The 551,631-nt window shown below is 41.8% G+C and overlaps 1 protein-coding gene, 1 long non-coding RNA gene and 1 pseudogene across 10 annotated transcripts; 1 reads left to right on the top strand and 2 right to left on the bottom strand.

The window, feature by feature from the left end:
- Positions 1 to 14,979: 14,979 nt before the first annotated feature.
- LOC109250372 (receptor of activated protein C kinase 1-like) lies at positions 14,980 to 17,210 on the bottom strand (annotated as a pseudogene).
- Positions 17,211 to 217,408: 200,198 nt separating this feature from the next.
- RPS6KC1 (ribosomal protein S6 kinase C1) lies at positions 217,409 to 534,944 on the bottom strand. Of its 9 annotated transcripts, none has more exons than XM_019428585.2 (17): positions 534,686 to 534,944; positions 522,487 to 522,522; positions 515,754 to 515,874; positions 500,882 to 500,997; positions 492,405 to 492,498; positions 480,911 to 481,273; positions 445,663 to 445,778; positions 438,259 to 438,351; positions 398,329 to 398,376; positions 397,044 to 397,176; positions 386,658 to 387,914; positions 385,958 to 386,047; positions 368,923 to 369,005; positions 367,755 to 367,850; positions 356,114 to 356,243; positions 351,588 to 351,752; positions 217,415 to 217,517 (listed from the first exon to the last, which is right to left on the bottom strand). In XM_019428585.2, exons 1-17 carry the CDS (start codon positions 534,788 to 534,790, stop codon positions 217,444 to 217,446), a joined length of 3,120 nt encoding a protein of 1,039 aa, XP_019284130.2. In that variant the 5' UTR covers positions 534,791 to 534,944; the 3' UTR covers positions 217,415 to 217,443. The 9 variants fall into 9 exon arrangements, with proteins under 9 accessions (XP_053765128.1, XP_053765131.1, XP_019284130.2 ...); XM_053909152.1 differs by having other exon boundaries at positions 217,418 to 217,517; positions 386,319 to 387,914; XM_019428556.2 differs by lacking the exon at positions 217,415 to 217,517 and adding an exon at positions 348,091 to 348,277 and having other exon boundaries at positions 386,319 to 387,914.
- On the top strand, positions 448,493 to 453,157 carry LOC109254583 (uncharacterized). Its single transcript, XR_002074900.2, has 4 exons — positions 448,493 to 448,932; positions 449,244 to 450,306; positions 451,079 to 451,211; positions 452,626 to 453,157. It is a non-coding gene; the product is annotated as an uncharacterized LOC109254583 (long non-coding RNA).
- Positions 534,945 to 551,631: the final 16,687 nt, after the last annotated feature.

Here is a 551,631-nt window from a genome sequence, read left to right as displayed (position 1 = left end):
TGATTTAGAACAATCTCTCACAGAGGACGCAGCCAAGCAAGGATAAGGAGTGTTGTCAAAGGTGATCAGTTTCGGGTATACGTAGAATAAGAACTCCAACGCAGGTCTCCTCCTTCCCTGTCTGACGTGCCCTCTGCTGAAAACAAGTAGCTTAATCCACTCATACCATTTGTGCAATAATAATCACTCGTTCATTTTCTCTCGAAACCCGATTTATAGACGTGAAAAGTGCCAACTCAGGAACGTGCAGATTGTTCCTCGCTGGTGTGAGCCATTACTGATACCCGTTCTTATTAACAGGGACACGTCTTCCCTTGCTGACACCCTTCAGGACCCTGTAAGTTGAAAGCAACCCCTTTTGATGGAGTGAGACTGAATTCTGGAAATGAAATCGGTAGACTCTGTAGATTCTAGAGGGCCACCTTCCCAAAACTTTTCTAATCTTCCCAGTTTGGGATATTGTTGAAAATAGAACCCGCCCAAGCACGTAGAGAACAATGAAGCTGCTCAGGACATGAATGTAGGCAGTCAGCGGGGCTCAATCACTAGGTCCTGCGCAGAAACTTCGATGGCTCTCGGATTCAAATTGTGCTTCAGAAATATTATGAATGTGTGGCTCGTGGGTGGCTCAGTAGGTTAAGCATTCGACTTGGGCTCAGGTCATGATCCCACGGTTCCTGGTTTCGAGCCCCTCAGTGGGCTCTCCCCTGTCAACACAGAGCCTGCTTTGGATTCTCTGTCCCCTTCTCTCTTTCTCTGTCTCTCCCCTGCTCATGCTCTCTCTCTCTCAAAAATAAATAAACATTTTTTTTTAAAGAGGGGTGCCTGGGGGGCCCAGTTGGTTAAGCATCTGACTCTTGGTTTTGTCTCAGGTCCTGATCTCAAGTTTGCGAGTTCAAGCCCCACATCAGGCTCTGCACCGATAGTGCGGAGCCTGCTTGGGATTCTCTCTCTCTCTCTCTCTCTCTCTCTCTCTCTGCTCCTCTCCTGCTCGTTCTCTCTCTCCCTCTCTCTCTGTGTCTCTCTGTCAAAAATGAATAAATAAACTTTTAAAAAATCTTAAAAAAAAAAAAAGAAATACTATGAATGTGAACACATTATTCTGAGTCACATTGTCTAAGCCGATGAACTAGCTGAAGTCCCTCTCCCATGAACCGAGGGAGATTGGTTGCTTTCTCCAGGATCCCTGATGACTCCTGGGAGAGTTCAGGCAGGCGCCGGGGGTGGGCTCGGTTTCCGTCCTCTCCCCCCTTCCTCCTGCCCGGGGCAAGGGTTGTGTGCCCGCTGCACCTTGCCTCCCCTCCTGCTTCTCTCTGTTGTGTCATCTGCCTGATAGCCCCGCCTGGAAGACACCCCTTCTAATTAGCTCCCCAAGGCAATGCCTGTATCAGACCCAGACTAATAGTAAGGGGCCGGGGGCCCGCACAGAACAGGAACCAGCTGAAATGTGTATGTTCGGAATCACTGGCTGGAAAAGTCACCAGCCATTCCTCCCCACAAGGCTTTCTCGCTGGCCTGGTCCCCAGCCTCCAGCTTTCTACCACCTTCCACATCTTCCCCTGGTCTGCAGGCCCCTTCTGCTACCTTCTCGTCCCCAGTGCAGTCTCTCGTCCCGCGCAGAAAATTCCACGTTGCTCTCACTTTGATAATTAGAGAATGTATTCTTTTTGTCACTAAAGTAGCTCGGGTCCTGGGTTCCCACAACCAAGTGGTTGCATCCAACAAAGTAAGGTACCGACACCGCTTCCTGGAGTTGTTGTTCTTCTTCCTTTTTTCTTTAAATCTTTTAATGTTTATTTATTTTTGAGAGAGAGAGAGACAGAGCGTGAGTGGGGGAGGGGCAGAGAGAGAGGGAGAGAGAGAGACACACAGAATCCGAAGCAGGCTCCAGGCTCCGAACTGTCAGCACAGATCCCGATGTGGGACTTGAACTCACAGACCACGAGATCATGACCTGAGCCGAAGCCGGACGCTCAACCGACTGAGCCACCCAGGTGCCCCTGGAGTGGCTCTTCCTTAGCGTTTACCGCAAATCATGCAACAGGGTTGCTTTAAAATATTCAAAATTTCCCGGGTTAGAGGCTATACTTCGCAGGCTAAAAGCAGCCGTATGAGAAACACAGGGATTTTCAAAACCCCAGCTTCGGGGGCCGCTGCCTTTGTTTCTCCCTCAAGCTACCGGAGCCCCTGTTTGCGAAGACCGGCTGAGTCGTCTCTGACAGTCTCAGACCCAGAACCGACCCCCAGGAGTGTGGGCTCATTTCTTTCCAGTTCAAGATCGTGGGAGGTGTGAACCGGAGGCTGCAGCGGCCGGCCAGGCATCTGGGAGCTTTATTTCGATAAGTCGGTGCTGCTGTTGACACATGAAGCTTCAGTGGCCTGGCCAAATTGCTCAAATATAAACCCAATTTCCGATTTGCAGGGTTGGGTGGGCTAACAAATTGTATCAGAGGCTTTGCACCGAAGCCTTTAAGAAAACGGAGCTATTGCCACGAACCCGTGACTCCCTACCCCTCCCTCTGCCTCTTCTACCTCCTTGCTGTTATTAATACACAACCTGGCGAGCAACAAACCTTACCCCGGGCAAGCGGATGACACAGAGGCGGGGCGACTACTCGGGGACAAAAGCTAATGATAGCAATACTGGATACATTTTGAGGATGCTCTCTCTTTGGTCCCGGCACCCTTCTGCACACGGTCTCAGTGAATTCTCACAACAGGCCTAAAAGGTAACTACTGTCATTATCCCCGTGTGTCAAGATAATTTTGTGAAATGCCATTTACCACTGGAGTTTTCGCCCGTTAATGGCTTTTGTTTAGCTGGTCAGCCTCCACTTGCTGCTAAAATACACCTTGCCGGGGGGGCACGGTGGCTCAGTTGGTTAAGTGTCTGCCTTCAGCTCAGGTCATGATTTCGCAGTTGGTGAGTTCGAGCCCCGTGTCGGGCTCTGTGCTGACAGCTCAGAGCCTGGGGCCTGCTTTGGATTCTGTGTCTCTCTCTGTCCCTCCCCCTTTCACACACTCTCTCTCTCTCTCTCAAAAATAAAATAAACATTAAAAAAATTTTAATACACTTTCCCATGCAAAGCCCTTGGAATAAGATTGCTAGAGCAAAACAAAAACAAAAACAAAACAAAACAAAAGCAAAAGCAAACAAGAGAATGTTCTTAGCATCTGAACTTTATAACTTATGTCTACTCCGAACATAAGATTTGGAATTTAGATATGACTACTTTCCCTTGTAGTTTGAGAGGGACTCAGGACAGAGGGAGGTCTAAGGGACCAGAAGTGGTCTCACAGCTGGCTTGTGAAGGATGGAGAATGGCAGGTGTAGACCGTCGACCAGTGAAGACTGTGGGTGTCCCTGCAGCTACCAGTAGGATGGATGCTAATGTGTTGGGTCCATGTATCTTCCTGGTTTACTACTCACCGGGTAAAAGTTCAGGGTTTTTTTTTTTTAATTTATTCTAAAATTTGCTTCACGAGCAAGCCCCTCTGCAGCCTTGCTACTCAAAGCGTGGTCCGGGTATCAGCGTGGGCATCACCTTGTATTTCGTTCAAAACGCCAAGTCTGTGGCCCAACCCCAGACCCACAGGACCAGAGTCTGCAATTTAACAGGCTCCCCGGGTAATTTCAAGAGCACATTCAAGTTGATGAGGCACCTCCACGGTTTTCAATTCTCTACCAGAAACAAAACCCAGTGTGCCAGCCTCAGCCCAAGAGACTCTGCTTAGTTAGTGGAAGAATGGGCTGGAGAATTCTGATGTGCCCTCAAATCTGAACACCGCCTCTCTTTCTCTCTTTGCCCTTAGTCAGTTTAGTTATTATTCTTTGTGTTATGCTGGTTAACAGAAGAAACTTGGAATAGAACACCGTTGAGTATGAATGTTGGCTAAAGTGGAATTTCTGGTCCTGACACTTTCTCTGCTTCTGGGCTCAGCACCCACCCTCTTCTTCTGGGGAGTCGTTTCCTTGCCCCATTCACACCGTTTGCTTTCAGTGGAAGCTGCCAATCACAGTGCCATTCAAAGAAGATGATATTAGTTCCTCTCTGAAAGCAAGGCTATGAGATGTAAGGCCTGAGCAACTGGCTGCCCTGAGCCCTGATAAGCAGAGAAAGCTGGGCTGAGAAATGAGGCTGACCCTCTGGAGGAGCAAGGAAACCTCCAAAGCAGTTTCTGCTTGTTCTGGAGGCCAGCGGCTTCTCTGCCTCCCCCGAGTTCTGCTGGCCTAACTACTAAATTCCTTGTCCAGTTTAAACTAAGTCTTTCGGGTTTTTACCACTTACAATCATGATAATACCCAGTCTGTGATCTTCAACAGCTAATGAGGTACAAGCCCCAGTTTCCCCATCTGCATAACATGGACACAGAGTATTCTCAAGGTTAAGTAAGATATTTACACGAAATACTTTGAACAGAGGAGACACGCACATTGTGAGCTTTTACTTTTCTCGATTCTCCTTGAGATGTATTTCCAATGTAAGTTCTATGAGTTTACTAATGGAATAATGGATGCTTTTTCATTTGTTTTCAATTTTCTTCTTAATACCCAGAATTTACATATGTAAAATATATATATATATATATATATATATATATATATATATATATAAATGAATGGACCTCATCTGATAAGTTCATCATGTGACAAATAGAGGTTGGATTCTTGTCCTCTGAAAAGGCTTATGTATAATTGCTTATACTGGCACTCTCCTGTTTTTTCTGTGCCCCCCTCTCCTTCCTATAAACCCAGCTTCATGAGACCTTTCTGAAAACTACCCGTCTAATCTTAGGGCTTGGGGCAAGGGAGTGAGCATTGGCTGTTTTAGTGACAGCACCATTAAGCCACCTCACGTTTCTAAATCTCAGTGGCCCTATCTGTAAAAGGGAGGCATTGGATTGGCTGAGTTTCATGGTTACTTCCTACTCGAACTTTCTGTGATCCGGCTACTTACTTGGTATCGGTGAGATCCCTTGTGCTTACGACGTCCTCCCTGCCACACTGAGTAATCGTCTTCTCTTTCAGTTCAGTCATCTTAAGCATGTGCTCTTAAGCATCCAGACAGGAAAAAGGGAAGAGGTTAAAGGTCTAAGAAAACAAAAAACAAAAAACAAAAAAACAAAACAAAACAAAAAAAGGGCAGTGGCTAGCTGAGTCTACACCCACCTCCCTCTTAAACTGCTTTCTTGGAAGCCATACTCCATGACTTGTTTTCACATCTCATTGGCAGAAACATGTCACATTGTCACCCTTGTCCATAAGGGATTCTGGAAAACGTAACTAGTCACAATTCTCTTTGATAAGAAGACTACAAATGAAAACTGTAGTAAAGTACCTGTTTTCTCACCCATCAGAGTGCCAAAAATCAAAATGTTTGATAACACTGTGTTGGAAAACAGTGTGAGTAGAAAGGAAACCTCAAGAATTGTTGTGGGCATGTAAATTTGTACCATTTCTATGGAGGTCAATTTAGCAACATTTATCCAAATCACAAGTGTCTTTTGACCCACTTCTAAGAACTTATCCTACAGATATCCTCACCTGTATGTAAAATGATATATGTAAGTATTTATGCCTTATAGAAATACTTGCGGCTGTCCACCAGGAGTAGACTGATTAAATAAATTATGCTCATTCATACAATGGAGTATCATGAGGCCGTTTAAAAACTCCAGATGAGGGGTCCCCGGGTGGCTCAGTCAGTTGAACATCCAACTTCGGCTCAGGCTATGATCTCACCATTTGTGGTCTCAAGCCCCGCATTAGGCTCTGTGCTGACAGCTCAGAGCCTGGAGCCTGCTTTGGATTCTGTGTCTCCCTCTCCCTCTGCCCCTCCCCCACTTGTGCTTTGTCTCTCTCTGTCTCTCTCTCTGTCTCTGAAAAATAAAGAAAAATGTTAAAAAAAATTTTTAAAAACTCACATGGAGGAAATTCTTTTTCTACTGAATATGAAATGCTCTGACAAATATATTTTAAGAAAAATCAGTAAATTAAAGCACACATACATAGGAGACATGTATGTACATAGAACATGTAAGGGACATATATGCACACATATATACATCTGTTTATAAAAGCAGAGAAGATAAAATTATATGTGTGTGTGCATTTGCTTGTGTATGCTTAAACTATCTCTAGACGGATACATAAGAAACTGATAATATTTATTCCCTGTGGAAATAGAAATTTTGATATCGATACTAGACAAAAACACTACAAGAAAAATGTTATAAGCAATTTCATTTATAAATATAGGTGTCAAACTTCTAAATAATTTATTAGCAAATTAACTCTTTGTTCAATTCAATATTTCTGTGTAAAAAAGAAAAAAAATCACCACGGCACAGTAACCTAAGAGAGCAAAGATGGTTCCATTTTAGAAAACAATTAATAGGTTTATGCAATCTGAATAAATGCTGAACAATCGTTTGATAAAATTCAATATCCATTTGTAATTAAAAAAAAAAATTATTACCCAGGGTACCTGGGTGGCTCAGTCAGTTGAGCGTCCTACTTTGGCTCAGGTCATGATCTCGCAGTCCATGGGTTCGAGCCTCGTGTCGGGCTCTGTGCTGACAGCTCAGAGCCTGGAGCCTGCTTCAGATTCTGTGTCTCCCTCTCTCTTTGCCCCTCCCCTACTCTCTTACTCTCTCTCTCTCTCTCTCTCTCTCTTTCAAAAATAAATAAACATTAAAAAAATTTTAACTATTACCCAACATAAATAAAATCACCTTCCTGAACTTGATTAATACTATCTACTGGAAATCTATAGCAAGCATTACACTTGATGGTGAAACATTAAAAGAATTCCTAATGAAATTGAAATAAAACAAAGATTGTTTCTCTCTTCTCTACATTTAACATTATACTGGGACTCCTAGTTAACACAAAACACACACACACACATGCACTAAGGAGGAAAAGAGAGAGATATGGAATAAAAGAAATAAAAAGTCATTATTTATGGAAAATATGATCATATACCCCATAAATATATAAAGTTTTAATTAAAAAACTGCTGGAACTAATAAATACATTTAGTAAAATCCTGGATACAAGATAAGTATAAAAAAATCAATAGTATTCTCATATATCTACAATAATCAAGGATAAAATAAAAATAGAGGGGCACCTGGGTGACTCAGTCAGTTAAGCGTTGAACTCTTGGTTTCAGCTCATGTCATGATCTCACAGTTCATAAGATCGAGTCCCACATTGGGCTCTGTGCTAACAGCACAGAGCCTGCTTAAGATTCTCTCCCTCCCTCTCTCTCTGCCCCTCTCCCACTCATCCTCTCTCTCTCTCTCTCTCAAAATAATTTAACTTAAAAAAACTAAAAATATTGGAAACAATACCCTTTAAAATGTCTATAAAATTATACAATATCTGGGAATATATTTCATAAAATGCCCACACATCTCCATGGAGAAAAAGCTATAAAGCTTTCCAGGAGAACATAAAAGGAGACTTGAATAAATGAAGGTATACACCATGTTCATAAATAAGATGACTCAAATACAGTATTTATAAAAATTCTCCCCAAATTAACCTATAAATTTAATGCACTTCAATATCCCCCAAATTGGTTGATTCTATAATCTATATGAAAGAATATAAATGCCAGGAATATTAAAGGCAATTTTGAGAAAGAAAAATGGTTAGGAAAGTCACTGGCCTATTACTTACTAAAGCATATTATAAAACCACATCCATTAAAATAATATAATATTTCGAAAGAACAAATGAATAGGTCAGTGGAACTGAATATAATTCTAAAACAAAGCATTGTTGGAGTGCCTGTGTGGCTCAGTCAGTTAAGTGTCGATTTTGACTTAGGTCACGATCTCCCAGTTTGTGAGTTCGAGCCCCACATCAGGCTCTGTGCTAACAGCTGAGAGCCTGGATCCCGCTTTAAATTCTGTGTTTCCCTCTCTCTGCCCCTCCCCCACTCGTGCTCTGTCTTTCTCTGTCTCAAAAATAAACATTAAAAAGTTTTTTAAACAAAGCATTGTGTATATGGAAACTTAGTAGTTGATAAAATCAGCAGATAAAATAAAGTATAATAAATGGTGTTGGAAAAAATGGCAACATATTTAGGAAAAAATACTAAGCTACATCCCTAACATATATCATTCACAAAAAATAATTCTAGTGAATAACATGTGTAAATATAAGAAAGCAAACATATGAGTATTAGAAATAATAGGTGAATATAATAGCGACCTTGGAGTTAAAAAGCCCATCCTAAAAAAAAAAAAAAGTTACCAAAAACAGAAGTCAAAGGAAAAGGTTAATAAATTTGACTAATTTATCAAATTTATATTCTTGATTACATTAAGAACATTAGCTATGAACAATTTAAAACCAAATGCAGGAGGAACTCAAGGGTAAAACGTATTTGTCACATAGAAAATAATCAAAGCCTTCCGATTCAGGATAAAAATCTCCTACGATTAATAAGGGGGAAAAACCTAGGAATTAAAATAGTCATAAGATATGAATATTATTCACAGAAGAAAATACGTGATGGGAATTGATAACGTGAAAAGGCACTCAATCTCACAAATACCCATAGAAATGTGCATTCAAACAACAGTGAGGCAGCCAGTTCCAGGTAAGATGAAGTGAGCACACACCATACTTTCGCTTCCATTGAATGCAAGTATAAAACCTGGACAGAATACATGGCCAACTACTAGAAGACTCTAAAAAGTAAATAGCAGTCAACAGCCGAGGTGGAACGCCAAAAATAAAGTATCTTCAAACTAACAGTCACCTTACTAATTTTTTCCCTTCTGTGTCCTTCTAGCCCAAGTTCATTGGAAAACCTACACTGAGCACCGTGGTAGACAAGGAAAACTCTAGGAGAAACCCTCTAGTGCTGGTTTCAGAAGTGCTAAAGGGAAGTTCTAAAGCTCAGAGAGACTGGGGGAAATTATCCAGCTTTCCCTCTCCTTTTGCTTCATTCTCTTGCTCCCTCCCAGGCAATTCTGTGATGGTAGCCTTCAGGAGCCAAAATTCCAAGGGAGGAGAACTTTCCTCACCATTCAGTGAAGCCAGTGCTTCCATGGAGGTGAGGCCAAATCTCACTGCTTTTTTTTTCTTTCTTTCTTTCTGTCCTCCTACCACTTGGCCACAGACAAACTGCAATTATATGGGAGATGGAAAAAAAAAAGTGAGTCCTAGGGAGCGGAGAGGTACCGGGGAGATCACAGAGATGGCAGAGCTTAGGACAGTGACCCAGTGAATTTCTGGGCTCACCCCCCAACCTGCATATGTGTGCACTTGTGTAGATCTAATCCTAATAAGCATATCAAAGACATTAAGAACTATACTAACAAATATATTTCCACCCAGGTCCTGGAATGACTACTTGGTGGTTACTCATGAGACAGATCTGGATAGTATTACAAAGACTGAAAGCGAAACTGACATTGTAGCCTCAGCCTACAGAAGGCAAGTAGAAACTTGTGGTCTAAATATAATCATCAATTGTCCATTGAAACAAAAATATCAGCAATACTCATGTGATTCAAGCAAGACCCAAAATCTCATAACCTAATAATCATAATGTCAAGAATACAATCCAAAATTACTTCCTATGAAGAATCACAGAATTCTCAACTCAAGTGGAAAAAAACAGGTAATAGACACCAACAAGGAAATGATGGAGATATTGTAATTACCTGACAAAGATCCTAAAGCAGTAAAAAAAAAAATTCTTGAAAGGGCAATACAAATGCTCTCAAAATAAATCTTAAAGAGAAAGAATCAGCAAAGAAATACAAGATAAAAAGAAAAACTAAGTGGAAATTTTGGAACTGAAAAGTACCATAACTGAAATTTAAAAACCAACTGAGTGGACTTATTAGCAGATTGGAGACGATAAAGGAGTCCATGAACTTGAAGATAGGTCAATAGAAATATTCCAATGTGAACAACAGAAAGAAAAAAGATTGATAAACAACAACACAGCCTCATTGATCTGTAGGAGAGCAACAAAATGTCTACTGTTTGTGTTATCACACTTCTAGAAAGGGATAGGAAAGAGGGAAGTTTTGAGGGGTGCCTGAGTGGCTCAGTCAGTTAAGTGTCTGGCTTCGGTTCAGGTCGTGATGTCACAGTTCGTGTGTTCGAGCCCCTCGTCAGGCTCTGTGCTGACAGCTTAGAGCCTGGAGCCTGCTTCAGATTCTGTGTCTCCCCCTCTCTCTGCTTCTCCCCTTCTCACATTCTGCCTCTCTCTCTCTCTCAAAAATAAATAAACATTTAAAAAATTTTTAAAAAGAAAAAAGAAAAAGTACTTGGAGAAATAATGGCTGGAAACCTCTCAATTTTGGCAAAAGACAAAACCTAAAGTTTCAAGAAACGAAATGCATCCCAAACAGGATCAGTCTAAAAAAATCCATACCCAGACAAATCATATTCAAATTGCATGAGCCAATTCCTATAATAAATTTCCTCTTAAATCTGTTTATATCCTATTGGTTCTATTTCTCTGGAGAGTCCTGAGAGATATAGTTGTTGTCAGGATACAAATCTTTGATGGTAGCTGGACCGATGGCTTCACTTCCTTTTAGACTATTGGCTCAAGAACATCTCAGTTGTTTGTAATAAAACCTTTCCAACATAGCAACTTGCTTCATCAATGCTAGAAAGGGAGGGAGGCACTCTGCTAGCAAGACTAATCTTCTGTAATCTAATCATGAATATGACATCCCATCACCTTTGCTATGTTCTATTGGTTGGGAGCAAGTAACTAGGGTCAACCCATACTCAAGAGGAGGGAATTACATAAAGGCATGACCACCAGAAAGTGAACTTCACTGGGAGTCATTGTAGAGTTTGCTTAACCACAAAGGTTATATTAATATCAAAGTAGGTTTCAGAGCAAAGAAAGTTCTCAAAGGTAAAGAGAGATATTACATATTACTAAAAGTGTCGATTAACCCCAAAGGCATAATAATCCTAAATGTGTGTACACCTAAGGAACAGGCTTTGAAAATACATGAAACAGGGGCGCCTGGGTGGCTCATTCGGTTAAGCGCCCGACTTCAGCTCAGGTCATGATCTCACAATCTGTGAGTCTAAGCCCCGTGTCAGGTTCTGTGCTGAGAGCTTGGAGCCTGGAGCCTGCTTCAGATTCTGTGACTCCTTCTCTCTCTGTCCCTCCACCTCTCACGCTCTGTCTCTCTCTGCCTCTCTCTCAAAAATAAATAAACATTAAAAAAAGAAAATACATGAAACAAACATGGACCAAAATGAAAGAAAAAGCAGACAAACACATAATTATAGTTGCAAACTTCAACACCCTTCTCTCAGTAATAGTATTAGTGAGTAGAAAAAAATCAGCAAGAATATACAAGAATTGATTGATATCATCAACCAACTGAACCTAATTTTTAACCCAAAACAGTAGAATACACATTTTTTCCAAGTGAACAACAGGAAAGTCTCCAAACACTTGAAAATTTTAAAAACTTAAATATAATCCATGGATCAAGGAAAAAGTTTCCATGAAACTGCACAAAAAAGAAAATGCAATATCTGAAAATCTGTGGGACACAGCTAAAGCAGTGCTTGGAGGGAAATTTATAGCACTAAAAATGCCTATACTAGAAAAGGAAAAAGGTATCAAATAAATAAGCTAAGCTTCTACCCTAAGAAACTAGAAAAAGGAGAGCAAAATAAGCATAAATCAAGAAGAAGAAAGTAGGGTGCCTGGGTGGCTCAGTCAGTTGGGCATCTGACCTTGGCTCAGATCATGACCTCACAGTTCATGGATTTGAGTCCCGCATGGGGCTCTGTGCTGACAGCTCAGAGCCTGGAGCCTGCTTCAGATTCTGTGTCTCCCTTTCTCTCTGCCCCTTCCCTGCTCACGCTGCTTCTCTCTCTCTCTCTCTCTCTCTCTCTCTGAAAAACAAATAAACATTAAAAAAAATTTTTAAATAAAAAAAGAAGAAAGTAAGTAATAAAGATGAAGGCTCAATGAAATTGAAGAAAAAACAATAGAGGAAAATCACTAGAACTAAAAGCTGGTTCTTAGAGAAAAAATCAATTAACTTGATAAGTCTCTACAAAGACTGACAAAATAAGAAAGAAAACACAAATTACTGCTATCAGGAATGAAAGAGGCAGTATCATTGCAGAAGCCACAGACATTACAAGGACAGTAATAATAAAAAATACTACAAGCAACTCTGTGCACAGCTATCAACAACTTAGATTAAATAGACCAATTCCTTATAAACCACAAACTAGTAAATGTCATTCCAGGTAGAGTAGATAACTTGAATAATTCTATAACTATTAAAGAAATTAAATTTGTAGTTAAAATCTTCCCCCAAAAGAATCTCCAGTTCCAGATTGTAGCCTTTGTAAAATTCTACCAAACATATAAAGAAGAAGCAACACCAATTTCTACATACTTTCTTTCAGAAAACAGAGGGGAATAATTTTGAACTCATTTTATAAGGCCAACATTTTACTGCTACCAAGCCATAAAAATACAGTATAGAAAAAAGAAAACTACAGATCAATATTTTTCATGACCATAAATGAAATAAAAATCCTCAACAAAATATTAGCAAATGAAATACAGCAATATACAAAAAAGAAATACTCACCATAATTAACAGAGATTCATCCCAAGAGTGCAAGGCTGATTCAATATTCAAAAATCAATAATACAATTTACCATGTTAATCATCTAAAGATGGAAAACTAAGTGATCTTATCAAGACATGCAAAAAAGCATCTGACAAAATATAACATCCATTCATGATAAGCACTCATAGCAAGTTAGGAAGAGGGGAATTTTTTCAAAAAACTTTCAGCTAACATTATACTTAATGGTAAAAGATTTCTCCCTAAAATGTTTTCATCCTAGGATCAGAAAGAGGGCTAGGATATCCATTATCAATACTCTTAATTCCACATAATACTGGAAGTCTTAGCCAGTGCAATAGTGCAAGAAAAAGAAATTAAAAGCCATCAATCTTAAAGAAGAAATAAAACCATCCCTATTCACACATGACATGATCATCTATATAGAAGATTCCACAGCTCTACTAAAAACCTTCTAGAACACAGCGTGGCTAGCAAAGTTGCAGGATCCAATGTTGACATACAAAAATTTATTGTATCTCTATATACTAGTGATATGCAATCGGAAACTAAAATTACAAAAACCATTCCATTTATAACAGCTAAAAAGAATGAAATACTTACAAGGGCATAAATCTTAGAAAACATGGACATGTTACAAATGCATGCACAAATCTTATAAAACATGCTAAAAGCTATAAAATGATGATTAAAAAGTCAGAAGACCTAAATAAATGGAGACACACCATATTCATAGAATGGACGTCTCAGTGTAATTAAGTTGTCAATTCTCCCTAAATCTATGTATGGCTTTAGTGCAATACAAACCAAAATCTCAGTAGGCCTTTTTGCATATATTAATGAGAAGATTTCAAGTTCATATAGAAATGCAAAGGACTCAGAACATCCAAAGTAACTTTGAAAAGAATAGGTTAGAGGAATCTAACTACATGATATTAAAACTTACTATAAAGTTACAGGACTCAAAACGGTATGGTATTGGTGAAGAGGTAGGAAAATAGATCAGGGGAACGTAATAAACTCCAAAAATAGACGCATAAAAATGTGCATTTAATCTTTGGCAGCCATGCAAAAGCCATTCAGCGAAGAAAAGAGAGTCTTTTTAACAAATGATTTTGAAACAATTGGCCATCCATATGCAAAACGATAAACCCTGCCTTATACCTCAAACCTTATACAAAAATTAACTGAAAATAAATCATAGATCTAAGTGTAAACTGTAAAACTTTTAGGAAAAAAAAAACATAGGAGAAAATCATAATGACCTGGATTATGCAAAGAGTTCTCAGACATGACACCAAAAGCATATTCCGTAAAAGAAAAACATACAGATTGAAGCCTATCAAAATTAGAAACTTTTGCTCTGAAAATGAAAAGGCTACAGCCTGAGAGAAAATACTTGCAAATACTGTGATTGCAAGTCACAAATCCAACCATGGACCTGTTCCCACAATATCTAAAGAATACTCAAAACTCAACAATAAGGGGGCGCCTGGGTGGCGCAGGCGGTTAAGCGTCCGACTTCAGCCAGGTCACGATCTCGCGGTCCGTGAGTTCGAGCCCCGCGTCAGGCTCTGGGCTGGCGGCTCGGAGCCTGGAGCCTGTTTCCGATTCTGTGTCTCCCTCTCTCTCTGCCCCTCCCCCGTTCATGCTCTGTCTCTCTCTGTCCCAAAAATAAATTAAAAAACGTTGAAAAAAAAAAAAAACTCAACAATAAGAAGCCAAACAATCCAGTTAAAAAGTGAGAAAAATATTTGGATAGATCACCGAAGAGGATATATAAGGACGGCCAATAAAAGATGCCCAGCATCATGAGCTATTAGGAAAATGCAAACTGAAATCACAACGAGATATCCCTACACACTTCTCAGAATAGCTAAAGTAAAAATACACTGACAATATCAAGGGCTGGCTGATGAGGACGGGAAGCAACTGAAACTCTCGAGTACCTGCGGGTGGGAGTGCAAACTGGTATAGCGACTCTGGAAAACAGTTGGACAGTTTTTTTAGAGTTAAACGTACACTTACCATTCGACCCGGACATCCCACTCTGAGTATTGACTCTAGAGAACTGAAAATGTATATTGACATAATGACTTGTGCACCAACGTCCAGAGTAGCTGTATTGATAATTCCCCCAAATTAGACATGCCACACGTCCTTCATTCAGTGAATGTATAAACAAAACGTGGTACAACCGTATGGTAGAACACTCCTCAGCAATAATAAAGGCAAAATGATCACTGTTAGGTAACAACTCTCGTGAATCTGAAAAGCGTTGCGCTAAGTAAAAGAGAAAGAAGGCGGTGGACATCACCATAGGAACAGGTGGTCATGGGCTCCAGGAAGGCTCAGCTACTGTAGATCTGAGAAGTCAGGCCTTGGCTGGGGAAGTCCTGGACGAACTGGATCTGCCCCATGTCTGCAGTAATCGGGGAAGCCCCAACTTTTCTCCCAGCCCCAGAAACCTTAGTGAGAAGCCCTGAAAGGGCTTCATAGAAGCCAGGCGAGAACGGGTAGGGAAACAGACCAGTCTCCCCGGCCTTTCCTTATTCTGGGCCTTGCAGCTTCCCCACACCCTGCTGCCTGCACCCTGCTCCCTGACTGACCTTCACCGTTAGGAACGTTCACATGCTCTTAACACCATCAGGGGCCTCTGACTCCCTGCCCAGCACCCCCTGTGGCTCCTCTGTGTTGCTCCAAACTTACAAATGACAGTGCACAGAGCAGAAAGCCCTCAAGCCTCCCTTTGCTTTTGCTGGCATGTTTTCTCCACCTGGAATTCCCTCTCAGGAATCAGGACAAGCACTGCTTTCTTGGGAAAGCGCTTCCTGGCTCTCTATCCACCCCAGCCTCCTCCCGTGTTCCTCCGGCATCCTAAGGGACCTCCGTCAAAGCCCTTGCCGATTGACTTTGCTGTCGATTGGTGCCCTTTTTCCTTGCCGCTGCGTCACACTCATCTTCGGCTCCCTGGTGCCGGCAGCACAGCCTCTAGGTAGGGAATGAAAAGTGCCTGTTTTTGGAAATGAACTCTTGAACTCTGTGTTGGCATGTGAGATAAAAATAAAATCTGAATTAGATCCAGGTTGAAAATGCTCCTCCCGGAAGTGGTGATTTGGTTCTCTCCTTTCCCCAGGGGAAAACGGGTCAGGGGCAAAGTGTGGCTGATACGTCAGAAATCCCGGGGGAAAGAAATTCCCAGGTAAGAAGCATTTACAGATGTCTGCGGTGTAAACGGTGCCGTTTGGGTCCATTTCTAGCTACCCGCATGATGTCACGGGAAAGCAAGTTGAGAAGAGATACACAAAGTCGGCTCTCCCAAGCGTGTGCGAGCCAGCTCCAGAGCACCACTGGCTCAGACCACACCCGAACCAAGGACAACAGGTGGCTGGGGCTAATAGCAACCTACAGGCTGAGGCAGAGGTCCCCTGCCTGCCCATATCGGACTGGCCAGCCTCTCTCTCTCTCTCTCTCTCCCTCTCTAGCAAACCAATGTTTTATTTCTAAAGCTCTGCCACATATTTCTAGTGGTGCTGATGGTCACCTGTCGCACTCACACCAGGTTATCTGTTGAAGCCAGCAAACAGAGTCTGGCCATCAGCAGACCAGGCCAGACAGGGACACTGGGGTGACTCCGCCTTGCTGCTGGTACTGATTACTTCCTGCTTCAGTTCCTCTACAGTGACCTTGCCTTCCATGTCCCAGATCTTGATGCTGGGGCCCGTGGCAGCCCAGAGGCAGCATCCATTAGACTGAAGCACAGGGCATTGATGATGTCCCCACCATCTAGTGTATAAAGGTGCTTGTCTTCGTTGAGGTCCCACAACATGGCCCGGCCATCCTTCCCTCCAGAAGCACGGAGAGATCCATGGAGAGACGGTCACAGTGTTCGGGCAGCCTGTGTGGCCGATGTGACTGGTCTTCAGCTTAAAGTTAGCCAGGCCCCATACCTGGACCAGCTTGTCCCAGCCGCAGGAGAGAATGATGGGATTGCTGCCATGGGGTGAAACGCAGACACAAGACACCCACTCCGAATGGCTCTCATCCTGGACAGTATATTTGCATACACACCAGCTTGATGGTTCTATCTCAGGTGCCAGAAACAATGTGGCAGTTGTCAGAGGAGAAAGCCACACTCAGCACATCCTTGGTATGCCTTACAAATCTGCGTGTGGTGGTACCCATTGTGAGATCCCAGAGACCAGGGGGCCAGGAGGCTCCCAGGAGCCTGAGAGGGCAAACTGGCCAGCTGAGGAGATGACCACCACATCACTAACAGAGTGGGAATGACCCCTAAGAGCACTCTGTGGGATGCCAGAGCTGTTCTCAGCCCTGGTCAGCTTCCACACGATGACGGGCAGACTGTAAGTACCACGTCCGGGAACTGGGGAGCGGTGGCGATCTGAGTCACCCAGCCAGTGTGGCCCTTGAGGGCGTCACCCAGTGTCATCTGCTCAGTCATGGCAGCCGTGAGTGCGGGTGTCGCTGCGGCGACAAGGATGGAGTCGGATAGACTATCACCACAGCCGCGGCCCCGCGGAGGAGAAGAGTCCGACTGGCCACTCTTGGAGGTCTTGTTCAAAACTCCCCTCCTGGGCACGCTTCCCGTGACTTCCTAGCGCAACCAGGCACCCTTCCGTACCAATGAGGTGAGTCTAGACTGCAGTTAACCTCTTCCCATTGCCACGACTCATTCACACTTCACATGCACACTCTCACAATTGTTCTCGTATCACGACCCACTTGTTTCTTTTCCATTTTTCCTCCTTTGCTCAGCTGGATTATAAGCTCTGTCAGGACAGAGACCCTCTCATATACTTCTCTTGGATCTTTCTCTCACCCGGCACAAGGCTGTGCATACAAGTAGTCCTTGCTACAGAATTCGTGCCTGGCCTAAATGCCCCTCTGGAGGTTGCGTCACAGAGACTCAGTGAGCACATCTGGGGGGCCTGCACGCGGTCACCTCATCTGCTTGCCCCGTCTCTGGCCCCTGGCCCAGGCTTTGGGTTCTACCTCTGCCTCCTTCCCCATCTGCCACCGAACATCAGGCCCCCGTTCCGACGGTCCCCCCTGTGATCCCACTTCCTACTCTGCAAATGCTTTCTAGCTCCTACTCGCTGCTTCTGCAATGTCAGTCGTCCCCCCTGGTTTGTCCCTCACTGCCAGTGTGACGGCATGGATGGATGACTAGATGGAGAGGATGGTGATGGATGAAGAAACGGAACGGCTGGCTGCCCCCCTAGACTCACCAGACCGGCTGCGAGTGGCAACTGTCACCCACCGTGCCTGCGCCTTGCCGTCGCTTCTGCCTGTGAATTCTCAAACCAGCCTTCCCAGGCCTGCACCCATGCCCACCTTACTTAGCAGTTCCCAGCAGGTACCTATTGAATACCTAAAGTGTCTGGTAATGAGTTCCTAATCAAAAACCGCATTTTGTCATTTTTCCGACTCAGCAGGACAGGTCCCTTTGCAGAATCCCTGGCACACCTCCGGTCAGCTTCCCTTGTTGCATTTATCACAGTTCCCCTGGCCGAATCTATTCGTGCCTTTGCCTTTGCCGCTTCCTCCGTCAGGTGGGAGGCTCTCGGGAGTGACTTTTTATACATTACTCCCTCTGTATTTCCGGCATCCCTCGAAGGCAGGGTTTGTGGTTAGTAAAGCTCAGTGGGTAGTTCTGATTTGGTTTGATTCACGAAATTGAATTAAATGGCTAGATAAAGATGGATGAATGAGCTATTAATACACGGTCCTGCAAATTTCCCCGCAGTGCCCCGTCCACACTTCTTCACAGAATAGACCTTCAGTCAATGCTGTTGACACACCTTTTGATGTGTTTGAAAACGAAGAGTGAAGATTCCTGGTGAGTGAGAGGTTTTCATTTGCTCGATATGTTTTGGCTTCAAACCCTAAAACAGTCCTAGCCCCCGAGGTTTCAAAACCAGAACTGAAACCATCTTCCTTCTAGAGCCAGGTCGCCACAGAGAAGGGCCTAGAGAATAAAGTGCTTCTGAATGGCTCCATCCGAGGCATATCTGAAGACAGAAAATTCCAAAGGCTTTCCCGGACGGCCTCTAGGATGGGCTCTATTATTAACCTCCTGCGCGAGGCCGAGCTTCTCTCTGGCCTTGCGTGACTGAAATGAGCTTCTCCCGGGCTCACGCCGTGGCTTTGTGGGCCACAACCACTTCCTAGAAGCCAAGTTCATCTGAGAAATGAGGGAGGCCCTGGTGGTTTGTGGTTACAGAAGGCGTTTCCTTTGACACTCAGCTGGGGGAAGGACAAGCAATCCACAGCAGGCCCGAGAGAAGGGGAGCAGAGCCTGCTTTGGGATGTCCAGAGGGCGTCCAACCCTTCTAGCAAGAAGAGCCCTCCCCTGCATCAAGTGTTTATTGGGGGGTAGGGGGGCAAATGCCCCGAGACACCGGCAGCCACCTCGGGGGTGTCCCCGGTATTCAGAGGGTGTCAGAGAAAGGACAGTGCAGGCCTGCTGAGAAGTGAGCTGGGTCTCTGGAATTGCTGAGTAGTCATGGAGGGGTAGGGGTGGGTGGGTGAGAGACAGACGACAGGTGTGTAACCAAAATGCACCTCAGCCTGTAGGCAATTCCCAGCCTGTGGACAGTGTCTAAGCATGTCTTACCATCCACCCTTTCGAGAAGGGTCCTCCCAGCCCCGTTCACGAAAGACGAGGCTGACACTCGCACCCTCCAGGATAAACGCTCCTGACAGCAGAGAGCCACAGGCCTCCACGACTGCCAGAGGGACTGGAGGCCTCTCACAGCGTGATCTCAAGGGCTCTGGGCAAACCTCCCAGCTTATTAAAAAAAAAAAAAAAAAATTAATTTTCCCATGAATCAGATAATACCTGAAATTCCATCATCACTTTGCCTGAGGCTTAAACGTCTGGAAAAATACAAACACGTAGGGGGAGCACTCCAAATAGTATCATTTACACCTCAATGTCTGGAACCCTTCTGGATCCTTTCCTGCCTGCAGGTTTCCTGAGGGGCGGGGCTGGAGCAGGGGAGAGAGCCAGAGAGTAATGGGTGACTGAGGTAGGAGGAGGCCTGGAGGGGCGGAGGAAGGGGCAGAGGCTGGAAACCAGCTCCTAAACAAACTGGCCCTGCACAGTTTTGCCTGGGGCCACCCCGCAAGTCACTGTCGGATTCACTCACTGTTGCTGCGCTCTAGAGAAATCGGGCACCGGCCTCTCCCAGGAGGGCCCGCGTCTTGGGCACAGACTCGCATCGTGGCTCAGGGCCTCCGCACTCAGAAGGGCCCCGCGCTTGTGTGGTTTAATGCTTTGTTATCACCATCTTGAAGATTGTATTAAATGTTTTTTTTTTTTTTTTCATTTTGGAGAGAGAGAGTGCACAAGCGGGCGAGGGGCGGAGACACAGGGGGACAGCGGATCCCAAGCGGCCTGTGCACTGACAGCAGAGAGCCCGTTGGGGGACTTGAACTCAGGAACCGTGAGATCGTGACCTGAGCCGAAGTCGGACGCTCAACCGACTGAGCCACCCAGGCACCGTTTAATTTAAAGATTTTTAAACAAGGGACCCCACGTTGGCATTTCACACTGCGCCCCACAAATTATGTAGCCAGTCCTGCTTTGCAAATCGCAAAAGCCCTCTGAAGGGAGGTCAGCCTAACCTCGCCATACCCCTTCATCACACACATTATTTCCTTGGGTCTATTTTTACACATCAGGGGATATTTGAAGAAATGTCCTTAATTCCGAGCACTTTAATTCACCTCCACCAACTAAGCCTCTTTCGAGGTGACTTAGGTGTCATGTGATCCGTCCTATTATTAGCCCATGCCCAGCCTTTCCCAACCCCCAAACTCCTGTTTCCCTTGCCCTTATATATATCTCTCTCTCTTAGCAGAAAAGTGGCACATGACCTCGTAGCCTCAAGAATACTTGGCACAGGTCCCTGTTTCTCAGCCGTATCTATTGTCCTCGTCCAGAATGACACTGGCTTCTAAGAGTCTCGCTGACATTTCTGACTTTTAGTGGGGAATGCCATTAATCAATCGGCTGCATCTGTTTTGGAAAAATTAAATAGCTCAAGTCAAGGCAAACACAGTAAATAATCCGTCAACAATCCAGGGGAGGAGTGGGGGCAGCGAAGGCTGGGTTTTGTCTTCTCATTATTTGAAATGCATTTAATCTGCTGCTGGAACCTCCACACCCAGGCTAGGGTTACTGGACACAGAAAGAAGAGATCAAGAGCGTTTTAAAAATGTGGGGCCCCAACCAGGGCATTAAAAGTATAAGTGGGCTATTCAACACGTGTGTCGTGGAGAATGAGTTCGCCAACAGGAGGGCCATGAAATGGCTCTTCAGAGAAAAGGAGCTGTAACCTTCCTTGTGGCTTAAAAATATAGAAACATACTCTGTCTAATTCTTGGTAAGTGTGGCCTTCCTTAGGGGAAACAGTCAGGGGGCAGTGGTTAAGTACGGGTGCTGGAGCCAGACTGATTGAGTTCCAATCTTGACACTTTCCCTTACTAAGCACTGACCTTGGGCAAGTTACTTAACCACATCGTGCCTCCATTTCCTTATCTGTAAACTAATAATAACCACCTCAGGGTTATTGGGGAAATAATGAATTAGTGTCTGGTAGGTTAAAGGTTGCCCGTAAATTCTTTGACATTCTTCCTGTTACAAAGCGGGATCTTGTCCCCCTTCCCCTGGATTCCGGACTCATCTATTACGACTTTAACTCAGAGCGTAGGGCAGAAATGAAACTTGCCAGTTCCGGGCTTAACCTTTACAAGAACTGGTAGCTTCCACCTTTAGCTCTAGCTGATTACCTCACTGGGGAAGCCACACAAAGAGGCAATAAGACTATAAGGAGAGGGAGAGGGGGATTGCCAGGCGGAGCCTTCTAGCCACTCTTTCAAGCCACCAAGCACGTGAGCCCAGCCATCTTGGACCCTGAAGCCCAGCCCAGCCACCAGCTTGAGCACCATTGTGCTGACACCGTGTGAAGCCTAACAATCGCCCAGCAGAACCCTGCCGGGATTTCTGCCCCATAAAATTGTGAGAAACAATAAAGTGATTGTTGTTTCAGTTTTCTAAGTTTTAAAGCAGTTTGTTGAGCAGCCATACAAAAATGGCACAATCTACACACTGTCCAGGACAACCGATCTAGAGAAACAGGACGACACCTGCAGCGGAACCTGTAAGCTCTTACAAATTCTTCAGGGACATCACTTTTCCTCTACTACCTTTGTTCGTGAGGTCGCCTCTCCCATTTCCTAGTCCCATTCCATTTTCATACACTTTTGCTCGGCCACCTCCTGTTCATGCCTCCTGTTTATATTGGGTTTCTCAAACCTCAGTGTGTATGCTGTTCACCTGGGCATTTCTTACAAAGGCAGATGCTGATTCAGTAAGTCTGGGACAGACCTGAAATTCTGCATTTCTAACAAGCCCCAGGCCATGTCCACGCTTCTTGTCCATAGTCCCCACTTACAGTAGCAAGGCTTTAGTCTCAGCCGAGGAATCACCTCCTCCAGAAAGCCCTCCTGCTTCCTAATCTCTCACCCTAAGGCTGTTAGGTGCTGTTGAGGACTCCTTTGGCTGCCTACCTCAACTTTTCTTTAGGGCTGGCCAAGCCTGTTTTATTTCAACGTCTATTCCTTCCCTCTCCCCCCATGGCTTGGGTAAATTTTGACTGATCTAAATGTCATTTTGGCATTGCCCTCCTTCTCTTTATTGTGATTTTTCATAGGTGTCTGTCTGGTGACTTGGTTAGACAAGGTTAGGAGAAGTCTGCTGTGGTGAAGGAGGGACTTTTCAGAAAGTTTTCTTCTTTTTTTTTCAATTTTTTAAATGTTTTTATTTATTTTTGAGAGAGAGAGAAACAGAGCACGAGCAGGGGAGGGGCAGAGAGAGAGAGGGAGACACAGAATCCAAAGCAGGCTCCAGGCTCCGAGCTGTCGGCACAGAGCCTGATGCGGGGCTTAAACTCGTGAACCATGAGATCATGACCTGAGCCGAAGTTGGACACTCCACTGACTGAGCCCCCCAGGCACCCCAAGTTTTCTTCATTCTTAAAAGGAGGTGCATGTGGGGATGCCTGGGTGACGCAGTCACTTACGCGTCCAACTCTGGATTTCAGCTCAGGTCATGATCTCACGGTCATGAGACTGAGCCCCTCATGGGGCTCTGAGCTGAGCACAGAGCCTGCTTCGGATTCTGTCTCTCCCTCTCTCTCTGCCCCTCCCCAGCTCATACTCCCTCTCTCTCTCTCTCTCTCTCAAAATAAATAAATAAACATTTTTTTTTTCAAAGACAGAGATGCATGTAGAAGAAACCAACCCGTATCTGTCCCCAGGTGTTAGTCTGTTGATACACGGTGCCTGTGGCTACTGCAGCCACCTTGCGATCATGAGGGGATCTGCACAGCAGGCTGAGTGACAATGGCAGTGGGGGAAGGTGAAAAGCACCTGGGTCTGCATCCAGTCAGTAAACGAACCAACTCTGGCCTCTCCTCCATTAGGACTTCTTTTTATGGAAGATAACGAACGCATCTCTTTATTGTTTAAGCTATTTGTAATCAAGCTTTCTGTCACCGGCGGCCAAGAGCATCCTATGGCGGATTCCTATTGCCCCCTCGATTCCACTCTCAAGCTGCATACGTCATCTGGGTATCACTGCACTTCTCGCGTTATCCTGTGAGTACACATCTGCCTCCTCTGGTCGGGCACCGTTGAGGTTTATTCCTTGCATTCCCGGGACCCGGTATGGAGTAAATGATATGAACTAAAGTGAACTCACCTAAGGGTCTTCAATTAGAGAGAAAGCAAGTGTTTGCCGCTCCAGGTATTTTCCCCTGTCAAGGTTTAACCTTGAAGAACTGCCTCTTGGTGCTCTGCACTCCTTGGCCTTACCTCCCACCAACATGGGTAGTTCTGGAACACAATCTCATTTTGATATTAACCCGAATGAAATATCATTAAGAAGGTTGCAGAGAGGCCACATGACTCATTCTAAGGCTGAAAATAATAAAAAGAATCATTATAATGATTATAGTAATGCCTCGCTTTTGCATAATAATAATGGTTACCATTAGCTGAGTCCACCATATCCCAAACGCTCCTGGATACGCATAACCTCCAACTGACAGGGATAAATAACTTGTTAAAGGTCACAGGGCCAGTAAATAATGAACTCAGGATCTGAACCCAGGTGTCTGACCCCTGAGCCTGGGCTCTTCCCTTTTAGCTCCCAGAAAATGCCTCTCTGAGCACAGCAGACTCATCAAAGTGCTTTCATGCACATGATCTCATCCAGTGTTCTCGAAGGAACTGCGGGGACGATCAGCCGCATTGTTTTGATATTATTCATGCTGCTAAACTAAATAGAAGTTACAGTGCGGTCACTATCGAGCTCCCCCAGCCATTCTCTAGCGTATTGGTTTAAAACTCCACTTCAAATAAAGAACCACTTTTTAGAACAGAAAGTAACCTAATGTGACCGAATTGGGGGAACTTTTTTCTAGTGCTAAAGGCAAAAAAAAAAAAAAAAAAAAATTAAGTTGGCCCAGTTTTTCATAGTGGCATGTTGATGAAATGCCATGAATGAATTGTGGGATGAATGAATGAAATATTTCAAAGTGGAAAAATAAATCACGAGGAAGAACCAATTCCCCAAAGAAACAAGGCTGCAGATAGCAATTCCCTAATTTCCAGCCCCTCTACATTTTTCATTCCCAGGAGACCTCCCTGTCAAAACGTCTCTGATGGAGACACGGAACTGGAGCAGTAAGGGAAATCTCATTCTGTAGAGCATCTCTTTGCTTCCACCCCAGGCCTTAGGGCGGTGGACTTTCTTTGTTCCAGGGAACCAAGCAGTCAGCACTCATCATCAGCCGGCCACTCAACAGGTCCCTTGGAAGTGAAGACAGAGCAGGTATCTCCCGGGGCTTGTGGGTAAGGCAATCATGGGGACGTGGTTTTATCTCTCCCAAGGGCACGTGAGTTTCCCCACTCACCACTCCCTTAAAACTAAAACCCTCCCTTCACGAATTACCTGAAGGATAATATTAATGCGTTCTTAACTCATAACCTCCAATATGTCATTATTGGAATCAGTGTTTGAGTGGCTCTTTCCCCAGTACAGTGGCACATGGTAGCACCGGGCGAAGCACAGAGAAGGCACTTGATGTATTTTTTTTTTTTTTAACTCAACAGAATGAGATCAGACTGATTTTCTTCCTTCTGTCTCCCCATCCAGGTCACTGCCTTTCCCTGCCCCCTCTTACCCTCTGGTATCAGTTGCATACGTTTGGTTGGCACAGACTCAGTTTATTTTAGTGGGAAGCCTGGAGGCGACACCCAGCGAATCACAGCTGTCATTCTCACTAGATGTGGTGATCCCCCACCCCCCGGCACAGAAGGGGAATGGTGCCAGGCGGTCACCACGTGGTGAGCTCCTGGGACGCACGCCTGGGTGACCCCTGGATATAGGGTGAACTTTGCAGCAGCCTGCCATTTTGCATTAAGAGGCAGCGGCCAGCCTAGAGAAACGGAAATGGAGGAATAAGAATAACCATCTTTATTGAGGGTTTCTCCGCCCATTGGGCTGCGGAAACAGAATACCACACACAGTGGCTTCTACGCTGCAGAAATGTACTTCTCACGGGTTCTGGGGGCTGAAGTCCAAGATCGGGTTGCCAGCATGGTCTGCTTCCGGTGAGAGCCGTCTTCTGGACCGCAGACAGACTGGCTTCTTACTGTGTCCTCACATGGTGGAAGGAGCAAGGGGTTCCGTGGGGGTCTCTTTTATAAGGGCACTAACCCCATTCGTGAGGGCCCCACCCTCATGACCTAATCACCTCCCAAAGGCCCCACCTTCAAACGCCATCACATTAGGATCTCAACATATGAATCTGGGGGTGGGGGGGAGGGTGGCCATAAGCATTCAGACCAAAGCATGCATTTGGTCCGAATGATTCCCCCCCTCCGAATTCATATGTGGCTTATGAGTATGCCAGACTCGGCACACTGATGTCTGATGGGTGACCTACAGGGACTACTGTGCTACCTCCCTTATTACCAACAAGGACACTGAGGCCCACAGAGGTTACCATCATCTCATGGTGCCAGGTTGGCAGAGCAAGGGTATGAACACAGGCCTGTCTGCTTCCGGAACCATGCCCTGCCGCCACTCACAGATCTGTCCTCCTGGGGTCGGGGACACTCAGTGGCCTCAGCCTCTGGCAGTTTAGCCCAGTCCCAGCAGATATCCTACAGTGGCTGCCTTGCCACAGGTACCCACTTCCCGCACTGGTGTCCACCTCGTGGTACATGTACCTGCTGCGTGGGTCGTATATGCCACCAAAGGATAAAGGATCTAGATCAGGACATTTATTAGCCAAGCATCCAGGGTCTGCAGTGACTGCTTCACCCTCCAACCTGACGCCTCTGTCCTCCCTCCCCGCCCAGGCACCTGCAGAGTGCATCACCCTGGTCTCCCTTCTTCCCAGCTCCAGGCCTCTCCCCTGCTGCCTCCCCCCCCCCCCCCCGCCCCCTTGGATTGTCTCCTTCCCTCCTCCTTCCCACCCTGGCCTGTATGAGAGCCTCCTGGTGGCCCAGCCCCCACGTGCCACACACCTCCCCTTCCCTGAACCCCTGCAGGTATGTCCCGCCCCACTCAGCATTTGCTTACATTCTCTCATGTGCATTAATAGCTTTCTGGTTTTAATATCCTTTTTCTGATTGGATTGTAAGCTCCTTAAAAGCCAGGACCATGCTCGCACTTTGCTTATGCTGCTTTTCCAATCCTGTCCTTTCCAAAGTCTCCCCGCCCCCTGCACCAGGCGGGGGGTGGGGGGTGGGGTGGAGAGGACACATAATGTAACAGGATTCCTTTAAGCACCTGACCCCAGAGGCACTTTGCTCACTTCGGGTGTGGAACTAGAGTTGGTCGAATAACCAGCTAATTTTGCTTCATCCCGTGACCTCCCCCATCCCAGAACCGTCTCTGCAGCCTTCTGCGCCCACCTCCAAGTTGCCCCTTGCAGAGAGTGGCCGTCTCTCCCCACAGTCCCCATGGAGATTGGCAGAGCCCGGCTCAAAGGGAGGCAGGCTGGATGCCTCCCCTGGACTCAGTGTACATTCTCGCAGGGACACATTCTGTCTTAGCAGCAGCTCAGCCGCCTCCCAGAGTCCCAGCCATCTCCTGCAGCAAGGCCCCCAGATGGCACGTTCTGTGGAGCATGCGGCGATGGAAGGAGCCACCAGCTAGGGAGGAGAGCAGCCTGGGGGCTCAGTGCCACCAAATCATTTGTCCCTTCGTCCTAGCCCTTCCACAAGGTGTCTTGCTCTTAACAGGCATCCCGGTGATGAGAGAAAGCCTTGGCCACATCCCGCCTGTGAGTGCTGGAGGCATTTTGGGCAGAGGGGGCTGCTTTCTTCCTTCTAATCAAGCCTGCCTCCCTTCCTCTCTCAGGCTGAGTTGGAAAGCTCTTGAAAGGTAGCAGATTGCAGGCACTGGAGGCTCGTGTCTTCTGTTTATCCACAGAACGAGGACATTGGCCGATGCAAGAGCCCCGGTACTGTTCCTTCCATGTGCTCCTGGCTCCAGAGCCCCCCAGAGCAGCCCGCCTGGGCTGCATAAGACTCCAGGTCCCCTACCCCCAGCCTCCCATCCCCCATGATGTTTCAGAGGGAGCTGTGTTCTCGGAGGCGGCGGTTTTCATATCGTGGGGTCGTGACCCATCCGTGGAACACAGTATCAGTTTACCAGGTCACAACTAGCAATTGTTTTCACGGAATAGAATGGAATGGAACATATCAGTGCATCACACATAGGGGTGGTACCGTTTCACCAGGTTTTTGTCAAACGCACACAAACACACACACACACACACACACACACACATGCATGATATAAAATGCACTTCCTCCTGTGAGTCACAATCCCAAAGGTTTGTGAGTCCTTGTTCTGCGGGCTGGATAATCCAAGTCTTGTCCCTGACCCTGGTTCTCACATGGTGAATTTTCTAGGAGAGTGGGGGATGCTTTCTCCAAGCTGACCAGCCCTCTCCCCTCACCACCAACTGAAAGGAAACATCTACTGACGGAGAAATGATTAAGAAGTGATTTCTGCCCTCCGAGAGTATGAATTGGGAATAATGCTTGAAATGAAGCTGGGGGGAGTAAGATATACAAAACATCGGGTAATAGGGTGGAGGGAGATATTAATTCCCACTGTCAAAGAGACCCTCAGACTTCTGGTTTGACCAAAAGAAGTAAAGAAGCTTTGTGGTTGAGGAGCACTGCTGTCTACGGGGTGGTAACTTGCCTCTACATACCTAAATTTCCTTAAGCTGGGTTATTAGCCCTCAACGGCCCACCCTCTGGAAAAGCAAAACCGGTGCACAGGGCTCTCAAAAGATACCCCCTAAGGGAGTATCTTTCCCCTTCTGGGCATCTCTATGCCCATCTAATTCCTGGAAACACTAGCATGGGGATCAGGAGACCAGACTTTACGCCTGGGACCGACATATTTTGCTCCGTGACTTTGGGTGAGCCATTTCACCTCTCCGGGAGGCAGATCTTCAGCTACTATAGTGGAATGTGCACAAAAATGGCCAGGCTCAGTCAGTGACTTTGTGACCCGGTGAACTTGGCTGGGGACAGCACATGTCCAGAAAGGATGAGGGTTAAACAGACCCACACTGGTCTTTACATAAGAGAAGACCTTTCCTCCACGCAGTCCCAGCCAATTCCCTGCCGTCTTGGACATGTGTACCTTGCAGCTGTGAAAAATGCCTGTTTATCTAGTGAATCACAAAGGATAATTGAGCACAACTGTCTTGCATGTGAACCGATGTTCACGAGTGAACCAACCACACTGGCCTCAGGAATGGCTTTGCTGGGTGAGAGCAATCCCACCTGGGAAAGTGGGGTGGTGTCCACCGTCTGGCCTTCTCGTGCTTTGCCCAGAGGTGTGGTTCCAATACAGAGACGCTGAGGCACTCAGGCTCCACGGGCAGCAAGCTTAAAGCTATCCCTCAAGCCCTTGTTTGCAAATAGAGCTGCCCTGCCTTTAAGGTCACCATTAGGGAATCTATACAAAAGCAAGGGGAAGCCAATGGATACATCGTTTTACTGCATCACTGTCCCACTGCCAATTATCATATCGGTTCTAAAGCCAAAGATAGTCTTTCACAACTATCTAGCTAGGGTCTAGAGCTCGCTACTTTCCATTTCTGGACAATTCCCCCATGCTTTTGTCCCAATTCGTCTTAACTAGAGCCTGCACCCTGATCCAGGACTCTGAACTCTGAACTCTGACCCTTCCCAAAGGCCCAAAGTCCAACTCCCTCGCGGAGGTAAGGTCATGACTATGCTGTTTTCATAATGGACAGTAAGGAGTGACAAAGGTGAGCCTGTAGGATGAGGGGTCTGGGTCTGGTAGCGGAGAGCCCAGCACAGTGATGGTGGTGCAATTTGGGACAGAGAGGATCATCTCAAAAGTTCTGCCCAGGGACCACCGAGGCAACTTGGCTAATTCTGCCATTCATAATTATGACTAGCTGAGTGAAAATGTGCTGATACCCTGATGAAGTCAAAAAAGGCCTTCTTGGGTAGTTGGGGACAGTGGGGTGGGAGAGAATGAGTTATAACTGCTGAGGACATGGGCAATCTATGCAATGGCAGAAAATACAGAAGTGATGGACGGTCACCGTCCCGGAGGAAAGGCGTGCTGATTTCCTCAACCCACTTGCAGAGGGTTCCGTTTGGAAAATGACATTGAAAAGTGGAAATTTCTTTTGTTTGTTTGTTTGTTGTCGTTGTTCCCTAAAGGAGAAGCTAAGATTCCATCACGAGTAACTTGATAAAAATACTACACACCTTCCCTCTCCAAAGCAAACAGACCCCTTAATGTTGTGTTGGAGGAAGAGGCTCTCCCAACATGGTCCCTAAACCCCAAGTGGTTATTCGAGGGTGAAATCTTGGAGTAAAGGCCAGGCCTGAATCCAAAACGGCTTTGGATTGGCGCTGAGACTGTAATTATTGCCAAAACCGGATTCAAAGACTCTCGACCCACTACTGGCCTCTACACATGTGAAACACCTTAACTTTTGTGTAGCAACTTTAGTTACATGTTTCAATTACTGTGTATGCAGCACCCTGAGCCCCGCAGGGCGTTCTTAGTCCCTCTGTTTTACCGCGGAGGAAAACAAAATGAATTTTTGGAGGATCCTCAGCAGAAGTTCTAGTCGGATCTCCTACCTCAGCCATGAAGTTTCCCCAGTTTCCGAGGTTTGTTCATTCACACAATTCATCCGGACCCTGGTAGTGACCAGAGTAACTGATTACAGAAATGTCTGATGCTGACGCTTTTAATCAGAATGCTGACGTGGGTATTACATAAAGGGGTTCTGAAACTTGAGTGTGCATCAGAATCCCCTGGGGGCTTGTTAAACCACTAAGCCCCAGCCGGGAGTGTCTGATTCAGTACATCTGGGGTGGGCCTCATCTCCCAGCACCTCTGCTGCTGAGGTTTCTGCAGGAAGGAGCCTGTACTGGGAATGCCGTGGGCCTCCTTCCCTCCCCACATTTCCAGTCTACACCAGGGATGACTTTTTCCCATTCCAGCTTGACGGCCACAACTATAGATCCTTCCCTTTCACTGTGGGTTCTGGGAAACATCAAAGGCGTTAAGACGGAAATAAGGAACTCAAGCTTCAGCCTCGGGAGCAACTTTGTTCCAAAGGCTAAATACCATCGCATGTCACACAGTCCCCCAGCACCCCCGTAAGATCCAAGATGCACATTAGTACACTCAGCACTCTCGGGAAGTCCTGAAGGGTGTAAACCAGCGTAACCTTGTTTAACGTGGTTCTTCCCGATTTTACGTGACTACGGACCCCTTGACTTTCCCTGATAATATCACACTTCTCATTTCATGGAGTAAAAGCATTCTGATAAGTACTGGTTAGGAAACATTCCATTAAGGTCCTATGGCGTTGGCTGGATAATTCCAGTTTCGAGTTTAGTCCTCAACCACCTCTCCCCCGACGGGCCTGTCCTGTGAAACCCAAAGCGTGGAGGGTCAGAGCAAAACCTGTGTTTCCTGTGGGCAGCTGGACCCCAAGAAGGAGGAAGGAATTTCTCTCAAGTTGACCAGGCAGATGGGTCATTTCCTCTTTTCTGGAAAGGAGCGCGTGAGGAGGCAGGGAGAGGCCAGGGAGTGACACAGATGGAACCTGCATGGAACGAAAGAAAACAAGGCAGGGAAGGAGCATTCCCTGTGGCCCCACCACCAGCAGAGCTGAGCAAGAATCAGACAGACAGAGACCAGCCCCTAAGGAGCCTTCAGTATGATCAGAGAAGCTTCCTGAAGAAAGCAATACTAGACATTATAATATGAGCGTTTCTGGTGTCACTGCCTTCAGGCAACCCAAGAAGAGTGTTATCATTCACGGACAGGCTTCAGACATTGGGATGTCACTTGTGTCAGTGCAGCTGGCAGATGGGCCCCAAACAGGAAAGAGGTTAAGTCGCTTCTGGTGGCCAGTGCAGGTGACTCCAGCTGACTTGATCTGTTGAGTCCTTGCACAAACAGATCTGTTCCACGGAAGCAAATTAACCCTCAGGGGATGACGTTTTCCTACCTGAACTGTCTGCACGTGTTAGCCGACAAATGTCATGTATTGTTTTCCTGCAATCCAGGATGAGGGGAGCACTTAATTCCTGTCCTGGGGAGCGTGTTTCAGACCACAGTCACCCTCCACGATCAGAACACACGTCAAGGTCACAAGCCAAATTGTATTTTCCTGCGGGAGAAGGACTGAATCATTATATAGGAAGCCCTAAGATGGCCAGGGGTCAGGAAACGAGTCCACGGCGTTTCCTCTGTGGAGACAGATCTCATATCTCTGACAGTGGGGGCGTCCACCCCATATCCTCTTGGCTCTTCTGGGGCCCCTCTGGGGACTCCTCCGTGTCTCAGTGCCCTGGGGATGGGGCGCCCCCGGCTCTTCGTCCGTCACCGGCCCACCCCCATCCCTCCTGTCTTCAGGCCTCCCAAAGCACTGTTCCAGCACCTTCAGTAAACAGGCCAACGACGTGAAGGGACGACGCACCCAAGAGAAAACAAGCTGGCTCAGAACCTATGGAGGCACAGTCAACCTCACGAAGAATCAACAGTAAATGTCACCTTTTGCACATCGCATCGACAATTAGACAAACGTTAAGATGCTCCCTCGGGGCAGGGTGTGGTTTCAAAATAAGGTACTGACAGTGAGAATGTAAAACCTTACCGGAAGCCACGTCACAAGATCTTAACGAAAGTGTTCGCGCCTCTGCGTTTATTAATTTGGAAATACGCTCACCACACCTCTGGGTTGTCTTAAAGAAGGTTATAAAATAGCTCAGACAGAATAATCTTATTTGTGGGGGGGGTGTGGGTGTGAATGTGAGTGTAGAAAAGTGTCTAAAATTTAGGATAAGTTCCCAACTTTTATTTCTGATTTTCTTGGAATCTATACCACCCATAAGCCTGCGCCTTCCTAGAGCCCCATCATCTGGAGGGTCTCGCCCTGGCCCTTCTCCAGCCTGCTTCTCTCCCATGGGACAAGGACTCTCAAGGCCAAAGCAATGAACTCCCCTGAAGGTCTGGCCCATCCTCCTTCTACTACACAGTCCAGGACCCAGGACATTGGAATTCTCATGCCTAGGACCCCACAGGTTTCTCCCTGGTTCCCTCTCCCTGGGGGTAGATTGTGAGGCTGGTGTGCATGCCCAGGGCCCGAGGAGGTGGCCAGAAGGAAGCTGTTTGCAGGGGTGTGGATGGCGTTTGCACATGGGACAGGATTGTCCACATGTGCACACAAGGGACCCTCAAGGTGAAGGCTGGAGTCATGGCCGAGACAAGAAAGGAGGTGGCCGGGCCCTGAGGTCAACTCTCCCCATGCTACTGCACTTCTGGCCCAGAATTTCAGGGAGTCCCAGAATTCAAAATTTGGGCCTAAACTTTCAGATTGTCACAAAAGGATGCACAGGACATATTTCATGTAGCAGTCAGCTGGACTTATTTCTTCTAAATATTTAGATATAAAGGAGGTGGGCCTTTGCTTATACTCTTGCTACAGACCATAAAAATGCTAGGAATGGACCCACTCTGGGGAGAATTAAGGATCATTTTATTTCTCTTTATTTCTCTCTGCCTCCCCTCCCCTCTTTCTCCTTTTCTCTCCCTCTTTCTCTCCTTCCTCTTTCTCTCTCTCTCTCTATCACTTTTAATCCCTCCCCATGTTCTTTTTTTTTTTTTTGCCATAGACTAACAAATTGATGTTCTTTGTTTTAATAGTTCCAGGCCTACGAATCTAATCTTAAAAAAAAAAAAAAATTAGAAATGTTGACAAATATCTGTGCACCTAGAAATGAAAATAACCTAAATGCTAAACAATGGGAAAACAGTCAAATGAATTATGATATATTCATACCATGTGGATAAACATTTTAAGATTTCATTAGTGAAACCATTTTACATTAATAAAAAGATTTAATGAAAAAATGCTCAATATGAATTGAAAAGCAGGGTACAAAATTATATAATATAGAATCAATATAAATTTAAAAATATAAATATGTGAGATTTGATACACACACGTAGTAGAAAACCATCAAGATATTCACTATGTGTATGTGGGATGAAATTTTTAAAAACATTTTTGGCTTTTTTCTACAATGGTTAAGGATTACATTTGTAATCAGGAAGAACATGTTTAAAAATCTAAACACGTGCCTTTGTCCAGTTTGTGTTTCCATGAGGAAGCCATACCCCGGTGGCCTTTGACGTAATCCACAAATGGGCCCTCCGTCCTGTCGCCACTGTGGAATCCTGATTTCCAACTGCTGCTTCCCTTCGGTGCCTTCTGACATTTGGGTTCCTAGAGCAGCTCTGGAGGCCTCATGCTAACCGTGAGGCTGCCTCCTTGATGGGCCACCGGGAGGGTAGCTTCTACGGCAAAGCAGCACGGACGCTCTTACAAAAGGAGACCCACCTGCCTTCTCTCCGCAGGGCCCTGGCCTCTGTGGGCTGTGAGGTCCTCGCTGCCTTCACCCTACACACGCTGTCATCACCGCCCCCTGGCCGTGCTCCATGCTGCAGCACCTTTCATTATTTCTCGCCTCTTGCAAAAAGGTCTGCTCAGTTAGGTCACACAAACATTTCCCCTTCTAAAGGTCTTCACTTTAACAGGGAGATGACAAACTGTGCCCAGGGAGGAATCCCCAAAGACAACATGTCTGCCACACGTAGAAGATGTTTGGGGACCGCAGCGGGAAGCAAGCTTTCTGGTGTCCCGGAAATCCAACCTTGTCCATTACCTCCTTTCAGCAAAGCCCACCAAGACCAGAGGATGGAAGGACTGAGAAAACCTTCCAGAACTAAGCACTAGAAAATGCGAACCGGAAGGAAAGCCGGAGGAGCCCAGATATCTCCTACTCAAGCCGGACATAAAGCATACAGATTAAGATGAGAAACTTCTGTGAGCCACCAACCCTCAACATGTACCCAACGTTTCTACGAGTTGAGAGAAGACAGCTATTTTTATTGTTACTGCTATTGCATTGTTCTTGAAACTCTTACAAGTCACAGACTGCCTGCCACCTTAAATGCTCCCTCCTGCCTGGTGCCCCCATATCACACACAGAGCCTTGGCTGAGGGTGGTGGGAGAGGGCTTTGTTGGTCCCATGATCGCCAGTGCTAGGCAGGCAGGCGGGGAGCCATTCATTAGTTTAGAAGTTCATCGTCATTGCTGGAATACAGACCACTAGAGACAGGGGTCTACCAAAAAAACTATATAACAACCATAAGGGCCTTAATTTTCTTTTTTTTTTTTTTTTAAAAGGAGGATTATATTAAATTTCCAAATCCTTTATTCTCCTAAGACTATGTAGTTCCATGTAAATTTATGTGCATTTTTTTTCTAAAATCTAACGTGCTTTTCCAATTTGTAATGCTATTGCCACACCCCCAAACTTTCCTGAAATTGTACTTATTTCCAACTTGGCTTGCAGAGGGCAGCACATCTTACTCTTTTGCACAAGGCCTCTTTGATGCTGAAAACACTGCTCAGCACATAATTCAGGTTCTGGAAGACTAACTGGACAGACTGGATGGTCTCAGCATCACTTCCTGGCGAAAACCTAGGCTTTGCAACCAAGCTGGCCCCGGAGTGAATTCTGCTCGTTTCCTCATCTATAAACAGAGATAATTGCGCCACCCCTGCCCCCCGCATTGTTGTTTAGTGAGTTTTATTTTTTTTTCAACGTTTATTTACTTTTGAGACAGAGAGAGACAGAGCATGAACGGAGGAGGGTCAGAGTGAGAGAGGGAGACACAGAATCTGAAGCAGGCTCCAGGCTCTGAGCTGTCAGCCCAGAGCCCGACGCGGGGCTCAAACTCACGAACCGTGAGATCATGACCTGAGCTGAAGTCAGACACTTAACCGACTGAGCCACCCAGGCGCCCCTGTTTAGTGAGTTTTAAATGAGATTATACACAAAGCGTTTATTACAATGCCTAGCACAGAATAAGGGCTCGGTAACACCAGCTCTTATGTTGGATGATCATCGTGAGAATTTCTTTTACTCTCCTGGAAGTACAGAGTTTAAAAAGCATCATCCCCACGATGAGGAAAACAGTTGGTGTCAAATATACCTCTGACGGCTCCAGGGTCTCTGGGAGGCCTCCCTTCTTGGTTTGGATTTCCACCTTGGCGTGTCGGCAGGGGCTCCTTGGGAGTAAGAACAGCTTGGCTGCTTGCCTTGAAACTTATTGGCACAATAATAAGAGATAATGATTTCCCTGTATGCACTCCCTCAGAGCACTTATTGTTTAAGTATTTCCCTTATTCCTCCTTTGCCGGAAAACAATACCTTATAGAAATCAGCTGAGGAAGACACTATTCGCAACTTCAAAAGTGCAGCCTTCTCCCTGCCCGGACTTGGCAAGGAAACCTGTTTGGAGCAGTTCACCTCAGACCCAGGAACAGAATGTGACAAAATGAGTCCCCGAGGACTGATGTGGGCACCAAACACTTGGCAGCTTTGGGGCCAGCGAGGCCAGCGATAAGAGATTGGTTTCCTCAATTGATGTCCCATTTGGACCATTTGCCAGCCCCAGAAGGTCACAGCCATGCTATGAAAATAAGGGTTTTTTTTTTTCTCTTTTCCACTCACCCTCCATGCCTTCCACGATATTTCTTCTCCGTCCCTCGGGAAATTTGTGTCTTTGCGGGATCTGTCCTCTGCCCTGCTTTTGTGAACATACCAAGGCAGAGATCCATTTAATTTTCAGAAACTGTGTCTGTCAATAAATTGCTTTTGCTCTATCTTGGAGGGGGGGCTGCCACCGTCTTCCCCGAGCGGACATTCCTTATGTACGGGAAGCGTTTCTCATTATCTGTCTTGACCCCTTGTGCAATCTTCTTTTCATCCTCTCCTTGAGCTTTTCTTATCACGGTTCACACTCCCTCCACCTCATTCTGTAATCGGCAGCATCCTTCTTAGCACCTGGCGGCGTATCCCTCGCATATGTCCTCCGCCACAACCTTGATTATTCCCCCTCATCATCCGCCGGAGCCTCTCGAACCAGGAGCGCCGTCCTTGATCTCACCAAACCCAGCACTTCAGCTCCTTTGCTTCTGAATCCTCCAGACCTGCCTCATGCAGGAGATCGGGCGTGAGAAATTGGAGGGCTCTATGGGGGCGCCTGGGTGGCTCAGTCGGTTGAGCTTCCGACTTCGGCTCAGGTCATGATCTCACGGGTCCGTGGGTTCGAGCCCCGCGTCGGGCTCCGTGCTGACGGCTCGGAGCCTGGAGCCTGCTTCGGATTCTGTGTCTCCCTCTCTGTCTGCCCCTCCCCCGTTCATGCTCTGTCTCTCTCTGTCTCAAAAATAAATAAATAAATAAATAAATAAATAAATAAGAAAAAAAAAGAAAAGAAATTGGAGGGCTCTATTTCTCCACTCTGTGTTTACTGAGCGCCTCCTATGTGCCAAGCACTGTTGTCTATGAACAAGACAGATATGTTGCCATACTCACTGGGCTCACAATGAAATGAACAAGGAAAGAGACAAGTCAACAGACACTGGCGGGTGGGGAGCCCCAAGGAGCCCAGGCCACCACAACAAACTCACAGGCACTCTGTGGGGTATGTGAAGTCTGAGGGTCACATGGCAATACTTAGCGTCTGTCAGATACTACTGGCTTGAGGCGGTATAGGTGTCCACATTAGATCAAAGTGCGTTCCTTTCCACAATGTATCTGCAGTTGCCGTGATAACAAGAAATACTGTGTAAAAATCAGTGCGGTGTTGGGGCGCCTGGGTGGCGCAGTCGGTTAAGCGTCCGACTTCAGCCAGGTCACGATCTTGCAGTCCGTGAGTTCGAGCCCCGCGTCAGGCTCTGGGCTGATGGCTCAGAGCCTGGAGCCTGTTTCCGATTCTGTGTCTCCCTCTCTCTCTGCTCCTCCCCCGTTCATGCTGTCTCTCTCTGTCCCAAAAATAAAAATAAAAAACGTTGAAAAAAAAAAATTAAAAAAAAAAAAATCAGTGCGGTGTCTTATATGATTGCAAAGTTTTGGACAGTGGACAGTGTCCAACAGCTCCACGCATCCCAAGAGTATTTAAGAATGAATTTTAGGGGCTCCTGGGTGGCCCAGTCGGTTAAGCATCTGACTCTTGATTTCAGCTCAGGTCGTGACTTCACGGTTCCTGAGATTGAGCCTGGAGTTGGGCTCTGCACCGACAGCATGGACCCTGCTTGGGATTCTCTCTCTCCCTCTCTCTCTGTCCCTCCCCTGCTTGTGCTCTTTCTTTCTCAAAATAAATACAACTTTTTTTAAAAAAAAAGAATGAATTTTAAATACCATATTTCCTTCAATTTGTGAGACTTATTTTTCAAATGGCTACTGAGTTCTTAGGGGTGCCTGGGTGGCTCAGTCAGTTAAGCACTCGACTTTGGCCAGGTCATGATCTCATGGTTCATGAGTTCGAGCCCCGTGTTAGGCTTTGTGCTGATAGCTCAGAGCCTGGAGGCTGCTTCAGATCCTGAGCCTCCCTCTCTCTCTGCCCCTCTCCCACTTGTGCTCTCTCTCTCTCCCTGAGTATCAAAAACTAAATAAACATTTAAAAAAAATTTTTTTTAATGGCTACTGAGTTCTTAGGACATAAATACTACATTGTTCAGACCTAACTACTTAATCAAGTAACTGTTCAGGGCTTCTCTGGGCTTTGAAGCTCCATGAAAAATTAGAGACACTAAGAACACCGTGTGAGAGAAAATTTGGAAATCTCTGATCTAAGCTGAGACCTGCAGGGTGAGGATTTGTTCATTGGGCTGAAGGAAAGGGAAAGAAATCTCCAGGCCAAGTAACACTATATCCAAGTCCCAGCCGTGAGAAAGAACAGGGTGAGTTGGGGAACTGTAAATTGTCTCATCGTGCCAGCTTCTTGCTCCCCCGGAGGTGAGCGATCTGGCCCACCACTGCTGCACGCGTGCACACTCATACTCTTGCACACCCCTCCCCTCCCCCAGACCCCTGCCCACCACCTTCCCTCCTATTCTCAGGCCTCCAAGGCCTGGGATCACACTGCAGCAGGGAAAACAAAGACCTAAAGACTTGACAAGCCTACTGGGGTGGGGCCAGGCAGATGGTGGCCGCCCAGCAGTGTCAGCAGCCTTCATGGCAGGTCTGGCAGCAGGTGCCAGAGAGTCAGCCGGGGAGAGACTGGATTTCAGAGACAGGACTCCAGTCCCTGGAAGGAACTGAGGCCCTGAGCAGGAACCCAAGCAGGGACACAGTTCCCAGAAATGGGGCACAGGGTGGAGGTTCAATGACAAAGAACAAAGTAGGAGCCCAGTTACAAAAACGGTCACCAGAGCTGAGAGGGACCAGCCGAGAGGAAGTGGTCTATTCATAACAGGAGAAAATCAGAAACAGCTTTCATGTCCAAAGTAGGGGATTATTAAATAAATTATGGTAAACCTGCACTGTGGAATACTGTGTGATATGAAAAAAAAAAAACAAAAAAAACAAAAAACCACGTTCTATAAGACCACAGACAATAGGGGAATAATCAGGTATATGAAGTTGGGACATTAGGTGACCACCTAATTTGTAAAACAAAATGTCAATGTGGGCTTAGAGACAGCAGAGGGGAAAGCAGATATGGAAAAATTACTGGAAGGAGATATAACCAAATGCTATCTAAATGGGTAGAGCGTAACTGATCTCAATTTTTTCTTTTTTCTGCTTCTCTGTAATTTCCAAATTTTCTCAAGTGGGAAAACAAAAACTATCACATCGATTTCTTTAATGAAAAAGAAGCAAAAGCAGAAGCCGCTTGGAGTAATGACGTGTCCCAACGCAGACCAAAGCCATCGGAGAAAGCCGTGTCCCCAAAGGGGTCAGTTCTCCGTACAAATATGGAAAATCAATAATTAGAAGGTACAAGGTGGGGTTACCAGATGTTTGGTATAACACCAAGGCCAACCTGGGAATTGGGAAGGATGAAAAATAAAAACCCAACAAACTAGAAATGTCACTACTGCTACTTCTTTCCAAAGTTCCCTTTCCTTCACTTCTTTTTTATTTGTATTTAAATTCAAATTAACATACAGTGCAGTCTTGGCTTCAGTGGTAGAACTCAGTGACTAGATATGACACCCAGTGCTCAACCCCAAAAGTGCCCCCCTCAGCGTCCATCCCCTCACCCATTGCCCCTCTAGCATCCCTCAGTCTGTCCTCTGTATTAAGAGTCTCTTATAGTTTGTCTCCTCTCCTATTTTTACATTATTTTTGCTTCCCTTCCCTTGTGGTCATCTATTTTGTATTTTTAATTCCACATATGAGTGAAATCATATGATATCTGTCTTCCTCTGATTTATTTCACTTAGCATAATACATTCTAGTTCCATAGACGTTGTTGCAAATGGCAAGATTTCACTCTTTCATTGCTGAGTAGTATTCCTTTGTATATATATACCACATCTTCTTACTCCATTCATCCATTGATGGACATTTGGGCTCTTTCCATAATTTGGCTATTGTTGATAATGCTGCTATAAACATTGGGGTGCATGTGCCCCTTTGAATCAGCATGTTTTTATCCTCTGGATAAGACAGTATGGTATTGGCACAAAAACAGACACATAGATGGATGGAATAGAATAGAGAACCCAGAAACGGATCCACAAATATATGGTCAACTCATCTTCGACAACACAGGAAAGAGTATCCAATGGAAAAAAGACAGTCTCTTTAGCAAATGGTGCTGGGAGAACTGGACAGCGACATGCAGAAGAATGAACCTGGACCCTTTCCTTCATTTCTGTTCATGACCAGGTATGATATCTGTTTCCAGTGACAGCTGTGGCTGTAACTGCTTTCAAAGCCCCGAGCGTCTGATGAGAGGAACCCAGGAGGTGAGGTGAAAAGTTACGGTGGTAGCATCAGGACAGCACTCTCTGGGCAAGTGACATAGCATGGCATCCAGGGCAGCAGCCCTTGCTCTGAAGCTGACCATGTCTTCTGCTGGCTGTACGACTTTGGACAACCCATGTCTGAGTCCATTGCTTCATCTATCAAATAGGGAGAAGTAGGGCCAAATAATATTGGCCCTACTGGGCTATTGGGGCTTAAATCAGATTAATCTGCCTGGCTGTGCTCTGAGAACCACAAAGTGTCATGCGTGTGTCAAGTTTACTATTACTAACTGCTAGGTGGCAGGTCTACTCACACGGAAAGACACATTTCTAAAAGTGTTACAGACCTCACAAATTCCACAAAACCCATAAAACACAAACTCCATAAAACACATCATGTTTACATACTGCAGCGAAGCCATGGTGCTTATACGAAATCTCATCCAGACAGACCCGTGGCTCTGATCTTCGTGGGGAAAATGCAAATGAGCATTCTTCTATCTCCATTAGGGAAACCCCATAAAATAAAGGCCCCGAGCCTGGAAGGCTACAAGGGAGCTAGAGAAAAGTTAATGAGAAAAGTCTTTGTCATTTTTGCTTGGCATCTAATTTTTCTAGCCAAGACATCAACATGTCTCTGCTTTCCAGTGACCCTAATCTTGATCTTAGCCTCAAGTCATGACCTAGGAAGTAGAGAGCTTCAGAATATTAATTGAAAAATCAAGTCTGACATAACCTCTTCTCCCAGAGATCCTAAGAGACCCTGAAGAAGGTCATAAAGTATTATTCTTTCATTGAATTCAGAGATTTTTACGTTGAAAGATGAATGAATGAATGAATAAATGATGAGTGAGTAAAGACTCAAAGTTTTATTACAAGGAATGAAAATTATTCTCTAGCTTCTCAGGAAAAATACAGCGTTAAAAAGATATGCCCAGGGGAGCCTAGGTGGCTCAGTCAATTAAGTGTCCAACTTTGGATCAGGTCATGATATCGTGATTCATGAGTTCGAGCCCCACATTGGGCTCTGTGCTGACAGCTCGGAGCCTGTAGTCTGCTTCGGATTCCGTGTCTCCCTCCCTCTCTGCCCCTTCCCTGCTCATGCTCTGTCTCTCTTTCTCTCTCAAAAATAAACATTAAAAAATTTTTAAAAAAAAAGGATATGACCATTTTAACAACCAAAGAACCATAGAGAAAGGACAGAGTCCGATGTGGACGCATGGAGTTCTAAGAATACTTTCAGAGAAACCACTCTGTTCTGAGACACCATTAAGTGTCCCATCCAAGGGAGCCCCAGACTCAGGGAATAAAACTGTCACTGACACAATAGACCAGAGTCCCTGTCCCCTCCCCCTCTCCTCCTGCCCCACCTTTCCTTCCCAGAAGACCCGCAATACCCATCCCTTTCCTCAAACTGCAACCTGTCAGATTGGGACTATCTTCCAAGCAGCCTCCTACCCATCCCCTGTCTTTTCCCACTTCTGCTGCACACCATGCTGCTGCCTGATCAGGGTACCCCGTGCTGCTGGCCGGAACCCCGCCCTGATACCCCAATCCCAGATCAGGCATGGGAGCAGCGCAGTCTCAGAGGTTCCTGCACCTGGAAGAAGAGGTACCTTGCCCTCAATCCTGGCTCCTACGTTTGGAGGAGTCAAGGTCCTGGAACCTGTGACTATCTTCTTAGTCCTTGACTATCTGACACCTTTTCATATGTCTTAAGGATGTTTTTTTCCCCTTACAAACATATTCAAGTCAAATAAAGAGAAATACGAACCGCTGCCTTGAATTGAATTCGTTTGGACTGAACCAGACGTTTGTTGTGGAAAAAGAAAATCAATTCATTTTGTGGATTTTTTTTCACCTGTTTCTGAGAACCCTGAATCTGGCTGCATGCCAGGGTGCGAGGGGTCAGGATGTGTCAGCCTTCTCTGTCTCTTTGTCCTTGCCTCCGGATTTCCTTCCGGCTCGCAAAACACCGCTTCACCAAGAGTGCTTCATGGGCAAGTCACAATGCCTCATCCACCCTCCAGCCTGAAAGGCCACGGATCTTTCTCCGGCTTCCCCCCAAATCAGCCAGTATTTGGGGCCACATAATGCCTTACCACTTACTCATTCATTACCAGCGATTCTATTTGAGACTATCTCATCAAGCAATTTTATCAAAAAGGTACCCATTATGACTGCTTATTTTTTTTTAATTTTTTTATTTCTATTTTTTATTCAAATTCAAGTTAGTTAACATACCCTGTAGTCTTGGCTCCAGGAGTAGAACCCAGTGATTCATCATCTCTATGATTGCTTTTTTAAAAAAAAAAATTTTTTTAACGTTTATTTATTATTGAGAAACAGAGAAAGAAAGAGCATAAGCAGGGGAGGAGCAGAGAGAGAGGGAGACCCAGAATCTGAAGCAGGCTCCAGGCTCTGAGCTGTCAGCACAGAGCCTGACGTGGGACCCGAACTCACAAACCACGAGATCCTGGCCTGAGCTGAAGTCAGGCACTTAACCGACTGAGCCACCCAGGCGCCCCTGATTGCTTATTTTTAACGCATAAAAATTTCAAGTCAAAATGGGGGTGAGTCTCTTGTTAACGGGGAGACGTGGAGGTGGTGGGGATTGAGGGCTGACTCCCAGTGATCTTAAGGTGCAGACAGATAGGGAAAGCTCTTGCTTCGACATCTCTCCAAACAGACATCTCCCTCATCGCTTTGGGCTTTGTAGGAAAGGAGAGGCAAAGAGGAGACTCAAGAGTTCTACAGACCTGGGTTAAGAGAAGGAATTCAAGTGCACTCAACCTTAACCATGGGCTTGAATAGAAAAATAAGCTATCTTCCCAGAGGAGAATCACCAAAATGATAATGACACCTCATGGCTCTCTGTTTCAAAAGTGATGGTCACAAAAGCAAAGCGGGTGGAGAGGGGCCTGCTAGGTGGTCCTGTGGTGCCTCCTGTTGTGAGTCCTGTGCCCCAAACAGACAGGAGTGACTGAGATGTGTCTTAGCATCCTACACCACCACCGCCGAAATCCTTGGCACCCACACCGGTCCTAGGCTTCCCCAGCCTCTGCTGTGGAGAGGAGGCGATGAGGGAGGGGACAAAAAGCCAAAAGTTCTGATCTGTGTCGAGAGTCACAGCCCCTTTCGTTACCAGGCCCTTCAAATCCACGTTCGAGTCAAGAAATTCCACAATCGGTGCAAACAACAGATTTGAGGGGAAAAGTAATAATGCAGAACCGCCAGCTAGAACAGATTTTCCTGCATTTGAAGATGGCAATAATAAGACAGAAGACAGATTTTTGCCTTCAAGAAACTATCTCTTCATTGCAGCCAAAGCAGCACAAAATTCAAGGCAAACATTCTATTATTTTCCCCCCACTGTTTGGAAATATGGAAAAAGAAAATCTTGCCATGATTTTTTTTCCCCCTGGTTCTACCAGAAGTGACACTTTGGGTTTTTTGTTTTGTTTTGTTTTGTTTTGTTTTTTATCTCCAGCATTAACAAATGACTGGGGATGATTCTTCTGGTGCTTGGAACGGAGGACAGACCCGGCAAAGAACAGAGCCTGGATGGGAGACAGTCTGCAGGAAACTGTCGAGCCGCAAAGAAAACAGAGGCCCCCTCCACAGGCTGTCTTCACAACACTAGTCTTTTTGAATATGATGGAAATATGATCTGCCTTATTGATCCCCAGCTCCCTAAATAGAACAGAATTATTTGTAGCAAATGCAACCAGCAATCACAAATGTGCAAAACAGTAACACGCTACCCTCGTATCTTAGCTTCAGACCCACTGCCGAGTACCAAGCAGGGTGAGTGAAACTCCCATGCATTTTGTTCACGTGCAGTTTGGGGAAGCACAAGAATCTAAAAATGTCACAAGATTAGTAAGTGAAAGAATACAGTCTGCTTCGAAAGATCGAAATACTAAGTCTCAACATTAGTTTTTTCCAGGAGACTTTGGGTTTTTCCTCATCTTTTGACTTCCCTCATTGTGGATTGCTGAAGTAAAATAGGGAATAATTGGTTATCATTTCAGTGAACCCACCCACTCTACGGTTGGGAAAACTGAGGTCCCAAAGAGAGGAAGTAACTCCCCAAGGTCACATAGATAGCCAGTAGCAGAGCTGGGATTAGAATTTCGATACACCTCTAGAAGATTCACTCCCCTGGTTAAGTGAGTCCAAAGCTGGTTCCATTTCTGGACGGGCAGAGTAGCTTTGCCCAGAAAGGGTTCTCTCCGTTAACATGAGATCGTGTGCTCTGTAAGCTAGTTGGTGACTTCCCACAATTGTGCTATTGGATGGTGTGACTTCCTCAGCACCTTCTCGGATCCTTCTACCCATGTCTCGGGAACACAGAAGATGGGTCATAACAGTATCTGCAGCTCTGAAGGCAAAGATACCCTTCCTCTAACGGATATTCTCCTGCCACTGGTACCGTTGAATTTTCATTGGTAATTTTGGTAATTTTCTAGAAGTTCTGTTTTGTTTTGTTATGCATCTTGGGACAAGTTATGACTCTATGCTACTTTTTTTTTTAACAGCCCTGAGATTGATAGGTGACTTCTTAAAGCCTAGCTTCCTTTTAGAATTGGGCTTATAGTCATTACATTTCAGCCCATCTATGTGCTTAGCGGGGTAGGCATTACAGAGGTGCAAGTGTTTCTTTCAATGCCCCCTCGTTTCTTCTGACCGCTGTCTCAGCTCTGTCCTTTCTTTAGTCTTTACATTGTTCATTTCCTCCATTGTTCTATGTGTGTCTTTCCTAATTGACAGCAAAGCAACTGGGTCCTTCACTCAGAGCAGCCCTGGCTTTCTCAGTATTTAGAAGGTCCCGGAGAAACAGGCCAGTGGGCACCTAAAGCAGCTGACCCTCTGAGTACTCACTCCTGGAGCCTCGCTGAGCTTCGGTTTCCCCTTTCTACATCATCCCACGTGGACGACCTTGCTAAACTCCGCATGGGTTGGGGCGCCTGGGGGGCTCAGTTGGTTAAATGTCCGACTTCAACTCAGGTCATGATCTCACGGTCTGTGAGTTCGAGCCCCGCGTCGGGCTCTGCGCTGACAGCCCGGAGCCTGGAGCCTGCCTCGGATTCTGTGTCCCCCTCCCTCACTGCCCCTCCCCTGCTTGCACTCTCTCTCCCTCTCTCAAAAATAAAGATTACAAAAAAAAATTTTAATAAATAAAAATAAACTTGGCATGGGTCTTTATCCCTCTTCCCTCAAACCTCTCCTTGGGGTTTCCGTGAGCTGTCTCCCTGGGTTTTCTTGCCCGGCCTGCCTCCGTTTTCTTCTTTGAGCCATCTTCCTCTTGATGCCTTGAAAGACCCCCTCTCCCAGACGTGTGGCCTTGGCCCTGCTTCACTCCCTCCTACACTGGCTGATGAGGCCCCAGCCTGAGAATCTGCATTTGCTTTGCATCTGAGCACCGACCTGCATCCCTCCCTGTCTCTGGAAGGGTATCACCTAGATGTTCCAATATCAAGTTTACTTTTCTTAAACTAGAAGAAAACACAGGTGAACACTCACAGGTGAATTTTCTACCTATATGGATGGCAAATAACCTTCTCAAACTAAAAGCAATAGAAGAAATCACAAAGGAAAAATAGATTTAATTATAAAAAAATATTGAAACATCTATACGTTAAAGGAAAAAAGGACTCAACAAGCTTCCTTTCCTCTTGGGGAATATACCATCCTCCTTGGCCCTCGGTCTGTACAGCCTCTAATCAGTACCTCGGCTTTGAACTGTCTATCCTGACCCTGGCTTTGGCCCCCCTTTGAGCCACGCCCCTCCCCAGCGCCCATCACTGTGATCCATCCACGGGGCTGCTCTTGCTGATACGGACAGGGTGTCAAACACGAGTGTCGAACCCTTAAAGCAATCACCTTCCTTGATCATTCTCTCGTTGTTTTACTCAATATGTATGTCAATATTTGACTTCACAAGGGCAAAAACTATCTTCTGCTCTGGGCATTGTGCTAGATTTGAGAAAGATGTGCTAACTACGTGACAGAATGAGAGAATGGACATTTGAAGCCCAATTTGAGAGGAAGTTAATTTAAGGATTTGAATTCTTCAGAAGTAAGGTTTGAGGATCAGCTGTCAATTTTCAACGCTAAGCAATGATGAGCCAAAATAATTTAAAAGATCAAACTGTGAATGACGGACTTCCCACCCAAAGGTCCCTTTTCTGACGGAGGGGACCCATGTTGATAACGTGGTGCACAGCTGAGCTTTGTTCTATCAGAGCCAAGCCCACGTAAAACCAGTTCCTTCGGTGGGGGGATTTACTCTGGCCCCTTCCTCACTTACAAGGCTGGTGGAGAAAGCCCTCGAAAGATAGGAAGACAACCACCTCTCACTGAGCTACTGGAACCAGCCCCTTGTGCAGCCATGGAGCCACCAGGCAGAAAAGCCGTGCTCAGCGCCCATCAGCCCACGGGACAGGCCTTAAGGTGTAAACCCAGAGCATGACCAAAGAGGAGGTGAGAACTCCTTCTTCCTTTTTACTAAGTTGCCCTAAACGTCTTCATTCCCTCTTCATAGCTTATCTGAATTGGCAAGGCTTTCCAGATTACTTTGTGAGATTTTCTTCGTCCTTCTGATCAAGTCAGCCTTTGTCAATTCCTACCATTTTCGTAACTCAGTCTTAAACCACTTGGCATTCAAAATTAATTTACCTCCTACAGTTATATTGCCATGTCCCTTTCTCTCTACACTTCTGCCTTTGTTTCCGGTATTTCAAGCACAACACAACACAACAAAAACCTTCAATATAACAAAATTCTTGGGGAACTGGGCATTTTGCCATTCGAGCATCACTGCAAAATGTGGAGGTTCCCACTAAGCTAAGGCACACACGGTTTCAGGCATTATTAGGTTAAAAAACAATCTAAGGAATTACCATTTTGGCAGATCAAAAATGGTTGAATATTGAGACTCCCATGGTTTAACATCATATGATAAATGCTCCATTCAACTTTGGCCTCACTACGACTCTCCAGGTAAAGGCTTTTGGGAACACCCAGCAAAAAGCGAGCAGAGTGCTACGTGGTGTCCTGAGCAAGCCTCACACTGAGGGGCTAGCAGGATAAAGCCGGTGGCTTCTGAAAGAAGCTGAGGAAGGTGTGGGGGGCTGACGGTCTATGTCCTGGACATTCATGGTCAGGAAGGGGACACCTGTGTACCCGTCTGCTCCCTTCTCCTGCCTGCCTTTTGCAGAGGAAATGCATTTGTAATGTCTTCTCACTACAACAAAGAGGAGAAATGGACAAGAGGCTGTCTCATCACCTTTTCCTCTGCCCTGACGCCCCATGGGGGGCTGGAGAGCAAGTATCAACTGTGTTTTGGAGGTTGTAAGAGGAAGTCACTGTCATTAACCCAAAACAGGTCATTCCATCCAGGGGACAATGGTTGGAGGTGGAAATTTTAGCAGGAAAGCAAAAGAAATTCTTTGACCCACAGGCTGTGCCTGGGTCCATGTGTGAGGACACAGTCGTGTCACCATGTATGATACAGACCACGGTGGAGCTTCACCTTGAAAGTGAAAATAAAGAAGAGGAAGAGTCTGGGGGCTGGTGTTGGTGGTGTCATCGCAGCTCCAGAATGCGGTCCAATTGTGTTTTCATAAACAGGAAACTTCTCTTTTCACAGCTTCAGTGGGAAATAAAGAAGCATTGTTCTGGGATGGCACTCCTCCTTCTACTTGATGTTTCTAATGTATTACCCTACCCGCCCTCCCATCCTCAAGGCCAAGAGAGACAAAATTTTTTTCAACAAAGTCTAGCATCGGGCCACTTTTCCAAGAGGAATGGGCTTCACTGTGACACCTTCCCCACCCTCCACTCACTTCTGTACTGCCTTCCAGTACCTTGCCTCTGGCACTGGGTGCATGCATGGCCCTTCCCACCAAGAGTCAGTCATCCTGCTTGGCCAACCACACCAAAGCATCCACACCTTAATGAGTCTATATGTTGCATGAGGATTAAATGTACATGTATCTCCATATATAGATATAGAGAATACTGGGAACAGCACTACATAAGTAAGCACTGTATAAATGCTCATAGTGTGGTAGGAGGTGATTAATTAATGGATTGTTATTATTATAAAGATGAGGGTGGTATAAGAAATCACTGCTTGAGGGGCGCCTGGGTGGCTCAGTCGGATTGAGCGCCAACTTCGGCTCAGGTCACGATCTCGCGGTCCGTGAGTTCGAGCCCCGCGTCGGGCCCCTGTGCTGACAGCTCAGAGCCCGGAGCCTGTTTCAGATTCTGTGTCTCCCTCTCTCTGACCCTCCCCCATTCATGCTCTGTCTCTCTCTGTCTCAAAAAATAAATAAAAACGTTAAAAAAAAATTTTTTAAAAATAAATCACTGCTTGAGGATCTTGATTAAAAGTCAACTCTAGGGACACCTGGGTAGCTCAGCTGGCTAAATGTCTGACTCCTGATTACAGCTCAGGTCATATCTAAAGGGTTCCTGAGTTAGAGTCACTCTCTCTCTCTGCCCCTCCCCCCTTCCCCCTCTCCAGTCGCTTAAGCACTCTCTCTCACGCAAAATAAATAAACTTAAAAAAAAAAAGTCAACTTGTGTGTAATTTTCTAGCAATCACATTTTAAACAACAAAAGAAAACAATGAAATTAATGTTAACGTACTTTGTTTTACCCACACATCAAAAATATTATCATTTCAGCATGTAATCAATATAAAATTAATTAATGAGATATTCTAGTGTTTTTGTGTGCTATGTCTTTGAAATCTCTTCTGTAATTTACACCCACAGCACATCTCAGTTTGGATGCTAATTTTTCAACGGTTGAAGCCATATGAAATCCAAAACAGTGGAGTTTTGTTAAATGGAAAAAAATAATATGCATTGCTTCAGTTTTTAGCTTTAAGTTTAAACGAACTGAAACTTAAAATTCCATTCTTCAGGTGCACTGGCCACATCTCAAGTGCTCAATAGACACAGCTGGCTAGTGGCCACCATATTGGACCATGTAGGTTTAAGCTACGACTTCCTCCACTGACCTCATGCTAGGTCAGTGACCTTGCTAGGTCCTCATGCTAGGATGACCTCACTGACCTCATCCTATCTGGCCTACAGCACACTGTGGCCCTGCTACGCTCTCTTCACTCCCCCACACTAGCTCCTTCCTACACTAGACCTATGCGCGCACCTTTCCCTTTACCTGGAACGGCTCCCCCTCCTCTCTTCCAGGGCCCTTGCCCCTTTAACTGCCAGCTCACCTCCTCCAGGACAGCCTTTCCCAGCATCTGCCCCCTGAGGACTTATTAGCATCCTTTACAATCTGGTGTGCCCAAGGCTCTGAATATGCGATCTGAACTATTTTATCTGTGTGTTTGCTCTGTGTAGGGCTGTGTGTGTGTGTGTGTGTGTGTGTGTGTGCATCCTACTTTCCTGACCTGATTATAAAACCTTCCAGGGAACTACCCCTGACTTTATGAACCATGTTCTGCTTGCCTGGACTATTGCAGTAGCCTTCTGCTCGATCTCACTGCTTCCTCCCCTGGTCCCCATGAAAGTCCGTTTCCACACAGCAGCCAGCATTACCTTGTTGAAAATACAAATTAAATCCCATATCTCCCCAGCTAAAAGCCTTCTAGGGTTTTAACCATTTTTCTTAAAATGAAATGCACATTTCTCATCCAGGTCTTCGCAGCTCTCCGGGACAGGCCCTGCCTGCCTCCTGACTCCACCACCACCCCCACCCCCCTCACTGTGTCCAGCCACGCCGGCCATCCTCCTGCCTCCAGCTGCTCAAGCACCTTGAGCCCATGCCCACCTAAGCATCAGTGCCCTTGTTGGACCCTCTGTCATTGCTTGGTTGGTTTCCTCTTGTCACACGGGAGGCCTTGCCTGACTCCACTCTTAACTCCTGGACCCACACTCTTACACGACACCCTGCCTGACTTTCTTCATCTGTTCTTACAACTTTGTTGACCTTCTAGTCATCTTTTCTTGCAACTGTTTGAAACCACTGTTCATCAATTGATTGGCTCAGTTGATGTCTGCCTACACAATAGAACGTAAGCAGGCAGCTTGCCCCTTTTGTATACCACTGTGCCCTGAGGCCTAGAGGCCCAGCAAAATGGAAATCCTTCACTAATACTTCCAGTTTATGAATCAACATAAAACTCCCGTGTAGCTCCTGCAGTTGGTAAAACCCCATGATATATTAAAGAAGTGCTAAATTGATATCACAGTTCACAAAGCACCAAAAAACAGTGGTTGCAAACGCAAATCCTGACAGACACTTGACAACTGTACGTGAGTAAGGCACAATAGGGAGGGATGGGGACTGTGGCCACTGGAGAGTGCTCGCTTCATTCAGGAGAGGCAAAAATCACTTAGCTCAATCACTTAGTCCTTGTGCTGCCTCACAAGAAGATTGGCCAAATGTTACCTGAAACTCTGATTTTTTTAAAAAAAGGTATACATTCAAATTTTTAAATAAAATGTTCTAATTATTAAAACTGTTCAACAAAATAAGACTGTTAGATACATTTGGCTATCAGTTTGCGACTTTGGATTTGAATGCCTTTGGATGAATTTTTATTTCTTATTCAATTTCAACTGGACCTTTGATTAAAAAAAAAAAAACCCACACAACCCAAAATCCATAATTTTCTCTTTTTGCTTTTTCACATTCCTCTTATAGTGCTCCCTTCAATCCAGTAACTCAGAAGTCCTTGGGGTTTGAGGACCAAATCCAATGACTTTTTATCACAATCTTCATTGTCTTTAATCATTTCATACTTTGGGAATAAGTCATGCCCTGGGTGTTAAAATACACCACCCGAGACCCTCTTCAAGAATGAAAGTCTGGTACCCTCAAGCTGCTGGGAGTGTTACATTACCTGTGGACAACTCTTAGCTTTCAGCCCCTTTGGAGATAGTCTAAGCTGAAGAGAGCTGCCTTGTACAAGGTTATACCCCCTTCTTGGGGTGGCCCACATCCGCTGACTGACACAGGGTAGAAAGTCCTTGCTCACTGCCCCAACTCAGGAAATCTCTGCAGGGGCACACCCATTTTGGACTATCCCAGAAATCCACTAGGGCATCAGCTAAAACTCTAGCAGAGCCCCTCTTCTCTCCTCTGCCCAAACCTGTTTCATTAACCTCTCTTTCAGAGACATTACTCCCAAGAGCATCCCCTAATAAACCCCCCACCCATGATCTTCATCTGAGTCTACTCCCCTGGGGACCCCAAGTGTAACTGTTGACATAAGAAGTGAGAATTCTGACTGGACCTCCTACAAGCTGGCTGGTGACAAGGACCCCATCCCTGGCGGTGGGCCAAGCACAGGTAGTCCTCCCCACAAGCTTGCAGGGTCATTATCACAACTTTCCCACCTGGTGAAATGGGATGATGTACTGGTAGAGGGGGGACATGCCAGCTGGGGCAACTTATCAGGTATTTGGGAAACGTGGCAGAAGGTATAGTTCTAAAAACAGTGGAATTTGGTGGTTTGGGGGAAGCTCAACTGAGATTTTGAAAACATAACAAAAGCCTGAGCATGAGTAACTGGCACTTTGGGGTCTTGTGTGCAAGGACAAGCAGTCAAGAAGAGGTCCCCATCTTGGCAACGGGAATGGACCCTGACCTTCAGGAGGAAGTAGGGCTGTTGTTACAGAATGGGGATAGAGAAAATATTGCCGGCACCCAAGTGATGCTCTTGGGCATCTCTTGGTTCTCTTTTGTGGAATTGACAATAAATGTACAAATATAGCAGCTCTGATCTGAAAACGGTATAGGGTCCAATGGCTCAAACCCTCAGGAATCGGAGTTTTGGTTATGGTACCTGCTAAGCCAAAAAGACCAGAAAAAGTACTAGCTAATAGCGATGGGAATCTAGAATAGAGGGACAGAGGAGAGGAGGAATGTCGATTATGTCTCTGAGACCAGCCACGCTGGTGGGGGCTCTAGCTTGTCCCACTAACTCACCTCTTCCGAGTTTTCCTCAGGAATAGATTCAATTCCCATTGAATCCTAGGGAAGCTGTTCCCAGAACATATATGAAGTGGTTCTGAGAGGCACAAGGGATGGACCCCAGGGGACACTACCTGGATTCCCCTTCAGGAGTGACCAACCACCACCACCACCGCCATCACACAACTGCCAGGAGGTGGCCAGCCCTCCTGGGACATCAGTCACCTTTGGGAATAGCCTCAGGCAATAAGAGCCTTCTTGCCCAAGGTCGTATCTCCTTTCCAGAACAGCCCGCTTGCTATGTCTAACCAGCATGGGGGTATAAAGGCTCAGTCCCCTCACCCCGACTGAGGACATCTCTAAAGTGTGTCAACCCCATTTCAGACCTCCCATATGTCATCTGAGGCCTCAGTTGGGATTGCATCGTGGCTCAATGTCTCCTTCTTCCCAGCCCTGCTTCTTTCCCTTCTCTTCTATTGAGGTTGATTCCAGAAACATTCCCTAAAAATCTCTAGGACATTAATCTTCTTCTTAGGACCTTTATCCCTGAAAATGCAACTTCTGACATGCTGACTCTTCCTTCTTTCAGTGCCCCCCAATTCTCAGCTGCTGCATTTCTCCTGTCCCTCTGATGACTTTCACCTGCATCTCTGGATGCTCCCGTTCTTCCTCCCATCCCTTAAAGGTAAATGGAGCTAAACGTAGTCACCTTTCCTCAAAAGAGAGCATTCTCTGATGATAGGACGCTACCTGCTGGCAGGTTTATGCCCACATCTGCATCAATGGGTAGCTGTGACATCATTAGCTCTCCTACTTTTCACATTTCTTAGAAGTAAAGCATCATTTCTTTTGTCTGCCCCTGGGATCTATAACAGAGGGTAATACACATGGTAAATGGTCTTCCCAAGTCAAGAAGCTACTAGAAGTTTCTCTAATCTTCCACACAAGTTTACATTATGTAATGTTATCCTCTCTCCACCATTGCTGGTCTACACACACACACACACACACACACACACCTCTTACCACAGAGACGAGACGAAAACATACCCACAAAAATACACATGAGTTCCATCCTACTGCCCACCTTTAACTCACTGCCTGATAACCTCTAGCCTCTGGGAAGCAGAGCCAATTCCTATTCTAAGTTCACAAAGATTCTCTGATTCCCTATGACCAACAGAATCTTTGTAGACTAACAGGTAGTATAATGTAATAGGAAACCCAAGGATTTGAACCAAAGACACCTGAGTGTTAGGCCACTTACTAGCTGTTCTTAAGCAAGTTCTTTGTTTTCCCACTTTAAAAAGTAAGGGAATAGTTTTTAACCAAACAACCTTCTTCCTCGGACCATCAAGAAGCTAAACTAGGGATGCCTGGATGGCTCAGTCAGTTTAGCATCCAACTCTTGGTTTTGGCTCAGGTCATGATCCCGAGGTCATGGGATCAAGCCCGACGTCAGGCTCTGTGCTGAGCATGGAGCCTGCTTGGGATTCTCTCTCTCTCTCTCTCTCTCTCTCTCTCTCTCCTCCCTCACTCGTGCACTCTCTCTTTCTACAAATAAAAATAATTTTGAAAAAAGAAGCTAAATTAAAAATTTATATGTGAAAATTCATAGGAATTGGAGACATATCTATAAGAACAAATTTAAATTCAAAATCTCTTTGAATTTTCTTTTCCAATATATATGCTGCCTAAAGGAAACATTTAGATTTAAGTAAGTGTGGGTGAGTACAGTTCAGGGGTCCCGGGCCTCCTAGAAGCCCCCAGACGACTCAGGTCCGGGTTCTTCGCTCAAGGCTGCTGACCCACTGGGGAAGGAGATCTCTGCAGACAGTAAGCTTCTGCTGAGACTTCCCATGTCTACTGTAAGAGGCCAAACTAGGGCCGTTCTTCCAGGAGCTGCTTCCCAATTCTGCTTATAGATTTATTTTTAAAAAGTTGCCTGCCTCCAAATCTCCTTCCCTTTTGTTTACTTTTGGGAGCCTACTCTGGGAAGCTCATTCTTTACAAGTCTCATCTGTGTCCCCCAACCTAGGAGCTCATGGAAATGACTACCTACCATGCTCTTCCCTATACTAAGCTGGTTTATGTGTACCTCCTGCAGAGGCACCTACCCTTTACCAATTTCCACTGAGGGGAAGAGAACCATAGAGGGCCAGTGACTAGGGCCAGGGAGATACAGTTTTGGGCACGGGACATGAGAGACACTGCCACCTACTTAGAAGAGAATTTCCCATCCTATCATTTGGCTGAGCTCAAGGTGGAAAGGAACACTCGACGGGACTTCCAGGGATTAACTTGCTTGGACTTTTGCTCTCTTGCAACAGGGCATCAAAACTCAGGCAAATAGGCACTTAATATTTTCTGGATGATCTTCGGAGATACGGTTTTCTCAGTATCCAATGTTTGAACATCTCAAAGAGCAGGAATTTCTACTGTATGGCCAGTCATAGTCTAGGCTGCTTTATCTTAAACCCATTTTATTCATCTATTCTTTTATCTATTGAATATTCCAATGCCTACAGTGGCCAAGCATTAGGTTAGCCCGTTTCTTTTTTTCTTTTAATTTTTTAATGTTTATTTACTTTTGAGATAGATAGAGGAGAGAGAGAGAAAGAGAGAGAGAGTGGGGGGGTGGGGGCAAAGAGAGAGGGAGACACAGAATCTGAAGCAGGCTCCAGGCTCTGAGCTGTCAGCACAGAGCCTGACGCAGGGCTCAAACCCACAAACTGTGAGATCGTATCCTGGGCCAAAGTTGGACGCTTAACCGACTGAGCCACCAGGCGCCCCTAGGTTAGCCCATTTCTTTTGCAGAGCTATCAGCAGCCATGGATGACAGCAGCTCCTGGTCTATCTCCTGAAAACCCATCATCTTCTTGAAGACAACTCTATGCCTTCGTCCTGCTCCATCTCTGGCCTTTCAATCTTCCCAATGTTTTGGAAGACCAGCAAGAGGCCATGGCAAGCTGGATGCTACCCTTGCTATTTCGAGCAGCAACCCAGAGCTGCCCACCCTCCTCCCCACCCCCACCCTATTGTGGAACTTTGACTTATTTTCCTTTGAGTCACTGGCACTCAGTAAAGAGTTGATATAAATAAAAACATCCCTGTTCCTCACACAACTTCTGTCCCTGCTTGGGGCACTGTTAATCCCTGGGAAGGTCCCAGGAGACATAAAGGTAAAGGGCGATCCTTAACATCAAAGGTCACAGACAATAAACGGGAGGGGAGAAAGGCGTGGGATGTGTGAATTCTTGTGAAAGGTTTCCAGGGATACAGAGGAGTGCCCAAGAATTCAGCTTGGAAGTGAGTCACCCCAAAAGGGCTTGGGAGAATGAGGGCGCACGTGGAGACAGATGACAACAAGGACAGCTGGGCACACACCTTCCTCCCTCCGCAGTCTGAAGCTGTGGGAATGCGGACTGGGTCAACAAGGCCGGGGTGGGAACCCCCCCCCCCCCCCCCCCCCCCCCCCCCGCTGGGAGCTGAGAACCCGGCCATGTGACCTCTCAAGGCCATCATCAGGACACTCTCACACTGTCACTTGGCACCCGAGTTCCTGGGATCTACATCACCTACTTCCTTGTTCTGAGGCCCAAGGAGGTGGGAGGGGAGAGGAACGAGCCACAAAGCCAGGGGAGTGAGCCCAGGGCCTTAGAGGGATGATGGCCTTCCCCTCATCTGTGTCACTCTTTTAAGTCGGAGTCTCTTCCTTCACTTTGCTAATAATGTAAAGTATCAGCTAAAAATTGCAATGCATGCATTTCATTTGAGTTTTATTGCCCTAACAGACAGCATTAGATTACAAAAGAGGACATTTTTCTTCTCAGTTTTAGCTTATTCTGATGATTTATGATTAGATACAGCAAGAGTTCATAAACTTCCCTGACCTGCTGACAGTTTTTACAGGCTCCCAGATTTATTTCCATCTCAAACTTAACAGCTTTCATGTGACTGATATTCCCAGCGTCGCAGCGTGGCCGAGCCAGGGGCTGAGAGAGCGCCTCTAATCTCCATGTTACTAATTTAAATGAAGTCTTGGTCTGTTGTTTAAAAAAGACATCAGTCATCCCGGGGAGGTTTACAGATCCTCTTGTAATGTAATGTCAGCCCCTTCTGAGATATGAGGTTTATAAAGCCTCACGATGTTGAGTGTTGGCAGACATGCCAAGGTCATTGTGTATGGCAAAGGGAGGGGAGGGGAGGGGAATGCACTTCAGAGCAGGAGCGAAGAATTCCAAAGGAAGATTGTTCTCCTGGAGACGTGAGATGGGACCGCAAGAAAGAAACCTGAGGGTTAGTGTCCGGGGGGAGCAGGAGAGAGGAAGACAGCATCTCGTTCTGATGGGAGACCCTTTGCTCTCGGCATGCCCCGTCCCCGCCCAAGGGTGGGCAGCCCCGAGAAATCACAGCCACTGACCCCTAATCTGAAGACTGTTCTGGACACACACTCTTTGTTCGAGCGGCACCCTCTGTAAAGGGCGGGTTGAGCTGTGCCACAGGTCTGGGGAGAGAGACCTAGAAAAGGGTGCCCCAGCCTCCACCTACAGACACTCTCCCAGGGTTGGGAAGCCTCAGGAGGGAAGACTGATTCGCCCATCTCTGGAGGCCCCCCAGAGGTGGCCAGAGAGGGGCAGGCTTCCAGCCAGGGAGTGAAGCAGAGCTGGGAGAAGACAGATTCCTTGCACCAGCCTGGGCTGTTCTCACACATTCACACGCCTGGGTGTCTGAAGGTCACTTGCAATCAGACCTTCACGGGGCAGGAGCTGCCTTTGTGTTATTTGGAGATCAGATAAGAAGTGACGAGTAGCAATAAGTTCTGGCTCCCTGGGGAAATGGGCTGAGGGCTGGGGGGAGGGGGCACCTTTCATTCCCCTGGGAGAAGAGGAAGGCGTGGAATAAATGCTTCGCCCAAGCACTCCCTCATCAGCAGGGGAGAAAGGCCAGTGCCGTGTGTCCCTGAAGACCCAGGTTCCACAGAGGGAATGACGGCATGATGAGGAGTCACTGTTCACAGCCCTGGACCACGTGGGCCTGGGGAATGAGCACAGGGTGCGTCACTGTTCCTATTCACACTCACTGAGCGCTAACCGCACGCGAGGCTCCGGAGAGGACCTCGATCAGTCTTCGCAGCCACCGAAAATTAGGGAGGGTGACTAGACTGGAGGTTATTATTGCCATCTGACAGGTGAGGCAACGGAGGCTTCGGATACTAGAGAACTAGCCCAGGATCACACAGCCAGTAAGTGGTGGAGCTGAAGTTCAAGTTCACATCTGATTCTACAGCCCAGTTTCTTACCCCCTGCATCCTAACCCAACTAAGAAGACCACAAAATAAAAACTTACAGAAATACGTATCCAGCTTCTGGTTGCTCGTCTATAATCCTTTGGAACACAGACATCGAACCGTCTTTTCTTGCCCTGGAGAGAGACTGAAAAATGGGTTTATTTCACGGTTTCTCAAAGGGAGGTTCGGGGCCCGCGACCATCATCGGCTATAACTGGGACGTTAACCAAATGCAGTTTCCCGGGGGGAGCCCTTTCAAAATCTGCATATTAACATATGCCCTAGGAGATGCTGATGCACATGACATTTGAGAGCCACGCATCCTTTCAAAGCATATAGCGGGCGTCCTGCAGGACTTGAGCAGCATGGGGAATCAGTCAGTTTCAGTCAGCAGCATTTCCTGCAATTCCAGCAATTCCTGACTGTTCTCCTCCAAATGCAGCCCGTTTATTTGTCTGACATGAATTCCTACAGCACAATATTAAAAAAAAAAAGTATAAACACACATCTCAAAGTCACTTCCGAAAGATTTGGAAATTATCCACCATTCGGTGTCATTTATCTCTTTATCTAGAGCATCCATAGACAATGGTGATATAGAAACAGCTGGACCAGCCAGATGTTGGCATTTGTTAACTGCAGCCATTTCCCTGTTAGAATACCAGATGTCCCTGTTTGGGGGGATTTTCTCTGGAATATCCAGTGAACCACCCAGCATGGTTTCTCAAGAGGTGTTCTGGGGACCCTCAGCACCTGAAACTTCTGGAGGGCTTGTTAAAACTGCAAATTCCCGGGGCGCCTGGGTGGCTCAGTCAGTTAAGCATCCGACTTCGGCTCAGGTCATGATCTCACAGTTCGTGGGTTTGAGCCCCGCGTCGGGCTCTGTGCTGACAGCTAGGAGCCTGGAGCCTGCTTTGGAGTCTGTGTCTCCCTCTCTCTCTCTCTGCCTCTCCCCTGCCCATGCTCTGTCTCTCTCTGTCTCTCAAAAATAAATAAATGTAAAAAACAAAAAACAAAAAACAAAACTGAAAATTCCCAAGCTCTACTGCAGGCCTACTTACTTAGATACTCTGGGGGTTGGGGTCCTGGAATCTGTATTTTTACCAAACTCCCTGGATGGTTCATACGTACACTCAGATTTGGAAATAGACACGGTACACAGGAGAGAGAAGACCTGAGCTTCACAATCAGATGGGCCTTAACTCAGAGCTCACATACACTGTCACTTGGGATGCAAATGGTCCAACCACTTGGAAAAGCAGTTGGACGGTTTCTCATAAAATTAAACCTAGCGATTCCACTCCGGGGTATTTACCCAAGGGAAATGGAAAATGGGTTCATGCAAATGCTCAGAGAAGCTTTATTCGGCTTCAGAGAAGCCCCCAATTTGGAGATAACCCAGAGCCCATCACCAGGTGGATGAATGAACAAATGTGGAACACCCACACAATGGGATACTACTCAGTAATAAAACCCAACAAATTAGTGATACGACAGAGGTGAATCCCAAAAACAGCACGTCAAGAAGAAAAATCCAGACATTGAAGACTACATACAGCATAACTCCTTTTAAATAAAATTCTAGAAAAAGGAAAGCCAATCTATAGTGACAGAAAGCAGATGACTAGATGCCTAGGCTAGGGACACAGGAGTTGCCTACAAAGGGGACTTGAGGGAACTTTTGGAGATGATGAAAATGTTCTGTATTTTCATTCTGGAGGTATTACAAGGCAAGTGTGTTTGTTAAAGCTCATCAAACTTGACACTCATCATCAGGGAAACGCACTGAGCTGTCGCCTCACACCCGCCAGAATGGCGAAAATCAACAACACAGGAAACAACAAGTGTTGGCGAGGATGTGGAGAAAAAGGAACCTCTGTGCGCTGTTGGTGGGAAAGCAAACTGGTGCAGCCACTGTGGAAAACGCTATGGAGGTTCCTCAAAAAATTAAAAATAGAACTACCCTACCACCCAGCAATTCCACTACTTGGCATTTACCCAAAGACTACAAAAACACTAATTTGAACAGATATATGTGCCTTTATATTTACGGCAGCATTATTTACGATAGTCTAATATGGAATCAGCCCAGGTGTTCATTGATAGATGAATGGATAAGGAAGATGTGGTGGAGGGGCGCCTGAGTGGCTTAGTCGGTTGAGCAGCCAACTCTTGATTTTGGCTCAGATCATGGTCTCACGGTTCGTGGGTTCAAGCCCCATGTAGGGCTCTGCGCCGACAGACTGGAGCCTGATTGGATTCTCTCTCTCTCCCTCCCTCTCTCCTTCTCTTTCACAATAAATAAATAAACATGAAAAATTTTTAAAAAAGAAAATGTGATTATACACACACACACACACACACACACACACACACACACTGGAATATTACTCAGCCATAAAAAAGAATGAAATCCTGGGGCACCCGGGTGGCTCAGTCGGTTGAGTGTCCGACTTCGGCTCAGGTCATGATCTCGCAGTCTGTGAGTTCGAGCCCCGCGTCGGGTTCTGTGCTGACAGCTCAGAGCCTGGAGCCTGCTTCGGATTCTGTGTCTCCCTCTCTCTGCCCCTTCCCCGCTCATGCTCTTTCTCTCTCTCTCTCTCAAAAATGAATAAACGTTAAAAAAAACTAAAAAAAAATAATGAAATCCTGCCATTTTCAACAACATGGATGGAGCTAGCAAGTATAATCCTAAGCAAAGTAAGTCAGAGAAAGACAAATACCATCTGATTTCCAGCATTTAAGAAACAAAACAAACAGAAGGGGAAAAAAAGAGACAAACCAAGAAACAGGCTCTTCACTACAGAGAATAAACTGATGGTTACTGGAGTGGGGGCATGGTTAAGGTAACACTTATCTTGATGAGCACTGAGTAATGTATAGAATTGTGGAATCACTATATTGTACACCTGAAACTCATATAACATTGTATGTTAACTGTACTGGGTTAAAAAAAAAACTTTAAAAAATGAAGGAGTGTTCAACAATATGCCAAAAAAACACACAGCTAACATATTTTCAAATACTTAAAATAATAAAATAGTACTCCTAGTGCTATAAATGAGCATAAATTTACTTTGTATATTGATATTTAAAACAGTACCCATTTACTAGATTGCATAGAGAGCTTACAAACAATATAATTATACTGAGTTTTTAAAAAATCTCATCACATTCCATATTTCAAGTGGGTACATTTTATTGTATGTAAATTAGAACTCGATAATATTGATTGTCACATATTCTTTAAAGTTCAAATAATTCTCATCATTTATTAGCTGTGTGACCTTGGCCAAACTACTTAACTTCCTGCTTCCTTCTCATCATGCCAATCCAAAGTAGTTTTCCATATTTCTCTGTGCCTCTCACCCCAAAACCATTCTTCCCACTTTAAAAACCTAGAAGCCCCATTGATTATGTAAAATTGTCTTTTAAAATAAACAGGGAAGAGTCACAGTTCAAATGTTTATATTCATTTTTAAATGTGCTGGTGTTTTAAGGACATGCTTCCCATCAATAACGTGATCCCGGCTGATGGAGGTTAGCAGCGACATCACATGCAGTCAGGAAGGATTTTAGGTTCTTTTGGCGAAGAGTAGATAGAGGCCATCTTTGCTTGGGTTTCGTTTTTTTTAGCAGGAGGATCGCAAGCCACTGGAGAGCAGGGATTAGCTGGAGGTGTCCTGGAGCTCACATATTTACAGACGGTGCGTTACCGTACAGGATTAAGCCATTCACCCAAAATCACCCATGCAGGTAGCACTCTATGCCGGAAATAAGGGTCTGCTCACCTTTCAATGATATCTTCTTTCATGCATTCAATATAACCTCATTTCACACACATTTAGAACATGTGCCAGGCACAGGGAACAGCCATTGGGTATTCAAAAATGAATTTTAAAAATACATACATTTCCTGGGGCGCCTGGGTGGCTCAGTCAGGTAAGCATCCTACTTCGGCTCAGGTCATGATCTCGCAGTTCGTGGGTTCGAGCCCCACGTCAGGCTCTGTGCTGACAGCTCAGAGCCTGGAGCCTGCTTCAAGTTCTGTGTCTCCCTCTTTCTCTGCCCCTTCCCCACTTGTGCTCTCTCTCTCTCTCTCTCTCTTTCTCAAATTTAAATAAACATTTAAAAAAAATTTTTTTTAATCTACACATCTCCCATCCTCTGAGAGCTCAAAGTGTATTTGGAACACAGGTACACAAGAAACAAAATTAAAGCAACACGTGTCGTGCTGAGATACGGGCAGAGGTCAAATGCTGTGTGTTACCGAGGCAGTCAGCATCAGCTCTTGCCTGGGAGATGGAAGGAAGGCTTCCCGGAGGACCTCCCATCACCTTCATCCGAAATGATACAGGCAGTGCAGCAGATAGCACGGGGGATCCAGGGCTCCCGATCACAGGGAGTAAGAGCGTGCGGAACAGGCGGAGCCCGAAAGGGTCCGGTAAGGCCAGGGAATGCGGACAGTTGACGCTGGGAGCGAAGACTGAAGCGGACCACAGAAGGCAAGAGCCTCCTCTGAGGGTGGTCGACGTGCACACTGGGAGCTGCTTCCTCCCCCACTTGCAGCAGGTACCGCCTATGAGGGCCTCACACCTGCACTCTTCGCTGGAGGTTGCCCTCGGCTGATCCTGATCCGAGCCGCCTCACCCGGAGAGGCCCCGGGAAGAGATCCCAGCCAACAGCGGACTGACCTGCAGCTGTAGAACCCAAGCCCCTTGGCTCTGGGCGGGACCACCGCCTCCTCGTCCAGCCGGTGCTCCAGAGCGCCCCCTGGGATCAGACAGGGGCTGTGCAGCTCCTGAGCTGTCCTCTGCCCGGCTTCTTCTGCCCTGTCCCGCTTCCCTCACCTCCCTGCCTGCCTCTCCTGAGAGCCCTCCCTCCCTAAGTCGCTCGGGTGCTGCTTCAGAATCCAAGCCAGGAAGCCCGAGCTGCAGTCCTAGCACTGCCCTTGGGAACTGCCATTCCCTAAACCCTTGCCTTACAGCCCAGGGCTGCCTATATTTACTGCGTTTGTGGTTTTCTTTCATTTGTTCCCTCACTTGTGCCCCCTGGAGACTCAACCCTGGAGAGAAAACAGGAACGTCCATGAAATGAGTCTCCTGCATTTTAGAACATGGCTTTCTGGATGCCATGGCTTTCTCTCCGTGGACAGATTACTTCTGGAGCTGCAGACCCATCCCTTAACACCATCCGTCCCTCCCTCTCTCCTCTGCCTCCTAACCACTCGGCTCGGGCCCTCCCCCATTCATTTCCGCTTAGGGGCCCACCCCCACCCCCACCCCCCTGCCTCCATTGCTGTGGCCCTCTGCCTGCCAGCCCTGCAGGGCTTGTGACCAGCTGGCCCTTCACTTGCACCCCGTTCCTCTGCTTTCCCCGTAACCGTCTCTCCACTGCCCTTTCTAAAGCAAGTGTGCGGCCACGTCCCTGTCCTACTCAAGAACCTCTGCTGGCTCCCTATTGCCATCAGAACAAATCCCGCCACATCGTATCTTTCCAGACGTAACACCCACCATTTCCCTGATACAAACCATAGAGTGCAGGTAAAGCAGGTAAAGCAGTGAGGGAAGCTGGGGGCAGGTAGGAGCTGTGTCGCCTCAGACCAGATACTGATACTTTCTGTAACTCAGTACAGTTACCTATGAAGTGGAGACAAAATTTCTGTCTTTAGTGGTGTCAAAGGATGAAGAAGAATAGAAGTAAATGGCGAGGTCAGCTACAGTTGGTCAGTTAAATTACTGGTCAGTTACAGTCCAGCCGGACAGCGCCACTTGTTACTCAGCAAATACCATCCAGACCTGCCACCTCCGTGTTTTCCTCAAGCTGTTCTCCCCCATCTGGGATAACGGTGACAAAGTACTTCGATACATAACCCCTGATAAAGGGTTAATATCCAAAATATATAAAGAACCCATACAACTCAATAGCAAAAGAAAAGAAAGAAAGAAAGAAAGAAAGAAAGAAAGAAAGAAAGGGAGAGAAGAAAGAAAGAAAGAAAGAAAGAAAGAAAGAAAGAAAGAAAAGGAAGGAAGAAAACCTGATTAAAAAATGGGGCAAGGGAGGGGCACCTGGGTGGCTCAGTCGGGTAAGCGTCCGACTTCAGCTCAGGTCATGATCTCAAAGTTCATGAGTTTAAGCCCCATGTCAAACTCTGTGCTGATTGCCCGGAGCCTGGAGCCTGCTTCGGATTCTGTGTCTCCCTCTCTCCCTGCCCCTCCCCTGCTCACGCTCTGTCTCTGTCTCTCTCTCTCTCTCTCCAAAAATAAATAAACATTAAAAAAAAATTGTTTTAGTGGGGCAGAGGATTTTAATAGGGATTTTCCCAAAGAAAACATATGCATGGCCAACAAGGTACATGAAAAGATGCTCAACAGCACTCATCATCAGCACTTACTGTTAGAATGGTTAGATAAGAAATAACAAGTGTTAGGGGCACCTAGGTGGCTCAGTTGGTTGAGCATCCGACTCCTGGTTTCAGCTCAGATCATGATCTCTCTGTTGGTAAGATCGAGCTCCATGTCTGGCTCTGCACTGACAGCATGGAGCCTGATCGGGATTCTCTTTCTCCCTCTCTCTCTCTGTCTCTCTCTGTCTCTCTCTCTCTCAAAATAAATAAATAAGCTTTAAAACAAAAACAACAAGTGTTGGCGAGGATGTAGAGAAAAGGCTACTCTTACGTAATCTTGGTGGGAACATAAATTGGTGCGGCCACTATGAAAAACATCGTGAAGTTTCTTCAATAAATTGAAAACAGAACTACCATCTGATCCAGTAAATTCCACTTCTGGATGTTTCTCTGAAGAAAACGAAAACACTAACTTGAAGAGAGATCTGTACCTCTGTGTTCACCGCAGCATTATTTATAATAGCCAATACTCGGAAACAACCTAAACATCCATTGATGGATGAATGGATATTTAGTCCATGAATGGAATATTATTCAGGCCTAAAAAAAAAAAACAAAAGCATCTTGCCATTTGTGACAATATGGATGGACCCTGAAGGCATTATGCTAACTGAAATAAGAGGGAGACAAAAATCCTGTGATTTCACTTATATCTGGACTCAAAAAAAAAAAAAAAAAAAGAGCTAATCGATATAGGGAACAATTCGCAGTTGCCAGAGGTGAGGGTTGCAGGGTAAATAAGTCCTGGGGTTATAATGTACAGCTAATGATCGTAGCTAATACTGTACTGCATATTTGAAAGTTACTAACAGGCTGGATCTTAAAAGTTCTCAAATAAAAAGAAAAGTACCTTTTTTTCTGTGTCTCTCCTTAAATAAGTGGCTCCTTCTCCTGCCTTTTCACCCCCCCCCCCATAAGAGTCTGTGTCTTGTGAACCAAAACAATATAGAAAAGAGCTCGTGGGTAGATTCTGACTGGCAACTGAAGGAAACATGCAACATTAAAATGTCATTTTAATGACAGTGGAGGTGGAGTGGGGCTGATTGAGGGGGGAGAGTGGGGGAGAGGGAGCAGAGAAGAGCAGAAGTGGACACCGTGAGGCCAGTTCTCTTTCAGAGGGTGACATTTGACTTCAGTCAGGGGTGCCTCGGAGCTGTGAGCAGAAAGCGAAGGCTTCAGGCCCGGAAGCTTCTCTGGGCCCCTGTATTCAGCATGCCCTCCGCTGGGAAAAGTGGTCCAGGTAGAGCCACGACGGTCCAGCTCACCCCACCCCAGCCCCCTCAGCAATCTTCGTCCAGCCCATCCCAGAAGTGCTGACAACCCTTTTCCATCCTGGCAACGGAGAGCGAACAATCCCCATTCCACTCCTGGGAAGCCTGCGGCCTGTACCTCTCCGTGTCTAATGCACGCTGAGCCCATTTCTTTTTATTTTTCCCGAAGGGGGAATATGAGCATGGATTTGAAGACCGGCACCTTCCTGCTGAGGTCGGCGCTAGCTTCCTCGACAAATATCCAAGGAACAAAGTGTCCAAGGAAAGGCGTCCACGGACAAACACGCAGGCGGCACTGGGTTTCGGCGGGCGCGCCCGTCCTCAACAGATCCAGGAGCCACCCGTGCGGATCTGAACACCCACTCCTGGTCTCGTGGGGCTGTGTCACCAGCACGGCGCCCGGGGGACACCCAGGGTCTGGGCTGCCCTTCCTCGCTTCTGGATACCAGCCATAAACAACTTGATGTACTATCAAGGGAGAAAAGGGCACAGAAAATGGGTGTCAGTGATGCCCCAGGACAACTTATCTGCCCAATAATTCTGTTGCCCCAAAGCACACCAACTTGCCCCTGCCCTGCCACTTGCATTTTGAGCTCAACATTTTGGCAAAGATTTTCTGAGGCACGGGCATGGGCTCATGTTCCTTTTTCCTTCTGACTTTTACTCCCCACCCGCTAGCAGCCGATGCAGCAGGCCTGTAGCCACAGAATCAGGACTCACAATTGGGACCGTCGATCATTGGGTTGCAGTCCAACCGCTTGTCTGCCTACCTGCCCTCCTTCACCAACGCGCCTTGGACTTCTACCCACCTCCAACATTTCCAGGGCTGGATTCTCTGAGTTGAAGGCTTTTGTTGCAAGCCAGAGTTTGGGGCATGAAGCCTGGCATCTAAGGTCCTTCAGCTAATCCATTGTTTAGATGCTTTCATTTCCAGGAACAAAGGCTCCCCTACCCCCACCTCTCCGTCCCTTCAAAGGGCACCACTTTGTAACAGCAACAGCAGCACATCACGATATCATTTCTGATATCCATAGGTTTCGGCATTCAGTGACTGGGTTTTGTTCCAGGAAAAAGCAATATTCTTTGACAAATAAGCCATTTGCTGAGCAGTTTAAATGACATTGCAAAGAGTGACACTACAAACCAATGAGCCTGTTTTCCCTGCTCCTATTCACTGCAAAACAGCTAATGCCCCAGATAAAGAGTGTAGATCACATGTGACTTATAACGTGAATACAGCACTGTATAAAGAGCCACACGAAAAGGCTGCCCTGATCAGTCACTCTGCTTCTGAGAGAGCCAACCAAGCTGAATCTTTTCCTTTGAAATCTTGGAATAAGAAAACACTGTCACCCCAGATCCTTGAGGGTTTTCTTAAATGGCTTCCATTCCTTAAACCTTTCCCTTCTCGTCACTAACGTGGCAAAGCCCAGGTCTCTGTTAGCCCTGGGACTATTGTAACCTGCTTTAATGCAGGGCGTTTCCAGGAGGCAGATGTTTTAACTAGCAGGGGAAAGAAAGGTCTGTTTCTTATTGACGGAACCCTAGCATGTGTAATAGAACTTCAAAGATGTGAGGCCAGATTGGGCAGGCAACATCAAAAGCTTTTGACTAGTGCTGAGTAAACCTTGTATTCTGACATACAAGTTCTTATCTATTCTGCTCCAGACTTGAGAGAAGGAGGCTGCATCTAACCAAATCACATTGTTTTTCCTCACAGCTGCCAACTTGGAAAAATATCAGGGCACAAAGGGACCATTAAAAAAAAGAAAGACACACACACACACACAGACGTGTTTTGTTAGTTCCTAAGCAACACAATATCGCCAAGACGGGGGCTCTTAGAAAAAGGAGAAGACATTTGCTACACTTCCCTATTGAGGCCACTGGCTAATCCTAATTTTTATCTTTTTATAAAGAAATTAATCGAATGAACTTGGACAAAGTCTGTGTCTCCCCCACCCATCTACAACCCTGTCACAGTGTCCCTGTTTCTTTGCTAAACCCTCACTCTCCGATGAGGCCAAATCAATGGTTTAATTACATCTAAATTCAAACAATGAAGCTATTTCCTGATTTAACATAAAAAAAAACACTAAATTCATTTATTTTTAAAATGGTTTAAAGGAATTATAGTCACTTCTTCGGATTACCTGCTTTTTCCATTATTAAAAAAGAAAAAAAAAACTTTAAAATGTGTTTCATTTCGACGTAACTGGAACATAATAATATTTCCCCAGTCTGGGAACCAGAGAAAATCGGGATGGCCATCTTTCTATCAAAGTCTGTATGTGTCTGCCTCATGTGGCTTTGTTTCAAAGCACCCAGTTATTTCCTCTGAGAATGTCTATGTGTGTCAGTACTGGGGCAGGGAGGAAGAGCCCCACAGAAGGAAATTAGTTTTAAACCTGGAGTTTTCCTCCTACATGGAGAACACATTTCTTTAATCAATGGGTCCTTCTGAAGGTCTTGCGTGTGGGATCTGTCAGGGATGGAAGCCGCCCCAGCCTGCCGTCCGCAGAGCTCGGCCACCAGGAGCTCTCTCTGAAGCAGACAGATCCGTTTGTCAGTCCCTGTGCTTTTTGAAGCACTCTGCTAGCTTGGCCCCGATGGCCCAGCCCCATCCTGATCTCCTGCCCCTCAGCTCTGAGCCTCTGTGTCCCCTCAGATGGTTGTCTCCATATTTACAGAAGCCTACACAAGAGACCGTGTCGACCAGGGCGATGATTCTCAACCTCGGGTAAGACTCAGAAACCCAGAACCCTGCTAGTCTAAGAGTATACCAGGGACCAGGAGCTTAGCCTCACCTGTATGCCTGCAGGAAATGCAGACTCTCGGCCCTGGGCCCAGGCCTGCATTCACCCAGCTCCTCGGGGGGACCTTTGTGCACATCCGGTTTGAGAAGCACTACCCCGGAGTCTTTCCGTACACGCATGCCCAGGCTCCCACCCGAGGTCTTGGGGATGATTTGGAGTGACATCCTGGATCCCGTGTCTCAAAAGTGCCCCCGGGGGGATCTGCTCTGTCCCAAGGCTAAGAACCAGTAGTGAGAGGCTCAGAAGCATCAGACAGACCCAAGCTGCAATTTGGGCTTGTCTACTTAGTAGACAGTGACTATGCGCTTGTTAGAAATGAGCTAAAGGGACACAGAGATGCTTAACACTTAGGGAACTATCTGTATTAAGTTCAAAGAGCCCCGGGGGACAGCCATCTCTGAGCCCCCCTGGTTTCCTTCTACCCTTCCCTGTCCCTGCCATGTCTTTGACCCACCCTCTTCCCTGTCTCCAAAGCCCAGCCACCTACAAGGCATTTTGAAAATGCTGCCTTCTGCTGACGCTACTCCTGGAGTCCCTTTCTGCCTCCACTTGCCCTCAGTCCTCACAACCGCTTCCCTTCTCTGTCCCCGTGTCCCCTTCAGTGGCCGGCCCTGTTCCTTACACTGAGCAGACACCCCACAGAAATCGGTTAAGTCTAACTGAAGTCATGCTTTACTGGTCATTCAAAAAAGCTCTCCATTTTACAGATTGAGGCTACCAAAAAAAGGAGGGGGGGTGGCAGTATTTCTACTGAATGTTGGTTTCTAAAGGACACATCTTTCCAGGCCAAAGTCAGCAGAATATTGAGGCAATTCATCTATTCGGTGAAGCAATTATTAGACCAAAAACCTATAATTGGAAGAAACATAAGCATTTAAAGACTTACTTAGCATATTCTACTGTCAAGCCTGAGAGTGTGAATTATCAGAGTATGACATTATTTTAACTTTGGTTTGTGACATAAGTTATTTTAGAGCATCTTTCACTCACGGGTGCTTTAATCAAAGAAATCCAATTTGGCCCGCCCATTCTCATTTGAATGGTTTTACACTGACAAGGAAGGGGGGTGGCATCAGGGTCGAAGGTTGTTGTGCCACCCGAAGCAGCATAGGCACGAGGCTAGATCGCCCAGATTCATTACATAATTTCTCACCCGTCCACATCGTTTGACCTGGGTCAATAGATTTTTAATTCACTTGATAAAAAGTGGACCCCTGCCCTGGATGACTCACAGGCCACATGATATTGACCCAATGACCCAGCAGTCCTATTTCAATTATAGAGGCAGATGAAAAGTTCCTCACTAGCAAAAAAATGAATTCTCCTCCCAGGGAGAATTCGGTAGCAAAGGGTCTTCTATCGTGGGCAGAGAATTCTACCCTCTTCAGGACTCTCCCACAAAATTGGATTCTTCTTTGGGGACCATAAGAAAACTGGGGTCTCTTTTTCAGCTGGGACACAGGTCAGTAACCAGAGCAAGACTAGACCCTCACACCTCTGGGCTTCTGAGCAGAGTTGGGATGATCCCCATCATGAGAATGGCACCCCATCTTTTCATGTGGACCTGTATTAAAAGCATCATGGCCACACTTTTCTTTGAGCATCCACTGTGAGCCAGGCATTTCCCATACGATATCTCATTTAATTCTTAACAATAACCCTGAGGCAAATAGTTTCATCAACCTTTTGGCAGATGAAAAAAACAAACAAACCTGGAACTCATTGAGGTAAAGTGGTCCTAATCATACAGCTAATAAGCAATAGAGCTGGGCTTAGTACCATGACCCCCGGCTCTAACTACGACTTGTGTTGCAGCTGGTCTTCTGGAGGCAGTGTCCGGAGTCTGATCCACATCGTCTCCTCTTCTTGACCCTATGCCCTCCTACACCAACTGTACAGGTTACCCCTCCTGCTTCTGGTTCCGTGTCCAGCTGTTTTCTAAGAGGGCCCACTTTCCTCGTGCTTACCTGTACCCACCAGACGTGGCAATGACTTCATTCAACTTGCTGTGGAAAGGGTTTGAGGAAAGTCTTTGGTCTCCTTGAAGCTGTATGTTTTGTATTTCTTTGTAGCCTTGCAACTTCGATAATGTCCCAAACTCACCTTGGGTTCTCAGTACCTGCTGCTGAATGATTAAGTGAGGGAACAGCTACTGAGTGCTATTCAGGCGGTGATTCCACACTTCTGCCCTGACCACAAATGATCTATTTAATTGAGTTTAGTGACTCCACAGTAGCTGTTATATTACCTCAGGGCAAAATTACTCATTTCTTGCTTCTAAGACTTAGTAATTTATATGCCGAACATGTAATAATCTATTATATCAAATATCCACTCCAATTTTTTTTTTTTAAATAGCTTGCTGCAGAGCATAACAGCCCTGGATACACAAAATAAGTGCCGGTGACTTATGAGTTTGCCCAGAAGAGCCTTCTGTTCTCGACACAGCTGTCTCAGAAAAACATAGCAAAGAGTGTGGAAGGAAGCTGGGTAGGTAAATATTAGAAGAAGCCTTTAAAAGCAGCCCTGATCACTGGATCCTTAGGATGTGTTCATCAGGCAAGGATGCCCTAATAATGGTTAATATTGATACAGCATTTTACAATGCAACATACAGGCAATAGGAAGGCTGTTTTTCTGAAGATAAGCAAGTGGGGGCACAATAGACTAAGCGCACAACCTCAGACCAGAGATTAAGGCACTCAACAGCAAAGAGCAGGCGTCAGAGGGTAGGACTGCCCGCATGGTGGTCTATAAACAGCACGGCTGAGGGCAAAGGAATCTTTATCTCCAAGTCCAGCATCCCTGGCCACTCCACCTAACCCAACAGTGAGTAGAAGCATGATGGGGAGGGGAAAAGAAAGAGGGGGGTGGGTAACAGGCAGAGAGCACCCCCCATGCTCTCCTGTTCACTTCCCTGACTCTCCCACTGGAGCAGTGGCCACTGGTTGCTTCTTCCCAATAGCAGGGATTGTTTGAGAGGCCATGATAGTTTGCAGAGCCTGCCTCTTTTCCATCTTTCTTCCTTGACTCACAACTCCCTAAATCAGTGCCAGCATAAAGAGCACTCCTTCCCACCCCCTCGCTGAGGTCAGCTTGAAGGCCTGGCTTCGGGGTCAGGCCCGCCTGGGTTTGAATCCAGACATCATTTCTTGCAAACGTGATATTGGGCAAGGAACTCAATCTTGCGGAGCTTCAGTCCCCTCCTCTTCAAAATGGGCCTAATCTTGTCTGCCTCTTCAAGTCCAATCAGGGCTAAATTGTATGATATAGACTAAGCATCTAACCAGATCCAAGGGCCGGGAAACCATGCTCTGTAAATCCTAGTTCTTTTTCCTGTTGCTTCTACTTTTTTGTCCCTCCCAAGCTACTCCATCTTTTGCTGCGATGTAACTAGAAACAGCTGGGAAATACCTGGTGAGGTTTTGCTTCATTCCATATGTCCTTGAAATGAATCTTCAGTCCTCTGTGCTCCTCTTCTCGCCATTAAACCCCTTTCCTTTCATCTCTGGGGAAATCTGGAAACCAGAAGATGCTCTGGCCTCTCATGGCAAAGAACTGGGGCAGATCTGGTTAATAATCCCCCAGAATGGTCTGCAGAGTGACTCACATTTTGGTTTTCCAGGACTCAACCAGTTTGGGAACTGAAAGTCTCACATCCTAGGAAATGCCCCATCCCAAGGGAACCAGGGCATCTGATCACCCCACCTGTCTGCAACGCAGTTTCAGAGACACACAGAAAGCTCATCACTCCTCAGATTTGCAAATAAGAGCAAGTGACTCAAATAAAACTCAGTCAAAAATCTATATGAGACACACAAGTCCCATGTTCCTGTGCCTGAGTCTTCTTGTCAGTCAGCAGAGGGTCACTTGAGAGTGGCCCCATAAAGGACCTCAAATGCTGTTCTTCCTGACAACCCACAGGCTGGAGGGGACAGGTAATGGGAGAATTACAAAAGCCACCCACTTCTCATAGTACAAAGAACACTCTTCAGGCCTTATTGCTGAATGAAAGACAGCAAATGCATACCCAGAAGGGAGATTGTTAGAGTACTAATTGAGTGACACTGCTGACCCAGGAAAAGCAATGTTCCCAGGACAGGAAGTAGGTTTCTCCACTCTTACCACACCAGAGGACAAAAGCCTACATACCCGAAATGTTTAGACATTGAGAGAATCCCAACTTTTCCACATTTACCAGCTTACTGCTTAATTCCCCTATGGCTGGATTTCCTGGACTATATATTATAGGGTTGTTGTGAAGAATTAATAAAATAATCCATGTGAAATTCCTAACACAGCTTTCATTTCCGGTATTATGGAAGATCAAATTACTTGAAGACACTCCCAATATGAAACACCTAGAAAATGCTGAATAGATTATAATGAACATCCTTTTAAAAGCAATAACTGGGTTTATAAGAAAATGAGGGAAATTTCCAGAGACCCAAAATAAAGGGAGAGCTAAACACCAGAGTGGAAAGCCTGAGCAGATGCCCCAGCTGCTTATGGAGGGCAGCCAGATTTGGTAATACAAGGGCCTGGGCGTGAATGTCCACATGTAATCAGGAGATTGGGCCTTGAGTCCACGTGATGAAGGAAGTGGAATTCACACATCTCTCTTTCCTTTTCCCCCACAGAAGATCAGAAGCCTTGAAGTGCTACCTTAGTTGTAGGAGGGAGTAAGCAAAATCTATACTCTGACTCAGGAAGATGATCAAGAAGTTTAGCTGTCTTAAACTAGGCTCTGGATAAAGAAAAGAAATAATCTCCTCTGGCAATTCATGACCACAGGCTTGCATTCATGTGGGTTTGGGGCTCAATTTTGCTCTAGATGCATGATATAAACAATTAATGTCAAAAGGGACTAGGGCCTATGATTCTTGTGTGCCCTGCACAAACAAAGGAATAAATTTCTCTGGAGGGACAAAAATTTCTTCAAGCTGGAAGAGTCCCTCAGGTAAATGTCTATTACTATAGTCACAACCCAAATTTATGAAGGACATAAGGAGGCAATCCACAGTGAGTGGGAGTCAGGAAATACAGCAAAGAGCAGAATTCTGACCACTGACAACATCCACTTAAAATAAACTATCAGAATTAAGCTAAAAACTAAATTTGTTTTAGAAGGTTAACTATATAAAAGAATTTTTTAGAAGCACAATAAAATGATGATTATACTGAGAAAAGAATAAATAGAATTTCTAGAAATGAAAAACATAGTCATAGTTTAACCAGCAGAATAGATACAGCCAAAGAGAGAATCAGCAAACTGAAAAATGGACAAAAGTATGAAATACCTAAAGGTGTAAGGTGAGGGCACCCAAATGCAGCAAAGAAAGGCAGAGATATATGAAAGAGAGGCTAAGATTTGAGGATGATAGAACAAGAAGTTTAAACACACATCTAATGGGAATTTCAGAAAAAGAGGAAAAAGACAATTTCAATGGAAAAAGGGCTGAGAAGCTTCATAAAATGAAAAAAGATGTCAGCTCATGGGGCACCTGTATGGCTCAGTTGATCCTAAGCATCCAACCCTTGATTTCAGTTCAGGTCACGATGTTACTGTTTGTGGGATTTGACCTTATGTCGGATTCTGCACTGGCAGCCCATATCGTGCTTGGAATTCTCTCTCTCCCTCTATGTCTCTGTCTCGGCCCCTCCCCCATGCTCTCTCTCTTTTTGTCTCTCTCTCCATCTCTCTCAAAATAAATAAATAAACTTTAAAAAAAGATGTAAGCTGATTAACCCTAAGTGCAATAAAAATTAATTCACATCTAAATACATTGCAGTGAAAGTGCAGAACATAAAAAACAAAGAAAAGATGTTGAACAAAACACAAGTTACTTCAAAAATAATTATTATTGGATGGGCAGTAGCCCTTTTGTCCAACATTTTATTATAATACATACAGCAAGTTGACAGAACTTCACAGTGAGAACCTGTATTCCCACTACTTAGATTCGACCAGTAACATTTTACTGTATTTGCTTTATCATATATCTATCCTCTATCCACGCCTGTCTTCATCCATCAATCCCTCATAAGTTTTTTAAATTTTTTTATTGTTTTTTATTTGGGCATATTTTTTGTATGTGTGCATTTCAAAGACAATTATAGGCATTGCTACACTTCCCCCTAAATGATTCAACAAGGATATTATTAAATAGAGTTCAATATGTTTTTGCAGGTGCTTTCTATTGCTCTCAAATTTACATACAATGAAATGCACAAATCATAAATGTAAGTTTCTATGTGACCCAAACCTTTATCAAATATATAACCATCAACCCCAGAAATTTCCTTCCTGTTTCTTTTCCTTCAAAGTCAACCACTATACTAATATTTCTCTGCCATGGATTAGTTTTACCTGTTCTGGAATTGCGCATAAGTGAAATCGTAAATTTTAATATAAGGCTCCATTCATGTAGCACACTGATTTTCATATTGATTCATGATTCTGCATGTATCAGCACTGTATTCCTTTTTATTGTTGACTAGTTTTCCCTTGTACAAATATACCAGTTTGTTTATCTATTCCCCTACTGATGGGTATCTGAGCTCCTTCCATTTTAGAGATAAGGAAAAAAAGCCTTTATGAACACTCTTGAAAAAGTTTTTTTGTGAACATACATTTTGGGAACACTGTAACTCCTTGGTATATACCTAAGAGTGGACTAGCTGGGGTCATAGAGTAGGTGTCCATCTATAAGACATCACCAGACTTTTCTCCACATTGGTTGTATAATTTTACACTCCCAACAATGTATGAGAGTTCCAGTTGTTACACATCTTTGTCCACACTTACTGTTGTCAATCTTTTTAATTTTAGCCATTCCAGTGGGTATGTACTGGTATCTTATTGTCATTTTAGTTTACATTTTTTTGATGAGTAATAACGAACACTTTATCACGGGCTTTTTGGCCAGTTTATATCTTCTTTTACTAAGTGCCTTTTCAAATCTTTTGCTGACAACACTCTTTTGCACAGCAACAAAATAAAACAGAAAACAATAGAATAGTATTTTATCAGTTAGGGTCAAGTCAGGAGACTGAAACCACACCAGCAGTTTAAACAGGAAAAATTTAATATAATGAATTATCAACTGGTAAAAGGTGGTTAATTACTAAAATGGACCAAACAAACTCTACAGTATAAGAGATAGAAATTACACACACTACACACACACACACACACACACACACACACACACACTGCTACCCTTAGGAAAGAAAGGAAAGTGAACAAGAAAAGAACTTAAAATCTCAGAGGACAGGACCCTGCAAAGTTGAAACTCAGACCTCTGAGAAGAGGGCATGGTTGCCATAGGAACATGATGCCCACAGATATGGTGGCAAAGAAATTGGTCATTGATAAGCCATGAGATCTAAGAGCCACCCTCTAATGTGGTAACAAAGAAACTGGCTAGAGGGTGTCACAGATAAACAAGGATCCTTACATTTGATTTGCTCCCTGTTAGGCAAAAAACCAGAACAACAGAAGAAAAAAAGGTTTCCTTTTTCCTTCTTCCTCTTCCAGCCTTGTAGTGTCCCTCTGGTGCCCTCTCTTGGCAGAGCCTAACACGAAGCCTTCTGGCGAGAGAGAAATGTAATCTAGAGAGTTCAGGTATGATATCACAAAGTAAAGCAAAGAAGGATGGATTTGGACCTGAGAGGCAATAAATTAATAACAAGCACAAATATCTTCCAAGTGCTGAGGGGAAAAAAAAATACCTGTGAACCTAGACTTCTATACCCAGTTAACCTAGCATTCAAGAGTAAAGGCACACCACTGACTAAAAATGGTTTATTTTTTTACACTTTATTCAATACATACAAGAGAAAATACTTAACATATATATAAATTAAGACTTTTTCAGGCAATCAAAAACTGAGAATGTGTAACTTACAAACCCCCTAATGCGAGAACTACCTACCTTCCATCAAGAAGATGAAAATTGAATCCAGAAAGAAAATTTAAAATGCAAGGGGAAAAAATGGTGAGCAAAACAACTGGTAAACTTATGGGGAAAATATAAACAAGAAAGAATAAACAAGAAATATTTAAATCATCAATAATGATATAAAAATAACTAATTTGTGGTATAAAAGCAAAGAGTAATTAAAATGTTTGACAACAATTTGGGAGACAGGAAGAAATGACCAGTTGAAATGTTTTAAGCTCTTTGAATTTCTGGAAAGAAGGTAGAGTTTAAGGCCTTACCACTTAACAATACGGAAAACAATGTTATTGGTGCTCTCTAGCAGTCTACAACACAATCCTGGATGACACATTCTAAGTCAAGTATATATGCTATTTTATGTTAGGGCTGTCTTTAAGAACAAAAATAGAACAAACAAAATGAAAATCAGTAGAATAGAGAATAAAGAGAGCTTTATCTACTCAAAATAAAGTAGGAATAAAGAGGAAAAAGAAAACAGCTTAAACCACAACAAATGAAAAACACAAAATCTTCGGGAGAAATAAATTTAAATGTATCTGTGATTCCAATAAATACGAATGAAATAAACTTCCCCAGATTTAAGACAGAGATTTTCTTGCCTTAAAAAATCAGCTATGCACACTATACAAAAGACGTAGCTAAAATTTAAAACATATAAATATTTTAAGTGAAAGGATAGAAAAAAGACATATTAGACAAATACTATCTAATAGAAATCTGATGTCGCCTTATTAATTCCAGATGAAATAGATTTCAAGAATTGTTAGAGGTAGAGATACTTTATAATGATTAAAAGAATAATTCATCAGAAAAAAAGATAATTACAGAAAGTTCTATTGACATGAGCTTTGAAATATACAAAACAAAAATTAATAGGGTTTCAAGAAGAAATTGGCAAATCCATCCTCACAATGAGAGATAATAATATACTTCTTTCAAATCAGTAAGTCGAGCTGACAGAAAAATCAATAATGATGTAGAAGATTCAACAACATAATTAACAAAGTCCAAAGTCATATAAAGAACTGTTCAGGCAATTTTATGGAATACATTCCTTTCAAGCACACATGAGGCACTCATAACACTTCTAATATGCTAGGCTGCCAAGCAAATTTCAATAAATACCAAAGAAGTGGTATCATACACACCAAGGATCTTGACCATTGTACAAGTAATTTAGAAGTTAATTACAAAAAAACTTTGAAGATGTTAAAAGCCTACTTCTAAGTAAAGTGAATAACACATGTCCTTTTATAAATGAAATCATTGGCTCCAGAATCTGACTTCCAAGGATATTGAATATGCAATCCTGACTCCCCTAAACCTGTCCCTCCAACAATTGACTTTCAGGATTTTAAAAAGTACTCTTGGGGCTCCTGGGTGCCTCAGTCGATTGAGTGTCCAACTTCAGCTGAGGTCATGATATCATGGTTCACAAGTTCGAACCCCATGTCGGGCTCTGTGCTGACAGCTCAGAGCCTGGAGCCTGCATCAGATTCTGTCTCTCTCTCTCTCTCTCTCTCTCTCTGCCCCTCCCCAGTTCATGTTCTCTCTCTCTCTCTCAAAAATAAATAAAAACATTAAAAATAAAATAAAAAATACTCTCACCTGAAAAGTTTGCCTTATCATATTCTTCCTGGGACAGCCACATCCAGGTAGAAAATATCCCTGCCACTCTTCCAAAGGACAAAATAATGGTCTCAAAGCTGAATTGGGCTGTCTGCTCTCCAAAATGCTTGAGAATAAAGGGGGTGGTCACTGGGATTGGAATGTGTAATTGATGGGTGAGGGGACCCTGAGAACAAAAATGCTTCAGTGTTTATCCAGAGTTGTCCCCAAGAAAAGACTGTGCTGGTGTATATGCCTGGCTACTACTAAAGTTGTAGCCCTAGGGCAGGGTTTGCAGTTTGGCCAGGCAAGAGTCTAGAAAAAAGAGGTAAGTGGGGCACTTCATGCAGCATCCCTAGGCAAATGGAAGTGTAAGTTATTCCACCTTAAGTGAGATACAATGGCAGCCTGGTTTATCAGCCTGTCTCTGGTAAGCTTGATAAATGTAACAGTAGTCCTCTAAAGGGTCCGTTCTCAGCCGGGGCAATATTGCCCCCAAGGGGCAAAATTTGATTGGGAGAAGTAAAAATGCTTAAATATTACAATGACTTATGGACTTCCAAAGGGCCAAAGAACATAAATAGATATATGGTATACCTATATACCTCGGTATACCTGTAGTATAAAACTTCATGGGAGAGAGGGAACAATTAGGGGGAAAAAAAGTCTTAAAAGGCTCTATAAGGGAGCAACACTTTAAAACACAAAAAAGAAAGTTTGAGAAATACCCGTGAGGAGAGAGGATAACATCCATGAGTAGGCAGATACACAGGAGTCTGGCGATATGATCCTTCCCTTAGGTAATCCCCACCTAGTCAACGGACAGACTAATTAACTAACCTCTCCTTCATTAACAGCTTTTAAACTTCAGAAAAAGGCATCAGTCATACGTCTAAAGGGCCATAGAGCTCAATTCTCAACTTCCCAATCAACCCTCAACACATATTTGGTGGTTTTTGTATTTCTATCTGTGCTGTACAATATGTTGGGCACTACCCACATGTGGCTCCTGAGTGTCTAAAATGTGTCTGGTCCAAAGTGAAATGTGCAGTGAGTATAAGATGTTGAGAGACACCCCTTCATGGATCTCTCTCGTTCTCACGCATTTTGCTCGGTATGAATCTTAGCCTTTTGGGGCTGATGTAACAAAATTACCGTAGACTAGGTAGCTTAAACAACAGAAATTTATTTCTCACAGTTCTGGAGGGTGGAAACCCAAAACCAAGGTGTCAGCAGATTCGGTGTCTGCTGAAGGTCCGCTTCCTGGTTTGCAGACTGCCATCTTCTCACTGTGTCCTCACATGGCAGAGGGGGTGAGGGCGCTGTCTGGGGTCTCTGTTCTAAGAACACTAATCCCACTCGTGAGGCTCCATCCTCATGACCTAATCACCTCCCCAAAGCCCCATCTCCAAATATTATCCCACTGAGGACTTGATTTCAACATATGAATTGGGGGGACACAAACATTCAGTCTATAGCAGTATGCCAAGAATATAAGACTCTGATCACTTTTTACCTAGGGCACGTATCAGAATTGTGCTTGTAGTGAGCATCCTTGAGGGATGTGATATCTGCCTTTGGGACAAAGTAGGCTTGCCTTCTGCTTTCTATAAAAGGGTGAGTTCCCTAGGCTCAGGGTTCTTCAGCAGTCACATAAACCCATTATATGTGCTACAACCACCTGGGCCCTCCATGTCACCCCCATGGGACTTTAGACACGTATCGGTTTTCTGTTGCAGAGTAACAAATTATCACAAATTTAGCAACTTAAAATACTACCCATTCATTAGCTCATAGTTTTGTAGGTCATAAGGCCACACAAAGCTCTCCGCTCAGGGTCTCAAAGGCTGAAATTAAAGGATCCCCAGGCTGAGTTCTGATCTGCGGATGCTGGGGTACAATCCACTTCCAAGTTCTTCCAAGTTCCGGTTGTTGGCAGAATTTTACTCCTTGTGATTGTAGCACTGAGATTCCCCCATTTTCTTTGCTGACTGTCAGCAGGGGCCACTGTCAGCTCATAGAGGCCTCCTGCATTCCTTACGACATCATGGTCTTTGTGTCAAAGCCAACAGTGGAGAATTTCTTACCATCAAATCCCTCCCATGTTTTCGACCTCTGTGACTTCTCTGTCTCTGACCTCTACACCCAGATTTTAAAAGGTCATGTGAGTAGATCAGACCCACCTGTTTAGTTGCCCTATTTTACATTCAACTGATTTCAGGCTTTAATTATGTCTGCAAAATCCCTTCACAGGGATTGAATAACTAAGGAGAAGCTGTGCATATATAAGGGACTGGGAATATCTGGGGCCACTTTAGAATTCTGCCTGTTTCAGGAACCAGGGGAACTGAGGCAAACGTGTTGGTGCTCATGCTGCTGCTGTGCCCTGAGTAATAAAATCCTTTATCTCTGAGCCAAGGATCTCATCTCTTTTCCCAAAATATGTGAAATTGTGTAAAAAGCTTGTAAGAAAGGTAAAGTCAAATCCCAGACCTGTCATAAAATACACACTGGTTTTCAGAGACTTCATTAATAATTTTTAAGTTGATTACATGTTGAAACAATATTATTGGGGCACCTGGGTGGCTCAGTCTGTTAGGCATCTGACTTCGCTCAGGCCATGATCTCACGTTTCTTGGGTTCAAGCTCTGCATCGGGCTCTGCACTGACAGTGTGGAGCCTGCTTGAGATTCTCTCTCTCCCGTCTCTTTCTGCCCTCTCCCCACTTGTGCTTTCTCTCTCTCTCTCAAAAATAAACTTAAAAAAAAAAGAAAAAAAAAGTGCTACTATTATGGATATATATGATTCAGTAAGGTACATTATTAAAATTAATTTCACCTCTTTATTTTAATGTTTAATGGGGTTACTAGAAATTAAAATTACATATGGAGGAAGCTTATATTGTATTTCTATCGGACAGTGCTGGTCCCTACGTTTGGCTACTACCAAAGTCCTAGGCCTTTTGGTAGGGGTTGCAATATGGCAACCGAAGAGTCAACTGTGTCCTATAGATGTTTTGTTTGGCCTACCCAATGTTGAAATATTTTTATTGTTTAGATGTCTTTAAAGAGGGACATGTATCTTCAGGCATGCTCCAGGCCTCAACATTCCTTTGTGTTTTTCACCTGGCTTATTTATACATTTATTTTACCTAACTGGATTCTGTAAGCATTTAAATTTTGTGACTCTTATAGACACACTTATATTTTTGTTAGGCATATTAAGCAATATTAATACAGGAGAAATACCAAAATATTCAACCAGATGTTAACCTGCATGGATGGCCCAAAAGGGCTATTAAGAGTTTCAAAAGGAAGCAGTCTTCATGGGCAGTATGGTGACAATGAGTCAGTAGACCTGGTTCTAGGCCAAGCTCTGTCACTGATTTCACAGGGAGACCTTAAGTGAGTCATTTGCCCTCCGTGGGCCTCTGTTCCCTCAACAGCAAAGTGAAGGCCTCAAATTTCCTTCTGAAGATCTAAATGTGATGGTTTTGCTGGCTAAAGCAATTAAAAAGAGCTACATGGGAAAGCAGGGCTTGAAGATCCCAGCTTCTCTGTGCTTTGTATGTGATTTCCTCACTGTGATTGGCCTCAAAGGAAGGAGGAAGGAGTCAAGAAGACCAAACCCTAAAGAGTTTTCCTGTGGTTAGTTTGTCAAAGAAGGAAGTCAAGACGTTGTGTTACAGTGTCGCTTTGTGCTCTCTACGGATGTAGATCATTCCGGTTGGGGGCCTGTACCCCAAATGGTAGATAATCAAGAGCTGGCAGCGTCTTGATGCCTGCATCTGCCCCCCACTCCTTTCCACCTCCAACAACAGCATTTCCTGAAATCCTGAAGCAGATGCTCCGTGTTGGGGCTGAGCAGACACAAGCAGGGGTCTGTGGCTGGCAAGTTCCCACTCTCACTACCCATGACATCTTTCTCATAACCTGAAATTCTTTAATTAAAAAACATCTGCCAACTCTTGTTATCTGCAAAGATGTGCCATAGCAACTCTCTTTGCAAGCCCCTTTTGTAGCAGACACAAACAGGTGGAAGAAAAGCCTCCATGGAGACTCCCAAGTGTAAAGAGACAAAGAGACGGGAAGGAAGCTCCTCAAATTGTGTGTGTGTGTGTGTGTGTGTGTGTGTGAGAGAGAGAGAGAGAGAGAGAGGGTGTGAACATGCTCACAGGCAAACCTCTCTTACAATTCATCCTTCTTCAAAGTTCTCCCTCTCTATCAGAGGGGGGAAGAGGACTTTGGGAACATGGCAGCACACCTGTCCCATACACACCACAACTTAAGGACTGGCACCTTGCGACAAACCAAACACACAGAGAGAAGAATTCACGGAGCTTAGCCTTACTTGTTAGGACTCACGTTGCATTTTGTCCAGAATGAGTCTGATACATCAGTGGGAAAGGGAGGCCAGATCTCTGCTGCCTTCATACCCTGTTGCATGAACAGTTACTTCCAAAGGAAAATCCTTAACAATAATTGTAAGGAGGAGAGGGAACATTTGTATTCCCAAGGCAGGAATACAAGTGGAGGCCACACAGGACATGTCCAATATGTACCAAGCCAACATACTGCTGAAGAAAACATTTTTGATCTTCATACCTTACAAATACGGCTTCAGATCAACCTGGAAGGCCAGTTTCACATTTAGAATTCTCACACTCAGACCTGTACGTGGGCCAGGAGGTACGGAGAAAGCCAATCCCGGGATTCTTCCCTGCTGCCTTTTCTCTTTCCATTTGTGGCTATGTCTTGCACAACATAAGGCTCCCATATAGGCAGATACTCCAGTCCATGCACCCAAACCCCAAATATGCCTTCTATAAACCACTGCTCCCCACAAACCTGCAGGTCCAGGATGTATATGAGACTGCTTTGTTCTCTGCACACCCTGGGGACAGACACAGGAAAGAGGCTCTGCCTGGAAACCCAAGGAATTCCATGTTTCTGAGCCCACAGCATGACTTAGAAAGTAAAGGCCAAGAGGCATGAGCTCAGGGTGGGCACACATCCTTAGTCCATGGATTCTTCACCTCCCATAGAGAGAAGAGTCAGAAAGAGGCAAAGCAGGGCCTTAAAAGTGCAGGACCAGGGCAGGCTGAGGACCTTTCTGGCTTCTAAGGGCAGTGTTGATCTCAACCTCTTATTTCCACCCTTGGGCCTCTTGTCAAGATGGATCCAAGCATCTCTACCTCCCCATCTACCAAAGCATGCTTCTCTCTTCCACTGCTGAGGCCCTTATGAACATGTTACCTTCTCTAAAATGAGTGTCCCAATTCGTAGAAAGGAAATAACCCCCATTGGTCCCCATCCCACCTGGATTAAGTCTGAGCTCCATTGCTGGCCCCCCTGAATCTGAAATGGAGGTATTGAAAACAATAATGAATGACATCCTCTGTCTCAGGGTTATCCTCCTGACTTGATAGTTTCTAGAGGGCAAAGTCCTTTGTGCCTGGGGCATTCCCACAGCATATTCCCTAGCATGTCAAGATGCAGGCAATGAGACTTAATCAATCCCTTTCAAAATAATAGTTATTATTCTTTCTGATCATAAAAATATAAAAAATTGATCAATCTTTTTATTTATTTTTTAAAATTTTTAAAAAATGTTTTATTTATTCTTGAGAGGGAAAGGGACAGAGCTTGAGCGGGGGAGGAGCAGAGCGAGAGAGGGACACGGAATCCGAAGCAGGCTCCAGGCTCCGAGCTGTCAGCACAGAGCCCGACGCGAGGCTCGAACTCACAAGCCACGAGATCATGACCTGAGCCAAAGTCAGACGTTCAACTGACTGAGCCACCCAGGCGCCCCTAAAAATTGATGTCTTTTTAGATGGTGAGATGTCTGCCTTGTTTCGTTAGCAATCTTTAAGACAAACCTCTAAATTTGCAGCCAGAAAGTCACTTCTCTCCAGGGCGCCCCACTGATTATCAGACAAGGCTAACCGCTTAGCAATTTCTTTATAGTCTTAATATTTGCCTTCTCATAAATTCCACCCACTGATGCAGTTCATCTGCTCCCACGAGCCTGCTCCTTCTGCATGATTTAACAGCCCTTTTTCTTAATTCCTTGGATCATATGTGATAGCTAGCGCAAAGTGCCTAACACCACGACCATCCATCACATAGTAGACACTTAAATAATTTATTCTTATTATTGCTTAATTTTTTCCAACTTCTTATTAAAAGGTGAAAAAACAAATAAATAAATAACGACGGATAACCCCCACCCTCTACGTTTTTTGTCCACTTTCTTCACTCCTGCTGTGCCTCCCTGCCTACTCTTCTCCATATATTCTAGGTCAGGGCAAAAGAAATGGGGAAAATGAAAATCACATATGCTCCTTTCTGAAAATTCCCATGCTAACCTGGCTGAGGAAAAATATTCACCCCCCCCCCAAGTGAAAACATCCATAAATTATGCGAATTGTGTATCACTTTTTTTTTTTTCAACGTTTTTTTATTTTTGGGACAGAGAGAGACAGAGCATGAACGGGGGAGGGGCAGAGAGAGAGAGAGACACAGAATCGGAAACAGGCTCCAGGCTCCGAGCCATCAACCCAGAGCCCGACGCGGGGCTCGAACTCACGGACCGCGAGATCGTAACCTGGCTGAAGTCGGACGCTTAACCGACTGCGCCACCCAGGCGCCCCTGTGTATCACTTTTTAATGTATCTTTTAACTACAAGGTGTCAAATGCCTTCACCTGCTTCTAATCGTCTTGAATAATGTCACAACGATGACATCATAGAATGCCAGGCGGTGTCTCAAAGTTTTGAAGACGGAGATTAAGTTGTGAGGAGAATGCTGAAGACTTGGAATCTTGTATCCTCTTCTGGCCACTGCGAAAGGAAACTCGTAACCAACCTTCCCCAGCGAAGATCGTGGGAGCCAGGGACAGGGTTAGAAGAGGTAAAACAGTTCAAAAGAAACAAATTGTGGGTGAGTAAAAAGAAACCGCTGATTTTCACTGGAGAGAGTGAAGGGGGAATGAGTTTATGGAAAACCCAGAAGAGCATCTCTGTAGATTTCTAAACACCCAGAGGGGTAACCACACTGTACAGGACCCAGCACAGCAGTAGAACTTGTTGAAAGACAAAAACGAGGAAGTATTACCATTCACAATGAGTAATCAACCAAATGTTGGTAAACATTCATAAGAAGTAGCAGTGATGAAATAGTTCAAGCAATCCCCGGAATTTCTCAGAGTTCCAAAGTGGATAAACGGCTTGGTGTGCCTGTTCTCCACAGATGGCTATCTTCACCAGCACTTCCTAAGAGCTTGTACCGCGTGCTGCTCTGGCTAACACTGTCTCCTGCCAAGGACCTTGCTGCCGGGGAGGAGGGTGGCACAAGGGGAACGGACCCCCAGTTTGTTTTGACTCTTCGATGACACTTTCAAGCTGCAGCATTTTCAATTATTTATTTATTTATTTATTTTTAATTATTTGTGGCAGCCCCCTTGAGGATCTTAGAACGACTTTCTGGGCAAACTGTCCCCCAAATTGACCACCTGACTTTATGATGAGATTTCTTCCATGGAAACAGATATGCTCATGAGTGGCCATTATGGGTAAAACATCACTTTCTGCTCCCAAAGCTGGACTCGGGGTTCATTCAGTCTTGCTCAGGTGGGTTATTCCTACACTTTTTAAATCCTATCCCCATATCTCACTTGGCAAGATTATCCTACAAAGGTGAGTAAGAGGATATATTTTTTTAAGTCTATTTATTTATTTTGAGAGAGAGAGAGAGAGAGAGAGAGAGCACAAGCAGATGAGGGGCAGAGAGAAGGAGAGAGAATCCCAAGCAGGCTCTGTACCATCAGCACAGAGCCCAATGTGGGGCTTGAACTCACAAACCGTGAAATCATGACCTGAGCTGAGATCGAGTCAGATGCTTAATTAACTGAGTCACCCAGGTGCCTGAGTAAGAGGATATTTTAAATGGCAGCAGTAGAAATTCTGAAAGAGAAAATTTATTATGTCCCGACGAAATGCCTAATGTATCATATCCTAGAGTATGTTCTAGAAAGAGAAACTAAAAACAAAGAAAGGATTGAATGAATATTTCTGTGTCAGGAAATGAGAGAAAAAAATTTTTTTTTAATTTTTTCAATGTTTATTCATTTTTGAGAGACAGAGAGAGACAGAGCATGAGCAGGGAGGGGCAGAAAGGGAGACACAGAATCTGAAGCAGGCTCCAGACTGTGGCCATCAGCACAGAGCCTGACATGGGGCTCAAACTCACGAACCATGAGATTATGACCTGAGCTGAAGTCGGATGCTTAACTGACTGAGCCACCCAGGTGCCCCAAGAGAAACATTTTTTGTACCTATAATTAGAAAGGGGAGAACACCAGAAGTTCAGAGACTGAGGACCTTTCAGGAGGCACAAAGAAGTCAAGGGGAGAGGAAATAGGTGGGGGGAGAGCAACAGGCAACATGCCAGGAGAAGAAAAGTGGCCACTGAGATACTCCGGGTGCTGGGTATGCTGAAAAGCTTGAAGAATGGCTGTATCTAATACTGTGTTTAAAGTTGTTACACAAAGCCATGCTGTAACCTCCCTCCGATGGCCCATACCTTTAGTGGATCTATAATGCTAGGAAGTAGGGGCACTGGAGATGGAAGAAATTACAAGAAGAAGAAGGCTACATTTCATTTTGCATATACTCAGAGGAGAGATAAACAATTCTCTGGGTACGGAAATCTTAGCTAGAAGTAACCAAGAAAGATATAGGCCCTTCCACTTCCAAGAATCTATAAAATCATGGATGGGAATATGCGGTTTCGTATGGAGATTGAGACTCTGAATCCCATTTCTTTAAAATGAAAGACTTGTTACAGACAAGGAAATTATATGTGCAAAAGACATATCTGATAAAGGACTGTTATCAAAAACATACAAGGAACATTTACAAGTCGGCAGGAAGGAAGTAAAAAAACATGACTAAAAAATGGGGAAGAGACCTGAACAGACACCTCACCAAAGAAGATATATAGATGGAAAATAAACATAAGAAAACACGCTCAAAATCCTACATCATTAGGAAATTTCAAACTAAAGAACAATGAGATACCATTACATACCTAGTAGAATGGCCAAAATCCAAAGACACTGACAACACAAAATGCTGGCAAGGATGTGGAGCAACAGGAACTCTCAGTCCTTCCTGGTGCGAATGCAAAATGGCGCAGCCATTGTACGAGACAGTTGGGTAGTTTCTTACAAAACTAAATACACTCTCACCATACAATCCAGCAATCATCCTCGTTGGTATTTGCCCAAAAGAGCTGAAAATTTTTGTACACACAAAAACCTGCACACAGATGTTTATAGAAGCTTTATTCATAATTGCCAAAACTTGGAACCAATCAAGATGTCCTTCAGTGGGTGAATGGACAAATAAATTGTGGCACATCTAAACAATGGACTCTTATTCCATGGTCAAAAGAAATGAGCTATTAAGCCATGAAAAGACATGGAGAATGCTGATCCGGAAAGGCTGCATACTATACGGTTCCAAATACATGGCATTCTGGAAAAGGCAAAACTACGGAGGCAGTAAGAAGATCAGAAGGAGGAATCCTCTGTTCTCTGGAATCCTCTGTGCGTCTGCGTATTGACGCACAGAGGATTTTCAGGGCAGTGAAACTATTCTGTATGTTACCATAATGATGGATGCATGTCCTCACACATTTGTCCAAACCCATAAAATGTCCAACACCAAGAGTGAACTCTAACACAAACTATGGACTTCGGGTGATAATGATGTGTCAATGTAGGTTCATCAGCTATAACAAATGTACAACTCGGGTGGGGGATGTTGATAGCTGGGGAGGCTGTATAGGGCGTGGGGAGAGCAGGGGGTCTCTGGGAAGTCTCTGTACTTGCTGCCCAACATTGAACCTAAAACCGCTCTTAAAAATAGTCGATTTTAAAATGATAATTCATATATTTTTATATAGAAAGGGCAACTTGCAAAGTCTGTAGGACCCAGGAACCCCCAGACGGCTGACACCTGAGTTCAGTTGCCAGTACACTTCGGGCGAGTACAGAAAAACAACCGTCAGTGGTCAAAGTTCCTGAGGAATTAGACTTTGCTCATGTCCAGTGACGTGGACTGTTCCTGCGCTTCCCACTGGGCTCTCCTAACCTCTGGTGGTTGGGCTGACCACAGGACCGGTTTCAGCCAAGGAAATGTGAAGGGAGCCAGCCTGTGTCCCCTCCTTGCCAAAGCGTGTACTCGTCAGTGCCCGAATCTCCAGGCTTCTCTTCCTCTGTTGCGGTCACAGGAAGACGGCACAGTGGGACGGAGGTGCTCTGAGGTCAAAGCAGCGTGCGATGCCAGGCTGGAGATCTGCAAGGGCAACTGTCGTGACAAACCAGTAGCACCTACAGGGCTTTGCATGAAGAAGGAATAAACACGTCTGCTGGGTCAAACCCCTGAGGCTTAGGATGGTTTGTGCCAGAGCCCAAGCTGGTCCGTCCTGACGGCTATCCCAGGTTTCGGTTTTCCAGTTCAAGTGCACCGAGGCCTGACTGGTGCAGGAATGCAGAGCAGGGATCCTGGAACAACAGAACACTGAACACGCTGTGGAGAAGACAGTGGTAATTTTTAGGTGAGCTCAGTTTTGCGGTTTTCTCCGATCTCAGCCACGCTTAGGTCAGGTCTACAGTGTCCATTTCGCTTCTTCCAGTTTCCTGGAGAGTGTTGTATTTTTTTTTTTATTTTTTTTTTTTAGGAGAGGGTGAGATGGCTGCCATCCATCATTTTGGAAAGTCACGAGATTTCCAGATAGATGCCTAAACAAAGGACAAGCGTATTAACAAATCTAGCTGTCCAAAAGTCAGGGCTAATGTTAACCAAGATGAGCATTACTGCGATTCCATCAAGATGTCCTGTTATTTATTTAACTTTTCCATTTTCATTTTTTATTTGGGTAAGATAATTGCTTGTGATAAGCCTCGGGTGTGGAGGTCTGGTGCATACAGAGTGGCGAGGCGAGCTTCAGCTCAGGATGCACTGGGGACAGGAAACCAGGTATTAACATATTAAAATAAACTCCATTCATGTCCTTTCGTGGTCTTCTTCGAAAAGGAGGACCTCTCCAAAGTGAATGGTCTACTCTCAACAGGAAAAATTCTTACTAGGGGGATGATGTGTTGACCTGCTTGAGGAAAGAAAGATCTCTTGTAGGCGTGGATTTTATAAGAGACAAAAAATACCTTTAGTGCTTCCTTCCCTGGGTCTCATCCCACGATGCTACCCGTGCGTTGCAGGTCATCTCACCTACACCAGCACCTCCCATTGCCTCCGGCCGAGACCCAAACACTGGGCAACAGCAGGGTTTCGGTGCCTCAATCCCCAAATGGAACTTTAGTACAGGAGACCTATTTATTTAAATGATTCAACACACAACCATAATCCTTTCAACGGAAACACAACCGTGGCCCCAGGCTCTCCTGTGCTGCGGTTCCTCCCCTCCCTCTTCTCCCCTGCTGTGCCTTTCTCAGCACCCTCTCTGTTCAGGCCTGAACACCTCGGCAGCTTGAGTGGAAGCAAATGGGGGTGTGGTTCCTACTTCTGTGAAGCTGGTAATGGCCTGAGACATATTCAAGTGCTCCGTTGGGCAGCCATGAAAATAGCCACTGGTTTTTGGCGGTGCTCACACGGAGCCCCAGCGGTGTTGTGGATGCCCTTGTTTTAGACAAGAAACCTGAGGTTTGGAGAGTAGGTAACTGACCCAGGGTCACGCTTCTGCTGCTGCTGAGCCCGAGAGGATGGAGGAGGGGTGTCGCTAGAGGCCTTGTTCCTTCCCTGGCATCCCCTGCCTACAAAAAAGCTTAAAAATAAAAGCCGTATCCTTGAATTCCTTTTATTTTTTAAACTTGTTACGTTTTTAATTTATTTTTGAGAGAAAGAGAGAGACAGAGCGTGAGTGGGAGAGGGGCAGAGAGAGAGGGAGAACCAGAATTCAAAGCAGGCTCCAGGCTCTGAGCTGTCAGCACAGAGCCCGACGCGGGGCTCCAACTCACAAACCGCGAGATTATGACGTGAGCTGAAGCCAGACGCTTAACCAACTGAGCCACCCAGGGGCCCCACTGAACTTCTTTTAAAAGGAGGATATTTTGGGGTGCCTAGGTGGCTCAGTCAGTTAAGCATCCCCCTCTTGATTTTGGCTCAGGTCATGATCTCACAGTTCATGAGTTCAAGCCCCGCTTCAGGCTCCTAGCTGACAGTGGAGCCTGCTTGGGATTCTCTCTCTCAGCCCCTCCCCTGCTCGTGCTCTCTAAATAAATAAGTAAACAAACAAACTTAAAAAGGAAATAAAGAGAATATTTTATAGGTGGTCACCCCTAGTAACCTGTGAGCTAACATTATTGCTTGTGCTCAAATATCTCCTGGACGCTGTCCTGTGTCCATCCCCAACCTCACTCCGCCATCCTGGGTCCGGGCACCACCCCTGTCCTCCCCTCTACTTCTTACAGTTGAAGGATCCCCTCCCCTTCACCCCTGCCAGGCTTCCTGTCCCCTCTCCTCTTGTCAGTCCACCCTTCCACTTAAACTTACGTGACTTGTGTTTTTATTCCTTTTCAATCCCTTTCCTACTTTCTTGTTTTCCTTCTCCTTCTTCCCCTCCTCTCCCTCTTCTCATCTTCTCTTCCTTCTTTCCTTTCCTTTCTCCACCCCCTCCTCCTCTTCAAGTGCATGTGCACTCCTAGAAATGCTGCAGACGATGAGCCAGTAGCTGCCGGACAAGAACGCATCCAGATGAATTGCTAAGCCATTCATTAATCATCCCAGCATTACCTGAAAGTTTGTCAGTTAAGTGAGATCCTTTGTAAAATGTGTCCTTGGAGCTTTCTATCTTGGCCATCCCTGAGCAGAGTCCACACCCTGAATCTGCAAGGTCTAAGAGGGAAAGGAAAACAGGAGCAGGAAAGATGGAGTCCTACAGTAACTTGCATGTAATAATCACAAAAATTTCCAGCTGAATTAGGTAGCATCAGGATAGATCGATTCTCTATGGGGAGAATTGTTCCAAAACAAATGACTTCCTGGTCTGAAAAGATTCCCACTCTGAAGAGAGAAGGGCGATCTCCTCTGCTGCTCCTTGGGAATCGATAGACCCTCATTTATCTCGATGCTTTAAATTGACATAGATGGCTAAAGGCAGGAAGTTGGACTTTAGCCTTCAAAGGGCTCCCTGAACCCCTGTTATTAGCCATCACCCCCACCTGAATATTGCCTTCCTATTCCAATTCCATCCCAGGCGGCAATCTGGAAGCCATCGGTGAGTTCTCCCTCCCACACAACCTCCGAAGAGTCGGTCAGCAGACTGCTGCGTTGTCTATTGCCTCACGGCGTTTTGAATTCCTCCTTCTCCTCCTCGGTGGCTCTCCTCCATTTAGCACTTGAGTCACTGTTTATCTGGGGCATAGTGGTCTCCTCCATGCCCCTAGCATCGTCCCTCTCCAATTCTTCCCTCGCTGCTGCCTCAGTGATGCTTTCCTGCTCATCGCGCCTTCCCGCTCACCGTGCCTCCACAGCTTGGCACCGGCCCGTGCGCAGGTCCAAACCCTTCAAGGAGACTTTGAGGTCTTTCGTGAATCTCTCTAGCCAGTTCCCCTGGCTGTACCCACGTGAATTCCTTGCAGTTCCTGAATGCACCATTCTCTTTCCTCCCTGGCTTTGCATTTACTGTCCCTCTTCTCTGGAATGCAATTTAAACCCTCATCAGGTGGCTAATGCCCTGGTTCAGCTCTCCCTGCTCCCCTGCTCTCCTTAGGAGACCGTCTTAGCACAGCCCCTATCACACTGCAGTGTAAAGCCTGGTTTACTGGTCTTTGTCGCTTGTGTGGCGCTTGGGGGCCCAGGCTATGTCTTCCTGTTGAAGTCCTGTGGAATTTGACTGCCTGCTCATGCTGCCACACATGATCATACACCGCCTAGTAAATACTATCCAAAGGAACAGTTATTATGTTGTGTCCTGTATTATTATAGAATCTAGACGTGTTAATGTACGTCGTTAACATAGTATAATTGCTTCCCTCCGTCATGAATGCTTGTTCCCGATGCTCCAAATACCTTCCAGGACTCTCAAGACTGAGAACCGTGTGTTTTACTTACCTTCTCTGTAGCCCCCGATGCCTCACACAGGGAAGGCGAAGAGGACTCAACGTCAGAAACTTGGTGAGAATGAGCAGTGTACCAGAGAGAGAGGAACAGTGCAGCCAAAGACGCGAGGAAGTTTCACTTCTGGGGGTCCCACTTCTGGGTACCTGCTCATCCTAACGGGCCATCCTACCCATCTGAAGATGGAGACACTGGCTCTGTACTTCCTGATCTCCCAGGTGGGAGGGGACTCTGCTGCCTATAGGACCAGTGTGCCCGATGGGGCTGAAGAACATGTGCCAGGCAAGAATGGCAAACGGTCTCCCTGCCTGTGCAGGCAGGTTGGTGGCAGCTCTCTGAAGCACCTTACTGAGAAAGGCCCAGAAGCCGAGTCAGGGCTCAGCAGAAAATGTGGCGATTCCATCCGCCAATGGCTCCAAAGGAGATGGGGGCCCACGTGCTAGAGGTTTGCCATCCAGATCTAGAGACTTCTGTAAGTGGAGAAATCATTCCTCTCAATCCTCCAACACTCTGACTACAAAGAGATCAAATGACCTCTCCCCATCCATAGAGGGAAGGAGAATAAAGTGGTAGGAGAAGGCGACAAAGTCCCAAAGTCGGGAGCTGAGCAAAAACACCGCCTGTACTAGACTCAGAAATCCCTCCGTGAAGCTTCACCCCCAGAACCTGGGGGCCCCTGCTCCACCTGACAAACTTCTGCTCACTCTCCGGGACACGTTCAAACTTGCTGGCAAAGTCTTCCCCGGGTCCTCCGGTTTATACCATCTGTTCACATGACACTGGCCTAGGCCACTGTCATACTACTTGTACCATCGACGCACACCATTTTTAGTTTCTACACAGCTGTCTCTCCCACTGGACCCAGCGCTCCCTGAACATGTGCCCTTAGTCCCATTCAAATGCGTGTTCTTAGTGTTTTGCCCAGGGCTTTGAATGGATTCGGTTGTTATTAAATTGTATGCTTCCTCAAAGGACAGTCTCAAGGCATTACTGATGTAAAAGATCAGTTAGCATTATGCACATTTTCCTACTGGGTAAACTGAGACTCAGATCTCTTCATCAGGTTTCCCATGATTATTTGACCCAATGGGACGGATGGAGCCAATGGATCAATCCAGTGGCTCCAATGTTTTATTGACAGTAACCTTGCCCCCCTCCCCAGTGTCCTTCACTAGAGGTGGCTGGGCGTGCTATGCAAGAACAATGCTCGATTCATGCTCTACCACGTCTGTTATCGCTTGCTTCGAATTGCACAACTGTAACCTGTCCCGGTGCTCATCTGTTCCCATCTCACCCTGGGGACGCCCCAGGCAGGACCGAGAGCCCAATCCGGAGCAGGGCCCCACAGAAAGACGACCCCCCAAATCCCACTTAGTCTCCAACTGGAATGGCTTGTGAGAAAGAAACCGCTGTGCTTTGGGTCAGGCAAACGGATGGCCGCAACAGCACCAACCACGGAGAGGGACGGCAATTCCTCTTATTCATGAGGGGCCTCTATCATTCCGGAATGGGGTTGTTTTTCTGCAAGGAAACTGGGCCAATTTATTCAACCATTTACAATGTTGCCATGTGTTTGTGAAATGGAAGTTTTCTCTGGGCTCCATGTGACAAAATGCTGATCGCAGACGTTTGGTGGCCCGTCACCAGGAAGCTGGATGGATGTCAGGGCCTGAGATGCGGGTTCCAAGGCTGACAGTTCCCACCGGAAGGGAACAAAGAGAAACAGTCCTGCGTTCATGCAGATCACACGCTGGAAGAGGAGGCCTGGTGGGTAGTCAGGCGCTCAGCGAACATCTTCAATCACCTCACACTGCAGCAGGCAGAGCACGTCAGAGGGGAAAGAGCCAGTGGCTGTGTCCTTTGGTGTGTCACCTCAACTTTCAGAGTCCCCTCATCTGCAAAATGGGGATAATGATATCTGCCCTGCCTCCATCAGAGAGTCGTGGGACGGATGAAACGGTGGATAAGAGTACATCTAATAAACCACAACCCCATCACTGTCTGTGACAGCACCCAGTTCGTTTCCTTTGTGACCTTTATCATAATCTCTTAGTATGTGTTTATAGTGCCGCCTTGTTTCATGTCTGTCCCCGCCAGTGGAACACAGGCTCCCCAAAGGCAGGAATCTAGCGGGTAGTACACACAATAAACTCCTCCCTGGTAGTGGTTATCATCTTCCTGCTGTCCAACCTCAAGATACACTCATTCTTACCTCCACAGCTCCGCTCAAGCTGCTCCTTCACTCCAGAAACACCCCCCCCCCATCTTTACGGCAATCCAGAAGTCTTCCTTGAAGGACCACTCAAGCCCCACTGCTGCTATGAAATTATTTTCTCATCCTTTTTTAAAATCTTCCTTTTACCAGGCGGTTCTTCACTATGAAACAGGCTGTCCACAGCTCCCGGCCACGCTCCCTCACATCCTCACTTGGCCTTGGGGGCATTGTTTGGTAGGTGTTCTCTGTCCTCCTAAACCCCATGTAGTTAGTACTCGGTCCCGCTCGGATCCTATGAATATTTCCTAACAGGTGACTTATTTCTCATGCAAAGAACAGGAGAATAGATCTTCAAACAGAAGAATCATAATTTAAAAATCCTAAAACACCCAGGGTTGAAGGAGTTGCTGGCCCAAGACTTACTCTGCAAGTTTGTCATTTACTGACATTTCCTTCTTTCTTGGTTATCTAGCCACACAGACAGATATTCATTAGCCACCGACTGTGGGAACCAAGGAATTCCCCAAAAGAACTAATTCCTCCTAAGAACTTGGGAAGGACCTGAGCTTTCATCTTAATAGTCAAATGTCCTACAGGGAGAGGACCCTGGAAATTAAAATCCCCCCTGATGTGGCCATCGTCTCCATCTCCATGGATTCCCTCATCCCCAAATCAGAGACTCAGCCATCTCAAGCACCAGTTCTCTGCAGGCAGTAACTAGATATACTACAAGTCAACTCAATTCTGACACTAACAATCCAGACTTAGCACAGACCCACAGATTAAGAACCCAGTCCCATAAAACTGCCTTCCCCTACTTTAAACACCAATCACAAGTGTGGATCCCCAGATTACCCACACGTCTCTCCAGTTTATCTACAAATCGAGACTTCCTACCTCTCCTCCTGAGATTTATAATTTGCTAGAACAGCTCACAGAACTCAGGAAGGCACTTACATCTACCAGTTTATTATAAAGGACACAACTCAGAGATGGCCCACTGGACCAGATGCAAGGTATGGTGGGAGGTGGAATGCGGAGCTTACGTATGCTTTCTGGGAACACCACCCTCCCAGCAACTCCATGTGTTCACCAGCCCAGAAACTCATCAAATTGACTTGTTCAAGAGCTTTTATAGTGCTTAATCTCCAGCCTCCCCACTTCCTGGTGGCCAGTGGGTGGGGCTGAAAGTTCCAACCCTCTAGTCACTTGGTCTTTCCAGTAACCAGCCCAGTCTTAAGTCACCTTATTAGCATAAACTCAGGTCAGGGCTGATCAAAAGATGCTCACTGTGAATAACAAAAACACTCCTCTTATCACTCAGGAAATTCCAAGGCTCGTAGGAGCTCTGTGCCAGGAACCAGGAATAAAGACCAAGTATGTTCACATTACACTACAACAGCTAAGTGTGATCAAGGCAGCTCACCTGACTTCGAGAAGTTGGGAGCCCTCTGAGGAGTCGTCATGGTTTCTTCTTTCCAGGACTGACAACTATATCACATTCCTTTCCATCTTGCACTGGCTGCCAGGAAGCACAATATAAAACATGTTGCTTCATCACAACACAACAACTGTGTTAACCTATATGATTGGCAACATTTTCGCTCCCTCTTCCTTGTCTCGATCAAGATTTTCTATTTTTATTCTATTCCCATAATCTTATTGTACATGGTCATTTTAGGTTCTTCCTGAGAAGAGGTGCAGTATAAATAAACTGATAATTTAGCCATAGGACCATTGTCTAAAGAGGAATTAATAAAATGAGCCTCCAGATGGAGTCTACTGACCTAAGGTGATGAGTTTCCTCAAAGCAGAGTGCACAAATCCCCACAAAGTCAAGCCACTACCCAGTTTTCGGGGTCAATAGGGCACCACGTAGAACTCCACTCAGTGTTGATATGATACGTCCTCAGTGTGAACTTAGTCAGAGGATTACTATGATTGGGGGGGGGGGGGGGTGCCAGTGATGCTGAGTAGACAAGAGGAGAAGGTTATGAGCAGGCCCAGGAACATCGACCAGCCTGAAATCAGGGTCGGCCGTTGCAGGCAAAGACTTCATGAGGTGGGATTTCAGATGGGCCTTTTCTGTCCTGAGGGGTGAGCTTCTTAAGGATGCTAACAGGGTACTACTTGTTTATTTCTGATGCTTCAGCTCCTAGCACAGTGCCTGGCACACCCTAAACACTCAATAAAGTATTGCTTCTCTCTTAATGCTATTGCTTCCCTTCCAATTTTGATGTATACAGCCATGAACCCTGGGGAGCATATCGGTTTGTTCCCATGGGAGAAAAGAACTCGGCTGGGGATCCGGAGCCTTGGGCTCTGGGCCCCACCACCAAGGAGCTGTATGAGGGCACAGAGCAGAAGAACAGTGGTTGGAGGCTGCAGCTTAAGTCAGACTATTTGGATTTGAACCCTGGCTCCTCTTACTGTGTATTCAGGCAGTGTTTTAACCTCTCTGTGTCTCCTATGTCCTCCTCTGTAAAAGGAGGTAAACACCTAGGAGACGTTCTGAGGATTAAGTGGGTTTCTCTATATGAAGTGTTTAGAATATTCCCTAGCACATCCTAAACATTTGTGTTAGCTTTTATTATCTTAAATAAGTCACAATGTTTCCAGACCTTACTTTTTATCTCAAGGGTCAGGCTTGAACTGGATAAAAGATGTCAGATATGCAGCCCTTTCTATTGCTCTGCCCGTGACAGACATCACTAATTGATCACAGCACTCTCCTACTGGGTCCCGTCAGAGCCTTAAAATCTTTCCCAGGGCAATACTCTGGGCAACCACCTCTAGTCTTTCAGAGTTCACACAAGAAATGAAAGCTATTTGCTATCCTACGAAGAGGTTATCTTACAGATTCTGTGATTCTTAATGAACAGGTGTGAGAAACAGATGAGGAGGTCATGGTTACAAAAACAAAACAAAACAAAAAAAAAAAACAATGAGTCTGTCTGTACGAGGACTTCAGTGCCATTCCGGTGACCATCCTTGATCGACTGGCCCCACCAGACACATGGCTTTGCTAGTCCCCAGCTTCCCTTGGGACAATGACAACTGTTTTCTCCCTTTGCAGTGTCACTGCAGTGATAAAATGGTATGTGGCTAATTGGTGGGTAGGCCACAAACAGAGCAGCCCTGCATGTAATTTCAGACTGGCAGAGGCTGTAAATTATTTAACATGATAACCAAAAGATTATAGCGACGCGTGGAAGTGGAAAATGTTTCAGGGAGACAAGAGGCTAGCTTTGAAGTCAGGCTAGTCAAATACTCATTCCAAAGTACAGGGGGTCAAAATACAAGGTGTTAGAGAAAGCTCGAATCTGGGAGAGAGGCGGTCACGTCTCATTCTCCAGGAGCCTCAACTTACCTGTGAGAATAATAAACTGCAACACAAAGTTAATTCTCAGTTAGCCAAGAAGATCCACCAGAGTACAAAATAATATGTACCATGTGGATTGAAATGACCCAGCTGAAAGGCTTTCCCATCAAGACAGAGCCCCCTGCTGACTTCCCCTTCCCCATTAATGGCCCCACTGTTCTGTTACTCTAAAGTTTTCTTTGACTCTTTCCTTTCCCTCTGAGTTTCTATCCCATCAGTGTATCCTAGTGAAGGCCTTCCCACCCTCCTTTCTCTCCATCCCATTACCACTGCCCTCATTTAGACGTGAGTCATCATGGCAGCCCCTGGGTTCTGACTTCCTAACTCTGGCTCTCCCTGCACATGGCCACATTTTCTAGGTTTCTCGGGAAAAGTGCTAATCAAAGTACTTCTCCTCTCAAAATTTTCATGGCTCCCTCCTCTGTTAAACGAAGCCACAGCTCCCAGACTGGCATTCAGGGTACAGAATGCAGGTCCACTCACCTTTCAGGCTCGAAAGCTGCTCCTTCCACTCCCTCCACAAACAGACAACACACTGTTCCTGAGAATCCTCTCTCTGCATAGAGACTTTGCTTGACTGTTCCCCACCTTTGATGGCCTTCCCCACAGACTCTGCAGGCCAGACCTAGGTGGCTCCTTTAAGACGCTTAAGCGTGCTGACAATCACCCTCTTGAGTTCCAAAATCATGACACAGTTCCTTGGGAAACAGGAACATTGTGCATCCCCTCTGAAAGGCGGCAAGGAGCCTGTTCCTACTTCCTAAGAACCCCTTGCCTGTGCTAACAATCACTCATGGAAAGGGCTTCTCCAGCCCTGGCCTCAACTCTGATCTTGGCCTGGTGGCCAGGGCGATTCTGTCAGCTGGTGCTGTTGGGATAGCCGGGCTGTGGTGGAGAAGGGAAAGTGGAGTAGGCAAAGATCTCTTTAGAATCCTCTCGTCTTTCTGTATCTCCTATCTTGAGTTAGTATTTTCCCACATTCCACTTAAGGCCATTAAAGTCAAAGAAAGCCACAGTATTCTGATAGGTTCCAAGTCACTTCCCCCACACCCCAAACAAACTCCAGACAACTAGCTATAGGCTACACCATGGACCCCATCCCCTTTGAACTCCTGTCCTATAAATCTAAGGTAGAGAGGGTCATTCTGACCCATCCTCAATTGGAAATCAAACCCTCACCACCTCTACTTTATGCACCTCCAGGATGGGACTGCTTTGGCTGCTCCCCACCCCTCTGCCCATCTGCTGGGATGGCACGGTGCCCACTCACAAGTTGGTTGGAGCCTACGGAGGTGCCAGGCAACAATGTGTTTTGATGGGCAGCCTGCAGAAGGTGGAAATTGCCATCTCTTGTGAGTGAAGGCCACGAGCAGTGCCAGCCCTGGCGTGCCAGGTCTCTGTACACTTGTTCACACCTGTTGACTCACCAGTGCCAAGAAAAGCATACTTGAGCTAGGGACAGGGTGGGGGAGAGAACATTCTCAGAGCACCGGCCTCTTTGGGCTTCTTTGTGGAGCCAGACGAGACCTAGAGAGGTCAGAACCACACATGTGTCTGGCACTGGAATTTGTCCTCTAACACTGGTCTGTGCTCACTCAGGTAAAAAGCACCAGCTAGGAGACTGTAGCACAGGCATGGTCCAACATGGACACAAGCCTTATCTCTAAGCCAGAGAAGAGAGGTGACGAGAAGGCCAAGATGAATTTAGGAAAGTTCTTTCCACCAATAGTCTAAAATGCTCTGAACCCTGATAAAATATGTCCAAGCCACCTGGAGGCCTCCCCTTCCTCCCTCCTCCTCTGATCCTGGAGAATTGCTGTGTTCTAGCTAGGACACGATCCCAGCTCCAGAGTCAGACAGGCCTGGCTCTGTAGCTCGGCTCCACCAACTGACCAAGTGATCTTGAGCAAGTCGCCGACCTTGCCTGAGTTTGGCTTCTCATCTCTGCAGTGAGGGTAACCACACCTACCTCCGTGGATTGATACAAGAATAAATAGGACAACATAAGTCAGAGCCCCTGTGGTATCTAATACACAGTAAGTACCCATCAAATTAGAGTGCCCTTTTTGGCCCTGCCGTTCCCTGTCTTCCTTCATTCTTTATTCCAAATAGAAAAGGTGTTTCAGGAGCCAAACGGTATTACAAATGTCCGACTGGGAGTAAGTCATTGAAACTGAGCAGCAGAAGATAAACGTAATGGGAGAGAAAGGGGAAGAGAAAGAGATGGAGACCAGAGAGGAGGACAATGGGGCTCCCTTTCACCTCCGCACCCCGTGTCAGTGCCCCACGTCCTATAACAGCGTGTGCTCTGGCTCCATCCCCGCAGCCCCTCAATATCCTTCCACACTTTCATTTCAATTCTTCCACAACACCTGCTTAGGAAAATGAAAATTAGGAAGGAAAGTAGTAGTGAATTCTCACCATCCAAAAACCCTTGTACCCAAGACGTTTCTACACAAAGACCTTGACCTTCTCTCATTCCCTATTCTGTGGTGCCCACAGCATGACAATGGCAGGGCTGAGCAGAGTGAGGTGACACGGGCATGAGTCCTGCCCTTCCAGCTCTCAATGCAGGAGGCAGAAGGAGCTCAAGTAACCTTTAAATAAGCCAGACTGGACTAAAGCACCAACCAAGATGCAAGCAAACAGCTCTGGGGAAATATGCCTTGAATTTGTCTCCGTTCTCTACGTTTCACTGGTGGTAATGTGCCAGCCTCCTTCCATAGGCCCTCCAGCGTGGGGCCATCACTGGAGGTCTTACTGACCTTTACTTATTGTTTGCATCAGAAAATATTAGGGGCCATGAGGAGTTTATCTGGGTGGTTGGTATGATCCCTCTGGTTTAATGGCTCTACTTTAATGGTGGCCCGTAGGATTTTAAGGTTGAATGACATACTTGGGGATTGACCTGGATGCTAGAACTTCATGGGTAGGAACAAGATCTTGAGTCCATAGTTGAGAGACTGTTCAGATGTGCCAGATATCCCCAAGGGATTTCTTCAAGGAACTGTCCTAAGTTCTAGATGAGGGAAGTAAAGAAGAAAAGGAAGAACCACAAATGATTTGAAGCAAATACAGAGGCACAGTGCCACCTGCTTCCCAAGGTTAAGTAAAAGGGAGAGAGGAGATGGGCCAAATCATGAAAATGGAGGAGTAAGTCTTAGAAGTGGAAGAAAATTCCTATAGGAGCTATTCCTGGATGCTTCAGGACTTTCAGTAGAGTGTAGGCCACTGAAGCTTCAAGGAGGACAAAGGGTGCTTGAACAAAGTAGACAGGATGGATCACCCAGTCCCAAGCAAAATCTAGCTTTCATGTCCACAGGAGACCCAGAGGGGAATCAACCCACCCGAAACCAATCAATTCAACTTACAAACTTAATATATCCCTCCTATGGTGAGCTAAAACACCCTCACAGAGCTTAAAAGCAAGCCCTGGAGTCAAGAAGCCTGCATTCAGGCTGGTGTCCACCAGATAAGAAATAAGTGTCAGCAAGGATGCAGAGAAAAGAGAACCCTCATGCACTGTTGGCAGGAACGTAAGTTGGCACAGACACTTTGGAAAATAACATGGAGGTTTGTCAAAAAATTAGAAATAGAAATGCCATGTGATCCAGTAATTTAATGCTGGGTATGTACCTGAAGAAAATGAAAACACTAATACAAAATGATATATGTACCCCTATGTTTATTGCAGCATTATTGATAATAGCCAAGGCATAGAAATAGCCCAAGTGTCCATCCAGAGATAAATAAAGAAGATATGGTGTGTGTGTGTGTGTGTGTGTGTGTGTGTGTGTGTGTATATATATATATATATATATATATGCAATGGAATATTACTCAGCCATAAAAAAGAATGAGGTCTTGCCATTTGCAACAACATGGATGGACCCAGAGAATATTGTGCTAAGTAAACCAAGTCAGACAGAAAAAGACAAATACCGTATGATTTTGCTCATATGTGGAATCTAAAAATCAAAACAAAACAGAAGCAGACTCAAAAATACAGAAAACAAACTGGTTGCCAGAGGGGGTAAGATGGGGCAACGGGCAAAATAGATGAAGGGGATTAAGAGGTACCAATTTACAGTCATAAAATAAATAAGTCACAGGGATGTAACATATAGCACAGGGAATATAGTCAGTGATACTGTAGTAACTTGGTATGGTGACAGATGGTAACTACACCTATTGTGATAAGCATTTCATAATGTATATAATTGTCAAATCATTATGTTGTACACCTGAAACTAATATAATATTCTATGTCAACTATACTTCAATTTTTAAAAAGGCGGGGGGAGACCTCTACATTCAGAGCCTAGCAACTCCACTGAGGAGCTGAGCAAGCCTGAGAAAGTGACAGAAGTTCAGTTTTTCCATCTGTAAATGGGAATCTAAAGTAACACAGGGGTGCCTGGGGGACTCAGTCAGTTGAGTGTCTGACCTTTGTCTTCAGCTCAGGTCATGATCCCAGGGTCATGGGGTTGAGCTCCGTGGCAAGCTCCAAACTGAGCGTGGAGCCTGCTTAAGAGTCTCTCTCTCTCTCTCTCTCTCTCTCTCTCTCTCTCTCTCAGACCTGGGTGGCTCAGTGGGTTAAGCATCTGACTCTTGCTTTCAGCTCAGGTCCTGATCTCACAGTTCATCAGTTCAAGCCCCGCATCGGGCTCTGTGCTGAAAGTGAGGACCTTGCTTGGGATTCTCTCTCTCCCTCTCTCTCTGCCCCTCTTGCGATCTCTCTCTCTCTCGAAATAAATTAACTTTAAAAAAAAAAAAAAAGATTCTCTTTCTCCCTCTGCCCCTCTCCCCTGCTCACACACTCTCTCTCTCGAAAAGATAAAAATATTTTTTTTAAAAAATTTAAGTAATACATAATTCAAAGCGGTGTTGTGGGAATTAAATCAGGTAGTCCGTGGAAAAACCCAGCTTTATGCCTGGAACAGAGGCTCAATGAATGTTGGCTGACATTATTGTTGTCATTGTTATTCTTACCATGATCTTTATTACCACTAGTTTCAAAGTTTAGTTGGGGAGACAGAGATTAATCAAATGTAAGCACAGAAAATGTCATTTCAAACTGTGATAAGTGGTAAGTACAGAAATTGCTTATGATGCCTTGAGAGTGAACCCCTGGGCCCTGAACCAGTCAGGTGGATCAGGAAGGGCTTCCCCGAGGAAATGACCTTGGGGTTGAGAACAGAGAGCTGCTTCGCTGTTAAGTGTGGCAAAAGGGGCAAGAGGATGTGCGTGGTGGGGGAGACAAGGGTTCTAGGCAGGGGAGACCGCCTGTGTAAAGTCCCTGAGACAAGTCCAAAGTCGTGGCAAGAGGCTGATCCTCACAGGATTGGAGTTCCCAAAGAGCACAAGACAAAAACAAGAAGGGGGTAAGAAAAGGCTGAACTGTGGTCCTTATTATGTCAGGGCGAGGTTGAGAAGAGACTTGGGAAAACCAGCTTCTCTGCCCCCACCAGGCTGATGGCGGCCGGAGACACCCAGCATAGCTCCACTGAGGTCTGGAACACACATGCCACCTGCGTGCCGGAGGAGCTCAGGCACCTCCCGGGACTGGGGAAAAATAGGACTGTCCATTATCCATCGCCGCTCTTCCTCATCAGCCAGGGAGCAGAGTGCCCGTCCTGCCCCAGGCCAGTCAGCTCCACAGTGTGGTCACTTCTGTCTGAGAGGGTCATACAGCTCTCATGGGCCTGGTCTACTGCTTCCCTAAAAGGAACAGCCAACTCCAGCCCCAGCCCAATGGCACCAGCCTCTGACTCAGCAGATCCACTAACCTCCCTTCTGAGAGAAGATACCCTCGTTGTATCCATCAGTCCACTGGGAAAGCGTGGGCTTAGAAGTCTCAAAGACCGAGGTATAAAGCCTGTCTCTACTCCTTACCATGAAGCAGCCTCAGTCTCCTCATCTGTAAAAGGGGACTAATGGCACCTATGCACAAGACTATGTCAAGAGGATAAAGGAGATGATGTACGTAAAGCATTTCATGCACTGCCTAGCACACACACTCAATAAAGGGTCAATAGCCCAGCTATTTACTACAAAATTGATCGGCGCTGGCAAAGAGATTTAATCACTTCGGGGAGGTGGAGCTACCCACCCCCACTGAGCCTGTCACAATTACCACCCACAAATTTGCTACTAACCTGCTTGCTATGTTGCCTGAGGCAGGTTATTTAGCAATTTTCTGCCTTAGTTTCCTCATCTGCAAAACACTTATGATAATAAGTCTTATAGGTAAGATTGTTATGAGGATTAAATATATAGGTATAGGTATAGGTATAGATATAGATATAGATATAGATATAGATATAGATATAGATATATAGACATATAGAAATAGACATAGATGTATAATGCCTGGTACCTGGCAAATATTTTACCATGATAATCATGATTATTATTGTAACTTGGGTTATTAAAAGATCACTCTGGCTGCTATGCAGGCAAAGTAAAAACACAGAGACCAGTTAGAAGTGTATGGGGATAAACCAGGCAAGAGGCAGTGGCTCAGATCAAAGGGGCAACAGGGTTGGAGAGAGGTGCTTGAATTTTGGACATTGTTTGAAGGTTAGAGAGACAGTATTTGCTGGAAGATCAACCGTGGGGGTAAGAGAGAAAGAGAGGAGTTAAGGATGAGCTCAAAGTGCAAGGTTTAGCGACTGGAAGAGTGGAGTTGTTTAGTAGGAGTAAAGTGGGTACAGGGAGGAAGTCAGGAGTCCCCGACTACAGGTGCAACTAGCCATCCAACTGCAGATGTCAAACGGGCAGCTATCTGCAGGGGTCTGGAGTACCATCTGGGGATATACATTTGTATTTAAAGCCAGGAAACTCCGGTGAAAATATTAGAGACTGGGAACGGATAAAGAGAAAAGACCGAAGACTGAGCCCTGGGACTCTCCCATGCTTAGAGATCAGAGGCGAAGGGAAACTCATCAAGAAAACCAAAAAGGAGCAGCCTAGGTGGCAGGAGGAGATGTCTTAGGTCGCAAGTGAAGCAAGGGTCTCATGGCAAATGGAGCAACTGATTAGCTGTGCTGAATACAGGGCTCACGGTGAGCTCAGCTGGAGCTGGGACTGACACTGCATTTGACAATGTGGGGCCACTGGTTATTCTGAAGGTGTCTTCTTTGGTGGAGTGGCCGGGGTAAGCCTGAATAGAAAAGGTAAGCCAAGAGAAAACAAGAGGACAGAAAATAGAAACGGTGGGCATGGATGACTTTTTTTTTAAATGAAGTGTTGCTGACACATTGTTATATTAGTTTCAGGTATACAACATAATGATTGGACAACTATATGCTCACCACAGATGTAGCTCCCATCTGTCACCATACAACGCTATCACAAGACCGTTGACTACATTCCCTATGCTGTGCCTTTTATTCCCAGGACTTACTCATTCCATAACTGGAAGCCTGTATCTCCCGTTCCCCTTCATCCATTTTTGCTCCGCCCCCAGGCCCCTCCCCTCTGGTTCTCCGTATTTATGGGTCTGTTTCTGCTCTTGCTTGTCTGTTTGCTTTGCTTTTTAGATTCCACATCTAAATGAAATCATATGGAATTAGTCTTTCTCTGTCTGACTTATTTCACTTAGCATGATGCCCTCTAGGTCCATCCGCGTTGCAAGATTTCATTCTCTTTTATGGCTGACTACTGGTCCATTGCATATTTGAGTATGAATGACTTCTTCAGGAAATAGTGCTGGTAATGGAGAGGAAAGGGATGGGGTCATCCTGGAGGGAGATGTAGGGTCCAGGGAAATTTTTAGTGCGTTGTTTTTTCTCTTTTTAAATGGGAGATATTATGGCATGTTTGATTGCTAGCAAAAGTAGTCCAGTCGAGAGGGAAAATTGCAGGAGAAAGAAAGAATGTCTCTAGGAGTGATGGCCTAAAGCAGCCAACAGAAGAAAGTGTAGATCACCTGGGGCAAAAGCAGAGAAATTGAAAGGCGTGGTAGTCCAAGTGTTCATTCTTTTCTGTTCGCAATTTTTTCTCAGTGAAATATGAAGCTCATCACCAGAGAGCCCAGAGAGGATGTTGGAAGGTGGAAAGATAAGAATTAGTGTGACCTCGTCAACTAGGAAAGGTCAGGGATGAGCAAAGTGTAGGACTGTAGGATGGCTGGAGAGCACTGAGAGCCCACTTGAGCTTGGTCAGTCATGAACTTAAAGTAAGGCAGTCAGTACGGTCCATGTTTCTCTCTAGAAGGGTTCAGCTGTCTAGGTGAAGCATGGGAGGGAAGGAGAGCTGAATAACTGTTAGGGCTGGGATTTTGCCAGGCAAGCATGATGGGGGCTGGGGAGAGACAGGGGTGAGGAAGATGAGGGTATGCCAAAGAATGAAATCTCTTAAAGAGAATGAAAGTTCACAAATAGTCCTGACACCACAGTCAAAAAATCCAAATTCGAACACCAACTGTGAGCAACCGAGTTACCTCTGCTCCCCGAGCCCCCATTCCTCACCTATAAAACAGGGATGATAACCCACTTCACGGGACAGCCACGAAAGCGATATGATGCATGTGAGGATAATCTATGAAATTGCAACGAGATACCATTTGCAAGCCAAAACCCTGCTCCAAATAAAGTAAAGCCCCATTTGAGTTACTATTTGTTCCTGAAAATAATAAAAATTCCATTTCTTTAAAACTGTAGTTTAGAATTTAAAATATTGCCTTAATGCAGACCAGCAGTCCTTCTGAATGGCACAGTGAGGTCTTCTGGTACTTAGCTAACTCATCAGACGCTGTGACTGACACCCACTCACCAAAAAGAGATGCCTTGGGCAAGCCATCGGGGAAGGGGGAGGTGCTGTAAAGATGAATAAAACTTGGTCCCCAAATGTAAGAAGCTCAAAAATCTCCTGAATGTTTTGAAAGTCTGCATTTGTAAAGCTCCTAGAGGTCTGGAACTACGTCTCTTTAACTTGCTTTGGCTGGCGAATACCACCACACAATGCAGAAGAGATAAATACCTATGGACAGGTCAGGCACCGCTCCTGCTGCTGCCTTCCAGACTGCGGTGTTTTGCGGCTTATAAATCACTTCAAATTGTGGTCTTGTTTGTTTTGCAATAAGCTGCAAGGGTACAGAGTGGAGCTGCCTGTCCTACCTCACCAACGGGGAGACTGAAGCTCGTCCAGGGACCCAGAGCCAGTAAGTGACAAAGCCTTCTTCCCAGACCTCCTGACTCTCCATACCTCATGACACTTGTGGCCACATGGAACCAGATCCCAGACTTCAGGCACACAAGCAGTAGGCGGGTATTTCACACGCACAGAGTAGACAGCAAAGTACCGGAAGCCACACTCTATTAGAGAAGGTAGAAAGTGCTTAATAGAAATGGAGCACAATTCCCAGAACATTCCCCCTCTGCAAAGCACGGCTTGTCCTCAGACCCCTCTGATGTCCTCTTGACATCTGGAGAAAAGAATAACAAGAGCGTTGTCCCCAGACTGAGACACTTGAATCCTCATTCTGCTTCTATCACTCACTGTGGTGTTTTCCTCTGTCCTTGCCTCAGGAGCCTTGTTGGTAGTATGAAGAGGTTGGCTTCATGCCACCCCAGATCCCTCCAGTCATGACTCTGTGGGTCATCTGTGCCTGCTCCCCCAGGGTTCAACAGGCTTCTACCCTGGGTGTTCTCAACGGCCTCATGACTGAGAAGCACGGACAACAGAGAAACTACAGTAGCTCTCGTCTCCTGAAGTGATGAAGGAAATAACTTTGGGTACTGATTATCCATTAGTCCTTTAGAAGACCTCTGGAAAATACACTGGTGTTAAGGGTATAATTAAAGTAACACATTCACTCACTCATTCAATTATATACAGAAACACTTTGGACTATGGACCAGGCACGAGAGGTAGGCATTAGAACCACATCAGTGAGTGAAATCAGGCACAGTTTTTGCTTTCCCAGAGCTTATGGTCTGCTAAAAGAGACAGGCATCAGCCAATCAATAGCAGAAGTGTGTGTAAAGTTACAACTGTGGTTAAGTGTAATAAAAGGGAAGAACATGGCGCTTTGGGAGTGTATAGTCAGGGATTAATCTACTTGGGGTGATCAAGGTAGACTTTTCTGCGGAAGTGATAACTGGTCTGCTATGCAAAAGGAGCTAACAAGGCAAAGAAAGGAAGAACGGTTCAAATGAGAAGAATGGAGTGTGCAGTCTCTATGATCGGGGGAAGCATGAAAAATTCACGGTGTAAGAGAGGCTAGAGAAAAGGAATTACTGACTGCAAGGGAGAACATGATGCAGGGTGGGGCTGGGATATGGGAGCCAGACCAAGAGTACCTGTAAAAAAGGTTTAACGTGTACATTTTTGACCTAGCAATTTCAGCTCTAAGAAGTGGTCCTCCAAATACTTTCACAAGCCTACAAAGATGTTATATACGCACACACACATACATATATATAATTAATCTTGGTATATAATTAATCTTGGTACAGCAATGAATACTGTTGAGCTGTTAAAGAATAACGAGGTAGATTTACATCTACTAATATGGGAAGATAGGTTATTAAATGAAAACAGTAAATTGCAGAATATATAAAGATAATTTGCTTTTTAAAATGCATATTCATATTATATAATGGGTGTATTATATACAATTCACTAAGCAAGAAATGAACCCAAGGCAATATACATCAAATTGTTAGCAACGATTACCTCTAAGGAGTAGGAATGGACAAGGATTTTATTTTTTTCTTGTTATGTGTCGTCTTGCTTGAGTTTTTTTTTTTAATAAACAGTAACTATTTCTTTGACAATAAAAAAATGCTATATTTTGTTTTTTAAGAGAGAACGCACCCACCCATCTCTTCAAAAATCCCCCAAGGAACCCGTGGCCTAAGTTAATCCTAGGTCCGTGCATCCTTGGAGCAAGTAAACAACAATCCTAGATCATCATCCCTCACCACCCACCTGTCTTCCCTCTTACTTTATCTTCTCTTGGATTTAGTGGAGAACGAAAGGGAGTATAGGTCACACTGGATTAAAAAGAAGGAAGAAACGAAAGAAGGGAAAAGAAAGTGAGGGAAGAGAAGAAAGGAAAGAGAAAAGGAATCCTTCCATCCCTCTCCTCCCCATAAGTCTCTCCAAGAGTCACGGAGCAAGAGCCACTAGGAGCAAGAAAGAAGAAATGCCACCGGGTATCAGGGTGTCTGTGCCAAGGAGGCTGGCAAAACGGCACAGGGTTGGGACGCGGAACAGTAAGAACTACGACAATGATCATCCCTACCATCACGCGCAGACTCTTGGGTTGGATCCTCCATCGCATTATCTCAAGGATTTCACATACATTAGCTCCTTAATTCTGCGTTTAAAACCCTGTGACTTCTCTCGGCATCTCCGTTTTCTCATCTGTATCATGAGGAAAGCTTGCTAGCTTGCAGGGCTTTTTGAGGATCAGACGAGATCCCCCATAAACAAAAGCATTATTCATTCCATAATTGATACTACTGTCACTCCAGCTACTGAGCCAGAACAGAGAACGCTCACTAGCATGAAGTGCAGTAATCCTGATATCCAGCAGTTACCATGTGGTTGCTCCTTAGATCCGCTGAAAAATGGTGAATGTGGAAATAATTTTAGTCCCATTCACAGATTTTAAATAACTGACTGTATGCTGGGGAGAGGATTTGGCTGTGGGGAGGGGTGGTCGCTAATACCACGCAGCTGCTATGGCTGTGAAAATTTAACCTCAAGCAGCCTAAACATTCATTTTACAATGTACACGGCTGATTACTTAATTATGTCTAAAATATAAGTCAGACACACTACAAACCCCAGGGAGTAAATTACACAGATCTATGAAGCAACATCCATGCACTCATTCTGGTCTCACATTTCTGAATTATCTCTTCCCCCCCAGTGAATTTGAAACATTTCTTCCTCCTTGGTAAAACGTAGGGCTACCGCCGACAAATGATCATTTTCTCAGGGTTATCAGCTTGGTAGAGGAGAGCCCATCTTCAACGTACCATTTCGGACTCTTACCAACAGGTTCTTATCTTTATGTATATTTGAACTAGGAGATCTACATATGCTTGATCTCAGCATGAACCTCCGTATGACCTGATTTTGTTACCATGGTCACCAATTAGATGAGTCTTGTTGACTGCAGAACAACAGTCAAAGGATTTCTATTAAGTTCCAGGGCGGAATAACAGTCATATTTTGTGAACACACTTTATAGATTATTTTTCCCATTTGCTTGCCCCCAAGGTCTGCCTTCCTCTATCTGCTGAGAATGCGGCTGTTACATAAAATTCAAAGAAAATGCTTCCCGGGGCCAGTAATTAAATGTTCTTATAAAACGGATGGATCAGCTGGGACTCCCATTCCCCTCTTCTCTCTGGGATATAGCAGTGTAGGTCCTCCTCAGAACTCACCTATAACCATCTTTCCCTAAAATAACTTCACCCCCATTCCATGGCCTCACATGGGAACATGTATATGAAAATACACTACACCCTTTACTGATGGCAGCCATCTCATAGACGCAAAACAGTTTAAGGGTATTTTTGAAAGGTTCAGCTGGGTGACATTTTTCATACAATCATTACAGCCAATGGGTGTGGTCCAGTGATTCAATGACCTCACGACAACCATGCCTGATAACTTATGGATGCTGACATTAACAGGTAACATGTAGGTACTGAATGTTTTACGAATGTATTAGTTTCCAGTGGCTGCCATGACAAGTTAACACAAACTTGGTGACTTAACACAACAGAAATTAATTCTTTCGTCATCTGAAGGTCAAAAGTCTGAAATCAAGGTATTGGCAGTGCAGTGCTCCCTCCAAAGGCCCTAGGGGAGAATCCTTCCCTGCCTCTTCTAGCTCTGGTACCTCCAGGAATACCTTGGTTTGTAGTTGTGTGACTCCAATGTCTGCCTCCATTTTAACACAGTCTTCTGCTCAGGGTCTGTGTCTTTTCCTCCTCTGTCTCTTATGAAGATACTTGTTATTGGATTTAGAACTCACTGAATAATCCAGGATTATCTCCTCTTTTAGAACCTTAATCACATCAGCAAAGACTCTTTTTCCAAACAAGGTCATATCACAGCTTCTCGGAATTTAAGACGTGGACATATCTCTTGGGCGGCCATCATTCAACCCACTCTAATGACATGCTTTTCTGAAGGTTTTCTGAAATTAAGCTGAGAATTTTTGTGTGTGCGATATCAGATACTTATCACCAACTTGGAACTTGATACAGTGCCAAAGGCTATTTACAAGAATATGTACCTCCCTCAACATTTATTAATCAAAGGCTAAACGTTTGCGTTTAAATTCGTGATTCAGGTATGAGAACGCTGAGACGTCACATAAAATCTTGATGACATATCTTAAGATTTTTCCAAATGGCTCTAAGACCAAAATAAAGTCCAAACACCAAAGGCATTCTGAGGATGCCTAGAAGATTATCAAAACGGGTCAGAAGTAACCAGAGAGAAGAACTAATAAAATGGGTGAAAATAATCAACAAGCCATGAGCAGCATGGAAGGACTCAGCACAGGCAGTACATGTGAGCGCTTCAGTGCAAGATACCAGGAGCAGGAGCCATCACAGAAGCTGCTTTGTTGATGGGTATTAGGACAGCCGGACTGTGCATGTCATGCTGATGAAGCTACTCACCAGTATTACTTTGTGTCATGGCGCCTTCACCACGCACTTTGTGGAGTGGTGGTTGCTTTTGACCACGTAGCTTCACGTTTCAAGCTATTTCAGGTAACAATGCATTTATCTATCCTCCTCTGTGCATGCCACAGACTCTGGAGTGGGAAGTTTGGGGGCTTCTTATATGCTTTTGTTTTGTTTGTTAAGCTCCTGCTAAAGTAATGTATTAAGAGTGGAGTGAACTTACGTGGATCCTGAGAAACTTAACAGAAGACCATGGGGGCGGGGAAGGAAAAAAAAAAAGTTAGAGAGGGAGAGAGCCAAACCATAAGAGACTCCTAAAAACTGAGAATAAACTGAGGGTTGATGGGGGGTGGGAGGGAGGGGAAGGTGGGTGATGGGCACTGAGGAGGGCACCTGTTGGGATGAGCACTGGGTGTTGTGTGGAAACCAACTGGACAATAAATTTCATATTAAAAAAAAAGAGTAGAGTGAAGATTAAAGTTTATACTCTTCATATATTGTTGTAGAGAACCTGCTTTTTGTGCCTATTTTCTGCCACCTCGATACCTTCAGGGAAGGGATTATGTTCTCTGTCTCTTCAATTGCCCGATCACTAAATCCACTGACCGTCTTGGGTAATGCATTCGTTTCCTATGGCTGCTGTGACAGATTTCCATAAACGTGATGGCTTAAAACAATAGAAACTTATTACCTTACAGTTCTGGAGGTCAGAAGTTGGAAATATGTCTCAGAAGGCCATGGTCAAGCTGTCAGTATTGCTGTGTTCCTTTTGGAGACTCTCTACGGAGAATTCATTTCTTTGGCCTTTCCAGCTTTTAGAGGCTGCCTACATTCTGTGGCTCATGGCCCTCCTTCCACGTCTTGGAGCAGCAAAACACAGGGATAGCTTATCACGTGGTATCACCCTACCTTCCTCTTCTGCTTCCTTCCTCCACACTTTTTTTAAAGCTTATTTATTTTGAGAGAGACAGTGACAGCATGAGTGGGAGAGGGGCAGAGAGAGAGAGAGAGAGAGAGAGAGAGAGAGAGAATCCCAAGCAGGTTCTGCGTTGCCATCTACAGAGCCCCGCGCAGGGCTTAATCTCACGAACCGGGAGATCATGACCTGAGCTGAGACCAAGAGTCAGATGCTTAACTGACTGAGCCACCCAGCCATTACTCTTCCACATTTAAGGACCCTTGTGATTACATTGGGCCCACCTGGATAATGCCGGCTTATCTCCCTATCTAAGGTCCTTAACTTAATCACATCTGCAAATTCCCTTTGGCTGTGCAAGGTAACGCATTCACACTTGGGGGGGGGCGGTGGCTGGATTCCAATATGGTCATCCTTGCAGGGGGGCATTATTCACCCTACCACAGCAACAAAACAGATCAAGTAACAAGTCAGGCTAACTCCTTGCAGTTCACACACAGGCTACCACTCTAGGTTGGGGCACACCTCTTCTGATCACTGGGGATTTGCATTAACTCCTGGGTGGGTGGACGTAGCTGGCAGGGGGAGGGGAGGGCAATTAGATACAGGCGGCTAACGGCCAAATCATCAGCAGCCGAGTGTCTGCAGCTCACAAGTATAAAACTACCCCTTTTCGAACGATTGCCCTAAAACTTCCACCCCAGAGGGGGAATGAGGTACAGGTGCACCTCATTATAAATAAGCGCCACATAAGGAAACCTGCTTGCTCAAGCAAGGAACCCTAGCACTGACATCAGCCAACCCTCACCCTGCTGGAACTCCCAGCAGTCTGTCCCACTTAAATGCCCGCTAATGGGCCAAAGCAGTTGCTAATGGGCTAATAAGTTGGCCATTAGCAGCTTCTTAAGTAGCAGGCTGAGGGAGGTAGGTGACTGTAGTTATAACCACTGAGAATGAGCCGCCTTCTCAGTTTATGAAAGACGCTGAATTGGGGCAAAAATTGTTTTGCCTAAAGGTTGACTTACTTGGCTCCAAATATGGAGGCCGCAATTGTTACCAAAAAATGTCTCCCTTAATAAAGATATTCACTCTGAAGTCCCCTGCTATGTTCTTCCTTTGCGCATTTAACTTTTGGTTTACTGACTATGAATTATTTCCAGAGACACTAAGAAACAGACAATTTTAAGTGAAGCCTTAAGACATATGAATCTATCAATCAGAAATGAAGACAGAGCCCCATTATAATTGTAATGCGAATGTCCCCAGCTAAGAGTGCAAATGAAGTCAGGGACACATTAAAAGCTGTCTCTCACTACCACTAATCAAGACTCTCCTGCTCATTCACTTATCCAGTAAAGACTTGCTCAGTGCATGGTAGGTAGTGAGCTAGGCTCAGGAGGACCTCAGAGAGCAAATGGACAAAATCCTGGGCCCTCATGGAGTTTATATTCCGTAAGCGGAAAGACTGCAAATCAACAAAAAGTGAGTGAATTATAAAATATATTGGATGGTAACAAGCGCATAGAGAAAGAGCGAGGGAAGGGAATGGGGAGTGCCAGGACAGAGGCCGGCAGTAGTGAACAGGCATCTCCTTGTGCAGGTGACATTTAAGCAAATGCTTGAAGGAGGTGAGAGTAGTAAGCCAGGAGAAATCCTGGCACGGGTGACAGCTAGTGCAAAGTCCTTGGGGCAGGACAGGATCTAGCTTATTTGAGGACAAGTAGGATGCTGGTGTGTAGCTGGAGAAGGGAGAGTGGATGAAGTCATTGGAGTAACAGGGTCTGGACCTTCCAGGCCATTTTAAGGACTTTGGCATTTCTTCCAAGAGAAATGAAGAGCTTCTGGACTATTCAGAGCAGAGGAGTGAAGGAAGTGCATTCCTACGTCAACTCTTTCCAGTTGCTTCTGGGGAACCCCAAAGCAATGCCTGCAAGTTGGCTTTTTCTCCCACAGTACCCTCCTCACCTCCTCCACCAATGCCCTCTATGAAATGCTGATGCCTGGCCAGACTGCTGCTCCCTGATGCTCCTGAACAGCCAGCCTTGGCATGCCAGAGCAGAACCATGCAGGCGTGACCTTCCCAGCCCCGTCCTGCCCTCAGAGAATCCATTCCCAAAGCCATACACCTTTGACACAGATGCTCAGAACCTTTCAGAACAGCTCCTCTAACGTGTGGCCTTTATGCCAGGCTAGTAAGACATTCTTATTTCTAAAACAAAACAAAACAAAACAAAACAAAAAGCAAAAACAAACATTTTTCAATTCCTAACAGACATCTTTTAATTGAAGATTTTTCTTGAATTATGTTATCCCGTAGCTCCATTTTCTTAAGTATACTATTCCTTTGAAGACTAGCTATATGATTCTAAAATCCAGCCTTTCTCCCCTCTCCTTTGAATTTATCCTATCTTGAAAAACCCCTCGGATGGAAGGGAATATCTTTTTTATTGTATTTTCCCCAATTCTGAGCACCAAGCTTTGCACACAGTATGTACTCAATCAATATCTGCTAAATTAGTGTTTATTAGTCCCCTATGACCTCAGCCATGTGCGAGACACTAAGAAAATCACAGGAGTGAAAGGGACCCTCCTCCCTTCCCCGTCCCCATAAAAGCTTATAATATATGTCATAGAAGGAAAATTGGGAAAATATCATCAAATAATGGTAGAATGTGGTTAATTACAAGAACTGGACGTTACAAACTCTGGTCCTATGAATTCAAGGAGGAACCGGGATCAGAAGAGTGGAGGACGGTTTGCCAGCAAAAGTAGGACTCGAACTGAAAACCTCAAAGGATGAACAGAATCAAAACTCGCAGAGCCACCACACTCCATTAAAGAGGCAGATACAGAGTAACTAGAAGCCACATTTGTGTTGCTTGGGCTATTTTTACAACCTACCTTGTTAATGCCTATGATTTGGCCAGTAAACCCTGCCTGGAGTTTTACAACATTACGTTAGGGAATGTAGAATAGACCTCAGCAGAAATCCTGTTAATGTTCCATCAACAACAAAACCAAACTACACTGTACTTGCCTCCATCAAATGAGCTTAAAAGACAAAGATAAAAGCGTGGTTAGCTTTGAGATGAAAGAAGTCAGACGGTTGGGGACACCAAAGAGTCTGTTGTAGGTATTTGGGATCTGGTGACTGGCACCAGGAATTAGCACAAGTATATAATGGAGGAGAATTGTTTACGGACAGGTGCAGGTAATGTATGGGCTTAGGAGAGATAGAGCACATAATTGAAGGGGGAAACTACCTTGGCCGCTGAGCATTACACCATCAGGCATAATAACGCTGTTCGATGTCACTGTGGCAATTAGTCTCCTCTTGTAAGCAGAAACCCAAGAAGTTGTTGGGAAAGAGGCCATCCAAGACACCGGAGGCAGAGTTGTGAGAATCCGTCTGCCCAGATGGGAAAGAGACCAGATATGCTGCTGTTTGATAAATCTATAAAACGACTAACAAATTGATATCCCAGTTTTACCAATGAAAAACGTTTCAGAACACATGCTTCAGTAAAGGAAATATATCCATGGGTCTAATAAAAGAGTTCAAAAATGGCTGTAGGAATCGTGAAATGTCAGTGTAGAAATCGGTTGTCTAAGAGATGAAAATGATTTTTGTATGCTACCATACAAAAGTTTGTCATCTCTGGATGCTGCCTGTTACAAGGGAAGAGATTATAAAATTTATTAGCCAAGTGCCTGCATACCCTCTAATACATAAGAGTTAGTACTTACTGATTTGGCACCACGTGCGAATTCTACGCATCATCATTTCACTGTGTTGGCTGAGTCAAGTCCCTGCTAAGAAGTTAAAGTTGTGTTAAGCGTAAAGACTTTACATTTGTGTAAAAGACATTCTTTAGGCAACACTTGAACAAATTAAATCACATATAAATGCAGGTTACTGGCTTGGAATCTGGTAAGTTTTTTCATTAAGGAACAGTCATTTTGAAAAGTAAACCATTCACGAATTCATCTAATGTATAAAAATGGACTTTTGCTTGTATGTTCTTTGAAAGTTGAATTTACTGCCTTTGAGGATTCTAATTACTAAAAAAAAAATAATAAGTTATTTTTCTTCTAAAATAAAACACTAACCCACCTCAAAAGAAGGGTGTAGTCAGACCCCTGAGTCACTATTTTTTCATTCTCCTTCCTTGCTTTACATCTTAGCCAGATTTGATTTCCAGCCATGTGATTCTAAGGTGATTATATGTGCAGATTTACCCAGAACAGTATTGGTTTATACCTGATGCCCTGACATAATTATTTAGCACATCTCACTCTCAAAATGTCCCAGGTTGTCTGACAAATTACATGGTTACCCTATATATTACAGATTCTAAGGAATTTGAAATCTATTGTATTTTGAAATCAATTAAGAAGGCAGTATTTGGGACATTATTCACATTACCTGCACGGATGAAATCAAAGCTCTTCTACAACCCACTTGGGATGTTTGGCTAAGTACAAAAGCCCTCATCCATGAATTTTCTGGGTGTGCATTTCCAAACCCAAATCAAAATCCTGTCATCACCCCCTTCTCTCGAGCACCCACCCCTTTTCCTAAGCACAGTAGAGACTGTTTGCAGGTTAGCAACTAAAATCCATCAACAGGAATTTATTGAGCCCCCCTCCCCAAACATACATCAGATAATGTAAAATCCCCGGTGGGCATCAACCATTTGAATGGACCATGATTCCTCATCGCTCAAAATTTTGTCTTCCTGGTTTATATGTGGAAACTGAGGCTTAAGAGAAAAAAGGATCGACTCATTGGGAACATAGCCTAGTAGGAGTTCTGAGCTCTGCCCCTACAAACCCTGCCCTGATACGCACACATTCCCCTCCCCGGTGATAGCAGAGTACCTACAAAAGGGACACAGATTCATTCAACAAATGCCCTATTTTCTGGCTCTCTATCTTTCATATGCTGAATTGGTAATGGAGCTAATAAAGGTTCAAGATTGCTCTTTCTGGGGGCCAAATTTTTCTTTTCTCCGTGTCATGTTTTTTATTCAGAAAATAATTTTCTTTGCATTGTTTTCACAAAAGCTTTCCAACACCCCCAAATAATGCAGAGAAATTGGCTTTTATTTTGAGCAGGCTTTTTCAATGCACACTGTATCTCTCAGCACATCTATTATATTAATCTAAGCCCTAATGATACAATGGGTAAAAACAGTGTACGGATGTGTATAAATGAAAAATTTAATAGATTTCCCTCTTAATGTAATAGAATTGGCATGAGGCACTGGGAACGGGAGTGAAAGTAGTCACTCAAGCATTGTGTTTACATGATATTTAAATACAAGTGGCTGGGGTATAAGTACTCCTAAGTACACCTGAAAGGGATGCTGCCTCCTAATCATTGTTTCAGCAAGTGACAGTTGTTTACACAACAGCAGCACATTCGCTGCTGATTTGAATAATAAACATGCTTAAATACCAGCTGGATAATAGAAGGATAATTGAAACATAGTTTAAAGCTCTGATTTACAGGCATTGTAGCAACACTTTTATTTGCTGTACAATGCCACACTTCTGTGCAGTCTCCGAAAAAAAAAATTTTTTAAGGCATTGTTTCAAACGTGGGGGTCTATTAAACTTGATTAATGCACACAGCATATGTATCCATAGCCCAAGCCATGCCCGGGCGTACTTGAGATAGCTATTGTGCCGCGTGTTTTAGCAAAACACTCAAGGCTATAATAGAAGCATTCGGGAGGCCTGCAATGAATGCACTGTGTCCACCAGGGCCCGGAAGGTAGTACCTGACGCAGAAACAGAGCACAGAACCTGGGTCTCATGATGCACAGGTGGAGAACAACGGGGTTGACCTGAATAATCTCTAACTGCGACATGTCAGAAAGTTACGATTCTAAACTCTATCAAATCTTTCTCGGTTTCTTCACATGTTCTTTTCCTTCTTTGCATGCCCGTTGCTGCCATCTGCATTCAGGTCAGTTTCATCTCTTACCCGGTCAATTGCATGAGGCCTAACCTGGCACCTGTTCCCAACCGGCCCTTATAGCATCACCGGGTCAATAGTCCCTTTTAAGTTAAGAGCTCAGGGGTGAGACTGGCTGCCTGCTCAGATGGGTCTTTCGTGGGTGGGCAGTAACTGGCAGGTGTGAGTTACCATTCAAGTTCTCAAATTCGGGGATCCTGAAACATACTCGAACCTGTTCACTCGGAATAGGTCACACTTTGAGGAAGTTACTTCTGTAACCAAATTGGCAGGGGCCTAATCTGCCAACCAGAATTCCAATATCTTCATTGATTTATCAATTTAGTATGGGAAATATATCTTGGAGGATAATTCACACTGGTCATTCAGAACACTCTCTCCTGGAGTGATGGCCTCAGAGGAGCAAATTATGTGTCAGAAAGTTGCTTAACGAACATAAAGTAAGAGCAAAAGGAATGGAATGAATTGCCACTTTTCACTCCAGGGAAAATGCTGCCTAAAAGTAATAGCACCCAGGCACCAAGCCAGACATCTATTATCTCTAATTCTTCTAAAATCTCCCAGGAATTATTATTCCCTTTTAAATACAAGAGACTGATCGAAGGCCACATCGTTGCTGAGTTATAGCATCAAAACCACACTATTTGCTAACTAATTACTAATCATCATATTGATGACCAATAATTATTACCAGACATTAATAGTCAGACCTCATTCATTCCCTTTCTCTCTCTTTCTCCTTCTGTTGCTCTCTCTCTCTCTCTCTCTCTCTCTCATTGGGCTGAATAAAAATGAACAGGTGTTTATTTTCTGACTCTTCTTTCAATGAGTTACCTGCACCAGTCACAGGGGCTGTCTTACACCCCTTAGAACTAGTGGGTGCCCCATTGATATTGAACAAGTGACCGAGAGAAAGTTTAAATAAAGCTTAAACGATTGTGACTTAATGCAAGACATAGCTTTCTGGGAACATGGCCTGGCATGTGGTAAGAGAGTTTGGACAATCATTGCATCTCCAATCCATTAAGAAATGGTGTTGGTTCTGCAAATATAGAAATCCATCTGGTATGAGTGGCTTGCTAAAATTCAGTTTCCATCACAACCATATCCTGAAATTTTGAAGACACATTACCAGCATCCTTTCACGTACAAAATCCATCTCTTACTGGCCATCGTTTCATCTTGTGACTCACCTTTTCAAAACCAGGAGATGCATTTGCAGAAGAAAGGACAGCAGAGCCAAGAAATCTTACTGCAGTAACACCCTGCAGGCCAGTCATAGAGCCACCTTGCCCTCTGATCCCCTTCTAAGAGCATTTGCTCCAGTCACGGTCTCTGACCCCAGCTGAGTGCAGGGGTGAGGGCAATGACTTAACGTGAAAATGTTAATAGTGTTAACAATATATTATAAAATGTATTTTTGATGACCACATGATAATCTGCTCTATAGATGAACCATGATTAATTTGACCAATTCTCCCATCTTGTACATTTACAGTGATTTCATGGTCACTGCATAGGGGGATAAGCATCCCTGTACTGATATGTGTTCCTATAATCTTTGCAAGTTCGATACATAAAAAGTGATATCCTGTTTTAATTTGTATGTAGTGGATTAGGGGAGAGACTAAATTTTAATGTGTCCATTGGTCATTTTATACCTTCTTTTGTTAATGTCCTATTTATATTATTTTTTACTGGTTTCTTTTCAGTGATTTCTAGAAGCTCTTTATTTTTAATATTAATTTTTATTTTATATAATGCAAATAATTACCCAATTTTCTGTCTTTGAATTTTGTTTATTGTGGATTGGACATTCAAAAGGCATTTATAATCTCTGTCTCCCTAACCCTCCTTCCATAATAGAGGCTGAAAAAATGCACTTTCCCAGACTCCTTTGCAGCCAGAAATGGTCATGTGACCAATTATAGCCAAGAGATATGAATGGAAGTTGCTGAGTGAGGCTATGGAAAAATTTTTTTTCTTTACAAGAAATAGACTCTGCTGGCATTCTTCCTAGGGATTTTACCTACTTGCCTTTTTTTCTGTGTGGAAAATGAATATGAGTCTGGAGGTACATCAACAATCATCATGCAACTATCAGGTGACTTCCATGAGAACAAAGCTCTATACTTTAAGGACAGAAAATAGAAGGATGGAGACAGCCCATGTTTTCAGCCCAGCTGGACTACCAATCCCCAGATTGCTTCCTGAATGAAATAAAAAAAAAAAAACATTATCTCTTTAACATAGATTTAAGTCAGGTTTTCTGTCATTACCAGTGGAGGATATTCTTAATTAATACAGTTATAGCAAACATAATTTTTACTATAATAAAATATACCCATTTTTCCCTTTTAAGTCTACTAAGTGCCAAACAAGTACGAGAAAAATAAATAGATGAATGGTTAATGCTTTTTGACCTGTGAAGAAATATTTTCCTTAAGCCAAAGATGTCAATATCCATTTGTATTTGCTTCTAAGACTAGCACACATTTTACTTCTGCTGTGAGAAAAGCATTTCTTCCATATGGAAATTTATTTTACGGAGTGACTTGGGAGAATCTAATTTTTTTCTCTAAATGACAATCCAACTTTTAAAATACCATTTACTGAACCTCTTTGACCTTGGTTGCAGCAACTTCTTACTCAACACGTCTCCAGAGGCAAGGGAAACAAAAGCAAAGATGAACTATTGGGACCTCATCAAAATAAAAAGCTTCTGCACAGCAAAGGAAACAATCAGCAAAACTAAAAGGCAACCAACGGGATGGGAGAAGATATTTACAAATGACATATCAGATAATGAGTTAGTACCCAAAATCTATAGAGAGAGAACGTATCAAACTCAATTCCAGAAAACAAAAAATCCAGTGAAGAAATGGGCAAAAGACATGAATAGACACTTCTCAAAAGAAGACACCAACATGGCCAACCAACGCATGAAAAAATGCTCAACATCACTCATCAATAGGGAAATACAAATCAAAACCACAATGAGATATCACCTCATACCTGTCAGAATGGCTAACATGAACAACTCAGGCAAAAACAGATGTTGGCGAGGATGTGGAGAAAAAGGGTCTCTTTTGCACTGCTGATGAGAATGGAAACTGGTGCAGCCACTCTGGAAAACAGTATGGAGGTTCCTCAAAAAATTAAAAATAGAACTACCCTAGAACCCAGCAATTGCACAACTAGGTATTTATCCAAGGGATACGGGTGTGTTGTTTGGAAGGGGCACATGCACCCCAATGTTTGTAGCAGTGCTATCGACAATGGTCAAAGTATGGAAAGAGCCCAAATGTCCATCGATGGATGAATGGATAAAGAAGATGTGGTATACATATACAATGGAATATTACTTGGCAATCAAAAAGAATGAAATCTTGCCATTTGCAACTACATGCATGGAACTAAAAGGTATTATACTAAGCGAAATTAGTCACTCAGAGAAAGACACATATCATATGACTTCACTCATATGAGGATTTTAAGATATAAAACAGATAACATAAGGGAAGGGAAGCAAAAATAATATAAAAACAGGGAGGAGGACAAAACATAAGAGACTCTTAAATATGAAGAACAAACAGAGGGTTGCTGGAGGGGTTGTGGGAGGGAGGATGGGCTAAATGGGTAAGGGGAATTAAGGAATCTACTCCTGAAATCATTGTTGCACTATATGCTAACTAACTTGGATGTAAATTAAAAAATAAATAAATTATTGGGGCGCCTGGGTGGCTCAGTTGGTTGAGCGTCCGACTTCGGCTCAGGTCATGATCTCGTGGTCTGTGGGTTTGAGCCCCGCGTTGGGCTCTGTGCTGACAGCTCAGAGCCTGGAGCCTGCTTCTGATTCTGTGTTTCCCTCTCTCCCTGCCCCTCCCCCACTCATGCTCTCTCTCTGTCAAAAGTAAATAAACATTTAATAAATAAATAAATAAATAAATAGTTTTTTTTCAAAATTAAAAACAAAACAAAAATTAAAATAATAAATAATAAAAAATAAAGTAAAATACCATTTATTGAGTAATGTTTTGTTTCCTGAAAATTACTTAAAATGTTACCTTACCACTTTGATCATTCATCCTCGATAATACATTTTATATCTTGTAGAGCAAACCTAGTCTTACTCTTTTGCCCTCAAATTCTAAAACATGATATAATGTTTAATCATTAAGTTTAGAAAAATGTTTGTTATGTTATGTTTAGAATAACCATTTAGAAATTTTTATTGAAATCAAATCTATAGATTATTGATCTTTTTAAATATTATTTTCATCCATTTACTTGGATTTCCTGTACATCTTGCAACAATACTTTATAGTTTTCTTTTGAAGAGTTTTTTCCTAGGTATTTTACAAAATTTATTACTATTGTTGATATGTTCCTCTATTTTCTAATAGATTCTATGGTAGACAAAAAAGCAAATAATTTTTTTGTTTGCTTTACATATAGGTACCTTCTGAACTCCATAATTCATTTAAAATTATTTTAATACTTTGTATTTTTAAATGTATAACCATATTATCTGAAAATAATTATAATTTTGTCAAGTTCAATCTAGTTCTATCCTTCTAGTCCTTTATCTTATTTTTTTAATTTTTAAAAAATGTTTATTTTTGAGAGAGAGAGAGAGAGAGAGAGTGTGTGTGTGTGTGTGTGTGTGTGCGTGCGTGTGTGTGCGTGCTCAAGTCGGGGAGGGGCAGAGAGAGAGAGGGGAACAGAGGATCCAAAGCAGGCCCTGTGCTGACAGCAGAGAACCTGATAGGGAGCTTGAACTCACAAACTGTGAGATTATGACCTGAGCCAAAGTAGAATGCTTCACCAACTGAGCCACCCTGGCACCCTGTTTATCTTATCTTACGCTTTCGTACAACTAGAGAACAAGAGAGGTAGGAACAAGCATCATGGCTTTTAATGAGCCTTCCTCAAGTATCGTGAGAGTTTATGAGGCTACATATTGATGTAAAATAAGTAATTTTCAACTTATAAATGTCAAAAAAAAGAGATGGAATGATAGAAAAAAAACCCTAAAATTTGAATAGCACTACTTAGATTACAAAATGTAGTGAATATGGAACACAAAATGATAAACTGAGAAAATTGTATTTTTTTTTTATGTTTACTTTTCGGGGGGGGGGGGGGTATGCGTGGGGGAGGGGTAGAGACAGAAGGAGAGAGGGAATCCCAAGCAGGCTCTGCACTGTCAGCACAGATCCTGTCATGTGGCTCAATCCCACAAACCATGAGATCGTGACCTGATCCAAAATCAAGGGCCTGGATGCTTAACCAACTGAGCCACCCAGGTGTCCCCAAATCATATTGTTTTGAAGAACAAATTTTGTAGGCACAAAGGGAAAATGGATAAAAACGTGAGGCAGAGAATGACAGAGTGGGGAGAATGGAGAGCCAGCCCGTGAACAGCTGGTGCCTCTGAAGCAGGACACAGAATGAAAGGAAAAGGGCAAAACCCAAATTTATAAATATGTGACAAAAGACACTTTTTTAGAGAGTGAGCGCGTACACGCGGGTCAGGGGGGCAGAGGGAGAGACAGAGAGACTCGTAAGCAGGCTCCACATTCAGCTCGGAGCCCAACGCAGGGCTCAGTCCCACACTGTGAGATCGTGACCTGAGCCCCAAATCAAGAGTCGGTTGCTCAACCGAGTGTCCAGATGCCCCAAAAGGCACATTGTTTGAGGTGAAGAAGGATTTGTAAGTAGATTTTAAAGACTTTTCCAGACAAAACGAATGAAGAGAAAACCACATGTAGACATTCTGCCAAAACTCTTGAAATACAACGGTGATGAAAAATCCTACAAAAATCCACATTAGGAAAACTAGATTATCTGCAAAGAAACAAATTAAGTGCGGCTTTAGACTTCTTAGCTACCCTACATTTCAGAAAGTCACAGAGAATGATCTGTGGGATTTTGAGGGGGAATAGTTGTGATCCAAGAATTTAAAGCCCTGTCACATTGTCTTTAATGTGCGACGGTAAGAGAAAGACAGCCTTGGCTGTACTGGGTTTAGAAAATATATCACTTATGCCTATCTTGAACAATCACTCAAAGATGTTTTACTGAAAGAGACCTTAGAAGAGAGCAACATTCAAATCCAAAGATGATAATAACAACGTCAGCAAACACATACAGTGCTTAGAGTCTGCTAGGCCTCTTCTGAGATCCTTACCCACATTCACCGAGAGAAACGTAACACCACACTAGGAAGTACAGACTATGAATACATTTTACAGATGAGGGGCTGAGGGACAGAAAAGTCAACTAACTGCCTCCAAGGCCACATGACCAGCTGATGGTAGAGCCCGTGTCTGGACTCAGGAAGTCCTCCAGAATGCGAAGACTCAAATCATATCCCCCCGCCCTGCTCAGAACAGCAGAACAGCTGCCTACGACTCACATGCCCAGCTGAGCTCTGCCTGGAACTCTGCCGGCCACACACGGTCCCCCAGGGGACTGGCATTTCCCATACAGCGTTCCAAAGACATAGGTGCTTGAAAACACGGGACAAACATTTTCAGGAATTGTTCACAGCCACTCTATAAAGAGGGAGAGAGAGTGCACACGCAAAACGTAGTAAGCACAGGAAAGCTCAGAAACACGGAAAAGGACATTTCTCTATTGGTGACAGTGCCTATTATATGACATTCAAACACCACAAGTGCTATTCAGCTGCTTGGAAGTCACAAAAGGTGGGTGAAACCACTTATCTGCTTTGCAGAAAGGGAAAAGGAGGTGGAGAATCCTTCTCACAAAAAAATCCACTTTGACTTCTCATGTGTCACTTTGAGCTCTCCCAGTTGAGAACCACAACTCCTGGCTCACAACCCCAAAGGGGCAGCCGTTGTGGGAGAGAAACGGCAGGTGGGTCCCAGTGTGGGGATCCGGCCCTTTAGCTACCTGGGCGGGGTCTTAGCAAAATTCAGAAGTAGGTGAAGTTTTACTTGGAGACCTGCTTCTTCTCCCTCCCACACCCCCTCCGTGTACACGGGGGCCACCTGTTCCCAGCTCTGAGCTCATGTGGAGCCGGCCTCCTCCCAGGCAGGCTCCTGCCCCTGACTCAGGTGCTTCCAGCAGGACCCCGTTTCTGCCAATCTGATAATCTACTTGATGCTGAGACGCTGATGGCTGCTGATAGACCAATTCGTCTTCTTGCCAGATTACGGATGGGTTTTGTTCCAGATAAAAGTACCGCTTTAACAGCTCCCTTCAGTGCCTCTTCACCACGCGGCTGGGAGGGGAGTGCCGGCTGGGCGAGCAGGCACACCCCAGCCCTGACTCCACCCCAGAACAAGCCCGACCCCGGTTCTGCCCCATCGCATCGCACTGAGTTTCGGCACACTGTCTCCTGGACCCTTTCTTTGTTCCACTGCTGATTAGCAAGTTCTGGCAATACTGTGAAGGTGAGGTCCCATGCCAGCCGGCCTTGACCTGAGGTGTTCTGCAGCCCCGCCCTCTCCAGGGGACACTCCCCTCCCCAGCTGCGAAGACAGAGACAACCCGCTGCCACCTTTTCAACTCCTGTTTAAAACAAGCTGCTTTCGAGATGCCCTCGAGAGCAATTAATTCTCTCACTGCACTTCTGCAGCACTCCGAGTCCTGCTGTCTTGAGCCTCCCACCCTAGCCAGAGAGGCAAAGCCTTGGCCTCATCCAGGCAGCCAAAGGCCGGTGCATCTCCCTTCCTCTGATGACCACAGAGAGTTCCAGGCCCTCCTAAAAGGGGCTACCTCTTGTCCTGGAAGCGGAACCATTGTCGGACTCACCAGCACAATGAGCCTGTGAATAATGGACGTCCGGGCCTTGGAAATGGAGGCCCGGCTCACCTTGCACGGGAGTCAAGAGGGAAGCAAGGAAAGATGGGTCTCCGAGAGCCCCTCCTAGCGGGTCAGGGTGCACTAATGTTGGCCTCTTCTGCCTGCGCCGCTAAGAGCCCACGGCAGTTCTGCTCTTCCTCTGAGTGGAATTCATTGTACCTGTTGCCTTGTGAAGCGGATTTCAACTTCTGAAGGGGAAGGAGGGGTGAAGGCTGAAGGAAAGAGGCCTAAGAGGACATTAATGGAAATAGAAGTAAAAGAACTTCTGGAAAAAGTAGAAACCACACTAAACAGAGCTTCAGAAAGCTTCTCCGCTCCCCCCTGCCCTGGCCCATTCCAAGCCTGTTGTCCCTCAGTTACTGGGATTGTCGCAAAACACTTTCTACTAACTGCAGACCCTGCCCCGACCTTTGTCTGGCTCCCCTCTGTCTGTCGCAGCATTTCCAGAGTTCTTATCCTGGAAATAAATGTGATCACGGTGTTTCCTTGTTGAGATCCCCAGCCAGCTGGTCCCTCTGCCTGCAGAACAGGGGCTGAGGGGCCCCATCTGGCTCTAAACTCCTTCTCCAGTTTCCTGTCCAGAAAATTCCCATTTGTCCCCAAAAGCCCCAGCCACCCTGAACTTCTCCCTTTCCCCCTTGAATAAAATAGGCTCACTCCCAATTCTAACCAATAGGAATACCATACTTTTTGCCTTTTCTGTTCCCCCAGCCACTCCTCACCTCCTCTATGAAGTCGTTTCCTGGTCTCTCCCGGTTGCCACCACACCTCCATTCTAGCCTGCAGCAGGTTATATTTTAATTTTCCCTTCCTGTGTCTCCCCCCACTCAACTCTGGGCTCCTCCAAAGTGGGGGTGGTGTCTTATAATCTCTGTATCCTCATCATCTCCTTTAGAGTCTGAAGTCAAGTAGATACTCCATAAGTATTTACTGAATGAAGGAGCCTGGCAGAAAATAATCTCCACTCTCCCATCTGTGACATCATCCACATCCCCAGCTTGCCAGGGAGGGTGATTCCTAAACACTCCGCATGACCCCAACCCCATTACCGCCCACTCCCATTTGATTTTCCTTTCTATTGGCTTCCCTGTCTTTCACTCCCCACACAACCCACTTGTGTCCTCCCGGGGACTCGCCCCCATACCTGGAACACCACCTCTCATGCCTAGAATGATGCTCAAAATTCACCTTCTTCCATCAGCCCTCCTTACGCAATGACATTCACGTCTGGTCATTCTTTTTGCCATATCCCACCAGATGAAGATGTATCTTTCACCCTATCTTATTCTACCTTTGGACTCTTGAGATTTTTTTCTCTCTTGGGTGTGTGTTTCTCAACTCTCTGATGAGAGCTCAGTCTCCCTAGAAGTATAAACTTCCAGATCCTCCCAAAACTTCCTGTCCACTGCATTACCACAGGCGTGACCATATTAAGGGGAAGTGGGGGAGAACACAAAACTACCTGCTCTTTGCTTCAGATATAATATGAGGACAATTATTCAAAGGATATACTGAAGTTTTACGTTTTCATAGAGTACTTTAATTTTTCCCTTCTTTTCCTTTTCTTCTCTTTCTTTCTCTCTTTCTTTCTTTCTTTCTTTCTTTCTTTCTTTCTTTCTTTCTTTCATAGTGCACAAAGCAGAGAACTGTAAGATAACTATACTGTTAAAGAGCCAAACTCAAAGTCATTCCAAATAAAAAATCTAAATCTTGGAAAACTTATATATGAATTGGGAACAAATGGCGTTCTTTGTTCCAGAATTATTTTTTTATATACCACTTTGCAGAAAATAGAATATGCTTAGCACCTGGACCAATCACGACATCCAGGTGCCTAATGCAATTTGCATATTTCTGGGGTGGAGTGCTTCCGCTCTGGAAGGCATTTGGAGGCCTTCACTCGCTTAGGAAACTCACACTTTAATCTGAGACGTGTGCCAGAATCTGCTGGGGGTGAAGAAACTGACACCGCAACAGACAGCCACCACAACCACCAAACAAAACCCCCTGCTGCCACCTTCCCACCCCTGGGAAGTCTGCTGGGAGGGTCAGATATCCCTCAGCAGCTCTCAGCAGAGCACTTGCTGTTTCCGGACATGGCTGATACTTTATTTTTCTGGACGTGAGGCAGATACCTATGCACCCATAACAGTTGATAAAAAGTTCTGCTATACATGGTACACTAGTAAAGATAGTTTGGCTACATTTTATTGCTAATATAGTCCTTCAGTGCCAATGATCTCCAGGCACTGTGTATGAGCTGAGGATTCCACGGTGAATAAGGCGTGTGGCATCCCTGACTCGAGAGGCTTGGATCTTCCTGAAAAGACAGAAATTGTTTAGGTGAAATTGTTTAGAAATTGTTTGTGTCATGAGCGTTGCTGAGGAAACACACAAGGTGCTATGGGCATATATAATAGAGAGGAGAGAAACTGGTCTGGGGAGGGAATCAGGAAGTCCCTCCTAGAGTGTGTGACTTTAAAAAAAAAAATTTTTTTTTTAATTTTTGAGAGAGAGATTGAGAGAGCATGCGAGTAGGAGAGAGAGGAGCAGAATGAGAGGGAGACAGAGAATCTGAAGCAGGCTCAGGGCCATCAGCGCAAAGCCCAACTCGGTGTGACCACCGAGTCACAAACTGTGTGCTCAATACCTGAGCCAAACTGAGCCACCAAGGCACCCCTGGAGTGTGTGACTTTTAAAATGAGACCAAAGAATTAATAGAATATCCTTAAAGGAGGGGGAAGGGAGAGGGGGAAGGACCTGGAGAGAGACAGACCTCGAACCCGAAACCCTTTGGCACAAAGTGGCAGAGGCAGGATTGAAACCAGGCAACCTGAATGCATTAACCACTAGGCCCGCTGGGAAAGAGGGGTGGGCATGTCAGGCAGGGCTTTGTAGGATTTTGTCCTAAGAGAAATGGGAAGGTACTGAAGAGTTGTTAAGTCAGGAAATGGCATGATCATTCTTAAACTTTAAAAAAACCACGTAGGGTAACTTCTTGAGAACGGATTGGAGGAAGAAAAAGGTCAGTTCAGGGAGACCACTGAGCAGGAGATACTGGTGTCTGGGACCAGGTAGACGCAGCGGTAGAGCAAAGTGCATGGACTCAAAAGATCTTCAGGCGGCAGAAATGTGTGGACTGACTTACTGACCAGGTATAACTAGAAGGCAGAAATTACCACTCAGCTAGATGTTCCTATACGCCTTAACTTAAAATTTCAAATAATTCTTAATTTTCTGCATTGGGAAATGAAGACCTAAAAAAATAAGTAATTTGGGGACACCCGGGTGACTCAGTTGGTTGAGTGTGTGACTCTTGATTTCTGCTCAGGCCACAATCCCAGGGATTGAGCCTTGCATTGGGCTCCACACTGAGGGTAGAGCCTGCTTGAGATTCTCTCTCTCTCTCTCTCTCTCCCTCTGCCCATCTCACCGGCTCTTTTTCTCTCATAAATAAATAAACAAACAAACAAAGAAAAATAAATAAATAGGTAATTTTAAGGTCAGAGAGGCTGTAAATGATGAACACAGGATTTGAACTTAGAATTTGAAACTTATGTAGATAGGTCTATCTTTCCTGCTCTTTGAGAACTAGGCTTATGTCTTGGTCATTTTGTATTCCAAGTCCATGGGGCCCATGCTTGCGACATGGCAGGGGCTCAGTATATTATTGAATTAATGAGCAGGAAGAAAGGCATCCATGGATTCCATTTCTTAGGACATCATAGAGTAGCAGGTCCCACTGTCCCCAAGCTGCACCATCAAAATCTTCTAGGTCTCTTGAACAGAGAGTTTCATCCACAAGTACCCAAAGGTCTTTTCCTTTGCCTGTCAGGCCCCAACTGGTGACAGCACTGGCCCTCTTTCAACGGACCATCTAAAGTCCTGTGTCTGTTCCTTATCGCCTCATCAATCCCTTAGGTTAAAAAAAAAAAAAACTTAAGCCAAATTCAGCTGGACAGCTCAGGTATTATTTAAGTTCCTCCAAAATCTTAATAAATTTCACAAATATTTAAAAAGCGAATTAATTTATGTAAAGATCTGTACATATTTGATAAACTTGAACCAATTTAATAAATCCTGTCCTGTTTTAATAAATGCTGGATTAGGGTTAGACTTCCTACAAACAGTAAATACATAAAGAAAATATTTGTTATGCGTGTATATGTACTGTACCTGCCTTTTCAAAGATCAAGAAAAGATTATCTTTGTCATAAGGACTTTGAGCCACCGTGTTGTGTGCGTGTTTGTTGGGAAAGAGAGGGGAGAGGGCACTAATACATGTGAAGACGATCAAGCCAACGATGACTTTGTGGACGAGATGGTGCGCACAGAAAGCACCAAAAGTTCAGACCACGTAAAACTTCTAGGGCAGAGTAAGGACAAGGGAAGGAGAGGACTCAAAGTACCTACACTCCATTTTTATCAATAGCAAATGCCTCTGCCACTCATTCTATCTCCCTGCACGGCTTCTACTTTTTTCCATCCAGAAAAATCCTATCAGAAAATTCTATCCATGTCCCTTCACAACTTAGCCCAGACTTTCACTCTTGTGTGAGACCCTCCTTAGCCTCGTTTCTACTTCCAGGCAGAATTGGCACTTGCTGCCCTAGACACTGACAGCACCCCCGAGGTACCTATAAGGGAGCACTTACCCTACGGTAGTTAGCAGTGTGCAAGTCTATCTCCCTCACTGCGCTGTGAGCTCCTTCATGGTGCCCCCATCAGGGACCTGCATTCTTTCAACAAATAGTTGTGGAGCAACAGTAAGTATTAGTGGTATGCTAGATAATGACGATGCAATGGAAAGAAAATGATAGGTAGATGGTCTTTGCCTTCATGAAACTTACAGTCCAGCTGGGTATAGCAGATTCTGTTATATCTTTATAGCATTTACCTTCATAGACAGTAGGATTGGGTGGGGGGGGTGGGCGGGAGTTAGAAGGGTGAGGAAGCACTCTTAGCATATGCAGGCCAAGCAGGAGTACCAGAGAATTGGTTTCTCCACAAGCAGTCATCAAGCAATAACTGGATGGAGAGTCTGTAGATAAATACCTAAGCTTCCTCAATCCTTGGATGTCCTAACACTGTGGCCTGTTCTATACCGCTTCCCAGAGTTCCCCAGCAGATTTAAGCTCCAGCTGCCCAGGCTAGTGACTGACTTGAAAATGTTCCCTTTATAGGCTGGCTCTCTTACCTTTCCTATCTCACATCCCATTTGTTACCAGGTTTTCCTGGGATCATCTCCCAAATAAACTATTTACAACTGAATCCTTTCTTCAGGTCTGCTTCTGGGAAAATTCTAAGCACGACACTGAAGAACAAAAGAGTAAGAAGTTATATAATTTCCACCTCCTCGTATTCATGCTCTGGTGTAATCCCCATCCCTTTAACCTGGCTTGTGGGCTGGACTTACTGACTTGTTTCTAGAGGATAGAATATGGCACATACGATGGGATGTCACTTCCGAAATCAGGCTATTAAAAGATAGTGACTTCCATTTGAGTGCTCTCTCACAAGTTCCTAGGGAAAGATGGCTGCCATGTTGTGAAGCAGTCCTGGGGAGAGGTCCACGTAGCAAAGAACTGAGGGCTTCCAGTAGCCACCTAAATGAGTTTGGAAGCAGGTATTCTGAGGCTCGCCATCCACTGAGTGAGTTTGGAAGCAGATCCTTCCCCATTCGAGCCTTGGGATGACTATAGCCCTAGCCAACACCTTGACTGCAACCTTGTGAAAGATGCTGAGTCAGAACACCTGGCTAGGCAGCACCTGGATTCTGTGCCCATGGGAGATATCAAATGTTTGTTGTTTTCATCTGCTAAACTTTGGGTCATTTGTTGTGGACAAATTAATGACTTATAGAAGTGACAGGATATTATTCTAGGAAGATGGTGATAGAATACCATGGGCCGTCTTCCTCCTTTTATTAATTCTCTCTCTGAGGCAATTCAACGAGTGTAAAAGAAAACCTTGTCACATATCTGAAAATCTGGATTCCTATGAAGATAGGACCCTAACAATGGGAAGGAAAGACTGACCCAGCCCATCTTATCTGAACCTGGAAAAGACCCAACCTCCATGTCAGTTTTTTAGAGCTCCCGTCCATATTCTCACCCCACTTGAATAAAACCATAGACGCTGCCAGGCAAGCAATTACAAGAAAGGAGATTACACAGTGAGAAATTCCCAAAGCCACTCACCTTTTCTATGGGGCTTTCTCTGCACCCAATAACTCCACAGTTCCCTTCTTGCTCAGCAGGAGTTATTCTTCATGTTAGGACCTATATCCACTATGAACACAATTGCTGCAGAGATACTGATATGGTCCAGAAGGTACTGCCATAACTGCCCTTAACTGAATCCTCTCTGGGCTTGATACTTTCCCAATCACTTCCAACTTAGATCAAAAAGATTTTTTGAAAGACACAAACTATCAAAGCTCACTCAAGAAGAAACGGAGCTCCCATACATTGTTGATGGGAGTGCAAAATGTATAACCTCTTTGAGAAAACATTTTAGCAGTTTCTTATAATACTAAATATACATTTACTACATGACCAAATGCAAAACTTTGTACACACAATGACTTGTACATGAATTTTCGTATTTTGTTCATTACATCCAAAACATGGGTTGGAGGGAGGGATGTTCATCAACTGAGGTCCATGAAAAGGAATACCACTGAGCTATAAAAGAGCAAAGTGTTGATATACGCAATAACATGGACAAATCTCAAAAGTATTATGCTAAATGAAAGATATCAGACATCAAAGAGGCCAGAATAAATAATTCCATTATATGAAATTCTAGAAAAACCAAAGTTAAAGTGACAGAAAACAGGTCAATGATTGCCAAGAGTTATGATAAAGAAAAGGGAGGGGTGCCTTGGTGGCTCAGTTGGTTAAAGCATCTGACTTTGGCTCAGGTCATGATCTCACAATTCATGGGTTCGAGCCCCACGTCGGGCTCTGTGCTGACAGGTCAACGCCTGGAGCCTGCTTCAGATTCTGTGTCTCCCTCTCTTTCTGTCCTTCTGCTGCTCGTGCTCTGTCTCTCTCTCTCTCTCTTTCTCTCTCAAAAATAAATAAACATTAAAAAAAATTTTAAGATAAAGAACAGGGATTAACTACAAATTGGCAAGAGGGAACTCCTGTGGTAATGGAAATATTCTATATGATGATTGTGGTAATGATTACACAACTGTATACATTTTTCAAATTTTGAACTGTATACTTTAAAATGGAGAATTTTATTGTATGCAAATTTGGCCTCAATGACACTTACATTTTAAAATAGCAGTAGGTTTCTGTTTTTAAAGAGTTAGGACAATCTGAGAACAAGAGAGTTACTGGAATTGTTATTAAATCACAAGCATAATAACTCAGTGGAGAAAGTGAACAGCAGAATACACATTAATGAAAACTGACTTATGATTTAGAAGATTGCCTTGAGAAATGCTCCCAAAACACTGGGCCAAAACACAAAGCACTGGGATTTAAGAAGAGAAATGATAGGAGCGACATCAATATAAAAAGATGTCCAAAAGAAAAGAAGCAGCGGATGAGAGAGAACGAATAATGAACGAATAACGAATAACGAATTTCTAAGTAATAAAAGAAAAGTAATAGAAGAAAAGTTCTCCATAAGGAAGACAACCAAATCCTTCACCTTGAAAAGCCTTGCCAAGTATCAGAATGAGTAAGAAAAAAATCAGAAGTAAGCATGTCTTGCCAAATGTATGAAACTAAGTTTCATGCATATTGTATACATTAGCAACAATTCAAGAAAAAAAAAAACAACTAACTCAACTAACTCAAACTATCACTGAATTCTTATAACACTAAAAAAGAAAAAATAGCAGAAAGATATTTTATATAGAATTCTTATAACAAAGGGTTTCCTTCTCTATCCAGTGTAGCAATTATTTCTTCTGAACACAAAAGAAAAGGAATTAAAATTATTTTTTTATCTGCATATAGTTGACACACAATGTTTCCTTAGTTTCAGGAGTACAACAGAGTGACTCAACTTCTCTATCCATCACTCTGTGCTCACCACAGGGGTAGCCACTGTCTGTCACCACACAATCCTATTATGATATGATTGCCCTTATTCCCTATGCTGTACCTCTCATCCCTGTGACTTCATTCCATAACCGGAAGCCTGGACCTCCTACTTCCCTTCACTTACTTTGCCCATCCCTCATTCCCCTCCCTCTGGCAACCACCATTTTTTTTTCTGTCTTTATAGGCCTGGTTCTGCTTTTTGATTGTTTATTCATTCGTTTTTCAGATTCCACACGTGAGTGAAATGATGGCATTTTTGACATGCACATATTCAGAAAGTTTACCATCGTCTCCTTATAAAAAAAAAAAGTACTCATAAAAAATTCCATAAAATGAACATGAATTCAGTTGAAGACCTCATGAAAAAGGAAAATATAATACACATAAATTAATTATGACCAATGAAACCAGTAATGTGTATAATTACTCCTAAATAAGTGTTGAAGATATAGCTATGAAAAATATGGTTTAAAAAGAGGATACGGTGGGGCACCTGGGTGACTCAGTCGGTGAAGCATCCGACTCTTGATTTCGGCTCAGGTCATGATCTCACAGTTCCTGGGATCAAGCCCTGCATGGGGTTCTACATTGATAGCTCGGAGCCTATTTGGGATTCTCTTTCTTCCTCTCTCTCTTCCCCTCCCCTGCTCTCTCTCACTCTCTCTCTCTCTCTCAAAATAAATAAATATGAAAAAAAAATTTTAAGAGGGTATGGTAAATTAATTACTTAATTAATGAATACTAAATAAATATAAAGAGGATATGGTGTAACAGAAAAATAAGTATTGATCTGGAAATAAGAACTCAGATTTTCTGAAATTCAAGAGAAGATAGAATGAAAAATATAAAAGCATGATTAAACTTAATTTTTTGTGTAAAAGAATAATTTTAGTTCATAAAGCTAATAAAGAAAAATACATTTTAAAATGTTCATTAAAAGTGTAAAGATTCTGGGGCACCTGGATGGCTTAGTAGGTGAAGCATCTGACTTCAGCTCAGGTCATGATCTCGCCATTCCCGAGTTCGAGCCCCATGTCAGGCTGTGTGCTGACAGCTCAGAGCCTGGAGCCCATTTCAGATTCTGTGTCTCCCTCTCTCTCTGTCCCTCCCTCACTTGTGCTCTGTCTCTCTCTCTTTCTCTCTCAAAAATAAATAAACATTAAACATGTTTTTGATGTAAAGATTTTCACTAGTAGAATACAATTAAGATGTTAAAATTCCACCTCACTTTAGGCAGAGGTAGAGAACAGTGACAAAGAGCTGTCATTCATGCAAAAAGTAAAGGACACTAAGGCACACAATAAATATAGCAGAAGCAAAAAAAAGAAAAGAAAAGAAAAGAAGAGAAAAAGAAAAAAAAAAAGACTGGGAGCAATACCAGACACGACACTTACCCCAAAGAACAGGAGTCAGTGGGCTAGATTCCCTTATTGAAAGACAGAGATTCTCAAGTTAGGTTGAAAAACTAAAAGCCGAAACCAAATATGAGCTCCTTATAAGAGATTTACCCGAAATGACACAAAAGCAAAGTGTTGAAAGTAAAGAGATGGGTCTGTGACTTTACATTTAAATTTTCTTTCTCTACATCAAACACAGAAATAATAGATTTTTAACTGAGTTTTAAAAGACAGAACAGAATTTTAAAAGTGGAATAAAACCCACTGCAGAAGCAGAGAAAAGTAAAACCAAAAGAAACAAAATTTACCAAGTCAAGAAGAACATCAAAGAGAGGAGAGGGGGGAAAAAGGGAAGATTTTTAGGTGAAAAACTTTACTGGGACTGATGAGGAACACCAACATATTGAAAAAAATACATCAATTAGATGTAACAGTTATGGTTTCCAAATAAAGTGCCCAAAAGTCATTAAACTGGTTCTGGTTCATCTACTTTTTAAATTTGCATTTGGGAATGACAGTTCACTCTGATGTACAGTACCTATTTTATAATAGTGCATCAATTGAAATTTCAATGTAAGTATCTAATTACAATTCAAGAACCTTGTTTCTACCTAAATTTTCTTCTCAATTTTACCTGGAAGATTTACAACAATTGACTGCATTCTAGATAACAGTTTCAAAGAACTAACATTATAAAATCCATGTTTTCTGACCACAGTTCAGTTAGTAAGAATTCAACAATAAGGAAACATTTCCTTAGAAACCAAACATTTGGGAACTAAAAGTCACACCCCCAAAGAACCCCTGAGTTAAAGAGGAAATCACAAAAGATTTCTGACTCTAGAGAAGTTGTTATTTATCAGAACTGCAAAGATACAGTATTACTTGGTGGAAAATGTTTAGCCTTAAGTGCGTTCATCAAAGATTAACATGATTAAAAATAAATGAGTTAAGCATTTTATATAAGAAAAAAAGAGGAGAAGGCACATAAAACAATATTCAGAATGAAAGGGGGAACTTAACTACAAAGATAACATTGTATAACAGATGAAACGAGTAATTTTCTAGAAGAATATAAATTATCAAATATATAACACAAATGATCAAAATTCAACGTGAAACAGAAACCCTATGTAAACCAAAACTCACTTTTTAAAAGATGTAATTGAGGGGTGCGTGTTGGGCTCTGTGCTGACAGCTCAGAGCCTGGAGCCTACTTCAGATTCTGTGTCTCCCTTTCTCTCTGCCCTCCCCCACTCGTGCTCTGTGTCTCTCTCTCAAAAGATAAACATTTAAAAATTTTTAATTAAAAATTTAATTGATAGTTAAAATATTTTTAATGTTTTTATTTTAGTTATTTTCAAGAAACAGAGAGAGAGAGAGATCGCACGCACAAGTGGGGGAGGGGCAGAGAGAGAGAGGGAGACAGAAAATCCCACGCAGGCTCTGCACTGCTTGTCAGTATAGAGCCCAAGGCAGGGCTCAAACTCACCAACTGTGAGATCACGACCTGAACTGAAATCGGACACAACCAGCTGAGCCACCCAGGCCCCCCAATAGTTAAAATATTTTTTCACTCCTGCCTCCATTCCTCCAAAAATACAGACACCAAGAAGAGATCGTTTTACAGGTGAGTTTTACTAAATCTTCAGGGACAGAAGATTTAAAGAAAAATAAAATCAGAGAGAGAGAGACCTTTCCATGATTGTATTATATGAGATTAGTAAGTCTTGACACACAAATAAGAAAATGACAGAACAAAAAAGAAGAAGACAAACTTATCTCACTAATGAGCATAGAGAACAAATCAAACATAAAATTTAACAAGCCGAAGCCATTAGTATAAAAAATGTGTTAATTTTAAAGAAATATTTATCCCAGAAATGAAAGGATGGTTTAACATCAGACCCCTCTAATGCAATACCCCACACTAACAGTTTAAAGGACAAAAATACATTTATCTCAACACATACAATACAACATTAACTTAACAATATTAAACACCATTCACGAAAGATTCTCAGCTATCTAGGAATAAAAAGAAATTCCCTTAAACTGATAAAACATATCTACAAAAAAAAAAAAAAACTATTTAGTAGGAGAAAAGCGAGGATCCCTTTCCTTCCAATTTAAAAATGGGAAACATCTGAAATCTTGCCATCTAAACTTTTACCATTACATGTGGTATGTGCTGTAATTTGTGATATATGCGTTTGACCAGATCAAGGACATATCTTTCCATTGCTGATCTACGAGACTGTTTATCCTGATACCATGTCTTAGACAAAGCAATAAGATAAGAATGAGACAAAATTATCATTATTTGCACATCAACCATTAGTACTGGTAAGAACTACATTAAGATTGCTAGATATATGATAAGCATACAAAAATCGATAGCATTCAAATACAGGTGATAACCAATTGGAAACTATAAAGAAAACAAAATAGAATTCACGACAGCTACAAAAATTTAAGGCATCTTAACAAAACACCTTGATAGATTACTATCAAACTTCAAACTACATGTGAAACTTTATGAAAAAATGCATAAAATATCATTAAAGAACAGGAAAGGAAACCTGAATACATGGTTGGAAAGATCATGGTTGTGGATTAAAAAAAATTCAATACCATAAAAATGTTCTTCTCCTAATTATTTTGTAAGTTCACCGTAATTCTAATCAAACTATCAACAAAATGTTTCCTGGATATTTAGGTTCTGAAACTAAAATTTCCATGGAAGAGTAAATGTGCACAAATATCTAAGATACTTCAGAAAAAGAACAAGAAGGGACATTTGCTCTGAAAAACCAGAATTCTTTCTAAAGTGGTGGTTTAATTTAAGAAGTGTGATATTGACAGAGAGATAAACAAATTAAACAAACTAGAAATACCAAAAACAGACCCAATATATATGATATCTTTCTATAACCTGGAGGACACATAAAAATGAGTAGAGAAACAATTAACTGTTCAATAGATGAGGTTGGGACAATGGACTTTTCTTATTCAAAAAAGAATTGATCCTCTATCATATTCATTACAAATTCTAATTAAATACCTAAATATAAAGGAATAAATCTCTATAATTTTTGAATAAAAATTTTTTTAATGTCCTTTATGAATTTAGTTTGTTCTAATTGAAGATGACATCTATTTTGATTGGTAATTGCTCATGCTGTACTGGTGTTTCATTTTTTTGTTTAATATTTTAAACATCATCTTTGCCAACAAAGACTTCAAATCCATAATACGTGAATGTCTTCTAGAATGAATAAGAAATAAGCAATCCCATAAAAATGGGTAAAGGGTATGAACAGGCAATAAGCAAATGAGAAAATGGCCAATAAGGATACAGAGTGTTCCACCTCAAGCGTAATCAGGGAGATGCAGTTTAAAAAACCAAAAAAATAAAAACAAAAACAAAAAAAGCAGTGAGATGCTAGTTCCCCTTCTTTAAACTGACAACATTTTTAACTTCTGACCACATCAATTATTGGTAAAAATATGGAAAAATAAAAACCTCACACATTCCTTGTGTATATTGACATCATCACAGTGAATAGCAAGTATCTAATAGACTTTAAAAAAATCCTGCACATACTACAACTCAGAAATTCCACTTCCATACACCAGAGAAACCCTTTCACACAAACACAATGAGACACTGGAGCTTTGTTCATAAGAACAAAAAGTTAGAAATAATTCAAATGACTGACATAGGGGAATGGATATTAAATGTGTGATATATTCATGTGATAGGATACTCTACACTAGTTAAAATGAATAAGCATATCTATATGTATTAATGTGGATGTTTTTTAAGGAACATAGATTGAATGGGGGAGGGAAATCTTGTACAGTATGAGAGCTTTTAAACAAATTTTAAATGCACAAATCATTACTGTGTCATTAATGAATACATGTAGTAAATACATGAGTCTAGACTAAATACACATCGATTTCTTGATAATTGTTTCCTTTGAGGAAGGATAGAAGGGAATTGGACTAGAGAGGGAAATACAGGAGATTTAAATACATTTCTTTAAAAACAAATCTATCACAAACTAGGAGAAAATATTTGCAAAAGACATATCTGATAAAGAACTGTAATACAAAATACATATGAACACTTACAACTCAATAATAAGAAAACAGACAACCCATTTAAAAACTGGGCAAAAGACCTAACCTGATGCTTCACCAAAGAAGATACGCTGATGGCAAATAAACATAAGAAAAGATGCCCAATATCATACATCATTAGGGAATTGCAAATTAAAACAACCATGAGATGCTGTTATATACACCTATTAGAATGGTCAAAATCCAAATCACTGAACACACCAAATGCTGGCAAAATTTGCAGCAACGGAACTCTCATTCAGTGATGGAGGGAATAAAAAATGGTACAGCCACCCTGGGAGACAGTTTGACACCTTCTTACAAAACTAAACATACTCTTACTGTCTTACGCAGCAATCACACTCCTTGGTATTTACCCAAATGAATTGAAAACTATGTCTACCCCAAAACATGCACACGGAAGTTGATAGTGGCTTCATCCATGATTGCCAAAACTTGGAAGCAACCAAAATGTACTTCAGTAGATGAATGGATAAGTAAACTGGTACGTCAAACAATAGAATATTAGTCAATCCATAAAAAGACACGAAGGAAGCTAGGTGCTCTCACTAAGAGAAAGAAGCAAACCTGAAAAGGCTGCAATACTGTCTGATTCCAGCTATATGACATTCTGTAAAAGGCAAAATCATGGAGACAGTAAAAAGATCAGTGTTCTCAAGGATTAGGGAGGTGGGAGTAATGAATAAATAGAACAGAAGAGTTTTCAGGGCAGTGAAACTTTGTATGATACTATTAGGTTGAGTACATGTCCTTATTCATTTTTCCAAACCCATAGAATGTACCAAAACTGAACCCTAATGTAAACTATGGACTTTGGCTAATAATGGTATGGCAATGTTGGTTCACTGATTGTAACAAATATACCACTCTGGTGCAGGATGTTGATGGTAAGAAAGGCTGTGTTGTATTTGGGGCGAGCAATTTAGAAACTCTCTGCAATTCCTGTTCAATTTTGCTATGAACCTAAAACTGCTCTAAAAAATGAAGTCTATCAATTTTTTTAAATGTGAAGTACACATGAAAAAGTTAACATTTGTTCATTTGGTGTAGTGAGCATCTAGGTTTTACCATATTATCATTTATAGTTTTCTTTTGGTTTATTTTTAATTTTCAAATAAGGCATTCTAAAGAAAATAATAATTAGAAATGTGTAGATATAAATTAAAGAAAATAAAGATGAATATTTTATGGTGATAAAGGTACAATTCACAAAGGAGATAAAACCATCATAAATATTTAGACTTCCAAAAAATATATCAGAAACATTTATCAAGTAAAGTCAATTAGAAACACAAGGAAACACCAAGAAAACCTCAATCATGGTGGAGATTTTCACTTGCCTTTCAAAAAATCAATAGATGAAATAGATAAAAAATAAATAAGGATATAACAGATATGAAGGAACCATTGCCAGCCTGATTTAATAAATGTGTTTTGAACTTTGTAATATAAAACATAGTGCATATTTTGAATTATGTATTTGAAATTATTTTCAAATATCCTTGGAACATTTTTTAAAAATTGATTCTGTATCAGACCACAGATAAAACTTGAAATCTCTAGAAAATAGAGATATGAAAAGCCTAGTGTCCCAATCCTCAGTTAGATCACATTAGGAAGGAGTCAGGCTTCCAGGGAAGGGATGCCCCCTTGCCAATCTCAACACCTTGAAGAAGTCACTCAGCACAACACTCAGATCTAACTTCAGGGCAACTGTCCCACAGGATTGTTAAAGATGCCTAGAACAGTCACGTACCTTTTTAGAAATTCCCTTTCTGAGGAGTAAGGGACTGAATTGATTGGGGAAAAAAATCACCACTGGATTCTTCTTAATCTAATTTACATCAAGTCACATTTCACTGTCTCTCAACCTTCTCTTTTAGAGGGACTTACAATGATTCTCTGTAAAGCCTTTGCTGGTTAAATTCCTCTCCAAATCAGTTGAACTTCTGGAGTAAAAGAGGCAAATGTTGGGGGGGGGGGGGCGGGTAAAAAAAGAGGGGCAGCAGAGAAGAGAAGAAAGTAAGGAACTGAGGAATCTCAGAAGCCAAAGGGAAGTCCTATCAGCAGAGCACATGCCTCAGGCTTTCTAGATGAAATTCTTCTCTGGCTAATTTAACATATGTGAGCTGCATTTGCTCACCATTATGAGCAGTACATGTCAGGTTTCCACGGCCATACGTAAAACCCCAGCACAGTCTAGGTCTGTACCCTCCCATAAACCTGAGTCAGAAATAAATGGGAAGATTTATAAAGGGGAGGTGCAATTCTTCTGCTACATTGGTTTAAAGATGGTGAAATAAATGAGTTAAACCATTCGCTCAGAGTGTTTCATGAAGCAGATCTAATGTGCAGTTTTGTGACCTGACGTGGCTTTAACTCTTCAGTAAATCAAAAAGCTTAACAAATATTAAGATGGCAAAGATTACCTGTGTGGGACAGATTTGATCTTTCATCCATTATCATTTAGGAAACCAAGGGCTCCAGAAGAAAGCAGCCAGCATGTCATGTGACCAGGGGGGACATGCAGGGAGGCTGTGGAAGAAGCCAAGCCCCAGCCAAGAGCCTCACAGTAAATACTGATCTTTCTGATTCTCCAAGAAGGAAGCCGGAGATTTACAACCCAGGAAGTTTCCAGAAAGTGAGGCCTGTCCCTTTGCTGGGTGTTTCCTAAGGGCTTCTATTTCGGCTCCTGACACCTCTCAAAACAGATCCTTACACCCCCAGCACCAGCCACTGTGCTCCATAGGTATATGGCACAGATTGAGGCATTGGTTCCTCTTAAGGAAAACAGTACAAGTATCACCCCAGGACACTCAAATCAACTGGAGTACGCCACTCCACGGTGGGAGAAGATCCTCCCAAATATGCGGTTCCAGGAGACTGACTTGGGAGACCCCCAAGTCGTCAAACCTTTCCCTCTGAAGAGGGAAAATAAATGAGTAGGAGGGGCAAACGTCAATGGCCTAATCCTCCTCTCTTCTTCATGTATACCAAAGCCAACACTGGAGATGGCCATTGACCCATGAAATGCCTGGAACCTCCAAACCCCAGAGCGGGAAAGTCTTAGAAATCATTCCGTGCTGGGACTCAAACAGTGGCCAGCAGAACCCTGGACCGTCATGTCCCTGTGGGCTTTGAGCACCACCAAGGAACTGAGGAAGAGGCAAGTAAAGAAGGATCAGTGGGGCTCCTCATGGATTCTAACAAGGCAGCTCTTATTAGTATATATTCTATCCATTGAAATTCTGTGTAAGATATCTCGGGACAAGAAAGGTTACCTCTGCTTATTGTCCAGATAACAAACCTGAGGTTCAGGTAAGAGAACATCAGGGCGCAGTATAAAACCAAGCTGTAGGAATGTCATTACCATAGGGGTTCAAAGGAAGAAAAAAGATTACATGCCAAGGCAGTCCTAAAGCCCATCTTGGTTAACAAAGAAAAGTCAAGATTCTAGATCCCCAAGGTAAACTGGTCACTATATTTGAGAAATTGCACCAAAGTTTGTGATTGGTGAAATGGGCCCCAGGGCAGAAACTCTGTGCAGTTCAAAGGCATCACGTGCCTGCCTCAAGGGACCCGACAGTGTAGAGGTAAGCACTTCACCCAAGATGATGGGGACCTGACCTTTCCCAAGGTCCCCATCCAGTAAAATGTCCAGTCAGACACCACACCCCTACTCACTTCCTCCACTAGCTCATATGCATCTAGAATCCATGTAGAACATATCCAGTTACTCCTTTTCCCAGAGCCCAAGGGGCCCCAATGACAGGAGACATTCTTGGTGCTGAGGCTTGTAGCCTCAGCTGTTTCTCAGAGAGCAAGAAGAAACTTTCTCTTACCCAGGGATTTGCCTTGACTGTGTTAAAACGGAGAGAACCGAGGAAGAAAGAAATGAGTTGTAGGGGTTTATACTGAATTTTGTCCTGACATCTAATCAAAATGACCTTTTTTTTTTAAATTTTGAATTTTTAAAGGTATTAGCCTCTGTTATTATTTGTCTGGGAGTCTATAATAGCCCCATTTTATTAGATCCAAATTTCCTATTTAGACAACAGAGCCTAAGAGCCTCTTCAGAACAAGTAAATAATATGCATTTTCCAAAGTAATTTGCAGACACAAATACATATGTGCTCTGCTCAGATTACCGAAAGGACAAAATCGCCAAGGAGATGATGATGTTGTTTAATAATTTCAAAACTAAATATTTCTGCACCCAAACGGAAATACCTACCATGTCCTGGATCCCCTTTCGCCTGCTTGATAAATTATACCTCATTTTACCACCTTCTACACGCCGTCTCCGATGGTTCTGAAAAAGCGGCTGGAAACACATCATCTGCAAGCCTGCATGTCCTGTTTTCAAGAACAGATCTTCCCCTGTCCCTTCTCCCGCTCCCCTAACGAGCCATATGAACTATCCTTGTGTCCACTCTCAGAAACCACCTTCACAAGGGGATTAGAGCACCTGTTCACAAGCTCCAGGTCCCTGCTGCTGGCTGTCTCCAAGCTCTGGTCTGCTCGGACTGGGCCCCGGGCCAAGGAGACCCCCGCTAGTGGCTGACATCCACCAAGCACCCACGGGCAGACCGACAGGAGCAGTTTGCTCTGTCCACCCTGAGCCCAGTAACAGTTGGGCTAAAATTAGTCAGAGGCCGGGGACAGACTGCTTGGAAGGAGAACAGGGGATAACAGAGGGAGAGAAAAGAACACTCTGGAAGACCAACTTTGGAGAAGAAGCCTCTCTCCTAACTGCCTTAAGGAGAGGGAGGGGGGTGCAGGATTCTAGATAGGGGGCTGACAGCCGCTACCTGGGAACCTCAGGGTACACCTGTGGCCAGTGACGCCCTCACTCTCCACTCGGGCAGATCCCCTTCTCTGCCTCTCCCTCTGAGCTGCCCTCCTCACTGCTTTCTGCTAAACCCTGTCGGTCTGATTCTTCAGAACTCTCGGATATTCTCTGTGAAAATTTCCCAGCGTTAATCCCGATCAGTTGGGGAAGATTTCCGTGTTTTAGACCAGGGTCTAAAATGGCCAAATGGAGCAGATGATTAAAAGTCCAAGTGGCACGTGTAAATCAAATACGGACACACGCACACACCCCAGACTGTTGGACGTGAGGCGGGGGGGACCGTGGTCTTCAGGGCTTAGTGTGTGTCCTGTTCCTTCCACTATAGATCACCCGGGGTTGCAGTTTTTCTCTTAGGAACTTGCTTAAAGCAAAAGTAGTAATCCCAACCACACGTTCCTTACAAGAGGCTTATTACTTTCAGCAAAACAAACAACAGAAAAGTGGAGGTGGGTGTCACTCTGAGTGACTTCAGCAGATGATGCTGGGGAGTATATTCTCCCACTCCATCCTGCCCCCTCAAACAGGCAGGAAAAGGAAGCCAGGGACTAGAGTGAGGGGAAGTATCTGTACCTTCCATTGTGTATTGGGGTCAGTTTTACAGTTACTGTAAAACCTAAAGGCCCCTGGCGACTGTTCAGTGATAGGATTTTGCACAAAGGGCTGGTCTATAATCAACCAGAGAAAGTGAGCTCTGACCCTGACTTACAGGTCTGACTTTGAGCACCACAGAAAGGCTGGTTAGCCCTGCCTGTTGTCATTGCCAGACTGATTGGTGTTAGGGTAGACGTGAGAGGCTAACTTTCACCCTTTAACTGTAACATCGCCCAGTATTTCTCAGTTCTGTAAACTGGGGTTATTTTCCTAGTTATAAAGGCAGAACAGATGCTCCACCCTGAGCATTTAAAAAATGGCAGATGCCAGGGGCGCCTGGGTGGCTCAGTTGGTTAAGCATCCGACTCCGGCTCAGGTCTGAGCTCACCATTCACGAGTTCGAGCCCCGCATCAAGCACTGCGCTGACGGCTCAGAGCCTGGAGCCTGCTTCGGATTCTGTGTCTCTCTCTCTCTCTCTCTCTGCCCCTCTCCCGCTCACACTCTGTGTCTCTCTCAAAAATAAACAAACGTTAAAAAAAAATTTTTTTTAAATGGCAGATGCCAAACCCTAAAGATACCTCCCAAAACAAAGTTCATTAGAAGAGGTTTCCAGGCTGGCATGCTGATATTTTGAAGGAGATAACATTCAAAAGGATAAATAAATTATAAATTTTGATATATTCTCTAGGAATGCAATCATAGAACTTTAGAGCCACAGCTTGATATAGGTCCACAAAACTACTTCTAGCTAAATATACTTAGATTTCTTTGGAATGAGCTTTCTTTATAGTTTCTTAGCAAGCTCTCCTGTTGTCAGCATTAGACTATGTATTCCCCTAGGAAAAGAGTCATGTTTATTTCTCTCACCACCCCACTACATGCCTGTCCCAGGGCCCCAAACCCAGAGCACCTTATAGATGGGTGTTCCAAACATGTTGTTGACTTTGGACGGGGGCTTTCCAGCTCTTGACCTTGGTACACTTTCCATCTTATGAAGACAGGCACACACAGAATCAAACGCCCTAAAAACTGGTTGTAGATAAGGACACTCACTGACAAATATCAAATATTACTAATTTCCCAAAGCCTCACAAGCTCCATCAGAAGGCCAGCAGAGTCACAATGGATACTTAATGATGAAACTCTTCCAGGTGCTTTCATGTTAACATGGTCCAATGTAATGTCAAGCTGGGAAGAATAAAGGTTAATATATTCTATTAGTCCCAATTGTCATAAGAATTTCACCTAACAATACGGTTCATTAAATGCTGAATCTAACAATTACGTTCACCATAATAGAAGTTATTCAGACAGATATGATCTGAATAGTTGTGATTTATTAATTTAGACACAAATTTAATTAGCAATTGATTTCAATTGTGTTTCCCCCTGCACAATGAGTCTTGTGGAAACGTATCCTGGAAAAAAATATATATCAACTAAGAAATATCAGGTAACAATAAAGAAAGCAACCACTCCACTTGCAAAAATGCTATTATGGCTTTCCCCTGAAACAATAACAAAAATAATTCCAGGTAGCTTGAAGAAGTGGCGGTTTTCTGCCCATCTGAAACACTGCTCCTGACCCCATGGGTAATGGCATCCCGGAGAGCTGTGGCACTACAGACACACTCACAGAGCAGAAGGAACGGGAGGGCCCCAAGTTCTTCTGGATCCACTGGAGACCCCATCTTCAGCTCCAGGTCCAGATGGAGAACAATGGCTCTGGCTCTCATTTCCTGTGCCCTGGGTGGAGGCGGGCCTGAGAAAACCCGGTGCTACCCCTCACCATCTCCAGTTTCTGATTTCTTGTACTTGGAACCAAACTTTTGCGTTCCTTCCTTGGTATCAAAGAATACTACCCATCGTCCATGAAGACAGATAAAGAAAGAAAGAAGAATGCTTTGTTTTTCAAAAGGAAAAATAGGGGCGCCTGGGTGGCTCAGTCGGTTAAGCGTCCGACTTCGGCTCAGGTCATGATCTCAAGGTTCGTGAGCGAGACCCGCATTGGGCTCTGTGCTGACAGCTTACAGCCTGGAGCCTGCTTTGGATTCTGTGTCTCCCTCTCCCTCTGCCCCTTCCCTGCTCCTGCTCTGTCTCGCTCTCTCAAAAGTAAACAAATATCTTGAAAAAATTTTTTAAACAGGAACAATGTATTTTACTCCTAGTAGTCCCTTAATCAATTCTTTACGCCCAAATTTATTCCTACCCCAACTACATCTGTAGACCCACTTAGAAAAAGGCAACATTTGGCTTTTCTTGATGCTCAGAAATTTGACGTAGGAAGGATAGGAAAGATGGGAGGAAGCAGAGGGAGGAATTGGAATAGATCTCTTCTTTCTCTTCTTTCTACTCACCTCAGCCCTAACTGGCTTCCCTCCTACTGGTTCCATGCCTTGAACTGTCAAGAATCATTAACTATATTCCTGTAACAAGTGAATATTTAATAATAGAGGCGGACATTTGAAATTCTGGACTTTAAGATTGTAAAATCTGGGCTCCTTGGTTGAGTGGCCGATTCTAGATCTGGGGCGTGAAATATGCAAAATGAGCCTGGAGTATCTAGTCATAACAGGCCACCAGCAAGACTACTAGGTCTCATCAAAAGGATTCAAGTGTCAACTTTAAGGGGTTCCGACTGCAAAAAGTTTGGATAACTTTCTTGAAATGCATCAAATATATTATAAATCCATGATTTCCTGATGATACAAAACAACATCACCACCTCATCGGTCATCTTTGGAGAATAAGGGAAAATTGACTCATTACTCTGAAAGCTGCACATAAAGGGAAAGAATCGCACACTTATCTGCCTTTTCTGTGTGAGCTGTATCTGAAAACAAACAAATAGTTGATGGGAAGAAATTCCCCTTTATAGAAGTATTCCAGCCGACAAATAAAGGAAGAATAGTAAAATCTGAGTATCACTATTTTGTAACTCTAATAAGTAACAAATCTAGGCAATGATCTTCGATGGCTACTAACATCACAAAACCCAAGATGACCAGATATTACGTGCCTCTGTGTGGACAGGCAGAACATTATCCACGAAGTATCCTTGCAAAAACATTGAATCTGGTTGCAACGGACTAAATGTTTCTGTTCTCCCCACATTTGCAAGTTGAAATTCTAATCCCCGACATGATGGTATCTGGAGGTGGGGCCTTTAGCGGGTAATTAGGTCATGGGGTGGAGTCCTCCTGGATGGCATGAGTGCCTTATGGGAAGAGGCTAGAGCTAGCCAACTCTTTCTGCCATTCAAGGATACAGCAAGAAGTCAGCAGTCCGCAAATAGAAGAGGACTTCCACCAGAACCTGACCGTGCTGGCACCTTGATCTTGGACTTCCAAGCCTCCAGAACTGCGAGAAATACATGTCTGTGCATATGCCACCCAGTCTGTGGTACTTCATCACAGCAGCCTGAACGGACTAAGACACGGCTCAAGCCACTAGATCTAATTACTAGTTTCCAGGACCTACTGGAGGCAGAAGAACATATGCAATGAGATCACACAGATGATTTGCAAAATTAAGAATGTGCAAAATTAAGAAAATTAAGAAAGAAACCTTACAGAGAAAATCACCTGTTTTTCTTTTAAGCCATACATTGCAGGCAAAATAAAAAAAAAAAAATAGCAATGAAAAAAGGAATGGAGAAACCAACAGATTGCAAGAAACGTTCTTTACGATACGCTGTATCGGCCAAGTGCAATGTGTGGACTTTGTTTCAACGCTCCTTCAAACAAATCAACCTTAAAAAATAGTATGAAATAATCAGAGAAATTTGAACACAGCCTAGATGTTTGATGGATGATATTAAGGGATGGTTATTTTTAAGTGTGATCAGAGTACATACTTACCTGGGGTTTTGTTTTTTAATTTTTTTTAATGTTAATTTATTTTTGAGAGACAGAGAGAGATAGGGTGCGAGCAGGGGAGGGGAAGAGAGAGAGAGAGACACAGAATCCGAAGCAGGCTCCAGGCTCCGAGCTGTCAGCACAGAGCCTGATGTGGGGCTTGAAACCCACTGAACCATGAGATCACGACCTGAGCCAAAGTCAACCAACTGAGCCACCCAGGCGCCCCGTTTTTTTTTTTCAATTAGAGTTTTGACTCATACGGACACGTACATACTGAAATATTTGCTGGTGAAATGATGATGCAGTACTAGGACTGAGGGCCCCTCCAGTGCTGGCCCCTCCAGTGCTGCCCCCTAGACGCCTCACTTGCCTTTCCCTAGCCCTGGCCCCTGTGTGATGTCTGGAATTTGTGGACAATGGAGAGAGAATTGTGGATGGGAATATAAATGAAAGAAGATTTGAAACTTTTTCTAATAAAAAATGCAACTAAAAAAATCCTTAAAATTGGCTATGATTTTTTTAAGCAAATAGTAACTATTTTTAATGTTTATTTACTTTTGAGAGAAAAAATCGTGAGCCGGAGAAGTGCAGAGAAAGAGGGGGACAGAGGATCCAAAGCGGGCTTCGTGCTGACAACAGAGAGCCAGATGCGGGCTTGAACCCACGAACCATGAGATCACAACCTGAGTGGAAGTGGGATGGTCAACCGACTGAGCCACCCACGCACTCCTAAGCTCATAGTAACTGACAGTAATTAGTTTTCGGCGTTCTACCACTCAGCCCTAGGCCATGAGCCCTTCCACATCAGGTCTTATTCAGCATTCTTTATTTGACTCAAAAATACGTCTGTACGGCGCTCTGAGCCAGGCCGGGTGCCTGGAGCTGAAGGGGCAGCTTCCGGCCGGAAAGCCCCTCCCTGCCTAACACTCACACTCTATTCTAGTAAAGGACAGAGACAGAAGGAAACAGATACAAGAGGAGGGGCTGCTAAGACAGAGAGTCACAAAAGAGGATGTAGTCAAGGAAGGGAGGCTGCGAAGGCATCGCCGAGGTGGCTGTACTTGGGCTATAAGAAGAGAAGGAGTCGCCTGTGTGAAGAGAGATGGGAGAACTCCAGCAGGGGCAGCAGGATCCAAGTGTGCAAGGTCCTAAGTCAAGAAAGACCTGGCATGTTTTAGAAAACGAGAGACAACCGGTGGGGCAGGCACAGATGAGCTAGATCAGTTAAGTCTTCATGGGCATAATAAGATGTTTGTCTGCCTGATTGTTTCTTAATCTTCTATCCATTGTAACAATCAGAGTGTCTGGTGCATAATAAACTCAATGTGTTGATGTAGATTAACCCCTTCTATGCCGTATTTGGAAAGTGGCTATATTAGAACTCCAGAGGATCATCGAGCAGACGTGACCACCAATTGACCTGTGAGCTGGACCCAGCACTCAGAGGCTCTTCACCCCATCCCCTGTGCTTGGAATGTGGTTCCACTTGCCTTTCTCATTCCAGAGGCTGCTCAAGGGCCCAGACTTGAGTTGGTGATGTGGTGTTGAGAACTCCTGCACAGTAAACATAAGGTCTCTTCATAAACTTTGAAGATTTGGCAAGCAGGTGCAGGGATCCATTCGTCTCGCTGCCACCCAAGAAACTTCCCTTAGCTTATTAAAACCACCACCTACCAACCTAGAGTGGCCTGTCTTCTCTTCCGTTTTTTCCTTTCCCTCCAAGTGAGGGAACTTGGTTTCAGTTTACAGCTGGGAAGTTCCTGAGAGGGTTGCAAATCAACACATGTGCTCCTTGTAGACTAATTCTTGAATTTGTACTTTTAACAAATAAGGCAGCAGTCCCAAAATGGAGTCACTTATGCTAAGCCCCACATCACCAAACTAAGACTTATTTATAGGTTTGCTTCTCTCAGAAATGGAATCTTAAAGCAGTCAATCAAGAATCACCTGATTGGCACTGGTTGGATAATCTGCCTGATACACCTGCCACCCCCTAAAGGAAAGTAACCTGGAAATAACCAATCCTCTTTTTTGCTTCGTCTAACTTCCTTGTACCCGTTCCCTTCTACCTATAAGACTTTCATTTTGTACAGCTCCTCAGAGCCCCTTTCTGTCTGCTAGATTGGATGCTGCCCAATTTGAATCCATTTTTGTTCAAATAAACTCAAAAATCTTAATATGCCTCAGTTTATCTTTTAACAGTATTAACCAGAGTTCTGTTGATTTCTCAAGTCTCTCTGTTTACTTCATGAAACTACTGATTGGTCTATTTAACTCCTTTCTTGCCTCAGCACAGGATTGGCAGAAAACAAAATGTCAATGAACCTGAGAGTCCTTCATGCTTTTCCACAGCTTGAAGTGAGTTGCAAGGTAGAATTAATTGGGGTTGGCAGGATTAGAAATTGGACATAGCCTCTTAGTTCTAGGGACATGAAGTCTTCCCAGTTTGGCTTCCTAATTTGGTTTGAAATAAATTTCTGGAATGTCAAACATCCCCCTATTCAAAGGTAAGTATATATCTATATTCCAAAGCCAAATGAAAATGTCTTTTAGATTATGTGTCATTTTCTATTACTCGTGATACAGTTCCCTTCATTTAGTGCCTATGATCAAGAATTAACATTGCACCTCAAATACAAATGAATGGGAAAGGTAACAGGGAGGGAAGGCTTTCAAAATAGCCTAAAATAGGAGCAATTTGTCCATGTCTAATTTGTTGGGCAAAAGGATTTTCACCTGTTAGGAGAACAAGGTAATCTAGTTTCAGGTCTTGAAAGAGAGAACAAATAGAGTGTTCTCTTTCTTCATAATTGTTCACATTTAATGGCATTACAAGGGCATGTTAGCTATTCCAACCACAAGCAATTTAATGAAAATGTATGCATATTGGTGGCATTGATATGTTAATGATGGGAATGAAATATAAATCTTTGGGGAAACAAATGCAGGAGAGGGCACCAAGAGGCTTTGTTCACCAACTCACATGGAGTTGGGCTTCAGGAAAGATTAACCTAGAGTCTGTTCTCCCTTCCTGTGACCTACAGGCCCTTGGTGCAGGGAACTCAGGTAGATGGAGATGGGAAGGCAATCATTTGGGATCTCCGTGGTCTGTAACCACCTCCGAAGGGAACAGATCCCACCACTTGCAATTGACTTCCATCCTTAACCCCCAATCTGTATCTCCACTTGCCTAAAATAAAAATAAAAAATTGAACCACAAGTAAAATTCATCTTTACCAAGATCTTCCTTGATTAACCCCATCCAGATTGGTCCCTGCACTCAGGTTCCATCTATATACGAACTTTTGCACATGTTGATATATTGCCTCAAAGAACATAATTTGCTGATACATTGTTCCAGATCATTTCATCTGAGTATTTTTGTGTTTATTTGAGAATTCAGGTGCCTGGAACTTTTCCCTTTCATTTGGGAATTCAGGTATAAAGTCAATTTTCTATAATTGTTTGTGGCATTACTCCCAGAAGGGGAACTATTGGATGACATTTCCATCAGAGATGAAAACTCACCAGCCATTTTGTTTAAACATTGCTTGGTCACTGGAATTCCAATTCAGTGGGTATAATTTATATTGATTCTTCCCATATGTTCCTTCATCAATTCCTAGTATCTCTACTTCCTTCTCCTGCCTCTTTATCAGTAGGCTCTAGGCACACAGACATTTGCCCAGAGGCGATCAATTCTGATGCCAATATGGAGTTTCACACTCACATATACAACAGTAAAAACAAAAGTCTAAAAGAGACTAGTAAAAAAAAAGAAAACACTTAAAAAGTAAAAGAAAATGATAGGTTTTGATTCATTTCCTTAAGGGTCTTGGGACTGCTTTCTATTAAATTTGTGGACTCATTTCTTCCAGCCTATAGACAGGACACATGGTCATTTATTTTCATGGCGTAGTGGGCATCTTCTCATAAGAAACCAATGACCTGCCTGTCAGGGAAAATCACTCAGCTGCCCCCTCTTTACATTCTTATCTCTTCCCCCAAACTCTCAGGAGAAAAGACCCTAAGACTATGGACCAGAAAAATATAAGGGTGATAAAGATACATAAGGATGCCATTAGACTTTGCCTGGAGCAGATTCAAGGGATTTGGAGTATCTTGAAGAACTGACTGTGATTTTAGCTTCTATTCATTTCTCCGTGCAAAGAAGCATGAAACATACAACCAAAAGTGGAATTGGTGTTATCAACTCATCCCCCCCTCCTTCTCTTTGCTGTTCTTCTGGTGCCATCTTTTTTTTTTTTTTTAATGTTTATTTATTTATTTTTGAGAGAGAGAAAGAGAGAGAGGATGAGCAGGGGAGGGGCAGATAGAGAAGGAGACAGAGAACCCCAAGCAGGCTTCACGCTGTCAGTGCAGAGCCTGACACGCAGCTGGATCCCACAAGTTGTGAAATCATGACCTGAGTCGAAACCAAGAGTCGGATGCTTAACTGACTGAGCCACCCAGGTGTCCCTTTTCTGGTGCCGCCTTGAACTCCATCTCCTCAATAAGGTCTCCTTGGGCACCCCAAGACTGGCAACTTTATTCCTGGCCACACCTAGAGCACTCTGTCTGGAGCATGCCCCCTTGATGTGCCAGATGTTGTCACCAGACAATGTGCTTGGAGGGGAGAGACAGAGTTTCAGTCAGCTTTTATTCCCACAGTTACCAAAATAGTATCAATAAGAAATCCGTGCCAGTCTATCTGGTTCCAATTTCTGGGCATTCTCCCATCCTAAGCTAGCCCCAAGCCCCTAATCACCATGATAAGCAAAAGATTTCATCTTTTTCTAAGAAGAGAGAGGATGGTCCCTAAGGTATGACTTCAAGGTAGGCAGTGGTGCAGCGAGGGGTTGGGATCAAACCCTGGGAATCATCTACTGTCAGAGTGGTTGGGGCCCACGAGATTCTCTTAGTCCAACTGCCATATTGAAAAGATGAGAAGAATGAACTTCAGAGAGAATAAATAACTCTCTAGTCCATGGAGTTGATCCTGGGCAAAATGGGGATGAGAGTCCAAGTTTCTGACCCCTGATTCTAGATTTTGAACTATCTAGGTCATTTAACTAGACCTCTTTAAGAAAAATGATATTAATAATCAAAGTGAACATCTCGAACTAATCTATCAAAAGCTGGAGACTTACTAAGTGAGCTTTTTTTTTGAACCCTACCTGTAACATACAGGTAACCCAGGAAAGGGATGGGAACGTAAAATATTAACAAAGCTGTGAAGTGCACAGCTGAGAACTAGTTAGCAATATCCAGTAAAGTTGGAGATACATATTCACTTTAATCTGGTGATTCCACTGCTAGGTATAGAAACTCCCATACACATGCATGAGAAAAATTCATTACTGAAAATTACATTAGAAATAACAACCAAAAGATAGCCCTGTTAAGAGGTCAGGTTCCACAGGAAACAGTCTTGACATGGGTGTCTGTCCAGAAGGGTTTTAGGTAGGACCCTTGGGAGCAACACCTGTGAGAGTAAGGGAAGCAGGACTGGGCCGAGAGAGAGGTTGAAAGTCCCTGCAGAAATAACAGAGGTCTCAGCCAAGCCTACAGAGAGCTCTGCATCTGGGTTTGCCTCTTCAGGCTGGACCAAATCGATGCAAGAAGTCCAGGACTTTTTACCCCTCACTGACAGTCACTGGGATGCGAGCTGGCCTGGGAAGGGGTGTGACTTTGGGTGAACAGCTTCCTTTGCAGAGGTCAATAATTAATGAAAGACTCTGCTGTGAACCATGAGCAACCAACATCCCTTGTGCCGGGGAGAATGAACGTCTTGGTAATTGGTTGGCACATCATGGTGTCCACTATAGCACTCCTTTACCTGCAAAAAAATATGCAGCCAGTAATTTAAATGCATTTCAGACCCCCCCCCAAAAAAAACTAAGATAAAAGAAGAAATCAATGTGCAAATAACAAACTATTTTGATACTTGAACTAATTAAAAATCGAGAAAAGTTAAAATCAATAAACCAAATAAAGCAGAAAGAGTTAATAAAGTTAAACCCAGAAATTAATGGAAGATAATATTTTTTAAAGGCATTGATTAATAAAACTAAGAACTAAGACTTTGGAAAACCAAAAAATTAACTGGCTGAGTCTAATCAAGAAAAAAAAGAAAGCTACAAATGAATGGGAAGGATAATTAACCACTGATAAAAATTTTCAATTATCAGAAAATATTATGTACAATGTTATGCCAATAAATTTGAAGCCTAGATTCAAAATGATGATTTTAGGGGTGCCTGGGTGGCTCAGTCAGTAAGCGTCCGACTTCAGCTCGGGTCATGATCTCACGGTTCGTGAGTTCGAGCCCTGCATCGGGCTCAGTGCTGACAAGTACAGCACAAGAAAATAATAATAATAAGCCAATATCACCTGCAAACAGATGTACAAAAGTCCTAACTATAATTAAAAATTATATTTTTAATTTTAAAAATATTAAAAATAGTGATGAACCATAATCAAGATAGTTTTATCCTACAAATGTAGGATGACTGAAGCTTTAAATATCTATTAAAGTAACCCATTGCATTAATATATTAAAGGAAAAACTCAATCTAATTATCTCAATAGGTGCCCCGCAAATTAAACACCCATTTAATAAAGTTAAACACAGAAATTAATGGAAGATAATATTTTTTAAAGGCATTGATTAATAAAACTAAGAACTAAGACTTTGGAAAACCAAAAAAATTAACTGGCTGAGTCTAATCAAGAAAAAAAAGAAAGCTACAAATGAATGGGAAGGATAATTACCACTGATAAAATTTTCAATTATCAGAAAATATTATGTACAATGTTATGCCATTTATACTGTTGATTACTTATGAAATCCAGTATTACAATGGCCCACAACAATTTGGGGCTCCTGGGTGGCTCAGCTGGTTAAGCATCTGACTTTGGTTCAGGTCACGATCTCATGGTCCATGGGTTCGAGACCCGTGTCAGGCTCTGTGCTGAAAGCCCAGAGCCTGGAGCCTGCTTCGAATTCTGTGTTTCCCTCTCTCTCTGACCCTCCCCCACTCTCTCTCTCCCTCTGTCTCTCAAAAATAAACATTAAAAATTTTTTTTAAATGACCCACGACAACTTAAAATGGCCAGCACAATCTAGCCTCCTGTTATCTGTGACTCCATCTTTTTCTAGCTCACTGGATAGAGGAAACAGAGAATAGCATTAATGGTTGCCACAGTGATTGAGTCTACAGGGTAAGAGAAGAGGAAGCTTTAAAAAAACAAAGCCCCCAAAACCTGCATAATATTTACCTTGAATTTTGTCCAGCTCTTGAGGGTAGAACTTCAAGGATCTCAGCCACTGGGAGGCAAGTTGCTGAGCAGAGATTTCAGAATCCGTATACAGCTGGGGAGATGCTGAAGCCCATATCTAGCCAGAGTGGATAGATCGTGATGAAAATCTTGGGCTTTCAGTACCATAGTTTTACCAAATCTTACAGTGGACCAAACTTGGGGAAAGCTACACGGGATTCCTCTGTACTCTTTCTTACATGATCTCAATATAAAAAGTTTAATTTTTAAAAATCAAGGCATAAAGAAATGTTCTCTGAGAAGCCAAAGCTGAAAAAACCTGAGCAAATATATTGATCAGCGCTTCTGGACTACAAGATACACTCAAGGAAATTCCGCAGGCTAAAGATGATCCCAAAGGAAGCGCAGAAGTACGAGGAGGAATCAAGAATTCCAGAAAAGGTAATTGTGTGGGTAAGCATAAAAGGCATTTTAAAGCAAGAATAGTAATAATGTCCAAAATAAAGACACTACCACCACCAACAACAACACATACATCCTAAACCAAGTAATTCCGCATCTTGGTATCTACTCTGGAGAAACATTCATGTATGCAGGTAAAAGCAGGCAATGAGATCATCATAAATTCACATGCAATTGTAAGGAAATTCCTTAACTTTAACTTTAACAGTAGCAACAATTTGAAAGAAATACGAATATCCATAAATATGAGGCGGCTAAATTATGTCGTGTACACACAATGAAAAATGATGCGGTGGTTTAAAAAAGTGGGGTTATATCTAATTGTGCTAACATGGAAAGAGTTTTTTTTTTTTAAAAAGCAAGTCATAGAAATATCTGTATAGTATGATACCATGTATGTAAAACATAATTTTCTAGAGTATGTATACATACATGAAACACTTTTGAGTGCTTACTGTATAATCAGACATTATTGTAAGTGCCTTACACAAATTACTCTTTTAATCCTCAAGAGAACCCTATGAAGTAGGTACTATCATTGTCCTCATTTTTACGGGGGAATAAATCGAACATAGAGGTAGCTAGCTTGCCCAGTTACTAGGTCGCTCAGTCGCTAATGACAGGACTAGAATTCAAAGCCAAGAAGATGGGCTCCAGAATCTGTACCATTCCAATAATGCCTGGGGGGGAAATGCTCAAAAGACACACTCCCACTTGTCATGATGGGCATAGGGTGATATATGGAAGTGTTGAATCACTATGTTGTACCTGAAACTAATAGGACACTGTATGGTAACTAACTGGAATCAAAATTAAAATTAAAAAAGATGTGCTCCCAATTTTTAACGGTGGCCACCTCTGCCCAGAAAAATGGATTTGGGGTCGCAGTAGAGGGGAACTTTGCCTTAATCCATTCTACTTGAATGCTTAACAAGAATAACTGATGTATTGTTCAGGAATTTTTAAATGACTAAAAATTAAAAGGGAAGTTATGAACCTTAGTAGAAAAAAAAGTTTGGAATGAACTGAAGAGTAAAAGTTCAATTCTGTGGTGGCCCAACCCTACACCAAGAACAAGTTCTCTACATAGAAATATGTGAATTGTATACATATAAAGAAATAGAAACAATTTGTAGAATGGTTTCAGGAAGTACACTTACTATTATTAAAATATCTCTATCAAGTAAGAGATAAAGTGTCCATAAAAGTTGAAAAGTCACAAGATAGGAGTGTGGTTCAGGACAAAGCCAAGAATCTTACAAATATTTTCATGTTTATGAATCTGGGGACTCCCATGTGTCTCAGACTATTCAAGAGCTGATTGCATTAAAACAGACACAAGCCCAGCAAATAAGTTCTTGATCCAATTCCTCTTTGCAATGGACATACAGATGTCAAATTAAAATCATCCTATCCCCCAATCACTTATTACTCTACCTAGAGTTCTCCACTTGCTGGTTCACTTTGTATTCAAAAAGGGTTTGAACGGGCTCCAACTAACCCTGAAGCACACCTAGGGATTCAGTAATTGAGCTGAACTCTGATGAGATGGCTGGTTGCGGAACTGAGTCATCGAGTCAACCATGTATAACCAGTGAAGTGCAAACAGAACAAGGTGAGAGGGAGACTCAGTGCAAGAGGATGCCCGGGAAGCCCCTAACGAGTTGGCTGATGGAGACAGAAGATCCCTGGAAGGGGCTCATCAGCTCCACGCGCTGTAGGTCTTTTCTGGAAGGTGGACAGTGAAAGCAAATCGGAAGAGCCCATCGGTCCTGGTCTGGAATTCCCAGAGTGCACAGGTCAGCCAACAGGCGCAGGGTCCTGAGGTGTTGAGGATGATGCAGAGTTGGGACTTTCTCACTCACAGCTCAGATCAGGAATAGACAATGCCTTGGATCAGGAACAGAAAACTGGAAAGGACCAATCACCTCCAAGAATCTCAGGGCTGGATCAGAACTTGAGAAGTCATGGAACTCCCCCTTCTGCCCCCTCAGATCAGGACAACCTCCCCGCCTCATCTCCCTTCATTTATTGTTTCTATTATTTTAAAGGAAACATTCTACAACCTCCCTCTGTCAGGAAGTCCTCCCTCAGCTCTGGCCAAATACTCCTTGGGACACAAGGCCCCCAAAATATATTGACAAACTTCCTTGGGTAAAAAAAGAGATTCACACTCAATTTAAGAAACTATATACAAAACAGTATTCTTATAAAACAGGTAAGTCGTGGGAGAGAAGTAAGTTGTAGGCAGAGAAGGGAAGATATGTTACCAAGAGGGGCTATTTTTAAAATGGAATTATTGCATGATTCTTTAACAGGAGTTATCATGGTATATGTAAGTGATTGTTTACAGAATAGCAGCTGCGTCATAGGAATTTTTCATAGGCAAATTGAAAGTTTAATTACCCATCGCCCACTGTGTATCTGTAAGTCAAAAAGAGGTGTAAACTCATAGGTGTAGGCACTCCCCAATCCGTCCGGCTGGACCGTGACCTACTGGAATCTTCACGTGACAGATAGGAGAGAGAACAGTGAGTCTAGTTAGGGAGGCCAGCAGTTGGAATCAGGATATCCAAAGAAAGGTCACGAATGAAGATACATGTTCAGGCCAGACATCAGAATCAAAAACAGGTGTTATCCTTATGCTTCCTGGAAGCGTTATCCAGAATAAAGCAGGACACAGCCAGGGGCTGGTACACAGGAGGCAAGGTCCAACCTCTACAACCTAACAGGGAGCCAGGCCTCCAGAGCAAAGGGAGGGAGGCAGAAGACCAACGAGATACACTACGTGCCATGTTTTGAGCACAAAACTAATTCCAAATACCATCTATGTTCAGACTTGGTTCTCACTGGCTATGGATTTGCTGATGGCAGATGCCTGGTGGAGCTGAAGCAGGTGGTAGCAGTTTGAAGGGATCCATCGTGAAGGGATTTTACCATCAAGTAGCAAATAGTCTACACATAGACTGTAGGTGAGAAAGTATTTCGTTCAGTGCATTTTGGACTTTGGGGTGAGACCTGTGTGTAGGTCAGTAATCAGGGACTCTCAACCCAAAGTTTTTGTTAAGTTTTGTTGTGAACGGAATGGAATGGGATGGAATGGAATGGGATGGAATGGAATGGAATGGAATGGAATGGAATGGAATGGAATGGAATGGAATGGAATGGGTGGTGTGGATAGCATGGCTTGGAACCAAATGCATTGTATTTAGTAAGGCTGGACATTGTGGAAATTTGAGGTATGTGTGTGAGACACGAGAGGCAGAAACTGAGACAGAGAGAAATAATGTGATAAAAAAAAAGTAATTTCCACTATGGATCATGGTTTTAAAAAGTTGTTAATGTCACTGAACAAACAAACCCCTCTTATTTTACAGGTAAGTAAATTAAGGACCAGGAAGGGGAAGAGACCACAGGGGGATATCTAGTCTGAGTCCTTCTGCCATACCCACCTACAGAGACCAGGCTCTCCAGACAAAACAAAACAGGACATAGGACGTGTTTATTTTTATGAATACTCTTAATCGATATTAAATTCAATTATGTTTTTATTATACATTTAACAAACTGAGCTAATTGAAAAGAATAAAACCACACAAAAACAAGACCTTCTTGGAAAAACCACAGCTATATTGTTGCTAACTAGAGCCTGTAACCTCTCATATGGTTACCATGGCTTTAGCCAGAAGCCTGTTTTGCCCACAAAACAAAAACTAAATCTGCAATTTAGATATTGGGCCACTAGGTGCCGTGCCATAGAGACACATGAGGGACCACAGACCTCAGAGATTCCTCTTTTGGTGAAACAATAAAATTTGATATTTGAACTTAAATATAGGGGTGCCTGATGGCTCACTTGAGACTTTGGCTCTTGGTTTCAGCTCAGGTCAGGATCCCAGGGTCCTGGGATCAAGCCCCATGTCCGGCTCTGCACTGAGCATGGATCCTGCATAAAATTCTCTCTCTCTTTCCCTCTGCCACTCTCCCCTACTCTCTCTCTCTCTAAAAATAAAATAAATTAATAAGAATAAAGTTAAGTATAACCTAGTCCCCCCAAAAGAGATAATTGTTCCAAAGCAACAAAAATTAAAACTAAAAAATCCTGGCAGAGAATTTAGTATCTTTTTCTGACCCTGCAATTTTATCTGTTCACCCTAAATTTTAGTTTAATCTAAAGCCCTTATAGTTGGTTTATCCTCAGCTCTTAGGTTTTCTTGGCACGAAGCCCCTGAGCCACTCAGCTCCTGGAAGCTTAAAATGAAGCCATTTCTCTCTAGACTCTTCCAAGATCATAAAAGGAAAGAACTTTCTTTTTTCAAGTTCCCTGATCCCAGAGACTTACTTCTTTTCACTCCCCGGAGCAGAAGGGATGGACAGAAGAGGCTTCGAGGTAACATGAAGCTAGACGTGCCAATCACAGTCTTGCTCCCTGATCCTTTTCCACCTCTTCTTTTATTCTCCCCCAACCCTCCGTTTTCCCCTACTTGGACTTCAACTGTTGTATAGCCCCTCAACAAGTTACATTCAATTTCCAGCATGATTCTTGGAATGCTGGTAGGAGGAAGGGAAGGAATTGCTACCCCCAGTTTAGAGAGGAGGAATTTAAATTCAGAAAGACGAAATGACTTTCCAGTGTCTCAAAATTCCAAGTCAGAGTCTGTTTCCACAAGACCAGTGTTGTTTCCATCGTTGATTATGTTAGTCAGGATCCGGTGAGGAGACAGACCCGACACAGTGGAGAGAACAAGGAAAGTTTAATATAAAGAATTATTAATAGTAAGAGGTAATTAACCACTAAAGGATAGAAAGAATTCTGAAGAATAAGGGGGTTGGAGTACAGGGAGTAGTCACTACCTCTGGGGCAGAAACAGAGCAACCATTGAAGGAACCCTATGCCAGGGCTGAAGCCCAGACCTCACCGGGGTGTATGTGGCTGTGGCCCATGGGATGGTGGAAAGGTTGGGGTGCTGCACGTTGGGGCTGGAAGGCAGAACACTGTCTTCCCAGAAGCAAAGAGGGCACCAGTGAGACTCCCCAAGAAGCCTTCTTCTGGGGAGCCATCTGAGAAGCCATCATCTGCTATGATGCCAGTGAAACTCACTGGGTGAACACCACAGGATGACAGCAAGTCACTGGCCACAGGGCAGGAGCAAGAAGTACACCAGAACCAGAAGGAAGCCCCTGGCTCCTGCAGTGCCATCTCAGCGCCCTCTACTGGCAAGGGTAATGTTGCACCAGCTGGCAAAGAAAAATGTTAACACTGCCCCACTCCAGCACCACAAAGCAGGGCAAAAAAGGGTGGATTTGGAACTGAGAGGCAATGACTCTATAACCAGGTACAGTTTAGCACTCCAAATGCGAGTGGTGTATGATGACTGGAAGCACATTTGTAATTTCTTTGAAAGGCAATTTGTAGGTGCAAATTGGAATTTGAGAATCGTTTCTTTGGAACTTGAGAATCATGCCCAGGTAGTAATGGAAGGGAGTGTTTCCTTTTGCGTGATGGCACCATGAGGTGTCATAAAAGTTTAAAAACAAGTATGGCAATAACAGAATAGGTCACCACTGACGGGAAGGTGGGGACAGTGATCAGGAAGGATGCACAGAGCAACAAGAGAGTTCATGGGTGTTGGTTATATTATCCTAGCCTATACCTTTTTGAGTGCCTGAAATATTTCCTGGTAAAATACATGAATAAAATAACAAAGTAGAAATAAAATTTTGAAGATACAAGAGCCAAAGATTTGGATTGCTGCTTAGAACTGGTTAATTTTCTTTAACAGCTCTTTCTTAATGTCTTTTATTGTTTCTATTCCATGGATTTCTCCTTTAAAACTGTTTTTTCTCAATGTTCTGTCCTGACCTTTCTGTCCACTTACTCTCTCCCCCTTCTGTAGGATCTTAGCTAATTTTGGGACCTCCTTCTCTATGTGGATGATATCCAAACGTTGTATCTCTCACCTGGAAAGGGCTCCTGATATAGGGCCCCATTCACTCAACTTCTTTGACATCTCAGTTAGGAGGGGCCACGTGTACCTGAAACTCCTCATGTCCAGACTGAACTCAATATCTTTCCCCCCACCCCAATGCTTCTTTTGTCTCCTACCTTGGTAGCTGGATCACCATCCACCCAGTCACTCAAACAGGAAACCCAAGTCCTGTCCTTGATGCTTCCCTCATTCTCCAAATCCAACCACCAAGTTCTGTCGGGTGTACTTTTTAGGGTTTCTTAAATTGATTTGTTCTCTCTATTCCTGCTATGAATTTTCTGGTTGAGCCCGTCACCATCCCTCACCCAGGCCATGAGCACACCTCCTCGTGTTCTGCTCACACGTAGCGTTCAGTGGAATCAGACAGAACCAAATTATGGGGCCGGATGGCCTGGAAACTCCCTGGGGTACCAGTTTATAGGACACCCTGAGATACCGTTCAAGCAGATCAAATATGTGGTGCCAGCTAACTCAGGTTTTTGTGAACGACTGACATCATTGACGAAATATAAAATGGTCCCAACTGAGCCAAAATAGGTTTACGGTCCCCAGAAGAGCTGACCCAGCATCGCAGAGTATTTGTAACGGCCACAATGTGATCTGCTTGGTGAAGGTTAGGCCACACCATCAACCTGAGACCAGCCGCATGGCAGGCATCTAAAGTCACCGTGTCTGTCTGCTGAAATTTCGAAACTCCCTTATTTTTTTATGGTATGGTGCTGATTAGCAAACAAGGGATTGATTTTATCTACATTTGAATGCTTTTATTAAGCCTCACAAGAAATTGTCAAGTTCAGAAAATGACACACCCCTACAAAAAGAGAGAGAGAGAGAGAAGAAAAAACTCAGGAAAGCAGGAACATGAAGGTAAGAAACAATGGTTTTTAATATTTTCAACAAGATTCTGACCACATTTGTGTGAGTGATTAATACCTTGAAGGTATATATAAGTGTAGTCAGAAGAAAACCTAATTCAAATATGTTAAATTGTTATGTTACTACATTCAGGGGGAAAGAACTAACCCACGGGGTACTGGGTTGGCTCAGTTGGTTCAGCGTCTGACTCTTGATTTCAGCTCAGGTCGGGATCTTACAGTTCATGAGATCAAGCCCCACATCAGGCTTTGCACTGAGAGCACAAAGCCTGCCTGGGATTCTCTCTCTCCCTCTCTCTCCGTCCTTCCCCCACTCTCTCTCTCAAAATAAATAAATAAACTTTAAAAAAAACTAACTCCTGATTTTGAACACAAAGAAATACAATTTTTATTAATAGAAAATTAATTTCTCTTTATCTTCTAAAAGTAAATATTAAGCAGTTTTTTTAATAGTCCCTTGAAGGGGTGTCCGATTCCTCACCATCTGGGGCACTAATGACAGTCCCCCCCACCCCCCACGCCAGAGTGTGCAGCCAGAGAAGTGGGGATAGAATCCAAAGTCCTCACCATTTCTGCAGGCCTTCATGACGCCTGCTCCCTGTGTCTCTGGCCTCTCCTCTCTCTCCTCCAGCCTCTAACTCTACTCCTCTAACTCCTACTCTCTCTACACTGGACGCCTTCCAGTTCCTCTGGTTTACCTCTGCTGGCCTCAGCACAAGGAGGGCCCTCTGCCCAGAACACCCTTCCCTGCACCCCACCCCCAGTATCCTGACCAGCTCCTACTTGTTTTTCAGGTCTCGGGTGACGACATTTCTCCTCTTCTTAAAAATGTCACCAGTCCCTCAGTTTTAAGCTTCCAACTCTTGATTTTGGTTCAGGTCATGATCCCAGTCTCGTGGGATCGAGCCCAGCATCAGACGCCATGCTGAGCATGGAGCCTGCTTAAGGTTCTTTCTCTTCCTCTGCCCCTCTTCCCTGCTCACCCATGCACTCTCTCTCTCGCTCTCTCTAAAATAAACAAAATACATAAAATAAAATGTGTCTTCAGTCCCCCCACCAGAAGTCTCCATCAGGTGTCCCTACCAGGTGATCCCATCATGCCCTGCTGCTCTCTTATCACACTCACGTCCTTATCACCCAGACTTATGATTGTCTGTGGACAGGACAGTCTTATATATGTGTGAGCTCCATAAGCTCCCTGAGGACTTCACAGTTATATCCCCAGCCCCTAGCATAGTGCCTGGCACGTAGGAGATATTTAATAACTATTTATAGAATAAACAAATCAACTCATGAATTGCATCTCCTTACCATCAGAAAGTAGAAATGAGTCGAGATACTGTAGTCTACCCAGATGCTTTGAGTGGATGAAAACAATAAGCCGGAAGAAATGGCCAGGCGATGAAATGATGGGAAGAGTGACACCACATGTAAGTTACCATTGTCAGATTCTTCTACCCAAATTGACTTCCCTTCGACCCCAGAATACTGGGGTGGTAACCCGAGGCTACTCGGGTGCCGTCCTCGCCAGCAATCTATAGACATATTAAAAATGCTAACACTATTCACCCAAGCAAAGTGGAAACAGCCAGGTAAATCTGTCCTGTACAAATCACACAAGGTATTCCAAAGCCAAGTAGCAATGAATATTGGATTGGCCCTCCACTCATGCAGATAATTGCCAGTTAGTCCAGTTTGGGGTTTGTTTGCTCGTGTACTTTTAATCCTGGCCACGGGACCCGGCCAGCCTGGGTGGAGAGCGGGACCAGCAAGATAGGACAGGGCAGGACACAGACTACCACTGCTATGGTCCTGGACCAGCAGGGGAGGAGGGTGGAAGGACAGTGATGGCCACAGAGCAGCCCGCTGGGATCTCCTGGGTGGAGGACCTATGAGGAACTCATTCCATACCAAGTTCTTCCATTATTTCTCCTGACCCAGAGGGAAAAAAAAACAGGGAGAAGTGGCTAATAGCCATTCCATCCGGGTACTAGAAGCTCATACCAAGAAGCAATAAGAATTTGAATAACAAGAACATTGTCCTCAGAGGAAAAAGAAGAAAGGGAAAAAAGTTACCCACCCACCCGTGTATGCCAAGTCACAAAATTTAATTAGGAAGATAAGAATTGGGGGGGAGATTGGGTTGATGTTCCTTTTTTTCCCCCTAGTTATGAGCCCAGGGAAAGGAGCGAGAGACATAATTTAAGCACAAAATTAACATCTTCTAATAATCTTAGACAAAACCCGACTCTGTTTTGCTTTGGTTTGTAAATTAGCTCATGATTAAAGTGTCTCTTCAGCCATACGCCATTGTCTACCCAGGCCTGTTTGCTGAATGCCGCCCTGACCTGAACGCCCTTCTAGCTCAAGTACAAGGTTTGAGAGCGAGAGGGAACAATTATTATAAAGTGAAGTACTTGCAGTTTTGCTGCAAAATCAATGAACTTTTCAAGTGATTTTTATCATATTTTGCAGCTGTTCTGTTGGCTTCTGAGTGGTTATCACACCGTCAGCCCCGGTGTTTTCAAAAAGCCTTGTTCATCTGGAAGCCTCCCCTTCTCCTTGAGGAGCAGCTGGCACCGCCCTGGCTGGAGAGCCGGGCTGCTAGAGAGCGGATTCCAGAAGCTGGCGTGAGTGAAGGGCAGCATTCTGGTCGGGGCTCCAGCACCTCTTACTTTGCCGCCTGTTTGGCAATTCTGGGCCTGGGCTGTCATCGTAGCTCAGGTTTACCTGCTTTACCTTAGAGAGAAACTCCAGGAAGTCCTCTGTCTTGCATCTTCCAACATCACAAGCTGATGGGGACAGAAAGTACTTTAGAAATCTCAAGATTCACCAAGATGACTAGAAAAACAGGCCCTGAGGATACAAAGTCAGGGTAGACCCAGGGGTCATGCAGAGCTCTCCCATGCCTCACTTACGGGAGCCCAAGAGGGAGCCCAGGAGAGAGTAGGGCAGCTGAAGTCAGCAGTGACGGAGGAGAAGGGGAGGAGACAGGAACATCCCTGCTCTGTGCGATCCTCCTGTCAAATGGCTTGTACATTAGACCATGGCCTTCAGGCATGCATTGAGCCTGAGGACACTAAGGAAGCAAAATTCAACAGGTGTCTCTGCTTAAAAGATATCTGGTTCATTTTTTCATATTCACCGAGAATCCAGGTGACCCACATAAAATATTGAAGCTTCAATGTACAGGTTTACTTAAAATGACTCTAAAATGGGCCTATTTCATAATGCTAAATAACACTATATTTAGTTGTGGTACTGAATTAGTGAGAAACCCAAAACTATGCCCACTGTCCTCTCCTCCCTCTTTGTCCTGAATTCAGCAGACTATCACGCCTATAGGAGAATCAGAACTGGCACTTAGATTTGACCTCAGGGAGGGAGGCTCTTTTGAACGTGGAATAGGTGAATATTTTCTCCAATAAGCTTGCCCTAGATAACCTCATGGTTATGATCAACAATCAGTTAAGCAGTGAATTGTTCTGAAGCATCTTCTGTGTGTTCAGCACGGGGATAAGTTCTCTGAGTTCCATAAAATAACGATAAAATTTAATTCCTTACTGCAAAAGATAATTGATAAGGGCTAAACTCTATGGCATGTACTCGAAGATGGACCTCAATTGGTCTCTCAGGATGGGTCAAATTTAGGTAAGTGGAGAGAGGAAAGAACACAATAGGGGATCAGTCTAAGAAAAGGTGGGGGTGGTGTAGGCGACACTAAGAAGTCCCACTTGGATTATTTTCAAGATGTACCTGAATCAGGCAGAGCCCCCCATGGTGCTAAGTTGGGTGTTGAATCATGAAAAGAATTTATTGGGGCACCTGAGTGGCTCAGTTTGTAGAGCATCTGACTTCGGCTCAGGTCATGATCTCACGATTCGTGGGTTCGAGCCCCACGTCAGGCTCTGTGCTGATGGTTCAGAGTCTGGAGCCTGCCTCAGATTCTGTGTGTCTCTCTCTCTCTGTCCCTCTGTTCATGGTCTGTCTCTCTCTGAAAGCAAATAAATATAACATTAGAGAAAAAGTTTAAAAAGAAAAAGAAAAGAAAGGAGTTTATTATGGTTATCCCCAAATAACTATCTACGAGTTCAGTTATTTCTACTGTCTTTTCACCTGCTAGCTTTGAGAAAAACCAATGATAAATAAGGAATTTCTTACCAAGAACTGGTTGCTGGTTGAGGGAAAAAGTTGACCACAATAATAATAAACATGCATTGAGTTCTTTCTACATTCCAGGTGCCATACTAAGCACTTAACTTTATTTCATTTAATCCTGACGACCATCCCATAAGGTGGGTATGATTATTAGCTCCATTTGACGAAAGAGCTGAGTCACAAAGAGGTTAAGTTTGCCCAAGGTCACACAGCTAGTAGGTGACAAAGCGGAATTTGGAGTCAGCTGAGGTTTGGAAATCATGCTTTTACACCATGGCCTTTGAGGTGATCATGCTATGCTGGTTGCAAGCATCTCGCCTTTGGCAAAATAAGAGTTGGACAAAAGAAATGTCTTTTCCAAGACCTCAAGTCAATCAATATTCCATTTGCTCAACCAGCATGAACATGGGCATCTACACTCTGCTGAGCACTGGATGGCAAGGAATCCCAGTGACCCAGAAAAGGAGAGCAAGAGAGACAGACTAACTGACCCCTCAGGGCTTTGGGGGTTAGAGTTGGCTCCCTGGAGGGGATGAATCAATGTAGGCCTTGAAATCTGAATAAGATATGGAAGAGAAGTGAGAAGAGAGCCTTGAACAAAGGAGAACACAGCACGAGCTATGATTTGGAAGTCAGAATATGCACATCATTTTCAAAGGTCACTGGATAGAATGATCTGGCTAAAGTAGAGTAATAGGAAGTAATTAAAAAATTGGAATTAAAATTTAATAATAAAGAAAACAGGAAGTAACAAAAAATAACAAGGAATGTTAAAAAGGTAAAGTCAGGCCAAATATAGCAAATGTGAATGTTCAACTAAAGCAGAGATGTTATTTTGTAGACCTTGAGAGGCCACTGGAGGAGTTGAGCCTCTGTTTCAAATAGATTGCTCAGAAGACATTTGGGAAGAGCATCTGAGGTTGTAAGAATCTGGACCATGGTTGTGGCAGCGCCGTGGAAAGGGCAGGTTAAACGTAGAAGATATTAACAAAGAACGAGGGATGATGGGTTGAAAAATTACAAGGAGGAAGGTACAGTCAATAAATTCTAGTTTCTATCAGAAACAAAGATATCAGAAGAGGTCCTTGGAGGGGAAGGGATAGAAAACAAAGAGGTTGGTTTTAGCATTTAGTGGAACACATGTAGGGTGACCACACAATTTATTGTCAAAACTGAAACACTTTTGAGAGTGAGGGGGGCCACTGTTAATAATTACCCCACAATAAAACATGTAACTGGGACCATGGAGGCAAACCAGGACACGTGGCCACTCTAGACTAGGTGAGGGTGGAAATGTTCCGGAGGTAGTCGGCTATGCCAGCCTGAAGCGCTGGGGGAAGACAGCACTATGGGATGTCGTCTCTGCTAGCTGCTGAGAAGCACAGTGTGAAGCTGTGAGAGAGGGTCACTCTCTAAAACATCCACTTCTGTAGAGAATAGGGATCCAAGGACTGAGATTTGGTGGCTAGCTGCAGAGGGGAGAAAAGCAGTCAGGAGAAGACCAAGAAAGCATTAGAGAGCTTGTGGTCAGAAAAGTAGGAAGAGAGCTAGTGGGGCACCATTTTCATTTGGGGACCTTCCCTTTACCATACACACCAACATACACATGCACATGCTCCTTGCCTGACGTAGGTGTATCCCTCACCCTCCCGGTTATAGACAGAACCATCCTTGGACATTAACTCCTGGCCTCCCAGAAACCACGTGCAATGTTTACACATGGCTTCCATAGCCCCACGTCCCTCATGCCTCCAACCCTTCAGATGCTGCTACTTCTGCTCAGAATGTCCATTCCCCCCTCCTCTTTCCCTACCCCAACCTCTGCCCCAGGCTAACTCTTACTCCTCTTTCAAGATTCAACTAAGCTTTCACCTCCTTTGGGAAGTCTCTTCTGCATTTTTCAGTGAAGCTGAATGTCCCAATCTGGGTCAAATAGCATGCTGGGTTTGTACTCTGCCAGTCCTGCCACACGGCATTGCAATTGCCTGCTCTCTGGACTCTTTTCATTCCCAGACGGAAAGTTTTTAGAGAGTGGAGATGGTGTGTCTCATCTCTCTTACCAATCATTCCTGCACATTGCTGGGGACAGTGATGGTGTTCAATGAATGTTTGATGAATGAGTCCATGGATCAATGGATCGACAAATGGTCCTAGACAAAAGCTTAATGTTTCTTCACTTACCAAGGTCACTAAATAAGCCTGGTAACTAAAGACTTAAATCTGCCTATTTTTCCCTCTCTTGTCTTTTATCTGATGATTACAAAGAAATTAGAAATGGTCCTGAGTTCCTGCCATAAGTAGATTAGAAAAGGAGACATAAGTAGATGCCCAGTCTTCTGATGGAAAGAGCAGGAACGCCAATGGCTCCAAGGGTTAAGGAGACTAACTCCCGTTTTCCATCCAAATTTTGGGCAGTGAAGGAGGGATACATCTCCAAGGGAGGGGAGAGCAGGGGAATGGGTGTCATGTGCACAAAAATCAGGTTCTACGTAAAGCCTGGAACCATTTTGGAAGAGCAGGGTGGAGAGCAGTCTCTGATAGAATTCACCACTGCCCACAGAATACTCTTCTGAGAGCTAGCAATGGCACCACAGGCAGAATCCAACACAGCTTTAAGGGCAGACAACCGTGGTTAACACTCAGAGAAGCCCAAGCAGGCCCTTACCCGGTAGGTGCAGACTCCAAGCTGTGATGGGGTATGAGGCAAACATTGATCATACAGGTAGGGAATGCAGCCACCAGGTGCAAGAGCCACAGAAGCCAAGAGGAATTTGGACAATGAGCAGAGGCCAACTTAGTAATTCCTAAATTGTGGATTAAATTGTGTCCCCTCAAAATCCATATGTTGAAGCCCTAAGCCCAATGTGACTGCATTTGGAGATATGGCCTTTAATAAGGTAATGAAGGTTAAATGAGGTCCTAATATGGGGACCTAATCCAACAGGCCTGGTGTCCATATAAGAAGAAGAGACAAGAGGAATGTGTATGTACAGAGGAGCGGCCATGAGGAAACACAGCCAGAGGGCAGCCATCTACAAGCCCAAGAGAGGGGCCTCAGGAGAAACCAACCCTACCAACACCTTGATCTTGGACTTCCAGCCTCCAGAACTGTGAGAATAAATTTCTGTTGTCTAAGCTACTCAGTCTGTGCTATTAAGTTTGGGCAGCCCTAGAAAACTAATAGAGCAATATATTGAGATTTTGTGAGGAACGATGCAATATGTCTCTAAGTGACTACTGGCCTGTCACATTGGGGGCTAGAACCTAAAACAACTCCACTGGAAGCTATGGCAGAGCCAGAGTAAAGGCCTCCATTTCCTTGCAGAAATTCTGGCCCTAAGGCAGATTTAAAAGTTTCGAGCCACACAAGAAAGATCCTGTGAGGAGAGCCTCACAGAAAGAGAAGATGACAAATTACAAAGGACATCTGTGATGGTTTATATAAGGAAACTGCTTCCAATACCATCCAATCACCAAGACTTCCCGAGTTGAGGCCACTGGGATTTCTATAGGGAGCCTTAGCCCAAAACACAGCAGCAATGAACCCTGGGGGTCAGGGACAAAAAATCAATACACGCACTGCCTTTGAAAACTCAAGATGTTCTATAAAAGCTTTGAGCAAGGACAAGAAAAAATAGAGTTCCTTTGGGTCTAGAGATTTTTTTTTCCTTTTTTTTTTTTTTAACAGATTGCCTGTCTGCTCCAAGAGATGGAGATTGAAAAGTCGTATTCTCTGTGTGAAGGATCAGAGAAAACCTTGAAAATCCCAGTATCCTAGAGGATTCACAAAGGGTCTCAAGAAGAAGCAGGACTGTGTGGGACTCGTGTTCTGGCCTGTGTGGATGTCAGGGCGGCCCAGGGCTCCCCACCGGTGCTGGGACAGTGTCTTTGAAGTGAGCAGAGCTGCCTTATTATGAAGACCCACCCAGGCCTGAGGCTCTGTCTCTGGATACAGCAATGGGGGGGGGGGGATAAAATAAAAATAAAATAAGGTCTACACTTCTAGGGGTTTTTGGCCTCATTTCAGAAGGTTCAAACGACCATGTGCCTAGGAACCATCAGGGGGTTTGTTTAAAAACACAGATTCCCCAGTATCTACCCCAGAGACTTTGCTCCAGCAATCAAGGGGAGCGTTTCTCACGCGGGTAAAGGGCCAGTTTTTATTTATCTCCACTCCATCATAGATACGTTTGTAAAATACAACACAAAGGAATTTATAGAAAAATTATATAACACGTAATACAATCCCCAGGGGTGATTATTATTATTATTATTATTATTATTATTATTATTAGATTCAATGAATGTGAAATCAATCTGTCAAATTGGTACAAAACTTTCTAAGTGCTAGTTCTCAATTTCTGTTCTTATCTTGCCAAGGGCTGGTCATAAACAGTCTACGAACCAGCAGGCAGAGTCAGCAAATTGGATTCAGAGTTTGTTCTGGAACGGGGTCCGTTATCCACATGCTACCCACTCTATACCCTAACCACGGTAATTAGGATGCAATTATTCAGGAACTAAACTCAGAGAGACATTCCTCTAAAGCTACACTGGCCAATACAGTAGCCACTAGTCACATGTGGCTCTGGGCCCTTGAAAGGTGTCCAGTCCAAATGGAGATGTCCTGTGAACAAAACAGAGAGCTGGATTTCAAAGACTTAGTGTGAAAAAGAAATAAGGTAAAATGTCTAATTCAGGGGCGCCTGGGTGGCTCAGTCGGTTGGGCGTCTGACCCTTGATTTCGGCTCAGGTCACAATCTCACGGTTTGTGAGTTTGAGCCCTGCGTGGGGCTCCACGCAGATGGAGCGGAGCCTGCTTGGGATTCCGTCTCCCTCTCTCTCTCTCGCTCTGCGCCCCTTCCCTGCTCGCTATCTCTCTCTTTCAAAAATAAATAAATAAACATTAAAAAGCATCCTTAAAAAATGAAAAAAATAAATATCTAGTTCATAATTTTTATATTGATTACACTTAGAAATATTATTTTGGATAGTAGTATCTGTTTCTTTTTTTAATATGGCTACTAGAATATCTTAAATTATATGCGAGGCTCACATCGTATGTGTGTTGGACAGCCGTGTTCATAAGGAGTTTGTTCTCATCCATGAATTCATTTCTTCGTATATATTGCACATTTACTCTGAGCTCTGGGTAAACCTGACACATGCTTGCCCTCCAGGAGCTTACTGATTGGTACACTCTTCTTCTGTGTGAGTCCCCACGGGGAGCACCCCGCTCTCAGAACAATCACCTTATATGTGAGATATCAGAGTAGCAAATACCTTGGAAGGAAGCACAAGGCCTTATTGAATCAGCAGACCAAAAATAAGTAGAAAATAAAAATAATAGCAGCAGGAATAATAGCAATAATGGATAAATGCTTACCATGTGCCGAGTTCTATGTTCAACACTTTGCATACATTTTTTAATATAATCCTCATAGCTCCCCTAGGACAGAGTGTGATGATCAGTTCTATGGGTCAATTTGGCAAGGCTATTGTACTCAGCTACTTAATCAAGCACGAATCAAGGCTGCTGTGAAGGCATTTTGTAGATATGGCTAGCATCTACAGTGGACTTTAAGTGAAGAAAATTACCATTGAAGTGTGGGTGGGTCTCATCCAATCAGTTGAAGGCGTCAAGAGTAAAAACTGTTTCCCAAAGAAGGTTTTGCCTCAAGACTAGAGCAGCAACCCCTGCCTGAGTTTTCAGCTTGCTGACCTGCCCTACAAATTGTTTAGACTTGCCAGCTCTCACAACTTTGTCGGCCAATTACTTAAAATAGTCAACCAATTTAATTTATTTTAAATGCCTGGGCTGGGGTGCTCAATTGGTTAAGCATCCTACTCTTGATTTCATCTCAGGTCGTGATCTCAAGGTTTGTGGGATCGAACCCCATGTCGGGCTCTGCACTGTGAGTGCAGATTCTCTTGGGAGATTGGGATGCTTTCTCTCCCCCTCTCTGCCCCCTCCCCCACTCGGACACGCTCACAAGCTCGCTCTCTCTCAAAATAAATAAGCAAACTTTTTAAAAATAAAGTAAATAAATTATTTTAAATTCCTTAAAACAAATTGTGGCATCCAGTTCCTTAAAATAAATATATATCTCCGATTGGGTGTATTTCTCGGCTGCATCCTAAGTAATACAGGGAGGCGTTTGGGGTTTTGGTTTTGTTTCGTTTTTCCATTTTGTAGTGGAGATTAGCGAATTGCCCGAATATCTCACAGTCAGGATGTGGCCAAGTGAGGCTCCAGGACCGGTCTGTCTGATGGGAACCCCGTGTTTTTATCTGCCCTGTTTGTGCGTTCCTGAAGAGAGGGCAGGGGGCATAAGAGGCACTAGCAAGGACTGAACCAATGACGACGGTCCCTTGAAGCTTTCCCAGACTGCAACGGGATACAGTGCTGCTCGTGGCCCTGGCAGGGCATCCCGCTGCACAGGAGGGTGTCTGCTACGGGTTAGGGGACATCGTGTCATTCCAGAGACTCAGCCTCAGTGCCTGAACCAGGGCGGGGCAGAGGACGGAAACCCTTACAGGAGCCAGTGAGAAGCTCCCCGTCCTGGGGTGGCAGCAGCGGTTGCAAGCACCTGATCTGGAAGGAGGGTCCAGACATGTCACCAGGCCCAGGAAGCCAGGAGGCCACCCAGACTACAGAAAATGATGGATCACAAGTTTCACCACCTCCATCCTGAACCGAGAAGGGGTGCTGGGGGAGACTAGAGTTCATGCCGTTCATCTGACGGGCCTGAGCTACAGAATAAGAGATTTATTAATAGTTTGAGCCTTGACTGTCCTCCAGATTTGTGTGTTCTACAGAAATGCTTGGCCCATCCTTAAAAAAATTTTTTCAAAGTTTATTCATTTATTTTGAGAGAGACAGAAACAGTACAAGTGTGAGGAGGGGCAGAGAGAGAGGAAAAGAGAGAGACTCCTGAACAGGCTCTGCATTGGCAGTGCAGAGCCTGATGCGGGACTTGAACCCATGAAACTGCAAGATCATGACTTGAGTCAAAACCCAGAGTCAGACGCTTAACCAATTAAGCCACCGGGGCGCCCCCATCCTTACAAACTTCTATTTTTCCAATTGTCCGCTAAGGTCCTTCAGACCTAGCACAGTGCTTGGCACACAGTAGGGGCTCAATAAATGTACATCAAAGGATGGGCCAAGGAGTGGATGAAAGAATGAAGAGGCTATACAAATGACCAATATTATATACAGAACATGTAAGGATAAAAGAAAATCACCCCGTGTATCGTCCAGGATCCATATACTTTCATTCAAATAACTCCAGAAAGAAAATAAAGTAGGGAGAAAGGGAGATTGGGGTGGGGCGAAGGCCTGCCTGGATCCACGGAAGCAAGTACATAGCTCGCAGGCTCCCTTGGCAGCCGTGAAGACCCATAAGGGGGAGACAGGAGGAACGGCGGTGGCTGGAAGCCGGGGTGGAAAGTCGTGCGGACTCTTGAAGCCCGGGCTCCAAAGTTTGGACTGGTGCTCATTTCCACAGCACGATCCTCTCCAGAAGGCTCCAAGAGGCAGCACGGTCTGGGAGATAAAGCTCAGGTTTGGAAGCAGAAGACCTGGACCGCGTCTGTGGCACCACCACTGACTCACCCTCTGCCCGCCAAGGTTGGGAGGAGGCGCGGGGGTGGAAAGGCCCAGCTTCCTCTCTGCACGAGGCTTCTCAGTCTGGAAAGTGGAGATAACGCCTCCCATTAGGAAAGGCTTGGGAGGGCTTTGTGCACCATGAATGCAAAGGGCTACCGGGCCCTCGGAGCCAGAAACCAGCCCCTTAGCCGTCAGCCTGCAGCAACATTCTGCCTTCTGTTGCTTTTCAGTACCCTGCTCTCCCCGGAGAAAGTGTGGGCCACGGTGACGAGGGTGAGCCTTCCCCAACAATTTCAGATTCCTGTTGTGCTGTGTTTTGTTCGCCCAGGAAAGCACAGGCCAGCCTGTTCTTCTCTCTGGGGAAATCTGTCCCTGGAGACGGGCAGCCTGCTTGACCTGGCTGTGCTGTGCTGCCTCTGCGATCGTCCGCTCCCCTGCCCTCCTGCAGACATTCCTCGAATTTCATCAGTGTTTCTCCCAAGACACTCCTCTCCCCCGCCACTGAAATGATAAATAAGGCAAGGACGTCTCTTCCATTGAGAAAAATATACCAAATTGGGTGGAGTCTGGAACGATCAGATGGAGGAGTGTGGACGAGGATCCGGCTCTAATAGCCAGTGCTTATTCTGTAAAGCCGGAGGGCAGGCACCATGCCTTTCCCGGGGATCAGTTTCCCCTGCAGGAGAGGTTCCCAGTGCTTTTCACTGGCTGGCCCCGCCCAACCACACAACCACAAAGGAGACTTAGGAGGGGTGTGGGGCAGTGAGGGTTTATGGACAGAGAAAAAGAAGTCTCTGTCATCACATAGCTTTTAACTGAGCTGAGTGACCTCTTCTTCCCTAGGGCTGAGGGTCCTCACTTGTAAAATGGGATGGTCCTATACCTAAATCTAGGGCCAACACACACAGCTGAGTCACTTTGAACATGGCGCTTCCTTCAATTCATTCAACAAATAATTAATGAGCATCTGCTACGTACCAGGCACTGTTCTTGGCACTTAGGAAACGTCAGCTAATGAAGCCAACGTTGTGAACATCATCCTACTCGATGCCAGTGATTTTCACATGGCAGAAAAATTTCCAAACACGGTGTGCCACCTCGAGGCCATCAGCTGCTCCCAAGGCAAAGACGAGGAAACACCATACTTTGCTGTTCTCTCGGGAGTGGGAGCGCGGGTAACAGCAAATACTTTCTGAAAACGGGTGGTTTCTGCCTCCAAGATGTCATTTTCACAGGTGCCTTAAAGGCACTCTTTGGTGCACCTGGGTGGCTCAGTCAGCCAAGTGTCCCCAGCTCGGGTCATGATCGCATGGCTCATGAGTTCGAGCCCCACATCGGGCTCTGTGCTGACAGCTCAGAGCCCAGAACCTGCTTCAGATTCTCCATCTCTCTCTGCCCCTCCCCCACTCACACTCTGTCTCTTTCTTTCTCTCTCTCGCTCAAAAATAAATAAACATTTACAAGATAATTTTAAAACAAGGCACCTTGGAGGTCACTGTAAACCCAACTTAAACACAGTCAGTATTTTTTGGACTTAATTCTAATTTTCCTCCATACTACTCACAGGGCATCAACAGTTTCCTCCCTGTAAAATGCAGCTCCTCCTTTCTATGTCCCAAAACTGCTGTCTTGACACTTCAAGGAGTGTTCACTCATCTCGTGAGTGCAGAGCGTGGCTTGATTCAGTCATTCACAAGCATGTGTTAGGTCCTCAAGGACGTGCAGCCTGGAGGGCAGACGCAAGCAGGCAAGGGCCGGAGGAGGCTCTTGGGGCTCTGGCAACACGAGGGCAGGTGTCAGACCCACGCAGGAGTGTGAGGGGGCCAAGTGGAAAATGGCAAGAACATTTTTGCCAAAAAAACCTGAGCTGTGGAATGTGCTTCCATTGTGGTGAAAACGTGGTGGACAGGAAAACCCACTGGGCTTGGAGTCATCCCATCAGGAATTAGGATCAGGTCTGCAGCTTGCTAGGCATGTGTGGCTTTGGAGAATTCTCTTCACTTCTCAGAGCCTGCATTTGCTCAGCTGTCAGTAAAATGGGAGCTAATGTGTAGCACTTACCATATGCTGCCATGAATGGCTGTGTTAAGTGCTTTACAAATGTTAACTCATTTCAGACTCACAATGACCCAATGAGTGAAGCTGCATTATTAGTTCCATTCTATAGAAAAGAAAACGGGACACGGAGAGGTTAAAGCCAAAAGTCTTTGGAGCTGGTAAATGGTGGCCTGAAGCTGGAGCCAGGCGTGTGGGCATCAGAGCCCATGCACTTGACCACCAGGCCATCCTGCCTTTCAAGGAGACAGGAATGCGCCTACCTATGGAGCAATCGGGAGTTTCAAACACACGTTTAGAGACTCCAGAAGTGGGAGAAAATATTTTCATTATGATATTTGTTATAAAAACATATTTAAGGCTGAGCCAAGAACGTCCTCTTCCATCATACACAGAACAGCTACCAAACACAGTAACGGTGAGAAAGTCGAACACACAACAGTGTGAGAAGCTCCCAATGAGAATGTCCTGGTCCATGTTGGCTCCCACCTGACAAAAACAAGCTCCTTTGAACTTACAGGTGCCCACGGCACTGTATCGCCCTCTGGGCCTGTGTCTCTCAACCCCTCAGAAGCAGGTATGAATGAGAGGGCTTCTCCCAGCCCCAGTTTACAAACTCTCCCTTCTTGGGAAGAGCTTGATCACTTACGTCAGGCACAGAGACCAGGGCCTCCGTCAGGGCACAGAGATTGCACTGAGGATTTGACTGAAAAACAGATACATGAATGAGCCCCACAGCCCACCAATCTCATTGGAAAAAATCTCACCCACGTTAAGGACAAGCATACCCCAAACAAAAAAAGATACAATCCCTGAAGCCTTTGCCCTCAGGGCATCCGCAGTTCTAGAATACAGCACTTGTGGAAAGAACCTCAGTTTCATCCAGAGAATGGTGATATTGAGCCCAGATTAACTGGATCCATCCTCCCAAGGCTCGGAGAAGGAATATCCCAAGGGAAGCGTTATGGGTTGAATTGTGTCCCCCTCAAAGTTGCTGAAGTCCTAACGCAGCACCTGTGAATGTGACCTTATTTGGAGATGGGATCTTTATGGAGACAATCAAACTAAAATGAGGCCATTAGGGTAGATTCTAATCCGATGTGACTGACGTCCTTATGAAAAGGGGGACTGTGGACACACAGACAGCATAGGAGGAAAGCAAGGTGGAGACACGGAAGGGCATCGTGTGAAGAATGGAGTTATGCAGCCATACGCCCAGGAGCACCAATGACTGCCAGCTAACCACCAGAAGTGGAGGGAATGATATGGAGCAGATTCTCCCCCGCAGCCCTCAGAAAGAACCAACCCTGCAGGCGCCTTGACCGTGGACTTCTAGCCTCCAGAACTGTGAGACACTAGATTTCTGTTGTTCAAACCTCCCAGTCCGTGGTGCTTTGTCATGGTGGCCCTCGCAGACTAACACGGGAAGGAAAGGCAAGGCAATAAAAACTCCCCACAGCTCACGTCAGCCTGACAGCCGCCCCAGCCAGTGTCCAGAGGGAGAGGAAAACCACAGGACAAAATGGGTGGGCTTTCAGAGCAGTTTGGTCATGCCACAGAGCCGCCGTGAGATATTCCAGGCCTGGATGAAATAAGGTCTGAGGGAAACGGTGATCACCACTCCAGGAAGAGTTCAAGAACCTGTATTAATAGGTCTCATTCATGAAGCAACAGCAAAGCCGCTTGAACGATTACCAAGGTTCTTTTTTAGAAAACAAAAATTCTAATAAACTCTGAACACAGCTGCACGAAGCTAGGGAGAGAGGGCCTGTAAGAGGGGTACAGGAGGTGGAGGAGGCAGAAATATTCACTGCTTTCTGAGAAGCACCATAGACCTTAACACCCGAGAGTCCCCACAGAATCCAGAAGCCCAGAATCTGAAGAGGATCCTAGAAGTTTCTTTGTTAGTGGTATGTTGGCAAGGTTCATTCATTCATTTACTCAGCCAAATATTTATTCCACCAATTTATCGGTGCTTCCTATAGCCCAGGCACTGTGTCACTATGTAACAACAATTGTATTAGCAACCTTGGCTAAAACTAACAGAAATCCAGTTCAGGTCAAAGAGGAGTGGTCCACATCACAGGACCACTGTGTGATCAGTTGTGCAAGTTGTGCACTGTACAACCCTAGAAGGTGGCCTGTGAACATCAATTGTAGAAGACGACAGTAAAGAGTCTGATCCTAACGATATTAACACCATATGGCAATTTCCTGATAGATGGAAATAAATCATATTAAGAAAGGGAGATTTCTTCAAGTTCACCCAGTGATCCCATGTGGACTGGCCCATCACCACAGCCAAACAAAAGCTGAGAAATAGCTGGGTCCCGGGTATGCCTGGTAGTGGGAGTGTCAAAACGTTTTCATCTCCTACCTCTGCTTTTGTCAGAACGTCAGCTTCATTAGCAGAAACATGGCTGACAGCTCCAGATTCTACATCTGATAATGTCAGCTATCAGAAAGAGAGAGAGAAACTCTCTAATGCACTTGCTGCAAGTGTTACAAAAATCAAAAGCCCCAGGCGCCTGGGTGGCTCAGTCCGGTTAAGCGTCCGACTTCGGCTCAGGTCGTGATCTCGCCGTCCGTGAGTTCGAGACCCGCGTCGGGCTCTGTGCTGACAGCTCAGAGCCTGGAGCCTGTTTCAGATTCTGTGTCTCCCTCTCTCTGACCCTCCCCCGTTCATGCTGTGTCTCCCTCTGTCTCAAAAATAAATAAAGGTTAAAAAAAAAATTAAAAAAAAAATAAGCCCTGGTAAAAAGTCCAGTGGACCAGTCTACACTAGGGGCTCACTCCTGAACTGTGGCAGCATTTTGATGGGCCCAGAGTGGAACAAGCACACAGAAGGAAAGAGGTAGGTGTGGCCACAGGGACGCATCCAGGTGAGGATAGGAATCCCTACGGGAGCCACTTGGAGCAGGAAGGGCAGTTCCCCAGAAAAGAGGGGTATAGGCAGAAACAACCTCAAAGAAGCCCACCACCATAGTTAAAGCTACAAGGAACACTTGGTACTATTGTGCACTGAGCGAAACGCCCGGTACACGTGGTATCATTTCAGATATCAATACACGCTTGCATTGTGTTGAATCCTCTCCACAAGAGACTGGAGAGCTGATCCCATTGTACAGATGAGGAAACTGAGGCTTAGAGCAGTTGAGTAACTCTGCCCAAGTGTCTAACAGATCTGAAGTGGCAGGGTTGGGATCCCAATCCAAGGCTTCCTACGCCCCAGACCCCTGTTCTTGATCCCTCTGCTGTCTTATTTAAAGAGATTTCCTCTCTTGAGAAGCTTTTGGTTCAGTAATTCATTCATTCACAAAAATGTCTGTTGCCCACCCACGAGGCGCCAGCCATGTTCTGGGCCCTGGGGGTAGAATGATGAATAGGATAAAAATCCCTGCCCTCAAGAGGGCTATCTGGTGCTGTGGGGGTAGGAGGCATGGATAATAATCTGATGAACAGACACGGCAACTGAGTAGTCACTCCTGGGAACGCGGGAGGTAGTGTCAGAAACGCCTGGGCTTATTTTCCAGATTTGACACATGTCCCGTTTCCAAGAGATTCGGGTATGTTCTCACCTAAGGAACATGCTCACCTCCCCACACGCACAGTCAGAGTCACATCTTCACGAGTTACTGTTGCTGACGGCAGAGTGTTCCATCCCATGGAAATGCATGGGGATGGAAAATTCAAAATTCAAGGCGGTGGCTTCCTAAGGAGTGATGAGTTTCCTCCAGGTAACTCCTTCTCAACCCTCTCTGCTCCTCAGATGGCCTCCTTGGCTCCCATCTGGCGAGCTCATGTGAGACACGGGTAGTCGAGCCCTAGCGCTAGAGATTAGTTTCACCGTGAACAAGCCCAGGAGAGGGTGGTTTTTCAAAGCTCCTCAGCAATCCTCACATGCAGCCAAGGGGTCCAGAGGCTCCAAGCCCAACGTCCCAAAGCCTCAGTTTCTCTCTTTCTAAATAGGGATACTGTTTTCCATACCTCATAAGACGGCTATGAGGCTTCACTAAGAGAATGCATGGAAAGCCCTCAGCACAGGAAGGGCCATAGAGTAAAATCTAGGGAGATGTCAGCCATTATCACTATTGTCTGCAAACTCCCTCCATCTATGACAAACCCTGCAGGGAGCCTGTGCAGCTCATCTTGACAGGGACAAGTCAAATCTCACCTCTGCCGTGAGGCTTTCCCAGTCTCCTCCTCTTGATCCGACTTGGTTGGGGCCAAGCACAGGGTTGTGGGATAATGGAGCTCCACGATGACTTTGCCACCTGATCTGCCTGGTGTTGCTGCCATTTGTTTGTATGCCTTCTTCTGTCACCTATCGGCTCTCCTGTACCTCCTGTGATAGAGGCAAGAGAGGTGCGCCCCCGCCCCTCCCTCAAGGAAGGGCTTGATGTCCAGCCACGGGAGGTGCCCAGACAGGCCACGGGCAGGGGTTGAGGCGTCATCTCCCTCATCTTCTAATTCTTATGCTCACTCCATGCATGACGGAAAATTGTACAGCAACTAAACAGGGAGCTATCTTCTCTACCTTCTCCGGCTTCTGTGTAAACAGGCAGCATCCAAATCTTAGAGAAACTGCGACACAATGAAAACAGAGTGAGACCTTGTTGTGTGGAAGTGTTTTTGCACCAATGCTGTCTATCTCTAAAGTGCTTCCCCCCGCCCACCATCATTGAAATGGGTGCAAAAATAGCTTTGTCACTCCGTGTTATTTAATAATAGCATTTGTAAGGTAGTTATCTGTTCTTATGAACCTTTTACAGCTCAAACAGAGCCCCTCCCAAGAACTTCTTAAGCCTGGAAAGAATTGAGTTCGAAGCAAATAAAGAGAAAGTCCTTAACTGTAAGGGAAAGAGAAAGACATCCTCAGGTTCACCTCCCCATTCCTTTTCTGTCTCTTAGATCTCTTTGTGAATTTTGTTACATCATCTGGTTGTGACTCGTCTTCAAGTCACGCAGGAGGAGGCTCCTTGACACACAGGAGGCGCATGACTTGGGGTTGTGATGTCTTTGGAGTGTCTGCCGGCTGTAAGTGGGATGCTTGAACCGGCGGGGAAAGGAGATGGTGGGAAGCGATGACTTCACAGAGGAACTAAAGGTTTCTCACCAACCCTGCAGTGCATCCGATTATGCACATAATCAAACACAGTCCTACGTAAGGCAATTCTCTCAAAAACAAGAGAAGGTGCGTCATTATAATCAAAGCAATGAAGCTCTGTGGCGACGTGCCATTGGTGCAAGATGGGCATTGCTTTATGTCAGTTTCATGTCGAAGCCACTTTCAATGAAGTGCCATTAACCAATAGCTTGCATCCCTTATCTGGTTTATTCTCTCTTTCTCTCTCACTCACTCACTCATTGATCTTTTATTGATTCCCAAGCCCTTCCTGACAAATAATGCTGACCCACCTGCCCCCTGCAGTTACACAGTAAAAATAATAACAGGATAATAGAAATAATTTTTAAGAAGAGTTCACAATAATAAAACTATCTTATGCCCATTCTATTGATACAGGCTAAGAAGAGTAATGCCCTTGTCCTACTCCAGTATTTTTTATACTCCCATGGATTTTCCTTCACAGCTGCATTTAGCCATCTTGAAATGAGCTCTGTGCTCTGCTGTCACCACTCTGGTAGCAATAAGAGGTGGGCCACCCAGTTTCCCCTTCCAGGAAGGACTGAGGGGAGTACAAGAGACAGCCGCTGCTGTCAGCTCCTTCAGGGTCTGCCCTGAGAAGCACCTTGAATGAGGTCATGCCTTTCCTGGGGCTTCCTACATCTGATGACTAGCAAGGCAGTGATATAAATGCCTGGCCATTTCTGCCCAACATAGATAACCCTGACAGACAGTAATCTCTCCAGAGTCATTGTCAGACATGCTATGTTAGGCCTGAGTTCAAATGATCCCTTATTAATCCTACACCCTCCCCCTTCCTTTCACTGGTGTTGATACTTAATAAACATCTTGTGTATGCTTCACTGAACTCAACCCATAACAACACATTATCCCTTTGCTGGCCATGGTAAACTACTACAGGGGGGCAGTGCTCACACCGGTAAATACTTCCAAATTCTACCAAATAAGAACAAACAACTCTTATTAAGAAAACTAATCACCAGTATAGCTATGGAAGAGTAGCCTGACACCCAGAAGAGTGATAAAACCCGGGGAAAACCAAACTATTTAAAGGCATCAGAGAGACATCAAAGTAATTAGGATTTGAGGGTCCAAGGTCTTGGAGAACTGGGAAGCACGCATTAAACCGAGCCAGACTTTTCTCTGCTGCTCTTTCCTATAAGAGCATTTGCCAGTTCACATCATAGGGCATAAAGGCAGAGACCTAAGCAATGACCTAGAACATTTGACAGCCCCACACTATTGGGAAAATGGAAGTTGGAATTCAAGGATACCAAGGTGGTATGACTTATAACTCAATAAATCAAGATCCTAGAGAAAAGAGAATCTCAGAAAAATAAGCCTAAATTCTGTGAAGTTTTTGCTCTTGAATCCTAAGCATCCCTGAATGACAGGCTAGGGGACCAAGTAGAAAATATCTGTTAAGTAGCTACAAATGTAAAAAAAAAAAAAAATCATCAGTTGTATGCAGTGGAAACACTAAAATTGGAATACGGAGGAATAGCTTCAATTATACACTAGACTTTTAGTTGATACACCAAAAACAGAAATCAAAAATTAATCAGCCCAGAGAAAGTGTACATAAAACCTGAAATTGCCTTGAAGCATCTCAATGCCTGATTAAATCAAAATAGTCTGCCCTTAGTCTAATTGCTGGGAAAGAAAGAAAAAAAGAAAGAAAGAAAGAAAGAAAGAAAGAAAGAAAGAAAGAAAGAAAGAAAGAAAGAGGAAGGAAGGAACGAAGGAAGGAAGGAAGGAAGGAAGAGAGAGAGAGAGAGAAAGGAAGGAAGGAAGGAAGGAAGGAAGGAAGGAAGGAAGGAAGGGAGGGAGGGAGGAAAGGAGAAAGAAAGAGAGAGAGAGAGAGAGAGAGAGAGAGAAAGGAAGGAAGTTTCTCCAGAGATAGATATAATCAAGACCCTTAGAATTTTTCAAATACAATGTCCAACATTTAATAAAAAATTATGACATACGCTAGGAGATAAGACCAAACAATTGAAAATCTAGAGAAAAAAATAGAAAATAGTAACATTCACAGATGATCCAGATGTTTGAATTATTAGACACAGGCCTTAAAATGAATGTCATTAACATGTTCAAGAAGATACACAAAAAGATGGAAATTTCACCAGTGAATTATTTTTAGAAGAATCAGGTGTAACTTCCAACAGAAAAAATGCCATTACAGATATCATGAACAAAAGAAATGAATTTAACAGAAGAGTAGTACATTAGAAGATAAGATTACTCAACTGAAAGACAGATTAGCAGAAAATACAGAGACAGGCATATGGTGGGTGGTGGGGGGGAATTATAAATAACTCATGGGCCAAAAAAGAAATCAAAATGAAAATCAGAAAACATTTTAAAATGAAAGACAGTAAAATATAACATTGTCAAAACTTGTAAAATACAACTAAAGTATATTTAGAGGTAAACTTATAGTTTAAACTCATATTCTAGAAAATAATGAAGGCTGAAAATCAATTATATAAGCATCCAGCTCAAGAAACTTGAAAAATAGCAAATTAAGCACAAAAAAATCACAAGGGAGAACATATAAACAAACTGGAAAAACTAATTTAAAATGATAATTTAGCAAAACTGACACAAGGATTTAAAAATCTGAATAAGCTATAATATACCTATTTAATAAGTTGAATTTATAATTAAAAACTTAAAGAAAATTCCAGATCCAGATAGCTTTATCAGTTAATTTTCTCAAAGATTTAAGAAAGAGATAATACCAATTTTATTCCAATATTTCCAAGCTCGTTATATCAAACCAGCACAATATTGATAGCAAAACCAATAAGCACATCATAAGAAAAAAAAAAATGCAGGCCCATACCTCTAATAAACATAAACTCAAAAGCCTTTTTAAAAATGTTTACTCAGCAAAAACACAAACAAATCAAATCCAGCAATATCTGAGAAATGAAATACATCACAAATTATTCTAATCAAAAAATAAAATGTTGATTTAGAATTTGAACACTAATCAATGTAATTTATCACACCGATGAAAAGGCATAAACACTGAAACATGTAATCATCTCAATAAATGCAAAAAAAAGCATTCAATAATATTCAATACCTGTTCATCATTTCAAAACACATGCTAGAAATATTTTTTTAATCAAGCAGAAAATTAAAAGAAAACTTTCTTAATATGGTAAAGTGAATTTACTTCAAAAAAAATCTATCATACATCATACTTATAATAGTGAAATACTGAAAGTTTTTACCCTGGGATGAGGAACAAAATAAGGATGTCTATTATCACTACTGCTGTTTCACAGTAAAGCCCTGGAGGTCCTAGCTAGTATTATAAGGCAAGAAAGAGAAATATATAACATGAAGATTTAAAAGGAAGATATTAAACTCTCATTATTCATAGATACATAATTTGTTACATATAAATTCCAAAAATAATCTACAGATATGGAATTACCAAAGACCCCAAAGAGCCAAAACCATCTCAAGAATGAAGAACAACTCTGGAGTATCACACGCCCTGATTTCAAACTATAATACAAAGCTACAGTAATCAAAACAGTATGGTATTGGCACAAAATACACACAGATCAATGGAGCTGTATATAGAGTCCAGAAATAAACCCACATATATATAGTTAATTAATTTTCAACAGAAGAGGCAAGAATATACAATGGGGAAAACAGTCTCCTCAAGAAATGGTGCTGGGAAAACTGAACAGCTACACAAAAAAGAATGAAACTGGACCACTATCTTACGTCATATACAAAAATTAACTCAAAATGGATTAATGATTTGAATGTAAGACCAGAAAGCATGTAAACCCTAGAAGAAAACATAAGCAGTAAGCTCCTTGACATCAGCCTTAGTAATGTTCTTTTAAATCAGACTCCAAAGGCAAGGGAAACAAAAGCAAAAATAAACAAATTGGGACAACATCAAACTAAAAATCTTCTTCACAGTGAAGGAAACGGTCCAGACACCGAAAAGGCGATTTACTGAGTGGAAGAAGATGTTTACAAATCCTATATCCAATACACAGCTAATATCCAAAATATTTAGAGAACTCATACAACTCAATAACAACCACAACAGCAAGACGAGCAATTCAATTTAAAAATGGGTAGAGGATTTTAATAGACAATTTTTCCAAAGAAGATACATGTAGGGCCAGCAGGTACATGAAAAGATACCCAACATCACTCATCATCAGGGAAATGCAAATCAAAACCACAAGGAGACATCACCTCACACCTGTCAGAATGGCTCGTATCAAAAAGACAAGAAATAATAAGTGTTGGCAAGGATGTGGAGAAAAGAGGACCCTCATGCGCTGTTGGTGGGGATGCGAATTGATGCAGCCACAGAATGGAGGTTCCTCAAAAACGTAACCAGAACTACAATATGTTCCGGCAATTCCTCTACTGAGTATCGATCCAAAGAAAATGCAAATACTAATTTGAAAAGCTATATGTACCCCTATGTTCATTGCAGCGTTATTTACCAAATGTCCATCAATAGATGAATGGATAAAAAGATGTGGTACTTACATACAATGGAGTACTACTCAACCATAAAAAAAGAATGACCTTGCCATTTGCAACAGCGTGTGTGGACCTTGAGAGTATTATGCTAAGTGAAATATATCAGACAGTGAAAGACAAATAGTGCATAATTTTACAATCTAAATTTTAGCACCATCTAGAAAACAAAACAAATGAGCAAACAAAACTTAACAAAACTCAGACTCATAGATACAGAGAACAGATTGGTGGTTGCCAGAGGAGAGGAGAGTTGTAAGGAATGTGGAAAGGGAAGGTTGAAATGATGAAAGGGATCAAGAGGTACAAACTTCCAGTTATAAAATAAATAAGTCATGGGGATGCAATGTGCTGCATGGGGAATATAGTCAATAATATTGTATTAATTTTTGGTGGTGACCAACGGTAACCACTTATTGTGGTGACCATTCCACAATGTATGCAATCGTCAAATCACTATGTTGTGCAATTGAAGCTAATATAATATTGTATGTCAGTTATACCTCAATTTTAAAAATTCTCAAATAAACAATTGATTTCATCAAAATCACTGATAAAAGATCAATATACAACATGGGTTGCACTTCCTACATTAGAAACAAAAGATTAGAAGGTGGAATTTTAAAATGATGCCATTTATAAAAACAACTAACTAAAATATCAAATACTTAGGAATAAACCTAATGGAAGCTATCTAACACCCTCACCCAGAAAACTAGGAAACCCTATTACAGAGAGTATCCCTATTGCTATGCGTAGATGGGAAGCATGCCAAGTTTTCAAGATGTCAATTCTCCCCCAGTGGATATATAGGTTCAATGCGATTCCAATCAATATCCCGGTAGGTTTTTTTTCTGGAAATTGATAAACTACTTCTAAAACTTTAGTGGAAATGCAAAGGTCAAGAATAAACAACATAAGCAGAAAGAAAGGAGTAAGAGAGAATGTTCTGGACAGCTGATCAGGTTCTGCCTCTTGATGGGTGTGGCGGTTACACAGGTGTGTGCACGTTGTAAAAAATATTACCTTCTTGTGTAACTATGAATTATGTCTATGTGTCGTACTTGAATTAAATATATGCATGTATATACGTGGTGCTTGAGCTTAAAAGTTTATTGAAAAATTCTCACTTAAAAAATCAATCAAAAAAATGTAAGAGAAGGACTCAATGACCTAAAGACCTGCATCAAGTTATAGGTGGGAGATAATCAACCGTAAGCACCCATCCTGACCAACCGGCACCAGCCAACGCTCTCCACCTGTCACCCCTCCAGATCAGATAATAAAAATTTTCACCAGAAGAAAGCAATAATTGCAGCCACACAATTTTTGACTTGAGACTTTCCTGTTTCTGCTGAAATGTAACTGAAACATTCTCCTCCCCCTTCCCTTACTCTCCGACCCCCACCGTCTATGACCATTTCACTCCGCTGAAACAACAGAGAAGAGCAGATTCAGGTAGAAGGCAGAGGCGATTATAAAATAGATACTTGTAAAGGCATTGCTGCCATTTGTGCCACTTGAAATATTATCCCTTATGAGTTTTCTCACTGAATTAGTGCCATTTAATGTGTGCATATGGCCAAGGGGAAAATATAAAATTGATCAACGAGAACAGGAAAATTACTCCGGAGAATCTTTGCGGCTTTGTGAATTGTTGCTTGACATTGTGGTTTTACCAGATATAATGGCATGATTTACAATTTACAACAGGGCTTGGGGGATGCAGATACAAACATTTTTACTTAAAATACCAGGAGCAGATGGGGAAAAAATACAGACTGGACTTGGTCCAGATGCTGAGGATGTTGAACGTATTCTGACTCCCACGTGAAGACATAAATAACACCAATTCCTCATCGTCCGCAGAAATGCACGAGAGTCCCTGCAAAGGTAATCCAAACGGTAGATAAATAGCAAATAATTCCTGTATGTCAAGTGATTTTGAAGACTATGTGTTGCAGTCTGTGGTTCTGCATGCTTTTTGTTAAGAAAATTTTTTTAATGTTTTATTTATTTTTGAGAGCAAGAGAGACAGTGCACGAGTGGTGAGGGGGGGTTTGGCAGAGACAGAGAGGGAGACACAGAATCCGAAGCAGGGTCCAGGCTCTGAGCTGTCAGCGCAGAGACCAGTGCGAAGCTTGAACTCACAGACCGAGAGATCATGACCTGAGCCGAATCGACTGAGCCACCCAGGCGTCCCTCTGCATGCTTTTTCTTATGGGGATATCTGATGTCCTAGCTAGTCATGATACCGCACACCAAATTATGAACTTGCACCAAGAAGCCAAAATTCTAGAGGAGATGGGAAGTTAAGGACTATCCCTTTTTCAGCTCTGTTCCAACTTGTAATTCTTCCCGGCCATGCATTTCATACTGCAAATGAGCAATTTCACCTTGCAGACTGATAAAAAAGAATCCTGGCGAAGAGGGTAGATCTCAAAAGTCCACCTCACAAGAAAAAAATAATTGTAACTATGTATGGGGACAGATGTTAACCAGACTTATTGTGGTAATCATTTTGCAATATACGCAAGTATCAAATCATTATTTTGTACACCCAAAACGAATATAATGTTGTATGTCAATTATACCTCAAAAAAAAAAAAAAAAAATTCGTGAGAGACTATCAAGATACCCAGACCTGGATCCTAGTATCAGAGCCTCTTCCAAGTAGCTCCATGACATTCGACAAGACTCTTACTAGACCAAGATCTTGATTTCCTGATCAATAAACCTGATGGAAACTGATCAGCCTGTTGCTAAGGCCACCCTCACTCTGAGTACCCTGTGATCAGTTTAAGCAGACCTCCCTTTCTCTAAGACTTTCTTTCCCCAGTCCCACTGGGGTCAAAATCAGCATTTTCATTTTGAAAATTTCAATCTTCCAGTTCCTGTTGAACTCGAATGCAGTAGCAGATGGCAATGGTTATAAAAGCAATAAAGAAATTAAGCAAGCAACAGAGATGTTAACTAAGAGATGAAAGCAAGATTTGCCAGAGATAAACTGTAACATAATCTACTTATAATCAATAGAAAGTTGGCTGTATTTCCAATTATCTGGGTATTACTAAGATGCTCATCTCCTCTGAGGAAAGACCCAGAGGAAATGGGGTAGAATGCTTTAGGAGGAACAGCAGTTAGAGATCGGGAAGAACTTCCTGGGAGTTGTGCAAATTGGAACACATTCTAAGAGTTACTATTTGGACCCTGTTTTGTAGTACCCACCCCAGAGGTCAGATTTTTCCCACGTGGGTGTTGGTGGGGAAGAGGTGATGATAACCAAATTCTGAAAATAATTATACTTAAAAAAAAAAAACCAAAAAGGTCAATAAGTCATATGACATTTTTCAGTAAAACAGCAGGGACAGAAAGGGCAGTGTCAGAGACAATTGATAGGATGTCTCCACTCCGAAAAGATTAGGAATTGCCAAACTAGGGAATCTCAATCCCTGGGGGAATCCTTTGAGAATAGACCCCCCCCCCCCACCGTTGGCCTCTGGAGAATAGTGGAGAATGCTTGGAGGCAAGTGAAAAATCATGTCATGGCCAAGCAGATGATTCTAGAATGTGGGAACAAAATGAGAGCATGTCCCAGGCGGCCTATTCCACAGGTTGCCGACTCTCTCATAACGTGGCTTGTGAGGAAGTAGTATGTTCTCTGCCCTTCTGCACACACTCCCTGAGCAGTACACAACTCACCTCTCACTTTAGTCTCGGGGACCATGGCAGGCACTGACATCTCAGAAAGAGCCCTAACAGGAAAGCTCGAAGATGCCAGAAGTACTAGTGGGCTCCATGACTGTGAAGACAGGTCGCTCAGCCCACCTTTTCCCTTAGCTCTGTCCCCGGGTGTGGCTTGATGGGTGCTTAGCATCCCAGACTTCCAGGGAAGAGTAAGAAAGCTCTAACAGAGGCTAACAAATTGCATGAATTTTTGCCAAAGAGAAATCAAGCTGCTCACAAGGTACACTAATTTTAGCAGGTTTCATGGCTAACATCTTGGAAACCCTGCTTTGGGCATAAGAAAGATTTCTCGGGGCACCTGGGTGGCTCAGTTGGTCGAGCGTCCGACTTCGGCTCAGGTCATGATCTCGCGGTCTGTGAGTTCGAGCCCCGCACTGGGGCTCTGTGCTGATGGCTCAGAGCCTGGAGCCTGCCTCGGATTATTTGTCTCCCTCTCTCTGCCCCTCCCCTGCTCATGCTCTCTCTCTCTCTCTCTCTCTCTTTGTCAAAAATAAACATTTTTTTAAAAATTAAAAAAAAAAGAAAGAAAGATTTCTCGACCTCATTCATTCCTGTGTCACTTAGACAAATTACTTAACCTCTCTGGTCTCTGTCTCTACCAGAACCTTTTTCCATCAAGTATTTAGGTATTGTACAAAAATGCATTTGATACAGAAGGATCGAAGAGAAATATTTGCACGAGGGAGAGCAAAGGAAAAGTATTATTATAAGGAGATAAAAAATAATAAAGTTTGAGTGGCATTCAACATAAAGTATGGCATCTAGTCTTATTAAACCAATGGAGAGCAGCTAAAATTTGGCCTTTGAGCTTCCTAGCAGCCAAAGCAAAAAGGAAAAAAAAAAACTGATCAGTTACAAAATACAGCGTGTATATACTGCAAAGGAAGCCAACCCTTTCCTTAAACAGAGACTTAGAAAGACTGTTTAAAAGATCCTTATAAGTAAGACTCTATATGACACAGTGACAGCATCTTCCACAAAATTCCTGAACCCTAACAGATACATGTAGCTGTTGAGTTCCCCCAATTTCCTACACACAGAACAGGACAGATATCACAGATCAACCAAAGTGTTTCCATGGGGTATTGTGAAGTAAAACAGAACTGACTGCTAAAAGCCTGAGCACAAGAGATGGAAGGAATCAGGTTGAGGTGGGCTTGAGCGAATGTGTCATTCCCCATCGTGGAAAACCTTGGCCAGTTGGATGGGGGCATTTAGCAAGACCGATGAATCCTGACACTCTATCTCTTACTCATGTGAGGAACAAACCTATCTTTTATTTACTGCTCAAAGCTACATTAAGCAGGGGTTGTGCCCAATATAAGTATTAGCTACAGGGTAGCTCACCGTAACACACACGTGACAGATGTTAGAAAATATTTTCCTGGGTGATATAATGCACATGCAAATTTCTGCTCTCCACGTAATACCTCAGTATTAGCTATCAGTGACTCTTCAAATTCAGAACACAATTAAACAAAAAAAAGGCACAAAAGCAAAATTCATCACGCGTCAGCCTCAAAAGACTCCATTTTGATAATGCTAACCTCCGTTACCTAATCTCTAAATCAACCGTTAGAAGATGAATATCAGTATTGACGCAGGCACAGTTTACTGACTTGAAAGAGACAGTAAGTCATTAGACGTTACTAGCCAGATCATGCACCACCAGTTGGTCTCAAGATTTTTAGCTAGAAGCCTTTGTTCAGGTAAAATTCTCACAGAACGGTATACAAAAAACACCTGAGCTACTCTAGTCGCTGGAACAGGGAACCCCAGCCACTCACTCCAGCTGGCGTCAAGATGGGCCCCACCTGCTCTCCCAAACACACCCACCTTCCAACCACCCCAGTCTCTGAGGACACGAGTTGGCCCGGCCTCCTCTCCCAGGTCAGGGCGCAGGGGAAAAGGAGGCATCCCACAGCTTGCCCAAGGTCACACAATCCTCAGACCGCACAAAAGCCCTGCAGCCCCAGAACTGAACAGCAAGGTGTTTAGAACGTGATACCAGGCAAAAGGGGACGTGAGCCGGAAGCAAGCACAGGTTAGAGAGGTCACTGTGCCACTCAGCATCCACACGCACCAGGAGGTTCCAGGCCCCTTCCCGATGTCTTCATCCTCAGCTCAGCCGTGGCAGGGGCCCAAAGCGTGCACCTTCAAAGGGAAAGGGGGGGATTCCAACGCCAGAAGTGAAGCACCCTGCTCCGACCCTGGGGGACTCTGCATCCCCTTGGAGGACACCCCCTCGAGCCAGGTGACATCCCTCCCTCAAACGCAAGCGTCTCCTGCAGGGGCCACCGGAAGCCTCCTCCTTGCGTCGCGCTGGTCACCATCCTTCCTTATCCCCGCGGCCACCGCCACCACTGCAGCAATAGTGACTCTGCAGCCCTGAACAAACCCCCCAAAACTCCAACTAATTAAAGACAAGTAATTAACCACATCCAGGCGGGGGAAGGTTGGCAGAGCCCCCCTGCATTGTGTGACCACCTTGGCACCGAAATGGTTAGAGACCATATCCCTCCACGTTGCCTCCCCTCATTGTGGTGGAGTGCTCTTGAGAACGTTATTAGCTGGGTGTGCGCCTTGCCGTTTTTCCACACGAGGCAGATGGGTAATTACGAAGCTAATAGTCTGATTGAGAGAAATCAGATGCAGTGGTTTGCCCAATTAGATGATACATTAGCTTCCTTCTTTGTAAGCAGCTAATGTGTGAAGCAAAGTGGTATTTTCGAGGGTCAGAATCCTTAAACAAGTGCCGAGTTGCAGATTATTGTATCTCTCTTTTTTTTTCTAATGGAGGAAAAGTGCTAAGTCTTCATTACTAAAAGCATAGAAAATGCAAATCAGCTTCTGAAACAAAAGAGAGAAGGGACAGGCGAGAATATTTGGTGTCCGATGTGTCAACCTACAACATCAATTACATTGAAATGCAATGCATGGCAGTCTAATCAAGGATAGTATAATTGTAATAATTGCGTGCTTTTGTTGGAGAGCTGCTGCTGTTGTTATTTGTCAACCATTTGTTCCTCTCTATTGTTGAGGGGGGGAAAGATTTTTTTTTTTAATGTAACTGAGAGATTGTGTAGGTAATGGGTGAGCGGGCGGCCATCCTCAGAATGTGTATGAGGGGTCCCTGCTACATGGCAGCTCCGGTGGCCCTGGTGAGTTGCTGGGACAGCGATGTGAGCTGGGAGCAGGAAGGGACGAAGTGGCTGGCCATGCCAGGGTGGCCTGCGGTCTCTGTCCGCGTCCCCCATGTCCTGGGGCAGAGGGAAGCCAAGTAACAGGTCCGAGGAGGCTGGGAGGACAGTGGTGGTGGTGGTGGAAAAAGCCTCACGCCACATCCTTCTTGTCCCCTTTAGCACATAGAAAAGGTTGGGAAACAGAGAGGGGACACAGAACTGCCACCCTGAGCTCTCCACCTCCTCTTGCTTCTCTGAGTTGGGGCCTCAAGAAGGACTTGCCTGGTCTCTGTGAATGATCATTGATTGCCTGCCACCCCCCTCCCCCCACCCGCCCCGGGGGAAGGAGTGGCCAATCCTGGTGAAAACACCACCTCCAGGAAAGGTGCAGGAGCTGGTACAACAGCCGAGGTGGCACCACCGTCCCCCACGGTGCACGTGGAACACACGAGGACCGATGCTCACTCCCCCACGCGGTCCTCCACTGGCCTGGCCGGCCCAGGTACTCCAAGGACTCACTGTAGCCCAGGTTAGAGAATCGTCCCGAGTGGAGGCGGCCCCACGGAGAGACTCCAAACCAGGGTGATCGGCCTTGGGCAGATAGAAAGGCTGTCCAAACAATTCTGTTATAGAAACACGTTTCTTGTCCTCCCCCACCCATTTCTTTTCATGGGTCCAGATGTTTCCTAAAACATACTTATAGAGAAGAGAGAAGAGAAAAAGTCAGCTTAATAGGCAACTCTGGGAAGAAAAAGGAAAGAAAACACAAAACAAAACAAGGATGTTTGTGGAAAGCCCAAGTTGAGCAGGAAAATTCTTCTTAGGAGCCGCTCTCAGCATTCAGATCAGATAAGAGGTTTATTTTCTCACTTCAATTGGTCTTGCCAATAGGTTGAAACAGAGGCACAATGGAAATGGGCTAAAACATTTAACAGAGCTGTTAAATCTCATTCTCCACAGCTAAAAAAGAACAATCCCGGACCGTCTTTACCGAGGGGAGGCTTCATGGGCTGTAGGAGGCTTTGCGTGTATCCCTGACAATCCTGTACATACTCCAAAACTCACACTAATTAAAAGCAAATAATCAAATACATTCAATTTGAAAAGTTGGCAAACTCGTGTGTATTATTGCGTTAGCACCTTGGCATGGAAACGCTCGCATCGCGCTAATCTCGTTGTGCAGAAGTGCTCTTGAGCTCGCTATTCACCCAGCCCGTGCCCCCTCCCCGCCCTGCCCCCCTTTGGGCTGCCTCCCCAGGCCCCAGGCCCCTGTTGCTCCCCCATCTACTCTCCCACTTCAACAGCAAGATAGGAACAGAAACTGGGACCTCACCACAGGCCTTGACTTTCATTTGCATCTGACAGAGGTCTGATGTGGAAAAGATGTCCTTCCTCTCACTGGCTTCTTATTTGTTTACTTAGAGAGAGAAGGTCAGCGAGATACGGGGTTTTTAGATGAAGTTTACAGCAGTAAGCCTTGGCCATGCCATTCTCGGTCGCCGTCCGCCCGCCCCATCCCCCACGCCCGCCTCCCGGCTACACCCCTTGTCAAAGCGGTGGCCAAATCCGAGCGGTGAGCTGACGAAATGAGAAGAAGCCTTCAGATCCAGTGCTGCTGCCCCTGGGATTTGAGTTTCTTGGGGGCTGGTTGAGGGACGAGAGGAGGGAGTTGCCCAGAGAAATGCAAAACTCGTGCCGTCAAGAATGGGGCGAGCTGAGCTCAGACCAGCCAGAATTTTTCTGGCAGATCTGCTACCTGAGGCACATTTGTCTTTCATCCTGGGCCACTGCCAATCACTGCCTCCCAGTATCCAGGGCTCGGAGGAAGACGGGCCGCTTGTCCTCGGCTCTGAACAAAAGAAGAACAAATACAGTCACATTCAGCCACATGACATTCACGTCAGATGGAAAAGGAGCCGGCCACACGGGCAGTGCAGAGAACAGCTGCCTGAACCAGGAGCAGGGTCTGGAGAGCTCCTAGGAGTAGATGCTTGAAGACCCCACGCGGTTGCCCTGCTGATGAGATTCCTGATCTGTGCGTGGGTGAGGCCTAGAGGCTGCCTCCTGCAAGTCCGAAATTCCAGACCACTTTCCGGTACGTCCTAGGGCACAACCTGTTGGTACCAACCAAGAGCGTAGACCACCTGTTGGTACTTTCGTTACGTTGGAGAGAATGCTTTGAGGAAAGCATCAGGCAAGGGTCTTGGTCGAATCCTTAGTGTTGTACCACCGAGCCAGAACAAAAGATGGGTTGCATTGTGCTTGTCACATCTGACCGTGCCCTTCGCCCTCCTGGTCTGGTCCGTGGCTTCGTCTGGATCCTCTCACTGTTACAATGACCCCCTCTTTCTTTGCCAGGTTGTTGTTCCTTGCTCCATTCTCTTCTCAATGACTCACTTAATCATTCAGTCCTCAATGGCTTCAGTCAACAAATATTTGTTACGTCATAGGCTCTATCAGTATTATCATCGACCTTGAGAATACAAAGGCAAATGGGGTTTGATCCAGTAATTCCACGTCTGGGAGGGTACCCAAAAGAACTGAAAGCAGAGACTTGAAGATATACTGGCACACCCATGTCCGTGGCAGTGCGATTTACTGTAACCAAAGGGTGGAAACGCCCCAAATGTCCCTCGATGGATAAATGGATAAATGCGGTCTAGACATACAACGAAATATTAGTCAGCCTTAAAAAGGAAGCAAATTCTGACACATCCCACAGCAAGGATGAGCCTTGACAACATCACGCTAAGTGAAATAAGCCAAGTAAAAAAAGGACAAATACCACAAGATTCCACTTATATGAGGTTCCTAAAGTAGTCCAATTCCTAGGGACAGGGGCTGGTGGGGAGGGGCAGATGGAGAATTATGGGTATAGAGTTCCAGTTTGGGAAGATGAAAACATTCTGGGGGTGGATGGTGGTGATGGTGGCATAATAATGTGGATGTATTTAAGGCCAACAGACGGCACTTAAAAATGGTTAAAATGGTCAAATGGATGTTATGTGTATTTTGCCACAATCAAAAACAAACACAAAAGAAAAACAAATAAGGTTAGTCACAGTCCTCAAGGAACTTGGAGTCTAGCAGGTTCCTTTCCTTCTAGGAAAGAAGACAGGTTAAAAATATATACAGAGAAAGTGCAAGACGGTGAGGTGAGTGCACAGCCACGTGAGGCACAAAGTGAAAGGGGTGGGGGAGGTGCAGAGTCTGCAGAAATGGCTGTCCTGCTGTCTCTAGATTGGATTGTGTCTTAGCCTCAGTTTCCTCTCTGTTGCAGCCTCCATCTATTCACACAGAACACGTTACCAGGCACCATACCAAGCCCTTCAGGTCATCAAACCTCACATCTGACCAATAAAGACGAAATTTTGCCACCGATTTCCAAAGAAGAAACAGGGTTAAGAAACCGATAGATATTCCGCAGACACATAGCTAGTAAATTGGAACACCGGGGTTTGGCCACAGACCTGTATGAGTTTCCGGCCCATGTTTTCCTCACTACACTAGTAGTCTGCAGATTGTAAAGTCTCATTCAAATTTAAGGGACAGCTAACTGAGAAAAACAGGCATGGGCAAGAGAGGGGCATCTAGGGTCTCGTTGTGCCCAAAAAAAAGATACGTTGGAGTCCTAACATAGTAGTTAGAACATGACCCTATCTGGAGATAGGTTCTTTACAGAAGTAACCAAATTAAGATAGGATATTAGGAAGGACCCTAATCCAATATGACTGGTGTCCTTATAAAAAGGGGAAATTTGGACGACAGACACTCACATGGGGAGAAAACTACGGGAAGAATAGAGTTATGTTCCCATTCCAAGGAACTACCAGGAGCTAGGAGAGAGACGTGGAACACATCCTTCCCTAGCACTTTTGGAGGGGGTGTGGCCCAACTGACACCTTGATCAACTGACACCTTGATCTCGAACTTGTAGCCTCCAGAACGGGAGAGGATAAATGTTTCTTTTCTAAGCCACCACGTTTGTGGTACTTCTTGATGGCAGTCCCAGCAAACTAAAACAGGAGCCAGCCAAGGAAAATTGGGAAGATGGCTCTTTCGAGGTTTGAGAGAAAATTCGCCTAAGGGCCCTGGAATGCCTCGCAGCCCTCAGGAGAAGGGGGACAGGGCACAGAGGGCTGGGATCCCCATTTTCCTCTCTTGCTATTCCCTGTTGCCCCTCACCCACCCGAGACAGTCCTCTTTAAGAACTTGATCCGTGCTATTTTGCTTTTATTTCTCTTTTCGTCCTGTTGGTGAGTATTGTTGGAACTTTATCAGCAATCCTGACTGCTGTTTCACAGTGTGGGATTGTTTCCCTTGTAATTTACGGTGCAAGAGCACAAATGCCCTGGGTGCTAAGGCTTCGCACTAGGTCCTGCGCCCTGCGCTGGGGCATGGGCTGCACCACTTCGTCCCAGTTTTTTCTTTTGAGGACCTAGAACTCTAACCTGAAAGCCATTCTCTCTGAGAATAACAGGACAGCTCTGGAGCAGGGGCAGAACGGCAAGCGTACACTGGTCTGGAAGCCAAGGCACACGGGAAGCCACATACCCGCTTCCAATCCCCCAGCCAGCAGTGAGATTAAGCAGAGGGCTTTGCAAAGGAACTCCAGGAAAATACTGATAAATTGAAGAGCAATCGACAAGGCACTCAGGCTCCCTCGCTGAGCTCCACCTAGCCCCCTAAATTTGTGTCAAATCTTCTCTTTGTCCCCCTCAACTAAGCCCATGTGTGAATGGAAATGTTTTTGTGCATTAAAGAAAATCAATGACAACATCTCAAAAACAATTTCAAGCTCCTCTTCCTCCCACAGGGTGGGAAAGTCACACCCTGCAGAGCTGGACAAGGGTCCCAAGGAGAGCCAAACCCATGTGGGTGGCAAAGTTCCACTGGAACAAAGTCATAGACCCTCAATTCTCTCCTTGCGCACACAGGACACCAAGCCGTAAAGCCAGCCAGCCTGGGAAAATGCTAACTCTCTTCCCATAGCCCTTGTGCTTCAGGCCTCAACTGTATTTCTGTGCAGTTTTTGTCCCTGACCCAAGTGTGGGGCACCTTTGGATATAACAAGACATTAGCAGTAAGACAAGGATCCAGGGAGCAGGCCAGTGGAAACTGCACAAGATTTAGGGGCAGTACACCTGGATTTGAACATGAGCTCTGCCACGAACTAGCTGTGCAGCTTTGTGCCAGTCACTTAACCTCTCTGAGTCTCAGGTCCCTCCTCTTTACAGTCCAGATAATCACACAGATCTTGCCTGGTTATTGTAAGTAGGAAATGAGATCATAAAATAGAGGAATTAGCACACGGTGAGGGCTCACTGAATGGCTGATTACCACTATCATTTTTATCACTATAAGGAAGGCGTTGAGGCCAAACAAGTTGCCCACTGACCCCTAGCTAACCGCGGCCCCACCCAGGCTGATAAAGCCGGGCAATATGAGGACTGGGTAGGAACACTGTCCTGTTGGCTGAGGGAAAGCCCTCAGGAGCACCTGCAGAAAGTATGCTGCCCTTGGAGGTGAAGGACAGCGAGTTTCAGCCTCCGGTAGACAAACGAAGAGAGTTATATTTGAGAACTAAAACAGGCAAATGGGTGCAGTCAGGCCAGAAAGAAGTGGGGGTGGGGGTGGGGAGTCACACTGTGGCAGATGTCTTGGCTGGGAGAGAAAGTTCTAGCGAATGTGCTGTGGTTGGGGAACAGGGGGCTTGGGCTCAATTCAGAACAGCCCAGCTCCCTTCCAGGCGTGAAAGGAGAGCATCCAGAGGGATCCCCGGGAGACCCGGGGCGTGCAGGGCCTGACAGACCCGCCGCCTGGAGCGGGCGGGGGAGCTGCGCATGCTCCCGTTCTTGGAAGCACAGTTGGTTCACCTGAGTGGGCTGGAAAACCCTCACCCCTGGGGAGGAAAAAGAAGATGGGATTTCTCCTGGGGTCGGAACAGGACCCCGCCGGCCAGAGACAATGGCTCCGAGAGCCTCAACAACTCCACCCCTGTTGATGAGGGAAATCAACACCCTGGAGATCGGCGTGTGAAATCTGCGCTGGGGAAGAGAGTCCTCATTTAGCAGAGAAAGCGCTGCGCTATCTATGTGTGAAAGCTTTTTTAACACCGTTCCCTACTCTCCATATGGCGAACTTCACCCAAATTAGGAGGAACTGATGAACAAAACTCCAGCAACTGGAAAATGAGAGCGAGCTCCAGGAGCCCATCCCAGAGGCAGCCCCCCCCCCCCCACACACATACACACACACACACACACACACCCACCCCAGGGCACCCAGAGTGGGTCCCACAGGGCAGGGTGTCTGGCCTCCTCTCCTCGCAGCCCTGCAATGCGCCCTGGGTCCCCAGAGGTTCCCCGCAGGGCAGGGCCAAGTGCGTTCCCTCTCCATGGAGGAAGTCACCATCGCCAATAGCTGAAGCAGTAATAACCAGCATTTCTTGAGCATTCACTCACCGTGCAGTGGATAGGATACCGGATACCTCGCACATATTTTTTCAGTTATCCTCATCAGAACCCCGTGACCAGGTGTCTTTATGCCTAGTTCAAGTTGGCAAAATTGAGAGTCAGAGAGGTGGTTTTTTGCCCAAGGTCACACAGGAAGATTCAGAGGCAAACTGATTCAAGTAAGATCTAGATACTCAGGCCCACCCTCCTCTTCTCCAGAGCTAGCCCAGGAGTGGGTGGAGGTTTTGCTCCAATGAAAGCTGAGGGGAGGCTCCCACTGTGGGCAAGAAGGGAGCTGCACCCCTTCTCCTCAGTCAGAGGGCAAGTGTAGAGCCGGTCAAGGCTTCACAGGAGGGGTGGGGGTGGGGGTGGATTGAGGGGGTGAGCACACAATCAATGACACTGAGATGGTCAGGCCTGGAGGGAAAGAAATTCAATGACCCGTACATAGCACTCTTGGAAAAGCCAATGTTCAGGGAGACAGAACTGAGTCCCACAGCAAGTTATAAGTAAAACAGCCAGGCCCCGACTACCCCATGTTTGTCTGATGCTGCCCTGGAAACTTCCACAAAAGGAATAACCTCGCCGGTCATTCTTCTTCTACCCGCCTTTCCCCAGTCCCGTCCACAGAGGAGGAGAGCCCCAGGGAGCGCGGGCCTACTTTGTTTGGGCTCCTGCTGCATCCCTAGCACCCCTCTCTGCCCCAAGTCTCCCGCCTTCCTGCCTTCCTTCGAGCTCCCTTTCCTGACCTCCTGTAAATGCAGCATTCCTGACCGCATTCCCCACCCGGGCTCCCTTTTGCCACCGCCCCTCCGGCCACGTCCAGGTTGCCTTTTCCCCAGAGTCTGGGGGCTGCGCCCGCCCCGTCTCTCCTTCCAGCCTCCAGGGCCCAGTATGGCAGGATGAAACGAAGCTCGATGCAAAGATGTTTAGAATGTTTATCTCGGCGATTGTATTATTTACAGCAACTCCGCGCTGTGCCCGGGGCATTGCGTGGTTTGAAAGACGCTATACAAACTAAAATTGTGTGGCATTGTTTGTTCCTGCACATTCTGCGAGACAGAACCGATCTAGTAATCACTGTTTTTGCTCCTCAAATCAGGACGCTCCCTTTTGTGTGCATGGTGGCTAATCTGGAAATAAAGATTCGTAGCAAATGTATAAGGAGCTCTGGAAGCAGTCAGGGCCTGGGGAACGAAAGAGGCAAAGACAGTGGAGGTGAGGTCGGTGAGAGCCCTGTGGTCCCTCCAGCAGGGACAGCAGCCCATCCCTGGGGTGATGGGAAGTGCCACATCGCATATCCGTTCCCAGCAGACAGAACAGGCCCCTGGGGAGCACTGTGCCCCAGACCTGCATGTGGCCAGCTGCAGTCCCCCAGCGAGCCTTCCTGCTGCCGGGCCTGCACCCCAAGGTCAGGTTCTCTGGAGCTGGGGCTGACCCTTTCAGCACACAGGCTCTTGAAAGGCAGTGGGGAGGAGAGGAGAGGATCACACCAGGGGTAGGAATGACCATGCACACCCCCAAGTCTGTTCAAGGACGTGACAGACGGGCAGGGGCAGCGGACAGTACCTCAGAGTTCTGGAGCCATCCGGCTGGTCTCGGGGCACTAGAGCATTAGCACTGACCTTAGCCCTGGCCCCTTACCCACCACGCCAGAGCAGGGCTTAACCAGCCTATGTGCAGTCCCAGCTGAGGCACAACCCTAGGGACTGGCTGGATTGTAAGCCGCGAGGCCTGCACAAGTACATTCCCTGGGAAAGGGAATGCATCTAGCTTCATAGCCGGGCCCCAGCTGACTGGAAACAGTGTCACACTCTCATTTGTCCCCCCACTCTTACCTGCCCACTCACCTAGTGATCTGCCGTACTGCTAACAACCTCCTCTCGCTGGCAAGCCCCAACTTTTCCCTTCAGCCTGCCCAAACCCTAGGCATTTTTCAAAGTCCACATCAGATACTGTCACCTTCCCTATGAGATCTTCCATCATCCCTCCCACCCCATGCAAGATTACACAGCCACCATCAAGCCCCAGATCCTCAGTTTGTATTCCTCCAGAAAGGATCCCACTGTGGCCCAGATGTGTGTAGGTCTGGCCCCCGCTGAACGTAAATTCTTGGAGGACAGAGACCCAGTGTGGTCTCTGCCAGCACTCCCGTCCCCAGCATCCAGCAGGGTTCCTGGAGCGGTGAGTGTGACCCTGTGGGAGGACCCAGGTCATCCCTGCAATCTGTATTCCCAGCGATGTGGGGCCAGGTGGGCAGGAAAGGGGAGAGAGTCATGGATAATCAGCTCATGGTCCAAGACTTCACTGACAACTTCTCCCTTCCAGAGACTTCCCTGGCACTTTCCAGGTTGTTCTAAAAGTTAACAATTCCCAAATAGTTCACGTTCCCTTCATTGCCAAGTTGGAGCGTATTGTCTGCCAAGTTAAATTGTGGCCGAGTCGCACGGCAATTTAACTGGTCTGATGCACGAGGCCTCATCATCCATTACCAGGAGCATTTAGAAGCGAGGTAATTACAGGCTGCATTCCTGAAGCCCGAGGCTCCGCGGCTACAATCCTGGAGTTTATTATAATCATAGTGATGGGGAGGGGTCCCAGAGATTCCATTTCCAGACTGTTCAGATTGGCATTAAAGAGCCCCCAGAGGAAGGGACAGTAGACGCCACTGCTCCTCTCAAGGTCAACTCCACCCCAAGGAGGAGGCCCTGGGCTAAGCCACCCCCACCCCCAGCCTTCTCCTCCGGAACTGGGAATGAAGCTACCCAAAGGCAGAAGGGGTTCCCTGGATTTCCCCTGTCTCCAACGCCCATCTCATCCCACCACGGACTGCACAGAGAAGCCCACTCCCTTCACGTGTCATCAATAGATTCAGGCACAGTCATTGCTCTGGGGTGAGCGAGAGGACGGAGGAAGCCTTACTTTGATGACAGTCCAAGCACCAGAGAGCAATGACAGAGTTTTCCAGATCTCACTTTTAAAATGCAAATGCCCAGTTGAGGAAAAATCCATTAGGTCCCTAATAACACTATGATTAAATTGGTATGAATTAGTACAGCAGATTCTTTCCACCTCACTGGAGGGGCTTCACTTTTCTTTAAAAAGCATTTGATTCCTAGGTGCAGTGTAGGAATGAACCCAAGAAGAAAGGGCAAGACATAACCACACGGCTGTGCTCACGGTCAACCTTGAATTAATAATTTAGTGAATCAATCAATCGATGGATGAGTTGTTAAGTCAGTGAATGGGCTGTTGGATAGAACAGGTGTCGTTTTACCACTCTACCTTGGCAGATGGAGCAAGCCATTCTGAATCTCTGGTCTCGCCCCAGCCCAACGCGTCAGCGATCCCAGGGACCTCAGTGGGCAGAGCACCATTGGGTGTGGGAAGGCAGCAGAAGGTCTGCTCAATAAAGCTGGAGAGCGAGCTGTCCCGAGGTTTTCCAGGTAATGAAGAAAGACCCCTCCTTCCCCTCAGAGCACTACCCAAATCCGGCTCCTGCTTCCAGTTATACATTCTGAACCAGGGACAGTCTTAGAAAGTCCTTCAAAGATGTGTACCCTCTTACCTCGGAGGTATTGCAGGCTCAGTTCCAGACAGCCATAAGAAAGTGAATATCACAGTAACGTGAGTCAAATGACATTTTTGGCTTCCAAGTGCATATGAAAGTGATATTTAGTCATTGTACGGTAGCGTTAAGTCTGAAAAAACAATGTGCACATCTTAACTTAAAAAACACGTTATTGCTGGGGTGCCTGGGCGGCTCAGTCAGTTAAGGGTCCAGTTCTTGGTTTTGGCTCAGGTCATTATCTCGTGGTTCGTGGGTTCGAGCCCCATGTTGGGCTCTGTGCTGACAGCACGGAGCCTGCTTGGGATTCTCTCCCTCTCTCTCTCTCTGCCCCTCCCTCACCCTCTCTCTGTCTCAAAATAAATAAATAAACTTTAAAAAATACTTTATTGCTAAAAAATGCTAACCATCATCTGGGCTTTCAGAGAGTCATAATCTTTTTGGCTGGTGGAAGTCTCACCTTGATGCTGATGGCTGCTGACTGATGGTTGCCAAAGGCTGGGGTGGCTGGGGCGATTTCTTAACATGAGACAACAATGAAATGCGCTGTACTGATTGGACGATTTCTCCGCAGTCCTTTATGTTGGTAGAGAGCATTTTACCCACAGTAGAATTTCTTTCAAAACTGGAGTCAGTCCTCTCAAACCCTGCCACTGCTTTATCAGCTAAATTTATGTAATATTCTAAATCCTTGGCTGACATGTCAACAATCTTCACAGCATCTTCACCAGGAGTAGGTTCCATCTCAAGAAACCACTTTCTTCGCTCATCTGTGAGACGCAGCTCCTCGTCCATTCAGTTTTTTTCACGGCATAACAGCAATTCACTCACATCTTCAGGCTTCACTTCTCATCTGGTTTTCTTGTTATTAGCACCACATCTGCAGTGACTTCCTCCACCAAAGTCTTGAATCCCTCAAAGTCATCCATGAGGATGATATCAACTTCTTCCAAACTGTTGTTCCTGTGGACAGTTGGGGACCTCTTCCCATGAATCACAAATGTCTAATGCTATCTAGAATGATGAATCCGTTCTGGAGGTTTTAAATTTACCTTGCCCAGATTCTTCAGAGGAATCGCTATCTATGGCAGCCCTAGCCTTGTGAAATGCCATTCTTAAATAAGAAGGCTTGAAAGACAGAATTACTCCTTGATCCGTGGGCTGCAGAATGGAAGTTGTGTTAGCAAGCATGGAAACAGCATTAACCTCATTGGACATCTCCATCAGAGCTCTTGAGTGAGCAGGTGCATTGTCAATGAGCAGTAATCTCTTGATAGGAATCTTTTTTCTGGACAGTAGGTCTCAACAGGGGGCTTCAAATATTCAGTAAACCATGGTGTAAACATCCTGTCATCTAGGCTTTGTTGTTCCATTTCTAGAGCACAAGCAGAGTATATTTAGCATAATTCCTAAAGGCCTTGGAGTTTTGGAATGCTAAATGAACACTGGCTTCAACTTAAAATCACCAACCATGTTAGCCCTTAACAAAAGAGTCACCTTGCCCTTTGAAGCCAGGCATTGACTTGTCTTCCATATCTACAAAAGTCCTAGATGGCATCTACTTCCAAGAGGAGGATGTTTCATTTATATTGAAAATCTGCTATTTCGTGTGCCCACCTTCAGGAATTCTCTGAGCTGGATCTTCGGGATCACTGGCCGCAGCTCCTACACCAGCACCTGCTGCTTCACATTGCACTTTGATGTTGCGGATGTTTAAGGCCTCTTTCCTTAAACCTCATGAGCCAACCTCTGCTAGCTTCAGACTTTCCTTGTGTAGCTTCCTCACCTCTCTCAGCCTGCATAGATTTGAAGAGAGTGAGGATGTTGTTCTGGGCTGAACTTTGGCTTAAGGGAAGGGTGTAGCTGGTTTTATCTCCTATCCAGACCACTCATACTTTCTCCATAACAGCAATAAGGCTGTTTCCCTTTCTTCTCATTCATGTGTTCACTGGAGCAGCACTTTTCATTTCCTCCAAGAACTTGTCCTTTGCATTCACAACTTGTCTGTTTGGCACAAGAGGCCTAGGTTTTGGCCCATCTCGGCTTTCGACATGCCTTCCTCACCAAGCTTAATCATTTCTAGCTTTTGATTTAAAGTGGAGACATGTGACTCCTCCTTCCTCTTGAACATTTAGAGGCCACTGTAGGGACTCCTGTAACGAGTTGCCACAAACTTGGGAGGCTGAAAGCAACAGAAATTCATTCTCACACGGTGCGGGAGTCCAGGAATCTAAAAGCAAGGTGTTAGAAGGATGGCTTCCTTCTAGAGGCTCTGAAGGAGAGCTGTCAATGCCTCTGTCCTAGCTGGTATCTGTGGGGTTCCTGGCTTGGAGATGCATCGCTCTGAATTCTGCCTTCTTCTTCAATTTGTCTTCTCCCCTGTGTCTCTTTATGTCCTTCTCTGTCTCTTGGAAGAACACTTTTACTGGAATTAGGGCCCACCCTAACCCAGCATGTTCTCACCTCAATCCTTACTTTAATTACATGTGCAAAGACCCTATTTCCATGTAAGGTCACATTCCGAGGTTCCAGGTCGACACAAATTTTAAAGGAATGCTATCCAACAACTCCACATTTCTAGACTTGAACAGCCAGAAAATAACTTAGTGCAATCACCACGAGAGGAGTAAATGGTGGGGAATGAGAGGTCCTGGGTGAGATCCCTCTAAGTGAAACCTCCCAACTGCCCCACCCACCTCCAGTCCACTGAGGAGCAGAGTATGGATCCCAGGGTGTAATTACAAGGATCTCACTCACCACATCGGGAAGCGAAAGTGAACACCCCTGGGCAAGATTAATCTCAGAGGACAAGTAGGCCAACATCATTTTTAGCCTTCCCTGTGATCTCCAAGGTATCTAAGGTAGGACCTGACCCTGAAAATCCACTCTCGGCTGTCTTTGTGAGCCATGTGGCAGTAGACGGCCCCCAAAATGGTGTTAATGATTCTCACCTCCTGGTAGTCATACCCTTGACTATTTCCTTCCTACACTGAATAGATCTGGCCTGTGTAACCAATTAACCAATAGGGTATCATGGAAATAAAGGAGTGTGACCCCCAACGTTAGGTCATAAAAGATATTGCATCTTCTGCTTTGCCAGGTCTTGGTTCATTTGCTTTGGGGGAAGCCTGCTGCCATGTCGTGAAGATACTCAGGTAGCCCAGTGAAGAGGTCCACATGGATAGAAACTAAGGGCTCCTGCCAAAACGAGCACTGACTTGCCAGCCACCTGAGTGAACTATTCTGGTATTAGATTCCTTAGATGTGGTCCAATTTTCAGAAGACTGCAGTCCCAGCCAACATCTTAACTGAAACCAGAGGAGACAAACACCCAGCTAAGCCACTCCAAATTCCTAACTCCTAGAAACTGTGTGCAATAATAAATGTCTCTTGCCGGTTTAAGCCACTACGTTTTGGGGTACCCATTTTGCCTCAGTAGATAGCTAATACACTTAGCTACATAGTGATTCATTGGTTCATTATTCAATAAATATTTGAAGAGCAAACAAAATGAGATAAGTACTCTTGGAAAAGGAAAAATTAACATGATCCCTTCTCCCACCCAAGGAGCGTATACTATAGGAAGGCAATATTTGTAAACCCAATTCAAAGAGCAGCGTGCACCAAAGGCTTCCGGATTTCAAAAAAGGCAGAAAGCGCACTGTGGGTTCCAGGGGAGTGCTTCTCAGTCAAGATTCTCAGTTGCCAACAGCAGAAAGCAACTCCAACTTCAGTAGAAAAGAGATTTATTAGAAAGATAATTGAGAGCTCATAGAGGTGATAGAAAAACCAGAGAAGCAGCCAACAGGCAGAGCAAGGAGGCCAGGGAGCTGAGGGGCAGCCAGCCCACCCCCAGTCACAGTCTGGTCTATGGCCCCAGGTACCGTGCCTGTCACTGGATGCACACTGCCCCTGCTGGACCCTCATTGCTCAGTACCAGGTAGATGGAAGCATCTGACTGTCCAAGACCACATCACCCGCATGTTGCCCGGACACCAGGGAACAGGACAGAGCACGCCTGCCCCACTTCAGCTTCTGCACAAGGTGTGAATCGGCCCCAAACAGGAAATATATTAGGATGTTGAGACACCACTGTAGAGAGGGAAGGGGTCACTTGTGGCAGAGGAACAATATGACATAAGGGGGCCAAAGAGCTTCAGCTCATCCCTCTGCCTCCTTGGGTTAGGCTTTATCATACTCTGTGTCCTCATCAAAGAAATGGCACGGAAGGTATCTTCTCCCTCCTTCCTTTTTACCATAATTATGCAGCCTTCGCTCTCCCCTGGCCACACCACAATCCCATCCCATCTGCCATTTGCTCTGCAGATCTAAGGATGGATAGCCTAGAATAGAATGAGTTTCTGCAGACAGAACTTAATGAGGACTTTCCTAATAGATAGGAATGGCCTATCACGGCCTGCCAGGCACAAACAAAGGGGACTCAACTAGTCCCAGCAGGAACTAATGATGCAAACAAAATCATGGCGAACAGTCCAGGCCCATTGTTCCACGTACCCTGGCTTCCAGGGGTGGTCGACTTCAGCGGCCATCCTCTGCCTGCTATGAAAACATGTAGGAACACTGGGATGGAGCGAAAAGACTTCTGAACACCCCAAGCATCCAAGGAGACCATCACGATGCCCTGGGCCAATCTGCCAAGTAAGCAACCCATCAAGCCTATGAATAACTTCTGAAGCTGCCCGCCACACTCTCTCGGCCTAGGCCCAAGGGTGCAGCTGCCAGAAGCTAGCCGGGGGACTGAGTGGCCCTTTTACTTGATGGGGCTTGGATCTCTCAGAAGCGCCGGCCCCTGCTGAGCTCAGCCTACCTCCACCTCCACCGGTAGAAACGCAGAAATGCACCCATTCTTAATGGCCCAGCTCCCCCAGCAACTCAGCTTTGACCACGTCAGCCTGAGAGCCCACTGCACTCTTTACCTGTGCCACCAGCTCCGTTGATTGATTAAATGCCACCTGGAGGGTCTGCTATATTATCACCCAACTCACTCAGTCTCTTGCGGCCAACCTCTCCCAGCCTGCATGCCCAGGAGTGTCCATTCCCATCGAGGCACAGGCCAGTTTCATCCTCCCTCTTGGCTCACGAATGACCTTGGCCAAGGTCAGAGGGGCCTGAGATCCCCAGTGTCTTCCAGCCCAGTTCCATCACACCATAACAACCCCTCCACGCAGGCAAGTCTGAGCCCCACGAAGGCGCCCAGCGGCATTTGTCACGTTCTCTCGAACTTCCAGCAAAAACCTGGCAGCCCACTGTACCACAAGAGCAAAGGAACACCATCCTCTGGGGGGCCTGCAGCAACTCAGAGACGCCTTCCCCTCCATGGCTCCTCCCTCTCGGCCAGATGAGCCTTCACCTCTGCCAGGCACATGCCTTGATCTTCCTCCTCAGTTGACTCCCGTCCGCCACTTGGCCTCAGCATCTCGTGCTTTCTACAGACACAGGAGTGAGCTAAATGGCAGGTAATTGAGGAGGGCGGGGGAGGAGGTCAGAGGATGACAGCTCAGGAGGAGGAGAGGGAGGGAGGTCACGTGCTCTGACCTCGTTGTCACTCCCCCTCATTTATCTGGCTGTCTTACTCTCCCCATCCCGGTTCCCGCCATCATCCAGGGAGCTTTCACAGTTAGAAGGACAACCCTTCCACGCTGCATCCTCATTATTTCTTAGCTTTCTTTTCTTCAATGTGTATGGGTTTTTGTTTCATCTCATGGACACTTTGGTCCATGACAAGCTAAATTTCTCTCCACGTACCAGCACCCATCTAGCTTCACGTCTTTCCCTTTCTAGTAAACACCTGGCGACCTCTCTCTTCAGTAACTTCCTTGCTGTTACCTGCTTCCTTGCTGTTACCTGCTTCCCAGACCTGGGAGCCTAATTCTGGATCCATCGAAGTCACCTGCCCCACAGCCGGGCTGCTGAGAACCGCCAGAGGAAACCACACAACCAGAGTCTCTGTGAATCTGGAGTCTCCAAGCAAAACCCTATGACCACGTCCTTTTCTCTCTCTCTCCTCTTCATCCACCTTTCTGAATCTTCTCTCACCTCAAAATCGCCCCTCTGCCACCCTCCTTCTTCCTCCACCTCAGCCTTGCCTCCTTCACTAGAAATATGAGAACCTAGGACACGTCCTTCCTCAGCTTCCTCCTCACACCTTAACCTGTCCTCTCCTCTTTCCTTCTGCTTCCCTGACAGAGGCATCCCTCCTCCTGTCCAGGGAAGAGCCTGCCACCTGGCTCTGGGTTCCTCCCCTCCCACCTCCTCAGGGACCACATTCCATCCACCTGTCTTTAGGTTCTCCCTCTCTGCTGCCTCTTTTCCATCACCTTCTATCCTAAATGTGCACATCTCTCCCGTTTAGAAACAAACACACTCCTCCAGAGAGCCTTTCTTTCCTATCCCTCAAGTCAGTCCTCTGGACTCCAGAATCACCTGTGCAATTCCTCCATCATAGCACCAAAACACTGCAGTATAAGGAATAACTTAGCGTTCTGTATTCTTCCACTAGATTGTAAACCCCTCGAAGGCAGGACCATGCCCAAACTCGGTGTTATATACCTCAACAGTTTCTGAAGCATGGCAGAGATTGAATGAAAGTTTCTTGAATGAATGTTACATGCACAAATCTATCATCCCAGTATGACTATAGACCCCTTAGACCTATGGCTGTATCTTCTGTGTTTCTCGATGTCCCACCCCCTCCACCCCCCATAATACAAAGCCTGCGCTAACCATGCTGGAATGATGTAACACATCTCACTGAGGTGGAAAACACCTGTTCTCAAAGTTGTATCATTCTGCTCTGTATATGATCCCAGATCGGAACTTAAAAATTGAATTCTTTTTCCTAGTCAGGTCCACACGCTATTTGGTGTTCCTTCTTTTCTTTCAACCCATATATATCAACTCAGTTGAATATTAAGCATACCTTCAAAGCTGTCTGAACATACCTCTTCGTGTTTTTGCCCCTGCACCTTGCCCTGTTTCCTCTCTCAGGAACAGTTTGCACTCCTTCTTGGTCCCTCTGGCCAGAGGTGAGTCGCCACTCAAGCTCCATTGAAACAGCACCCCTGAGAAGGCTTGCCCGCCCTCTCCGTCAGGACAACTGCCCTTCCTTGTTTCCCTTCCCACTTTGTATGTTCTGCATGGTATCCACACAACATACTTTGCCTTTTAGTTCACTTTGTTTTTTCATTGTGGAAATTCAAGAGTGAGACTTGCCCAGTGAGGCAGCAACAAGTGTGCGGAATTGAGTTGAACTGAAAACAGAAGGCAGATATGGAAACAGTCGACACGCGTGTGCTCTGACATCATCACTGCCTCAGACTTCCACCCCCTCAACCCGCACAAGGAGGTCTCTGCCCCACCGAGGATGAGTTCTTCACCTCGTGGGCAGACAGAGGCCCAGTCAGTGACGGTATGAAAGCTATGGTGGGAGGGTGGGGGGTGGGTAAGATACCAAAGAATAGTTGAAAATGGGATGCAGTATTTCTCAGCTCGAATTTAAGTCCCTTGAGAAGAAGCCATGCCCTTTCCTCTTTGATGCTATAGTATATAGCCCAGTGCAGGACAGCCCTTTATCACAGAGTTTGTCACACTACCTTGCTCAATAAATGCAATTATTGAGCAATGATAACACAACTCCTCCTTATGGGATTAGGAATGTATCATTTAACAGAGCCTACATAAAAGACCCATATATCAGTCCTCCGGAGAAACAGAAACAGGAGAATGCACATTTGTGTGTGTGTGTGTGTGTGTGTGTGTGTGTGTGTGTGTGTGTATGTATAAAGAGATTATTTCAAGGAATTGATTCATGCAATTATGGGAGCAGGCAAATCCAAATCCCATAAGGCAGGCAAGTCTGAAATGTGTAGGTCATGGGGCAGCAGGAAACTCAGGCAGTGGTTGAAGCCACAGTCCTGGGGCACAATTTCTTCTTCTCTGAGAAATCTCAATTTTGGCTCTTAAGGTCTTCAACTGATCAGATGAGGCCCATCCACATTTTCAAGAGTCATTCCCTTTACTTAATGTCAACTGCTTCTAGATGCTAACCACATCTTCAAAATGCTTTCACAGCAACATTTAGATTAGCATTTGATTAAATCACCCAGTGCTATAGCTCAACCAAGTTGATAGGTAAAACTGACTGTCGCTCCATGGAAAGAGATGGAATCAATGGAAACATCCATGAGGATATAAGGATATGCCACCAACCTTGCCCATCAGTAGAGAAGGGGTGTGAGTTCCTACATCATGACAGTCTACACAGAGGTACCAGTTTTTCTGGCATACAGACTAAAAAGTGTGACTTTAATCTTCAGGTTCCCACCTGTCATGTTCACCTAGCATTCTTGTGGTTAAAGTCGGGAAAGATTCTCAAGTTAAAAAAAAAAAAAAACCTGAAGGCTCTCATGTTGTCTGGACAGAGAATGGATTCCCTAGTCGTCTCCCAGCACTGCCATCAGTAAGGGAAAGTCCTTGAGGACACTTAGATGCAGGTCACTGGTGGGGCTTATAGGTCTGTAGTTGTAGGATTTGTTCAATAAGCTTTTTTATTGGTTTGGTTTGGTTTTTTAGAGACAGAGAGAATGTGAGCAAAGGAGAGAGGCAAAGAAAGAGAGAGAGACTGAGAGAGAGAGAGAGAGAGAGAGAGAGAGAGAGAGAGAGATTTTTAAGCAGGCTCCACACTCAGCATAGAGCCCGACTTGGGGCTTGATCCCATGACCCTGGGATCACGACCTCAGCCAAAATCAAGAGTCAGACACTTAACTGACTGAGCCACCCATGTGGCCCTCAACAGGTTTTAATTAAGCATCTACTATGTGCCAGGCACTACTTCAAGAGCCAGACATAAGCCGTGAACAAAACTGACATATTCCTTACACCATGGAGCTTATGTTCTAGTGGGCCAAGTATCATTCATCTCAATGCAACCACCACCATTCATCAAGCGTCTACTGTGCATTTGGAGGATGCCACGAAGCATAAATCCCACACGTTGGCTGGCAACAAAGAGCAGATCAAGTCAGTGGAGGGGACGAGAGCAAAGCTGGACAAATGGAATGTACGTTCAGGTGCCACAAACGTGCTTCTTTCCATTTTCTCATTTAACAGTTCTTTCCATCTCCTTGCAGATCTACTAGATATCTTGAGTCTTGCCTTCCTTTGAAGTCTCCTCCCCCTCCCCCTCCCTCTCTCCTTCTCTCTTGCATTCGGATGCAGACACACAGCATACACACGAAATCTACATCCCGGAAGCCCCCCAACAGGGTGAGGAATCCTGATACTGTCTTCAACTTCAAGGGGTGACATGGCACCTAGTAGGCTGGGGCTACCACCTCTTGGATGACAGGCCTACAGGCAGGACCGTGGGGACGGACGACATGTCCAGTCCTTTCTCACTCACCGGGGTGAGCAAAGGAGCCCCTGTGTCAGGATTCCCTCTCCCTCTGTGGGGCTCCAGCCAGACCTTGCAGGGAAACAAACATGTATTAAAACCACAGCTTCATCTGGGCAAGTTAAGGTCTTCAAGTCTGCTTTTTCATTTGCAGTCGTGCCTTCTCAGGAATGACAAAGGTCTAAATGTTGACAATGTAGCGGCACCCGGGTGGCTCAGTCATTCAAGCGTCTGCCTCTTGATTTAGGATCAGGTCATGATCTCATGGTTCGTGGGTTTGAGCCTCACGTCTGACTCCTTGCTGCTGACAGTGCAAGGCCTGCTTGGGATGCTCTCCCTCCTTCTCTCTGCCCCTCCCCCCTTACACATGGGTTTCCTCCCTCTCTCACTCTGTCTCTCTCTCAAAATAAACTGAAAGAAAGAAAAAGAAAGAAAGAAAGAAAGAAAGAAAGAAAGAAAGAAAGAAAGAAAGAAAGAAAGAAAGAGGTGGGGGGAAGGAGGGAGGAAGGAAGGAAGGAAGGAAGAAAGATTGATTGACATGTAGTACAGCACCCCCAGGCCAGGGTAAGGCTCCACAGTGAGGACTCAGTAAGTGAAGCTGCCTTATCACCATCGTGGTGACCTAGTGCTCGGTAAGAGGACTGTGAGCTAGTTGGGGGAGGGGAGGGAGGGTGGGGCTGTTGCTCTTGCTGTTTGTTTTTAAATAGCCCCTGGGCCACTTGCCATCCTTATAGAAGACCTTGATTAACCAGGTAATTCTGGGAAGTGACCTAATCCAAGGCTGCCATCTAGCCTGGGGTGATGAGGAGCTCTTTACAGGTGACCTCTCTAGACCTAGACCCTGGGGGCCATCATCCACCTTTCCTCTGACCTCCTAGGAAAGGCAGGCGACCATCTAGTGAGCTCACTCTACTGGTCATGGATCCGTTGATCCTCCCAGTTCCATAAAGTTTCTTCCCAGGTTATAAAATCTAAGAAAAGGAGAGGAGAAAATACAACTGAAAAACAACTGAGCAAATAGCCCTTTGTCCCTATCACCATCTGCTCGCGGGGCCAACTCTCAGGACCATACCCACGAGTGGGGCATCCCCAGTCTGCTTAGGGGACTCCTACAAAATTCCAGGCGGGTCACACCCACCAGCCAACCTCACGGCGGAACCAGTGGAAATTCCCCAGCCCACTCCTGCTCGCGCTGGGTCACCGGCCCCTCTGTCTGTGTCACCCTTGGTAACAGGGCAGCTCCTGTTTTGCAGGCAGTGTCCTACGACCCCAGAGAACAGACACCTCGGGACTTATCCTTTGGATAAGTCACTCACGTTCCAGCACCAGGTCCCTTGGCAGCCCTCCAGTTCCAGCAGGTGAGGAGTGACCTTTGACCCCTCCCGGGCTGGGCCAGAGGAGACCCCAGGCCGTCCCTTCCTTCCACACCCTTGCTCCCTCTCAGAGCGCCCCGTCCTCCCACCTGCTTGCGGTGCGTGGCCAGTTCATTTGCCCGTCATCCTGTCTGGCCACATGTTCTTATGGGAGAGAGAATATGAGCAGGGAGAGCCCACACTTTCACTGGAAAAGACCCCACAAGACCCCCCAAACCCCACTGCTGGCCACCCTCGTCAAACATTCATCCGAGAGAACCAGATTGCTGCCGCTACTGCTGCTGCTGAAATTAATGGAATCTGGCAGGAAAACCTTTTGTTTTTCCAATCCCGGATTTTGCCAAGCAAACACAAGGATCATGTTGAAAATGGCTGCTGTCGAGGAGCCGGGTTCGTGCGGTGTGGAAGCTCCCAGCGCACCAGCCTCCGCCCAGGAACAGCGCACACTGGGTCCTCTCCAGTTCCGAGATGCTTGGCGATTTTTTTTTAATGCAAATAAAGCGTTAAACAGGAAACCTTTCAGGATCACTGCCATGGATGAGAACCAAGTGCCAGTTTCCCTTCTTTCCAAGGACAGCGGCTCCAATCCGACATTTTGTGACTTGGAGATGTCGACTGCGGGTTCAGAGGAACTGAGCCAGAGAACCCGGAGAAAGTCCTGTTTGCCTTGCAGAAGGATTTTGTCCCCCAGAGTCCAATTCTTATCGACCTGGCCTGCGGTCTGGTGCCCAAACAGGGGTGGAGGGGGCAGGGGCATGGACAGAGCTGGTCATGGGCAGCATCGGAGGCACGCGTTTCTTTGCCAGGTGAAGAAAAGACCCTTTTCCACACACCCTGAACGGGTCAAAACTGCCATGACCTTCTCCCCCCTCACTCTTCCACCTGGTCTCATCCCACAGGGAGACGGGAAAGGGGATTGAGTTACTGCTGCGGACTTGAAAGGCAGCGTTTGTGTCTTTCGGGCAGGGCGGCCGCGGCCTTCACCATACTCTGTCACGATCTGTCCCCATCCCATTGTTTTAGGACAGAACAAGAGGGAATCTGCAGAGGCGCCCCACTGGAGGCTTTTGTTGAAACAGAAACTTTGTGTGGCCTGAAAAGAACTGAATTAAGTAGGGATGTAAACTGAACACACCATTTGTTTTCCATTGGTATCGCTCGAGAGGGGAGAGCACAGGGAGAGGAACGGGGGGCCCTCGAGGGCCATTTTGTGACACCAATCGGTTCACAAGTGACTTTGGGCATGTGGTTTCACCTTGAAATCCTCTCTGATGATCCCAGTTCTTACTGGCCACTGCTTTCTCTAAACTCCTAGGGTATGTTGGTCTGAGCTACACAAGTTAATTTTCAATTAGAGGTTGCTTCACACATTGCCTGCTATGGCAGGTCACGTCTTCCCGGTGGGACCGTAAGCTTATGATTGTCCTCCTCCCGTCCAGCCTGGGAACCTCACTGCCTGAGAAAAATAAGATTCCTCGTTCTCATTCCTATCATTTTAGGACCTCCGGTATCTTCAGTATTCCAAATGGGATATTGAAATCTTTGTGCAATGAATTAAGGGGGGTGTGGGTGGGGGGGCAGACGCAGCCTAATGTGGAAGCCTGCTGCATCTGAAGAGGTCAGGAGGGAAGCAGTGAGCTAGCCCCTGGAGACTTGGGGACACCGGTGGACTGTGGGGGGCTGGGTCCCACTGAGCTCAGTTGGCCCACAAAGCTGGAGGTGTCTGGGACACTGGGGTTCCCTTGTGTACTTGTATTCCTCCCAACGAGACCGTTTGCAACTTGAGGCTGCCTGGCACTGTGTTTGTTAGAAGAATAAATGAGTGGCTCAGGGCCCAGTCCTGTCATGAGATCCGAAGTAACAGAGCCACCTCTGTGACCCAGCTCCTAGCTCCTTGGGAGGCCATTCAATAAACACTCTTTCAATTATGCTAAATTGCATTATTTTAAACTCACTGGGGAAAAACAAAACACACACAACAAGAGCTCTGGAACAAAGGTAGGAGCCCAGAGACACCGGTAGCAGCTGTAAAGCAAAGCGGAGGGTCTGAGGAAGGAATGGTCTAAACAGTCTGCGTTCACTTTAGAGAGACTTCTTGGGAGGGTGCAGGAGGAGACATTTCACGGATTAGTGATGTAAGAGTGAGAAGGAACGGGCTGCATCTCCCCCAGCACTTTCCTGAAAGTCCACATGGCAAGTGAACACAGGTAGCACATTCCACTGATCAGAAGGCCCGCTATCATGCCTAAGACACAGAAAAACATAGCTTCCAGGTATGTTGTAAACAGCCAGAGTCAGCGAAAGACCATCGGTCTTTGTGGCAGCCAGACCCGGCTTCTAACTCCGGCTCTGTCCCTTGCTAGTATTTGATCTTGAGCAAACCACTTAACCCCTCTGTACCTCAGTATTCAGACTTTGGAAACATGGGTCTGATGTTTTCCTCGAAGGCTGATGCGTTCGCAAAATAATCCACGTGGCGACGCCCAACACAGTGCCTTGGGTGCTCAGTCAATGGGAGCTACACCGCACAGAAGAAAACAAACAAAAGTAGCCGGGAAAGGAGCTAAAACATTCTCGTAATTCCCAGACGCTAAGCATGATCCTCGCCTACCTCTCTCTCGGGCAGCCTTTTAAGTTCCCGTGTAATGTTTTCATTAAAATAAGAACAAAAGGTAGACAACAGAGATATTCCCAACAATACAATAAACACAGGCCATATAGAAATAATATAGAAAACAGGCAATGTGGCATCTGGACACCTGGGCTCCAGTCCCAAACTAGTATGACCTTGAACAAGTCACTGAAACTCCCTGGCCTTCAGATTTCCCCGTCTCTGAAGGAGGCAGAGGCGGGGATGTCAGTCGGGGAAGAGAAGGAAAGGAATGTGTTCAGCTAGACGATTCGTAGCCACTGTGAAAATCGTACGCCGCTAGAGCGAGGAGAAGGCGTGCTTGGGCAAACACTCGTTTCACTCCATCTTTCTCGTGAGTTCATTAAAAAATAAATCACTACCAATTGATTTCAAGCTCGAGAAAATGTCTCAGTGAGTGTTCATCTCACTACTACCTGTTCTTTCGTGATCGGGCCCAATACGTGTGGTTTCCACGGCTTCGGAGTTCTGTTGGGGAGCTCTTCAACCCCAGGGCAGTTTCTCTCCCACCCTTTCTTCCTTCCTGGGGTCTACCTCTGATTCACCTGGGCAGCATTCTGAAGAGGAATGAAGAGACAAGGTTTAAAAATAAAATCCCAGCGGACCAGAGGGTCTTGATCATACGTGACTGCCCCCCCCCTTCTTCTTTTTTCTGTGAGTTTCTCAGCCAATCTGATTGATCCCCCAAGTTTCCAGTGGCCAGCCCTCTTCTACCGCGCCTGACATTGGAGAAACACAATGCGCATGCCTGAAGCAGAATCTCTTCGCTAAAAATACCCTGCATTCCTGAGTGACTACCAAAGCTCCCTCCTCAAGCCCATGGACAGCCAAGCTAAAAACAGTAACCAGCAGCTTCAAATGGCACCAGTAACAAAGGTAGAGGGGCCCGAAAACAGCATGCCGCTCTTAGCCATCTGCCGTCTTGGCCCGCCCTGGCTCCCCTCTTCCAAAGAGCGATGGGCATCTTAGTGCTGCTCGTAGCTGGGCTTCTATGGCAATAGGTAGGTGAGGCTTGGCTGCCTGGTGTACCTACTGGCCCACAGGCTGTCTGGCTCAAGACCTGGTCAGCGTGTAAAAGGAGGTGACAGAGGCAGGGGAAGGTGATCAGAGCAGCTTGTACTGCCTACAAGCAGAAAAAAATCTGGGACTTTAAGCAGTCTTTGGAGGGAATATTCACCTCCTTAACCTGACCAAAAAGCCTTCTATGATAGATGAGGAAGAAAATGCCGGAGGCACTCAAAGCATTCACAATGGCTAAGGCTCGCGTCTTCCAGCTTCCAAAGATCTACTCTAGTCTACTCTTGTCCTGCTAGCACACTCTCACAAGTCACCTCCTCCAGAGAGCTGGCCCAGCCCACACCCTTGCCATGACCAAGGTGTATATTGTCTGTGTGGCCCAACAGCTTTACCGCAGGAAATAATCCGGTGCCTCAAGCATTGTAGGTATTCAATAATGTTTCCTAAATGGGTTTAGGACCAAGCTAAACTTTTCCATTCATACTACCTCTATAATCCTGTACCTGAACAATTCTGTTAGCTCGAATCGATCAGTTTTATCTATGACTTGGGACTAGAATCTCCTTGAGGGCACCCATTTACCTTTTCATTGAAATCTAGCCCTGAGAGCTCTCAATATTGTTTGTTGAGATTTCAAGGATTCGCAAACCATCCTATGGGCTCTCGATACACATGTATTCAATGTAGAGGCAAAACATTATAGGATCACTTTTATTTACCTCTAAGTGTGATCTCTAAAAGAACTGAGGTGGATTACATACACAGAGAAATTAGGAAAGATAAGTGAGGGAAATATAAGGGAAGAAAACAGGATGAGCCCAAAAGTGAATTATAAATAAAATGATGCTCTAAGAGGTACACACTAAGAAATGGACCGCGATTTGATTCCGAATGGTCAAGGAAAGAAGAAAACATGAACAATTATACCAGTTTCAAAGCCCAAAAGTTTTAAAATAAATCCATGAAGGGAGTCCTGTGAATCCAGTGTCACAAGCATACGTCTTGGGTCATAATCCCACCGAGAAGGAAGTGCGAGCGGCTCAGCACAACCCATCCCACTAATGAAAACACAGCTCAGGGTGCATGTCCCCACCAATGTGACACAGACGGAGCTGTATTTCTGGCCAAAGCATGGCAGGTCACTCCAAAAATGTTCAGTCACTCACCAACCTGAACAGTCAGTCAGACATAAAAGTCAGAAGCCGGTGACAATTTCTCTGCATTCTCGTAGGTTTTTACCATTGTGCTCATCTCGATGTCCCCTAGCACTGCCCTAGCATTGCCCTGGCAGGAAACACAAAGAATTTCTGCTGCATTGGGGATCCAGACTGGCATGAAATTCTCCCCAGAGCATGGATCCACATCATAACCTCTCCTTCCCCTGGCCCTGCCCCTGTCCCTTTGGTTCCCAATTAGCAGTTACTCCGCCTAACCCTTTGAAGCTTGAGTCCATTTGGTTCTTAAATTCCTTTCTGGTTTCTTCTCTACCCCTCTGTATTGACCTCCAGAATTTCAGATCACCTGCCAGCCTACCTAGATTCTGCTGATTTTGCCCTAACTCAGAGAGCATGTGTGTTTGTCTGTGTGTGTGTGTGTGTGTGTGTGTGTGTGTGTGTGCGCACGTGTGTGTGCATTCCTGACTCCTATGCTAGCCTCAGCACCCCTCCCCTCAAACCTCAGATTTCTTACCTTTCTAAAACTCTCCTTGTTGCTGACAGACCATCCTTCTCCATGGAATGCTAGTAAATTGGAACCAATAATTTGTTCTACAGATTGAAAAGCATCACAAATTTAACTGAGAATGAGCAATTTCTTTAACCCTAAAACCAGAGAGTCTAACTGGTGCCTATAAGAGCCCCTTGAAGGTTTGAGAGAAGAATTTTAAAAAAAGAAGAAGAAGACAAAGAAAAAGAAGAAGGAGTAGGAGGAGGAGGAGGGAGGGAGGGAAATAGGACAACAAATGAGACAAGTGGGAGAGAGAAGAAAGAGCAGGGGTACAGTCATCTGCAAAACACTAACTGATGTCAGAGTTGGGTCACCTGAACAAAGGGCCACACAGGGGCTCACGTGCAGCAGAGTCATCCATCCAAATGGGGGAGGGCATCGGGTGACGTTTGGGACCTGCTGTCCCGACGCAGTCCCCAACCATTTGGTAGCAACATCTTATCTGATGTGTTGGACACTTCCGGCACCCCTTACTCAAAAGATGAAGATAGATTTCACATTGACTTGCTCTAAAGGATTTGTGTTTTGAGAATTTATACAGGGCTTTGTGGAAGGCTTTAGGGTTTCCGGAGTTGCTGACACGTCCCACAAACTGGCCTGATGTCCAGGTTAAGGTGGAGGCTTTGCCCAAGTCCGCTGTGGTATAGATGTGCTCCTTTGTCCTGACATGTAGACACTAACACAGCTGAGCACCCTCACTGCCACCACCGTTTGGGACCTTGAGGGCCAAACTATGCTCCATTTATTCATCTTGCTTTTCAGTGACCAGCACACTGCCAGGCCCAGGTGTTCAGTAAACATAAATGGAACAAACCAAAGGATCCCCATATGCCAGCAGCTTCCCTGATGCTCCCGCCTAGAGGACAGGATGAGCAGACAAAGGGGGCCCAGGGAACAGCAGCCTCAAGGTGACAGGTTCCACCATGTAAGAGAAGGTAGTGACACCAGAGCTTCTCAAAGCTGCCCCATGACACCAGAGTCAGGAAGGGCAGGGACAGAGAACAATCCGAAAATGCCCTATTGTCCAGCCTTGGCCCGGAGGCATGTCATTGGTCAGACAGAGTACTCTAGGTGGGCTCCCGGGACATGCCGTGGCCTGCACTGGGTATGTAGGACACTCGGGGACACTGGGGCATGAAAAGCTAGACAAGGCAAACGGCAACACTAATGACCGCCATTCATCGAGCCCTCGCTAACTGCAGGCACTGAGCCAACGTTCTACCTGTATTATCTCTAACCCTCACAACATCACTAGAAGGTAGATGGCATCTCCATTTTATGAATTAGGGCCATAAATCTCCTATGTTAGCGGTAGAACCGGGATTCAAAACCGCCTTTCTCAGACCGCAGAGCCCAGGATCCAGGCCACCAACTCATCATCTGCTCTTTCTCTGTGATGTTCCCAACCCACTCCTGAGCTGGATTTTCTAGACCTCTCTTTTGAGCTTTTATGAATGCCATTTTCCCATTCTGAAAGATCTACCTTCCCTCCGTCGAGGTCCTTCTCATCTGGAATGCCAGCCTGACTCAGCTCTGATCCTTCCTTTTATGGAATACTCTCAAATGTAAATGGTTTCTTTGCGTGGCCTTGTGCCGCTTTATAACTATTCTTAAACGCTTTGCTGTTGGTGGTGGTTGTTATTTACCACGTGTGTTTCCGAGCCCACCTGCAAAACGGGTCTGCAGGCTGCCTGTGGACAAGCATCTTCTCCGTGGTCTGTCGGATCCAGCTCCTGCTGGTGCTGATTGTTAAATCTTTAGGAAGTTTGCAAGCCAGTCGTTAAAGCGCTGGTAGCATGCAATCAGCCGTGGAGAGAGAGTGTGTGCTCTACGGAAACTGGCAATGTCTACAAATCAGGTTTTTCCCCCAGAAAGCGGGTTGTTAACATTCAGCAGCACACCATTGCTTTCAGCTCTTGCTCCCTACCTCACCTCCTGCTTGGTTTCCAGCACCATAAAATGTGTCCATCCTTCTTTTTTTTTTTTTTTTTTTTTTTTTTAGTTTCTTTCTTTTGAGAAAGAGAGAGAAAAAAAGTAGGGGAAGGGCAGCGAGAGGGAGAAGACAGAATCCTAAGCATGTTCCGCACTGTCGGTACAGAGCCCAACGCAGGGCTCGAGCTCACGAACCGTGTGATCGTGACCTGAGCCAGAACCAAGAGTCAGGCGCTTCACTGACTGAGCGACCCAGGTGCCCCCAAACGTGTCCACCCTTATACTGAATGCCAGCATGCGATGGAAGCATATAGACGTGGGGCATCATTGGAAGTGTCAGTGACTAGCGACCAGAGGAGAGCAGCAGTCCAGGGGCTTTCCTAGAGTCAGGGAATTACTGAATCCCTAATTAATCGCCCTCAGTCCCACACTGGCCCTTCAACCAACACTTTAAGACCCTAGCACATGCCAGACTCTTTGCAGACATGATCGCACTAAATCCTTTGCCGAGGAGAACTCCGAGGCTGGACGATTTAATACCTTGCCCAAAGTCACTGGGGTGTTATCTGTCAGAACCCACGCTCAACTCTAGGCCTGTAAGACTCCAAAGCTGGGGCCCTCTCCGCTTCATCACACTCCCTGGACTGTAGACCCGTGACATCTCAGGTCCTGAGTTCCAGATCCCCCAATGTTTGCTCTTGGCCAAAGGCAGCGGGGCAGGAGCAGCTGTGGGAAGCTGCGGCAGGGGGAGGGGCGGGGGGAGGCAAGCCCCGCCGCAGTGCTCTGGACCCGGGAAGACCAGAGCCTCTCCTGGAAGCCTGCGCCAGCCGCTCTGCTGGTGAGTTACAAGCTTCCAAGGCCCTGACAGCACCCGCATCCACAGCAACTGGACAGCCGCACGGCTTGCTTCCGTGCAGGTGTTTTATGGAGCTGAGAGGGATGGGAAAATCCCCCTTCAGTCAGCCTGCAGGCACAGGAATAAATAATTAAAGCCAAAGTTTGCCACCCTTGCCGGTGGGTAGAGAGAGTCGCGGCACTGCCACCGGGAACGTCTCTTGCAGAACGGTATGAACACCCCGGTGGCCGTTCCCTCAGCGATGTGCCCCCACGTGCACCCTCTCAGTGCACCCTCCACACGTGTTCTATTTCCACCTGGTCTTGCAGGCTGCAAAGACCCGAGAACAGTGGGGGAAACTGAGGCCCGGCAGAGAAACGCCGTCACGTGCACTCCAGGAGGTACAGGGCGGCACGCTCAACAAGGTGGACAGGTCAAGCGGTGCAGCAAACGGTGAGCACCAGAGTTGAAAGCAATGGTGTGCTGCTGAATGTTTAAGAACCAGCTTTCCAGGGAAAGAAAAGGTTCTGATTTGTAGTCATTGCCAGTTTCCGTAGAGCACACACTCTCTCTCCACGGCTGATTGCATGCTACCAGCGCTTTAACGACTGGCTTGCAAACTTCCTAAAGATTTAACAATCAGCACCAGCAGGAGCTGGATCCGGCAGCCCACGGAGAAGACGCTTGTCCACAGGGAGCCTGCAGACCAGCTTGGCAGGTGGGCCCCGGGAACACACGTGGTAAATAACAACCACCACCAACAGCATAGCCCCTACCTGGAAAGAGTTTCAGACTGCACTCACGTAGCCTACCATGAGGTCACCGTCCACCCAGCCCCACTGCCCACCTGTCCGCAGCCCTGTACCCTCTGCCCTCCCTCTTCCCAACGCATCTGTGTTCTTCTGTGGCTAGACCCTCCTCCGGTGCTCCGCGCCCTATGTCCTCCCCCCTTCTCAGGGACATCGTTCCGTGAGTATCCCCTCTTTTCTCTAATCCTCAGCCTCTTCCTCTCTACTTCCTCCTTCTCATCACCTTTTGGACATGCGCTGGCATCTCCCTCTTTCGTGGAACAAATTTCTCTTGACCCTCATCCTGCTCCGTCTCTCTCCTCTCCACAAGGAAACATCCTGAAAGTATCATCTGTTCCCACTGTCTCTGCTTCGTCACCTCCCATTCACCCCCCATCTCCCTACCTTCTAGCTTCTGCCCCGTCACTCCCCTGAAAGCTCAGGAAAAGGCCAGCAACAACTCTCTACAGATATGGCCATCTCAGAATCCTTACTTTCATTCCAAGGACCACAGAGCAAAAAAGCCTAAATAAACACTTGTATGATCAGTGTGGAAAATGGCAATTCTCCAAGTCTTTCCAGAAGGACTGTTAGTCAAGTTGCAAAGGCCGGTGGGGCTTTTGCTCTGGAAGTCTTTAAATTGGCCGTGAACGGCAGCAGGAAGGATGGCATTCAACTGGGAATGAAATAAATGATGGAATAGTAGCAAGGAGAGGGATTGGAGGTTGGGGGTGGAGGCAGAGAGGGTGCAGGATTGAAGCCTCTGCTCTGGGTATGTGGGACGAGAAAGAAAAAGAGAGTCTCGGTAGAGCAGCAATAAAAATGCCTTTAGAAAACTGTTCTTGGACCTCAGGAGATACTTAAGTGGGTGACTGTGAAGAATGCAGTGTTGGCCCTCTCTCCGTGTCTCCCCCACGGAACCCTGAGTAAATGCCACAAGGCTCACTAAAGCATTAGTATGAACGGATTGAGGGAGAGGGAGCTCCAAGAGAAAAATAAGGGGACAGCTGACATCTGGGTTACACCAGCTACAGCAGGGAGGAATGACAAGTGAATTCAGCAAAAATGTTTTATTTCCACATCTATTGTCAAGTCTAATTATTGGTTGAAATTAGAGGTTCTGCCCTGATCATGGCCATGAATAAATAAAAATATGTTTGAATTTCAGCAGATGTCATTGAATTTCACATATCCTTCCCTTCCCAGAAAGGAAAAGAAAGATCCGGCTAGCCTTTTCAAAGGCTGACATCCACACGTAAGGCACAGAAATTTGTTCTAGAAATGACTCACTTGCCCAACGAAATGAACGCCAAATCAGAATTCCTGAATTTTCTTTCTAGCCACATCGGTATTGGAGGCACACTTGGCAAGAAAACACCAGTCTCCGGGAGCAGTTTTCCTCTGCACAGCACACACGCGAAGTGCTCACACAGTCAATCACCTAATAACAGATAGCAAGAGTCCACTCTGGGCCAGGAAGTGCAAGTGCCATTGAAATCAAATACAAAGATGGGTAAGCTGTGGCGCTTCCCTCGAGGAGCTCATTATTAACACCTATCAACATTTGCGAGGCTGTAATTTGGGTGTAACTGTCAATGCTCACGCCCAAGTTAGTGATGAACGAGGACGCCACGCTAGGACCTACCCTAAGGTTTAGCTTGACAACAGCCATGTCCCCGGCCCTGACCCTCCTCCTCCCGCCCTCTGATCCATCTCTGCTCACACAGCACCAGCTTGGTCCCTCTGCTGCCTTCGCCAGTCCTCACACCTTGACACTGGGCTACTGAGTTCCTGCCTAGTAATGCGGGTTTCGGCAGCACCGGGAGCAGATCACCGGTTCTGCTGACAAAAATGCTTCCACAGGTTTTCAACTGAACCAGGCTCCCAACTACATCATCAGTGGGACTTTTTCTGTCCTGGGGGTTGTGCCAAATCAACCTCTGCCTGCCCACCCACTCACCAAGAGGCACACTTCCCTGTGGCCAAGTCCTGCTAAGGCTTTTGAAGCAGCAGAATTCGAAAGATTCAAGAACCAGATTCTGAGAAACGACCGTGAGAGGTAATTCGGCCCAGCTTCCTGCCTTCAGCTACATAATTTGGAGTGGGCCTCCCTTTGAAGTGAAAAGGGAAGCATCACCCTCGTCATGATGATCCTAAGTAGAACAATTAACACACACTTGGATCCGCATCTTAGACGAGAATAGAAATGAAAACAAAACAGATATATCGAGAGGATAAGAACAGTTCTTTGTTTATGCTAACATCTACTGGGCATGTGCTTGGTGCTAGGCCCTGTGCTATATTCTATAATTTAACCCTCATATTGTTACCATAAAGTGGGCACTATGATTCTACTCATTTCACAGATTTGAGAACGGAGATACTGAAAGATTAAGGCCAAGTCAGAGCCAACACTTAACCCAGCTGCAGAACCTCTTTACCACTAGTGTTCCTCCACCAGACCTCCTAGATAGGTCTGAAATGCATCTCCGTCTGACCCAAAACTAATTCCATTGTGTCACTCAAGCCAAGGGCTAGTCACCGGAAGCATGAAATATTTGGACAAACATTCCACACGCGTGGGCCCTTATCCCCTCCACTTGTCCAGGTCACCGGCCAGGGTTTGTTTGGTCCATCAGCAAGTGGTACTGCCTCGTGCCCTCGGCATTGCGTGCAGGGCTCCAACACCATAAACCTTCTGCCCTGAGTCATGTTCTCATCCCACATCCCACACATCAACTCCCGTGTGCACCACTCAGGTTGGCTATTTGTCTTTATGTCTATTTAATTGTGCCAATTCGGTCTCCGCCAAGAGGTTTATAAGCTGTACGGGGGCAAAGACCATGTTTCTGCCTTTCTCTCTGTGTATTACGCCCAGACTGCAAACAGGTGATGCTCAATAAATACACACAAAAACGCTGAATCTACTTACGCCCCCAAATCCCTATGAATTCAGGAGTTGAATAGAAGCATGAGGTAACATCAGGCAATTATATAGGGGGGAAAAAAACCCAGACTGGGACGTAAATTGGTATCACATATTCCCAAAAAGGTGCATTTGAACCTTCTTCCTTTTCACCAAGTCGTCTGAGCAATGTGGACTCATGCTCCCTCACCCCTACTCGTGCCATAAACCCTTCCACCTTCCCAGGAGACAATGTGTTTGGTTGCAAAAATAAAGACCAAGGTCAGTGCAGCTTTGCTCTGAGCCTCTGATTCCCAAGAGGGCAGGAAGCAATATTTCCAAGCGAAATATGGAGCCCCCAAAATAGGAGGTCTATAGACTCTTTGCAAAGCGCTTGTTTCGTGTCGAGAAAATTCCAGCCCAATGAGAAACCAGATGGGTAGACGCACCAAATATTGAAGACAGGCCTCAAGGCAAAGCAGACAAGCACTCTCTCTGGTGTACACTGAGCTGAGGAGTGATCCTCCAGCCGTTACGAGCAGAGAAATGTCCCACCAGAGTTTTCCAAATAGCAAACTCTTAGTCCGATGATTGTTTCTATCATTTGCCATATTTTCTGTCCAAAAGCCTCTCTAGTTCCTACATGGTTAGCAGCTTTTATAGCCCAAGATAAGTGTCCATCCCTTTTAATTTTCATTGTTGCATCTGTTTTGCCATTTCCCTGCAGCAGGTTGTATTACAACGGAAGGATTAATGAGGAAACGGATGCAAACATTTTTATTTCAAATAGCAGCTCTCAGACAAGATCTGGAAAACGGAATCAAGCCATATGATTGTAAAAGAAAAAAAAATCCTTGCCATCCAACTATTGGGCATTTTGCCATTATTTGTGAATAGCATGTAAATACAAACAACTTAACTGGGGTGGGGGAGAGATGTACATTTTTCATTTGTGTCTGGCTAATCATTTTTTTTTATTATTAATTTGGTCCCTTTTATTTCACATAAATGTCATCTCAAGCACCAAACATCAACAAATAAGATCGTTTATCTTGCTGGGGAAAGCAAAACATTGCATTGCCATTCAGAGAAGGCAGCTGACGTCCCTACCGCACCACTAATAAAGAAGGCCTTCAGAACGAAAAATAATCATTTTCTATTACTTTCCACCATGCCTCATCCATAAACACAGGGCCGCTGGTAATTACATTTAGCGAAGAAGCATGCTCTGCGTATTACAATTTCCTGAGATGAACAAAACCCTGAAGAGTGCCCCCGACAGAGGGAGTTGTGACAAAGAACGGGGGGGGGGGGGGGGGGGAGGGGGGGAAGGTGGGCTGCCCTTCCCTCAGGTGCCTCCCTGTGCCATCGAGGGGCACAGGAGGTGGGAGGCGGGGAGGGAGGACCGAGTTTTCAGATTTTCTCCTCCCTCCGTTGGCCTGAGCAAAAAGGAAAGGCGCGATGGATCTGGAGCACACAGCCGAGACACGGAGCAGGAGGGGACCGTAGCGTAGCGGGGCGGCGGCTCATGCGCACGCGCCGGCCATGGGAGGCCACACGGCCCGGGCCACGCGGACGGCCCAGTCCACACGCACGCGCACACGCATCGCGTCGCACCGCGGGCAGGGAGGCGGCGTGGCCGCGCTGATAAATCCGCCGCGAGCCCCCTGACTCCCAGCTTCCCTGTCGCCGAAGCATTTGGCTCGCCTGCCCGCGCGGCCTCCTCTGCCAAGCAAGGCACTGACTCCACGGGAGGAACCGTCCTGTCGATCTCTGCAGGAATATAAGACCTTTTTTTTCCAAGGAAAATGTTCCCCAACTCTGCAAGGGAGGTTGGCAGTACATCTCCAACTCTGGCCTGTCTTTTTAATACCCCTACAATAGCTCGGTTGGACTGAGACCAGCTGTTGGTACATTACCATTTGTAAATGCTTAAAACAGCTACTCCATGTTTTCTTGGCAACACGGACCGTGGAGGGGGGTGGGGGGGGGGGGGGAAGCGAGCTCCAGCCACTTCCATTCAAACATTAAGAACCACTGACTGCCAGCTTTGGCATTCACCAGCCATTGTTTGCTCGGCTCTCTTCAACAAGTTTCTCTTCCCCCCACTATTTCTCCACACACCCCTCCATAGAAAAAGGAGAAGAAAGAAAATCAGCAGAGAATGTTCTGGTCCCCATGGTCCTGACTCTAGTTCACAACAATCATGTAGTTAGTCTTCCTCTGAAAGAAGACAGAGGAGCTGAAATGAACGCTCTTTGTTTGGGGCTTTTCTTTTATCTGGTTTTGTCCCCTCTCCTCCTGGCCAGGCCGGTTATCATTTTACAGGCGCTCAGCTGAAGATCAGCATCTTCCAGATGACGGCGAGATCTTCCCAGCGGCCCCTTCCCCTTTTTCTGCTCTGAATGCGTGCAGTAAGGGCATCACCTTTCCCAGGACTAGCAGAGGACCCCAGCCAGAGAGACGAGTTGGGGGTGACGAGGACACAGCCAAAATCTTAAGTCATCCCTTAAAGAGCTTCTGAGAGCTCTGAAGAAAGGCTCTTGATTTTGGTCCGCCCCTCATTTCACCAAAGCCCTCGGGTTCTCGTTTGCGAGAAGAGTCAAACTCCCGAAGTTAGTACTTTGCTAGTCCAAATAAGTGAGGAATTGCGTGAAGAACACGCCAGGCCCTTTCCTGCTCCCCATGCCCACCGGGGCCGCTGTTGGCAGGGGCGGCCTCCAGGGCCACATGCCCGTCCGTGCTCCACCTGCCTCAAGCGGTAGCAGCCCAGGAGAACAGGCGCTGAAGTGCCCAGGGCTGCCGTGGCCGGGACAATAGGCTTCGTGTGCCATGTCCCTGCTCTCGTGCCCTTCTGTTCGATGGCCTCCCCCACCAAGGGCAGTGGTGGCTGCATCTGTCCTTCCTCCTCTAGTAGGATTTCTGGGCACAAGAGGACTGTCAGCATCACACAATCTCTTGGAGCAGAGTGATTGCAAGTAGCCAAATGCTGCAGCGGGGTTGAAATTCTGCACGAAAGCTCCAAGTGGACGGAGAGTGGCAGAACCCGGGTCCCCAAGGACCAGTGCTTTTGGGGGGCAATTTGGCCTGAGATTAAACAGCCCTGTCTGGTTTTATGGAAAGGTTATACGGCCGTTTCTTTGCACCGAAGGGGGGAACCTGGAAACGAGAAAGCCTGGACAACTGGTTTCGCCGTGTAAGAAGGCATCGGGGCACATAGACAGGAGCATTTGACACGAGCCCCAGCTCTGCCACTGGCCAGTTCAGCCACCAGAGACATTCGTGTCATGTCCTGGGGTCTGAATTGTCTCATCTGTAAAAATCCAGCAGTTGGATTGGACAGTTACCTGGGCCCCTTCCATTCTAGAAGGGACACTGTGCCACTGTCTTCCTAATTATCCTTAGCTTCAGCTACCATGAGTTCCAGATTGCCCCACCCTCGAGACACACACACAGTGTACAGAAAATCCAAACACTGAATTTGAAGATTCTTTTCAAAAGTAAACTCTCTTAATACGCTTAAAAACAGATTTACAAAAATTGTTTATGCCCAACTTCTTGGGGAAAGATTGCAAATTCTTTGAGCTGCATCAGCCTCTCTGGGCACTCGTGTCTGATTCAGCTTACAGTTCCCAGGCCCAGCACAGTGGCTATCACACAGTAGGCTCATTATGAATAATGGTTGTTCGGTGGGACAAATTTGATATGCCAAGTGGGGTCCCTGAGAAGGCAGCACGGGTGACGTGGGCAAGCCACAGTGGTGGGAATCGGTCAGTCTGAGACTAAAAACTGGGCCATTTACAAAGCGGATTCTCCACCTACAGCTAATTGGAAGCCTTGGCAATTGCAATGAAAGTTACACCACTCAAATCCAGGGGTTTTACCAAGCCCTGCAATGTGCTTAGTAACACCAAAACAGAACATGCTATACAATTCCCTCAAACACCGGTCAGTCTGGCATACGGAGCGCAACTCCCTGCAGCAAACCTGTTGTGGACAAGCCCGCTCAGCAGAACTTTGTCCGGGACATCGGATTAACTGTCGGCCACAGCCTCTTCACATTTGGTTTACGGGCCCCCTCCTGGGCTTGAAAGCTCTCTGTAGGCTGGGACTGTGTCCAGTTTGTCTGTGTTGGGTCCCCGGAGCCTGGCACGAAAGGTGTTCCAGTAATAGTTATTTAATACCGAGGCAGTTTGGGAGGAAAAGGATACAAGAGCTGTCTTCGGATCCCTTCTTCTCATTTTGTCTGAAGGCCTTGGTGACTTCACTTGTTACATCTACAAAGATGGCTAAGAAAAAGACAGTGACACCTTCTGACACGGGAGAAAACAAACAATCCCACGGTCGTGAAGAACCAGAGGTGGAACGGAAGGGCCGAGCCAGCCCTTACGTACGGCAGTCAGCTGGACAGATCACAGCTCAGCCGGACGGTCAGCCACTCAGCCGGACAGATCACAGCTCCACCGGGCCCCGGAGGAGACCCTGGGAGTTCACCCAGTGCATTCAGAATTGCTGCTGGGCCCCAGCAGGTCAGTGATGGAGATGCCAGGAGAGGAGAGCTGCCGCGAAGCCTGCACGCCGTGGTGGCGAGCAAGTCACAAGCATGTAGACAGCCAGAGCGGCTGGGATGGGAACAGGGCCATGAGGATTAATACTGGGTAACAGGTATGAAGCATGGCTCTGAGCACCTCGTGTACGCCCCCCCCCCCGCCCCGACCACAGCACCGTGACGACGTACGATGACCATCCACCCTGCACAGGTGAGGAAGCCAACACACAGGGAAGAGAGGCTAGCCCGTGGTTAGACAGCTAGTAAAGAGCCGGCTGGATTCCAAGCCCGGCAGCATCTGAAACAGTGGTTCGCAGAAGGCCACCAGCTGAGGTCAGTACCGAGGGAGGGCAGTAGCCATGATGCTCACTCCCATACCACACAGAGCCCCGTGGCATCTGCCGAGGTGAAATAGGGGCCTCCTAGAAACACCCCAAGCATCACCAGGGTGCACAAGTCCTGTGACGTCTACTGTCGTCAGTGCAAATCTGCTGAGCATGGGTCAGGGAGAGTACCCCCGAGGCAGCACCAAGGCCCGTACTGGCACCAGCCTCGCTGATAAAGGGGACACCTAACCTTCTCAGGTCCTCTGCCAGCAAGGAGACATGCAATATTTTCCCTCTGTCTTCTTTATTTTGCCTATAAACCCCCCCCCACCAGGTTATCCAGTAATATCATCCAGGCTTCACTGAAGGCAGCATGGCAAAACAGGAGGGATGTGTACAGAGGCCACCTCATCTGGGTTCAAATCCTGCCTTTTGCCACTTAGTGTGATCCTAGGCAGGGCTCTTAGCTTTTCTGTGTCTCAGTTTCCTCATCTATAAAATGGGGATAATGATCGTACCAACCTCCTGGGGCTGTTGTGAAGATTACCCCACCGCTTTGCCCGGCACACACCACAGCTGCTTTCCCGCGTCCCACCCCCACGGGGCGCAGACACTGTCTCTCTCCCTATGCTACGTCATCATCTCTCCTGGTCCATTTTTACCATTACTGCCGCTGCTCCTTCGGCAGACCCCACTATTTAGGGATCACATTCCTGCCTCCAGGGCAGTGTGATACAGCAGAAAGGTTTGGATTCAAGTCTCAGTCCTGCCAGTGTGGGATCTGGACCCATTTATTCAGCCCCCAGGAAGCACAAAGCCTGACCCAGACATAAATGTACGTGACGAAAAACAGCCTCAGCAGTTGGCCTGCCCGGTCTAATACCTTTGCCAGCACCACTAGCTGCGTGACCTTGAGCCAGACGCTCAACCGTACTATGCTTTGATGGCCTCATCTATAAAATTAGGATGATGCCACAATGCACCTCATGGGATTGCTGTGAGGACCCAGGGAGAATATACATGTACCCAGACACCTGCAAGTGTGCAGTAAATTCTAGCCCTTCTCATCACCTGCCTTGTCTGTAGCCTGGGAGTGGTGCTACCTACTGGATGGGTAGGCCGGGGGGACTAGAGAATTGAGTGAAGGGACGTGTGTGACACACAGAGCACAGGTCTTGCACACAGTCAGCCCTCAATAATAGAAGTCCCCGCCCCTTCCCATGCCTTCGTCTGTCTGTCCCTCGGGTCAGAAAGGCCTCCCATCACCTCTGCCTTCCAAAGACCTCAAGCATCGTCACGCCCACTAAAATCCCACCTCCTCCACAACCTTCCCAGGTTCATGTAAAACCATTCCCAGTCCTTTCCCAATATAGCCAAGGAGGTTCCTCTGCTCTCTCCACCCTTCCCCCCACCCCAGCCTCGTGTCCTTGGTAGACCATAAATACTTGACAAAGACTTCCATACTGTTTCCCTGACTATGTACAAAACACTGTGCTAAGATTTCTGTTTTTATGTCATTGAATGTTAGTCGGCTCGGGCTGCCATAACAAAATACCACAGACTGGGAGGCTTAAACAGCAGACATTTGTTTTCTCACAGTTCTGGAGCCTAGAAAGTCCAAGATCAAAGTTCCAGCCAATTCAGTGTCTGGTGAGAGCTCTCTTCCTGGCTTGTAGATGGCCACCTTCTCACAATGTCCTCACATGGCCTTTCCTCTGAGCATGCAGAGAAGGAGAAAGAGTGAGCTCTCTGGCACCTCTTCCCTGTAGCATAAGGGCCCTACCCTTATGACCTCATTTAACCTTAATTACTTGCTGGGAGACTCCCTCTCGAAAGATAGCCACACTGGGAGTCAGGGCTTCAACATATGAATTTGGGGAAGAAACAAACATTCGGTTTATAACACACTCCAGTAATTCTTTGAGATGGGTTTAGAGTTTATTGATAAGGGCATGGAGTCTTTGCCCCAGGTCACAGAGCCAACAAGTGGGTGGTTATCTGCCTCCAGAGCCTGAGTCTTCAGGGCCTTTCCAAAGACCCACACTTGAGAGAAGATTATGGCCATGGCACCTAGACATGAGCTCCTCAAGGACACCTCAGGAGCTGAGGAGATCCAGGATAAAGGAGGCATCCAGCGGGATGGGGAGGCTCTGACAAACCTCCCTCCCACCTCAGACTTTCCGGAAGGTTGTATATGACATCATGCGCAACTTTACATATTCATTCAACAAACACTTAGACAATACCTGCTAGGTGTCCAACATTGCTTTTGGTGCTGGGCCTCCAATAATGAGCAAAGCAGTCCTGGTCGTTGCTCTCAGGGAACTTTCAGGGTTATAGACAAATGCTCAACCACAATCCAGTGCCAAAAGTGAGGCCAGCACTCTATAGGACGTAAAACCCAGGTCTGGGCTCTGCTGGGCCGGAATGGAAAGGTTGTACTCATTCTAGAACAAGACACTGCTTTTGCGTTGACAAAACCTCAACACCACCCTGACATGTGCACGTAAACAAAATGGCCAGTGTGGTTATTTGATTGACTTCATCATAACAGAGGTTAGGAATGCTGAGTCCTGCCTTCCTCCAGAATGGCCTCAATTCAATCCATTTTGCTAGACAGCCATTATCTACCAGGGGTAAAGTCCCATGCTAGGCAGTGGGCAAGCATTTGGGAGAATATTGAAGGAAAAGGCCCTCGCAGCAAGAATTTTAAAAAGGCCTATGCCTTTGGATCTCTTTATGGCTGAACTCTGAGATGAAAACCAAACTCCAACCTCAGCCTTCACCTTGACTTGGCCCACTGAAGGTCAACAACCCCTCCTGCCCTCCCAGCCTGAGCTGGAGAGGTGAGAGGAAAAGACAGAAGGCTTTATTATACCACCCAGGCCACGCCTGCCAAGTTCTCCCCACAACCGCTTCAAAAAAAAAAAAAAAAAGATGGAGTGAAAGGGAATTGGAAAAATGGAACCCCCTACATCCCAGAAATATTACTTTCATGAGCTGTATGAATTATTTAACAGACAGCTGAAAAGACCAAACTCAACAGAAGAATACAAAAAAACAGCTCGGTACAGACACCTTCCCCGAAGCCCATGACAATGAAATGTATTTTATGCCACAGATCAACATGCCAGAGAAGGAGGCTTCAGAGACAGATGCCCACAGGGATCATTAGCTCCTTATCTCTCAACCCTTTGCCACCAGCATCCAGATCTCCGAGCCTGGGCAACCCAGGGGGAGAGGAGCTGAAAAGTGTGTATATTGTAAGTGTTGGTTAAACAACCCCACCGTATTCTTATTTGCTGGAGGTTTTAGGGAGCAGATGTAGGACTGGCAGGGCTTGGAGCTGGCGATATTGTTCTAGCTCACTCGGAGCCAACGGGGAAGGAAAAAAAAAAAAAAGCCACACACACAAATACAAAAAGCTGCATTTGGTGCTTGCGCCTGGGCGTGCGTACTTGCTCTGTGTATCCGCTCAGCCAAGGCTCCTTAAAGTCGAGCTGACCGATGCAGAACTAGGCTTGGGGCCCGGCCAGGAGAAACCACTTCTCCCCAGGAGCCACGTCACAGCGGGTGGTGGTGGGGGGGGGGGGTCCCTCCTCGGTGGTGGGGCCACAAGCTTCCCTTACCGCAGGCGCAAGGGGGCTGGGGCGGCCACTCACCCACCGCAGGCTCGGGGCTCTCGGTTGCTAGAGAAAGGGCAAACAAATGGAGAACCAACTAGAAAGGCGGCCAGCAGCAGTGAGGCAGTGCTGCAGCTGCCAGGCAATAACTTAGATAGTTACAGCTGCCATCACCTAGTTCATGCAAGCTTTTTAATATCTTTTGGCAGCTCTCGGTGTCACAGCACAAAGGGAGAGTTGGCACTTCGCAGCACACTTTGTTTGACATAACTGTAGGCAGGACCCAGCTGATACCTTCCGTAATGTGGATGGGTTTGCTCTTAAGGTGCGTTTCAGCAGATCAAACGGTTCTCCCCCCGCCTCCCTCTCCCCTCCCGCCACCTCCTGCTCGTGTGCGGGGCACGCACCACCACTAAATCACACATTGGGAACCAGACCAGATGAACGGGAGGACTCAGCGGGTGCAACATAAGGCTGGCCCCATAAGCACCCAGCTAAGGAGGAGAGGAAATGTGCAGAAGACAGGGAGCAAAACGAGAAGGGGAAAGGAGGAAAGAAAAATAGACACTGTGTTCCAGAACTCTCCCAAGCCTTACCGGGAGACCCAGTCCCCGCTTCCCCACCCCCAGGCTCACAGCACTTTGAAGAAATCACAGTACTACCATCTTGCTTCCTGCTCCTCACTCTTGAAAGTTACTCGCCGCTTGCCAACCCCCAGCCCCCAGTCCCACCTTCCTAGAAACCGCGTTTGCTCCAGGTATCTCCCTGCCCTGTGTGACTCTTCCAAGGGCCAACGGAGAAGAAAGCACTGTGCAGAAGCGCTTCCCAAGCCTAGGGAGTTGTCATGACAATTCTCTGTGATCCCTCCGCCAAGCCAGGCATCCTTGTTTGGCAGATCCAGGAGCCTTGCTGGGACTTAGAGAAATAGTCTTCTCTAAGACCCCACAGCACAGATGGGCATGAAGCAGACATGTGAGCAGAGGAGGAGCAGAAGATGGGCACGGGGACACGAGAAGAAGGAGAGGTTGGTAGACACTCTGCCCAGGCTGAGCTGCACGTGGTGGAGACATTTAGACTTGGAGGGAAAATCATCATCACTTCTCTGTCTTGGCACCGGTCTTTCCACACCACCCCCCACGACCCTCCCCCCCTCCCCCACCAGCACGTTCCTTTTGTGCATCCTTCCAAATGGTGGTTCTGGTTGCCTGCTGGATGCCTTGGGGAAAGCCACCAGGAAGGCAATCAGAGGCAAAAAAAAAAAACACCGTGGCAATTATCAAGGATGATGATGGGCTCCTCGTGGTTGGCATATTCGTTTTCTCAAGCTGCAGTAACAAAGTATGGGACTTAAACAACAGAAATGCATCGTCTCAAAGACCTGGAGGCTAGAACTCCAGGATCCAAGTGTCAGAAGATTGGCTCCTTCTGAGCGCTGTGATGGAGACCCTGTTCCATGCTTCTCTCCTAGCTTCTGGTGGTTTGCTGGCAGTCTTTGGGGTTCCTTGACTTATGGTTGCAAAACCCTGATCTCTGCCTCCACCTTCACGTGACATGCTTCCCATGTTTGTGTTGTCTCTGTGTTCAAATTTCCCCTTTTTTATAAGGATACCAGTCACTTTGGATGAGGGGCCCACCCTATTCCACTATGACCTCATCTTAACTAATCAAAGCTACAACAACCTTATTTCCAAATAAGGTCACGTTTGGAGGTACTCAGGGTTTAGGACTTCACCATATGAAATTTGGAGGCGGGAGAGATACAATTCAGTCTAGAACAGTTGGGTACTATCCTGTCCACGTTGTATTACTTCCAACCCTTGTCTGTCCCACAAGGTGAGTATCATCGTCCCCACTTAGCAGAGAATGCAAGTAGGGCTCAGAAAAGTCAGGGGACCGGCCTGAAGTTAGACAACTATAGGACCATCTGAATGCCACAACTGACCTCTGCCAAGTGCCTGGGAGTTGGCCATGGCCATGCTTCTCCCCTAGGACCGAAAATGGGTCTCGACCTTCTTTTGATGGGCTATCTTGTCTGGAGTAGCCTGGCCTAGGATCACTTGGCTCCATCAGATTCCAGCATAAATCATTCTCAAAGCTGTGTTTTCTCCAGAATGCACGTGGCAGGCGGTCTGCAGGTGTGGAGCCTTGGATGGGCACGGAAGCAGGGTGCATTGCTCTCATTCACATGCTGCTTCTGCTTGGCAAGATTCTCCACTTCTCCTGGGCTCTAAAGGAGATGACATATTCTGTCCCTTCTCATCATGCATGCATTTAGTACTTGGTATCGATTTATTATTTGTTAAAGTAATAAAATACTGGTGTGGCAGTACATGCTACATAGCGTGGGTTCAATAAGTGTCAGTTGCCCATTTCCTGTCTTAACATGCCTGCGAACTTTCTCTCCTCACTATCACTGCCGCCTGCTCTGGAAACACAAGCTCACTGTTGCGGAGATAGGAGCGAGGTACCAGTGCAGTCCCGCGAGGCAACCCGTATGTACCTGGCCACCACCTAAATAAACAAGTAGCATTTATTGATCACTTCCTGCCAGGCACAGCTCAACCAATTTCCATTAATTAGCTCAATTAATTCTCCCAGCAGTCCCATAAGGAAGACCCATTATTACCCCCACTTTATCGATGAAGAAACTGAGAACAAAACTGTTAAGGGACCAGCTACAATTCCTTGAAAGGGCCAAATAGTATAGAGAGAGAACTGTGTTATGATTGCACTAACTAGAGTTTTGCTTACTCAGAGGGAGATCTGAATTAGAAGGTCCTAGTGTGATCGCCTTGGAGGAAATGTGGCTTCATCAACTTAGAAACAGCACATCCCCTTACAACCTCTCAGGTTGGCAACCCCTCAGTTAAACAGTCAACCAGTTAGCCTGGCAGAGTTACCCTAATAGGGGCTACAAAGGTAGTTACTTTGCAGGAATTAAACTTTTCTTCTGCTACTCTATTTTGTTCTTTACTCACCAAAGACTTCTTCCCTAGTGTCCAAATACTGATCAATGTCCCCAAACTCCAATTTTAGTAGAAAATTCAAATAAATGGGATTGTCCTCTACAGTCAAGACTTTCCAACATGCTCTCAAGCTTACAGGTATGATCTCACCATGGACGTAAGCATCACATGCAGGTATCAGACTCCCTTCCCCTCTGACAAAGCAAGAATAGTTTTATTTCCAGCTTCCCTACTCCCAATCAGAAACACAGTGCCTCTTGGCCCTCTTGTGCTGAATAATTTCAGCAGTTTCCAAAACAAAATTAAATACAGCCCTAGCTTGAGAAATGTTCCACCTCCTGGAGTCAGGGCATTTAGTATTATTATTCCCTTATTATTATTCAAAACAAATAAGAATGATAAAACATCAGTTGGAGCCACTCCAGCACAGAAGGAACTGGAATATCTAATAAAAAACATAGTATTCCACAAATAGAAAGTGTTAGAAAATGCAGAAAAACAATGGCAGAGGACGTTCTGAACCTTCCCCCTAAAACAGAGATCACCTGAAATAATAGAGCAGCAATAAATGTCCAATCAAATCAACACAAAGAGTACTGTGTAGGGTAACCCCATTTAAAACCTCAGAAAAATAAAATGTAAAGCACAGGGCCTGGCACACAGTAGGACATCATTTTCAATTTCCTCCCCTTTCTGGTGGCATTACATGGAGCTTCCTTCCAATAGTCTAAGTTCTTTGGCTAAGGTTGTCACCATCAGGGACTCTTTGCCCTCCACTGGAGTACCTCCAGTGGCCCCCACATCCAGGAAATCTCATTCCATGAAGGGCCATTAAAGCCCCATTTCAACCTGAGCAAATGTTTAATTCCAAGTGGAGAAAAATCCTGGGATGCTGGCAACCGCCAAAGGCCATCCCTTCCCAAAGAAGAGTGTGGCAGGTTCATGGCTGCGCGACTCGTTTGCTCCCTAGAACAGAGGGGTGTGAATTGCACACAGAATTGAAGAGCCAGCCTCTGCTCAGGTCCCCCAGTTACCTCCATTCCCAGAGTCTCCTGCGTTAACACACCCAGCCCCATCCAAATGGGGCCCCATTCCTGAGATGCCTGACTTTGGGCATGTGGATCTCAGTTTCCTGGGTGGAAGGGCTTATTCACAGATGATTCACTTTACCTAGACCTGTTTCCAGATGCAAACCAGGTGGGAAAACAGTAGACTCAAAGCCCCCAAGGGACCACCATACCTCTATTCCTGCCTGCTTTCCTCCATACTGTTCAACGTCAACTCCCACTGCCACTGTTGGCTTTGGGGAAGGGTGGAGGAGAAACGCAATGCACTGTAGGGGCCGAGCCCCAGAACAGTCTGCATTACCTGTGAAAGGGGAGGAGAACTGTGGGCACAAATCCTATTTATTTTTATTCACAATAATGAACCTAATCCTCGATAGAGTCAAGAAAATTTCCTTCCATCATAGTTATCACTAATAGCGCACCCCCCTTGAAAAAATTTAATGGAAACTCCAAAAAACTTAATAAACAATCTATCTAACAATTGAAAATGTGCTAAGTAAATCCAAACAATTGAATACAAAGCAATAATTTAAAATGCTGCTTACGAAGATTTTGAGGACTGGGGAAATAGTGATGACATAAGGTTGGATTAAAAACAGGATACAGGATACATTTACATACAGTTTAATCCCAGCTATATAAATACAGAAAACATATACAGCACTAGATATTGTTTTGTCTGCCAGTATCCCTTTTCCCCACCCCAACTCTAGCTTTTCTGGGAACTTCGCACACACACACACACACACACACACACACACACACACACACAAATAGAGTTGCCACAGAGGAGTCATCATGCACAGTTGCACAGTATGGCTGGCCCCGGCCCCAGTTGATGGTCCAAGGTAGATGTGTGACCCTAGCCAGGACAATCGTCTCCCTCCCCAGTAATTCTGAACTGGAACTGAGGGAATCTGTCTCTTTCCAGCAGTAGAAGCGATAGGACATAGAGGCCAGGAGTTGCAGATGTGGGTCCACATGTCCTAGCCCGTGGGCCAGAGATGCCGGCAGCTGATCCACAGAGAGAAGAGACGAGAGGAGGCACACGCACAGAGGGAAAACCAAGAGTCACAGCATGTGAGTCTCTGCTGTTCTTGCTCCTGGGGCCGGCCACACTTCCGCCCTTGGAACCCACAAGACACACGAGCCTAGACCTTCAGAATAAAGCCCCCTTTTTACCCAGGGTGCTTGAATTGGATTTCTGTCACTGTAACCAAAAGAACCCTAACCAATTCATGCTCCATCAAATACCCAGTTATTTACACCCCCCCTACCTGCTTCCAAGTGTTGGGGAAGGGGGTGTGATTACAAGTGATCTCACTTTGCTTCTCTGCATTTCCCAAATTCCCTACTATGAACACTTTCATCATCTGACGTACAGTGACCACCTCCAAATGCACCCCTTGGATTCGCTTACACACAAACACACTTTTGCTCTACTTAACAGAAAATATGTATTTATGAAATATGTATTTTATGCTAATGTGAACATTTTATTTTTTATTGTTATTATTATTATATAATCTTCATAGCAGATACAGAAACCAATATCCTGGAGAGTGTTGGTCTTTTTGAGGCTCCCCCTCCTGAGGCCTCTGATGCTCCACTGCAGGCCTGCCTCTCCCTTCCCCACCCCTGCCCTGGCCTGGCCCCCAAGTCATTCCTTCCGTGTCAGCCATTCCCAGGTCTCTGCTGATTCATTGTCCAAAGGTCAGCCATTTGCACATCAGAAAAGGAAGGGCAGGAAAACTGCCATCGTTCCACATGGTGTGACCACACTTCTTTTTACTTCTACTGTTCCCCCAAACCATGGCCATTTTGGCCTCTTCTTTTTCCCCAGCGAATCCTTCAAAAGCTCTTTCTTATTCTTTGGAAGCAGAGAGCAAACCCTCTTTTCTGACTGAGAATCAGAAAACTTGGCTGGCACACCCCCTAGTGGTGGCCTAATGAATCCCCCCTCAATTACTATAGGTTGCGCACCCCTGGGGTTTCTCAAAGTGGGTTCCATGGGACCCCTGGTTCTGCAAGAAGATCGGAGAGGAGAGAAGTACTTTATGCTCAAGTTAGATCTGAAAACAGTGGGATAAATGAAAGCAATCGGTTTCCTTATTGGTGGACTCCTCCAAGTCTTTAATATACTCATGAACATGAATCTCAAAGATTAAGATTTTAACATGCAGTGCATCCCAGATTTATTTGATCAGAGTTTGGGGAGATCATAGGAAGAGCTACCATTTACTGAGACGTACTACCGATCATAGTACTCTCATTTATAGATGGAGAACTTGATGTTTAAAGAGGTCAAATATCTTGCTGAAGTTAGGTCTGTCTGCATGACACCAAAGTCCGTGTTCTCAACCATTCCAAGACCCTGACTTTTTTTGTTTGTTCCAGGATATTACTCTTCGGATTCCACTCGCATAAAATATGCAGCTTGTACATATCACTCCACTTGTTTCCCATATTACCAGTCATGCAATACTACAAATCGTCTCCCTGTGGGACAAGAAAAGCAGGAGACTACAGAGGATATTGAGGGCTCTCTGATTGCCCTTGGGAAGCTTTGGTTTCCATGCAATGAAGAGAGGGTCAGTGTCTCAATGCCACAAACAAAATCCTTCTTGAAAATCTCAACACAAGGGTTATGACAGGACACCACGTCAGGGAGCCTAATGTATATTTCCCAATGATATTATGGAAAATAGAGTAGACTGCTTTTTTATTTCGTCTAAAAGCTTAGTTTGTCCTGAATCTTATATATCTGTTGACCTGGTTTTATAAGCAGTAAAACATTCTATGTGCATACCTGGGCTTTTTTGGTCTATTAAAAAGTGGAGATGATAATACCCACCTCACATCACATTTTTATGTCAAATGTAAGTATATATATGTAAAAAGTGTAACTCTGGATTGTTTTTTTGTTTGGGGAATTTTTTTATTTTTTTCTTTAGTTTCTAGTAGAAGAAGCCCAAAGATGATTTATTGAGTCACGTAACTTAAAATTCCAGGCTTCAGGCACAGTTGGATCCGGGGGTTCAAATGAGACCATCATTAGACCTGAATGCATGTTACTTGTATTTTTAGAGAAAAAGAAATAGAATACAGTGCTATAAATATGTCTTGGTCCCTTGTCCTGGTGGACACAGAGAGATACTACAAATAATAACATGGATGTTGGGCATTTGGGTATAGACCCCACTTCTACAACTGAGCCTCCGCTACCCTTTTTGAGACTTGGTTTTTCCATCTGTAAAAATGGGCACACTACTTGTCTTTTTCCCCTTCAATGGAAGCTAGAATAAGTTGTAAAACTTTCAAGGGCTTTTTTCCTTGGAGGATTAAATATTGTGGGTTTTTGTGTGTGTGTTTGGGGGTATTCTTTCTGCTATTAATGTTCACAGAGATCGCACTTATCACTGGCAAAGGGTTTTACAAGTTTTTATTTGTTTTATAAATTTATCATTTAAAACTCCATAATTAGCCTGGCAAAACATACACCTTCAACATTACAACCACAGTTTAAAGCCAATCAAGCCACAGGGGGAGCTGAGTATATATATATATATATATATATATATATATATATATCCATGTATATATGTATCCATATTTAAATTCACATTGTGTGTATGTGCGTGTGTGTGTGTGTGTGTGTGTGTGTGTGTTTGCAAGACACATAAATGGCAAATAAGGAAACTTAAAAAAAAAAAAAGACAGATAGATAGTCCCAGATTTTAAAACCACCCCAAGGTAGAACAGGTGGTGAAAATATAATAAAACATGTTGCAAGGAACTTGTCATGAATTTTAAAAACAAAACCGCCTACAGACCACATAAACCGCTCTGAAACTCGGCTAAATCTGAAGTTCCCAAACTATTTTAAATGACAAAGCAGAAGTTCCCGAGAGAGGGAGTCCAACAGAAATGGTTTGAGGGCGATTGCTGCGGAACTCGCATGGAACAGAGCTCGAACAGACGGGCAGACACCCAGCCCGCTCCCCTTGCCAGGCTGGGCCACGTGCAGCTGTACGGCCCTCGGGGCCAGACCATGTGCATGGGGACCGAGGATTCTGTTGACAAAGGCCTCCGGGAGCCTCCTGCACCCACCTCCCCACCTGCTCGGTGGTTTCTCAATGGATCTAAAGGCAAACATTTGGACGATCTGACCAGAAGCTGGGCCTACATTTGTGGACATCCAGTTCCTGGTGCCCTATTTGAAGGCATGCTAAAGGCCCCAGCCCGGGGATACAGGCGGACGCCCCTTCTCTCTGCAGCACCCACCGGCAGAGACCCCAACCGTTCATTTGGTACAACCACCTGCCTGTTCTTTATTCTTGGTCAACAGTTTATGAAGGGCTTTTAGCTCCACTGCCTCTCTCCGTTACACAGAAACACTGAGAGCTACACAGAGACCATGGAAGGACTTCATTTTGATTGTGGAAACTGAGGAAGAGGCAAAGTGATCTGCCCCAAATCACAGAGCTGGACCGACAGCCCCAGATTTCTGACTCCTGGTCTAGTGCTCTACTAGAATATGTTTCCTAAGACCATCCAGGGGCGCCTGGGTGGCTCAGTCGGTTAAGCATCCGACTTTAGCTCAGGTCATGATCTCAGGGTTCTCGGGGGTTTGAGCCCTACATCAGGTTCTGTGCTGACAGCTCAGAACCTGGAGCTTGCTCTGGATTCTGTGTCTCCTCTCTCTGGTCCCCCCCTGCCCTCAAAAATAAATAAAGATTTTTTTTAATTAAAAAAAATCCAAGGATATGGGATGCCTAGGTGGCTCAGTCAGTTGAGCGTCCGACTCTTGGTTTCTGCTCAGGTCATGATCTCACGGTTTGTGGGTTCAAGCCTGCGTAGGGCTCTGTGCTGACAGAGTGGAGCCTGCTTGGGATTCTCCATCTGCCTTTCTCTCTGCCCCTCTCCCTCTTGTTCTCTCCTCTCTCTCTCTCTCTCTCTCTCTCTCTCTCTCTCTCTCTCTCAAAAATAAATAAATAAACATTAAAAAAAAAGACCATCCAGGGATAGGAGTTGGGGGAGGAGCCAGCATTCTGCTCCCTCAAACCCAGGCTCATCTGAGGAGGTCAAGCCAGGAGCAGAAGCAGTGAGCATGCACCCCAGCTAACCAAGAAGCCGGAGCCCCATTTCAGGGCAGGCAGCCCTCACTGGGCACCAGCAGATTGTTATGCAGGAATGGCAGGTCCATTTTTTTTTAAATGTTTTAAATGCTTATTTATTTTTGAGAGAGGGAGAGACAGAGCGTGAGAAGCGGAGGGGCAGAGAGAGAGGGAGACACAGAATCCGAAGCAGCCTCCAGGCTCTGAGCGGTCAGCACAGAGCCAGACATGGGGCTCGAACTCAGGAACTGTGAGATCATGACCTGAGCCGAAGTCGGATGCTTAACCAAGCGAGCCACCCAGGCACCTCTCTTCTCATTTTTTTTTACTTGTTTCCTCAGCCCCCTCAAGGCTCTGGCTTAGTGAGAGTACCTCCAACACTATTCTAATACCCCAAAGCAGTTCTGTTCGAAGACACCATCCCTCTTCCCATACTGCACTGTGATCACTTTTCGCTCCATGAATCGGGGGCTCCTCACAAATTAGGCTTGACCAACTTTGTGCTCCGCTCCAAGCGTGTAGTAAGAGCTCACTAAATCTTATTGAATTAAGCAATAGACTAACCACTTCACTGAGTACTGATGATGTGCAGGACATGGTACTAAGGGCTAAGGAAACCAACCCAGAATCACACTCTTAAAGAAGATGTGCTCTGGTGAAAGACACGAGAAACACCCACAACAATCGGATTACCGCTCAAGTGTGCCGGTTCAAGCTACAGCCCGGGATCCCAACCACCCTGAGAAGAGTTAAGAGAAAGAAGATCTCTTTCCCTGTCTTTTCCGCAGCCTCTTTCAAGCTCTTCTTGGCCGCTAGAGGTTAAGAAACGCATCTCCCCGCACAACAAACACTTAGAGAGTGACCCTTAATACCCGGAACGCACACGCTGCAGCAGGTAGGCACAGAATTAGGGCGTCTTGCTAGTTCTTTTTTTTTTTTTAATATTTGGTTATTTGGGGGAGAGTGCAAGTGGGGGAGGGGCAGAGAGAGGGGGACAGAGGATCCCAAGCGGGCTCTGTGCTGACAGGCTGACAGCAGCAGCCAGCCCATGTGGGGCTCGCACTCACAAACTGCAAGATCGTGACCTGAGCCAAAGTCAGCAGCTCAACCGACTGAGCCACCCAGGTGCCCCGGCTCGCCAGTTCTAATGAAGCACTATCTTCTGTGCTGGTCTAGAGGCTTACGTGGGGGAAATGCAGGCTGCGTCACTGACCTATGATGCTTGTGAAGCCAGGAGAGCTGAGGCCCATCTATCACCCACGTGCTTCCAACCTGGCCCCCAATTCTCACCCCCGATTTTAAATGGCCGGTTCCCTGGGTATACCAGGTAGCAAGCATGTGCTAATTCTCTCATCTGGCTTGTCCTTGGAGGCCCACCCCATCCTGCTGGCCGCACCAGCTGCCTGAGGGAGCACAACTGAGAAGAGATTTGGCAATTATCCAGTTAATTTGATCAGTGGAGACAGTCAAACAAATAATCCAGGCCAAAAATGTCCAGATCAGCTGTCTACATGGATCAAATTCCACCTCACTGATGCAGCGAAGGTTCGGCCTTAGAGAATGGCTTTGAGCGAGAAACCTGTCCCAGGATCCCAACATCCCAGGCTGCGGTGGCCTTTACCAGAATGATGATCCCGGTTACATTTCTCTGCACCTTCCTCCTCCATTCCCTGTCGGCGTCCTTGCCACTTCTAGGCCTCTCTACCTCGCTCCCCAGAGCTTGGCCCGGGTCTTGGCAGCTGTCGGGGGCTGGAGCATTCTTGTGCCCATCCCCCACTCTGAGTATTTGAAATTCATTAAGAAGAGATTTCCAATATCTGAAATGCCTTCGAAACTTCAAGGAATACAAGCATCACGGTACAATGGCAGGAGCCAGCAAGCTGCGAGGTGGGAGGGTATGGAACAGTTACCTTCTTTTCTTTTTTTTTTTTAATCTTTTTAATGTTTATTTATATTTGAGAGAGAGACAGATAGACAGAGCACAAGCAGAGGAGGGGCAGAGGGAGGGAGACAGAATCCAAAGCAGGCTCCAGGCTCTGAGCTGTCAGCACAGAGCCCGATGCGGGACTCAAACTCATGAGCCATGAGGTCATGACCTGAGCCGAAGTCGGACGCTTAACCAACTGAGCCGCCCAGGTGCCCCCAGAACAGGTAGCCTCTTAGAGGTTGCCTGCCCCTTACCTGCCCAAACCCACTCTTCTCAGGTCTTGTCAGGGCCGCTCCTCCTGCCCAGAGGATAATGGACCAAGGCCTCGGCATAACCAAAGAAAACTTTCACAATCGGCCCCTGGGCCCTGAGCATCAATTAAGATCAGGTTCCATTACATTCATCCAAAATACCAGCAGCTTTTATAATTGTTTTATAATGTCGCTCTCTAACATAAATGAGTGCAGAGGCAGGCAGTCCACACTGTGGAAGACGGTACCCTCACTCCTGTCTTCGCGCGGTGGGCACCAGCCGTATATCCTACTAAGGCACTGGTTTGGGAGCCACTCTAACTCCCCCTTCACTTTTTAGAATAAAAGGCAACAAAGTTTCACGTTCTCAATACACGTCTCCAGTTCTCAATACACGTCTCCACCGGGGGCAGAGAGCACCTCCCCGGCCAAGCAGTACTGCTCTCCTTATCTGCCCTCGGACTGGCTAGCTCTCATTTGCAGGACTTTGCTAAAAAGTAGCAAGAGGGAGAGAGCTAACCAGCACTGAATCTTTCCTGCCATTTCCTCTAAAGCAGGAGCTCGAGGTTGGCTTTCCCAGTTGCAGCTGGCAAAGGCTCAAATGCTCTACCAGTGTATAACTAGGGACACCAGCTTTCCAGTTAGCAAAATCTGACTTCTAAATATTTGCCTTCCCACCTCCTCCACTCAGTCAATATCACACTTCAGACTGTGTTTCTGGGAGCCACCCCCTTCCAAGCATCAAATTCTCTGTCACTTTGGATGAGGTTCAGCTGCAGAAAACGGAAACTAGAGCACACACAAGGAATTATCCCTTCACGTGAAGAAGCCCACAGTTAGGCAGGGCTGGAAGCTCCACAGTCATCAGAGATCTGGGGTCCTCCTCTTGCTCTGCTCCAACATCCCTAGAGCACAAAACTCCCATCCTTAAGGTGGCCCCGTGATACGAGATGATTGCTGGCAATCGCACGAGCAAGTCTAACTGCAAGAGATGCTGGGATACGTGATCTTTCACCCGAGGACCCGGCTGCCATGAATAAATGCAGGATTCCGTTATAAAGTAAAAGGAGAGAATGATGGTGCTGGAGGAGGCCACGAGCAGCCTGATGCCACGATGTGTTATTTGCTAACATTTAAGGCTCCCGAACCGCAGTTGGCCCGTATTTTATTTATATTTGTAGCCATTCCCCCAGCCCTGTTGCCTCGCACGATGGCTTTCGCCGCATAAGAAATCAACGAATGTGTACTGAATCCGCATGGAAATCCAGACTGAAGAGGCGTTCCATTAGAACTCTAACTTAGACTGAACCTCAACGATAATTTTCATGTAATCGCCATCCTTTTTACTTTTGTGAAGGTGTAGTTTCTTCTCATCTACCCTCCTTAAACCAGCTTCTAGGGTTTTGATCAAGACCTTAGAGTGTTGCCTGGAGCCATACCAAAGTGTGGTCGGGACACTACTGTCCGTCTGCATCCTGCAAAGCGTCTTTGCCACTAAGCAGGGTTGAGCTCAGCTTAGACTTCCTCGACGCAGTGCTTTTATTCTGGAGTGAGCTCCTTAACCTCCTGACACACCAGTACGAATGGAACAGCACTGATTTAGAGGCTGTGCCTGTGTCTGCAACAGAACGCGGGCGGGCTAGGTGAAGATGTGTGGTTGACATTACAGTCAGCGTTCTCATTCGGTCAGATGACCCAAATCGACAAGATGTGTAATCACAATTCAAAGGGACTTTGGCCTTGTGTTCAAAGGAGCCAAATCCAGCCCCCCAAATATATGCATATATTTATTGGAAATCCAGGTAAACCTTCCTCTGCACCAGTCAGGACGGGGTAGCCGTGACTGAGTACTATGTGTCAAAAAGAGTTAAAGATCTTGATCAACTTCGACTCAATAAAATCCAACACTGTGATGTGGTCACATGCGTTTTTAGGCTGTGTCAACAGAAGTATTAAATCTAGAACATAGGAGATGATAATCCTACTCTACTGTGTACCAGTCAGAGTCTGTATGGAATACTGTGTCCAGTTGAGGATATACCACGCCCCCAGGAGGAGTGTGGAGGAAATGGCACTTGCACAGAGGGGAGCAACCTAAATAGTGAAAAGATTCGGGGATGCCTGGGTGGCTCAGTTGGTTGAGCATCCAACTCTTGATTTCAGCTCAGGTCATGATCCCAGGGTCGTGGACTTGAGCCTCGCGTCGGGTTCTGCACTGAGCTTCGAGCCTGCTTGGGATCTCTCTCCCTCCCTTTCTCCCTCTGTCCTTCTCCCTAGCTTGCTCTCTCTCTCTCTCTCTCAAAATAAAAACAGTTGACTTAAATTCAAAATAAAATAAAATAGCTAAAAGATTCAAAACCATGTCATATAGAAACAGTTCAAGGAATTGGCGGTGTTTAGCCAGATGAGGAGGAGATGGAGACCACGGCTTCTATCTTCAACTATACAAAAAGCTGTCAAGTGACAAAGAGATTGATCTTGCTATGGAAAATGCTAAGTCATAGAACCAGGGCCAGTGGGTAGAAGACCTAGAAAGATAGATTTGGGCTCAGTATCAGCAAGAAATTTCTAACAACCAGCACTATCTCTAGATGGAGCAGGCTATCTTGGAAGATCATGAACTTGGCCACTGGGGTAATGAATACTCAGACTGGACAGCTTCCCAGAGGGTAGCATAGGGTGGGCTCAAGACCCCGATAATAGCTGGGCTAAAACCTCAAGGGTCATTCCCTTCCTGGAACCCTGGCACCTGCTCTGTAGCAACACCTTAACAGCCACACCATATGTGGTTACGTGAGTTAGTGGCTTACTGTTCACCTTTCCATTCATGGTCTCCATTGACGCTCACAGCTCTTTGGAGTAAGCAGAGTGGATGACAGAGGATAAAATGTCATCCACTTAAGTGCCCAAGTCAGGACTGACTCCAAGTCACTTGATCCCTAGTCCACCCCTCCATGGGCAAGGTCACTATGAGAAACCTCTCTCTTGATGACAGATTGACCAGCAGGGAGAGAGCCACATGGAGGACAGCTGAGGAGGGGCACACTGGGCCTTGGTGGCTTATCCAGTCTTTTCCAGGTGTTGCTCCCACTCTAAGACGTTCACTCCCACAAAACACTAACTCAAAAGGATACATGCAGCCCTGTGTCTATTGCGTGCGGCATTATTTACAATAGCCAGACCACAGAAGCCATCTAAGTGCTCACTGACTGATGAATGGATAAATAAGAAGAAATGTGTGTGGGTGTGGGTGCGTGGGCGTGGGCGGAGGTGTGGGGGTAAAGTGGAATACTATTCGGCCATAAAAAAAGAATGTAATCTTGCCATTTGCAACGACACGGATGGAGGTAGAGAGTATCATGCTAAGTGAAACAATTCAGCCAGAGGGTGATAAATGCCATACGATTTCATTCATATGTGGCATTTAAGAAACAGAACAAAGGGGAAAGGAGAGACAAGAAACAGACTCAACTAAAGAAAAAACAGAGGGTTACTAGAGGAGAGGTGGGGGGGGATGGGTGAAATAGGTGATGGGAATTAAAGAGGACTCTTACCTTGATGAGCAATGTACAGAATTGCTGAATCGCTGTATTGCCCACCTGAAACTAATATAGCACTGTATGCTAACTATACTAGAATTAATTAAAAAAAAAAAAATGAAGTTCATTCCCTACATTCGGGATCAAGGCTCTAGACAGGTGTTAGCAAACTACAACCCTTGGGCCAAATCTGGCCTGCCACTTGTTTCGTAAATAAAGTTTTATTGCAACACGGCCTTGCCTACTCGTTACATATTGCCTATGGCTACCTTCCTGCTTTAAAGGCAGAGTTCCATAGTTACAACAGAGGGCATATGGCCTGCAAAACCTGAAACATTTGTTACCTGGTCCTTTACAAAAAGTTTGCCAATCCCTGCTCTAGGGTATCAGTGTGGAATATGGATACTGGCTAATGTTCTCTATTGTACTGGGCAAGAAACAAGAAAAATCCTGCAGGACTGGGAAACCCCATCCAGGAAACAATTCCGTTCACAACCATTTCCTAATGCAAGAGAAAGGACCACAGGTCTTTTATAGACCAAAAGTTTTTATCTTCTGTCAGTTGGATTTTGATATACCACCACCCTAGGGGACAGCTATTATGACTATTTAAAACTCATATAACAAAGCAATTGTTCCATCACTGTGTCTATTTGTAATAAGCACAGACGATGCACAACAGCACAGTTATGGAAAAAAGCAATGTAATTCTATGAATCAATATTAGGACCTAATTAGCCACTGAGCCCAGGCTGATAGCAGCTTATCATACCTTTCAGCCCAAAGAAAGCTCAGGTGGAAGGGAGAGGGAGAAAAAAAGAAGAGGGAATAAATAGCTAATTATGATAAACTGGTTTCCTTGGTAACTCTGTTTATAACCGCAATGATGTTGCCATATTTTTAATGATAAACACAAAGGTTTGATGTGAGATTATATAACGCATACTGTCTCAATGCTGGTTCTACTCTAGCAAAGGTGAAGCCAGATACAAATGTGAAATTTTGTGAGGCTAAGAAAATTAGAGAAGCTTTCTCTAACCCCACCCCAAACATCTGTTGTTAGTTTATTCTCTGGGTACCAAAGAGCTCAAGAATATGGAAACAGATATTTATGGTGTTCAATGAATCCTATGTGCCCATTCAACCCTCAGATTTTTAGTTACAGCTGGGGTAACTAAGAGCTGCCCCTTGGTCACCTCGCTGACCCAGACCTGTGGTCTGGGGAGAGGCATGGAGTGACTAATGCAGAGAAGAAGTGTCCCCTCCACAAAGCTGTCAGCCATCAGAGTCAACCCTGGGACCAAATCATCTCATGAGATTTACTCCCCACCTTCATCTTTCCGGGATGCCTGGGCCCTAATTTGTGAGAGTAACATTTTGGCTGGAATATTTGGGCCCAGTGGCAAATATTGCAGGTTGAATCACTAAGCCAGGGGTTGGCAACTATGACCCATGGGCCAAATCCAGCCCATCGCCTGTTTTGGTAAACATAGTCATATTGAAACACCACCACACATAAATAAATGTGGTTGCTTTCACGCTACGTGGTAGAGATGAGCGGGTGTGACAGAGACCATATGGCCCATAAAACCTAAAATATTTACTATCTTACTCTTTGCTGAATAAGTTTGTTGAGCTCCACACTAAACATTCATATTCTGAGCCACCTATGCTTTGCTTTCCTCTACTACAGAAGCCAGAAAGCAAAATATTGAACTTCAGCCTCCTCTGTGGCTAGCGGGGGCAGTGTGAAATTGTTCTGGCCAATAAGATGTAGACAGAACTCCCTGGAGAGATTTGCCCCCCTCGAACATCCCTCCTGCCTCCCATAGAATGAGCAAAGCCCATAAAAGGAAGAATTTTGCCCTTTGTAATCTTCACGTCTCCCCTCTCTGCCAAGGCCCTTCTGCCTGGAACATAGACACAACACCTGGAGATACAGCAGCCATCTTGCAACCATGAAGACAAAAGGCATCGCTAATGATAGTAAAGCTGGAAGACAGAAGGAGCTGGTCCTTGTTGACATCCTTGAGTAAGTACCCAGCACTGGATTATGTTCTAAGCACCTCCGGACTCCTTGTTATGTGAGAAAAATTAATTTCTTCCTCATTTAGTCATGCTAGTACATTTTTCAACTACTCACAACTGGACTGAATCCTAACGGACCAAAGGGATACAAAGAAAGTTTTTAGGGGTTCCTGGCTTGCTCAGTCAGAAGAGCGTGTGACCCTTGATCTCAGGGTCCTGAGTTCGAGCCCCACGTTGGCTGTAGAGATTACTTAAATAAATAAATTTTAAAAAGCAAGTTTTCAAGTGTCAGAACCTAACAAGCCGGCAGAGTGGGCGGCAAGAGTAAGGTGAGAAACAGATTAATTGACCACCTGTGGCTGCAGAGACTGGAAGTTCAGGGAATGAGTTGTCAGTCCCACAAGTGGGGCTGCTGGTAGGTGTGACCCATGCTGTGATAACCTGGCTCTGAGGATGTTATGGAGCCAGCTGTACCCACCAGGACTTGACTACCTATGCGATCTCGTTCTCAGACCACATGTTCACCTCCCCATGGCAGTTGAGTGTAACAAGAAAACGTGGAGATTCTGGAGCCAGAATGCTTAGGATATATCACATCTAGCTGTGTGACTTTGGATAAAACTTCTCTGTGCCTCAGTTTCCTCATCTGTAAAAGGCGGAGAATAACAGCACTTAGCCTAATAGAGTTTCTAGGAAGAGTCAGTGAGTGAAAGCATTTAGAACACTGCCCAGAGTACGGCTGGTACAATACAAGCCATGGCCATTTTTCCAGTTACTATTGCTGTGGAACTAATCGCCCCAAAACTAAGCATCTTGAAATAAGCATCTCTTTATGCCCATGTGTTTGTGGGCAAGACTTCGGACGAGGCACGGGAAGGATGGCTTATTTCTGCCCCATGATGTCTGGGCCTCAGCTTAAGAAGATCCAAAGGCTGGGGGTAACTTGAGAGCTGGAGGCTGGACTGGTCAGAAGCCTCACTCACTCCCAGATCTGGAGTCTGGGGCTAGAATGACTCCACCTCCTAATGGACGAATGGCAAGGCCGTATCATTGAAGGGCATGCGGGATGGGAGATTGCATCGTGGCCATCTTTGCTCAACATGGTCGCCATGGCTATTATTATTTTTCCTGCACTATAACATTGTGAACTGTTTGATCTCAGGCTCTCGAACTCTGTCATTCTTCCCAGTGACACAGCAAAGAGCTGGGCTGTAGAAACCGCACTCCAGCATTTCTCTCTCCCTCCTGACTCAACTAGAAGCTACTTGAGGACAGGATTGTGCTCTCCACCTCTATGGCATCAAGGATAGGGCTCCCGCTACATAAACAGAAAGTGCTTAATAAATTATCTCAAATAGATAAATGACTTAATTGTATACTAGTAAATAATGGCATAAAAGCCCAATATCCTATAAATCTTCTGGGATTGGTGGACATTGCCAATCAGCCACAGATCTTCATTTTCCCCTTCTTCCTTGGTAACAAAAGATAGATTTTATTCAGGGTGACTAAAAGACTGCATAGTTAAATATAGGCACGTAACTAAGTTCTGGTCAAGAACATGAAAACAAAAGTGTTGTATAAGACAAGCACAAAAACTGCTTAAAGGGAGCTGACTGAACCAAAAGAGTCTCTTTCGCCCTCTCCCCTCTTCCTCCCACTTCCTGGGACGCAGATGAAATGGCTGGAACTCTGGCAGCCATCAAGTGATCTTGAGGATGGAAACCAGCGCAAAAAGCAGGAAGACTGACTGCTACATGATTTTGTTGGTGCTGGCATGCTGCCTACTTAAGATAAGCCTCTAATGTTGTTTAAGCCACTGTGGTCAAGTCTCTTTCTAGCGGCCAGATGAAATTCCTCCCATACCACACACTGAACCTCTAATAGGAATTAGAGAACCACTTCTTCCTCTGACATTCCTGCAGACATGGAACCTTTCCTCTGGTGTTTACCACATAGTACCTGGTACTATTGTTCCACGTTTTTAATCTCCCTAATATATCATGACTGCCAAAGGATGTGACCCATTCTACCTATCTTGGGGTCCAGACACAGTAGTAGCAAAGTGTCTTGTACTCACTTATGACTTGAAATATACATTTTTGAGTGAAATTAGTATTGGTCTTTTTATTAAGTGCAAAGCTGTGGGTATTTTACCCCGTATTCATTGATTGTATCATTTGTGCCATTGCCTGCTCCCCTTTGGGTCTTTAACTGGAGATAAAAACACATCACCTCAGCCACCACAGGGAGGAGAACTTGAAGGTTCCATTTATGTTACTCTCCTACTTGCAAAACCTACTACAGCATATTGTGGTAGCTTTGGGGTTTTTTCTCATCAACGTTCATCTTTGTGTGATGTGGGGCGACCTCCTCCTCTTCCTGTACAGCCTGGTGGGGCTGTGAGTCACAGAGAGCACCCAACCCTTAACCTTATCTGTTATAAGCCTTGAAGAAGGGTGGACACAGGGCTCTGGCTGGCCCAATCTGAGCACCACAGTCTGCTGCACACAAGGGCCTACCAGAATCCTTCCAAGAATTTTCCAAACTGGAGGTGAGGGTTGCTCTATCCCTTGGATTGAAAGCTATCTGGCTGTGAACTCAGCACTGATGGCCACCATCTTCCGAAATGCACAGAGGAAGTCAGGCTGCAGCGAGAAAGGGACCAAGCCCCAGAGCAGCTGGCGCAGGCAGACTTCATAGACGTCCCGCGATGGAGGGGGCAATGTTGAGTCACCGTCCTGTCATTCTAACCTAATGTCTTTCCGCGCATGCGAGACGCACGGCATTCCCTTTGCAGACAAGCTGGTTCGAAATGGGTTTCTGTCATCTGCAAGTGACAAAGCGCTAACCAATCAAAATGAAACCACTTCCAGGCCTGCAAGTGTTTCAAAGCAGGGTTGAGGCTACTCATCCTGGGTTTTGTGTCTTCTTGTCTTGACGACAGGGTGCTGAACCAACGGGCATCTTCAGCTCTCACTCCGAGAGGTGCAGTGCTAGAAAAGGAAGTTAAAGTCTCACTGGGACTCAGTGTGCCTGAGCCCATCTACACTGGAGATGTGAAGCCGTCGGGAAGCTGTGGAGTTGACTACTGAAGAAAGAATGCAAAATTTCCTTCAACCCTCCATGGTGTTTTCCGAGCGCGGCGTAAACCCCCCGCCGCCGTCTTCCAGTGAGCGTTAGAAAACTTGAGCAAACATCCGGGTGCCCGTCTCCATCCTCCCCTTGGCTGTGCCCCTCCCCCTCGCTGTGTACAAATGAACACGTTCCCGTTCTCAAACATGATCTCTCTCTGACCCAGGCCTAGTACCTTGGCATATAACATGCCAGGGGTGAAGGTGATACACAAAAGGGGGGAAAAAAAGCTTTTAAAATAATTTACCATCCGTCAGTCACTTTGGGCAAGACTCAAACACACACACACACACACACACACACACACACACACGCACGCACAGGCACAGGCACTCATGCGCACATACACACTGCAGAGGGCAATCCACCGCCATTCACAACCAAAGCCTGTCCTGTCACTGACGCATGCATGAAAGCTTTTTTCTTTCTTTCTTTCTTTTTTTTTTTTTTTAGCAAGAGTAACAGCAGCGGCAGCAGAGAAAATGCTCTTTCTCCCGGAGCGGTGTCTTTGTGTCAGTTAGGCGTGGATGTCTGTGTGGCCGAACAGCAGTAAGAACAACCACGAATGTTAAGCACCACCACAGAGTAGCTCACTCACCAGCGGTCCCGGGGGGCACACCAGAGCCAGCCAGGTTGTTTCTGGACCCCGGCCCAGATCCCAGCCCGGCTCGCCCTTCTCCCTAACTTGCTCTTACCCACAAACGCAGCCAACCTCGGCGTGGCCCTCCCGACTGCTGGTGAAGTAATGCAGAGGGCAAGACCCGCACAGCAGAATGGCGCTTTCTTTGGCCCCCGTAACTTGAATAGGCCAGACCAGAGGTGGCCCTCATGGCGGGGGGATCGCGACAGTAGGACAAGAACCAGAGGTCTCCTTTCTGGCCCTGGCGCAGCCCGCTGCTGGCTGTCAGACCTTGGGTATGTCCCCCTGGCTGCTAAAGGGGTGAGGCTTCACCCACGGATTAAAAACTGGACTGGTCCGGCTCTGAGATGTTCTCCACTTCTGGCATTTTGAGATTCTGTGAGCCATAGACCCCTATCCCCAATTTGCTGGTTATTCCAGCATCCTCCTCCTCCTTCCTTACCCCAAATTATCGGTGTATTTGGGGGGGCCTAGAAGCCAGTGGGACTGGACACTGGGCTGAGGGCTCTGAAGACACCTGGCAGGAGGGAGGCCTATTAGGGGTGAAGCACTCAGGAACCAGCAGGGAAAGGCATTTGTCTCCAACAAGGGCTCTAAGCAGGCTCAGGGGCTCAGCTTTGGGGCAGCAGCCTCCTAAGAATCAGCCAGGAAGCTTATTCAAATACGTGTACTCTGGGCCACCTGGGTGGCTCAGTCTGTTCAACGTCCACCTCTTGATTTCAGCTCATGATCTCAAGGTTTGTGGGTTCAAGCCCCGCGCTGGGCTCTGTGCTGACAGTATACAGCCTGCTTGGGACTCTCTCTCGCTCTCTGCCTCTCTGTCCCTACCCCACTTGCTCTCTCTCTCTCTCCTCCCTCAAGAAATAAACATTAAATATATGCATACGTGTGTGCGTGTGTGTGTGTGTGTGTGCGTGTGTGTGTGTGTGTGTGTGTGTGTCCTCCCTCAAGAAATAAACATTAAATATATGCATACGTGTGTGCGTGTGTGTGTGTGCGTGCGTGTGTGTGTGTGTGTGCGTGCGTGTGTGTGTGTGTGTCCTCCCTCAAGAAATAAACATTAAATATATGCATACGTGTGTGCGTGTGTGTGTGTGTGTGTGTGTGCGTGTGTGCGTGTGTGTGTGTGTCCTCCCTCAAGAAATAAACATTAAATATATGCATACGTGTGTGTGTGTGTGTGTGTGTGTGTCCTCCCTCAAGAAATAAACATTAAATATATGCATACGTGTGTGTGTGTGTGTGTGTGTGTCCTCCCTCAAGAAATAAACATTAAATATATGCATACGTGTGTGCGTGTGTGTGTGTGTGCGTGCGTGTGTGTGTGTGTGTCCTCCCTCAAGAAATAAACATTAAATATATGCATACGTGTGTGCGTGTGTGTGTGCGTGTGCGTGCGCGTGTGTGTGTGTGTGTGTGTGTGTGTGTGTGTGTGTGTGCGTGCGTGTGTGTGTGTGTGTGTCCTCTGGAGCTCACTGGGTCTGAGACCAAGAAATCTTCATTTCAAACAGCTACTCCAGGTGGTCTCCAAGTAGGTGTTCCACAGATGAAAGGCTAAGAAACTCTGGAGGCCCCTGGTTCTGGCCTCTGCTTTCTGCCCATTCTTGTCCTGTTGCCCACCACAGCCCTGGGGACCACAGGCAGAGTGACCAACAGCCACAGGCAAAGAAAATGGCCATGGCCCCCTGCCCAGGTCCAGGAATCAAGACGGCATGGGTCACCGATGGATGCAGAGAACCGCTCCATTCCTAACGACCAGTGCTGAGAACATCTGCCCGGGACAGGCTCCGACTCAATCCACAGGGAGTTCCTGAACGCAGGCCAGTCTGGGTTGAGTCCACGAACGTGCTGCCGTCATGGAGCAGGAGGAGAAGGCAGATGTGATCGTGGTGTCATCTGAAGGAAGGTTTTTCCTGGGTCACTGAAGGGGACAAGTGACCTTTGGAAGTTCCTTTCGACCCTGAAGACCTGTGATGCTTAACGAGCCGGCCTACGTTAATGAAACAGGAAAATGAAAACATCCAGAGTATCCGCGGGGGCCCATAACCCAGAGCACCTTGCCTGCCCCTTTTATACCTTGCATCACTCATTGCTGATTAATTGCTAGTGGCCTGGCTTCTCCCCTGGACTACAAGCTCTAAGAACTCAGAGACAGTGTCCCTGGAGGCTCTAGCCCGGCTCCTGGCCTGGCAGCCCGCACGTAAGAAGAGCCAATCTGTACAGAGCACCGCCTGCCCACACGGCCCTACATGTTTTACTCGCATTATCTCACTTAATTCTCACAACAACCTTGAGAGAGGCACCGGATATAATGCCTATGGTACCAATCAGGAAACTGAGGCAGAAGACAGTTAAATAACGTGTTCAGGGTCACACAACTAGCAAATGGCAGAGCCAAGAATGGACCCAGGCAGCTCGGGTCCTTTGTATTTAAAACCTAAGCCCTGCTGGTACTTAGTAGGTGCTCAATGAAATACTTGTTGGATTGCAAACATCTCTGAAGTGTTTCCATGGAGTTGAACTGAGAGTCATATAGAATATCACCCAATATTTAAAAACAAAAAAAGTAGAGCCAAGTACAAAATAAGCTGCTATCCGGTGTTTTCTGCAAGAGACAAGCTTAATTAGAGTTTAGGTAATTAAAGCTTTCATGGTTTCTAAAAAAAAATACAATACACTCATTTACGCAAATCTACTCCAGAGCATGATTTTTGGAAAACGCTGTGTAAACTTGCTTCTCACAGCAAATTGACTTCTGAGTCTCCCTGAGATATGACTATCTCAGATTGTGGGTTCTCCCAGCAGTTGCCCCACGCCTGTGGTGGTCTGTAGGCCCCTATTTAGAGCCAGTGGTCCCAAGCAGTCACCCCAGCGCCCAGTACTGTGCCTCGAGAGGGGCTGGTGTGGTGAGAAGGGGCCCTGCCAGCCGGTTCTGAAAGCAAAGCCCACCTGTGCATCCCACCCACCCCTCTCCACCAGCCCCCTCAGCCACAGCTTTTTGGTTTCCTTTGCCTGGATTGTTCATTTCAGCCCAAAGTAACTCATCAGAATTAAAATATCTGTTAGGGAAGGCAGAGACGGGTGATTTTCCCAGGCCAGTTCAGGTGAACAGTTGTAGGGTTTCGATGAGTTCACGCACACGAAAGGATTCTAATCCGTAAGCCCCACATGAGTGCAGAAGGTTGTGACTATTATCACCTCCCAGCACTCAGACAGCTAGGGTGGATAACAGCAGCAAGTTTATTGAGCAGTCATGGCACCAGGTAAAGCTAAGAGCTTCATATCCATGACCACCCTTGATCCTTCCAACAGGCAATTAAGGTAGGTCCTATTAGCTTCGAGTCTATAGACAAAGAACTGAGGCTCAGAGCAGTTCACGAACGGGCCCTAGTGAGGAATGAAAACAATAGCTAAGGGTCTCTTCACCAACGTGCTAGACCGCATCCTTAGACTGTTGGAAGGACAGACATACCAAGACTTGGCAGGAGAGCCGTTGGCCCACAAGAGGCAGGATTCTGGCTCTGAGGGACCCCTGAGTGGCAACCAAAAAGAGGTCTTCTTCGATGGCCTTCCACATCTTTGTTTCTGCTGTTCCCCATGTCCCTCAAGACAACATACAGAAGCAGCAGCATTATCCTCTGAATTTCCGTAATATTTCCTGCTGTCCCTTTCTCATAGTGGACTCTACTTTCTACGTGTTCCCGAACATTGCTTGCTTTCTACAAGATGAAAAGTTAGTATGCATGCCTGACTCATAATAATAAGAGGTCAGCACTGAGAGATGCTAATAATTCAGTTGGGCTGAAAGAAACTTTAAGGCCAACCTCCTGGGTAGGAAGAATCATTTTCCTCGTCTGTAAAATGGGGATGGAGAATACTAGTACCTAAGTCAGAGGATTGATGTTTAGGGCTGGAGGAGTACCTGGCACCTGAAGTGAGACATAAGTGTATTGTTTTACGTATGAATGGACGAGCACCATTGGAGAAGCACGTGAGAATGTTCATTTCCTCAGCAGATACTCAGTAGATACCGAACACCGACTGTATGTCAAGCATTGTTCAAAACACTGGGGGTGACAAAACAAAGATCTTTATCCCAGTGAACTTACATTTGAGCAGGAGAGACAGATAATAGACAAAATAAATACGTAAACAGACTCTGGAGACAGATAATAGACAAAACAAATAAGTAAATTCTACAGTATGACAGAGACCATTCTTTACTCTAGGAGCCCCAACAGTGTCGTAAGTGCCTGAGGACAGCCTTCTCATTTCACACTGCTCTTTTTCTTTCCCCTTTTTTTTTTTTCTGAAATGATCACAATGAGTCCAGTTAACATCCATCACTACAAATAGTTACAATTTTTTTTCTTGTGATGAGAACTTTTAAGATCTACTGTCTAAGCAATTTTTACATATACAAGATTAGAGTCACCATGCTGTATGTTACATCCCCAGGAATTAGTTTATGACTGGAAGTTTGTCCCTTTTGATCGCCCTTCACATTGCTCCTATTTCCCCTGGGACAGTCGCTCTGGGGTCCGACCCTGAAGGGCACATAGTATATATAAATGTATTGGAAGGAAAAAAAAAAAAAAAGGAGGTTAGAGTGGGAGAGAGCCAAAGCATAAGAGACTCTTAAAAACTGAGAACAAACAGGGCTGATGGGGGGTGGGAGGGAGGGGAGGGTGGGTGATGGGCATTGAGGAGGGCACCTGTTGGGATGAGCACTGGGTGTTGTATGGAAACCAATCTGACAATAAATTTCATATACTGAAAAATAAATAAATAAAAAATAAATGTATTGACTGATTTTAAAATAAGTAGCACAAGTACCTACTTTGCACACCTTGTCAGTACCATAGGTCTTGTAAATATAGTAAATATATATGTAAATATATAGTAAATATAAATGTATTGACTGATTTTAAAATAAATAGCACAAGTACCTAATAGTCCATGCTTTGCACACCTTGTCAGTACCATAGGTCTTGATCTTATACGGAAGTCCAGAGATCCAGAACGGCATCTGCCTATGCCCATTTGAGGACTGGGGCCAGCCCAGGGTTAGCTTATTGTTGCTGCTGCTATCTTAGTCTCTTTAATAACCCAGGTGGGTTTTCTGTCACTGACAGTGACACCAAAGAATGGAGGTGAGGATGAGCACTAAAGGTAGTGAGGTGTGAAGCAATAGAGACTAATATCAATGTTAATCACAGGGAGACCCGATAGTCACATCCAACTGGACCAAACTCAGATCAACAGTCACCTCTGGGTCTCAGCCAGGCATTGCGGAAGCCTCCTCACATCTGAGTACCTTTAAAGAGCCTGTGGTTATAAGATGATGACTTTCCTTTGGTTTCTGTGATTATGTTATCTAATTTCTTTTTTTTTTTTAATTTTTTTTTAACGTTTATTTATTTTTGAGACAGAGAGAGACAGAGCATGAACAGGGGAGGGGCAGAGAGAGGGAGACACAGAATCTGAAACAGGCTCCAGGCTCTGAGCAGTCAGCACAGAGCCTGACGTGGGGCTCGAACTCACGGACCGCGAGATCATGACCTGAGCCGAAGTCGGACGCTTAACCGACCGAGCCACCCAGGCGCCCCTATCTAATTTCTTTAGAGAAAAGACCTTCCCTCCCCTTGCTTCCCACAACATTTTTGTCCTCTCCCTCCCCGGAGCTGTCCTCCCACCGGTGCTCCCTCCAGCAGTATAGAACATTCAGAGAGCGCAGGAGCTCAAAAGTGAACATATGTAATTCGTCTTCATTTGCATATTTGAATTAAAAATTTGTACTTATTGCCTACTCTGTAGCTTTTATATTATTTCACTTTTAAAATAGTTTTCTTGAGGTGCTTGGGTGGCTCAGTTGGTTGAGCATCTGACTCTTGGTTTTGGCTCAGGTCATGATCTCATGGTTTGTGAGATCAAGTCTCGCGTTGGGCTCTGAGCTGACAGTGCAGAGCCTGCTTGGGATTCTCTCTCTCTCTCTCTCTCTCTCTCTCGCTTGCTTGCTCGCACTCTGCCCTCCCCTCCTCCTGCACTCGCCCTCTCTCTCTCTCAAAATAAATAAACATTAAAATAATAATAATAATAATAATAAAATAGTTTTCTTATCTTGGAATACAGAAGAGAATGTTAAAGAAAACCTAAATTCATTTGTACCATTTCTACACATGTTCTGTGATGCGTCTCCTTCCACCCATTGTTCATTACACTGAAAATTCTTCCTGCACCTGCAGTAAAAAGAAAGAAAGGAAGGAAGGAAAAGAGAAGGAAGGAGGGAAGGAAGGAAGGAAGGAAGGAAGGAAGGAAGGAAGGAAGGAAGGAAGGAAAGGGAGAGAAAATAAAGAAAGGGAGAAAGGGGGAGGCAGGGAGGGAGGGAGAAGGAGGGAGGGAGGGAAGAGAAGGAGGAAAGAAGGACGGAGTGATGGAGGGAGGGAGGGAGGGAGGAGGAGGTGGGGAGAGAGAAAGGAAATTGATGTCCAGTGCTGAAATAATTTCAACAAATGCGGAGCTGATTCTCGACGTGCTTCTTTCCTCTACACCTTTTTCTCCGAAAACTCTCCCAGTCCACAGGAGAAAACCACCAATATCCTCACACTAAAAAAAAAAAAAAAAAATCCCTTGAATGCCCTCCCATTGGCCTCAGCCTGGGATTTCATTCAATAAATAGAATGCTTAACATGCTAATATATCTATATTACAATCACTTCTCTTTAGGAATGTAGGGTAGACACTTGAATCACATCTGCATGACTTGAGAGCACTCACAGAAGTGACCCTTTCCCCCCCCAAAAAGAGAAATAATAGTCTTTCCCAAAGACCAATCCCTGCTTCCATCCTCAGCATTCTAGAAGCCATTTCTGGCAGTTTAGAAGAGCCCTTTGTCACAGCTTCTAGGTTTTAAGGCTACAGAGTTCCTGTGATCCCTTAGCCCAGCATTGTGCCATGTAGTCAAAACATACATTCGCGGCCATTGTCTCAGGACTGTGCCATTCAATTCTCAGCTCTGGATGGTACTACCTCAAAATCACAAACCCACCCGAAAACCCTAGCATTACCACCCCCGTCATATACATTGGAGTCTGTATCTTCTTACGGAGTTTCTACTCTCTTCCAGTTACCACTTTCCAACACAAAGAATTACACGGATTCTACTCTGCCAGGGAAATCATGCCTTCTTTCCATTGGCTCCAAAGCTACCCTCACTGAATTCCAAAAATTGCTTCCTATTTGCGATATTTCAGGATTTGTCAGCAAAACTCTACTTGACCAAATGAAACCTTTTGTGCTAAGGACTTTATCCATGCCTCCAGCTGGCATTTAACTTTTCATGCTGACAAGCTCTCAACACCTAAAGTCATCTCATGTCATCTCATCTCATGTCTCTACTACAGTCTGACAAAAACCTTAAAAATGTTCAAAACTCTTGGCCCCATAATTCTACTTCTAAGAATTGATTCTAAGGAAATAATCAGAGATGTCCGCGAAAGTTTGAGCGGAAAACATTTCACTGCAGTGCTCATTATAAAAGTAAATATGTAATTAATTTATTAATATAATCTAAAAATAAACCAAATCTAAATAATATAGGAGTAGCCAAAGACAATTTTGTAGACCCACCACTGGCTATATTATACAGCCATGAGAATGTTTCAGAAACTATTTAATTTCAAAGAAACATACCAAATAAGATACAAAATATGTATCAAATCAGATACAAAATTTTATATATATATATATAAAACATGTACCAATAATAACATAGAATAACATGTACCAATGTTATTATATGTATGTTTGTTCATAGAAAAAAGACAGAAAGGAAGTACAACAAAATGTTAAACACTGTTACTCCTGGGTGGTAGGGTAATACATAATTCTATTTTCTTTTTGCCTTGAATATCTTCCAGATTTTCTATAATGAATACGTATTACTTTCACAATCTGAAAATAAAGGTGTTTTTAAAACCCATTCTAACTCTTCAATTAATTCAGCTGTCCTTTCCTGGACCTTCTCCAGTTCCATTATGTCATTCTTAAGAAGCAATAGCCAATATGGTACAGGGTTTTCCAGGTGTCTACTTTTAGGAAATCTGATTTCTAACTCTCAGAGGCAATGCTCTCTCTCTCTCTCTCTCTCTCTCTCTCTCTCTCTCTCTCTCTCACACACACACACACACACACACACACACACACACAGCCACATCTGCCCCAGAAGCATCTGTCCTATTTACGAGGACCCTTACCTGCTCTTTTGCTGATAAAAGAGAATGTTCTATTTGTACCTGGATCAAAATATCACAATACCATCTAGCTGCACATGCATATGATGAAAAGAAACAACAAGGTCAGTTCTGATTGCAAGGCTCTAAGACTGGTCTCTGATTTGCTTTCTATCCACATGTGATCTTAGAGATGTGGGGCTTTAATTAGGGGACGGGAGAGAGGGGGTGGAGAGGGGGACAAGGAGAGAGACAGAGGGAGGGAGAGAGGGAGAAAGAGAGAGAGACAGAAACCAAACAAAAGAGAAAAACTTTCTGAGTCATAATGCCATCCCCAAGCTCACTGCAAGGGAACAGACTTCGGAATCAAGGTTTTAGCCAGGCAGAATGAAGGAACATGCCTTCCCATCATTTTTCTGGGGGTCTAACTCCACATCTCACAAGTTGCCCAGTTCTCAAATCCCTGGAATCTATGAGAGCACTAAGACCACTCAGAGGTCAGGCAGCAGTTGGGTGAGGATTTGGGGAAGGGCGGGGTATAGAGTCACAGCCTTCAATATGAAAACAGTCCAGCAATCAACATACATGTTTATATTTCCCATGATGACAGTCTCTGTCTCTAGGAACAGAAATGTGAGTAATACCACGTTTTATCAGAGGCTTATGGCCCCGTCGAGCTTGACCATCCCCGCCAGGTCCAGTAGCACAGCCAACTCTATAAACAACTTTACTGTAAAGGACGGGGGGCCTGTCTTCCAATTTTATTGTTGAAATACTGAAGTACAATACTGTTTTGTTTCCCATGTGGTCTGTGCTTTCACGTTTGGAAGGTTTTCAGTTTTACAAATCTGGGTTCAAACAAGAAATGGCTGTGAATCACCTGGAACCCCCCCCCTCCCCCCCTCCTATCTTCAGGACCTATTTGCCAATCTGTGATCCTCCACAGGATCTGATGAAACTTTGGATTTGACTTCAGGCTGTCTGTTCTACCTGATGCAATGATTGCAATCCAGCAAAGTGTCCAAGAGCCTGGAGAGCGAGCCTTGGGTGGGAAAAGCAGCCTTGTTCTAGAAGCTTCTTGACAATGCAAGTACTATATAGCCTAACTCCATGTTACCACACTTTGCTGCCCTGGATCATCCCGGGGGTCATAGGTGACCCTCCTACAGGTCAAACACACAGGGTATGAGCAGAGGACTAGGAGGAAAATAAGGGAAGAAAACAACCACAAGACTTGCCTCTGGTGAATAAAAAATGTATAAATAATAATAACGTTAAATCTTAGCCTTTTCTAAACCAATGGAAAATGTGTTAGAGGAAAGGAACAGGCAGAACGGGATGGTTGCCAAAGAAAGACAAAGAAATCTTCAATGCTCATTTGAAAAAGAGAATCCCAGAAATGGACACCAGTGTGGGGTGGTGTTAAGTCTAGGCTTTCTTGCAGCTCTTCAACAAATTCAGTCGCCCACCCATTCACTCATTCATTCAATTCAACGAGCACTTATTAAACACTTACTGTGCGCCAGACACTATGCTAAGTGCTTTAAAGACATTATCTCACTTCATCCTTTCACAAGCCTGCCTGATGGGATTTCTCTTTACATGGAGAAGAGGGAGAAGCAAGCTTCAGCTCTTCCATCCCACCCACGACTATGGCACAGCTCGGAAGGGCTATAGCTGGTTCTTGCCACATCAGTTAGGAATACTTCCTTTTTGTTTGTTTGTGGGTTTTGTTTTGTTTTTTTGTTTTTTTGTTTTTTTGGTTTGGTTTTATTTATTTATTGTTTGTTTGTTTGTTTAAATTTACATCCAAGTTAGTTAGCATACAGTGGAACAATGATTTCAGGAGTAGATTCCTTAACGCTCCTTACCCATTTAGCCCATCCCCTTTCCCCCAATCCTTCCAGCAACCCTCTGTTTGTTCTCTATATTTAAGAGTCTCTTATGTTTTGTCTCCCTTCCTGTTTTTATATTATTTTTGCTTCCCTTCCCTTATGTTCATCTGTTTTGTCTCTTAAAGTCCTCATATGAGTGAAGTCATATGATTTTCGTCTTTCTCGGACTAATTTCACTCAGCATAATACCCTCTAGTTCCATCCACGTAGTTGCAAATGGCCAGATTTCATTCTTTTTGATTGCCGAGTAACACTCCATTGTATATATATACCACTTCTTCTTTATCCATTCGTCTGTTGATGGACATTTGGGCTCTTTCCATACTTGGCTATTATTGATAGTGCTGCTATAAACATTGGGGTGCATGTGTCCCTTCGAAACAGCATCCCTGTATTCCTTGGATAAATACCTAGTAGTGCAATTGCTGGGGCATAGGGTAGTTCTATTTTTAACTTTTGGAGGAATCTCCATACTGTTTTCTGCTGCAAGCTGCAGAAATACCAATTCCAATTGCCTCAAACAATATGGGAATTTATTATTTCTCACAGAACATCCTGCTGATTTTTGGAAGCTAAACTTTGATCTATTATCCTAATTACCCTTACAATTGAACATACACACATAACTATACTGCCTCCTACTTCTCAAGTTGTTCCGTGTCCCAGATCTCCTCCAAAATAAAGCAAGAACTGTTTATCTCCTGAGAAAAATAACATTAATTTCTCTGACGGCACTTGTAGTTAAATGGAGAAAACCAGTTTCTACAGTAATTAATCTTATCACCAATAGATATTAATTTCATTTTTCACCCCTGTTTTTTGCATCCAACTTTTGCTCTCTGGGATCACTTTTCTTCTTTTGAAGGACATCCTTTATTAATTTATCTGGAAAGGTCTTGGGGAACCAGTTCTCTTGGTTTCTGTATGTGTGAAATGGTCTGTGTATCATCTTGAATCTTAAATATTAGGGGTTTTTTTTTTCGGTTACAGAATCTGGATTAATGCATCTTTTCATTCAGCACTTGAAGATATTATTTCTTTCTTTGTATTTATTGTTAGTTATGAGACATTTATAATGAGTGTATTTGTCACTCTTGACTTCCACTACTGGTAATAGAGGACTGGGTAATTTAGATTCAGACCAAATTTCCTATAAGAAGTTGGTAGGTCAGTTCTGCCCCGTGTGCCTCTCCTCCTTCTCTGGTGACCAGCAGGCTAACCTGGACATGTTCTTCTCATGAGAATTACAGAAGCACAAGACCACATATATGTGTGTAAAATCATACCATATGTATATGTAGGCACAAAGGGTTTTCACGTAAAAAGTATCATTCATTCATACTGTATTGTCCATTGTTTTTTCCCCTTGGAAACTGTATAACAGGCATTATACTCTGTCAGTACATGTAAATTCTACTTCATATGATTAAAAAATATTTAAGCAAATCTGCTTGAATAAAAGAGAAGGAAAATCTTGTACCTTCACAACCTTCTGTTCCATCACTCAGAGATAACCAATTCTTCCTATTTTGTTTTTCTAATCATTTTCATCACAATTCTTACACTTCTGTATCATGATTTATTACCTTGATAGTATCAACTGACTCTATCAAAACTGAGAACATTTAACTCTCTAATACTACCCCCCCATTATAACTCTTCCCAGAGTTGTATGGATTGTATTTTTTCATTGCTCAGTCGGTTATCTTTTATAATGCTGAATATCCAATATCAAGTCTTCTGTGCCTTATCTACAGATTAATTATTTAAAAAATGAAAAACCTGAGCACTGAGTGGCTCAGTTGGTTAAGCCTCCAACTCTTGATTTTAGCTTAGGTCATGATTTCATAGTTCATGGGATTGAGCTCCCCATCAGGCTGTGCACTGACAGCATCGAGCCTGCTTGGTATTCTCTCCCTCTCCTTCTCTCTCTGCCCCCACCAAATAAATAAATAAACATTTAAAAAATTAAAATAAAAAATAAAGAATAGAAAAAATAAAAACCAACAAATAGGAGTTCTGCATCTGCTTAAGGCATATAGGCTTATAACAGATCAGCACCCCCCCACCCGCCAGGAATAACTAAAAATTTGGATTTTAAAAATGTACTTCCTAAATGAAATGTAATATTCTAGATTAGATCCAGTAATTTTTTTTAAAGGACATTAATAGGAAAATTGGCAAAATTAGAATAAAGTCTGAAATTTCGTTAACAGTAATGTACCAATGTTTGTTCATGTAAAATGTTACACTAGAGGCAGCTGGGTAAAAGATACATGGAAACTTTCTATACTATTTTTGCAACTTTATTGTAAACCTAAAATTATTCCACAATAAAACATTTATTAAAAAGAAAAAAAAAATTAAAGGCACTGGAAAGCTGCCAAGATAGGAAGACTGCGGAGAGCCAAGATATCAAAGAGAAGTACAGAAGAAAGTCAGCTATCCATGTAGTTTTTAGCCTCAAGGGCATTTGTCTGAGAGCTAAGCAGAATTCTAGGAAATCTCACATAACCAGAAGAATGAAAACTGGAGCATAGGATCCATCACTGTAGAGTGGGCCTGGAAAATATCCCAGTCATTCCCTAAAAGGACAATTCCCTAGAAGTAAAGGCAAATCAAGTCTTTACCAAGACTGAAGCCCAGCTTAAATAAATTTAATCCTTGTCTGGATTCAGGTGCAATGCCTGCCATCTCCAGAAGAAAACATCACTCAGAGCCTCAGAATACAGTTTTTATTTTACATCTATAATTCAATAAAAATTACTTCGTATAGTAACAGGCAAGACCAAATGACCAAAGCAGGAAAAAACAATAAAACCAAATCTATCAAAACAATAAGAAGACAAGCAACAAGCTGGGGGAAAACACTTCCAAAAGATATATCTGAAGAAGAACTGTTATCAAAAAATACACAAAAAACTCCTAAAACTCAACAGTAAGAAAACAAACAATTCAATTTAAAAATGGGCCAAAGATCTTAGCAGGCATTTCACTAAGGAAGATATACAGATGGCAAACAAGCATAGGAAAGATCACCTCATGTCATCCAGGAATTGCAATTGTAAATTAAACTAGCAAAAGAGATAGCATTATATACCTATTAGAATGGCTAAAATCCAAAACACTGACACCACCAAATTTTGGAAAAGATATGGAGCAACAGGAATGCCTTCACTGCTGATAGGAAAGCAAATGGTACAGCCACTTTGGAAGACAATTTGACAGTTTCTCACATAATTAAACATACTCATACCATATGCTCCAGCAATCATATTCCTTGGTGCTTACTCAAAAGAGTTGAAAACTGGGGTGCCTGGTTGGTTCAACTGGTACAGCATACCACTTCTGATCTCAGGGTCGTGAGTTCAAGCCCCATGTTGGGTATGGAGCCTACTTGAAAAAAAAAAGAGGGGTACCTGGGTGGCTCAGTTGGGTCAGTTGGTTAAGTAGCTGACTCTTGATTTTGGCTCAGGTCATGATCTCACAGTCCATGAGTTTGAGCCCCACCTTAGGCTCTGCACTAACAGTGTGGAAATTGCTTGGGATTCTCTCTTGCACGGTCTCTCTGCTTTCTCTCTCTCTCTCTCTCTCTCTCTCTCTCTCTCTCTCTCTCTCTCTCTCTCTCCCCCTCTCTCTCTCTCTCAAAAATAAATAAATAAACTTTAAAAAAAAAGGAGCTGAAAACTTATGCCAACCCGAAAACCTACATATATATGTTTACAACAGCTTTATTCACAACTGCCAAAACTTGGAAGCTGCCAAGATGTCCTTCAGTGGATGAAAGGATAAATAAACTGTGGTACATCCATACAATGGACTATTATTCAACCCTAAAAAGAAATAAGCTATTAAGCCATGCAAGGACATGGAGGAAATTTCAAAGTGTATTACTAAGTGAAAAAAGTCAATCTGAAAAGGCTACATAATGTCTGATTTCAGCTATGTGATATTCTGGAAAAGGAAAAACTGTGGAGACAGTAAAAAGATCAGTGGTTTTTAGGGAAGGAGGGATGAATAGCTGGACAGTGAAACTCTTCTGTATGTTATAATGGTGGATACATGTCATTAAACATTTGTCAAAACACATAGACTGAACACCAAGAAAAAACCCTAATGTAAACTATGGCTTTGGGTGATAATAACATGTCAGTGTTGTTTTTCCTGAAATTCCTAAACATTTTTTTATAATGAAAGGAAGTACACATTTTAAAAATGATATCCATAAGATACTGAGATCCCATGATCATGGTATTTACTGAATAAAATCCATTTTTTCTTAAAAACCTTCTTCTTGGAGTTATCTAACATCCTGTCTAATTTGATCTGATTGGTTTTTGGTCTGCTGTATAGCTGTTACACTGAGATTTCTTTTTAATACTCTGAATATTGGAGCCTGTGTTTTCCTCCTTCTTCAATTATTTTCTTATTTTGTTGGTCTATATGCTCAGATTTTATGTTTTTGTTGTGCTTTGTTTGGTATGGAAAAGCCGTAAGTGAGATTAAAATTTCTGAGTCCTTCCATCTCTTAAAAATGTCCTTAGACCTCACATTTGAATGATAGTTTGTCTGGGTATATAAATCTAGGTTCAAAACCATTTTCCCTTAGAGGTTGAAGGGTGTTGTTCCATTCTCTTCTAGCAACCAGTGAGGCCAATGAGAATCAAATAGAAATCTGATTCTCTTTCTTTAATTGATAACCTTCCCTTCAGAAACTTTTAGGATCTTCTCTTTATTCTTATGTTCTGAAATTTGATGAGCAAATACCTAGGTATGGGTATTTTTTTATTCATTTGTTGACAGCTAACAGGCTCTTTTAAAGTAATAAAAAAGGTCACCTTTCCTGCACTTTGGGATATTTGATTATTTCCCTTTCTTCATTTATCTGTTGTCTCTCTCTGGAACTTTTATTGTATGGGACTATATCTCTGTTTGATCTTTCTTATCTCTAAATTTATCATTTGTATCTCTCATGTTCTTGTCTTTTGCACCACAAGCAGAGAGATTTTTCAGTATTATCTTCTAGGACTTTTATTGAAATGCTTATTTCAGTATTCACAATTTTTAATTCCAAAAAAATTATTTCTTGGTTTTTGGTTTCTCTCTATTTTTTACAGCAGTAGTTATTTTATAAATGCAACATTACCTTGGATCCTTCTAAGGACAGTAACTAAAAATAATTTAAGGGGGCACCTGGGTGGCTCAGTCAGTTGAGCATCCGACTTCAGCTCATGCCATGATCTCGCAGTCTGTGAGTTTGAGCCCTGCATCAGGCTCTGTGCTGACAGCTCAGAGCCTGCAGCCTGCTTCTGATTCTGTGTCTCCCTGTCTCTCTGCCCCTCCCCCGCTCATGCTCGCTCTCTCTCTCTCTCTCTCTCTCTCTGTCAAAAATAAATAAACATTTTAAAAAATTTAAAAATAATTTAAGCCCCCTTCTGTTTCTAGAGTATTTCTGTTTTCTCTGGGGTTAACTCTATCAGTTGGCTTTACTGTTTTGTGCTTTGCATTTTTTGTCCTGAATGTCTAGAGATAATCTAGTGTCTATTATGAATAAAGGATTCATTTATGCTTGTAAATAAAAGGTTGATTAATATAGGTAGATAATAAAACTTTTCTCGATATTGTGTAAGTTCTTCCCAATATGCCTCTCCCCTGGATGAAAAGACCGACTATAAGCTGTGAATATATGGGAAGGCTTGCAATTGACTGGCTTTATATTAGGGTGCATGGGTGGGAGCATGGAGATAGGCTGATCCCCAACATATGCCACGGTAAGAAAGCCTTCACTCTGAGGTACCAAGAGCTTCACTAAAGAGCCTCACCCATTCCAGACATATGATTCATGTTCCTTTAAAGAACAAGTCTCTATGTACTAAATACTACTACTGCTTACCACTCCCAAAAAGGAAGATTTGATTTTCTTAAAAAGTTAAAAGCAGTTCATATCTAAATCTGGTCAATAAGTGAGATGATAACACTTCTCCAGTAAAAAGTGATGTGTGATTTCCAAGTAATCAGCAGAACCCAACAGGTAGGGATGGTACCAGTCAGACTTCGGGCAGTGGAAGCAACGTCAGATCAAGTGTGTGGCTTCCCTTTTGGACTCTTTGAACAGGCATCATTCTTCCAGCGGGTCAGGTGGAATCAGACACATCCCTCACATCCACACCCCACACAGCAGAAAAGACCACCTGATGAGAAATTGACTGAGTGGCAAATAATGAAAGATAGTGGGAAATGGGGAGCATTGGAGAGACTATGACTTGCCAAGAGAAGGGCCAAACAGAGAAATAGGGGCACCTGGGTGGCTCAGTGGGTTAAGCGTCCAACTTCAGTTCAGGTCATGATCTCACGGTTTGTGGTTTCAAGCCCCGTGCTGGGCTCTGTGTTGACAGGTCGGAGCCTGGAGCCTGCTTTGGATTCTGTGTCTCCCTCTCTCTCTGTCCCTCCCTCCACTCATGTTCTGTCTCTCTCTCTCAAAAAAAATAAATAAACATTAAAAAAATTAATTAAAAAAACAAAAAAACAGAGAAATACGTATTTGCTGACATTTAGGCTAAGAGGCAAACTTTAATAGGATACAATATTTACAGTGTACTTGCACTGACCTAATCACACTACCTTGTGCTATTTCATGTAACCCTTAACAACAGCTCCATGCAGTAGATACAATTGGCATCATCTTGCATCTGAAGAGAAAATGTATATCATAGAGAAAAGAACTCAGGCTATAGAACCAAGTGTTGAGATTCAAATCCAGGTTCCTCCACTTAATATCTATGTCACCTTAGACAAGTTACTTAACATCTCCGTGCCTCGCTTTTCTCACCTACAAGGTGAGATCAATAATGGGATATACCTAGTGGGATGGCTATGAAAATTAAGTTAATTAATACATGTAAAACATTACCTTAAAAACAATAACTGGCCAATAAATGCTAGTATTTGTATTATTATCAGAGGAGCTAAGTAGTTTTCTAGTGGTAGAGCCAAGATGCTAACCCAGATATCTCACACTTCTCAGTCTGATCTTACCTACCACTCTATGTGGCCCTTCCCATGTGGTATAGCAAATGCCCACATGGTGAGGTATCAGGACTTTCCAGAAATGCTCCTACCCAAACATTTCATTAACTACTGTTGACTGAGAATTCTACAAAACAGTAGGTCAGTGGTTTTCAGGGAGATTTTGCTTCCTGTTAAAAATACAAATACACTCCCAGTCCCTCTCAACACTTTAAGTCGTCAGTCAGTCACACTTGAGTGTGAATGAGTTCCAGATCTTTTCACAAAAGCAGTTCTTAATTGGGAGGGTAGTATAGGCAGCTTGATGGGTATCTGACAGCCCTGAAGATGAAGGGGATATGCTGGAGAAACAAAAGGCACAGAGATCAATGATCGGGAGCCTTAAAGGCAAACTTCAACCAGTTATACAAGATAGCATTTAACAGTTTTATGTTTGGTCTCCATTATAGCCCTGGGAGGCAGGGATAACTATCATCCCCATTTGGTATAAAATGATGAAATTGAGGCTCAGAGACACAAAGTGACTTCTCTGAGGTGGTGCGACTGATGATGGAACAGGGCTGGCCAGGTCTTCCAAGGGCACACCTTGACTCTGTCCATGGTCCTGACTTGCCCCTTTCCAGCCACTGCACCGTTTGACCATGGTTTATTCCTGCCCACAACCACTCAGGTGGAGTCAGTCAGTACTGACCAACCCTCACATCCCACACTTCCTTCCAGTCCCTGAAAGCTCCCACAGCGGGCCCAGATTTGTCAAAATAGAGGAAAGAAAAAGAAAGGTCATTGTTTCCAACCATTTGCAAGAATATCTGAGTTAAAAATGGAAGATTTGTCATTTGCATGGTGAAGGGAGGCGGGGAAGAGGAAGCATTGTTAGGTGTTGGTAATGTAAAAACATAAGTATGCTGTTATTTATGTAATTAGTTATTGCTTTCATTATGGGTGCAGTCTTAATGGTTATAGTATTTATGTATAATTACCTTAATATTCACTGAAATTTCCAAGTAGCTCCCTAATTAACTGTCTCAAATATATAATTACATTGCATCTTTACGCAAGACTTGCCTAATTAATGTAGTTACACCACTTCTTTTGTGAATGTGCATTATTAAATGCTCTTTGCATCATTCTTCTGACTTCTTGTAATTCACGCTTTACAAAAATTAAGACCCCGAATTAGAAACCCTCACAAGCAGCCTAATCCAGCAGCAAAGCAGAGGCTCATAGCAACTCTGGAAAAAACAAGGACTTGCTAAGCCTCATTATGAGTTTCTCATTATACAACCTGCCTACTTGGAGGTCAGAGGAGCCTGGGGTAGCCAGGCTCATTAGAACAGACAGCCTCAGAGTGCGGCCCTCAGGTCTCAGCTTTCTTTGTCTACCTCAGGCTGTTGCCCCCAGGGTTAACCCACCCTCAACAGGGAAGGCCACCATGTGTCCTAGGACTTCTGAATGACAGCAGGCTGAGCACTAGCCCTCCATGCTCTTCCAGATAGCATGTCTGAGGCAACCTCTCTTAGGTCTTGCTTTCCTAATCTGTAAAATAGGTACAGTGACAAATGCCTATCTCCTCAAAAAGGTTCTCTAAGAATTCGATGAAGTGATGAACAAGAAAAAGGCTTGAAGTACATAATGAATGTATTATATGACTGCAAGGCATTGTTTCTAGAACCACTCTGCCTTGCTACCAGAGTGGTCTCAGAATATATTGGTTATTCAGTGCTACAGAGCAAACCACCCCAAACTCCGTGGCTTAAAACAACCACCATGTCATTTAGTTCATAATTGTGTGGATGGACAATTTGGGCCCGGCTCAGCTGGGTGATCTTTCTGGGCTGAACCAGGCTCAGCTGTTCTTGGCTAGGCTTACTCTCATATCTGGGGCCACAGCTGGGATGGCCAAGACCCCTCTTCATGTGGCCTCTTGCCCTCTGCCAGGCTAGCCTTGGCATGTTCAGTGCTGGAAGCATTTCCAGCCCAAGATCAAAAGCTACAAGGCTTCTAGACCCAGAACTTGTACAACTTTATTTCCACCACATTCTATGCGTCAAAATACCTCACCAGACAAGCTCAGATTCAAGGGCTGAGGAAATGGGCATCACATCCTGATGGGAGGAATTTGTGCCATCGTTTGCAACTTATCACACCGGCTTACCTCCAATCCCTTCTATCCAGGGAGAAAATAATTTTTCAATTAATCGATATCCAAAGGTTATTGAGCACCTGCCATGGACTTCACATGGCAGAGGGTCCAGTCTCCACCAAGAGATCCCACAGGGGATCCAGAAGAAGTTTAAGACAGCTCACTTCCAAACTACTGAGCTGCAGTTGAAGAGGCAAAGACAAAAAACATGAATGAAACAAAGTATGTGCAAACGAAGAGGCATAGGCTTTAAGTAGAATACAAATGCCCAGAAAGGAGAGACCCAAGAAGTCATGAGAGAAGACTTCATGGAGCAGTCATGGCAAAGAGACCCTCACAGGCCAGGCCAAAGCAGAGTGATGAGAATGACTTGATGCGTAGGAGGCAGTGAGACACTCAGATGAAGGAGAGAGTGAGGTTCATGCTGGAAAGGCCCTTTTGGAGCCATTTGGACTTGGGGGTCCATGGGAAGGGAAAGTGGAGTTTGACCAGACTTGGCCCAAGATCCATGAATAATTATTTATTTAACATCAACCAAACATTTCCCAAGAACATAGGAACTTAACTCTTCCTTCTGATAACCACATAGTTCACTCTTCTAATTCAGATCTCCTTCTCAGGGAGGTTGTTCCCTTGTCCCACATATACTCTCACATGCACACACACACACACACACACACACACACATCAAACATATACACACAGTCTCACCCCTCACTAACTAACCTTTTACCCTTCTTCATTGTCTTCAGAGAAACTGTCACTACCTTATATTGTATTACATACTTTTGTGTGTCTTTGCCTCTGGTCTCTTTCCTTTCCCCCACAGGATTATAAGTTGTTTGAGGGCAAGGACTTGATCAATTTCGTGTAGAGCTGTATCATCCCCAGCCCCTTGAATACACATGGCACACAGGAGACCCTCAATAAGTATCTGTTGAATGAATAAGGATTAAAAGAATGTATTCTAGGGGCACCTGGGTGGCTCAGTTGGTTAAGCATCCGATTTCAGCTCAGGTCATGATCTCGCGGTTTGTGGGTTCGAGCCCCGCGTAGGGTTCTGTGCTGACAGCTCAGAGCCTGGAGCCTGTTTCAGATTCTGTGTCTCCCTCTTTCTCTGCCCCTTCCCCACTCACGCTCTGCCTCTCTGTCTCCAAAATAAATAAACATTAAAAAAAATTTTTTTTAAAAGAATGTATTCTACATGCCAGGAGCCAATCAGCTAGGTCCAGCCTTCACCAAGAACAGCATCAAAATCAATAACCATAGTGATCATGAGATACTGGGAGAAACAGCATGGTATTTCGGGATTATTCCCTGATTCTATTAACATGGAGGGCAAATCAGCCAACCCCACCAACGTGCATCCCTCCCTACTCACTACTCCCAGCACCTATGCCCTCCAGAAGCTGGCAGGGTGGGGTACATACAGCATGTGAACAATGCTATCTAGAGATACAGAGCTGGATACATATAATGATTAACATGACCATAAATGTTTTACCATATTTTACTGAGCAGACAGCTCAGAGAGAAGAGGGACTTACCCAAGGCCACATAGCTAGTTAATGATGAAAGCGGGACTCAAACCCAGCTCTTTTGGCTTCAGATCTGAGCTCAGCCCACAACTGCACTTGTCACTGCAATACACGCACTGGCTAGTGAGGACTCTAAGCCCCACCTGTACCAAGCCAGGGAGAGTGAGGAAGGCAGGACTTAAATGGTGGGGATGGGGGCAAGGTTTACCCCCTCCCTGTTGTAAGGATGCCATTCACATCATAGGTCATGTAAATAGACTGGAACATAACTCCATAGACTACAGTGGGAATGGTATCCTCCAAAGAGGTGCAACGCAGGAAAAGGCAAGAAGTGCACGAAAAACTCAACAAGCACGGTAAGAACTAGGAAGAGAGATTTGGATTTGGACTCAGAAAATGTGGCTCTGGAAATGTAACTCCTAGTTCCATCACTCACCTGCCCGGTGTTCTTGGGCAAAGTCACTCAACAGCCTCAGTTTTCTCATCTATAAAATAGGAATAATATACGCCCTAATTGTTGAAACGCTCTTTGAAAGAATTAAATGAGATGAGGTATATAAAAGCACCCTGTAAAGAGAGAAAGAACCAAACAGCTGTTAGATATTGTCATTCCCTCCATCTTAAATAATGACCCCGTGACCCTAAGGGTCTCTACACTCCTTGTTTGGACATATCTCATCATTAAGAAAAGGTCTTTCTCGGGGCGCCTGGGTGGCTCAGTCGGTTAAGCGACTGACTTCAGCTCGGGTCATGATCTCGCGGTCCGTGAGTTTGAGCCCCGCGTCGGGCTCTGGGCGGACGGCTCAGAGCCTGGAGCCTGCTTCGGATTCTGTGTCTCCCTCTCTCTCTGCCCCTCACGTTCTGTCTCTCTCTGTCGCTCGATAAGAAATAAACTTAAAAAAAAAAAAAAAAAAAAAATTTAAAAAAAAAAAAAAAAAGAAAAGGTCTTTCTCTTACAACAAATATGTATCAGGTGGCCTCTCTGTACCCAACAGTCTCCTAGGCAATATAGACAGATTTAATAAGAAGTACTTGGCACCTGGCACCATGTTGAAAATTAGCCCAAACTCCTTGACTCACAAACTTGATTTTAGCCTACTTCTGCCACCACCTAGCTCTGGGATGTTACCAAATCACTTCGCCACTTTAAGCCTCACAATCCTTGCTGTGAAAGAAGTTTGGGTTTGACTGGTCATTTTCAAGCTCAAGTTTGAAGGTGTTCTGAAAATATTGTATTGAATTTCATCCTTAAAAGTGGATTTAAAAACTATTTATATGCCAGCGGAAAATACACCCTCATATGTATCATGTATCAAATATTAACACATCAGATACTTTCAATTCTTTAACTTGCGTTTTGACTGATTCTAAACTAAGAAAATGCTACAACTCAGAAATTAAGACATTTATTTAAATAATATATTGCTTTTAAAGCACATATCGGGGCCCCATAAAGAATTTCTTTTAAAAAAAGGAAATATACTGACAAAAAGCAGTTTGAAAATCACTGAACTGGATGATCTATATGGACCTCTCTCACTCGGAAATATCTATGATTCTGTGATAAATATAGAACAGAACTCCTGCCTTCAAAGAGAATGAAATCTTCTTGAGACCATCAAAAGCATAATATGATGAAATACAGCACAAGACAATTGTGCGAGCTGTGCCCCGATATCATTTCTACCCTTATCCCACGGCGCTTATCTTCATCCATGGTTGCCCAGAATAAACCTACACTTCCCAGTCTCCTTTGCATCTTGGTGTGGCCATATGACAAAGTCCTGGCCAATGGGATTGTAGATAGGGGTAGAAGTTGCATGCATGTGTATATACACAAAGTTCTCAGTAAGTAAGGGTACTTGTAAAAAAGGCTATCTTGCTTCTGTCCTTTACTCCTTCTGCCGGCTAGAATGTAGAACTCATGATTGAAACTATAGCAGCCACTTTGGGTCATGACTTAGAAGTCTCCTGTTGAGGATGGCAGAGTAATACCACAAAAGGAACTTAGCCACTGGTGATGGTGGACCAGCTACCTGACCTTCACATGAGTGAGAAATAAATATCCATGTGATTTCCACCACTGCTATTTAGGGGTTGTCTGCCACTCACAGCCAAAACTAATCCCAACCAATGCAACAACCTATCATTATGTGCTTAACTTCCCCTAAGGAGCCGTAAGCTCTTTGCTATTCCATCCTCTTGAGGCCATGAAACATGATCCTTATTCGTGCTTTTTAAAGAGGCCATCGTTAGTTCCTACAGTAAAAGTGACTGTCAGAGCTGGTTCTTTCCCCTGTGCACTTCTTCTGAGCCTCAGCCCCCACGTGCACAAAGTGGGGCTAATGATCCCCGTCTAACAGGGCTGTTGTAGGAAAAGGTAGGGTGGGGAAATCACTTAACCCAAGCCTCAGCTCCACAAAGCATTTCGAATGTAGCCCTTTCATATTATCTCCAAGTGAGGTATTCTCCTGTCACAGTAATACTCGATTGGATTGGCGGCGGAAGACAGGCACGAGACCTGCACCCGGCTACCATTTGCGTGCGCACGTGTGTGAGGACATAAATCCTGTACCTATCTCGGGATCAGGGGTTAATTTATTGTAAGGCTAATGAGTGCAAGTTTCGGGGCCCCTGCCTCACGCCGACCATTTCAAAGACCTCGAGAGAGACCACTGCAATGAGTTGATGCGATCACACGGTTTTATAAAATTTGCAAAAGTAAGCTGTTTTAGGAAGTGAGAGTCAGTTAAGACATCTCCCTCTTTCTACTCTGACTCCATTCCAACCTTCCCCCAGGTGGTAGAGGAGTGGCTGCAGGCACTGTGGGGACTCAACCGAGTGAAAGCCGAGTTGGCGACACATGGAGTCTGGGCTTTGTGGGAATATATTTGTGTGGTTTGCAATCCCCGGTGGACTCACTGCGAACCGAGTGTCGGAATGGCTCCCACGAATACTCTTAAAGTCACTTCATAACATATTTACAAATCATATATGAGAAAACCTGAATCGAGGTGTTCCCAAATTTGACAAAATGTGGAACCACCCGTGTGACCTTGGGCGAGTTAATCAGCCTCTCTGTGCCTCCGTTTCCTCATCCATAAAATGAAAATTACAGAGTCTACCTCATGGGGTGGTTGTAAAGATTAAAGACGTGATCTGCAATTCATCTGAAGAACTTCGAACAGGGTCTTGACCTCAGTAAATGCCACTGCTATTACTAACATCCTGAAATGTGAGGAAGTTTCTTTCTGCTTCCCCCTTGGAGCCCAGGAGCTCTCAACCCTGCTCTTAAGGTTCTCCGGCAAGGGTCTTCGAGTCATGATCGGAAAACCAGTCCTCCTTATTGCCAAAATGTCCCTGATGTACAATACAAAGCATCACAGGAACACAGGAAAAGAGTTGAAGAACATTCCTACAGCGACACCTTTCATGAAGCTGCAGCAAATCAAGCACCCAAAATAAATACCCACCCCAAAACCTCACCCTGAGCACCTCACGAGACAATTCAACATATCGGGATAAGTCACTGAGGTTGATCATTCCGCAAATGAATTTAAGGCTCCTGTGTATATGGAGAGGATGTGCAAGGATGTTTTCACTAAACACGAGACAACCACCACGGGGGTGAATTAAGTCTTATGCCCTTAACACAGGTGATGCAGCAGGCTATTCCCTTCATTCACAACATTCACTCCACCAATCCAACTTCTTACTTCTAGAAAATACAGATCTCCGTGTAATGACGGAAATACCAGGAACTTAGGTCACAAATACGACAGGAAGTGTGCAGGATCTGTTGACAGGCTCCCCTTCCCAGTCTCTTTGTAGTGACTTGAAGATCCACACCCATCCACAATAGAAACTTTGGAACAGCTTTTTCTCTTCAAATGTGTAACTACCAGCTTAGCTAAGAGTCACCTATGATTGTGGAATGGCGGGGGGTGGGGGGAGGACAATGAATTTGAGAAACAGTTTAGGAGGTACAGCCCCTAAGACTTTTCCATGGATTGAATGTGGGATAAGGTGGCCACAAACAGGAAGACACATGGTGAGAGCTCCCAAGGCCTGCTTTCTACCTCCTACTCTTTCAGCTCTTCCTCTTGGCCCCTTGGAGCCCTGAGATTCAGCCCAACCACGCAAGAGGATAATGCCTCCGCTACCTAATCTGTGGAGTGCTGGGAAAATCCACTGAAAGACGTGCGTCCGTTTTGTCAGCAGTCACACACCATGCCAGGTCTGCCCCGTGGCAGGTACGCAAGAGTGAGATGTGAAGAGCGAGTTTTACCGTCACCCCGTCTGAAGTCGGTCTTCTGGACAGGAACATGGTGTGTGGTCAGGGCAGGGAGAAAACACCCCTCCTCACGGGGAGGAATCCACGGCCCCGCTGTGCCACCACAACTACCTGCAGCGTCACTGACTGAATGGTGTCTGAGGAAACAGTTTCCCTACCTGCAGGATCTGGCCCGCACTGAATTAACTAATGAGACTCTTCCTATAGGCCTTTCTCAGGCCAAATTCCCAGGCACTGTCGGCCGTCCTGGTGCCAGAGATCTATTAGAGTCCCCATCGGAGCAACATATGTCTTCTGTGGGATTTCTCTTATTTCGCGTATACAGACAAGCATGGCCTCCACCATCATTGACCGGATTGCTGTACCCGTTCATTTTCTTCTACATGACAGCTCGTGGAGAAATGGTAAAAAGGACCGTGAGCTGTGACACCTAAAAATAATCTCTCCAGGGAGGGTCCGGTGCTTAACAAGTTTAATTCAGCCAACGTTCAGCGAGCGCCAACTTCGTGCTTGTGGCTGCGATGGGTTCCAAGGAAGTGGCACAATCTGAAAGAGCTGTGGGTGTTTTGACTGAGTTTACTGCATCTCAGCTGGTTGGCTCCGTCATTACAACACTCAGGCTATGCATCTGAAACATCGCGGTGGCCCATCATGAAACCCAGGACTCATGTATGGAAATTTTTTTCCAATATAGGATTTTTCCATTGTCTTTTCTTTTTTTTTTTTTGTAGATCTTGTGATGACCAGATAGCTACCAAAATAACCAGTGGCCGCAACATCTGGGAGACCAAACAGACACAGGAAAAATACAGCAGAAGGGGAAGATCCATGAAAACAGGAAACATGGAGAGGAGAGTTTAAAAAGATGTCAAAACAAAGGCGGCCTGGGCGGGCAGTGAGGGAGGAGGCCAGGAGAGAGGCCATGAGTTCATGTGCCGGCGCGAGTTCCTTAGGAGCCTTCAGAGAATTGCAGGGTGATGTAGCGCTGTGGCCACACACAAAAGGACCGCAGCCTTTTACACCTCTGTTTTACACAAAAGTCATGGCCTCCTTCAAAACCAAATAATAGCAACACCACCAACTTCCCTACGTAGGCGGCTAGCCCTGCCTGTCTGAGCCCACCAGCCCCAAGACATTAACAGACGAGGAGCAACCCCAGGGCTGTGGGGTCTCCCGTGCAGAGGCCCTGTTCCAACTTTGTCCGGCCTCATCACAGAGGACCTCCGCAAGCCCCACTCAGCTTCTTCGTCCCCAACTCCCCACACGAGCACTGGGGCAGGGCCGTAACATGTAGTTGCTCAAGGAATAATTGCCCACACTGAACTTAAAATGGCTTTGACCCCACCATCCAATACTCTTCCCACATTGCTTTCATTTCCTTGGCCCAAGTTTTCAGATTCCAACTAGAGCAAAGTAGACATTGGCAGCCGGGAGGGGCACCACCTCCTGCATGGAAGGGGCACCGAGTCAATGATGTTGATTACCTTATAGACAAGTGGAACTTGAAGAGTTGAATGTTGGGGGTGGGTGGCGGGTACCTGGGTGGCTCAGTCGGTTAAGCGTTCGACTTTGGCTCAGGCCATGATCTCATGGTTCGTGAGTTTGAGCACCGCATCAGGCTCTATGCTGACAGCTCAGAGCCTGGAGCCTGCTTCAGATTCTCTGTCTCCCTCTCTCTCTGCCCCTCTCCCCTGCTTGTACTCTCTCTCTCTCTCTCAAAAATAAATACATAAATAAAAACATTTTAAAACAAAAGAATGGGGGCCTAGAGTTCATCAAGTCCAACATTCTTCTTAGGCATGGACCCTCCACATGTCATTAAAACAGAGAGATTTTGGGGCACCTGGGTGGCTCAGGCGGGTAAGTGTCCAACTCTTGATTTCAGCTCAGGTCATGATCTCACAGTTCATGAGACCAAGCCCTGCATTGGGCTCTGTGCTGACAGTGTGGAGCCTGCTTGGGATTCTCTCTCCCTCTCTCTGCCCCTCCCTTCCTCCCCCCACTCAAAATAAATAAATAAATAAATAACAACAAAAAGAAAACCAGAGAGACTTTAGTTCATGAGTCTCCTGTGCCAGGACATTAGCACCCACAGAGGGATACTTCTTCACCTCCTACCATGGGCCAAGCAATATCTAAATGCTCATTTCTCTTTATTTTTCCTTCAAATGACAAAAAAGACAACCATTACCACCATCTTTCTCTGTTTCCTTCTTCCATGTGCCAAGATAAAATGTACCTTCTGATTCTACTCTTCCTGTAGTTTCCCTGGCTTGTGAACGGCTGCGCAACAGAGATGTGATCTCCTCTCGCTTTGGCAATTAATTCTGAACGTAGCTGCTGATGCCATGAGAAGTTCTCCTCCCAGGGGAGAAAGAAAACATTCAAACCCAAGAGTTAGACATTTAAAACATGGAGCCTTCACTATTCACCTTTTTCAAGAAAAGGGGCAATAGTGGATAGTAGCACCTGTTCCCATGACATCATGGAAGTTTCCTCCTCTGCCTTCAGAACTGGTCACCACCCTGCATGAGTGAAATGAGAAGAGGTTCAGGGTGGTTCTCTGTTCTTCTAATAGTCACACCAACTGGGGTTTAATTGCCAATTTCCCTACCCCTGAGTCTGAGAAAGGTGCGGCCATGGGTCACCAGGATCAAGAGCCTTTAATAACCTCAATAGCACATGGAGCAGGTCCAATGCAGGAAGAGCTTCTGCCTGGGAACTTCCAGGCTAAGCCAGAGACATCCAGCTACCCATCACCCTGGACTGAAAGTTAATCTTTTACATGTCTCTCTTGCCTCCTGGACTCCAACAGGATGGTGATTTAATTATCTGATTCCCCGGCTTCTGACAATAAATGTGTATTTGTGCTAAAGAAACATTAACCTGCGACATGAACAGAGAGGCCATTCGGTTATGGCGTTTCCAGGTAGAGGGTCAGTGAACTAACTTGGTGGTTAGGGGAAGTGAGGCATTTTGAGACTGAAATCTCCAATCCAGAGCAGGCACGGACGGGAGGGGAGTGGGCTTGGGTTTCTCCTTTATCCCATGGGAATCTTTTACTTCAGGTTCTTTAAAGTTAAAGCAATGGTGAAAGGAGCCAGGGCCGACACAATCTCCACCAAGTTCCCACCTCTCCGGTGCCCCCACAGGAGGCCCTCGGACAAGCTGGTGGGGAGACTGCGGCGGGAGGTTTTCGGCACAAAGCGACCTCCCTCTTGAACCCTTCTCACTTCAGGTTTCTTTGAGAGGGTGCCAAGGTTTCACTTGCTGGCGCAGAGATCGGCTCCTTCCCTCAGACACGGTGTGAAAGCAAGGCAGGAGGAGCTTTTGTGGCCTGTTTGACTGGGAGGGGCTGGTGGGGGGGTTCCAACGGTGAGACCCCAGTAGAGGAAGGACCTCAGACAGCTGTCTGCCAAGGCACAGAAGAATGTCTTTCTTACTTTATGAGAAAGAAAACAAACAAACAAACAAAAAGATCTAAGGAAAAGGGAAAGAAAGGTAACCATGGAGCTTTTTCCAAGGAGCCTAAGACAGCTATCTCCGCCAGCCGGAGAGTGGGAAAGCCCAGCTTTGTTCTGATGAAGGGATATGAGGCTTATTTGGACCAGAAAAAAAATCATCCACTGAATAATCAGATGCCTCTGGACTGGCTACAGAAGGCTCTATCTGGTGGTGTCCATTCTGCCTGCTGGCTTCCTGCAGAGATGAGAGCCTCCCCCAAGGAGACTGCCATTCTCCAAAAGTCGAGTTCTTGGCATGGAGCTGGGGTCCTCGCGATAAGGGATTAGATGGTCTGGGGCCTGCTCTGGCCTTCTCTCTGCCAACTCCATGTGGAATTAAAATGCCCGGAGCTGAGCTGCTCACTCAGGACCTGCCCCCCGCTCCTCTCCCCGTAAATCTGTGACCCCGTGGGTCCCCTGAAGTTGGAAATGAGATCAAGGCCGTTGGGAAATGCCTCGCTGAGCTTCCTGGGAGAAAGGAATCATTCCAACTGTAAGACACAGAAAGAAAAACAAGCCCCAAGATGAATTTAATTTCCATTTATATCAGTCACGTCAAGTTCTAGAAAAAGAAGAACTTGTTTCGTTTTATTTTATTTTTTAATGGCCCACGTGATACTCTAAATCAGCAGACAAGGACTTCTCCTTCACTTCCCTGCTACAACTCACACCCAGCCCTGAATAGGGCTCCGGGGTGGGAGATGCAACTCTTAGTAACTGGAACCTTGGTCTACATAAGAATTTTTAAAGGGCACGATCCAACCAGAGGAGGAAACTCCTTTCCCCATGACCCTCTCGGCTTATTCAGCTCCTGGAAAAGAAAGCGGTTAGGCCATATAATTAATAGAGATGAACCTGGCACTCCACTCAGCATTTCAGCTATTGTGAGGGTCCTTTGCAGTGTCTCTAATTTCCAGAGTCTAACGTCTGCAATGTCAACCCGAGGAGGAGCCTTCTGACCCTCCTTTGTCTAGAACGTCCTCATTTTCTCATCTCCCCTTCTCTGCTCTCCTCTTCCTCCTCCCCACTTTCCTCACATCACCCAGACCTCCAGCCTTCCTGCTCCCACCCAGAGGCTGGCACAGAACCACAAAGATGGCGGACTCCCAGCTCATAGCAAGCGGACACAACATGAACCGTGAACTCAAAAGAAGAAATGTCTTTTCTTTCCAAGAAGCCACCACCTGGCTTACCCATCAATTAAGGGGAAAGGGGAAAAATATCTTTACAACCAAAGGAGACCAGTGGCCCACATTTTAGCCTCTAGCAAAATCTGCCACAGTATCACAACTCCGTAAATAACTTGGGGGAACCTCTTGGAGTTGACGGTTAATGTGACTTGATCTCTAGGCGACCTTTGTTTCCAGAAATAATTGTTTTAAACAACACATAGGTATTGCGTGTCTGCCGAAGGCCAGACCTGGGTACAGACACTGAGGATAGGAGACTAAAATGCAAACAAAACCTATCCTCTAATAGGCCAATGAATAGTATACATGTAAATAAAATTAAATAAATAAGTAAACAGTGTTTATAACAATAAACTTCAGATAGTACTAAAAGCTATAAAGGAAATAAAAACATGGTAACAAGGTAGAGATGACAGTGGATGGGTGGCCACTAATTGACCTTAGGAGGGCAGAGCTGGCCCCTTTGAGGATGTGGGCTTGATGCTGAGACCCGAATGATGGGGCGACCCAGGCTCGGAAAGATCTGCAGAAATAGACTGTCAGGCGAGGGAACACTGATTGGCAAGAGCAAAGGGAGGTTGAGAGAAGAAGTGACAGAACACAGCTGGATAAACCAACTGAGCCCGTTGCTTTTTCAACAATACCAGAACGGTCCCCTCTCTCTCTCTCATGCTTCCCTCCCCCCCCCCCCAAATAAAAATCTATCATAATTCTTTCTCTCCCAGTCTCTTCCCTGCCAGGGCCTCTTGTCTTCTATCAACCCGTTCCTCCAAACAACTCCCCCCCCCAACCACAGGCCCACTCCCACATATACACACATAGACACACGGAGAGGAACAACTACGAGCAATGCAGGGACCTCAGAGAGAAAGTGAAGTGACTTCTTCAAGACCTTAAGACCACCCGCAAGTCGGGCACATGACCAAAAACCTGAGTAGAAGGCCTGAGGCAGAGGCGCCATGGCTGGAGACACATGCCAGAGTGTCCGAGGAAAGGGAGGAAGCATTTGCAAGGCTCTTCAGCATGGTTTTGTTTCCTCTTCCTTGGTTCTGTGTGAACAGCCCTGGTTCATAGTGTGCTTTTTTTTTTTTTCTTTAAACAGATTGTTAGTCCGAGGCCAGAAAGATATCCCGGTGGTTTGAAAACACACTGACTTATTATTTTTTTTTCTTTCTTTGCCCCATTGAAGCAACTCTTCCCTCCTCCTCTGTTCAGGCTGGGCTCACATCCCTGCACCACAGGCTCGTGCAAACTTCCCACCCATGCCCTGCATTTCATGGGAAGGAGCATTCAGGAGGTGGACAGCAAGGGTTTTATTCTACTTGACCATCTCCTAAGGAAAAAAAAGAAAGAAAGAAAGGAAGGAAGAAAGAAAAAAGAAAGAGAAAGATGAAGAACAGAAGTTGAGAGAGGCCAGACTAAATGGATATGATCTGAATGCATATTTGTGTTACAACTAATACAACCAGCATCAGAGAGGGGCCAAGATCAAATAAATGGTAAAACCTGACAAAGAGAAGAATAGATGGTATGTGGAGCCATCTGTTTTGGAGGACACCCAAATCTGTCTGAATCTGTGAGGCCAAACTACCAGCTATTCTAAGACGCCCCATTCCAAGAGTGGCCTAATGCGCATCTACACAATCAGTCTCTCTCTCCGTCACTTTGGCTGCAACTTTTTTGTGCAATTAAGTAATTTATTCCTTTCTTCAGCCTCCTGATTCTAATGAATCCGAGCCACAAACAAGCCTCAGTTGCTCCTATTCAAGGAGTCTGATTGCATCTGGCAGTGATTGCTGAAAATCCTGAAGAGGAAACAGGGAAGGGAAGCATATTGTTTGGGGGGGTAATAGGTGAAGACCTGCCTCTCTTGACCTATAATACATTAGTGTCAGTGAACATTTGGCAGCCTTCAGATGATTAGCAATGAAGATGAATCAAGCAAAAAAGAGGTAGAAATCTGCCTCATCTGAATCACCAGAACTGCATACATTTGCATGCTGATTAGCTGTTCTTTTGTCTGTGTTCCTAATTATTATGACACATTATGTCTTCATCATGCAAGATTCTGATCTGTCTTGTTCAAAATGCATGTAGAAAAAAGTGCAGTTTATTGATTCAACATGTAACTTTTATTTTTATGTTTGCTTTAATTAAATACATATTTGATTGCCTTTGACTGCTGTCCTTTTTTTTTTTTTTTGCTCTTATTTATTTCGTCTTGTTGACAAACACACAGGTAACCTTCCTTTATCATTCTCAGATCATTTGGTGCTCGCAGTCTTCCCCCTCTGCCTTCTCTCTCTCTCTCTCTCTCTCTCTCTCTCTCTCTCTCTCTCTCTCTCTCTTTCTCAGGTGCTCACTTTCATTTTCTTGAAGAGGCAAAAACAAAGGAGGGAAAGAAAACAAAACGGCATCCCCAGTAACACAGCAGAACTCGGGGCGGGGGGGGGGGGTGTGTGGGTAGGGGGGCACGTACAGGCGATGCCCAGAGCAGGGAGGGAAAATGGCTTCAACCTTAAGAAGAGCAAACAAACGTTTGTGACTCTGGAGACAGGCTTTCCAGAGGACCACAGGCAGCAGAAGGGGGTTAAAAATAACATGATCCTGCGAGAGACAGAAAGAGGCCCTGTGGCATTCCCATTGTCTTCCCACATTATTGATCGCCAGGATTTGTGAACAGGACGTGAAAACGCCCGCCTCCCAGGTCAAGCCTCCGTTTTTTCCATATGGCCCGATGATTCCGCTGGAATATCTGCAAAAGAAGGGGAGACTGCTTTCCCGATGGGCTCTGCTTAGGCCCAAGTACCCCCCGCCTCTTTCTCGGAAGTCGAAGTGGTACAGGATACTTGGCATCTAACTGGGCCAGACCCCAGAGATTCCTCCAGCCCCAAAGCAGCCAGGAAACCAACATTCCCAGGAGCAAGGTGGAGAATCAGGAACTGGACAAGGAATTCTGGGCGGAAGGCCTCTAGCTCCCCCACCTACAAAGATGCAAAATGTACCAGCATGTACCTCCAGGCCTGCTGGGGCTACTCCCTCCACACGACTGGGGATTCTTTCAGTAGGGGTGGTGGGGAGAGGTGTGGGCAGAAAGAGAAAGGAAAAGATCTTAGCTTCCTGCTGGTTTCAGCCACCCCAAGCCCTGATGTCCTTATCACCCTCCACCCAGGGATATGCTAAGCAGCTGTAGTTAGCACCAAGCTATTTGGCGAATCCAATCAAGACACTTAGAAAGCAAAAGAGCATCACAGAGGAAGAGCCGGATGCAGGAGTAATTGAGTGCGCTGAGGGTCCATGGATGCTCAGAAAGAAAGCAGGGCCCAACCAAATGCAAATGGCTCCTCACTGAAGAGGCATAATGCCCATTGCTCTTCGCTGCTAATGGGCATGATTGGCTGAAAATGTAATCAACAGCTCTGCCCCCAACATCTATCCCTACAGTGAGGGATGATGGAAATCCATATTCATGAGAAAGCAAACCGGCAATGTTTACTGGGTGCAGAAAGGGGGCAGGGCTGGCCTGGGTCAGACAGAGTTCCTTGGGAGCCATAATGAGGCTGGGAGCAGGGAAACCAGTGCTGTTAGGACCCCCGCCCCAGCCCTCTCTCACAGGCCCTAATATGTACACATGGCTGCTGAACCTGGGACTAAAGAGAACACTCAACGTGGCAAATCCATAATTTACCTAAGCAGAATCTGCCCAGTGACAATGGCCTCCGGATGTCTATGTGAGTGCTGCCATCTCACAGCATCTGGTATCAAAGCACCCATTCCCTCCCCTCCCTTGCCAGCCCACCCTGCAAGCACGGCACATCTATCCCATACGTAGGAACAGATATGGAGCAAATGGTAACAAAAAGCACAGACCTCTGGAGATCCACTTTGGAATCCCTCCATCATACACTGGGTTGCCTAAGCTAAAAATAAAGGCTATCAGGCATGGGACTGATGGAATGGTGTCTGTATTAGTCTGCCCAGGCTGCCATAACAAAATATTACAGACTAAGTGGGCTAAAAAACATAAACTTATTTTCTCACCATTTTGGGGACTGAAAGTCCAAGATCAAGGTGTTGGCAGGTTTGGTTTCTCCAGAGGCCTCTCTTCTCAGCTTGAAGATGGCCACCTCTTTCATGTGTCCTCACGTGGTCTTTCCTCACGTGTGGGCATCCCTGGTTGTCTCTGCATGTCCTAACCTCCATGAGAACACCAGTCAGATTGGATCAGGGCCCACGCCAATGTTTCATTTTTCCCTAGTTCGTGCTTTAAGGCCCCATCTCCAAAGACAGTCATATTCTAAGGTACTGGGGCTTGTCTTCAATATATGAATTTTGAAGGAACACCCTTCAGCCCAAAATGGTGTCTCCTCAAAATTCAAATCCACCAGAACCTCAGAATGTGATATCATCTGAGAATACAGCCTTTGCAGATATAATTAGTTAAGATGGGGGGTTGCTTGCTTAGAGGGGCCCTAATGCCAGTGACTGATGTTCTTATAAGAGGAGACAAACATACAGACGGGTAGATACACAGAGAGAACACTGTGGGAGGACAGAGGCAGAAACTGTGGTGATGGCAGTTGTGAACCAAGGAATACGAAGAATTGTTGGCCGACCCCAGGAGCTAAGAAGGGTGAGGAAGCCTTTCTCCCTAGAGCCTTCAGAGGGATCATGGCCCTGCTGACACCTTGATTTCAGGCTTCAGCCTCCAGAACTATAAGAGAATAAGCTTCTGTTGTTTAAGCAACCTAGTTTGCGGTCATTTGTTGTAAAAGCCATGGGAAACTAACAAAATCATGACGACTGAACCCCACAGAATATCCCAAAATCTCCATGTCGAATTAGACTATCACTTGGGCCAACCACTTGCTCACCACAAGATGGCCACAGATGCCCCAGTGCAAACTGGTCTTCATTTCTCTTCCCTCCTTGGCCTCCCCAAATTCCCTCTGGTAAAGGAGCCAGTAGCAGGACAAGGTTCAAGAGTATCTACAATGGGCACTTGGGTGGCTCAGTCAGTTAAACGTTTGACTCTTGATCTCAGCTCAGGTCATGATCTTGTGGTTTGTGGGACTGAGCCCCCATCAGGCTCTGTGTTGACAGTGTGGGGCCTGCTTGGGATTCTCTCTCTCTCTCTCTCTCTCTCTCTCTCTCTCTCTCTCTCAGCCCCTCCTTCTTTCTCTCTCAAAATAAATAAATATTAAAAAAATTAAGAATATCCACAAGCAAGACACCAGATCCTGGTCATCTGATCACCAGCCATCTGAAGTCAGAGCCCAAAGAAATACAAGGAGAGAGTCACGTTCAATGAAGTCAGAAATCCAAACTATAAACAACCCAAACAACCTTTTGTCTCTAGGCTGAGGTGTGCCAATCCACAATGACTCTCATGAAATGAGAAAAATAAAGCCTTGAGGTTTTATAAAGCTAAAAATGTTTTATGCAAGAGATTCCCCCTTTATTCTGAGATCACGTCCTTTTTATATCTTGGATGCTTAAATGTCCTACCTATTATAAAATGATAGGAATAGGGATGGTAAGAATTTTTCTAATGCTCATTCTTAGCAAAATTAAAAGCTGGCAATTCTCTTGACAGGGTCCCCATTGAAAACTAAAAATCCATGACCTGTTGTTATTTCTTCCAAGAAGCGTCTCCACATTCTTCACTCCCTTGGTACTGATGCATGAATCTTGCATTTTTCATTTCTCTTCACATTTGGCTCTAAAATTGTTCTCTGATTTCTTTCCAAAGAGATTGCAAATAGGTCCCTATCTCCCAGAGATAAGGATCATGACTCTTACATTTTCTATTTCTACTTTTACATAGCACAGACCAGCACACTCAACAGATGCCTAGGAAATGCTGAATGGATCAATAAAAGAATATAAAGTTGGTAAAAACCACTCAAGAAGTTATCAATGGGCCCAGGACAAAGCAAGAATTTATAAAGGTATAATAGGAGATTTGATAGCTTCTGAAGTTCCTTCCCACCACAACTGTCTATGGTTCCTTAGTTTCAGGGGGATGAGAAATAGGCCCAAGTCAGCTTAAATGACAATGAAAAAGGGGATGCCTATGCCACAGACCCACAGAATTCTGGAAGCTTCCATGCTGAAACTGGCCCAAGATATGAGGCAGCTGGATATATATAGCCAGGATCCAACTGCTTCTCACTACCTTTGCCCAAACCACCTTCATCCTTCACCTACACAAATGCACTAACCCCTACAGTAGTCAGAATAATGGCCTTCTGAAGATGAACACATCCTAATCCCCCCAAATTGTGAAGACCTTACATGGCAAAAAGGACATTACAAATGTGATCAATTTAAGGATCTTGAGACAGAGAGATGATCCTGGATTATACAGATGAGGCCAACTTAATCACATGGGTCCTTATATGGGAAAGAGGAGGGTTGGAGTCAAAGAAGGAAATGGGGCAACGAAAACAGATGTCAGAGAAAGAGAGATGACAATGCTGTCCTGCTGGTTTCAAGACAAGGAAAGAAGCCAAGAGTCCAGAAGTGCATGCAGTCTTTAGCAGCTGCAAAAGTCAATGGACTTTGCTGTACAACCTCCAGAAGGAACACAGTCTTGCTTACACCTTGATTTTAGGACTCTGGCCTCCTGACCAGTAAAATAATAAATTTGTGTTGTTCTAAGCCACTAAATTTGTGGTCATTTGTTACAGCAGCAATAAGAAACTAATACATCTCCTTACTGGTCTCCCTGCTTCTGCCCTTGTCCTCCTATGGTCTATTTCTGAACATGAAAGCCAGAGAGAGCCTCTTAAAATCCAGATCAGATCTCATCTCCGTCTGCTCAATATCTTTCTATCATACCCTATATCACAGTAAACTACGAAGTTCCCAGAACCTCCCACAAGGCCCTGCCCAACCAGCCGTTATAACTTCTGAGACTTCCTCTTTTCCAGCTCCTCCCACTCACTTCACTCTGGACTTGCTGGCCTCCTTGGGGTTCTTGGCTTCCTCCTGTCTCAGGGCCTTTGTATTTGCTATGCCCTCTGTCTAGAAGGCTCCTTCCCCAGGCATCTAGGAGCTAACTCCGACCTCCTTCGTATCTCTCTCTGCTCAAAGAGCACTTTCTCAGAGAGGCCTTCCTGAGGTCCCTATTTAAAGCTGACACCTCCAAACTGAAACCCCCGTCCACTTTCAGTCTCCTCTCCCTACCTAGTATTCTCTATAGCACTCAAACTATCTAGCACACTATATATTCTACTGATCAACTTGTTTATTTCCTGTCTCCGGTAGAACATGTCCTGTCTTCACTAGGACCAGGATTTTTGTCTGTTTCATCTGCAGTGCCAAAACCGTGCCTGGCACATAGTAGGTGCTCAATAAATATCTGCTAAACAGATGATCGCTCCCTGTAGGAACCTATGAGACAATGTCACCAGTGCTGATAAACCAATCATACTAGTCACAGCCAAGTTACTGGGTACCAGGCACTGAGGCAAGCACTTCACTCAGATCGCATGAACTCAGATCGCAGAGGCTCTTCCCGGTAGGGCCCTCAAGGGACAAATTCCTCAAGGAACAAAATTCAAAATGTAGGGTGGAAATTGCTGATTTCTGATTATAGTGCCCAGTGGCTCAGGGCAAAAACAGGAAACTGTTTACTCAGCAAAACTGACATCACCACAAAAACTTTGATAAAATGGAATTTGAGTCCATAGCCCTCCAGCTCTGAAAGTTCCTGACCCATAGTAAGTATGCAGTCAGAATCTGCTAATTAGTGTTTTTTTTTTTTTACAAAAAAAAAAAAATCTAATGTCACCTGCCAATATGTAGGGAGATGATACAAGTCAGAAATATGGAAAAATTCATAGAAATACGGGACTTCTGCTCAATAACCCAGCTTTATCGAAGGCCTTCAAGTCCTACCCATCTCCTTATGATAGAGTCCCCAATGTCACAGGTTAGTTAGCTCTAGTATTGTGACTTATAATAAGAAATATATATTTGGTCTTTGGCCCCATTTCTAGCACTGAGCTTTTCCTAAGACAGAAGACAAACATGTGTCTTGTTATGTTAGTGAGGTGACATTTAGAAAGTACCTAAGGATGGGGGCTGGTCTTCAGGAGACCCAGCCACATGACGAGAGGGTTGGAAATTTCAGTCCTATCCCCAACCTCCAGGGAGGAGAAGGGGCTGGAGGTTGAATCAATCACCAAAGGCCAGTGATTTAATCAACCATGCCTATGTAATGAAGCTTCCATAAAATCTCAAAGGGACATGGGCGCCTGCGTGGCTCAGTCGGTTAAGCACCTGACTCTTGATTTCAGCTCAGGTCATGATCTCACAGTTCATGGGTTCCAGTCCTGCATCGGGATCTGTACTGACAATGCAGAGCCTCTTGGGATCCTTTCTCTCTCCCTCTCTCTGCCCCTCCCCTGCTTGCTCCCTCTCAAAATAAATAATAAAATTGACTTTTTAAAAAAAGAATCCCTATTAAAAAAAAAAAAAAAAACTCAAAGGGAAAGGGTTTGGAGAGCTCCCAGGTTGGTGAACACGTGATTGGTGATCTGGGGAGAGTGGGATGCCAGGACGGCATGGAAGTTCTACACTCTTCCCAAATACATTGCCCCATGCATGTCTTCCATCCGGATGTTACTTTGTGTCCTTTGTCATATCCCTTTATAATAAACTGATAAATGTAAGCGCATATCTCCCTGAGTTCTGTGAGCCACTCTGGCGAATTAATCAAGTCCAGAGGGGAAGGAGATCATGGGAGCCTCTGATTTACGGTGGGTCGGTCAGAAGCACAAGTGAGAAGCTGGGCTTGCACCTGGCATCTAAAGTCTTGCGGGACTGAGCCCTTAGCCGGTGGAATCCAACGCTGTCTCCTTGTAGATTGTGCCAGAATTGCGTTTAATTGTAGGACGCCACGCTGGTGTCCAAGGACTGCTCGGCAGGGTGGGGAAACAGCCCCCATGCACACATTGGAGTTGGTGACCAGAACCCTTTTTAGGAAGTAAGAGTGCAAATGAGAAGCAGAGCAGGGAAAGGGGGCCAGGATGAGACAGGATGGCGGCACCAATAAGGGGGTCTGGAAGATCTCCTCTCCTCCAAGATTCACAGATGGGGAGGAGTCAAGTGAGAGAGTCTTGTCAGGTGGGACAGGGATGCCAGGAGAAGTCGCTGCTTTCTGATTCTCCCCATGGGTCTCATCTGGGAAAACGTTTTCTGAAGCAACACAAACTGGCCCGTGACTAACTCCACTCACCGACCTGACTATCCCCGAGGGGGAAGAAAAGGGAATCCCCTCTTCGAGGCCACATGACAGGTGGGAATCTTCTTCTATTTGCCATTGTAATCTCAGGAGTCACTCAAGTCAATAAACAAACAAGTGAAAAGATTCAGCGAGGTGTAAAAATAGATTTGCACAGGGCAGACAACTGCGCATTCCATTTATTTACCTCTTCTAACAAACCGATACCTGGGGTGACATTTATTAATAAACGGCATTACCAGGTGCCTGATATGTGGCTCACAGAAATTAATTACCCAGCCCATGGTAAAACCATAACAAGCCTGCAGTGCTGTAACATTTGTGCTAATTGGAAATGAGATAAGTACTGTGGGTGCAATTTGCATTCAATGCAGTGTATTAATTATCTTCAGTTCTCTTCATGATAAATATACCTGACTGAACCGCTCTCCTAATTTACCGGGTAATAGAGTTGTAAGTGGGCTCCCTTAGGTAACCAAGGGAAGGCACTGAGTTGTGGGCAAGATGGATACCCTCCGCTTCTCTGAGTACTTGAGCAAGATTAGCTCGTACGCTGTGAGCGGCCTTGCATCATTCCTAGGAACATGAAGTCAACTTGTTAGACTCACCCAGACTCCCAGCCTCAGGCCCTAATCCTTCCCTCTTCCACTAGAGAGGCCGACTGTTCAGAAGCTCAGAGAGTGATAGAAAACATGACGTTAGAAGGGATATATTTTAATCCATCTGACAACTCTCCTGCACACGGAATATTATTAACTCTGCAAGGAAGGGCCTTTTGCTATTCACTGCTCCCATACGAATTCAAAATTGTTTGCATTTGGTTCTGAGTGGGTATGCGTTGAAATGTGTGGTCAGGAAAACACAGCCTTAAAGATGTGGGGCAGTGCCACAGATCAGTGCTTGGGGATGATGGCTTGGAGAAAGGGCTCAAATGACAAACAAACCCAAACTGGGATGTACGGCCATCCCTTAGTACCAACCAACAAGGAAGGCCTGCCTTTCAAGAGGGAAGGAGGAGAAAGACACATCCGGTTATCATGAACCGAAGCTCCCCAACTGTCCGTGGCCGGTACATCTACAAAGCTTCGGCCTCCCTTTGAACTCGTCAACGTGTGCCTCTGGCCTCCGTGTGTTGAGCAGCATGTAATGAGGGACAGGTGACAGTTGATAATAATAATAACACTTTTTGAGAATTGAGAGCTTACCGTGAGTCAGGCACCAAGCTCAGAAGTTAACATATAACATTTAAATTCGTGCTCTTTAGAAGCTCTCCTAATCCGTCCCCTCCTACCTCCTACTCCCCACCACACACACAGTAACTCTCCATGAGAGCCCCTGCTTGCTTCCTGTAGGGCACTGTCCCAAACTATAATCAGCTTGGTCACGTGTTTACCCGCCTCCTCCCTGATTAGCGTACAGGCTCCTGAGGATAAATCCCCAGCCTGTCTTCTTCATCCCTACTTTGTGACCAGCACAGTGATCACTCAGTAAATACCTGTGAATGAATGCAAACTTGTCATAATATTGCCCTAACCTAAGCAGACCAAAACTCAATTATGACCCAGTCCAAGCAGTGCATAACACATGTTCTCAAATTAATAAATTTTTAAGGTGTCCCAGCCCCATCCACAGCACTCAAAGAGGCCAGGAATCCTGTGTGGGAAGGGCCAGTAGCATCCAGACTGCCTACCATGAAATCAACTTGCTGCCAGGAAGGCTCCAACCTCATTCTAAGTTTTCTCATAGTCCATGGGAAGAGGAAGACAAAGCTCTAAATATCCATGATGTGAAACACACCAGCAGCCCAAGGGAAGCAACAGCTATTTCTGATACTCACGTTGGAAAGAAATTTCTTTTGAGGACAGAGAAGATGCTGCTCACTGTCCCATCACACTCTGGTAGTCAGGAAACTGCAGCTGAATTAGAAAATAGCACCCTTCAGGCCAACATGGTCCATAAGGGTGCGGGCATGGCAACAAGAGCCTGGCTGGACTTCAGCCCCCGCTCAGCCCCCCTCGGGCAGGAACCCCTGTACAGGTTACAACCTGCAGAATGCCTGCTGAGGAGATGCCCATGATGGTCTCCTTCTAAAACTCCTCAGTGCAATCTGGCATGTTAATTACACATAAACAAACAAACAAACAAGGGGAAAACATATAATCTGATAAAACCATCCCTATAGAGGCCTTTGGAATGTGATCCTGGTCTCCCCAGCTGTCAATCCCCTGGTAGATGTTATCATATTTAGGGCAACTCCGCTAGGTTATGCCTTAGTAGGACCAATGACAGTGATTGCTAGGTTTCTCCTAAGAGAGGAGTGGCAGATTTTTATATTAGCTAAATGAGCATACTCTCCATTCTGGTTAAAAAGAACTGAACTCTTGCAATCCCAATCAAAATAACACCAGCATTTTTCACAGAGCTAGAACAATCTAAAATTTGCATGGAATGAGAAAAGACCCTGAATAGCCAAGGTAATGCTGAAAAAGAAAACCAAAGCTGGAGGCATCACAATTCTGGATTTCAAGATGTATTACAAAGCTGTAATCATCAAGACAGTATGGTACTGGCACAATGGAACAGAATAGAAAACCCAGAAATGGACCCACAAACGTATGGCCAACTAATCTTTGACAAAGCAGGAAAGAATATCCAATGGAATAAAGACAGTCTCTTCAGCAAGTGGTGCTGGGAAAACTGGACAGCGACATGCAGAAGAATGAACCTGGACCACTTTCTTACAACATAAAAACAAACAAACAAACAAAAAACTTAAAATGGATGAAAGACATAAATGTGAGACAGGAAACCATCAAAATCCTAGAGGAGAAAACAGGCAACAACCTCTTTGATATTGGCTGCAGCAACTTCTTACTTGACATGTCTCCAGAGGCAAAGGAAACAAAAGCAAAAGGGAACTATTGAAACCTCATCAAGATAAAAAGCATACGCACAGTGAAGGAAACAATCAGCAAAACTAAAAGGCAACAGACAGAATGGGAGAAGGTATTTGTAAATGGCATATCAGATAAAGGGTTAGTATCCAAAATCTATAAAGAACTTGTCAAACTCAACACCCAAAAACAAATAATCCAGTGAAGAAATAGGCAAGACATGAATAAACACTTTTCCAAAGAAGACATCCACATCCAGATGACTAACAGACACATGAAAAGATACTCAACATCACTCATCATCAGGGAAATACAAATCAAAACCACACCTGTCAGAATGGCTAAAATTAACAACTCAGGAAACAACAGATGTTGGTGAGGATGCAGAGAAAGGAGAACCCTTCTGCACTGCTGGTGGGAAGGCAAGCTGGTGCAGCCATTCTGGAAAACAGCATGGAGATTCCTCAAAAACTTAAAAATAGAAATACTCTAGTGCCCAGCAATTGCACTGCTAGGTATTTATCCAAAGGATACAAAAATGCTGATTCAAAGGGGCACATGAATCCCAACGTTCATAGCAGTGCTATCGACAATAGCCAAGTATGGAAAGAGTACTTCCATACTTCCAAGTATGGAAAGAGTCCAAATGTCCATCAACTGACGAATGGATAAAGAAGATGTGGTGTGTGTGTGTATATATATATATATATATATATATGTATATATGTGTGTGTGTGTATATATATACACAATGGAATATCACTTGGCGATCAGAAAGAATGAAATCTTGCCATTTGCGACAACATGGATGGAACTAGAGTGTACTATGCTAAGTGAAATAAGTCAGTCAGAGAAAGACAAATATCATATGATTTTACTCATATGTGTAATTCAAGAAACAAAACAGATGAACACAGGGGACGGGAAGCAAAAGTAATATAAAAACAGAGAGGGAGGCAAACCATAAGAGACTCTTAAATACAGAAAACAAACTGAAGGATTCTGGTGAGGTGTTGGGTGGGGGGAAGGGCCAGATGGGTGATGAGCATTAAGGAGGGCACTTGTTGGGATGAGCACTGGGTGTCATAGGTAAGAAATGAATCGCTAAATCCTACTCCTGAAATCATTATTACACTATATGTTAACTAACTTTGATTAAAAAAAAGAACTAAACTCTCATATGCCACTTCTTTCCTGTTAACCGACTAAATGTTTGTGTCACCCCCAAATTCATATTTTGAAGCCCCAACCCCCCCATGTGACTGTATTTGGAGGAAGAGTCATCACGAAGGCAATTAAGGTTAAATGTAGCCATAAGGGCAGGGTCATGATATGATAGGATTTGTGTCCTTATTAGAAGACACAGCATCTCTCTCCACCATGTGAGCACACAGTGAAGATGGAGGTCAGTCTACAAACCAATAAAGAGGCCTCAGAATAAAACCTACCTTGCCAACACCTTGAACTTGGACTGCCAGCCTCTACAAATATGAGAAATAAATGTCTGTCATTTAAGCCACTCAGTCTGCGGTATTTTGTCATGGTGTCCCAAGCTAAGACACTGCCCTTAACATCAAGGATATTTAGCTGCCCTGGGAATTGGGCAAATACAAAAGAAGAGTGCGCAATAGGATGGGGAAGACTAGGGCTAGAGAGACAAGACAAGAAATCAGTCACAGAACGCTTTCTTCACAGAGTTATGCCCATTATTTAAATTTATACATATCGTGAGTTACTCATATCGCAATATAATGTATTCTCAACAGCGTCACCAGATTGGTCCTCTGGAAACAATCAGATCTTATCACTCCTCTCAAAAGCTCAAAACTTGCCAATGGCTCCATCTCCCGCAGGATAAACTCCCCAGTGCACACCGGGTCCTACAAGACCCCCTGAGCTGACTTAGGGGTCCCCTCTGATCTCACCCGCAGTATCCTCCCCTTGGAAGGGGAGTTAGCCATGCTAACTTCCTGCAGCTTCTCAGACATCGCCATGCACAAATCTAGCCCATGGCCTTTGCATTTGCTGCTTCTTATTCCCGAAGGCTCTTTCCTCGCTTCCTTTCTGTCTACTCCAATATGACATGATTGGTGAGGCCTTCCCTAATCATTGTATCAAAAATAACAACCCACAACCCCAACCCCCATCCCCCCACCAGCACCCCCACACACACACTGCATGCCTTACCTACCTTATCCTGCTTAATTTTCTCAGGAGTGATTCTTAGAATCACTATTATTAATTTGACATACCATTTGCTTATTAATTTGTTAATTGCCACTCTCTGCCTAAAACAAAAGCTAATCCTAGGCAGGCAGGAAATTGTTTATTCTCTCCTATATTCCAAGCAGTTTCAATGGTGCCTGGCATGGAATAGACCCTCAATAACTATTTCTTAAGTGAATGAAAGACATAAATGATTATTATAAGGTAGCAGGTAATAATAACTAAACTTATTGAGTGATTAGCTAAGCTTTTTATAAACATTCTATTGTGCATATGCTGGGAACAGAGCTAAATACTTTACATACCAGGAAAAGATGTTTAAACCATTATCTCATTTAGTCCTTACAATAACCATTTGGGGTAGGTGTTATTATTCCCATTTTACTTCCCCTGAGTAAGTCATCTGCACAACTTACAGGTATACAAGGAGAGCAGTTAGTCAGGATTTGAACACAGGTCTGCCTGACGTCAAAGCCCATGCTCTTAACCACTCTCCACATCTACGGATAGGATCCAGAAAGTGTAGAGAAATCAGATATCTGTAAATTAAATCTCAGCTGAAATGCAGCAGGAGTATTTACTATTCAAAGGGAACTTGCAGCAAATTCCAAGTTGTATATTTTTTATTAAAAATTTTTTTAATGTTTATTTATTTTTGAGACAGGGAGAGAAAGGGGGGAGGGGCAGAGAGAGAGACTGAGACAGAATCTGAAGCAGCCTCTGAGCTGTCACCGCAAAGCCCAATGTAGCATGGGGTTCAAACCCACAAACTGTGAGATCATTACCTGAGCCAAAGTCAGACACTCAACCGACTGAGCCACCCTCACACTCCCCAAGTTGTACATTTTAAAAAACAAATAATTCCTTTTATGAAATATCCCTCTAATGTATCTATTTTTACAAACTATACCAGCTCTATCGTAAACCAGGGCAGACCCCTGATTCAAAAAAAACATTTTTATTCAGCTTTGCAGTGTAACATGTGGCATTTTTGCCAAGAAACTGACCTTCCTACTCAGGTGTTGCCCGTGCTAGTAGTGACAAGACTAGACTGGAATGGACTGGTGGCCCTCAAATCACATGAATGGACAGAGGGGAGAAGGAGTCAACCATCACAAGTTTGCCAAGGAGCCCACCGGGGATTAAACTTTTTGCAAAAAGGTGCAGAAAGAACTCACAGGATGTTGAAAGGATCAAAAAGAGGATTTTTTGTTATTGTTAGAAAATTATCACCATTCTTTTCCTTTAAATATAAGCAGAAAATCAAGTTTTCCCCAGGCACCTCACCATTCTACACTTCATTTAAAATCATTGTGATTGAAAGCACAGAAGAGCATAAGGATGTACCGACTTCATTGATTCTCCTGGTTAAACTGCTGGGCTCAAATAGTAATTATGTACAGTGCATTTTGAAGATATGTATATGCTTGTCCCCGTTTTCAAATGAGGAAACATGGCATTCAGGGGTCAGGCGAGTGGACGGAGCATGGGGAGGGCTTCAAGCCATTCCATCCAAATCTGGGCTGAATTCAAGTAGCACTCAGAATTGAGTCTTTTAAAAACCGCTCCTATTCTACAGGGCACATTTCATGCTATCCAAAAAAAATTTTTTTTGCTCAACTAAATGCCGTATCATTCTGCTTACCTCATTTGGGACAATTCATATGGCACAAGTATCATTCAATGGGCCTATATTCTCCCAAAGTATATTCCATTGCTGTTAACAGAGGCAACTTGGAGCAGAAAAAGTCCCTGTGGTCAAAAAAACTAGTGAAGATAAGTATGATTTAAGCGAGATACTTCATAGCAAGATTTCTCTGAGCCTTTAATATGCTAATCAGCATCTTAAGTCAGGGACATAGATACAGTGTTTCTCTAATGCGTTTGACAATAAGACCCTCATTTCAATAAGAACCTAAGGATTCCTGTTCCCTATTCAAGGTTTTAGGAAACACTGCTTAAGGGGGTACATCAAACACTCTAGGTTTCAAGAAGGTTACAATTTCCTTGAGGGAGTTAAGCTGTGTCCCCTAGAAAGATATGTTGAAGTCCTGGTCCCTGTTATCTGTGGATGTGACCCTATTTGGAAATAGGGCCTTTGCAGATGAAATCAAGTTCAGATGCTGCCGTTAGGGTGGGCTCTCATCCAATTTAACTAGTATCTTTATAAGAAGAATGCAGTGTGAAAATACAGAAGCACAAGGAGGAGATGCATGAAGACAGAGGCAGAGATGGGAGTTATGTTGCCATAAAACAAGGGATCCTGGAACCACCAGAAGCTGGAAGAGGCAAGGAAGGATCTTCTCCTAGAAGCTTCAGTGGGAGCATGGCCCTGCCAACTCCTTGACTTCAGACTGTCAACCTCCGCTCTGAAAACTATAGAACACTAGGAGGAGCCAAGATGGCGGAACAGCACGGAAGTTTTTCGTGTGTGTCTCGCATCCATGAAATACTGCCACACCAGCACTAAACCATCCTGCACACCTAGAAAACTGATTGGAAGATTAACACAACAATCTGCACAACCTGAACCACAGAACTCAGCAGGTACACGGCGCAGAGTGGTGAACTGGGGGAGAGAGAAGCTGCGGAGGGCAGGGAGCCGTTTTTGCATGTGGAGAGAGGATGGAGACGGGGCAAGGGGTGGGGGGAGAATATGGGAAAAGCACCCCCCCCCCCCCCGCCAAAAGTTGCTGGAGACAAAGTGGAAAGGTGGAAACAGCTGCAGGGACTGAACTAAAAAGGGAGAATGGAGAAAGGAGAGGGTTTAAATTCCATTAAGACTCTATAAACGGGGAGTGCAGAGTCTGAAACTCTGCAGCACAATACCTGATGGTGCTCTGCTGGGAAGGGTGAATCCCCAGGAGCAGAGTGAAGTCCAGGGTTCTTCAGACCACAGGGGAGAGGCGGTTCCCCTGCTGGGAGAACATCTGATAAAGGCTGTATAGCTCCCACCAAAGCAACGACCCCAGCAGACCCCAGAGAACAACCACATTCGCTGGTGCTGGAACAAGGTCGTTGGGGGTGAAGCCTGGTGCCAGATGCGTGTTGTGATTTGCCATAATCCCTGAAATTCTGCTGCTTCACGACTGTGTGAACTTTCTCTGGGGCGGGCTGGCACCCGGCCGCAGTCTCTGGACAACGGCAGCAGCACAGTCCTGCGAACGTTCCTGGGTGCAGCCGACATTCGACCGTTGCTCGGTGAGGCCCTCCCGCAGGGGGCAGAACGGGTCAAAGCCGCAGTCCTTCAGAAGTAAAAGTCGGGAAAAACAGCCGCATCTGAGACAAAACTCGGGAGGGAGGTGCTGCCTGGGGCTTGGTCACGGACAGTGTAAAAGTAGGGAGTGGACGGAAACCAAAGACAAAGGACGGGTGCGCGACTGCTGATCAGAGAGAACAGAGTTCTGATACTAGAGACTAGGTAGCTGGGTGACGCCATTGTCACCATTCCCGCGCATGCGCGCGCGCGCACACACATGAACAAGCACCCCGACAATCCACCCCAGTAAGCTAATCAGCGCCATCTAGTGGAGAACAGAGTCATTACACTAAGCCCCGCCCAACTGGGCCAACCTCGGTCTTCAGGAACACAAGTCTCTCTGCCTGCTTACTTTATGGACTATAAAGCGCTTCATAGTTTGACTTCTAGGGGAAAATGAAGTAATTTCAATCAGATTTCAGTCTGTTCACTGGTCCATCTATTCAATTTTCTCCTCTTTTTTCTTTTTCTTTTTTTTCTATTTTTCATTTCTTTCCTTTTTCTTGAATACAGAAAAAGAAAAGTTATTTTTATTTTCAATTTTTATTAAAAATATTTTTCTTTAATTTTTTTCTACTATGTTTTTTATTTTTGTGTAATTTTTTTCAAATTCTATTTTACTTTAATCACCTCATTTTATTCTATTTCAGTGTATTCATTTTTTCAAATTTTCAAACGATTTCCTTTTTTTTCTTTCCCCTTTTTTCTCTAATCTATGAAGCCCCTCTCAAGGGGCTTGTCTGGCCCCAGACCAAAACAACCTAGGATCTAGCATCATTTATTTGATTTGTGTGTGTGTGTGTGTGTGTGTGTGTGTGTGTTGTTTTTAATTTTTTAATTTTAATTTTTTTATTTTAATTTTTTAATTATTTTTCCCTCATTAATTCCTTTTCTCCCTTCAAAATGACAAAACAAAAGAATCCACCCCAAAAGAAAGAGCAGGAAGAAACAACAGCCAGGGACTTAATCAACACAGATACAAGCAAGATGTCTGAACCAGAATTTAGAATCATGATAATAAGAATACTAGCTGGAGTCAAAAATAGATTAGAATCCCTTTCTGTGGAGATAAAAGAAGTAAAATTTAGCCATGATGAAATTTAAAAAATGCTATAACTGAGCTGCAATCTCAAATGGATGCCACAGTGGCAAGGATGGGTGAGGCAGAGCAAAGAATTAGCAATATAGAGGACAAACCTATGGAGAAAAAATGGAGCAGGAGAAAAAAAAGGGAGACTAAGGCAAAAGAGCATGATTTAAGAATTAGAGAAATCAGTGACTCATTAAAAAGGAACAACATCAGAATCACAGGGGGCCCAGAAGATGAAGAGAGAGAAAAGGGGTAGAAGGGCTATGTAAGCAAATCATAGCAGAAAACTTTCCCAGGTCCAGGAAGCACAGAGGCCTCCCATTAGATTCAACAAAAACCGACCATCAACAAGCATATCATAGTCAAATTTACAAAATACTCAGTCAAGAAAAGAATCATGAAATCAGTAAGGGAAAAAAAAAAGTCCTTAACCTACAAGGGAAGACAGATCAGGTTTACAGCAGACCTATGCACAGAAACTTGGCAGGCCAGAAAGGAGTGGCAAGATATATTCAATGTGCTGAATCGGAAAAATATGCAGCTGAGAATTCTTTTTCCAGCAAGGCTGTCATTTGAAATAGAAGGAGAGATTAAAAGTTTCCCAGACAAACAAAAATTAAAGGAGTTTGTGACCACTAAACCAGCCCTGCAAGAAATTTTAAGGGGGACTCTCTGAGGGGAGAAAAGATGAAAATAAATAAACAAATAAATAAAGACCAAAAGCAACAAAGACTAGAAAGGACCAGAGGACACCACCAGAAACTCCAACTCTACAGGCAACAGAATGGCAATAAATTCATATCTTTCAGTACTTACTCTAAACGTCAATGGACTAAATGCTGCAATCAAAAGACATAGGGTAACAGAATGGACAAGAAAACAAGATCCATCTATATGCTATTTACGAGAGACCCACTTTAGAACTAAAGACACCTTCAGATTGAAAGTAAGGGGAGAACCATCTATCATGCTAACGGTCAACAAAAGAAAGCCAGAGTAGCCATACTTATATGAGACAATGAAAACCATAGAACATTTATGAAAGAAATTCAAGAGGACACAAAGAAATGGGGGAAAAAATTCCATACTTATGGATTGGAAGAACAAACATTGTTAAAATATCTATAGTACCCAAAGCAATCTACACATTTAATATGATCCCTATCAAAATACCACCAGCATTTTTCACAGAACTAAAATAAACAATCTTAAAACTTGTATGGAACTGCAAAAGACCTCAAATAGCCAAAGCAATCTTGAAAAAGAAAAGTAAAGGTGGAGGCATGATTCTGGATTTCAAGCTATATTACAAAGCTGTAGTCATCAAGACAGTGTGGTACTGGCACAGAAACAGACACATAGCTCAATGGAACGAATAGAAAACCCAGAAATGGACCCACAAACATATGGCCAACTCATCTTCGACAAAGCAGGAAAGAATATCCAATGGAAAAAAGACAGTCTCTTCAACAAATGGTGTTGGGAAAACTGGACAGCAACATGCAGAAAAGATGTAACTGGACCACCTTCTTACACCATACACACACACACACAAGAAAAAACTCAAAATGGATGAAAGACCTCAATGTGAAACAGGAAACCATCAAAATCCTAGAGGAGAACACAGGCAGCAACCTCTTTGACCTCAGCTGCAACAACTTCTTACTAGACACGTCACTGAAGGCAAGGGAAACAAATGCAAACATGAACTAGTGGGACCTCATCAAGATAAAAAGTTTCTGCACAGCAAAGGAAACAATCAGCAAAACTAAAAGGTAACTGACAGAATGGGAAAAGATATTGGCAAATGACACATCAGATAAGGGGTTAGTATCTAAAATCTATAAACAACTTATCAAACTCAGACTGTCAGCCTCCAGAATAAATGTCTATTGTTGTAGTCCACCCAGTTTATGTTACTTTGTTAAGGCAGTCCTAGGAAAGTAATACAGGCACGGGGATACCCGGCTACAAAATGGAGACTAAATACCAACACAACTAGAGGCAAGGATGGAAGCAGACAGTCAGGAGTATACAAAAGGGATTACAGACAACAAAGAAGCAGGGCTTCAGGGGTGTCTGGGTGGCACTGTGGGTTGAATGTCTGACTTCGGCTCAGGTCATGATCTCACAGCTTGTGGGTTTGAGCCCTGTGTTGGGCTCTCTGCTATTACCACAGAGCCTGCTTTAGATCCTCTGTCTCCCTCTCTGCATCTCCCTGGCGCTCTCTCTCTCTCTGTCTCTCTCTCTCTCTCTCTCTCTTTCAATAATAGAAAATAAACATTAAAAAAAAAAGCAGGGCTTGAGAAGAGGAGAGCTCTCTGGTGGCTGGGGCGGTCAGAGATGGCTTCCAGGAGGAGGGGGGTAGTGGGGTGGAGTAAACACACAGATCTCCTGGATTACAGGGAAATTCACACACACTCGCACGCATGCATACACCACACACACACACACACACACACACACACACACACGCACGCACACACGCCCATCTGCCTTAAAGACATCATGTAAAACCCAATAATCTCTCGTAGACATCCCAACTGAGTTTTAGAAAATATATACAATTTCCATTTTCGTGAGCTTTGAACTTCTAGGTCAGCTTGCATGTCATGAAAAGAATAGCTAAATAAGAACACCTAAACAATTAATAATTCTAGATCAAACCAGTCATACAACCATCTCATTTCAACAGGAAGACCCAGAATAGGAAAAATAGCTCTGAAACTTTAAAGTAAAAAATCTCCATCGAATCAAATAGCAGGGAAGGTTTGCATGGGGGAAGGGACAGGAATCATGAGAACCTTAACTTTTAGCATGAAATGCATCTGTTAAATAGACCTACTAATGGTGTTATTGTAGCTAAAAACAGCGACTTGAAAATGTTGTGCACATTATTACTGTCATTATCCACCAACTGTAAGAATGCTATGTTAAAACTAACTCAAAACACCTCGAGAAAGGTAATTGCTACTAATGGATCTGAAGTGTGCAAAATTGGACATCATTACCCTGTCCTCACATTGTGGGGCTGGGGAAGTTAGTAGGCTCACTCATCTTACTATCAGGACCGAGGTTCGCGGAGAGGGCCGGGCTCTCTTTCACTGTGCAGCGTGAGGGAAATTCCACACTGCAGAACTGGATGGGCAAGGGTTCACAGGGCAAAGCCCAGGGCAGTAGACCCCCCAAACTTTCCCAAGTGGTCAGGGGGAGGGGACTGTAGATACAAGAGAATCTTCCTGCTCTGAAGCTCTTCTGGGTGCCAGTTTGTCAGACCAATCGCCTCCAGAAGGAGCTAAGTATTGCTGACCCTGAGATTTAGGGGAATAACCCAGAATCGAGGGTGGTAAAAGCCAACCGGGTCACCATAAGGCATCGACATCCGCTGAGAAGAGGGCCACCCGGTGGCCCCAGGGGATGTAGCTGTTCAGCTGGCCCGGGGGCTACCTCCTGGCCTCTCTGGGTGTGTAGAGTCACACTCGTCCCCGAGTTTGCCCTACTGTCCCGAACTGCAATGACTACTTTTACTCTATGCTGTGTTCCCCATCACCTCACCCCACGTGTCCCCCAAATATCTCTTCTCCGGTGCTGGTAATAATACTTTAAAAAAAAAAACCCACATTGTCCTTAAATGTTTCCCGAACTTTCAAAACTAATGCTCCCAAACAGCACATGTACCTTTACATGACAGAGCCCCTCTCCTGCCCCGATCCCCCAGCATACCTCCAACCCCACGCCCATCAGGAAAAAAAAATCCAAGAGAGTGGATTTCGACCAGCAATTTCAACCTCTTTTCTCACTACTGACAACCTCAGGGGAATTTCCCTCCTTCCTTCTGGACAAAACACAGGAATACAAATGAAGGGCCAAATGCCCAGAAACTGCATAAGTAATCTCTGACCAAGAGAGAGCTGCCTAAATTCTAAATTTGTGTGTGTGTGTGGGGGGGGGGGGGGGGGGGAGTCCTTCATCCACATAAGAAATTTCTTCCCACCCCCAATGGCCCTGGCTGAGCAAGACTCCCAGTGCCCTCGCAAGCCTGTCATCTGGAAGCTGTGACGTCTTTGCCCCCAGTCGAATCACTGAGACAGAATGAGAAGTGGGACCTGGACGGCCTTTGGTTCTCCTCGGGGGGTTCCACCTTGATGAAGAACACAGGAGTGATGCTTGGGACACGTAAATCACCGCAGGACAAAATCCTGTTGGGGAAAAGCAACGTGGCAAAACATTCTGACTTTTAAAACAATTTCCTTACCAGACGCCCCAATATAGATCATTTAAATTATTCATTTTATCATTCATGCTATTTATTTGTTTGTTCAAGAATTACTTCTTTAGGGGCACCTTGGTGGCTCTGTCAGTTAGGCTTCTGACCCGTAGTTTCAGCTCAGGTCATGATCTCCTGTTTCATGGGTTAGAGTTGTTGTTAGGCTCTGTCTGCACTGGCAGTGCGGAGCCTGCTTGGGATTCCCTTTCTCTCCCTCTCTTTCTGCCCCTCCCCTGATTATTCTCTCTTTCTCTCTCTCTCTCTCTCTCAAAATAAATAAACTTTTAAAAAAAGAATTATTTAGCATTTGTTAATGGCATTAGTTTTCTAATTGTGCTTGCCAACAAACAAAAGTGATACAAATGCCTGATGAATAACTGAAAACCCACAGTGAATACAGAACTTCTAATCTGATGTGGGAAGGCGATAATAAACATATAAATATATAGGCCAGGTCTTGATCATTTTTCTTATTAAGAAAAATTTAGTAGGAAGGGATGATAAGGTGAAGTGCTCTTTTAAATAGGTTCTCGGGATGTGTGAAAGGAACGGAAAGGGAATATCTCTGGGACAGCCTTCCAGGCAGCAGGAGGGAGTAAAACCTGGAGCCGGGAGGGGCGCCTGGGTGGCTCAGTTGGTTAAGCTTCAGGTCTGACGTCAGCTCAGGTCATGATTTTGAGCCCTGCATCAGCACTCGGTGCTGACAGCTCAGAACCTGGAGGCTGCTTGGGATTCTGTGTCTACCCACCCCCCATCTCTCTACTGCTCCCCCACTCACTCTCTCTCTCTCCGTCTCTCTCTCTCTAAAAAATAAATTTAAAAAATTTTTTAATTAAAAAAAGAAAGTCCTGGAGCAGAGGGCTTTCATAGGGATTTGAAGAACGCCCAGGAGTTCTGGGAGCACAGTGCAGGAGGAGAGGTACCAGGAGCAAGACTTGGCTGGGCCTGACAATCTCAGGGAGGCTCTGGGATTTTATCCTGATGGGGAAGAGAAGCCTCTGGAAGGTTTGAGAGAGGAGGGATAAGGCTGGGAAGAGGTGAGAGGGGCAGCCCAGCGAGAGAGCTATTGCAGCAGTCCGTGGGAGGGAAAGGGGAGTTGGGGGCAAGGAGATGCCAAGAAGCTGTCGGATATTCTGGGACCATTTGGAAGAGGGGCCGATCGGATTTTCTCATGGGTGGGAGGTGGGGAGTCAAACTCCGGTGGGAGTGACTGGAAGAACTGGTGAAGTGGGCAGGTCCACGTTTGGCCCGCTCATCACCTGTAGTGGGCCTTTGCCCTCCTTCACCTCTCTGGCTTTTCATCTCTAAGATGATGGACTAGAGAATTCTGAAGTTCCTACGTACTTGATGTTTTTCACTTCATTTTTGGCACGAAGTAAGAGTATAAAGCAGATCATTTTCTAAATACTCAGGTATTACGTCAGTGTTCTTAGGGTTCATGTAATCCTCTTTTCAAAGACCTATATTGTCATCATCCATTTCAATTGTCTCTTCTTCGATTTTTAATTAATTCAGCTATGTCTGATGTCCATTGCCAAAGGCTTTGGGACTTTGAGGACTAGAGGAGTCCTCCATATCACTACCAACTTCAGGAAAACTTGGATCTTCTGCAAGATTTCCAATTTCATTTTGCAGTCTGTTTATATTTTATTTGATTTTGTGTTGTCAAATGTTTCCCATACCCTGAAATTAGAGAAGGACTGAAAGCCAAAAATGTTAAATATATTGACCCAATGGGCAGGGTTAAACTCCAGGGTTAAACAGGGAAGGGTGTCTGAGTGGAGACTGACTTCATAAGTGGTCCCATTATTACCGAGGTTTTTCTTGTTAGAATGACTTTTCCTTCCATATGCAACCAGACTCAGAAAATGAATCCTCAGAGACCAAAAGGATCCCTACACCAATGAAACAGCTTCAAAACGTTTCTCATAATGGGTCTGAAGTGTCTGCTACCAGAGAGGCCTCAGTTCCTATCTGTTTTATATATCATTATAATCATGAGTACTAAATATTCAGTGGATCCTAACAGAGAAAATATTTGGGAAAACCTGTTCCTACGTTTATCATATTTTTTATACAGACATAGAGATAGTGAAGAAGAAAAATGTAGAACAACATATCTCCCATTTTTCTTTAGAAGTAAATTCATTTCTATTCATTCTTTTCTAATTTTGGCTATAGCCCGATGTCATGACACAGCCTGCTACCGCTCCGTGCTTGACTTGCTGCCCACAGCAAACCATGAGGAGGTCCCCAGCCCGTGCTGGGCTCTCAGGGATGAGAGAGGTTGGAGGAGCCAAGAGAAGCATGCTGATGAGAACAAAGGGTGACAAGAGACCAGTGAAGTGACTGAGCTGGTCCTGCTGAGGCTCTCTTTGTGTTATTTACCATTTCACTTGAGTTTCATGGTACAGATTCTATGGAGAAGCCATCCCAGAGCCCTGGCCAAGAATCAGCCTCAGTTAGGGATCCTGCTGGTCTTTATAACGCTTCTTTTTTTTTTTTCAAATTTTTTTTAATGTTTATTTATGAGAGAGAGACAGAGTGTGAGCAGAGGGGCAGAGAGAGAGGGAGACCCAGAATCCAAAGCAGGCTCCAAGCTCTGAGCTGTTAGCACAGAGCTTGACATGGGGCTCAACTCATGAACCGTGAGACCATGAGCTGAGCCAAGTCGGACACTGAACGTACTGAGCCACCGAGGTGCCCCTCTTTATATCACTTCTGATGAAGCAATTAAAAAGGAAAAGTGGCATTCCTCCTGCTCCGTCCTGGGTGGACTTAAAAAGATGTAGAGGAACGGGAGGAGGGGAATTAATAGCATTCCCATTTACTAGTTTAAGCTTTTTAAGAAGATAGAGAATTTGGTATATAGGGGGGGAAATCTGGGACCTAATAAGAATAAGCAAAGTTTTACAGCAGTCAGAGGAATGAGCTAGGGGAAGAGAAACAAAGGAGGAGATGGTACCCCAATAACACCTTCAGTTTCCTTGAAAACACAAGTTCTGGGGATGACTCATATGGTAAGTACTGCAGGACTCATCGAGACTAGAGGGGAAAACAATTCAAAACCTACATCCTTCTTATGAGAGTGCATGTGAAAGATAGCCAGTTAGCAATTATTTCTATTGCTTGAATTAATCTGGCACTAATTAAACAGTCACATTAGGTCAGAGACGGAAATAGAAAGAAACTAACGTGCCCCCACTCCCTTGCCCACTGCACCTACACATGCCTACCTGCACAGGCACACAGGCACACAGGCAAGTATCCCCTGATAGACATCACTAAATGATATTGATAATATGAGTTCCACGTGAGCTGCAATCACCAGCACTTGGCACAGTGCCTACTGCATCATATGTGCTTTGTCAGTATCTGTTGAATGAATGAATCACTGCACTGTCCCCCACTGAGCTTCCTTAGAGTCTTGCTCAACACGGCGTTGAGTTCCAGTTTACTACCAATTACGTAGCTGTGGCCCACAAGTGGAAACCTACTTGCCATCCCTTTATGATTAGCTAAATCATAACACCCTCCTCCCTTCAAGTATTGGGAAACACAGGTAGATTCCTGGGGTACCTTGAGCTCCGTCACGACACCCAGATGAATTTGATGGAGTTCTTTTCCCATGAGGCTACAGCTTCACATATTTGCAAAACTACAAATTCTGCTTGAAATATAAAGCCTATAATGGATGCTCTCCTAAGTCACTATTTATTGGTGCTGCTTGCACATATTTAATAATGATATTTTTCTCTAATTACTGTGTTTGGAGTATATTTTAAGGATTTTTTTTTTTTTTTTTTTTTTTGGTAATTCAGGTAGACATCATAATCCTTACCATTATTTCCGGTTATGTTTCCTTCCTGGGCATATAGATGATCGCATTTTCCTGACCCCAGGCAATCAGGTAAGGTAATGTGCTTAGTTTTGACCCAAAGGTCGTAACTGTATGTCGCTTCCATGCTTAAGCATTAGGAGACAATGCTCAGTTTTCTGTACATCCATCACCTGCCTTGGCCATCCCGAAATCATGTCTCAGGATCAAGGTGCTGCGAAATTCAAGCAGGCTGGATCATGGAGCCTCGCCCCACTGGATGAGTGAGTGATAAACTTGACTATGTAAAAGCACTAAGATTTTGCTGCTGTTTGTTACTACAGCATTGCCTAGCTTATCCTACTACAACAATGAATGTAGTCTGCCGGCTCTGATGGAATACCTGAACCCCAGCTTCAGCCCGGTGCAGTTTAGGAGTGGCAACCAGATTCTCTGAAGTTACAGGGTCTAAACAGTTCACGGAAGAGCAAAGCAGCTGGTAGAGAAAAGAGGTGGGATGGAGAGAGTACGGGACTCAGGAGAGAGCAGCTGGTAGGGACAAAGATGGACACAGGAATCCACTAACAGGAAATGTGTGGTCATACATCTGTCCTTACCTAAGACATCAGATACCGGCTAAGGGAACCCCTAGCCATCACTTCTAACTCTTCTTCACTCCCCTCCTCTGTTCTGAAATCTTCCTCAAGCTCAGCCATGTGTGCCACTTCCCTTCCGCTAAGTTAAGCTAAGAAGAACACTCAACTGATTGGAGCTGGGGTTTCTGACACTGCGTTCTTCAAAAACCTAGTTCCATAGAAAAACGGAACCTTAATCCAGATACTAGTTTGGCAAGTATATAGCAAGAATCTTAAACTTAATCCTGACTTGATCTGGTAATAAGTGAATTTCTGACTGTTTCCTAAGACAAGTTCCAGGAGAAGTTGGATTACCAGTCACAGCAAAAAACTGAAAATAGCCTAAATGATCAGCAAAAGAGGAATCGCTAAAAACAAACAAAGGTACATCCATGTAATACAATATTATGTGTAAAGCAAAATGGTGCTTTCGAAGAATGTTAGTGGGATGTGGAAATATGATATAATGTTAGCTGAACGAAAAGATACAGTTTTCTATATAGAATAATCTCAAACTTTACATAACAATATATAAATGCATAAAGACCAGAGGGAAATATACTGAAAATGTTACCAGTGATCATCTCTGAGTGATGGGTTTTTGTAATTTTTCTTTCTTCTTTGAAGGTGTCTACATTTTTCAAGTCCTGTTTAATGAAAGTTGCTATTTTAAACAAAATAAATCTGGGGCGCCTGGGTGGCTCAGTCAGTTGAGCGGCCGACTTTGGCCCAGGTCATGATCCCGCATCTCGTGAGTTCAAGCCTTGTGTCAGGCTCTGTGCTGACAGCTCAGAGTCCGGAGCCTACTTCGGATTCTGTGTCTCCCTCTCTCTCTGCCCTTCCCCCACTCTCACTCTGTCTCTCTCAGTCTCTCTCAAAAGTAAACAAACATTAAACACAGTAAATCTGTATCAGGACTCCAGTGATTGCAATTATACCAAGGTATGTTCTGGGGTGAGGAAAGCTTTGGCCCCACCATCTGTACCCTCTGAATGCAATCCTAGATAATGGCCACTAATGTTCAATATGGTGGCTCTGTTGAAGGCATGTTTTAATTTTATATTTTTCAGTTGATATATTACTAAGTAAGTAAAATACCACTATACCACTATTCAGAGTCTTCTTAAATTATTTATAAAATTTTGTTAATATAAGACTATCTTCAAGTTTGCCAATCTGAAATCCAGGGATTCTTACAATAAATCAGCATGGCTGGCAGCAGGATGCTGGATTCTCCATGCTTTTGAGACACCGCCCCCCTGTTTGGTCAGGGGAAACACAGACAGAGTGGGGGTCATGTTTGGGGAAGAGCCGTGCCCCACACTCCAGTTCTAGGGCAGCCCCTTGCACCACAGGCTCCAGGGCCCAGGCATCCAAGCAGGCACAAAACCCGTTCTCATGTCCAAGTGACCTGAAAGCTGGAGGGGTCTGGGAAGGCGTCAAGTTCCCAAGATTGCTTTAGAAATGGGGGAGATCTCAAAGGTCAGTTCGGGTCTGGAAAATCCTAAAATGAATCTTGAGGGGAATATGAGCTGTTGCTACTGGCGCTTCCAAAGGAGTTGAAGCTCCCAGGCACAAAGCAAGGACTTTTTTCCCATCTCCACTTCCCATCCTGGAATTGTTTTCGGAGCTCCTCACAGGGAGACCCTCTATTCGTGCTGCAGGCTGGCTTGCTAAAGGTCAGTCAGTCAGCTAGTACTTGTTAAACAAACAGCAATGTGCTGAACACCACATGGCACCACCAAAGTGCTGAAGCATATAACCAAGTGCTTCCCAAACTGACGTGTGCATGCACATCACCTGGGGATCTTGCTAAAATTACAAATTCTCTTCCAGTAGATCTTGGCTGAGTCTGAGACTCTAACAACCTTCCAGGCAATGTTGATACTTCTAGTACTTGGACAATATTTTAAGTATCAAAGGTCCAGTGGGCAAAATACATGCAAAAACATAAGCTACTATTATTAGATACTTACCATGGGCCAAGTGCTATGAAAAGCATATTACATGAGTTTTGTCCCTGGGTTTCTCCCAGCCTTCATCTTAGCAACAGGTGTTTGGAGGGACACTGAAGCTACTGAGAAAGATAGATGGTCAAACCTGTGCCCACATGTGGATGGGCCACAGTTAGTTGGCATGCCAATCTCCCACCACACTCCAACCCTGTCTTTGGCACCAATATGAAGATATGATCCAGTCACCTCAGGAGCTGATGCTTAACCCACAGGGGCACCACAATAAGAATATAAGTGTTACAAATGGGACTTTGGACCGCATCACATCTTTGGTCCCTCCTTAACCCTGAAGTTCTAGGAACCTATGGACACAACAGATGTAGAAACCTATAAATGGCTATTAGCCAACTTCTGGCCAAACAAAAATACCATAAGAGCACACACAGGCAGAGCATGTTACTCCTAAGCAAGGTTTATAGTGAAATTAAACACCTTTCACATTAGAGGCTTTCTTCTACTATCTGTTCACATAAAAAGTGAAGTGCTCAGAAGTCAATTGGAAGCTCTGCATGTGGGGATAAGGCTTATCTATTGGCAGAATCTCAGGCTTTCCCCAGATCTACTGAAACAGAATTGCCATTTTTAACAAACTCCCCAGATAACATGCATACATAGCAGCTTGAGAGGCACTGAACCACGTGCCTTTTCTGTCCTGTTTACCACTGTATCCCCATGACAATGTGTGGTATCTACTAGCTGCTCAGTAGCTACTATTTATTGCCTGGTCATTATATTGACTGTATTTTATAATTGAATTACATGATAAATTTTAATTTTAAAAATGCCACCATTATTGAGCCCAACAGCTCAAAGTTCTAAGGCACCAACCAGCCCAGACATTGATTCTGGTGGCATTTTCATGCCAGGACATGGGGGCTTTCCTTCCTTAAATCAATCTCTGTATCCTGATAAAACCTTGCTAAAATAATATGCAAAGGAATATACAAAGGGCAAAGAAAACAGGAAAGGAGAAGACAGCACACAATGGATATCTCCAAATACCATGGTGATGGAAAGTGGAGGCATGAATGAAAACTGGCTTAGCAGAATGGAAAAATATGAAATGTACAGCATGTACAGACAATGCCCCTGACATGGGATTGCTTCACAGTAGAGGAGCCTGAGAAGCTCAGTAAACTTTCCTCAGGAGGCCGGGGGGGGGGGGGGGGGGGGGAGGATGGAGCTGGAAGACAACAAGTGGTTGCTCCCAACCCTACTTGTGGCAGACAGACACTACTCCTTCCCAACCCAGCAAGCCCTGGGAAGTTTATTCTTTATATAATTAGATCAGAGTAGCTCTGATAGAGAAACCAAGAAAAACAGAGAGTAGAGGTGAGATGCTTTACTGAAATGATGGCATTAGGTGAATATTAACACCACTCCTGCTTACTCCACTGCCTCCAGAATACTGACACCCAGGGTTATATACCTTAAGAAGACTGATTCTTCTCTGAAGAATCTAACCTACCAGAGACAGACAACAGATCCTGACCTATGATGCATCCCCAGTAAGATGACCTGGCCCCATAGATCACCATTCATTGAAGTCTACCAATAGATAAGCCTTGCCCCCCACACAGAGCTTCCCATCTGCCTCTGAAAGCTTCAGTTTTAGTAAGTAAGCATTATAGGAAAGTCTTCACGAAACACAAAAACCAAAGCAAATAAACTAAAAAAAACTTGGAAGGTATGGCAGACTGTATTTTCCAAAAATAACCACGATATTTCTGCTTTCACATTTTCTTTAAAACTTTACCCCTTCTTGGGGCACCTAGGTGGCTCAGTCAGTTGAGCGACCAACTTCAGCTTAGGTCATGATCTCTTGGTTTGTGAGTTCAAGCCCCGCATCGGGCTCTGCACTGACAGCTCAGAGCCTGGAACCCATTTGGGATTCTGTGTCTCCCTCTATCTCTGTCTCTTCCCCGCTCAAGCTATGTCTCTCTTTCTTTCAAAAAATAAACAAACATTTTTCTAAAAGTTTTAGGTGCTTGGGTGGCTCAGTCAGTTAAGTGTCCGACTTCGGCTCAGGTCATGATCTCACGGTTTGTGGATTCAAGCCCCATGCTGGGCTCTGTGCTGACAGTTCAGAGCCTGGAGCCTGCTTTGGATTCTGTGTCTCCCTCTCCCTCTGCCCCTCCCCCACTTGTGCTCTCTCTCTCTCAAAAAAAAAATGTAAAAAAAAAAATTAAAACAAAAAAAACTTTATCCCTTCTTTCATTGAAAGGTAGGTTTATGTTGAATCTGGGTGTTATGTTAAATCTCTGTTAGTGCAACTTACAGAGTTGCACTGTCCACAATGGGAGCCAGTAGCCAATAGGCACATGTAGCTATTGAGCACTTAAAATGTGGCTATTGCGACTGAAGAACTGAAATAATAATTCAATTGTAAATAATTAAATTTTAAAAGCCTAGCCAGTATAAAATATTTTCCACCGATTTGTTTTGATAAGACTGTATTTCACACTTAAAGTATTAAAATGGCAACATCTGGTAAAAAAAAAAATTGGCATCTAAATTGTGATGTGCTGTAAGCATAACATATAAAATCAATTTCAAAGAAAGTATGAAAACAAAATGTCAAATATCTTATTAATATTTTCATATTGGTTACATATTACAATGATCCTTTAATATGTTATGTTAAATAAAGATCTTAAATTGATTTCACCTGTTTCTTTTTACTTTTGAAATGCGGCTACTAAAGAAAGCCTAAAATCACACATGTGACTCACATGACATTTCAACCGGACAGCACTGCAACAGATAGAGGGGAAATGACACTATGTGACTTTTGAGACTAAGTACTAAAAAGGATGGAGCTTTCAGTCAGCTCTTACTCTCTACGGAGAGCCTTAGGAACCTTGAATAATCACGTAGAACTCTGATATTCCTTAAGTTTCCCCGCTGGAAGGTATGCATGTTGCTAGAAAAAGATGCCCCCACTGTTTGAATCTTCCCAACCAAGACACCTGACATGTGACTATTCCAGCCCTAGACTATTTCAGCCCTAGACTATTCCAGCCCTTTAGACTATTCCAGCCCTAGCTGACATAGGATGGGCCAAAGATGAGCTGTGCCTGTTAAGTTCTGCTCACACTGAAGACTCATGAGCAAAATTAATGTGCTATGATAAACCACTAAGATTTGGGGGGAGGGGGATTTTACTACACAGCACTAACAACCAGAACAGAGGGAATCACACTAGAACAGGCAAAACAAACACAAAAACCCAAAACTATAATTCCTCTCTCCTTAGAACGGTAAGTATATATAAATATATCATTCATAAAATAGGATGCTATAAACTATGTATATCCAAAGAACAAGAAAGAATCTTGAAAATTCAAAAGAAGATGACTGAAAGAAAACTCAATAGAAAAACTAGGAGATTAAGTTGAAGAAATTTCCAAGAAAGAATAAAAAGAAAATAGAAGATAAACAATAAAAAAAAATCAAAAAAGAGGGGCCAAGATGGCGGAACAGCATGGAAGATTTTTTTTTAAGTCTCTCATACCTGAAACACAGCCAGATCAACACTTAAACCATCCTGCACACCTAGAAAACTGATTTGATGATTAACACAACAATCTGCACAACCTGAACCAGAGAACTCAGCAGGTACAGGGTGCAGAAAGGGGAACTGGGGGAGAGAGAAGCCACGGAGGGCAGGGAGTTGTTTTTGCTTGCAGAGAGAGGATGGAGACAAGAGGGAGAGTATGAAAAGCATCCCCCTACCCTCACCCAAAAGCAGCTGGAGAGAAAAGAAAGAGCATGCAAGGGACTGAACAAAAAAGGGAGAAAAGAGAAAGGAGAAGGCTTAACTTCCATTAAGACTCTATAAACAGGGGGAGCACAGAGTCTGAAACTCTGCAGCTCAATACCTGGTGGTGCTTTGGTGAGAAGGGCAAATCCCCAGGAGCAGAGAGTAAGGTCCTCGGAGTCCTTGGGCCACACAGGAAGAGGCAGTTCCACTGCTGGGAGGCCATTTGGTAGAGGCTGTGCGGCCACCCCACAGGCAAAGGTCCCAGCAGACCCTGGAGAACAACCACTGGTTGCTGGTGCTGGAATAGGACGTTAAGTGAGAAGACTGATGCCAGATGTGTGCTGTGATTTTTCCATAATCCTTGAAACACTGCTGCTACATGATTGCGCGAACTTTTTCTGGGACAGGTTGGCACCCAGCTGCAGTCTCTGGACATCGGCAGCACCACGGCCTCCCAAATGTTCCTTGGGGTGGGCCAGCACCTGGCAATTGCTTGGTGAGACCCTCCCCCAGAAGGTGTGAGCGGGTCAAAGCCTCAGTCCCTCAGAAGTGAGGGGTTGGGAAACACAGCCACATTTGAGATAAAACCCAGGAGGGAGGTGCCATTGGGCAACCTGATGGCTTGGTCACAGACAGTGTAAAAGCAAGGAGTGGACGGAAGCTGGAGACAAAGGAGGAGTGTGAGATTGCTGGTTGGGGAGAGTACAGAGTCCTGATGTTAGAGACTGGGTAGCTGGGTGATGCCATTTTCACCCCTCCCGCTTATGTGCACCTACAGGCACCACAACAACCCACCCCAGTAAGCTAAGCAGCGCCATCTAGTGGAGAACAGAGCTGTTACACTAAGCCCTGCCCAACTGGGCCAACCTCGCATGTCAGGAACAACAAAATTCTCTCTGCCTTCTTAGTTTATGGACTATAAAGTGCTTCATAGTTCAACTTCCAGGGGACACTGATGTAATTTCAATTGTACTTCAGTCTGTTTGCTGGCCCATCTATTCAATTTTTTTTCTTTTCTTATACTTGAATACATAAAGAGAAAAAATTTATTTTTTTCCACTTCATTTAAAAAATTTTTTCTACTAATTTTTTTAACTTTTTTAAACTTTTCACATGCTAATTTTTTTACTTCCATAATTCCATTTTATTCTATTTCATTGTATTCATTTTTTCAAATTTTCAAACATTTTCCTTTTTTTTTTCTTTTCTTATCTTTCCCTTTTTTCTCTAAACTATCAAGCTCCTTTCAACAACCAGAACAAAACACATCTATGATCTATCATCCTTTATTTAATTTTTTGTGTGTTGCTTTTAATTTTTGAATTTTAATTTTTTACCTTATTAATTCCTTTTCTTCCTTCAAATTGATGAAACAAAGGAATTCACCCCAAAAGAAATAACAGGAAGAAATGTCAGCCAGGGACTTAATCAACACAGATACAAGCAAGATGTCTGAACCAGAATTTAGAATCACAATAACAAGAATACTAGCTGGAGTCAAAAATAGATTAGAATCCCCTTCTGAAGATATAAAAACTAGTCAGGATAAAATAAAAAATGCTGTAACTGAGCTGCAATCTCAAATGGATGCCACAGCAGCAAGGATGGATGAGGCAGAGCAGCAAATCAGTGAGATAGAGGACAAACTTATGGAGAATAATGAAGAAGAAAAAAAGAGGGAGACTAAAGCAAAAGAGCATGATTTAAGAATTAGAGAAATCAGTGACTCATTAAAAAGGAACAACATCAGAATCACAGGGGTCCCAGAGGATGAAGAGAGAGAAAAAGGGGTAGAAGGGCTATGTGAGCAAATCATAGCAGAAAACTTCCCTAACCTGGGAAAAGACACAGACATCAAAATCCAGGAAGCACAGAGGCCTCCCATTAGATTCAACAAAAACCAACCATCAACATAGTCAAATTTACAAAATACTCAGTCAAGAAAAGAATCATGAAATCAGTAAGGGGAAAAAAAAGTCCTTAACCTACAAGGGAAGACAGATCAGGTTTGCAGCAGACCTATGCACAGAAACTTGGCAGGCCATAAAGGAGTGGCAAGATATATTCAATGTGCTGAATCGGAAAAATATGCAGCCAAGAATTCTTTTTCCGGCAAGGCTGTCATTTGAAATAGAAGGAGAGGTTAAAAGTTTCCCAGACAAACAAAAATTAAAGGAGTTTGTGACCACTAAACCAGCCCTGCAAGAAATTTTCAGCCCTCTCTGAGGGGAGAAAAGATGAAAATAAATAAACAAATAAAGACCAAAAGCAACAAAGACTAGAAAGGACCAGAGGACACCACCAGAAACTCCAACTCCACAGGCAACACAATGGCAATAAATTCATATCTTTCAGTACTCACTCTAAACGTCAATGGACTAAATGCTGCAATCAAAAGGCACAGGGTAACAGAATGGACAAGAAAACAAGATCCATTTATATGCTGTTTACAAGAGACCCACTTTAGATCTAAAGACACCTTCAGATTTAAAGCATGGGGATGGAGAGCCATCTATCATGCTAATGGTCGCCAAAAGAAAACCAAAGTGGCCATACTTATATGAGACAATCTAGATTTTAAAATAAAGACTGTAACCAGAGATGAAGAAGGGAATTATATAATTAAGGGGCCTATCCACCAAGAAGATCTAACAATTATAAACATTTATGCTTCAAACATGAGAGCAGCCAAATATATAAATCAGTTAATCACAAATATACAGAAACTCATTGATAATAATACCATAATAGTAGGGGACTTCAACACCCCACTTACAGCAATGGACACATCATGTAAACAGAAAATCAACAAGAAAACGATACTTTGACACACTGGACTGGATGGACTTAACAGATATATTCAGAACATTTCATCCTAAAGCAGCAGAACACACATTCTTCTCCAGTGAACATGGAACGTTCTCCAGAATAGATCACATACTGGGACACAAATCAGCCCTCAACAAGTACAAAAAGATTGAGATCATACAGTGCATATTTTCAGACCACAATGCTATGAAACTCAAAATCAACCACAAGAAAAAATGTGGAAAGGTAACAAATACTTGGAGACTAAAGACCATCCTACTAAAGAATGAATGGGATAACCAAGAAGTTAAAGAGGAAATTAAAAAGTACATAGAAGCCAATAAAAATGATAAGATCACAGCCTAAAACCTCTGGGATGCAGCAAAGGCAGTCATAAGAGGAAAGTATATAGCAATCCAGGCCTTCCTAAAGAAGGAAGAAACATCCCAGATACACAACCTAACCTTATGCCATAAAGAGCTGGAAAAAGAACAGCAAATAAAACCAAAACCAGCAAAAGACAGAAAATAATAAAGATTAGAGCAGAAATCAATGCTATGAAACCAAAAAACAAAAACAAAACCACAATAGAACAGATCAATGAAACCAGAAGCTGGTTCTTCGAAAGAATTAACAAAATTGATAAACTCCTAGCCAGTTTGATCAGAAAGAAAAAGGAAAGGACCTAAATAAATAAAATCAAAAATGAAAGAGGAGAGATCACAACCAAAAGAACATAAATAAAAACAATAGTAAGAGAATATTGCAAGCGATTATGCACCAATAAAATGGGCAATCTGGAAGAAATGGACAAACTCCTAGAAACATATAAACTACCAAAACTGAAACAGGAAGAAATAGAAAATTTGAACAGACCCATAACTAGTAAAGACATCGAATTAGTAATCAACAATCTCCCAAAAAAACAAGAGTCCAGAGCCTGATGGCTTTCCAGAGGAATTCTAACAAACATTTAAGGAAGAATTAACACCTATTGTCTTGAACCTGTTCCAAAAAATAGAAATGGAAGGAAAACTTCCAAACTCATTCTATGAAGCCAGCATTACCTTGCTTCCAAAACCAGACAAAGACCCCACTAAAAACGAGAACTATAGACCAATTTCCCTGATGAACATGGACACAAAAATCCTCAACAAGATACTAGCCAACCGAATCCAACAATACATTACAAAAATTATTCACCACTACCAAGTGGGATTTATACCTGGGATGCAGGGCTGGTTCAATATCTGCAAAACAATCAATGTGATATGTCCCATCAATAAAAGAAAGGACAAGAACCACATGATCCTCTCAATAGATGCAGAGAAAGCATTTAACAAAATACAGCACCCTTTCTTGATAAAAACCCTCAAGAAACTAGGGATAGAAGGATCATACCTCAAAATCATAAAAGCCATATATGAATGACCCAACGCTAATATCATCCTCAATGGGGAAAAACAGAGCTTTCCCCCCAAGGTCAGGAACAAGAGAGGGATGTCCACTCTCACCAGTTATTCAACATTAGTATTGGAAGTCTTAGTCTCAGCAATCAGACAACACAAAGAAATAAAAGGTATCCAAATCAGCCAGGAGAAGGTCAAACTTCCATTTTTCGCGATGACATGATACTCTATATGGAAAACTCAAAAGATTCCACCAAAAAGCTGCTAGAACTGATACATGAAGTCAGCAAAGTCTCAGGATAAAAAAATCAATGCACAGAAATTGGTTGCATTCCTATACACCAAAAATGACGCAACAGAAAGAGAAATCAAAGAATCGATCCCATTTACAATTGCACCAAAACCCATAAAATGCCTAGGAATAAATCTAACCAAAGAGGAGAAAAATCTATACACTGAAAACTATAGAAAGCTTATGAAAGAAATTGAAGAAAACAAAAAAATGGAAAAATATTCCATGCTTATAGAAAGAATAAATATTGTTAAAATGTCATTACTACCCAAACAAACCTACATATTCAATGCAATACCTATCAAAATAAGATCAGCATTATTCACAGAGCTAGAACAAACAATCCTAAAATTTGTATGGAACCAGAAAAGACCCCGAATAGCCAAAGCAATCTGGAAAAAGAAAACCAAAGCTGCAGGCATCACAATCCTGGACTTCAAGCTGTATTACAAAGCTGTAATCATCAAGACAGTATGGTACTGGCACAAAAACAGACACTCAGATCAATGGAACAGAATAGAGAACCGAGAAATGAACCCAGAAATGTATGGCCAACTAATCTTTGACAAAGCAGGAAAGAACATCCAGTGGAATAAAGACAGTCTCTTCAGCAAATGGTGCTGGGAAAACTGGACAGCATCATGCAGAAAAATGAACCTGGACCACTTTCTTATACCATACACAAAAATAAACTCAAAATGGATGAAAGACCTAAACATAAGACAGGAAGGCATAAAAATCCTAGAGGAGAAAGCAGGCAAAAACCTCTTTGACCTTAGCCAGAGCAACTTCTTACTCAACATGTCTCTGGAGGCAAGGGAAACCAAAGCAAGAATGAACTATTAGGACATCACCAAAATAAAAAGCTTCTGCATGGTGAAGGAAACAATCAGCAAAACTAAAAGGCAACTGAGAGAATGGGAGAAGATATTTGCAAATGACATCAGATAAAGGGTTAGTATCCAAAATCTATAGAGAACTTATCAAACTCAACACCCAAAAAACAAATAATCCAGTGAAGAAATGGGCAAAAGACATGAATAGACGCTTCTCCAAAGAAGACATCCAGATGGCCCATCAACACATGAAAAAATCCTCCTCATCACTCATCATCAGGGAAATACAAATCAAAACCACATTGAGATACCACCTCACACCTGTCAGAATGGCTAATATGAACAACTCAGGCAACTACAGATGTTGGCGAGGATGCGGAGAAAGAGGATCTCTTTTGCATTGTTGGTGGGAATGCAAGCTGGTGCAGCCACTCTGGAAAACAGTATGGAGGTTCCTCAAAAAATTAAAAATAGGACTACCCTACGACCCAGCAATTGCACTACTAGGTATTTATCCAAGGGATACAGGTATGCCATTTCAAAGGGGCACATGCCCCCAATGTTTATAGCTGCACTATCAACAATAGCCAAAGTATGGAAAGAGCCCAAATGTCCATCAATGGATGAATGGATAAAGAAGATGTGGTGTGTGTGTGTGTGTGTGTGTGTGTGTGTGTGTGTGTGTGTATAATGGAGTATTACTTGACAATCAAAAAGAATGAAATTTTGCCATTTGCAACCACATGCATGGAACTAGAGGGTATTATGCTAAGTGAAATTAGTCAGAGAAAGACAAATATCATATGACTTCACTTATATGAGGACTTTAAGATACAAAACAGATGAACATAAGGGAAGGGAAGCAAAAATAATATAAAAACAGGGAGGGGGACAAAACATAAGAGACTCTTAAATATGGAGAACAAACAGAGGGTTGCTGGAGGGGTTGTGGGAGGGAGGATGGGCTAAATGGGTAAGGGGAATTAAGGAATTTACTCCTGAAATCATTGTTGTACTATATGCTAACTAACTTGGATGTAAATTATACAAAATAAATTTGAAAAAAAAAAGGGCAAAAAAAGCTAGAAACTCCAGACACATTTTTTAAATACGGTGGATAGCACAAGGGACCATACACAAGCAGGCAGGTTTTGGAGGGGCATTAAAAGTCGGAGTCAGCAACAGACATGCAGTGAGGTCCTAATTTTTGTGGTGTGGGTTTGAGGTCAAGTGCAACTGCTCATCCTGAAAACCTTTTCAGGCAAACCAAAGACTAAACCATTGACCCCTTCAGGCCAGGCTCAAGTATCAAAGATCGTACAATTTGTCAAGCAGACTTATACACAGAAGTCAGAAGTGACCCACGGTTACCTTCACCTCATTAGAATACTAAAATCTCTGCCCAAGGAGGATCATAAGCCTCATTTACATAACACACAATGGATGTATAGACACGTTTCCTTAAGGCACATGTACCACCTCTGCCCTACCTCCACATGCAATGACAAGGCCCCTGTATTTCAGTGTTCATTCCTAAATCATAGGAACCCATTTGCCCTTGCTTGGAGCATCACAGCTTTGGAAGTTATTCCTCGATCTCCTGATTTGCTACAAATAAAGTTTACTTTGTGCAACAATCCCCCCCCCCCCCCCGCCAAAAAAAAGAAAGAAAGAAAAGAAAACATAAAACAAGAAAAAGTGTTTTTTCATCACTCCAAAAGGCCCAAACATAGCTAATAGGAAATCCAGCAGGAACAGCTAACAGAAGTAACACAATAAATAGTCTCTAATCTGAAGGACATGAGTTTCCAGATCAAAAAATCCTATGGAAAGCTCACCATTGGGAAAACTGAGAAAAAGGCACATGACTGGGAAATTCAGAACAATTGGAATTGATAAAAGATCTTAAAAGCTGTCAAAGAGGAAAAAAGTGGTGTCCACAGGGTCAGAAATAGGAATGCAATGCAGGAGAATTGACTACAATTCTGAATGAATGGAGTCAACTTAAACTCTATACCTAGCCAAACTATCCAATTGGAAGGAATTATATATTTTCAGGCAAAATACTAAAAATAAATGCATCTCCTCTGCACTCTTACTCCTAAAGTTACTAGAACAAGGAAGATGAAGATGTGGGATTCAGGAATTTGGAGATCTAACACAGCAGAAACTTGAGAAGGATTCCCAGGATGATGGTGACGGAGTTTCAGGACAGCTGAGCTGCTGCCAGCAGACTGAAGATCTTCCTGGCTTGGAACTCAGGCTGAGGCAGCTGGTCTGGGAAGGCTCAGCTTGGGACAAGGACTGGTATGCTCAGAGAAGATAAGTAGAAAATGAAAAACCAGAGAAAGAAGAAGCAAAACCAAAGGAAGGGTGGCAAATTAACATCAAAACAAAACCACATGTAGTTATTTCTAGGTATGCACATTAATGCTTACATCACCTATTCATTAAATGCATGCACTTCATTCCATAATATGTGTTCAGGTCTTCTCAGTTAGTATTTCTCTTCGACATAATAAAGTCCTCAGCTAAAGAGACTGTTTAGACATAGTAAGCAGAGGTATCTGGACTGGACAGGCATAAGGGATACCTGTATTCAAATTCTTGTACTCCAAGTGGAGAGGCCACAGGAGCCATAAATGGCCCTTTCACATGCTTGTTCCTGAGCAAGGCCTACTCCTGTCTGGATGTGTCTCATAGTACATGAGCAAATTCTTACATGACCCCCATGGTAAGGCCAAACAGTGGAGACTCCTTTTCAGTGTTTAAAGTGAAGCTGCATTATCAGTCTGTGTGAGTTCAGTCAGCTGGCTGCAAGAGCTCAGGCTCTCTCTGTTCCTGACCATTACTGTGGAATTCTGGAAACTTGAATTCCTGTCCAATGTCAGTACCTTAGCCACCTCAGACTTCTATAACAAATTATCATAGACTGAGTAACTGAAACACCATACATTTATTTCTCATAGCTCCGGAAGCTGGGACGCCCACTATCAAGGAACTGGCAGATCTGATGAGCTCCCATTCCTAGTGGGCAGATGCCTCCTCTTTGTATCCTCACTCACTCTCTGTGTCTCTTCTAACAATAGGACTAATCCCACCATGAGGGTTCGACCCTCATAACTTAATCACCCAAAGGCCATACCCCAAATACCATCACAGTGGGTGTTAGGATTTCAACAGATGAATTTTGGAGGGATGCAGACATTCAACCCATAGCATCTTCACTGGAACTTTGCATGATACTGCTGTCCACTGCTGCTTAGCTATAACTTCATTTCCCCTGCTGTTTTGGTGGATTGTGGGACAAGTAGGGTTGAGATGGGAGTAAGGCATCGGCGAGAAAGAAGCAACAATTTCCCCTGCTTCTGTAAAGAAAATAACTGCTGAGTAGAAGGCCTCTTGAAAGATTCATCCCCTTTTACCCACTCCTCCCCCATCACACTAGAGTGACTTCTTTTGTCAATATAGCAAGCACTCTTGTATAAAAAGATCCTGAAAAACTAAAACATTTTCACTGCCTCTTCCATCCCTTTTGATAAACTTGAACTGCCCCACCAATGGCTGCTAAACCACAGGACTAACTCCCCCTCTGAGAACCATCTCTGACCAACTATTCCCCAAACTAGCTGTGCTTCAGTAGACTCTTCTATTAAAGCTCTATAGAAGTACTACTCTTCTTCTCCAAGAGAAGAGAGATTCCTTCAGTCTTCTTGTACTGTACCACTCAAACAAAGGCTTATGCTCATGGTGCTCTGGTTGATTATCTTATGTGGTTTTTTATGTCAAGACTCTAATCATTGCCTGGACCCAATGCTGCTAGCCCAAGTCACTCTGAGAAAGACAGACAATGCAGGAGACTCCCCACCAACCCGAGTCTCTCCTCCTGAGATGGCCAGGGTCTAGACAGCTGAGTAAATCCTGCCCCTGACTAGTATCTAATACTTGGCTCTCTTTATGTTGAAGCCCAGCCTAAGCTTTTGTTCTTCCTTCTTAATTGTCCTTGGTGAAAACTTTGTTTGATTTACTTCGCAACTTAGGGCTCTCAACAAGATGGGTATGTAGTACCAAGATTCTGAGGAAATCCCCAGCCATTCAATGAACTTCTAGATCTTTGTCCAGCTTCTTACATTTACAAATATGGTTACCAGTAACACCAAATATTTGAAGCTCTGAATCAATCTTACCAAGAACAATTTAGAATTTCAGGGACCACTCTAGTGAATTTGGATATGAGTAAAATAATCTACTTTAGAATCAAAGGGTTCAAAGAGTACAAATATTTCAAGGTCAGTATTTTTTATTGGTATAAAGAGGCCTGTGAAAGAAAGGAAAATTCTAAAATTGCTTCCTTTAAGGATGCTTTAGAAAAGGTCAGTAAATCCCTGGATGATCTAAAATCCAAACTTAAACTCCCTTCTTGGTCTCCTAACACAATTGACTGCACACTGGCCTCCCTGTGGTTCCCTGAACCTTGACTTCTTCTTTACTCTTGCTCTCCTCCTCCTGCACCTTCACCAGATCCCCTTTCCTCTGATCCACTGCCCCTTCTTAAACACATCCTTTTTCACTGGACAAGATCTCTTCACAATGGTTTTTTTTTTTTTTAAACATAAGTGGGGGGACAATGGACTTATAACTCTACTCCTTGGTCAAGATTAGATCTGCATAATTTAGTTAAGGACTTCACAACCCCTAGGAAGAAAAGATAAAAGTTCACTGAAGAACTAAGGATTGTCCTAGGGACATATCTTCTGGGACTCCTTAGACTCTATCAATCTATTTGATTATCAATATTGTGTCAAATATATAGATCAAAATTTGACAATGGGCAGATATGAAAAGAGCATAAATACAAGACAAGATCTCTTAGCACCTTTCCCTGAGATCTTTCATATCAAAATTTAGTGGTTAAAAACCTAGTCTGTGAAGCCATTCTCAGATCTCACCTTCCAGGATTACTTTGATGTCCAATAGCACAACTGCCTTATCTACTTTCTGTGTTGGTTTTAAAGAGAGCGTACCTCTTAGAAGGAATCATATCATGTACCATTAACTGCAAACACTGCAGTGAAATTCCAAGGAATCGCCCCCATTGGATTCACGATTTCCAAGATATATATACCTACATTCTAGACTTCGATATGGACGGGAGGTTTAAAACTGAGACGTCCTCAGGATTCTTCTAAAGCAAATGGCATCACAAGGAGACAGCTTTCCTGAGAATCTTAATCAAGCAGCACACAGCTAGACATGGACAGCTTTGGCCTATGATCTCCTATCAAGACCCTAGAACACAGGAAGCCACTGACTGCCATATCTTTATCTCTTTTTCCTCCCTTTCATAACTATCTTTTCTCTTCTCTGTTTGTTTGAAACTCTGTTGAAATGAGATTCTTAAAACTCCTTCCACTAATAATGTTATTCCAGATGCCACCTTGGTAAATCAAGAGAATTAACAAAGCATTGGACAAATTTACTGATCTCAAACCTCTCTTCTCCTTTGGTGGAGGATGTAATTGTTCTCCTGGCTGATCCTAAGTGAGACAGGATCTGGACTAATAAGCACTATCCAAGGCCTTCTGATGATTCTTGTAATACCTGTTGTCTCCACAGTCATCCACTGTGCCCTCTCCAGAGACTTAAATGCTTTTAGACAGCCACTTGCTCAAGAAATGATTAAAATTAAACTATGAAAAGTCACAAGAAACTCTGATAGTCGTCCTCACCAATGAGTCTGAGACTGCAATCAACAGGAGTTCTATAATTCGAAGGTGTGAACAAGTCAGAATCTGATCAGATGATGGGACTTGGTCTCCCTGTTGACCAAGAGCAGGGACTGTAAGAGACTAAGTGACTGAAACTCCCCACTGTGGCCTTTGTATGGCTTGGCCCCTAGAGCTATAGGACCCACCCCTCTTGATAAAACCCGAGTCTCCTATCCAATGGCTGTTAAACCACAAGGTCAATTCTTCCTCCTAATTATGCTCCTGCTGATTTCCTTCTACACCTCCTGACTATGGTTTTACTGTTTAACAATTTTGTGCCCACTATGGACAAAGAATGCAAAGAAATTATGAAAAATTAAAAACTGTTGTGTGAGGGTAGGTGAAACTATACTAATTGTTCTATTTTCCAAATTTTCCCTAAGGTAGTTTTATTATTTTAATATTGACTATATCTAATGGAAAAGGGGAGAGATGCATTACTCGATTTCTACACAACTATAACCACTCCAAGAAAACATCTCCAAGAACGTCTTAAGAATTTTACATTTTCCACAAAGATAGTCCAGTCAAGTCTTGGGTCATCTCGGGTATTGGTTTCTTTAAACTTTTTACTTAAATAAATACTCTTTCTGCCTTACAAATATGAGTATTTGGTTTAGAAATGACCAATGTCTCAAAAGCTTTGATTTCCTGCCACCTACTCTTCTCCAAAATGCCAAATTAATGGCATCTGATCCTAACAAAGTGAGACATCCCTAGCTAAAAATGTCTTTATAATGGGGGTAGGGAGAGAGGGGGAAAAAGCAGGGGTAATTTTTTCCCAATATGTTTGTCATTATTATAGGTTATATATACAGAAGGAAAGTTAATTAAGCTTTAAAAAAAATCCATCACACATCAATGGCTGCATTTTAATGAGTACAAAAAGTTGAGGTGTTTACTACCAATTAAAGTGGTTTTTAAATAAGCATTAATTAACACAGAAATTCAGAAGAAAGTTATACCTTGTCAAAGAAAGGCCAGTGCAGGCTATGCCCACTTCTGCTCCCATTCATATTCAGATAGTAATTAACACCAACCCTATATTTTCCATAATAATGAGGAGATGCTGTCATGTCTATCATGCAACAACACACACACAAAAGTGGTGGAATTAGAAATTCTCAACCTGAAGTAAACTTTTCAAATTTTTTTCCTTCTGGGCTTTTCCCTCATCCAGGTCAGAGTTTTTCAAAGAGGAGGTTAGCCTGACTTTAATGGTGGGTTTCTCTCTCTCTTTCTCCCCCTTTTGCCAGGAGCATCATGGGGGAGCGCTCATTGGTCAGAGAAGTGTTGTTCAAGTCCCCACCAGCAAATCAGAGCAAACACCCAATCATGATTTAAGAGGGCCTGCAGTCCTGCCTTTGTTTCTCAATGATCCTGTTAAATTGCATAATCCAGCTTCCTCTACCCCATTCCGCTTTTTAGTAAATTATTGTCTGTCATAGGGTGGTAGGGAGGAGAAAGACACAAAATCTTTAAAACCCACGGCCTAACGAGCACCCAGTCTGATGGATGGCCTCATCCTTGGGTGAAAGCGATGGGGACCATGCCTGAATTTGGGGAGGCACCCTGGAGAGATGCCATAGGCGGTGGTCACGGGAAAGGCGTTGTCAAGCATCTCAAGGCAACAAGTTCCAGAGACTGATCCTCAGCCTGACAAATCAGGTTTTCTTAGTGATGACCTTACTCTGATCAAATTAACATACAAGTGGCCAATAAATGAGTATATTAACTTACTAATTTATAATGGAGGAATTCAGAAATTCCCTTTCCAGAACTTGGAATTCACATGCTCCCTATCCAGGGGCTTTCCTTTCCAATGTCAGCGTGTTTAGGAAAAGAAGCTGAGTTTTTTTTATCAGAATCCTCCTTAGTGAACTCAAAGTCAGAACAGGGATGCAGAATTGTGTGGGAGGGTTCTGCCCAATGGAATTGCCCCTCTGTGCCACAGGGAGCCTCTCTTGTGGTTGAAGCACTGTGCTCTCTGCACAGTGCCTCTCCCCGACACGATGCTGCAAATGTGCTGACTTCAGTCTCTCGGGACTCCAATTTTCAGAGCAGACTTCTCCCCCATTCACCGACCCATGTTTTGCTTATTTAGTCAAGTTCTCAACATGTGAGAAGCTCTTCACAGTCACGGTCTTTAATGATCCAAGGGTAGAACACCAAACAAGAAAGACTGACTCCAGGAGTCCATACTGGACAGGTTTTAAATCAATTTGGCTAAGTTGCTGTAGAGTCAATTCTTTTTTTTTTTTTTTTAAGTTTATTTATTTATTTATTTTGAGAGAGAGAGAGAGAGAGAGAGAAAGCATGAGTGGGGAGGGGTAGACAGAGAGAGAGAGAATCCCAAGCAGGCTCCCTGCGGTCAGCATGGAGCCTGATGCGGAGCTCGAATTCACAAACTGTGAGATCGTGACCTGAGCCCAGATCAGACGCTTAGCCAACTGAGCCACCCAGACGCCCTGCTGTAGAGTGGATTCTTAAAGCTAAAGGGTGGGAGGAGACCCAAGAGGAGACTGCATCATCTCCCAGACAAGGGTGGATTCTCCTCAACGTGCAAAAAGGTGGCAGGATGCTTCCAGAAATTCACAGCAAGAAGTGGGATGAAATCTACTCTTCTTAACCTCAGTTTAAGCTCCTTATTTTCTGTGTGAATAAAGAGATGAAGAGATGGTTTGGGTATATGACCCTTCAGCGCCAGAGGGCATTTTTGGTGTCTACTCCTCCGGAGCCTGTGGTAGCTTCAGAATTTCTACATAAGGCAGGTTTCAGGAGGAATCCACCTGGAAGGGGCTTAGAGAACTTGTCTGGAAGCCACATCTGCAAAGCAAGCGTGCCATTTTTTTTTCAAGGTTGAATGTATCGGGGGTGCTGATGAGACTGAGGGAAGAAGTAAAAACTGCCATTTGTTGTGGGATCACTGTGGAGAGGAACAGGCCTAACTTATCTTTAAACCATGTACAGTGCCCAGCAGGGTAAGTAGTACAAGACAAGTGTTCAAAATGTTTATTAAATTAGATGAATGACAAGTGAGCCTTGGGGCGCCCGGGCAGCTCAGTCTGTTAAGCATCAGACTCTTGACTTCGGCTCAGGTCATGATCTCACGGTTCGTGGGTTCATGCCTGGGCTCTGTGCTGACAGCACAGGATTCTGTCTCCCTCCTTCCCTGCCCCTCCCCCTACTCTCTCTCTCCCCACCCTCAAAAGTAAATAAATAAACATTTTAAAAAGATGAATGACAAGTGAGCCTGTAGATCCACATCAAAGACAACAAGGTCATGCCTGGGTTTTTTCCCCTTACGAGCCCGTTGGCTTCTATCTAGTTTCATGGCTAGTGACTGCACGTGTAATTTATACCAACTTGTATACTTGCCCAGAAATAGACAGATAATGGATGAGCAAAGAACTACAAAGAAAAATCTAAAGAACCCAGGCATTTAGTTGGAAAGGGAATAGGCTCAGTTGACACATCAGAGAAGGTGGGGCTGGAAATCAACGTGGCAAAGGAAACACACAGCGGCCCAAACCTCACTGGGGAACCACAAAGCACCAATATCCTGCCACTCAAATTGCAGCCACTCTACATCATCCCTTTTTTTAAAATCTAGCTATTCATTGTTGGCACCCACCCTCAGTCTTATCTGATCCATTTGTACAGGAGTAAACAGGCTTCAAAGAACAGTTAAGTACCAATGTGCTTCTTAGGAGAGAATAGGAAAAGGTTGGCGAGCCCCCAGATTCCAGGAGTAGGAAAATCTCCTGCCTAACGTGGCTGCCACCTTGGCCTTTGCTTCTCATTCTTTTCACCGCTGTTGCCTTTACAGGAAAAAAAATGCTCATTTGGGCACTGTTTAAACATGCAGTCGATTGTACTTCTTTTTGGGAAAGTGTGCATTTTCTCCCTTAGAGTGGATACGGGTAACATGCCTCCTTGGTCAAATCTGGCAAAATGAAATGTCCTTTTTTCTGAAATTCCTCAGTTATGTCACACCCATTATCTTGCCTTATTAAAATGGAAAGAACTTTCCTCTATGTATGTCCCATTCTTCCATTTATCGGAATTGGGATAGATTGTGCCTTTCCACTCAATTTGGACAATGAAATGAGTTTCATTTTTATTTATGGGCTTCATAAATCCGTCTCACTTGCTGCTTTTCATGCCCCAGTTCCACGCTGTTGTGTTGGGATTTCCCACCCTGCCAGGCAATTAAACTAAAAACTCGTGGCAACAAAAATTTTCTTTACAAAACTCTTTTAAACCCAAAATATACATAATCATCTCCATTTCGGGTCCAATATATTTAAGGGATGGGGTCTTTAAGTCTTATTTTGGAGCATCCAATTTCCCAGATTAATTCTGTCATCGCCAAGCCCTCATTTGAGTTCTAAAGGTGAGTGCAAAGTTCCAGGACGGAAAGAACTCGTTAATTTTAGATACTATGTTTCCAATCCGGGTGCCAGGCATGTGAGAAGACAATACAGTGGCTGTGCTGAAGGACCTGAGGAACAGCAGTGAGCTCACACCCCACAATCAGCTGAGCTCTGAGCAGGAGGAGCCCAGAAACCGGGAGCAGTAGCAACAGTTCCCTGTTCTAGGCCAGACCAAAAAAAAGAAACAAACAAAAACCCCAGCCCAGCCCAATCACATAGACCTACAGCATTAAAGGAAGGGTGGAGAGACAGGAGTCCTGCTTCTCAGTACTTTGCCACCGTCAGAGGAAGTTACTACTGTTTCTCTAAGTACACAACTGAAGGACAGGCTTCTGCCTGATAAGGTAGATCCAGTAGGATCCAATAGATCTGATCCAGTCTAATGACATGTATGGATTTGGTTCAGGGGTAGTCCAGTCCTGTAACACAAAAGCCCAAGAAAAGAAACCCAATAAAACTATTTTGACAGAAACCTAGTGATCTGCATTTTGGATACCTTAGACACAGGCCAAGCTGAAGATGCTTTCTCTGATTCAATCTGATTCAATCACACACACACACACACACACACACACACACACACACACACAGGCCAAGCTGAAGATGTTTTCTCTGATTCAATCTGATTCAATCACACACACACACACACACACAGATAGATATGTAGATAGATAGATAGATAGATAGATAGATAGATAGATAGATAGATAGATAGATAAAGATACATATATATCTCTCAAATAGTAGAAGTGGGCAAAGAATGTTTAAATCTGGCCTTACCAGGCTGTCTACTTTAGATCAGAAACCACTGTTTGTTCCTCTAGTCCATGGAAGGTGCTCCATGTCTGTTAGACTCATTTACCTGACATTCTTTGTAATGTAAGGTGAGCTGGTGGCTTCAATTGTCATGCCCCTAAACACTAGGGTTGACCCAGTGTTCCCTCCTCCCTCTATGCGGAGCCTGGGAAAATGTGAGCTGGACAGCAAGAATTTGTAAGTGTGTCTATTGTAGGATGCTGACACGGTTGACACAAGTGTTTTGGTCCAGCTGGCAGGTATCTCCCTGGAGTGGAGATGGGTGGATCAGAATGTGATGAGAATGTCACCAGCCATTAGGATCATCCACCTCCCTTTGCAAATCACACAACCTTCTGGCTTCAGAGGTACTTGCCTCATTGGGAGAACAGAGCTAACGTGAGTATTCTCGTTTATTTAGCAGTTATTATTATTATGGGAAATTAGCAAATAGACATTTTCACTTATATCACAATCTTCTGAACTTTTCCTAATGTGGGTCTATTCCCTTGAACCTGATGATTTATGGTGAATGAAGTTCTGGACCCAGCCAAGATGGGGGCTAGAGCCCAAATGGTGCTAGCCACACCAGAGGTATGACACTCTAGAATTTCCTGGCTCCAAAGCTAGCTAGCCTTCTTAAACATTTCTTTTTTTTTTTTAATTTTTTAATGTTTATTTATTTTTAAGAGACAGAGTGTGAGTGGGGAACGGGCAGAGAGAGAGAGAGAGAGAGAGAGAGAGAGAGAGAGAGAGGGAGATACAGAATCCAAGCTGTCGGCACAGAGCCTGATGCGGCGCTCGAACCCGCCAGCCATGAGATCATGACCTGAGCCGAAGTCGGACGCTTAACTGACCGAGCCACCCAGGTGCCCCCTTAAATGTTTCTAATATTACACAATATCTCAGGAAGTACTTACTTCTACCTGAGTGATATTGTATGCTAAAATGGGCAAGCGAAATATTAGTGAGAATAAGCACTTTCTCTATCCCACTGGATTGCTAAAGTACCTTCAGGTAAAATTTTTCAAAGAACAAAATGGTGCTTGCAAAAAATAAATTCCTTTCCTTAATAAACACCAAATGGAGATGAGCTTGAACCAACATAGACAAAGGCCATTTCATAAAGTTGTGCAAGCTGTACACTGCTCAAAGGCACCGTTCCTTTCATAGGCATTGTAGACTTTTGTGTTTACTGGCCACTAGGAGTCAATGACTTGAAGAAAGTCTGCCTTTTTCTAAATTGCACAAAGACAAATAAAGGCTAGCAGTAGCTCTGTAGGAATCCGTATCTAGTAAAAGGACCAGGTAACCAGCACCAACATCTTCTTTTATCTTTTTTCACTACATATATAATATATAGATATTATATAGACAGCCACCCCAGAAGTTCCTCCGTGTGCCCCAATCATAACCCCTCTTCCCTCAAAGTAACAATTGTCCATGATAGTTGTCACTTCTTAAAAATCATTTTATCACCCAAATCCAAACGTGCATCAGTAGACACTATTGTTTAGTCTTGCCCTTCTTAAAACTTTTAGTATCTTTTAAAAAAATTTTTTTAATGTTTATGTATATTTGAGAGAGACAGAACACGAACGGGGGAGGGGGAGTGAGAGAGGGACACAGAATCTGAAGCAGGTTCCAGGCTGTGTGCTGACAGCAGGGCTGTAGATGCAGGGCTTGAGATCATGACCTGAGCCAAAGTCAGACGCTCAACCAACTGAGCTACCCAGGTGCCCCCCAATTTTACTATCGTTTAATTCTCTTTTAATCCACAGAATTTGTCCTCCACCCCTTCCATTTCTTTACAAATCATTTGTGGAAGAATTTGGGCAGTTTGACCTATAATTTCCCAGTGTCTTGATGTTGCTGACTGCCTGCTCACAATGAAGTTCAACAAGTTCCTGTCTCCTGCATTTCCTGCAAATTGGAAGCTCAGTCCACTTAAGGATCAGACCAGGTTACAACTCTTTAGCAAGACTATAGGTAGTGTCCAGCAATACTACAGAAGGCACATAATGTCTGGTTATCTTTCGGTTTTTAATCTGTGCCACTATTGATGCTGAATGCCTGTATCTGTCCAGCGGGGGTTGCAAAATGGTGATATTCTATCATTTCTTTTTCATTTTGTAATTAGAATAGTTTTATAAGATACTGTGCCCTTAATTTACTATTTGTATACCAAGTGGCACAGTTCATATAAAAACCAGGGTAAATGCTTAATTCTTTCCTTTTATTTCCCAGTTTTCAAGATATGAATTGGTTTACCTTTCCTGAAGGTGATCAGTTCTTTTTTTTTTTTTTTAAGTTTATTTATTTTGAGAGAGAGACAGAGAGAGCCAGCAGGGGAGAGCAGAGAGGGAAAGAGAGAATCCCAAGCAGGTTCTGCACTGTCAGCACAGAGCCTGACGCAGAGCTCAAACTCACAAACGTGAGAACATAACCTGAAATGAAACTAAGAGTCAGACACTTAACTGACTGAGCCACCCAGGTGCCCCAATGATCAATTCTCTCTAATATCATTATCAAATCATGAATTTAAACATACATGACAGGTTTCAATTCTTATCATTACTGAAGGTCAAACTGTCCCATCTTTGACCAGTAGGAGGCTGAGTCCTTCTGACATGACCTCAGAAGTCTTTGATAGTTTCCTTGTTAACTAACATGTCCCAACTTCATTTTATAGACTTCCTGCCCTAGACTTATTTCTCCAAGAAGCCCTAATTTCTTTTACAGAGAAATGAGTGTTTCAAAACCACAATCTGGGTGTTGGGGATGCTCTTTGCTAAATTAGACATTGTTTCTAGAACTTTTCAGCAGAATGAACTATGAAATATGATTCAAAGATAAAAACATCTCATAAATGTATATTGTACTTTCTGTGCAGATTCAATACTATGGAGTTTTTACTTAACCACTCTATAACAGTGGAATCTCCTGTCTTGCATTCTGAGAACTTGGGTTCTTAAAAGCAGAGGGAACGACAGAATTAAAACATCCCAACATTACTGTTCTGACATTGCACAGCAACAATCTCAGAATGACAATACTAATATCACCACCAATATGATTCTCAAAAACATTTAAGTGTTTTTGCATATACCTTCCTACTTTCCCCATTAAAATAAAAGTTTATTACATCTACACATTGAGACCATGTAGCCATTGCACACTATACTCTCCCCCATGGTCCAGGACACTATTTAATGTGTAAGTTCTTATGTTGGTGTCTTTCTCATTGTTTCAGTCATTTACAATACATTCTCTACTAGATTCCTCAGGAAGAGCTCATGGGAACAATATTCCCTGAATGTTTGCATGTTGATAACTATTTGTGCCCTTTATTCTTAGAGTCAGTTTTGCTGGGTATAAAATCCTTCACTCACGTTTTCTTTCCTTACTTTAAATATGTTGTTTCATTTTTCTCTCCTCAACAAAGCACTGCTGTTGAGAAGTGTAATTATAAGCTAACTTTTCTCTCTTGTAAGTCATGTGCACTTTTTATTCTAGAAGCTCATTTTTTTTCCTGTGTTAATCATATTGCCAACATTCTCAGGTATGCAGTGTGCTCTTTCCATGTAGCTTCAATTTTTTTTTAATTTCAAAAAAGTTTTCTTGAATTCATCTTTACAGTTCAGTTGCCTTGCTTTGGTTTTCTTTGTGATCTCCAACAACCATATGTTTGATCTTCTTTGCCTACTTCAATATACACCACTTTCTCTTTAATCCTTTTTATCTCTTTCTTAATTAAAAAAATTAATGTTAATTTTTTATTGAGAGGCAGAGAGAGACAGAGCATGAGCATGGGAGGAGCAGAGAGAAGAGCAGACACCGAAATTGAAGCAGGCTCTAGGCTCTGAGCTGTTAGCACAGAGCCCAACACAGGGCTCAAACTCACAAACCATGAGATCGTGACCTGAGCTAAAGTCAGATGCTTAACTGACTGAGCCACCCAGGCGCCCCTCTTTCTTAATTTTTTTATTTTTAAAAATGTTCTGACTTCTAGTTTCCAGTTCTGCATGTAAGTATCTTAGAAATTACCACTCCATCCGAATAACAATTCTGAACAGACTAGAAAACCAACAACTCTTTTGGAATCTGTAAGAGAGTGGATGGTACACAAGGCAACCTGATGCCCCCAGACTGAAAAGAAAGACAAGTGAAGTCATAGGTTACCAGAGAGAGGCTTACAAGTGTAAAACACTGTGGGAACAATACCAGAATAGGAAAACCTAAACTGTAATTGACAAACTGATGGAGGCTCAGTGAAAACAGGTCTGAGAGTTAAAAACCCCAGGGGATTCAGTAACAATATTCCACAACATTGTGAAATATACTTCCAGCAACTTGACCGAGTTCCCACAGTAAATACTGGAGAAAAATCCCCTTGTACTTCTGTGCTTCTAGCAAGGGAGGAGGAAATAAATCATTTTGAAATACGCCAGAGCACTCTGTTCTTCTTAACAAGACCTGCCCTTCAGGGGAAACTAGTTAACCAGAGCCTAACCTGCTGGGGTATTATCAGAGCCAACTGACCTGGAGAAGAGAAATACCCAACCCCAATCACCTCTAGCCTTCTATGTGGGAGAAGGGAAATATTCAACTCCAGTCCACTCTAGCCATCCTGTCCTATCTAGAGAGGTTGAAAAAAACTGAGAAACTCTTGTGAAGTTCACAGTCCAGAGGCACAGTCTCACTGAAAGAGTGAGATTTCATTGTAGGACTATAGAATACTTGCTCATACCTCACACCTCACCATTACACTACTAAAGGCCTATTCATAGCCAGTCATTTTATCCAGTACTTCATGTCCAGCTATCATGAAAAACATTACAGGGACTACCCGAAGGCAAAAAACACAACTCGAAGACACAGAGAAAACACCAGAACTAGACATAGCAGGGATGTTGGAGCTATCATATTGGGAATTTAAAGCAACTATGATTAATTCAGTAAGGGCTTTAATGGATAAAGTAGACAGTACATAAGAACAGATGGGCAATGTAAGCAGAGAGATGGAAATCCTAAGAAAGAAGCAAAAAGAAATGCTGGAGATAAAAACAAGAAACAAAAAACATAAATAAAAACCACCGTTAACAGAAATGAAGAATACGTTTGAAGGGCTTAGTAGTAGACTGGACATCACTGAGTAAAAAAACCTCTGAGCTAGAGGATATATCAATAAAATCCTTGAAAACTGAAAAGGAAAGAGAATAAATATTGAGAAAACCAGAATATCCAAGGACTGTGGGGCAAATACAAAAGGTGTGATACACATGTAATGAGAACACCAGAAGGAGAAGGAAAAGAAAAAAAATCTTTGAAACAATAATTATGGAGAATCTCCCCAAATTAATGTCAGACATCAAACCACAGATCCAGGAAGCTCAGACAACACCAAGCAGAAAAAATGCAAAAAAACACAAACTAAACCAAACCAAACCAAAATACTACACCTACATATACCATTTTAAACCAGAGAAAAGATCAAAGAAAAACTCTGAAAGAAGGCTATGTAAAAGAATACCTTCCTATGGAAGAACAAAGGTAAGAATCATATCCAACTTCTCCTAAGAAACCATTCAAGCAAGGGCACTGGGTGGCTCAGTTGGTTAAGTGTCCGATTCTTGGTTTTTGGCACAGGTCATTATCTCACAGTTTGTGTGTTTGAGCCCCACATCAGGCTCTGTGATGGCTGTGAGGAGCCTGCTTGGAATTCTCTCTCTCCCTCTCTCTCTGCCTCTCCCCTGTTTGCTCTGTCTCTCTCAAAATAAATAAACTTAAAAAAAAAATCTTTTAAATTAAAAAAAAAAACTATTCAAGCAAGAAGAGAACAGAGTGGAATATTTAAAATATTGAGAGAAAAAAAAAACCACCAACATAGAATTCTGAACCTTGAGAAACTAACATTCAAAAGTGAAGAAGAAGAAAAAAAAAAGACCTTTTCACAAAGAGATATTGAGGAAAATTTCTGCCTATAGACCTGCCTTGCAAGAAATGTTAAAAGTTCTTTAGAGGAAAGGGAAATAGCACAGGTCAGAAACTCAGATTCACAAAAAGTAACAGAAAGCAACAAAGAAGGAATAATTGAAAAACCTTCATTTTTTAATTCTTGACTGATTCTAACAGACAATTTATTCAAAATAATACCAACAACATATTCAATTATGTGTGTATATAGGTGTGTGTGTGTGTGTGTGTGTGTGTGCACACTTATATAAGTAAAATGAATGACAGCAATGATACAAGGGACAGAGGAAGTACTCAGACTATCTGAAGTGATATAATATATATATATATATATATATAAGTAGACTTGAATTAGCAGAAAATGTACATTGCAAACTCTAGGGCAATCACTAAAAAAGAGAAAGAGAGGAAGGGAAGGGAAGGGAGGGAAGGGGAGGGAAGGGGAGGGAAGGGAAGACCAATATGCTAAGAAAGGACAGAGATTAAAATTGCATAAAATGCTGAATTAAAACAACAGGCAGAAAAAGACCAGAAGACCAAAATAGGAACAAAGGACAAGGGCAACAAATAGAAAAGAGTAATGAATATGATAGACATTAATCCGATTACATCAATAATCTAAATGCCCTAATTAAAAGATTATCAGAGTCAATCACAAAAACAAGAACAAACTATATGCTGTCTACAAGAAACCCGCTTTAAACACAAAGACACATATAAATTAAAATTAAGTGGTCAGAGAAAAATAAACCATGTCAACACTAATTAAAAGAAAGAAGGAGGGGCACCTGAATAGCTCAGTTGGTTAAGCGGATGACTTAGGCTCAGGTCATGATCTTGCAGTTTGAGTACAAGCCCCACATCGGGCTCTGTCCTGACAGCTCAGAGCCTGGAGCCTGCTTCAGACTCTGTGTCTCCTCCTCTCTCTGCCCCTCCCGTGCTCATGCTCAGTCTCTCTCTGTCTCTCAATAGTAAATAAATGTTTTAAAAAAATTTTTTTTAATAAATGAAAAGAAAGGAGTAGCCATATTAATTTCAGATAAAGCAGATTTCAAAAAAAGAAAAGTTATCAGAGATAAACAGAGGCATTACATAATCATAAAGAGGTAAATTCTCCAAGAAGATGTTATAATCTTTAATGTGTATGTGCCTAAAAACAGAGCGTCAAACTATGTGAGGCAAAAACTAATAGAATTGCAAAGAGAAACAGATGAATCCACTAACATAGTTGCAGGGTTTGACATCCCTCTATCAGAACCAGCTGGCAGAAAATTAGTAAAGACAAAGTTGAACTCAACACCACCATCAAACAACTGGATATAATTGACATCTATAGACTACTTCATCCAAGAACAGCAGAATATATATCCTTCTCAAACTCACATGGAACATTCACCAAGATAGACCACATTCCTGGCAATAAAACAAATTTAAGAGACAGAAATCATATATCTGCTTTCAAACCACAATAAAATTAAATAAATATAAAGATGACATAAAATATATAATATAAACATATATATTTTTAATTTTTTAATGTTTATTTATTTTGGAGAGAGAGAGAGAGAGAGAGAGAGAGAGAGAGAGAGAGACAGAGTGTGAGCAGGGGAGGGGCAGAGAGAGGGAGACACAGAATCTGAAACAGGCTGCAGGCTCTGAGCTGTCAGCACAGAGCCAGATGCGGGGCTCAAACTCACGAACTCTGAGATCATGACCTTGAGCTGAAGGCAGACGCTTAACCGACTAAGCCACCCAGGCACCCCTATAATATAAATATTAATTAAATCAGTAACAAGAGATGATTGGACAATCTCAAAATACATGGACATTAAACAAACAAAAAACATTTCTAAATAACTCATGGGTCAAAGAAGATATCCCAAAAGAAATTTTAAAATATTTTGAACTAAATGAAAATACAACTTAGCCAAAATTTGTGGGATGCAGTGAAAGTACTTAGAAACAATTTACAACATTGGATGCATATATGATCTAAAAACGATCATCTAACTTTCTATCTTAGGAAACTATAAAAAGAATAGCAAATTAAATCCAAAGTAAGCTCAAGTAAATAATAAAAATTAGAGCAGAAATCAATGACATTGAAAACAGGAAGCTAACAGAAAAAAAAAATTAAAATAAAACCTGATTCTTTGAAAAGATCAATAAAATCTGGAAGCATCTCACCAGACAAAAAGAGAGAGGACAAAAATTACTAGTATCAGAAATGAAAAAGGGGATATCACTACAGACCTTATAAACATTTAAAGGATAATAAAGGTATACTATGAACAACCCTATGCCCACAAATTTGACAACCTAGATGAAAATGGACCAATTCCTTGAAAGACACAACTTGCCAAAATTCATACAAGAAAAACTAGATAATCTGAATAGGCCTATATCTATTAAATAAATTGAATTAATAATAATCAGTAATTAATAGACTTCTGAAACAGAAAGCACTAGGCCCAAATGGGTTCACTGGTGAATTCTATCAAACAATTAGGAAGAAATTGTACCAATTACCTGTAATCTCTTCCAGAATACAGAAGCAGAGGGAATACTTCCCAACTCGTTCTATGAGGCCAGCATTATTCTAATAACAAAACCAGACAAAGATATTCCAATAATTACAGACCAATATCTCTCATGAACATAGATACAAAACTTCTCAACAAAATAATAGAAAATGCATCTCAAAAATGTATAAAAATACTTATACACCATGTCCAAATGAGATTTATTCCAGGTATGCAAGTTAACATTCAAAAATAAACTAATGAATCCATCACATCAACAGGTTAAAAAAGAAAAATCACAATGATATAACAACGATACAATCATATCAGTAAATGTGGACAAAATTCATGATAAAAAGTCTTAGTGAAGTAGGAATTGAGGGGAAGAATCCTCAGCTTGATAGTGAACATTTACAAAAAACCTACAGCTAACATTATACTTAATAGTGAGAAATTCAAAGCTTTCCAGCTAAGATCAGGTACAAGGTAAGGATGTCTCCTCTCATCACTCCTCTCAACATCATACTGGAAGTTCTAGCTAATGCAATAATACAAGAAAAAGAAACAAAAGTTCAGTTGAGACAGGAAGAAATAAAACTATTTGTTCACAAATGACATGGGCATCTATTTTAAAAATTTGAAAAAATCACCAAAAGTCTCTTGGAACTAATAACTACAGCAAGGTTTCAGGATACAATTTCCTATATACCAGCAGGAGTAAGTAGAATTTGAAATTAAAAACACAGTAACATTTATATTAGCACCCCCCCCCCAAATTAAATACTTAAGTATAAACTGAACAAAAAAAGCACAATATCTATGTAAGGAAAACTCTAATGAATGAAATCAAATAAATAAATAAATAAATGGAAAGACATTCCATATTCATGGATAGGAAAGCTCAATACTGTCAAGGTGTCCATTCTCCCCATATTGATCTATAGATTCAATGCAACCCTGATCAAAATCTCAGCAAGTTATTTTTGTGGATATCAACAAAGTGATTCTAAAGTTTATAGGGATGGGCAAAATACACAGAATAGTGAACACAATATTAAAGAACAACAACATTAGACCACTTGAAGCCTTAGTATGAAGTTACAGTAATCAAGACAACACGGTGGTGTCAAATGAACAAATAGATGAATGGAACGGAACACACAGCCCAGAAATAGAACCATGTAAATAAGTCAACCGATTTTTGACAAAGGAACCAAGGCAATAGAATGGAGAAAGGATAGTTTTTTCAACAAATAGTGCTAGAACAACTCGACATCTGCATGAAAGAGAGAAAGAGGAAGAGAGGAGGGAGGAAGGGAGAGAGGAAGGAAGGGAGGAAGGGGGAAAAAAAGAAAAATCTAGATATAGAGTTTATATCCTTTACAAAAACTAACTAAAGATGGATCACAGACCTAAATGTAAAATACAAACTATAAAACTCCTAGAGTACAACATAGGAAAAGAAACCTAGATGACCTTGGGTACGGCAATGACTTCAGTTTACAACACCAAAAGCACAATCCATGAAAGAAGTAATTGATAAACTTAACTTCATTAAAATGCAAAGCTCCTGCTCTGTGAAAGACAATGTCAAGAGAATGAGAAGACAAGCCACAGACTGGGAAAAACTATTTGCAAAAGACATATCTGATAAAAAAGACTGCTCACCAAAATACACAAAGAACTCTTAAAACTCAACAATAAGAAAGTGAACAACTCAATTAAAAAATGGGCCGAAGACTTCAACAGGCATCTCACCAAAAAAAGATATACAGATGGCAAATAAGTATATGAAAAGATGCCCAACATCATAGGTCATCAGGAAATGCAAATTAAAACGATGACATACCACCACACACCTGTCAGAATGACCCACGTCTAGGACACTAACACCACCAAATGCTGGTGAGGAAGTGGAGCGACAGGAAATCACCTTATTGCTGGTGGGAATGCCCAATGGTATAGTCACTGGGGAAGACCGTTCGACAGCTTCTTACCAAGCTACACATACTCTTCCATACAATCCAGCGATAGTGCTCCCTTTTACTTACTCAAGGGAGTTGAAAACTTATGTCCACACAAAAACGTGCACACAGATGTTTATAGCTTTATTCATAATCGGAAAACTTGGTGGTATCCAGGATGACCCTCAGTAGGTGAATGGATCGATAAACTGTAGCACATCCAGACAATGGAATATTACTCAGCACTTAAGAAGAAATGAGCTTCCAAGCCCTGAAGATGTGGAGGAAGCAAATTACTAGGAGAAAGGTGTCAATCTGAAAAGGCTACATAATATATAATTCCAACTATGTGAAATTCTGGAAAAAGAAAAACCATGGAGATGGTAAAATTCAGTGGTTACCAGGTGTGGCGTGGATGGGGGGAGAGGTGAGATGTGGGTGGGGAAGAATGAGCAGGCAGAGCACAGAGGATTTTTTGAGTAATGAAAATAGTCTTTATACCATAACGATGGGTACATGTCATTACACATTCGTCCAAACTGGTAGGCACGTACCACACCAAGAGTGAACCATAATACAAACTATGGACTTGGGGTGATTATGACAAAGTGGCAAAGTAGGTTCACCAATTTTAACAAAGGTACCCCTCTGGTGGGCTACACTGATAATGGGGGAGGCTGTGCACATGCAGGGCAAAGGGCATAAGGGCAATCTCTGTACCTTCCCCTTAGTTTTTCTGTGAACCTGAAAAAAATTTTAAGCCTTCAATTAAAAAGTTGTTTTCCTATCACATTTCTCTTAAGGCATTATCTGTTGTGTTCATTCACTCTTATGGCCTTTCTAGTTTAGTCTTCGTTTCTAAAATAATTTTTTCTTTTATTTCTCATTCCCTCCCGAGTTACCACCTCATTTCTGAATTTTCTAATTACAACTTGGGTTATTCTTTCATGTCTTATTTAACTTTCTTAATGTCCTTCAGTTCATTTTGGAGTAGTAAATTAATTTTGGTCTATTTTGTAAGCACATATTTCTGGAATTACTTTTAAAAGTTCATTTATTTATTTTGAGACAGAGAACAAGCATGTGAGTGGGGGAGGGGCAGAGAGCCAGAGGGAGAGAGAGAACCCATCCCAAGCAGGAATCCCATCCCTAGCAGACTCCACACAGTCGGCTCAGAGCCCGACATGGGGCTTGATCCCATGAATTGTGAGATCATCACCTGAGCCGAAATCCACAGTCGGACTCTCAATCGACTGAGCCACCCAGGCACCCCTGGGATATTTTCACTGTTCATAAGAATATTATTCTAATCCTAATTCTCCTTCTCTTATAATAACTTTGCATGGGACTTGATGTTGATTCTCTTCTGTTGTGCATTTTTAATGTGAAATTAGTTTTCCTAAACTATGAGAATGAATCAAGCTAAATTTTTTAAAAAGCTCTAACTTCACAGAGCTCCCTCTTCTGTTGTTTGTATGAACTGTTAAAAAAAAAAAATGACACATTGCTTTGAAATTTCCTGGCTGTTCTTCCCTTCCTTTGAATTGGGCCTTTCTCTTGCCCCTACCCAGTTCAATTTTAATACCATTCCCAGTAACTTCCCAGTGAAGGGCCCGGTACTAGAAGGCAGTTCTGGCCGGTCAATTTTGAGGGTTCAAAGGGCCGGCGCCTTTAATCCCTTATTACAAGCCCTTTGCGCTCAGTGGGTATTAGAACAGGCAACATGCGTTCACCTTCAGCTGCTGTTCTCATATTGGTCTGAGTTTCCTAGTGAAACTATTTGGGGTTGGCTATTTGGGGTGCTGTTCTCAGACACAGTGAAGAGCTATACTGTGGCTTCTTTTTGTCTCCCACACAGATGCCCATCTCATGCAAGTCTTATGGTTACTGGTATTTTGTCCCCAAATACTTGCATTTTGAGATTTGTGGCATCCTGTCACCTGGTTTTGTTGTAGAGGCGGTCTATCAATTTTGATTTTACTACATGTCTCTGTATGTTTTTATGTGGGATTGTGTAGGTGGTAGGCTACTGCCATTACCACCACCATCTTCCCAGGATCATTATCATCTTTTAATTCAAGCTGATTTTTGCTATGTTCTTCCTTTTGGTTCCTTCCTTTCAGCAAGTCACAGGGAAAACTTGGCTTCAGTTTGTAAAGAGGCCCTGTATTTATACATAAATACCTACATACATCCATCATTTATATATATATATATATATACATATATATAAATATAATATATATTATATATATATATATATATATATATATATATATATATATTTGTGTGTGTGTGTGTGTGGGAGAGATGTATAGAAAGGGGGTCATGCGTTGAGTGGAGGCTGCTAATTGGGGGCAGTTTGCAAAAAGTTAGACACAGCTTCTGCCTTTCGGAGTTCGTAACCTGAGAATGCAATACACATCCACTCAATGAAGCAGAACTACAACTACTTAGTTTCCAATCACAGCTCTTGTTAGCTTGTCACGCCAACTGGGGCAAATCAACTTCTTGGGATTTGAGTTTCTCCATTTGTAAAACACAAGCATATCACCCGCCCTGTCCAACTGTATAGGCTGTAGGGAAGAAAGAATATAATGGAGGTATATGCACTCTGGTCACCAACGACCTGCATCACGGGGGCAGGAATCACATGCTCTTCATCTGTCTCTGCCCCTCAACGCCTCCGACAGTGCTTGACACATTCTGAGCACTCTGTGTTTGCACCTTGGAAAAAAGTACTAACAGCCCTATTATGTGATAATTAACTTTAAAAGTTCCTCAGTCTCATCAGTGATGACAAGAGTTAATAGGCCCTTGTTTGGGGGTTGGAGAGGCTAGCCTGGAAACTGACCCTTCACATTGAAGAAATGGCCTTCACTTCAAAAGTCAACCGTCAGAAGACACAGAAGAGCTGAGTTTTTAAAAATGCATTTTTTATTATTCAGCCTTCAGCAGAAATGTCACCTTTCTAAAGCAAGCTGTTATCATGCGCTCCCCGTGCCAAACAGGCGCCTCTGAGGAGCAGGATTTTATCTCAACGTTTTTTCGTGATTTGTGTTTCTCTTTCAAGGAGCTCCATGCCTTAAGGCACCTGAAACACTAACAGGAAGAAGTTAAGGTTACAGGAGGAGCAGACTCCAACAACATAAAACAGGGATTTCTGCGGAACGGTCCAGGATCAGCATCAAAGCTACAGTAGGCAGTCACCCTGTCCAATAATTCATGTCCTCTCAGTACAGCTCACTGCTTTCTGGTGGGCTCGTTGGTTGAGACCATATTCTCAAAGAAACTCCATTTTGTGACAGGGCCCCCATTAGCAGGCTCAGCCACATGACAGGCCTAGACACAGCCAGCACAACTGCTGGCGACGCTTGCCAATAAGCCAGATGCTGCCACATATTGGCATCTGGGTCCTGGAATAGCAACCATGTTCTCAGTCTGGCTAGGGATTCTGACCCTAGCTACGGAAGGAGACAAAGGAAGGAAAGAAAGAGACGGAGCAAGGGGAGGGAGGGCAGACGGTGGAAGGGTCTCTTGGTAATTTCCCTACCATGGATTTAGAGCTTCCGCAACAAAAGGCTCGTTGGAAAGCTGCTACCAGCGCTGCAATGGGCGGGAGAGGTAGAGATGGGGAGCGTTCTCAACCCAGCGAGCTATTTTGGCACCTGGGGAGCGGGGGTAGCTGATTCAAAAGGAGACAGCTGCAGCAGGCAGCGACGCTCACCCCTCCTCTCCCGCAAACCATGATAGCCCACAGTGGAGATAAGCTACTGGATATAGCTTCAATCTGCAGCAGAGGGACGGAGAGTGGCAGCATCAGGATGGCTGTTGCTTTCGGCTTTCTGGGCGCCAAGACTCACCAGCGCCAGGAAGGCCAACTAAGCGGTGAGGGTGAGACCCAGACCGGCAGTCTGGGGGAGATCCTTACAATCAAGAAAGGACAACTGCGGTGTTTGGCCCCAGGAATAGGGTACAGGTGAAAGGAAGCCCTGTGCCCTACAGTGACTTTTGATGCCGAAGTGAACCTAGCCTGAGTGAGTCTTCAGGTACCACTGGCATCATTACTAGGCAGAAGTATGGCCTGGCAGGGGGCAGGGGGTGTTGAACTGAGTTAAGCTTAGGGCCTGAAGAGGTGAGAGTATAAGAAGCAGGCAGCATTTCATCTTTCTCAAAATATCAAGTTCTATGCAGCATCCCCTCTGCCCATATCACATTTGCCAAGAGCTGCTCAGGGCCCTACACCCAAAAGAGTACTGGCCTCTGCAGTCAGAAGATCCGTGGAAAGAGCCCCAAAGGTCATTTCCCAACAGGAGAGTTGATTCTTTCAGGGGCAAGGTGGCCTCTCTCTGTTCACCAGATCCCATCCTCCCTAACCGGAACCACCGCGGTGTGCCCCTCGTCACCATCAGGGGCGGTGCGAGGGGAAGGGTGGGCATTAGCGGGAACCCCTGCCCACCCCTGGAAAAAGCGCTTGAAGCATGTCCTGTCGATGGCGCTTTAAGCAATGTGAGCCTGAGTCTGGGCATAGTGAGAGCACAGAGACAGATGAAACACCCGCCGTCCCTGAAATCCCACCTACTGAAAAGCCAAAATTATCTAAACATTCTGCACGTGCTCACGAGCGGTCACATATCCATTTGGTCAAAATAAACTTTATGAATCATCTTACCTAATAATCGAGGTACCTTATAAACAACAGAGCCTTAAAGTGAAGAGTAAGAGGACAGTGGATGACCCCCCTCACAGCACCCCCCCCACCCCTACCCCCACCCATGCACACACTTAACCTTCAGGGAACATCTAGGACATTTCACTTCCCTCCTGTGAAGCCTGATGCCCATTTTCAAAAGGCAGAGCCGAGTCCACCGAGAAAGCACCCCCAGCTGGGTCCCTCAGTTCTAAAGAGAATACTCTTTATTCTCTTCGCTGAGAGAGCTCTGCCGCACTTCAGAATCCGATGAGAACATTCTGGTGTCTTTCCTAAACTTAGCTTAGCATCTTCACATTCAGATTTTGGACAATGCAGGGAGTAAATACTAAATTTCCGCTGTGGCTCTGCTTTAAGAAGGAGCAAATAACCCCAAGGTATACAACGCGTAATGAAAAGAATTGCCAGTATAATGCGGTGTTTATTCTATTTCAAAAAGGGATTTGAGAGAAGAGCACTATCTATAACAAAGGGTGGGTTATTTGAATCCAGATAACCGAGACAGGATTGGCTGCATGTCTCTGAGGGAACCGAATCACTCCTCCTGGGCTCCTCCTCTCACCCCCTCTTTTTCTTTATGCAATTGGCTATTCCCCTTGCCATTTCCCTTCCTCCTGTCCTCACTTCGGGTGAGTCCCGTTGACGCAAGGCCTCCCTGAGCCAGCCTCCTGGGAAACATTCTAAGTGTTGGGAGATGGCTTCAAACCCAAAACACATATCTCAAGGAGGGTTGCATGAGATCATACAAGGCAGAGGCAATGAGTTTCCATTAAACTAAGCCAGTGGTCCTCAAATTTAACCATGCATCAGAATCACCGGGAAGAGCTTAAGACAGACTCCTGTCTGTGTCAGCCCCCAGAGTTCTGAGTCAGTAGATTCGAGACAGGGCCTGAGAATTTGCATTTCTAACAAGTTCCCACATGGTGCTAATGTTGATGGTCTGAGGATCACTTTTTCTTTCATTTTGCTGAAAACTTCTGTACTTGGCAATCATTTCAAACTTGAAGAAAAGTTGCAAGAACAGTAAAAATCACCCTATTCCCTTGACCCAGATTGGGACCACTTTTTGACAACCACTGAGCTAAGCTAAATGTGTGTCAGAGGTCTGGGAAAAAGAGCAGTCACCTGGCAGGATGTAATGCCTTCTAAGAGCAAGAATGGAGGACTAGCCATATAAAAGCAAACCAACTATTTAAAAGCAAAGGATGGGAAGGAGTGCCACAAAATGATAAAAAGAAATGGAGTTGGGACCTGGGGGGTTTTAAGCTATGAATAGTCAATATCATTATCAACAAATGGTTTGTCTCTCTGGAGATTCCTTGGGGGTGATTTTAAAAACAACAAATCCATAATCTCCTAGTATAAACTGGCTTCAAGAAACAAGGAAAGCAATTATTTGATAGGGAAACTCTACTCTATACACAAGAGACATGGACAAGAAGACGATGATGTACCCCCTCCTTTGTTTTCTACCACCTTAATTCAGGACTTTATCTCTTGCCTGAATTTCTGCAATAACTCCGAACTGATCTCTCTGCCTCTAACCATGCTCTCTCCAATTTATTCTCCATTCTAACCCTAAAATTATCTTTTCAACAGCAGGCTGCAATAACGTCAGCTAAGAACTTTCACTAGTTCCCTACAACCTAGAGAATGAAACTCAAACGTCTCAGCCAGGCATTTAATCTGGCCCCGACTTACCTTTCAAATACATGTATCTACACACCAGCCAAAACAATATGCACAGCTTCACTTTTCCCCATCTCCAGGGTTTTTTGCACACAATTGTTTTTGGGTTTTGGTTGTTTTGTTGTTGTTGTTGTTGTTGCTGTTCCCCTGGAATTTTTCCTTCTCCCCAAACAAAATCTTAAAAAAAAAATCCTTATGTTTAAAAATACTATTCAAACTTCAGGCTACTGCTCCAATACAAGAAGCTTTCCTGCAGTTCCTCAGATCTCTCCTTTGTGTGCTCACCATACCTCTATTTGTACCTTATAACACTTACAACATTCTGCCCTACTTATTATTTATGCTTTCCTTCCCCTGGGTTTTACAAGGTCCTTGAAGATAGGCACCATTTCTTTTGTTCAGTGACCAGAGAAGTCCAGAACAGGGAAGAAGGGTAGATGAAGAGGAGACGAAGAAAGGAAAAAGAAAAAATGAGAAAACAGTGGGAGAGCATGGTAAGGGGGGGACTTGGTTTTAAAGTTCTCTCAGTCATTCAGAATCTTTTTGCTGAAGACAGATCCTTCAAATATTTAACACATTTTCTTTCCAGAACAAGCCCAAGAGACCGAATAGTTGCATGAGTTTTCTTTTGTTTTGCCAACACTACACCTCCTTCTCTTCTTGTTTTCTATCTGTCACTCTTGAGCCAATTTTATGGATCTCTCCCATGTGAAAAAGGCAACATCACACCACACCATTACCGCTGAAATAGATTTGAACCCCTTTACATTTGCCTTTTTTTGGTGAGGCTGGTCGAACTACTGTCTTGTGCATTAGCTCTAGGAGGAATTTGATCAACATGACTAGAAGAGATAGCTTTTTGATATGAAATTTCTTTGGGACTTACAAAGACAGGATACCAACAACTCGAAGCGTGACCGAAAGCGAGTTCATTTGTCACTCTTTCTTGCAACATTCAGCGAGAGGTATTTCTGCCCCAAAGAAATCCCAGTAACTCTTTGCAGACACTCATGGCCTCTACCAGCCGTACCAGCTGTCTTCAGCAAGGAGATGGAGACAGAACAGACTCTGACAAGCTTGTCACTTAATCTTTTCCAAAAAGGCAGTTCACTATCTCTCTTCCTGGAATAGCAGGAATAGTTTCACTTTCTGCCTACCTCTTCCTGGGAGAAGAACAAAGGATTGCCCTTTAAATCTAGCTCAACAAAGCAGGCTCTCTAGTGCTCCAGACACCAGGGCCAGCACGGCTGACAAGTGCCCTGCTTCATTTCCCTCGACTACCTCATTCAAGTTACTTTCTCTCTTCCACCTCCACAAATCTTTTCTGCCTCTCTTCCTCCCTGAGGTGAGATCCCTGGATCAAGGAAAGAAGTCATGGGATAAGGCCAAAAAATGCAAAGCCATACCACCTGACTGTATATCCCCACCACTGTAAATCTTCCCAAAGAGGAAGCTTGTTCTCCACTTTCCGATTTACTGTCCTTGAGAAAACAAGTGATTCCGAGTCACAAAAAGTGACCGCAGTACTTTGCTTCCCATTTCCCTGCTGCTCTTATGTTTACAACTTTATTTAGAAAGAGCTGACTTCACAGCTTTTACCATTTAGTAACCCTTCAGCATAAGGACTTCATATGAAATCCTTAAAATGAGCTGAGTAGACATCAAATACTCAAAAGTCCAAATTACCTAGGCTGGTAGAGGTTAATGTTCTGCATTAAACAGGAAGAGAAAGTATCAATTTTGTACTCTGATTATGCCTGCCAAAGAACTGAGTCAAATAAACACATAACAGATGATGGATGAGGGCAACAGGGGTAGAAATACCACCACAGCTTTTGAGAAAGGTCTAAGAAGTGAGCAAATGTAGGTGTGTCCGAACCTCCTTTCACCTCTTGGTACTTCTTTCTGGACCTTCAACTCTCCTTTTCCAGTGTAGAGCTCACTGAGAAATAACCTTTTAATATTGCATTCTATTTATAATTTTTATAGCCACATAACCACTGAGGGCTATGCTGCTGAGAGGGTAGACGGCAGCGACCCAAGTATGTGGTATTTACTAGAAAACAAAATTATAAGGAAACAGTTAAGCACTAATTTAAGATTTGCACTAACCTTGTCTTTCTCCGATGTTAGTTTATCAACTTAGCTCACTCCGAAAAACAGAAAGTCCACATGCTGTGGAGCTTAGAACTTACCTACCCCTTCATTCTGTAAGTGGGGGAATAGGTCTAGAATATTGTTCTTTGATTAAGGTAAAAATGTTAGTAAGTCACAGAGATCAGACCAGGACACGACTGTAAGGCTTTCTATTATTTTCTACAATCCTCAAAGAAAGAGCCTGAAATACCAGGCTTCATTATCCAGAGCTTTAGCTAGCCCAGAGGTTAAATCAATTACTCTTAAGAAGAAAAATGATCCAGCTTACGCCTTGGCTTCTGCTATAAAGCATTCCCTAAGTGAGTCAAATAAAGATGCTACAAGGGGCCCCTTGCAAAGCCAAGAGCCTTTCACTAATACAGTCAGATTTTTTTCTGCTTGGATTCATAAATATGGGCAACCGAATTCAATGAGGGCATTCTATGTATGAAGTCCTAATATAGTGTTTCTGGCCATAGTGTAAGTATTATTTATAATTTTATATTCTTCAATACATCCATTGTATGAAAGCAAAACTCGATCGTGGTTCACAATGACTGAAATAAGAGATGATAGAAAAAACTTGAGGGTCAAAACACAACAGGAATTGTAGCTGTTTTAAAATGTTTAAAAGGGGGTGCCTGGGTGGTTCAGTTGGTTGAGCATCTCACTCTAGATTTTGGTTCAGGTCATGATCCCAGGGTCGTGCGTGGGATTGAGCCCCATGTCAGGCTCCATGCTGAGCATTGGAGCCTGCTTAAGATTGTCTCTTTCTCTCTCTCTCTCTGCCCCCTCCCCCACTCACGCTCTCTTTCTAAAATAACTAAATAAGTAAATGTTTAAAAGGCAGTTTAAATATGTTATCAAGAGTTCAGTTATAACAAGTTGAAAAGTACTATGTCTCAAAAAGTTTTAACTCATGTCGTAGTTGAATTGCTAAAATGATAGCATTCTCTTTCACTTTTCGGGAGCTTAACTCTACTTCTGTGTAATAGAAATGGTAGACTTTCATATCCTATCTTAAGATAGGTGGCATTATATCACACTTATTATTGACAACCTGCTTATAAAAAGCATCATAAAATAATGACACTGGTAATTTCATATAAAAATATAAAATCAAATGAGAGTACTGACTTGAACAGATGTTTACACATCAATGTTCATAATGAGATTGTTCACAATAGCCAAAAGGTGGAAACACCCAAATGTCCACTGACAGGTGAATGGCTAAACAAAATGTGGTCTATATATACAGTGGAATATTATTCAGCCTTAAAAAGGAATGAAATTCTGATATATGCTATAGTATGAATGAACCTTGAAAACGTTGTAAGTGAAATTAAGCCAGACACAAAAGGATGAATGAATATTATAGGATTCCACTTCTATGAGAGACCTCAAAGAGTCAAATTCATAGAGATAGAAAGTAGAACAGTGGTTACTAGGGGCTGGGAGGAAGGGGGACGGGAAAGAGAAGGTACTGTTTAATGGGTGGAATTACAATTTGGGATAATTAGAAAGTTCTGAGATATACATACGGTGGTGATGGCTGGATAAAACGGGAATGTACTTAATGCCACTAAATTGTGTACTTAAAAGTAGTTAAAATGGTCAATTTTATATTATGTATGTTTTCCTACAATAAAAAAATCAAATGAAAAATACAAAATGGTAAGTTCTTCCATGTTTTGACCCACAGGACATATGCTCAAAAAAATAAAAATAAAAAATAAAAAACAACAGGGGCACCTGGGTGGCTCAGTCAGTTAAGTGACCAACCTCAGCTCAGGTCATGATCTCAGGGTTCCTAAGTTTGAGCCCTGCGTTGGGCTTTGTGCTGACAGCTCAAAGCCTGAAGCCGGCTTCGGATTCTGTGTCTCCCCTCTCTTTCTCTGCCCCCCTCCCCAACTCATGCTCTGTCTCTCAAAAATAAACATTAAAAAAAATAATTAAAAAAATTTAAAAAAACAAAAAAGCAGTATCACCCACAGCATTTAAAAATACTAATATTTTAATGCACATCATCAAATAAAAACAGACTTGGGTTCATCACCCCAAAGCCATAACCTATGTGTTTACTACTATAATAATTCAAGTCCACCATGATTACGAATGATACATCTACATTAAGCACAAGTTCCAATCAAATCTATAGAGAGAAAAAGGGAGCTGAAGCAATGGAGCTATGTCAACACACTGACACAGCAACCATCTGTTGACATTACTGTCCTGAATCCAAGGAACCAAAATCATGTGGCAGGGCTGGGAGCTTCCCCTTAGTTGTGAGGTCCTACTTTCCTGTCACAGGGCACTTCTGGAAGGAAGCTCTGCAGTGGCCAGCTCTAAGTACTTGCAGATTTCCTACCGGTCCTACACAGGAAGTCATTCTTCAGTCTCACCTGCATGAGTTCCTGTTATGAGCCCAGGGAGTTGGTGAGTCCAAATCCAGTTCCAGGGAGTGATGTCATCTTGATTGCGCTTTGATCCTGGTGACCCGCTCCCCATCCTGGTGTTGTTGCAGTCCTTCGTCTGAGGTTCAGGTTATAAGGGAACCAGAAGGAAAAAGGGGAAGTAGGAAAATAGAAAAAGAAAAAATGCTTGCACATTTCCTTTGTTTCACTAAAGCATTTTCTGCTTCCATTTATTTTGATGGGAGGACCTAGCTGATGGCAAATGGAAACTGTATAGATGCTCCTAGAGTAGGAATCGACTCTCGATCTCAAAAACTCGGAGGATTAAAAATATGGAAGACTTCTATTACTTCTGATGGCCCCTAACTCCGAAAAAAGTAATTTATTCTTTCATCTTTGGATAAAGTTTAAAAAGAGAGACATTAATGCTTTTAAAACATTTGTAAATTGTTATAAACAAGGCACGAATGCAGGAGCTATCTTAGCAACATAAAGAAATAAATACAAATATTCGTAGATGTATAAATACTCATATACTTTCTATATAATGTCAAGTAGATTAGGAGGTCAAATCTGGAAATCTCATCACTAAGTAATAAAATAGGATTGCCATTCAATTCCATTTACATGAGATCCTTTGGTTCTTAGTATACCAAACCAAAAACCTAAAATGAAGTCAAGCATAAGCAGCAGCAGAAATTGTTAACATTCCAAAATGAGAGACCCTTCTAAAACAAAGCAAAACAAAAAACTTAAGCAATTAAATAAAGGAGAGATTTCAATTTTTACCATGTTTATTTTATAATCATGATTTCTTTGTCCTTATTAAGTGGATACAATTTGGGGAAATAAATACTCCCTTCCCTTTTTGTTGCATATGTACTAGTGGAGGAAAAGGGAATCGAATATGAGAGAATAGGCAAAGGGCGTAGGGCGCAGAAGGATAAAGTTGAGAGACAGTGAGTGTTTATACGAACCCTTCCATAAGCAGTACCAACCAACCAAGTATAAAGTTGACAACATGAGTTTTCTCTTCACGTGGACTTCAGAAAGCATGAGATAGTATGGAACCACATTCAGCACATATTAATTATACAGCATCATGGTGCGTGTTTTCTATCAGACATGATGTATATATCCTTTTTTTTTTCTCACTTTTTAAGCTCCATAGATGACACTATTCATGAAGCACTTTTAGTGTATTATTCGGCAAATATTAATTACGATCATATAAACCAATCTTGCTTAGCAGAAAGCACTATTAGCTGCCATGTAAAGGTCCTCCTTTCAAGTAACACTTAAATGTACACTTGGAGCTTTCAGAGGAAGTTCTTGAAGGGCATTCTTCTTTCAGCTGGGCATACAACCCATCTGCCACACTAAATGCAGATAAAATAAAGATCAAACCTTTGTTAAAGGTCTGCACATAAAAGCCCCTTGCAAATGTAACCAGTATCTTGTCCAGAGAGTCATGGTAAAGGAACTGTTCTCTTTCAGCCTTTTTCTTCCCCCGTTTCCTCTAAAGGTCTTTATCCCAATGTCTTGGTGCTCCATAAGTGACTGTGAGGCAGAGCTGCCTCTGTGCTGGAGATGCCTGTCACAGAGAAGATCAGAATGTGCACAGATAACCCTGCATTCTGTTCATCTCATCAGTTCTGCCCAATCCACAGGGGTAAAAAATGGATGAGATTTGATATCTTCAACACCAGCAACTCCAGCACCAAGACGCTCCACAGGGTTGAACTGCAAGAGCTAAAAAAGAAGGACTTAGTGAGTAATAGGAATCCAACTGGTGAATCAAAGGAAAACAAAAATATATGAATGGAAAGAACTGCTCAATTCAACCCCAGTGACAAGTGGACTTGATGAATAGCCAAATGACGAGATTTCCTTGAAAGGGAGCTATGTCTAACACCGCTGTAGCTGTGGGGTGGTAGGGGATATCTGCGTTTACGGCTTTCAACTGATTTTTAACATGACCTTGAGTAACTCACTTTGTTTCTCTCAAGCTCATATAGTATAATAGGACAGTTAATACCCATCAGTTTCCTATTCCAAAGCACATCATGATATTAATTAGATACTGTGCCAAAATCTGAGAGATCCAGTTACTCCTTTCATGGGCATGCTGAAAGAATGTGCCTTGAAACGTTCATGCATCCTCAAATTTTGTTTTCGCAGCTTTACTGAGAGATGATTTATATAGCATAAAATTCATCTGTTGTAAGTGTGCAATTCAATGATTCTTACTTAGTAAATGTAAAAAGTTGTGCAACCATCACAGAATCCAGTTCTAGAACACTTTGATCACCCTAAAAAATTTCCTCGTGATGTTTACATTAATCGTCATTTCCATCCCCAGCCCTGGGCAAACAATGATCTGCCTTCTGTCTCTATAAATATGCCCTTTCTGGATATTTCATGTAATTGGACTCATAAAATATGTTGCCTTTTGCAGTTATCTTCTTTCACTTAGCATAATGTTTTTCAGATTCATCCAAGTTGTAGCAGGTATCAAAGCCTGTTCCCTTTTATTTCTGAGTAGCATTCCATTGTTTGGATAGAACATATTTTGTTAATCTACTCACCAGTTAATGGACATGTAGACTTTCCAGGCTGAGGCTATAATGAATAGTATTGCTATTAACATTCACATATATGTCTTTGTGTAAACATGTCTTCATTTCTCTCAAGGACATTCCTAGGAGTGGAATTGCTGGGTCATGTGGAATATTTGTTTAGCTTTTTAAGAAAGTGCCCAACCTTTCTAAAATAGCTGTGCCATTTTACATTCCCAACAGCAATATATGAGAGTTCCAGTTTCTCTACATGCTCACCAACACTCAATACAGTCTATCTTTTGATTACAGACCTTTTAGTGGGTATTAGAGGCATCTTATTATAATTTTAATTTCTATTCCTTGGTGAGTAATGATGGTGACCATCGTTGGATGGCCTTCGAAGCCTTTCATGTAGCTTCCTTGGTGAATAATTTGCCCATTTTTATATTTACTGAGTTATAAGAGTTCTTTCTTTTTTTTTTTAAAGATTTTATTTTAAGTGATTACTTAAAATAATCAACTTAAAATAATCAATTACTTAAACCCAATGTGGGGCTCAAACTTACAACCCCAAGATCAAGATTCTCATGTTCTACTGACCTAGCCAGCCAGGTACCACTATAAGAGTTCTTTATATAGTCTGAATACAAGTCCTCATTAGTTACATGATTTGAAATATTTTTTCCATTCTGTGGCTTGTCTTCTCATTTTATGACTGCTATCTTTTGAAGTATAAAAGTTTTTAATTTTAATGAAGCCCACATTATCAATTTTTTTTCTTTTATGGATGTTTTTGGTATCATATCTAATAACTCTTTGCCTAACCCAAGATCATCAAGATTTTCTCCTATGGTTTCTTCTACAATTTTTAGTTTTGCCTTCCATTTTTCATCTATGAGCTACTTTGAGTTCATTTTTACATATGGTATAAAGTAAGGGTCTTAGTTCATTTTGATTTTAGCATGTGACTTGATTTTCCCAGCAACATTGGTTTAAAAGACTATTTTTCACCATCAAATTCTTTTTGCACCTTTATTGAAAATTAATAGACCATTAATGTAAGGGTTTATTTCTGGATTCTCAATTCCATTCCATTGATCTATATACTTATCTTTCCTCTAATAACACAGTAAATTTCCAGTTTGCTAAGGTGCAAGGTGAGATTTTCATTTGAGACCTTTCTTCTTTTCGGATATAGGAGTTTATAAGCCATAAATTTTCCTTAAGAACTGATTTAGCTGCATCTGATAAATTTTGATATTTTCTGTGTTTTGATTCCATTAAAAACATTTTCTAGCTTCTCTTGAGACTTCTTCTTTGACTCATAGGTTATTTAGAAGTGTGTTTAATTTCCAAATATTTGTGGACTCACCAGATCTCTGAATGATAATTAAATTGTTATGATCAGAGCATGTTGTATGACTTAAATCCTTTTAAATACTGAAGCTTGTTTTGTGGTATAGCATATGATCGATCTTGGAGAATGTTCCATATACATGTGCTAAGAACGCATTCTGTAATCATTGTTCCATATATGTCAGAGATGTTTGATAATGTTACTGAAGCCTTCTCAGTATCCTTGCTGATTTTCTAATTTACCAAGCATGGGGTATTGAAACCTCCTTTTATTATTATTGGATTGCCTATTTACCCTTCAATTCAGTCAGATTTCACTTCTTATGTATAGAAGCTGTTGGTGCATATGCATCTATTGTACTGACCCTTTTATCCCTATGAAAATTCTGTCTTAGTCTCTAGTAAGTCTCTTGTCTTCACAGCTAGTTTGTCTGGTATTTAATAGAGCCACTTCAGCTCTCTTATGGTTACCATTTACATGGTTTATCTCTTCCCATCCTTTTTCTTTTAACCTATTTATGTCTCTCATACACAGAAGATAATTGAATCTTACTTTTTTTTTAATCCAGTTTAATAACCTCTGCCTTTTGTTTGTCATGTTTAAACATTCGTATTTCATTGTACTTATTGGTGTGGTGGGTTTACATTTGCCATTTTGCCACTTGTTTTCTACATCTACTGTCTTTTTTTGTTAATCTTTTACAGCTGTCTTTCGTATCAGTACTTTTTATTGTACTATTTCAGTTCCTCTATTAATTTTCTTTTACTATATATTTTTTTAGTGGTTGCTGTAAGGATTACAATATCCATCTTAATTTATCACAATCTACTTCAGATTAATACCAACTTAATGAAGGTGAAATGTAGAAACTTTGCTCCATTATAGCTCCATTCCTTCTGCCCTTTGTCTATTATTGTCATATACCTAATATATTACTTCTGGATGTTATAAACTCAACAGCACAGTGTTATAATTATTGTTTCATATAATCTTACGTCTTTTAAAAGAAGTTGAGAAGAAAAATGAGGAAAAAATAGTCTTCAGTGACTCATGTTTTACCATTCCAGTTCTCTTCATTTCCTCCTAGAAATTCAAGTTACTATGTGGTGTGATTTCCTTTCAGCCTGAAGGATTTCCTGCATTATTTCTTGTAAGGCAAGTCTAGCAATGAATTCCCTTAGTCTTTATTTGGGACTTTCTTTATTTCATCTTCATTTTTGAAGGATAATTTTGCTGGATAGAGAATTCTTGGTTGATGGTTACTTCCTTTCAGCACTTTGTGTATGTCACTTCACTGTCTTCTGCCTCCCACTGGTATTATTATTATTATTTTTTTAATGTTTATTTATTTTTTAGAGAGAGAGACAAACAGAGCACAATCAGGGGAGGAACAGAGAGAGAGAGGGAGACACAGAATCCAAAGCAGTCTCCAGGCTCAGAGCTGACAGCACAGAGCCCGACGCAGGGCTCGAACTCATGAACCGTGAGATCAAGACCTGAGCCAAAGTCGGACACTTAACTGACTGAGCCACCCAGGCGCCCCTTATTATTATTATTATTATTATTATTATTATTATTGAGGTATAACTGACATACAATGTTATATTAGTTTCAAGCATATGACACATTGCTTCAGCAATCTGACTTTACTCAATGCTTATCACAGTAGTGTAGTCACCATTTGTCACCATACAGTATTATTTACTATATTCCCTATACAGTATTTTTCATTTCCGTGACTTGTTTATTTTATAACTTAAAGTGTAAACTGTCTTCCATCATTTTTAATGGGAAGTCAGACATTAATGTTTCCTTGTATACAATGAGCTTTTTTGCTGCTTTCAAGAGCGTCCTCTTTGTTTTTGCCTTTCAACAATTTGACCAGGTATACCTTCCTAATTAAAGTCCATTGAGCTTCTTGGATGCATATCAATGTTTTTTTACCAAATTTGGGATGTTTTTAGCCATTACATTTCCAAATACTTTTGCTTCCCCTTTCTCTCTTTCCTCTCATTCTGGGACTCCCTGGTATATTTGATATTGTCCTACAGGTTTGTGTAGCCCTGTTCTTTTTCTTCAAATTTTGGGGCATCTTTTTTACAGATTTGATTATTTCTATCATTCTATCTTCAAGTTAATTGTTTCTTCCTTCATCTATCTCAAATTTGCTATAGATACGCTCTAATGAATTCCACCCCCTCCCCCCAATGATTCTTCATTTCAACTATTGTACTTTTCAACTTGAGAATTTTGGGTCTTTTTTTATATATACTTTATATCTCCTCATCAAGAATTTCTATTTGTTGATTCATTGTTGTCATACTTTTCTTTAATTCTTTAAACATGGCTTCCTTCAGTTTTTGAACATACTTATAATAACCACTTTGAAATCTGTTAAATCCAACCTGGGGACATTTAAAGTCAATTTCTATTGACCACTTTTTTCCCTGCACATGAGTCACACTTTTTTGTTTCTGTGTATATCATCTAATATTTGTTGAAAATGGGATATTTTGAATTTTTTTTTAATTTTTTTTTTTTAACGTTTATTTATTTTTGAGACAGAGAGAGACAGAGCATGAACGGGGGAGGGGCAGAGAGAGAGGGAGACACAGAATCGGAAGCAGGCTCCAGGCTCTGAGCCATCAGCCCAGAGCCCGACGCGGGGCTGGAACTCACGGACCATGAGATCGTGACCTGAGCTGAAGTCGGACGCTTAACCGACTGAGCCACCCAGGCGCCCCGAAAATGGGATATTTTGGATGATATATTTTAGCAACTCTAGAGCCTGACTTTGTTCCCAAGAAGACTGTTATCATGGCAGTTGGTTGGTTTGTTCTTTGTTAACTTGTTTCAGCTAGATCTGTATAGCTGCTTCTCCCACCACATTGTTACAAGCAGCTGTTGCTATCTCTGCTCATTCTTTTGTTTTTATTTTTGAGCTTCACTTCCTGGGGATCATCCTGTGTCTGCATAGCTTAAGTGTTCAACCTGTGATTGAAAAGAGGTTATATTCAAATACCTGAGCCCCTAAAGCTTGTCATCTGCTGATGTGTAGAACACAGTAAAAATTTAGGACACTTACAAATCTCCCTTGGTTTTTACTTTCAACTGGGACATCTCCTTGTTCCTGTACACACGCATGCAACCTCACAGTTGGCCCTCATGGCCTGCTTCAATCTGGAAGAAACTTCACACCTGACAAGCAGGGAAAAGAGAGTAGCCCAGGCAAAAATGCCACAGACTCCCACTCTTTCCCAAAGTTTGGTTGTTTTTCAAGCATAAACACTTTTCAGATTGTCCTGTCCCTTTGATCAATTTCCAGAGCACTGAAATGGCTGTTTTTGCCAATTCTGTCTAATGTTATAACTTCCTTTCTCAAGAGAGAATTTGCCAACTTCCTCATATGGCTATAGCCATTCAAATTTGAGAATATTCCTATAGTAAATCTTTTTTTTTCCCACAGAATTTAACCAACTGCAACTGTAAATCTTTAAATGACTTCTTTACATTAATGTTTCTATGCATTTAGGACATCCCACTATTCAAATTCAGCCAAAATTTCTGTTTCTTCTCTTTTTATTTTTATTTCTATTTTTTCTTTCATTCATGATTAATTCAGTTATTTGTATGAAAAATACCAATTGATTTCCTATTATGTGCCAGTCCACTATTTTTTTAGGCCTTTTCACCTGTATCACCAGCAGCGGCCTCACTCTTAACATTAGTAGCCCTATAATTCAACACATGCTTCAGCAAATACAAATTACTATATATTATGAAACACTGCCCTATCAGTACTAATGATAAACGTTTATGTGACACTTATTGTACACCAGGCATTATTTTAAGTGCTTAACATACGTCAATTAATTTAATTCACAACTTTATGAATAACTACTATTCGATTCTCTCTATAGATGAGAGAACACAGATTCAGAGAAATTAAGTAACTTATTTAAGATCATACAAGTAGTAAGTAGCAAAGACAAGATTTGAATTTAGGCACTGCAGCTCTAGAATGCATGCTCTTAAACATAACATTACACTGCCTCATGAGTATGTAATCTGCAAATGCCAAGAACCTATTCACTTTAATATTACCAAACACACAGGGGCATGAAGCATATACTTCAAAAGACTGTATTCAATCTTTTCATCTGAGATTATTGTATCTAGCATTCAAAATCACTATTTATTAAAGCTAACTGTTCAAAAAATTTTAATATTAGATGTTGCTAAATCGTGTTAAGTGAAAAGCTGCTATTATAAAACAAACACTGTTAAGAATATCCCAAATGTATCAAATCCATTTTCAAAATCTGACAATCCATGTCTAACTGATTGAAATGTGGAAGGCATCACACAATTTAATATAAATTTAAAATATCAAACAGTGGTAAGAATTAAATATAACTATAGCATATTTTTATATATTTCGGTACACATAATAACATGTAAAAGTTCTTTCTTCTTGGGGCATTTGGGTGGCTCAGTTGGTTAAGCGTTCAACTCTTGATTTCGGCTCAGGTCGTGGTCTCACGGATTATGAGTTCGAGCCCCACATCAGACTGCACTGACAGTGTGGAGCCTGCTTGGGATTCTTTCTCTCTCTGGCCCTCCCCCACTCATGCACACACATGCACTCTTGCTCTCTTTCTCAAAAATTAATATACTTTTTTTAAAAAGTTCTTTCTTGTTACAATTGGCTTTTCCACTCCCATTCTTTCCAAAACATGACCTCATTATGAAATTCCAATAAAGGTTCCAATTTTGCCTATTACTAAAGTCAATTTAATTAGTTCATGAACTTTGCTACAAATTTGCAAATACAAATTTATAGGCAAAAATATAATTATTTTACCCATGACTATCTTGTTTATCCTGCCATTTTATTTACTTATTTCTTAAAGTTTATTTACTTATTTTGAGAGAGAGGGAGAGTGACAGAGAGAGTGAGAGAGAGAGAGAGTGAAAGCAGGGGAGGGGCACAGAGGGAGAGAGAGAGAATCCTAAGCAGGCTCTACACAGTCATGCAGAGCCCAATGCGGGGCTGAAACTCCTGAACTACAAGATCATGACCTGAGCCAAAATCAAGAGTCACCGCTTAACCAACTGAGCCAACTAAGCTACCCAGGTGCCCCTATCCTGCCATTTTAAATACTATACCAGCCTCAAGAGAGACCACATAAAGATTCTATTGCTCAAGCAAATGTGTCAGCCAGTGGCAAAACCAAAAAGAGTCACTGCCAGCCTCCTTCCTCCTAAAGAATGTTCAGGCAGTAAAGTTAAGCAATGAAGACACAAAAATTTGTTTTGAAGGACTTTTTCTCATGTAACATTTTTCAAGTGACAAAAGAACTGTGTCATAATTAACTAAATATACACTGTGAAGTACAAACATACATGTTCTGAGGGTTTGTAAAATGTAAGCATCTTCTTTTTAATTGCATTTAAAATGTAACTATGTCTACTCTAGCACCATTCATGTGACTGAGATGACTGAACAACAGGTACAGGGGATTATGAAGTCTAGGAAGAAAGCAAGGAGCTAGAAGTCCAAAGAGGGGAAAATCTCCCCAAAGCAGAATAATTATTTCCATATAAATCATTTTGTGATTTTTTTTAAAAAGTGACCCCTATGACCTGTGAGGTAGTGGAAGAGGAAAAGTCAAAATGACAAATTGCTAATCATGTCAAGAGACCCCTTTTCCCTTTCCTGATGATGTTTCCTCAACACGAATGGTAGTTTCCTTAGGCCAATGACAGAATGCTGATTTACTATATAATACAGACATATCTGTATTGGGGGATTTAAGATTTAACATACTTTAGGCCAAGATTCCTTTATAACATACCTTCCCATAAAGACAGGAGCAGCAGGCCTTTATAAATTAATGCAGGGAATTCTATTCTCAGTATTATATAACAACAACTTTAAGGTGAGAAACAAAAAAATAGCATTTGCTAGCCTTCCTCAAATTATTTACAAAACAAATATTTGGAATTTATCATGTTGTGCCACAACAAATAAGATGAAATCAAATGAGTAGCTGTCCTTTTTTCCCCATTAGAATGAAATGCGTTCTGTGTCTTTGCATTACCTCTTAATCCTTTTGCAAAGTGCTCAATGGTATTCGCATCTCATTATTTCCAACCTGGTTATGTTTCTTTCTGTGTTATATTCCCCGGAAAAATTTAATCTTCCTGAAGCACAACTCTGATCCTTTTATCTTCGGCCCCGAAACTCCAAATATCCATTATTATTATTTTTATTTATTTATTTATTTACTTACTTACTTACTTACTTATTTATTTTTGCTGAATTGAATAGAATCACTCTTCCCTGGTTATCATGATAAAAGAACCTCATAAGAACTCCAACTTACCTTTCCACATTCATCTAGTACTATGACTCATTCCTACATTTATGCCTCCACTCCAGATAAACCAAGCTTTTGATTTCCTAATTTGGGTCTTTTGGACCAATCTTTTCCTTGCTGAAGCTGTTCGATCCACCTAGCTACTTCCCCAACATCCCACCTTGCCATGCCAAAATTTGAGGGCTCCACAAAAATATCATTCACTACATAAAAACTTTCCTAATACTATCACCGTATCAGTTATAAACCCTCCTTATCTTAACTGGCCAAGTATTTTTTAAGCCTCTGACAGCTTTTATCAAACCCATCAGTGATACAGTTACTTGTCAGTCTTACCTCTATAGCTTATAGCACTATGTCTTGCCCATATTTGTGCATGTATTTGTTGAATGGAACCCAAATCACTCATGACTCTTCAAGAAAATACTAGGTCATTCTCTCCTTAATATATTCTCTCCTCCCCTTTTTCTTTTTTTTTTTTTTAAGTTTCGTTTTCTCTGATTAGAAAAATAATAATTCAGGTTTCATGAAACAAAAATGTTAGTTCTTGAACTTTTTCAAGTAACTTTCCCCCTTACGTTTCTCATAAAACTATAAGGATCCTAGGCCTGACAATTCTTGCTGATTTGCTGTGTGCCCATCTTACCCAATGCTGACAACCCTCAGCAGACTCACCAAAACTCACTATTCAAAACTAGAGGAACATTTTCAATGTGGGGAATCAATTTAAGAAGTTCACTAGAGTTCCAAGCCTACCTCTGAGATACTGAACTTTAATTATCAATAGTCTCTTTCTTTAAAGCCACCGAAAATGCATTAACTGACATCAGTGCCCAACTTCCATCGATGAAGCTAGGAGTAATCGAACTCCGCAAGATTTTCTAACACCACTTTTCTGCAAAGCAACCTGAACTGCCTATTCCTAAGTTTCTAAATATGAATTAGAGATTAAAAATAGCCATTTAAAAAAAGAAAGAAAATAACCATTCATATGGTTACAAAATGGAATAGCAAAAACAGAGCAGCTCCAGACAAGCTAAAAATGATACTTAAATCTCACACCTATATAAATATATGGAATTAATTAAACATTAGCCTAGATTTTTGAGAAAAAAACACTGAAATACCAATAAGTTTTAACTGTTCTCTCTGACCTCACTAACACTTAAATAAAAGCAGAGGCCTAACCATGCACAGTATTAGTTCTGAATGTGTAATTAGTAATGAGTCTTTCTTGCCCAAAACTAATTTCTTTAAGGTTTTGGAGCTACGTAGTCAGCTAATTTGCGTGGTTGATATGCTTGGTCAATATAGGTCAATTAAATTACCTGTTGTATGAGTGAGCGAGCCTCTTCAGAGACACATTCTGGCATGTTCAAAGTAGTGTGAGTATTTATTCCTGCTGGATGGCACTCAACCAGAGTCTGAAACAATCAATCAGGTACACTTCTTATCCCAAGTAACATCATTTCTGTTCTATCACAGGATTTATGGACAGCAAAGTACAGAAAGCTTAACAACCATCTTCACTGGGGGTGTAGTGATCAACACAGCGTCGCCTAAGCAGTTTAGGACAAGGGCCACGAGATACAGAATATCTAACAGAAATGAAGGCAGTCATCAAAATCACATCATAAGCTTAGGCTTCTAGCCCTTTTCCCTTAGTTATACAGCGAACAGCTTATAATAGAAAAGCTAACATTACACAAGAAAACTAAAAAGGGAGTTGGTATCTCTGATTTTTTAATGGTCTTAAAAACCTTCTAAGTTTAGAACTGGTTAATAATAACGATTTCTACATTTATGGCACTTTATGATTTAATTGTATGTGTAGGTGATTTGTAACAATCCACAACAATCTTAAGAGTTCAGCATTACCTGCATATTTACTGTAGAGGACTGACTACTTAGAAAAGTACTACTGCTCATTTCCTCTGTTTTCCTCCCAGGAGGCAATGTGCACAACACTCTATTAAAGTCTATTAACCTCAAACATCTTACTTAAAAGTTATTGATCAGAGGGAGTATAAATTCTGTCCTTAAGCCAGAACAGATAGGAAAAATTTAGTGTTGAGAATAAAGCTAATGTTACCTTTTATATCTACATTAATTTTCTAAAATGAGAATTCCCTCCTGGTTTCCAGCAAGATGTTTAAAACATCCAGAGAATTCTAATACATCCTTACATGAACGTTACAGACTTAACGCCATCGAAACTGCATCATAGAAAATGGAGAGAAAGAACGTTTCGTCATCTTTCTGCACACTCACACTATGATTTAATGGAATCTGATCGTTTAGTCAATGTAATACAATCCACTTTTTTAAAAAATCTGGAATCTTGATAAACTTCCATTTTTCTGCTTTTCTTTTTTATATCGAAGGTTTCCCTATTTCCTCCCTGATCTAACAACTGAAGGCAAAGGCTAAATGCTCTCAATTTGAAATCCAGGTAGCATCTGGGTAAACTTATTAAATGTCCAGGTCACTGCTCACCTTGCCAGTAAGAAGTTCAAAGAGAACAGCACCCAAACTCCACCAATCACAGGCTTCCGTTTCTTCTGTGATTGCTCCAACCTCTAAACACACCAAAAAAGGTTGATATTAAAATTCCAAAGGTCAATTCAACTTTCAAAATTAACATGTATTAGCAAGGTGACCTTTTTAATGCTGAGAGAGCATATACTAAATACTACTGGGCTTTCAAAATTCCTGAAAGTTACTTATCCCCTTTGGTCACCTACTGTGGTTGCATTTTTTTTTTTTTTTTGATGCAGTCATATATTAAACTGAGACATTTGTTCTTTAGTTGATAGAGGGACACCTTCAAGAAGCTACACTTAAAAGTTATATGAATCTACGAGATCAGCATTTTGCTTAATTTTTCAAATTCAAGAAAGTAGAGCCAACTCTACCTCAGGGGTCATTTTTTGTTTTAGAAATAAAGGCTCTAGGTTCAGAAGGAACTTCAAAAATTATTTAAACCAGTAATTATCCTTTTAATTATAGATTAGAAACCAGAGAGGTGAAATGCCTTGTCCAATGTCATATAGTAAATCAGTAGCAGAACTAAAACCTGATTTATAGTACCATCCCTTTCCTACATAATCAATTGTTTTCAACTGAAGAAGGAGCATGTGAAATGCAAATTTACCCATGTTGATATTTAGAAGTACACACAGACAGGTTAAAGCATTAAGCCCTAAAACTACCGGTTAAGGTAAGGGTGTGTTCAGGATACCCACAAATATCAACACAGTTTTCTCTGCGTTGTCCCTGAAGTTCCTGAAATGTAACAGTTTTCAGGTATCACCTTGCAGGTTTCCCCACAACTCGGCAACTGCTCCTCACTTCACCAGTTCTTGTAGGGCTTGTAGCCCTCGTAGCCCTTGGGTCATGTTTGATGCCTTCCTGTCCTTTCCTAAAGACATTCAATTAGTCACCAAGCCTGTCAATGTTTGCCCTTTCACTTCCATTTGGCCAACAAAACATGTTTATTATTCATGTGCAGGGTAACCCACAAATCATAAAAATACTGTTCAAAAGTTTTTAAGTAGTTAGGTTGGAACTTGGAAGTAACTGAAGTGATGCTCACGTGCCCAGCCTTTTAACCAACACTTAGTAAATCTACTGGGGGGAAGAAGCACAAACTCACAAAACAGCTTTAGCTTTAAGTCTTGGAGCAAAGGTCAGGTGGACCAGAAAAAGAAAACAGGGGCGCCTGGGTGGCTCAGTTGACTGGGTACCCAACTTTGGCTCAGGTCATGATCTCATGGTTCATGAGTTCGAGTCTGGTGTTGGGCTCTGTGCTGACAGCTCAGAGCCTGGAACCTGCTTCAGATTCTGTGTCTCTGCCTCTCTCTGCCCCTCCCCCACTCACACTTTGTCTTTCTCTCTCTCAAAAATAAACATTAAAAATTGAAAGAAAAAGAAAACAGAGCCATTCCTATGAAAATACGGAAATTCTTCCTATTTAGCATCTTCGTTCATATCCTGGCACCTACCCTCTTCTTCTGGAACTCAAGTGGTCTGTGGAGAACTACATCCCTTCACACTAGCTCCTGCCCAGGCCTTCCTCTCATGACATGCTCCGTGCCAAATCGCAACCTCCGTCCTCGAACTAGCTGCTCTCAGCCAGGTGGTACAAAGCAAACATAGATATTTAACTACTTGAAATATTGTGTGAATGACCAAAAGTCTCCTAGTCCTCCTGATGCCACGTGCATCTAGGAAATAGCAGCTTGCTTGAAAAACTGAGAACTATTTATCTAACAATAGAGACTTAATTATATATGCATTGTATATATATTTGCATAATGTGTGTATGTGTCTGTAAACACACACACACATCAATATGATGGAATACTATTACATGAGCATTTTAAATGATATATTCATGCAAAGTTTAAGCCTATAAGTAAATGGGTATATTAAATTTTAAAAAACAAGCTAGAAAACAATAGAATTCTAATTTTAGAAGTATATGTTTGAAAAAAAGACTAGTGAGAAAATACGACAAAATATTTTAGTGATTTACCTCTGAGGTGGGGAGATGTTTATTTTCATGCTTATACTTATGAACCTGCCTGAACAGCTAGCTAAGTTGTGCATTTGAAAGAGATGACATGAAACCATTCGCCTGTGCTGGTGCAAGATGAAGCTATGCAGGCCAGTCCTCCCTAAGAGTCCGCCTACGTCCTTTCCCCACAGCAGAAATGTATTATATACCAGAGAGAGCAATGGACTAGATATCAGGAGTCCTGGGTTAAGGGCCCTGAGGAATTCACTTGATCTCATCCAGAACAGAGGGTTGGAAGAAGGTTAGATCTGAGGGCCTGTCAGCTAAATTTAGCTCTAAACTCTATGATTTTGATACTCAAGGATTTTCTAAAATAGTGATTCTCTTAAAGGACAACTCCTTGGGAGATCTCATTCAAAGTATTTATGCTGCTTTTCCCAGATTCAAATTCACTGCCCCCACTCATTTCCCAACCTCCCTGCAGAGAGCCTCTGTCACCTTCAGAAGCATGCTCTAGAAACTTTAGGAAGGGTGTAAGTTATTAGAAACTTAAGAAAACTAAAAAACAAAAACAAAAACAAAAACAAACAAACAAGCAAAAAACCCATAGTCTAGTCATCAAATATAACTTTTTGCACATTTCCTTCCAGTCTAAAGCAAGCAATGGACTACATCATTTCCCTGTCCAAAATTCTGAAATGGCTTCTCCCTGACCATTAAGTAACGTTTAGATGCCTTGCTTACTCAGGCATGTATATATCCCGGCCTCCGTAATGAGTCTCAACCTATCATATTCATTCAACCAACATACATAAGCAGTACGAACTAGGCACTATGCTGGGTGCTATTCTTCCACATAACTCCATCAGCTGGCTACATTGCTAAATCATGCGAAACGAAAATCAAGGTTAGCATAGTTAATGGTTTCATTATTTTAGTATCTTTTTGTTCAAGAATTTATTATTCTATGTTCTTCAATCGTATAGTAGGAAGTATATATTTCTTAGTTTTATAAAGGCGCTATCTGTTCACAGCTCAAGACCCAAAATGACTGATCAGCCATCAAGTCTCACATTCCATGTATGAATGTTGCCTTGCTCACAGTAGGCACATATTGCAATAATGACAGTTACAACAATGAAACAGCAGCTAACATTTATTCACTGCTTACTATGTGTAAGGACTGTTCAACATTTTATGCAAATGATTTTAAATTTCCAAACTTACAGAGAACTTAAGTAAGTTCTTATGATGACCTTGGAGGAGCAAGAATATTGCATTTGTGTGTCCAGGGAAGAGGAACATCTGACCCAATCAGCTCAAAGAAAATTGTGAAAGTTAATGAGATAGTTTTACAGGGTCTAACAACACACCCTAAGGAGCTCTAGACTAGCGCCACACTCCAAGCCTCTGCTCATGAAGGTTTCCTACTAGAATTAAGCAGAGGGCTGCTGAGGTAAGTCTATGTAATACAATCAATGGCTAACATAATTTATAAAGGCACCTTTTTATTCAGTGAAAAGTCCAAAGTGCCATCGCCAGTGTACCCTACCCAAGTGAAAGCTACCAGGTTATGTCTGTTTCCCGTATCACTGCTGGGAATGTGCACTGGGTGAAATGTACCACTATTGGGGGAAAAGGGGCAATGGGTGGTCCCTGAAGTTACCAGATAAGCATAGTACATCTTCCTGAGCATCAAAGGATTTCATATATGGGGGGGTGGGGGGTGGAGGAGGGAGGAGGATATTGTTTTACTATTAAGGGAAACACAGATCTATTCAGGGACCACAATGTAAAATTTGCATGGATTTACAAGCTAAAAAGACTTCAGAGAAACTTCAGGATCATATTTCACTCGTCGCCCGGGGTACCCATTCCATACCACCTCTACAGTCAGAGGTACTCGGGTAGAAAAGTTTGAGAGGTACGTCATGAGACAGACAACGTGTATCCCTTTACTGGTTTCTATGAACTTGCTCAACGAAGGACTCTAAAAACTAGGTTCATTAGTTTTATGCTGCTTTGAAATCCCTCTCAATTTTCTGCCAGAGAAAGATAAATAAACAGGTAAATAATGACCAACACACTGCTTCAGATGTGGATTATCACAGTGTTTGGTGGGCCCCAATCTAAGTGAGGCAACACAGGCAGTACAGTACCAAGAGACCCACCCAGGTCCTAAAGCCAATTACTTCCCACTCTTCCCTTGGCTTGCTCTTTCGTCCAGGAGGCACCTGCCAACTTTAGTCTACTTCTTGTGTCCCCCATTTCTTTCTCCATCTGTCCTTGATCTTCCCCTCTTCTTTCTTCCACTGACAGCTGGCTTCTTTTCCTCTCCCCTTACTTCCTCTTTCTTCCCTCCCCTTGGTTGTCAATTGTTCAAGCTTTCTGACTTCAGGTCTAGAGAGACTGCTGACATCCACTCTAAGAAAAACTGCTTCTGAAAGGATGAAGGTGCCTAGGCTGAATGCCATCTTTATTCTGATTGGGCCAGTAAAGAAGGATAACAACTTTGAAAAGGCTTTTTTTTTTTTTTTTTTTTCATGGAAATCTGGAAATAAAAACACCAAACAGGTTTTAAATCCACCCCCTTAACAATGCAGCTTGAAGCTCTTCAAAATGACTTTATATTAAGCAGGGATTCATTAATTAATGTGAAACTGACATCATGACCAACTGACCTTGGTTTTCACAGATGACTCTAAAATACAACAAAGAGCTCTGTATTTAGGTAAGATACAAAGAAGAACTTCTTAATGGCCAGGGAATTTATATTATTACAATAACTAGAGTAAGTTCTTGTGGAATTTCTTCTTCAGGATTTTCAAACAGAATTCTCTTTTTCTTTTAATAATCAGGATGCAGGATTTTGGATACCTCTTTAATATGCTTTAAGGACCAATCATTCTTATATTAAAAAATAATGATATACTCTGAAATTATACTGCCAAAAAGAAGCCTGAGATTGTGTGACTGTCAAAACCATTGTTCTAAAACTGCTGTCCTTGCAAAATCTACACAAAAACTTTCAGTATAAACCAAGAGCACTGATTTATATACAAAACTACATGATGACTACCACAAACACTAGGTGAACAGTCAGGTATATGTACCTAACAAATAAATTTGTGAGGCTGTTTTTAAGTATAAACACAGTGAAGCTTAGAAATCCCTTTAAACTCCTATGTTGAATGTTTTAAATCTCTGGGGGAAAAAAAAACCACAAAAGCATTTTAAAGGATAAATTTACCATTTTTGTGTCAATTTCCAAATATTTGTCCTATTAAAAACCAACGGGTCAAGTTTCTGCACATGCCCTTCCCCTGCTAGGATACTCTGTATTTGCAATTTCCAGGGTGGTAAAATAGTATCTTTATCCTCCACAAGTGCAATACTTACCATAGGCATGAAGCAAAGTGATGGAGGGGAGAACTAAACTATTCCCTAAGAAAATAAACAAATTCTCAGATTATTCCCACAGAAACTCAAAAAGAGATGGTGTTATCAAAGAATCCCAGATTTTTGTCTTTGAGTCAAAGAAATGTATTGTCATTCCACCATTTGACCCTGGCTGAGTATGTCACACTGAGCTTACTCTGAAAATGAGGACAGCCGGGACCTCTAACATTCTTTCTACCTGTAATTTTATGATCCTGAAAAGTGTTTTCAAAAGCACTCACGAGCCTTTCTCAAAACTTCTCCCTCCATTAACCTAAATGCCCAAAGAATGGGATTATGCTAAAATGACTAGCACTCCTCACACTTCCTTCTTTCTATCCACCGTCACCGTCACCGCTCTCTTTCCCTAAGAGATCTGGTGACAAACGAATTGCATCAGTGCCACTCAATGTAACCATTCTCATCTTTTAACGTCATGGAGACACAGAATTGGCTCCAGATTAGATTTCAATCCATCGAAAAATTTTTAAGGACATCAAATACGTGAGAACGGTTTTGTAAAATTCTAGAATTCTCATTTTAGCAGTATCGATTCTCACATTCTGACACAATATAGAATCTCATTGATTCATACTAATGATTCGAACTATATTTCACAAGTGAATAAACATGTTTAAATAAAACAATAAAGGTATCACAACATAAAATGTGCTTTGCCTACCTTTGTCTTACTCATGTTTAACACCTCATAGAACACTCTTCAACAAGCCAAGACATTTTTCAGTAAAACAGTGCTGCCTCGGTAACCCTTATTGTCAAAGGGCTTGCTAAAACATACAGTAAGAGAGTTTTACAGCCCTTATGATATTTCCTGAGTCTCCCTCTTATAGTCAAAAATAATAATGTTAATCTGACCCCAAAATAAACCTTGCTCCTGAAAAAATACAGGAGCAAAACAACCAGAGAGCTTGGACTTAAGAAACCATAAAATATCTATACCTACGCGAGAAGTGAAGAAAAAGAAGCCAAGTATGCACTCTCAGACTTGAGGAAACCTGAAAGACACTAGAGAGTGCTCGATTCGGCAGCACATATACCAAAAGACCCTGGAGAGAGCATGCAATCCCAGCATTACTGAAATCACGACATATACCTAAGTACAGGTAGAGAGAGGCCTTGCTTTTTAGGATTACACAGTTTAAACCACACACACGCATTTGCCAAAGACATGACTCAAAAATAAGCAAAGATAATGTTAAGACTCTGCTGGAAATTGTATAGAATTTGAAAAACCTAGAAAGTGCATGTCAAACTCCCACTTTAAATAAAGACCAACCTTTCTACAAAGCTTCACGAAGATGAATCACCTTGCATTTTAAGCAATTTGGTACCCTCAACATCGCAAATTCAGAATTTACTTTTCTTTAAGGGTCTGTAACTATTATACTGCTTGGTCAGTAAGGGAGTCTGACAGTCTACGTTTAGCTCACTGATGGATTTGATAAGGCACGCTTCCAGTCTGAGGCCATCACTTGATTCTGTTCTGTGGTTTCTCACCAAGGGACCCACACAGGTCATGTCACCCTTCCCTGGACCCTTTTACTCACAACACGGTTGCCCAGACCCGCTGCAAAACCCTCCAGACAATTCCACAACCTCCCTCTGGCAGTATGTTCTTCTGTTGCTATCTTCCTTATAGGACACGGTGGGAAATAGGGTAAATTTTCTTAGTAGTTCACATATAGAGAAATTCTATCTTCTTTATTATTTTATTTTCAGAATAAGTATTTAAATATTTCTCCCACTTTCTTAACTATACTTGTTAAATAAACAGAATCTTAGAAGCCTCATTTCTTTTCACTCTCAAAGTTCTAGTAACTGTGGAACTCTTATTAAAAGATCATATAAAACTCAGTAAAAAAGTTGCAATGAAATTGCAACAATTGTTGCAAATAAAGTATTTATGTAATAGTCAAACCAACATTTAGATGCTGGAAGAATCTGTCACATAAATGATACAGCACTTTATCCAAATATCAGAATGATGGAACAATTTTAAAGGCACAGATCCATGCAATAAATTAAAATGATAATCAGTAATAAGCATATTTTGGGGGCAAAGGGAGATACAGTTTTCTAATGCCACAGGGTTTAAAAAAATTATGTTAAATATCTGACTTTAAGGATTCCAATTCTCACTTTTAGAAGAGAAACATAAACAACACAAGTACCTTATTAGCTTTTACGGTAAAAGAGAGATCTTTGGTGAAGAAGACAATATAAAAATTAATTAAGCCACAATGGCCTCCGATAGGAATAGAGAAAAGTGTAAAAAAAAAAAAATCTGATCTATCATTAGTGACATACTTGGACCAAGGAAAAGAACATCTTTCTTCGGCAATGAGCATTCATGTCAGCTAGGGCATGGAAACATTAGTACTGTGTTCCTACACAGACAGTCTTTCCCTGCAGCATCTGTTGCTAATTGAAAGGGACTAGAATTACAAAATTCTAGTCAATTTCTCTCACCAGCGCTTGCTGTGTATAAAGATTTTCTATGCAGGGGCTGAGCATTAGTCTTCCACTACAGCTGATGACTAAAGAACAAAGAGAAAGAAACACAGAAGAAAGCATTTTTTTTTTTTTTAATCCAACAATATATGGAACTAAATGGCAAGAAGAGAAACAGCTAAGCACATCTTTTGTTAGTTTGGTAAATTACAATTCTGTAAATACAACTATTCACCTGTAAAGGTCTATTAACATTCCAGTTAACCAACTGTATACGTGTTCTGTTTGGGTAGTCTCTTTGTTTACACAGGTCTTCAAAATTAATTATCGATACTATACCAATTATGTCCCTTATTTCTAGCTCCTAGGCACAGTGTCTGGAACACAGGAGGCACTTAATAAATGTTTGTTGAATAAATAGATCCTTCTTGTGTTCTGTGGCACTGCTCATTCAAGGCATTCAAAGCTTCTACTAAGGCCTCATCACATTCATTTTCCTTAAGTTCCATTGAGCACAGAGATCTCCATTCAGTCCTTTCGTACTTTTATATATGGTAGGCTAGAAAGTTTCAAACATTATCTAAAGCACACCCTGGCTGCTGAATGAAACACAGATTAAAGCAGGGTGAGAATGGAGGTCAGTCAGCTGATGACTACAGTAGTCCAGGCAAGAGATGACGGTGGCTTAAAGAGGGTGGTAGAACAGACGCCTTCCAGGGCACTTCTCTGCAGAGCGCAATGGCCGCTACAGTCTGCTCTGACATGGATAACATATGGCCAGGGGAAAAGCTGAAGAGCCCTGGGAGCGGGAAGAAGACAGGATTGGGAGGTAACTCATGGTTTCCCACGCCCCTGCTCCATGTGAGGAATCCAGGCACACAATCACATGAAATGTGCTACAAATGTGCAAGCTGGCTACAATATCTGGCTGCCAGTCTGGTGAGATAATTAGTATCACTATTGTTTTTAATGTTATCAAAACCAGTGCATCGTAGGACATCTACACTACTTAGTTTTCCCAAGGGTATTTATTATTTTAGATATAGAGACGATTTTTTTAAAGTTTCCTCAAACAAGACAAAATGTTGCAACTGAGAACAAAACTAAAAGCCCTATCAACCATGAGAGTGAAATTTCATTTTGGTTCCAGGTTTGAATGGTTTCTCTAATACCTATAAGCTAAATGATCAAAGTTTAGACATTTAAAGTTTAAAAGTCTGAAGGTGCACAACTGTTCAAAGAGAACACATATTTTAAAGGAAAGAATATGGACAGAAGAAAGGTACTTGCCTAAGGTTTCACATCTCTTAGGCAGATCTTAATTCTCAAAGTAATAGACTAGCTAGAGCCTGGAATTTGCACGTTTGTAGCCTATTATTTCAAAAGAGCATTTTGCTCCTTTTTTTCATATTTTATCCTACTTTAGAAAACGTTGGCTGCCCACTTCTCCATTCTACATTCCATAAAGTCCTCCAACATTGTGCTCCATTGATTATTCAAATGCCACATCTGTTGAGGAGCGTATATGAACTACTTAAAAGTTGTCAGTATCACGTGACTCGAATTCATTAGAATATTATCCAGAGAAGCCTGGTGACAGAGGCCAACACTTTCCAGAGAGAAGAGTCTACGGCAGCTGGGGCTCCGCTCTTCACAGCACCACACGGTGACAGGAGAAGCGTGCTGCCCTACCTCACACACACTAGCTTCCCTGGCTCATCCCAGGCTCTAGCCTTGCTTCCTGCCACCACCTCATTATTAATCCTTTGGTTTTCAGGTATTTTAATTACCTGAAGCCCTGGGCCAGTTGTATTGTGCAGACTTGGGACATAAAGACACATCCCACTCAGAGAATTCAGGCTAGACTTGACAAAATACTTAATTCTGCTTTTCTACCACTACCCAGCTCTGAATTTCTTGTTGTGGGGGTGACCTGGCAACATGTTCTGAGCATCCTGCAATGATCTGCGGAAGTTGGGTCAAAACTCCTTGATTTAACTTGATTCAGCAGTCCAGAGCCAAGAATTACCTGCTGGAGGGAGTTTATAGGTATCATTACACTACCGTCTTCTTGTGAGATAAAATAAGAAGTGGGTAACTACCATATGACTTCTGGTTGACTGATTATAATTATAATTCTGAGCTCTATACAATCTTGCTTACTCTCTCACCCTGCATTTCTAGTAGGGAAAAAAAAAAAAAAAACCAACAGCATGCTCCATTTTCCATTGATCATATCACAACAACTCCATTCTGAATAGCCATCGGGTGTCACAGTGTTACCCAACCAAAGCCATTAAAGTTGATTGATGAGAAAAAGGCTAACTGAAAATTGTGAAAATGACAGATGCAGCTCCCCCCACCACCACTGCTGTTGTCGTGTCAAGTAGGCAGGGCTTCGTGCACTGCTATTAAAGGGGCTCAAGGAACTCCGTTTGCTTTGTCATCCATTTTTTAAAACCTTAGCATTTTTAAACATTTATTTGAGGGTAGCATGTGTGAATAACTGCTCAGAAGGAGTAAGCCCTGGTTACTTCAGGGAGATTCAAATTGACAAGATTTTGCATGGTATAGGACCTGATGACTTGGTCAAAGGAGCTGGCCGATAGCTCTGGTGCATGATGTTTAAGACTCAGCATTATCTCTTCTGTGTTAAGTATCAGAGGCAAAAGATAGTTCTCTTTCTTCTTTATAATAATATACTAGTGAGGCCAAGTAACTGAATAGTTGCCAAAAATCAACTTAGACCTGAAAATCAAAAAGCAATTACAATGCAGCTATTACTCAAAACCACAAGTATCTAGTCTCTTGTTCCTCTTCTAAAAAACAATCTGCCCAAGATAATAAAGAAAAAGGTTTGGAGCAAATAAGAGGTTAAGGTTAACTTCTTTTTAATAATCTAAAGGTTGAGGTGACCCCCCATTCCCCGGTATATCAGGTACTATTACGAAATGTACGGAGATCTTGTATTTCACCTCTTCCGTATGAAAATATTACTAGTTCTTTGACTCTTACAAATTCTCTAGTTCTAATGGATGAAGAATTTCTTTTCATGACAAGAGCTAATGTGCTATTCACTAAGGTGCCAAATAGCAAGGATGGAACATTTTGCTATTACTCAGCCTCATTCCCACTGGTAGAGATAAATCACAATCTGTCCTGATGAGAGAAGTATGATTTCAGAATGGGTCTATTTCAGTATGGAGTGACCTTAACACAGAGGTGAAGGTAACTAGCCCATCACTGGGGGATGTGTGGAGGATCCAAGATACATCCTACCCAGGGACGGATCCCGAGGTTCCAGACCTTCAAGCCAGTATAAAGCAACTCTTTAATCTTTCCATCACGAGGGGTCTGCCTGAACAAGGTAAGATTTGCGTTGACTTGAAGCTCTTTTTGCTTATCCTAATATGACTATACTCATGGCACAAACTTCATCAGTATACAGGGATTAAGTGTATCAGAGAATTTTCCTCAGTGTAAACTTTTCACTATTCTATGGCAAACTTGAAAAGTTACTGGTTCTCCCAAAGAAGATATAGATTCGGTCTTTATGACAATAAGAACTAAAAACAAAGGATTAGAAGTACTTGCTAATTGTTAAAGGAAAATGTTAAAACATCTAATATGTACAAGAGAGTTACTGTTGAAGTTTTGCTGAAGGGTAAATCAAACAAAAGAATCAGTGTTTGAAACATAATGTTTAAATATTAACCACAAATATTTTACTCTCAAAATTATTTCTATAGCTCCCTCTTGCCTTTTTCTTCTTTCTCCTTTGGGAAAAAAATTTTTAAAAGCCTACACCAGGGATACAACCATATTTCCTGGTTAGACCATTATTAGTTCAAACTATGTATCTATATTCATTTGAGTTCTCTCTCAACTTCACATTCCTAAAATAGATCACTCATGCTTGCTGAAGTTACCCAGGACCCAAACATTCTCAGATCCAAATGATTCTTTCTTCTTTAAACAATTTTGTTTGTGGAGAATCTTGGCAATCAAATTTCACCCTACTCAAAAAGTGTCTTGGCTTCTCTCCTCCATATGAAAATACTTTCCATAAATCCCTCATTTCTGCATAATACATATTATATAAATACCTTACAAATGAGTACAGGTATACACTTAGAAAGTCCTCCAAGTGAAATAATTATTTTAACCCTACTAATATTAGACAAGAAATCAGTATGTAACCTTGGGGGAGAAATTCTTGCCTTAATAAAATAAACTTGAATTCTGACTGCATTTTGTGTAAGAACAGTATTAGATGATTTGACATCTGTGTTATTTTTTATACCCTACAAATCTATTTGGCTAGTAATAAATTAAGGTCTAGGAAGTCTTAAATAACATGCCCAAGGTCATGCAATGAGTTAACGGCTGATGTGGGACAAATATTGAAGTTTGGTCATTCTTAATTCTGCCTTAATATTCTAAATCTTAAACTTAATGATGGCCTCATGATATTTTAAACCATCCATGGTCTGAGTCCTAGATCTAATTATCAAATACATAACTACGACATAGAGTACCATGCTTAAAAAAGCAACAAATGACATGTAAGACCCATTTATGAAAAAGGGCAGAGGAGACTACCCCCAAAAAATATATTCATAGCCTATTTGATAAAGTCAGGCTAGAAGAGCAAAGGGTGGTAGTAAATAAATGTCATGCTCTAAAACTGAATTTTACAGATAGTTTCAGCATGATTTTTCTATGTTTCACTTTTCACCGTCAGCTGTGAGCTGTTTCCAAGTGTGAAATCGCCTAAGAGAGGAAGCAAAGCTGTCATTTGACATCTGGGAGCGTGGAGATTGGGCTGCAGTAAAAAGCATTTTGGACTTCTTCAATTTACACACATATTCACCTATAAATTCTCAAGTCTGAAAAGTATTCAACGAGAAATATCAATGTAAATTTCAAGCATTTATAAAGGCTCATAGTGGAGTGGAAAATAAAGGTGAAGGACACACTCTGATAGGTACCATATCAACTTGTGAAGACTGGAATGAGAAACTTAAGTGATTCAATTAGCATAATAACAAACATATCAACAATTTTACTCACTTGCCTTAGATTGCATATTAAACTTTCAAATACAGTCTTTTGTGCTTTATATGCTTAATATTAGAGGTTCTATTTCCTAGCTGCTTTTTTTTACGATGAGAGTCAAGACTTAAAAAAATACTGGTAAAAAAAAAAAAAAATACTTTCTTGACACTTTATTCTTCCTTTATACTTAAAATGCTGCAACAAAAATTTATTCTACATTATGGTAAATCGTTTCAATGATAAAGCACATAAAATCCTTTGTGTGTGTGGTATACACAGATACAGAAAGAAAATCAGAGTAATGACAAGGAAGTCCTCTAGAGAAGAATAATCAATTTACTCCAGTTTTTATTCTATAACCTCTCACAACGAAAAACAGGAGAACCTGTCTGTAGGGCTCTTAATAAAGTATCTAAAAAGCTCCCAATATGGAAACCAGGCAGTGTTATGTTTATATTCCTATGCTATACCATCTATTCCCACTCCGGGGGTCTGTTTCTTTACTCTCTGTCTTCCTGAACTCTGTCCTGTGTTTCTCTGGTATGAAAGGAACCCATTTACCATGAATGATGTTTATTTAAAACACAACCTTTCTAGAGAATCATCCTAGATAATCTAAGGATACAAAGTGAACCTAAAAGGAATGATTTCTACTTTGAAAACAGGGCTGGGTTTGATCAGTGAATTCGTATTCTCAAGACCCTCTTGATAGGCCTGCAGCTGCAGCCATTTATTTGCTGGCTTTTTCACAGATGTAGACAGAGAAAGCTCATTGGTTTTTGTCTTTTTGTTACTGGACTTGTTTTCCTTAATATAAAAAAAGTGGTAACTTTTTAAAAAAGTTCTTCAGGTCATTGTGGAAACTTGTGAATGTCAGATATCCTTGGTAGTATGCAGTGCTGAAACGACCATGACTTTTTAAAATCTAAGATCGCAAAGTTGGCAGAAACTTTACTTAAATAACAGAAGGTGATCATTTGCATTTCAAAATTTATCTATCTTGCTTTTCCCCTCAATTAGACCAAAACATGTTGATTCACAGGTTTCTGTGTGTGTGTGTTTTCTTTTTTAAACTTATTTATAGAGCAGAATAATGGCCCCCCTGCTAGTTTGGCATGTGCTCAAGTTTCTGTCCGTGTAAATCGAATCTGTTACTGGAAATTTTTCTCAAAATATGAAGGCACATCATCCACAAGATGAAAAGATACATTGCTGATATTATAAAGTACAGGGCAGGTGGATAATGTTTTTAGGACAAAAATGTGATAAGGATTCCCAGGAGGGAGGAGTGGTCGGGGTAGAGGCTGCATGCTGTTTAAACAGAAGTGGGTCGTTCTCATCACGATCTTATGACAACTTTACTTTCTAACCAAACATCAGCTGCTGGACGTGCCTTAGAGTTACTCGGACAATAATACTAAGGTTAGAATTAGAAAATGGAAGGGCAGAGGGGATGTGGGAGAGAATTACTGCAACCCTTAGTGTTTCTAAGAGTAGAGCAAAAGATGACTAAGTACTCTGTGTCCCCACGCGTTAATGGATTTGCGACTTTTAAGCATTGAAACATTAGCATATTAGCACTGTTCCCACCCTTTGGGGGGGAAACACTATTTATAGTGTTCATCAGTAGCACTGCTGTTCACTTTTGAAACAAACAGTAATTTACAATTTTTGGTTCCAGTTCCCCTTGCATTGTAAGCTAGGTGTGGGAGAACCCGGACACTTAACGGAGTTCTGTAACTCTGGGTTTACAATCATCTACATTACAAGGCTAGCTCTACTTTTCAGTTAAGGCCATTACTGGTTTTATTTTCCCCTGTTGATGAAACAAATTAATAGGTCCCAAAAATAGAAGAGACTTTCTACATCGTTCAATGCATGATATAATGCTAGGGCACTTTTGCAACTCACAAAGCTTGAAAGTACAATTCTTTCACGCAAATAATTAAAACAAAGCCCTTCTTCAGACAGCTTTTCTCAAATGTTAGTGAAGGACAACCTGGAAAATGACAGCAAAAATCCATTAATGGTAGACTGCCACCTGCTGGTAAACTATGAGAACTGTGATTTGTGGGGAAAGGTTTAAAAATAAAAATAGGGAACCGATCTGGATTAAATTTGCTGTTTCGAGTACACAAAATTACAAGTATCTATTTGTTGATGAATGTAGTATAGTTTTGTTAAACACATATTAAAATGTTCAGGTGGTCAACATGCTGTGAATGTTAAAGTAAACATCGTACGTTGAAGAAACAATTCTGCTAGAACGCCAAAGCATAACCTTACAGTTTTCGAGAAGAAAGTGACAATAAAAATAGGAAATAAGGAGTCAGTTATAAACACTAAACAATGCCTCATCACATCTGGTTTGATGTGAGGTTTATCCTGCACTTCACTTCTGGATTTAACAGGTTTCATCTAAAAGAACTCCCAGATTTGGAGCGTGTGGGTGGTTTAGTTGGTTGAGTGTCTGACTTTTAATCCACGCTCAGGTCACAATCTCATGATTTGTGAGTTCGAGCCCCGGGTCGGACTGTCAGGCTATCAGTGCAGAGCCTGCTTGGAATTCTCTCTCCTTTTCTCTCTGCCCCTATTCCACTCATGCTTGCTCTCTCTCTCCCTCTCTCTCTCTCAAAATAAATAAATAAACCTAAAAGAAGTCCCACATTTAATTTTGATCCTTAAGCCTCCAAATTCATTACAATTAATATATGTATTTATGTACACTGGCACCTAAGATGTTATTTATCAAACTATAGAAGGGGGTGAGTGTTTAAAAAAAGAACCAGATAACCATAATAAAGTGATTTCACATTGAAATTATTTTTGTTATCCCATTAACTAAATCATACTAATAAGGCTTCAAAAAACAGCATAATATTATCTACTTGAGAGAAACAAAAAACGGAGGCATGCTCTATTGCCCCTAGGAAGAAATAAAATCAAACACCCCTAATTTGAGGGAAGAAAGAGGAAAAGAAACAGAACGCTAAGAAAAAAAAAAACCAAATCACGTTTTCAGGAAACAGTTTTGGGATATTTGCTTTGCAGGCTGAAAAACTTAGCTATTCCCCAATCCAGGAGTAATTCTTAACAATGAAGGTTGTAACTTAAAACAATATAGCTCTTTCAATCCTAATTATAATCACTTCCCATTATGCAGGGAAACAATGTTAGCATCAATAATACACTGGTTAGCTAGGAAGCGTTAAATACTGTATTAATCAACAACTAAGCAGATCATGTCACCATAATCAGCTTGAACCTCCTTTGAAAGCCAGTGGGGTGACAAGTGAAGTAACTTGGACTATCCAAAGAGGCTGAGAGCCGGGCAAAAGGTGAACGAACTTTGGATTCAAATATAGCCCCATCTGCACTGACAGAAAGACACTCACACAAATCCAATTCATATGCTTACGTGACCTGTAATTATCAGCAAAGGATATAACACCCCCCGAAATAAAGCTCTAATTTAAAAAAAAAAAATAAAGACAATACAGTAAGAGCAAGAGAAATCTGTTGTGTTGAGTATTTGGCTAAACTGGCTATTTTAAAGCAAGAAAAACATGCTTCCTAAAATGTCTCAAATACAGAGAGAACTCTAAAATCTGCTCTGCATGCCAGGGCACCTCATCACTGAAGTCACAGTACTGCATTTTTTAAAAGTCCATATTTTATCCACTTTTCTCCTTGGGAATTTTACCCCTGTAGTTGGCTACCTCTCACATCTTAATAAAACCATCCACTGAAAGAGGTTCGGGGTATTCAAAGGTCCTTCTAAACACTGAGAAGTTAAGACACTTCTAAGACAGAATTAACTGTCTCTCCTAAGAGAAGTACAAGCCCATGTAACAACAAATACACACACACACCCCTCTAGAATATACAATGGTTTCTTCCCCCAACTTTCTTTTTTTGAAGGATTTGAGAGATACCCAAACCCAACACCTATGTGAACCGCTAGAGAAAAATACAACTTTTATAAGGAAAAGAGAGAGGCGGACCTACTTTTTCAAGCGAAACATTTTAAGAGATTGCTCTAACCTGGGGCACAGTACATTCTCTCCATGGCATCACTGTCACAGGAATCTTCAACCTCGCTCCACCTGCTAAAATACGTTAGCTGAATGTGTCCTAAAAACAAAACGACAGGAGAAATCAAAACATTTTTCTCTTCCATTTTCTGCAGAAGTGAACTGTAATTACTCCTTTTGTAGCTAAAAACAGTATCATTAAGAATAATGGCATCATTAAGTACTAGAAGCTATTACTGGGGGTGAATTTGCCGCACTGATAATGAAGCTCTAGACAGGAAATGAAGATACTAATTACAAGATAAAACGCCTACTCAGTTAATTGGAAGCAACAGCGAATAAAAAGAAATGCATTTGCAAAAGTTCCTGACCTCTATCATTCAATAAGATGTTGTTTGGGTTCAAATCGCGGCACACAATTCCCTCTCTATGTAAAGCATCAAGGGCTACCACCATTTCAGCTGCCCATCTTTGAATGCAGCCCTCGGGGATGTAAAACCTGGAGTTTAGTGCTAATTTTTTATCAAGGTCCTCAAAAATCTGATGTATTTCCTTGTCTCCTTCTAGTGCTAATCCACTCTCTCCCTTAGTCTCTGAGTCTCTCTGAAACAAAGTCAGTTCCTCTTTAGCCAAATCCTCAGTTTGATCTGTAAACAGCAACACTTCTTCAGTTTTTAAAGTGTCTGTGTTTACATTATATTCATTAGCACCTGAGAGTGGGTTAGAAATACGGAATATGCTTTCTTCTGTGTTGGCTGCAGTGACTGCAGACTCAACCGCTCCAGGTCCTTGGAACTTAGGATCCGAGCTGTGTAACAAAGACATGTCTCCTGAACTACTGTGATCACCGGCTGTCACAAACAACATCCCAAGATCCCCCGGTGCGCTGTGTTTCTCTGCTATACTATGGGATTTAGGCCTGGAGGGATCACTCAATTCCTCTGTGCCATTTTCCTCACTTGCTTGGCGTTGTTCAGTACTAAGCCTGAGGCATAAAACATCAGGGGCTTCCAACAATTTACTTTCAATTATGCCTATATTAGTCTGTGTAAACGGAGTGGGTCCCATTGCTTCACCGTCTTTGATGGGCTCCAGTTCACCAGGTAGATTTACAAGGAGATCGGGCCTTCCTTCATCAGTGCCGATGACATCATCAAAAGCAGCATCTTTAAAAGAAATAACTGGGACAGAGTCATCTGAGCCCCTGCTAATGGTGTCCTGAGCTATAAACTCTACCTTGCTTTCGCTAGTACTGAAACCCCTGGAAGTGCCGTCTCCATCTGGAAGAGTGAAAAATGGTTTCAAAGGCTCTGACTTTAGACTATACAATTTTTCTCCAAAATCAAGGCCTAGGAGTTCACTAGTGCTATCCTTACTGTCTATTCTAAAGAATTCCATGGGGCTGTTTTTAGATCTACTAAGGGAATCGGACGTTCTTGGAGAACTATCTGCTTCTAGGTCATCATCTCCAGCAAAGAACTTCAGCTCGTGAGCTATGTGCTGGGTGCTGGGGCTGCCACTGTCAGCAGCAAGGTGTGCTGGGAAGCTTTCGATAACTCTGGGATCAACAGCATTCCCTCCGATCTTCACGAAAGGCTCCTCATTCAAGGACCCTGGCTCAATCTTTTCTTGCCCATATTCATTGCATAGGGTCAGATAACTAGTGGTACATTCCTCTTCTGAACTTGAGCCAGAATCTGGCCATTTTGGAGAGCTATCTTGGCCTTCTTCGTCTTGGTTGCTATCATCTTGAGAGCTTGGAGTAAGACTAGTCTTCAGAGGCAGAACTTTAAGCATCGTTCCACCATCGCTTCCTCTGGATTCAAAGCTGCTGCTGTCCTGAGGACTAGAAGTTGGCTGTTGCAGGTGAACTTTAGTGAGTGCAGATTTTTTCACTTCCCCGATGTCAAAGCTTTCTTCAGGACTTCTGTTTAGAAACTTACTGATATATGACCAGAGTTTGCCACCTGTGAACAAGTATAACCAAAAAAATTTTTAAGATCCCCAAATTAATGGTTACTTATTGAAGCCAAAAGAAAAACCAAAAGCATTCTAATAATCAATCAAAAGCAAGTCAGCAATATCCATTAATATCAAGTATGCTATAAAACAAGCATTTTAATAAAATGTATTTTTTTTGTGATTGCTGACTGGTGAGTATAGTTTTAAACCTATCTCCTGATATCAATTATTTTTTAAATGACAACCTATTTCTTCCTTTGAAATTATTTTAACAAATACTAATAGGAAATCCCACAGCTAGAACACTGCTGTAAATATGATTTAGCTGTTGGAACGTGTGATTATGTTCTGAGCTGTTTATATAATAATTTTTTCAAGCATGGCCCCTTGGTCAAGTGGAAATACATAAATTTAAGTGCTGCTTAAAACTGTATATACTATAGTGTGTGTGTGTGGGGGGGGGGGGGGGGGGGATCAGCAATATTATTCCATTTTAAAATGCCCAGTCCAAGATTAGAGGGGAGATATGGCATCTGGTATATAATTATGCCATTATAAATGACATATTAATAACATTTTCCCCATTTTCTCCCTTCCCCACACACGTCACGTATGGAAGAAGACCAAGTAAACCAGCTGAGGAAAATTAATTGGGTATTAATGGGGCAGGCTACTGCAATTCTGATTCTATATTCTGATATATATCAGAAACCTATAACAGTAAAATCATGAAAATCAATTTCACAGAAATCATAGAAATCAAATCAACACAAAGCAATCCAATGTTTTACCAGCAATACTTGTTAGGTAGTTGTTTCGCTTTACTTTTCTTTTGTTTTAACCATTAAAAACTCAGCCCGTTTCACTCATTAGAATCTTTGAATAAATAACTATAATAAGTATCAAAAACCCATCAAAGCTTTACTGTATTGCAAGAAGAAAGAACAGTTCAATTTGATCCAGAAATCTGATAAACAATAATTGCAGAAGCATACTTTGTGAAGATACAACTGTATCTTCCAAAAATGGGAAATAATGTGTTAAACATGAATCCCCTCTATTAACATGGAAAAGGCAATTTTTTTCAGCACATTTTTAATGTCTTTATTAAGCATCCTATACCAAGAGTAACATTCGTAAGAGAAATAATTACTGACAGTCAATTATATCTATAAAAAGGTAAGTGGAAGCATCCAAAAAACGCTTTTTTGTACACTGCCTTTTCATTTCATTTAGAGGGACTCAGTAAATACATAAAGCACCCAGTACTGTGCCTGCTATCGAGTAAATGTGCAGTAAAGGTTAGCTGTTACAATATTAATCCTAAGATATTCAGACATCCTCTCTACCAGTGACCTAGTTAACAGCCTTCTCCCATTTTGATAATAATTAGTAGTATTGGACATTAGGGCATTTAACTTTTCACTCTCATTCTTTTCTTGGCTAACTTTCTGTCTTCACTAGGTTATACTTAGTGTTTCATATCTCCCCAGAGTCAAATTAAAATTTAAGGGTTCATATATAGCTTTGAAACACATTCACAAAAGACGGCATGCATTGATTCCATCTTTTTTTTTTTTTTAGTTTTTTGACAACAATAACCACATTCCTCTTATCACAAACACCTCTATTGTGGCACACTGACAATAAAGCCTGAACCTGAAGCTGGAATTCCTGTATGCAATCCAACTATAACAACGTGTGTTGTTTTCAGTTCTCCTAGATGGGGACTACTGTGAGGACAGGACCGTCTTTTTCATCTTTCTCTGTCTACTGCCTGATCAGTGCACAGGACATGGCAGGCATTCAGTCAGTGGCTGGCATTCTTTAACTCAGATGGTAACTCATCAGAATGTGATGTGCCATCACAAAGCAGACAGTCTCTGTAGTCACAAAGTTCCAGAAATAGCAAGACACAGTCAAGTTCCAAGAAAAGTTTCATTCATTCTTAGGCCAATTTCACCTAGATGAACTGCTGAAATCTAAAATTCAATATGCTTAAATTCTTTCTTCTTGCCCCCAGATCACTTCCTCTTTCTGACCTCTAAGCCATTCTGGCACAAAAGCTTTGGACCAAACTTAAGATTATTTTTTCCTCCCTTGTTCTTTCTACATCTGACAAGTTTCCAAGTCCTATAGGATATACCCATAAGGTTTCACATAACGTTTCACATAGTCTTCCTCTTCCATTGATTCCTTTGGCCATTCTCCTTGGAATAACTTTATAGTTACAACCAGATTCCTGCTTTAACTCCTTCCTGTATCACTCTATCATACTAACTGCTGCCCAGTGAATCTTCCACTTTAGCACAGATCTTACATCATTTCTCCATTCAAGAACCCAAATCCCCTCGACCCCCTGAATGATATACCAGCTCCAGAGAGGCACTGAACTCCTCAGTAATACAGTGTGTCAAGCTATGATTTGGTTCTCCCCCTCAACTCATCAAATACTTCATCTGAATTGGATTTCTCCAAATATAACCCATGCTGGGCTTTTGCTCAAACTATACCTATCACTTAAAGAATTTACTTTCTTATTAGTTTGTCCAACATCTGCTTGTCAAAATCCCAACTATTCTTGACAGCCTCTCAGAATTTGTTTTCTTTTACCAATTTTTTTGATATCCCCTCAGCAGATATGACTCCTATCTTCTCTGAGTTTTTTACATCACTTAGTCCCTCTTACAACATTTAAAATATTCTATTTCACATTAATATTACTTTTATGCCTTTATCATCTTCTTTACCAGACCACAAGGAGAGGATTCTGCCTAGCATATAAAATAATATGTATTAAATAAGTATTTATTAAATTGGGTTATAGAAAGATGGTATCCTTCCAAGTATTTTGAAAACCTTTCAAGAATAAGGGTCTATAAATATTAATAATGTCATTATTTTTTATCATACTTTCTTCCTATTTTAAAACAAATATATGGCTTCATTATAAATAATTTAAATAAAGAAAAAGAAAAAGAAAAATATACAAATCACCTAGAAACACCATTAACTATTTGTACATTTATTTTCAGGCTTTTTATTTGTGACTAACATCACATCATGAACATTTTCTAATTTTCATGAGACTATGAACTTGAATGGGCTATACAGCATATCCATGGGATAGATGTTCATCTATTGTTGGACATTTACATTGTTTCCAATCTTTTACTATTAGAATTAAAATAGTATGTACCTTCACATGGAAGTATTTGACATCTCTGACAATTTCATCAATATAGAATACCAGAAATGCAAGTACTAGATCAAAAAGCATGAATATTTTTAATGCTTCTGTTATGTGTTATGACGCTATTTACAGAAAGGCTGTACCCAAATCCACTCCCATAAGCACTGTGTATTAATGCCATCTTCATAGCAACTTGCCTATATTGGATATTACCAAGTTGACCGATTTGATTAATCAAATATGGCATCTCCCTTAATTTCCATTCTTTTCATTATTACATAGAATTTTTAAATGTGATGGTTGACACTTTCTTTATAAAATTTATTCCTAGCCTAAACAAGCATCCTAAAGTAGACTGTAAAAACTGCATTTTTCAAGAGAAAACAAAACTGTTTTAGCCCTTTCCCATTGTTTGCTAGGTACCCAGGTAAACTTAATGCTTGATATGGAGCTATGGAAACAAAACTTGAGTCCTATCCCATATTTTTTATCAATTACAAAAATCATGAAAATCACAAAACTTACAAGAACACATTATTTCTATTGAAATTTGTCACCCACAAAAGCTGAATAGGTTTTCCTTTCTACCAAGATTAGGCCTAATAGACAAACTTACACAAATGTCGACATTATTATTATAACATTAAAAACATTATCCTTTTTAAAAAAAACAACCCTGTTATTGAGAAATCTCAAAATATAAACAGAAAATACCTAACATATTTATAATTTTTAACACTTTAGAAATATAAATGACACCTTTCTAAGCGCCATTGAAGCATATAAAATTGGAGATATTAGCTATTTTAAGCTATGAAATTAGAAATTCATAAAGTTTAATAAAAACTCTGTGGCTCTCATTAAATTTTACTGATTTTCTGAAAGACTGCAAAGAATATTTGTTAAATTTGCTTGGCCAGAATTAGGACCTGACATTAACAGGTCTGATAAAATACTGCTGAACAATGCTCAAAATCATTTTCTGAACCAGGAATTCCAATTCAAGAAATTCATGCTACAAATAGTTCTCAAAAAAAGAAAACAGAAGTATACAAAGACATATAAGCAAAAGTACTAGAAACAATTTAAACACCAATTAATAAGAGAATAGTTTAAAAAAATTATGATAAGTCTATAAACCAAATATTCTTTATTCAAAGAAATAATAGCAATATTTGCAAATATAGTAAAACCTTGGATTGCAAGTAACTTGCTCTGCGAGTGTTCCGCAAGATGAAGAAACATTTCTAATAACTTTTAACTTGATAAACGAGCGATGTCTTGCAATAAGAGTACTACATGACGCCGAATGTCACATGATCACAACTGAACCAATGATTCTTGAAATTCACTTTGATACACAAGTGCTTTGGATTATAAGCACGTTTCCGGCACGGCGCATGCTCGCAAATTAAGGTTTTACTGTACTTACATAGCGTTTACCATGTGCTAGGTACTATTCTAAGTGTTTCACATATATGAACTGCTTAATCTTCACATCAACTGTATGAGGTAGGTAACTATCATCCCTATTTTACAGATAAGGGAATGGAGCCACAAAAACATTAAATACCTTGCCCAAGGTCACACAAGCTAACAGTAGTCTGACTCCAGATTCCTTGTTTTTAATCACTACACTGGTCTCTCTTAACACAGACCTATATATACTGCTAGGGAAAGTCACCCAAGGTACACTGTTAAGATAGGGGAAGAAAACAAGCTATAGAACAATATGTAGGATCCTTTTTTTTTTTTTAACTAGACGGGTAGAGAGAATATATTTATACACAGAGGAAAATTTCTCCTATTTTTAGAAAGTGGAACAGGGCATAAAAGTGACTAGGAGGGGAGATTTTTTTATTTTTATTTTATGTACTTCTATATATAGTTCAAATGTATTGCTTTACATATTAGTTTCGTAATAAAAAAAAAAACTTGTTAATAAAAAAAGAATAACTTCACCGCTGGGGTCCCCAGGTAATTTGGGGTTACTCTTTCCCGTCCCTCATCTCTCTGATGTATCCACATGTGCAGGCTTTTCCAATCATTTTCTTCTAACCTAGGCATTCACCTTTTCTCTGACTCAGCAGCCAGCAACTATGCACTGAGCACCTTCTGTGCACCAAGTATTCTGCTAAATGCAGGGATACAGACGACGAAAATGACACAGTCCCTAATCTTAGAAACTTAAAGTTTTAACGACACACACGGCCTTGACTGAATACAATTACTTTCTCACCTTTTCCTTCCCAAACAGAATTAACATAAGGGATTCATTAATAGGAACAATAAATATTTTAAATCTCTCTCCTAAAAGCCTGTCTGCTATATCCAACTGCCCACTCAACACCACCTGGATATTTAATAAGCATCTCAAACTCACAAGCCCCAAACCGAAGCCCTGATTTTTTCCCTCGAAATCGACCTCTCCCACAGCTTTCCCCATCTTAACAAATGGGAACTCCATTCTTTTAGTTAGTTAAGCCAAAAACCTTGCAGACGTGTAAAGCACAATCAGGTCAGTTCTATCTTCAAAACAGATTCAGAATCTAACCATCATGTCTTACCACTTCCACCTCTAATGCTTTGAGCGAGCTACAATTATTTTCACCCGGATTGCCACAAAAACTTCCAAACTGGTCTCCCTGCTTTTGCCTTTGCCCTCCTAGACTACATTTTCCACAAAGCAGCCAGGGTGAGCCCTATCTTGCCACTCCTCTGCTCAATATCCCTCAGTGACTTCCTTTTTATTCAGAATAAAAACCAAACTATAAGCCCACAGAAGGAAGATCTGCCCACCGGCCTCCCCACTTCCCCAAGCTCTTCCCATTCTGCTCCAGCCACAGTAACCTTGCTGTTTCTTATACCCCAAATACACTCTTGGCTCCTGGCCTATTTGTTCTCTCTTTCTAAGATGCTCTTCCCTTACATATCCACAACATTCTGCCTCTTTACTTCCTTCAGTTCGCTGGCCAAACGTCCCTTTCTTAATAAGGTGACCACTCTAGATAGAATAGTAAACCCCCAAACACCCTTTTGGCATTCCCTTTTCCTTCTTTTATTTCTCCATAGAATTTATCTCCGTCTGACATATATTTACTGATGTATTTGCCTATTATCTTTTCTGCTTCTCAATGTAAGCTCCATGTGGGCAAAGTCTTCATTGGTTTTGCTCACTGCCATGTTACAGCTAAGCCCGTATCCCAGTAAGTGCCAACTTGTTTCTAACTAAACAAATTAAAAATGGAAGGAAAATGAGTCCAAGAGACTTACGTGAATCCTGAATAGTCCTGTAAGCGGGAGGAAGCTAAAACCACAAATCATAAATATTCAAGCATTTGTATTACAGAGAAAACAATTGTTCAACACTTATTTTTCAGGAATAGCTATTTATACATATGAAAGTAATGTGTTTGTGACTTATGCACAACCTTCTAATTCACAGAGGTAACAAAGAAAATACCACTAACATGTAAAAGATAGCACACCGCCCGTCAAACAGTTCACTTGATTGCTCAAGTGAGCAATCCAAAAAATTCGCCTAGATTCCTCATTCTCTAACTAGAATCCATCACAGGTCCCACTGAGTCTACCCTCAAAGCATAAGGGCTAGAACCATTATCTCTCGTCTAGACTATACGTTGCTCGTAGCCGGTTTGTAATCCATTCCCCATACAACAGCCAGAGTGATCTTTTTAAAATGTAAATCAGATCTTGTCGCTGCTTTAGATAGATATCCAGGGGTTTTCCAATGCACTTGAATAAAAGCCAAAGTCCTTACCCTTCAGTACAAGACTCCTGCCTATTTCTCCCATAGCCTCATATACGACGACTGCCCTCACCTACCATACACTCCAACCAAATTGTCTCCTTTCTTGTTTATCGAACGTTGTTTTTGCTTTTGATTTCTTAACATTGATCTCTCCCACTTACATCCAAATGGTTGTCATTCAGCACTCCTCTTAAATGGCACCTTCTTAGAGCAGGCTTCCTTGACTACCTAATCTAAAGTAGTCCCCCTGTCATCCTATTTTAGAGTTCTCTGTTAGAGATCAGTGGAGTCCCTATTATTAGCCAATATTATCATGCTTTTGGTTTTCTGTTGGACTCTCCACAAGAATGAATGTAAGTGTCAAAAGGGCAAGCTCTTTTCCTGTGTTGTTCACCTAAGAGAGAGTCTAGCACATAATACACACTCAATAAATTTGCTGAATGTTAAATGAATCTACGGTCCCTATTTGCACTTTAATTTAATATCTTTGTGTTATAAAATCTTCTTAAAATTAAACAATAGGCACCAGAAATGAACAGTCAACAAGAGATCCTCCCTCGCCAAGTTTAAATAATCCAGGGCAAATTCTATGATCACGTAGCCATTCAGAGTCAGGTATGGCCAACAATAAAGGAAAAGAAGCTTGGTAAAGATCATCTGAAACAGTAGAATTGAATTGATAAAGATTTTCTCAGAACTAAAGTAAAAACAGCTGCAACAGCAGCTTTAAGAAGTATTAAGACAGAGTGAGAAGACGGCAGAAGAAAACCGGAAGTGTGTTCTGGAGAAGGAAGAGAAAGAACAGGAAGAGGCTGCAAACAGCAGAGGCAAACTAGAATCGAAAATTTGCCACAGATAATCTCCAACATGAATAATCCACCCTGGGTAATAGAATATTGACTATAATTACATTCATCCTACTGACCTTGTTCTAAATTATTATGGATTATTACTACGCAAGTTATTTTGTTCCACACCAGAGGTGGCTGTATTTCGCTATCAGATGACATGACCTCTAATTCAATAATGTCTGTAATGCACTGGTATCCTCAGATAAAAGCTGTCTATAATGTCTGAACAAAGGTGAATTAGTTATCCAATTCACACACGCAATTAACTCTCTTAATACCTGAGAGACCATGGAGCCCCTTCTGAATTTCCTATTAAATACTACATATGGAGGTCTTCCCTCCATCTGTAGTTATCTTGTGCTGTACTTCATAATAAACAATATTAATAGTTTATTGCCCCCGTCAAAAATCTTGCATTAGTTATCATAAAAGACCTCATTCCACAAAGCAATGACTCATTTTCCTGGGAAAATGCATTAAATTCAAATGCCATGCCTATTAGTAAAACACAACACTTGTTTATTCTCAGTAATGTAAAAATAATAACAACACCTTCGTGAAATATGGAAAATAATTTAATTTTTTTTTACTATTTAAAAAAACACCTCTTAAAAGCCAAAAGGCGACTGTTTATTTTGTGGGTTTGTATTTATATGCTGTATTTAGTCATTCTAAATAAAAGACTATTTATTTAAATTCAGGTATTAAAGGGCAAAAACAAATCAAAACATAGTATTTTTTTGCCACCTGTTCCCTCTACCAAGAGCTGAAATTTCATAAATAGTTTGAAGGCAGGGCACCATGCCTCTGCTTTGTACGCATATGTGATGCCAATGGCTGAATTCGTAAAAACCCAGATCAGAATAACCAGGTAATGTCAAACGTTAAGCAAATACCCGTGCATTCTAAAAAAGGAGGTAATTAATTAATTCTTCAGGGGATGCTTTTTAAGTCGTCTAACATTAATGTATCCTTTTCGCAGAGAACAAAATAAAACCCCTAAAATACAACCTCGCTCTTTTAGCACACCTTCACCTTAAAGTTCTCATCAGAGTAGACCAATTCTAGGAGAAAGTAAGTAGTTATGTATATCTAACAAGGTTACTGTAGTTCAAATGAAATCCGCTGCTCACCTGGGTTTTCGTTTTCCCTCACAACTCAAAGAGAGCAGAGGAATAAGGAAACAGTTTCTTACACGTGTTTTATATGTTTCATCTGCTCATGCCATGACAGAAGTAAGAAGGACATTATGGAAACGGAAGAGCTAAGGAGATGATGACATTCTTTGCTCCATAAACAATTTAAACTACAAACTAACCTTCCGCGTGCTGCAGCACAAGAAATACCGACTCCTCAGAAATGATGTACTTGTGCAGACACACCATGTTGGGCACACAGCGGGGGATGATGGTCTTTCTGTTCCTGCTGTATTCACTGCTTTTCCTTAGACCCTGACAGAGAACAAAAAGGTCAGTTGTACCCTCAGTTGCCTTTGGAGCCTGCTGTGCTCTGTGTTTATCAACCAAACTAATCTATCCGAGTTACTCTGGGCTTCAGAGAAACCACTCATCTGCTGCTCTATGCCCCTCAGTCCCTGGAGGCTCTGCTGATGGCATCTGGCGTGAATCCAGAGAACGGAAGATGCCACAAAGCTGCCATTAAAATCAATTACGTGGGTCAGTGTTTTTATTAGAGATGCTCTCAAACTAAGTCACCAGGATGATACACAGTTATTTCTCTATGACCTTTTCTTAAGTTTTATTTTACATATATAGACAGATCTTTAAAACAGTAGACATTGTGAGATCATTCAAATTTCTGAGACACAAAACGTATTCCTGATGAAACAGGTGATTTAAAATTTCAGGCCAAAAACAGTACAAAGACTATTTGAAGACTTCTCCAAAGGAACAAGGTGGGTATAGTTTCTGGTGTCTTACCCTGGTTTAAAAATCTGGGGAGATGCCAGTGATAAAGTATACTCAGAAAGAAATTTGTTAATGTAACTTACTGCCATGCTGTAAGAATCTGAAAAAAATACATAAAACTAATCTGAAATTGATTAACTCTAGATGCTGTAGAAATGATTAAATTAGGATATTTTAGAATATGTACTGTCATAAGCCATTTCAATTTTGAAATTACAAAATGGAGGGATGTTTCTTTCCTTGTTCCTAGAATTTAGATTAAAAAAAAAAAAAAAAAAAAAAGAGTGCCAGGAATGTAGATAACACTTTCCCAAATACCTGAAACAGAGACTTTAAGGCAAAATTTCAATTCTTATGGACTGTAATCATAATCAAAGGGCAACTGTGTGCAGTCCTCACAAATTACACAAAATGTTTTAGAGGTATATTTAAAGTGCACACTATATATTTAAACATGAGGGAATGAGTCTTCGACTTATCCAAATGACCACCTCTAAAGGCATGCTATAAAGTATTTATCAACTGTGACAAAAAACAGGAAGTAAAATAAATACAGACCACCACAAATACAAAAGAACATTCAAATACCCAAGAAAAAACATTAAATATTTTCCTTTCAGAAGCGTAATTTGAAAATAAATTCCTAAATTCATTCAACATACAAATTCTACTTACTTTTAAAATGAATGTCTGCTCTGTCCTTGTGTCCATTACAAGTAAAACCTACATAAAAGACATGAGTAATGAATCATTCACAGTACAATGAAACATGGACTTGTAACTTTTTGAAACTATACTTTAAAGGTTTGGGGAATGGGGAGTGTTGGAATTGACTCCACCAAAGTTGTTAATTTCTGAATAGATTTTTTTTTTTTAAGTAACCAAATCACAGGCTTAAAACAGTCTTATCTAGAGTAGGTTTTACTGGGGTTCATAGGTGACTCAATGGGTTAAGCATCCGACTCTTGATTTTGGCTTAGGTCATGATCTCACAAGTTTGTGAGTTCGAGCCTTGAGTCAGGCTCTGTGCTCACAGTGTGGGATTCTCCGTCTCCCTCTCTTTCTGCCCCTCCCCAACTCGCTTGCATGTGCATGCTGTCAAAAAAACCATTTTTTCAAGTGGGTTTATTATAGTTTCCTTTTCTAAAAATTCCATATTTTAGAAACATTTCTATATATTTACTTATTTCTATATAGAGAGAACATATATGTATGTAATTATTTATATATTTTTTTAAGAAATATATTTAAAACAAATTTAGAAATTTGTTTTAAAATATATTTCTTAGGGGCGCCTGGGTGGCTCAGTCGGTTAAGCGTCCGACTTCGGCTCAGGTCATGATCTCGCGGTCCGTGACTTGGAGCCCTGCGTCGGGCTCTGTGCTGATAGCTCGGAGCCTGGAGCCTGTTTCAGATTCTGTGTCTCCCTCTCTCTGACCCTCCCCCGTTCATGCTCTGTCTCTCTCGGTCTCAAAAATAAATAAACGTTAAAAAAAAAATTAAAATATATTTCTTAAAAAAATAAATTAAATAAAATATATTTCTTAGAAGGAAAAATTTTCCCTTATGGAATATATATGGTTAAGAGGAAGTAAAAAAAAAAAAAAAAAAAAAATACAGGCATTGCTAAGTCTCATTTCTCTTCCTAAAACCCCTTATGTAGCAACTTGGTATAATGATCTCAATGACTCAGGCTCCAACTTAAGACTCCCTTTTGGTGCTACTTCTCTAAGACTCATCCTAGCTCCTCTTTTTCCATTAGCAAATCCTGTCAGCTCTATCCTCAAAATGTACCCAAAATGTGAACTGACTTGCCAGCTATTACCCTGATCCAAACAAAGATCTACCTAGATTATAACAATGGTCTCCCAACGGATTTCTCTACTTCCTCATTTGCTGCCCTATGGTCTGTTCTCTAAATAGCAGTCAGTGTTTTCTTTTAAAACAATAAATCCAAAAAATCACCTCAAGACCCTGCATGATCTCACCCACTGCCCCCTCAAGCAACCCCCTCCCCCCACCCACCTTGGCAGATAGGAAGAGTGCCTATAGATAGGGGATTGATTTCTCTTTACCTACCAGGTACTAAGTGTTTACTATGTGCTATGCTTTAGCCATCAATGTTAATTCTTTCAACTACCTATAAGATACTTTTACCCTTCCTATTCTACATGTGAAAACATTAAAACTTCATCTATAGAAACCATAATGGTAGATAATAACAGCATGTACCATTTGTGAGAATTTCAGTGAAATAATCTTGTAAAAATGCTTGGTATCGCCATTTAACTATTATTGCTATCACTATTATTGCTTCTTCTCCCTGACATATGCCCCCCACAGCCCCTTAAAACAAGTACTCATCTTCCCATATTCAGCTCAAATGTCTGTCTCTCAATAACACTGATTCTCTCCTTTCTTCATTCACCCACTGTATACAGTACCAACCCCTTGAATTTGATTTTATTTGTTCATGTGTCTATCTCCCAAACAGATTTCAAGCTTTTCATGGGTATATCATAGGCAGAATAATGGTCGCCAAGGACGTTCATACCTTAATCTCCAGAACCTGTGAATATGTTACGTTCCTGGCAAAAAGAACTTTGCAGATGTAATTAAGGTCTACAGACCTTAAAACAGATTATCTTGGATTACCAAGGGGGCTCAATCAAGTCCCATGAACCCTGAAAAGCAGAGAACTGTCTCTGGCCAGAAGTGGAAACACAGAAGTGATAAGGGCAGGAGAAATCAGAGAGATGTTAAGTATGAGAGGGTTACACAGTTGCTGGTGCTAAGATACAGACACCCGCATGTCAGCACTGGAGAAAGGCCACCGGCAGCTCCCAACAAGCATGAGAAGGAGCAGACAGCTTCTAGAAGCAAAGACCAGTGTTCAGCTGATAGCCAGTAAGGAAGAGTTCAGTCCTACAATGGCAAAGAAAAGAGTTCAACCTACCACCTGAATAAGCTTGAAAGTGGGTTTTTCCCCAGAGTCTTCAGTAAGGAACACAACAGTGCCGGCACTTTGATTATAGCCCAATATGACCCACGTCAGGCCTCTGGTCCAAAGAACCTTGACATAATAAATTAAATTGTTTGAAGATGCTAAGTTTGTGGTGATTTGTTACGGCAGCAATAGAAAACTAATACAGGGCAGAAATTGTATTTCCTCCAACACATAACACATCCCGATCCCATAGTAAATAAATGTTCAATAAACATAGTGAACAAATTCAGGCTTAGAAGACAGATGGCAATATGTGAAGGGAGCTTAGAAAATAAGTTGGGACTAAAGTTTCATATTTGAGCATTCTCCATCAAAATAACAGCTAAAAACATGAGACTGTACCCCCAACGAAATGTTTACACTGTGCTGGATTTCAAAGAATTAAACGATATAATGCACTGAACAATCCAATGAGATAGGTATATCCATTTTTCCTTTGTGACTGGCTTTTTATAAATTAAAATATAGCTGGGGGCGCCTGGGTGGCTTGGTCGGTTAAGCGTCCGACTTCGGCTCAGGTCATGATCTCGCGGCCCGTGAGTTCGAGCCCCGAGTCGGGCTCTGTGCTGACCGCTCAGAGCCCGGAGCCTGTTTCAGATTCTGTGTCTCCCTCTCTCTCTCTGCCCCTCCCCTGTTCATGCTCTGTCTCTCTCTGTCTCAAAAATAAGTAAACGTTAAAAAAAAAATTTAAAAAAAAATAAATTAAAATATAGCTGACCTACAATATTGTTAGTTTCAAGTAGTGATTCAACAATCATATCATATACACTATGAAATGCTTACCACAATAAGTGTAGTTACCATCTGTCTACCATACAAAGTTATTACAATATTATTGACTATATTCCCTATGCTGTCCTTTTTATTCTCGTCATTTATTTTATAACTGTAAGTCTGTACATCTTAATTCCATTCACCTGTTTCGCCTATACCCCCAACAACCCTCCTCTCTGGCAACCACAAGCTTTGTATCTCCATATTTATGAGTCTGTTACTATTTTTCGTTTGTTCATTTGTTGTTTTCTAGATTGCACACATAAGTGAAATCAAATGGCATTTGTCTTTGTCTGATTTATGCCATTTAGCATAATATTCTCTAGTTCCATCCATGTTGTCTGAATGGCAAGATGTCATCCTTTTTTGTGGCTAATTTTCCACTGTGTACATGCACCACATGTTCTTTATCCATTCATCTATAGATGGACACTTAGGTTGCTTCCATATCTTGGCTATCGTAAATAACATTTCAGTAAACATAGGGGTGCATATAATCTCTTCGAATTAGTGTTTTTATTTTCTTCAGGTAAATACCCAACAGTGGAATTACTGGATTATATAGTATTTCTATTTTTAATTTTTTGAGGAACCTCCATGCTGTTTTCCACAGCAGATGTACCAATGTATATTCCCACCAACAGTGCATGAGTATTCCCTTTTCTCCACATCCTCCCCAACACTTGTTATTTCTTATCTTTTGAATACTAGCCATTCTGATTATTATGAGGTGATACTTTGCTGTGGTTTTGACTTGCATTCTCATGATGATTAGATATGTTTTCTCATGTCTGTAGGCCACCTGTATGTATCCTTGGGAAAAATGTCTATTCGGGTTCTCTCCCATTTTTTAATCAGATTTGTTTTTGGTGTTGAGTTGTATGAGTTATTTGTATTTTTGGATATTAATCCCTTATCAGATATATCATTTGCAAATATCTTCTTCCATTCAGTAGGCTGCTTTTTCATTTTATTGATGGTCTCCTTCCTGTACAAAAGCTTTTTAGTTTAATGTTGTCCCATTTGTCTATTTTTCCTTTTGTTCCCCTTGCCTAAAGAGAAAGATCCAGAAAACTATTGAGACTGAGAATCGATTACTGCCTCAGGCAGTTAGGAAACTGTTGGTAACTTTCAATACTGTATTATGCTGTGAACTGCTAGAGCAGAAGCCAGACTGCTCTGGGTTAATAATGGGTGATAAGAAGATGGAAGAGATATATATAAATCTTTCAATAAAGAAATATGCCAAAAGAGGGAAAAAACACTAAAATGAAAGAGTTAGTGGGGACATCAGGTCCAAACTATTTTCTGATAAAATACACCTATTCTCCCCATAATTTCCCCTTGAGCTATATGCAATCTTGAATTTCCAAAGCATGGAACCACATTCAAAGAGCTTGAACTTTGAGACTTCATTTAACATGTCGTATGTGTAAAAGGAGACACTTCGGTCCTCCCTCTGCCTTTGCAGAGAGCTTAATAAACCTCTATCGAGTTTGTAAAGTAGTGTTCCTTAAATCCTCTGTGTTTTGGTACCAAGTTGTGACTGTCTTAAGCCACTCACCAGAATGTCAATCTTCTTTAAATAAGATACATCTCTATGAAACAGAAAACATTTCACGAGATAAAAGGTATGGAAGATGTACAAAAGAATTTCTTTTGTCTACCAGAAACCTCTTAACTGGCTGAACAGAATATATCCACATGAATCAGGAGTGATTCTTTGCTGATCTTACTTAGCCATGAAGCATGAAGTGGATCAGATAAAAAGACCAAATTAAGATCGACAAACATGGCTGGGAAGTGATGCTCTGTTTGCATTTACTTTCTTCTCCTACCAAGTTTGTTTGCAACTAGACAACGTTCACATTGAGGCAATAAACACAAGAACATATGTGATTTTTTTTTAAATGTGCCCTTTGACTGTCAATTTCTCCCAAACAGGTGTTGGCTAAATGATTATAAATTGGCCTCTGGATACACCTCTTCAACTGAGCCGTACAGGGCTGGTGATAATATAATTAGACCTAAAAACATCAGGCTGGTGAATGCTTTCCATCTGTTTGGCAATAATGTTTAGTTAACAATAGTCTTTAAAAGAAGCACCTTCAACTTCAGTTCTTAAAGTTATTTATAGAGCCATTCTTAACACACCAGCACTCCTGCTAACAAGAGCTTTAGCCACTTGGAAATTATTAGCCATACGGCTGTATACAAAGAGAAACGACTGCATTTAACATCTGTATCTTTCCAAATTTACACGCTTCAACCTCATCTAAAGTCATTTCTTAATGAACAGTGCTATGGCACTGCATTAATATTATAGTTGCATGCACAAAGATCATAAGGAGCCAAACATTTTTTTAATGCCAACAGTAGGCTAATCTGTAATGAAGCTGTCAGCATAAAGGACAAAATAATAGCTTCTTTAACCCTCAAACAGAATTTGTTCATTTGTGGACTAGAACACATCAATTTAAAAACTGCTCATGGGTTTGCTCACCTTTATAAAGACAAAAATCTAATTTGGTACTAATTTGATACAATTGTCTTTTCCAATAAAAGGCTCCTAAAACCATCTTTTATTTCATGATAAAACAAGTACTCTAACTAAAACTGTCATGAAATAATTACCTTGGATAACATACCTTATTGAGAGAATACAATTAATGTATTTCTCCCTTTCATTTTTCACTCTCACTTATCAGCACTATATTAGCATATGGTCTAACAGAAGAGATTACTCCATCTTTGCCCGACGTAATATATAGAATGACTGCCTCTAACGGGGGGGGGGGGGGGGGGGGGGCAGAAAAAGCAGACAACTTATCCCTTAAGGATTGGCCTCATCTGTTCTTCACTTCCACCAGCACAATGAGACTTGCCCACTCTCCTTTCATAACGGTGGCAGGAAAGGCTTCAACTGATGATAGTCTAGGTTTTTCTATCCATTACAATAAGGAAGGCCTGATATTTACCTAGGCACCACTTGTGGGAAGACAGGAGGGGTGGGGCCATATATCAAAAGCATCAGATGATTTTTTCTTAAAGCACAGGAAGAATAAATTTGGAGAAAAGAGAGAGATGCTCCTATAAGACACTATCATTGTGGTGAGGAAGTGTGAAGGCTTTCCTCTGGTGAGGATTAAGTGTCACCCACTCTTGAAGCTGTTTACAAATTTAAATGTTGACATTCAATGTATGTAAGTCTCTGAAAATAACTTTAGCTCCAATTCCTTTCAAAAGAAAGATTATGTGAGTAAATTTGAGGGAATATCTATCTATCTCTACTTTGGTGCCAGTTACTTCACAGGATTCTAGAACAATTAATAAAAGTTAAAAAAAAAAAAAAGTCTACAGAGGTAGTCATATCGGACAAGCACAGGCTTTCCCTTAATGACATCACACTACTATTTGTGTTTGCTAGATGTAATCTGAATGGACTTCAGAAGTTGTGTTAAGTTATACTACTGGGAATTCACATATAAAAAAACATCTCGAAAAGAATGGGATCAATAAGAAAGAAGCCAGAGAAAAAATGGAAGCCCAACTCTGCAAGTTGAAGACACTTTTTCTCAACAGAGTTTCAGCCAGATAAGAATATACTTACTGTCCTCTGTTAAAAACTAACTTAACCATTATTAGATAAATTATCAACTGAACCCATCTTGGCAGTATTACAGAAATTGGTAATCTTACTTTTATGCAGAATTTTTTTTTAATAGACTTCACACCCAGCATGGAGCCCAATGTGGGAACTGAACTCACAAGCCTGAGATCAAGACCTGAGCTGAGATCAAGAGTTGGAAACGTAACCAACTGAGTCACCGAGGTGCCTCCGCAGAAACAGCTTTAAGCAACAAAATGAGGGCACTAAATCTTTGCTTCCTCCCTGATACCATGTGATGATAATAAAGTTATTTCTATTTACTGCAAAAACCCATCTCATTTTGTATGCTTAGTATTCAAACTGTATTTCCACTCTTATTTAATTCCATACCTTATTCTCATGACATCTCTTATAAAATTCCAACTACCAGAAAACAAGGAATAGTACTAGGTAACCTTTAATACCAACAACTCTCCCTACTGGGCCCTAACTTTCTCTTGCCTTAACATCAGAAGGCTAGCAACAGTCCCTGTGCCACCGCCAGCAACTCCAAAAGTAAAAGATGGTGAGGCCACATGGGGCCTCAGTGGCTCAGTCAGGTAATCATCCGACTCTTGATTTCAGCTCAGGTCATGATCTCATGGTTTGTCGCATGGAGCCCTGCGTCTGGCTCTGCACTGAAAGTGCGGAGGCTGCTCAGTATTCTCTATCCTCCCCCTCTCTCTGCCCCTCCCAGGCTCACACGCACTGACTGACTCTCTCTCTCTCTCTCTCTCTCTCAAAAATAAATGATAAACTTTTTAAAAATTTTTTTTAAAAAAGATGTTGAGTCTACAGTTTTTGTCCATCAGAAGCTGCAGTGACAAGAGCATCAGCATGACCAGACTGTGGAGAGGCACTTCTCTCATGTTATGCCATTAAACCAATCTGTCCTCCATGGTCATATGCTCACAAAAGTATTTCACTGCGAAGAATTCAAATATGAAGAGTGAAATTTGACATAGATACTTTGTAACTGTAACCTCAAGGATATTTTCATTTTACTAGTCTCAAGGATCTATGTTTAACAAAGCATGAAAGGTACCCCCAGATTTTTTTTTTTTTTGAGAGAGAGAGAGAGAGAGAGAGACAGAGAGAGAGAGACAGAGAGAGAGAGAATCCTAAGCAGGCTCCATGCCCAGTGTGGAGCCCAATGCTGGGCTTGATCTCATGACCCCATGACCTGAGCTGAAAAGTCATCAAAAGTTGGATGCTTAATCGATTGAGCCACCCAGGCACCCCTAAAAGGTACCCCGGGGATAAAGGATTTAAGGGAAACAAACAAACCAACAAAATCCTTACGAGTCTTACCAGTGTTTTATTTGTGCTAGGACTTTCAAACCATGGCACAGTATCATGAAGTAGGTGAACAAACAATCCAAAAAGGATACTGCGCTGTGGACTGGTGGCTAAGTCAAAAAAAATCACCAACAATTTAGAACAGGGTGAAATATCTCTTTGAGGCAAGGTGAGTTCTTCAAGCTTCTATACAACCACACAATCTCTTCAAAGGTCGGAAACAAAAGAACAAATCTACCCGGATTGTACGGAGGTAATAGATCCACAATTCTGATTCAAAATACGAGAACTCAAAAAAAACCTCTAAGGGTTTACAGAAGTACGTTTAACTACTAAAAACATTTCCTATGTCAGTTTATCTAGTATTTGTCTTAACTACAGGCAAAGTGGCGCAGGAAAAGGGAGGAAAGAACCACATTAGGAAATGCAAGCAACACCAAACTAAGCCGGTAAATAACTAATTTCCCTATAAGAAAACAACTAATGTTAGATTTCTTTAAATGCCCAGACATTTGCAAAGGTTTTAGTATGCTAATGTTTTAATTAAAAGATACTTCAGCAGTGAAAGCTCTTTCATATGCACTACTGATTCTTCATCAAACGTTAACTTTCCAACTTAACCCCAGTACAGCCGGTGGCAGCCTGAAGGTTTACCATCTGCTGCTACCCAAAGTCACTGTGGCCACCTTCAGAACATATGCATCAAAGCCCGAAGATAAGAGACTGCCTAATACTGCCTAAGTCAGCATAAGGGGGATGACGGACCCAGAGGCAGGCAACAGGCAAGCTCCCAGAAAATACAGAACATCATGAACCATCAGTCACCTCTTAGAATACATACCCAAGGTCACAGGGGATTCTCGTGGTTGAACAGAAAGACAAGAGACATACTCCCTCTAATGGGATTGACTTAAGTAAATTAAGTGAATGTGATGATTTTTTTGCCTTTAAAAAAAAAGTGCAGGGGCCGATTAGCCACATTTAGAGTGGCCCATAATTTTATTCAAAATAAGGATACAACGAATAAAATGAAATATAAAAGCTAAGGTATTTTAATCAGTCTATGAATAATAATCAAGGTTTCTTTTATGCAGTCATATAAGGTACTTTGTTCTGAAAGGTTTCTAGGTACCATCATACCCACAATCCAAATGTTACCCAAGGAAAATGTACTTTCTGAGATTAGTTTTATAAAAATATCTACAAAATAACAATTAAAAAGCCTGATTTCTAAGGCAATGATTCTATTTGCCACAATATTTCATATAGAAACAAAATATTATCACGTCTCTTAAAATATTAAAAACAGAGAATCTTAAGAACCTGGCTACATTCTACCATAATACTGAATAATTGGCATATATTCATCTTAAAAGAAATCAACTAGTAGGAAGCTTTCTTGTATGTCATTTTTGCTTTCTGGGTTTTATGGGGTTTTTTTCCATATTTTAAATGCAGTTAGGAGAAAATCAATATAGAAAATATTTTTTAGAAAATAATAACAAAAACATCTTTTAATTCTTGGCTTTAAAATGGCAACAGACGCATTTGGTTTGCATTAATTCTATATTAATCCATATTTTTAAAAATTCTTCAAAGCTTCCATAGGGAATTAGTTATAAATTAATTTAAAACCAGGGCATTATTAAGCATTTATATACCATAAGAACTGTCATAATGAAGCCCATTTGCCCTGCCCTCTATTTAAACTGAATATAGCCCTAACCTGTTGAGTGCAACTATCTATGATCTCCACAACCTAGGTGAACTCAATTTACGCCTTTGTGTACTTAGTAACTTCAATAATGATCATGGTGATTTTTTTAAGGACCATACTTTGTCACTGTGATAGCTAAAAATAAATGCTACCAGAATAAATTCATCTTCGAAGATATGCTATTGATGAGGGAGCATAAGGCAAGCTGAGGGCAAAGTACAAGCTAGCACACCCCCCCAACCCACCTGCCAGGTAGGATATGTGTGATATTCCTGGGAAACTCCTGACTGCCCAAGAACAAAGGAAAGGAAAGAAAACAAATGATTGACTGATAGAGACCACAGTCATGCAGGAAAGGAGTCTCCTTCAGTTCCCGGACAACTTAGTAAACTGCAAGAAAAAGGCAATCTTATCCATAACCTAATCGCCAGAAATCTATAGACTCCGTTTCCTAGAGCCCTAATACCACCCTCATCAAGATGCAAGGGGGTTTAAAAAGCACTTGCCATGGTGATGTGGGAAACAAACGCAAATGAAAAATTAAATTCCCTTACTGCCTACTCCCTTGACAAGTCCTTGAAACAGGCAGAGTGACCTTCCTCTAGGAACTCAGCTGCCTCAATGACATTTTGCTGGGGACAAAAGGGAATCTTGGCTCAACATTATCCTGACCCCCCAGGATCCCATGAGTCTCCTCAAACACATAAAAATTCCTTTGCAAACCTCCTTTATCTTTAACCCCCAAGTATATGTTGGCAATCATACTCCAAGCTAATGGCCCCCTGATACAAATCTGAAGGGTCTCATGACTGAGGTTTTACTAAAAGGTAATAAATGGCATTTTCCTAAGAACAGCGAGCCCCTCAAGATCCTGGAAATCTTGCTTCCAAAATTCCTTAGAGACTTAGGCTATCCCTAAGCCCCTCCCAACCTGAAGGTATATAATCAGTCATTCTTCACAACCCCAGTGCAGCTCTTTCTGCCCACAGGTCCTGTCCCAGGCTTTAATGAAATCACTTTTGCACCACAGACGTCTTTAAGAATTCCTTCTTGGCTGTCAGCTCTGAACCCCTACAATCACCCCAGAATCCCATCACTATGAATATATTATGAATCATATTAGAAAAAGCAAATAAGCATATTTTGGTGGTGCTAAAACAGATCTGCAAATACAAGTAATTTACTCAAAATGCAAAAGCCACTCCTTCCTACACTGTTTTATTCCTTCAAGAGGCACTGAAATTGGGTTGGCAAATCTTCTTTCAACAGACTAATATCAGGATCAGAAAAGATAAAAAGGATCCAAAAAAACGTTTCTCCATTTCCCATCTAGAAGTCACTTAGTCAAACCCCTGGATTATTCATCTTTAGGCAAATAGCTAACTCCAGTCCAGCCCTGAAGCAATGCAAAAAAGATGTGATTCTCCAGGAAATAATCCAGGGAGTAAATATTTCAACTGCAAACATGAATTTAAAATCTCTTATATTCCTATTAGCCAAATGTCAGTGAATGTAAGCCATTCCTCAAAGATGTCTCCTACCATGAATGTGAGGCTAATGATCTAGTGAACAATAAAGTTATCACAAAAATGTCTTTTACATACATATATGAAAGAAGAGTTTTACGTTGTATAATTTTTCAAATCCTAGGCCTATACATCTTATTACTTCATGAAACCTGTTTCCAAAGGACATGGTGTGTCTTTGTAAGAAAACTGGATATAAATGTAGCAGAAGGCAGAATATAAAAGACAGAAAAATTGGTTTTAAAACAGAAATGTTGAAGAGCTACAAAAAACATCCACTTAGGAGGCTCTTCTCAGATCCAAATGCTTTAAAAGCTAGATCTCTCCACCTCTGTCATTCTCATTTTGATTGTCTGTTTTTGGTTTTTGTGAAGCAACTTGCCCAAGGCCACAAAGAGATTATGCGAAACAGAGGTTAAAACTCTGAAGTTCTGGGTTTGCAGGCCTAAGTTCAGCTCATGCCATTCAATTCCATAATGAAACCATTTATTTTATTTCTCTGGTTTGAATTCTGAAGTTCACTTGGGATAATGACTTGACACTGTTAAATTCAGATGAAAATTAATTCAATTAAAAGTATACGGGCACTCGGGTGGCTCAGTCGGTCAAACATCTGACTTCAGCTCAGGTCATGATTTCAAGGTTCATGAGTTCCAGCCCTGCGTCGGGCTCTGTCCTGACAGCTCAGAGCCTGGAGCCTGCTTCAGATTCTGTGTCCCCCTCTCTCTCTGCCCCTCCCCCGCTCATGCTGTCTCTTTCTCTCTCTCTCAAAAAATAAACATTAAAAAAAAATTTTTTAACGTTTATTTATTTTTGAGACAGAGAGAGACAGAGCATGAACGGGGGAGGGTCAGTGAGAGAGGGAGACACAGAATCTGAAACAGGCTCCAGGCTGAGTAGTCAGCACAGAGCCCGACGCAGGGCTCGAACCCACATACCGCGAGATCGTGACCTGAGCCGAAGTCGGATGCTTAACCTACTGAGCCACCCAGGCGCCCCAACATTAAAAAAATGTTTAAGTATAGTCTGTTTTATTTAGCTTTAGAGCCTTCTTATTACATTTGCTAGAAAAACCTGATACTCTAGTACTGATATAAACTATATTCGTTCATGCTCGGATTTAGTATTTCCATTCTGCTGCCAGATGTGCTCCAATCAATATGCTCCAATCAATTTATAGGCCCTGAAAAGTGCAATTTAAAAACCAAATATGTCCACCAAGTTTTTACACAGTGTTCAGAATCAGTATAGTATGTATTCAGTTAATAAATGCTATCTTATAATAATGATGGACACAGAGGCTACATCTTCAAGTCAATCAATACATATCCAACTAAATTGACAATGTCAAAGGCAGTCTGATTCCAATTTAGAAGAAAATGCCTCAAGAGCAAGGAAGCTTTAAATGCTATCATTTTTAAATGTTTTAAATGAGCTTTGTACTTCTGTAGCAGATGGAGTTGAACTTCTAGTACTGATTAAAATGTAAGTGTTTTCATACGACCTAGATAATTTAATATAAGAATACAATGCGTCCATGTTTTGAAAAATTCCAAAATATTTTACAGCACATATGAAACACAAAGACACAACACTCATTCCCAAACTGAAAATTTCAATGACTGCAACAAAGTACCCCAATAATCTAGAATACAGGTGTACTCCGAGAAAAAGGAAAAGGGGAGGTGGCGCATGGAGAGGAATGTTTTGACAATTTTCAGTTCAAACTACCCTCCTCCCGTCTTAGTGTGATCCAGCAGGTAAGGTACATCTTGAGGTGCAGATTCACAGAGTATTTGAAATCTTAAAACACATAAACTGTCTCTTTTCGATCCCTTTACCATTATTCAACAAGCGTTTACTAAATCCCTACTGAATGGACAGCATTGTATGTAGTCAGGCATTATCAGAAAAAAATAAAGAGGAGTAAGATACAGTTCCTGCCCTCCACGACAGGTTAACGATATATTTAAGGCAACTAAAGTCATACAAGTGAAAATAATACACAACTGAATGCTGAGCTTAATTCAAAGACAGAAAAAATGAGCATAGAGTCATGGAGGAGGTAAGCTTCGGCTAAGTTGTGAAAAAGGGACTAAATATAGATGGGCAAGAAAGAAGAATCGAAAGGGCTGAAGTAGTTAGGGAGAAAGCATGCTCTGAAAGACTCCCACAAGCACGTATATACTATTCTTTCAGCTTCGAACATTTCCTACTCATCCCTCCTGTCCTTGCTTTGCTTACTTTAAGAAGCCCATGGAGAGCCCCAAGCAAGGTGGCCTCCTGTGTGTTCTCACAGTATCTTAGTGCACTTCCTTCACACAAAGCACTTTTCACCCTGGGCCGTATCTCCGTTTATTAATATTTCCCACTGAATTATAAACTCTGAGGGGGCAGACATTAGGTGTATTTTGTTCACCATTGTATCTTCCAGTGGCTAATACCACACTCGATGCACGGCAGCAGCTCAGTAAATCATTGCTGAATGAATAAATGAAGAAACAGAAATGGGAGGGAAAAAAAAACATACAGAGAAATGGTGAGGAGACAGTCCAATCAGAATAAATGGCCTCCCCTTTTTTTAGAGATAATGTGAGGAGGGAGGTATTGTTCATTCATTCATTTTTTTCAACAGTTTTATATATTGAGTATCTGTTATCTGCAAGCTACTACACTAAATGCCCCAAATACAAAATTAAATAAGATACAGTTATAAGCTGGTGTTTGACATGTTTTAGAGATTTATTCTCCAAAGACACATATGTTGAGCACAGGATTTAGACTACATTTTCTGTCTAATAGATGTCTGTAAATACTGTGCCAAAATAAAAACGTTAATTTAAAAAAAAGAAGAAAAAGGCTTGATCATATAAGGTATTTGAAGGCTTGTGGGAGGCACAGAAGTAATACCAAAGCTACCGTACAGGGGCACCTGGGTGGCTCAGCTGGCTGAACGTCTGACTCCAGCTCAGGTCATGATATCACAGCTTGTGAGTTCGAGCCCCGCATCAGGCTCACTGCTGTCAGCGTGGAGCCCACTTTGGATCCTCTGTCCCCCTCTCTCTCTGCCCTGCACCTGCTCATGCGCTCTCTCTCTCAAAAATGAATAAACATTTAAAAAAAATAAAAAGACAAAACTACCATAAAATAGGAATGAATGCTGTGACAAATAAGTTAAAGACATTAAAAGGACACAGCAAAAGATATTTAAATCAGACAGTACAGGTAAGCAAGGGAGCCTTCCAAAAGGACAATAATTATGAATGAGATGAAATTAAGTAAGGAAGAAAAGCAAAAGTCACCCTAGGCAGGCAGGTAGGTACATCATGTGTGAAACATGATGCTTTCTATACCTTTCAAGTTCAATAGTGCTATAACCAGGAGAGCACACTGTGGTGGTCTGGGGGTGAGGGAGGGGAGTGTTGGACAATCTGAGAATCAATCCAGAAAATAGGGGTGAGATCACAAAGGTCTTGGTAGACTTAGCTAAGAAGTTAGAACTGAAAACTATGTTAAAGTATTAAAGGATTTTAAGCAAGAGAGTTTTTAGTTTTAGAAAGGCCTTTTTTTTTTTTAATGTTTGTTTATTTTTGAGAGACAGAGAGACAGAGCATGTGTGAGTTGGGGAGGGGCAGAGAGACAGGGAGACAGAACCCCAAGCAGGCTTCAGGCTCTGAACTCTCAGCATGGAGCCTGATTCCGGGCTTGAACTCAAGCACTATGAGAGCATGACCTGAGCCAAAGTCAGACACTTAACCAACTGAACCACCCAGGTGCCCCAGAAAGATCATTTTTCTACAGCATCGGCTTTATGAATTATTCTGGCAGCAGTGCTAACAATGAACTGGAGGAAAAGCAGACTAGAGGCACATGATGGTACATCTTAAAAGGGGGATAAAGAAAATAATGCAGACTTTGAAACTTACACAATTTGGGATGCCGAAATTTTAATCTGAAATACAGCTGAAGGAAAGATAGGTTAGCTGTAAACGCCAGTACCTAGAGGGTACTGGGTCAACCTGAAATAATTACACTAGCTGTACGTCACCTATAGGACTCTTCCCTATTTTGCTGAAAACATTTGTTAACAACTTGAAAAAGGTCAACAAAGACATGCTGGTCAGAATTACAGATGCTATGAGGTGTGAAATGGGCTATACAATGTATTAGATGTAACACTCTCTTAAATATAGGTCACTACCCCCCATAAAAATGTCACTAAATAACAGTAAAGAAACTTTAAAAGATACACAATGATAACTACAAAGAAAACATGAGAGATGAGAACAGACGGCAAAATTTTAGAAGATAAAAAACATGCCAAATGTCTCTAGGTAGGAAAACCAACAAAAAGCAAGCCAATTCTTACTGCAGAACTCCAAAAATAAGAGGTACCAGGTATTTCCTGAAAACAAGACTGGGAAAACAGCCAGCCAGGCAGTTGCCCTCCTCCTCCCTGCAAAAGACGAGAGGTTTATTCTCTGAAATACTACAGGCATTGAGAGTGGAATCAAGGAGTGTACTGAAAACAAGGGCATTATGAAAAACCTGCACGTTGAGTTGGTGAGGCCATCAGTCCCCCTTCCACCACTGGTTCCCAGAATGCTGCTGGTCTTAGACTAGCTCCCTAGGTAGGAGACGGTAAGGTTCTTTTCTAAGGAAACCAATTGATCTAAAAGATACACAGATTCTGACATTCATTAGGTCTCCTAGCAAAACATCTGGAGCATTACCCAAATTGAAGGCTACCAAATGCCCAGCTCAACAAAAGGAAAAAAAAAAAAAAATCCTAGAGCAAAACATATCATTGTGAAATTTCGGAAATTTGGAGTTCTCAGAACAAAGAGAAGATTCTAGAGACCTCCGGCAAGAGAGAGGGGAAAAAAACAGGCCACATACAAAGCATCTGGAATTGAAACACAATATACAAGAATGATGAAGGGAAGTGTCAGAATAACAGAAAATGGAGGAACGAGAGGTAAGCAATGTAGCAGGCCAAGGGACAAACCAGTCTAGGATGGAGCAAACGAGGAGGGTATCCCGTAGACAATGCTCTGAGAAAACCACAGATCTGATGGATTTCCCAAGGTGCCTAATTGTATTGAGATGTTTTAAAGTTGTATCGGAGGGTTTAGGAATAAGTGATAGGTACACAGAAAAAAATAAGCAAATTAAAAACAATGGGTAATTTATTAACCCTGAGAAAAATAAAAATTTGTACAAGGAAGACCCAAAGATACTTCAACAGACTGGAATTAGGCCAATGCAAGCAAAATAAAACTAGAAGGAATAAACATAAACATAATACCAATTGGAAAGACAACGTTAACTATCCTGAAATAACTACAAACTGATTATTGGAGAAGGAGAGTATTAAGACTTACCGCAGCAGTATTTGGCTCAAGAGAAAAAAAAGACCCTCTGAGTTTCAAATGTGTACAATGGACTTTGAGGCATAAGTAGCTCTATTTTTATTCATGCTTCTTTACAGCCCCTTCTATGCCGCTTTAGAATTGACAGACTGACTTATCTCTCCTGCTAGACCAAAGAGAAACCGTCTTTGTAGCATCATATTCCCAGCACCTAACACAGTGCCTGCCACAGGACAGCATTCAAAAGAAGTTTGTTAAATGGATAAATAAAAGGCCCTGAAACTGAAAGTGGGGCACCAGAGATGGGCCAAAAGATCCGTAATGCAATGGGTCAGATGACCTTAAAGTCCTTTTGAGGACTGAGATGATACACCCAAAGCATAGCTAGTAAAATGAAACGACTCCCTTTACTTTGAAATTACTTAGGTTGTCTTATAATAAAACTGCCATAAAAACCGATCCCTAAAAGTATTTTAGAGAATCATCCTTTAAATACTAAAAGAATTTGAGTTCTCTGGAACAAAAATACGCTATTCACCTAATAATTAACATTGAAAGAGCACATAAAGGGTTTTGCAAGCATAGAATTCATTTTATATACTCTTTTAAAGAAATTTTTAAGTTTACTTATTTGAGAGTGAGAGAGAGCAGGGGAGAGTCAGAGAGAGAAGAGAGGGAGAATCCCAAACAGACTCCACACTGTCAGCGCAGAGCCCGGTGTAGGGCTCAATTCCATGAACCATGAGATCATTACCTGAGTCAGGTAATCAAGAGTCAGACGCTTAATCAAATGAGCCACCCAGGCACCCCTTAATTTATATACTCTTAATTATAATTAAGATGTGTACTTAAACAACAGGGAGACAGATTAAGATACCAGAGCACTGAACATTATGAGACACAAGTAAAACTCCTGTGTGTATATATCAGACATATGGCCGTTCCTTATTTTAAAAAATAGATACAATGGATATAGTTTTCTTAAGATGATATTAGTATAATCAAAGCCCATTTTGATGCTGTATATAAAACCTATGGGTAAACTGCATTCCCTTCAACAATATGCATGAATTAGTTGGTAATTATTAACGCTACACATACAATTTGGTCCTATCAGTATCTATCCTTTAGCGTCTTGGTCACTCTTAAAGCTTTAAAAGGACCCCCTCCCCACCCACACCACAAACATTTCAAACTGTTTCATGCACCCGCCCTATCATTTTCCCCCACATTCGTAACAACCAGTGCTCCACGGCATTCTTAAAAGCATGACTTCTGTCTATCCAACTCACTGCTGTCCTCAGTATATAATGGTCTTCAACACAACATCTCAAGTGACTCATAATGGCTGTGTACAAATGAATCAGAAAGCACATTCTGACACTAACTTCTTTGCATCATCCTCAAACAGAGATGCATAGAGTTAATGGATTAAGCTAGGTGTACAACATAAGTCTACTTAGGGGGTGGATCCAAAAAGAGGTATTTTATACTATAACTCATACCTGGGATTGGTATAATGGTCACAATGCCCAAAACAGTCTGGCCACTATTAAAATGAGGTGTGTATATGAGCCAAATGCCACAGTGCTTACCAAATCAATGGACTCCTTCAAGTGTATTATAAAAACGAACAACTACATTAAAAATCGTTTAGTAGCAAATTGTGAAAAACTGCTTTCTTTATAACATTAGTGGCTGCTAGAAGAGACCATCCAAAGGTATTTATGTAATCTATCCCAGTATACTCTAACAATGCTAAAATAGGATTACTCAGAATCACTAGCACTGAGAACTAAAAGAAACTCTGACCTGTTGTGCTGTGAAAATACAAAAGATACAAAAAGTTCTCTAATTATTAAAAAGAAACAAATCAGTAACGCTAATAGCAATCACGAATAAAAAGAAGAAGATAACAGGAAAAACTGAACATCACACATGAAATTAAAAAGCAAATTGATAGGTAGGGGTCTTCTACAACCCCCTTCACGTATTAAAATCCAACAAATCAACATATATTTACTGAGAGCCTGTTACGTGCAAGCACTGCAACGGCCATGAATAAAAGCACGATGAACACACCAAATATGGTCCCCGCCCTACACGCGCTTAAAGTTGAGCATGGGGAAGGGATAATTACAAACACTTAATAAGTGCTCTGCTAGAGGATGACAGGTCCAAATGGAATGAAGAACAATGTCTGATTTAGACATGGGACCATCAGGGAAATCCTGGAGAACTGCATGGCTGGCAGAAGAACAGGAGCTTCTTGTAGACAGCTGCAGACTCATTCTTAAATTCATGTAAGGCCACAAGGAATCTCTGAAATACTTGTAGGGTGGGGAAGAAAAAGAGGGAGGTCCCACTTTGATGCAGGTAAGAGTCAGAGTCAGTATAATTTAGATGCTAACGTCTTTATGACTTCATTTGAAACCAAAGGCTAATGGGGCCCACATGTATGTATAAACACACACAAATAATGACAAGAGGAGTATACATTAACACGTAAAAAGGATTCTCAACAGGTGGCAGAGTTATGGGGGAAATGCATCTTTTTTTTTTAGCTTATTTATTCTTTTCTTTTTCTACAATGAACAATGTACACAATGAGAATTTTCTGTGTTGAAGAAACATGAGAAAACACCTGGATATTCAAGACAAAGGTTTACAAATCCTTAAATAAAGACAGAAGTCTTAAAAATCATTAAGAGTACATGATCCTCTAATTAAAAAAATATGGAAAAAGGAAATGAAACAGTCATTTCATAAAAGGAGAAATATAAACAACCAATTAATGTTTTTAAAAATTAATCCTCATTAGCAATTAAAATTGCATATTAAAATGATAATGAAATCCAAATTTTCATCTAGCAAATTCCATTTGTTAGTAAGGATGTTAGGAATTTAGTCTTCTTATATACTACTAGTAGGAGTATATATTAGTATAATCTTTCTGGAGGTTAACACACACATGTATACTCTTTGACTCATGATCTCCAACTCTGAAAAAGTATACTAAAGAAATCATAATAGGAGATAATTTATCTCTAAGAATATTCATCACAGGCAGAGAAAATTAGGAAAACAACCTGAACAGCCAAACAATAGGGAACTGATTAAATAAATTACAGAAGTGGTAGTATAGTATGAAACCATTAAAGAGAATAATTTAGAATAACATTTCCCAACTGGATCACACAGAATTTCTGAGGTTTACATTTTAAAGATGGTAATGGTGTATATTTCAATTTCTAACAGTTTAATCAATAAATATAATAATTATTTCAATATTTTTGCCGTTAAGCTAATATAGTTTGAAAGCATCAAAATGTTTATAAAATAAGCAATGCATGGTGGTTTGTAAGGATCAAATGAGACCCTGACTCAGGCATTCAAATTAGTTACAACAGAACCCTATTAGTCACTGTGCAGGTTTTCGATTGCTATAGTTTTAAAAAATGTTATTATTCATATACTAATTTAAGGTATAAGATATAAGGTATATGGGTAAACTGATTTTTTTTTAAAGCAAAGCTGAAGAAATAATGCGCTGAAATATAAGAAGTTGATAAGGGACAAAAATGTTATAATCATCGTATAAAATACAGTTGTGAATAATTATAAAGATCTCTGGTTTTGGAAAGAGACAGTCCTGGGGTCAAACCCCAGCTTTGCTACTTAGTAGTGTCCCTAGACAACATACTTCACCTCTCTAAGTTCAGGTTCTTTATGTGCAAGAAGAGGTAGTGTGTAATCCAAAGAGTTCAGCCTTAGGAAAACTCAAAGTCATCCAAAAAGTTACAGTGATCTGAAGCACATCTGTAATAGCTAACTGGCTGTCAGGACCAGTTTGATCACAGTCACAATCTTCTCCTTTTACAATTTTAATATCAACTATTATATGAATTTTAGGTGAAGCCACTATTGAAGGTCCCCACAAGCTTTCACCAAACATGGTAATTACCATATTGATTTTTTCCTTTTATTTATTTTTTTTGAGAGAGGGGCAAAGAGAGAGAGAGAGAAGAGAGAGAGAGAGAGCAGGGGGGCTCACCCAGGGGCTCGTGGTCACCCGCAGCAGGGCTCAAGCTCACCCTATGTAGGACTCAAACTCATGAACTGTGAGATCACGACCTGAGCCAAGGTCAGATGCTTAAGGACTGAGCCACCCATATGCCCAATTATTTTCCTTTTAAATAGACTTCATGGGTGCCTGGGTAGCTTAGTCAGTTAAGCATCCGACTTTGGCTCAGGTCATGATCTCATGCACGGTTCATGGGTTCGAGCCCCACGTCGGGCTCTATGCTGACAGCTCAGAGCCTGGAGCCTACTTTGGATTCTGTGTCTCCTTCTCTTTCTGCCCGTCCCCCATCCCCTACTTGTTCTCTCTCTCTCTCTCTCTCTGTCTCTCTCTCTCAAAAAATGAATAAACATTAAAAAAAATTTTTTTAAATAGACTTCATATTTTAGAGCACTTTTAGGTTCACAACAAAATTGAGCAGAAAGTAGAGTTCCCACATACCTTCCGCCCCCCCAACCAACCACAGCATCCACTACTATGAACATCCTGCATGAGACTGGTACATTTGTTGAAAGTGATGAACCTACAGTGATACATTATTATCATTCAAATTCCACAGTTTACATTAGGGTTCACTCACAGTGCTGTACATTCTATGGTTTTTGACAAATGTATGACATGCCTCTACCATTATAATGTCATACAAAACCCTGTCTCCACTATTCATCTCTCTCTCCTCCCAATTGCTTGTAACCACTGATTTCTTTACAGTCTCCATAATTTTGCCATTCATACAGTATGTAGCTTTACTGACTGGCATTTTTCACTTAATAATATGCATTTCAGGTTCCTCCATGTATTTTCAAGACTTCATAGCTCATTTCTTATGACAACGAATAATATTCCATCATCTAGATATAATCCAGTATATTTATCCATTTACTATTAAAGAACATTTTGGTTACTTCCAGGTTTTGGCAATTATGAATAAAGCTACTGTAAACATGCATGTGCAGGTTTTGGTGTGGACACAAGTTTTTAACTCATTTAAGGCCAGTACAAAGAAGGGATGTGCTAGATCATATGTTAGGACTATGTTTAGTTTTGGGGTGCCTGGGTGGCTCAGCATCCGACTCTTAACTCACGGTTTGTGGGATCAAGACCTGCATCGGGCTCTGTGCTGAGAGCGTGGAACCTGCTTAGGGTTCTCTCTCTCATCCTCTGACCCTTCTCCACTCTTTCCCGTGTGCGTGCACCTCTCTCAAAGTAAATACAAACTTAAAAAAAAAAAAAAAAAGATTCTTTCTCTCCCTCTGTCCCTCCCCTGCTTGCACTCTCTCTCTAAACAAAAAAACAGGGGCGCCTGGGTGGCTCAGTCGGTTAAGCGTCCGACTTCGGCTCAGGTCACGATCTCACAGTCTGTGAGTTCGAGCCCCGCGTCGGGCTCTGGGCTGATGGCTCAGAGCCTGGAGCCTGCTTCTGATTCTGTGTCTCCCTCTCTCTCTGCCCCTCCCCCATTCATGCTCTGTCTCTCTCTGTCTCAAAAATAAATAAAAACGTTAAAAAAAAAATTTTTTTTAAATAAAAAATTAAAAAAAAATAACAAAAAAACAAAAAAATATGTTTAGTTTTGTAAGAAAAACTGTCTGCCAAAATGGCTACACTATTTTGCATTCCCACCAGTGATGAAGAATTCCTGTTGCTCCACATCCTTGTCAGGATTTCGTGTCGTCAACGTCCCAAATTATGGCCATTCCCTAGTAGTATCTCACTTTTTTTTTTTTTTTTTTTTTGTTTGAATATACCTGATGATGTATGATGTGGAGTATCTTTTCAAATGTCTATCTGCCATTTGTATATCTTCTTTGGTAACACATCTGTTCAGAACTTTTGCCCTTTTTGAAAAAATCAAGTTGTTCATTTAGATTTTAAGAGTTCTTTATATATTTTGGATAACATTCCTTATTATGTCTCTTACAAATATTCTTTCCCAATCTGTACCTTGTCTTATTCTCTTGACAGTGTCTTCTGCAGAGCAGAAGTTTTTCATTTTAATGAAGTATAGCTTATCACTTAATTCTTTCATGCATCATGCCTTTGGTGCTATATCTGAAGTCATTGTTACATACAAAGTCGTCTACATTTTCTATTTTATCTTCTAGGAGCTTTATGGTTTTTATAGTTTTGTGTTTTCATTTAGGTCTGTGATCTGCTTTGAGCTCATTTCGTTGAATGACATAAGGTCTAAGTCCATTTTTTTACTTGTAGATGTCTGCTGGATGTGGAGTCCCAACACCATTTGTTGAAGAGGTTATCTTCTCCCCATGCTATTGCTTTTACTCCTTTGTCAAAGATCCCTAGACTATACTCATGTAGATCTATTTCTGGGCACTCTCTTCTGTTCCATGAATCTGTCTATTCTTTCATAAAGGTCTTATTTAGTGTAGCTTTATAGTAAGTCTTGAAGTTGGGGAGAGATAGTCCTCTGAGTTTGTTCTTTTCCTTCAATACTGTGTTGGATTTTCTTCGATAGTGGGTTGGACTTTTGTCACTCAGTAAAAATTTTAGAATAATTTTCTCAATAGCCAAAAAATTACTTGCAGTGATTTTGATCAGGATTATACTCAATGTATTGATCAAATTGGGAAGAACTGAAATCTTGACATTAATAGTCCTCCTATCTATGAACATGTAACATCTCTCCATCTATTTAGTTCTTTTTTTTATTTGTTCCCTTAAAGTTTTGTAGTTTTCCTCATATAGATAGTATACACATTTTGTCAGATTTATACCTAAGTATTTCTTTTTTTTTTTTTTAATGTAGGCTCCACACCCCATGTAGGGCTTGATCTCGTGACTCTGAGATCAAGAGTCTCATGCTCTACCCACTGAGCCAGCCAGGCACCCCCCAAGTATTTCACTTTTTTGACGGTGCTACTATAAATGATACTGTGTTGTCTGTGTATGTGTTTATGTATGTTTATTTATTTTGAGACAGAGATAGAATGAGCAGGAGAAGGGCAGAGAGTCATGATCTCGTGGTTTGTGAGAATCAAGCCCTACATCAGGCTCTGGGCTGACAGTGCAGAGCCTGCTTGGGATTCTCTTTTCCTCTCTCTCTGCTCCTCCCCCACTCGTGTTCTCTCTCTCTCAAAATAAATAAAGTTAAAAAAAATCATAGTGTATAGCTCTTTCAATACTGGATTCAATTTACTAATATGTTGACTAGGATTTTTGCACCTATGTTCAGGAGATATATTGGCCTGCAGTTTTCATTACTTATAATAGCTTTCTTTTTTTTTAGTATTAGGATAATACTAGCCTTATAAAATGACTTAGGAAGTATTCTCTCTGCTACTACATTCTGAAAGAGACTGTAGGGAATTGGTATAATCTCTTCCTTAAAAGTTTGGTAGAGTTCACCAGTGAACCCATCTTGGCTGATGCTTTCTGTTTCTGAGAAAGTTTTGGAAGGTTCTTAATTACTAATTCAATTTCTTTAATAGATATAGGCCTATTCAGATTGTATATTTCTTATTGTGTTAGTTTTGGCAGATTGTGTCTTTTAAGAAATTAGTCCATTTCATCTAAGTTACCAAATCTATAGGCACAGAATTGTTCACAATATTCCTTGATTACTCTCTTAATGTCCATGTCTGTACTAATGTCTTCTCTCTCATTTCTGATGTTAGAAATTTATGCAAGCTGTCTTTTTTTCTTACTTAGCCTGGCTAAAAATTTATTGGTTTTATTTATCTTTTCAAAGAACCAGTTTTTGGTTTTGTTCATTTTCTCCACTGATTTCCTATTTTCAATGCCATTGATTTGTTTAAATTTTCATTATTTCTTTTCTTCAACCACTTTAAATTTGATCCCTTTTCTAGTTTCCTAACGTCAAAACTTCAATGACTGATTTTAGATCTCGTCAGTTTTTTTTTGTTTGTTTTTTTTTTTTTAATTTATTTTTGGGACAGAGAGAGACAGAGCATGAACAGGGGAGGGGCAGAGAGAGAGGGAGACACAGAATCGGAAACAGGCTCCAGGCTCCGAGCCATCAGCCCAGAGCCTGACGCGGGGCTCGAACTCACGGACCGCGAGATCGTGACCTGGCTGAAGTCGGACGCTTAACCGACTGCGCCACCCAGGCGCCCCAGATCTCGTCAGTTTTAATACAGGTATTCACTACTATAAATTTCCCTCTAGCACTGCGTTAGCTGCATCTCAAAAACTTTGATTAAGTTATGTTTTCATTTTCATTGAATTCAAACTATTTCAAATTTTCTCTTCGGATTTCTTCTTTGACCTATGTGTTACTTAGAAGTGTTACTGGGCACCTGGGTGGCTCAGCTGGTTAAGCATCCAACTCTTGATTTCAGCTCAGGTCATGATCTCACATTTGTGAGACTGAGCCCCACATCAGGCTCTGTGAAGACAATGTGAAGCCTGCTTGGGATTCTCTCATGTGCTCTCTTTCTGCCCCTCCTCTGCTTATGTGCATCCTCTCTCTCTCAAAATAAATAAATAAACATTTTTAAAAAAGAATGTGTTTGAAGTGTGTTATTTAATCTCCACATATTTGGGGATTTCCCAGTTATCCTTCTGTTACTAATTTCTAGTTTAATTCCACTGTGGTCTGATAGTGAATATTCTGTTTCCACCATTTTATTTATTTTATTTTTTTAATGTTTAATTAGAGAGATAGTGTGTGTGTGTGAGTGAGGGGCAGAAAGAGGGGGAGACACAGAATCTGAAGGAAGCCCCAGACTGAGCTGTCAGCGCAGAGCCTGATGTGGGGCTCAAACTCAGGAACTGTGAGATAATGATCTGAGCTGAAGTCAGACACTTAACCGACTGAGCCACCTAGGTGCCCCTCTATGTTTCTACCATTTTAAATTTGTCAAGTAGTATTTTATGACCCAGAATATGGTCTAACTTGGTGAATGTTCCATGTGAGCTTAAAAAGAAAATATTTTCTGCTTCTGTTGGATGAAGAAATCTACAAATGTTCAGCTATGTCCAATTACGTTGATTCATGGTGCTGTCGAGTTCAACTATGTTCCAGTGATTTTCTGTCAGCTGAATCTTTCCATTTCTGATAGAGAAATGATGAAGTCTCCAACTATAATAGTACATTCAACTATTTCTCCTGGCCTCATGTACTGTGATGCTCATTGTTAGGCACATTCCCCCTATGAATTGTTATATCTTCTTGGAGAACTGATCCCTTTATTATTAAGAAACATATCTCTTTATTCCTGATAATTTGCCTTGCTCTGAAGTCTGCTCTCTCTGAAATTACTACAGCTAGTCCCACTTTGTTTTGATTAGTATGAACATGCTAAATCTTTCTCTAAGCCTCTACTTTTAATCTATATGTATCTTTTATATTTAAAGTGTGTTTATTATAGACAACAAATAGTTGCTTCCTGTTTTTTTATTAACTCTGACAATCTCTCTTAATTGGTGCATCTGGAGAACTCATGTTTATGATTATTGATATAGTTGGATATCTACCACAATTTTTACTGCCTTCTATTCACTGTCTCTGTTATCCTATTTGTCTGCCATTTGTGGCTTTAACTGAGCATTTTATATGATTTCATTTTCTTACCTTTTTTAGCATATCCATTATATTTTTTTTTTCATTTTTCTCAGTGGTTGCCCTAGAGTTTGCAATCTACATTTACAACTAATCCAAGTCCACTTTCAAATAACACTACACTGCTTCTCAACTAGTGCAAGTACTTTATAATAGCAAAATATTCCTAATTCATCTCTCCAATCCCTTATATCATTGCTCTTACTCATCTCACTTGCACATAAGTACATATAAGTATACACATACACACATAGGCACACATCACATACAAAGCACATATAATTGAATGTTTTGTTACTATTATTTTAAACAGACTGTTCCTTTCCCTTTCATCTTCTTCTGGTATTCTCATTGCACGTATGTTATCCCTTTGAAGCCGTCCTACAGTTCTTGGATGTTCCATTTTTTTAATCTTCATTCTCTTTGCTTTTTAGTTTTGGAAGTTTCTACTGACATATCCTCAAGCTGAAAGATTCTTTCCTCAGCCCTGTCCAGTCTGTTTACGTGCCAATCGAGGCATTCTTCATTTCTGTTATAGTATTTTTTATATCTAGCATTTTTTTATTCTTTTGTAGAAATTCCATCTCTATGCTTACATTACCCACCTGTTATTTTTACTTAATTTTTTTAAAGTTTATTTATTTGAGAGAGAGATTGGAGGAAGGGCAGAGAGAGAGGGAGAGAGAGAATCCCAAGCCGGTTCCTTACTGCCAGCGCAGAGCCTGACGCAGGGCTTGAACTCACGAAACTGCTAGGTCATGATCTGAGCCGAAACCAAGAGTCAGATGCTTAATCGACTGAGCCACCCAGGTGCCCCTACCTATCTGTTCTTGCACATTGTCTGCTTCTTCTGTCACAACATACAGCATATTGATCATAATGGTTTTAAATTAATGGTCTGATAATTCCAACAGCCCTCCAATCTGAGTCTGGTTCTAATTCTTGCTGTCTCTTCAAACTGTTGTTGTGTTTATGTTGTCTTTTTGTTGTTTTGTTTGTTTGTTTGCCATTTAGCATACCTTATAAATTTTTGTTGAAAGTTATAGGTGATGTGCTAGGTAAAAGGAACTCCAATAAACAGGTCTTTAGTAATGTGGTAAGATGCCAGAGGAAGGAAAGAATTCTACAGTCCAAGATTATGTCTCAGTCTTTTAGTAAGCCTGTAACCCTGGGCTCTGAACTTCATAAATTCCTATCAGATTTTTCCCAGCTTTAGGTAGAATCAAATGGCTGCAGGGGACTGGAGTTAGGTATTTCTCTTCCCTACCACCAGAAGGTCAGAAGGGGATTAGAGTTGGGTATTCCCTTTCCCCTACACCCAAAGCTATAGCTGGCTGGAATTGGGATTTCCCTGCCCCAAAGCCACTTAGGCTCTAATAAAACCTGAGTAGATTAGGTTGTGGTAAAATCATTTCTCTTGAAGGCAAACCTTGTTAAGAATAGAATGCTCTGGTATATTTCCGCCTCCCCTGATGGAAGTCTAAGGAATTTTTCTCCAATACTGTGAGAACCTGGTAGAACTGCAAAAGGTAAAACTCAAAAAAGTCTGGGCATTCCCCTGGAGTTTTTAACTCTCAGACTTGTCCTATGGAGCCTATTTGTCATTTAGAGTCTGGTTTTCTACCCAGGCAGTAGTTCCCATGTAGGTTTCTGCTCTAGTAAGCAGTGATTCTCTGTATCTGTACGTCTGTCTCTCCAATTCTGGAGGCAGCCATTTGCCCTATAACTTCACTTTCTGAGGATCTAAGAAGAGTTGTTGATTTTTCAATTTGTTCAGCTTTTTATTTCTCTTAGAAAGGAATGGAGACTTCCAAGCTGTTTACATGCCAGGCCAGTAACCAGAAGGTACTACATTTTTAAATGTATTTTTAAGTATTTATAAACATAGGTTTCCAGTACCAAAATCATTAGTAGCATGTTATGCACAAAACCACAATAATAGACTACTTTATTTTAAAGAGATCTACATTGAGGGCACCTGAGTAGTTCAGTCAGTTAAAGCATCTGGCTTCGGCTCAGGTTATGATCTCTCAGTTTGTGAGTTCAAGCCCCACAATTAGCTCTCTGCTGTCAGCACAGAACCCACTTCAGATCCTCTGTCTCCCTCTCTCTTTGCCCCTCCCCTGCTCACACTCTCTCTCAAAAATAAACAAACACTTAAAAAGTAACAAAATAAAAATAAATATAGCTTCACCTATAGTACTGCTGAATATACTATATTGAAACTATGGCTTTATTTGTACGTTCTAATGTGAGAATTGTTATTATAAACTACTTTTACAATATGCCTATATATTTAAACTATATACTAACAATAAAGTAGTAGGATGTATTATTTTCTTATATATATATGACAATCTAATATACATTTATTATGAAGTAACATTCATGGGAATGATTTCTTAAAGACTGCAACAGAGTAAAATTTTTCAAAAAGTATGCAACCATGTTAAATCAGCTCACTTTTGCTGTAGTATGTAATCAATAATTGTAGCAATAATTATTAATCCATGTCTACCGTATTAGTAGTTTCTTTTATATGCCTTTGTCCTACACTACCTCAATTATCAAACAGAATGAACTATGGGAAATGAAGGAAGAGAAATATTAGTTTGGTCATTCTGAAAGTGGGATATAAATGGGAAGCATACAGTATATAATTATTTGAGGGTGGCGTTTTTTCACTCAGCATAATGTCCTTGATGCGTGTTTCAACAGTTCATTCTTTTTTACTGATGAGTAATATCCCTCATCCCTGGTATTAATGTACTACAGCTTAACTGTTCACTTAATGTATGGTATTTGGGTTGTTTCCACAAATAAAGTTTTCTAATAGGTATACAGAAATATCTCTGTGATCTTATTTTGCATTTCTTTAATGATTCGTGATGTTGAACATCTTTTCATGTGCTAATTTACCATAATTTCATTTGGTGAAATGGCTGGCTTTTCATGTCTTTTGGTAATTTTCTAGTTGGACTATCAGGGTTTTTTTCATGTTGAGTTTCAAGAATTGTACATATCTTTTAGGTGAGTTTTTTTGTCATCTACACAACATGCAAATAATTTCTCCCTGTCTTTAGCTTGTCTTTTCAGCCTCTTAATGGGTCTCCTGCAGACCAAAAGTTTTTAATCTTCATAATCTAATTCATCACTTTCTCCTTCTATGGATCATGCTTTCCAGCATGTTTAAAGCCTCTATAAGCCAAGGCTTATGTCCTAAAGATTTTCTCCTGTTTACTTCTAAAAGTTTTATGTTTTACATTTAAATGTGTGATCCATTTTGAGTTAAGTTTTATATAAAGTGTGGGGGAGGGGCCAAGATTTTTTTTTGTTTTTTTTTTAGACAATGGCTATCCAATTCCTCTAGTACTCTCTGTTAAAAAAAAAAAAAAGCTATCCTTCCTACTTTGAACTGTTTTTGCACCTTTGTCAAAAGTCAGCTGGCCATACTTGTGAGCTATTGCTACATTCTCTATTCTGTACCATTGATTTATGTCTCTCCATACACCAATACCACACAGTCTTGACTGCTGTAGCTATGCAACTCTTGAAATCAACTAAAGTGATTGTACCCACTTCATTCTTTTTATGAAACTGTTCTAGCTATTACACTTCCTATACCTTCCCATATAAATTTTTTAATAATCTCGCCAACATCCACACACACACACACACACACACACACACACACACACACACAAAACCTTCCTGAGAATCTGATAAGAATTGTGTAAAACTGTATTATCAAGTTTGACTGTAAAGGGTACTGTATTTTTTTAATGTTTTTTAATTTTATTTTTAAGAGAAAGACAGATAGGGTGTGAGTAAGGGAGGGGCAGAGAGAGAGGGAGCCACAGAATCTGAAGCAGGCTCCAGGCTCCAAGCTGTCAGCACAGAACCTGATGCAGGGCTCTAACTCACAAGCCACGAGATCATGACCTGAGCCAAAGTCAGACGCTTAACCAACTGAGCCACCCAGCGCCCCATGGGTACTGTATTTTTTTTTTAATCTTTCACGGCTTATCTATTTATTTATGCTTTTTTTAATTTTATTTTTTATTTTTTAAAATTTACATCCAAATTAGTTAGCATATAGTGCAACAATGATTTCAGGAGTAGATTCCTTAGTGCCCCTGACCCATTTAGCTCATCCCCCCTCCCACAATCCCTCCAGAAACCCTCAGTTTGTTTTCCATATTTATGAGTCTCTTCTGTTTTGTCCCCCTCCCTGTTTTTATATTATTTTTGTTTCCCTTCCCTTATGTTCATCTGTTTTTTCTCTTAAAGTCCTCATATGAGTGAAGTCATATGATTTTTGTCTTTCTCTGACTAATTTCACTCAGCATAATACCCTCCAGTTCCATCCACGTGGTTGCAAATGGCAAGATTTCATTCTTTGATTGCTGAGTAATACTCCATTGTATATATATATATACCACATCTTCTTTATCCATTCATCCATCGATGGAAATCTGGGCTCTTTCCATACTTTGGCTATCGTTGATAGTGCTGCTATAAACATGGGGGTGTATGTGTCCCTTTGAAACAGCACACTTGTATCCCTTGGATAAATGCCTAGTAGTGCAATTGCTGGCTCGTAGGGTAGTTCTATTTTTAGTTTTTTGAGGAACCTCCATACTGTTTTCCAGAGTGGCTGCACCAGTTTGCATTCCCAAGGGTACTGTATTTTTAATTCCAGTTTCTGTATGTTCACTATTAGTATGCAGAAATATAACATATTTTTGTATGCTCATTTTATATCTTGCAACCTTGCTGACTTCACTCACCAGTTCTGAATTTTTGCTAAATCCCATGGTTTTATATATGTAGACCATCATATCATCTTCAAAACAGACAACAGTATTTACTTTCCAATCCATATGCCTTTTATTTCCTTATCTTGCTGAACAGCACTGTCTAGAACTTCTGGTACTACATCTAACAGAAGTGCTAAGAGTCTGCCTTGTTCTCAATTTTAAGGAATAAAGCATCCATTCACCATGAAGTATGCCATTAGCTGTTAAGTTTTCTGTAGCTATTCTTTACCAAATGAGGAAGTTCCCCTCTATTCCCAGTTTTTAGAGAGGGTTCCCCGCCCCCCCATGAACTGGTATTGGATTTTTCAAATGCTTTCTGCATCAGTTGATATGACTGTGTGATTTTTCTTCTTTATCCTGCTACTGTGGTTGGATTACATGGATTGATTTTCAAATGCTGTATTAACTTTGCATCCCAGGAATCAACCCTACTTGGTCAAAATACATAGTTCCTTTTAGATACTGCTGAATTCTATTTGCTAATATTTTGTGAGGGTTTTTATATCTATATTAATGAGAAATACTGGCCTGTACTTTTCTTTTTTGCACTTTGGTTTTGTTATTAGGGCAATACTGGCCTCATAAAATGAACTGGGAACTATTTCATCTTCTATTTTCTGGAAGAGAGTATGTAGAATTGGTGTTTAATTCTTTAAAAATTTGGTAGAGGGGCACCTGGGTGGCTCAGTTGGTTAAGCATCTGACTTTGGCTCAGGTCATGATCTCACGGTTTGTGGCTTCAAGCCCCGCATCAGGCTCTGTGCTAACAGCTCAGAGCCTGGAGCCTGCTTCAGATTCTGTGTCTCCTTCTCTCTCTGCCCCTCCCCTGCTCATGCTCATGCTCATGCTCATGCTCATGCTCATGCGCTCTCTCTCAAAGATAAAATAAAACATTAAAAAAAAAATTTTTTTTTAATTTGGTAGAATTCTCCAGTAAAACCATTTGGGCCTCAAGATTTCATTTTAGGAGTATTTTTGTTGTAATTCAATTCCCTTAATAGTAAAAGGGCTATTCAAATTATCTATTTCATATTGGATAATAGCCTACACTTTTCTATAAATTGGTCCATTTCATCTAAATCATCAAATTTACATGTATAGGGTTTTTTGTACTATTCCTTTGTTATCCTTGTGATACCCATGGGACCTGTAATAATATCCTAGTTCATTCCTGACAAAGTAATTTGTGTCTTCTCTTTTTCTGTCAGTCTTGCTAAAGGTTTATCAATTTTACTTATCTTTGCAAAGGTGGTTCACTGATTTTGTCTATGGTTTTTATTTGCAATTTCATTGATCACTATTTTTACCTTTATTTCCTTCCACTTGCTTAAGGTTTATGTTGCTCTTTTTCTAGTTTCTTGGAGTGGGAGCTTAGAGTGTTTATTGATTTGGGACTTTTCTGCTTTTCTAATATAAGTATTCAGTGCTATAAAAATTTCTGTCAGCATGCTTCGGCTGTGTCCCATCCATTTTTTCCCCATCGATTTTGATATGTTCTTTTGTATTCATTCAACAATATATTCAACAAATTGATGTTTGGTGTATACAAATCTAGACCTGCTGTGTGTTATTGGTGGATTGACTTATCATTATATAATGTTCCTTTCTTACTCTGATCGTTTTCTTTGCCTCAAAGTTTACTTTATGTTTTGTTTTTTCTCTCTGTTTTTTGTTTGTTTTCTTTTGCCTGCCTTACTGTGTGTTACTTTAACATTTTGTAGAATTACGTTTTGGTTTATCAACTGTGTTTTTTTAAAAATGTACCTCTTTATATAGCTTTTTCAGAGTTTGCTCTAGTTATTATACGTACATAACATCACTGTCTCCTGGTGTCATCATTTTACCATTTCAAATGAAGTGTAGAAAACTTACCTCTCCTTATGTCCCTTTACATCCTCTCATTTATTACATAATTGTCTTAAGTATTTCCTCTACATACATTTAGAAATAGGTAAGACAGTGTTACAATTTATGTTCAACCATAAAACATAATTTAGAACACTGACTAGGAAAGGCGCCTGGGTGGCTCAGTCGGTTAAACACCTGACTTTGGCTCAGGTCATGATCTCACAGTTTGTGGGTTTGAGCCCCATGTCGGGCTCTGTGCTGACAGCTCAGAGCCTGGAGCTTGCTTCAGATCCTGTGTCTCCCTCTCTCTGCCCCTCCCCCACTCATGCTGTCTCTCTCTCAGAAATAATTAAACATTAAAAAATTTTTGGAAAAAAAAACCACTCAACAGGAAAAAAAAAAGTATTTACTCATATTTTACCCTTTTCATTGTCCTTCCTTCCTTCCTAATGTTCTAAGATTCCTACCTTTAATATTTCCTTTGTGTTTCGAGAACTTAACTTTATTCTTTTAGGGTAGATTAACTAGTGACAGATTCTTAGTGTTTACTCATCTGAGAATGGCTTGATTTCCTCTTCATTTTTGAAGCATATTTTCACAGGATATGGATTTCTGGGTTAACACAATTCTTTTCTTTCAGGACTTAAAAAACGATGTGCCATTTTTTATGGACTCAATGGTTTTTTCTGATGAGAAATCCATTATCACTCAAACTGTTTTTACTCTATAGGTAATGTTTCCCTCGCACTGTCTTCAATTTTTTTTTTTGGGGGGGGGTCTAGTTTTTAGAAGTCTATGAGGTGCCCTGCCATGGATTTCTTTGGATTTGTCCTTTTTTTTTTTTTAGGATCTAGATTCTTCAATCTGTAGGGTTATGTCTGGCTATCATTTCTTCAAATACTTTTTGGCTTCACCCTCTTTCTCCTCTTCATCTGTGACCCTAATGCCACATGTTAGAACTGTTGATTTAGTCTCATAGGTTCCTGTCACTGCCCACTTTTTCCCTCATTTTATTTTCTATTTAGCCTGGGTAATTTCTATTGACCCATCTTCAAATTCACTATTTCCTCTGTCTTATCATTCTGCTGTTGAGCCCACTGAGGTCTGTTTTCACCTTTCTTAACTGTATTTTTCAGTTCTAAAGCTTCCATCTGGTTTTTCTTTATATCTACTATTTCTTTGTTGAGACTTCCTACTTTTTTGTTTGTTTCATATGTGCTTGTAATTGCTCACGGAAGTATTTTTATGATGGCTGTTTCAAAATCTTTGTCAGATAAGTCTGGCATCTGTGTCATCTCAGTGTTGGTATCAGCTGATTATTTTTTCTCCACGATTTTCTACTAAAACCTGGATATTTCAGACATATTATAAGACTCTGCATCTCATACAATGTTGTATTTTAGAAGTCCTTTCCTGACATGATTCTGATGGCAGAAAGAGATAATCGGTCTGTTACTACCAGGTAGCAATGGAAGTTCAGGTTCCCTTTTTGGCTTTCACAGCTATCTGAGGGAGGAAAGTGGGACTCCTGGTTATTGCTAGGTAGGGGTAGGAGATCAGGCCTCTGCTGATACCACCCTGGGAAGAACAGAGGCCCCTCATTACTGTTCCTCATGTAGCTTTCACTTTACACCAGGTGAGAGGTGGCTTCATTATCACTGGGTAGTGGGCAAACCCGGAATCTCTACCAGCCCTCCTCTAACATTACCACAGTGGGGAAAGGAAGGGGAGCCTCTTTACCACCAGGCAAGGCTCAAAGTCCAGGCTTCCCAAGTGATCACAATTGATATGCGCCATTTCAGCCCAGTGGGGATACAAGTTCCAGATCCCCACTTGGCCATTTCTGACACCACCCCAACAGGGGGGATGCAGCACCTCAATGCGGCCTTGCAAGAATGAAAGTCTAGGCACCTCACATGGTCTCTGCTAGTGGTGGTGGGATAGTGCCAAAGTTTTTCTGTGGGGTTAGCTGGAGTAGAGTGGTTATTGTCTAAAAGTTTTCTGTCTTACTAAGCTGCCCATTTCATAGTCCTTTGCTCAGAAAGACCACACTTTTGTTAAGTTTGTTTTTTGTCTGTGCCTACTAACTTTGCTGAGTTGCCCATTTCACTAACATCCAGTCTGGAATATGTGAGGAAAAGAAAGTACAGGGAATTCACCCACATAGTCATTGGATCCCACAGTCATTAGCGAGTCTTCCTTCTACTCTCCAGTGTCCAGTCTTCTTGTTTGTTTTCTGTATAACATCCAGAGTTTAGTTAGACTTAGCAGAAAAAATAGGGAAAAGGATCTCAATTCCATCTTTCTACAAGCAAAAGTGCAACACTTGTAATCTGACTATCATTTAGGCAATATTTTTGCCACACTGTTTATTTAAATAAAGGATAAGGTCCTATTAATACAGCTCAACCCAATGTTCCCTCAATGAGCAAATACCCAAATATTGATGCTTCTGTGTTCTCAATAAGGACAGTTTACCCATATATCATCATAGAAAATATTATTTAGGAAACTTAAAAAATAAGTATTTGTTTTGTACTTGTTTTTTAAGGTTCTCTCAACATCTACTCAATTTGAACAATCTCCACAAATGTTCTCAAAAATATTTTCGCTAAAATTATATTTTTCCAATGGCAAGTCAACCTAAGAATTCTGACTGGCAAGCTTAGGATAAGTTCAGGAGCTACCGTGATTACAAAATACACTTGATGTAATAAATAGTCATTAGTTTACAAAGTATGTGGCGTCTCATAACAATGACTTCTAAAGCATCCTGTTGAACTTGTTTTTCAAGGAGTGACAATGAATTTGAGCAATCCAGCCATACCATCTTCACGGGTTGACCTTGAAAACACCATACACACACCCACCTGCAGGATGAGTCTGGCTACACACAACCCAGTAGAGTTAACTAGACACGAAGGGGTCACATCTTGGTATTATTACTCAGATGGTTAAGTCAGCATCTTCCTTGCAGCACCTCCCCCCCTTTTATTTAACTCTTTTTTAAACCCACAGGAAGTTACAAAAATAGTAGAGTCCCATGTACCCTTCACTCAGCTTCTCCCAACGATGATATCTTATATAGCTATAGCACAATATCAAAACCAGGAAACTGCCCCTAGTACTTTACTGTTTACTAGACTACAGACTCATTTATCCTTTTTTTTTTTTTTTTTTAATGTTTATTTATTTGGGGGAGAAAGAGAGAGAGAGTGTGAGTGGGGGAGGGGCAAAGAGAGAGGGAGACAGAGAATCCAAAGCCAGCTCTGTGCTGACAGTGGAGAGTCCAATATGCGGCTCAAACTCACAAACCACAAGATCATGACCTGAGCCGAGGTCAGAAGCTTAACTGACTGAGCCACCGAGGTGCCCCTCCTTTATCCTTTTAATTGTTAAGTTACACAATAGTGAACTTTCTCAGAAACTTTCCCTACACTTGGGCATTCTAGTACTAAATGACCAATCCAGACTTCTAACTCAACTGCAAATTAGCTATACATAAGCAATTCTTATACCTACATACCTCATGCATAGAAACACAAAAGTTTGCACCCACACGTGCACAAATTTATGTGAAAACATCAGCAATCCATCCTTTTCATCCAAGTATTAGTTTTCTACTAATTTCTACTTTCCCTTGCTATTACTACATGAAGACTATGTGTAAGTGAATCTGAGGGCTAAAAGAAATCTTTATCTAATGTAAAACTCCCTCCAGTGCTTGAATTCCTTCTACAACATCCCCACCAATGACTCTTTAGCCTTTGCTTGAATCTCTCTAATGACAAGAAACAAATAAGTATGATGAAATCCAGTCAGCCTTTGGTCAATCCTAATTCTTAAAAGGCATCTTTAAGCATTAGCTAAACTTTGAAAACTTGTACTCATTTAGTTCTGGTTGTATCCCATGGGGATATTAACAAGTCCTATCCTTGACTACCTTCTTTCCAGGAAAACCAGACATCCTGGTTTGCCTAAGGTGATCTTAGTTTGCACCTCTTGATCTGGCATAATTAATACTTCCTTTCACCCTTAAGATTTGAACAAACAGTATTTAATCATGCTATCCTGGATAGCCCTCCAAAGAAAGGAAGAACACATGCGTTTTTATCAGGTTAACCATACCTCATTTTTTTAGCTATTCTTTGTATGATTTTGAGGGTCTTCACTAGCCTGATTATTCTTGCTCTTAAATGTTCACAAGCTTATTTATATTGCAAGATCCCTAATGCTTAAATTCCTTGTTGTACATATATATTAATGATGGATTTTGTAAGCCCAATTAAAGAACAGAAAATCATTTATTTCCCTTTGAATACCAGACCAAGATACACCTATGGGGCAATGGAACTAGGGAGCAGTCTCACATTATACCAGTAGGTGTCACTCTATATATGATGTATTTAAAATTATTTAAGGTTCAATTTATTCCTTCAACAAATATTTAGTAAACACCCATTAGGTGCCAAGCATGATTCTAGGCACTGAGAACATAAAGAGCAAGACAGACAAGATCTTGTTCTAATGGAGCTTATGGTCTAGATACGGATGAACAAATTTGCTTTATTTACTTCCTATATAAAAGTCTGTAAAATCCTATTCTCAAGGGAAATTTTACTTTCCTAAATTAATAGACAACAACACTTAAAATAACTCATAAAGAACAAATACTGTAATGAAATAGAATCAGACAAACTGTAGTCTGTACAGGCTAGATTAATGTATCCTGTGTATTTTCTAGCCATTTCAATTTATTCAACACTGTTCTTCCAATCTTCCAGCTTCTAAAAGCCAAATGGAAAAGAACTTATCTTTAAAAAAATTCAAACTTTCTGGGGTGTCTGGGTGGCTCAGTTGGTTAAGCATCCAACTCTTGGTTTTGGCTCAGGTCATGAACTCACGGTTCGTGAGTTCGAGTCCTGCATAGGGCTCTGCACTCTGGGGGCAAAGCATGCTTCAGATCATCTATCTCCCTCTCTCTCTGCCCCTCTCTCACTTGCTCTCTCTCTGTCTCTCAAAAATAAACATTTTTTAAAAATTCAAATTTTTAAAAATCTATTCATGTTTTTATGAAGACTTATAAATTTTAAAAGATTATTTGCAAAGCCTATTAATTCCCAAATACATATTTAGTTATCTCTACTTTGAAAAGTTAAATGTCACCTTCTCAACACCAAACATACTCTCCGGGCTAACAGAATAAAGACAGTAGCAAATTATGCATCAGCACAGAATTCTGGAATTCCTCCTCTGCTGAAGGTGCTTGTTTAGATAAACCTGTGAGACTCATAGCTATTAGCAGGATTTCGAGGTGACTCACTCATGATTAGAGCATAGCAATGAAAGGTCATATTTTATCAAAACAAGCAGATCAAAGGGAGGGACAGACATTGCACATCAAAAAAGTATATTTGCTTGCACAGAAATCCAAGAACCTACGAACTATTCAGTTCTTATTTTGCTTCTCTGTACTCTCAAACACATCATTCTCCAAACTGGAAAAGCTAGGGAGACACGGTTAAAGAAATATTTCAAGCTAAAAAGACCTACTGCTTAGAACTCTTTAAGTCATAATTCAGTTTTATGAATTTATTTGAGAAAAACAATGCTTATAATAAGACTGAGAGGTTCAGGTAATATTGAACCCAATGTTCCCTTTGGAATAGCTCAAACCATTAGCTCCATCTAAATTACCTGAGATACACTGCATATTGTTCAGTTTTAGCAACAAATCACATGCATACTTTAGCACACAAGAAGTACTCAACGATCATTAAGTTACAAATGACCACTGATGTGCTTCATAAAAGATGGTTAATAGAAAAAAAGGCCTAAATTAATTTATATCTTAATATTAAATAAAATATTTTCTTTTACTCTGAAAGGTAAGGTGATGGTTGATCAAATATACTTAAAATATGGTTTATTGTGTGTGATTTTTACTTTTTATTTATTTATTTTTATTGTTCTTTTTTTTTTTTTTTTTTTTTTTTGAGAGAGAGACAGAGTATGAGCAGGCAAGAGGCAGAGAGAGAGGGAGACACAGAATCTGAAGCACGTTCCAGGCTCTGAGCTATCAGCACAGAGCCCAATGCAGGGCCCGAACCCAATGAATCGCCAGATCATGACCTGAGCCAAAGTCAGATGTTCAACCAACTGAGCCACCCAGGCGCCCAGTGTGTGGTTTTTAAATTACACTTGTAAAGTCTCTGCCAGTACTGTGAATTTTTGGCATATCTGAGATGTCACCAAATGTGGAAAAAGTCAATAGCAGATATCTTTGTTATCTCTTTATTTTTATTCCAAATACAAAAGTAAAGGAGATTGGGGGGGGGGGGGGTAGGGGGGGTGGGAGGCATGTGCTGGAAAAAAACACTGTTTTTGGAGTCACAAATCTCTAGGTTTGAATTCCAGTACTACCCTAAGTTAGCCATCTGATTTCTGGGCAAGTTACTTACCCTGTTCTACACATCACTTTCCCAACATGATGCAAAAAGCAGGGTTTCGAGAAGGATTAAGCAAGTTGTTTTATATGAAACGCCTGTGTACGGCCGACACATTGTAAGTACTCAGTAAACGGTAGGTCTTAGGAGGGTGCCATTTTTTCTTTTTGATCATTAGATTGACTATACCAGTTAATGCTGAAAACTACTGACTAACAAGTTTTTGTAACTAACAAAAAGTGTATCTTTACTCTGCTCTAGCAGGTTTATAAAACCAAAACCCCTTACTCAACCGAATGCCAACAAATATGCACCTTCTCCGTTAGCTCAAATATATTTTGCATGACCTTACATGAATTGCTTAGATAAAAGCTTTTTCTTTTCTGCTTTTGTTATTTTAAAGTGCAGATGCATTTGAGTCATTTTCTCCTTTTGTTTCATATCCTTAAGATCCAAAGCTTCAAAGACATAATGTCAGCATGCAGTCGATTTATGACTGAACTCTTGAAGAGACACTGAAGAATTACCTTGTCAATCACCCCAAGGACTCTGAAGGCCTTCAGCTCCTCGGCAGGGCTCCTTAGGTTCCAAGGGGGCCTTGAACTTAGTGATCCTGGAGGCTAATGGAAGATATCAAAGATTACACATCAATCAGGGAGGTACTTGAAGGAAGACTGCCTGCTGAAGCAAATGCCAGGCCAAAGGAAACTAAATTTATCATAAATCAGAGAATGGAAAGATGAAAGGAGGAAGTTTCTGTTTGTCTGTAATGTAAAATAAAAAAAATAATAAAATCAAAAAGAAAGAAAATCAAAAAGAAAAAGCAAGAAAAAAGTTGCAAGTAAATAAATCATGATAACATCGAAAACAAAATTTTAAAAAGAAAAAATAATGAGCTGATATAGTTTCTAGAGCAGTAATTCAATTCAAAACTGTACAGCTGTAAGGAAACTTTGTAACAAATGGGTAACTAAGACAACCACCAATCACGGCCTTATATTTACCCCAGATGGCTCAAGAGTAATTTAGAAGGGAGGTACTAAAAAACAACGTTATAATCGATAAACCTGGGGAGAGAGGGAACACAAGTCATTCTTTCTCATCATGAAACTACAGTCCTTTAATGTTACTTTTTAAATATATACTTATGTATTTTAAGATGATTGGCAGATTCAAGTTTAACCAGAACTGTCAACAATGGTGAAAAATTAAGAAACTCCATCATACAATCAATAATCGTTACAACTAAGGTTGTTCAAGCCCAGAAAAGAAATGACTTACAGGAGAAAAAAATTTGTTTTAATATCTGAACAGGTGTGATGTGGAAAACTAGGTCTGTTGGCTACAAAAAAGATCAGTGAAAACAGGAAGGGATTATTTCAGTACCACACATAGTAAAAGAATAAACCTTACTCCCTATCCATTGGTCTTAGTTTTTCCATGTCAATCAGTAAAGTAAGACATTTTTTGTTGTCTGAAGTCTATCAGAATAGGCAGGAACATTGTTCTCCCCGTGAATGGAAGACAACTCTCCTGGTTAATCAAATGTCATGATTAATAGTTATTGAAATACCATTTTTGATACTTCAAGTCCTTGTACAGACCAATATCACTAGACAGGAAGCTCCCTGAGAACAGGAAATATACCTTATTCATCTTTATACTCTCAGTGCCTTGTGTGTTAGTCAGGAGACAGGAAAAGCAGAAAAGAGAGGAAGGAGGAAGACAGGAGGAAAACAAGGGAAGGAGGTTACACAGATAAATCAGGTGTCATTTACAACTGGAAAAACTACCATTTGTGAAATTTTCTAAAAGCAGCAATTTTTTTTTTTTAAAGCAGCAATTCTAATTGCTTTCAAATATTTGTTTGTTTTTAGGTTTAGCAAGCAAATACTAACTTCGGTGTGCCTGAAGAGGTGATGTTCCCCAACTTCCTACTGTACTGCTTGTAGTCTTTCTACTCCACAACACATTCTGATAATTAAAAGTAATCTCTCCCTATTCTATTATTAAGGAAGAGTAAGAACTGCTTGTGATTTCTGGTAAGAGAACTGTTAAGGAAAAGTTATAGGGGGGAAATAATAGTTTAGATGATAATTTATCCATTACATTCATCTTTGAAAATATAGCCAAATGCATCTAACATCCATACCGCCTATTGATTTATACCTTATACCTTCTTACTCACTGATGTCATTGGATCTTTCAGTTTTTCCAAAGAAAGATTTTGGTTCACTGTAGTAATCAAGAGCAAAGATAGCAAACTACAAAATCTTTATAAACTGCACCTTTCAGTGAATAATTACCATGTGTCCACTATGTGCATGATAACTGAAAGAATATAAACCATCGAAAGGCATGATCCCCTAGCTATAAGAAGTTTATTACTTATTTGAAGAGATAAGCAAAATATATGAAAAAATTAAATAATAATAAAACATTTTTTAAAAATATAAGACTATAGAGATAAGTCACTAGTATATGATAAACTGTGGTCTCAGAAAGAAGTGGAACTAAAAATTATTTTCAATGCTATGTTGAAATTAGGTTAGGAAAGGATATTATATACAGGATTGGAAGGAAACTGGTCTGGTGGGGGGAAAATGTTCAGATTGTAGAACAAAGGAAAATAAAATTATGCACTTAGGGTCTGTCAGTTTTCACAGGCCTTGAATGCCAGGTCTGGACCATATTCTCCAGAGTCTAGAAAACAAGTTTTTGTATGAGAAACAACCTAATGAAAACAGTGATTTAGTAAGGTTACTTCTGCAAAGATGGGAATGGTGAAATTGTAATGGGGAAAGACCAAAGGCAAAGTGATCATTAAAGGTCTCTTTCCACTTTAACCATCTATAAAAGTTTAAGATCAGAGAAATGAACAAAGAAAGATCATGAAATAAAATCATCAATAAGAAATCCTGTATTCCTTATACGCAGCGCTTAAATTGGGTAGAATCCCTATAGATCTATTCCTTTCTTCAGATGGCAAAAGGAAACATAAATCCACAGAATTTTAAGAACAGAAAGAGACAGAGATCAAGTCCAATGTTCTCTCTCTCTTTTTTTTTTTTCAGATGAGAAAACTGAGAAGCGGCAAGGTTAAGCAATTTGTCTAAGATGACAAAACTAGATGATAGATAAGAAGGGATTACATCTTACTTATTAAATATTATAACATTGTTTGGGGAAACTCCAGCCAATGCTAAGGGAATGAGGGATGGGAGAATATAGTGTATTTCTAGGAAACATGGCTGATTTCCTTAATGAGAAAGGTCAAATTTTCACTTACGTATATTAACTACTGTAGCAGAACATGCCTAGAGAAGCAAGGAGCGGGGGGGGAGGTGGGGGGAGAGTACATGATGGATCTTATGATAGAAGAATGTACGATGACCCAACAATCTTCAAAACCAAAGACGGCAAATACATATCACTCAACCGTTCAAGCCCACGGCAGATATCTCTGTTAATCTCACACTCTGTCTCACAAGACAGTGTTCTTGGCAGCCATGACCAGGGGATTGGAGTTAACACACTAGTAAAATCTATTTACTATTTCTGTTCTACATTCTCTAAATGGCTAAGTGACACTTACCCTTACTTTGGTCGGTTTCTTTAAAGTTGTCGTTTACCCTGCCCACAGTCCTCTTCACTTGGTATTATTCCCTTTTCTTGATGACATCTACCTCTGTTCTTACCGAGCTGTTAGTGCAGTACTTAAACTTCAACGTGTCTGTGCATCACCTGAGGACCTTGTTAAAATGGAGATTCTGATTCGGTCAGTCTGAGAGAGGCTACGATTCTGCATTTCCAACAAGCTAACAGGTGATGCTGATGCTACTGGTCCACCAACCACTTCCAGAATACGGTCAGCTACCTGTCCTTCACCTAAGAAGAATAAGCCACCATTTTGGAGTGGGGGAAGATAAGGGTAAAAGGAAAGCACTTTACAAAAAACATATCGAGAACGCACACTCTAAAACCTGATGGCTAGCTACACTAGTTTCTTAACTTGGTTTCACCCGTAAATTTTTGGCTTTGCCAAGAATTTCACTGGCAACTTATTAACCCTCAAACCCCATGTCCTAGCCTCTCTTCCATCACATTTCAAGGTGTCTTCACTGTAGTACTATTACTGATGTGGAATGGCCCTGACTGCCATCTCTGCTTTGTCTATGTCTCACTAAGGGTGACACGATACTCATTTTAAAGTATTTCCTAAGGAAGAAGTGAGAAATGCCAATAATACCAGTCAACAAAATGCACAACAGAAAAAATATTTTCAGTATCACAGTAATTGTACTCAAAACTCTACAAATATTCAGGAAAGGCATATTCTACATATTAATTTTCATTTACACCTTGTTTAACTGTATGGCAAAATATGTATTCATACTTTACAAACTACACAGTATTTTATGTCCTAAATTTAGACCATTTACTACCTTTTTCTAAATTTCCATGATCTTGAGTTATTATTCCTAGAGCTAAAAAGAGCAAAAATGATTTTACAAGTCTTTTCCAGGAAAATTCCCTCCGAATATTAATTCTTGGGGCACCTGGATGGCTCAGTCAGTTGAGCATCCGACTTCAGCTCAGGTCACGATCTCGCAGTTCGTGAGTTCAAGCACCACAACAGGCCCACTGCTGTCAGCACAGAGCCCGCTTCGGATCCTATGTCCCCCTCTCTCTGGCCCTCCCCAGCTTGCACTCTCTCTCAAAAAAAAATAAAAATTTTAAAAATATATTAATTCTTAAATCATTCAAAGTCCTCTCCAATTAAAAAAAAAAAAGGAAAAGAAAAAGGACTCTGTCTCTGTCAGTCAAGACTTTTACTTTAAACAAAAGTCATTTCCTTTTTTTCTGAAACCTGCCCCTTAAGTTTTCCTAGAGCCTATCAATAATGAAGTAATGAAGAAAACCAAGAGTCAAAGAGGGCTCCTTTCTGCCCTTTTTCAAAAAGGATATTACCATGTATGACTGGGAAATTTAGAACTTTTATTTTTACCACAAAAGAGTCGCATAAATAAATTCAGTAAAGCAAAAGCTGAAATCACCACAGAAAACTCGGATGGAGTGAGTCATGACCTGGACTTCACCAAAGGGGAACACAAGAATCAACAAAAAATATTTTAAACCAGAAAAGATCCCTTTATTTTCCTAATCAACCAGACTAGAAAGAAGTGTTGGCACATGCATTCAAGATGGAAATTATATCTGCTTTTGCACAGAATTTAAGAGCTAATGGGCCTCAAAAATCATTTATACCAATCCTCTGAATGCGTTGGTTGAAACTGAGTCCCAGAGATGGTTAAAGAAGAAAATAATGAATTCACCACACTAATCAAGAAACTCTGGAAGACATTTAAGTTAAATAATAGATAAGAAAATGATCGAGCTTGTCCCTGACCCAAATAAGGGCCAGGTTTGAGAGCATAAAATACAGAAGTGAAATAAAAAGCATATACTAACCATAAAAGAGAAACATCTTGTTCTAGCTAGAAAAACTGCCCTGTAGCCTCCTTGCCTAACAATTGAAAAAAGTCCTGGCATATCAAATTTGATTCACTAGTTAGTCCTTTTTACCCTTTCTGATACAAGCTCCCATTATTCTACACGGCTCTTATCATTCTAGCATTTCCTCAACGAGGTACGGATTTTGGGTACACAGGGTTTGCAAAAGCAGAAACGGTCATCTTTTATATAACTCCAAACTATATCTAGTTTGATACTGTATACACACAGAGTCTTAACAGATGCTTAGTGAATTAATATATAATCTAATACAACCAGTTCTTTTTTATTAGATTTCCTTTGTTTTATTTTCATTAGAAGCTATGCTCGAAAGGAATTTCTGACTGATATACTTCATGGTTCCTTTCTCCAAGTCAAACCTACACTTATTTATTTGCCTCATAAATTATTGTTCACAGGGGCACCTGGATGGCTCAGTCAGTTAAGCACCTGACTCTTGATTTTGGCTCAGGTTATGATCTCGCAGCTTGTGAGTTAGAGTCCCACGTTGGGCTCTGTGCTGACAGCACGGAGCCTGCTTGGGATTCTCTCTCTGTCACTCCCCCGCTAGCTTGCTCTCTCTCTCTCTCTCTCTCTCTCTCAAAAATAAATAAATAAACATTAAAAAAATTATTGTTCACAGAAGTGATTATGGGAAACTGTAATAGGGGCTGCATAAGTAGGGAGTTCAAAGGAGTAAGTATAAGCAGAATATTCAAGGTTAACGTTAATGGAAAGAATAGAATACTAGTAATTTTCTAAAACTTTTAGAATATTTACATACAAGATGAATTAGTAAAACAAGTAAGTTCATAGAGGCCCATCCTATTCAATACTTTTATAATTGTCCCCAAATATGGAAGTGAGAATGTACACATCAGGATTGCACATAGGGAGGGTTGTCAACCCCACAGAAAATAAGAATTGAATTCAAAGTAATCTTTAGATAAATACTGCATTTTAAAAAGATAAAATAATAAGGAGTTAAAAATAATAATACAGTTAAAACAATAATGATAGAAAATAGGGAAAGATTGGCAAACACAGAATAATTAAGAATCTGAAAATGAAACAGCAGATATCTTATTTAAAACATATTCATTATATAAGAACAAGTAACAAAAGTATATTACTTCCAAGCTGGAATATAATTTTTTTGTTCTAAAAGTAATGATCAAACACTTCACACTGAAAATTCGCATTAATAAGTATAGTTTTGATAACTGCATTTTTTAAAAGACCATATGCAGAATGAAAAGGACTCAGAAAATCAGCAACAAAAAGTTTAATGGTCCAATGAATCAAGATGAAGTACTGGGCTATTTTTAAACTAGAAAACTGACACATGTTAGAACTGTCAAAAAGTACATAAGCATTAAAAAATACGAAAAAAAACATACAAAGCAGTATATTAAGGAAGGTGAAAAATAGGGCGAAAACTTATTAAGCTATTCTAATAAGCTTGGTTTATAGGCTGGTCTTTTTATGAGGTAATCACTTGAATTGCAGGATTTGTGTGTGTGTGTGTGTGTGTGTGTGTGTGTGCGCGCGCGCGCGCGCGCACGCATGTGGGTGCACGTATGTGCTTGTATGTATGAGTGATTTTTTTTTAACTCACTTAAACCTGACAATAACCCAGAAAGGAGTAACTATTATCCTCATTATTCAGATGTAGAAACTGAAGGTAAGAACTGGAGAGTTCAGTGTCTTGCCCGATCCTCCACTGGTTTCAAGGGACAGAGTTGGGATATGAACAAGCCCACCTGCATCTTAGGTCAATTTAGAAAATAAGCACTTTCTTCCATCTCTAGAAGATATGATTTTTAAATTGTATCCAAAAAAAACCTTAGTAAATATAAAGAAAAAAACCAGAAAAGTTATATATTTGCCAAGTCCAAATGACATAAAAACAATAATAATAAACTACAATGTTTCCAATGTTTTAAGCATTCACCTGCTTTCTAGACAAGACTAAAGATAGCCCCAAATAACATAAATATCCCTGTTAGAATTATGCCTTTATAATTCTAGGTCACCTATAGCAGCTACCTGTAAGACTTATGCTTTCATAATAAGTTTTAGCGTGAATCAATAAAACTGTACAGGAATCACACAAAAACCATTATTTAACCCTACAAATTTCAAATAAAATTCAGTACAAATTACTGTCATTTTACACATGGATTTTTAGGGGTAGAGGAAGGAACAAAGGGCTAAGAAAGAGGAGAAAGCAAGTCCCATGTTATTCCACTTTTGGTGATCCGCTTTAATGCTTTTCCTCCCGCCAATAACTCGTTAAAATGTTACTGATAAAATTCCAAAGACCAAAATTCTCAAGCATTCTAATTATAAATAAAGCCAAGAGACAAGTCAGCAAAAAGAGCTAAAGAAAATGCAAAATGAAACATAAGACATACCTGAGAGACATCATCAAGTTGAGGTTTTCCATAAAGGCTAGAGAGACTCTCTGCTCGCATTAGATATTCTGCTGTTCTTCTCTTCACAGCTTCTCGACGGGTAGGGCTTGACTCTCCTAAAAGGAGAAAACAAGGACAGGGCACGCGAAAAATAAACTTTCATTTATCCAACCTGAAAATTAACTTTCTTTGACCCAGTTCACCACTTGTTCACCTTTTTTTTTAATTGGTTACTTATTTTTGATAGAGAAAGAGTGTGAGTGGGGGAGGGGCAGAGAGAGGGGGAGACACAATCTAAAGCAGGCTCCAGGCTCTGAGCTGTCAGCACAGAGCTGGACGTGGGGCTCGAACCCACAAACCGTGAGATCATGACCTGAGCTGAAGTTGGACGCTTAACCAACTGAGCCACCCAGGCTCCCCAGCTACTTGTTCTCATTTCTAACTAAAAAGAAGAGAGATTCAAAGTTGGAACAGACATCAAAGTTATTAGTATCAGCAAGGTCTCAATATTACCACTATAAATTTGATTTATCCAAATTCTGAAATTTTCCTATTAAAATATAGAGAGAGAACCTGATACCTTCTATAGGAGGAGTTGATATATAAGAAATGTAGTATAAAAAGCTCTGCATACAGAAGACTAGCCTAGTCCAGGTACTATGCAATTGCCCAACTCAACAAACTGGAACTAAATGCAACAGATGTTTAATAAGAGTCATGACATGGATATGATATGCTGCCAAAGTAGCAAGAAACTGGAGAATAAAATCATTTAGGGTAACTCTGAATTCAGTCTGATTTTTGTAAGCTTCATGTTTTTTCATTAACAACAAACTGCCACCCGCGTTACAACTGAAAGTAAGAATGTAACTGAAATGTGTATGTTAACTAGCTGGAATTAAAATAAAGACTTTAAAAAAAGAAAAAAGGAAGAATGTAATTGAAATCCCTGTAATACACAATTATATGAAAACGAACAAGTCATTTACCCTGTCTGGCTCTCAGTTTCTCTAAACAAAGCGTATTCAAAATGGCCTCCAGAATAGTCAAGACTTCAAAACACAGGTGGCCCAGCCCATGAAGTTCTGGGCTCTCTCTTCTCCAGAGCAGGACAATCCTATGCTCTTACCCATCTTATATATACCTGTGATACATTTCATTTGAAGAAACGATTCCATGACTGAAAGTTAAAACATTTGAAAAACCACTGTAGTATACAATCTCTAAGGCTCCTTTCATAAATAATATTCTATATTTTCACGACTCATTTTTATCTAAGCACTTCATACACAGTACTTTTTTTTATAATTCACCCTATGCATCTTCTGAATGAAGTTAACCAAAAAGCAAGTATCATACAGTGGAAAGCACCCTTGATTACATTCTAGAAACCCTGGTTATCTAAATTCTGGCTCTGCCTCCCTAGTCATGTGACCGATGATACACCATACTTCAACTCTCTGACCCTCTTCCTCATTCTCTAAAATGGAAACATATACTTCAAATGACTGCAGAGATTAAAGGAGACAATATACATAAAAGATACTACGACAAAGACAGCTGTATATAGGAAGCACTAAATTGTAAAGGTTTTTGATCTTGGTTTTTCTGTAAACCAAGTCCTACAAAATAATGTTTCTGTTTTGCTGAAGTGAACTGAACTGAATTACAGTAAAGCACGCATTCTTCCCCAAAAGATGACGACTAGAAAAACCTTATTTCTGCCTGGAATAGCATCTTCTATTTCTTCTGAGAAATGCTCCCTTCCCGCCTTCGTAGCCCTTCACCTTCAGCCACCACTACCATCACATAACAGGGTGGTCTGAATGAAAACTGCTAGTGTGCTTCAGATCTCAGTCCTCCTGTCCCTTATTACTACATAGTCAAGGGTGAGCCCTCTGTCACAAGCTGAGCCAATCACAAAATCCCGCCCTCTTGGCCACAGGTGGAGAAGGGAGGAATTGGCCCAACACAAACTGGGCCAATCAGTCCCTCTTTGCTATTGACGCTGGAAATAAGAGGACTGGGAACTGCCAACAGCCACAGTCTCTGCCAATGCGCTAAGAGCCAATCAGAAAGAAGGAATTTAACAGAGGGAAGCAGTTATGAGAGACAAAAAAAAGGAATCCTGGTGCGACTCGGGTCCCAGATTTCAGCCAAACCTACATTCCTGCCATTCTTTGCCTACTAGAGTTCAAATGTGGATTTTCTCGCATGCAAACTGAAGAATCCAGACTGAATAGAGCCCTCAAAGGAAACCTGCAACAGAGTTGGGGGTGCAGTTTTGCTTAAAAACCTTCCTTTCACAGCTTTTACATGACTGTTCCATCTCTTCTCTCCTTTATGAATACTTCAAAACTGTAACTAGTCTTGGGGGCTGGGGGGGGGGGTGGGAATCTCTATTGCTTTTTAACTATGGAACAGTCTACATTTATTAACTCTCCAACACCTCAAACTTCAATTAAAATTAAAATTTTTAAATTTCAATATGATCCCTCTCTGTCCTTAAAATGTATTTAATTTCTAAACTCAAGCTTTTATTTTTATATAATCTATCTGTGAAAGCTACCTAAGCAATTGAAATATGTTGTGAAGGTAAAATGTGCCACAGAAATAAGAAACATTTACTATTTCTACACATTACTCATCCTTTAGAGTTTACCTTTCATGGACTTAGTCTAACGGCTGCTCCCATTATCATTAGTGTTTCTCATACCAGGTTATACCTTTTCATGCCCTGATTTAGATCCCTCATTTAAAATTTCTTATTCATCGTAGGCTAAGATGTAACAGAAACTATGGCAATTTATTTAATGCAGTGTGCTTACAAGCCTTAATACAACCTCAAAATTTGTTTTCGTTCCAAAAAATCAATTTGTTTCCCAAAATAATTTGAAATTCAAAAACGCCAAGGCTGTGGAGCACCTAATGCAAGCTGGAGTTAAAACCGTATTTTGTAATCAAATCATTGTTTTTTAAACTTTTGGTGCCTCTGCTGCTTTCTAGGCAGTCTCCATAGTAACAGAGAAACAAAACCGGAAGCCAGCAGTTGAAATGGACGCCTGCTGCTGATAGTGGTTCCGCTTCCATGGAAACAACAATGGAGTGATGGAATACTGGAAGGCTTTTTAAATGTAACCTTAAATATACATACTATGCCTCCTTCCTTACCAGCCCCTTAAAACTAGGTCACAAGCACTGCTGCTCAACAGCGGCAGCCAAGGATGAAAATCACCTCTTGCGGATTTTTACTGCTGGACACTTACTGAGGTCTGTGAGTACGAGGAAGAAAAGATTAATCGATAGATTTCTGGAATGATTTTAACTGATCAAAGTATTGATAAGTATGACTTGAAACAGATTTTAACTGATTAAAAATTTTAAGTAGACCCTAACCCTAATTTCTTAATCTTCCTGTTAAGACACAAACACAGCCCATAATGATTATTTTTCCAGGAAAACCAAGTTATCTGAAATTCAACTTTTAATCCCATTATAGGTCTTGCAGCTATTACCTCTTCAGTATTATATCCAGGTAGACACTTACTAAATGCATTTCTTCTTCTTTTTTTTTTTTTTAGAGAAACAGTGCATGCATGAGCGTAGAGGAGGAGCAGAGAGCGAGGGAGAAAGAGAATCTTAAGCAGGCTCTACACTCAGCACAGAGCCCAATGATGCAGGACTCCATCTCACGACTAGGAGATCATGACCTGAGCCGAGATCATGACCTGAGCCGAAATCAAGAGGGAGACAGACGCTTAACTGATTGAGCCACCCAGCAAATGCTTTTAAAAATGGATACATATTTTACATTCTACTTAAGGATAAACCAGTACCTTCAGTAAGTTTCTCTACATTTCTATTAATTTCAGATACAGTAAGAATTTCCACTGGGCTCTGGCATCGAAAAGAGAAAACCTACTCCCCTTATCTACTACCCTTTATGTCAAGAAGTCCCACTGTGCCAAAAACATGTGTTATGTATACTGTGTCAACCTGTACTTCTTCACCGTACCAATTTCTGATCAGGAGAGAGGATGGGTATAGGGTGATTATAGAGTCTGATCTATGAAAGAATCGGGTGTAGCTGAATAGAAATGAGGAGAAAGTCCAAAGTTGTTCTTGAAATTTTTAGAAACACTGGACTGCCTGGCCTGCATTTCTCAGAGCACCAACTCTGACTTGCTACTAAGTTTTACAGAAGGCACAGTCTATACATAACGGAATCACAAAATTCTAATTGATTCAAGAAGCCATCACTACTTGGCACTCCTTTCATTACATCAGATTCTAGTTACAAGAGATATGTTACCTTCCTGACACAGCTAAGAAATTAAGGCGCAGGGATGTGGAATGTCTTTCTCAGTTAAAAAGTGAATATGAGAGACTAAAACTGAAACCGGGTCTTATGATACCACACTTCGGGTGACTGAATTTGAAGTGGATTGTGCTACTGTTACTGAGTAGAACAAGAAAAATACAGAGCACGGGACAAGTACAAGTGAGTATGGGAACAAAGAGGACGAGAAAATAAGCATGAGGAGTTGAGACAGGAGCCTATCAGACAACACAGCAGAGGAGAATCAGACAGAAAGAGACTGGAAATGACAGACAAGGACACACGAAAATGAGAGCTACAAAGAGGTATACATTTCACACAGTGTGCAAGAGAGTGGGCCTTTCTGAGAAAAAGTGGTCTCTCAAAACATCCTTGTTACCCAAGGATTTCTTTGGAAAACACAGGTCTTTTCTCCTTTACCCATAAAAAATAATAATAATAATAATAAAATAAAATAAAAAGACATTATTATTCACAGCACTAGTGAAAATCAGCTTCACAAACCAGAATAAAAAGTAGTTCTTCCAAGTCTGTTATTCTACCCTTAGTCACCAAAAAGAATATAGCTAATGCCTCACTGGTTCAACAAAAGAAAATCAATGCTGAAGGAAAAACTGGCCATGTTAGACTACTTGGAAGACAGTATGCCTACATCTGTATTTCACGGAAAATCTTAAGGGATTTTTAAGACTATTTGAACTATACTTGATTTTTGCCACACACACAGACTTTAATCCTCGCATAAGACCCTACTTTAGGCACATCTTATATTCTTATCTCTGTTTCTCTACTCCAACAAACACTCTCCAGTAACCCCTACGCCACTATATTCTTGGTCAAACATGCCTGATTTTTACTCAGATTTATTACATTAGAAAGAACATTCAAATCATCCTGGCTTTAAGGGAATGAGTTTTTGTTTATTGGTGCTTCCCTTTTTTTTTCTTTTACTTTTTTCTTTTTTTTAATGTAACAACTTTAGTAGCAAAAAGAATACATGGCCTTGGTGGTTATAGTTGCTTTTTTTTTTTTTAGTGCTGATTTATTATAGTTAATGGGTTTTTTTGTTCTTCTCAGGTATAGCCTACCATTTCTGACTTATGGTAAGTGTTCTGACAACAAAAGGCAACCTTGAGAAAAACAGTAATTTATGGTTCTACATGTCTACCACAACTGGGGCCATCAGCCTTTCCACATATAACAAAACCGGGTCAGTCAGGGAATCTGCTTCCCATTTGCATTTAACCAACTCCATATTAATGTCTTTTCAAAACCAAGTGTTATGTGACCCCAAAAGTCCAAAGAGTCACCAAAGAATAGTAAAAGCAAAAGTCATAATAATATTCATGTCCAGGCATTGCCTCAATTAGGACTCCTTTCAGTGTTGCTTAGTAGTTTTTCTATCAGTTAATACTGAATGAAAACTAACACATCATTAGATCATAGAGTGTTAAATGCCTACAGAGACAGTCTTCTACATTCAACTATTTCCTTCCTGTTCCCTAATCCATTTTTTGTTTTGCATTTTAAAGGGGAGTGCCCAAAAAACTAGTCAATCCCCTCAAAACAACATCACCTGGCCAGTCTCTTTATGACAATAAACTCTTGTCTAGATAGACAGACAGACAGTCAATCCCTAAGTGTCCCTTATGCTGTTCTCCATGGCTTCTAAAAGATTAAGATAAAAAGTTTAAAAGGAGCTTGAGATACCCTGAAGGAAAAGGAATGAAGAATTAAAACTTAGGAGCAAAAATTTTGCCTTCTGAGATGGAATAAAAATAAGGGAAAATATGGAAATGAAACTCCACATAGACTAAGAATTGTTTATCTACTATACTAGTAAATACGAAAATCCCCCAAGCCCCACAAAGGCTTTCGCTCATTTCTTTCACCGGCTCTAAGTGAGACATCTTAAGAAGTGGCAAATCCATGGAGGACTCCAACAAACTGTTTTCTTGATATCATGACGTTGGATCACATATTTTCCTTTAAGATGATGTAAAGCAATCAGCAGAATTGCTGATTATAAGCAGTTAATTCTTCTGAATCCTAGAAGTTTCACAGACTCCTTAAATGCATCCCCACCTTAAAAAATTAAACTACTAGTGTATATCAGAATTAGACAGACTCCATTCCATTTCCAGATTTATTTAACATGAAGATATTTATCTCCACATTTAAACAATTCAGACTGTGCCAAGCGACACTCCCACAGTGTATCACATTTGAAGCCCATTTCAGGATAACAAAGAAACTCCTCCCCAACAAGTAAGAATATACATATTCCTGTCCCTCCTATCCTCTTCAGAAGGCAAAATGCCTACTAGTTACTGAGCATCTATGATGTTCCAGACACAGTTATCTCAATGTTTACAGTCATTTCAATGTTATCACAGAACATCACATATAGAAGACCCTCAAAAATATTTTGTTAAATAAATGAATGGGAAAGCAAATGAATGACTTTGCACCAATACTACCCGGTCTGATAACAATGCCTTCATGCCTAGAGATATTCTAATTACCTCTTTCTATAACTGAATGCCTTTGTCTAACTTAACTAGTTACAGTATATGTATTTCAGAAAATGTCATCTATAATTATTGTCTTCATCATCTATGCAGGTAAAATCATACAAAAGGAATATGGAGGAACATGGCGTAGAAGTGGCATGATTGAACTAAAAGGACAATCTACTTTAATTTTATGAAAAATTGTCATGACAGCATCACTGAAACACAAGCACAGATACTCTACATAATTTTAAACCACTATGTAAAACAGAATGAAGTCTATGAACTTTTTATTGTTTGACAATTACAATTTTGGAAAACCTGTTTCTTAACAGTTTAGAAAAGTACAAATGCCTGCAGAACGACCTGGTTATTTTTCAAATGAAACACACTTTGAGACCACTAATGACAAAACAGTAAGCTCATGAGAAAAAGCAGATTTACATTTTCAAAACTTCCTATAAGAGAATAGATAAACTGAACTTCTGTGTAATTTACATAAGACTCAATATTTAACTATTACGATTAAGCTGTAAGTTCAATAAAACTATGTAACTCAAGTAATCATGAAATAATGATCGACTGTTTCTCAAAGTGCCTAACTGCTAGTACTGAAATAAATGAAATAAATGAATAAATGCCAGTAGTTTTTCCACTTAGGATTTTTTAGTTTTGTTCAGATTCATAGATATCTGGGGTGCCTGGGTGGCTCAGTCAGTTAAGCCTCTGACTCTTGATTTCGGCTCAGGTCACGATCTCACAGTTCATGGGTTAGAGCCCTCCACCGCGCCCTGTGCTGACAGTAGGGAGCCTACTTGAGATTCTCTCTCTCTCCCTCTCTCTCTGACCCTCCCTTGCTTGCGCACGCTCTCTTTCTCTCTCTCTCAAAATAAATAAACTTTAAAAACATTGTTTTTAATTATAAAACATAAAATACTCGTAGATATCTATATTTCTTCTGACCAGAATTAGGCCTTTTCCAGTAATCACAGGAATTAAAATCAACCCTCTCATTTTAATGTTTTTAAACTGTGTTGCTAAAGATATAAAAATGTGAGAATACTGATGACCGAGACCATCTAATAAAAAACCCTTCGAGAATCCTCATCTCTCTCTCTGCTTTTGCAATAGAGCAGCTGTGCCTCACACAGATTCACATGAATGAAAATATTTAGACGAGAAACCACCCACTTAGTTTATTTTCCATACGACTTTCCTGTAATTATTTTGTAAACTGTTCACACAACAATACATAAAAACATCTGCAAAAACAGGTAATTAATGTGTCAAGCCAAACTAATGCATTTTTTATGGTGTCCATGCTTCGTCAACTGTAATTATAACTCTTTTTTAAGCAAATGATGATGTGTTTGTTGCAATGTGCAAGTGGTTATTTTAGATGCTCTGTTTACCGTTCATACAATCTGAATATAAAACTCCACAGCTACTTTACCCTATATCAATGTTTTACCTAGATTTTTGCAGAAGCAGGAGAGTGGTTCTCTTTTCCAAGCTATAATTTCCAGTAAACAGTTTTGTCATTAAAACATAAAACTCTCAACAGGAAAGTTGATACCAAAATACCCAACAATTCAAGAAACATATGACAGAAAACGATTCACCCAGACTTTCTTCCTGCAGTTGTAAACCTATGGGAATTATAGCACTTTATGCCCATCAGCTTGCAGGATACTAAGCCTCCTGAATATGAGAAGTTTAGAAGGTTTGCTATTGCTTTTAATGTGTAATATCCATTCCATCTAGACCCACCAGACACATGTATCTGACATGAGACCGACAAATGAAGAACCAAATCCTGTCCGAAGTATATTGTTTTGTATCCATACGCTTTGGTTCTACTAAAGGGAAGGTCATGTTCATTATTATTATTATTACTACTACTACTACTACTACTACTACTACTACTACTACTATGTACTAACATTGCATACCAATCATCATCTTCAGATGGCCATTCCTTAAGGCCCAAGGTTTCTATTCTATAAAGTTCTGTTTCCAGAACCAATAAAATCTAAAATGAAGGAAGAAGCACAACCCTTTAATATTTTGGTAAGTTCCTTTTTCTTTTTAAAAAAGGCAATTTTTAGGGGTACCTGGTGGCTCAGTTGGTTGAGCGTCCGACTTCAGCTCAGGTCATGATCTCACGGTCCACGAGTTCGAGCCCCACATCAGGCTCTGTGCTGACAGCTCAGAGCCTGGAGCCTGCTTCAGGTTCTGTGTCTCCCTCTCTCTCTCTGCCCCTCCCCCCACTCACACTCTCTCCCTCTTAAAAACGAATAAACATTTTCAAAAAATTTTAAGAAAGCAATTTTGAAAACATCTATGATGATTACCTACAGTACAGAAAAACCCTCATAATAAAGAACTCTTAGAAAACAAAGGCTTATTTATTTTCACAACCAAAATTTTTAGAAGCAGTGCAAAATTCACCCTTCCAGGTCCAAGCTTATGTAACTATTTTGATATAAATATTTCTAAACTGAACTACTCCATTCTTCCCTTGAATATTAGCTACTGTGATATGCTAAAAGTGCCTATCTATCCTCACCTTGTTCCCAATAAGAACATGAGGAAAGTATTACAGAAAATCAAATAATAGTTTCCCAGCTGCCAAGCTTTAGTTTCAGGCCAAACCCTTATTGTGGAGAATTGGGGTTGGGTCTGATCAAAACAGAACAGAGCTCCAGTTCCAAGGATGGTGGAAGAGGAAAGACATGACTAAGACAAGGTAAGGGGATAGGACAGAAACGTATTTATTAAAGCCAGAAATCAAACTCAGGGTCAGATGAGCAGTAAGTCTCAATACTGAGTTCCACTATTTATAATGATTGCTACAATTATAAAATGTAATAATATACATAATTAATGCCATTTCATAAGGCTGAATTCTAAACATTGTCAAACCTTTGGGACAAATAGACGGATATTGGTGGAGAATATTGATATACCAGACAAGAGGCATTTAAACCTATTTGGTATTTTCAAAAGCTACCTTAATGCATACTGGCTGTTTACTACACATACTTTAGGATTCAACTTATTTATCACCTCCTGCAGAAGCCTTCCCTATAAGCCTTCTCCTTCTCCCTGGTCAAGTGCCCATTTATACTGATCTATAGAATCATTCTCATTCAAAAATATTTATAGACAATTTCCTAGGTAACTGGCACTGTGCTAGGAAATACATTGAATGATAAAATGCCTTGCCTTCAAGGATATTACAAGTAAATAAAGAGATATTCATTCAGTAAACACCCACACAAATAATTATTTCATTGTAAATATGATAAGTACTTGAAGCAAAACAGTGTGCAATGACAACAAAGTTCAGGAAATCTCTTCTGGTATGAACAGAGGTGAAAAAACGTTCACTTGAGGAAATATCATTGAAACTGAGACCTGATGAACAAGGAGGAAATATCAGTTGAAAAAGCAGAGTAAAGCACTCAAACAGAGCACAACTTTTGCGAAAATTTGAACACGGGAAGGGCCACAGTGCCTTCTACGAAGTAAAAGAAGGTCACTGTGGCTAAAAAAAAAAATAAGTGACTAGGACTGATTCAATATGAGCCTGGAGAAAAAGGCAGAAACCGAATCATTCATAGCCTCATAAACCGTAATATCTTTGGGTCTTATCCTCAAAGCAATGAGTTTAATGCAAGAAAGTGACATGATGAAGGTTCATTTTCAAAAGATCAGTTAGACTATTGGTACAAACAGAATGGTTTAGAATCAAGCAAGGATGACAACAAATCATCAAGTATATTTTAACAATAAAAACATAGAAACTGTAACAAAATCAAATAGAAATTCTGGGATTAAAAAGTACTCAACAGCACACTGAGATGACAGAAAAAAAGAATCACCAAATTTAAAGATAGATGAGTAAACATTATCAACTATGAATACATTAAATAATAAAAAAGGGAGGGGGGACCAGGCTAAGAAATCTGTAGATACCATCAAGAACACTAAAATATATATAATGTAGTCCAAGAAACAGAAAAAGGAGAGAAAAGGCAGAAAATTTAAGAAATAATATGTGAAAACTTTCCAAACTGATGAACATTGATGTACATATCCAAGAAGACCATCAAATACCAAGAATAAAACAAACGCCAAGAAGGATAAACCCAGAGATCCACATCTAAACATATAATAGCCAAACTATCAAAAGCCAAAACAGAAAATCTTAAAAGAAGCAAAAGATAAGCTCATTTCTTCTCCAGACTGGTTTAAAGAGTAAGTCCATTTAGACAATATAAGACTACACTACAGGACTTATATACAAGTGCAACATATATGACAATACTAGCAAAAAGATGTAGGAAGAGATCTATATTGAAGTAAAATTCCTATATATTACTAGAATTAAGGCAATGAAGTAGAATATTTTAAGTTAAAGTACTTATTACTATAATCTTCAGAAAAAACACTATGAAAAATAAAAACTCAAAATGTTATAATCTACCAAAAAAAAAAAAAGAGAGAATAAATGGTACACTAGAAAAAAGAATCTACTCACGACACAAGGCGGTAAAAAACAAAAAGGATAGGAGACATAAAAAAACAAACAAACAGAGAGGCGCCCAGGTAGCTCAGTCGGTTAAGTACACGACTTCAGCTCAGGTCATGATCTCACAGCTCATGAGTTCAAGTTCCATGTCAGGCTCTGTGCTGACAGCTCAGAGCCTGGAGCCTGCTTTGGAGTCTGTGTCTCTCTCTCTCTCTCTCTCTCTCTCTCTCTGCCCTTCCCCTTCCTGCTCACGTTCTGTCGCACTCTCTCAAAAATAAACATTTAAAAATTTTTTAACAAAGAATTAAAAAATTAATAATAAAATTTAAAAAACCAAATAGCAAAATGGCAAGCATAAGTCTAACCACATTATTAAGTATGTTAAATGTATATGGATTAAAAATGTCAATGAAAAAGCAGAGATTATACAGCTAAATTTGTTTTAAAAAAAGATCCAATTGTATCCTGTTTACAGGAGACGTATTTTGATTCAAAAAAACAAACATATTAAAAGTAAATAACTTGGGGCGCATGGGTGGCTCAGTCGGTTAAGCATCAGACTCGATTTCAGCTCAGGTCATGATCTCACAGATTCGTGAGTTAGAGCCCTGTGTTGGGCTCTGTGCTGGCAGTGTGGAGCCTGCTTGGGATTCTCAATCTCTCCCTCTCTCTCTCTCTCTGCCCCTCCCCTGATTGCACTGCCTCTGTCTCTCTCAAAATAAATAAACTTTTTTAAAAAAGAAAAAAAGTAAATAGTTTTAGTAATATCCAACAAAACAGATGTTAAGAAAAATGAATGTTACTAGAGACAAAAACACTTTATAATGTTAAAAGTTAGTCAGAAAGATACAACCGTTATAAACATGCATGCATCTAGTAAAAGTCCTAAAACAGATGAAGCAAAAACAGAAATAGAAGGAGAATTTCAAGTTGAATAAAAATACAAGCAACATAATCAAAATTTATGAGATGCAGCAAAAGCAGTGCTTAGAAGGACTTTATAGCTTTAAAGACCTATGTTGAAAAGATTGCAAATCAATAACCTAAGCTTTCACCTCTTAAGAGAAATAATGCTAAACAATGAAGAGTGAAATACACAAAAAGAAAGCAGAAGCAGAAACTAATGAAATAGAAGATTAAAAAATAGAAGACAAACAAAATTAAAAGTTGGTTCTTTGAAAAGTTCTGATTGACATTTATCTAGACCAAAAAAAAAAAAAAAAAAAACGGGGCGCCTGGGTGGCACAGTCGGTTAAGCGTCCGACTTCAGCCAGGTCACGATCTCGCGGTCCGTGAGTTCGAGCCCCGCGTCAGGCTCTGGGCTGATGGCTCGGAGCCTGGAGCCTGTTTCAGATTCTGTGTCTCCCTCTCTCTCTGCCCCTCCCCCGTTCATGCTCTGTCTCTCTCTGTCGCAAAAATAAATAAAAAAAAAAACAAAACAAAAAAAAAACAAAAAAAAACGTTGGAAAAAAAAAAAAAAAACCCAAAACAAAACAAAAACAAAAAGACACCACAATCAAAATAATGAACACATCCATCACTCTCAATTAACATTTTTTTTTAAGTAGGTTCCACGCCCAAGGTGGAACTTGAACTCAGGACCCCAAGATCAAGAGTCACATGTTCTACTGACTCAGCCAGCCAGGCACTCCTCATTTGACAATTCTTTGTTTTGCCTTCATTTTTTAAATACACTTTCACTGGGTACAGAATTCACTTGATAGGCTTTTTTTCTCTATGCATGTTAAAGGTGTTAATCAATAGTTTGCATTGTTTCTAACAAGAAACCTGACATCATTCTCATCTTTGTTCTTCTACATGTCTTTTGTTCTGCCTGCTTTTAATTTTCAGATTTTCTCGTTAATGCTGGTTTAGAGCGATTTGATTAAAATGTGCCCTAATGTAGGTTTTCATGTTTCTTATGCCTGGGGTATGTTGGGTCTCATGGACCTACGGAATATTTTCATCAAATTTGGAAAGCTTCCAGGCATTATTCATTCCAATAATATCCAGTCTCCCTCTTTCCCTCCCTTTTTAAGGGTTCCAATTACATGGAGAAAAGTTGTGCTATAGCTTACTGATGTTATAATAGTTTTTGATTGATTTTTTTTCATCTCCATTTCATTTTTGATGGTATCTATTGCTATGTCTTCCAATTCATTAATCCTTTCTTCTGCAATATCTAATCTGACACTAATCTCATTTCTTGTATTTTTATTTCCCACACTGTAGCATTCACCTCTAGAAGTTCAATTTGGGTCTTTTGTAAATCTTCCATTGCTCTACTTAACTCCATATAATGAACACATTTCCATTAAGTTTTAAAGTCCTCATCCTTCCTTCCCTTCTAATGTGTGTCAATTCTGAGTGGGTTCTGAATGATTATTTTCCTCACTACAAGTCAAATTTTTCCTGTTTCTTTGAATGAATGGTAAGTTCTTAAAGATGCCAGACATTGTGTATTTACCTTATTAGGTGGTAGATACTTTCTTATTTCTACAAATATTATTGATTTTTTTCCTCACTACAGGTCAAATTTTTTCTATTTCTTTGAATAAACAGTAAGTTTTTAAAGATACCAGATATTGTGGATTTACACTATTGTGTGATAGATACTTTCTTATTCCTACAAATATTGTTAAGCTTTGTTCTGGAATACAGTTATGATTCTTGGAAGCAGTCTGATCCCTTTAGGTCTTGTTTCTAAGATTTGTTAGGGTGGGTCTGGAGCAAACTATTTCACACTAACGGGGTAAGACTCTTGAATATTCTACCCAATGCCCCATGAAAGAGATTTTCAAGATGACTTGTTAGGAAGAGACACTATTCCCAGCCCTGTGTGAGCACCCACAATGTTTCCCCTAATTCTTTCAATGCATCTTTCTCTGGCCCTGGGTAGTTTCTCCTGGCCAAGCACTGATCACTACTCTGTTAAGTATTCCAAGGGATACTCTGCAAATCTCTGTAGAGCCATCTCCTCTCTAGATAAAACACTAGACATCAGACAATGACCCAATAAGGCCTACCTGCCAACTCTGCCTTGGCCTTCCTGGATTCAGCCCCATCTCCTCAACTTAGAGGTTTTGACCCAATTCATCTGCCTTCCTTCTTCCTTAGCTACAACCTAGAAACTCAAGACAGTAAGCTAGGCAATCATCAAAGCTCACCTTATCTGTTTTCTATCTCTCAGAAACCACTGTCCTTCACTGTCTAATATCCAATGACTTGAAAACCACCGTTACATATACTTTGTTTGGTTTTTTAGTTGCTTCAATAAGAAGCGTGAACACTGCTTCTGTTACCTACCTTGGCCAGCAGTGGAAGTCCTAATTTGTTTGCTTGTTTTTTTGTTTTGTTTTTTATCCCCTTCACATATTTCACTCATTCCCCCCACCCACCTTCCCTCTGGTAACCATCTGTTCGTCCTCTATATTAAAAGTCTGGGTTTTTAGTTTGTCTCCTTTTTTTTTTTTTCTTTTTCATTTGTTTCATTTCTTAAATCCCACATATGAGTCAGTGGAAGTCTTAGTTTTAATGTGGCTACTGGAAATTTTTTAAATTACATATATGTGTCACATTACATTTCTAGTATACAACTTTACATAGTCACTGAAATTATATAATGGTGAAATCACCTAAGAAAGTAGGGTAAGAAGGCTAAGCAAGTTGACAATGAAGTCTCAATAAACTTCAACATACTTTTTTTAAGTTTGTTTATTTTGAGAGAGAGAGCAAGGGGGGATGGGGTAGAAAGAGAGGGAGACATAGGATCCAAAGCGGGCTCTGTGCTGACAGAAGACAGCCTGATGTGGGGCTTGAATTCACAAACCGTGAGATCATGACCTGAGCCAAAGTCAGACCCTTAACCGACTGAGCTACCAGGCACCCCTAAACTTCAACATTTAAAGGTCAAGTGGGGAAGAAGGAGCTGGCAAAGTAGACTTAGAAAGGTTAACCTAAGAATTAGAGAACTAACTAAGAAAAGTGTGGTATCATTGGAATAACAGAAGTTTTAGGAAAGCAGAGGTTGGATGAAATAGTCACTGAAGAGTTAACAAAAGAACATTAAGGGTAAGTAACATTATTGAGAGTCCAGTTAAGATTAATAACAATGAATTCATTTTGGTTATCTATCTGTCCAGAGTGTGTGGCTTCTTCTAATAGCACTCAGCTAGTTGCCCAGTTGTCTGCCTCTGTAAGCCAGAAACAAGGGAAACATGGATACTTGAAAGCAAATGGATAAATTAATCCAGGGCTGGGGTTTTGCCAGGTATGTATGATAAAAGATCAGAAGTAAGGGAGATTAAGGTATCTACCGTAAGACTTTCTGATAAAAAATGGATCATGAAAACTAATAAGATAGAAATGGAAGACAGCTGAGAGATACTAAAGAGAAAAATGGAGGAAACTATAAAGTAATGGCACGTTTTAAATTGTTTATTTACCACTCTCTCCCCTTCGACAACTTATAAGCTGCTCGTCGATTTTAGTGAACATTAACAGTCATCCATTAAAGTTTTGTTGAATGGAACAGAATTGACCTGACTTTCTAGATCACACAAGACAAAGTCTACAGTCTATTTCCTATATTACTGGGTCACTTCATTTAAAGGGATTATTACCATGTCACATCTATGCCTCTCCTTATTATTCCTTCTCATTTTGCTTCTTGTTGCCTGGGCAAAACTGAGTCTTTTATTACTAGTTCAAGTCAGGGCATTGCCCCCTTCCCTGCAAACACCAAACCAATTAACAAAAAATTCAGTTTGGAGTTCTTTGTTTCCAATTTCTGCCTTTATTTGTCCCAGGTACTCAAAGTCTTTGTTCTTTATTGTCCTACAGTGTACTTTTCTTTTGTAGGGTAATGGGCTATCACTGATCTGGACTCAATCAAGATTACTATTTTATAACATGACTGTACTTGTGTACCTTTTCACAAAAATAGGTATGTTTTCATTAGTCACAGAATAATTTAAAAACATCTAATACAGATGAAAAATCAATTTAATCACAAGTAGCTATGACTATTCTGTAATACAGAATGACTATTTTATAAGATTTGGTTAACTACCAAAAAGAAGACAGAGACTACTATACGATAATGTCCTACAAACAAAAGACAACAGCCATGTAATAGAAAGTACCATGAAACCCTCAAATAATTTTTTGAATGTAGCAAGCATTTCCATTTCAAGGTACTATTTAAAATGATTAAATAGGCAGGGTGACTTGGCCATAAAAAAAAGCTTCAACAAATCTCAAAAAAACTGAAGTTATTCAGACAAAGTTCTTTGAACACCATGGAATTAAGCTATAAATCAGTAACAAATAGATAACTAGGAAAGTCTCAATGCTGGGAAATTAAATTGTATACTTATGATACACTTAGAAGTATATTACTGAGAAGTAATTCACAGGTGCAGCAGACAGACTAATGGGCCCCTAAAAATGGCCACAACCTAACCCAAGAACCTGTAAATATATTACTGAACTAGGCTAAAAGTGACTTTACAAATGTCATTAAGGTTAAGAATCTTGATGGGGCAATTATCCCGGATTATCAGGACAGGCCTAACCAAATCACATGGGTCCTTAAAATCAGATAACCTTCCCTTGCTGAGGATCAGACTGAGATGTTCCTAGGAAAGAATGGTCAAAGGGATAGAACACTGCTGATTTAGAAGATGGAAGAAGGCATGCCGGCAGCCTCTTGAGGCTGGAAAAGGCAGAGTTAACATATTCTCCCCTAAAGTCTCTGGAAAGGAATACAGTGCTGCCCATACCTTGATTTTAGCTCAGTAAATTCATTTCGGATTTCTAACCTACAAAACCATAAAATAATGTATTATAAATCTGCGGTAATTTGTTACAGCAGCAATAGAAAACCATGGGACAACGAAAAAATCAAAACAAAAGAAAAAATATTTTGAACTGATAATAATGAAGATACGACATATCTCAACTATGGAATGTGGCTAAAGCAGTACTTAGTGGGAAATTTATCATCTTAAACATATATAGAAAAAAAGGCCCAAACTCAAAGATGTAGGCTCCTAACTCAAAAAATAAAAGTCAGACCTAAAGTTAAGTAGGAGAGAAATAAATAGAAATCCATAAAATAGAAAACTAACATCCAATAGTATAAATAAATAAATATTCTAACATTAATAAAACTGACAAATCCTTAATGTGACTAAGAAAATATAATAAATCACCAATATCAGGAAAGATCCAACAGACATTAAAAAGGTAAAAAGATACTATAAATAATTCTACAATCAATAAATTTGAGGGTAATGCCAAAAGCAAAGGCAACAAAAAGCAAAAATAAACAAGTGGGACATCAAACTAGGAAGCTTCTGCACAGTAAAGGAAACCATCAACAAAATGAAAAGGCAGCCTACCAAATGGGAGAAAAAATTTGCAAACCATGTATCTGATAAGGGATTAATATCCAAAATACTTAAGGTACTCATCCAACTCAATAACAAAAAACAAAGAAAGAAAGAAAAGAAAAAGGAAAAGAAAAAAAGATTTAAAAAGGGCAGAGAATCTAAATAGACATTTTTTCCAAAGACATACAGATGGCCAACAGATACATGAAAAGGTGCTCCAAATCATTAATCATCAGAAGTATGCAAATCAAAACCACAATGAGAAATCACCTCACACCTGTTAGAAGGGCTGTTCTCAAAAAGAGGAGAGATAAGAGGAGTTTGCAAAGATGCAGAGAACAGGAAACCCTTGTGCCCTGTTGGTGGGAATGTAAATTGGTACAGCTACTATGGAAAACAGTACGGAAGTTCCTCAAAAAATTAAAAATAGAACTACCATATGTTCCAGCAATTCCACTTTCAGGTATTTATCCAAAGAAAACAGAAACACTAAAAAAGGTATCTGCAACCCCCATGTTCACTGAAGCATTGTTTATAGTAGCAAAAAAACACAAAGTGTCCATCAGTGGATAAATGGATAAAAAACATGTGGTACACACACACACACATGCACACACACACACTCACTCACTCACTCACAGGAATATTATTCAGCCATAAAAAAAAAAAAAAGGGAATATTGCCAATTTCAACAACATGGATGAACCCTGAAGGCACTATACTGCATGAAATAAGTTATACAGAGAAAGATAAATACCGTATGATCTCATTTATATGTGCAATCTATATGTGCAAAAAAAACAAAAGCTCATAGCTACAAAGAACAGACTTTTTGTGTGTTAACTAATTTAATATTTTATTATATGAATTTTTATTATTTCCATTTTGCATGTGAGGAAACAGGCACAGTGATAGTGAATAATTTGCCTATGTTTTCACAGAACTCAGAATCATAATCTTCCTATTTTGATTAGGATTGCATTTAAGACAGTTTGTATTAGATGGGGTGCCTAGGTGGCTCAGTCAGTTAAGCGTCTGACTTTGGCTCAGGTCATGATCTCACTGTTTGTGGGTTCAAGCCCCACATCGGGCTCTGTGCTGATAGCTCAGAGTCTGGAGCCTGCCTCAGATTCTCTCTCTTTCTCTCAAAAATAAATAAAAACATTAACAATTTTTTTTAAAGTCTGTATTAGAAAAAAATCAACTTTTTTTTTAACCATATCTTCCCACTATGACCAGAGATAATAAAACCTGCCTTATCAGGTTAATGGGAGGATTACCCAAGACAACTCCTGACACAGCCTCATAAGTGCCTTGACTATGATTATAAAGAATTGGCTCTTATTATTGACACTATCATTTCTTCAAATCTTTTTTTAATTAATTATTCATTGTTTAATATATATCCAAGTTAGTTAGCATATAGTGCAACAATGACTTCAGATGTAGATTCCTTAATGCCCCTTACCCATTTCGCCCATCCCCCCTCTCACAACCCCTCCGGCAACCCTGTTTGTTCTCTATATTTAAGAGTCTCTTATGTTTTGTCCCCCTCCCTGATTTTATATTATTTTTGCTTCCCTTCCCTTATGGTCATGTGTTGTGTCTTAAAGTCTTCATATGAGTGAAGTCATGTGATATTTGTCTTTCTCTGAATGACTAATTTCAATTAGCATAATACCCTCTAGTTCCATCCACGTGGTTGCAAATGGCAAGATTTCATTCTTTTTGATTGCCAAGTAATACATATATATATATACCACATCTTCTTTATCCATTCATCCATCCATCAATGGACATTTGGGCTCTTTCCATACTTTGGCTATTGTTGATGGCGCTGCTATAAACATTGGGGTGCATGTGCCCCTTCAAAACAGCACACCTGTATCCCTTGGGTAAATACCTAGCAGTGCAACGGCTGGATTGTAGGGTAGTTCTATTTTTAATTTTTTTGAGGAACCTCAATACTGTTTTCCAGAGTGGCTGCACCAGCTTGCATTGCCACCAACAATGCAAAAGAGATCCTCTTTCTCCACATCCTCGCCAACATCTGTTGTTGCCTGAGTTGTTAACGTTAGCCATTCTGACACGTGTGTGGTGGTAACTCATTGTGGTTTTGATTTGCATTTCCCTGATGATGAATGATGTTGAGCATTTTTTCATGTGTCGGTTGGCCATGTGGATGTCTTCTTTGGAGAAGTGTCTATTCATGTCTTTTGCCCATTTCTTCACTGGACTATTCATTTTTTTGGGGTGTTGAGTTTGATAAAGTTCTCTAAAAATTTAGGATACTAACCCTTTATCTAATCTATCATTTGCAAATATATTCTCCCATTCCGTTGGTTGCCTTCCAGTTTTGCTGATAGTTTCCTTTGGTGTGCAGGAGTTTTTTTATTTTGATGAGGTCCCAGTAGTTCATTTTTGCTTTTGTTTCCCTTGCCTCCAGAGACGTGTAGAGAAAGAAGTTGCTGCGGCCGAGATCAAAGAGGTTTTTGCCTGCTTTCTCCTCTAGGATTTTGATGGCTTCCTGTCTTATATTTAGGTCTTTCACCCATTTTTAGTTTATTTTTGTGTACAGTATAAGAAAGTGATCCAGGTTCATTTTTCTGCATGTTGCTGTCCAGTTTTCCCAGCACGATTTGCTGGAGAGACTGTCTTTATTCCATTGGATATTCTTTCCTGCTTTGTCAAAGATTAGTTGGCCATATGTTTGTGGGTCCATTTCTGGGTTCTCTATTCTGTCCCACTGATCTGAGTGTCTGTTTTTGTGCCAAGAGAACAGATTTCTGGTTGCCAGAGGCAGGGGGATGGCAGGTAGGCAAAATGGATGAAGAGGGGTCAAAAAGTACAAACTACTTATAAACTACGTAAGTCCCGTGAGGTAATGTACAGCATGGTGACTATAGTTAATAATACTGTATCATGTATTTAAAAGTTGCAAAGAGAATGCATCTTTTTTTTTTTAATGTTTATTTATTTTTGTGAGAGAGAGCACAAGTAGGGGAGGGGCAGAGAGACAAAGACACAGAATCCGAAGCAGGCTCCAGGCTCCCAGCTATCAGCACAAAGCCTGATGTGGGGCTGGAACCCCCGAACCATGAGATCATAACCTGAGCCAAAGTTGAACACCCAACTGAGCTACCCAGGTACCCCAAGAGAATATAGCTTAAAAGCTCTCATCACAAAGAAAAAAATTTGTAACTATGTGGTGATGGATATTAGCAAGACTTACTGTGATCATTGCAATATATAAATGTATCAAATCATTATGTTATATACCTAAAACTAATACCATGTTATATGCTAATTAGATCTCAATAAGAAAAATAAAGCAAAGGAGTAGAGAAAAAAATCAATTAATCTGACCATTTGTATAAAACAAATTCTTTGAAAAATACAATTCGCCAGTAAGTTGATAAAAGACAAAATATATACAATTTTAACAGTTGGATATCTATTAAAGAAATTAAATCTATTAAAATCCTTTCCCTAGAATTGTTCTTCAATTTGTAAAGTATGGGGGCACCTGGCTGGCTCATTCAGAACACCGTAAGACTCTTAATTTCAGGAGTCAAGTTACTTAAATAAATAAAAACCTAAAAAAAAATTTTTTAAGTATGATACTTCATTGTGGATATGTAAAAGAATATCTTTATTTTCTGAAAACATCTATTATATAAGGGTCAAAACTATGATGTCTATAATTTACTTTTAATTCAATAAATATATCTGTAACATATATAAATGTATATATGTGTGTATACGTATGTATAGAAACAGAAAATAACTGAAAAATGAACACACCACTTACACACACACACCCCACATAAGTCTTTTTTTATTATTATTATTTTTTAATGTTTATTTATTTTTGAGAGAGACAGAGACAGAGACAGAATGCGAGTGGGTTAGGGGCAGACAGAGAGGGAGACACAGAATCTGAAGCAGGCTCCAGACTCTGAGCTGTCAGCATCGGAGCCTGACGCGGGGCTGGAACTCATGAGCTGTGAGATCATGACCTGAGCCGAAGTCGGACACTCAACCGACTGAGCCACCCAGGCGCCCCAAGTCTTGAATAAATAATAGCAACCAAGCCTAGCGATATTAAAAAAAAAAAAAAGGATACATTGCAACTAAGTAGGTTTATTTCAGGAATGCAAAGGTTACATTCAAAATAACAATTAGGGTGGAAACCTCAAGTCTGGAGGATAATGACAGCCACCCAATTTCAAATCTCCTCCACATAATCTCTCAAAACCAAAAAAACAAACAAATGAAAAAATTGAAGAAGCAAATAAAACCACATAAGATCCACACCTTAAGCATTACTAAGAAAAAAGGATACCCGCCCCAAAAAAAAACAAACAAACCTGAGAGTATCATGACCTTCAGATTATCTGTAAATAGGGAAAGAAACCAAATTACAACAGAGCTCCGAGGACCCCACTATTGCAGGCCCATGAATGTGGAAACCGGAGGAGAAAGAGCTTAAGAGATCCCTTAAAAAAGTATACAGGGGTACACAGGACTTAAACCAAAGAACAGGAGAAAAACAAAACAAAACATAAATATCCCCAGAAAGAGAAAATCCACTTAAATGTCAAAATACGAAACAGAGATTGGGACTTGGTAGTTGAAAACATAGGCTATAAAGAAGGACTTGAATGAAAGTCAGTGGAACCAAAAGTGAGAACCTCGGTAAAGCTTTTCTTCCGGGGAAGAATCAGACATATAGAAAAGGGCATGGGGTAGCAGTAAAGGGATGCAGGGAATAACGGAAAGAAGAGGAGAGAGATAAGGAGCCTATAAAAACAAAAGAGAAACACTAGCTACTCCCCCATCTGCATCCATGAAAGAAATTGCACAGAAGAGGACATCAACTGGAACCATGACCCTCACAAGATATAACAATGGAAAAGGCAGACTTGATGCAATCAATGCTGTTAAGAGATCAAGACAGCTATCACCTCTGGAGAAGCAGTAACTGGAAAGGAACATGAGGAGGCTTCAAGAGTGCTGGTCAAGTTCTACTTGTTGATCCAGGAACCAGTTACACAGGCGTATTCCATGTGTGAAAATATATCAAGCTACATACTTACAAAATGTACTTTTCTATATATTCAATTAGAAGTAAAACAACAACAACAACAAAAAGATATTGTTTGTTCCCTACAGAATCTAAGTGTGAGAAACATATATGAGAAAACATATAAACAATATATATTTTTTTAATAGACTGTGGAAGAAAGCATATTTGTGTCAGTGTGGGGTCAGGAAGGGAAGTAGAGGATGACATTTTAATTCGTTTTGTTTCTGCCTCAAAACTCCTCATTTGGGTTTACTCCGCTCACATCCTATAGCTATGCTGTTTAGTTCGTATGGTGCATCAGGGATAGCTCTGCCCATCTTTTCAGGATAAGTAAACCAGCCTATACCTAATTAGGTTATTTCCCAGATAGAAAAATGAGGTGAAGGCACGTGACCTATGTTTTTGATTTGAGCTATAGGGAAAACACCCTCTTCCTCTAGGACTCATTTTACAGAGGAAAAAGCCTCTGTAAACCTAGAGCAGCTTAGGGGTTATCTTTCACACCACCTGGAAATAAAAGCAAATAAGAGAAAGGGTTTGAGAGTACGGGGCCATGTACAAAGATAAGCAAACAGACACAGAGACCAGGTGATACTCCTTGAACACCTGAATCTAGAGATACGGAAGCACTCATTCATGTGGGCTAAAACACTTTTGTGAGTTTCTATGTGAGCGTCTTTGCATTGGTTTTGTTTCCTGTAACTGAAAGAGTCCAGAATAACACAAAATTTGAAAGAAGGACTGATCTAAATACAGGATAATTTAAAAAACAACTCTCTTTTCATTTGTGACCATCCAACCAGAGAATCAGAAGTCTTAGTTCATTCTGACTGCAAGACGAGAACACCAGGGACTAGGAGCTTATAAACAGAAATTCATTTCTCACAGCTCCAGAGGCTCAAAGTCCAAGAGCAAGACTCCAACAGATCTGGTACCTGGTGAGAAGTGGGTTCCTCGCTCATTGATGGCTGTCTTCTATATCCTCACATGGGAAAACAAGCAAAGGGGCTCTCCAAGGTCTCTAATGGGCACTAATCCCATCATGAGGGCACAGTTATCATGGCCTAATCATCTCTCAAAGGCCCCACCTCCAAATACCTTCACACTGAGGATTAGGGTTACAAACACTTCCTAGACAACTAAAGAAAGGAAAAATGAAAACAGTAGGGGCACCTGGGTGGCTCAGTTGCTTAAGCATCCAACTTCGGCTCAGGTCATGATCTCACAGTTCATAGGTTCAAGCAACACGTTGGGCTCTGTGCTGACAGCTCAGAGCCTGGAGCCTGCTTTGGACTCTGTGTCTCCCTCGCTCTCTGCTCCTCCCCCACTCACGCTGTCTCTCTCTCTCTCTCTCTCTCTCTCTCAAATAAATAAACATTAAAAAAAATTAAAAAAAAAGAAAGAAAACAGTAATGATGGGTGATTACGACAGGAAAACAGAATAGGTGGTATATATAAATAGTTTCAAATCTCTATTTTTAAAATCAGAGTTTTCCTGTTTCAAAATGTTTTCTTCTAGCCTGTTTTGAAACAGTTAAGATGTAAAAATGTCTTGAGATGCCTGGGTGGCTCAGTTGGGTATCCAACTTCGGCTCAGGTCATGATCTCAGGGTCCGTGACTTTGAGCCCTGCATTGGGCTCTGTGCTGACAGCTCAGAGCCTGGAGCCTGCTTCAGATTCTGTGTCTCTCTCCCTCTCCCTCTCCCTCTCTCTCTCTCTCTCTCTCTGCCCCTCCCCCACTCATGCCCTGTCTCTCAAAAATGAATAAATGTTAAAAAAAAAATTAAAAGAAAAAAATATAAAAATATCTCAGCTAAGGTAATTTATTGAATTGTAGTGTTGTTTTTTTAAGTTTTTAAATTTATTTTGAGAGAGAGACAGAGTAGACAAGCAGGGGAGGAGCAGACAGAGAGGAAAAGAGAATCCCAAGCAGGCTGTGCACTGCAGAGCCCAATGCAGGGCTCAAATTCATGAACCACAAGATCATGACCTGAGCTGAAACTAAGAGTCGGATGCTTAACTGACTGAGCCACCCAAGTGCCCCTATAATATTTTATTTTGAAACAGAAAAGGCAGTAGAAAACTTTCCCAAAATGTTCTGAATTTGCTTACTACTGCTCTTTGAAAAGTAAGATTGCGATTTACAGATTAAGATAGACGATTAGGTTCATACTTCAATGAGCAGTCCTTCCTTTCCAACTATATTATATATTACAATGATGAACATCAAGAGATACTGAAAGGCATAATTAAGTTTAAATATAAGATAAAAATCTTTGTGGCAAGTGGAATTTATTCCAGGAATGCAAAGATGGTTCAATGTAAAGAAAATCGATGTAGGGTGAGCCTGGGTGGCTCAGTCGGTTGGGCAACCTACTTCAGCTCAGGTCATGATCTCATGGTTCAAGAGTTCGAGCCCTGCACTGGGCTCACTGCTGGCAGCGTGGAGCCTGCTTCAGATCTTCTGTCCCCCTCTCAGATCCTCTGTCCCCCTCTCTCTCTGCTGCTATCTCATTTGCTCTCTCCCTCTCTCAAAAATAAACAATTAAAAAAAATCAAGGTAATATACCACATTAACAGAATGAAGGAGAGAAAAAAACACATGATCATTTCAATTGAAGCAGAAAAAGCATCTGACAGAATCTACCATTCTTTCATAATAAAACCATTCAGAAAACCAGGAACAGAAAGGAACTTCTTCAACATGACACAGGGCATCTATGAAAAACCAATAACTAACATCATATCATACTCAGTGACAAAAGACAAAAAGCTTTCTCCCTAAGATCCAGAACAAGACAAGGATGTCCACTTTCCCAACGTTACTGAACATTTCACTGGAAGACCTATCTAGAGCATTAGGCAAGAAGAGATAAAAAGGCATCCAAACTGAAAAAGGACAAGTAAAACTACATCTGTGCACAGATAACATAATCCTACAGAACTCCGAAGAATCCACCAAAAACACTACTAGAGCTAATAAACCAATTCAGCAAGTTGCCACCACATACAAGATAAAAACACAAAAATCAGTTGCATTTATACACCAAGAATGAACAATCCAAAAAGAAAATTAATGAAACAACTCCAATTACAATAGTATTCAAACAAATAAATAACTAGGTTAACCAAGGAGGTAAAAGGCATACACAGAAAATTACAAAACATTGCTGGAGGCAAATAAAGAATATCTGAAAAGGAGCACCTAGGTGGCTCAGTCAGTTAAGCCTCTGACTTCAGCTCAGGTCATGATCTCACAGTCTATGAACTCAGGCCCTACATCGGGCTCTGTGCTGACAGCTCAGAGCCTGGAGCCTGCTTCGGATTCTGTGTCTCCCTGTCTTTTTCTGCCCCTCCACCACTCATGCTCTTTCTCTCAAAAATAAACATTAAAAAAATTATTTAAAAAATAGTATCTGAAAAAATGGAAATACATCCTGTGTTCATGGGTTAGAAAACTTATTTTTGAGATGGCAATTCTACCCAAATTTATTTACAGATTTAATGTAATCCCTATCAAAATTCCTAAGGGGCGCCTGCGTGGCTCAGTTGGTTAAGCGTCCGACTTCAGCTCAGGTCACAATCTCGCGGTCCGTGAGTTCGAGCCCCGCGTCGGCTCCGGGCTGATGACTCAGAGCCTGGAGCCTGCTTCCGATTCTGTGTCTCCCTCTCTCGCTGCCCCTCCCCCGTTCATGCTCTGTCTCAAAAATAAATAAACATTAAAAAAAAAATTCCTAAGCCTTTTTTGCAAAAACAGAAAAGCTGATTTTCTTAAAAAATAAAAGAGAGAGAGAGAGAAAGAGAAATATTAAAAAGTAAATAAAATGTCAATTACAGCTCATTTTTTTAAAAGGTCATTTTCAAATTTATATAGACTTGTCAGGGGACCCAAACAATCAAAATAATATTGAAAAAGAACAAAATTCTCAAAGAAGATCATAAATCAAAAGAGCTACGAGCACATGCATTAGAAAACAGTATGATTACAACACCATTCCCTATTAAAAATTTAGCTTTCGATGTTGTTAGCCTTACACTATACCATATCTTACACTATACCATATTTTGTAGTGAACTAGGCAATCCCTAAAGGTAATTGTCTAAAGGGCTAGACAATATTTTCACAGTATCTTCAGAGTTAACAAACATAATAAACAAGTCTAATAATTTTTTTGAGAAAGAGGAGAGTGTGCATGCAACAGTAAAGGGAAAGAGAGAGAGCATCTTAAGCAGGCTCCAAGCCCAGTGTGGAGCCCTACACAAGCTCAATCTCAGGACCCTGAGGATCACAACCTGAGCTGAAATCAAGAGTCAGACGTTTAACCAACTGAGCCACCCAGGTGGCTCAGTTATACATTTTCATTTCTGAAATTCAGCAATAAGCAATCAAGTGACTTGCTTCCCTTTATCAAACATTAACTTACTACTACCTTTCTTATATAAAATTTTTCAATGTTTATTTATTTTTGAGAGACAAGAGAGAGAGCATAAACGAGGGAAGGGCAGAAAGAGAGGGAGACACAGAATCTGAAGGCTCTGAGTTGCCAGCATAGAGCCCAACATGGGGCTTGCACTCCTGAAATATGAGATCATGACCTGAGCCGAAGTTGGATGCTTAACTGACTGAGCCACCCAGGCACCCGTCCATTCATTCTAAATCAAACAAGTTTATACTTTGGGTTTCTTAATATTTGAATAACTGTTATTCAAAGGAATAAATCAATGGCCCAAATTGCCTTTTACAGTACTCCAGTATATATCATTATGGATGCACGGAGACTAATCACCTTCATAGGGCCCAGACACGTTCTAGAACTAACCCTACAATTCTAAACTAGTGACTCAAAGGAAACCTAGAAATATACATGGGTTTGCGGTCTCCCAAGGAATTCTATTCCTCATTATGGAAAGGGGAAAAAGAATATCAAGACCCCGGAAGAGACCCAGAAAGATGAAGTACTCCAGCACACTGGTCACAGTTTTTTAAATAAGTCTGGATATCTCTGAGAGTCTAGCACACATGTACCCAGGGCCAGGGTAAACTAAGAAAAGTGGCTTTGTATCACTTAGTGTACCGTTTACTAGGATGAGAATTGCAGAAGACTGTTTGCACCTCTTAGCTGAGTGGTAGCATCAGTAATCGTCTCATTAGTCTCATTAATAGTCTCAAATCATCCAGGAATGTTTTTCAATGTGAGATTTATAATGCATGTATAAGATTTAAATAGAAACAAAGAGAAGAGAACTTATTTTGAAGACCCTCATTCAGTTCTATATTTTTATTAAAAAGACTATTTCATATTCACTATCACAATACCTAGTACATAGTACTAATAAAAGCTTGTTGAATGCTCAATGGAAAGATAGATGGCTGAATGAGCAAACAAATGGGTAGAAGGAAAAAACAATGAGTATCAAAATAAAGTTTAAAAAGATCTGATACTCTTGGGGTGCTTGGGTGGCTCAGTCAATCGAGCACCCGACTCGTGGTTTCAGCTCAGGTCACGATCTCACGGTTTGTGAGTTCAAGCCCAGCATCAGGTTCTGGGTTGACAGCACAAAGCCAGCTTGGGATTCTCTCTCCCTCCTGCTCCCACTCTCTCTCTCTCAAAATAAACAAACTTAAAAAAAAAAAGAGTTGTTGCTTCTCCATTTTAAAAAGCTACTCTAATTAGGGGAGAAATGTATGAGAAGTAACATGGCACAGTGGAAAAGAAGACAAGATTTAAACTCAGAAAGACCTAAATATTTACATATTAGCTGAAACTCAGTGACTTGCATTGTTGAGCAAATTGCCTACTTTATGTAAGCATAGTTTTCCCCACCTATAAAATGGGGATTACAGTATCTACCTTATAAACACAATAAACCAGCAATTTTGGCACCTAGAACAAACTAAACAAAACCAGTTCTCAAATCAACTCTGTAATTCATAATGTAGCCCACAGATGGGTGTTACTAACAATGCTCGCCATCTGGAAGCTTCCTGTTTTAAATAATTATTCTTGCTAACTAGGTGCCAAGCTTTTAGAATCATTACATTAAATGTTTGCACCCTCTAAATTTTAGTGTCCTTAGACAAAGCCCAGTAAGACCAGCCATAGTTCAGCTTATAGGCTTGTTCTGAGTGTTAAAAACGATGTTCAGAAAAATCCCTTGTACAGTGACAGGCATGTAACAGATGATCAATTATTGTTATTATTTAAATATTTTATTAATACCTTTATGTCATCCATTTGTCACTCTACATTCTCACAATTATTCTAATAAACCCTCAGAGTATATAGATTAATCATATCAGGCCACTGCAGAAATATATAAACAAGACAGAAGTGAAAGGATATTTACTAGAAACATCCTCCTCAAAGATTCAAGTTGATTCCTTCAATCTTGATTTTTGAATTTTCTGTTTTACATACATAAAGACCTAATGAGTTAGAAAAATAGAGGGTACCTTAATTTCAGGAGCCACTCTAGAATGAGGAAGTAAGGGAAACATCAGGTTCAAAAGGAGAATTCAAAGTTACCACTATCAGGGTACATTTCTTTGTTGGATGGGCAAACAGAACTGCTGCTATTGTGTTCTGCCTCTAGTCTCAGCTGTGCAAACACCAGTTAAGTAAGAAAAACATCAAGCCATCTTTATCAGATCTACAAACAACCCAGATAAACTCCTTTAGGATGAATAGTTAGGATGAATAGTTAGTATTCAGAATAACAAAATTGGCCAAATCATAAGAACACCTATATAAAGAAGCACTGAAAGATCTGAAAGATCATTTTCTCTGAATTATCAGATATCCAGAAATAATGATTTTATTATAGAGTATGTCAAACCAAACCAAGGTCACGGATAACAATTCTATTTTCTTTTTTTTTTTACTCACAGGTAACCATTCTTACAGCAAGAGTTAAATTTAAATGATTCATAGGTATTACTGGTTATAGTGATGTTTCAATAACAGTTTTCCCACACTAGAACAAATTTTCCCTAAGAAAACATCTCTTCTACTCACAAGTGTCAAATCAGCTCACAAGCCAGAGCCCCCAATTTCCCAACAAATTAAAGAATAAATCCATCATACTCAACATTACACTCAGTGGTGATTAGCTGAATGCCCTTCCTCTAAGACCAAGAACAAGACAAGGATGCCCATTCTCACCACTAGATTCAACATAGTACCAGGCGCGCCTGGGTGGCTTAGTCGGTTGAGTATCTGATTCAGGCTCAGGCCATGATCTCACAGCTCCTGAGTTTGAGTCCCATGTCGGGTTCTGCGCTGAAGCTCAGAGCCTGGAGCCTGCTTTGGATTCTGTGTCTTCCTCTCTCTCTGCCCCTCCCCTGCTTGCACTCTGTCTTTCTCTCAAAAATAAACATTAAAAAAAATATATATGTACACACACACACGCACACACACATATATATACATATATAAAGATTCAACATAGTACTAGAAGTCCTAGCCAGAGCAATCAGACAAGAAAAAAGAAATAAAAGGCATCCAAATCAGAAAGGAAGAAATAAAAGTGTCTCTATTTGCAGTGGCAAGATATTATACATAGAAAACCCTGAAGACTCCATCAAAAAACTGTTAGAACTAATAACAGATGAAATCTGTTACAAATCATTGCTGAAAGAAATTCAAGACAAAAATAAACGGAAAGACATTCTACATTCATGTATTGAAAGAATTAGTATCGTTAAAATGTCCATACTACCCAGTGAGATCTATAGACTCAATGCAATCCCTATCAAAATTCCAATGACATTTTTCACATAAGTAGAAAAAAACAATCTTAAAATTTGTATGGAACCACAAAAGACCCCAAATAGCCAAACAAATCCTATGAATAAAGAACAAAGCATCTCCTGATTTCAAACTATATTACAAAGCTACAGTAATCAAAACAGTATGGTATTGGACACATAGATCAATGGGACAAGAAAGAGCCCAGAAATAAAACCACACACACATAGTCAGTTAATTTATGACAAAGGAGCCAAAAATATACACTAGGGACAAGACAGTCTCTTTACTAAAAGGTACTGACAAAAACGAACAACCACATGCAAAAAAAATAACACCATACCCCTATTTTACACCATATACAAAAATTAAAACAGATTAAAGACTTGAACATAAAATCCAAAAACATAAAATCCTAGATAAAAACGGGGTGGGAGGGTAGCTTTCTTGGCATGATTTTTTTTTGGATTTGACAGCAAAAGCAAAAACAAACATGTTGGACTACATCAAACTACAAAGATTCTACACAGCAAAAGAAACCATCAACAAAATGAAAATGCAGTCAACCAAATGGGAAAAAATATTTGCAAATCATATATCTGATAAGGACTTAATATCCAAAATATATAAAGAAAACATAATATCAAAAAACCTAAACAATATGATCAAAACATGAGCAGAGGAATTAAAAATCTACTTTCTCAAAGAAGTCATAAAAATGCCAAACAAGTACATGAAAAGTTACTTAACGTCACTCATCATCAGGGAACTACAAATCAAAACCATAATTTGATATTACCTCACACCTGTTAGAATGTCTACCATCAAAAAGACAACAGGGGTGCCTAGGTGGCTCAGTCAATTAAGCATCTGACTTTGGCTCAGGTCATGATCTCATGGTTCGTGGGTTCAAGCCCCACATCAGGCTCTGTGCGGACAGCTTGGAGCCTGGAGCCTGCTCAGATTCTGTCTGTCTGTCTGTCTGTCTCTCTCTCTCTCTGCCCCTCTCCCACTTGCGCTCTCTCTCTCTCTCTCAAAAATAAATAAACATTAAAAAAATTTTTTTAAAGACAACAGATAACAAGTGTTGCGGAGAAAAGAGAACTCTTGGACACTGCTGGTGGGAATGTAAAATTGGTGCAGCCATCATAGAAAACAGTATGAAGGTTCCTCAAAAAACTAACAATAGGACAACCATATGTTCCAGAAATTCCATTTCTAGCTATTCGTCAGAAGGAAACAAAATCACTATCTCAAAGAGGTATCTGTACTTCCATGTTCATTGCAGCATTATTTACAATAGTCAAGACACATACACACACACACACACACACACACACACACACACACAAACACATATGGGAATATTATTCAGCAATAAAAAAAAAAAAAAAAAAAGGAAACCCATTAGTGACATGAATGGACCTTGAGGTCATTATGCTAAGTGAAATATGTCAGAAAAGACACAAATAGTATATAGTCTCACTTATGTGTAGAATCTAAAAACAACCAAACTCATAGAAACAGAAAAGAGATTAGTGGTTACCAAAGGCAGGGGTGAGGGATAAGGGGTGGTGGGTAAAGTGGGTGAAGGTGGCCAAAAGATAGGACCTTCCATTTATATGATTAATAAATGCTGCAGACATAATGTACAACATGGTGCCTATAGTTAAAAATACTGTATCATGTATTTGAAAGTTGCTAAAAGAGTAGATCTTAAAAACTCTCATCACAAGAAAAAAAACTGTTAACTATGTGACAGAAAGGATATTAACTAAATGTATGGTAATCATTTCACAAAACATACATATATCAAATCATTACTTTGAGTACCTTTAGTATAATGTTACATGTCATATGTCAATTATATCTCAATAAAACTGGGGGGAAATTTTTTTTAAAACCAATAATGTCCATGTGTCTGTTAGGAGGTAGCTTTTACACTTTTAAATACGAACCAGAAGCACTGCTCTGACGCTACATTTAACACATAGTTAAAAGTATAACCACAAGGACTGAAATAAAGGTTATTTTACATATTGATTAAAAATTAGAATTCTGTGATTGTGATTCTCACAGTTTGTATGAATAAAAAATTGAATAAACAAAAAAAAGACTAAAAAGCAATTAGTCAAGTATAATTTTTTAGTTCTTATGGCACATTAACAACAAAAACCAATCCAGGGCAGGAATGGATATTGTGGTTTCAGAAAGACAGGCATATGTTAAATCGGAAAAACATGTTTAAATGGTAACATTCCTTAAGACAGAGTCTACTATATTTAGTATCAAGTTCTGGTGAGAAATAATTCACCATCATAATCACAAAATAACTACCTAAATGATATTTTTTTGTTATTTGCTGATATGCATCCATAATTCTCATTTTGAAGTAAAGATTTTTATTTTTCTGGTGCCATCAAGTGGTAACATTATGAAGTACTCTAAGTTTAAATGCAAATAACTTTAGACAGAAAAAGATCACATTGATGTATCTGTGTTAACTAAACACTAGTGACTTTTTTAGCACAAAATTATCTTTAAAAAAAAAAAAAAAGAAGGGAAAATATGAGAGCTAATTGCAACTTATCCCAATTTTAAACTCCCAACCCAAAATGAGAGTTAGGACAAAGAAGAAAAATGTGTAGATCTTTAAAGACCAGAATGTTCTACCAGCAAACAAAAAACCCCAACTGACTATATGACACTACCTGAAAAACAAAAATTTGTGGGACCCCTGGGTGACTCAGTCAAGCATCTGACTCTTGATTTCGGTTCAGGCCGTGATCTCACGGTTTTATGAGTTCGAGCCCCATGTCGGGCTCTGCACTGACTCTGTGGAGCCTGCCTGGGATTCTCTCTCTCCTCCCTCTCTCTGCCCCTCCCTGGCTCGTGCTCTTTCTGTCTCTCTCAAAATAAATAAATAAACCTAAATAATATATATTTAAAAAAAAAGAAAGAAAAACAAAAATTTGTATCAAAATGATGTATCAATCAAACCAGGAGAAATACTCCCTCCTGAAACCCCAATAACATGGCAGTAAAAGAATTATTTTTAAGGCAAAAGCCCCCAAGGACAAAGAGACTCCAAGAGAAGACTGCAACAACAACATTTTACAAAATGAAAATAGATGGATGAGTGGTTATTGACTTAGGAAGCTCAAGAAAGCTGCCTGATTTATATGACACTGTAAATTAGTTTGGGAACGTGTAGCACTGGGTAGCTTGGAAATGAGAGGGCCAAAAACAAGCGAATTAGTGAAAATTCTGGTTAAGAAGCACTGATGCCACCAGATACACTCCCTCTTCCGGTCCATGCAGCCAAGTATTCATCGTCTACCACATTAGAAGGCTGAAAGTTTAAACTCTCATAAAGCAGAGCACTTCTGGAGGACAGGACACCAAGCATGGTGAGGGCGGAAGTACTACAGCAAAAAAGGGTTCGTGCTACAGGAGACTATGGTCATCGGAATGGTTCTAACAAGACAAAGATGACAGGAAAACAGTAAAAATGATGATATTCTGGAAAGAAAACCATCAAGAAGGTCTTATCAACCTTCGGCTTTTGTGTCCACAATGTCACGTAACTAACTGTGGTATGCTTTACTCTGTTTTTTGTTTTTTTTTTTTAATGTTTTTATTTATTTTTGAGACAGACAGAGACAGACCATGAGCAGGGGAGGGGCAGAGAGAGAGGGAGACACAGAATCCGAAGCAGGCTCCAGGCTCCGAGCTGTCAGCACAGAGCCCGACGTGGGGCCCGAACTCACAGACCATGAGATCATGACCTGAGCTGAAGTCAGACGCTTAACTGACTGAGCCACCCCGGCGCCCCTTACTCTGTTTCTTGTAAGGAAAAGACAAATGACTTAAAAAACCTGAGGCAAAAAAAAGGTTAAGTTCTACTTACAGACATTAGAAACATTCATTCTAAATGTCCCAAATCACCCTAGTAACTAGCTGAGAATTTATGGCAACTAAAACAGAAAAGAACACTAGGCAAATCCAAGAACCTTTACATTTCATCTCTTCTCTTCAGGCCAGCAGGAGTAAATGCACTAAATCTCTGTGAATACTCCTGTGAGAGGTGAAGGCTGGGGAACACTGGCCACGTCAGAAAAAACAGAATATTATTCATACAAGAGACATGGAGATTTGAGTTTTTTAAATCCTGTTTTTGTTGGTTAATTGATCAAAGCAGAGTGTTAAGTAGCTCTGATCCTGCCTTCCCTTCATGTAAGTAAAAGTTTTTACCCAAATTTAGGTCATTTTTTTATGTTTATTTATTTATATGGGGGAGACGTGGAGGAGTGGGGGAGGCGCAGAGAGAAAGGAGAGGGAGAGAATCCCAAGCTCAGTCTGACTCCACAGACTCAGCACAGAGCCCAATACGTGGCTCAGTCTCACGAACTGTGAGATAATGAACTGAAAGGAAATCAAGAGACAGTTAACTGACTAAGCCACCCAGTCATCCCCAAAGGTAGGTCATTTAATCTTCAGTAATTTCTCATTTTGAGTCTCGTTTGGACATAGGACTATACACAAGATACAGTTATATGTATACACTTTCTTTCCAGATACCAACATAAGAACATTCCAAAACATATTAATACAGATAAAACTGTACCTTGAACACCTTCTAGGAGTAAATCAACTCCTTTCCTATAAAAATTGGAAGCAGCTTCATAGTCATCTTCTTCTTCCTTTTTTAAAGCCAGCTTTATTAATTCTCCAGCTTTCTCCAAATAATCTCTCTTGCCAAGCTTGGACTTTAAACTGCCAGGAAAGAGGCTACGACTTTCCCGTTCTTCTTCTGTTTTGTTCTGTTCGCTGTCAGAAGCAACGGCCCCTAATGCCGATGGATCCGAAGAAAGACTGAGACCAAAAGTTCTAACGGGAGAGTTTTGATTGGAAGCCATTCCATCATCTAACTCAGCAAGAGAATCCACGTCCACAGTAAGAGATATCAAATCACTGTCACTGGAGAAACCTAGAAATATGATCACAATATAAATAGATATTAAATTAAGAATCAGCCAAAAAGAATACAAATCATGCTGACTATTCATTTGTTCATACTATTCGAGTCGATTAGGAAGGCTGTCATTGCCTGATGGAGATCGGTGCCTGGCCATTTGCTTTAGCTTACTGAATTCAGCTCTGGAAAATAATCTCCTTTGCCTTAATTATCAGACTAAAACCAAAGACAAGTCTTTATCTAGTCTTGTAAAATGAAGAGCCTTTACCACAAAACCTTGTAACAACAGCATTATAATAAAGAAAAAAGAATAAGAGCCTCAAGGTAAGACAAAAACAAGTGCCTGAATCCCAGCTCTTAAAACTTACTATGTGACCAAGCCCAAGACACTTAATTTACTTACTATGCAGAACTTTAAATGAGGAATACAGTTCATGCATATAAAGCATAATAGGCTATCATTCAATTGCAACTATTATGGCAATTATGTAATGATTCTTTATTTCTACAACGTACCCTCAGAGGTATGCTTTTAGATAATCCATATCTGGAAAATGTACACCATTTGATTGTGTGTGTGTGTGTGTGTGTGTGTGTGTGTTTTAAAGAACTAAATTTTTAGAAATTTTTGTTCCATTCTCTTCCACAAACTTTTGGAGAGAGGTTTGGTCTGTATTTGCCTCTTAGTTTTCTGACAGAAAATGAATACTAGGTGGTACTGAAATATTTAGCAATGGAAATTCTTTCTCCCGTTTCACAAAACTGACTTCATGGTAAACAAGCATGAAGTACAACAGTTATGAAACTTCCTGGCGTTAGGACCTCCCTTTACATTCTTAAAATAATTGAGAACCTCAAAAAAGCTTCTTTTTGTGGATTATACCTGTAAATATCTAAAAACTATACCTGTGGATTATACCTGTAAATATCTATTTAAAATAGACTAATTTTTTTAAGTAAACATTAAAGCCCACTACATGTAATGTAATTTTTGTTCAAAATAACTATATTCTCCAAAGCAAAAAAGTATTTAGTAAGAATGGTGACAATGTTTTACATTTGTACAAATCTTTTTAATTGAAGATGACTAGATTCTCATATTATGATTTTGCACTCAATCTGTTGTCGGATGTTGCCCTGGTTGAAAGATTTGAGGAAGATCTTGCATAGATATGTAACCGAAAATGGGGTGAATATTTTAGCAGCCTTTTCAAATACTTGTGGATATTGTTTTTTGATACTATACCAAAACTTGACAAGTGGTAGTTTCTTAAAGCTTAGTTGCCATATAGAATATAAATTCTTGTCAGTGAAATGTGTTTCTATTACATTCAACTCCATTGATCTGTCTTGCACACTGAATGTGTGCATCACACATTGGACATTTTGAAAGTACTGGTTCCCTGAGTTATAGTGACAAATCACATTTGTTACTATCACCACCAATCTCAGCAGAATATTCTTTAGGTCTTGGGGAACTGTCAAGCTCAAAGTAGCAAATACAAGTTCTCCGAGATTCAGGCATCTGGCTGGCATCAGGTGGTAGAGCGTATGACTCTTGATCGCAGGGTCCGGAGTTCAAAACCCTCATTAGATGTAAAGATTACTTTAAAAAAGAAAAAAAAAAAAAAAAAAAAAAGGTTCTCCAGGATTCTAATCTGGCACTGAAAACTCAAAGTTTATCATTGGCAACAAACACTGTCAGCTGTTTTCCTTAAAGTGTCAGCTCACTTTGTTTGCGTTTGAAAACCATTTGCCAAATACCCAAATCTGAATAATGACAGTTTGTCTGTCAATTGTTCTTTCAAGCAAAAATGATGTCCCAAGAGAAAAGCTGCTAGTTCATAGCTCAAACAAGTGCTCTTCCTCAAGACAACCATGGCAATTCAGTTAGGCAGATGTGTTTTATGTATACTTCCATTTTTTCACACAGAATATAAGAAAGACATGTAGCAAAGGGTGGAGATTTGATAAAAATTAATAGTTTTTACTGCTTTATCATGGGCATTCTTAGGTAAAATTAGCATTGGCATTACTGCAAGTATGCAGCATGATTCCTGTTACGGTCTGGTGTCACTGTCTTGATTCACGCTCAGGCAAGGCAGTTTTACCTATCATTGCTTTTGCATCATTAGTGCAAATGTCACCACAGTGAAAAAGGCAAATAATTTCCTAGACTATTGCAAAAATAATTTCTGCCTTGGTGACCCCCTGAGAAGATCTCTAGAATACCCAAGGGTCTAAAGACCATACTTGGAGAGCCACTGATCTATATATCATTCAATAAGATTGACAATAGAGTTACATACAAATTAAATTTGGGAACAGCTATGCAATCTGCATCACCATTGAATGTTGACTTCCAAGTTCCTCAGAAAAGACAATATATTAAAAAGAAAATTATTTCCTCAAGATCATATCCTAAGCCAAACTTAAAGGTAGATTAGACTATACAATTCTAGAATAGGGATCAGCAAACTTCTTTTCTGAGGACCAGAGAGTGAATATTTTAGGTTTTGTGGGCCACATGATCTATGTCACAACAAATCAACTCTGTTGTTGTAGTACAAAAGCAGCCACAGATAATATGTAAATGAATACGCATGGCTGTGTTCCAGTAACACTTTATTTATGGATGTTGAAATGTGAATTCCATGTAATTTTCACATGCCATAAAATAATATCCTTTTGAATACTGTCAATCATTTTAAAATGTAAAAACCATTTTTAGCTATTAGGTCACATAAAAACAAGTGGCAGGTCAGATTTGGCCCACAGGCCATAGTTTGTCAACTTATTATAGACTTAAATTGCTTACTTCATTTCAAATGAAGTAAGTTAGGGTAAAAACATGTTACTGGCAGCTAAACTCAAATTTCAAATCAACTTTAGACACTACTTTGGCACCCTGTCAACATATCCTGTTTTCAGGGGCTTTTCTCAAATCCGTGGAATGCCCATAAAGAACTAATTTTGTTTCCTACAAGCAAAACACTTCATTAAATCCACAAGCTGAGAAGAGATTCATTGGATCTGGTGGAAATCTTTTCAATCTCTGACATTTCAACTGTACAGACAGCTCTTCAAAATCAGAATCTTTTACAGCAATCTACAAAATCATTTAACCACTGTTCTGAGAAATATATAAATTTCATAAAAGATTTTTTTTAATGATTTCAAAACATTTTATATATTCCAATGCACACTTATTTCCTTAAATGGGGGTATTATATAACCTGGTCCATTGATATTAATAAACAAATAGACAAAGTTTAAAAAATAAGTTCTGGTTTATACAGCTAATCATAAAAGAAAGGAAACACTGTTATAGATCTTTTGTCTGCTCTCCAGTGTCTTGTCACTATAACCTTCACATCATCTATCACACTGTACTGTTTCATGTTTTGCCTGATTTTCCTTTCGAACAGGAACAATAATACCAAAGGGCAAAGGGGTAAAATTATGTGTACTCAGTTTCTTGGCTTTTGACCACAAAAATCTAGTGGCATAGTCTTATTTCCTCTCTTACCTTTCCAATCTTATTTTGTTAGCAAAGGAAATCATGATTACATAAAATTGGATCAGAAGAGCAAGACCAGCAAAATACCTGGGAAGAATATCAGATAATGAAATAAAGTAATAATTAATAATAATATTCAAATAATTTCCTTTCCAAATTCTACCTAATTCTAAATGAAGAATCTTTCAAAGTGAGCAAAGAAAAACTAGCATGTTAGAAAGAGGAATTTTTCTAGCCCAACTACAAGAGGAGCAAAGGGAAGCAAAAAGACTTCTGATTTAACCCTTTTGGAAGACAATTTGACAATGCATATCAGATGCAGAAAATCTTTATACCTTTGACCCAGAAATTCAACAATTATACCAAAAATAACCAGAGATACGATCAAAGATCTATATTTGAGAATAATCATCACAAAAATTAGTGAAAATTTGGAAATAACAAATTCCTAACAATAAGAGATTATGGTACATCCCTTTGATAAAATATTATACAGCTATTAAAAATTATGTTACAAACGAATATTTAATGCTAAAGTATTCATGATCTATTATGCAAAAATAATAAACTGCAAAGCAGTATATACATATACTATAATTCTAATTTTGAAACAAAACCAGAAAAAAAGGCTAGAGAGGTAGCCTAACAGTAATTTTCTCTGTATGGTGGGATTACAGGTGACTCTTACCACATCGCTTACATGTGTATGACAAGCTCTTAAGGCTCTGTATTTGAAGGCTATCAAAGGAGATGCAACAAGGGATAAAACTGGGAATTTGTTTGTGAACGAATATATGCTATACAAACATAATTTATGCAATATAGGCCCATATGTATCACCCAGCAGCCAGTGCCAAGGAATTCCTAACTTAAGAGAGAGGACAGAAACGATTACAGACAGATTTGTCTGAAGCAGACTAACCCTTGACATTTCTTCCTCGCCTACCTTCTTCCTTTAATTCTCCTCTTAAGATGCACCCTACCATATCTCAACCATATCATAAGCCGAACCCTATCATATCTCAACCATACACTGCAACCAATCATCTTCTAGGAAATCTCTTCTGCATTTAAGCAATTTCTAAATTCCCTTCTTCTCAATGAAGTATTCCCCAATCACCTCAAGAACGCTCCCCTTTCACTACCACAGTAATGAATTATTTATACACACACACACACACACACACACACACACACACACACTCAGTACCTAGTTTTTTTCACCTTATATCCTTAATACAGCTACTTATCACAGTGCTTGCTCACCTCCTTGAATTCACGGTCCTGTCATTCAACCTATTTTATACAAAGCTACATAGAAATATCACGGAAAGTGGAGACTAGCTTCCTAAAACCCAGAAAGAAAGCTAATAAGATAGAGCAGCAAACAAGAGGTTCTCAGTTAAGGTGAGTAGGAAGAACACTGTGGATAAGGCAGGGCAACAACTGACAATTCAGACACTATTTGTCAAAAGTTAAACCAACCTGAAGTCAATCCATGTTTAAAGGGGCCCTCTGGAGCCATCATGAGAGTAAAAGGTACATCCTTCACCAACACCATCAAGACAAAAACCTAAGCCTTTTTGGGAAGGGATGGGAGGGGGAAGAGTCAAAGGTTCTATGAAAGCGTTCTGCCTCCAGGTTCATATCACAGAGATTCAAGTCTCAGGGCTATTAGAGGGCCCCAGGTGACCGGTTAAAAAGCAGCTACAGACATGAGGGGTTTATATAGCATCCCAGTTCACCTACCTACCTTCACCTTCTGTGCTTTGAACTGCTCAGAGTAGGGCAGTCTAGTGAAATCTGTCTAGGACACCACCTCTGAAAGACAGGCACCAGGGGAAAAGGTTGAGTTGCTATAGAATAAATCTTTATACTATAAACTATCAGAAATCTGTATTTGAAGACCATCTGCAAAAAGAGATCGGTTTCCTTTAGAACAACAGGTGGTCTCTCATGGTCAACTATATATAAAATACATGGCCTCATTATTATTAGCTGATAGCTTTCACTGAGCACTGAGGTTCAGTCAACGAAAGGGAATTTCTACTTTTCCTAGTAGCAATGACTCATGCTTCACACACAAAGCAAAATATCTAGCCAGCAGAACAAAGGTCACCCTGAGGGAGAAGACATACATATCAATCTCCATTAAGAAACAAGCCCTTATAAATATGATTTTAGGCGAATACCCAAATCTCATAATTAAGATTCCTGTACCTGATTATCAACTTACCATTTAGAAATAGTCACTGTTACTAAGAAGTACCATTCTTTTGATATTTCACATTTTTATAATGTCCTGGGGACAAGTCTTTGCTTCACCCTTAAAAATTTATGAAAAGAGGATGAGAATATCTACTGCATATTTGGTGAAAAACGGAATAAGTTCAGAAAGTAACATATCAATCAAAATTACAGCCGTAATACTGTTATCTTCTCATGAACAACAAAGATCTATGAGTTGGCTTTCCTTTCTATCTAATGAACTTCTTATGCTGCTACTCTCCATAATCTCTGCAAATCAATCCTGCTACCAGAGCACAAGCCGCTCACACTGGGAGTTCTACACCAAATATGTATTCTCACTGCCTCCCTCTCCATAAAACTAAATCTCTACTTTCAAAATATATTTTTTATGATTGCTACTGAATACCCGGAGTGCCTAGACTGCCTTAGGCACATGGCTTAACTTCTCTGAAATTCCAATTTTTAATTGTGGAATAAGGGATTTATCTGTGTCATTCTTGATGTTCTTTCTACTCTCAAACACTTTCCATGACATATTATCAATTTTTTTATTTGCCCCACCCAACCCCTAAAATCCAATATTATCCTCAATAGCCCTAGGGTTTATAAGAGTCAATATTTATAATTTGTATCATTTGTTTTACATGCACACATACAATGACACCTTCTCATTTATGTTTATCTTGAGAATAGTAATCTGTTCTTTTTTACCTATTTTAAACTCCTTCACCAAAGAAAATTCAACTAACAAGGGAAAATAGATAAACGTTAGGCAGATAAGCACTTAAGAGAAAAAGGAACTTCTAACTGAATAAGCATACTCTATCATAATACAAGAGGGCCTAGAATAATCGCAGTAACAAGATTTAGGGTTCTCATGGTGCCACCTAGTGGATACTTGCACTAAATCCTACTTTAAATTTAAAATTCCTTTCAATTAGGCTTTCTGTATTTTTGTCATCTTACACTACTCCATGGTGCACACACTTCAAGTTCATCTCAAAAATGGATTTAGGCTACTAAGTGGTGAACCAACTTAAGAATATTCCTTTTTAAAATGAACCTGCCTGAAAGCATCAACTATGAATCAACCAAATGAAATACAAATAATAAAAAGAAAAATACAATAATGACACTTTGATACAGAAGATTTTTTCTCAAACTTAAATAACTAGACACCTTTCCAATTAGTCTCCCTTAATGCTTTAAAACTAATCAAAATTATCCAAATTAATACAGTTTGCCTCTAATCTTCAAGATTTAATGGAAAGAATTCTTATCCCGCCATCAAATAAAAATACAAATCTTGAACTGAGAGTGATTTTAGAGATCCCTTACACAGACCAGAAATAGATGCTATTCTCAAAATGTACATCTCATTTACTCTAAAATGGTTCATTCAAGACAGCTTAATAGATTCTTTCTTGTGTCTACAATTGCTACAATTGAACATCCAGGGAGCTCTTAATCCACAATTTACAGGCCACACACACACACACACACACAAAGGTAGATCTGGCTACTCCCAGGAGACATTGAAGAATATTCCACACATGAGATCTTACATATAAGAAACTGACCTCTCGGTTTCTATTTGTGATTACGATCATCTAATTATTTTCTCTGGTTTGCTGCGTACACCTGGAAAATGTCCCTCCCACAACTGCAAAGGAAGTCAAGTCACGTATTAGGAAGAGGAAATGACACAGGTTACCAGATGAGAGTCTACCAACATCAAAGGCTCCAATATCAAGGCCATCATGGCAGTAAAGCAACCTACATCCTTCAAACGGGCCAACAGATGAGAGAAACATGTCAAGAAGCTCAATTCCCATGCACCATTTTGGCCAGGTTTCTACAAATGTCATGGTAACTTCATAGCTAAGTTTAATCAAACGAAAAGATGCAAGTTTAAAAAGGAAATAAAATGTTAACAATCAAGTAAATCTTCTTTCATCTTTAAATATATATATAGTTTAATTTCTCTGGACAAAGGATATGAAAAGTAACCAGCATTTCATTTTAAAAACATAAAACAATATGAACTTTTTATCTAAAAACCTACTGAATAATTTTATAATTCTCAATTTCATATTAGATAAAATACACTTACCAGTTAATCACCAAATTATTGGTTTTATGGAACCTTAAAGGGGTTTCCACTATTCCATTACAATCAAATGACAATTTTTTTCAAAGTCATTAATCCAGCTCTTTATGTTTTCCTCAGAAAACTTTCCTTCAAGGTAAATTAAGACCTGTTGATTGCATTTTTATGGTACTAATAAAAATAATGATCACTTAGCCTCTACATCTGTTCTCTGAGAGGTGATATACTTGCCATGTCATTCTAACTCTACCGAAGGACCTTGAAACAGCAGACTATATATTAAGATTTGCCCCTCTGGCTCATTTCGCTGGCAAACTAAATCACAAGTGTGAAAAATGAATACACCTTTGAAACACCGTTTAAAATACTACACTCAGAGGAGATGTTATGGAGTGAATCACCTCCTCTCATTTTGGCTCTAAATCCAAACCCTGAGCACTTGCCACCACAATCCCTCTACAACCCTCTGTTTCACTGCATACCTGTGGGGCTTGGCGGGCTGCCAGCTTTCCCTGCTCTTTTGCTAGCACAGGCCCTCTCCCTTGGTTGTCTCTGGGGTTTGCAGACCTTTTGGTAGGAAAGTATATCTTCCACTTACCCAGTATGCCAGACAATCTCATGATATTTAAAAGTCATTTCCCCTCTCAAATAACAATGAATTTGCAAGCTGTTTGACACTCCGATCTGTATTTGTCAACAAGGTCTTTCAGCAGGATTAATTAGTCAGGCGTAAAGGCTTTTAAAGGGAGGGGGGATTAAAAAAAATCTAAGCTTTAACTGCCTTTCCAGTTCCATGTTTTGCATTCTTCATGGATCACAGTGTGTTTCAGAGATGGTAATACAGCTGGAAAACTAAGCTATGCACTGAAAGGATAAAATGTCAGTATTACTTTTAGGTAGCGTAAGTCTTTTCTGATGTTTTTAACAAAAAGGTAGCCCCTAATTTCTCTCATAAAAGCATATTCCTAAAAGATAAATCCTTTCGTGGGGCACCTGGGTGGCTCAGTAGGTGGGGCGTCGGACTCTTGATTTCAGCTCAGGTCATGATGTCATGGTTTGTAAGGTCAAGCCCTGCATGGGGGTGGGAAGGGATTCTCTCTCTCCCTCTCTCTCTGTCCCTCTCCCCCACCTCGGCTCGCCCACGCTTTCTCTCAAATAAATAAAACTAGGAAAAAAAAAAAGATAAATCCTTTCAAGGAAAACCCATCTTTTTGAAACTTCAAAAGGTAAATTCCGAAACAACTGTTTTAGGAAGAATGGCCCATATGGCCCCAGTGTACCAGAGGCAGTCCTAGTTTCAGCTTGTTGTCTTGTACTTATTAAAGTACCCTCTTTACTTCTCAGAAGTGTCCCACTCTGGACAAATTACAACCTCATCCTATTTTTTTTTTTTTACCACATTTTTACCACAGTCACATTTGAACTCTGAACATTCTTCCATATTCTAGAACACCATCCCAAGAAAACTCATTCCTAATAATAATGCTCCTCTCTTCTCTTCCAGACTATAAAAAAGGACAAAAGACCTATGTATCATTCCCATCCATGACGACCTTACACTAGGATAGGTTCCTGAGATATACATCTCCCATCATGGCTGACTCTCACCTAGTAAAAAAGGATTATTATGAATATTAAAAGAATATAACAATTCCAAAATCACGTAACCTTAGATTCCTACAACAAGACACAAGAGGAGAGAAACTAAGAAACATTCTAAAATTTCTAAAAACTGTACTCCTCATTGAACACTCTCCTATGAATCTTTGTAACTCTATTTGTCCACTATTGGATGTCACCAAATCACCACATTTACAGGGAGAAAATACCTTCTCCCTCTTCTCAGGAACAGAGTATCTCTGAGGCAACAGCCAGATCTGGTTATCCCGAATAAGTTACCTTCCAAGAAACTAGCTCTAGAAACAATCACATTGGGATCCCCAGCAAGGAGTAGGTTTTCCAAAGCCTAGCAAGGATCACAGATCAAAACAGGTCACAGGAAAAAGGTATTTGTTTTTTCCGAAAAACATAATGGATTATAAATATGTACAATGTAAATAACATGTGAACAAATTACTGTAAGCAATGTTTTTCTACAACCTTGGCTGATTTATGATTTAGTATGGAGTCAAAAGTATTGAGGATCTAATGGAAACCGCTGGGCCTAAGGTGCCCATACAAAACACAGAACACTAGGTGTAAGTGAACAGACTTCGCTTTTAAGTCAATGGGAGCCACCGTGAAAAACAAGAAGAGCTCATCACTTCTCAATGTGGTAGCACCAAAAGATTCCGCCTACACAACGAATGGGAATTTGCTGTTCCTACCAAATTAAGATGCCAATGTACAGCAAGAAATCTATATCAGTGTGTCTGTTGATGTATGACATCAGTACATATCCCCACAAAAACATCACTACAATGAGATTACGGCTACCTCCCATATTAGAGTCGTAAAGCATCCTCCTCAGCCATAAACTGTTATTCATGAAAGCGATCAAGAAATAGCTAGTCTATGATTTTACTTTTATATAAACCAAACCTAAGCCACTTCAAACAAATCTAATTACCTATTTTTAAAGACTCTCCCTTCCTATCCCCAAATCTTTTTTTTTTTTTTTTTTCCATTCCAAAATCTTCCCTGGATGAAAACTAGCTAAGGAAATCTAAAGACCAAAATGTATGTATTTTAAATCTTCATAAAAATTCAGGGATGGCTTGACAAAGGAATAAAACAAGAGATTATGCATTCTTGAATTAAAGTGATTAGAATTTAAAAAACTGCTTTGGTTTAGACTTATGTTATTATAAAACATACTAAAAACATTAGAACTGCCTTAGGTTTACTCTTTCTAGGAACATGACTAAACTTTTAAAACCAGTTTTGAAATTAATTGTCTAAAAGTCAGTTGCTGCTAAATAAACTTTAGCAAGGTATTCTTACACCAGACAATATAAATTCTGAACACTTATTATGCCATATTTCATCAAATCTAATATGCCATTAGTTGTAGGATAAATCATTATTTTATATATCACTAAGAAAGAAAAAAGCTGTCAATTAAATGTAAGAAGGTATCATCAACCCAATATCACGCAACAAGTGATACTAGGTGATACTAAAACCTGAAGAACAAAAAGCATCTTAGAATTGATAAAATACTCTCAAATTCCTACAGCCATCTATTCTTTTGCAATTCAAATACGATTTATAGTCTTCTGCAGTCAAAACCACTGCAATGAAAAAAAATTAAAATATCCTACCTTCAGTACTACACTCAGGAAAGCTGTCAACAAGGGAATCCGAATAAGCTTCCGCAGGTCCAATCAATTCAGAACCATCATTAACTATTCCACCCTAAAAAGAGAAGAATAATTGTGTATCATTGTCAGTAAGGGTTTTATTTTTAAATGAGTAATAAATTAACAATAGTTATCTCAACTGAGTACGTATAAGGATTACAGAAACCATTCATCTGTTAAACCAGATTACATTTGCCTTTAAAAAATCAATAGAAATATCAATATTGATTCATCAACTGTAAAAATGTACCACACCAATGCAAGATGTTAATAATAGGGGAATCTCTGTGAAAGGGAAAGGGGTATACAGAAAAGCACTATATTTTCCTCACAGTTTTTCTGTAAACTAAACTACTCTAAAAAAAATCTATTATTAAAATCTAGCATTAACCAATGCGAATTCAAAAGGAATATTATCATGTTTATATCATGTGCCTTTTTATAAAAGCATATGTATAAAAACCTATCAAAAGTACTCATTTAAAAAATGCAGAACACACACACACACACACACACACACACACACACCAGCTACAGACTATTACTCAACATCCTTAGTGTCTGGTCATTCTATTTAGTGATAAATGATGGGACTCTATTAGAAGTCATTTAATTTTATCAAATTAAAAACTAACATATATCACATAGCACCTCAGTGATTCCAGAAGCACCCTAAATTTGAAACCTATTTAGACATAATATAAAACTAAACAAACCTAAGATATCTGTATTAAAGCAACACATTTTTTAAACGTTTATTTATTATTTTTGAGAGACAGAGAGAGAGCATGAACAGGGGAGGGGCAGAGAGAGAGGGAGACACAGAATCTGAAGGAGGCTCCAGGCTCTGAGCTGTCAGCACAGAGCCTGACACGGGGCTCGAACCCACGAACCATGACATCATGACTTGAGCCAAAGTCGGACACTTAATTGACTAAGCCACCCAGGTGCCCCAAAGCAACACATTTTTAATAACAATAAAATAACTATATTTTAATAAAATATAAAAACTATTGTGATTCCTTATGTGACCATTATTTTAATTCTGTATCTAGGTTTGCAAATTCAACCTTCAAAAAACTGTTTTCTCTCACTCCGTGTGCAACTAGAGAATGCTATTTATCAAGAAAGTGGTGCTGGTATGTTTTGTGCTGTGGTTTTACGACTGTTTCAATCATGAGTATAAGGACTTAAAATCCTTAAATAACTATAACTAAAATAATAGCTCTTTTGCTCCGTAACATCTTTCATTCTACCTTCCACCAACAGTTCTAAGTCCCCAAACACTACTACCAGGATAGTAAAACCCACGAAAAATACAAGACCCCTTTTTCCTCTCTCCTTCAGCACAAAGAACTTAACTATCTTTAGTTATAATCAAAAGTCTCCCTACCAGCTTATCTTTAAGAAAGAGAAATTTGAAATGGTTCCTCTAAAATTACCAAATTTTACTTCCCAGAGTGTTAAATGAACTGAAACTTTAAAAACAATTATTCCCTTTAGAAGCAAGAATTTATACACTTTATTCTATTTGTGAATTAAAATATTCAAATCACAGTTTGTATCTGAATTTTTCTCCAAAAAAGAAGAGTCTCTATTTTAGACTAAGCCATAAACCAAATCTTAAGCAAATCTGCAAACATTCTGAGAATTTTACCAGACAAAGCTGATTTTATTTATAATTTCAGTTTACAGAAAGTGCCTTTCAACCATTAACTACCTCTTCTACTATCAGAGATGTGGACTTTGTTACCTATCTATAAAATGGAATTATTATTTATAACTTAATATGTTGTCAGGACTAAAAGACTTTATAAATGTAAAGTGTTTAGAACAACATAAGCACTCATTTTTTATTTGTTAATATTAGCTGATATAGATCTGTTTCCAAGATAAAATAAAAACACAATACTAAAGAATACAAAAAGCTATTTTAGCTCATAATCTTAGAGAAATTTTATTTGCTTCATTTAATAAACAACAAATACAGAATAAATCTTTAATTAAACAAAATAATAAAAAACTTTCCATAGGAACTCAAGGGAAGTAGTGGAGAAATATGCCACAATTGTATTTTAATCTCTACATTAAATCTCTAGATTAATTGCTATTTTAATCTCTCAATCAAAAACATTAACCACTAGGCGTTCTTTACTATCCAGTAGAAAGAAATTTATTACACAGCATCTCAAAGTTTTTTGTTAATGAAATGTCAACCTAGGGGTGAAGGAGTCCAGGTATAACAGAATAAGTAGATCAGCAAATGCTCTCCCCAAAAGACAAAGATATAACTGGAGAAAAATGTCAAAACGACCATCTGAGTGCCTGGAAATTGACCAAAAACATATAACGAATGAAGAAGTGGTTACCCATAAAAAACCACAAAATCACAGGTAAGAACCGTGGGAGTCTGTGGTATTCTTGCCTGGGGTTGCTCCCACCTTCTGTCCCAGCTGGGTTCCCATGGTAATTATACAAGGGCAAGGCAAGCCTTGAAATTCAGCAGATTCACTTGCAGTGGAGGCAAGCATGATTTGGACTGAAGCACAGAAGTCGTCCACCCCAAACAGTATTATTATCAGTAATAGTAGCGATCCCAGCACCAATGCACAGTGGCTCAGCAAGCATGAGGTTCCAGCAAGCAAAGGACCAGCGTATTAGCCAGACATTTCACAGGGAGTTACAGAAAGTACACAACCATAGGGGTTCTTAACAAGCTCTCTACTCACCCATACAGGAGAGACTAGAGAAGAATCAAGCTATCTACAAAGCCCCAACAAGCCACAATGGTGCGCACACACACAGAGGAAATGCAAGAGATCTCAAAGATAAGCAAAATCCAGGGCAAACTTAAAAACTGCTTGAACTCTGAAAATATATCAAGAAACATCAGCATATGGAAGAAGCATACACTGGAACAAAGTGTTTAAATACAAAGACCAATCACTGGCTGACCACTAAGCTATGCTGTTACAGGACTAACCCCTAGTTAGCGAGGTTTAAAAATACAATAAAAATTTAAAATTGAGAAGAGATATCAGCAGTTACACACTGCCAATTAAAATTTTTTTAATGTTTATTTCCTTTTGAGAGAGAAAGAGACAGAGGCGTGAGTGGGAGAGAGGCAGAGAGAGAGAGGGAGACACAGAATCGGAAGCAGGCTCCAGGATCTGAGCTGTTAGCACAGAGACTGACACAGGGCTCGAACTCACTGGGAGATCATGACCTGAGCCGAAGTCGGACGTTTAACCGACTCTCTCTCTCTCTCTCTCAAAAATAAACAAACATTGGGGCGCCTAGGTGGCTCACTCAGTTAAGCGTCCAACTTCGGCTCAGGTCACGATCTCACGGTCCGTGAGTTCGAGCCCCACGTCAGGCTCTGGGCTGATGGCTCGGAGCCTGGAGCCTGCTTCTGATTCTGTGTCTCCCTCTCCTGCCCCTCCCCCGTTCATGCTCTGTCTCTCTCTGTCTCAAAAATAAATAAACGTTAAAAAAAATAAAAAATTAAAAAAAAATTAAAAAAATAAACAAACATTAAAAAAAGAAAAAGGAAAAAGAAAGAAACTTCAACAATTAACTGGAGGTTTCAATATCTTACTCTTAATAATTGACAGAACTAGACAGAAAACTAGCAAAGATACAGAAGTCTTAAAGATCACTAACAACTAACTTGAACTAACTAAAATTTACATAAAATTCCATCTGACAACAGAATATATATTCCTTCCAAGCACACATGCAACATTCTCTAGGATAGTTCATATGCTAAGAAATAAATCAGGTCTAAATATATTTAAAAGAACTGAAATCAAACATGCGTTCTGACCACGACCACAAGAAAACAAAATTAGAATTCAACAATAAAAGAAACTTTAAAAATTAACAAATACTTGGAAATTAAAGAACATTTTTCTAAATAACGAAAGAGTCTGCAGAAAAAAATCACGAAAGCAGAAAATGCATTAAACTGAATAAAAATAAAAACAAAGTGTAAAAAGGCTATGGGATGAGGCTCAAGTAGTGCTAAAAGAAAAATTTATACTTGTAAACACCCATGTTAGATAAGAATAACCATCTCAAATCAGTAATCTAAACTTCCACTTTAAGGAACTAAAGAATTAGATAAAGAACAAAGTAAATCCAAAGCAAGCAAAAGGAAAGAAATAAAGTTTAGAGAGCAGAAATCAAAATAAAATAGAGAAAATAGAGAGAAAGTAATGAAACCAAGTTGGTCTTTTGAAAAAAATCAACAAAAATATCAAACTTTTAGGTAGACTGACCAAGAAAAAAAAATACACCAGATACAAATTACCAAAATCATGAATGAAAGAGGGACATCACTAACATACCCACAGAAATCAAAGGTGTTCTGGGGGAATACTATGAACAATTTATGCCAACAAATTACACAATTTAGATGAAAAATTCCTGGGAAGGGACAAGTTACCAAAGTTGATTCAAGTAGAAAGAGAATATCATGATAGACCTATAACAAGTAAATAAACTGAATTAAAATTTGAAATCCTCCCAGATCAATTCCAATACTATGTATATACCTAAGAGAAATGAAAAGGTATGTCCACACAAAAAACTTACATGCCAATAGTCATTAACAACATCATTCATAATAACCAAAAGGGAGAGACAACCCAAATGTGCATCAATTGATGAATGGAAAAACAAAATGTAGCATATCCACTAGCCATACAAAGGAATACTATATAGGCACCAAAAAGGAATGGAGTATTGATACATGCTGCAACATGGATTAAACCTGTAAACCACTCACGACAGCATAAAATGCTTAGAGTAATTTTAACCAAAGAAGGGCCAGACTTATACACTGAAAACTGTAAAACACTGCTGAGACTAATTAAAGAACTCCTAAATAAATGGAGTCATTTCATGTTCATGGGGTTGGAAGACAATGTTGTTAAAATAATAATTTTCCCCAAACTATAGACTTAATACAATTCCGACCAAAATTCCACCAGAATTTCTTGTTGTTATGGACAAGCTGATGCTAAAATTTTTATGGAAATTCAAAGGATTCAAAATCACTGTAACAATTCTGAAAAAGTATGAATAAAGTGAGACAACTTATACTATCCAATTTCAAAACTTGTTATAAAACTACAATAATCAAGACAATACAGTACTGTTATAAAAACAGGCAGGCAGATCAATAGAAGACGTCAAAAGTCAAGAAATAAACTTGAATAAACTTGAAGAAGTAAACTTGAGCTTGAAAACAAGCTCATCATCATTAGCCATTAGGAAATGGAAATTACAGTGAAATACCACGATATACATACTAGAAAAACTATAAATTTAAAAATCATACAATACTAAGTGTTGGTGAAATTGAGTAAGAACCAGAGCCTTCATACATTGCTGGGGAATCTAAAACAGTATGGTCACTCTGGAGAACAGTTTGGCAGTTTCTTAAAAACATAAACTTACCATAAGACCCAGCAATTCCACTCTTCAGAATCTACCCAAGAGACATGAAAACATATATCTACACACAGATTTGTTGGCAGCAATACTAGACAAAGGCCCAAAAAACTGATAACAAACCAAATGTCTGTCAATTTGCCAATGGATAAACAAAACGTAGTATGATCTATATAACAGAATACTTTCCAGCGACATAAAGGAACAGAAGGCTGATACGTGATAGAATGTGGATAAAATTCAAAACATTATGTGAAAACATTAAGTGAAAGAAAGCAGAACAAAAGACCACATACTGTGTGATTCTGTGTAATTGAAATGTCCTGAAAAGGTAAATCTATAGTCAGAAAACAGGTAAGTAGTTACCTAGGGATGGGGCTGGAAAAGGAGACTGCCAGTAAAGGGGCACAGAGAAACTTGCTTAGGTGGCAGAAATGTGACAGTTGCACAACTCTATAAATTTACTGAAAGTCACTGAATGGTACACTTACAATTGGTCAATTTTAAAGTATGTCAATAAAACTGTAAATACATATATACATACATACATACATACATATACATAAACAGCAAAGAATACACATGGAAAGGTATAGATGAAAAACATTTGGCAATAAATTGGTAATTTTTTAAGATGAGTAATGAGTAACAGAGGCTCATTCTAGCACTTTGTAGCACTCCTTCTACTCCTGTGTATGTTAAAAAAAAAAAATCAAATCATTTGACTATGTGGTCATTTGCAATGTGGTAAATACCATCAATGTTTCCACAAACAAACACACAAACAAAAAAAAAACCTACACGTTATTGTAGCACACCCTGTGACCTGACTACCCAAAAACCTCCCGTTCATACCTTCATCCACAATCAGAACTAGAAAGCCAAAAGAGTCACACACCCAGACTTTTCTGAAGCTACGGACAGTCCTGTAACCCAGTTCTGGCCTACTGGATGTAAGAAGGACTACCTCTAGGCAGAATGTCTAGGAAAGCTTTTAAAAACTGGCATGCATTCATTTATTGGCCCTTTTCCTTTCACGCCCCAAACAAGGAAGCTAAAGCTAAGGCTCTGGAGGACATTATTGAGCTCTGTGCCAGCGACATCCTATCTTCCTCACTCAACTTCCCGTTGTAAGAGACAAAGACATCCCTTTCTTGTTTAAGTTAATACGGTTAAGCTTTTTCGTTGTTTATTTAGAGACTGACTACTACTGCTGTGATAATACCCAATGAGTATCCCTCTCTTGCCCAGCGGACTACCTAAAGTATTTCTAATACATTTTCTAAAACTAGCTTGACTTCCCTTGAAGTGCCCAATGTATTCTTTTCTCTTCTTCTGTCTCTCACTGCACAAAGCCTAAAAAGTAAGTATCATCCAGCAGCAGTTATAATCAGGAATTGCCAGATCCAGGGAAACAGAATGAACAGGTAACTTTTATTTAAATTCTTCAAGGTCTAAGATCTGACTCCTGTTTTCCTAGACTGATTTTTTTTAGCCCTTGGCATGTGATAATTTGCATGACTGCTTTTCACAACTTCTATAAAGTCATATCCTTCTTGCTTAATAAAGCCGCCTTTTTCTATAAGCATAGACTCCTTGCCACATAGATACGGTTGTAACCAAGAACAACAAAGGGCAAATACTGTACCAATTTGATTTGGCCTTCTATCCTAAAGATCTGCAGTATACCATAAACAAAGCCACATTCATCATCTTGGCCTAGTTCACACAGTAATGAAAAATTAAGCAACGAAGTCAATCACTAGAAATCTTGTTACTATAAACTTTCCTATTACTATTTCTATTACCGTAAAGTCATAAGTCTGTAATATTTTTCAAAACATCAACTCTCTTCAGTAAATTAAAATATTTTCATATTTTATTCTCATAAAATATTTTTCATTAAAAATATTTTCCTTTGGTAGATCCACTGCCATCAGGAAATTTAAAACTCCCACTACTCATATGCCTCACTGGCTGTATGTTCTAACAAATTGCATTTATACAAATAAATTACATTTACACAAAGAAGGAAAAAAACAAGTACGGCACAATCACCTAGCTTTTTTCTAGAAGTCTAAAGGCAATAGGAAAACTGTGGTCATTAAAGACATTGATACCAACTGACGACTTGCACAGGTTCAATGCAGAATAAATCAGAAAACTGTAAAATTATATAAAATTATGAAGAACTCATGGGGCACCTGGGTGGCTCAGTCAGTTGAGGGTCAGACTTTGGCTCAGGTCACGACCTCACAGTTTGTGGGTTGAAGCCCTGCATCAGGCTCTGTGCTGTTAGCTTGGAACCTGAAGCCTGCTTCTGACTCTGTGTCTCCCTCTCTCTGTGCACCTCCCCCGCTTTCCCTCTCTCTCTCTCTCTCTCTCTCTCTCAAAAATAAATAAACATTAAAAAATTTTTTAATTAAAATGATAAAGAACTCAGAATGAAAACCTTACGTGTCAAGAAACTGAAAATACTCATATCCAATGATTCTGGTAAGATAATTTGTACTAACCTACTTCTCTAAAATTGTATAGTGACCATTTTTGGTCTATCTCTAATACAAAGTAGTACAATTAAAACAAATTGAGTATCAACTTATAGTGGTTTCTATCCCAAAGAGTCTACCACTGAAAGACACCTCGAAAAGTGAAGGCAGCAACTGAAATTTCATGACACTTAAATTTTTTTAATGTATTTCAATTATGATAGAGTGAATGAGATAATCTCTAAGCCCTCTGCACCAATTTTTTAAAACCTATGAATCAAAAATCTTATCCATTTCTACACTAAAATCAGAAGATATGCCAAAGACATTGTTGTTTAGCTACTAACTTCTACTTATTTCAGTGAGTAATGAAATCCAATAGTAAGTGACGTTTTGTAAAAAAAAACAAACAAACTTGAATCCTGCCTTACGACAAATTAGAAAACAGAAATATTTAATAAAGTACAAAATATTTCAGAAAGACTGTCAAACCTTGAAAAAATCTTCAAGCTGTTTACTGTTATAAAGAGCGGGGATATTGGCAGAGAACTGTAGCAAATCTTCTGCACACTGTCTTCTCTCTTCGATGACAGTTTCATCAAATCGTCCTAGAATGAAATAAGAATCAAGACTTAAGGAAGGAAGGATCAAACGCCAGTTAGTGAAAGTTTACGTTCCCAGATCAGAAAGAAGTGACAGGCCTATCACTGCCTTACTACACAGTCTTCTAAAGTCAAGTCTGCACAATCGGAGTCAGAGGTACTCTCACTAAGAAAGAAAATAATGTTTCTCATAAAACAAAAGGCAGAAGTGTCAACTGATAAATCAGTGGTGCAGCCATAGTCGAAGGCCTGTCAATGTAAGAAACTTAACGTTTAAGAAGCTGGTGATTTGAAACTCAAGTTGAAAAGAGAATTATAAAGAAATGAAATGGTTTTCCACAGTAATTTCATACTGTAATTACTCATATAATTTTCCCTTTTCCCACTCTTTTTGATTTATAAAGGAGCCGAAGAGAGGAAATTATGAGAACATCTGTATATCAGTGGGGTCAAAACCCTCAGCTTGAAGCAAAAAGCTTTTAAGCCAAACTCCATGTGCGCGTGACAGCAGGCTTATGGAAAGAAAGACAGTACTCACAGCACCAGTGAGCTCCGATTTACAAGGTGATCGAGAGGTGGTTTTCATAGAATTTTTTTCAATGCTATATGCAATTTGAATGCTGATAAGACATTTTAAAATATGATTATTTTGTACTACTCTTAGATCAGAATACCGGTTGACATTTGTCATAGCTCACGTATCATACTGATTGCAATTCAGGCTTAAAAATACAAAATAAAAAGAGGAGCACCATCACATTTTAAGTGGCTCTGCAGAACGTGAACAGAAAACTGAGGCACAAAGAGATTCCTCATTATGTGAACCAAGACAAGAATTTGACACTGAACCGCTAAATACCCTCAGCTCAATGCGTCTCATGCTTATGGGGAAGTGTCTACTTCATGAACACTAACAGAAATGGTTTTAGAGTTAGACCTGGGTGTAAATTCCAGCTCTCTCACTCACTAGCTATAAAATCTTAGGTAATTTCTTCATTTGTAAAATGGAGAAAATAAACAATGTACTTAAGACTTCCAGTCCTATGACAGGCACATAGCTAGCACTTAAGAAATTAATCACGATGCCTCTGAATGGTGAAGTATCATCACAATATCTAGCATACAGAGCCTGCTAATTAACTCATACTTGACTATGTCAGTGAGAAAGAACGGTCTTTTAACAGTAGAACATTCTTTCCTAGAAGATAGTCATTTTTCATTAATAAAAAATCTTAACAGTGATCCATAAATAAACTGCTTGCCTTAATGGATGAGTTCCAAAGACAGCAATCCTACAAAATTCCACGCATGTGTCCACAGCTACATCTTCCTAGGGAACGAGTCTCTAACTTTTATCAGCATCATCAAAGAGCCCAGAGCCCAGTAAAGGTTAACAGGCAAGCGGCAGTCAATTAGAGGATCTCTAACATTCAAAACACTGCTTTATTTATACTATACAACAGGCTGCCAGTTGCCAGCCCAGTATCTGTTTGTACCTTCTTCCTTAGTAAAATAATCCCCAATTTCTAACAGCGGACACGGCAACCCCCACCCCCTCAAGAAACCACTACACTGCCAGCTTGCCTTGCAACGGTTATATGTGGACATGGACTGAGTTCTAGCCAATAACAGACAAAAAAGTTATATTGTGGCGTCCTGAAAATCTCTTTAAGAGATAGCCTTTTCTGGGGCGCCTGGGTGGCGCAGTCGGTTAAGCGTCCGACTTCAGCCAGGTCACGATCTCGCGGTCCGTGAGTTTGAGCCCCGTGTCAGGCTCTGGGCTGATGGCTCGGAGCCTGGAGCCTGGAGCCTGTTTCCGATTCTGTGTCTCCCTCTCTCTCTGCCCCTCCCCCGTTCATGCTCTGTCTCTCTGTCCCAAAAATAAATTAAAAAAAAAAAAAAAAAAAAGAGGTAGCCTTTTCTTCTTTTTCCTTGTCCCTTTCTAGGAAGAACTATGACATAGGAGGTTAAAAATGACAGAACAACAAGGCAGGAACTTGGATTCCTGATTACTGTAGAGCTGCCCTGCCTAAAGCTACCTTTGGATCTCATACCATGAGAAAGAAATTGACCTCTATCTGGTTTTAAGTTTTGTCATAAGAAACCAAACCTAATATACGTTATGCTAAATCTATGTTTCTATTAGTTCGCATGTCATATGCAACAATTAAACTCAATTCTCCCAATAAAAATCTAAAATGATGTGCTAGCTTATCTATCAATAATATTATCTGGAAACAAACTTCCAAGAGCCCCTACCCGTAAAGCAAATTTTCTGGCCTGAAAAAAATCTAGGTTATTCAGTCTTGGGAAAAATCTCCTGGCCAAACAGGTTAAAATAACAGTTAAATATCCATTATTCCTTCTTGTCTAAATAAGAAACTAAGAATACAATGGTACTTATGACTAAAGTCCAATATGTTTAAGCTTTAAACAAAAAAGTTAATTCCAGTGCCTATGAGCATTAATAATTTTGTGAACATCTATAGAAAAATCCAGGAAATGTACAAAAAATCATACTATATTTTAATCCACAAGACTACCTGATATTATCTTTAAATGCACTATGTACTTGTTGAGAAATTTTAATAGAAAACTCGCTACTTTTTAATGACATCCTAAAAAAATTATTTAGTAGCTAAAACAAATACATATGAATTTGGGAGCTTCAATCCTAAGAGTAATCAACCTCCCTATTAAGCTAGACTAAAATACAAGCAATGAGTTTATCAACTTCCAAAAAGATTAAAGCACATCTTTGTTGTACTTCTATTGATCTATGCATTTCCATTCCACTAAACTTGGACAAGCAGAAATGAATTAAAATATTTTTCAGAATGGAACACAACCAAAAATAAAGGCTTATGTATTACAAGGTTCAATTACACTGAATCCTACCATCAGAACAAATACGATGAAAGAACATGCTCATTTCTTTGTTCTTAAGATATTTCAGAATAACAGTAACAAAAAATACTATTTGTAACATAAACAAAAAAGAAGCAGATGAATTTTAATCGAATAACTACTGGCCTTAATGTATTTAACAAAGCCACCTAATTTTAAAATTTTTGGGGCGCCTGGGTGGCTCAGTCGGTTAAGCGTCCGACTTTGGCTCAGGTCATGATCTCGCAGTTTGTGAGTTCAACCCCCGCGTCAGGCTCTGTGCTGATGGCTCAGAGCCTAGAGCCTGTTTCGGATTCTGTGTCTCCTCTCTCTGACCCTCCCCATTCATGCTCTGTCTCTCTCTGTCTCAAAAATAAATTAAAAAAAAAACGTTAAAAAAAAAAAAAAAGTAGCAAGATCCAACAGGCATCCTAATGGCAGCCAACACCCTAGTGGCTATTCTCTAGTTGTTGGTCCTTTAGTATCATCTAAACTGCACTTGAAAGCAGCAACAATGAGAAATCATAAACAGGTACTTCTTTATCACCACTTTTTATTTCCATTCACAGGGTCAATGTTTATTTTCCTGTGAACAGAGTAGAAAAATTATAAGTAATTTGCAATAGAAAATGCAAAACATACTTTTCATAAGAAGGTTTCCTGTGCAATATTATATTTTTTTTTAATTTTTTTTAACATTTATTTATTTTTGAGACAGGGAGAGACAGCATGAACGGGGGAGGGTCAGAGAGAGAGGGAGACACAGAATCTGAAACAGGCTCCAGGCTCTGAGCTGTCAGCACAGAGCCTGACGCAGGGCTCGAACTCACGGACCACAAGATCATGACCTGAGCCAAAGGCGGACGCTTAACCAACTGAGCCACCCAGGCGCCCCTGTGCAATATTATATACTATATTATTCGTGTGTACGTATACATTATATATAAGCCAGTCCCCCACTCCCAATTACCCAACAATGTTTTCTTTATTAAAAGCTGTGGGAGGAAAAATTAGATTCAAACATTCTATTTAAGCTGGTAAATCACTGGAAATAAGGGTGTCTCTCTTTGATTTATAAGCTATCTTTGGAATATTCTTTTTTTTTCTATGTAGAACAACATCTGGATATCAGAGCTTGCAACTTTTTAAAGATGCAAATGTCAACAATCAAAAACTGGTTATATGGAACAAAAAGCTGTCCTTGACCAGTAAGAAACTAGCTAGAAAAGCTTGATGCTGATTCTTAACTGAATCAAAAATTCATTCAGGGTAAAAACAAAGAGAGGTCAAGATTCTTTTTTTTTTTTAATATTATTTTTAATTATTTTTTTGAAAGAAAGAGCACATATGCTAGTGGGGGAGAGGGGAGAGGAAGGGAAGTGGGGAGGGGGGAGGGAGGGAGAGGGGATGGGGAGAGGGGGAGAGGGGGAGAGAGGGAGGGAGAGAGAGAGAGGGAGGGAGAGAGAGAATATCTCAAGCAGGCTCTATGCTCAGTGCGGAGCCCAACACGGGGCTCCATCCCATGACCCTGGAATTATGACCGGAGCCAAAATCAGAGTCCAACACTCAACCGACTGAGCTACCCAGGCACCCCGAGAGGCCAAGGTTCTTGGGTGTGAATTCTCTCTAGTCAACAGCACCAAGAATATACCTGTAAATGAATGAGCTGGATTAATTACTCCTTGTAACGAGGGAAAATGCATGCCACTGGGAACCCTGGAGGATTTCATGAAGAGGGTGTTAGAATGGATTTACAGGATACGGGCTTGTGTTAGGTACTTTTGGGAAAGGTTTAAAGAAGTAGGGGCTTTGGTGCTGATTCTGTTGGAAAGTAGAGATAACTCTATGGTTCTATGAATTCTATCTAATTCTATAATCCTAATTTTAATAAATCTTACTATGAGGCAAGAAGAATGAAGAGAAGCTAAGGTTATAATTTATAAAGAAGCAATAGTCACGGTAGCAAGGATGAAGATATGCTTGATCATTTTTGTGACTTTACCAATGTTGATGTTTTTGTCTGTGTTCAGACATGATCTTGTCTATGGTCTTGCTTTTGTCTTGATCCAAGGACACAGAGTGGCCCTGTCTAATGTTTCTGTAAAACTGCTTATGTTCAACAGGAGAACACCACAGCCTAGATGTGAATGCCAGACCAACTCTAGGAAACACCAAGGTCAAATGAATAGGTAGCACCAGGCCAATTCTCTCTCTTAGCTGTCAGGAACTGCTTTTCTCTTTCTCATAGGAAATCAAAGTGTGATAACAGATCTAACAAAACATACAAAACAATGATCTAGTCCTGAGAAAGCAATCAGACAGGTGGAGACTTTGAAACCTACAAAACAAATGTCTTACACACTTTAAAAATGTCATTGTCATGAAAGACAAAAAAATGTACAGGAATACTCTAGATTATCCTAGAGGCATGATCCTAGATCCAAAAACAAACCTAAAAAGGACATTTTTAGAACAACTGAGGAAATATGAATATGGACTGCATATGTGATAATACCATTGTATCAGTGTTAAATTTCTTGAGTGTGATATGGGATTATGGTTATAGGGGATAGATACATGAAACGCAGCGGTGAAATGTTACAATATCTGCAACTTATCCTCGAATGGTTCAGAAAGAAAACAAGAGATACATAGAGAGTTATCAAAAATGTGGCAAATTGTTAACAATCAATGGACTAGGGCTGAAAGTATAAAAGTATTTACCACACTATTCTTCTGCAGGTTTTTCTGTAATCTTAAAAATTCTGCAAATTAAAAACAATTGAAAAAAATAAGTCCAGTGATATACCTACCGGTGAGATGTACAACTGGAAGGGGAAAACAACTAAGCCTAAAGGAAATGGAAAACTTCCTAAGTAAGGAGACATCTTATGGTCTGAGAGGCTAACAAGAAAGTTCACAGCAGAGCAGTACAACACTAAAGTCAGAGACACAAGAGAGCATTAGAGGTAAACTGAGCACCAGAGGTACATTAGAGGTAAACTGAGCGACAGAGGATAGCTAACAATAGCAGGTATGTGTCGAGCACTGAGCTAGACACGTGGCAGATAATCCACAGAACACAAAGGTATTATCCCGATCTTAACAATAAGAAAATAGACTCAGATGTTAATTTGTATACAGCCACACTGCTAGTAAATAATGGTTAGAAGATCTGGGCCTAAAGCCATCTGATTCCAAAAGGCATGTTCTTTTTTTCACTATACCACGAGAATAGTCACTACATTTTTGATGGTTGTGTAAATTGCAACAGGATTCTCTTTTGCTACTGAAGTTTACATAGTAAAAATGTGAGAGGAGTTAAAAATATAGACGATTAACCAACAATCCACCCCCACCCCAACCACAGCTGCTGCCTGCAGGGTTCACTGCAGTTATCAAGTATTACAAATGGACTGTACCATTTACTAAGAGAGATAAATTGCTTACTTATTAAGATTAATAAGAAACTTTCATTCTACAATACATAAGGATGTGGAGAAAAGTTGAAGATAATCCATTAGCAACAGCAACAGCAGCCACAAATCTCGACCCGTTTAGAAATCACTACCTTTTACTCAGTGACAAGCGTTTGTTTAAGAAGCTGGGCTGTGTACCTCCCAATATTAAAGATATACGGATGCAGTTAAATTCCACAGTACAGAAGGTATAAAATAAAATTTCCCTCCTCCCACACCCTGAGGGGGTCCATACATTACACAAATGTGTGCAGATTATGTCTTCACACAATTATGTATGTCTATTCAAACACAGATGGGATCTCACCAAATGTATTGCTGTGCAACATTTGTTGTCTGTGTCTAAAAAAATATAGCTTGGACATCTTTCCACACCAGTATATTTCAAATAGCTAAATAAGTCCATTAATTGGCTAAACATTATGGCATATCTGTACAATCACATAATGAGAAAATTCAGCTTATGTGCAGTTTTCTTCTATGAAAATGCTGCAAAGAACACCCATATGCATGTACCTATGTGTGCACACAATTGTGTGTGTGTACATTCTCAAAATGTGATCTGCAGACTGCTGGGGTTCCCTAAAGGCCTTGCAAGGGATCGACAAGGTCAGAACCATTTTCATAATACTATTAAGACAACACTTGGGGCGCCTGGGTGGCTCAGTCGGTTGGACGTCCAACTTCGGCTCAGGTCATGATCTCGCGGTCTGTGAGTTCGAGCCCCGCGTCGGGCTCTGTGCTGACAGCTCAGAGCCTGGAGCCTGTTTTGGATTCTGTGTCTCCCTCTCCCTCTGACCTTCCCCCGTTCATGCTCTGTCTCAAAAATGAATAAATGTTAAAAAAAATAAAAATTAAAAATTAAAAAAAATAATAAAAATAAAAAAAAAGACAACAGTTGCATTTTTCACCACACCGACATCTGCACAGATCAACTAAAAGCAATGGCAGTAAAACCACAAACCTCGGAGCATGAATCAAGACAACGGCACCAAGCTATACTTACTAGTAATCACCATACTCCTGACTGCTACTCACTCAGACTAAAAAAATTTTTAAATGCCAGTTTCACTTAAGAATGACCTTGATGAAGCAATAAAAATTATTAACTTTACTAAATTTCAACTCTTGAGATCATTTCTAGAAAAAAAAAAAAAACTACAACCATTGAGATTTGGATATCTGGCAGAAACTTCCTCAAAACAAAACAAAACAAGACAAAACCCACATAAACAGGGTGCCTGGGTGGCTCAGTCGGATGAGCATCCGGCTTCGGCTCAGGTCACGATCTCGCGGTCCGTGAGTTCGAGCCCTGCCTCGGGCTCTGGGCTGACAGCTCAGTCCCTGGAGCCTGCTTCGGATTCTACGTCTCCCTCTCTCTCTGCCCCTAACCCACTTGCATTCTGTCTCTGTCTCTCTCAAAAATAAATAAACATTAAGAAAAAATAAAAATTAGAAAAAAACCCACATAAATAAAGTGGGCCCAATCCTCAAGGAAAACTACCAATAGCATTGTTGTCAGTGATGGAATTCAAGGCATTAAGTCGCTGCAAGCTTGACAGCTTTCTAATACTTAAAATATTTCCTTTAAAGATCTGTGGTACTATTAACCATTTGGGGATATTATACAATTAAATGGGTCAACATATGCAACATCTGCATAACTAAGGGAACCGATATTTTTCGCGTGACCAACGCATGATATTACAAGCTCATGCACAGGTAAAAGATGCATTCAAATTTAAGACAGATTAATGAATTTTAATACAACAAAGTCCAAAATAATGAATTCTAATATAACAAAGTACCAAAGGTTTGTTGATAGGATTTCAGATTCCATAATGCAACTAAACTTTTAAGAAATTACCACTTACTAAGTTTGGGTGTATCTTCAATTATCTGAAAAGCTATTAAAATACTCCTCCCTTTTTCAACTACATCATCTGCATGACCCTGAATTTTCTCCATATACTTCAATTAAAGCAATGTGTCACCACCAAGTGGATCCAGAAGCAAATATGAAAATCTAGCTGTCTTTTCTTGATCCAAGCACTAACTCACAAATGTAAGTTAATGCCATTCTTACAATTTTTTTCCTTTGGAAAAGCTATTTTTCATAAAAATATTAATATGCAGAGGAGGCCTGGCTGGCTCACTTGGTAGAGCAGCAACTCCTGATTTCAGGGTCATGAGTTTGAGCCCCACGTTGGGTATAGAGGTTAAAAATTTTTTTTTAATTTAAATTAAAAAAATATTAACATGTAATATACTCTATTTTTCATTTTATACAATAATATTTTTAAATTTCTAGTAAATATTAACAGGTCCAACTACATAAACAGTATTTTGAGATGTTCAATAATTTTTAAGATTGCTAAGAAGACTTCTGAGACTAAAACATCTAACAATCATTGATAAATATCTTTTTTCATTAATAAATATCTCTTATGCAGAGGTGAGAACAGATATGTAGTAAAATTTACTAAAAACAGCCTTGTTAGAAAAAGATGTATTTTTTTTTTGTAAAAAAATTTTTTTTTAATGTTTATTTACTTTTGAGACAGAGAGAGACAGAGCATGAATGGGGGAGGGTCAGAGAGAGAGAGAGGGAGACACAGAATCTGAAACAGGCTCCAGGCTCTGAGCTGTCAGCACAGAGCCCGACGTGGGGCTCGAACTCACGAGCCGTGAGATCATGACCTGAGCCGAAGTCGGACGCTTATGAGCCACCCAGGCGCCCCGAGAAAGATGTATTTTAAACTGACTTCCAAAAACTGTGCAAATTTATACTCTTCCTGTTGTGCATTTATATCCCCATACTAAGTATAACCTAACTTTTTAATTTTTGCCTTGAGATTGACTTTCAATGATCTCACTGCATATAACTACTTCGTCTCTTAAATCCTAACTCATTCTTTTTGTTCAACTTATTTTTTAGGCAATTATGTGTCAGGCTTGGTCCCGACATAAGTGAGAATAAAGCAGCCTCTAATCACACAGTTGTGTCTGGGAAACAGAGAGAAAGAGGAAGGAAAAGACAGCTAAGTATGAGGGAGGTTTCTTATTTTTTAGAATATACCAAGAACACCTTTTGGTGTGAGTTCAGAAGCATGATTCTTAAAACTCCTCAGATTGGGGAATTTTTTTAATTATTTGCATCGTCATAATTAAAGTAGGGTGTCACTTGGGTTAATATCCCAAATAGATAAAGAATTCATACAATTCAACACCAAAAAAAATAAATGATACAGTTAAAAAAATGGGTAGAGGGTCTAAGTAGACATATTTCCAAGGAAGACACACAGACAGCCAACAGACACATGAAAAGATGCTTATCAGTCATCATCAGGGGAATGCACATCAAAACCACAATGAGATATCTACTTCACACCTGTCAGGGCTGTGATGAAAAAGACAAGAAACAACAGGTATTGGAAAAGATGTGGAGAAAAGGGAATCCTCTTACAACTTTTGGTGAAAATGTAAACTGGTGCGGCCACTGTGGAAAACAGTGTGGAGGTTCTTTAAAACATTAAAAATAGAACTACCATAAGATCCAGCAATTCCAATTCTAGGTATTTATCGGAAGAAAATGAAACCACTAATTCATAACGAAATATGCACCCCATGTTTATTTCAATATTACTTATAACAGCCAAGATCTGGAAGCAATCTAAGTGTCTATCAACAAAGGAAATAATAAAGTATTGGGGCGCCTGGTGGCTCCATCAGTTACGTGTCCAACTCTTGATTTCAGCTCAGGTCATGATCTTGTGGTTCGTAAGCTCAAGCCTCACTTCTGGCTCTGCACTGGCAGTGTGGATTCTCTCTCTCTCTCTTTCTCTCTCTCTCTCTCTGCCCTCCTGTGCTCTGTTTCTCAAAATAAATAAATAAACTATAAAAAAAAAAAAAAAGATGTGGTATACATAAACACACACACACACAATGGTATATTACTCAGCCATAAAAAAGAACGAAATCTTGCCAGTTTTGACAATACAGATGAACCTAGAGGGTAGTATGCTAAGTGAAATAAGTCAGAGAAAGACATTTACAGTACAATTTCACTTACATATGGAATCTAAAAAACAGATGAGCAAACAAAACAGAAACAGATTCATAAATACAGAGAACAAAACTGTGGTTGCCAGAGGGGAAGGAGTTTAGAGAGAGGCAAAATATATTTGGTGAAGGGGATTAAGAGGTATAAACTTCCAGTTATAAAATAAATAAGTCACAGAGATGTAAAGTATAACATAGGGAATACAGTCAATAATATCATAATAATTTTGCATGATGACAGATGGTACTATCATTGCATGGAGTTCATAATGTATGTAAATGTTTAATCACTATGTTGTACACCTGAAATTCATGTCATATTATATGTCAATTGTACTTCAATTTTAGAAAATCTTTAAAAAAAGTAGACTACCACGAAACTTCAAAACTTGATGGTAAGGATGCCACATACTAAAGAACCTCTCTTTCAGAACTTCTAGATCATAATGCTCACTTAGCTATAGAAGACTAAGTTTGAAGACAGAAGCTGAGTCATCATACCCACAGTGCCTATTTTTAAAATGTTTCTTGAATTAAGTGTGCTTTTAAAATTTCCACATAATTATGGTTGGGTTGATATTAATCAAAGAAGACTCTTAATAGCAGCAAAATCATGGTCCAAAGAGGTAGCAGCTCAATGGCAAAACACAACTATACTTTTAATCCGAAAACTGTCAGGAAAACAAGTAAGAAACCATAGATACTGGGTAATAACGATGAACAGAAGGCACCAAAAATGTGAACACCATGGAATGTTGGGGCTCAAAGACCCAAAAGCAAGCAAAGATTAACAAGAGTTTATGGATCCCCCAATGCTTCCTAGGGGAACAAAACGATGTTAATTAGTCATCAAAACTAATGGTCCTATTGCTACTGACCACATCCCTCAATTGCTTTTCACCTAAGAAAATACAAATGCTTTCCTTTGTGATTATGAACCTCAGATACCTCTTTACATTAGTTATATTTCAAGATATCATTATAGATCATGAAATTTTTTTTAATGTTTATTAATTTTTGACAGAGAGCAAGCAAGAGAGAATCTGAGTGGGGAGGAGCAGAGAGAGAGGGAGACAGAATCCGAAGCAGGCTCCAGGCTCCGAGCTGTCAGCACAGAGCCCAACACAGGGCTCAAACTCACAAACCGTGAGCTCATGACCTGACCCGAAGTAAGACGCTTAACCGACTGAGCCACCCAGGCGCCCCTATCATGAATTGTTAATATTAAGTATTTGTTAACATTAAAGAATTGTAGCAAAAAAGCTGTTGATGGCCACTCCATTCTGGAATAATGGCATAAATGCCACTGATGTTACTATACCATTATGTGTCTCTGTATCTTGTCCCCAGATCTCAAGGAGTTGTGAAACATGCAAAATATCCTGCAGAAGCAAGTGTAAATAAAGCTCAGTGAATACTGTGGTCCTGCAATCAACCTGAAAAAATCACTATTCCATGTAAACTACAAGCCGATGGAAACTGGATAATTTCAAATCATTCAGACTTCTTCCTAAATCAAAGAGAGCATCAGTAGGGTCAGTGTAGAGACCAAATCCACATAGTAATTTGAACAAGGAAAGCTTAATATAAAGACTATTAGACAACAGTTTAACTTATTAAAACTCTGAAGACTACCCCAGGGAAAAGGAAAGTATCCAAGGAAGGAACAACCTGGAAGGGGAACCCCTCCCCAAAGCTGGGATTGGGATCCTCCTGGAGAAGATGTGGTTGTAGTCACCGAATGGGAGAGAAGTTAAAGTTAGCTGGATTTCTTGGGCCAGAGGTGGGCCACAGTGCCAGGAAAGCAAGAAAGACACTTCCAGAGTTCACATGGGACAAGACTAGGAGACGAGCAACACAAGAGTCACAATGCCGGGAGCCCACTTACAAGCAAAGTAACACAAGGCCTGGAGTACACAACGTCTGTGTTGGAAAGGTCGTGGGAAACAAGTTTCCGGGGTAAAGGCAGGCCAAGGCCGGCAGATAGGCATGCAGGAGAGGGGGGAATCAGGAGCCTGCTCACCTGCAAAGCAACAAGGTCTGGGGTTCACAGTGCCTGCAGGAAACAACCTTCGGGAAGTCAGAGAGTCAGATGCCCACTCTCCAATAGACCTGGGGTGCCTTGGTGTACTCAACTAAGTGGCCACCAAACTGGCTGGGGATGCAAGCTTATCAGCAGACTGTGCTTTAGGTGTACAGCTGAGGCAAAATGCCTCTGGCAACAGTGCAGGGGGAGCAAAAAGAAAAACAAAATTCATAGCACACTGGAAGATGGAAGAGAAGCCCCTTTACCCTCCTTCAGTGCCCCTTCCAGCATCCTCGACTGTGAACAGCATACTCTATAAAGGAAAAATTCTGAAAGAGTCCAATCCATTCATGTAGAACAGAAAATGAAAGAAGGAACTTGAAGCTAAGAGGAAATAAACAGATAACTGGCATGGCTTCTTAGAATTACCGATATAAAAACCCTAGGAATTCCAGGCCTATCTTGAAAGGCAGCAATTTCCCCAATGTCAATGAGAAATACAGCTGGTATCAGAATATACTCTACAAAGCCACTGCACAAAAATAACATGGTACAGAAATAGGTATTACTATAAAAATAAGCAAATGCCACAAAAGAAAAAACTTTTAATTAGTGGCAATGCATGTGAAAAGTCAATGTGTAATGAAGATGGCATCCATTTCATTGGGAAAAATACCTATTATTTAATAAATACCTTAGATGTCTATCCATCTGAAAGAAACATAAAAATGAAGTATTATCTGACATCCCATTCAAATATAAATTCCACATGGATATTAAAAAGAATTTTTTTAGGGGCGGCTGGGTGGCTCAGTTGGTTAAGCGTCCAACTTCAGCTCACGTCACGATCTTGCGGTTCGCGGGTTTGAGCCCTGTATTAGGCTCTGTGCCGACAGCTCAGAGCCTGGAGCCTGCTTCAGATTCTGTGTCTCCCTCTCTCAAAAATAAATAAACATTAAAAAAATTTTTTTTAATTTTTTTAAGCTCTAAAAATCATCTCACGAGCAAATGGAGGAATTGGGAGACATTTCTAACCAAGACCAGAAATCCAAAATCTTAGGGGATGGAGGGGGCAGGAATAGAAGCGAACATACAAAAATGTGTTGGGAAAAGCTATTACAAACAATTGTAAGATATGTACATGTAGTGTATATAAATGTATACATCGCTCATACACATATGTATGCAGACGTGCATATGAGTCAAGTATGTACAATGTATGCAATGTGCATAAATGCATGTTTCCTGACTCCATCTGCTGAAAGAACACAAAAGCGATTTGCAATGAGTATATATCTACTACCCAAATAATGGCCTCTGCAGCAGCCAGGGTGCACCCTGAAAATGGAGTCCACACAGCAATTTGAACAGAGAAAGTCTTACAAAGAATTATTAACTATTTGCACAGGATTAACTACTAAAAGGGACAAACAGAGAACTCTAAGGAATACCCTAGAGTTCAGGGAGAGAGCCAGAGGCAAGAGTTGGAAGGGGCATCTCCTTCTCAAGTTGGAGTTCACATCTCACTGGAGATAGTGTGGCTGCGGCACACTGAATGAGAAAATTAGCTGGGTTACCCCAGCTAGAGCTGTCCTACGGCAGGAAGGCCAAAGTTGATGGACAAGAACCTGCAGGCTGGGACTGATAAGCAGGAAACTCTCTGCTGTGGTGTCAGCATGTCAAGAGCAGAAGGCAGGGAGCCGCAGGCAGGAACTGGCAACAGAATCTGCTAGAGCATGAGCGCCATTGAAGTATCTATCACACACACACCACCGGCAGCAGGGCAAGCAGGAACAGAGGACTGAGACTCTCTGTGCCTCAGTTTTGTGTTAACATCTTGCAAAGCCACGAACCTAACAGGTGTTACTCAATCAGTATACCCAGAGCCCATCCCAAAATGTCCGCATCTGGCCTGGTTGGGTGCCTCAAACCGCAACCATTCACATTATAAGGAAGGTATCAGAAAAAATATACAAAGTAAAAACTTTTCAAAATCCCCAAATTTCAGAACTGTAATTCAATATCATCTCTTGTTGTGTTCCCACATGTTTTTATTTTTTATTTGCTTGACGGGCCGGAGTTGGAGTTGTTGGTATGGTGTAGTTTCACAAAAGGGAAGAATAAATGCATTCTGAGTAATCAACCTATGCCACGAACATGAAAAAATAACTTCAAGTGCATGCTGCATGATGTGAATGATCTTTATAAAGGGCTTTTGACTTCACAGTACAGCATTTCAGGGTTCAGCACATACACATGATTAGCCAATCATCACTTTTTAAAGTCACAATTTCAAAATCGTCACTTACCAAACACTATCCCTTTAGCAAATGGAGGAAACAATTCTGAATGTCGGAATAAGTTTTTGTGAATTTGCCATAGTTCTTTGTGTAGTTTCTTAAAGTCACTGTATCTCTTCCATACGATTATCTAAAGAGAAAGGAAAATTAAATGTGTACCTCACAGTGAAACTACATAGGTTCAGATATCTGAACAAATAATCTTTTTCCATTAAAGAGCTCAAACTGTCATGCAAAGGCAAACAAATATATGTTTGAACCAACATGGTTAACTGTCTGAAATTAAATAATAATAGTTCATTAAAAATATAAAGTAGCTGGGGCACTTGGGTGGCTTAGTCGGGTGTGTCCGATTCTTGATTTCAGCTCAGGTCATGATCCCAGGGTGGTGGGATTGAGCCCTGTGTGGGGCTCTGCACTAAGCATGGAGCCTACTTAAGATTCTCTCTCTCTCCCTCTGCCCCTCTCCCCCACTCGCACACACGCTCTCTATCTCTACAACAAAATTATACACACACACACACACACACCATGCAAAACAGCAATTCTTTCTCTAACTTTTCTGCTTTGGTTTTTAAATTTCATTTTAAACAAGTACTGTTTTCTTCATACTGCAAAAATATTCAACCTGGTACAAAGAAGGTCTATACTATCTAAAATGTCACTTAACCTCTTCAAAAATCAATTACTATTGGCCTGAAACAAGCCAGATGTCAAAATACATATTCTGTCTCAAAAACAGCATGTTTATAAACACAAAATAGTTAATTTAGACAATTTTTAAACATCAAGTACCCACACACCATTTGCCTAAAAGGATAAACTAATTAACATGGAAAAAGAAATGGTTGTGTAGCAAGTAATTAACATGAACGTTTACATTTCATAAATCTTATTTCACAAATCCCAGTTAAAAGTAATAGTAAAGATTTCTTAAGGCACGATGAATCCTGAAAACAATACCATTAAACCAAGTATATTTCAAAACAGAAAATAAGTCATCCAGATTATAAAACACATAAAGTTTACTTCCATTAACTTGAATTACTATTTAACCTTATTCAGATTAAATTAGTAAAAAGAAAACAGATTTGACACAACTTTGATATCACTGATTCAGCCCCTCAGTCTCCACAAAATAGGGTAAAACTGAGTTTTAAATTTCATTACTGGTATACTAGGGTCTTTGCTTCTTAAAAACCTAATTGCCTCACTTCTAACGAACTCAATAGAGTGTAACGCTAATAAGCAAATCTTAGGCCATGCAGGTAATCAAGTGTGATTTAAGAGACTCTTGTCAAAAAATGACTCTCTGCATATAAGAAATTCTTCACTAAACTTTATCATACTGCCTAAAATTCTACCATGATGAGTTTCTTGTTTTTAATATAGTTATTAATCCTAGGAGACTAGTCAGACTATAATATGAATTAATCTAAACTGTCTCCTCTGGATGCTTCCTTTTATTTATTTATTCAACAACGAAAATAGTCACCAAAACAATTATTTTCAAGACCCTATTCTGTGCTAGGCTCTCTGTAAGCACAAAGGATGAAGAAATGAGAACGCAGCACCTGCCTTCAAAGACTTCCCAGCCTAGTTGGGCAGGATAAGCCAACACAGTGATGATGTCACAAGACAGTGTGATAGATGCAGACAAGGAAGCCCAAGGGAGTTATGGAAGGAGCACCTACAGAAGGTCTTATCTTAGGTAAGCATACTGAAGGGAAGTAGCAATTAGACCAACAAAAATAGAGAGAGAAGGGACTGGGGATGAAGTTTGTAAAGGAGAGTGAGAGGTCAAATATAATTACGAGAATTTGGGCTTTTGCAACTGAATAAATCATGGTCCTACTCTCTAAAGTGAAGAAAAAGGGAGAAGAAACTTTTAAGATAAGAACAAAGTTCAATTTTAGGCATATTTGACACAGATTTGGAGTTCAAGAGTGAGAACTAAGCAAGATGTATTAATTTGGGAATCATCAGCAGAGAGGTGGCAATCACTCAGGAAAGGTTTCTCAGCATCGGTAACGTGAGGAATCTAACAACAAAACAATGGCAAACCCTAACACTGAGAGGCCAGCCAGAAGTAAGGAAGAGGAAACCAAGTGCAAAGTAAGTGTTTAAGGAGCTTAGCTGTGGGGCACCTGGGTGGCTCAGTCAGTTAAGCATCCGACTTTGGCTCAGGTCATGATCTCACAGCTTGTAAGTTCGAGCCCTGCGTTGGGCTCTGTGCTGACAGCTCGGAGCCTGGAGCCTGCTTCAGATTCTGTGTCTCTCTCTCTGTCCCCAAACCCACTTGCATTCTGTCTCTGTCTCTCTCAAAAATAAATATTTTTTTAAAAAGTTAAAAAAAAAAAAAAAAAGCTTAGTTGTGCCATGACACAGTCCACCTGGATGGAAGAAGAGATTTTATTTTAAAACAAAAGTGAATGGGACAAAAGCTGACAGCAAAGAACCAAGAGTCCCAGTAAAAGACAGAGCAAGAGGAGCTAACAACTAAGACAGCCAAAACAACACTCGAAAAGGAAACAGTCTCTGGACAGTGAGCTTACAAGTGACTTCAATTTTCATATTTTTTGCTTCTCTGTAGTCTCTAGTTTTGATACGGGAAAATAATTCTATCATAGGAAAAACAACAATGTTATTTTTATATTTTTAAAACATATCAAATTACAATGGCACCATGTTGCCAACGGCTTAAGGAAGAAATGGGTGATGGGCTTTGCATATGGTAAATGCCATCCCCAAAGCCTTTATAAACGAGATATAAGAGCTATTTGAAAGACTGTAGCTCTTAGAAACAATTAAATTAAATTAAATTAAATCTGCAGATAAAATTTCTATTCTAGTTAGGGCCATTTTTAAATAAAGGCAGAGTAACTTAAGGGGCAAAAGTTAACAACTTAATCACAATAATGATAATAACATGGTCTATAAACTGGCAGATTGTCTATCAGAGTAAGAATTAGAGCCCCAAAGGTGAGACTCTTCATCATGCCTAATTTATTCACTCACATACTCCTTATTCTCAACACTGAAGCTACAGAACCAAAATACCTAAGAGCAAATATAAACCCTCAAGAAATGAAGGAAACCAAAGCATCACAAAGTGTCACCATCTACTGCCTTTTTTTCTTCATACTCCTTGTAACCTTGGACATTTCTAGAAATCTTCCAAATGGAGAAGTGAACAAAAGCATACTTCCATTACATTAGCAAGTACTGATGTTTGTAACTAGACTACACAAAGTCCCAAAAGATGCATGCAAAAAATTACTTTCCCTAATAATTCTTTCCTATTACAAAAAAAGTTGCATAATAGCTATTGCTCTATTGAACCAACCCTACAGAAATTTCTTATTCGTGAAAGTTACTTTGCATAAAATTCCTCAATTAAATATTACTTCAGTGACAATCATATATAGACTACCGCTTTAGTAAAAGCTTAACTTTCATTAAAACATTCCCTTAAAATAATTTTTACAGAAAATAAATGTTATCTTTTCAGATAATTTCACTTAATGAGAGCAAAAACCTGTAGATCTCATAAACAAAGCCACTCATTCAATTAAGTCTGTCCTCTGATAGAGTATTTAAAATTGCTGAATCATCTTTTCTTGCAACCAACGTCACTACTATATTTCCTTATGGATTTTCTTTCTCCCCTTTTCAAGACTCTTCTTTCCCTTGACACATTTCTAAATGTAAAGTTCTATTTCAGCTCTCCTTTCCCAAATTTCACCAGTGAAATCTACTACCTATAGAGAAACAGAGTTATAGGTTACTTTTTTTTTTAAAGGTAGGGGAGGGAGAGCACAATATATCTCTAGTTCTTTCTTTTCTGCAGGTGTTCATGCTTTTGAGAATCTACTGAACGAGAGGCCCCATTAACTGCTGCTGTCCCCTCAGATTTTCCCATGCTGCTATTAAAAAATAAAAACTTAGAGGGCGCCTGGGTGGCTCCGTTGTTAAGTGTCCAACTCTTGATTTCAGCTCAGGTCATGATCTCACAGTTGTGAGACTGAGCCGAGAGTGGGGCTCCATGCTTAGCACGGAGTCTGCTTGGGATTCTCTCTCCCTCTCTCTGTCCCTCCCCCACTTGTCTTTCTCTCAAAATAAATAAACATTTTCAAAATATATAAAATAAAAATTAGAGGGAATTTTTTTTAAGTTTATTTATTTATTTTGGGTGACAGAGCGTGAGCAGGGAAGGGGCAGAAAAATCAGGCTCCAAGCAGGCGCCACACTATCAGCATGGAGCCCAACTCCAGCTCGAACTCCCAAACCATGAGATCATGACCTGAGCCGAAATCAAGAGTCAGTGGTTCAATCGACTGAGCCACCCAGGTGCTCTTTTAGAGGGAATTTTTAAGGGATAAAAAACAATTTTTTTTAATCTATCCTGGATAATTTTAAGATTATTCCATGTGGGTATTTCAGCATTCTTAGTTAGAAGACACTGCTACCCGGTAGCATGTGCCAAGCATGTGCAAATACATCTATCAAAGAAAACCAGAAGAGGAAACCAGAAAACGTCGCTGGTTTTAGAAGGATAGCATATTACTGGCCCTATATTTGGTTGGACTAACAGTACATCTTCTAATCCTCGATAGCTCTTGGGAAGCCTGATTAAATTCTAAAACAGTTAACTAAATGAATCTGTTAACAGGAGAGAGAAAGTGAAAGGCAAGAAAATGGAAACAAATTCTGGGTAGTGAATTTCTCTCCTAAATGAGAATTCCAATGTTTAAATGAAATACATGAGAAGCTAAAGTGTTGTTATAATTTCTAAGTCATTTTATATTTTAAGAAGCCAACCAGACAGAAGACATTTTAAAAAATTTTTATATCATTTCTAACAAAGGACCATGCAATCATCTAACTAAAGGACACTTACAAGAGTATTCTGATGAATGGTTCACCAACAGTTGTTATTATAAAAGAGTTTTCCCCAAAAAAGGATTAAGGAAATGGCAGAGAGTATGTTCATGGATGGGTTGGTTCAGGATTCTCCCTGGAAAATGGGAACATCAAGCTACAAACTACAGCATAGCAATCAGACAATGTATTCAAAGGAAATACAACCCATTTTTAATTTTAACAGAGTTGTAAAATTTCAAAAGCAGAACAGCCTATACTATTAATTCAACATAATTAGAAGAATTTAAAGAAAGTTCACACTAACCAATTGACACTTAAGTAGAGAGAGTACTTTAAAGAATGGTGTAAATTACTTTCACTTCCTTTTTGGGAGGATATAGACATAGAAATTGACATACCCTTTTCTTCCAAGATAACAATATTACAATATTCCCTTCCTGGCTACTGAGGGGGAAAAGTGAGATATCTTAAAATCCCTAAGGAAAATAGTACGAAATCTTTTAAACTCTTTTTAACCACAGGACAAAAACAAATACTGGATCAAACATAGCAAGAAATGATAATGTATAAAAGTTCAAATATGGTCTAAGCCTGATGATCACACACTCAAATCAACCAGTACCAAACAATCAACTTAAATGTATGAATCAAGCCAGGCTTAAGTAAGGAGCAGTGGGACTTGTTAGAAAATACATACTCCACCTAAACACATTAAAATTCAAATGGAAAAAAAAAAAAAAACCTGCTGTAGAATCAAGAACGCCAATTTATAATGTCTTTTTTAAACACTTCAGTAAGAAAAAAAAAATTTCCCCAACATACGTGCTTCTAATCATAGTGTAAATGAGCAGGTAAATAAAATAATGAAAGTAAATAAAAAAAAATGTTAAAAGAAACAAGCTCCTCAGCTAGGATTCCTAAGGGTATATAACAAGCGCAAAGTAATTACAAATAGAGAATTATATAGCGTTAAGCAAAAACACAACAAGCTGGCGTCATTTTAGAGAAGAGTCGGCAAAAGAACAACAAATTTAAAAAAGAAACAGTTACACCCAAAGCAGTTTTCCAAGCTGTCAACACGCCAACTCAATATAAAAGTGAAAGTAAGGGTGCCTGGGTGGCTCAGTCGGTTGAGTGTCCAAATTCGGCTCAGGTCATAATCCCACTGTTCCGGGAGTTCCAACCCTGCATCGGGTTTGCAGCTGTCAGCACAGAGCCCCTTTGGATCCTCTGTCCCCCCTTCTCTCTGCCCCTCCCCAGCTCATGCTGTCTCTCAAAAATAAATGAACATTTAAAAAAAGTCAAAGTAGACAGGAACCCATAATTTATTATGATGATCTTTAAAATTAATATTAGTTACTCAAATACTTTTCATTTTTTATTAGTTATCATGACTTTGAAATAAATAAGAGCTCTTAACTTATATTGAAACCTTATGTTAGTTATCAAAAATATTATCACAGGGGTGCCTGGGTGGCTCAGTCGGTTGAGCATCCAACTTTGGCTCAGGTCATGATCTCGGGTTCGAGCCCCACGTCGGGCTCTGTGCTGACAGCTCAGAGCCTGGAGCCTGCTTCAGATTCTGTGTCTCCCTCTCTCTCTGCCCCTCCCCCACTCATGCTCTGCCTCTCTCTGTCTCAGAAATAAATAAATATTAAAAACAAAAATTAAAAAAAATATTATCACATTAAACAGCTCTATAATTCCTTAAATTCTTCCTCGTGTAACTTAACATGTACTTAACAGATCCAGACAAACATAAATATAGACATACCAATATTCAGTTTCCTCAACAAAGCATTTAATTAAATTTGTATCAAATATATAAAATAAAATTTCATATGTATAAACATGTTACCTCCTGGACATCTTCTGGGTTTCTTCGAGAAACAACCTAAAACAAAACATACACAGAAATATCTCATCATTACCAAAATTTAAGATTTCAAATTTGTATAACTACTTTCAACAGTATTTGTATAAATAATTCAATTTGTTTAAAAGAAAAGAAATACCATATTTTATCACTTAGCTATATATATCTTCTATATATCACTTATATCACTCAGCTATATAATAACTTCACCATCTGAAACACGCTACAAAATTAAGAAAAAGGCAGCTAACAAAAAATCCACACACTAAAGTTCATGCATTACATTCATAAGAGAATGCCCTGGCTTCACTCTTACTTGACATAATTCTAACAAGCTAGCCCATCCCCCTTCTGAGCCTCCATATAAGGTAAAAGCAAAAAACTCAGCAGTACCCACACAAAGCGTACAAGAGACGGCTCTGTATTACTTGTTATAACTGTATGTGAATCTACAATTAGCTCAATAAATAATTTCACTTTAAAAAAAAGCAGCCACAATGGCCAGACACACCGATATCTGTGAGAAGTAATCACTGACCATATAACGATGAAGAAAAAAACAAAAGTAACTTATAAAACATTATAATCCTATCAGGGTTTTCAGGGACAAATAATCCTATCAATATTCCCTGGGCAAAGAGAAAGAGGGAGGATTCTTTCATATTTTTCTAATTATAAAAGCCAAAAAGTCTAACACCATTTAGAAAGATTTCCTCACTGGGGCACCTGAGTGGCTCAGTCAGTCAGGTGTCTGACTGGCTCAGGTCATGATCTCACAGCTCGTTGAGTTCGAGCCCCGTGTAGGGCTCTGTGCTGACAGCTCAGAGCCTGGAGCCTGCTTTGGATTCTGTGTCTCCCTCTCTCTCTGCTTCTCCCCTGCTTGTGCTCTATCTCTCTCTCTCAAAAATAAATAAATGTTAAAAAAAAATTTTTTTTAAAGGAAAATGAACAAACTGAGCCTTCAGACCCATACTTTTATAACTTTTAATGCTGTATTAGCAATTATCTCAACAAGTAGTATCAACTCTAAAAAATACTGTAAATTCTCTCTGATACAGGTTGCTAACTAGCATTTAGTAACTTTTTTCTGGGTGAATTTCAGTATTTTGTCATAAAATTCAGCCAATAAATTCCACAGAAGATGGAATTTAAAGTGGTGATTCCTTCTGTTTAAAGTTCATAAATTTCCACTGCAAGCGTTACCTATCATGGGTAAGATGCTAGACATATATCTTGAAAAGCCTCTTGCTACAGAGAATTCTATCCCCAAGTCATCTTCAAAATTATGACCCTAAAGCAGCGCTTCACAAACCGTGCTGTACGGAATATCAATATTCTTTAAAATCAGTGCTCTTAAAGGAAGAGCTTAATGACAATTTCAGTTTACCTTTATTTAAAAAAGAAATGTTTTGGGGCGCCTGGGTGGCTCAGTCGGTTGAGCGGCCGGCTTCGGCTCAGGTCATGATCTCACGGTCCGTGAGTTCGAGCCCCGCGTCGGGCTCTGTGCTGACAGCTTAGAGCCTGGAGCCTGTTTCAGATTCTGTGTCTCCCTCTCTCTGACCCTCCCCCGTTCATGCTCTGTCTCTCTCTGTCTCAAAAATAAATAAACGTTAAAAAAATTAAAAAAAAAAAAAAAAGAAATGTTTTTGGGGCGCCTGGGTGGCTCAGTCGGTTGAGCGGCCGACTTCGGCTTGGGTCATGATCTCGAGGTCCGTGAGTTCGAGCCCCGCGTCGGGCTCTGTGCTGACAGCTCAGAGCCTGGAGTCTGTTTCAGATTCTGTGTCTCCCTCTCTCTGACCCTCCCCCGTTCATGCTCTGTCTCTCTCTGTCTCAAAAATAAATAAACGTTAAAAAAAAATTTTTTTTTTAAATAAATTTTAAAAAGAAATGTTTTTTACAGCAGAATTTCTAAAGGCCTTTAATATATTATTATGCCTAGTAAATCTCCAAAAGGAAAATAAAACAGTATTTCCCCAGGTCATCTATCCACTCCACTTTTTATTTTTATCATGTTATTTGTTGTTATTTTATTTACTTAGTGCAACATCCACTAAATTTGGAACACATTTGGGAAATACCGCTGTAATATCTGTAGTCTATCTGCCCCTGTTAATGCCAACAGCAAATTCTGAATTTAGGAAAACAAATAAGGGCTTACAGTGAAGGTAACTGTCTCCTACTGTGCTAAGATATTAAATCCTTTACTTCATTTAATCATCACAACAACCCTGCCTGGCAGGACAAGATAACCAAGCCCAAGAGCATTACTAATACTAAACATATTAATCAGTTACAGGCAGGACTGGATCTCAGAGCCATGATTCCAAACAAAGTAGTCCTTCCAGTACATAACCAAATCAGCCCTCCTAAAGATTAAAATTCCAAGTATGCAAGTAATATTCCTGATGCCTATTAGGTAAATCCATTTTGTCTTTTACAGAGAAATGTAACTCAACCAAAAAATAGCAGCCGAAGAAGTGCTTTGGCAGAAGAGAAGGCGCTAAGAAAGGGGTTTGAATACAGGCTCTAGTACTAGCCACTAACTGCTTTTTTACCAGTTGGGTAATAAACCAAAGAAAAAGCAACCTTAAAACGAGCCCTCTTGGGGCGCCTGGGTGGCTCAGTCGGTTAAGCATCCGACTTCAGCTCAGGTCACGATCTCACAGTCTGTGAGTTCGAGCCCCGCGTCGGGCTCTGGGCTGATGGCTCAGAGCCTGGAGCCTGCTTCCGATTCTGTGTCTCCCTCTCTCTCTGCCCCTCCCCCATTCATGCTCTGTCTCTCTCTGTCTCAAAAATAAATAAACATTAAAAAAAAAAACTTTTAAAACGAGCCCTCTTGCCTATCTTTAAAACAAAGACCTGAGGTTAGGGCTTGGCCTAGCTCAGGACCATAATAATCAACAGATCATACAGTAATTAGATCCTCTGTATCCATTTCACAGTGTTAATTTATTTTATATAAATAATAAATTATTTCTAATTAGGTCCTCTGTATCCATTTCACAGTGTTAATTTATTTTATATAAATAACAAGTTATTTCATACAAATATAAAATATAAATATATAAATTTTATAAAAATATAAATATGTATTTATATAAATATAAAATATAAAAATAATTTATTTTATATAAATTATTTTATATAAAATTTATTTTATCTTACTTTTGAATAAGTATTACCAAGTTTCCTTAAAAGTCAAGTCTAAAATACTCATTTATCTAATTACCATCAAAATTATGATTTGAAATCACTCTCTTAACTCAGACCTACACAAAAGAATTGTCTTCTTCATGAGATTGATAGTTCCTAGAAAACAAAGCTACAAAAATTATTCAAACATATTATATCGCCTACAAAAAAATGATCACAAAATAAGTCCCTTTAGAACCAAGTAGGAATGAGTCAAATATAAATTTTAAGAAGCTACTTTTATGAGCAACTTATTACAGTCAAATCTGATGGCTGTTCAGATACTAGTTTGGTAATAGAGCTAAGAAGATAAAGGGTTTACAAAAGTAACATTCTTTTTAAAACTTAGTGTCAAGATACAAATAATCAAACATGGAAAAAAAAGAGAGAGAGAGGGACATGCCCACTCTCCATTTCTCAAAGATATGACTCTCCAAATGTAGGATGGGAATAATTGGATATACGAAAATGTAAGGTTACACTATAGTGAACATTTCCCATCGTGCCCATTAGGTAAACCAAATGGCACATTCATCAATGTAATGCACGCAATCCTGACTTTCAGACATTTGAGTTTCACAAAATCCATACTTTCATATAAATATACTGACAACTTTAAACTGCATTTCATACACACACACACACACACACACACACACACACACACACACACACACCCTGGCAAGAAAGGGAGATACCTCAAAGTGCCCAGCTCACGCAGTCCTCCTACCAAACTCAACCTTCCCTCCCACCCCGTCACCTGCATCTCAGTTCCTCTCTCCCTCTTTTCCCTGCAGAGCTGCAGGTGTCACTGGTTGGCAAGAATATTTGGGTTGGTTAATCACCTGCCAACCAGGTAGTCTGGACCCAAGAGACAGCACCTGCACAAACCATAATTAGACACTTTACGACACTGTTTCGTTCTCTGGAATGAAAGAACTCCCATATAAGATAGAGAAGTCAATGGGAAAAAAAATTTAGGCATTCCACTTTCTAACAAGTTTTTACAAAAGTAATACGTTGAAAGGAATTATTGCTTTCTACATCATTAAAATCCCAAAATCTAAAGAGAGAATAAAGAAACTACAACAGCAAGTTACTTTTGGATACTCAATAAATGTTAAAGTTGTTTTTCTCACTTCAAATTTTACCAACCATTATAGCACCACTCTAAGGTAAACTATTTTCCAAAGTTCAAGGAAAATCAAAACGCTTACTGTTAAAAGTTTGCAGTTTAACATAAAATCTTAATGTGAACTCAAATGCCCAAGCATATAAGTTGTCAATAAACAAAATGAAAACAGAATTTTAAAACCTGCTTACTGAAGTTTTTGGTATGTGAGATGGTTTTCTATTAAACAATATTAAGAGTCAAAAACAAAGGTAGAATGAAACATTACTCTAGGAAAAAACTGAACAACTTAAGAGCCATGAGTTTTCAAAATTTCTAATCATAAATACATTTTTCAATAAATTAATCTTCCCCCACCCCCATGACTACTCCATTTTTTTAAATTTTTTTTTAACGTTTTTTTAATTTATTTTTGAGACAGAGAGAGACAGAGCATGAATGGGGGAGGGGCAGAGAGAGAGGGAGACACAGAACCGGAAGCAGGCTCCAGGCTCTGAGCCATCAGCCCAGAGCCCGACGCGGGGCTCGAACTCACGGACCGCGAGATGGTGACCTGAGCTGAAGTCAGACGCTTAACCCAGGCGCCCCATGACTACTCCATTTACTGAAAATATTTCCAGAGTAAGCCCACACCGATTATTTCTTCAAGAAACTTTCATGGAGCTACTGATCTAACAACTGGTAATGAGTGGTAATTCTCACCACTTTAACACTAAACATTTGTAATAATGTAAACAGTTAATTAAGGGTTTAAAATTTAGTAGGCTTGTATTTCCTTATAGTGGCTTCAGTTATTACTTGCAATGTTTATGAATATGCATTACTTTCAAAATAAAAAGCTAACAAAACCAAAAATTAAATCTGCTGCCTCCCATATACAAAAACTCCACAGTGACTATCATAATTAAAAGACTGAATGCTTTCCAAGATCAGGAACAAGGGAAGGATGTCCACTGTCATCACTCCTATTCGACCTAGTACTACAAGTCCTCGCAAGAATAAGGCAAGAAAAAGAAATAAAGGACATACAGACTAGAAGGAAAAAATAAAACTGCCCCTTTTGCCAAACATGTATTGTCTATGTAGGAAAAGATGAGAACTCTACCAAAAAACTCCTAAACTAATAAGTAACTTTGAAAAGGTCATAGATATAAGGTCAACACAAAAATGAACTCAAATGTCTTTATACCAGCAATGAAAAAATGAAAACCAAATTTTTATTTTTTTCTCCAACCACATTTTATTTTTTTATATTAAATATAATTTATTGTCAAATTGGTTTCCATACAACACCCAGTGCTCATCCCAATAGGTACCCTCCTCAATGCCCATCACCCACTTTCCCCTCTCCCCCACTACCCATCAACCCTCAGTTTGTTCTCAGTACTTAAAGAGTCTCTTATGAAAACCAAATTTTTAATACTACTTACAATAGCTACAAAAAGATGAAATACTGAGGAATATATTTAACAATAATGTCCAGAATCTGTATACGGTCAACATAAAATGTTGAAAGAAATCAAAGAACATCTAAATTAATGGCACGACATACTGTGTTCATTTGCAAATTTACAGATTCAACAGAGTAAAGATTCAATTCTCCCAAAAACTGACCCATAGATTTAATGGAATTCTAATAAAAATCCCATTAGGATTTCCTATAGATATAGACAACCTGATCTAAAATTGATATAGAAAAGCAAAGGAACTAGAATAGTCAAAACTATTTTGAAAAAGAATAAAGTTGGAGGAATTCTACTCCCTAATTTTAAGACTTACTATAAAGATAAACCTACCATAATCAAGACAGTGTGGTATAGAACAAAATAGAGAATCCAGAAACAGATCCACATATACAATGCTGACATTTTTGACAGAGATGCAATTTAAAAAAAGAAAAAAAAGAAAAAAGGCTAGTCTCTTAAACACTGTTTTGTTGCAATTGAACACACGTGTGCAAAAATGAACCTCTGCCTAAACCTCACACCTTATACAAAAATAAACTCAAAATGAATCATAGAGCTAAATGCAAAATGCAAAACAATTTTCTAGAATGAAACACTGGGGAAAAAATTGTGACCTGGGGGTATTAAAGAATTTTTAGATCAAACACTAAAAGCACACTTCATACGAGAAAAAAAAAATTATAAACGAGAATTTACCAAAATTAAAACTTTTGGCTTTGTGAAAGACACTGTTAAGAGTGAAAAGATACACTACACACTGGGAGAAAATATTTGTAATCACATAGCTGACAACAAACTTACATCCAGAACAACTAAAGAATCTCAAAATTCAACAGTTAGAAAACAAACAACCCAATGAAAAAATGGGAAAAGACATCCTCAAAAGGTTAAATACTGGCTGATTCTATTTATACAACACCCTCAGAAAGACAGAAGTAGAGAGGTAGAGAGCACATCAGTGGTCACCAAAGGGCTAAGAGGTGGGGAGACAAGTGTGAAAAAGAGATAGCATGAGGGAGTGTTTGGGGATGTGGAACTGTTCTGTTTCCTGATGATGGTGGTGGATATTTGAATCTATATGTGTAAAGATTCACAGAAGTATATAACAAGTCAATTTTACTGTATATCAGTTTAAAAAGGAACACTTAGAAAAACAATGCCTCTTTCCAGGACTCTCTCAAGTTCCTACAGTATCTCCCAGCTAGGCAGCAAGAACACAAAGTTAAAAAGGCAGCCCACCCTCAGGGGAGGAAGCAAACAAGTACAATATGACAAAGGCTTTCATGGAGGAACATATAACACACATGGAGTTCTACACCTAAGAAAGGCTTCCCGGAGAGCACAGGGCAAGAGCTGACACTTCAGATGAGCAGGGATGCCAACACAAAAGAGAACTTTCCAGACAGAGGAAACAGCATCTAACAGAGAGGTAAGGGGCAAGGGGGGGGGGGGGGGGCGGTGGAAATGTACTACCATACTTGGGAAACTACAAATAATTCCTTTCCCTAGCACAAGCAGGCCATATACAAGAATATGGTCAGGAATTGAAAGCAGGTTCCTTCCAAGCAATACAACTAGTGTTTCAATTTGAAGCCTTAGAAGTGGCAATTTTCAGACTCAAATCAAGCTAAATACTTCTTCCCTTCATTCCCTACCCCCTTTTTTGTTCACATTATCACAGTTACTGTATTTTCCATGTACCCATCAGTTTTGCCAAACTACAGTAAGGCCCTGTGGGGACACATAGGTCTCCCCATACATACACCCATAGAATCTAATGAAATGTGTTTTATAACATAGGTAGTCAACAGCACAGCACTGGGATAAAAGCACTGTGACTCAGGCCAGTCTACTAGGCTCAAATCTAGACTCCACCCCTGGCTAGCCATGTGACCCTGGGCAAGTTACTTAACCTCCCTGGGCCCCAATTTCCTCATTGATAACGTAAGAATAATAATAGCATCTACTCATTGGGCTGCTGTGGAAAATGTCCTAATTTATATAAAACGCTTAGAACAGTGCTCAACTCATAGTAAGCATCATGTGTTTGCTCTTAATACTCAACAAATGTTAGCAACATAAAATGAGGACTTACATATTCTCAGTCTGAAAACAAACCTAAATTGCTTTAAGTATGCACAAGACTTGCACACTGAAAATTAGAAAATGTCGCTTAAAGGGCTACATAAATGGAAGATACATGGATCAGAAGATTCAATATTGCTAAGATATCAATATCACTAAGATATCTGCTTCTGTAGAAGCTGATCTACATTCTCAAAGTACGCCAATCAAAATCTGGGTAGGCATGTTTATAGAATTTGCCAAACTGATTCTAAACTTTATACAGAAATGCAAACAATCTAGAACAGCCAAGACAATTTTGAGAAAGAGAACCTACTTTCAAGACTTAGTTTAAAGCCACAGTAAACAAGGTTGTATGCCATCAAGAAAAAAGAAAGCATACGTCTATACAAAGACTTATATACAAATGGTCGTGATAACTATACTCATAATAGCCAAAAATTGGAAACCCAACTCAACAGGAGAATGGATTCACTGTAGTATAACCATACAATGGAGTATCAGTCAGCAATAAAAAAAGAGTAAAAACAACAACAGAGATGAATCTCAAGTACTCATGCTAAGTTACGAAGTCAAACCAAAAAACAAAGTGCATACTGTATGATTCCATTTATATCAAATTCTAGAAAATACAACCTGATCTACAATGACAGAAAAATGACCAGTGGTTCCCTAGGGACAGGGGTGGGGAGGGGGGAACCAAATGCAAAGAGGCCTGGGGGAACTTGTGCAGAGATGACCATGGCAGTGGTGACACAACTATATACATTTGTCCAAACTCATCAAATTGTACAATTAAAACTGGTGAATCTGATTGCACATAAATTGTGCTTCAATTCAAAATATAGACATAAGGCAACAACGCGTTTTTTGGTTTTTTTTTTTTAACGTTTATTTTTGAGACAGAGACAGAGCATGAACGGGGGAGGGTCAGAGAGAGAGGGGGAGACACAGAATCAGAAGCAGGCTCCAGGCTCTGAGCTGTCAGCACAGAGCCCGACACGGGGCTCGAACTCTCGGACCGCGAGATCATGACCTGAGCCGAAGTTGGCCGCTCAACCGACTGAGCCACCCAGGCACCCCAACAACGCATTTTAAAAATAAAAGTATAGTAGGATGCCTAGGTGGCTCAGTTAAGCGTCCGGGTCTTGATTTTGGCTCAAGTCAGGATCTCATGGTTGCGAGATCAAGTCCTGGGCCAGTTCCATGCTCAACATGGAGCCTGCTTGGGATTCTCTCTTTCCCTCCCTTTCTGCTCTTCCCCATGCAGGCATGCACTCTCTCTCTCTCAAATAAACAAAAACAATAATTTTTAAAAATTAAAATGAAAGCATACCTTTTGCTTTCCATACTTGCAGAAAGAATACAGGCAAGAATTTGCCATTCATTTAATGCTGTTGAGAAATCTGCATTACAGTATGAGTTTTGTTAACATAGCATGGTGAAACAACCAAAAACACTGGTAACGGTTCTTGTAGATCTGTGTCTTCTTTAAGTAAAGAACCAAGGAAATCTATAAAACAACTTTCCAATTCTTAATAGAAATATTTATTCTAGATAAAAATTGATAAACAACACAGAACTTATCTAGGAAATCTGTTAGCCAGCGTGTGACTGGCCATAACGTTAGTCAAGCCTGCTAGGTTCCAGAGAAATACAAAACTAAGCACAAAGGAGTCTTAAAAAGATGAGAGAGCTCTTATGCTACCTAAAACTTAACAATGGCACTTACTTCCCATGATTCTAATTCTACTTCTACATAAAGAACGCTATAAGGATCAAGAATATAGGGACTGCTTCCTAAAGCTAGGAGAAAATCAATAGTTGGAAACACAGAAGACATCCCTAATCTTTAGCTCACGAAGTTGTCTCAGGGGAGGACTACTTACTTGGTTAATTCTCCTGAGGAAAGATGTTTTTCTCCTTAAGTCTCAAAAAATAATAAATATTTTACTTGTTTTATAATATTACACATACTTTTTCTAAAAAGTATATCTCCATGATGACCCTCAAGCCTTAAAATGAAAAAAGCAAAACAGAAGCCAAAAATGAGGAAATGGCCATTTACAAGGAGAAAAAAACACAGTGTAAGCAATTTCCAGTTCAAATAACCATGGCAATATGCAGCATGCATATCATAGAGATTTGGTTAGTTCTAAGGAAATGTGCTACTTCGTGTTCTAATTTATGTTGTCATACATTAGCTGTTGGTCATAAAAATTAGTTCACAGCTTAAGAAAAGATACTTAAGATGTAAATGAGGTTAACCTTTCCTTCTGTGAAGTAAGACTACAAGTAATAATCATACCCAGTGTTTCCTACTCGAGTTCCACACACATACACAGCTTCAGGGCTTTATGGGCTCTATCCCTCCCATTCACCCCTCTGCCTACCACGCCCTCTGCTTTTCTCTCACCTGTCTGGATTCTTCCCATCCTTCACCACCTATCTTAATTCTTCTCCTTCTCCCTTGAGCCAGAGCAACCTCTCTATCTTCTGAAATCCCACAGCTCTTTTCTGCAGTCTCTGAAAGCATCTAACATTCTCTCTTGTACTACTTTAAGTCCAGTTTACTCTCTTCTATGAAGATCCTTGAAAGGAAGGGACATGCTTTATTCAGTCTTGTATTCCTCATAGCACTTAGTGCCTCAAACCAAACATGTATTGATTGGATGTGCTGCCTAGAATGCCGAGGAAAACATTCCACCGATTTCTTTTCAACACTGTGTGCCATACACTGCCTCAGGTGATGTAAAAGGAAACAAATACCAGTGATGGAGACCTACTGTCGATCTACTAAGAGACACTGACATGTAACCAGGTTAATACAATAAAATCGAGGTACATGTTATCATATGGGATGAGTAGGGTGCTGTGAAGGGACCACTATGTATGTTAAAGATTGTTCTAATTCCATAAAGTACGTTAGGAAAGTAGATTTTGAAGGGCCCAATTACCAGAAACGTCTCAGAAGTAGTAATTCTAAGGGTCCCTTAATTTTAGTCTTAAAAAATTTCTTAACCTGAAACTAACACTCCACCAATATAACAACCTTACTTGCATAACTGGAAGTAACAAATTTCCTTCTATCTTCAGTATAACCCTCTGAGATAACCAGGCCTGGTCTTATCTTTAAACAAATTTGCTCCTCCCATCTTCTCACATTTGTCCGGATTGTGCACCATTTCCATAAACCACGTACCACTCTCATGAGCCAAACTCTGTTTACCTAAATATACCTAACCTTTACAGTTCTCAAATCCTCCTTCCTGTGCTAACACAGAGGATTATGCCATCCTCCAAATGTATATTTAGCATTACTACTATCTGTACCTCTCTTTTCTAACAACTAATGATAATAATAAAGTTAATTCTTAACTTTTTATATAACTTGGACTTAAGCAAAACTAGACTGAAATCCCAAATGTGCACCTACCTTATGATGTAAAATTGATCAAGTTGTGAAACTTCCTTGAACCTCAGTTTCCTCATTAAAATTAGAATTCCATTGGGTAATATGTTCAAAATGCCTAATATACACACACATTCATACATACATACATTACATACATTCGGACTTATTTTTGTTACTCTTCTTTTCCAAGCAGGGAGATGCAAACTCTTTAAAACCCACCGCAAAAGCAATGATGAACAAAGTGGGTACTAAAAATTGCTTAGCTGATGTAAAGAAGCCTCACAACTTTTAAATAGCCCTCAAAACAACTCACACAAGACACACACACACACACACACACACCGGTAAAATTTCCCGTATGTCACCTACTGAACACCATGAAAAACTCAGATGCAAAATGACACAACCAGATACAGAGGTTCTAGGCTGGTAACCCTAACACCGACATCCTTCTCAAGAATCTGTCTGCCTCAGTACAAACCTGACACTGTATAAAAGGTCAAGAGAAGAAATATATTTTATTATGTAAGTTAATTTTTCAATCTACACTATCCCTGGGAAGCAAGCAAAACCACTTCTGCAGATTTCAGCCTCAGAAGAGAAAGTCCTAATGGGATAGGGTCTGAGTCATCCATTTGAAACCATCAACGCCTGCCCCACCCTGGAACCAGGGCACTACCGCGACCTTCTACAGCAGTCTCGAGCATCCAACACTCAGCACCCACCCCAGCCTTCCCGAAGTCCCCACCTTCGACGCGGGTCCAGGCACTAGGAGCCCCCAGTCCCACCCCAGGCTCTGACCCAGGGTCAGGTACCCCCACACCAGGGCACATACCCTGGTCCCTCACGCCCCAACTCAGGATTCTACCCGCGCCTGACACCGGCACTCACCCGGGCGGTGACCTTATACACCGTGTAGCCCCTTGGATGTCTCTGGGGCTCGGTGACAGTGTAGAAACGGGCCAGGTCGGCACCCCGCTCCCGGGGAGAGGTCATCCTCCCGCCGCCTCTGCCGCCGCCGCCGCCGGCCGGGGACCATCAGGACAACCCGGCGCCGCCGCGGTCCGGGATCCCCAAACAGCCGCGAAGCGGCGAGGGGGCGGCGGCTCCACGGCTGCCCTCCGCCGCTCGGCTTGTGCTTCCGGCTCGGCAGAGAAGCTTCCGGGTCAGGCCTTTTCCAGCGTCCTGGGGGAGGGGAAACTCCGCGCAGGACGCTGGCCCCTGTCCCGGCCGGGCCCTGGCATCAGGGATCAGGTGGTCGCACTACCTCTCTTGTCACTGTGGATACCTGAGACTTCTCCAACGAAGTCTCTGTGCGCTAGCTCTTGACACCTTCTAGATTTTTCTGAGCGCTGTTAGAGCCACGACACACAGGTGAGATCCCGGTCCTCCACACCCTCGGCCAACCTGTGTACAAACTTATATGGAGTCGTAAAGGGACGGAGGGATAGTCCAGCCTAGCGTCTTCTTTCCTTCCCTACTCACGGCCGATCATTTTGCACACCCACAACAACATCTGAACTGTCACAGACATAACTGCGCCTTTTTTCTAAGACAAATCCCGTCCACCCGTGCACCTGTCTGTCAACGTCCACAGCGGCCCGCAACCCTATGTCTATCTTAAAATTCATCCCCTCGGATGCTAAAACCTGGAACCTGCGTCTAACTGGAAAAAAAAAAAAAATCACACGACCTCTAAAAGCTACTATGAAGATAGAGTTTCCCATTCAATTGGTTGCTATCCAGTGCTTGGCAATTCTTTACCTTGCCTTGATCAGGATTTTCTTATTCCCCATAACATTCATTCCAGGTCTTTGCCATTCACCTCAACCCTCTGTTCCTCCTAGTCTTGCCCATCTACCGTTTGTCCCTGCCTTGCTTTCAGAAAAAGGGGGAGGAGTCCTCAGTACCAACCCCTCCATCTTCTCACATTTCGGTTCTGGTATGAGACATGGACACACCCCTTCCTCATTATTTACTTACTTCTTTATTTTATGTTTATTTATTTTTGAGAGAGAGAGAGAGAGACAGAGTGCAAGCAGGGGAGGAGCCGAGAGAGAGGGAGACGCAGAATCTGAAGCAGGCTCCAGGCTCTGAGCAGTCAGCACAGAGCCCGCGGGGCTCAAACTCATGGGCTGTGAGATCATGACCTGAGCTGAGGTTGGAGGCTTAACTGACTGAGCCACCCAGGCACCCCTCCCTTCCTTTACTTTTCAAGACTAATCACTCTACCTGTGTGCTGAAACCCATCCCCTTCGGCAGACCTAAAGACATTGTTCGTTCCATCAGTGACATCTCAACTCTGCTTTCTATACCTTTAATCTTTTCCTCACCACTGGCTCCTCTGTGTCCCAACCTACATATGCCCAAATCTATCTATCATTCATTTATTAAACCTGAATTCCCCTACTTTGTGCCAGACATCATGCTGATAGGCACTGGAGTTACAAAGAGAGTCCCTGCTGTCAAGTACCATCTAGTGGGAAAAAACAGAATAATTAAAACATATTGTTGTAAGTACCATGACAGATGTATATGTGGAGTGCTGTAGAGCACATCAAACTCAGAGTAAAGGGTTTTCCGTTAGAGGGGAAACTATGACTGAATCTTGAAAGACAGAGAGGAATTAGCCAGGCTGAGATGAGAAAAAAGGACATCATCACAGTTGCCTCTTTTCCTCCTTCTTTCTCCTTCCCTGTATTGTAAAAATTGCCTAAGTTGTTTTTTAAGTAATCTGCATCAGTATTCACACATCCCACATTTATACATTCAGGGATATCACACGTTCATTACCATATTCACTTCAATTGGCCTTCACTACTATACTCCTACTAAGAAACGGCTTTGAAAAAAAATTCTAATGACCACATTTGCCCAATATTTTCAGAGTTTGAACATTTCTGACCATTTCCACCTTTTCAAAACTCCTCTGTGTCCTTAGTATATGAGTCAGCATTCTCTTTGCTTTTTCTTTTACACTCTGAGTCATTCACTCCTTTTCAGCCTCTTTTGCTGATTTCTCCTTTTAAGAAGGTTCAGTGTTGGAGTACCTGGGTGGCTCAGTCAGTTGAGCATCCAACTCTTGATTTCAGCTCAGGTTATGATCCCAGGGCCGTGGGATCGAGCCCTGCCTCCAGCCCCAAGCTGAGTGTGGAGCCTGCTTGGGATTTACAAATAGCAACTTAACATGAATCATTGCCATAAATGTAAAACCTAAAACTATAAAAGTTCTAGAAGGAAACACAGGAAAGAATCTTTGTAACTTTGGATTAGGCAAATGATTCTTAGGAAACAAAAAGTGAATTACAAGAGAAAAAAACTAATAAATTGGACTTCAAAATTAAAAATTTCTTCATTGTGAAAGATACCATTAAAGAACAAGCCACAGATTGGGAAAAATATTTACAAAACATGTATCTGATAAAGGATTTGTATCCAAAATATATAAAGAGCTTCTATAATTCAATAGTAAAAAAGAACCAATTCTACTGTTTTAATACGCAAAAGATCTAAATATCCATTTCACCAAAAATGATATAATGAGGGCAAATAAGCACATGTACTACCTTATTCATCTTTAAGGAAATTTCTTTTATTTTTTTTTAATATGAAATTTATTGTCAAATTGGTTTCCATACAACACCCAGTGCTCATCCCAACAGATGCCCTCCTCAATGCCCATCACCCACTTACCCCTCCTTCCCACCCCCCATCAATCCTCAGTTTATTCTCAGTTTTTAAGAGTCTCTTACAGTTTGCCTCCTTCCCTCTCTAATTTTTTTTCCCCTTCCCCTCCCCCATGGTCTTCTGTTAAGTTTCTCAGGATCCACATAAGAGTGAAAACATATGGTATCTTTCTCTGTATGGCTTATTTCACTTAGTGTAACACTCTCCAGTTCCATCCACGTTGCTACAAAACGCCAGATATCATTCTTTCTCATTGCCAAGTAGTATTCCATTGTATATATAAACCACAATTTCTTTATCCATCAGTTGATGAACATTTAGGCTCTTTCCATAATTTGGCTATTGTTGAAAGTGCTGCTATAAACATTGGGGTACAAGTGCCCCTATGCATCAGCACTCCTATATCCTTTGGGTAAATTCCTAGCAGTGCTATTGCTGGGTTATAGGGTAGGTCTATTTTTAATTTTTTGAGGAACCTCCACACTGTTTTCCAGAGTGGCTGCACCAGTTTGCACTCCCACCAACAGTGCAAGAAGGTTCCCGTTTCTCCACATCCTCTCCGGCATCTATAGTCTCCTGATTTGTTCATTTTAGCCATTCTGAGGTGTGAGGTGATATCTCAGTGTGGTTTTGATTTGTAAGGAAATTGCTTTTAAAAGCACAATGAGGGAAAATGGTGGAGTAAGGAACTCCAAAAGTCCACTATTCCACATAAGCAATGAAAAAAGCTGGCAAAAATTGTCCATATCAACTCTTTCAGAGCTCTGAAAACCAAACAAAAGATTATGGCAACCCAGGGAGCATTTATTCAAGAAAAACAGCTAAATCTCTAGGAACAGCAAGCTTTCTAACATTTTTTAAAGTTTATTTATTTAAGTAATCTCTACACCCAACATGAGACGAACTCACGACCCTAAGATCAATAGTCTCATGTTCTTCTGACCAAGCCAGCCAGATGCCCCACACTTTCTAACATTTTAACTTACCCTAGTTCCATCCCCTACTTTTCAACTCAGGGTATCCCGTTAAATAATGGTCTACTTTCCTGGTACCAGTACAGAGGGAGCAAAAGACACCTGATTCTCACAGAATAGTAATTATTTCTTTTGATCTATCTAGTGGTTCCCTGGAGAATGGCCTCAAAAGGCTTGTCTTTATCTCAGCTAACTTGTCCCAGTGCTAAAGCCGCTATCCAAGGGACATTTGTTGTTGTTGTTGTTGTTTTTCAGGGGACATTTGTGAAAACAAACAATAATAGACTGCCCAAGAAGGTTGAGAGGAAAGACAGGAGAATAAGGTTTGGGGAATAGGGCCTTGAAAAGCTCCAGAGAGTCTAGAAAATCACGCACATAACCAAGACTGTACATAAGCTCATGAAAGACCTAAGAAAGCCCTAAGTTTTCGTATCTGGCTGACTTTGCAAAAGCAAAAAACAGAGGTTAAGACAGTTGTAAATTACCTGAGTATTGAGGGTATACCCCAACCTACAAACATACAACATACTGCAAAGACTGGGAGATTTTTAAATTTTTTAAATATTTTAATTTTTTTATTTCCAGGCATTTAAGAAAATCTCTGTTTAATCATTAGCTGACCAGTAAGCTAATAGAACAGAGACTTCAGTGGCCACACACAACAAATAATAGATTTTATAAAATTAGTTCAGAAAACTAGTCCCATGTCGGGCTTTGTGCTAACAGAGCCTGGAGCCTGCTTCAGATTCTGTGTCTCCCTCCCTCTCTACCCCTCCCCTGTTCATGCTCTGTCTCTCTCTCTCTCACAAATAAATAAACATTAAAAAAAATTTTTTTTAATTAGTTCAGAAAAGTTACTAAACAAATAACAATAACAAACAATAACAATGAACTCAGGAGAGGGAAGAGAATCTGATTTCCAGAGGTGAAACATTATAATATTCAAAATGTCCGATTTTCAACAAAAAATTATAAGGCAGCCTAAAAAACAAGAAAGCATGGCCCACACACAGGAGAAAAAAAGCAATCAATAAAAATAAAAACCATGTCTATGAGAAAGCCCAAATGTCCTTTACTAGACAAAGACTTAAATCAGTTATTTTAAATGTGTTCAAATTACTAGAGAAAAACTATGTCAAACTGACTAAAGCCAAAACCAAAACTGGCTCAAGAAGAAACAGAAAATCTGAAAAGACCTATAATAAGTAATGATATTGAATCAGTAATCAAAAAACTTCAACGAAGAAAAAACCCAGGATCAAATGGCTTCACTGGTAAATCCTACCAATTGTTTAAAAAAGAACACAAATTTTTCTTAAACTCTTTCAAAAAAATCGAAGATGGGTGAACACTTACTAACTCATTTTATGAGGTCAGTATTATCTGGATACCAAAGCCAAAGACATCACAAAAAAAGGAAAATTGCAGACCAATATCCCTTATGAATATATACAAACATCTTCAACTAAATGTTAGCAAATCAAATGCCACAGCATATTAAAAATATTAAATACTAATGACCAAATGGCATAAATCCCAAAAATACAAGGTAAGTTTAACATATGAAAATAAATCAATGTGACAGACCATAATAATGGAAATAAAGCAGAAAAATACATGATTATTTCATTAGATGCAGAAAAAGAATTTGACAAAATCCTTTTCATGATAAAAGCACACCCTTTCATGATAAAAGCACAAAACAAACTAGAAGTAGAAGGTAAACTCCTCAACCCAACAAAGGACATTGATAGAAAAGTCATAGCTAACATCATAATGGTAAAAGACTGAAAGCTTTTCTCCCTAAGATCAGAAACAAAACAAAGATGTATACTCTTTACACAACTATTCAACACTGTACTGGAATTTCTAGCCAGGGCAATTAGACAAGACAAACTAAAAGAATCCAGATTGTAAAGACAGAAGTAAAACTCTTATTTGCAAGTGATATGATCTCATATTTGGAAAATTCTAAAGGATACACACAAAACAAAAACTTATTAGAGCTAATAAAGTTAAGCAAAATTGCAGGATATAAGATCATTATACAAAAACCAATTTTATTTCTATACACTAGTAATAAACAATCTGAAAATGAGATTAGGAAAATAATTCTATCATCAAAAATAAAACATTTGGGAATAAGGTTAACCAAGGAAATGCAAGGCTTGTATACTGAAAGCTCTAAAACATCGCTGAGAGAAATTTAAGACCTAAATAAATACAAAGTCATCTCATGTTCATGGACTGGAATATTGTTAAAATGGAAATATTCCCCAAATTGATCTATAGATTCAATGTAATCCCTACTGCAATTTCAACTGCTCTTTTTCCAGAAATGGACAAGCTGATCCTAAAATTCACGTGAAATGCAAAAGCCTTTGAATAGCCAAAACAACCTTAAAAAAAAAAAAAAAAAAAGTTGAAGGACTCACACGTCCTGATTTCAAAACTTACTACAAAGCTATAGTTATCAAGGCAATGCGATAGTGGCATAAAGATAAACATATAAATAAATGGCATAGAGTTGAGAACTCAGAAATACTCTCATACATTATAGTCCAATACTTGTCAACAAGGATGGAGGTGGATGGTGTGGGGACCGATAGTCTTTTCAACAAATGGTGTTGGAAAAACTGGACATCCACATCAAAAAGAATCTGGACTCCTACCTAACGCCATATACTAAAATTGTACCAAAGACTTAAATGTAAGAACTAGAACTATGAAACTCTTAGAAAGAAACAGGTGTATACCTTTTTAACCTTGAATTAGGAAATGGTTTGTTAGCTATGACATAAAAAGCACTAGCAACCAAACTAAAAATAAAGTTATGTCATCAAAATTAAATGTTTCATACATCAAAGGACTCTATGAAGAAAGTGAAAGGGAACCTACAGAATGGGAGAAAATATATGTTATCTGCGAGGGTGTAGTATCCAGATTAATCTAACTCAACAATGAAGAACAAATAACCCTATTTAATAATAAGCAAAGGATCACGCTAGGATGGTGATATGGGCTGAATTGTGCCCCCCAAAAATCCATATGTTGAAGTTCTAACCTCTGTTACCTCAGAATGCGATTGTATTTGGAGGAAGGTCCTTTAAAGTGGCAATTAAGGTAAAATGAGATGGTTTGGGTGGGTCCTAATCTAATATGACTCATGTTTTCATAAGAGAAGATTAAGACATACACAGGAAAGACCATGTGAAGACGCAGAAAGAAGATGGCCATTTACAAAACAAGGAGAGAGACCTTCAGAAGAAACTAGCCCTGCCAACACTTTGATATACTTCCAGCCTCCAGAATTGTAATAAAATACATTGTCCAAGCCTGTGGACAGTCTGTGGTAGTTTGTTACATTAGCCCTAGCAAACTAATACAGAGGGCTATTTTTAAAAATAGACAATAACAAGTTGGTTATTGAAGATGTGGAGTAATTTGACCCTCATACATTGCTCATGGGAATTTTAAATGATGCAGCTCATGTGGAAAAAATTTTTACAATTTCTTAAAAACTAAACACAGAGTTACCATATGATCCAGCAATTCCACTCCTAACTATGCTCAAGAGAACTGAAAAATATGTCCACAAAAAACCTGCACGTGAATGTTATTAGCAGTATTATATACAACAGGCAAAAAGTAGGAATAACCCCCAAAAAGACATTCAGATGGCCGACACATGAAAAAATGCTCCACGTCACTCATTATCAGGGAAATACAAATCAAAACCACAATGAGATACCACTTTCCACCTGTCAGAATGGCTAAATTAACAACTCGGGCAACAACAGATGTTGGCGGGGATGCGGAGAAAGAGGATCTCTTTTGCATTGTTGGTGGGAATGCAAGCTGGTGCAGCCACTCTGGAAAACAGTTTGGAGGTTCCTCAAGAAACTAAAAATAGAACTACCCTACAACCCAGCAATTGCACTACTAGGTATTTATCCAAGGGACACAGGTATCCCATTTCAAAGGGGCACATGCACCCCAATGTTTATAGCTGCACTATCAACAACAGCCAAAGTATGGAAAGAGCCCAAATGTCCATTGATGGATGGATGAATGGATAAAGAAGATGTGGTATGTGTGTGTATATATACATATGTATATATATATATATATATATATATATATATGTATATGTGTATATATATATGTATATGTATATGTGTGTATATATATATGTATATATATATGTATATGTGTATATATATATGTATATGTATATATATATGTATATATACATATATATATGTATTACTTGGCAATCAAAAAGAATGAAATCTTGCCATTTGTAACTACGTGCATGGAACTAGAGGGTATTATGCTAAGTGAAATTAGTCAGTCAGAGAAAGACAAATATCATATGACTTCACTCATATGAGGACTTTAAAACACAGAACAGATGAACATAAGGGAAAGAAAGCAAAAATAATAAAAACAGGGGGACAAAACATAAGAGACTCTGAAATATGGAGAACAAATAGAGGGTTACTGGAGGTGTTGTGGGAGGGGGAATGGGCTAAATGGGTAAGGGGCATTAAGGAATCTATGCCTGAAATCATTGTTGCACTATATGCTAACTAATCCGGATGTAAATTAAAAAAATAAAATTAAAAAAATTTTTAAAAAGTAGGAATAACCCAAGTATCCATAAACTGATGAAAAGACAAACAAAATATGGTTTATCCAATACAATGGAGTACTATTCAGCCATAAAAAGGAGTAAAGTACTAATACATACTACAACATCGATGAACCTTGAAAAAATTACACTATGTGAAAGAAGCCAGACAGAAAAGTCTAACTAGTACATAATTTAATTTATATAAAGTGTCCAGATTGAAAAATCTGTGAAGACAGAAAGGAGATTAGTGGTTGACAAGGGATGGAGGGAGAAAGGGGATGAGGAAATTGGGAGGTATGGGGTTTCTTTTAAGGATAATGGAAAGTTCTGGAATTAGTGGTGATGATTACACAAGCTTGCAAATATTCTAAAAACCACTGAGTTATATACTTTATGTGGTTAAAATGGTGACTTTTATGTTATGTGAATTTTATCTTAATTCGTAAGGTGAGATATCACCTTACGACCAAAACAATGGCTAACATTAAAAAAAAAAAATTTAAATCTTTATTCACTTTTAAGAGACAGAGAGAGAACATGAGGGGCGGCGGGCAGAGACGGGGGGGACACAGAATCCAAAGCAGGCTCCAGGCTGTCAGCACAGAGCCCAATGCGGAGCTCGAACCCACGAACCATGAGATCATGACCTGAGCCAAAGTTGGAAGCTCAACCGACTGAGCCACCCAGGCGCCCCATCAATGGCTAACATTTTAAAGACTGGTGCTACCCAATGTTGACAGGGACAGGAGCAACTGAAACTTTCATAGGTTGCCAGTGGGAATTCAAAATGACTCAGCCACATTGGAAAACAATTTGGCAGTTTCTTATAAAGTTAAACATACACTTACTATATATCCCAGCAATCTCACTCGTAGGTATTTTACCCCAGAGAATATGGGGTATCTCCATATGATAATATATATATCCATATGAATATATATATAATATATATATCCATATATATTATATATATATATATATATATATCTCCATATGAAGACCTACATGTGAATATTGATAGCAGCTCTATTCATAATGGCCCCCAAAGGGAAACAACTCAAATATCCACCTAACAGATTGTGGTCCCAGAATGACTAAAGGTAAAAATACTGATAATAATAGCAATTTCATTCCTGGAGATATACACAAGAAAAGTGAGTGAGTATATCCATTTAAAAAGACACACACAGGCAAGTTTACAGCATTATTATTCAGAAGGTCTGAAAATTTGCCACAACCCAAGTGTCAATTATCAGTAAAATGGACAAGTTAAATGTGGTATAAATCACACAATGGAATTTACACAGCAATTAAAAAGGAAGAACTACTGGTACATGTATCAACAAGGATGAATGTACACACGTAATGTTGAGCAAAAGAAGCCAGACCTAAGAGTATATACCCTATGATCCCATTCACAGAAAATTCAAGAAACTAAAACAATTTTATGGTGATAGAAGTCAGAATAGTGGTTATCCACAGAGGATGGAGAGGGGGCAGGCGGTGAAAGGTACAATGGGTATCGCCTGAGAAGCACCTGAGAGACGTCTGGGACACCGGAAAGTTCATGCTCTGGTTAGCAGTTACGTAAGTGTACACACGTGAAAATTTATCAAGCTGAACATTTAAGATTTATGTACTTATGTGCCCAAGTAGTAAGTTTTTTAAATTTTCAAAGAAAATAAAAACTACCCTGGTCTACCTACCTGCCTCCAATTCATCCATAGTCCCATTAAAATTATCCTATGAGATTTTTCAAAATATTATAATAGCTCAAAGATTCCCTTAAATCTTTTTTTTTGACATCCATGACCCCAGATTTCCCAAGCTTAAGGTAACTGTTTATGAACTAAAAATTCATTAAAGAAAGTTAATACCTACCTTACACTTTGATGTTAGCCTTCACCAAAGGATCCTTCCAGCTAAATGTCCAGTGGCATAGGCAGAGTCAAAATACTTGGTAAAGTCACCACCAAACAGCCACTGACTTACTCATTATTTAGACAAACAAAAGACGAAGTCCCTCTCTTCAAGTAGATATTAAACAACCACAGAGTGTTTTTGCTCTTTCTTACGTGCAGCTTTCTCATGCTTTCCTCTGACGCTCCATTGCTCAGTCTCTTCGTTCTCCCCGGTGTCCAAGGAACCCCTGCTGAGGGCTGCTCTTACTCCTTAATATCTTCCCAGAAAGATAACCCTAGGAGCCCTAAAACAGACCAAACCAGGCAGCAAGATAATTTGTCAGAGGTGAGCTCTATTCCATAACATCCACAAGTCTCTGCACCATAAGGACTCACAAATCTGCAAAGCCCCATTCAGGATTGAGAGATGGGAAGAACAAAGCATTTGGGATAGAGAGGAGAAAAAGGCTAATCTAAATTTCATATTCTGACTACCAAACTCCTAGAATTGTACCTCTGGTTTAAAAGCCTGGACATTGAGAGTTCTTAATTTAATCAGCCCACACAAGTTAGGAAAGAAATAGATTCTAGCAAGGGGTGAGTGCTGTAATGTTTTCATCAAAGACGACTGCAGAACATACACTCATACATACATTCCATCAGCTTTCCAGATTAATTTACTATTATAAGACCACTATTTAAATCTTCCTTGTTTCAAATTAAATCTTTAGTTTGCCACCACCGTAGCAGGCTAAGATGTAATCTTAGGTTGGAAAAATGAGAAACCATGTGAAAAAAAAAAAAAAAAAGAAAGGAAACATTCCACAACCATAAAGAATTAGGAAATCACTGTACCAGACTACAGGATTCTGCAGGGGAAAGAACTATGTCACCATGACAACCTGGGATATTTTTATTGAGAGAGTTGATAGGTTCTACAGAAACATTTTTCATAATTTGGAGGCTGAAAGTAATATATAAGAACATGCGTGGGAGTTGAGAGACATTTCAAATTTGGATTTTCATCTTTTTTTTCAGTTTTTCCTTGCAATCTACATGTTGCCAAATCTTGTTTTTTAAGGGCAAAGGGATAAAAGTAATTTTTATATCCCATATTCATATATAAGCATTAGGTACATGTGTGTATTTATGTAACTTCACTCATTAACAAACAATACAAAGTTTCTTGACAAGCAGGGGGAAATTTGTATCAATTAATGGCTCAAAATAGTTTATATATTTGCATACCCATCCTTGGCTTAAAAATCTGAAAGTATCAGATAGATATTTCTGTCATGTATTGTATCCATACTATATTACTTCTCATTTGACTTCATAACATTTTTATCTTCTATTTTTAATTTCCTTTGTACCATTTCCCAAAGAGTCTGTATACGGTTCTGCTATATGTGTATTATCTACCTGGTATATGCTAGTTTACTTAACAAAGTGTATGTTTTCAATGTTATTTTGCCTACAAAGCAGATGTAAAATAAAACAAAACATTTGTCTCTCTGTGTCTTATAACAGATACTTCACAGCTATCATTTATTCAAGCTTCACAATATTTTACAGGTATTATTATCCCCATTTTAGAGATGAAGTAACTGTTATCAAGGAGATGATATATTTGCTACTTCCACAGGGAAGTGTCAGGTCTGTGTTAAAACCCAGGTCTATTTGACACCTGAGAGTCTTCCCATTTCCTATGTTACACTGAATCTCAACGTCCTCATAATTCTTGAAGCACAGACTTTGCACTTACAAATAAATAAATAAATAAATTGTTTCTGGACAATAAGGCAATATATAATGCAATATAATCCAACATATCTATAGTTCCAGCTAAGATACCTGTAATTTCTTGCATTGAAGACATCCTCTGCTCCAAACACATATCAACGACACATAAAATATAAAAAAAGAAATTACGAAACAAATGAAGAGGGGTGCCTGGGTGGTTCAGTCAGTTGAGCATCCAACTCCTGATTTTGGCTCAGGTCATGGTCTCACAGGTTGTGGGATCAAGCCCCACACTGGGCTCCATGCTGGGCTTGGAGCCTGCTTGGGATTCATTCATTCATTCTCTCTCTCTCTCTCTCTCTCTCTCTCTCTCAAACCAAATTAAAAACAATACAAACCATTATCATGCTCAGAACACCAAAGCTGAGGCCTGCTGGGCTCCCCATCTAGGAATTTTGTACTGCTGTGTACAGGGACCAAAAATCCTCCCAAGAAAGGGAAGGGATGGATTCAAGTTCACTGCTGAAACCAGGGGCTTCTTCACCCATGAAAAAAAGTTAAAAAGGGCTGCAGTGACTCCTTCTAGAGCCATGGCTTAGGGATCCAGGAGAAAGGTGACACAGCACCACACCCAGGACCTGGGCCAAGCTGCCCACTAGTTCAGAGACTGGATCTGTAATTTCTCTTAATAGCATAGCCAGACAAGCCTAAGCCAGGAATATAAGTCCCAATTCTAGTCTGGGAGTTCCTTGGGGAAAAATGGAGGCAACTAAGAGTTAACAAAAAGTGAGAAAAACAAACAAACAAACAAACAAATTTCCTAATCAGGATGTCTGCATATCAAAATTCCAAAACATATAAGGAAATTCATACTTAGAACAGTGACCAACAAAATTAGAGGAGATAAGTTCATCCCAGATGAAATGAACATAAGAAAATGATTTGAAAATGAGTTTTAAATAAGCATGTAAGCATATTTAAGTATTCTCTAAGAAAGTTAAAAGAAAAAATACAAGGAATTATAAAAGCAAGGAGAAAAACAAAAGGTTGACATGGAAAAGCATCTACTAGATATCCTGGAAATAACAAAATATAGTCGTTGAAATAAACACTCAATAGACAACATACACTCTGGTCTCAGTTGAAGAAAAAGTTTAGTAAATTAATAGAACTGAGGATTCACCCAGATCTCCACATAGCAAGATAAGATGAAAAGGAGAGGAAAGAGAAGGAGGAGGACAGGAGGAGTGGTTAAGAGTAGTCAGAAGACAAAAGAATGAAGAGGGTTTAATATTGATCTAATAGGAATTCCAGAAAAAGATAATAGAGGAAATGGTGGGAAAAACAATATTCACAGAGATAATGGGGTCAACATTTCTGAATTGAACAAAGAAGTTTTCAGAAAGAAAGTTCACATTGAATGCTAATTAGTAAAAAGCAATTCTAGGGCGCCTGGTGGCTCAGTCTATTAAGATTCTGACCTTGGCTCAGGTCATGATCTCATGGTCTATGAGTTCAAGCCCCACATCAGGCTCTCTCTGCTCTCGGCACAGAGCCTGCTTTGGATCCTCTGTCTCCCTCTCTCTGCCCCTCCACCACCTGTGCTCTCTCTCTGGCTCTCTCAAAATAAATAAATAAACTTTAAGAAAAAAAAAGAAAAAAGCAATTCCACATATACAAAGTAGATCTTAAAAACCAACAGGAGAAAGGACAGGTTAGCTGCAATGGAATGACATTTAGACTTACAGCAGACTTAATCAGCAACAATAGATGTTAGAACACAATGAGTAATTAAGAATACTATGGAAAAATAACTGTGGGTCTCAAAGTATATCAAACCCTAAATATCATTCAAGAAAGAAACCAAAGTAAAGATATTATCAGTGACACAAAACTAAGAGACCTTATCACAAACATTTGCTAAGAAACAAGAAAGAGCAAAGAAATTTTTTTGAATATGTTGATGAATTTGCTTACTATTAAAAGGCTAATTTTGAGGGAACAAAATAAACTAAGAAATACGGGTAGCAATGTTTAGTGAAAAGTTAACGTCTAGTAAAGTCTTATTTGGGAAGAAGACAGAAATAAGATTTTTATTAGATATTTTGTTAGGAATAGAAATGAAATTAGTATTTGGCAAAAGGGAATTTTTATACACACCTAGTAGAAGTACAACCAATTTGGAGAGCAATTTCTAGTAGATGAGGATGTATTATTCCCTCTCAGCCAGCAATTCCAATTCTAGGAACATATAAAGAAAACATCCCAGGGGCGCCTGGGTGGCTCAGTCAGTCAGTTGAACTTCCAACTTCGGCTCAGGTCATGATCTCTCAATTCTGTTTGTGAGTTCATGTCCCACATTGGGCTCATCGGGCTCACAGCTCAGAGCCTGGAGCCTGCTTCAGATTCTGTGTCTCCCTTTCTCTGCCCCTCCTGCGCTGGCAGTCTGCCTCATTCTCTCTCTCAAAAATAAACAAACATTAATAAAGAAACAAAATGTTTAAAAAAATCACAAATGCGAGCAAGGAGACATACAAGAATATTCATAACAGCATTAGTAATAATAGTAAAAAACTATAAACAACGTAAATGTGTATCAGCAGAATAAAGGATTAGTAAATTGTGATTTGTATTTGGAATACTGTGTGCAGTAGGAAAAAGTGAATGAACCAGAATTAGAAGTAGAAACATGAGTAAAATCTTATAACATTGAGAATAAAAAACAAGTCGCAGAAAGATGCAGAGTATAACATTCTAGTTTTAAAATGTTTAAAATTTAGTTTTAAAATATTATATGTTGTATATAATACTTAAAATCAATGGAAAACTTAACAGTACATGGGAATGAAAAGAGCCAAAATCAGGATAGTAGTTACCTTTGGGAAGATGAAGGGGAATGGCATTGCGTATGGGGTACCAAGAGGCTTCAACTATACTTGTAATATTTTCTTTTTTTTTAAGTTTATTTTATGTCTTTTCAGAGAGAACACAAGCAGGGGAGGGGCAGAGAAAGAGGGAGACACAGAATCCGAAGCAGGCTCCAGGCTCCGAGCTGTCAGCACAGAGCCTGACATGAGGCTCGAATTCATGAGTTGTGAGATCATAACCTGAGCTGAAGTGGGACGCTTAACCAACTGATCCACCCAGGCGGCTCTTGTAACACTTGACTTCTTAAGCTGGGTGTAGGGATAAATGAATAAACGAATGAGTGAATGAATTTTAACCACAAATGTCATCGGAGTATACCTGATAAAGAGGTATAACTAAAATAGTACCTGGAAAGATTATTTAAATTGGAACTTAACAAACTACAAATGTTATGCATTTGTTATGGTATCAACTTATTTTCTTTCCCTTAGCTTTATTGAGGTATGATTGGCAAATAAAAACTATATATTAAGGTGTACAACATGATGTTTTAATATATGTATACATTTTTAAATGATTATCACAATCAAGCGTAACATACCCATCACCTCACCTACTCACCTAGTTACTATTTGTGTGTGTGTGTGTGTGTGTGTGTGTGTGTGTGTGTGTGTGTGTGTGTGTGTTGAGGACATTTAAGATCTACTCTCTTAGCAAATTTCAAATATACAATACATTATTATTAACTATACTCACCATGCTATATAGTAGGTCTCAGAACTTCATCTTATAGCTGCAAGTTTGTAACCTTTGAGGAATATGGTATTACCTTCTGATTCTTTCTGTCCTCTAGAAACTAGCGAAGGCCTTCTCCAGTTGTGTCAAAGTGAAACATTTCTGTTTCAGTTTGTTTTGGACTTTTCTTCTTTCTCCTGGCTCTGCCTTGTTTGCCGATCCAATCTGGACGTCCCAGTCCAGAGGCTGAAATGGTCACTTCCCTGCTTAAGGATTGGAAATACAATTTTCAAATAATTCTAAGTCTCTCTGCTATTGTTCAAAATTTGTATTCTGAGTATTATTTTCTCTTCGGCCACATTTCCATAGCTCTAGCCATGTCTATTTCTAGTTGTACAGTACTTAATTCCTTCATGAGCTTCGCTGAACCTCTGTTACAGCCTGAAAAGTGCCTCCACTAGTGACTTACTCCTCAGGAGGAGAGACACTCTCTGACTCCATGCCACTGCATCTCTCCATCTCATCTCTCTTCATAATCAGCCTTGGCAGTTTCAGTGAAAGAGAGCAGTCTTGCCTGCTTTATAGTTTGGGCAGGAAGAACGTTCATGGACCAAGAGTAAACACAGAAACACAAAAACTCATCAGTCTAGGAATTCTTGAGAGTCCCCATATCACAGAAATGTGGTATTTCAAGCACTTGCACTCTCTTTTAAACATCAGTCCCTCTGGGAGAGGTTTATTAACTCACACTTTGGCCAGATTTGCTACTCACACCCCAGTCCAGTCAATTCAAGTTCCTGAGGTCTTAAGGAGTCCCCTAGTAGCTGATGAGTATCTGTATGCTTGTCCAAACAACTTGGTTTCCTTTTAGTAGAGACCTTGGACCCTGAAGTTTTCTTGACCACCCTTCTTCACTGCCTCAATCCATGACTATCTGTGCAATTATGATGGGATGGTATTTTGAAACATCAATCAATGTCTCTACCCATTTCTAGTTAACATTAAACTACTTCAAGAAAGAAATCACCTGCTCACTAGAGATTGACCTTAATTATGTAAACTTTGATTCTTACAACATTTCTTATTAGTTTCTATAATAATATATTTTTCTTTTAAGTATATCATATTTAAAGTGTCTTTATCTTTTTTTTCAAGTAATTTTAGGAATTAAACTTATAGAAGTGCTAAGGTACCTGGCTGGCTCAGTCAGTGTAGCATATGACTCTTGATCTCTGGGTTGTGGGTTCAAGCCCCACACAGGGTGCAACTATTACTTAAAAATAAAATGTTTTA

This window comes from Panthera pardus, unplaced genomic scaffold, assembly GCF_024362965.1.
Source record: "Panthera pardus isolate Hobbes unplaced genomic scaffold, ASM2436296v1 HiC_scaffold_21, whole genome shotgun sequence".
In the NCBI taxonomy this organism is placed as follows: domain Eukaryota; kingdom Metazoa; phylum Chordata; class Mammalia; order Carnivora; family Felidae; genus Panthera; species Panthera pardus.
Note: the sequence above shows the minus strand (reverse complement) of the source record. Positions and strands in the feature narration are given on the sequence as shown.

Coding starts and splice junctions, on each gene's coding strand:
- RPS6KC1 (XM_053909152.1), bottom strand. CDS start 534,790: ATGACCTCTCCCCGGGAGCGGGGTGCCGACCTGGCCCGTTTCTACACT. Junction 515,875..522,486: donor ACCCAGAAGATGTCCAGGAG/GTAACATGTTTA, acceptor CTTTCTCTTTAG/ATAATCGTATGGAAGAGATA. Junction 398,377..438,258: donor TCCTTGGGGTGATTGACAAG/GTAATTCTTCAG, acceptor TCTTTTATGTAG/GTTTTACTTGTAATGGACAC.